Raw genomic sequence first — 576,716 nt, 5'->3', positions numbered from 1 at the left:
CTTATGTTGTCTTCTCATAATGCATGGAGCTCCTCTCTCTTCCATCTGCATGCGTTCTTTTTTCATGAATACATGTTCGTGTGAGTCTCTGTCACTTTCTGCAGGTATTTCTGCAGTATGTGACCTTCCAGTCCCCAAGAAAACTATTCAACCAATCTCATGCTGATCATTCTGACTATTTATTCTACATTTCTACACAGAACTTTTAGGCTACGTTCCCTGTCATCCAGCTTTCTGTCTCTCTCGACCAAACCACCCTGAGCCCAGTTCTGATTGCGGTTTCTTCCCATTGAAAGGAAGTTTTTTATTGCTACTGTCACCCAAAGCTTCCTCATGGTGGAATGTTGGGTCTCTGTAAATAATACTGCAAAGAGCTCAACGTGGCTCTATGAAAGGTTTGTAATGTCACTTTCAATTTGGTGCTATATAAATAAAATTGACGTGGCCTGACTTGTGTAGGAGGCGAGTTGTGTGGTAAAACACATGATCTAAATGCGAGTTTATATGGTTATGTTTGGACGGCTTGAATTTCATATTGTGTGTGTTTAAGTGTGTAGAAAAAGTGTTTGTGACAGGAAGTTTGTGTTCTTGCATCTGCGTGTGTTTGAGTCTGATTGTGATTCTTTCCACATGCTCTCATGTGTTATCTGTCCTTTTCGTAATAACTACCACCTCCATCAGATTAACCAGAAGGACATTCTCCCCTTTTTTTCTTCCATTGACCTGAGTTACTCCTTTTTTTCCCCCCAAACATCAAGGTTGAATACTTTGTGTGGTTTTTGCTTTGCCTAACGATTCTTTCTTTTCTTCACATCGAAAGTACTTTAAGCTCATATGACTACAAACACACTGAAGACACCCCCGGATCACTGGAGCGAGATGAAGATTATATACTGTCCCCTCTGTGCGCCTGCATGTGACTTAATCGTGTGACATGACACTACATGTAAGGCTCTATAAAAATCCAATGCAAAGTGAGAGCAGATGTTTTATAAGGGAGTTGAATTACGGCGCCTGTTGAGGTGTTTCACAACGATGTTCATCACGTGAGTTTCCATGTGTGTTGTGTACGCTTTCGTTTAAAATCATTTGCAGTTGTAACTGTGTGCATGTTGGAATACTTTTACTCCGAAGTCTACATGCATCTGTAGAGGAAGAAAAACATTTCTTGAGTCTGTCAAGCCGTGAATAATGCAGAGTCTTATCCAAAGTGCCCCCCAGAGAAATTAAGTATTTGTGTCTTTTCTGCGTAAAAACTGTTCAGAGGAATGATTTAGTTTTTGAGGAAAATGGCCAAAAGTAATAGCTCTTTAAGTGCTGAACCTAAAACTGTCCTGTTTCCAGACATGCATCATCATCATCAGGGCAAAGGCAATGAATCTGAAACGAAAGTACCACATCACTGCAGATATTTTCAGTTTTGCGTTTGACAACCCATGTTAGTGGTATGGCTCCTTATTGCTCTGTTTGTCTATTTGACAGAGTGCCATGAAATCCTGTACAGACTATCCTGTTCCCCAGAGGACGGATCCCAATGACCCGAGTGCTCCTAAAACACAACACCCCCAGTACAGACATTAAAGCGCCCCCTCTGGGATGAACTGTAATGGCTTTAACTTTAATCCAAATCGAGGCCCATCATCAGATCAATATTAATTTGCTAAATATTTTAGATTTGAAGTTAATCCATGTAAATCCAATGACGTCTTCATCATCAGTGGTGCTCTGTGGTTTGAGCCAATTAGTAAATATTACTGTGCAAATGCTTTAAACTGAAACGTGCCATTATATATCTCCAGTGTGCACCTGTTTGTCAGCGGTGTCACGAGGCATTAACTTATCAAAAATGAATGAAAACAAATGAGTGAATCATGTTTTTCTATAGGTGTGTCAATGTACTGTACATAGCTACAGGCTGAGTGCACACGGCTCAAAATGTGGCAGGCTTCTACTTGTTGTACACATAAAAGTTGTGTTCTATTCATATTGCTTAGCTCTACAATTTGAAAGAAGACAGCATGTGCCAGAGGGACGGCTCCTGGGTTTGTAATCATACTTTCTTCTGATAATAAGTCATTCTGTCCTCACCTCCCACCCCAGGTCTTTTATCACGTGATGTTTCTTTCTAGTGAGCTGACAGTGACAACTCCTGGCGTCTGAAGAATTACAGTGTAAGTAGTTTAACCGGTATACCTACACACGAACACGCAGCTCCACAGAAGGTCAGGAGAAATTATTAGGTTTCCATTTTCTTCTTCTTCCTGTGGTAAAAAAGCAAAAGCTTAATCCCACAGCCCCCCACGCTGCACCGGGATCCTGCACCCAGACCCCAACTGGTTCAACTGCTCTCATGGAGATCTCAGCTGTTGAGCTGTGTTGAGCCGCTGTGTTGAATAACTGCAGGAATGTGTTTTAAGTGGTCTCTGCGTTTTGGATGAGGCGAGTTTAAGCCCCCCCCCCCTCTTCATTCTCTGCTGGCTGGGTGCCAGGCTCTGCTGCAGGGTGGTGGGTCCCCTCTGAAGGTGACGGTGTGAGAGCGCGGGCACGTTACGAGCATGTTGGTGGGGGCTGACTGTTCGTTAGCGGCTCCCATCGTAGTGAGCAGCGCTGTGACGTGATGTCTCCAGTCCCAGAAGTCTGGGCCCTTGTGCTGTGTTTGCTGTCACTCAGCTCCAAAATAAACATGTACAGTATCTTCTACACATCCACGGGTAACCTGCACCATGTCTCAGAATAAGCACTTGGCCCTTTAACAGATTTTTTTTTTTACTGTGCTTTATCCACTGCCAGCCGCTCGTTACACTCTCCAGACAGCGTCCTGCAACAGAGGAGTCGAGATGGAGACCTTAATGTTTTATCACTCAGGGGAATAAACTGCTATGTGTATTAGATAGCAATTAAATGAGTCAGACAGCCCGTTTCATCACACAAACTTCAATCTCATCTTGTTTGAATTTACTAATGCGGCTGCAGACCAAAAGAAATCCTTGATGCCTTTGCTGGAGTGCCGGAGGTTTTAGGAAGCGTGAGTAGACAGGGATATTTCAGTCCTGTGAGAAACATTCCCTTCTGATAAAAATGTATTACCACAGACAAAGGGAGGTGCTTGGTTGAATTAGATTGGACTGGGACTGGTGCCGATGAGAGCTTGGCTGGCAGCCCTGGAAAGCCACACATGAGTTTATTTAATTGCCAGACAGACCAGAATAATTCTCCCATAATCTGAATTTATACAGTTACTTGACTGGGGCCATAACATGCTGACAGTGTTTGTAGGATATCAAGACAGAGTGCCTGGTGCACGTCAGCACAGGCAGAGGAAGAGAGTGACGGATAATGTGGGTATTGTCGAGTCGAAGGGCCCCATCACTGTACCAGCGACTGTCATATTCTGGAACAAGCACTCTTTCAGAGCCGACCTTGCACGTCCACACGAGGCAGCGGCAGGGAGACAAAAAGACAGCCCTCAGCCCTTGAGAGAGTGCACTTGTCTGGGGACGGCTTTTCAATCTGGTTATCTGGTGAAATGCAGACGTGCCTCTCTGTGCCCTGCAGTCAGTGGCAGGAGTGAGAGCAGCCTTGCTTCCTCTCAAGGGTCTTCTAAGAGTCACTTTCATTAGAGACCTCCTGTCATGAAAAGAGGAGTGTGTGTGTTTGTGTGTGTTTGGACATCTTTCCGTGTGTGTATGTGTCTGGTAATGTGCCAACATCTTCAGTGAATGATAGATACCTCCAGTAGAGTGACGCCCCCCCCACCCGCTCCATCAGAAACATCCCTGCGTTTTTCCTTGACCCCTTCAAGAGGTCGCGTTGCCTTGTTGCATCTGTCCCACTCTGGAGACACTCAAGGAGAGCGAGTGCTTTTTAAAAGGCAGGGAGCAAGGCTACGCTCCTCTTCCAGTTGTAGATCTTTTCTGCCTGCCCAGCTCTGGCCTTGGAGAGCCGTGGAGGTTTATTCTGTGTGGTCTAAACTTTTCCCGGATGGCACGTCTGTCAATGCAACTGTAATCTGCAAGTTCCTTCATGTGCATCTCAACGTGATTCTCGGGGCAACGTTGTTAAAAATATTTCAAACTAATGGTTGGCTAAAAGAACATGTTCCTCATTTAGATGAGATGATATTCAGTGATAGTCACACTCCCTCCTTCTGGCACTTCCGAAATCCTCAAAGATTTCTCAGAGCGCCTTGGAAACTGTTTTATTTCCTTTTTAGTTTCAGTTATTTACATAAAGGGCTGCAGGAGGACATCTACATTTAATTGTAAACAGTTATTTAGTCATTCCTGGTTTTAATGTATGTATTTGGTTTTCTTTTAGCGAGTTGAAAGGAAAGTTAAACATTGTACACAATGTAATTTGATTTCAGTCTCCGTTGTGCATATTTGTCATGCAGGTTGGGTTTTCATCTTAAATCTGTCCACACATTTTGGCAGAAATTACTTTTTTTCACATCATTTAGTTTGTCATCTTCCAAATGTAATATTGCTAAACATGGGTTGCTTCACCCTGGAATTGAAAGGTTTAAATCTGTGGGTAGGTCATGTCATCTGGAAAGCACATAACAGAGATCCATCTGCTATCTTCATCCAGCTCGTGCGCGGCTCTAGATAAAATCTTCCGGATGAGGTGGATATGTTTTTGGTTTGAAGGCGATCTGATGATTTTTTGACTTATTGAATGTATTCTCTCCTTGACCAGGGGGTATGTTTTCATCCGTCCCACTCCTCTGTGTGATGAGTGGTGCGGCCTCAAGTGAGCCGTAAGTTCTTATCATTGCTGAAGGCGATGCACGGACACAGTGCAGGCCAGTACAGCTGTTCTAAAGTCTGCATGTTTAACTGAAGGTTAAGGACACAAAAGCAACAAAAACATGAATATATGCCTCCTCCATAGTGCATTCTCAGGACTGATGTCTCCCCTGAGTATCAGTCCTAATTAGAGGTCGCTGCCTCAGGTGGCAAATCAGCAACATAATCCCATCCAGAATCAGGACTAATTGAAGTTGCGTGGCCAGAGGTGACTCGGAAGCTGAGCGTCTCCAATGCAAATCAATTTACCTCACCATCAAGTAATTGCATGAGAAACAACCAGCCAGCTCAACAACTGCAAGCTCTCCATCTCCCAACACTAATGAAACAACTCTGGAAGTATCAAGTATACTAGATATTATTCTATTATTCTATTATTATATTCTATTATTATGGTGAGCCATGAAATTGCAAACTGTTACATGGAGTTTTCCAGGGTTGTATAACTGCATGATAGATGTTCCTGCCACATACAATAGCTGGGATCTTGGAAACTTCCAACATGGAGAAGAAAGTTAATGCCTCTGTTCTGAAGTGATGGGCTGAATGCAGCAGAGGAACCCCCTGCTTGGAAGCAATTTAGGTTGAGGAGATGCACTCTGAATAATCTGTCTGTGCCCTGCAACAAAGGAGGAAAGGGCTTAGGAACGATAGCCTTTCAGTGCACTAGCCCTCTCATCTCTGCAGAAATGTTCTAGGCTTTCCTTTATAAGCTATTAATAACACAGAGTTTTTTTTTTTATCCTCGCTGAATTCAGACTGTGTCATGAGGCTGGGAGGCGGCAGAATTATTTACACCGCCAGACGGCAGAGGGATTTAGCAAATCTTATCTCCAATAAAAACGAAAACTCTCTGTTTGCTTTGTTAAATTATAAAGAGGCCAGGACAAGAAACAACAGCACATGAAGGCAAACATGACATATAAAGGACTGAAGAATGTTTTAATTACAGTAATTTGGATGAGGAATTACATGCGGCTACTGTGCTCTTGGTGAAATGTACTGTATGCACTCTATGGTTAGGCTATCATCAGTGAATGTGTGGGAGAACCTTCACAGCATGAAGCTGAACTCACACTGTAATCAGATGAATCCATAGGTTAATACGTATTCACTCCCTGGGAGCAAAACAAAGGCGGTTCACAAACCTCTGATGCTTCTTCCAAATCCCTGCTTTATTATTATGGAAACTGTTTGGCTTTGTCTGCACTAACAGCTTTGCCACAGTGATCTTACAGCGGTGATGTGTCTGACAGTGTTAAGAGTTTAAAATCGGTCACAGGATGTCAGGCTGTGAGAAATCTGCAGAGGAGGGTACTGTGGTTGACGAAAACTACATATTGTGATAGAGGCTGAGAGAATGAGGACACGATCGAGGAAATGGGAGAGAGGAGGGGAGAGTTCAGCGGTGAGGGAGTTAGTGGGGAGGGCAGAGGGAGGGATAAAAGCAGGAGGCCCAGACAGGCTAGAACAAGAAAGCAAAGAAAAATATCTAATTGGAATCAAGTGTCCTGACAGAGTGCGTGGGCGACCGAATTCCGCAAAGCGTGCTGCTTTTCCACTTGCAAAAAAGAAGTGCGAGCGTAAGACAGAGAGGAGGAACATAAGTAATTGAAAATCCCCTCGCATTTGGATAATCTTATTTCTGCGTGGGTTTGGTTAAGACAAATGGCAGAAGGGTGTGGAGGTCAGACACAACAGCATTTCCATTTCAAACTCCTCTCTGCTAACAGGCGTTAGAGGCCGGGCTGCCTGTGTGGCTGTCCTCCAGGCAGACGACAAAATGAAACCACTAATCACATTTCCAATTTCTAATGAGCCCTAATTGCTAAGGAGTGCAAGAAGTGTGCGTTTCTGTGCATGTCTGGCAGCAAGTTCCCGTGAGGAAGGATGGAAGGGGTCAAAGGGCACTGCTGCCTCGCAAAGGGGTCACTTTTCTGAGACTGTTGTGACTGATGCTCTCTGTTGTCCATCTGCAGAGATTCAGAGGAGATTTGATTTGTGGGGTTAGCCCTGATCATGTACAACTCATGACTGCAAGTGTAGGAGGATTTTTAAAATGATAAAAAGAAGAAAAAGAAAAAAGAACTTGACCAGAACATTTAAAGTGAATTGTAGCTCGCTGCACACTGAAATACTTAAAGAAGGAACTGAACTTATGTGCTTTGTGTTACAGCAACAACCTGAACAACCATTTGGTTGTTTGTACCCAAAAAGTAATAATGACTCGAAACTACTTGGTTATGTTTCGGAAAAGACTGCGGTTTAGAGCAGCACAGTGTCTTCCTCTTTGGCTTTCACACAGGAATCTGACGGCGGCCTAATTCTTGATGTGCAGACCTGCCCATTCATTGCCTCTGTAATCTACGTCACCAGGGTTCCTCCTTTGCTCCTGTCATATTACGGGTCATAAGAAATCGCAGCAGAGGCTTGTTACTTAGTGCCTGTGACTTCTTACCAATCCCAAAGACATCAGAGTCAAGAACACTCACGTCCTCATTTCCGTTCTAACTCTTTTGTGCATGCACACTGTAGATGAGTTGTTGCTGTGTGTCAGGTCCTCCGTGCCACATTCATATCTCTTCACACACTCCCTCATGTGGTTATAAGTAGATCAAGGCTTTGGCCTACAAAGTGGAAATGATATCTCAGCCAGCGGAATGAAGGATCTCCTCTCTGTCCGTTGACCTTTGCTTGTCCAAGGCAAAGCTTGCAGTTTGCTTCCAAGTCTCGGTGAGGGCGTTGTGGGAGTAAGAGGTGTGTGGGGGGGTGCCGACAAGCTGCCTGACCGCCAGCCAGAACTACAGGATATAACTTCGCACATGACATATCGCAAAGGAAGCCGGTCAGATTTAAGCATGACCTGCATTCCTTTTTTTTTCTGGATTTCTCTGATAACTGATGAATCAATCAGTGGATGTTTTTTAAACCTTCACATTGTACTGTGCTGTTTTTCCTGCTGTGTGGGCTCCCCCCTGCTGCAGCCCCATGCTTCTCTGTCTCTCACTCCTCTCTCACAAAGCTCCTTGAGGGGGAAGTTTGTGTTCTACTCTGGTGGCTTGTTACTCCCCCCCAACAAATAACACATGTAATACAGATGAGTGTGGAGACAGAGAAGGGTGGGTGGGGCTTTGCATTATTAATCTATCTCCCCTAAAGCCATATTGGGGCCACCCGGGCAAGTACCAAGCACAAGGTGTCAGAAACCCAAAGTGCTGAAGTTGTAGTTTAGGTGGAATCATCGAAGCTGGATCAAGATTCAAGACAAGAAGATTTTAAAGTTCATAAATGCCCTGAAAAACTAGCAGCAGTCTTTGCTTTCATTTCTATATTCACAATATACTGTAACGTGTGAAGTGCAGCATAATGACAGCCAACTGTACTACTTCGGTTATGTTATGTGTTAATTAGTGCCACTGCTGCTGTAATTAGTGGTTTGGGGAGCAGAGACATCGCCAGTTTGGAGTAACGTCGGTGCAGCAGGAGTCACATCTGTAACCATAAAACATTCCAAACAAATAGGGCTGCGTTTAAGTTTTTCCCACATATTTCTTAAATGGAACACCAGCTCTTGCCCCTCCACATACATCCCACCACCTGTGACGAGGGGAATGGGGGTGGTGGGGGGTGGGGTGGGTGATCGGGGACCACTTTCAGAGTGTAATTGAAAACCTAAGGCTCTCTCTGCGGTGGACACGCTATGTGAGACTCACAGGGCACAGAGGGAAACTTAACTCCAGTTATTGTTCGCTCTATGACCATAATCACGGGAACACCCTTTCTCACTATAAAGTCAAAAATAGTGGTATGAAGTGAGAGTTTTCTGCTGGTAAAAAATGCATTACATGGAATATAGCGTTATTTGTGGACTTTGTGGTTACTTGGTTTAAACAAAACAAAGGAAAAAAAAAAAAAAAAAAAAAACAGAATGGAAAGCTGGTGTACTGCAGCGGCTCTGTGGGGCCACTTGTGCTCCAGCTGCAGACAGGAGGACATTTTTCATTAGAGACGGTGTTGTGGCTGCATTGTTCTGCAACGTATCTACACTTGACATTCAGCTCTCGCCGTGAGGCAAGGCGTACCTCCCTTTCTCTCAAAGAAGCTCAGCCGAACGCTCTCATCCTGACACACCCCTTTAAGCATAAACATTACGAGATTCCAGGCTGATAGCTTGACAGTCCCTCTCTGGAAAGGCCATCCTTCACAGTTCATTCATCCTGTTCAGTCAGAGGGCCAAACAAAGCCTTTGGAGGCCCGTTGTAGGTTGTGTAATTTTAGAAATCTCTATTTGAGCTGGCTGGGAAACAAAAAGGTGCTTCACAGCAGATTTAAGCCCTTTTATGTTGAATTTTATCTCTACCTGTACAATAGAATTCAAAACGCTGGGGCAGTTACTTTTAATCACTTACAATCTTTTCTATTTGTGTCTGAACAACAGCGGTTTGACTTCACTAAATACTTTCGTGATACGTGGATTCACATTTTGAATTCTGACCTACCCAATGATCTCAATACATGACAGTTGTTGCTCTTGTGCCCCTAAAAAATATTTTTTATGCATGCTTTCATGCTCATGTGGCTGAAATGACTAAGGTCACCTGAAATGTGCCCTGAAGACGACACATCACTGACCAGTCCATGCTTTTGCCAACTTGTGGGAAAACCCTCACATGTGCTACAGTTTAACAGAGAAACCTGCTGGATGTGTCATGGACGGATCCTCGTTCCATACAGTGTAAACAGTGACTAACCCTCATCTCTACTCATTTACTACGATGTCCTTTCAGTATCTTGTTGAAATTCATAGCTAAAAGGAGGATATTACCCTGTAGTTTACACCTTTGATAAATATTTTAGTAACACACACACACACACCAAAAAACAGACTTTTGGGTCAGTTTCGTTGCGAACTAAATGACCGATGATACAGTTCCTCAGAGGTCGCTGCTGCAACTGTGCACCATAATGTACTGTTTTCTTTAACATAAATAATATGTAGTAAGCCCTCTAATGGAGAAATACAGGTTTTTATGAGTGGAAAGGGAAGCTTGTAGCTTTTTAAACCATTCACTACATCTAATCCAACTTTACCCAAGCTTATGTAACAGTCCTATATCACCTCTTGAAAATTGTTAACCACTCAGTACATCGTGCCATGGCACATAAACAAGTACGATGTTTGTTTTCTGACCTCTGAGAGGAGCTCACGGTGTCTGTTACTGTAACTAATGGCAAAGAACCGGCTCTGCTTCTGCCCCTAACCTTGTCCAGATGGGCTGTCTGAACATTCGTTTGGAAAAGTTAAAAATAGCCCTCAAAGTAACACTTCATCTATCATTCACAGCGCTGTGGCAACCGGCTGAAAGAGAACAAACTGTCACTTTTCCTCAACAATGAGGGAGACGCTGGAGAAGCTATGGCATTTACAGAGATGTTGTTTTCGTTTGTGTGGAGCAAAGAAAAAAGAAAAGAAATTCAACATTTAATTCAGACCATTCCTCTTTTAAAATGTCAAATTCGAGCATGTAGAACACCACAGTGTTTTCTCCAGCACAGAGCAGTGGACCAATCTAACATGGAGCCGGGGCAATTCGTCTTTGCTGTTAATGCTAACAGCTTTTATGGTAAAGCGCCGCTGCCAAGATGATTATATTTAAGTAACTGTAAAATTACATGATATTCTAAAGGGGGAGAGTGAATCAGGACCATTTTTGTCCTTAACTTGGCTTCCAAGCTGCTTCATGTTCTTGAGAGTTTGACAGAGCTCTGATTCTGCTCAGGTGTTATTGTCCTATCTGCCTTCAGACCCAGAAGTGTGTTATTTAGAGCAGCGTGCATGATGCGACATATTTGTTGTCCAAGGCGGGTGGGTTGTACACACAAAACTGGCTGATTCAGGTGTGTGTGTGTGTGTGTGTGTTTGAATTTGTTGTCTTGCAGTGAAGGAGAAGGGAGGATGAGAAAAAGGAAGTGAGAGAGGAAAAGCCAGAGTCAGATGAAGCTCAACACGGTTCACCACAGATGGTTATTGTTTAGAATTCCAGGGTCATGATCTCATGCTGCGCTCTCCCTCTATCTCACAGACCCTGTAGGCTATGAATTAATCAAATGAAACACTAGCCTTGATATTGTAAGTACTCTCCTATCAGATTACCTACTGCAGCCCCTGTCAACAGAAATCGGATTACTTCTGCAATAGGCAGAGACACTTGTGATTACAGTGTTAGCCAGCAGCGCCCTGGAGAAGAACACCAGCCCCGCCAAAGTTCAGCAACTGATCTTTTATGCATCGAAGGACATCTGCGAGCGCCTCACCTCAGTCTGTGTGACAGAGGTAGACTTCCTTTCTCTCTCTTCGCTGTGTTTACTTTGCTGTTAACCACAGGGGATATCCTGTCGGTGCACACTCTCTTTCTTCTTTCTCTGCCTCCTCAGCCAATCGTAGTCGCGGGTGTACTGAGGATGTCAGCAGGAGAAGCCTCTGATAGATAGCGCTCCGAAAAAGCCTCTTTGTTTGCAAGAGACGACCAGCAAAAGAAGCCTTTGATGGGATGAAGTGCCCCGCCCGTCGCCCACCGCCTCACACCTCCCATTATCTCCGTCTCCTCCTCCCGGCGTTTGATCCCCGTGCATGGCGGCGCGGGGCCGAACCATTTAGCTGCTGTCAGTCAGCGAGAGCTGGGCTTGTGGAAGAGGACATGGAGGAGCTGTCTTGGCTGACTGCTGGCAAACGAGCCACAGAGGCCCCATTACTTTCCCCGCTTGTCAGGAAGGAGTTAACCCCATGGGCGGGGGGAGGGGGGGGCAAACATTAGGCTCAATGGTAACTGAGTGTGTAATTAATGCCGCAATGTGTCCAGTCCCCAGGACCTTCTCAACCTCGGGAGCCTTTCTCAGAGTCTGGAAGAGAGGGAGAGGTCAGGAGGAGGAGAGGAGGGCATCCGGGCCCCCCTTATGCCACTGCATCTGTCCAGAGAGGGGATATGGTCTCTGTTGGGGCCTCAGGCGAATGACCCTTGTCAGCCATGAAGTTATGGGAGACAACAGATTGGTCTCTGATGACGGATGTGTGGAAGGAGAAGGCGTTTCACAGTCCTGTGATTTACATAAGCTTTTGCCTAAAATTATTGATGTTTGAAAAGCGATTGAATAGCTCGACCGCAGCATAGCTGACCTAATGAAATTACATCGGTAATTCTTCTCTTGTTGCTGCTTGTGAAACAATTTTCACATTCCAGCTTGTGCATTATTTACGCTGGCGTCTAACGAGTTCTGTTTCAAAAGGCTATTTAAGGAATCTGAAAACGTTTGCTTACAGTATGAATAATAGATCTGTCTAAACACTAGACAAATTACTTTGGCTCAATCGTTCTAGATTATCTGTATTAAAATAACAGCAGCCCAATCACAGCAACATCAGTCAGGATGAATGTTTTTCTTATTTGACACTGCTACGCAAAAGTTTCTGCTGCGGCTGAATTAACACATTGTAGATATTTAGATATTGTCTGACTTGGCCCGTTTGATGGATTGGATGCATTTGGACACTTCAGAAGGACAGGTCACGTCGCGCTGAGGAGTGTGTGCAGACAGCCAGTGTGATACGTCTATCTTGTTCTGGTTTCTAACGTCTTATTGATTTGAGTTCTTACAGCAAGACTGATATTATCATGACTCATGTTTCATTTGAATCCAGAGTTTGATCTCTAAACTTCCTCACTCGTTCATATTTTGGCCAAATCCTGCACCTCGGGCAAAGACAGTTACATCTGAGTTAACTTTGGCCTCACAGAGGTTGTGAGAGAATTTCTGAGTTGTATAAATAAATATGGAGAGACGTTTGTGGAATTACACTTGATCTGGGAAATGTTGCTGTCAGCCATGTCATTCCATGTTTGTCTCAGATGCTGGTAACTGGTGATTAAGTGCATTTTTGGCACCAACCAAGATCAGTCAGCCGGTAAACAATAGTGTAATTGGTTGCTTCGTCAGAGTTTGGAGTAAACAAATAACACGCTTTAGTAAGAGACTTGAGCCATAAAGGAAACTGGCATCAGCAACCACGGCCTCATTTCTTGAAGTCGAATGGCCTCCTATGTTGCTCTCCCCACCAGGAATCTTGATGACCAAAACCAATCTAACTCTCTTGTCAATGGTGGTGAGAGCCGCTCCACCACATGAGAGCATTCCTGGGGCACCACGGCCTCACCACAAGCTCATATTTATCGTGTGTGGTTGAAACACCACAGAGGAGCCCACAGCCAACACATAGCTGAAGGAACACACACACACACACACACACACACACTGTATACTGTCTGGCCTCGCTCTGCAATGTCTGTCCAGCTCCTCTCCTCCATACCGTACTGTAGACAGAATCAGTAATATTGTCAGAGTCAGCAGTCCGGCCCCTGTAAAACACGTCTGGCGGACATGAAGTCACGATATGAGCAGCCTCCCATCAAGATCAGTGTGCAGGCTCTCTCTTTAAGAGTGACCTACCAGGCTGGTGCCGGGTAATTACTGCTCTTCCAAGTTTTTTGTTTTTTAATTAACCCAAAGTTAATGGAGTTTAATCACTAACACAGAGAAGGTTCTCTGTCTTTACAGCCCGCGTTGTGTGTGTTATGGGAGATGTAACAACTGTCAGATCGGTTGTCTCTGACACACACAGACCATTAGCAGCCAGTAAGAAGTGCAGGGAGTCCTTCCTCTGGGCCCTTTGATTGTGAACTGTCTTAGTAGTTTTAGTGGCGCTCGGCTATTATCATCCTCCAAGGTAACATGCAATGGTGCTTTTATGTCTTCCATGAACTTTGGACCCAGCTGGATGTGTTTAGAACTGTTATAATGTAACAGAGGTTCAAAAGATTTCACTACCTTCCATTTAGCTCTCCTGCTGACACTGTTGGGCCACTTTAATATGCTTCCACACAGAGTCTGGATCTCATCAAGGCCATATGAGGGAAAGGGGAAAGGTGGGTGGGTTGACAGGAGGGCCGGCTTTACAAGGAGAATCAATGTGATAAAGTACGGATCCATTAGCTGCAGTGATGGTGAAGCCTGACAGATTTAACCGGCTTGCGGCTTGATTAGCACAAGTCGAGGGGGCTGAGTTACATGAGGGCGCATTATGTTGTGATAATTGCTATCAAATGTGGCACAGTTCTGTTGTTGTGACCGGACTTTGGCTGCTTACGTCTGCTTTTAAGGTGTTACATTTAACAATAGTAACTCTTGGAGATGTTTGAAAGACCAGCAACACCGAACAGCACACTTTCACAGCTTTAAGATACCTCACAGCCCCTGACTCTACCGCAGCAGAGTGTCAGCCCAGGCATGAGTACAGAGTATTTTCCTAGGCTATGGCGTCACTTTCCCCTGGCCTCTCTGGAGAGTGTGGTGGGACGCTGTAAAACTTTACTGAGGGGAGTAGTGCGACATGGGAGTGTCTCACCTCCATTAAAGTCCTTGCCAGGGCGCTGTGGCATTTAAACACTCATAAATAAATAACGGTGAGATCTACAAACCCTTAACATGGAGTTCCCCACTCTGAGGGGGAACTGCAAAGGAAATAAAAAAGAAAGAAAGAGAAGGGTCAGTGAAGCCATGCTGGTCTAATACCAAACTAAATGACTCTCAGAAAAACTTTACACTAACCACTAATACCCACTGGCCCTCTGTAGTCGCACAGAGCCTCAGCCAAGCCTCTGCTCCCTGGGAGAACGAGGCCACCAATATAGTCATCATAACCAGGGTGTTTTTCTTACTCTTGTTTTACAGGCGAGGGGTTAAGTCACCAGCATCTGGAGGCCCATGCTGCAATTGAGGGAAGGTCAGTGCCGGAGCAGGCTTTTTCAATACAAAATAAATTTGCTGAAACCAAAGAGTAACGCTGAGCGGGTGAGGGCAGCTTACACAATGTAAATTTCAGTCAGGTGTGATATTAATAGGCTATATCCTGCTCTTGGCGGTGTGACTTTGTGCCTGTTGTTGGGAGAGCAAAGAGCGTGTGGTTGGGAGTCACGGATTAATCTGCTGGCAGGACTCTGGAACAGAGCGAGAGGGAGAACTGGGAGAAAGTGGCAGAAAGCTGTTAGCACCAGAGCAGGCTGACATCACCAGAGCTGATACAATCAAAGTTCTGGTTGCAAACGGGCCAGACCGGAGGGGCTGGGCTATGTCAGCCTCCTGAGGTAATGCACAGTGCTCTGAGTCCTGCTTGCTCTGCACAGGGAGGATTTGGAGGGATTTTGGGTGGGCCTTTGGTTGTGGCGTCCCTCTGCTGTCTAGATGGACAGTGCTGGGGAAATCAGCTAGATCTGCGGTTGGAGCCAAGCCCAGAGAGCCTCACAGTGAGCAGAATGAAGGAAGAAGACAAATAAAGGCCCCCATGGCAAAGGCCAGTGATCTTCATCGGGAGACAGAGAGCGAGCAGGACAAGCGTTAGAGCGTAGTGTGTTTACCCAGGTGTGTGTTGTAGCAGGCCAGCTGCTGCAAGGAAAAAGATTAGCTGTGTGTACAAACCTAAGCAAGAAGAGTGTGTCCTTCACAAAACTGGCTTGGTTTATTATTTTGAAGGCAAACCAAGGCTGGGCTCTCCCTAAGAAACATACCTTCCTTAAAACCCCTGTGCTTTACTCCCATGCTCCCACCTTTCTTATCTGGGAGAGGGAAATGTCCACAGTATGTGTGTGTCTTTAAAACATTAAGTGCACTATGTTTGGTCTGACTGCATGAAACCTAACACAGCCTGCTCTCTAAGTATTCACAGAAGGGACATAAATGAGTTGAAATCTCAATTAATCCGAGGAATTTAGTCCCTTGTTTGAGAAATGCTCCAAACTGTGTTCTACTTTTCCACAGAACACGTATCGACACTTAAAGCTGTTCAGTGAGTTAAAATGGGAGCAGAAATGCAGAGGTGGTTTTGCAGAAAAGTTTCTGGCTCGGCTCCTTAGTGTATATCTGTAACACTGTGGATTCATATTCCCAAACCAAAATTTTCACTCTGCATGAGAGAAGTATTGCAACAGCTATTGGCAAAGGAGTCTGACTACGAGCTCTTTTTTCACTTCAGTGTATGAAAGTATTACTACGGTAGTCATGCCAGGAAAAGTAAATCCTCTGTGCTCTGTGCGTGCACATACAAATGTGTGCATGCACATTTGTACATGCCTAAGTGTGTGCTTGTAGATGTGTGTGCAGACTAATTCAATCTCATCAATTCAGTGGGGTATTTCCAGCAAGTCTACTGCTTCTAATTACAATGGACCTTGCAGTCATTGTCTGTGTTCTCTTTCTTTCATTTGTCTGCCATCAGTTTCATATGGTTGCAGTTTGCATTAATTCATATGTGGTCCACATTTGTGTTTGTAGCCTCAGTAGTTTAATCTTAGCCCAATCACAACAGAAAGGTATGCACCGGATGCTGCTCAGAGTGATCCCATCCCTGCCCTCTGGATACCGAGGACCAGCTATATTCTCACATGGCTATGCAATAAATAGCATTGCTCAGTGTGGCACAGCGTAATCATCAGCAGCACGCGCTCTCAGCTACAGTTTGTGTGTGTGTGTCCATATGGCACACGGATGATTTCTTAAGGTTAAAGAAAACAATGTACACAATTATGTTTTGCAACACAGGGGGTCTTGAAAGCTGCACATGTGGAATGAGGTCACGCCATTTGCATTCAGAGGAAGCTGCATGTGAAAAACTAACTGTGGTGGAGGCCGTTAATTATTTCTCACTGCGTATGTTCTGTGTGTGGACTGTGATGTTCCATGACCCAGCACACAGTACGTGAAGTCCTGTTGTCTTTGTCTGTTAGTATGTTCTGTTAAACTCAGAATATTGTCCATCTGCCTCTGCACTTACTGTGCCAAGACAAATTCCTGTACATTTATTTGTCTTGGCAATTAAAGCCCCCTTTTTCTCCTTTATTCAGAAAGTGGAAGTCAATGCAGGGTTTGCCAAAAATGTTATTAACGCTCTAACCAAGAAGTGAATTTGACATTTGAAATGAAAATGCACTATCAGAATGATTGGTGGGATTGTAGGGAATCAGTTCATGCTATTACTCTCCTAATGAGGGCCAATCAGAGCAATAATGATTGTTGCTTGAGCCGGTGCCGTGCCACACACTGCAAAAGTGACAAATTGGCTCATGTAGCCGGAGCAGTTTTCCACAGCGCTGATCTAACTTGACATTTGAGGGGTATTCCTCCTTTGGCAAGGACTGTGGAAGATAATGGCAGCCATATTACATCAACATAGTGCCATGCCAACTACTCAACTGATGACACATCCCATGATGCAAAGCTTTAATGCGCTTCCCGTCAATGGTTGTCATACGGCTCTCAGTGCTGGTTATTCTTCAGGCTGTGTTGCTACAGATAGTTACAGAATGATTTTATTTTAAAGAGCACTGCTCCAAAGGGAGCGTAGAGACAATGATAAACATTTCAATTTGAATTTGTATTATTTCTCTCTATTAAATCCTGTATCAATAATAATACGCAAGTCCTGCAAATTTCCTATGACTCTCTGAGCATATCCTATTATCTCATGTGTGGACGAAAATGAAAGGGAAACATCAACAGTAAGAAACCAAACCATTTATCTCACTCACCCGGAATCCAGAATGAGAGAATTTGAGTTTCACCTCTAAGTTTCGATTCATCACTGCAGACAGAAGGAGAAATAGCCATGCCAAGAAGAAAGATATCGCATTGGATACAGCGGTGGATGTTTGGATTTTGGAAGCGTGACTATGCCTGCTTCTCTCTGTCATAACTCCATTTAATGGTTTAGTATGGGGTAAGGTATTTTCATATTAAAATATCGCCTGTGGGGTTTATTGTCAACCTAATCCCCTCATCTGGCTTTCCTCTAAATTTCATTTGAGTCGATCTTGATTTTGAATGCAAGTGAAACACAAACAAGGAACTCTAGTTAAAGATAATGTAACGATATGTATTTTAAATTGGCTGTATCTACTACAAAGCCTCTGCCAGATAAACACTAAGCAGAGAAATCCCATACTTTAGCGTACAGTAACTTCACTGCTTTAACACGGGCAAACACAATCATTGTAGAAGAAAAGTTTATTCAAGGTCTTGTTCCACCAAAAGAACTATGCATGAAGAAGATTATTCTATTTACTTAACCACATGAATCATCTCTGAGCCCTTGTTGGATTTATTCTCCTGGAAACTATCTGTCGATCAGCATTTTTGCTTCCCTCGCATGCCAGACCGCCATATATTGTTTACTATTGTTAGAGCAAAAATATCCCTCAAACTCTGTGGTGAGTTGTTAAATAGGTATCCTGACTTTTAAAGATTGTGTAAAAATAAAATAAAGAAAAGCAAATCCCTGTTCACTTACTGCTGACCTTTTTTTTTTTATTGGATATTACTCTGGATTGTCAGGTGTGGGTGGGCTTGGCTGTTCTTCAGCCTATTAGCTTCAAGCCACAGACTCTCATCTTGCCAGTTTAGAAGTCACAGCAAGCCAAGACAAGGTGGTGGTCTAGATTTCCAGAAATCAAAGCAGATTGTTGTAAATCCTGATCATCACTTCCTTTTTGCATCCAAGGAAAGCATTTCGGAGGTGGTAGGAGATTATTCTACCAGACGCTGCTGTAATGTAGTATGTTTGGCTTTACCTATCCACCTGGAACACATTAAACATCACAAGGTACTCTGTGTCATGGCAACATGGGCAACACAGTCCCAGGACCACAGCCAGATCATCGGGGTCGACGTTCAAGCAAAACAACTGATGTCACTCAAAGCGCTGAGCGGAGACATCAGGTACATTTTGGACGAGTGAGAAAATCAGCACTTGTGCACCATCCTGTCTTCTGCATGGCCACACAATAAATGCACGAGAGTAGTGCACAGTTGCACAAACTAGTGGCCGCAGAGGCTTTTAGCTCGGTGGCTGTGGTAATCAGACTCCCTGCCGGGTGCTGTTGGGAAGGGGCCACTCTGTGGTTAATTAGTGGGCAGTGATTTGGTCCCAAGAGGGGCAGATCGGCCCACCAGTGAGCTCACTTCCCCTTGTCTTCACACTCACATGCACGGCCGCTCCCCAGCTATGAGTCAGCCTGTGGAGAGCGAGAGCGAGAGACAGGAAGTCATTTTACCCGCATCGGGCCCATCTCCAGTCTCATCGCTTGCCAGTTCTTAGTAGTGTGATTACAGACGAAACTGATTAAAACAAAACAACTTAGCCTTGAACCCCCCCCACCTCTGCACCACACATATACAGTGCACATGGACTGTGACACCCCCCACACAAACACACACACAGTCAGGAGAAACAGGATGTTAGTGGGATCCTGGTTGTGATCTTTTTAGACTCTAATGGCATCCTGATGGAACACAGGTGCCTCCTGAGAGTTGCGGCACTTACACTGAATACACACGATGACTCAGTGCCTGCTTCCCTGTTTTAATCATTTAATGATTATTGTGTCTTTAGGTATTTCCTCATGCTCAGGAGCTTCAGTCTGGTTTCTTACAGGCAGAGTTAAAAGACTTGATAATAAAGTGATGAGAAAGCAGGTCTCCGTGGCAGCCACATAAACTGTCTTTGATTTATAAAGGATTTTCCCTGAGACATCGGATGCAGGTGCTCCACCGAGATCAAAGCGGCCAAGTGAAACCTCCTGAGTTTGAGAAGTCAAAGAGAGCAGATTAATTCAGCCGGACCCGCTGTTATAATGTCCTGTAGTCTGATCAGTGACCTCCACCTAATAATGTTGTGAATCAATGAATTCTGATTCACTGTGAAGAAAAAAGAGGAATCTGTTAGTAACCTCTGTTGGGTTTCTCATCTTTAGTGGTCTGGTATGGAAGGCACCGTAATTTGAGGCCTCAGATCTGAGACCATTTTTATCCAAAAAAACAAACAAACAACAACACAGTGCATCGTGGCACACATGACCTCAATTATAGGCTCTCTATGTGTTATATCTGTCTGCATGAGACTGCCTATTGCATTTTGGAAAGTGAAAGGAATGCGCTTTATGAATGCAAAAATATCACATTATGTCTCCAGTGACTCTGCCACACTAGCTGCATTATGCTGCTTTTAATATGGCTGTTAGACTTACAGTGTAGACCGGAGAATTGGGTCAGAAATGGACCGTTTCCAAAACGCAGTGAACATTTTTTGTTCGCTCATCAAATCCATTGAACATGTGAGTCCAACCCAAGGCAGCGAAGCCACTCGGCAAACAAATAAGGCTTTCACTCTAGAGTCTCTGTATTGCCATGGGAACTGTGTTTTTTACTGAACAAATCAAACATAATAAAATATAATAAAGTGGGTTATTACAAGTGCACAGTACTGAAGTAGACCAGAGTGAATCAGAGCGGGGCAGCAAGGGGGCAAGAGGAGCCAAGAGGATTTGGGTTTTAGTGCAAACACATAGCAACTTCAACCGAGCTGAAAAGACCAAACAAAAATAAAACAATCCACTTCCATAAGTGCCACTTTTGCATAAAATTGCATAATATCCTGTTTGTTGTGCAGTTGCATCAGTTGTGAAACCTTCGAACTAATGTGGCATGTGAGGTTTTGCAGGTAAAAATGCGATGTTGCAACTTACTTATCAAAAGTACCCTGAAGTTGAAACGCCTGAGACGAATTGCGTAACTGAAGGAACATCTGTTGGGCCTGTGCCATGGCATGACATCAGTGACCAAGGTTTGGCAAAAGCTGGTATGCACAACCCTGTGACCTGTCAATACTTGTTTTTTCACTGGATTTCCATCATAGTCAGGGGGGTGGCAGAACGTTTAGTACCATCGGCAACGATGGTCGGCAGGTATGATACTGCTGAGCAGGGATCTGAAACTCTAAGCTCTACAAAGCTACAAAGGTTCTGACAGCCGCCTTTGAAATTTCTGTGCTACACATGCTACTTGTTTTCACGGTTTTTCCCACTACGTTTTCAACCAACTGCTCATTCACAAACTCTCTATTTATGTACAACAAACCATGTTTTTCATTCTCTACAAAAGAAAAAACGCCTCTCAGTGAGATGTTAAGCAGCCTTTTGAACTAGGATTTATCCACTTGGTATGTTTATGCCAAGTACTTGGCTTCTGGGTGCACAGTTCCTGTATGAGCATCTGTCAAAGTGGCTATAAAACATTTATTCAGTACTGACACAGCTTCCAGGAGAAGATACATGCACATGCTGTACGCAAACTTACAACTTTGAAACGGCAGCATGTACAGACAAACACATATGAAATGCACATACACACACTTCTACTTTCCCCTTGATCTCCACCGAACGCAGCCCTGGCACATTTCACTCAGTGTGCTCACAAATCTAGATCCACCCTTCTCCTTATATCTGTATAGCAGCGATAACGAAGCTGGACGGATTCCAGACACTCCTTGATACAATGCTTGATATTGTACTCAGCACTATTATAGAGCGCAGGCAGCCAAAGGCAAGAACATCACAGACCTAAACACTGCAAACATAAATGAGAGCCGTCCCTATGGATGACATGCACCCACTCATTATGGAGCTTAAGGATCTGAGCTCTGGCTTTGTTCCCTTGTCACGGTGTTCTCAGGCTCAAACCGTTAGGACTGTGACTTGCGACTTCTGATTAGGCCGCCTCACCTCACATACCGCCCAGTCCTATATCATGTCAACATACCACATCTAATGGCCACCTCAGGGATGAGTGGATTTTCTGCCTGGTTTGCCCCCAATGCAGCCTCCTGTAACTGTTTGTATCCCCGCTGAGTGAATGTTTCACAGACGTCCTCGTAGGGAGCTGCGACAGCACGGTGCGGAGCTCGTGCTGCAACGCAAACTGTTTAACAAGGAAGAGCGAACCAGAGGTGAAGTGCTGCTGAAAGCAAGAGAGGTAAACAGAGGACGCAAAGCAGCAGCTATCAGTGCAAATATTGTGAAGAGGAGCGGTGGTGGAGGGCAGGGAGGTGGGGGGGGGGAATCACAGGCCCATTACCTGTGAGGACTGAACTTCTTGTTTTGACATGCACAATACATACCCCAGAAAGGAATACTGGAGGCATGAGGGCTGTGGTGAAGGATGGAGTCAGCAAGGACCTCCACGTTCAGTCACCTGAGAGTACACCGGACCCCCCCCACCCCCCGCTGAGTTTTCACATTCACTCCCTGAATTTGGCTTTATTGTAACTTTGTACACATTAATGAAGGTTTTAGTGTTAAAAAACATAAACTGGGCCCAGATATGAGTTTTCCTTCTGACTGTTCTTTTCTTCTGACCATTTTGTGATCATGTGATACCTGTGAGCGCTCCAGAGCAGCCACTCAATTAGGTTTTTGAAGTGATTGTTTTGTCAGCTGCTGTTTCAGGGGGATAAGACCTTTTCAGGCACCAGCCTTTCACCATTTGTTGCCTTTAATAGCTAATGTGACCATTAATTGAAAAATAAATGTAGTTGGCAGCAATGTCTAATTGGCACTCACTGTGACATAGCCTGGCTAATGTGCAATTATACAATATGAGGGAATTTGTGTGTTATTGTGCACCTTGGCACCAATGTCAGAGTCACATTACATGTAATCATGTACTTGTGAAACATAAATAAAAGGTGACTCTGATTCTGTGTCCGACTAATTACAGTTATTATGTTTTGTAACCTGATTACTGTCATCCAGTTACATTGAATTCACAACTCTGAGAGGAAGAGTAAAAGGGGACATTAGAGGCCGAGCCAGATGTGGGAGGTAATGACAAACACTCAAGCTTGTTTCTTGTGAAACACAGATCCTGGGGATGCGGAGTCCAGGCCTAATGGCTTAAGAGAAAGGCCACTAATTTGTAGTATAGTGGTCATTATGGGGAGACGGCAGCCAACTGTGGCGTACTGCTGCTTCTCTGGAGGTAATGAGAGGTAACACGGGTGTTATGCGGTTCCATGCACACGCATTTGTCTCCACATCCACAATGTCTCTTGACTTTCCTCCTCTCTCCTTTCTCTCCCTGTCAAATAAATCCTCTGTGGCTGTTTTGAAAAATCCCTCCACCTTTTTTTTCTCTGCCAAACATTCTTCCCCCTACAACCCGCCCCTCTTTCTCCTATTCCTCATTAAACTCATGAAGAAGAAAGCATGTTTAGTGCGAGCCCAGGGGCCCCCCAGCTTAGTTGTGGGAAGGGGAACTGTAATGGTTAATGGCGGGAGGTCTCACCCAGGGAGAGAAGACACACACGCTCAACACACACACACACACACACACAGATCAGAGAGTGGCGAAGTTGGCGGCGGCAGATGAACAGAACGTGTCTTGAGGAGCAGCGGGACGCCTGACGGGGACTCTGGTGATGGAGGGGCGAAGGAGAGAGGAATAGCCCAAGGAGACGCGGCGCTTGTCTGGCCCGTTTCCCGGCCTCCCGTGTTGGAGCATGAAAAGGAGCAGGTCGTTTACACCCCAGTGAAAAAAGCCACCATAGCCACAGCAGCACCTGGATGTTATTTGGGCTAATGGACTCGGGGCTTACTCAATAGTAATCAACTTGGGGGGGCTTGTCGCTTTATTCGCAGGCCACCTTTCTCCTGCACTCCCTTTCTTTGTCTCTATATCTTGCCCCCTCCTACCTGCTCCCTCCCTGTCCTTATCTCTCCCCACCCTCTCCCTTTCTCCTTCTGCTGTGTTTATTTTATTTTACGGAGAGCTTTGTTATGACATAGACTTCACTCCCCGGATGTATGCAGTCAGTGCTTGTGTCATGCCCTTATGAGGTATGGGGGCCCTCACATGCTCTGCCAGCCCCACCCGGCCTGCCCTTCCCAGGCAGAGAGGGTGGAGAAGAGGGGCTGGGCAAGGGTGGAGGGGGGTGACTGCTGTCCACACCCTGTCCTGTCCTGCCTGGTGTTGATGGAAACTTCACACACACACACACACACACGCAGGGATAGAAAATGTCTCGATTCATGCAGCAAAATCTTTTTCTTTTTTCTTCCCTCTTTTGTTGTCATACAGTTGAAAATGCTGACATGAGACTTCCTGGCACAGTTCACTGTCCTCTGTCGCCGTTGTTACCTCATTCATACAAGCTTCAGTATGATTCAGGATTGTTTACCATCCATCATCGAGTCTCAGAGGAATAAACCCTCGAGCTGAATGTAAGGCCTGATAACCAGACTCTTTTCATTCAAGTCACCAGAGGGTTATTTTTGAGTGAGAATGAATATGCCTCCACCGCGAGTGTTTTCTATTATAGCGCTCCGCTCTCAATGTCTATTTCTTTCATCCCCTTTGACAAAAATGACAAACACATTTCTTTGTTCGCCATAAAATTTACTTCATTTGTCATATCATGTACGAATCTCTCACCCCGACACACAAAGAGGAGGGACAAGGGGGATTTCTGGTCTTTGCAAACAGCAGCTCATGAATTGATTCCAATGGAAAGTTTGGGTGAAATAAAGATAGAATAAATCGTGCTGTAAAAATATTTTGTTTTCCACATCTTCTTCAATTTGCTGGTGAGACAACTGGTTGATCTCAAAGCCAAAGCTGCCACTGAGGACACGCCGCTCAACACGACTGCAGAAAAAAATCTTTAGACATTAAAAATAAGCCCAGTGTGATAAAAGTTAACAAATATGTTTCCATCGGTCTCATCCTGTCTCCCTTTTCTAACATATTTCAAGCAAAAAAAAAAAAAAAACTTAAGCAAAATGTTGCATTTCATCATTTTTCCATTCTTTAATTTTCACCGCAGAGCCTGACATGTTTTAAGAGGTGCAACCTAATATTGCCTGAACTCCGGGACCTACCACAAAGATCTCTGGGTAAATGGGAGGGAAGGAAGTGCACAGACAGGAGGATGGGCGTGGATGGAAAAGTGCGCAGTAACTTGGCTGCAGCACACCCTTAAGTAACAACACATGGCAGTGGAGGAATTCCTCATTCGCGGACACTCTGCGAGAGCAAGGATGAGAAAGGCTGTCCAGTCCGCTCGCACCGAGCAGCCGGCTGGGTCTGAATGGGAAGCTGATAAGGCTCTGCCATACCTAATTCCTTTCCATGTTCTCATCCTGAGTAGGCATCACAATGGGTATGATTCATGGGGGTAATTCCACCAGCTACTGACTTGGCTCCTGCCTGCATTTGGGAAGAATGTGACCTCACAATACGGCTCTTTCAGGCCCATCCCTGTCTGACTTCGACCAGCCTCTCCTTGAAGCCCTCTTCTGTTAAAGACTGCAGAGTGAGGACAAGGGAATGTAGCAGAAGAGAGGCTGAGTTAAGGGGGGAGAAAAAAAAGAAAAAGCTCGCAAACTTACCCCTCCTTCTCCATCTTCCCTCTTGCTACATCACCCCCCACCCCCCATCCTTCCTTTTCTAATAACTAAATGATGTGCAGTGAGGAGGGGAATTTAAAACAATGAACTTGAAAGTCAACCACTGTGACAACCACAGAGCCGAGCCCTGATTGCACGCGGGGGGTGGGGGGTGTAGGTGTGTTGCCTGTTTTATGTTTCCATTTATCAGTCCCATGGACGACCATGAGTCCAGCCTCGGTGATGATCTGGGCGAAATCACGTGATGCAAAACGGTGTTTTGTAACATGAGACCGCTGAAGCACTCTCTATCTACTGCTTAAACAAACTGCAATCATCGTGGGTAATTATTTAGCAGTATTAGGCCATTTGAAGCTTGGTTAATTCCTGGTTACATTCCATCTGTCACAGACACAAAGGCCCTTGTCTTTATCTGCAGTCAGCGCTGAAATATAAATTACTCCACGGAGCGGCTCAGGCAAAAGTAAGCTTGCAACGGATGGAACACGAGAGTTTGTAATCACAATCACTGTGAATTGGGAGTTAAGAAGACATGCGGCCCATACAGGCCTTATGATGATAAGGAAATAATAGTATTCTTTCATGGCCTATACAGGACATTCCTCATTGCTAACAAAGCTGTTTAAGGTACCACAAGATATGATCGGTGGAAGAAGGTATATGTTTTGCTGTTGTATCACAGCTTTGGGGCTAAATGTGAGCTGATCAAAAAGCAGGCTAATTTCAACTGGAAAAAGAGAGAGAGAGAGAGAGAGAGAGAGAGAGAGAGGGCAACTCTGTGCCATAAATGTGGGAGATTTTATCCCCTAATCCAAAGTGTATGTAATCCCCAAGAACATGTGGCATAGCCCTGGTCATCAACGGCTCTTTCTTGGATGTTCTCCCGACAAACGAGTTATTCTAGTTCAGAGAAAATAGAATTGGGCCTCAGTGGCCTAATAAATCTACTTCTTATTCAAGCAATTCACCTCTGCCCCATTTGACTCCATTAAGGAGGAAAATGACTCTGGACCTGCACCATCATCAAACGCTGAACACACATGATCATAAACACACAAAATCTGGCACACCAACTCTCATTCTGCACACATAAAAAGGGCGTTGACACGCACGCACACATACGTTCAGAAGAGGTGGTTTTGTCCTGTCACCATCTTTAACATCCTGCTGCAAGTTTGCCTCATAGGAGGAGGAAAATATAGTGTGATGTCACCTCTGGCATGGCCGTGGTGTCTGAAAACTTTTCATGCGCCGCCCCAATGAATGAGAGGCAGACATTACTCAGAATAAGAGTGGAGACTATCTGTTCTCTACAGTTAAAGCTGGTATTTGTTAGGGTGGGCCGCTGCCAGAGCCGGGCCACTGTCTGTTGACTTCACAACACAATATGGGATCAGAGCATTCAGTCTCCACAAAACATCCTCACTATTTAGCTGTGCCACTCACACGTCTTCCCTGTCTCTCACTGCGCTCCACCAGCACCACTCGCACTGTTAAAGCATCCTGGCGGCACCGTCTGAAAAGCCGCCAAGTGGGGTTAGTCATAATAGAGCTTCATCTGGCCATCAATCTCCATGCTCTCCCCCTGTGAGCAGCACCGACTGCGTCTTGTGTTGCAGTTAAAAGCTTTGGCACTGCTCTGCCAGGCCTGTGATAAATTGATTGCTCTATGAAGCCTGTGGAGAATGTTTGGAGATCCCGATCCATCCTCGCCGTTTGTCACTGCGCATTAGCAGTGAATAAGGGGATTCCTGAACACTGACTCATAAGCTCCCCGGGCAAGCACCTTTCAAAAATAATTCAGCTAAAAAAAAAAATAGAAAGGAAAACTGGAAATGTGAATTGTAAAGCTTTTTAGGATCTTTGATATTTTTTCCAAATATTAAAAAACAAAAGCCAGAGGCATTTTTTGGCCAAACAGTGTGTCAGCACTGAAAAGAACTAGACTGCTGAAGGACCAATAAAATAATAAGATTCTGGGGCCCTCCATCGAATGTGCACACTCCCTGCTTTTCATCACCGCGAGAAACTAAAGAGAATACTCACACAAGTCTCCCCATTTCTCTTCTTTCTGACATAAGTTTTCTTCAACTATTGTTCCAAACTTTACATTTGACGAAAAATGCACCCACATCAACAGAAAAAAAATATTGCGGCAACATTATTATTGTTCCAGTTCTGATGATGTATGCATGAGCGTTCCAAAATGTCACTGTGTTACTTTTAATTGCTATGCACATTCATTCCAGGCCTTTATGAGAACTTTGCTTCAACATCTGAATATAAATCCTCCCACATTATCCTTAATACATGTCTCAGCTCAGTCTCCTATGCATGCCTTCAAATTTAGATCAGATATCGTTATCTCACTCGTCCTTGTGCCTGTATCAACATTTTTATTCCAGCTGACAGGTCAGTTGAACTGTGAAGTCACAAAAAAAAATGGGAGAGCGCTTTTTTCCCCGACTCATGAGAAAGTACACTCATCCTGAGTTGACATTCAGCTAAATCCATCCAGTGTTTCTATTTTCGTGCGACGTCTAGACAAAAAAAATCCATTTTACTAGACACTGAAAGCCACAGTTGGGTTCTCAAATGCTGGGCTAGACTTGAACCAGTCAGGAAGTGCTGCTGTGTTGGGAAAAAGCAAGTGTGAGCTGTTTGTTTTCAGCTAAACACCTTGTAGGGTGTATCTTTTAATTATAGAGATACTATGAGATAAATGATGAAGTCATGTCTTCACTTCCTATAATGTCTTTCTGCTGGTGAAAAGATTGTCTGCTGTCGTAAAAAGGTTTATACTGGAGTCTTTTATTGGATGCTCCTTGTACATATAATAGTTTGCAGTATCATAAAAAACAAAGCTGACAAAGTGCAAATTAAAGGGCCTGTGGAGGTATGCACCACCTATTTTCCACACTAAGTCACAAACTCTGCAGACAAAGTAAATGTGTTCAACAATCAACACACAATAACTGTGACCACAATGATGTCACTCCAGACTAATGAACATTTGGAGCTCATTCAAAGAGGCTGTATATCCAATTAAAAATAAGCCTTCTTATGGGTTTCATTTAACCTGTTTCTTTGTGTAAATGATAATTGTCACAAGATTAGCCAAGTCTCAGGAAGCAAAAATACAGTTTCTGACTGTACCAACTGACTAGGATGCACCTTCAGTGTGTAGAATCACAAGGAGGAGGAGAGACTAGTAAAGAAAACCCTCATTTACAAAGCTGACTGAAGATTAAATAGTCTGGGAGTATTTTTTTTTTTTTTTTTTTCAACATTTGTTACGAATCCTGTATGTATTTATGCCGACTGCATCCCTTCCCCTTTGGAGCTTCTTCTGCTTCCTGCAGCTGCTGAGTGAATCTCGACCGTTAGCATATTCGACGACTGCACACTTCCCCAAGTATTCATTCAGCGCACCGTTCATGCCTGACATAAGCCACGATATAGAAGGAGGAGCGTTGGACACGTCGGCGCTGCAACCAGCTTCAAATGAAACGCATGCACGTGCACCCGTCCAACACTGGACTGAACTTCCTTCCTCAGAGCTTTTTAAAAAATTCTTTGCACAACTACATCCTTCTCTTTTTGTGCATACATGCAGGAGAGATTAAAACTCACTGCGTGGCACTCATGGTGTCACAGAGTCAACCATATTAAATACAAAAACAGCCCCAAAATATTTATATTTTATCATATAGTTATATATATATATATAAAAAAAAACAACAACATGATGATAAATACTTTTGGATTTCTGGATCTATTAGAATTTATTCAAACAGGGACATGAATGAACTAAATGTTATGGCAGCCATGGCAGCCCACTGTGAATCACCCATTGGTTTGTAAGCTGCCGTTCTGAAGCCTTCAGTTAGTAATTTGGCTGTCAGCATCTTGGTTTTTTTGAAAAGATATTTCCATGGGAAGGTGGAGCTGAGTAGCAGTGAGAGATCCAGACTGTCATGAATGCCATGCCATGAACTCTCTTCAGCCCCAGAGTCTGTCACTTTGTACACGTCTGAATCAGGTGACGGTCATTGCACACTTCTGCTCAATGGCTCTAGTAGCAGTTTTGAAAAATCTACTTGTTGTTTTTAAACAGGGCCATTGTTACTTTCCATGCTTTACAACTCAAAACTAAACAAATTATTTGCAGGTCAACAGTCGTAATTCAACATCAAATGCAATACGCACTGCGATTTCTTTCTTTCAGGAGAACAAACTCGTAGGTCTAATCTTGAGGAAACATATTGGTGAGAGCAAACTGTTTCAGCACAAAACTAATGAATGAAAGTCCTGTTTTGATTAAAAACGCTAAATTAAGCCAAACTCTGATACAGTAAATGGGAACAAAAAAATACAAAGAGTCAGCAGGAAGAAAGGGCTGCCATTAGCCTTCACTGTAGCCGCTGATGATTGATATGATAGCAAGCCCATTCAAACGGCAAATTTTACACATGATTGAGGCTCTATTGGATGTAATGAAATGGCCTTCCTGAATACTGCACTTGAGTGACTGTGTGACCACTAGCACAATAGCTGCTATTATAGTTTTGGGCCCTCAACCCATTTTTTATTGTACCAGTCCACTATGTTATTATTACAGAACTCAGAGTGAACCCAGGGCTTCGGTTTCGTGCTGTTGCGGATGTGACCGTTCTCTCCACCAGGAGCAATTCGCAGAGTGTTAATTGACTACCGCAATCACTCAACAGATTTATGGAAAGTCTGAAGGGTCACAGGAGACTTCCAGCGGAGGCTGTCCAGGGAGCGGGGCTGGCCCCAGAGCTGAAACTGGGGAATTTCTGGCCTTTGTAACCACAGTGCAGGTTCATAAACTCCCTGCCTTCCTATAATGACCTCAGAGGAAATGTACAATCTATAGAAAAATGATATTTAAATGAGCCCTAGAGGAAAACTAAATCATCTTGTGGGTGTCACTGTGTAACTTGTGGTCACACTAATAGTTCCACAGCAACGATCACAATGGCAAAACCTGAAAAAAATGAAAACACTTTCTACTCAGAAAATGTCACCTATTATCTCAGAGTACAGACTTGACCCAATTGCGGCTCGTACAGATGTGTGTCATTGGCCGGGAGGAGGGGCTGCAGCTCAGACAGACTTTGGTCGCTGGGGTCCATCTGGCCGATTACAATCAGCTTTAAACAACAGCGTGGCAGGAGAGGAAACAATACAAAGGCGCATCTGTAGAAACAGAGATTTCACTGTTTCACACAGTAGCCAGTATAACATCTTCATTTACATGCTTCGGTTTGTAAGCACAGCGTGCCAGCAGTGACGATGTGTGCCGATGCCGTGTGATGAAATGGTGATGGTGACAGTTGTGATCACCGTTTATCCCCCAGCGCAGTGTGTCAGTATGTCATAGCATTAGTTTGAAGGCCTGTGCATGTGGTCCCCTGCATCTGGACACTCTTAATGCTGTTTAATCCCTTCCTGTCAGCCAGCCAGGCCCGTTCTCATGCCAACATACTACAATACAACCACAGTGCGTCACTTATCTTCAAACAGAGAAAGTGAGCATCCACTAATGTCTTCGGTTTAACTGTACACAGCTGGAAGAATGATGCACTAGCGATCATATTAAGGTAAGAATGAATCCTCTCTTTCACATTGGTGATACATTCACCTTTTGATCCGGTGCTGTGTTGTTAACAAAAGCTATATTTAGATGGCTATGTATAGAACCCGGCCGCTTTTCCGAAGAAGAGTGGAGGCTGTGTACCTCTCCTCATAATATTTACAGTTTACAAACACTGGCATCATTTTGAATTTAATGGATCTTTTTTGTGGACAGAATGGTTAGGAAATTGCTCGTGCAGTTTAACGTGAACCCCTTGAGAATAATTGCCTCAGGCATGCCAATAATTTTACAGTGATTATGTGATAAGCTGTATCATTCGTTTTGATGAAATCTGTAACTGCCTGTTGGTACGATTTGCCCAGACCTGATGATTTATGAGGGCTCTGAGACTTTGTTTTGCTGCATGGAGACTGAATGCCATGCTCGCTTACACAGAAACACAGCACTAATGGGTTTGTGTTACATTTCTAAATCAACTCGAGCTGTGAAGCGGCTCCCAGCAAACCTTTATGATCCATTAACCGCCAGGCATGGTTTTGCCAGGGTGCCTGTGCCAGCTGGCAGAAACCAACGAGCCCGTATCATGAGCAGCCTCCGCCAGCGATAGCTTTACTGAGGTTTACAGAATTCCCCCAGCTCTCTCGAGCTGATTACATACATGTTGTTTTCTCATTAGTCGAGGCTCCTCGTGGTCCTGTCTTGTGGAAACGGTTGATGGAACGAAGGTAAACGTAGTGTGTACAATCTGGGAGACTTGATGTCTGCAGACAGCTCGGGAAGAGAGACAAGTCTGTGGAGTGGTTTGAGTTTGGGTGGAGACAGCAGCATTTACTGTAGAACTGCAGACAAATATGCACGGACTCCACCCTAGACTCGTGATCAACTCCTCTGTCATCGGTGCCTGTATCACGCAGACAGAGATTGATATTTAAGAATCCAGGATTGCTCTTCTCGCAAAAGAAAGTCCCATTTCTTAAACATTTGGAAACTTGAAAGATTTCTGCAGCGCTGTTGGCTGTTTTATTGTGGTATTCATGAAGGCTGGCAGCCCTCTACAGCATCTACACACAAATAAGATCCTGATTTTCCAAGCTGCCTTTCAACAGTTGTCAGTGCATAGTTTATTTTGAAACATTTTATGACATTTTTCGCAGCCTTGTAGTTATGAGGATGTTATTGTTAGATATTTTAATCATATTTGCCAAGATTTTGGAACGGTTGCACTTGTATCGAAGCTCGTTGTGCATGACTAATTCTCTCATGTCTTGTGGCCCATGTTTAATGAGTGAGCAAAGGCAGAGAGAAAAAACTGTGCAAAACTACAAAAGGCATGAACGCAGAAAGCAACTGAAATCATCAGCTTTTCTTTACATAGTAATCACTAATCATTTGGATTATATACAATCCTACTGTTGAAATACTTAAATCCTAATTCCTACCTCTCCCCCAGTTCTACTTACACGCCCATGGCTTTCAAACGGCACTTGTCTATGACTCTGCAGGCAGATGGACGAATGCTATCAGATTAAAAACTGTACGCAGCCAGTATGAAGGCGGTTAAATCTTCATGGACGCTGTTATCTAGGCCACAGGTAGATAGGAGATAGGCACATCAGGAGTGCAGATTGAGACACTTTCACTTGGTTGGATAATCAATGAGATATCAGGAATGAAGGAGGAGCTGGAGGTCGCGGTGGGAATGAGCAATACAGAGAAAGAGACCAACAACAATAGTTCAAAGCCTCTCGGTTTGTATTTGATCCATTGTCTACCCCGGTCTTCAGAGACCACCACCAACAAGGCATCGACTTACTCAGGTTGACAGGGTTTTGTATGGCTAAGATGCCCTGGGAGATTAGGTTCAGGTGAAGCCCTGCTTTAGAGAGTGGGAGGAACAGCATTGGGACATTGTGTTGAGCCGTTTCTGTGAGAACAGGCAGCAGTTTGGTGAGATCGCACCCGTTCAAATTATAGATTCAAAGTTTTATCAGCAACAGAAGCTGTAATTACACACATCACTTTAGATGGTTAAAAATGTGTGTAATTAGAAAAAAGAAATCCAGATAAGCAAATGACTGTTTCTTTATCTGATGGGAACTGTTACTCCCTTATTTCTCACAAGAATCCCCCTCGTTCTCATTACCATTTCGCTCTGTCTCTGGCTCGGGTGGAAAATCTTGAGAAAAATGTGAGTAAAAGCCAAAGAGGGAAACATCTCAGAGGCACACCGCAGCGAATGAGAATTTGAAGGATGATAATTAAACAATGTCATGATTTATTGTCAGAAACAAAACGTTTACTGTTTCAAGCCCAAAGGCTTGTCTTCCTGGAAAATGTATCATTTGGTCACAGCTTTATCAACTTCTGTAACTCAGGGTTCAGAAAGTCAAGACCACCTGCACAATATGGCTTACATCAGGGGACCAGTGTATATTTACTCAAACAAAAACTATAAGATAGATTATAGCTACTGGGGACATTCTGGCATTTCTTTATTAATAACTTTTATTCTTGCTGTGTTTGGAAAAAAATCTGTCAACGGTCACAGAAAAACAAACCAGTTTAAACAGACAGCTCAGAAAGATTTCTCATCTTTCCGAACTGTAAACACGTTACTGGTGCTAAACTCCGTGCCGGGTGTCACATATTTTAACTGAAAGGACTTCCTAGAAAGCTTCTCTACACCAACATGTGCAGCACCCCAGCTGCACAACGCAGGCTTTTGGCCGGCTCATGAATGGATGGGACAGAGATGTTATCTGGCCTTAGGGAGGATGTTTGGAGAGTGGGAGTGGAAGGCAGTGGGGCTTCAGCGTGCTAATACCGCTAACAGCCAGGAAGGCAAAGTGTTGACTCTGCAGATTTTAGCGCACTACTGATGACTATGGGGCTAAATACTGACCCCACGGACTAATAAAGAAAATCACCTCAGGCACGAGCCGCAGGGGTCAGAGGCAACAGCATGGCTGGGAAAAACACAGGCCCCGGCTTTCGATCACTACCCTGCCTAATTGAAATGACAGTTGAAGACTGGTGGGGGTAACAGTGTTTATTTACGTCTTTGTTACGCAGTGAGCAAGCACAAAGATATGCCTGGCCAGGCCAGGGATGACATCGCTCCCGTATGCTGTCTGGCTCCTGGATCTCTGCACTAGTACAATAAGGACTTCCTGTCTGCCATCAGATTCCCCTGCATTCCAACCGGTCCCGGGATGAGGTGAGGGGGGCTGCTGGGGACGTGGTTTTGTGAAAGCGTATGAGCTCTGATCTAACTGATTGGCTGTGCTGAAGCTGTGGTGAGGATGTTTTTGGATGCAGTGATATGGCATCAGGGAGATCCTGGATCTGACTGTTCACACCCCATTCTGCTGGGCTGATACCAGCTCTTTCTGCTCCAAGTGTTGGTGCAAGGTGTAATACAAAATCAGAATAACACAGCACATTTAACATCTTATGTTTTTTTGACTGTACATAAACAAGTCAAAATGTCCTGATGGTGAAAAATTATATTATTATTTGGCTCCAATTAAAGTGTAATATAGAGATTTTATTTCTTCTTCATCAAAAAGATTTTTGTTGTCCGGACACGATGAAACTATATGGTGTGATTTTTTTCTCCAAGTATGAAACAAAGAATGAGTGGGTGGAAATGAGCACATAGTCCCAGTTGTTCTTAATGACCCAAATGTATATTCCTGATAGAATATAAGAAGCCTGCTAATACTCAGAGGCTTAGCCCTGCTCTCAATAACAACCAGGGAGAATAGAGAGAAGGGGCAGAGGATAAAGAATGAAAGAACACCAAATAATGAAAAATGACCCACATGGAGACAGAAGTTCCGTTGAATCCACAAAGACAGTTGCTTTCCGGTCGAAAAGACCTGTGGGGGGAAAAAAAGCCCCGATGTTGCTATTTGAAGAAATGGGGGAAGACAGTGTTCAAGCTCTCCTGTTTCAGTGGGGTCAAGGTGAGAGAGCAACCTCCAGCAACCTGAGTAACAAAGCAGCCTGCTGCTGTCTAGCGGGACGAGCCATTCGGCATTAATGGCCTCCGGAGAGGACCATCAGCATGGGCGGAAAAGAACACAAACACTCCCCTTTCACACCGCAGCAGCACAGAGGATGGAAGAGATTATCTGTGTGTGTGTGACAGCACACTACAAGAATGTGGTGTAAAGGATTACTACAGTTTTGAGATTCACTTTCGATTCATTCTTTAAGAAATTAGAGCACAAAGTGCAAAGTGACCCGCTTCTCCAAAGTAGATTGCTGCCCTCCATTCTCCGCAGTGACTCCGTTAACAGAACCTATTATGTGCACAGCGTGTCATGTTAATAGTTTTACACTAAAGATAACGGTGTTAATAAACCAACAGGCAATGTATTAACAGGAATGTCATTTCTGCAAATAGGACAAGAGAAATTCCCGACAGGCTCTTTGTGCCTTCTGATAGTGGGGAGAAGCTGAGTAAGCCGGTGGTGGAGTCTGTTCAGAGCAGGAAATTAGCAACCATTGTGCTGCCTCTTCCCCAGTTTGGCGGCTGAGAAAATATCCATCATGCCGTCATTCCATCCAGCGACTCATTCTGTGAAATTAAAGGATCACCGGCCCGGTTTCTCAAAGGTTGGCGACGTGCGAGAACGCTGACAGTCCAGCGTCGCAGGTGGTTAACAAGTACACAGAACATGTGATCCATTTGTGTTTTCAGGTTTTTGTTGAGGTGTGATTGCCTGCTGATACTACTCTCTCAAAGGTGGCCTCGTGCCATCAGCACAGCCAGACCTTCATTAAATAGTTTTCAGTGGGAGATGGAGCAGGGAAAGGGTAATGACGTGTGTGTGTGTGTGTGTGTTCCTCTCCTCATCAGTAACTTGTCAAATACAGATTTTGTTAAGTTTTTGTGTTTTCTTGAATGTACTCTCCCCTTGTCCTGAGATGTATGCATGTGTGTGTGTCTAGAAAAGCACAATAACACATGGGATGCCATGTTGTTTTTTAATGATGTGTGTGATCCCAAAGCACCAAACAGACAGGTTGGTGTAGTGAAGTGGATGAACAGGCCCCGACGGCTCCCACGACCTGTTGCATTTATTTTTAGATCCTGTTTGAGCTTCCTTACATGTCCTCAAAACGGCCCATTTGTCATTTCAACAGAAACCGCTCTTCTCTCAGACTAATGTGGATAACATGCATGTCTTTGAATGGCATTATTTACATTTACATTCATAACTGCACTGTCACTGAGATGCCAAACAAATACTTAAAACATTTAGCTTTGACCTCCCCGTCATCTGCAACCTGCTTCTAATCTATACACATGTAGCAAAGCAGATATATCACCAGCTGCTGACAATAATGAGTTATTATCCACGATAAGCATTAGGATGAAGGCTGCTGTTTACATTTCAGCCGCTGTTTATTACTCAAAGTTCAACACACGCCAACGGCAAAGGGGAGTTCTACTGTTACAGAGTTAAACACGGCTAATAGCTGCTTTACAAACGACCCTAACTTGCTTTGAGAGTTTTTTAGGTAACTTTTCTGTTAGAGCGTCTTTTACTTTTTGTAATTCTTCGTCCACATAACGACTTGAGGATTTCTCGCTGGCCCTCTTTTGTTTAATTCATGGCTATTTCCAAGAAGTAAACACATTCCCTTCTCACTCAGCCATGACATGAATCTAATTAGAAGTTTAGCCCATGCGCCCAAAAAAGGGTTACCAAGCATCCAAAAGATCAGATTTATGTGCCCTTACATGGAAGTGATTTATTTGTGTTAAAAAAACTTGGTTGTTACTCAAATATGGTTCTCACTCTGCTCCCATAGTGGTAGCCAGCAGACAAGAAACACAGACTCGCGTCCAACACTTTGTCTTCATAAATTTCTCAAACTAAGTGTGTAAAGTACAAATTGGCGAGCTCATCACTCGAACATGATCGAAAACAATCGCAAACCTTTGTAATGTGGAACTTGTAACTGGTTAGCCAGCTTTAACATTATGATTCTGAGTGAGACAGGAGAAAGTTTTTCCCGACGGACCTACATGTTGATATAGTGAAAAAAAGCTGGTTAATAATGTCAATACATGGAAATAGAAAACAGAAATGTAAGAAGGCATACTAAGTCTTTCATGGTGTCAGGAGGTGATGACATGTGTTGTCAATATTCTGATGCTTTGGACCTCTGTCATGTCTCTAATGGCATTGACCTGCTGGAAAAATTCCACCTCCTGGTGCTAATTCTTCAGTGAAAACCTCGTGAGGCCACGGTAAATTTATCTCAAAGAAAAGACGTCTCTGAGCAGTGCTGATTGTGTTGAGGCCCGTGACTATTGTTGCCATCTGCTCACTATTTCCTGCCTCAAAGAAGATAATTGAATCTGAAATCACTTTTCTTTCTCTGGTTTAAGAGTGAGGGTCATGTTTGTCACTGAAGTCTCCACCACAATAGTTTGGGCCCTTGTTTGTATTCCTTATAGAGTTATTTCCCCCCCTCGGTTGTCTCTTGCAACATCTGCCCCTTACTCTCCAGATCAATACGGGCCATCTAATAACCTGCCACACTTAATTAAAAGCCCATCACTGCCTTTATGAGAGGCATCAAAGGGCACTGTGCCTAAAGGGGTCATGCAGATAAGACTTCAATGGTGTGCTTTGCAGGGCCTCTGCACAATAGAGGAAGCTAAAAATCTTTAAGCTGGTTTGGTGAAAATAGGTCAGTGTTGGCAGCTGTGGATAATGTGTCCCAGGCCTGGCCTGTGGTCCAGCATGCTGCTCGCCATATTTAACACCCTTTGTGCCATCCTCTCGGCACTAATCTGTCTTTTCACTGAGTGTTAAAATTAATTTGTAGTGATTTCTATGAGGGCACAGGAATCGTTAGGGACCCTCAAAGGGGATACCAAGTGGACAGGTTGCCAGTAGTGTGCCTTTGTTACTGGTCTGCCCCTTTCTTTGAAATGCCTGTCTGATGAAGCTCAGATGCTCTGGCCGGGGACATCACAGTGACCATACTGTGAAAAACATCTCATTGACAAAGACAAATCCAGCAACTGCGAACAACACCACAGACCGGATTCCAAAACTGCCCGAGTCAGAGGCCAGCCTTCGTTGCTCAGTGATGTATCATGATCATCTTTGCTGGCTCTGAAATTAGTGATAAAACATAACTTAATTTGACGTTATTTCATCAAAGCTATCACAACAGTGCACGTCCCAAAGGAGAACATCAGTGAAAAAAGATAACCGTATCACTTCAGAGTGCTCAACATTTACACAAGCTTGTGTTCCCATGGGAAAATTGTAGACACAACAGTTTAGCTGAAGCAGCTTTATAGTGGAGCACACGATACTAATAACTGTGCAGAGAGAGTTGGGAAAAGGACTAACCATGGAGAGAGTCAGTGGAATCTATCTCTTGTAAAGCAGGTTTGTGTGAGCAGACTCTGTGGCTCACGTCTTCTGTCTTCTCTTCCCTCTTTCACTTTAATCTTTCTCTCAGTGTGTATCTCTCTCTTCCCCTGACACGTAAACTGCCTCTGGCTGCCAAGCCCCTGACTATTTAACATGAGGGGAGAATTAATGACACAAACATTTCTGGTGTCTGCCGGAGTGTGGACTCCTTTTCCCCGTCAGTCTCACTCTCACTGCATAAAAACAGGATAAACCGATAAACTTAAGAGAAAGTAGGGAAACTGAAAGGTGGAGAGAAAAGGACAGAAAATGAATAAAAGAGAGAGGAGGATGGCTGTGGGTGGATGTGGTGGGAGAGTTCCTCTCATCAAATTAAACTTCCATCACCGTCAAAGACACACTCAGATTCCAGCAAGCCAATCAGCCAATCTAAGACAAATGATTTTGTTGAGCTTTCCTGCCACACTGGGCGTGGGAACAGCACAGATTCTCATAAAAAAGAGAGCCTGTAAATTATTTCCCTCCTGCTTCAAAGACTTGAACAACAAAAAAGGTTTGTGTTTATGTGCAGCGTTTCTGTGTAGTTGTCTTAGAGTCCGTCGGTCTTGGCTGGCTTCTACTGTGCATGAGAGTCTAAACAGCATTTGGGATCTGCTTATGTGTGATGGTCAGAAGCAAAATAGAAAAAAGGTGCATTCTCATAAGTAAATAAAAATGTTCAAGGGTCATTCCAACTGTGAAGGGGGTCCTGATGCGTTTTCTTTTTCTTTCTGTTTTCAAGGCAGTGTTTTGATCAAAGCCATTTGTAGGGCCGCTTTCCTCTCCTCACCCCCACGCGCCACCCGCCCAACCACCTACAACCCCCAGAACCACGTCTGCCTTGCTGCTGCTAATCATTGGTGGTCTCCTGACTGCCAACAGTAATTGATTAGGGAGCGGAGGACTGGCGGGTGAGGGGAGGGGGTGGAGGGGAAAGTTCACCGCTGAAGTTCTCAAGGTCACTGCCCTCTCCCACCCTCCCCCCCTGCCAAACTACTTTTCTCATGCTCTAAGGTATCAGCCACTGGGGGAAACTGCAAATATTTGGCACACTTGGTCCAACTTCCAAGAGGTTTGGTGGCGGCGAGTGCAAACAGGAAGATCTGTGTAAGCAAGATGGACGCATCTGTTTAAGAGAAACTCGGGGGTGAAAAGGCTCGATTCGTGACGTGTTGATTTATCTGTTGAATCGGGGACTCAACATCCTCAGTTGAATATGCTTATTTTCGCAGACCCCCCTGGCTGCTCTGAGAAGGCCGCCGTGTTGTTTGGCCCTCTGTGGTTGCTCAACATCCTCGGCAATATAAAGAGGGTTGTGGATGTTATTCCGAAGTAATAACTGCCTCCAATTCTCCTGGTTCCACAGGAAGAGGTGACATTCCTTGCCTCTGGAAAGTGAGTCATGCTGCTGTCTTGTTTAGTAAGTGCAGTTGCAGCCTGGTCACAGTATTCTCCTCTTCTGTGAATCAGAGATGAGAAAAAAGCCTAATTTTCCTTCTGTTTTGTGAGTCTGTGTGGGAGTTCTCCAAACAGGGTCATGTTCACCAACTGGTCCAGCCCATAGTCTGATTATGGACGAGGCCCAGATTCTCGATGCCTATGGAAACATGACTGTCACAGGAAATGTTCAACATGTTTCACGGTGCTGCAACTGAGAAGAGTGGAGGGTGTTTCAGAAAGGAGCCCTCCCAGAGCCGAGGGCTGCTGTTGATGTTGGCTGCACGGCCGTCTGGGGGCCGTCCAGCATCTACCACTCTCTGGATGTGAGACCAGTAAAAACACATTCGGAGCATGCTCAGAGCCTCGTTGACCTGCGTCTGGACATGCAGACTAAAACACAGAGTGCAATGAAGGCCGGTGATGCAAGTATACGAATGCATGTAGAAAGTCACACATACCCCAGGAGGCGAAGTTAAAGATAAATAATTAGAAAAAGGTTTACCATGTGCATCGTCACTCAGAGAGTGAAGACCAGTGGGTTTCAACGTCTGCCTCACTCACCTCTCCCACAAATGGCCCCTGGCTATGGCAGCTGTGAAGCATTCATCTTTGTCTGCTCTGTCACTTACACTGCCCCTCAACATTTATCATGAGGAACTCATTTTTTCATAAATCTGCCAGTAAGGTCACAGATTTTCAGCTAATTTCAAACACAACCCGTAAAATGCAGATGGAGCATTAGTCCTACATATATCTTTTTGTTCCCCTACCACTTGTGTATATTCAAACAACATGTAAGGGGGATTATGACAAAACTTGATATTGTTGCAAATACCAGATCAAGATATCATGAAAGCTGGCCTCATTGGCTGCGAATGAAAAGCACTTGTGAGGTTTAACTTTATCCAGACTTGTGAATACCAGAGGAGGTTGTTCTAAGAAGTGGTGGGTTCTGTTTTATGTCGTGTTGGTGTTGTGGATCTGCTCTCTACTGCCCCCCTTTGTTGCACATGCAGAATTGACCAGGATTATGTCACAGGCGCCTAGTTAAAATGCCCCATTATGCTTTGTGGTTTAACAATGCGCAATCATTCAATTTACATACATTATACTTTTTTTTTTTTTACTTGAATGCTTAATGTCAAAAATGGTTTGCAGCTGTTTTTAAGTGAAGTCCAGGTTTCCTTTCTCTGATGCACGTCCTCACCTCTCTAAATGTACTGCATCTCTCTTTTTTTTTTTGCTTTCCTGTGTCAACTCTCGAATCCACAATAATTTTTTCAGCTGCTGTTAATTTTGAGCCCTTGTTCTATTTTCCCCAGTGGGAACCATCCTGCGAGTTTCTGAGTGACATGGGTATAAAAGCACTTTTCACTCTGCTACAAAATCCTCATCCTCGCACTAAGTCTGTCAATAGTCGGCCAGCCTCCAACTGAAATCACCTTGTCACGCTGTAGTTTGTGCCTAGCAACAGAGTCTCTCTGGAACTTTACCACCTGGAAAGTTCAGGGAAGCTAGGAAAACAGAAAGCTCTGCTTCGGCCTCTATCTGCTGCCAGTGTGCAGAAAGCGTGATACTGCCCACCAACAAATTGTTTAGCTTAATTTGAAATATTTATTATGTCTGAGGTCAGCTTTTATTTGGGAAAAAATAGTCAGTGTTGTTAAAAGCCCAATTAAGGCAACCTTTGTGGTAGATTTTAATTCAAACATAGAGCTGAGGTTTCCATATGAATGTGGGTAATATAATACATAGGCACTTACTTTTATAACTGAAGAAAGATATGTTGAATAACTTTAGCACTCTGGGAAGTTAATCTGGCTTTCTTACAGTATTGGCAGGTAAACATCTTGGCCTTTTTAAAACTAGGGGCTAACTTTAAAAAAGGATGGGGGGGGCATGGAGCAAAGCTAAAGAAACAAACAGCGGTAGCTTCCTTTTCACTCCAAAGAGAGAACGCCTGACAAGACAATGATACTGCTGGAGGGGCAATTATGTACCCCAGCCTACTGTCACATTTGGGCGTGAGAAAAAAAACATGGATATCATCTTTTCATACAAGCCGTCGATGTGGGTGGTGTGGCCAAAGGGTTTTAAGCTGATGCTGGATGACTTATCGTGCGGCAGAGAACAGGATGGGGCCTGTAGAACGAAGGCAATGTCATCTGATTCTTATGTGGGTTGTATGAATCAAACATCCGCCTGCCCATATTCTCACCTGTTTCCAAACATGCTGCGAGTCCTCACAGATGAACCGGAAAGGGATCGAGCATGACTAATAGTATAATCACGTGCCTGGACACATGCACCCATGTACACGCATGTTTAGCCATACTAATGCATGAAAGATTTTATTCCTGGTAATTTAATTATCTTCCTATTATCTAGATCACATATTGTTTGTGCAAAGATTTAATTCTGGCAGGGTTTTGCTGTTTTATAACAGCACCTTTGAAACCAAAGATGGATCTTTACTGATGCTGCTTAACATATCAAAGCATGCTGATTAAATACAGCATTCATTTCAAGTGCTCACCTGACCCTGCAAACACGAATCGGTCCATTCTTTCCACCGCTCTCCAAAGCAACACCTACAGCAGATGGCTGTTTGCATCGTGTGCAGTAGCTGTGGCTTCCAGTTGCAGTTATTTATGTCCCAGAGGAGGGGATGCTTGTTTACGTCCTCGAGATTTATCTGATCGAGCTGAAGAATGGTGCATTGAACAGTGTAGGCTGTTTGTGGTCACCACTGCAGCCGCCACTATGGAAAGTGATAATGCAGAGAAGCGGAGGCCTCGAAGTCGCCCGTGGAAAAAGACATCTCTGCGCCTTTCATGCAGGCTGCTCTGCTGCTGGTGTGTGCAAGCTGTGGAGGAGGATCCTCCTCTGCAGGAGCAGGAAATGAAGATTAATGGGGGCCCTCAACATCTACACTCGGATCAACGGGGATCAGGTAAGAGGGAGGCTATCCAGATTACAGAAGAGGATCTGGGAATAGTTAACGCCAACTTCAGCCTGCTTGACGAGGGCCCCCAGACCCAGAGGACCAGCTCGGCCCGCTCAGTCAGCTCTGTGTCTGCCTGCCCAAGGGCCCAGACGCGACTGAGGCCTCTGTCTTCACTCCCTATACAGACTCAGGCCAAAGCAGACATCATTCTTTCCAGCAGGGAGGAGGATGACCAAGATGAGGAAGACCTACTGCTGTGTGAAAGTGACACTCACAGCACACCGGTTTTCTTGACAACACCCGTCATTAATCTGATCCCACCCACCCCCTCTGACGTCGCAGACAACGATCAGTTCTTTGACATTAATTCAGAGGAAAGTGTGACGCACACGTCTGGCAGTGATGGAAGCTCTGCTGCTAGTGACCAGGACAGTTATGAAGAAAAGACAGAAAATGTGGAGGCAGAGGAGCTGAAGGAGGGATTCACACCAGCTGAGAAAAGGCTCGACAGTGATGGTGCAGCTGAGCCTGAAGAAGGCCTGAGCGAGGCTGTGCCGAGAAAAGAGCGACATAAACAGAAAGCAGTGCCTGTGTTCTTACCAAGCATCTTCCAGGTGGCGCCTCTCACTGAGTATCCTCGGACAAGTGAGTGATAACATCCTCAGAGCCATTTCTCTGAACGTATTGTAGGAAATGCAACCATCTGTTTCCCTCCAAGAAGATTAACATCTGCGGTAGTGCGACAATGTTTAGCCCAGTTATGAAGCTTTGACTGCCACATAAGAATGACACTAACACATGACAGCGCCATCACTGTTATTAACAACACACTAAGTGACAAAAACAATGGCTATCTTGGTTTCTTTCTCTCACAGGGAGCTTCAACACAGGAATAAATCTTTTGCCGTTTACTGAGCACGACTTGGGTGAGTTTCCTGAGGTAAATTAGCAAGGTGTTTGAATCGTAAACCTCTCTGTTTCCATTTAGGGAAACTCTAGGTGAGAGGTAAATGGCACCAGATGATGGTTTACTTGGTCCAGCTGTTGAGCTCATGTGTTGCCTCTTCGTTTTGATCTCAGTCCCCTTTCAGATGAAATTGCAGTCATTATGTGACATGGCTACAGTACCTCGAACGTCTCCTTTGGGAGCTGCAGAAGTTCCCCTTTGTTGGAATCCCTTTTCAGCCATTGTGTGTATTCCCAGTGCATGGCTGGGCAGGCGGTTCCCAGGTTTTGGGTTCCTGTGACTCAGCATGCTCTCCTCCCTCAGTCGTCTTTCAAAGAGCTTACTTTCTTTTCAAACCAGCGAAGGACAATAACACTGGATACGATAAGCATCACATTTGCCTATCCGTTACATAAATGTGCTGAAAAGTTCGGACTCGAAAGCTCGGCTTTGTCCGTGTGTATAGGTGTCCATGTTTGTCACCTACCAAACCAGGAGTGCTCAGTCTGTATGTGTGTGTGTGTGCGTGGGGATACAATGTGAATGTGCTGACCAGTCGAGGGTGAGAGAGCTCACTCATGCTGAGCCACGTCAGACTGGGAACAATGTCCATCTCTCCATTACTGCTGATTTCACCCTTTAAGGCAACATCAGCTTGTATCCAAAAGCCTGCCCTAAATTTCCTGTCCTCATATGTTTTGATTGGGCTTTTCCTGGACGAGGCTGCACTGCTGCCCTCCATTACCGTTCTCAGACATCTCTCCGTCTTGCGTACCTTCTCCCAGGCACAGTGAAAAAGTTACGGACTGACTGGAAGTTATTTTCTCAGAGTTTCAAAGAGGTGATGAAGAGAGTGCCAGCTCGTTGCCCCCCCCCCCTCCTTGTACTCCACTGTCTCTCCAGGACCCAGACAAGATTCCACTGCTGACACACATAAACCAATTACACTGTCTTATCTGATTCTGACTCCATCTGAACTCCCATCCATGTCAAACCAGCCTTTCAGAAGCAGGCCCCTGAAATGAAAAACATGTGTTTAAGAAATTAGGCAGATTTTTTTTCTTTTGCTTGTAAACTATTTGAAAAGACTACTGTTTGTTCTGAAGGGTAAAGGGGTGTGTTGGGGGGGTCCTGATACTTCAATTTGTGACAGTATAGAAGTTAAAGTAGTTAGAACTGAGACATTGCTCAGTGACACCGATGTCGTAGTGAAATGCAAACATTCCAATTGCATCTCGATCACATAACGGCCTGAGAAAAAAAAAATGGGGCCAAGCTCCGGTGCCATATTCTCAGCCCCATTCGTCTTGCTTGTTATGATAGCGGAAAAAAAAAAAAAAAAGCTAGATCTGCTTGCTGACCAAGTGACATTTGGAAAATGTAAGAATATGTGCTTTCTGTGGGAAAGAACTCAGATTGTCAGAGAAGTATGTCATCAACCAGACAAACGTTAGTCTGTCTGACAGGTTGCCAAGCAACTCCATCTAGCTGTGTCCAGTATCAGCACCGTCTAATGTGCTGCAAATAGGCATGGTGACCTGAGTGCCAGAAAAAGTAAGAGGCCTTGAGCCATTAGGGCAAAGTGACTTAGAAGTATGAAAACTATTTTATTGGACTTTATTGAGCTGTTTGTTTTAGCATACTCACTAAATATGTCTATATGAGATGCATTCTTATGCACTTGAGTTATTTTCTCTGTTTCACACGCAGATGATCTGAGCAACAGAGATGCGAGCTGCTCCGACGTGCTTCCTCACGACGCCAACATGGACACATTCACTCATCAACAGGTACAAAGGCCATGCTATTCAACCTCTTTGCCCAAAAGGTTTTCGCATGATATCTTTATACTGTCCATCACATGTTCCATCAATGTCCAACAAGGCCCACAGAGGCACCTTTAATGTATTTAAAGTTATCTACACAGAGACACTACACATTCCTGGAATGTATGTACTTTATCTGATTTAGACTGACAGTATTACGACTCATGACGTAAAAATACTGGCAGCCTATAAATCGATTAGATTAGACTTTAGCCTAATGTTAACTGAGACACGTTTTACGTGACAGAAGCTGATAACTCGCTCCTGCAGTCCTGGGGACACGCTGACCAGGAGCGCCACATTCCATGCTTTCACCCACAGCACAGACCGACACCAGGAAGAGAAAGGGTCAGCACTGCAACGACGCATAACCGTCGGTGAGTCCGGTCGCATCGTAGCTTATGGAGAAACAAGATGGTTCTAATAATAAATAGCTGCTATATTTGATATTTTTCTGTCTGTTTTCCTTGTGCCCCTTTCGTGCAGCATCATATATGCCTCAGTCTACGGATCAGAATGGAAACTTCCCAGAGAAGGTACTATAAACCATCAAAGCGGGGCCTTCAGGGTGGCATCAGCACACAGCCCAGCGCTGCTGCAATTACAGAATATGCTCTGTTTATATTTCCCAGCTCCCTTGATCTGTCAAAGCAATGACTCTGCAAATAGTCTCTGGATTTTTGTCTTTGTGTCCAGGATTTGCTAAGCAAGATTGCTCGTATCCTTAGCGATCTGTCTGTTAGCCGAAACACAAAACGGAAAGAAAAAGAAAACTTTTTTCCTCAAGTCTTGTACTTATCATCTCCACACATTATCAGCAGTCTAATTTAAATCTGGTACTCCTGAGTTATTTCTCTGAAGCAGCCACCCCTCAGTCTAAAGCTATACACTGGTACCCCAAATTGGACCAAATGACATAAACTATGGATTATTTATGTGGTGACTGTGGTGAATTATGATCTAATAGGGCCCCCCCCTCCCAAGAGTCTCTGTGTCTTTCTGTGTTTTAACGTAATAGCAAAACCTCTAAGACAAGGAAAACCTCACACTCCAATTTATCTAATCACTCCACAGTCACCTTATAAAGCCTCCACTGGCAGCAGGGAACTCTAGTTTTCTTCCCAGGAACACCATAAACAGACATTCTGTGACTCAGGCAACAATTACACAGAAACCTGTGTTTAGGCTTCCTGCTTAAGTAAACATTTCTTTGTCTTTTTCAAAAATTTGTTTACAGTTAAGCACACAAATGCATTTATTTGCTCAAATATGTCGAAGCACGGATATCCAACGCAGTCAGACTTTCTTTCACTGAATCAGCAGCAGAGACAATGAAGAAGCTGCCTCAGAGCTTAATGGTGTTTTGTCTTGATCCCTCGCCGCCCACTGAGGTTTTTGCATGCAGCAATTTGAATCATCTTTGAGCACTATGTCTCACTATGCTGGCAATTACCAGAAAACAAACTAAATAAATATATAAACTGCATATAACTGTTCCACATCTCAAAACCAGAGCACACTTGCTTCGTGCCCATGCAAAGTCTGGTATAAGCAGCAGATATGTAACCGCACCTTCTCTCCAGGTGGTGGACAGGCAAGTAGCCAAACCCCTCGGGCAGCTGAACACAGATGAAGTTTGCCAGTGGTTTACCAATATTGGACTGAAGAAATGCCTCCCTTTCATCAGAGGTAAAACACACTCTTCTGTCTCCTCTCCCTGCCTTGTGGCGCTAGGGAGAGGAAGAAATTGCCAATACTGTTTATCTGTAGCGCACATCAAATGACTTATTACTTTCTTTTTTATTAACAACACAAAGTTGACGTCATAATGAGGAGATGATGATGATGTTAAAATAAACCTGTCACCTAATAAGTATAAATCACTTACTATCATTAATATCACTGAAAGCAGTTTTCCAGTATCCTTTCATTAACAAATTGTTTAGCCTTTGAACTTGATTAAATTACTTTCCTGAAACGCATTCACTTCTACAATGGAAATAAATTGGTGATTTCAATGAGCAATTTAAATGAGACCATTTTGTGAAGTTGCTTAAAGCTAATATAATGCTGTAAAGCAACGGCAACACTTGAATGTTTAGATCAGTGACATAAATGTCACTTAAACATGTCCAGTTGAAATATAAAACTGCATTCAATTATGCAGACAGTTGCAAAAACAGGCTTGATTTTATGTTTGTCTGTTCCTGTTTCTTAGGGATTACAGTTTACGGATTGTTTTTTTTTTTTTTTTTTCCCCAAAACATGCACTGTAGGTGTGTGACTCAATGTTTCCCTTTCAGAAGCTAAACTGTGTGGTGCAGACATGGTCTCAGTAGATGTGAACACTTTGGAGGTCCTTCATATCACCACAATGGAAGACAGAGAGCAGCTGCTGTCAGCCATTTACAACGAGCTGCACCCCCCCAGCACCATCACCCAGAGACTGGACTCTCTGCTTGGTACATTTTCATTTTCACAACTCGCCTAATATTGTGCAAATGAAGACATTTACTGCCACTTCTTCTGTAATAGAATCCTTGCGGCCCAATAATGTTGAATCATTCACTGCAACATCGGTGTCTATGAGCAAATCCGAGTCCTCTCCTCATGTGAGCTGCCTGAGAATGAGCCGGCGCTCCCTCAAACTCAAGTAAGGCCTCCACTTGCACTCAATATCTCCAAAACCTACCAAAAATCTGCAACATTTTTTAATCACTTGACTTTTTCCATTATAGAAACAACAGCGACAACATGGCACTAAAGAGCCCTCGGTTGATAGAGATCACAATTAATGGTGAGTGAAGATGGAGTGAAAGTTTATGAATTGAGAAAATAGAGGAAATTCCACAAACATTCCCTCTATATATACGGTTACACCATGCATCACTAAGCCCGTGGGAGCGGTATAGCTTTTACTATCACAATGGGCACTTATTCAACGACAACTTTCACAAAATAACGCTGCATTTCCTCTAATTATCATCCTGGTGTTTCCAGCATCAGAGCGGATCGTTCATCTCAGAACCCCAAAGGAAACAACGGTGGGAAAAATCATGGATTCGTGTATTAAAATGCTGGGAGTGACAGAAGACAAGAGTCTGTTCAGACTGACAGAAAAGCAAGGCGTGTAATTCATGATTTCAACCACACAAAGTACTCCTAATTACACGCAGTGAATAATTTATCCTTTCATTTCAAGGTTGTTCAGACGAGCTCCCACTCGATCAGCAGATTGGCAGCCTGCTGTCATCACCATCAGAGAACAGACAGTTGGAGCTGTATATGTGTAAAATGGTAGCTTATTTAAACATAGAAATTATCCACAATCGGGCTGCATGCTACAGAAAAAGCCACATAATATTTCCACTGTACTTGTGCATAATAGGCAAAATCAACAGCCGCTGCCTCCCAAAATAGTCCAGATGTCAGCAGCTCCAGTGAAAATGGTAATATCAACAAAAACGTCCAGGGGAACAAGCCAGCAAAGGAAGAGAGGATCCGGGAGCTGAACCAACAGGTGGACTCACTGCAGAATGTCATCTTGCAGGTTGCTATCCCTGTTAGACTGCACCTACAGCTACATGCATGATTGACAGTGACATTTCTAATTCATTTTTTGTTATGTATAATGATATCCCCTTCAACCCCAAAGGTCCAGGAGATCCACCACGGCCTGGTAGCGTTTTGTTCAGAGTTAAAGAGCATGGATGTAGATGTGAACGTAAACAAGCTTGGCTCTGCTGAGCTGAAGCAGAGACTGGAGCTGGTCAAAAGCCAACTGAACGACAAGAGGCAGAGCCTGCAGACCCTCAGAGGCAGCATTAACAACTCAGCCACTCTCAAGAAGAGGTAGGTGGACTGTTAATGAGCAGTTTATTCAACAATACATAAAATTCTGAATGTAAATGTGGTTAGGTGTCGTATATGAAGGTGCTGCAAACGTAAATGTATGTAAACTAAAGTTGAACTTGCACATGTAACTTCAAACGATGTAAACCACATTGCGTGTCTTTGACCTTTTCTAAACGGGGGCCTCCTGCCACTCAGGCAGTTGGAAGTTCGCCTCTTGGAAAAGATGAAGCTGAACTGCCAAGTGTTCAAGGAGGAAATTTCCATGGTACATCTAAACCGACAGCTGGCGCACCTACAAAATGCTCTGCAGGAAAACAAGGTACCATCAAACAACCTGTGTTTACCTGAAAATTCTGGTTGTGAGCATGGCATCAAATCAAATCCCTTTACTTGCCAAGAGCTCTCAGTGGACAGTTACAAACTGTCGCTTGACTTCAAGCGTCTGCTCCCCCCATCCTTTTAGATTGGACATACACACTGACTCACACAGCATCTGGTGTTATTAAGTGTAATAACAAGACGGGGTGGGACAGAGCTGGCTGGTTAGCGTGGTAAAATTCAGCAGATGTCTCAGAGATACAGTGGAGGCAGCTCTTGGTCATGACATGATCCCTGCGGCTCCTTCACCCGCTGTTGATCGTGTTTGTTCATTTTTTAACATTCAAAATTGAATTTCTGATTTGATTTTGGACATCGCACCTTTTAAAGTAGCCAACATCTTCCATGGACTCTTTGCACCAACGCAGGATTAAACTCATTCATTCTGGATTTCATTTAAAAACAGCAGTTATACCAAAATGTGGGAAAGCTTCCTGGTCTGAGTCAGGGAATGTTTTGACTGCTAAAAATATACAATGAGAAACTAAGACTTGCACCAAAACAACGCTGGTTACTGAGAGAAGTATGTACAGTATGGGCCACTAAAATTAGTTAGTACTTCTGAAAAAGGAACGGTCAAATTTGGTGTTCTGCCGGCCGTCCTGTCTCTGTCTCTAACAATCAGAACATCAGAACAACTAAACTGAGGCTGAAATTTGACTAGATTCTTCCTCAGCAAGTAAATACTGTACCAACCAGAGCACCGGATGGAAAATGGGAAGTTCATATTTGATCTTTTAATTGTTCGACAGTGGCGTTAACACCCACTTAAGGAAGATGAAAACAGCTTCCTGATGTGGTCGGCCATTATTCAACAGCATTGTGTCAATCACCTTTGATCTTCTCTTTACTGTTCGTCTGACTGACAACACAATGCTCCTTTCAGTGCCGTCTGTTTCGTTAAGCTGTGCAGTTGGTGCCGTTGTGAGAATGGGCACACAGGGCTGAGTGAAGTCCTTTGGATGAACACGCACTTTTCCTGAGAAAATGATGTTTAGCTCTGACATCCGAGAGCCTGTGACCATACCGACAATGGAATGTGTGTGACAAAAGCCACTGGGAGAGTGCAATGGAGAAATGGGCCAGCATGTGTAAGACTATCTGCATCTATCCCCGGAGGAGCCCACTTCTTTTTTAATGTGGCTCTTTTATCCTGTTGGAGAAGCCCTAACGAGTTGCCATGAAAGGACACACGCGGCTCCAGCTTTGAAAGGTGCCCCGTGTCACATTGCCGCCCCGGGGCCACACTTTTTTAGGTGCTGAGTTTGTGGGAAAAGCAGCAGCGCTAATGTTTATCATATGACCTAATCAGAGTTAACACACAGGTCAGAACTGAGGAGCAGTCTGGGAACTGATGGAGCTGTTGCTCTAATAAGGAGCAGACCGCCCTGTGTTTGGTCTTGTAGGCTGCCCCGCATTACAGACAATAAGGAAATATTTCATCATCGGCAGTCTAATCTCTAGGATCTATTGCAACTGGATAGCATCAATAAAGGAGCTGAGAGAGAAGGACAAAGAGAAACAGAGGCAGAGAGTGGAGGGGGGGAGGGGAAGGACAACAAATAACGGAAATGATTTTAAATAAGCGGTTAAACTTGGACAACTGAAAACTTCAGAAAGACTATTAAAGAGGGGAAATTGGGAGAATTATTTTTTCACCCACTCCTTAGTCTCATAGGGTCTTTAAGGACGGATTGAGGTCTGAGAAAAATCTGCCACCTCTTTGCCACAACATGCCCCAGAGTTTAAGAAAAGCATAGAGAGTCTCCAGTTTCTATATGGAAAGAGCCCTGATACAAGTTGCAGTTGATCTGTGTGGTTAAAATTGACTCCCATTACTCTGTCCACCATTTTCTAGCCCGAAGTTGATTATGTTAGAGAGTTCTGCTGTTAGGGCAGCCAAGACGTCCACATTCAGAGTGACAGCACTGACTTCAGAGCAACTAATACCCATCAATGTAAATGAAACACAATCCCATCCACTTAGCATTTATGGCTGCGCTGTCACAGAATCTTTTCTCACACAGTCCTTTTACAGAGCACGTCGTAGCTGGGGGAAGGGGGGGGGGGCACAAACTCTTTAGTCAACTTCACATTCACATTAACCCTCCTGGGTGAGGACGCTTCCCATCTCACCTTTGTGATGTCCAGCAGTGGTGGTGGTTTTAACCGCCTGCAATCAGTCCACAAGGATCCGTGCCCTTTGTCTGGCCCAGGTAGGTTCGGCTTTGGTCGGATCCTGCGGATAAACAAGGAGAATATGAAGAGAAAATTCCTCTTGCCTCTTGGCGTGTGTCCAAAATTTTAAGGCAAACTTAAAATGGAAAACGATGAGTATTATAGTGAGAAGTCTCAAGGGTCTTCAGACCCGTTTCCGTAGATATATCCTGTCTGGCCCACTTGTCTGAGCAGAAAGCAGCCTTCGCTCTGACCCCTGACCCCTGCAGGGCGGCATCTATTGCTGCAAGGCATTCACACGCCATTCAGAGGGGGGAGGGAGGGGTGGTGGGGTGTGGGGCTAGAGTGTGTGTGCGTGTCTTTGGGGGGGGTCTTATGCCAAGAGGCTGGATAAGGGACCATTGGAATTCAGTGGTCAGACTCACAAGTTAGATCTGATCCCTGCGAGCTACTTCTGGTGTGATCTCTTCCAGCTAATCATTACATCTTGGTGGTCTCTTGGCTTTGACGCTGCCTCGGTCTTATCTCCTGCGGACTAGTGGCATCTGTCATCTTTGTGGCCTCAGTCCGAGATATACGATAACTAAGTTAGTGTAACACAACTTTGAACATTTCAAAGATCCTCTGAATCTCAACACTGTTTTGATTTATCTAACAACAACATGAGGTACTTTACTTTCAAGGCAACATTTCTGAAAGAATTGTTTTTAATAGTGAAAAATACACTTATTTTTCTTCTTTCCAAAAGTTAGGTGACAGATAAAGAGATCTAGCGTACGTATGTATGTAAGTTTTAATTGGTTAACTGACATTTTGACATAAGGTGGATATTAAAGTGTGATGAGCTGAAGTTTTTGCAGTTAAGCAGTCTGCACGCTTTGCATTAGTGAATCTGTTTCTGAATTCAGGAGAAAGCGCAGAAGAGTCTGGCCATCGGTAGCCTGAGCCAGCTGGTGTCACCGCAGTGTCCCGCCATGCTGCTTATTGTTCAGGTGAACCACGGACCCGGCGGCTACTATGGCTTTGCGTGCCGCTACACAGAGGGCAGTGGACTGGTGGTGGTGGAGGTGGACAACACTCCCCTCTGTGTGGATGACAGGTAACGCACGAAAACCATTTTAAAAGACGATTTCAAAAATGCTTCACTTCAAAAAAAGCTTTGTTTGTTTGCACAGAGGCCACTTAATGAGAGCAACACTCAGTGTGTCACTCATTACACCCATTTTTTTCATCACTATTTTTCATTGTTTGGTCGCCATGGAGACCCGTCAGATATCAGCCCCAAAACAAGCAAGCACTGTAATGTAATACTTGGATGCAGAATAGAGTGAAATTGAGCAGATAAAAGAGTCTCATATAATTAAGCAGTTACAACATTTCTACAAATACATACTTAGATACCCAACGCTGACACACACACACACACACACTCACTCTACTTACCATGTCTGTGGGGACCCACCATTACCAGAATGCATTCCTTTGCTTCTAACTCTAATCTTGCTAACCTTAACACTCATGACTGAATGCCTAACCTCTAACCCCAAAACCGAGTCTTAACCTTCTGACAACCATCTCAAGTTATTGGGTCCCCACAACAACGACAGGCACCTGGTTATCAGAGCCCACGAATATAGTTAAAACTTCAAGCCTCAGTCTGCGTTCACATATTGCACCTGTGCCAATGCTCTTTACGTAGCTACCAAAAAAAATATAAAAGGTTTGTTGTTTCCCTGTCGGGTTAATCTGGGTGGCTATAAATAAAAACTAATGATGGGAATTTTTTAATGAGCATTGCCTAAAGTTGATGGCTTTAATATTTCATGCCCTGCGATTTGTGAATTCTTTGATATTGTTTGGCGCTTGTTAAATAAGCATTACAGAGATCCCGACTTTACCTGCAGTAGGAGTGCTGGCATATAAACATTAGATACTTTAAAGGATCTGAGATAAATTTCCCCGTCAGCTACAAGCACAATACGCTCTTTCTTTTATCAAAGCAAAAGTCATGAATATATTTTTAGTTTAGAAAACCGAATGAGACGATGCTGGATTTCTGCTTCTACGGTCTGATATGTGAATGTGGGTGTGGGTGTGATTGACCTTGTAGACTGGTGGAGGTGAATGGCGTACTCGTGGTCAACTCTACACAGGAAGAGCTGAATAACCTCCTGCTACAGGGACCCAGCGCTCAAATTGTTGTTCTTCGCCAGCCCCCGCCTACACTCGCCTCCCAGCAGGACCCTCCGCTCCTGCAGCACATGGTCAACCCTGATCCCATGCAAACAATCTGCCCAGATAGGGATGTAGTCACCATGGAAACCCCTCCACAACGGAGAGTGATGGCCATCTGACGATATGACTCGGAGAAACAACCACTGGAGACTGACGGAGACTTTTCTTATTTCATTTCATACCTCCATATGTGAACATGTTTTTGGCACATATTTTGGCAAAAGTTCTGCATACATTGTTGGCACATGGCTCTTAGTTTGGAATTTCAAATAGCCATATGACTGTTTTTACTTATAAAGCTGCACCATATGGATATCGCTTTGTTCTCAGCAGATAGTAAAAATGTGTAATCCATACTGTTTCAATGTAGGCATTGTTCAAGGAGCAAAATGTTATGGGAAAACAAAGCTAAGAACACAAACAAAGGCTACATTCATTTCTTTTTTCTCTCTACTTGGATATCTCCCTGTTTTACATCATGTTTTTGGCATGAGGGAAAATGAAAAAGAAGAAACACTTCAACAGATAGAGGCTTTGCTCCACCGGATATGTGATAAGCATTTCTTTTTAAGCATTCAGAAACAATGTGAGCCTGATGAGGACTCTGCACAGTTCACCTTTTTTTAGGCTCAGACAGAACTGGATAGAGTCAGAAACTATGTGACGTAGAATAAAAGGCACATTGGCACGTTTACTGTGTGCAGATTAGACACTGAGATGGCCCGGATCAGTGTTCAGGGAAGAGAACTTCTTCAGAAAAAGAATAACATGTCCCTTTTGTACGTTGTAATGTAATCCACTGTGCTGTAGGAATAAACCCTTGGGCCCGGAAATGCCTCATTTCTCAGCCTCGTTCTCCCTCGTTAAGTGGCAGTGGATCATGTAAGTCTGACAGAAAAAACAGCACAAGCTCTACCAAAGCCTGACCCAGACCTCTGAGGTCCAAAGAGCCTGAGAGGAGAAGTGATGAGACCGATTTGACTTTGACTTTAATGAGAAAGGTCTCAGGTCAAACACCAATACATTTGTGAATTAATGGTTTTGAAATCAAAGGCAAATGAGCTCTATGTAATCCAGATGAGATGAGAGAGATGGTATTGCCAAATAGACCCAGAGGGAGGGAGGAGTACGATGCTGGCAAACCGGAGATTTGAGAGGCTTAGTCGCAGACATGGGAAATTGAAGTCAACCATGCCACAACATATTCATTTACTCACTGACACAGATGAACCATAATGGCATACCTCAGGGAGTGTAACTATATAGTGAAAAGTTATCCAAAACCGCAAAAACACTGCAATGGTAGAGTATACACTTCAGAGAGAGAAATGGAGAGAACAGACAGGGAGAGGAAGAGACAAAGAAAAATTTACAATCACGATCATGTCAAAATAACCCTGCAACAGGGACTGAGGTCAATCCAGTCTATTCTTCCATTCAGAGCTGAGAGACGGGGGGAGAAATTCATAGCTCAGCAAAGTCAAGCCACACAGAGACAGAAGGCAGAGGAGAGAATGTGTCATGGCTGCCTTTATGGAAATAAATTAACACTGGAGAAAATGAGACAAAATCCTATAAACACTGCCGCTGGCAAGACTAGAAAGACACCATGGGATTCCCAGTGACGAACACAACCCAGAACACACACCAGCAGGCTTTGATTCTTCAACTATAAACCACTGCAAGCTGTCAATCTAAGAAGCAGAAGAAATCCATCAGGGTGAGTAATTGACGTGACGCCATGAAAGCGTCAAAACTTTTCAAATATGCCGTCAAATCAAGAGATTAACCACATCATCCAACACTCTACTGTATGGTAGTGAGGAACATCTGCAGTGAGTCTGAACTTCACAGTGGCCTCTTCCTGGACTTCCAAGGCGCCTCAGGTTGACCTGAGCGGTACCTGACACATAGTGGCACCGAGCGAGCTACGCTCCATCTGGTTTGCCTTAGCAGCCTCTGTAAAGCTACATCCAGCACACACTGATAAGCTCTCCGGCTGGATTTCTCTCTTTTTGCCCGGTGAGCCCCAGCTTTTCCCTCCTCAAACCCCCCCTCCCCTCATCCCTCCCACCTCCTTCGACTCTCTAACCACCCCATGACATTTAAGGGTGCCTGGCATCCGTTTGAAGTGGGAGAGGGGGCATTAGCTCTGGTTTCCTGCCCAAATCCCACACAAGCCAATAAAAAGGCATGCAGGTCTGAAGCGAACCAAAGGAATTCCTGTCCACTAAACATTAAACAAACAACAATGTCATTTAGCTCGATATTACACTGTACGGTGTGGATGCAGAATTATTGTACTTCCCTGCTACAATAATCCCTTTGTGCATTGGCGGCTGTCTGTTCCATGAGAGTTAATGATGTAGATAGTACGATTTTAATTAGAACATAATAGTTATTGATGTATTTTCATGCTTTGTGCTGGTAAGCATTGTGTAGTTAATACAGCCCCACATCCTCCAGCTTCTTACATTTTCAGTAATCACTCAGCAGCAGTGGGAAAAGGAAGGTCAGAGTCAAATCCCTGTGGCTTCTAAGTTCATTTTTCTGAGGTGAAAATGGGACTTCTGCCTTTTACTCTGGTAAATCTCACACTAAGCAGCAGCACTATGCACTTGAGAAAGTCCACAGAGATATTTATGTGTTGACCCTCTCCTGGTCAACACTGCAGTGTTGTGTGACCTTTGTCACTGGGATCGCCTCCCCACCGGCTCAGGGAAGCTGAGGTAGCACTGCCATCTACTGGATGCCTCCCAAACTTCACACCGACACGCACATGAGAACGTCTGTCAGTTGATTATGATGTGAAGCTGATTAGATCCTGATTCATTCAGAGTAACTGATCTTCAGCAATTATCTTCCATGTCTGGATGACTGCTGACAAGATTGGGAAAAAAACAACATGATGCGATCTCTCAGTCACATCCTGAGGTAGATTTATTTGATCAATCTACAAAACACACACATCTTAATTCATCGAGTTGCTGAGTCGCAAAAAGTGTCACTTTAATTTTAATGTCGTGTCCTCTTTTATTATAGGACAGGATCATTTTATTTTCTTTGGAACAAGATTTATCTGATTACGCTTTTTTTGTTAGTGCAATGTCATAATTATAGCATGGCAATAAATCTGAAAAAGCCAACAGTCTACCAGATATTCAAACAAGCACTCAGCTGGTTTATTGGATGCAGTGTGTTTTACAGTAGTTGTACTGAATGACAGCTGGCCTTTTATAATGGGATATTTAATATCCTGTAGTTAATATCGTTATAGAAATTCTTCCCAAAACCATATAACACATAAATGGATGATATGTAAATGGTTAGCCAGATCCTTTTTCTATTTCTTTTTCTAGCAGATTATTTACTATTTTGCACTGTGAGAATAAGAATAAAATGGGAGAGCAAGCGATTGATGACCACACTCAGACCTTAACGTGGATTTAACTACCCCAAATGAATGTGCATAGGCTGGATCTGACACTGGGCTACTTTTCAAAAGCTGCTCAGAGGCATCTCTCTATGCCGCTCAATTAAAAAGCGAATGAAAAGGCTGTTAGGATTAAGTCTAAGGTGTGCTTTGGATGAGATAAATATGTTGGTTAAAATTGCTCTGCACAGCCTTGCCAGAAGGCAGCGATTCAGAAAGGTCAGCATAAGGTATTAGTCATTTTACAATCCATTCTCTCAGAAATATAGACCGCATAATGGCCCATGTCTCTGTCCAATAAAGGGTTTAATTAAAGCAAGATGAAAATGGTGATTAGAAGAATCACTGTGGAACACAATCTGCAAATAGTGTCTAGGGTATTTTGAACTCTGTGGTAGAAACATGGAGCAGAGTACAAATCTAGAAAAATGTATAAGAAAAGGAAGGAATCTGACGGAAAAATGAAGAGGATAATACATTAAAATGGTTTTAAGCTCTCTGATGATCTACGGCTGTTTCTGTATCTTAATGGATGTTATTATTTTTTTGTATTATTATTTACTTGTACAAAAAAAAAATAAAAAAAAGAAGAGGAGAAAAATTTTCCCACACTCTGAGAACAAGTCGTTCATTTATAAACTACTGGTCTGGCAGCAGGAACTACTCTGACGTTAACTCTGTGTCTGTGTGGAGTAGATTCAGCCAGGAAGGAGGCGGAGAAGCAAAAGAACAGCAAAAAGTCCACAGAAGACAAAACAGATTTTGGTGTGTGTTCCACATTAATAAGTAAGCCTGTGGAGAGACAATACGTCATGGTTGTGACCAGCCATGTGTATATACATTGCTGAGCCATGTCATTTGATGTGTTACATGCCAACCATTTTGTGCGATGAACACTATTAGAAATCTCCCATGAACCACCTGTGATTTGACTCTAGAGGGCAGTACAAGTCTCAGTACTCTCCATGTCAGCCACATTAGACACTCTCCAAAGTCTCTCAGTGAAACCCTGCACTTGTAAGAAAGACAGTTTTGCAAAGATCCACGTTTGAGAGACTGCCAGGCAAATCCTCAGCTCGGGCTGATCATTTGCTCCTCGACGGTTTGGAAAGTAGGCCAAGGCGCCGCTGAATCTGATGTGCAATCCGGGTTTGACACAAGCGACAGACGTGAGATGTATCCCATCATGGAGAAACACAAACGTTAACAGTCTGTTTTGTTTTGGTGTTCTCAATTTCTTGCAGCAGCCGGATCAACTGATTGACAAGCACCTGAGCTGAACCAATATAACCAGGTCTTCTGTTCATCACCTTTCTTTCTCTCTCTGCACCCCTCTGAAGCAGCACCTTTGTATCGCTTACTATCTGCTTTTCATTCATTTATTCATGTGTTTCAGAGAACATTCAGGCAGATGACTTGGTGCTGCGTCCAATATTATGTTTTGCATTCAAGCCATCCATAAAACGACAGCATGTGAAATCGGGATATTCCCTCAGATGCCATGTTTGCAGGGAAGAAGATAGAATTAATGTCACTTTCAGTATGAAGGCTCTTCATCCTCTTGCTCAACTAATGTATTCTACAGACACTTCCAGCCAATGAAATGGGAAAAAGTACAGTATGTGGTGTTTGTCCCTTTTATGGAGAACATATTGAGCAGCACTTAAATTAGCCACAGGGAGTTGCAGCAGATGTGAGGTTGGCATGGAATGAAATCTATGGTAAGATACTTGTTGCTTCCAACACATGATGCATGTCACAATAAAACAAGCCGTAATATACTGCTTTGTAATGAACGTGTATATTTTATTACTCAGCTCTTGTTCTTTAAATTGATATCACAAATCTTCTCTACCTTCACAGCGCATACTGACAAATCAATTTTGTGAGATAATCTTATTGACATTGTCTCACTGACACACAACGTAGAAGCATTTGGCGTGCAATATTACACATTTCCCATTTCTATGTGCAACACTGAGGCACAAACACACTCTCGCAGACAGAAAGATTTCATAGAGAGTGGTTGATGGTGAGTGAACGGGCCAGAGGAGATGGAAGAAGCACACCGCGGGGAATGATGAGAGGAAATGATGCGCATGATGAGTGCTGAATGGCTGACCAGTGGGACAGACCCTGTTAGACTGACTGCTGAAAGGGTGAAAGACAGAGAGAGGGATGACTGTGGAAAGGACAAGAAAAAGACAAGATGAGAGAGCGGAAGAAAAATGATGATCAGTGTCAAAACACTATTAGCCTGTAACAGCAAAGGTTATCCCTGTCTTGTGCTTCATGCACTTCTCTGTCGCCGCACTGCCACACAGCTATAGCCCGCCAACAGATGATTACTAACTTCAAGGGTTCAGCTATAGAAAAGCGGGGCAGGAGCATGTTTTATTCAGCTCTTCTTACATAAATTCTGTGGTGCTGTTCCGATTCCTTCTTTTGCATGAGTATTTCTGTAGCCCAGAAATGTCTGAGGCTCCTGGTGCTGTACTGAGCCTCGTTTGCTCCTCTTGTCTTAGAGCTTTTCATCTGCAGAGTGGGCCCTCACGCAGAAACAATGATGACCCAGTTCTGAGTTTGTGTCTGTCTTACAGCCAGTTCTTTTCTGTCCTAATCATAGTCCCTCAGCTCAGAGAGCTGCCGCGATATCAAGACAGGGGGAGGGAGGGAGAGAGAAAGATAGAGAGAGTGGGGAGGAGAAGACAAGGAGAGATAAAAAGGGAGCAAGAGAGAGACAGAAAGAAAGTCAGCATGAGAGGGAGGAATGAGAGCTAATCTCCAAGGAGGAAAAAGCAAAGGGATGACAAAATGTAAGGATGGATGGAAACGTTTACAGATAGAAATAGAAAGAGAAAGACTGAAGTTTAAACCACTGCACCTTGTCTGATTCATTCCCTGTAGGGAGCACATCTAAAGGCAAGATTGATTCCATGACAGGTTGTAGAAGAAGGGAAATGGAGGCCTGATGCACTGCGCTCCTTCATCGGCACAGATCTCTCTGGAGATCCAGGAAATCAGGTCATCCTGTTCATCATCAGGTGTGGATATATGTTTGCTAGCAGGGTTGAAGGAACCCTGTTGTGCTTATGTAATATATGATATTGGACTGCACTTCCATCAGCATGCCTGAATATTAAAAGACGACATGCAACCATGCGCACAGAAAGTGCCTGAAAATGAAACCAAAGAAGCTGGCGTTGTGTTTAAGGTTGAAACATTTTAAAGCACTAAACAAACTGATTGACATCGCTGGATTAGGGCTTTTCCTGGAAGCAGCACTGCCGTCTTCAGTGAGCTAATTTCACAGTTTTATATTTCGATAATCTGCTCAGAAGGGTTACATAGACTGTGTTCATTCTCAGCTTATTTCACTGACATTAATTTGAAAGACACCTGTGAGAAGCGAAAAAATATGGAGAGAAGCAGGAAGTTGGAAGACTGTAACTGTGTTATTATGCTGTGATGTGTTGAAACATTTTGGCAAGTGAGAAGATGCAAATCGACAACTGCACGTCCAACTCCCAGTTTGTGTCGAACAACTGCAGATTCAACATCCTCTTGTAAAGCGGCAGCATGTTAGTTGTTTTTACATTTTGGGGAAAAAGACAGTGTATTTGCTTTCTTGCCCTGTCTTAGATGAAAAGATCTTAAGACTGGTGGTTGTGAGAAACAAATGACCTGGATCTGTCCAAATGTTGAGAAAATTCACCTTCCAGCATCCTCAAAGCTCACTAAAGAAGGCATTATCTCATCATCTAGTTCTAAAAAACATCAAGCTTTTCATTAGAGGCAGAGCATTTTTTTGGCTGGGCTCCAAAAAGTTATTGCCCTTAAGAGTCCAGAGCGTAACCCTCATTAACACCACAATAGTTAGAGGATAATTCAGCTTTGGCATTGAAGCAAAGAAGACAATTGCGGCTGGGCACAACTTCACCTTCAAAGAGAGTCTAAAGAGTTTTACTTCAGACTGAAGCTCGCGCTAAACTTAAGTAGTCTTTCATGCCACACGACTCCTTTAACACGTAAAAAAAAGGTTAAAGTTGGAGTGAGAATCGTGAAATTTAAGATAAATGTCATCCACTAAAGATCTTCATAATGCTGCAGTAATTGAATTAGACTCCACTGTGTGTGTTGGCATGCTGGAACTGGATACATCTTGTGAAATCACGCGTGAACTCAGCGTGGCGGTTGGGAGAGAATCTTCAAGCTTAGTGAGAAAAACAAAAGGAAACAAGAGCATTTTGTGACGTTGGGTTCTCGTTTATGTCACTCAGGTTTACTGTCAGTGATGCAAATGGACAGGAGAACAAACAACGGACAAATTGTGTATCCAGCCTGAAAATGTCTCACTCTCCCAAACACCCTTGTCAGTGGGGTTAGTGCCAGCTGGGGACTGTGGGGATGGATTTGACCTTGTGTTGTCTCCCTATCTCTGGCACAGCCCTCAGCAAAAGGGTGATATTTGATGCTAATAGAAAACGTGGTTTAATTAGGGGGGAGGGTGCATTATTTTCTATCATCTTCACACGTAATGTTACCACACAGGATGGTTGGAGTTGATGTGATCCGTCCATTGCTGCGCTGACTCCTCTGTATCTGAGGGGGTGTGAAGGAGGGTGCCAAAGCTGGGGAAGCACAGAGTTGGCTTTGTGTTGGCAACAAGCTGGTACAGTATGAAGAGGGCGGGAGGAACAGGACTGGCGGGGCGGGGGGGTTGATTGCCTGGCACTGTCTGGCTATAGGAGGAGAGGGACCACATCTCGATGACTGCTAAGCTGTCTGTGTTATGCTAAGACATGTATCCTTGAGGAAGCACGCCGTTGAGTTCAAAGTCACAGAAGGACAGAGATTTAGCGGAGCCACTAAGGAAATCCCGGCTCCGTGTGCTGGATGTCATACGCCGCTGCATCTGCATACATTTGTTTAATTAGTCATGTTTACTTTGGTTGATATTCATCCATCTTATTAACAAATCAAGACTAGGTACTTGTTAAACTGTTGCGGTGAAAAGTCTAATTTACTGCAATACAACAAATATAGAATTGAGTCTTGGTTTAATAGCCTCATAAATATAGACATCTGTGCTCTGTTTGTGTTATCTGTGAGTTCAACTGAATGTGTTTCGATTTCCACTGTGTGCTATATATCTCTGACATACAGAGATGAATTACACCCTCAGCCCATTTCCTCCTCCCTCTCAACCTTAACACAAGGTGACCTTGCATGTAACATGATTTACAACTGAATGACATGTTTGCTCTTCATACTTCTGCCAAGCTGCATCAGCAATGTTAGTGTTGTGACACATTGCTTAACTGCTCTGTAGCACTAAATGGCACAATTCAGCGAGAGAGGGAATTGTCTTTCCTTCCATATGCCTTCCATCTGCTTTGCTTACACTGATCCTTTCTTTCTACAAAGGGAGTGCAAACAGTTGTGGCATCTTTGGGCGGATAAACAAATCACAGATGTCATTTCAGTGTGATCAACAACCTCAAAATCATCTTCCAGTAAACACCGAGCCAAGCAACGTGACTGCGCACGGATTCAGCACTGAAACAGAAATGCTTTGTGATGACACCTGTTTTTTCCCCACTACCTCTACTGCACACATTGTGCAAATGTAGGGTGCGGCCACTGAGCTTGAACTGGACTTCCTTGGCTTCTCATGCAAATCATGGAAGCTATTGGCCGCATCTGGCCATCCTGTCCCAATGCTCCACCAACCAGCAGCTGATGATGTGAAATATTGATTTGCATGTCCACCCATATCACTGCAAGTTGGCTTGCTGTCAAGTTCATTTAGAAGAACGGCCCTTTGATGTCGAGCCTTTCGGCAGTAGCCGGTGCAGAGGTGCAGGAGGAGGGGGGTCCCTAACATGAGGCACACAAGAACGCAAAAACAAAAAAAGAAGCATAATGCATAATGTAGAAATCACCGACTCGAAAATGAGCCATACACTGGCTACAGCGGCGTAAGAAGCTGCACATCAGTAAGGTATTTAGGGCATAAACCTGCAGCTATTCATGCAAAGGGAATAAGTTGCTTGGTGCATCAAATGAGGTTGTACACTATATTTCCCAATTAGTCATTTCAGCATGGATACACTCTTCTGCTTCATATAAACAGCCAACAGCCTTGCCTGAACTTAGAGACACACTGGCAGAGCTACATGCATAAATGAATACACACATGCACATACACAGAGGATAAGAAATGCTGGTTTGCGAGTTGCTTTAGAGACTGAGTGGCCTTTGCAGAAAACACAAGGTAAAAGGTTACCCTCCCATCACAGAGCGGGAGTCAGTGTTACATCCCCGGTTCAGCGGTCTACAGACAGATTTCAGGCTGAAAATGAACGTCCCCAGAGACCATGTGAGGGATAACAAGGTGACCTTTTCATGCACAAGATCTAAATGACAAATTGATGTTAATGCCCTGACTCAAAATCCCTTTGGTCTCCCTCTAAACAAGCAGAGTTTGGGCATTTATTTATCATAACAAGAATGAAGTTGAACAACTCTGCCCGCCAAAGTCTCACACAAATCAGTTGCTGTTGATAGCTGATGGGTTTGCTTACCACTTTTTTTCCCCTCTTCTCTCTCTCAGTGACTTTTAGAGGCAGCTTCAGACAACGACAGTTCATCGCGAAGTGAGAGAAACTGGTGGCCTTTATTCTCACTGTCATGGTCCCTGACATTGTCTGAATGGCGGAGTGATGAAGAAATCAACTGAGACAACAGAAGGAGGCAGACAGGGGTAGGTGAAGTGAAAAAAAAAAAGGGGGGGATAAGACAAAGACTCTAAAAGTCACCTAGTGTCAATGTCCTGCTGCTTGAAAAACACACCACTTACATGAAAGCTGAAATACTCTCTGTCCTCGCCTGAAGAAATGAGTCACGGTGTACACTTGAACTAGGACAGGCCAATTCAAACACAATCATGCTGAAGCAGATAGCGTTGTGGGATAGACCTGATTATGGGGGTAGAGGAAAGGAGTAGGTGAGGGAATGAGTAAGACAGGATTGCTTTCCATTACACTCCCAGTGTGAAATCCAAAGTCTTTATTGTTATAATGTCATTAGCACCCTCTGTGTCCCACTTCTGAAGATTTGCACCATCCTCCCTAAACCCCTGTTTATTTATTTATTTTCATGGAAAATATAGGTCATGTATTCATGAAGGCCATACATTTTTAATAGTTTTGTAGCTTTAATTCAAATGTCTGCAACGTGCTCCTGTGAGCCAATCTTCTGCACACGATGCACAGCTGTGCACAAAGTCTTTTCACAAGCCTCAGGTATTTAGAGAAACTCCTGATAATATGTCTGCGGCATGATTAAAAACAACCCCTTTTCAAAGGGCCTGCTGCGGCATTCAAGATGAAGATGGGAGTGAAACCTCTGTCCCTCACTCTGGCTGATAAACAAGGTTCATGTTCCACGCTGGACGCAGTTGCTCTTGCTGTAAGTCACTTTGGATCACAATATTGGGATATAAATAGTAAAATATCTAATCGGCTACAACCTACAAACTTGGCAATCACACGGATGTATATTTAACAAGTGCAGTTTCAGGACAGGTTGTTTTAGTTACGTTGATCAGTCTACCTCCTGGCATAAGGAAGCCCACAGGCTAAAACTGGCCTTTTACCCTCCCACAGCACGCGCTGCCATTTCCACTGCTCTATCTATTACTAAAGAGAAGTGAAGAAAGGGCACTCTGTCATCATCTTCAGTTCCAATTACCACTATCGTGATTACACAAGTCTAACATGGATGCCCAGTCAAATAAGCTTCTCTGAATCTGCCAAGTTAATACACAGCGAAGAGGACAAGCATCTTTCAATGTGATACAAAACGTATGTGATTATTAAAACCCTGAAAATGACGGCGTGCTCCCCAAGTCCAGGAGTCCATGTTCAATGTCTGTGGATAAGGACAAGTAGCAAAATGTACTAACCGAGCCTGTGTGGTAGATCAGACAAGATAACAGCTCCAGTGTGCCGCCGAACACAGGCGGTTTGGATGTTGCAGAAACACGTTGCTACCACAGCTACATTTCTGTGGTATTCTGTGGTAAAGAAAAGGATTGATATTGTAGTTCGCCTGGTTCATTTTACATCCATTTTAATCTGATTAGACCGTAATCAGTACCTCTGCGATTGAGAATGAGGGAATAGCATCTTCACTTTTAAACAAGGTTTTCTTCTGGGAAGCAACTTAACAGCGGCTGTTATTACAAGAGATGAAGCGACAGCAGAAGGATGTTAACAACTATTTGATTCTTCATTTATTACTTTTCTCACATCAGCAGTTTGCCAAATGACGCTGCGTTTCAATTACCATCATTTCTCCCCTATGGTTCAATCCCATTGCTTTAAATGTCTGCCAAATTACTGTTATCTGCCAAGTTTGTTGCTTTTGATCTCAGTGGACTGAAGTTACATCTGTTTAAAATCTTTTTACATCACTTTGTGCTCTAGTCCTTATCGATTATACTTTACTGCAAATGAAAGTATGATGAAAGGGTAATTCAAACTCATCAAAGGTGGTAGCCGGGAGATTATGATATTTTCTAACCACCTCTCCTCCCAAACTGATCTGATTTGCACAAATCACAGTAATGAAATATTTTGGAGAAGAAAAATCTATGATTTGCACCAGTAGGTGACAGTTTGGACGCCCGATGTAAGCTTTAAAGTTTATGTATATTATATAGTTCTAGTATAGACATTAACAATTAAAAGCTCAGCAGACTGTGTGGCATCCTGATGGTGAAAAGGCACACGGCCATAATCTAATTGTAGCAACAATGCTCTAAATGAAATGTAAACTGTTATTTTATGCTTGATAAGATAAAGATAGACAGGTTCCCCAGCAGAGTGAGTCATAGCATTATATCTTGAATGTATTAAATGGGCAAAATCAATAAATGTCTACACTGTCAGCTTACCAGACCGGAAAACACATTTTTTATTTCACGGTCTGTCTAAAAATGAAATTGCCAAGAAAACAGAATTTAACCATGGTTAAGACATTAGAAATGGGTACTTTCGCTGTGTGGCCACGCTCTCTGCCCACCAGTCCTCTGATTACTGCCGCCAGCTCGAGCCTTAGAAGCACAAAGGAGGAGGGGTGTGATCACAAAACATCAGGATTGCAATTGATTACTTTTGATTACTTCCAAATCTTCAGTGCAGAGCCAGCAGCAACCATCGGGATACAATTTGTAACCTGACAGAGAGCAGCGTGTATCAGAAGTTCTTTCTTCTCTCTTCTACACAGACACTGTCATTGCATCATGTTGTTATGGTTAATTACTTGCTAAAGAACAATGCTATGTTTGTTTTCACGCTTCGGCCCAGCAGCATGGTGGGGGCCCAGTACATGCAGCATCCCAAACATTTCAAAAAGCAAAACCAGGTTGAGCCAGCTGGGTTCACGATTTATCAGGTTACAGTGTAATGTCATTATATCATACGTTAGCAGGAGCAGCTGCAGAGGAGACATGAGGAAAAAGGGCAGAGGGAGATTGCACTGCTGAAACATAATGATGATGCTCTGGTGAATCAGAGCTCTGATGGTGTTTGCTCTCAGTCTGAAACATGAACACAGAACCATCTTGTAATGTTCAGTCACTGGAGAAGTCCCTCGCCTCAAACGGCGTGTAACTTTCATGTGCAACTTTCAAAGTATCAAAGGTGAATTGTGTCGTGTACATTACCAAACCCCCGAGGAATATCTGAAGTAGAAACACAATTTTGGATTTGTTTTTAAAATAGACAGCTTAAAGCTCATATATTTATATAGATCTTGATCCTATTGAAGCCATCACTGTTTATAATATATTTAATATAATATATAATGTAATATAATTAATTTACTCTTTTCAGCTATCCTGCGCAGGACACAGGAGCGTTTTGGATTCAAGCTATTTAACCAGCTGCGTGTCACCTGGCTGTGCCAGGACCATGTTCTGGGGCAATTTGAGATCTCATGTCCTGGACATGACTGAAAGAGACAATTACACATTTCATTCAGTGATGTTTGCTTTTGTGGGAGTATGTGTGATTGTGTGAGCAAGTGTAGACGTTTTCATCTTGGTGAGCGCTGCGGTAAAACAGCAGAGCTGACAAGCACACCATCGGCCTACGGTGGCACATCAGGGACAGCTGGATGTTGTCAGGCAGCCATAACACTGATGGAAATGGGCTGATTGCAGCTCACGGGCCCCTCCCTCTTATAAATCAGCTTCACAGCACTCAGGGGTGGAAAACAGCAGCAGCAGGCTGCACCACACCTACTGTACAGTGCAAAAAAAAAACCTGGAGCAAACACTATGTGCAAATGTTTGTTTTACTCTTCTGTCAAATGGGAGTTACTGAGTCTGGGTAGTTTTAGTGGACACATAGTTTGGCAGTTAAAACATCGTAAATAGGATTGTTAGATTTTTCTGGCACTTTATAAATTGTCCTTTGATCAAAAAAATAAAGTATGTAGAGCATGGTGTTCAAAACAGGAGATATTGCCATAAAAAGATGTGAAGCTTTATCTAAAGGATTAAATCCACAACATGGCAATAAATAAATATTAAAAAAAAACCTTAAACCGCCTCACACTGTGAAGGTGTTCTCTTATAATAAGTATTTGCAGCCTTTTCTCTTGGCATGGGGAATGTGTGCTGCCAGGCATTTATACCACCCACATGGGCTGCACCACTGTCAGACAATTCTGAAATTAGAAAGCAAAACTGTAGCATGCAGCTCCAAAAACAGCTTCATTCTAATTAGTCACCTTTCCATCTAAAGTAAATGAAGATTTCAAAGGTCTGAATAGATGTTTTGGTCCCATGGTGCCACAAGATTTGATTGGCATTTGCACTTTAGAGAATAAGAAGGTTTTATAAACCACAAATATGAAACTGCTGCAGGGTAATATCATTGTGCATCTCAAATGCTTTGAAGTCAAGAGCATAAAACTGTGTTTTAATGTGCATCAGTGCCGTCACTCATACCTAAGTGCCATGCATGCATGCAGCATTAGCAAACAGGTTCATCCAGCCGTCCATTAGTTGTACCTCTTATCCTTGAGGGTTGCAGGGAGGCTGGAGTCATTCCCAGCTGACACTGGGTAAAAAGCAGTCTGACATATAAAGACAAACAACCATTCACACACAGATTCACACCTCTGAGTCGCCTAACCTGCTCTTTAGAGTTCATGGGCGTTCCTGTGAGGAAACCGGCCAGCAGTTTGTAACCCAGAACCATCTGACAGAGATAATGCCTCTACAGAACCAAACGATCTCAAACCTCCTACTAGTCAAAAAATAGACACTGGGGCAAAAAAAAAAAAAAGCCCTGCATTCATGGTTACTCACTATCTCACTTCATCTATCACATGAACAGAAAAATCACAGAAAATCACAGAAAAAAAAAATCTTAAAGCAAGCCATAATTCATCACTCACTGCTGACCTTTTAAGAAAGTTTACTCGGATTAATTGTGCTGAGAAATTACCAGTCGCCAGGGGCTTAGCACACACAACACAGTGGAAAAGAACAGGACTGTTCTGTTGGCAGTCTAATTGGCCCCATGCATGTGTTTGATTTGCATGCATGTAAAGGTTAGACTCCATGAGCCCACATTGACACTGTTATCCCTGCTGTTGTAGGTGTTGGAGCTTCTCAGGTCAGATAATGATCTACAAGCTGAATCCAGATTTCACAGATTTCCACCTAATAAGATAAATGTTTCTGATGCTACTGTTACCTCAATATTAGTCTGACTTGCACAAATAGTTTGGTGCCTAAACTGAAAAGTTTGATTGTAGAGGTGTTAATTCAGGAAACATATAATCTAACATGTGGCCTAAAATCATATACATTCAATTAGAACTAAAAATGTGTATTTGAGAAGGCAGACAATATATTCTGTCCTGTTGACGAGGACACCAGAGTGGAAGGAAATGATAAATGACCTATTTTAGTATGTAGTCTAGAGGATTTGTTGTTGTTGTTGTTGTTGTTGTTGTTGTTGGATTTGGGCAGCTGGCCCTCAGGACTGATTAAGTGGCTTTAATAACCCTGTTTCCTCCCTCCAGTCCTCCACCAACTGCTTTGTTTACAGTAATTCAAGGTTCTACTCAGCCACACACTCTCATTATAAGTGATTGACCATCTTAGTTGACATTCTGGTAAATGTATTTATAACAATGAATAATAATAACATATTAAATGTCACTCGCCCAGTCGCTGTTAAGCTTCTCTTCTGTCACTCACCTTTAGTGGTTTTGAGAAAATGTCACTTGTAGTTCGGCTGTTTTTTGGGAGGGGGTCTCAAATAGCCTTTATTTTGTCTTTTTCAGGAACAACAAATCAAAAGACGTTGTTCAGCTGCCACTGTGTGGCTTTATGGACAGAAAAGTTCATAATCTTCCAGCAATCTCTGCAACAGGTTTGGAGCTTCAGCTGTTCAAAGCCACTGGATATAACTCACTGGCTGCCTGCCATATGTTTGAGAAGAAAAACCGCCCCACAGAGCAAGCAGGAGCATGTTTTCAAAATAAGGCAAAGAACTGTCAGTTTTCATTTTTGTCATCCATTGCGTCAACATGAAATGAAACAAAATCTTTAAAATAAAGGTGCCAGCACATTACCATGATTAACATCATTTTGTTTGTGATGCTGATAACAGCATTGGAAAAGGTCAGATTTTGCCCCTGTGGGGCTGCAGTGCAGCTCTGGAGAAATCATGAGAAATTAGCCATGAGAAGGTTAAACAATCCACTCCCATCCCAGCAGTAGGTAATTAGTATAAATGAATAAATCTAGGTGGTCGTGGCATACACTAGTTTCCAATTGCTATGAAAATTTTAAATGTTAATGCAGTGTCAGAGATTAAACTGGGGGTTGGGGAAGGGAGGGAACTCTGGGGTAGAAAAAGGATTAAGAATCAGCTTTGAAGGGTTTTTTCCTGTGTGCAGCACAGACCCGTATCTCACTTGCTTTTCCGTGCCTTTCTATAGGGACTGTTTTCACTCAGTTCAGAAAACCCAATCTCCTCTCTGACCTTCTATTGCCCTGGAGTTCCTGTTGATTAACACACACACACACACACACACATATATACGCCCACGTACAATTTCATGTTACAACGCGGAATATTGGGGTCACCCATCAGCATCCACAGAGCAAAAACCTATAGCAATCGACAACAATGCTGTAGCTCCTCAAAAGCAGCATCTCAGCTGGAAGCTAAATAACATGCAGATGTCCACATTTTTACATTTTTATTGTATATTTCCACAACTGCAGCGGCCCCTCCTTCTCTCCTCCTCTCTCTTTGTATAAATGCCACGGATATGATCAAGACAGCCGAGGACATCATTACTGTCGTCCTGCTGCCGCTTTCCTCTTGCTTTATTTAGACAGTACGGAGACGTTCCCTCCCCTCTCAACAAAAGGATCCTTATTACAACCTCTCTCTGCATTTCTTTTCCATGTGTCCATTCCTTCCCTCTCTATTTGTTTTCCCCAATGCTTGTATCTGCCTGGTCAGCACTCTGATCCTCTGGGGCTCCTTTGGCACAGCTTTAACCGATAAGGAGTCTGTTTAGATACTCGCACATATATTTAGCACAGTCCAAGAAGGCACCATTCCTATAGCAATACGGGATCCAAATATGTTTAAGTTATGCATTATGACACAGGCTTCCTGTGTAAATACACCGGTTCCTGCATCTGCATGAGCTACAGACACTTTAAATCACATCACAGGACAGCATATGGCTGGCCCTTCCAGCATGAGTGGGACTACTGCCAACAATGAAACAGCTTTGTCAACACCTTGCTTTCCATATTTTAGATACAGCGGAGTACGGTGCTGTACTGCAGGGATAGGCAACCATGTGCCGTGTGGATCTCAGAGCATGCAAGCATCAGCTCCCGAGGATCACCAAGCTGCAGATTTTAGATGACAAGCACCTTCTGTCTGTTTGACATTATGCTAATCAGTCAAATCTCCTGGTGTGATGTTTGGTGAGAATTAAAACCTGCATCGGTCACACATTGCCAGTCTCAAATATTTCACATTTAAGAACACAGCGATGAGAGTTAGTGCAGGTGAGATGCGAAGTCTAGAAGTCTGTGAAATCTGACGCTTTACCGTTCATGCTGTGACCCGGAGATTTCCCAGAGTCCCTGTGATATGATGATAAGCTTATGGGGATACAGCATATAAATATTTGACTGCAACTGAAGCGGATCAGATACTTGTTCGGAATAAACTTTACCGAAAGCTGTATATTTTAAAGCAGAGTATAAAAAAAAGCTCCCAGTTGCTACCCCAGCACCCACACATCAGTAACATCTCCTCATGGAGATGTCAGTGAAGAGTCAAAACCAAAATTCACACAACATTAAGTAACTCCACTGCAGATCTTCACAAACACAGTGTGTCTCTTTGCTGCCTCAGTGATCTAAGGAGATAAGCTGTGTCCACACTGGAGTGGAATTGCAGAACAATCAATGTTGGCTATGTAATTTAGTACACTTCACGTCAATGGTTTTAATGAGCAATATGAGCTCATGAAGTAGTGCTTTATTACACTTATAAATTTGTGAAGAAGCGTATCTTCTCCCAGAAGTGTTTGTAATTTATGAATCACATATTGATCTTGATGGTGTTAAAATTGGAACAGAGGAAAAGAGAGATCCCGCTATTTGCAACAAGAATCTAATATGAAATTATCAAGAATAATTTAGAGCTTCACAGGACTGAATGCACTGAAAATCACTAATAAAGGCCCACACAGTTAAATATTCCTGGTGGCTGCAGCACTGCTGTGAGCAGTCTGCAGCTTGGTTTCGGCCCAGGACCTGTGCTGGTTAAGTTGGTCTCTCTGCCACCTACTAGTTTAAATAAAGGCTGACAAAAAATATATTCCTGATGGCAATAAGGGCTTTTCAGTCACCTGTATTGCTGCTTATCGATGGGGTTTGCCATGATTGGTTAGTGTGTGTGTTTCTTCTTTTAAAAATGTCCCCACACAAAATTTCAACATTTCCCTCTCTCCACTGAGCAATATCCTCCCTACTACAAAGGTTTACAGCAACCTTTTAGGGGTCCAGAAATCAGAAACTAAAAATAATTTTCCATTACCTCACTGAGCTTCTCCTCCAGCTGAGCTGTCACTTCCCTAACAGCAGGTGCTTCGGTCGCTGCGACTTGTCTGGTCCTGTGTGCTGAAGCAATGCAAACCAGGCCCAGAAACCCTCCGTCTCACCTTGGCACCTCTTTGTTTTTTTCCCGTCTTTCAGTAAAAGAAGAGGAGACCGGTCAGGTATTTTGGACAGGGGTTATGTTGTCCTTATGTCCTCAAACTCTCTCCTGCCACATCCAAATAATACTGCTGCCATTTGGGAGCACTCATCATTGGGTCCTGATCAGCCGACTGCCCACTTAATTACTGCCACTGTGCCTCTCAAGCTTTCTGTTCACGCGCATGCTGGTTGTAGTGATAACGATGGCAGATTTACTTCTCGATGTCAAGTTAAAAGCCAGCATATCCACCAGCTAATGAGGATGTAGGAGACACGTAAATACGGGAGCAGCATTTTCTTTTACTGCATCAGTAACGTGGACACACTGATAATGGAAATACTGACTGTTGTTGATGCTGTAATGACAGCAGTTTACAGTAAAAAATAAATGATTTGTATGCCATGTTGTCTGACTGCATCATAGATCAGAAAGGTTTATTTTTTATTCAAATGGTCACAGTCAAAGGTAGAGTGAAAGCTGGCCTTCATAGGGAGGAGGGAGGCACACTGACGTTAAAAATGGGGACAACAACACTGTTTTCATGATGTTGCACAAGAAGCGGCAGACACGGCTGCAGGTTATAGAAATTATCAGACAGAGTCCCTTAAGTGTGAGGGGAGGGGGGTTTTCTGAGGCTGTTCAACCAACCCACGAGCTGTCACAGCAGTTTACCAGGAAAAAAAAAAAAAAAAGCTATTCGGAGCTTACGCTGGGACAGACAGACACTTTCCAATCAATTCCTTACACGTTAGTTCACCTTTTCTTGTTTTTAACAGAACAAACAAAAAGAACAACAGTATTGTTCTTACAACAGCCCTGTCTACTTTGTTTCAGCCAAAGCTTGACAGATCCGCCATGCTTACAGCAGTAATGTATTTAATATAATACGAGTTTAAAGAATAGTCAGTGATAATCAAACTCATGAAGTTTTTTTACACCTGAAAACTATATTTGTTATCCAAAAGAAATAAAGTATCAAACAGTAGCGTGAGTAGAGCTCCTCCCTGTCAGACTCTTCCAGTATTCCCATTTAACAGCAAAACTGATACACCACCGATCAATATCACTAAAATGCGCCTGACAATTCCAGTCTGTTGAATACAGCTTCATTGGTTTTCTTAGTCCAACAAAATGAAGCCAATTTATTTGAAAACAGAAATGTTTGACTAATTAAACTGTAATGGATGGTTCATATTTAACTGCAACAAGAAGCCTTAATTAGTGAGATTCAATGCCTCTTTTCAAAATTTTGGATGCCGGCCTTTATATTTCATGACATGATTTGAGCTCTCTGGGCAGGATGGTACCAGCCTCACACAATTCTTCACAAAGTCCTTTTTTCAGTTTGCTGTTTGCTGCCGGGTGGGTTTGTTGCTCTTTCACTTAAGAATACTCCTGAAATATCCTGGTGGATTGAAGTCAGGGGAAGCACTTTGCCTCACTATAAGTTTCACTTTGCTTTTTCTTCTTTACAAATTACTGTGGCTTGTGGACCACACCTTCTGCAAAGCTTTCTAAACACCCGGTACACAAACCTGCATTCACAGTGCCGCTCACATTGTCAGACATGGGCCTGCAGGAGCACACTGTCACCTCCATGTTACACAGTCATCGCTGTGTAGTCACTGTGGTAGTCCTGCTCAGGTCTGTGCCAAGTCTGCTGGACTGCATCCAGTCCAAACTAATTTATTTTGGTTTCAACTGACCAAAGAGCGTGCTGCCAACATTCATCAGGCTTCATTTCATGCTCTTTGGCAAAGTTTAAATATGCCACTTTGTAAGTAATGGTTCTTCTTGGATGTCATCTATAGAGTTTAACTTTAACATTCAATGTCCTTTACATGGAACAGACATGGAAACATCGGTTTCTACAGTTAATCCGAGGCTGACAAGGCAAACAAGAAGCACTTACTTGACTTTTCAATTTTCAATCCAGGGTTGTGTAAAGAGCGAATTGTGTGTTGCAACATTTTTCAAGGACAGGTATCTGATTGGATGATTGTTAAAATACCGCTGATTTTGGATCATTTCACATTTCAGTGATACTGCAAAGGGGTGTATCTAGTTTTGTTGTAAACTGTAAATATAGAGTTTAAAGGTGGGGTGCCATTAGGTGTGCAGGCACATACAAACCAAGACCAGGCTCAGACACTCCTACACTAGCACCACAAAAGCCACAAAAGGAGGCTCAAAACAAGTAAATTAAATTAACTGCCGTTCAGATTATGCAATGCATTCGCAAAGACCACCTCATACAGAGCACAAAAGATTTAATCACGTTTTACGGCTATCATTTAATCAGAAATTACAGCTATCAAGTTCTGTATGTCAGCAGTAAAGAGGGTGAAGAGTGAGTAATGACGCAAAGAGTGTGTGGGAGTAAGCACGTGAAAATGTGGTGGGCTAGGGTTGTAAGGTCTTCTCTACACTGTCATTATTGTGCCTGTGCTCTCCGCAGCGCACACAAGCAGCTGTAGAAAGACAGAAGGACATTTACACACATATACTTAAATATGAAGAGACCTCGCTGGGGTTAAAATGGCTGCTCTTCTGCATGAAAACTAGAGAAGCTTGTGACTGCAGACACCCTACATTCACTGGCTTCTCTCTGCTCTCCAGGCAAGTAAAATTACCCCCATACATCTTCTGACTGTGACATATTGATTGGAAGCTGAAGGAGAAGCTATCATTTCATCTGCAGCGTTACACCATTTTTTGGACATTGGCACTGTCAAAAATTCAAGTTTAAACAATGCATGATCTGTTATTCAGTTCAAGTTTTGACAAGCTGATTATGCAGTGGAGGATAAATGTGAGATGACAGGCAAAATTACTGCTGTGTTGGTCTTTTTTAACATGCAGAAAAGAGAAAATGGAGTTAGAAAAGAAGTCCAGTGTTCGTCTGCACCAGATTCCCTTTCTGGGTTTCAGTTCAAGAAACATAACTTGCATATGGACATTTACTTTCAACAGGCACACAAACGTCACACTGTTCTCGTGCATGACTGCAGGCTCTTTCTCAGAGCCCGCTGACTAACAGTTCCCTTTTTCAGGAGTTCTGAGCCTCGACTCTGGGCAGACGCCATCGCTTCCGCCCCTTCCACCTGTCAGGTGCCATTGGTGGCAAAAGCCAAGTGTGTTGTGTGGGAGGGGGGGTCCATTGGGGGAGGGGACAGGCGCTGGGCGAGCTGCTGGATCCCGTCCCTGCCTCTCTGTGCCAGGCCTGGATCACAGTTCATTTCCCATCCTCCACTCCCTTCCACCGAGCTCAGCCAAGCCTCCCAGCAGGTGTCTCTCTGCAGAGGAGCTCTGCTGAGATGTGTCCCTGTGCTCAAACCCAAAACAGCAAGCAGTGACCTGCACAATAAAACTACTGATTTCAATTATCGGTGTGTTTCAATGCAAATAGAGAGACTGCACCTAGTTTGATGACAAATGCTGCTTCTTTTTTAAATGCAGCGACCAGCACTTTATTTTTAGAATTCCACATTGAGGAAATTGTCTGAAACACTGTCTAAAAGCCATCATTTATCATTCATTCTGAACAGAAAATACTGTTTCTGTTGTTATTACATAGATTGAAATGTGATGTGTCATTTTTGCACACAATATGGTGCAAAGAATGACCGAAACACACTATACTTATTTCTTGGACTAGTTCTAATTTTTCCTGCTTTTCTTGCTCATATTACTTCACCACGACTTTAGTTACTTCTTAAAAGATGAAGGTAACCTGGTATAAGTACTTTGAAGATAAAGGTGCTGCACTGAGTACTGTCATGAAGAATCAACAAAGGCCCAGGTGGATTTCTGCCGCTTTTTAACTTCACCTTTTGAAGTTAATACACTGAAGCGGAAGTATTGCCAAGCAGGGAAATACAGGGAAACACGTTTTGTTCAGTTTTCGAGTCCGAAACATAGAGATTGTGTGTATTGAGAATTAACTACATCAAAAGGGAAAATAAATATTTCTTAAATTTTGTGCACTTACATCACCCTGCATTATAGCAAGTCTTTACATTGCCGCCATTTCTTTCAATGAGCGATTAAGTGCAGGCTGTCGGCCTTTGACAACCATAACGCTGATTTCTGTGCTACTACTGTCGCACTAATGTTTTCCTTTTCTGTGAAAATGTGTGACTGCATGATGGCAGTGTGAGACAAAGGTGATGTTGATGTCGTGACAGCACCATCATTACTTCCTTCTCTCGTTCCTACCTCTAAATGTGTGAATAACAAGATTACATTTTCTGCTGATGAATGGAGAGAAAATTCAATTAAACAAAGCAGGAGGCCATTTAGGGTAATATAGATTGGCATCCTATTTATCATAGCGGCTGTGGGATCACAAATCCAGAAAAACCACAAAGCTGTTGTTTCAACATGAGTACTCTGTCACAATAACCGTCTCAGTTATCAGTATTTCGTTTTTTAACGCTACAGTTTCAGTTTACTGTTTTGTAAAGATGCTGGATGGCTGTAAAACAATTCATGGCACAAACGCATATGTGAATTAAGACAATTTATGTTCCAGTATGAAATCATTGGTGTAATATGGGCTTTTGTTTATGACTTTCATTGTTTTTAGGTCTGTATGATACATTTTTATCCCACTCTTGCTTGTGGATGTGGTTACCAAGGTAACATCTCTAGTGGCCAGCAATTTGAGACTATGGTGCCCTGTAATGTTGCCTCCATGTTACCATAGCAAATTTCTCTGTTCTACAGCACACAGTGTATGAGGAGGCTTAGTGTGCTCGTGCCCCTTGGTGCAGCAAACACTAAGACAGTTAATTAGGGTTTATGGAAAAATCAATACTGTGACAGTGGTTTAAAGGAGGCTTTCTCCACTCACCTCTTTCTGTTCTTTTTGTCTGTTTGATTTTCAAAATTGATGATTTTAAAACACTGATACATTATGGAAAACATTTAACAGTAAAAATAGTGCTACCTTTTCACAATTATTGATGCACATAAAGTATAAAGTTCAGAAAAACAACCGTAGACTGTAGATCCTATGTCCATATCCCTTATATATATATATAAATCCAATAAACCCTGTTGTATCAAAAACAGCACTTCATAACACTCAATATATCACCAGCAAGAGAAAATCCCCCAAGCACCCAAAATGAGCAATTTCTTTAATGTTTTACTCTTGATAATCGTTCCAAGTTATATTTGTGGGTTTGATTACCAAAGTAGTTAAGCCTTACCAGATACCAAAACTCTCAATGTAGTTTCACACCTCACCACTCCAGCTTCTCGCTGAAGCTTTACCCTTTAGATGGATTGATCAGACTGAATGGAATTAATATCTTGTATTGCTGTAACGGCAGTTTAGCAGGCACATATGGCAGATTTCAGATTTGGTGATTGGTTTCTTGAGCGATGCAAAGCCAGGGCGACTACTGGTAATGGATTATAGACTACTACAACAGCTTGATAAAGCTCATCTGCAATGCAAAAGCATCAATGAGTGCAAAAATGGGCCAGACAGTCTAGCCGGCAATGTTCACCAGAAACTCTGGTGTCTTTCATCTGGTGGCACTGGGGTGAATGTCCATGTTGTTCGCATTATGAGGTTTAAAAAGGCGTGCAGCGCTGCAGTATCTGTCAGGGATACTAGGGAAGTGGGTGACTGGGCAGAAAGGACAGGAAGCGGACAACTCCGAGAGGAAGCAGGAGCAGTTTCCGATTCTGTCACAGCCAGAACATGCAGGACTTAGTAAAGGATCGTTTCGAAATGCAGATGAGAGAGCGGAGCCACATTAAGGCAAGTGTATTGAAGGAACATCTACTGGTGGCACTGTCACGCCAGCACTTGTGGGATTATTATTGCAGAAGTTTGCTTTGCCTGGAGTATGCTTTGCCACCAGCCATTGAGACAAAGCATCAAGCAGCTAATCTTTTCTTCAGAGTTGTGACTCCAGGCAGGGGATAACTATGAGTAAGCAAGTTTGCACACACACGCACACAATATTAGCTCGATTTCTGTCCAAGTGCACCTCAAAAAAAAAAAAAAAAAACAACAAAAAAACAAAGTAAGATATTCAAACAATTGGCAGAAGAACAGTATTCAAAAGATTAAAATCTGAAAAGATGTTTTCAGAGAAAAACCACAACAGATGAAAGAGTTCTTACAAATCAGATAAAAATACAGCAGATTACAGATAAAAATATGAAAAACCCAAATAAGCCCTTGGATGATGAACACGGCAATCACACCTACACATGGGACCTTTCAGTTGAATATTCAACACACAAAGACTCAAACTAGACTAGAGGAGGAAAGCAGCTGTATGCATTATACATTGTGCATCGAGCGTATTATATATACAGTGCCTACTTATTCTCCTGAAGAGACGACTAAACGAAACTCAAGTACAAGCACATTCTTAGTTGGAAGTAGAGGCAGAGGCTTTTCTCTAAAAGTGTATTATATGGCAGTTTCATCAATTGAAAAAAGAGGTCTTAATTCAAATTAGAAATATTAAAAGATTTAAGAAAATCACAAAATTCTAGTATAAAAAGCAGCTGGTATATTGTGTATATGATGTGTCTACAATGGGTTTTTTATTTCAGAGTTCAGTTCAGAAATCTTATCAGAGCAGCAAAAAACAATGAATTGCACATTCAACTGTTTGTATACATTTATGCAAAGCTCATTAAAAAAGAAGTATGACAAAAACTGCATTAATTAAGCAAATTCTGCATGTAAATTTGAATTGCCCTTTTAAACTACAGCCTGGAGTCCATGTTTGCAGTAGTGCAAACCTAATGCTGTGGTTTCAGGTAAAGCAAAGGGAAAGTAAGATGAGTATATCATTCTTATGGAGCGTGGCTGTCACTTTAATTGAGACGTTGACTATTGCATATTCGAGTATGTGCTGCACTACGCTGCATTAGCCAATCATGAATGCTGCGTGCTGCCATTGGCTGAGCTCCGGAGAGAGCTGTGGACTATGCTGTGAGGGGTGGGGGTGGGGGGTTCTCTATCTCCTCTGCACTCTTCCATTCAACCTCTATAGTCAGCAGAACGAGTAGCTGAGCAGAGCAACACAGCATCCACGGCTACAGCATCCTGCAGATGACTCCGCTCCATGGAGGAGAGGGAGGGAGGGGGAAAACAGAGCAAGTGCTGGAGAGAAAAAGGTAGATCCTCAGATGAAGAGAAGCAGAGAGGAAGTAAGAGTCGGAAATGAAAGGAATTGAGTAAACACGGCTGCCTGCCTGAGGACCACTGCAGCTGTACTAAATCTGGGGCTGTCAGGCCAACCCTCACTAGAGCAGTGAGTGAGAGAGGCAAGGGAGCAGAAGAGAAAAAGAAGTGATTTGAAGCGCTGATCGCATCACTCTGGACAAGCAGGAATGGGAACCCCAAGAGCCTCTCCATCAGTAGATCAAACTTCACACAGGAAAAGTGCCTTTAGATCACCAGTCTAAATCTGCCTCTTCAGAAGAGTGTAGGAAACCGGGCAAATTTAGAGAGTTATCCCTGTCAGCTCCGGAAAGGTGAAGCCTCGTGCGGGATCTGAGTTCTGCCAAAGTCTGTGCTGTCTTCTTCCCGAGCCCCCTCTTGACTCTCCCTCACACCTTCCTGCTCCCGGTGAATGTCTTCTCTGCATGCACTCCCACTGCTCGGCAGTTGAACACACTCATGGTCGATGCCAAGGGAAGGAACATGAAATGTCTGACTTTCTTCTTAATGCTTCCCGAGTCAGTGAAAAGCAAGTCAAGTAAGAGCTCGAAGAAGGGGAATGCCAGTGGCAGCTCCAAGCTGCCCCCAGTCTGTTATGAGATAATCACTCTGAGGAGCAAAAAGAAGAAGAAGATGGCAGCGGATATTTTTCCCACCAAAAAGCCGGCATCGACCACAACAGTGCAACTGTACCAGCAGCAGAACCTCAACAACAACAACACCATACAGAACTGTAACTGGCAGGGACTCTACTCCACTATAAGAGAGCGGTAAGTACAATCAACACACAAGTCCTCATTCAGGATGAGCTGATCTGAGGTTGTACTCATTAAGATCAACCTTATTTACTTTGCAGTTTTCAGCCTGTTTTACAAAACAATGAAAAGTGAATACTCTAGTGTTGTATAATGGGGTCTATTTGAGATTGTGTGTGTGTGTGTGTCTGTGTGTCATAAGTGACTTTTGGGGACAAATTTCAGGCTGAAGACCAGTTACTGGCGATAGCTTGTCCCCACTTGGGGAAAAACTGATTTTTGTGTCAAGCGGGGAAGCTTACCATTGAGGTAAAGGTTAGATAAGTAGTGGTTTATGTCGGAGTAAGTCTCCAGTAAATACAGTGACCTATGAGAAGAGTACAGGCTCTTCCCTCTGCCCTGCCCTCAATCTGCTGGGGGTATCTCTGTTTACACCCTCTCCTGCTCCTGCAGACTCTGTCGCTCTGACATAACAGAGGGCGGACCGGCACTGGGTGTGTTTCACATGCACAACAGGCAGAGGCTGCTCTGTACTAAAAGCTAAATATTTACCTTGGCCTATCAGTAAAAGACCAAAATGCATTCTTTCCGACCTGGCTTTGTTGTCTCTCCAGGACATCATGGGGCTGTTTACCCACCCTCCCCCCATTACATGTTCCACTACTCAATAATATATGAACGTAGCCCTAATGTTGGTCCCATTCTTTCACAGAGAGGATGTGCCATTTGGTTCATTGTCTCATTTGTGTTTATGACAATTTGAGGAGTTTAACCCTTCTGAACCGAGCGTCGTCGCCGGCGGCCACCGCACTTCGAACTACAATAAGTTTGTGAATGTTTGCTCTATGTTTGCCAGCAGTTTCTGAAAGCTGAGAAGTTGTGTTTCACAGCCAATATAAGGTCATTTTAGTAATTCCACTCACGCTGTTGCTGAAAGTCGGAAAATCTGTTCCTCTGCTGTTAACCGTTAAAACATTCTTTCGACACGCAGTAAACTGCCATATTTTGAAGGTGTTCTGAAAAAATGGGAAAAAGCACTTATTGACTGGACACTTTCTGGTCCATTCATGGTTAAAATAAACAAAACGTCCAAGTGGACAGTAGGAATCTTTGGTTTCAGTCCTGAAGTAATATGAACAGTTGTCCAATCATAAAACTTTTCTTTTTAGAGTTGCAGGAAAGATAAAAAAAAAAAAAAACAAAACAAAACATGTAATTTCCTATTTTTCCCTGAACTTCAATTTAAGACCTTTTAATCTCACATTTATATCTTTAAGAAACATTTGTTGTGAAATTCATTTTCCGCTGTCTTTTTGTGCTTCCTTCCTGCTTTAGAAATTCGGTCATGTTCAACAATGAATTGATGGCAGATGTTCACTTTCTGGTGGGTCAGCCTGGGAGAACCCAACGACTGCCAGGACACAGAGTAAGAATTTCATCATCCTGCAAAATCACTGTAGCATTGAGGAAATTAACAAACAAGCAATCAGTCAGCTCAGGCCATTGTTGCTCATATCATATCAGCATGAAAATTATCTTCCTCATCGCCAGCAGTAATGGGACTGAAATCCTTTGTGCTCCACTCTCACTTCCGCACCATGTGTCTTTCCGAGACAGTCCTCTATTATTTATGTAAATGAGGCTGAAAGATAGAGGCAGAGAGTGAGCGAAGGAGGAAAGGATATCCTCTTCAGCTGTCAAATCACACAGGATGGATCGTCTTTGTCTCTGCTTTAACTCAGCTTCAATAAATAAATTCATTAATTAATTAAATAAAAAAGCTGCAATTACTCAACCTCCAATCAAACACGTCCAACAGAAGATGGTTTTGATGATAAAGCATAGACTCCCTTTCACACCTTAGAAATACTTTTCAACTCATTTACTTGATGAGCTTTTGAATTTTGTGATGGCAGTGTATTGATTCTATTATAAATTACCCTGATTATTTGCAATCAGGGCCCATATTCAACCAGTTTCTCCCAACTATAACCTGCAGGTAGAAAATCCCTCACTTCTTTGTTTAGTCCACCCTCTGACCTCATCGCTCTTTCCATGTGCACACAAATGATTGATGAAGATTTATAGTTGCCTTGAATATGTCTCATTTAAAATCAAAAGACAATGTCAACTATCTGAATATGATTCTAACATTCACATTATTTCTGGTAGGTGATTTTGTATCCACTGCTTTGACTCAGCTATCCATTCAACACACTGCACACTGTCAGACAAGTGCCCGGGTCATCTTTTTTCTTCTTTTTATGGGACCCAAAGGTATTATCTATGATTGGTAACTGCAGTGCACTTTGTGCATTTATAGAATGCAGTTATGGAGGAGCATTGTGGATCACTTGACTGCACTTTATGCAGAGACATTATGCCAATGGGATATAATGGCGTTCAGCGCAGCGCAATCTTTCTTATGTCCATTTGGCAGAAAGTCAGATAACAAAGTAATATGCCTCCAAGATGGAGGATGCAACTAGCAGCTACAAACATAAATGTGTACATCTGTTAGAAACACAATGGGTCAAAGTCAAGGGACCAGTTTAACACGCAGTACCTATCCATCAACATACATACATACACAATCCCAATAAAAAGCTAAAAATAAACGAGTAGTTTAAGTATGTAACTATAATAACATTATGTTTTTCAGCCATGTGTGTAAGTTTTATTTTGCCGTAGCTTCATTGCAATTGCATCACTTTCGAAAAAAGTCTAGGTGCCTTTTTTGAGAAAATTTATACCACCCACATACCCACCTACACATACTTGTAGTGCACACGCACGCACACACACACATCACTTAGAACATGAAATGTTCTTGGATATAAATACATGATTCACAATCTTGTATAAAATCCTACTGATATATTACGGAAATTATTGGTGGTTTTCGTGTTGCATCTGATTTCATCATGAGTTCAGATAAGTCATTAATTTAACTAAATTGACTTTTGTTGTTTTCTGTGGAGCGGCTTTATTAGGATTTAGATTTTTGTTTCTTCTTTTTTTTTTTATATATCAGAGGCAATCTTGTTCATTAGAGATCTACCTCCCTGCCTTCAGGGGAAACAGTAACAGGCTAAGATTGCTCATTATCAGAGAAACTCAACAGGGTCAACCTCTCTGGTGATTAGAACTCCAGCACAGTTCAATATCCAGAAGGATCTGTGTTTTCATGTAAAGAGAAAGATTTACGTGTGAACAAATGTAATTTAGGGAAATTCTTGTTTTAAATAACATTGACATGTTTTCCCACTTTGTTACATCATGTCACGTGGTCTACAGTGAAAAAACAGATGAACTATGGGATATTTTCATTTCTTTTCTCCCCTCTCTCATCGTGTGCTCTCTTCTTCTTCCAACAGTATGTTTTGGCTGTTGGCAGCTCAGTGTTCCATGCCATGTTTTATGGTGAACTGGCTGAAAACAAGGATGAAATCCACATTCCAGATGTGGAACCAGCTGCCTTTCTGGCAATGTTGAAGTAAGGATTCTGTTCTCTTTAAACTCTTCAATGTCCCGCTGTTTTGCCTTTCAATTGGCTCTCTGGTGATCATATAACACCGTCTTTAAGCCCTTTGTACATAACTGTGATATGATAATACTGGTTAAGATCAATCTCTGACACATCTTAGAAAATCTAACACTTCACTGAACTGAGTTTTTCTCCATGTATCCCAGGGACGGAATCTATATCTGCCTATTTTTATTTCATGATACATTCCACCTTTCAAGTTGAATCAGTCCGTATTGTTCTCTTCCTCCTGTTCCTCTATCACTTTAATGTGCAAGTTTTGTTTTCTCCATTCTTGCAAGCAAGCTGCAGTAGGTTGGAGATGAGGGTGTGGGAGGAATACAATTTTTTGGGCTAGTTTGATTAGTTTGCACAGTGATTTCACCCTATTTATTTTCTTTTTCCCAACATGAGACTTTAAAAAGGTGCAAAGATTCGTGCAGTATTGCTTGAACAGTCTGTTTACCAATATCAAAAAAGAAAAAATATTGTACATAAATGTTTTTGCATGTCCTTTCCTCAGCATTCGATCTGTTGCTTATCAATCTGACAAAGCTGCTGTTTTATGCCGCCAGGTACATTTACTGTGATGAAATTGACTTGAGCGCTGACACAGTCTTGGCCACTCTTTATGCTGCCAAGAAATACATTGTCCCTCACCTGGCACGTGCCTGCGTCAACTTCCTGGAGACCAGCCTCAGCGCCAAAAATGCCTGTGTGTTACTCTCACAGAGCTGCCTGTTCGAGGAGCCCGAGCTGACACAGCGCTGCTGGGAGGTGATTGATGCCCAGGCTGAGCTGGCGTTACGCTCTGAAGGCTTCTGTGACATCGACGTCCAGACCCTGGAGAGTATCCTACAGCGAGAGACACTCAATGCTAAAGAGATCGTGGTATTTGAGGCAGCACTCAGCTGGGCCGAGGCTGAGTGTCAGAGACAGGAGCTCACCTCCTCGACTGACAACAAGCGAAAGGTTTTGGGCAAGGCCATGTACCTGATACGCATCCCTACGATGGCTCTGGACGATTTTGCCAACGGAGCAGCCCAGTCAGGCGTGCTGACGCTGAATGAGACCAATGACATCTTCCTTTGGTACACAGCAGCCAAGAAACCTGACCTGCAATTTGTCAGCCAACCAAGGAAGGGCCTAACACCGCAGCGCTGCCACAGATTCCAGTCCTGTGCCTACAGAAGCAATCAGTGGCGTTATCGGGGTCGCTGTGACAGCATACAGTTTGCAGTAGATAAAAGAGTTTTCATCGCTGGGTTTGGACTGTACGGATCCAGCTGTGGCTCAGCAGAGTACAGTGCCAAGATTGAGTTGAAACGTCAAGGAGTGCTGCTGGGACAAAACCTCAGCAAATACTTCTCTGATGGTTCCAGCAACACCTTCCCGGTGTGGTTTGAGTATCCAGTCCAGATCGAGCCCGACACATTCTACACTGCCAGTGTGGTTCTGGATGGAAACGAGTTGAGCTACTTTGGACAGGAAGGAATGACAGAGGTGCAGTGTGGGAAAGTGACATTTCAATTCCAGTGCTCCTCGGACAGCACTAATGGGACGGGGGTGCAGGGGGGACAGATTCCTGAGCTCATCTTCTACGCTTGATGAGCCCTGTGCATATATTTCACAGATTTTCAATTAACTTATGGAGAATAGAAAATGATCACTTTGTGCATAGTGTCACTTTGTTATTTATTTTTGTCACTGCTGTGTAAAAAAAAAAAAAAAGAAGCCAGACCTTTGAAAGGGTCTTAAGTGGTTTTGATTCTCATAAATGGTCCCCTTCAGTAGGATCAGCTAAATTTCAAGATTGTTGAAACTTCAAAACGCAGATGAACAAAAGTACTAAAAGATTAAAAAAATACTTTGCACTAGATGTGCCTGTAAATATGAACATATGTACATTCTGAAATGTATATGATGCCACAAAAGTAGCCAATACTGGCTGCAAAAGATATATGATGAATATGCTACAGTATGTTTATTATGTTAATGCCTGCATAGAATGCACATATAGAGCAGCAATACTTCACATTCTATATTCTATGATGAGCAGTTCCTGACTTCCTGACTCTGGACCACTATTAGTCAGAAAATCTGTATGATACTCAAAGTTACATTTTGAGCTATGATTACAGTCAAAAACAACGTCTGTCCTATTGTAATGTGTAAAACCCAGTAGGTGTTCATTTTTGAATGGAATCTGCAGCTTTTCGATACTTTGAATCTCGTGCCAGGGCACTCAGAGAGGGGTCTTAGATTAGGGAGCACTAAATACAACGACACACAAAATCCCAACAACATCTCTCTTCACCGACACAAATCTCAGTAACTCCAGTGAGGTATCATTCAGATCAGCATCATTACATTTACAGTGAAAATGAACCTTAAGCGATCACCATTCACAGTTAAAGGACGGGAACAAAGGTTTCTTTGGATTTTCTCTTGAAATCTGCCTGCACTGCAGTACTGATGTGTTCTACTAATTTTTATTGCATCTCGGTTTTGTTTACAGCAAAAAGATCAACTATTGATTCAGTGTTAGAGGCTGTTTATCTTAAAGACATTTACTTCTCTCTGTTATAAACACAGTGCACTCTGAACTGCCGAGCCTCCCACCCAATGTGATCACACTATCAGCATCTGCAGACACAAATGCTTCAGAATTACACTGATGTTGGTTCGTATTTGAATTCATTATTTTATTTTTCTGTTTATTTTAAATGGGTCCAACTTTTCATTTTATTTTATGTGCTACTGAACATTCTTTCTGGTGTGGGATAAACTTCCACAGACTGTTCCACCGTCTGCTGATGACAATAGATGGGAAAACTGGTTTTCATGTCCTGTGTTTACGTGCTACAGTGCTGGGGGACCAACGAATGTGTATGATTGTTGATGATGCAAATAAACAAAACAAATGGTACATATTGATTGCGTGCACCGTCTGTGGAAAACAATGCAATAAGATGCTACGTATTTTCCATGAAGTTTGGAGATGGGGATAGATGATGCCCTTCGGTGCTGCAGTGATTTACAACGCCAAGGAGAGCTGTCTGCTGTTTGATGATCCCTCTCTTGATGCCACCTCTGTACCTCTGTTTTATTTCTGTCAAACTCTAACTCAGTCTGCATTCTACTGACCTACGCAACGCTGTGCTGCCTCTTCCTAAGCAGAATTTTACTATACTATAACTCTACAGTTGGTCTTTTTGATGTAGAACCTCTGTAACCTTGAATTTTTAGGAATTGCAGACTGCCTTGACATGCCCATGGCATGTTTTCAGGTTTTAGGAGATAGAGCTATCACAATCTCAAATGTTTACAAACCCTGAAGTGCTGAATTCCCAGGATACCATGCTGGCTGTTTGACCCATGGTCGATCTTGATACGTCTGTCTGCTGATAGGAAAAAAGGCAGCGAGTCTCCAAAGAGGATTTCAACTCATCTATCTTTTTTTCCATTCAGATCTTTTGCACTTTGTGCTGTGGAAGATGTTTAAAAATTCCAGTCACTCCTTCAATTGCTCAGACACTGTCACAATAATAGCAATAAATAAACAAAGACACTTTATAGATTTTTGGGTTTAACTTTTTCAGTACTCAAAAACAAGAGCAGTCATTTATTAAATCTCAAGACAAATCACATTGCACCATGAACTGTATGCCCAAAAAAAAGATAATCACTCCTGGGAGCTTATGGCAGGTACTTGATTACCAAAGCACTCAATAATGCTAAGGCCATGTTTGACATCGCCAATGAGCATGAAGCCCTTGATGAATTGAGCTCAATATGTTGGGGGACTTTGTGTATTGACACAATTTTTCATGATTGTGGCACTAATGTTGTAAGTAGGATCATTAATTGCACCGAAGGCAGCAGGGGACTCAAACATGCCAGGAGAAAGACGCAGGTCTGCTCACTGTCAACGGCAAGTACAGCTCAGATACAGTGAGACGCAGAGAGAGGACATGGGTTTTTTTTCTTGCTAACGTCTGCTGACCTGGCAGTTTTGGTTTTCTTGTTTTTGTTTCCTTTGGTCACAGACCATTCAGAAAGCAGGAGTACTGCCAGAACCATGAGAGGAACAATGCCACTTTCCATGGAGCACACAATGCCCCCCACCATAAAAAACCCCACTGTTGAATCAATACCAAGACTTCAATCACCAGATGAGCTCTAATTAGTTGTTATTGCAAAGTGGTATACATCTTCCAAATCCTTTTAAGATATAAGATATAAATCTATCAATGACCCATTGTCTGATGAGGCTATACTTAGTGGAAACAGTTTTTATTTTTTACTTTATGAGCGGTGACAATTATTGTGAGATAAATTTAATTAAATAAATCAAATTCAATTAAGTTCTATGGGGCTAAGAATAAAATGCATCATGAGTCATGTAAATAATGACTAGAAACATAAAGACAAGCCATGTATCACTAATGAGGAAGTCATCCAAACACTAAATGTAAATGATAAATATCTTCTGGAATTTTTTGTATCGCTCACCAACATATACAGTTCTGGCATCCTGTTTGAGTTTATTTCTGAAATTCAAAGAGTTTACAGTCCTACATCTGTTTATCTGACTATAGAGGAAATTGCATTTAATATGCATAACCATAAATGTGGATGTGAATTCTTGGCAGACTAACATTGGAATAAACATATGGTTTAAAACAAACAGGGAGATGGAAGTAACTGTCTAAGACTGGGCACATATTTTGCCAAAAAGAATTGCACTGAGGTTTTAATAGGAATTAATGATCAAAAGATTCAGGCTGACTTGAGGGAAAACTGTGGATTACAACTGATCAGCATTCTTAATGCTCACAAAGATTGATTGTTGAAGTGCAGATAAGTCTGTGAACCAAAGAATCGTCTGTTTCCTTTCTCTATGTTTAACGTAGCGCACAAACAATCGCATGACTAACTACCCACATTAATGTGGCGCAGGGTTAAATGGGACAGAAATGTCTCCTGAATTTACTCAAGTGAAAAACACCAGAGTTCACATCTCTAAGAGCAAAGAAAACGGTGAGAAGAACCTCATTCTGTTTTTGCCATATTAAACACCAGTGTATTCACTGCAGGCAAAGCCGTTTTTCAACATCCTGATCATTTCTATCCAAGCAAAATGTCAATGAATTAATAATAGCAAAAGAGAGGAGGGAAAGACAGCTGTGGATTTAAAGACTTCATCAAAGAAAATAATTTTAAAAATATGTTATTTCATTCAACAAATCTCAAAGGTCCATTTTACCCAATCTCCTCTTAAACCACGTTTTCTCTAAAGCTTTCCGTATATCTGTACAACAATCCTGAGAGTGCAGGTTACGTTTCACAGCGTATTGGTACATTTCAACTGCAAAACTGTCCACTAAGTGTTATGTGAGCATCTGGCAAGGACTGCTGAAGGTTAAAATGAATTGCTGTAATTCCGACAGATGTACGGGTGTCTGATCACACACAGCCCCACGACTGCTCCTATGGCAGGAACCTCAGCCTACTGGCAGCCAGTCAAGCTGAAACAATGCAGGGGGTGAGAGGAGAATGAAAAAGAGGGGAGAGGTAAGTGGCAGGTCTGGCCTCACTAACATTCAGGTAACGGAGCCATTCGCTTGACAATTATCACACAGATTACAAGTGGGCGGCCAAAGTAGCAATTAATCACAAGTGAAAACTGCAAAAGGTCACAAGGTTCAGGTGCAAGGTGCAGGTCGGGGCAAGCACAAGACAGGAGTTTGACTGATAATAGCTACCCTCCCTTCTCCGTCAGCCCCCTTGCCAACCCCGTGGTGCTAAAGACCTGAGAAATGTAAAGGATATTATTTCAAATTATCTTCTATTACAGAGCCGTTGCCTCCAGTCACATGCGGTCGGGATGCTCCGCAGAATCAAGCCAGAGATTGTGTGTCTCATTTATCTATTTATTTATTCATTGCTACCAGGCAGAACTAAATCGTTTCAACAGGCTGGGGCATTGAGAGGCCGGCTTTTATGTTAGATTAGCCTGTTTATAGCGATGTCGCTTGGCTCCAGATGGATCAATAAGGCTGGGATTTCTGGAGGTAAGCGCTTCGAGTATCAGGTGAATTATGATTGCTGAAGAGAGACAAAATACGCTTTTGGTGGACAATGGGTGCTGCAGAGCTTATTCAAAGCAGCAAAAACACAGACAACACAGAATATCAGGCACACAGTGGAAGTAAATTATATTTCCTTCTAACGGTGCAGAGGTAAATACCCTGTTTACATAATTGCGTTTTTGTTCCATGAAACACAACCCCAGAAGGTATGACTGCTACACTCGGGCAAAAAGTAGTTCTTTCACACACTGAAAACTGAACGTGATGGTGATGCATTATGCTAATCAAGCTATTTATTCCCACAACTGTGGTCTCGTATACCTGTCACCCGCAGCCATTACGGCAAGGCTTGATCAAAACCTTGAATGCTGGCAGCTTCCCACAGAGCGAGGTGATGAGGGCTGAGCATGCTACTTTTTGTACATACTCTAGAGCCTCTATTCAAACTGAAGCATGTCCTCTAAGGCAGCTCCATGGCTTTGATAGTACAGAGTGAGAGGTCCCGTCTCTCCCCAGGGTCTGATATAACGAGAGACAGCTTACTAAACATGATCTGCGGCTCTCTCTCAAATGTGCCACTTGAAACAGCTCAAGCCTGAAACTGCACAACAAACAACACCGATTCATTTGTACACATGCTGGTTCTTTCTCTCTCTCTCTCTGTGTTGAGCTAATTCTTTATGTGTGACGGAGAGATACAGAGGTGGTGAAAGAGTATGGAAACACATGAGTGAAGGTTAGCATCCATTCATTCAGAACTCCAACGCAGCCTCCCAACTCAATTATGTCCCGTAAACCCAAAGAAAATGTGACGTGGCTGATTGGTAGGGATTGCATTCACCGTTTGTATTCATACGAGCCTGAATAGAAATGTTGCATATGGGTATTGCCAGGAAAAAATTTCATATTCAATCATTATCTGCTTTAGGATCTTATCACATTGCAGCAGTGTAATCAACAGAGACATTATACTGGCAACAAGGCATTTCTTTTGTGAAACAAATCAGAAATATCAACTAGACTGCCAGTCAGCACAATTTAACAATGCTACATGATTACATTTCCTGTCCCTGAATACAAATCTAGTATCTTATTTGCTGAATGCACATTTTCTTGCTGTTTAACCTTTATGTGACTGAACATTTTCCCAGACTAACAATTTCTATCTGAATTATGACTAAGAGCATATTAACATCGAAACCAATAATACTGCACCTGCCTCCTTTGATAACTAACTGAACTCCATGAGTCTGCTTTTCTGGCCTAATTTAAAAAGTGGAACACCATCTCCTATTTTTATGTCCTGTTTTTTATGTGAATTTTTTTTTGTTTGTTTGGTTTTTTTGTTTTTTTTTTCCGGGAAAACCAGTTAGTGTGTTTAGCAGTCCACTGAGCACCTTTCAGGAAGACATTACCTCGTCAATCAGTCCAAAAGTGTACCATAAAAAGCTAGCGTCACAGTTCAGTCTAACTTTGGAGCGGATACTGTCAGGAGATATGTTAAATCAAAGGGATGGGGAATAATACACCTGCATTCACTGTGCAATCTGTCTGCTTGCACATCCCCACAGCTGCAAGAACCAGCCGTAATTGTCAAACCGATGATAAAATCCGATGTTGGAGAAGCACAGGACCTTTTCTCGTCTTACCATTAACTCAGATAATTAGCCACAGCTGCCTCAACCATCAGAAAGAAAAGCAGTTTCAAAGTTGTTCTAAAATGTCAGAAGCCATTTCTTTATGTTAAATCTGATTTAAAAAAAATACCAGTCAGGATTGCGACGCCCATAGTGAACTTTTTATCATTGTAAAATTAAGTCAGATAGCTCATATAATTGGCAGGTGAGGAGGGAAGTCAGTGTTCTGTAGCTTTAGATCATTTCAAAGATTTATAGGAGCTGCCATCTGACCTAAGTAAAATTCTTCCTACCTATGCTTTTTTTTTTTTTTTTTTGAGGCGAGCCACACACTATTCCCTCACTGCCCTCAATAATGGCCTCAATTTAAGCTTTACTGTGCCTTACCTTCCCCTTATTTTCACTTCCCTTTGAGATACCAAAGCTTTTCTCGGTCTGAGCTGCTGGAAATAATCACAGAACATGGGATGAATAAAAGGGCTGTGCTTTGTGGAAGTTTTGGTTTGACTCGAGTCTTTGTGCAGGCGATCAAGCTCTAAGTCATCACATTAAAACACGCTCCATAGAGGAAAAAAAATCCAGGTGACAGTTCTGAGCCACCTGTACTGCAGGTCCGATAGAAATAATGAAATCAAGTGTAAATAATAGATAAAAATGGCGCCACACCTTTATTTTGAAGCACTCAAAAAGAAACTGCTGTCTGTTTGACTGTGGGTAATGTGAGTTTATACTGACAGGCAGTCATACACAGAAAGCAGCTGGAACCTGCGCTTCATATATTTTTCATAGGGTTTAAAAGGATGGAGGACAGGACACGATTACATGAAAGGCAATGTGTAGGCATTGCTGATGTCATTTTAGTGACATAGTAAAGAGTATTCATATATATATTCATTTTTCTGCAAGATATATATATATATATCTTGCAGAAAATTTAATTTTACACTTCCACTGGGAATGATCTACTGTATTAGTGAGACCTTTTAATATCAGTACAATTAATTTATGACAGCTTGAGAGCAATAGACAGAGAATAAAACAGGATAAATCCTGGGGATTGTCTGACAGATAGCTTGTGTTGTGGAAGATCTTGACCACCCCAAGGCGATGGGGAACCAACAGAGATGTAATATCAACTGAACAGTATTGCATCCTTTGCCAACGCATTTTCTTAAGCTATCAATCATTATGTTGTCACCCAAGGGGGCACTAAAGCAAACAGAGCAAGAATTTTACATTTGTGCTAAAATAAAGCTGTATGCAGTTCTTGCAGAATTAGTATTCATGAATAAAGGTGGAACAATACAGAATAGTTAAGTATGCTCAAAATGTGCAAGGTCAGGATATGTGCACTGGTACAAAAAGATACTATGTGAATAATTAATACCTTTCATTAAAGTACCAAGGGTGGGTTCATTGGAAAGCACATCTGCTAGTTTCTTCTCTCACTTACAGTAAACATCCACAGTTTACTCAGAAAATAAACTTGTTTGAATTCGGGGTTGCCAGCTCTGGATCCCTCCCAGTGCATCTTGGTGCCCATCGTCCTGTTGCACCCAAAAGTGGCAAATAAAATATCAAAAGGCCAAGTATGTCATAGCTCAACAAGATTAGAATGGAATTTTTTGCCAGTGTGTAGCAATGCACCTCCAGTACCACTCATGGCCATGGGGAAGAGGAGGAGCAGCTGGAATTCCATTTCTCAATGATGAAATTCTTTTCATCACGGCTCTTTTGCATAACAAAAGGCACATAAAAACCATTACACATATCTATGTGAAACTGTAAACCGTCTTTCCAACACACTGCTCAGTTTCGAGGAAGACACAAACTCTTTGCACCTTATCTGCCATTGCATTGGGAAGGTTAAAAATATCACCTCCCACCAGCATCTCAACACAAGTGTGCACAAGTCCCTAAGCATACACCTCATAAGATTAGTATGCTTGTGTAATGTCAGCTATTTATCAAATGACAACAATATGTAAGAAATGCAGATAATCTGATGTCTCCAGATGTTATTCATTACTATTTGAGTACGTCCTTTTAAATTGCTCTGTCATTTAAGCCTCATGAACAAATGAATGACTTGTGTCTTGTGACCCCTCACAGGGTTCAGTGAAGCACACAGAAGGTGATGTAGGTTTGTATTATTTAATCAGAGGTCCATTATGCTGATAAAAGAGATGGGATGAGAGGAAAGGCCATTACCGCTGAGTATCCACGCCAGGTGTCAGTCTAATTTAATCGAGCTGCTAAAGACAAAGAGGCGGCCTGAGGGAAGCCTCTCAATAACAGGCCTCACTGCAGATGACAAGTAGCACAGTAACGTGTGATTGAAGGCACAGACAGGAGGCTCCGGGGAAGCCTCATCCTGTACAAATGACTACACTCAGTGGATTCAAGAGCCTCAGCCACATAATGTGGGGTTTTCTCCTGAATGACTAAAAATTAGAAATAAAATTTTAAGAAGAACAAATTTGCGCTTGAAAGATTAATCAAGCAAGACACTGCAGACTTGTTATTCCTGAAAGCAACGCATGCAGTGTCACAGCTTCTAAACAAACAGAAGAGGCAGTTTGTTTTTATGATAAACTTCAGGGCTGTGGGAGGCAGAGCGCGTGCAACGGCTCCGCTCCACCGTTGATAAACGAGGTATTTCACTTTCAATGTGCCGTATTGGATTGGTCGGCGGCTGGAGCAATTCTGATCCATAGCTTTAGATGTTTTCTATCTGCAGGTGTATATCATTTCTATTTAAATCGAACTAATCCCTGATAAGGTCTGAACAGATCTGAGGATGGATACAATAGTCAGAAAATCATGAAATGCAGGCTCAAAGTTTTTGTGCCAAGGCTTCAGTGGGAGGTGCAGCTAAATTTATCTTGATGGGAGAAAGGTCGAGTGATTTTAAGAACTCACTGGCCACGAGTGTAAAGAATACAGACAACGGCAGATGCATTATATAAATTATACTTAAGCAGTGCTATCCAAGTCATTCACATATTCAATACAACACTTCAGGACCTCAAGAAGATTTGCAGGATTAGAGGTTGTAAGCTAGGGCAGCTCAATATATCGACCCTCCACCCCCCCCCCTCACTGAGGGCTGCATTCAATTTTCCAACAATTAGATGCACCTGAAGGTTAATATGGCACGTTGTTAATCTGTTGGGCTTTGTGTTGTCCAATACTAACCCTTCTCTCTATCTTTTCCTGTTTGCTTTTACTTACGCATGCTGCTGGCACTCCGTCAATCCATTTGGCTGGAAGGCTAAAATCTCGATAAAGGCACTTTCCATAACAGTTTCACTGAGGTCATTTACTAATTAGGACTGCCACGATACTTCTGCATTAAAGCGGACGCTTCCTCTCACAATACTGCCAGGTAAGTACTCGACACAATTTCTCTGGAACATTACTGTCCCGAGAAAATTAGGTTGGCCCTCACTGTGACCTTGTAACCGCACTGACACCTCCCATGACCGCAGTGTGTTTTTAATAGGGATGCATATTATACCCAGTGGCAATTGTTTCCATCCGTTCCTGCTGGCAGATTTCATATTCGGAGGATGGTGCGGGACTTACGACCATGTAAGAATGAAAAATTCTCTCATGGGATTTGGGGGTTATTTCCTTGCTTTGCCATACGCCGGGCTCAGAGAAAGTGGAAATGACAGCAATATTACATGGTTGAAATGAAACCCCCATAATGTTATAAATTTTTATTCATATGAAGCTATGGTATGACTCTCATTGGTCTCTGCGTATGAATATACAGCAGTGGAGGGGATTTTAATTTTTTTTTTTTTCATAGCAATTCTCAGTGATAAACTAGAGACAACAGACTTATGGGGTCACCAGAAACGTAAAGTAATAGCTTATCTGCAGTTGTGTAGCACACATGACCAGATCTAAGGCTCAAACGTGTTCATTTTGAACAACTCATAACCACCAATAATTTCATACGTCCTAATCTCTGCTGAACGTGAGCGGCGGAGCGAGAAAGGGGCTGATTCTGACCAACTAGGACGGAGATTAGCTACAAAAGATTTTGCTGCCATCAGCTATTTTAAAAGGAAATTAAAAGGAAAACAATGACTCTAGATCTTGGGCAAAAGCAGCTGAAGCGGAGGAGGGACAAAAAGTCTTTCATTCAATACCTTTCCAGGTGAAAAGGTAAGATAATTCTTGCAGCTACTGTCACAAATGCAGTCTTCTATAATTATTGTTCTGGGTACATTATTAACATTAAGCCAAGCTCACCTCACTTTTCTATCAAATAGGCCTTTTTCTTCAAAGCTGATATTTTAAGCAGTGGGGACTAATAGAGTGCAATAATTGACTTTCAAACTGTTCAAGCACAGTTAAGGGTTTCACACGGCAGTCATGCAAAGGCCAGTCATCCAGCATTCTGAGGTAGCTGTGCAAGCCAGGAAATAATAAAATAAAATCAAGGTTGATGGAACATTTTCATTTCTTTTGCTCCTAAAATCCCAATTTTAAAATGACTATCTGCACTTTTTCATTCTGCTCAAAAACACACTTTGAGCAGTCAATCATTGTGAACTGCTCACCTAATCCGCAACTGACAGTAGAGCTAACTGGTAGAGCTTGTATTCATGATTGCCTTGCCTCCCCTCCCCTCCCGTCCCCTCCCCTCCCCCCCAAGAAGCACATTAACCTCCACACCAATTTGTGTGAAAAGGTGACTGTGAATCCAAATCACTCGTCCACTCTCCCCACCATGTTTTCACCCACACCGTTGTCCCCCTCATCATATCGTCACCTCTGCGACAGCTGATTCTGCAAAACTGAGAATTGATAAATGGTTGTCTGGGCGCTTTGTCAGGCCTGCACGTGTGTCAGTGTGCATGTGCATGCAGCAGTACGCCACAATGTGAGTATATTGCTGTGGATGTTACAAACTCAAATGTCTCCAATCAGTCAATATTTCAAGAAGATGGATCTTTCTGTTTTGCCGTTTAAAGGCCACTGTCCGTGCTGACGACTGATAATCCATGACCTAGTCAATGACTCATACGGAGAAGCGTAAATCCTACATGATTGTATGACATCTATATTTTCCCTGAAGGATACTGATTTACACCGTATCCTGCTTTAAATGACGTCACACTGCCATTTTAAAGAGCGTGGTGCATGTGAGAGGTCCCCTCAGGGAAATATCTACTGCAGCATACTGTACATTCATCCATTAGCATCCTGTGCTGACAGCACAGGAACAAGGGTAAATTGAAGTAACATCTCTCGCTGCCACTGTAGGGTATATATAGCAGGATACACAATGTAGATATATCCCTCACCTTCAACTTCACACCACCCAGTAGAAGTGCTAATTTAAACCATTAATTCCAACTCACACTGTTCTCAGAATGCCTCCATTTTCTCATCCCCTCACACACCTTCCTACTCTGCCTGCTGGTGGCGGATATAGAAGCAGCTGGGGGTACTGCCTCAGTAATTGAGGAAACATTCTGAAATATGCAGATGAAGCAGGGTGAGAGGGAGAGGAGTGAAAAGTGGATAAGAAAAACGGTCAAGATTCCTAATTATCCACGCCTTTTCTCCTATTCCCTCTTTCTTGCTCTGACAGGAATGGAGTCGTACAGTGGAGGTTCCTCGAGCTTCTCATGCCGGCCTCAGCATAATTAGGCATACTGTACTGGGCTGAACGGGGTTTGATGCTCACATAAAGGCCTGAGGAAGGGGTTCAGAGGAAAGCAGCAGCTTTGATGAGAGGGTTAAGAGCAATGTCAGCACGCTCACTTATACACACGTTAAGTGAAACAAACGCCAGCTGACACACAAGACTAACTAACCCTACCTTACATGAGGCTTGTGCAAAGTCACAATTGAAATATGTGCACTAAACGAAAGGCATGCACAGAATATGATCTGGAATATCGAATGCATTCTTACATTAAGTGTGGAGGGTAATCAAAGGCTGCTGCTGTTCAGTGCATTTTCAAAATGGGAGGGGGGTGCAGCCCAAATGGCAAATAGACATGTGAAATAATATTACTCCCCTGCATTGAAAGAGCATCAATTTCAGCAAGGTGACATTCATTTCCCTTCAGGTGGGGAGGGGAGGATGAGATAGGGTGTCTATTTTTAATATATCTAACAGTGTCAAAGCTCCTGGTGGTGGAGCAGAGGGAGGCCCACAGTCAACTGTATTTTAAAGCACATAAATTGTTGCTATTTACATAAACATAATGTACAATGTGGATAAATATATTTTGGGTTAGATAATTGCATTTCTGTGAGCGCGGTTTGTGCTGCATGTATGTTTGCCTTCGTGTGTACAAAATCTGCTCATGAATATGCGAGTGAATGTTAAAATTCAGGATGTAAATTTTCTCTTGCCCTATGAGAAGAGTAGCATGTACCAGCTGTTGGTACAATTCAGTTGCGGTATCATAGACAGTACATATAAAGATGGATGTTGCCTCTGTGACGTCTTCCTTAGGAGCTTGAAGAATGGATTCGAAGCTCGGTGTGTGCTGCGCTGCCATCGACATCTTGACAGAGTCTGACCGCACGTAACTGTCAGCTAATCCAAAAGGTAAAAGGGTAAACCTGACATTTAAATTCATGACTATCTAATTTCTGTGGCAAGTAAAAGCTCCCAGTTGCATCTTTAGCACAGCTGGGGAGCTCTGAAAGCCTTATTTCAAGGCCAACATATTTTCTGGCTCATTGGCTAGTTAACAAGTTAAGATTGGTAAGGCATAGTTAGTGACTGATTGATACCAGCTAATCAGCACTAAAATAAATGACATAACCTCAGAATTTTACCCTCTTCAAAACAAATATTGACTGGGAAGCTCAGACCTAGTCAATTAACTGCACAGTATCACTTCAGTAACAGGCGCAGATACCACAAAGATGAGCAAGAGGTCAGATTCAGTGACTCACACCGCCGCCTAGTTAAACCTCCAGCTGTCACACACAACAACTACACATTTGATCAAAATGAACTGGATGACTTATATACAGATTAACACCCTGCACAGTACATTTAAATGAGGGAATTAGCTTTAAACACCAAATGGGCTTATTTCTGCAGTAGATATGGGCATTTTAACATGACAGCTTGCATCTCGCGTTAATTTTCCAGATCCAGAGATTTTAGATGCTTGTTCAAATAACATTCTTTAATATGATATCTGTACATATGTCAACTCTATTTCCTTTCCTACTTTAATATTCATACTCTAAAAACAACTTGACATGTTTTGGTAAATTTTTCTTCATGCAATTCAATCTTTAATAAACATGCACACCTCTTTGCAAAAGCTAATTCGTTCTAAAATGATGAGGGCAAAAGTCCTGTAGGGCATTCTTCCTATGATTAAACCACCTACCGCAGCTAAAGGAAGCTCAGCACTACACCTCTTGCAGGGCGCCGAGCTGCTCTTATCGCCCCACCACGAGGCTGTAGAGGGGTAATAGGATTGTGACTCGCAGAGAAAGTGCCATGCTCACCAAGTAGGGGAGGGCTGAGGCACAAGTGTGAAGGGCCTCTGTGGCCGTCCAGCATCATGAAAGCATAGAGGAGTGGGCAGGGATGTGTTCTCCTCGCTCCATAAATAACCCTGCTAAATTGCAGGCTTTGGAGGGTCAGTGGGACGCTGGTCTGCCAGTGTATATCTGAGGGCCTGGATATAACAAGTAATCCTGCAGCCTGGAAAACCAACAGCACAGCAGTTAAAGCAAAAAAAAAAAAAAAATCTCTTCTGCAAAATGGAAGGAGGCCTGTTTATGAGCTTGGAGAGAGTGAGAGACAGACAGAGGGAGGAAGAAAAAAAGAAGAGAATGAGAGAGGGACGAGGCACGGTGGGGGTGATTTTACAGTATGTAGTCAGCGTCTGAGCAGAGGACTCCTTCCTCTTGCTGGCTGGATCCCAGCAGCAGCACAGCATCCACTTTGCACTTGGAGGAGGAAGATGAAAGCACCACTGGGTCAAATAGGGATGGAAGGACTAGGGGAGGAAAGGCAGATAGAGAAGGAGGGGGGTAGGGGGCTGCTTTATTTTACAGAGAGCCAGATCGCATTTCAGATGCCAACTGGGTGTGACTTACTGTTACCATTCACTAAGAACTCCTGATGTTAAGCAAGCATTCGAAGGAAAAACACTGACTTCAAATAGTCGCAGTGATTTTATGGTGCGATTAGAAATCAGCATCCTTGGGCACCAAAGGGAAACATTTTTTTTCCTCCCCTTGTTTGCTCCTTAACTGTGAGCTCAGTGCTCCAGGGAACATCATCCCACCTGTTGGCAGTTAGGTGAGTGGGTGTACGTTTTAGTTACATTACCACCCCTACACTCATGGGAAGGGCGGTAAAAGGCACTGCAGGTGGTGGAAGACGGAGATGGCCATGCTGGTTGTTTTGATAGGATATAAGTGGCCTGAGGGAGCGAGCAGTGGATGGAGAGCTGCAGTGAAGATTTCAGGTTATTACTGAGAAGCAGGCATGGTGGAACACTCAAAGATGCATGCAGGCACAGAGTTGATATCGCTATCAGATGGTTGAGATAAGTGTCCTCCCCTGCAGCACTGATTATTTTATCTGGAAGTCCATACAACAAACAACAGGTAAAGTAGAGTGTAATAACCACAAATCTGGCCTACACTAAAGTCTATACGTTTTCACTGAATATTTTAATAAAACCACTACAAATACAATTTGTAGTTAACTGTAGTCGATACTTGGTCACCGAAACAGAAGAAATGATGAGAACAGGTTGATTGGAAGGGATTGGGAATTAGGTACACATACAAACAGGGGCATGCAGCAGCATATTCATGGACACACAAGCTAGAGAGTTTTTGATTATGCTGAAGTGCCCTTTCATCTGCATACCCAATTATGCCATAAGCTGTTGCATTGCCTGTCTTATTTAGTTTGATTGATGGTACTGTTTACTGCTCACACTCCCATCAGAATGGTTTCGTTCATATCACACATGCATGGTTGCAAGCCACTAGCTGATGCTCAGAGAGCTAAACTCAATGTCTGAGTATTATTTGCCCTCAAAGACTGAGGACTTTAGTTTGTTTGTTTGTTCTTCTGAAGGACAGCACAAAATAAATCTCCACCAAAGCAGCTGAATAAACTGGATTTGTAAAATGCAGAGAAGGAGAAACATACAGAGCTCCCCCAAGTTTGGTTGACTAGGTTTGCAGAGATGCGATATGGAAGCTGCACAAGTGAAAGATGATCATCTGAACCGGAATAATTCAGTTCAGAAGATACTGATGATCACATGTTCAGCAGCTCCAGAAGTGTTTGACAACCAAACCCTATAAGAGGACTCTTCAGTTGTAAAACATCTGACTAGAATTACACTTGTAGGTGTCTGTGTTTTCATTCTTACATCTTACACGAACAATCCATCATCTATTTTTTTTTTTTTTTGACAACTGCTCACATACCATAACCCTCTTACCTTGACTTAAAAAGGGCTGTTTCAACCATCTCTGCTTTCACTTCAATCTGCGGTCCAAGATTAAAGAAAAAACATTTCAAGCAGGTTGGTACGTTTGGTTTAATTTGACAAAATAACACAAGGAATCAAGATTCCTTGAAAAAAATGTAAACCACTATAATGACTACTATCATTACTATAAAATTTTAAAGATAAATGTATTCTTTCACACCCTCTGCTCTGCTACATGTCATTTCTGTGAGATTTACATTTCTAATGTGTACCACCTCAGTTCATAATATGAAAGTCAACAGCAAAATCCACATGCATGAAATCATTGTGGCATATGTGGCACGTTGAGAATGACAGTCTATGTGAAGAAGGACGCAGCCTCTGTTTTCCCTGTGCTAGCTATATTCCACTTTATTCCTTGGCAGGATTGATGAGATAGGAGTGACGAGTTGGAGGAGATGGTTGTCAAGAAGAGACAGTTTCTTTCTTCTGGCTGTCTTTTGGTGGCTTATCAGAGCTTCTGATCTGTCTGAGAGCACGCCTGCCACGTTGACGTGGTCAATAGCCCTCACCCTGCAACAGAGCAGGTTTTTGTTCTGCGACTGACGCTGACTGATGCAGATATAATTGGTCTCAAGTCTATAAATGTCTTAATGTGAAAGAAGGATTTCATGTTCTGTAGATGAATGAATAAATAAATACTTAAAGAGCCATCTGAGCTACAAATATATATACGTATAGTAAACCAGGAGATGGTAATCATGTGACAAGAATAGGTACAAATAAAAGGATAGCCCAACATGTCTGATTTAGACATGTCCTGAGCGCTCTCACTGTTATTTGCTAACACATGTGGCTGTATTTGACAGGACTTTATATGGAACCAACCAAAAAGATGAGCATCATATAGATCTGACATATCATAGCAAAAATCTGCACTCCCACTGGAATTCATACATGTAACTATAAGTTAGCTAACAAAAGCACAATCTGTGTGTCTATGTTGGCTTTTGGTTTAGTTTTTTTTTTTTTTTTTTTTTTGGGGGGGGGGAGGTTAGATGACAAACCATCATGTGAATTTCTATTCCAACTCTGTGTTTATATTTTTTACGTCCCGCAGTCATGTTGGCTTTTGGTTTAGTTTTTTTTTTTTGGGGGGGGGGGGGGGAGGGGGAGGTTAGATGACAAACCATCATGTGAATTTCTATTCCAATTCTGTGTTTATATTTTTTACGTCCCACAGTCATTGTTGGTCATTTGACAACAGAATGCATCTTTTTGTCATCAAAGGACTCATCTTTCTTTGCACAAAGATTTTTTTTTCTCCTTGGTTATTATGTATGGATACATTTTCATTTGTGTCTCCCAACTTGTCAGATGAAAGGACGTTCTCACCTCCTCTTCCTAAGTTTCAACTGTCTAATATCTGAATGATCCCCTGGTCTGATCCACAGGGTTACAGAATAACTTTGATATCCTTTGTAGAAAACGGATATTTGCTCTTAAGAGTTCAGTTTCTCACAATACACTACATCTTATATCGATTTTCCTCGTCCTCCTTCTGCTTTTCTTTTCTTGTCAGCACCCACCATTCCTCCCTCTTCTCTCTTATTTGCAAGAAGACATACTGTGTCACTGGGAGAGCTTATGCTTCAAGACACACAATCCTGTTAGGAATTGGCACAGCTATGTCCATTTGATGCCAGTCAAAATATAACAGTCTGTTCACCAATATAATAAGCTTTGGACATGCAGCCCATAATGAGGTTTGTTTATATGTCTACTTGGTGCTGAATTTATTGGAACGATGCCATATTGGTTAAGCACCAAAATCTGTTTACCTTGTTTTACATTTTTGAGCGTGCATGTGCATAGGCGTTTGACCCTCAGCAGCAGCACACGAATGTTATTGTGTCAAATTGAAGCGCTTCACTAATATGAGCCAACGGTCTGATCAGAATTCAGCAGGTGTTTTGTGTGGAGGAGACTGACGTCTGCTCAGGACCATCCATCAGAGCTAAATGGCAGATGGTCCTCTCTGTGGCTAGGCAGGAAGTGCACTAACACAATCGCTGCAGAAACACAGGGCGCACTCTACCTGCTGATAATCCACTTACGCACAGACAAAGCTGCTTTAATCTGCCCGCTCCAATCCCACGCACCCCCCTCGCCACATGACAAGGCCACGCTCCATGGTGGAGAATTACCACCAAACCACAGCACACATGTACAGTCTGAGCTCTGACAGACTGTGTTACAATAGATCCCCAATCACCCTTACATATGAAAGAGGGATCACAGGCAAAGAATGGAAATTCTTTAAAATCAACCAAAAGTCCTTGCTGCTTAAGTTATTCATTTCTATGAATCTATGAACACACCTGATAAGCAGACAGATGTTATCAATTTTTACCACCAGGAGTTCAGAAAGAGTACCAAAATTCAGGAATCCGTTACAACACGTGTGAAATAAAACTTGATTTTACTGCCCCTCTCTTGCTAGCATAGTAAAAATTGTTGGAAAGCTGCATGTATGGTGATAAAGGTTGGTGTATATTGTGCTTGTACACCTTAAAATCTTCTGTCTCAAGGAAACCTAACACTTTGAGAATACTGAGTTAGTACATATACAAGAAAATACCTCAAACGCTCTAATAATTCTAGTGACTGCTGCTCTTGTAATATATCACAATAAATGATCTCAATCTTGTGTTGATAATCAATAATAATTGACTATCATCCTGAAATGGCATATTCAATATCCATATACTATAATGTGCACAATATATTACATAGAGTGCACTGCAATGGAAAGGAAAAAATCCAAGTGTAAATAACAGAATGGCCTGCTCCATTTGATCAGAAACTCAAATTACCAAAACCCCACTGACAGGATTTAAATTAACCTTGAAGCACAAAGCATGCAACCAAATTGAGAACATTTTGCACTTGTGCATTATTGTGTGTTTTTCTTATTTAGTTTCCTTTAATTAGTCCAGATTGCCACTTCATATTTGGACCCAGAATGATTATTAGGACAGCCAGCGTTGCAGTTAGACTCTGAGGTGCATCAGGCCAGACCCAGAGAGTCCCACAGGGAGTCATTAGACAGGAAGATGAAGTTTGATTGAAATCTTTTGCCAGGTTGTTCATGCTGATTGGGCTTCATTAAACAACACAGGGTGATTGAGGCCAAGCTGGAGGATGTAACATTTACCATTCTAGCACCAGAAAGGTCTGTGGCACTGAAACTATCAATATCCAGATCAAAAAGGATTTAAAGTGAGCATCAGTGTTTCTGTATCCCGGGGTGCAGGGCTTTTCTTGCTTATGAATTCATCTGTTGAACAGTTTGAATAACGAGTCGTCCTCTCTTCTCGTGACATGAGCACAGGAGCTCTACAGGGAGGTGGTGTCAGAGTGGGAAAAAAGGAGAGAAGGAATGAACAATTAGTGTGGACTGGTGGAACAGTTCCACGAGCTGGCGGAGGCGTGGGGGAGGAGGGAGCCCTGAAAGAAGCCAGGTGCAATATCGCATCCTTCCTGTCAGAGAGCTTAAAAGGAGAGCAGAGGAAGAGCGTTTAGCTTCGAGGGACGCATGTAGAATGCTGACCACAGGCTGGGAGAATCGACTATTCAGAGAGCATCTCTTCCATGTGCCCTATCGAGTTGGGGAGGTATCTGCCAAGTACAAACCGCTGCCAGCGTCTTCTGAGGTGCTTGGAATACCGACAAGGAAAATCAGGTCTGGAGGATGAGAGCTGACCTTGATCACGGAAACTTTGATACTCTGCTGGGACTGCATGCAACTTAACACAGGCTTAAGATACTATGAATTTGCCTGTTCTCTTATCATACTTCACCGTAATATCCCGAGAATGTATTTCAGGAGGATTTTTCTCCCTTTAAATGTCTCTTTTCTATACTGATATTTTCCTCAGTTTTATTTGCACTGGATTTCATGAAATCAACACAAATTAAATTTTGAGTTTGGCAGCAATTGTTTCTTCCCATGTCATTAAAAGGATGAGGACAGCTGCTAAACCTGACCCTGGAACTATAAGGCTTTTTTTAAATGATCTGTAGTATTCACGGGTATTTCTGCAGTGATGTAAACATAACAGATCAAACCAGAGTGACCACAGGTGGATTTTAAGTTCTAGAAATGGGTAAAGTTCTCAGTGGCCAGTCAAAGTCCTGCAAAAATACTTGCTGAGGTTGAGGATTGAGGATTTTCAAGTTTTTATTTTATAAAATATAATGAAAAAAAAAAAAACAAAAAAAAAACAGCAATAACTGATGATGTCAGTGCAGGTTTTTGCAGGTGTCTGTTTAACTGTTGGGGTCTACGGGGGAAACTGCTTTTAGGGCAGCAATTCAGCAAGTGGCCACTGGGAAACATTGGCTGGATCTTTTAGTACATCCAGGAAACATCTGTCAGCTGCGCCATTAAAAAAAAAAAAAAACATGCTGAGAGTGAGCAGAGTTCGGGGCTTTGCTCAATAACTTTTCAAAACGCACACTCACCGAGCAGTGTCTGACAGAGGATTAAAGGTGCACCAAGTTGGTGATGAGACTTGAGACATCTGCTCTAACGGTCCCCTGCATCTGCGTCTGCTCTGTAACTGCATGAGATGACATTGCTCCCAGTCACTGCGCCGGTGTCCTCTCTGTCCAAACTGCACTGAGAGGACGAAAGGTAAAGCAGCTTATACATTCAATTTGGGGTGTAAAAGTTGTTGTCTCTGTACCTGCTTACTGCAACATTTGTATCCCCAAGGGAAACTTTGGGTTATTTTTTCTCCTCATATAAAATCTAAACTGAATATTGGTGACCATATATTAAAGGTAATTTAAAAGTGTAACAGATAGTAAATGCAGAGGGAAAAAAGCTACAGACAATAGACCTGGATGGAAGGATTTACAGCATCTAAATCAGGGCCATTGTTGTTTTGAGTATCTGTAACCCCTTCAGTTCAGGCTGGCCTGTTGTTACTTATTATTTGTTTTGTTCATGTATTTTAAAAGAAACGGAGAGACTTTGTGCACGGTGTGCGTGTGCGTCCTGACCAAAAATAAATAAATATATCGTTCATTAATCCTATCATTCATTCTTCCCATAAAACTGTGCCTCACTGACAAACATTAAATCCGTCCTCCTTCTACTCTGCAAATGGCCATGAGTCCAAGCAAAGGCTAAAACTTAACAGTCTTGTAATTTTTGATTGCCTGTCTGTTTGATTGGCCTTAAGTGCTACCCAATCTACTTTCAGTGGTGATTACTGTGGGAACTTGTCGGACTGGTTAATTGGTTCTATTAGGAGTCTTTTTCTTGAGAACACTTCCAATTTTCCCAAGGGCAGCAGGTGTTCAAAGAACAACACTTTAGCCCCTTGATGCTGGGGGGCTCCTCCAAATTGCATTCAATTCCCGCATGTAGAATTACAGCCATTAAAATATAAGGACACATAATTATGTGTTATTAATGAACTCAGGCAAGTTTGTGATTAATTAAACTGAAAAAAAAAAGTTAAACTCACTGCCACTCTTTAATCGTACTCTCAAGCTGGGAGAAGATTTTAAAAGATTTAGAAAATTTGTCCTTTCAATGACAGAGCAGCCTTTAGCTTTTTAATCATGAATGTCCTTTAAATTGTCAGTGGTGTCTTTTGGTCCTCTCTAAAGAGAGACCACAGGATGTCCTTGCCCGGTCCTTTTCTGAAGTCGAGTGAAGTCCCTGCTGGGAATCTGTGGTGTTTATCCACCATTGATTAGGAGGTCTGTTAACAGCATGAACTAACATCTCAATTCTCTGTTGATACCAGCTCCAGGTTCAATAACCAGCCTTCAGTCTCATAGTGTCTTTTCGCCTGGCACAAGTATGCAAAGCACTGTCTTTGAGTCTCCACTGACATTTTTCTTCCAAAGTCAATATCAGCCACTTACTCTCCCAGCCGCAAATACAGCGCATATCTTGGGTGGTGGTGGTAGTGGAGGGGGCAAGGACACAATGTTCTTCAAAAGTTTTGCCTTTCAAGGCAGCTGAAAAGTTTTTGTCATTTCTTAAAAAGCTTTTCTCTCACACTCACGGGTGAAAAATATAAAACACTAGTGCTTTCAACAAGGGAAATGTCAGTTTCATGGCACTCAACAACTGCAGGAATAACAACAAGAGAGTGACAGATTAGTGCTGCCATATGAGAAAGTACAAAGACTTGCATCATCCAGACAGCTTCTGTATTCCATTGATCAGTTTTGAGGCCCAAACAAATTTGCCAGTGGCGAGTTACAAGGCAAAGGACAAGTTCTGAGATCAGGTACTGATGGACATGTACCTCTAGCCTAGGGCTGGGCAATATAAAAAAATCTCAGATTTTTTTATATTTTCATTAAAACAAATCAACGTAAAGTACAAATTTTAATTAATCGATAAAATCGATTTATCACCCAGCCCTACTCTAGCCTTAATGTATCTCATTCAGGCATTATGTTGGACCACAAATGTTTTGTCCGTAGTGTCTCTGGATGGTCCTGTGTGTCCTTGGAGTACTTTCTCTTCAAATTGTTTTTAAATCCAACCATAGCGCGCATATAAAAATGGACATTGACTACAGGGCTTAAAAGTGAGGCCACTGCTGAAGTGCCTTAAACCTGTGTTCGATCTAACGCCCCAGACTGCAAAAAAACCCCGTTTGTATAGAATTTAAAACATAAAATGGTCCAATTTCTCACTTGATTTATAACCTTGTTTTCTTCATGATTTTATGGGCTCAGTCTATATTTTAGTTTTCTTCTACATATCATGATGATTGTGTTTTTTAATGATGGTCCCAAAAAGACCACAAATCATCAGTATGCATTAGGGCGTGGCTACCATGTGATTGACAGACCGTACCAGAAACAGTACCATGTCTGAGAACCAGATGCAGTGAAATTCATTCCTAATACCTACCTAATACCTAATACCTAAAGCAAAAGGATAACAGCAGAATTACAAACTCAAGGCTGTAAAACAGCAACTCACAAACCAAATGGGAAGGTCATGGCAAGTTGCCACTTGACTACAACACGTTGAAAGCTGTTTGTTAAAGACATTGAGCATGCCATCTAGGCATATGACACCATTGACTTGAGGTGGGACAAAAATCAAAGCGTCTTCTTTGACAGATGGCTTTTGGTTTTGAGGCAAACGTCATGTCAGTTAAAGATCCCCCTCCAACCCCAGAAGCAAGACAAACCACTGACATAATAGAGAAAGAAGTAGATGTCTAAAGTCCAGTTATGTGGTTGTAGTGAGGGACGAGAAGGAGAGAGCACATAATATCCACTGCAGATAGGAAGGTAAAAGCCTTTAAGACAACTGAAGCAAATCCACTGTTGCTGTTGAGCCTCAAGGGTGTGGGGTAAGTATTAGAGAGACGTATGACCCGCTGCCGAAAAGAAAAGTCTGACTGCACTGTCCATAAAAAACAGATTGTTTTTGTCTGTATGCAATGATTCAACTGTGAAAGCCGAATATGCGACACAGCTCAAGTGCCATTTCATGCTGAATTTAACAAGGGGGAAAATATAAGAGGCATTTTTTCGGCAGCAATTGAGGTGTCCACAGATGTTCTTTAGGGCTCTCTAATGAATAAACGGCCAGGCAAATGCAGCTTGACTTTGGAACATGCCGCTACCCAGCTCCACAGTTAAAAGCCCAAAGTGAGATTAATCGCTGCTGCTGAGGGGAATGATGTCCTTTGTTTCTGTTAATTTATGGTCTCTTTACAACTAAGATCCTGAACCAACATCATGCCACTCACATACTGTACATACCCCGCCACTTATTATCAACAGGCCCTTCGGCACCTCTTAAGCAAATTTACACAGCACCAACAAGATGGGTTGTACATAAACAAGATATCAGGACTAATACACTTGAGTTCATAACGATGAAAGTGCTCGAAGCTGTTATCGTGCGGTCCTGCTATCTCTTTATCGAGCTGTCTATTCTGTCATGCACCCACTCGGGACTTATCCAACACTTGGTAAGAACGAGTCAATGTTGATGTAAGATGGAAAGACCAAAGGCCAGTGTAGCATGACAGAAAAGAAAAAGTTGCCTACACGGAGCCTGCCTGGCATAGGGAGAGACAGCTTTTAGTCAGGAGACCCAGCAGAGGATCAAAGTGAACAGCGACTCCTCTTAGCCAGGTCTGATATGGGAATAGGATAGTCGAGCATAGCTCTTCTTTCAGTCTTAACATATCTCATGGTATGGTGAATATTTCATAGCAGGCGTTGGAGCTGACAGTAGTGCTGGCCACAGGGCAGCTCTGATAGACAGAAGAAAGTATGTACAATTCCCCTTCATGCCGTGAATGCAGAGCATACACTCCAAATGTTGTGTAATACAAATATATGCCATATTTTCTTCGATTAATGGTGCACCTGTTATGTTCTATTTAATTGTCACCCACACATTTCATTTCATTTTTGTGTAACACAAAGCTTACATAACTGCAGAGCATTAAAAAGAATTAAATGCACTGTTGGACTTCCAATACTTTTAGAGGACAGCATTCAGCATTGAGTGCGCTGTCACAGCCTCTCTGGAGAGGTGAAATCATGTAGTCTTATTATAGAGGAGACAAATCAAGTGTACCAAAACCCTTCAGTCCTACTTTCTCAAGGTTATTTTCAAAGATAGCTCACGTCTTGGTACAGTATGTGGGTTGGGCTTTAAGTAAGCCCTGCCACTAGAGACACAGTGTAACCCTATGCAGTAGCAGTGAGGGGGCTTCAGAGGCCACAGAGAGACAGGGGTGTGACTAATTTAAACTAATTTATCCCGGCAGAATAAAGTCAGGCCACTTTAGGTCTGAGTGAGTTGTGCTCCACACACAGCAAAGACACTGGCGACTTGCATGTCAGCATTATGGCACTTAAAGGTAATGAGATTTGGGCTTTCTGCATCATAAAGTACGACCGCCTTGAGAAACCCTTGAGACAATGGTGCCTGTGTTCTGCCCAGGAGCACAAAACAGACTTACATCATATCAGAATCGCCACATTCCACAGTGAAATATGATTATGGACTCTGGAGAGGCATGTTCCTTCTGTCAGTGATATTGTGGCTGTCCCCCAGTATATCTCTGAACAGCATGCTGACTACTCCACTCTGCTCCACTTCCGCTTGCAGGAAGGAACACCACTTTTACAGCTCAGTAAATAAAAAAAGAGATGAATCTCTGCAAACACCCTGCCCACTCTGATAAGGATGTTCTTATTTACTCAATTCAGGGAGCGTACATCAGTAATATCTCTTAATAAAAAGAGTCACATTCTCTATTTTTAAACATATTGTACTGTGAATGTGAAAGTGAGCAGACTGCTGTAGCATTGGATCTCTTTTGGTGGGAAGCCAGGCATCACTAACACTGATTTCTTTTATTTTACAGCGCAGTATAATGAGCTACCTTCAGTTAAGGCCTGTCAACACGTATTACTGTCTGACCGTGCAAACGAAAGCTATGCCCCTGGATGACTACATGCTGGAGAACAGGCCCAGTGTTCATGCTGCTTACGTTCGCTCATCGCTGCTTCCTCTTCTCATGTGATCAAGGTATAATATTTGTTCTGTTTTATTCATCCCATATAACATGCATGAGGGGTTATTTTGAGAGGAGCAGAGATAAAGAGTAGTGCTGAAGGGCAGGAGGTACATGACATCCTCTCACATAACTTTCCTTTTCTTTCAAGAAATTATTTCAAAGAGTGTAAAAAAAATTTCAATATATGTAAAAGCCGGAGAACCAAATAAATGTGGCCAGACAGAAAGGTGCATGCATTAGTATGTCAATAAAGCAGACAACACCTGCTTGCTAAATCCAACTTATCAAGAGTAAGACTTTTTACTTTTTCAAGGTACAGTGCAGACTGTAAATATTTGGATGCTTACTCATTCTATAATGTTTAGGCTCTCAACAATATGCATCCAAGAGCTCACACATACCTCAGAATTCATTCAGAGATGTGAGTTGCCCTTTATATTGAGATTGAAGTGGATCACAGAGAAGCCAAATAATCTATCAGACACAACTCAAAGGTAGTGGCTTTGCGTGTATAGCTGCCAGTAGTGCTGCACCACTGGCAAGGATTTTAGTGCTGACAGAAGCAGCAGGATCAATGCTGAGGTATACAGGAGAGTTCTTTGTGTTCCCATTGAGCCAAATACTTCAAAACATTTCATCAAGGCAACAATCCTAAACATACACCTACAGAAACCAAAGAGCTTTTCAGGGGGAATAGGCGGAATATCCTCAACAGGCCAAGTCAATCACCTGATCTCCATCCAACTGAGCAGCACGCCGCCAACTGCAGACCAGACTACCGGCAGAGAGACCTCACAAAAAGAGCTAAAGAAAGCTGCGCTGAAAGCCTGACAGAGGGAAGATAAAAAGTGTCTGCTGAGGTCTATTGGTCAAAGACTTCAGCCAGTCATTGACAGCAAACTATTTTCCACTGAACATGGACATGATGACTTTGTTTGAGTCTTGCTTCTAAACCCACTTCAGACTCAATGAGCTGAAACGGCTCCATCTCTTTTTCCTATTTGATTTAAAATAAACCTATTCAAATTAAAGCTTTGACTCAGTATGTATGCATTTTTGCATACTAATCGTTATTTTATTTCAAATTGAATGTGCTGAATCACAGAGCCCAAAGGTCTTAAATGTCCAAATAGTTGCAGTGCAGAGAAGATAATCAACTACTCATAAATGGTCCATTAAAAGTAAAGGTTAGACAATAGGGAGGTAATAAGACATTAAGTGCGTCTGTTGTGTAACTCTTGCATAAAGAACAAAACTATACTCTACAGTGTCTATATTACAGCAGGCCAGCCCTTCACATTAGTGAATCTTGCCTGAGGCCAAGATAAAGAAACATCCAGATGGCGAGTCTTTCTCTCTGTTTCTCCCTGTTACGACTCCTGACTGCTGTTCAAGCCCTGCTTCGTCTGTCTTACTTAATAATAATGCCATGTGGACATACAGTAGCGATTATAATGCAGCTGCACATCTGTTTCTCAGATCACAGTCATCTTAAGGGAGCATGCTGGTTTCAATGCCCGACATTACTTCCACTTACATTTATTCAAAATTTTAACAAAAACATACCGATACAAATATACAGCACAAATACCAAGTTTCAGCAATAGGACACGTTTGGCTAATGGTTACATTTGTTCCAGAGCTGGCCGAATTATACAACTATGAATGAAAGAATACAAGCTTCAGATGTAGCATGGCTAATTGCACTTCAGTAGTCGATACTGGTGTGTTTAGCACACTGGTGCACTGGGGCCTCGCAGCAGATGCGCTGGCCTCTTCACGTGTGTGCACAAGCTGGAGTAAAGAATCGTCATCCAGGCAGGTAATTGGCTGCTGTTTACATTGCCGTTGGCACATCCCTCCTTCCCTGCCTGGCACATCTGTAGTGTTCATTAGAGCCGTGGAGCTCTGTGCTACACTGTGTTATCAAGTCTGGCCTCTCAGGCTGTTCACTGTGCAAGGGTTGTTGGATTTCAGTGGTTGGATCAGTGCTCACATTTGTGTTGGGAAATTCAAACATTTAAGTGAGATAGACCTTAAGAGGAGTTTCAGAATAGCGAGGTAAATGCATTACGGTATAACATCTTGTGCTATTCAGACTTTTCTGAAAGTAAAATTTCTGTTGTTCCTGTTAACCAGAAACCTCATCTGTTTTTACGCTTTTTTCTTGTTGTTTTACTTTCTTTTTTTTTTTATGCAAAGCAGATAATTGAGACGCAGACGGAGAAGAAATGCAAAGTTTAGACGAATGGTAAAATGGTTTTAGACGGGGAGACGCTGGAATGATGGGGGGGGGAAGGCAGTTTACAGAAGAAGGCTTACCCCAGGTGCTCCAATGCCAGATGGAGAAACAGCTGAATTAAATCCAAGGAAATTGATTTGTCATCAGTTCCAGCCTCAAAATCTTCATTAAAAGCTGAACCAAGAGAGAGACAAAATAAGGGAGAAGATGTAAACGCTAACAACAGCTCTTCAAACATCAAATTAAAATTCTAAGTGGTTTCCATGGCAGAGTGATTTGACTCTGATATTCAAGACTTAATAGATTAAATCACAGAATTATGTGCCTATCTTCCTATTAATTATGGATTGCAGAACATATTAATTACAAAAACCCAGTTTATGTGTGTGCAGTAATTAGAAGAAAAGGGATGACTGCTCTTTATTATCTTCATTATGAAAGTTAGACTATTATTCAGCAAGTGCATCCATGTATATAATCAGGGGAATATGTCGCAGCACATTCTATCTTGCCTTAGAAGCTGCAAAAGATGACACTTCAGCTATATATGTGTCAGTAATTCATTTAGAAAAACAGGCATTTTGTTTTAAATACATTCCATTCGTAATCAAAGCTGCATCAGTGTTGGTGCTTATAAATGTGTATATATGACAGTGTGAACCATTAGCACGGTGCCATTTAGCCCCTTCGCAATAAGAGATCAAAGGATTTCTTCACGTATGTTTTCTGGCTTCCTGCAGTTAAGCTGAGCCTCTTATCAGGCAGCTCACCATAATTATTACTAGAACAAAGGTGATGCAAATGGTAAGTAATGCATATAAGTGAATATTGAATGTATTATGAATGGTATACAATCGCAAGACAACTGAAGACAAATTTAAATAGGATCAAAACAATACCTAACAATACCTCACTACATACCATTAATAAAGCATAAATAAAGACTTCTATAATGAAGAATGTATTTAATATTACATTTCTGCCACAAAAATAACATTACATCTCTTGATATTAACACACAATGTCTTACCTATAAAAATATACTTTGTCTCATTTGTTCCCCTACATATTAATTTAAAGAATTCCATTATCATCTGTTTTACCTGGTCCAGTTTAAAGGGTGACCTAATTATTAATGCATCTTCAACGCAGTTACACTTGTAGCTTGTGTTTTTGCTCTACTAAAAACCAGAGTAATTTTACTGGGACACCATTCAGTTTTAATTAGAGACAAACACAATTTCAGGATGTATAAAAATTATTTATTTCAAGTACTTCCACAGACCAAATATCTAATCTGCGTACTAAAATGCCTTTCAAGAACAGGCAACACCGTGCCTCATTATGTATGGTACAACAGTTAGTTGGTACACAACACTTCGTTATATCTTTCCCGTCTTTTCCCCGCTCTTCAATTTAGGCTAAATTATATGCAACAGGCTTGTGGGAAATTATTTCACTTGTAGCTCTGGGAACACAACAATGGACTGTAATAACACATGACCTGCAAGGTGTGAGGTGGAAGCACAAACCCTTTCCAAGGACGGCCAGCTACAGCCAAACACAGCAGGTGTTAGTGTATGTGTGTGTAGGAGTGCAGGGGGAGGGAGAAAAAAAGTTGTTATTTTGCATTTTGAAGGCATCAAGCAGAGTTTTAATTATAAGCAGCCAAGTTTTCCTCCAGGTAACATTTTTAATAACAATGCATAACCTGGAACTAACAGCCAACAAGTGTTGAGGGCATTTCTACCTTATAAAGATAAGACTTTGCTGCACTGGTTTCTCATCCTCTTCTCTTCTGTGAAAAGAAAAGTTGTACCACTCTTTGCACACATTACTGCCAACTGCTCACACATTGTAGTTCACTTTGCTGTATAATCATGTTGTGCGTATTCTTTAAAACATACTGATATATGATGCAAACAACAAATAAATAGAATACACTGCTCCCAGTAGCATTGGCCAGTTGCTGCTACATGAGATTAGAGATACGTGAGATTAGCTTCCAGGAGATTAACCATCTGATGTACACAAATAGAAATTTAAAGGATAGAAAAATAGAAAAACTGGAGTAACAAAATGAACACAAATTCTTCCATATACAGCAATGGTGGTCATTGATGAGAATGAATACCAGGTGAATGGTGTGCCTCAGCCATCATATTGAAGCAACTTCAACATTTGAATATTGGAGGCTCCTCCCAACAGTATCCAGGCAAGGAAACCAGCTTCTCCCATTGGAATACTTTCCAAAAATGTTTTCCGATTTAAATATATTTCATCCCAATGTGTTTCTTCTTCACACCGCTCTCCAAACACACAGTTTGCCTGCATATTTTAATTCCAATTCCAGTAAACATTTCTCTTATTAGTGCTACCTGACCCCCTAAGATAAAACTGGGATTCATTTGATGCCAGAATAATGTTACTTGTACAGAGCTAGAATTAATGTAGTTCATTAGGTGTAACCAGCATTTACAAAGTTAACCAAAGTACTGCATTTTTCTATTCTTTCCAAATTTGTGTATTTCTGGAGCCACATTTGATACAACCAGTGTGTGTGACAGTCGTTGTCAAATGGCGTAGCTGAAAGTCAGTCTGGCCCTATTACTACCATGTCAGGGTCCGGACCGCCCCACTCAGGGACCTCATGCTCATTCGATTGCCTTTCTGATTGCCATGGGAGATTAGCTGACCTGAGGACCTGAGAGGAGCTATTACTCACCTTGACCATGCCCCCTCTGCTCTGCAGTTTCCAATCAGAAATTGTGCCAAGCTCCAATCGCCCAGCAACCCCAGTTGGAGGTCATGGCGCTCTCAAACATCTGCTGTGACAAATAGCTAGTGGATGGTGGGTCCATGGAGACAAATGGAGAGGGTCTGAGTAATGGAAACAAAGAGAAAAGGTGCAGAATATGAACAGGACAGGCCTCTAGAGTGGAGACCTCCCAGGCAGAGAAATGATCCTCCTGGCTCTTCTTGTACACAGTGCTACAAAATAAGAGGCAGGGTCACAGTTGTAGTGTAATATCACCAAACTGTTAGAGAAAAATACATTTTAAGTCAAATGTAGAACGCTGAGTAAGATATATATTTTTATTCTGTTCGCATAATCCTCAAATATGTTGGATTTTTTTTTTTTTTTTTTTTTTTTTTTGAGGATTGTGGCATGGGAGAACTTAAAAACAGGCGTATAATTTCAACAACATCAACAAGCAGTGAATATCTTTTATATGTTTGTTCATGCTTGCTCACCCTTGAGACTTTCTAGTGGAAACCCATCTTATTATTATCTCCTATCTTCAGTTCAACTCAAAACTTTCAGAAAACACACTGTGGGAAGCCGCTAGACAAATTGGGGAAGGGGGGTGATGGCAAGTCCAAAGATGTTTTAAACATGAGGGGGTTTGGTTGCCTGTGTTTTGCTCTAAGCCATAATTAAATTCTTAATTAGTGAGCCCTCTGGAAGAAATACAAGAAGATGGAATTCAATTTAGAGTCCTAACTCATTAGGGCAACAGTAAAGGAGAAGAGAGAGGGGAGGTGATGGTGCAGAGGCAAGGAGGCAAACCCAGGAGCAACAAATGAGCAAACCGTTTTAACTTTAGCTCGCTGTTTTAATGCTGCTCCTGCAAATTAAGTTGTATCTATAATAGTATATCCTGATGAAGAGCTCAGTGACTCCATATTGTCTCCTTTTACAGCCAGGGGTGGGGGGGGACTGGAAGAGTATCTTTAGCAATTTCTCGGTATTATGTGTTCTTACAGCATTTCATGGATGAATCAGGTTTGTCCTGGTAGACTCAGGGTTAGGCTAGGTAACTTCAGATGGAGAAAAAGTAGGTTCCTGAAGAACTGTTGCACTTAAAATTCATTCATCACATCTACCCTGACATGCACATCTCACGATCCAGATAATCTCACCTATTAACCTTTTAAGTGACCGTGCTATGCTGGACCAGGGAGCCATCAAGTTCTGCCCACAGGCCGGCCTGACAACTTCAACTCATTGAAGTGGGAAATAGAGAAACCATTTTTTAATGTCTGCTAAGGTCTTTAGTCATGCCTGGCCTCTCCCCATGCCTGTCTGGCCTACCCCCAGAACGGCTGTGACATAGCTATGAAGCTGCGAGGGGGAGTGTGGATTTGCCACAGCCCTTTGATGTGTCAGCAGTGCGCTGGCGGCACACCTATGTGCAATATTGAAATGGGATGCAACGGCGATAGGTGAGGGTGAAGAACTGCCAGCGGCTAACTGAATATGCTCTGCCCTGCACGATATTCCCTGGCTCTAGGTCTGCAATTCACCCCTTGAAATTGCAGATATTTAGTGTGGGTTTGTGTGTGTGTATGCATATATGTATATTTGCATGTGCGCCAATCCAGGTATGTGGGAATTCAAGTGCAATGAACAGAAGGGCAGAACAGTGGAAGTCCACCAGTTCTTCTGACTTCTTTTTCTAAAAATAAACTGATGCACAAAAATAGATGCAGTCCTTTTGAAAAATCCTCACTGCGGTCAGAATGTCCAAATGCATGAACTGATGGTGAGCTGGAGGGCCAACTCCCAAGTGTTAAAAGGGAGGCAAGCTGACAAATTTGTTTGTGGTACGACCTTCGTGGGCCCTGCAGAGCTCTGCTGATCTAGAAGTAAGCAGCCGGGTTCCAGGGAGAACTTAGGCCTTGTTGCCGCTGGAGAAGAGCTCCAAATAATGGGGATGATTGTGCAGTCGGATCGGCTCTGCAGAGGAGAGGGTTTAGAGGCTTGAACATGCATGAAGGGACTGCAATCCCTAAGCCCCTGGGTAGGAATGTGTGCCAGTAGGATTCGCAGCAGTGATGATATTCTAACGAGCACTGAAGAAAGATATTTTATAATAAATACACTCAAAACCTTAATTATAGTATGGTGGACTAATCATCTCCCACCACATTGTCCAGCAGAGCTCTAATATTTATCACTCTGTTTTGTCTTTACATGCCACTGGGTCAGAGTTTGTCTATTTGCATCTCTCCAACAAACAGCTTTGCCTAGATTAAAAACAAAATCAGCAGGTCTAATGAGTGTATTTGGGTGATAACTCCATCATTAGATTAGCCCTTTTAGAAATACTATTTACAACATCATGAGCATTCGATTTTTAATGCTTTGTTTCTCCTGCCAGAGCCAGAAACCCTGATCTGCAGAACAAGAAGCTCAGGACACCATGCTTAGTGAAGTTTACTGCCTTCTGTGCTCTCCGCCTCCTCTTTCTCCTGTCTCTACACTTTCTTTATTTCACACCTCCCAATAGGGAGGGTGAGGAAACCACGCATCAGCATTGCCGCATTGTGCAAAAAAAAAAAAAAAAAAAAAAAGGCTCTTCGCAAAACATTGCTACCTTGTAAGGCATAAGCATGGTAAGAGTCATTATTTTGTGCAGAATATTGAAAAAAATCTGGTGCTAAGGAACATTAAGACAGAATAGGGTGGGGAGGTTACCAAATCACAATTGTAGTCACAAGTTTGACCTTGAGTCAAACACTCTTAAGACCTGATTCAGATTCTAAGCTTGTAAAAAAGAAAATCCTCCAACTGATACCTAATATAACAATATTCATATAATTGAGCTAGTCAGCCCTTTGGCCAGGTACATTCAAACGCTTATGTAAAACTAAGTGAGCATCTAAAATGCCTTCAAGCAACTGAGAGAGCTGCTTAAGATTTTGGAAGTTTACCTTTTTAAGTGTATTTAATCATTGCAAAGAGCTGATCATTTCCTTTTCAAAGCGGCATTACTTCCCCACTTATAATCATATCAATCATCATTTCACATCCTTGAATTAATTTTCCCTCTTTTCTGACTAAGCAGCCACTTCATGACATATTGTGGGCATATGAGCAACAGATGATCCAACTCTTAATTTATGCAATCAAATGCATGCATAAACTGCTCAGAGGATGTAGATCTTGAAAAGAGAGAATGTGAAAAACATGAGTGTGACCATATAGAATACACAAGGTTCAATGCCATATCATCATGATAACTAGCGCTTCCATAAATAACCCTGCCATTTTGAAGGAAATTGGTTGAAGACATACTGTATTCCCCCACTGATGTGCATGAGCAAATGGGCAGTCAAATTAAATCAGATTATTAGATTAAAGGCAAAGTGTAATCAGGATCTGCAGGCTGGTGAAGATTCATAAAAGCCATGTGTGATGTAGTTGCTCGTTCAGCTGTAAGGAGATGAGGGGAGCCGTTTAGCCAATGGAAAATGACACCTTATGATGTCTTACAAGTGGCTATCTGAGCGAGGATAACTAAAGGCTGAATTCCACTCAAGCGCCTCTGTGTGATGGTAAAGCAGAAGGAGCAGCTATGGACAGGAGCATTAATTGTTTGTGTTTTTTAATGAGTAATGCTGGCTTCAAGGAGAGAGGCTTATTTTCTAAAATTTATGTATTTCATGGGAAAGCACCTGTCAGCGTCACAACTGCCTTGAGACAAGCTTATTTATTCCATCACCTGTCTACATTTCTCTGAGCGCCTGCCGTGTGTGCTGCCAGATTTACATACTGCAGGAAGTCTATGATATTTCCTATTAGGACACAGAGAGCAGCTCCATGCTGACACACAGAGTGATGGGCAAAGTGCTACTTTTAAATAGTATTTTCTGCTGGTTTGAGGAGGTTAATTATATCTAAGTCACTGTTTTTGATGAGATCTTAGGATACGTACCAGCCAAGAAGCAAAAACCAAATAAAACCAAAAAACGCTGTGGATAAGCAGCAACAGAAAAAAAATATTTGCATGTGTTCAGATACTTGGACAACAGACATCACCACATTTGTGCACAAATACATACACAGTGCATCGTGAATTCACAAATCCTACATTAAAAAGCCTCCAGAGCAACTAAGCCACTGGATGGATGCCTGGAAACTGGGTCATCTAAATCCTTAAATGCAGTCTTTTTTTAAATTCCAAGTAATTCATTTAATCTTCAGCATCTTGCATTTGCATTCACATTGGCGTTCAATGCTGAAGAATATGTTGAGCAGCGAAACAAGCAAAGGCTGTCCCAGATTCCAGTCACAGCAGAACTGGTGGCTGTGATTCACAACAGAGTCCCACCGCGCGTCAGAACATTCTGACCAAGCAAAAGCTAAATTCTGATCAGAACCAGTAAAGTGCAGCTTAGGGTCACAATGTACAGCACATCCAGTATGGACAAAAAAATGACTACAGACTACATCATCTCCCCACTAACAAAACAGAGCAATCTAAAGTGACATGAGTGGTATGACCTCTCTGTGGCTCTCTCACATCCCCACCTCCCTTTGGTAAGTTAATTAGGTCACTCTCAGTGGGGGTTGGTATTGTGACCCCTGATATTGCCATGTAGTGTGAGATTAATAATTTGGTTCTGTGTTCACCACATCAATCTATGTTCATACACAGCATAACTTTAGACTTAACTCCCTTTAGATAAATTCATGCATCTCTGGCGGACAACTTGTTCTGTCGTTATGATTAATTTGTGTTCTTGCTGTTGCTACACAATAATAAAAAATAATTTAAAAAAATTAACAATGAGACTTATTGGTCTATTGCTATATTCTTACAGTGATATCACCAAGAGAAGTCAAAGTACACTGAGCCATTTTTGTGTTGCTGGTAGAGTTAAAAAAAAGACGAGATGTTGACTTGGACTGGATAATGACAGTGAGGAGCATTATTTGGAAGCATTAGCATTAAGATCTTTTCTCAATTCTTTTTCTTTTGAAATAATGGCACAAAAAGCACTTCAAGGAGCCACCAAATGATCTGTGGTTCAGTTTGTTGCACGTCCAAATAGAACTGGAACAATTAAGACCAGACACGACAGTCATCGGCCTCATCCAGGATGGTGATGAGGTGGACTGACTGGTCGTCTGTTGTGGTCAGAGCCACCTGGAGTGTAATCAGCTCAAAAATGTGGAAATGACGGTGGATTTCAGGAGGAACAGATTCTGAACAGAACAGTGTCTAGTGTGGACTCTTTTCCTCAGAACCACAATCTCCCAGGATCTGAAGTGGACCTCCCACATAGACGCTGTAAGGAAGAATGCCCAGCAGAGGACTATAAGGCCTGCAGAGAAGATCACTGGGGCTGACCTGCCCTCTATCCAGCACCTTTACAGGTCCAGAGTCAGGATCCAGGCAGGTACCATCACTGCAGAACCCTCACATCCTGGACACAAACTGTTAAGACTCTTCCCTCTGGTAGGCGCTACAGAGCTCTGTTCTCCAAAACCACCAGAAAAAAAAAAAAAAAGTAAAAACTGCTTCTTCCCCCAGGCTGTCTCCCAGATCTCCCCAAGAGCCAACTGACAACCTCATGAACATCTGCACATTAGTGCACTATTGAACTATTGTACCATATCCCACTACAAATATTTCTAATTTCAATGTACATATGTATTGACAATTCCTTTTTTATTTTTTTTTTCTTATTTCTTTTTGCCTTTCCCTTGTCCAAGATGGAAACACTCGAGTCAAATTCCTTGTATGTTCACACATACTGGGCAATAAAACTATTTCTGACTCTGATTCTGAAATTTGTTCATTAGGAGATCCCTTCAAGCACAAGATGTTATGGACATTCTGAGACAAACAGATAACCAGAAGCTACCAATATATGGAAAATACATATTACCAAAAGTTGCCAAGAGCCAACCTCCAGTGCCTTCTCAGTATATATTTCAGACCGAGTATGCCAAGGAGCACATTTGCAAAATCACTCAAAGTGTTTAACTGGCATCAACACTGCAGAAGGTTAATTGAGATTGCGGACAAATCATTTTATTGCTTTTGACCACATTTTGGTCCAGAGAAAGAAAACAAACTGCAAACATGATTCAGCCAAAAGAGAAGAAAAGCCATATACTTTTTCTTCTCTCACCAAATCGTCTGTCCATTTAACATCACAGCCACAGCGGCCATTTCCCAAATAATGATCACCAACTTCATCAGCCGAAACATTATCATGCAGATACTATTCTGAATCCCTATCTGCAATTTGCAGACGCACCCTGGAGTGTTGCATTATTGGGTTTCTACTCTGATTTATTCTCACTGATGCTGGAGATCAATCTAAATGATGCCTTTCATTTCATGCGTTGTTTGGAATGATGCATGTTACCGCTCTTTAATTGAGATGTTCAGCCCCTCCCCAGTGTCCCTTCCTGACATTTACTGAGGGATCCGATGAAAAAGAGAATTTGCATATCAAACACTAGTTAAACCATTCTCCTGGGAAATGCCCCCCCCCCCCCCCCCCCCCCCCCCCCCCAGATTGCACAGTTGTTTTCTTTGTTGTTTGTTTATCTATTATTTTTCGCATCATGATTTTTTTTGATTATTTTAAAGTGAATGCATCAGGAACATTTACAGCATAAGATGTAGATCTGAGATTATCTCAGAGTTTCTGTTTTGAAGTTCACACTGAACAGGGTGCAATACAAGCTGGGGCGAGGTCTCTCTTTGAGTCCAAAGTCAGATTTATAATTTCAATTCTTCACCAGAATATTTGAAAGGACAGATATCATGAAAGTGCAAATGACAGGAAAGACACTGTCCTCAAACAAAAACTCTGATTGGCAAATAGTGTTCTTCTGTGTGTGACTGTATGGAAACTGTCCTGAGCAGCAGCTAAAAAGTCCTCTCAGAGTAAAAATGCTCAACCACATGTGGCAACATTCCCTTTTCTCCCATCACCGCCACTAGCCTTCATAAATAATTAAAGATTTAATCTTTGATATTTTCAAAGGTCAGATGCACAACAAAGAGGAAGAAATGCCAGTCCTTCTTCTGCAGAAGCACATCCAGTAATCACTCCTCACTGGCTTTATGTTTTCAACTGAAACCTCCATCAAGTGGGTCAGCAGATATGATGGGTTAGGGTTAGTGTGTGGAGAGGGGAGGAGCTGAGCAGGCTCAGGGAGAAAACGTGGAGAGGACACTTTCACCAAACAATGTTGAATCTGCCATTGTTGTAAAGACTCTTCATGAATATTTCATCCTTTTGTCTGGAACTGGGCATGACTGCTGTCTGGTGGGGGGGGTAGGACAACGTGTCTCTGAGACCTGAGCCACTGTACTCAGCGACAACCTGGAGAGGACAGCCCCTACTTAGGCTGCCCAAAGGTTCGCAGGAGGCCACAGGCACTTTCATAAATGTCTTCACTGTGCATTAAACGGATGTGGACTTGATGGATTTCTCCTCCTGATGCATTATCAATGAGACTTGCTCTCTGCACCGCAGCCCCAGTCGTGGAAGAAAGAACTCTATCTTCTATTTCCCTCTTCAGTGTTTCTCTCACCTGAGAGGCAATGGAAGTTTCAACAGTCACCTCTGGGTGAGGCTTGAATATTTAAGTATTATATTATATTCAATCCTTTAGGCAGTTTAGGGTCTTATATGTTTTGCAAGTCAACTATTTTCCCAGTTCAAACAACAGAGACTGCATCTGTCACTTATCAAAATCATCAAACACAAAGAACTGAGCAGAGCAGACGAAGTTGTGTCTGACATCCCAAATCTTGTCCTCTTTTAACAGTTTCCCTTTCTTTCGTAAGACAGCACATTACGCTAAGGTTGCAAACCCGTCAAAATGAGTGATCATCCTTGGATATGTAGGAGCTCTAAAGTCAAGCATTTCTGTTAAAAATCACATTCATATGCCGTCCACTCTGTTAGTGCAGCTGAATCATCTGCTCGTTCTTTCCCTAAGAGTTCAGCTCAGACCTGGAGGTTTCATCTCGTCATGCCACACTGGCAGAAAAATGCAAGACTTCAACGAAGCAAAAGTTTCCTACACTTTAGTGATGGTGAAGGTAACCATAGTTTCTCCTTTTCACTTTTCGTCTCTCACAGATTTACACTTCATGACTCACTTGACTCATATTGCTTTTGTGCTGTCTCGCCCATGATGCTGGAGGAATGGGATGCTGTCAGACGGATATGAGAAGCCAATTGTGTTTATCCTGCAAACAGGAAGGCAAAAACTTTCATTTTATTTGTTTGTTTATTAATAGTTGACCTTTTTACACAAAGCATGCTGCCGCCGGCATATTCGCATAACTGCACTTCATATTACCTTAAATTAAATAAATGTTTGCTCGATTAGAGAAATTCCAGCAGTTTCTGAAAGCTGAGAAGTTGCGTTTCACAGCCAATATAGGGTCATTACAGTAGATTCACTCGCAGTGTTACTGGAAGTCAGCTAATCTGTTCCTTTGTTGTTAACTTTTAATACATTCTTTCAACATACTATAAAGTGCTGGATATTGAAGGTTCCAAGTGTTCTGGAAAAATGTGAAAAGCACTTACTCACAGGAAATTTTCTTCCCCTCTTATGGTGAAAATAAGCAAAAAGTCCAGGTTGACAATCTGCCAATTGATTTGCTTTCATGGATATGATGCAATTTATTTTGTAAACCAGGTAATCTTAAAACCACATTATCTACCACCTACTAAACCAGCACTTCTCCTACTCACGCTTCTTTCATTTATTTGTTGACACACTAGTTCCCTGCCAAATCCAATTATCTTCCCCATCTTCTCTGAATATCATCACTGATTCTTTTCTACTTCTTTGCAGGTGTTTTGTGTATAGAGAACAGATTATAGTCATACATAGGAACAAGAAGGAGACAGAGGAGGCATCAGTGGATGGAGGTTATACAGGTTTCCAGTAAATCCGCACTGTAAAGAAAACACTGTCGCAATGACACCTCACCAACAGAGTATCATGTTGTCCCTGTTCCTGTCCCTGTATGTATTTATTCAATTATCTATTCAACTATCACAGGTTCTTGTGTTATATCTGATGGCATTAATTAATACAGTGCATGTCACAGTACTTTTAACAATTGAACAAAGATCTAATTATAGGAGAGCAAATGTGAAATCAAATGTATGTGTTTGAAAGAGACAAATTGGTTTTGGAAATCTGTGTGTTTGTCTGTATGAATTATTGTGTGTCTTCTTCTTATACTCACCTGCTTACTATGAGTCTGAGGGTTGTTTTCTTGTCAGAGGGTATGTTTGGTGTCATCTGTTCAGAGCACCCACTGTTTTCAACCTCCACTATGCCTCAGTTAGTATGATTCTGTCAGGCTGCAAACATAGCTTGGCAGGCCCAAAACAGCCAGCCTTTCCATTAAACATTCATGAGCCTCAGTGCAGTGGCACCAATGCAGAAAGGTCACTCAAGAATAATCGTTTTAGTCAGGTATAGCTTCACATATCAATACACCTGCCTATAATAAATAAATAAATTCCCTCCAGACCTGCACCTGGTAGCCTGTTCCTTTCACAACAGAAAAACAAAATCTCATTGTTGCATGTTGGTTCTACTGAATATGGCATTGAACCAAATAATTTCAAGCAGTCAAATGCTGCAAAGCAAGCAACTACAAAAAGAGAGCATACATCTCCTGTGATGGCTATTCTGCATTTGCTCCTTGTAGAGTACTTTTTCTAAACACACAAAGCCTTTAATGACCTTGGAAAATGCCATGAGCTCAATAGAGCATTTTTATTTCCGATTTCAGGCTTGCTGTATGTAGAGTTTCCCAGAATTGAGCAGCTGGCTGAGCCTTCACTTGTCTGGCTCCTCTACTGTGGAACCAGCTTCCAGACTGGGTTCAGGAGGCAGATCCCCTCCCTACTTTCAAGTTTAGGTCTGAAGTTTTCCTTTTTGAGAAGGTTTTCAGAGCAGTATAGCCTTAGGTGAGCAAGCCACTAGCCAAAGCTAGTGCATGGCTAGTGCATGTCATTAAGATTATATTCTGTGCTTCTCCTCTCTCTCTCATTCTGCAGGTGCCTCTGAGTTTCACAATTCAAATCTGCACCAAAAACATTTCTAATTATCATCATCATCAGGATCATCATCGTCATCATCACACCTGTGGGTATCCCTATTATTGTCTGACAGTCTGACAGTACTTGAACACCTGCTTGTCTATATCCCTCGTCTCGCTTCCTCCTCTCTCCACATTTCTCACCTCTCAAGCCCACACCAGTCAATGCTGGTTCAGTCGGAGTTCTTCTACTGAAAATGTAGTTTTTGTATCATCCACACTCATCAGGTGCTTGCTGCTGGTGGAAAACTCTTGACATTACTCACTAAAGTGACCTAAGATGAGGTGTGTTTCAATCGGCACCATAGGAGTAAAGGTGAACTGTATTGAAATTAAGTCACCTCTAATCCAACACATCTGTCTGTAAAAGCTGAGAACAGCTGAAGTCAGGACTTGGTAAAAGGCAGTTGTTAGTCAAAAAAAAATTAAAAAAGAAATCATAATGAGAGATGCTTGCTGACATTTTCTCATTTGACTGTTTCTGCTTTGACCTTGAAAAGGTAAGATATGCTCTTTAATAAACTCTTTAAACTTAAATTTTGGTTACAGATACTTAATGAACTGAAATAGTGACTGTATGCCCTGCAAAGAAAGGGCTTTGTGTGTACCTCTCTCAACTATGGCTGCTGGTTGCTGTTGGTTGAGTAATTGTAGAGGGGAAAAAACATGGCTGTGCATCATAACCAAAGGTTATTGCACCATTATCAGGCCTCTGGCTTTGCATCTGCTTGAAAAACATCTCTGTATTCAACAACGGTGTCTTAGTAAACTGCAGCAGAGCTGTAAGAATAGGCTGCTAGAATGGTTATTCACTTTGCATGGTGTCAACGTATCGCTAACTTTATCATTTCATCTTCAGCAGTTGCAGTTTTTTTTTTTTTTTGTAACAGCACATGGAGCTAGCTGAGGCCATTAGAGAGTAATCACAGGAGACCTGATTCAATGGACTGGGTAGGGCTGCAGGAAGGACCAGCAAAACAAATCACATTACACCTCAATTAACACCAGACATGCCTCTGGAGTCCAGTTTCATTCTCAGCAATAAAACTGTCTCTCACAGCCACACTGTCCACATGCAAATGACCTACATACCATACAGCTGATGAAATATGAGTAAGACTAAACAGTCTACAGACTGGCAGCAGATATGCTGTACATGTGCAATCACAGTTTCAACAGAGCTGGTTACAGTGCAGAGCTGCAACGTCTCACTTGGTTAATTATGAAATGCTACATCTGGCACAGAGGGCAGCAAGCTGATAAGTCCGCCCTGTGGAGCAGCCGGTGTCCCCATCACAAGACAAGGACAGTCCAACAGAGTGCCCACTGTACAGCTCAGGGCCAATTACCCACCTGCTTCATGACTGCAGCTCAGGGGTGTCACTTCATGCTAATATCAGCCCCATAATTGCTGTTGTTTTCCCAGTTAGATGGTTATGGAAATCAGATCTTAGCAGGTTTTAAAAGCCACTCAAATTAGACCACATGACTGATTGGCTTTAGTCGGATCGTTGGATTCAAGGATTATTGAATTACTGATAAGAGACACTGACAATGCTTGTATTAAATTGTTGTTAAACAGACTGACATTTTTTGGTGACATATAAATCCAATTATCTGGTAAATTAAGTTTAATTATCCCTCCTGAAACTTTGCAACTGTTTGAAAGCAATGCCTAATTTGTATGAGAAGTAAAAGAAGAACTCATGATGTAACATTAAATCATCTTGACATAAAGCTACAATTATCAACTGCAGCCACAGTGTTATCCCACAGTTTTAGTCAGGGTAGAATACAAGTAAAGAAATTCTTGAAAACATGCAACAGTAGGAGAAGCACACACTGTTTCATTACCTGCTTTCTTATCGCCGTCACTATCTGTTTTTCACACTTGTTCCAGCAGCATAACGCATCGCCCATTAATTTCACAGTCAGTCCCAGAAGCTGCATCATGCTCACCCCCTTTCTTTGGTGTTATTTCCCTCAGGACATCACATTGAGGTTCTGCAAGAGAGGAACAACTCAAGGTCAGAGAGGAATTGTACTTGCCTGAAAGCCAACACCTGTATTTTATTTTGACTGTCCTGACAATGCATGACATTGCTTTTATTAAAGCAGTGATTAATTGCTGAGTGTGGGGAAAAAAATACCACTACTAAGCCTTGGTCTCACAGGGTTGCTCTCTGAAATTAAATATACAGATGCTCAATAATTAAAGCAGCTTTTGTATTTAGCAGCACAGTGTGGTTCTAATCTTATCAGTACCAAAGCTATGTCCGGAAAAAAAAGATGATTTTTTTTTTTTTTTTTTTTTTGGTAGAAAAGCAGCTTTCCCCCAACTCCTCTGACTAATAAGTCACTTCAATGCTTCAGCTGGCTTTTGCCTCCAAACATATTTGTGAAGATGATGATGAGTGACGTGAACTTTTACGTCTTGCCCCAATTAGCAAACCACCCTCGTCCCCTCCCTCAATATTTACTATGGAAGCAGAGCTGACACATGCCTGTCAGTCAGTCACCTCTCCCTATTCTCCTCCTTCTGCCATCGCTCATCCCTCCCCATTTTGCCTCCAGTGTCAGACAAACAAGACTGTTGCCACCAGTGTCACAGCCAACTGCCATCATTCTCAATGTCTCTTGCCTCCTTTTCTACCGATACTCAGCAGAGAGAAATGTCAAATGTGAAAACCAAAACATGCGCAAGTCTAATCAGCACTTCCTATTAATGGGGAATCTTTTTATTAGTTAGTTTGTTTACAAATGTTTTTGCTAAACTAATTAGGCCTATGCGTGCTATAGATTAGGTTGGAGAAGCTCTACGTTTGTTTGGCTTCTTGTTCTTGAAAGTAAAACAACAACAGAACAAAATGTCAATGACGATAGTTAATGTTATTACATCAGTACAAGACCTATGAGAATAGTGGCTTAATATCAGCCACAAAAAGTCTGTGTGTACCTATCCAGCAAATACTCAAAGTGATGGTACGTGAGCAGACACACTGCAGGAACGTAATTTCTCCAGACTGAGTGCAAAAAGGGCATTATTGAACAGCACTCCAGCTTTTAGCACCAGATCAGAGGCAAGGCTTTGAAATCTATCACCTAATTGTGAATTTTTACTTCTGTAGCTCTAAACCACCAAGGAAGGATGTGATCAGCGGGGAGAAAGTGTTGTGCGTTTCATGGAGTAAGTGGCATTTAAAGCGGCACAGAAAACATTTTGAACTTCTTCAAACCAGTAGACATACTCCAGACAATGACATCAAGTACTTTTTTAAAAACATGCCAGACATTTGAGAAATACTGTGTTAAATGCTTCCATTTGTTTTATTGATCTCTCTTTCAGACGGTGAAAGTGAACCATTAACTTATTTCTTTGCTCTCAGTTTCCTTTATTGACCCGTTCTTGTTTGGGATTCTTCCAAAGAGAGTAAGTGAAGCGAACTGTAACTCTCAGGGCCTCACGAACTTGTAGAACATGATTAATTTCTTGTCTGCTATTGACCAAAAAAAAAATCATAATAAACATCTATGAACACATCTGTTGTTCTCAAAGGAAAAGAGAAGAGCTGATATAACTATATAACTGGCCTTTTCTGAGGCCCATCCAACTCCATATGCTGATATTGTCTACCTCTAATAATAAAGCCGTTCTGCTGCTCTCCTCTCCACATATAACAGATTGCAATAATTACTTAGTTTCAAGCTTGCGTGTCCAGTTTGCACTAAATTGTCTATTTACAACCAGTTTTAGGACGTTAAGAAGCCAGGATGAAACCTGCAGTGCAGTGGTAGTGTCAACACTGTGCAAAGCTTAAAAGGCTTATTAACATTCCTCTCAGACTCACGCTGGAAGAATAACAAATATTGAATGGGACTTTAAATATAGTAACTCTGATATTCCCATTTGAGGACTGGTGTGTTGTAAATGACTGTAGCAGCAGTGTGCTGTAATGTGGATTGATACTCTCATAACAACTGTGCTTAACTAAGCAAGCTTTCAAAATAAAAACCCCCCTCGGCTATCTGTCTCTCTTGCTCTTTTTATTTCTCTTTCTGGTAAATTTGATTGTATAGCAGACCAGCACAACACACTACTGGTCCCTCTTTTCTTCTAAAGTGAAAATATTGTGCCTGCTGGTGAAAATTACTGTACACAATGGATTTTACTGTACATGCATTGTCATGGTTTCAATTTGTCTGTATTGTTGTCTGTGTCAGCTTTTGTCATGTTTGGTGAAACAGACAGTAGTGCATTGATATGGAATGCGTGTAATTTATTTTTGGAAAGCAGTGTAAAAAAAACAAATCAATACCACTTACAAAAATCAACATCTTTTATCATCAGATGCTCTCAGCCTCAAAACTCAATGAAATGTTTAAAGTTATGATCTAATTTATGTCCAGTAGAAAGAGGTTTTTTTCCAAAATATAATATCACTATCTCAGTTTTGAAAATGTGCTGAATATCTTCAAAAAGTATTAACACAGCTGGTATGATACAGAGTGAATGTTTACATCTACATATGAATATAATACAGCTGCTAACACATCTCTGTTACAGATCAGGAAGAGGAGAAGCCGTGGTGCTGGGTTGACCTGTTTCATGTCCGCTCTGTAAACAAGCCAACAGTAAAATGTCATTATCATTATCATGATTACTGGTGGCATTTTCACTATCATTTAGGATGAAATCTGTAACTGTTTCCACCCAAGTGCAATGTCCTTGTAACAAACTGAAATATTTGCTATGAAAATCCAACATGGTTTCAGCTGTCATCAAAACCTGACTAAACATTAGTTACTTTAAATGAGTGCTAACAATTCACATGCCCATTTGTTATCGATTCTGTTTATGCTCTGCCTTTTTTCTTTTGCTTCAATTTATATATTTCAAAGGAAAATGTGTGAATAATTTACCTGAATCTGCCTTTACTCTTGCTTTATTAACCTTCTTCGTGCCAAAAGATTCATGAATCAAACTAAGGTGTTACAAACAATCCCATCCACATATCTTCATTAATTCCTTTTCTGGACAGCCCAGGGCAGATAAACTCTTTCCTTTAAAAGCAGGAAAATGGCTGTCTGTGCTACAGTGTTTTTCACCAGCTGTGTCCCCAAACACAACATTTCCTCTGCCCTATCTTGAACACTGCAAACTCCCATCTATTCTCCCAGGCCCATTTTCCCAGTGTGACAGTGTCTTCGGAAGGACCAAATGAGAGAGGAAAGACCATCCATTGAAATCAGTCCATACATCAAACACCAAGGAGGAGACTTCCAAGGTGGCTTCCAGGAGGCCCTGGGTCTTCCTGGCTGTAGTGCTACCTATATGTATGGCTGACTGACAACATCAAGGAGATTTAGTGCAGCATCTCAGTAGACCTGGTAGGGACAATCTCAGTAGATAGGAGACAGTAATTACAGCTGTAAGGGGGGGGGGGGGCTGGCACACTGGGACTATGTAGCAGAGATTCAATGTCATGAGGCCAATAGATTCTGGGGTACCTGGAACAAATGGTTGCTTCAGTTGTCAGAGCAGAAAAAAGGGCTCCAGCTATGGGCAAATTTGACTTATGAGGCGATTTACTGCTGTAGCTGTCTGCTTAGTCACATAATTCTGCCCAAATGGGAATGTTAAGACTCTGACTTCAATTCGGACTCATTTATAGGAAATTCAACATTAATCATGCTTCAGTAAAGCCCATTTGACTTAAACTATGCTAATGCGTTAGACTATGATAATGAACTCAGCTTCCTATATTATTTCTACAGCAAATAAATATTTTAGATCCTCTCATGGTGTTAATAATCAGCTTTTAGGATCAGGACAGTAAAGTATACAGCAAGAAGGGGATGATGCAGTCGGTGAACAATGGACATATAAATGCAGCACATTTCCTGAGATTATATTTCTTCCAGCCCTTTGGTGACTCATTTAGAATATCTGCAGGACTTAATTAGGGCCAGCACAGACAATAAAGTCCTGACCTACAGAGACTCATGGATTTATAACAGCATCCATGTGGCCTTTATTGATGTCAGCAACATTAGCCATTTCTTAATCTTCTTGCTTCATCTTTATTCTCCTAAATCACCTGTTTCAGCCAAAGAGTCTGTCACTCTCCTCTGTCATTCTGCCGCATCCTCTTTCTTTAACCTTTCAAGCCACAATCAATCGTTCTCCCACTTCCACTATAAATATCTGTGTCTGATTCTGTCTTTGTCCCCCACCTCTTCTGCATCTGACGAGAGCCGGGGAATCTTCCTTCCTCTGCAGATGCAAACACCCACTCAAGGACAGAAGTGCTGCAGCTCCAGGAGCTAACAAACCAGAGTTTGACTGTGACACAGGACTAACTGAAGCCATTTGTAGAGTCCTCAGCATTAATAGCACACACTGTCAAACACGAACTCCCTTATCTGATAAAAGAATCTAAAGCTTAATTGAATTTTACGGTCTATAAGGCTCTATTATAAAGTGATGTTTCAGAGTGTTTCCTCTTTCCCCAAAATAATACAACAGAACAAAATTAAAGTTTTAGAAGCTATTTAGCTGAAAAACACTTTCTGTATTCTTATCTCCAGCAAAGGAGAAAAAAAATAAAAATTTCCCATCTTATGTATGAACCTTTTATGATTTCTCTTGGTGGTCTAAATGGATTGAAAGCTTTCCGGAACAGCTAGCCTTCCCTGGCAGCCAACAGAATCAAATACATGTCCATAAAACAACACATAATATCATACTCCTGTCAGTCCAACATGTAAATATAGAGCACTGAGCATATTCTGCAGTTAAGTCTATTATGCTGACAATATTTGAAAAAGGGGGCTTAAATGCAAAATGTAAATTTAAGATAGCACAGCAAATACTAAATTCAATATTCCTTTTTTAAATGTTTCTTCTTGATGCTGTCTGATGTGGGTATTAAAATTAGGTCAGCCAGGCCTGAGGAAGAAATTACATGATTTAATGGCACCCCAGGGGAAGTTTAAATATAGCTCTGCATTACAACTGGCCTCCAACAGCACAGCGTGACACGAGTTCATCCATAAACACTTAAATCCTAGACGGGTCCCGCTCGAAGTGCTAAGTATTACAGTGAGCAAATACCACAAGTCAGTGAAGCCCTGCCTGTCTGCTGAAGCAAACACACTTACTTATAATGAAATATCTGTATGGAGAAAACATGGGTGGGGTGCAAAGAGTGGGAGTGAGGCCCTACGTGCAGTTTCTGCCCGAGTTGCTATGCTCTGTACGACCACTAGGTGGAGGGACAACCCCTGCCAACTCATCAAAAACTGAGGTTATTCTATACTCAACAGAATTTCTAGACACACATTACCTGGCTTTTAATTCAGTACGCATCGAACATGCGCAAGCAGATCAAATATGGATTAGTATTCATGGTATACTTAAGTAAAGTCATTTTTTTCACAAAAATCACATGAAAGCGATGTAGATGGAGACGTCCTGCCAGGAACTCCAGGCAGCTTATTCCATATAAATCATTTCACCATTCATCGGTATTCAAAGTAGGAAATCGCTTTCATGGAGGCTTCGAAATAATTTCCCTCATCATAGCTTAAAAGGGAAAGGGAAATGCAGAGGAGCAATGCTAAGGTGAGAAACACAAATATAAATCCAATTAAGACAATAACAGACCAATCAATATCAAACAATATCAATTTTAAGCAAATATATCAAGTCAGACTTTCAGGTTACAGTGAAAAACATGAAAGATGCTTGCTCAAGTGTAAAATGGAGACTATCCCTGCAGATATGCTGAACCTCCTTAAAGACTGAACCTTAGTTAAAGTCACAATGACAGTTTGTTCTGCCACAAGATAAAGTATGACTTCAAGCTTAGAGCTGGAGACATCAAATTGGGAATCATAATATTCTAAATATGGAAAATGAATCGACAATTTAACCCAAAAAAACATTTGTGAAGCCAGACTGAACACTGCTATCCAGATTGACATAGCTAATGAAGCCTGGCAGATGTAGGTTACATCTGGTCCCACTGGTAGAAGGCAATCTTGCAGTGAAGGCAGGGAGGCACCAGCCGCAGTGACAGCTCCATTCAAGACTCCGAGCTGAGCTATGAGGAGGTGAGAGCTGTGAATACCTTTAATTAACTAAGACTACAGTATGCTACTCTCCATTCAATCATTCTCCCTGTAATAGTTCGATGCAGGCCAAGTAATCCTGTTTCACTGTATGACATTTTCTCTCTACTTCACTCAAAATGCAATACTTATGATCTCCCAGCACCAGTCACTACAGTCAGCCTTCTTGGTTTACCCTCCTTCAAGTGTCAGTCTGTGCCTGCCCCACCCCTTTACTGACAAGGGTCTTTAGTTATTAGACAACACCAAATTTCATCAGTTAGTGTGAAGTGAAGGCAGCTCTGAAGTAATGGCAAATGACACATGTCATCCCACGGGGGTCTGAGTGTTTTCAGCCAAAACATCACACAATGCATTCAAAGAAGGCCCGCTTCTACCAGCTTTGCAATTTAAATGAAGACTTAAGACCTCTCAACACATGTCAAAGAGACAGCACAATTTCCGATTGTGCTGGGTTGGGAGGGAAGGAAATGATGTCTGTCAAATGTGAATGGTTGTGAAGGATAGAGCCACGTACTTACAGCGATAAATGATTTGTGTTAAATCGGCATGGAAATGGAAGATATCAGGCAGGTTGTAAAATGTACCATACAGTTTTTCAATGAAATACGTGCCCTGTCCAAACGCAGAAACTAGCAGAACAGGCAAACAGAAAGTAAGTCGAGGGTGAGCAGACACTGTCATCTACAACATCCCCTAATCTCACAGCATAATGTTCAGACATGCGTGTGCATTCCAAACTCCAACTTGGCTTTAACATTTTCCATATCCTGTCTGTTTCTCATACTCCTTTAGTCCACACCAACCAAGCTCAACAAAACACTGACAGGTAAATGTCAATACATACAAAAAACCCTCATTATACTAACAGTCACAACATTGTGCATATTCCCATTTACTGTGGTGCCACAAACTAAGTCAACTGCGAGACCACTGAGTAGGTGTTGACCTTTTACTAACAAACAATCTCTTTGTTTTGGCCCAGAGCAAAAAACTTTAGCGAGGCAGAGGATACCATATTGTCAACAGCCTGCATAGAGAAGCACTTTTACAAGCCTATTTTGATCAGTGTGTCAGAATGACGACATTTCTATAAATCATCAACTGGAGACTAACTGCCACAACTGTAAGATGGGCACACTTAAAAGCTCTAAAATGGGTGTGTCCCTCTAAACAAACACTATCACAGTGGTAGGAGGGAGTGTTAAAGGCTGTATGATTCAAGATATTATTGTCTAAAACTGTAATGTGAAAAAATTATATATTGGGCAGCATGTGGGCAAAAGCACTTGGTTTTTTTACTTACTGTGCATTTAGGATACCAGTCAAGTGACACAACTTGATTTCAAGCCTCTTCAATAGTCCAGATGTAACCTGTGTGTGGACAAAGACAAGTTCGACATGAAGAAGAAGTACACCATTAAATTAAAGTTAGATTTTTTTTTTATCCAAATGTTCGACCATGTGCTTAAACACTTTATAATGTGACTGTGAGGACTTAATTACTCAATAATAATCATAATAGTTCAGGCACCAAAACATGCATACTGCTGATGAGGTGTTCTGGTGTGTCCTGCAACTGAATCGCTGCTGAACCAACCACACTCAAAAGATAAGATTGGGAGGGAAAAAAAATTAAATAAAATAAAAATCACACATACAAACAAAGTGCAAAAAGTTGGTTACACCCTCCAGATCTATATTGCAGATCTATATTGTACATTAACCTGACTTAAAAGCAAATGACTGTGAACTTTTATCTTTTGATGTATCAAAATAACAAAAATACATCAAAATAAAACACACAATTAAAAAAATGCATTTTACTCGATGAATGAAAAATAAAAGTACTTCCTATTCTTAAAACGTAGGTGCTATGTTTAGTATATTTCTAACATGTATCAGTTACGATTATACCTTGACATCTGTATGACTAATCATCATGTTTAATCTTAATCTGCATTCCACATATAACGTAAAGGCTTCTAGTGAAATAACAACAACAACAACAACAACTGATTCAAAATACTCAGGGCATTTGAGTATAAGTGTTACTTTTCTCTAAAGGAAGGATGGCAATAAGTGGGAAAAAGAACAGCACATTCAAATGCATTCCAACTAGATTACTTGGCGACCGTTTCACAGTTCCTATAGAGTCACGTTGGGTGAGAGAAGAGGAAGTTGCCACATTTACACGATATCGAAAGAGTGAAGACAAGTGAAGTGAGATTGCGGGCTTAACGCGATGTTCAAACTGCGATTGAACAGAGGCTGGACCGTCGCCAGTGAAGGAGGAAGTCACCTTTGTAAATTTGAGTAAAGCACACGGGCTTTACCTGACAGGCAGCTGCTGCTGAGCTTTGAGGAAAATGTCAAGAACTGCTGCTACCGGCAGCTCCAAAGCACACCTGCTCCAAAACGGACTGAAGAGCGATGATGAGATCAAGAAAAACGGCTATCCCAGCAAGAGAGAGGTGTGTTGGGATTTATTTATATATATCCATAACTGCTGGATGAGGTAAAGAATATATATATACACATATATATATATATATATATATATATATATATATATATATATATATATATATATATATATATACACATACACACACACACACACATACAGAGAGAGAGAGAGAGCTCAGTGCGCTTACTTTACAGTTGCTGGAGTTTGCGACTTTAAGAAAATGTATGTATTTCAATGAGGCTCTTAACCTGAAGTGCCCTCAGAGACGTAGGCAGACTTTGCACCCAGCCTACCTGCTCACCTGACTATAAACAGCAGCGATCCACATCTCTAGATCCACAACACACACAACAATGTGCCATTAGAAGGCCGTTTTTAATGCGTTTCTTTCTTCATTTTTTTTTTTATACTTCATCCAGCAATTATAGAGCATGAAACACAGTTCGTTTCAAAACTAAAACCAAACGTCCATGATGTTTTGGGTTTTGTTTGTTTTCTTGCAGAGGATTCTAGTGCCTCTAAAACGGACAATACAAGCAGTGATAAATCAACCCGCCCTGAAATTCTTCCTTTTCTTCAAAACAGGTTATTTCTGCCCTCAGGCTGATTAATGAAACAAGACATCGGCTGTTGTTGTTATCTGTGCATAGTTACACTCATGATTTAACATTTACTTGGATGTATCGGGTGGTTTGTCGAGTCCTTTCTTGTTTTCACCAAGTTAACTTATTTCTAATTGTTGGTTTAATTTACTTTAAATTTAATACAATTGCGTATTAGCACGTTGCTCTACCTGGAGGTGCTGCAGTTAGTTACACAAAGTGATTTTTCTTTGGCACTTGTTTAAAAATATGGCTTGAGTTGAGGCTCCTGGGATGAAATTACAAAAACAACCAGGCCTGATATTTAACCAAATATGAAAATTAAAGGCTTAAGTTTTTCTTCTGCGTTTGAATCCCGGTTGTGGACGAGTTCCGTTATCCGCCATCTTGACTCCGGTTCACCTGTCACGGCTAGCTGTTAGCATCAAAGCATTCTTTCTCGTAAACGCGCAAGTTTTAAATCCCAACGCTTTACAGAGAAAAACATTCAGAAACACTTACCACAGCTTAAAATCCACCATTTTGCTCGACTTAGAATCAAAAAGATCCGAGATTTAAAATAATCATCCGAGTCAGGACAGTTAAACAGAAAAAAAAACAACATGGCGACCGGAAATGACATTTAATGACGCATATTTATGTTGCCTCGAGGCTTTTTAAACAATTTGTATTTCGTATATTATTTCGTAATTTCATATAATATTTTAAGTCACTCCTCAAATAATTTAAATATCCACTGATTTTTAAAATGACATATTTTTCCATTAATATCTTTTAGAATTTCCATCGGAGACTTTTTTTTTTTTTTTAACAAACTTTATTCAACTCTCTCAATCGGAGTGTTTGAAAACTAAATGAAACTCCTGGCTGCCATCTTAAAGTGGCAGTCTTTATTCTGAACTTCCTCTTTGCTTCAATAATGGATTCAAATATTCTTCACTTTGCACCAATAGGATTGTTATTTGATAAAGATGGACAGAAATTAGCGCATATTATTGTGGACAAACCTTCATAAAACCAGAAATATCAAATTCAATCGACAATTTTTCTTTATCTGAGTGTAAAACCAATAACAGGGGCAATATGTGGTGACAATAAAATCTAACCAGTTGAATATTAAAAGGTAGTAAAATAAAATATAATTCAATCTGTTACAAATCTGACTGGGCTTTCTTCAATCCCTCTTTGTTTTTATTTATTATAATTATTTATTAACTTATTTTAACATGAAAATAAATACCACATATCAATCACAATTCAGTACTGAATAATACAGTGACATGTTTGCGCCATTGTTTGACTCCTGTTTTTATTTAGGTTAATTGTGTTCACCACAGTGCTTGGCTTCTATTCAAATTGCATTGTTTTCTCTTCTTTCATCTGCAATGTAAAACAGCTTATGTGTATTGTTTTATAGAAAAATGGCCCAAGGGCCAGTTTTGCCTCCAGGCAGTACCAACGGGAGTCATTTGAGCAAGCGCCAATGTATGTAGCTGTCATGACATACCTGGGCTTTGGCATTGTCACCTTGTTTGGCTACCTCAGAGACTTCCTCAGAGCTGTGGGCTTAGAGAAGTGCCACCTTGCCCAGGAAAGAGATGAACAGAAGGTAAGCAAAATATACAATCAGCATAAACACAGGCATATTATTGTTGAGCATACACATATACTGTGTATAAACACACAGACACGCAGACAGTTAAAAGAAGGTAGCATGCTTGCCTTGGGTGTGAACACATTTTGTTTTCCCCTAATTATTTCAATTTTTGCTCTTAAGCTCTCTCTGCCTTCCTCCTTCATGTTCTTCTGCACACGGGTGTTGCCATGGGTGAGACAGGACACCACAGAGAATATCTGCAGAAGACTTAATTAAATCTCAGAGGATTCAACTTCTTTCTTTGTTTCTGTGCTTTAGATTCTAGATACGGCCTGAACACTGCTACTTGAGAGCCATTGTGTTGCCATAGATTCCAATTCTTAAATCCAAAAACTGATAAGTTCAGTTCAGATAAGTTGGTAGTAGTTAATGGTTTGTTTTGTGCAGCTTGTGTAAAAGAAATCAGAAAAAAAGAAAAGAAAAAACAAACATTGTAAGAATGAAATGCTGTCTTCATGTTTTTTCATGATCTTGGGAGGACTGTAAGCAGAAAGAATAAATGTCTTCAAGAAGACTGATCAGACAATGTGCTCCCATGTTTAACAACAGTCATTTACTGTAAATGGTAAAGGTTAAAAGACCCTTACTGGATATGGACTCTGTTTTGACGGCATCTTCATTAGGTCAGGCATGTGTGGGAGATCACTACAGGCAAATAATCTTGAAGCACTGTTATCAGTGGATCAATATGCAAAAAATAAAGCAATTGTAAACAGGACGGTACTGCAACATACCTCCCCTACTGAGGAAACAGCTGGTTTGACCATAAGATAACAAAACCCACCTCCGTTGATGAAATGCAGAGGCATTGGTTTGTCCTCACGCTCAGATAGCTTTTCATGTAACCAATGTGATTAGACTTCCTTGTGAAACTTTTTCTCTGTCTTCAGGATTTTGTGCCACTTTATCAAGATTTTGAGAACTTCTACACTCGAAACCTCTATATGAGGGTTCGAGATAACTGGAACCGTCCAGTGTGCAGCCTGCCAGGGCCTGTGTTTGACCTGATGGAGAGGGTGTCTGATGACTACAACTGGACATTCAGGTATTGTAGATGGGCCAAAAAATATAGTTGTGCATGATAATCTTTCTAGTCTAGCAAAAAAACTAGACAATCAAGACGTAATTAGAGGTATCAATCTACTCTGTGATGAGCCAATAGAGGAAGATTGAATAGAAAGCACATGGGTGTTTGTCATCAGGAAGGATGTTGTCAGCCCTGAGTTTCAGGACCACAGTTGAGATCCCTCCACACTGCACAGCAGGGTCAGGAAATATATTATGAATAGGAGCCAAGGGGAGGGGAACTGACATTAAGAATCAGGAAAGAGGGGTAAGCATGGATTATATGTTTAAAGAAGTTTAATGTGACTGGAAAAAGTAAAAATGGGGCAGCTTGTCTTTTATAGCGATATGAGGTGAATGCCTAAAGAGACACGCAGATGGGTTGTGTACCGGGGTGAAAGTTACATGGGCAGTGAGAGGAAGTAGGTTGGTTGACAAAATGTAGCAGCTCACTTAAATACCTCTACAGCTCTAATGATGTACAACAGCGATGTAGACTGTAAACTGAACAAGTACATTTAGGAGATATTTACCAGAGCCTGAAATTATAACAGTCAGACTTTATATCCATTCCCAGTTTTCTCACTATGGAGTTCCAGGTGCAGTTGCATATTATAGTGAAGGATAATGCCTCAGTTCTAACAAATTGGCAATGTGAATATTTCATTATGGGCTTTAAGAAAAACACCCAAGGAAATGAGAATAACAAATGCTGCCTGTGCATGCATTCACTGCTGTGTATGCCAAATAAACATTGTATGATTGCACTTCTCAAAACTCCACTGATGGGGTAACAATTTTATGATTAACAGATATGTTTAATTGAATTTTGATTACTTTTTTATAGTTCCTAATTAATTCTCTGAGTAAGTGTATGTGTAGAAACAATAGTAAGGCTAATTGATTCCTAATGTTTACATGCTTGCAGGTTTACTGGGAGGACAATACATAATGCCATCAATATGGGCTCTTACAACTACCTCGGTTTTGCTGAGAACAACGCAGATTTCCTGAAGACTGTGGCAGACATAACACACCAGTATGGGGTTGGGGTTTGCAGCACAAGACAGGAAATAGGTGAGGTCATGGTTATCAGTGTTGACACATGGAGGAGCTTGAAATTTCTGATATATTCATATATGACAAATACCAGTGGCACTGAATAGGTTGATTTTCAAACTGGAAATAAAACTCCATCTAACTCGTTGCATTTGCCACCATTTATTATCTTTCTTGTGAATTATACTACCCACATATTTAATTATCTTTCAGTGGCTGCAATGTAATATGAATTATTAAATCTTTGTTAAATTATGTACCATTTGGGCATAAGATGAGATCATTACATCCTGATACATACTGCATACTGAGAGCTGGAAATCATATTACTGTGGAGTGTAACATTATGAATCACCCTAGACATTTAGAAAGATGCAGAAATAACATATGTGATGGAAGTGTTGGAGCAGCACAGATCAGAGTGTGAGATCTGTGGCTTCAGATCAATTCTGAATGCTGTTTCATGCTCTGGACTTCAACCCTGCCACTGATGGTGCTGTGTATGCCAGGATCTCATGATGCAGGATGGCGAAAGTCTAGCAGTCAAATATAATTATTGGCCACTAATTGGGGTTTGTTTGTTTTTTTTGTTTGTTTTTTTTTTTTTTGGGGGGGGGGTTAATATTAAAACATTGAAATTATGAAGCTCATTGAACATGCCAGAATCAAAGTTTACTCAGGAAAAGCAGTTACTTTGTTTTTTCTGTTTGCGTGGTTTACCTCAGTTTATTTTTGATAATAGGAACTACTGAACGCAACCTAGCACAAGGTGAGCTGACAGGCTCAGGGTTAGGTGAGTCGCTGCAAAGTTGTGAATGATATCAGCAGCTTGCCGAGAACAGAGAAAACCAGAGGAATTAAAGGGCATGTGATCGTTAGTTATACGTATGTTTGTCAGAGAGCAAGCACGCCTCCTCACACAGACACCGCACAACATCCATAATTCATTTGTCTGATTTATTTATATGTTTATTTCTCCTTCAAAATGGGACTGTTTTTCCCAGGGTTTGTAATCTGTGCTTCAGCTTGGTTCACTGAGAGGGTTAAGGAATAACAAGCGTTTCTCCCATGAGACCTCATGAAGCATGAATTATTAAAAACTCCACTGTCTCCATTGTAGAAGTGACACCATCGTCACCAGTGCCTTAGTTCATGTGCAGCCATTTGTATTGGTGAAAATCTTCAAAATCCAAATTTCATGCAAGTGTTTTTTTTTTTTTATTGCATTTGCCAGCACCACATTTATTCAAAACAGAAATCTGATTAAAAAACATAAAAAAGTAAAAAATATTTAAAAAGTAAAAAATTATTTAAACTTTTTCTTCCACACCTCACCGTTTTCTTACATCCTAAGTTTAAATATAGTTCAATCAAGTTGAGCTCAGAAGTCATCAAAAGCTTAAATCAGTTTCTCCCAGCCACTGCACAGGAAGTGCAACTTGAAATGTCCCTCTTTAAATAGAAGTGAGTAAGTAGCCACAGTGCACTGACAGCACGCCTTGTGAGCAAACACACACGTCAAACATTCATGGATTCGTATTAATGGATAGCTGAATGTTGTCATCTTTCATGCAATCATTAACATACAATAAGATAATGACACCATGTGCTGAAATGGATGACGAATTAGTGAGACAAGTGTATCTACCAAATGCACAGTAGTGAATATTTCACCACGACACATGCACCTCCAGTATGAACCCATTCTCTTTTTATATTCAAAACTAAGCTGCATATGCTATATTTGTCTAATGATTAACTATTCTCTTGCTCTCTTCTTTGTCTTGTTGTGAAGGCTTTGAAGATAACCCTCAGTCACAGGGTTGTAATGAAAGTGACTTTAGCCATAAGCACAGTCTTTATTGTCTCTCCACATTAACACTTTCTGACCGTGGCAAAGGCAGATCAAATTTCTCATCAACAGGCTTTGATGATTTTGGTGTCGAAAAGGTCGTCTTCACATAACTGACAACCAAATTTCCTGAGATTTATATGTCATCGTAGGAATAGTGTTCATTCCAGTTAGTTGAAAAAAATGAAATTTATGAAGCACTCCATTTTCATTCACCTGAATGGGATGCAAACCTGCAACAGCGTTATGACGTTAGCATGTCGATGAGAAAGCATTGTGTGCAAATGATGCCACGGCAATGTAAGATGCTGTGTAAAGAGAGCAAATGTTCAGTGCAGTGTGATTAAAAAAGCTGCACATGCAAGCCCCGTGAATCTGAGCGGTTGAGGAAATGTATAAATCGATTTGTCTTGGTGTAAAGCCTGATGGAAAGCACAGAGTGGGAATCACCATAAAGACGGAGCTGCTTCGCTGCATTATGGTTTTAGACACATCACTCAATATCAATTTTCCAGACCTTCCTGAAACTTTTCAATGCTCTCATTGGTTACTGACTGCTATCATGTGATTACAATGGTAAGTATCACATGGACATGCAATTAATGCCTAATTTTCTCATAGGAACTGCACTGATGTCACCATTATTCAGTGCCAGGTTTAATTTTCATTCAGATAACTGATGGTATCAATTTTTTATGGTCTAGTTTTTCAAATAAATATGCTTCACTTGATACTAAATTGTTTTGTGGTGTTGGCGCCTGTGCATCAATGCACTAATGAGTTGTACAGTGTACAGCTACAGTGTAGAGGAGTAAGTATAGAGTGTGTTAAAATTTATTGAGCTCATACTCTGTTATGGTATATTTCTACCAGAGCCAGCAGAAATAAAATACACTATATATAAACCTTTCACTGCCTTTCTCTGTGTAGCTCACTATTATGATAGTAATTCTTTTTCTTTCTTTTTTTATCAGTTGACCACGAGGACAGTATTAGAGCACCTTGGAGATACCCGAAAATCCAACTTTTATAGCACAAAATATAAAAACACCATGTCAGGTGAATCAATTTTCTAAACGAAGTCTGGTTCCCATCTGTCACATTGGGTTATAACCAACTGCCTCGGTCCCAAAATGTGCTGCACAACCATTTTAGCCTTTTCGGGACTTGCCTTGATATTACCTGGGATGAAAAGGGTGGTTGAACTAAATTACAAATTTACCACATCTAAAATCCTCAGCAAAGCTCTGAAAATCCCCAGCAAATGAAAGGGGCTGACAGGGTGTGTGCAGATTGACCAGGTTTCTACCTTTGGGCCTCTCGTTGTTTTATATTCTTTTTTTTTTTTTTTTTTTATCAGGAGGCATTCATCTCTGCCAGCTGTGATTGGATGACAAAGACCAACAAAGCCCAGGGTCTAAAGGCCGACCACATAAACCAACAGGGGGACTGATCCTTTGTGAACTCTGTCTCCTAGGTAACCTGAGCATCCATGAAGAGCTGGAGGAGCTTGTGGCCAGTTTCCTTGGGGTGGAGTCCACTATGACTTTTGGGATGGGATTCGCCACCAACTCAATGAACATTCCAGCACTTGTGGGCAAGGCATGTGACTTTTACACACTGAAAGGCACGCACTGTCAGCAGGAAGTCCTTTTATACATGGGTCTGATTTTCACAGTGCAGCAGAAATTAATCTAATTACTTTTGCTTTTGTTCCTTTTTTGCATATGCCCTAAATTAATGAATAGCAGTCAACTAAATTCAACTGTGAACAAATCCTACACCACCCTCGTTAATTAAAATCATAATTAAACATTACAGTAGCCAGAAGGACAAGACTCCGGGCATATAAAGATGCTTTCGTACACACAGACAAGGAAGGGCAGGTTTTGTTGAGAGCACCACTCAAGGGGATGATTACCCATACTCTGATCTGGTGGCATACCAGCCTGGCTCACACAGACAGCCACGGGTTACCAGGGGCAACACACAGCATGAATATATGTGATTGGACTGGACAGGAGGAAGGCTGATGGTTTAAGTGATGAGAATGGGGTCATTTATGCAGCTCAAGAGGTGTAGCAGCCCCTTAGGCTGCAGCCCCCACAGTAACCCTGCTGGGGCCGGGGGTCAACCCACACTGCCAACTCTATCCTACAGGGACAGGCTGCGCCGGGATAGGCCTTGCTGTTCAGGCAGAGTGACAGCTGCTGGTAGACCAGGGACCAGGCCAGCTGCCCCCCCAGGCCTGACCGAGGGTATCTGTCACTGAGACGGTGTCGACACACCCTCGACAAGGGTTCATTCAAACTAATGCAGTCACATGCTCGGAGCTTCAGTGTTAAATATGTTAATGTACAACAGAATAGTTGAATTCATTTGCATGCAGATTTTTCTGGAATTTGAAGTACCATATTCTCCAGCGTAAAAAAAGAACACGATGAGTCTGTTGGCTGAAACAGGCACATAAACATCACCTACAACCACTATCATACATAGATTTCAGCACGGATGGGGGCAGGGCATGAGGACTGAGATGAAATATTAACGACCAGGTGGATGCTTTTAGACCACTTAATGGCATACAAGGCATTATTCCAAGATAGAAAATCAAAATAGAAACATGAGTATTGATATGATATTGAAGAAACATAAAAACAAGCAATTTTTCAGTCAAGAAATGACTTATGGATGGATAGTAAACACTGCAATGATTTTAATTCCTATCCAGGCACACTGATGATAGTGTTTACTGTTTACAAGCTAATTATTCTTTTTCTATACCCAGGGGAGAATCTAATAGGCTTTCTCACCAAACATAGACCACTAAATTCAAAACAGCGTCATACACTATCTATTCTCAGTGTCACGCTGGAACTGAAAAGCTTTGGTAATTTTTAATAAGGTCTTTTCTCTCTGTTGCTTTTCAGGGTTGTTTGATATTGAGCGATGAGCTCAATCACACATCGCTCATTTTAGGGGCCAGACTTTCAGGAGCAACCATCCGGGTCTTTAAACACAACAGTAAGTCCGAGAGCTATTCCATTTAAACATCACAGTGCTTTAGGTGAACAACATGGTACAATACACAGAATTGTTTAAGTTCTGGTGAGTCATATTGTTTCAGTACGACAGCACTCATCACTCCTGGCTTGTGCCTGCCAGAGCACCAAATACTATGATTTCTCTGTCCAGAGATTATCTGTTCGTGAAGTATAAATCTTTCTCACAGCAGTCAGTGAGCGGTGCTGCTCAGTGTTCAGCACCCCCCCCAAACTTTTGCCTCTGTTAAAAAAAATGCATTAATCTGTGCGGTGCGGGATCTGCCTAAGGAAAGACCTACTTAACATTCTGTGTTTAGAGCAGCAAATGTAAAGGGTATAATGAAATGGGTTCAGTTTTCAGTCACAGCTGTGGATCAGAAACAGAGTTCTTCCTTAAGGTTCCTTTTCTGTATAATAATATTAAATAACACGTTGTGAATAGATAGGTGGAAGTATTCTGTGTGAATGGTACAGCATTTGTTGCCCTAGCACAGGAGCCATCCCCTGCTCTTTCAGGAGATAGGACAAATGAACCAGTCCTCTAGCAGCAAATGTGTGCTGACAGGTACAAGCAGAGTCGGTTATGGGTCCTCTGTGCAGATCCCAAAGGCCTGTCTAAAGGCAAAAAGCCCTGAGGCACCTGAGCAGCTGACCCCTCCCTGTCTTATTCCTCCGCTGCCTCTCACACTCTTGTATCAGCACAAAGCCAATATTTACTAAAAGGGCTACACCAAAGGAACCACAACAAAAGATAAATATATTGTGATTGCATTGAGCGGGACACAATGTCTGTTGGTGCAGTCTCACTAAAGCTTGTGGGAGTCCTTGTTTATGACTTCTCTTTAAGGTTAACAGAGAAGGAATGCTGTACCGAAAGGAAGATGAACTGGTTTGTCCAATCTAGATGACAAAAAGCTCGTTGGATCTGTTTGAAATACTTCAAACAGTGTCAGATAAAGAATGCTCCTTTTGAAGATAAGCATTGCTATTCGTTTAAATGGTACTGTTTGTGTAGCTGGCTAGTAGATTTAGGAATTAGTAGGAATTAGAAGAGCGATAACGATTCCTGGATTGTCGTTATGAGTCGGGAGCCAGGACTGCAATCCTTCTCATTACAGCCATCGCAGTAAACAATATCGGATCAATCTGTCACTTATTCATGTCAGGACAAGTCGCTGAGGAATTGCCTGCCAGAGTCAGTCTCACTGACATTAGTAACATTAACTGAAGATGCTTTGTTGAGAAGGAAAAAAGTGGCTTTATCAGAGGAGCATCTTCTTTCCCTTAAGCAATCATGTTTTTGTGTCGAAGCAGTAATATCAATCATCTGTGACATTTTCTATCCGTGACAGGTTTACTGGCTGCTCAGCTGGAAATGGTTGGATTTCAGTCACACTATTCAACACTGCCATCTGCTGGCGTACAGATGGCCTGTTATGAACTCTGCGAGCTGCCGGGAGAATTATTTTTATTGGAGCCAAAATTTTAGCTGTAATCTGAAGCAACCATACAACATACCTTTTGGCTCCAGCCATAGTTAGCTCAGTCAGTAACCCTCGGTGATACAGATTTTGCAGGTGCTCGTTAGCATCTGAATGAACGGGTATTTCCTGTGTGTGGTTATTTGAAGGTGCTCCTGTCAGATAAAATTGGGCCTCGTGTGCTCTGCCCTGCCCTGTACAAATTATCACTCCGCTTGTTTCTTGATTTTAATCAGTGTTCCTTGTTCACATTGCTTCGATTATTGGTAGACTCTACATCTACGAGCCTGAATTACCATTGGAAATGTTAATGTGCAAGCAAGCTCTCTGTTTTCTGTGTGTGTGTGTGTGTGTGTGTGTGTGTGAATATTGATTTGATGGCTTAGTTCTTCCCTGCTTGTTTCCCTTGTCTGTCAGACATGCACAGTCTGGAAAAGATGCTAAGAGAGGCAGTTTGCTCGGGGCAGCCTCGGACTCACAGGCCCTGGAAGAAGATCCTCATCATGGTGGAAGGCATCTATAGGTCAGCCGCACAACCCACACACACCTCCAAATAGTCTCCCTCACAGACACATATTCTGTGGTCAGTTGAAAAGTTGCTTCAGTTTTTGTTAGTGTGGGCTTGCCAGTGGCTTTTAGCAGCTTTTCAGACCCGGACTCAGGTAGAAATCTTGATGTGAAACCTGATGAGGGCTTTCAGCCTGTGTTTAGCAGTCCCTGTAATGGTCTCTTTTTCAATTGCTTCCCTCTGCACCCTTGAATAATAGAAAGTGTGTGTGTGGTTGGGTAGTGTTTGATTACTGGAGAGAGGAGAAAGGTATTGTGTGTCTCTCCCGGTAGTGAGCTATCCTGAGTCTTAGTGACCCTCTCCATCTGCTCATTAGCTCCAAATCAAGGCCAAGTGAAGCCACAGAGATTGACTTGGCTACACCCCCAGCTCTGACTGTTCATCACGGACATTTTCTTTTCTCCTTTCTTCCCTCTTTTTGCCCTCTATCATGCATCCCATTTCAAATCCTCTGAACTAAAACATGATATGCACGCGTGTTTTTTGTCATTTAGAGTCACAGTTTCCCCAAAAACATTTAATCAAATTCCGTCAGCTGAAGTTTACTTCATTATTTCATGCCAATCATCTCAGGAACAAAAACAGGACACATTCACTTGGTATTAATACAACAACAGCAACAACAGTCCTGCTAATTTGAGAGAGAGCTTAATTGCACCTCGTCAGACTGCTTTCATCAGACAATTATTTCTAATGTCGAGCTCAGACATTAGAGGGAAATGTTGCCTGTTTGGCCCCCGAAAGAGCTAATGCTTCATTTAACATCTCCCGGTAACATCAAACACCTCGGATAAGGAATAAGAATTAGCTAGATCCCCCGAGCTGCCTTTGATGTCCACAGCGGTGCTGACCAAATCCTGTCTTATGTCATTTGGGCCGCAGACATTATCAGCCATAGCTTGGATAGCAGGTCTGGGATTGCTCCGTTCCCCAGCCATATACACTCTCATTCTGTCTATTTGCAGCCTTAAAAGGCCAGCATCAGAGACAAAGGAGAGAGGGGAGTGAGCTGGGAGCAAAGCAGAAAGACCAGCAGAAAGATTCTTGGAAAACTGTGGAATGTCAAATTATGTAATCTGCATTTACAGATGTGCAGATGCACTGCAGTGGTCAGATTCTTTTCCTGTAAAAATTTCATCACGTCAAATCTTACTAATGGATGAAATGCACTTGCTTTGTCCCCCCTTTTTTTTTTTCAAGCCAATTCACAGCTTTTGATTTTTCTGTTATTAGCATGGAAGGCTCAGTGGTACAACTGCCTGAGATCGTCGCTCTGAAGAAGAAGTATAAAGCGTACCTGTACCTGGATGAAGCCCACAGCATCGGAGCAGTGGGAGCGTCGGGTCGGGGCGTGACCGAACTGTTTGATGTGAACCCGGCTGATGTGGATGTGATGATGGGCACCTTCACCAAAAGCTTTGGGGCTGCTGGAGGCTACATTGCTGGGAAAAAGGTTCCTGTGGATTATTTGATTTTCTGTATCAGCTTGATCTGCCTCTTGTTAATATTTTCAATTGGTGGCACATATATATATTTTTGTTCCCTCCAAAAACTCTCCAAATTCCTTTAAGATTTAGCTGATGTTTCTTATAATTGAGGAAATACATGCAGTTTATCTATATCTGAGAAATCAATCTCCATTTATAAAGGCAGGATCAAACAGCAACAGAAATCCTGAGGAAGAAGAACAAAACATGACATTTCTTCAAATGTTCAACTCAAACAGAAGATAAAAATAAGCTTATATCCACCAGCACAAACCACCAGGGATGTCACAGTGTAAAGGCCTTAATTTGATAAGGAACACCAAGCTATCCTCTCATAGAAAAGGTGCTTTATTTTTTTTTTGGACTCTTTTGTTTGAGCGTATTAACAACCCTATTCTATCTCCCCTATTTTCATTTTCTTCCGTATCTTTATGAATTTGTAAACATTGCATTTGACCAGTCAGGCAGAAAGTAGTCAGTTGCTATGCAAAATTTATCCTCCTGGACCAAAACAGGCCCAAGATAAATTCCAAGATAAATGTCGGTTGGATTAATCACTTCGAAATATTTCCAGTTGCCTCGGGTAAGATGCCATTCTTAGAAAGTCAAACGACTGAGCAAGCTTACTGATACTTTCCAGACATTGTTCAAACCACCTGGCAACCAACTGCCTGTGTAACAACGTTTAGTTATTTGGCTTCAAATACATCATGCATTATTTTGCCCAGGTCCATTTTAAAGATGTATCCCACCTCTCTCATAGCGCTCATGTGTCCAACAAATGTTCCAGAGCTGTGACTCTGGTCCTTTGTAATTCCTTTTTACTCCATTAAAAAGTACACTTTAGTACATAACCACAGTTGTGGCACTTGATTAGAAAGCAACGGAGGAAACGGCCATGTTGTTTGAATTAGGTTTTCAGAGAGGGACCCTTCCTGCTGTTGCCTCATGTTGGTTCAGCCCCGCTCCGCCATAATAAGAAGGTAAAGCTGGCAGAGGGCCAGCCCCTTCTTGTGGCAGGCGTCGGAACTGCGCTCCAGATTTCACAGGATGACTTTTAACAAGCATGATAATGTTTGAAGTATGAAGACTCTGCCTGGTTTGACAGCTGGCTGTAGTAAACTCCTGAAGGGGAACAGGAACAGGCGGGAAAAGAGCGAAAAAGCCTTCAGATTCGACGTACTTGTTGTTGTGGTGAAATCCACCAAATCTCACGTTAAGTAGATTCAGGTTCACCGACAAAAAAAACCAAAACTCAGCAGATGTGTTCTGGAAAACAGTCGTGCTATGATAAATTTTATGAGACGGCAAAATACACCTGAAGTTCCTTCTAATTCACCTCAACTTTGCATGAAGATGCTATTCATTCATGCTTTACTTAAAGCCTGGATCACTCTGAAATACACATTAAATACATCCAAGTATCCGTGTGTGTGTGTGCTGCTCTGGCTCAGCTCCATCTCTGTGGCATTGTGGACATGTATCACAACATGAATATTGCGGCCACAGCGCGGCTGAGGAAACACACTGGAGCTGTCACTGCAAGCCCCAGATGTGAGATGGATTTCGGACATGTTCTCTTAACTGGTTTATCTTGGTCGCACCGAAATCCTGGAGGGCCCTAAAGCGGTGAAAATCCCCTGCCTTAAACGAAAACAGATGTCAGGTTGTTTCAGGGTTCTTATCCTACGTTTGAGCATTTCCCCTAAAATCCCTTCCCCTCGTGTGTGTGAGGAAGCCACAGCCGCCGCCCAGTGGGGACAGATGGCAGCGAGTGGAAATGGTGGCCAGACGTGTCATCACCCTGCACCCACTGGCCACCGAGCAGCGGCCCTGCTCCAAAACCTCAGACCACTTACGCACACGTGCTCTCGGGACCCAAAGCCCGAATGGGTTTCCTGAAATCCAGCTCTTCTCTTGACAACTGCTAGCAGAATTAATCTCCTGTTGACATTTAGGAGTAATGAGCCTGACAGTCCTCATTCTGGCTCGTTTCAGCGTTGGTTCTTTTTCAAATTAGTGCACTGGCTCCCTCAGTGTGAAGAGCAGGAAAGGATCCAGAGCTGGTTTGTTGTCAATGCCAAGATCATCATAGTGACAAAAAAAAAAAAAGTACCAGAGGTATTTTAATTAATTCTCAGGTGTCAACTATCCATGAGCTCTCTCTAGTGGCGCCATTAGAAAAGTGCATGGCTTTGCTCCTGGTCCGGTGTTAACACACACATACACAGTCATGATGTTGATCATTAAATGTCTGTGCTGTCCCTCCGTGTTGCATTGCAGGAGCTGGTGGACTACCTACGCAGCCATTCTCACAGCGCAGTATACGCCTCAGCCATGTCCCCTCCTGTCACCGAGCAGATCATACGTGCCATGAAGTGCATTCTGGGAAAGGACGGGGGCAGAGAGGGTGAGTATCTGGGCAGCCCGGCCTCCATCCAGCGAGTGTCACCCAAGTCTAACGTTCTTTACACTGACTAATATTATCTCTGGCTTCTAAACATTTTTACACCTTCATATAATCTTTATGGAAAACAACAGCAAACGGAATCCAGAGGACAGCACCAATGTTAACATTAGGACTAAGTCCAGGCCTGCGAGGAAAGACAAACAGCTGCTTGGTCAGAAAATGTGGTAGCAATTATGGAGGTCTGCAGCGGTAGGGAGAGGGGGACGTGCAGTCCCCCAGCACACGTGACCCCAACGCAGAGGAAATCATTTTCATGTGTGCGTTGTGAGGAACGCTGTACCTCTGAAAAGTTTCTGCTTTAATGGCATCAGACACAAGGGCAGGGAAGTAGTCATTACCGGACGAGTCCCGATACCGCCAGCACATTTCTTCATGAGTTATCGAAGCTGCAGCTGTAACACAGGGAGCAGCAGCGGTCGTAACGTTAGCTCACTTTAGCCAAGCCCGTGGGGTTTAAAGTGTGTGCGTTTAGGTGAAAATGTGTGTGTGACATACAGGTTGAGATGCGGTGTCACGTTCTCATTTAGCACTGAAGCAGACCTGCATTGTGGAAAAATCCCTGCTGCCCTGCGTGACTTTGGGGAGGGCCACAGTAAACAGTGCAGCCTTTCAGGACATCAGCTGCAGGGTGCATCAAAACCCCTCACCTGCTGTTTGCATATTCCTGTTCTTCTTTTTCTCAGCCTTCCTTCTGCGCTCTTTGATGTCGAATTTCACACTGTAAAGCAAACCGGTGGCCAGAGCTCTGAAACAGGGTGAAGCCTGAAAGACGCAGTAACGGCTACGCATTCTCACCTACTCATATGATTTGTGCCTGACAGCAGGTTTTTGACCCCGGTGCCCTCCGTCCTAGCAGAAAGGAATAATTTACAAAATGGGGCCTTTGCTTTTTGGCAGATGCCCGAATGTTATGTTCCACCCCCCACCCCCCCACTCTCTCTCTCTCTGCTGAGATAAGGGGATTTAAAGTGCTCCCTTACATCCCTTTGAAAGAACTGCCAATCTGTTCCCAGGTAATCAAAGGGAAACAGATCTGTGTTCCAAGGCTGGACCATGCCAAACTCTGCTGCAGCCACAGAGCAACCCGGCTCCCCGGGGATTCATATTGTTAGCACACCCCCTCTGCTGACTTTGATTAGTTTTCTAATGTATGTATGTGTATGTCTCTTATACATGCAGCACTTAAGCATTGTTTATTTCAGTCATGGCTACGCTCCAGTGGCAGTCCACAGTCACTCATTCTGTGCAACATCCATTGTATCCAATTTGGAAACCCTCATTTTGGCAACGTGCGAGTGCGTATACAACGCCGTCAGGCAGGCAAAGCTGAACCATCTGCTGGCGCAGCTGAGACGTAATCACGAGCAAGTTCATGGTGGAGGCTGGAGCGGCCTGCGTGGAAGTGCAGGACTCAGGATGAGATGGCACGGCATTGGCTGCCACTGACAGGTGACGCAGTGGGCAGCGACTTGGTGCTCATGTACATCTGGTGCTTTCCTTTTTTTTTTTTTTAATTGGAGGCATTAGACGGATCCGCCAGCTGGCAGAGAACACCAGATACTTCAGGGCCAGACTGAAGGAGATGGGCTTCATCATCTATGGCAACGATGACTCACCCGTGGTCCCGATCCTGCTGTACATGCCGGGCAAAGTGGCGTAAGTACATTTAAAGTTTCACCGACAACACTCACCTGTAACACTTATTCATAAACTGATCAATAAACAATCCATAAATATATTACCTTGGCTTCCTGCTGCCGTCGAAAGTAATTTCATGACAGCTCAGTGTGTTTCATCTCTGAGTGATTTGGATGGCCGCCATCTTGCACGCTCCCAAGTTTCCACCAATCAGCAGTGCAGGCTGTCAGTATAGACTGGATATCTGTAACCACTTAAAGGGGAACATCAGGTATTGATCCGTTATAACTTTGAGCCACTCAGGTATAATGAGCATGAATATCCACAGAATCCACAGAGTTACTGTCTGACTTTGCTGCAGAATAAGTTTCTGCTTTTGAATAATTTCATTTACAGGTGCAACAGGAGAAAAAAGGGTGAATTTCAAAAAACCTCACCTTGAATATTATTTGGAAAAACAAACAATTAAAAAGCTCTTAATGAGATTTTAGTTTCAGGCCTGTGGATTTTATTTCTTTGGCAATTCATGACAGTTGTGTGAAGGAAAGCTCCTCTCGTCTGGATGAAATCTACGCCTGGCTTTTATTCTATTAACCTTTTTCAAATTATCTTTTCCTAATAACCTAAAGTGGATCTCAAGTTGTTTAAAACCAGCCAAACTATTCTCAAACACACTGTTTAGCTCTCCAAGTCTCCACACTGTCACGAAATGAGGACTCATGCATGGCTCACCCTCAGTGAACCAAAAGGCCTCAGTGCTGCTGCTTCAGCCTCTGAGGACTGATAGTTATGGGTGTGAGTCTTTTTTTTTTTTTTTTTAACTGCAAAAATGACCAAGAGCCATTCATACTGCACGCCCCGACCACATGATTGAGGATTTGGAAGGGCCAGAAAAAACAACATTCTTCACAACTCTTAATGTGATGAGGCGCAGCGGCTCGTTCTGAGGAGGTCGCTGAACATTTCAGGAATTACAAATATGAGAAGTTTGTGAGAACGGTCACGGGTTGTTGTTTAGTTTTTAATTCCGTACATAACTGTTGGTGTTGCTATCTGCCCTGAACCGGCCGTCTGGTTGGCTGAGAGTTTACAGTCCAGTCGAGTGAGCATGAGGGCTTCGTAGGCCAGTGATGTCTCTGTCGGTAAAGATTAATACGACGGCAGTTCCTTGAATTGTTTGTAATATATTTGTGAGCTACAACTTTTTTTTTTCCCGTGATCAGGGCTTTTGCTCGAGAAATGCTGGAGAGGAAAATCGGTGTGGTGGTAGTCGGCTTTCCTGCCACACCGATTTCAGAGGCCCGAGCTCGCTTCTGTTTGTCTGCAGCGCACACCAGAGCCATGCTGGACCAGGTACACACACACACACACACACACACACACAGGGTGTCTTCTCTTTTTTACCTGAGTCACACACGTCCTCTTCCTCTGCCTTCAGGTGCTGCATCATCTGAACGAGGTGGGAGACGCTCTCTGTCTGAAGTTCTCACAGCGAAAATATTCCCCTCGGCCTGACCTCTACGAAGAGACAGACTTCGAGTTGGACAGCTGATATGACCCCTGACATCTTCACTGCACGGTGTCAAAACTAAGTGTCCATGAGATCCATGAGATCAAAGAGGGCTCAAGTTTTTTTTGTGGTTATTGTAATTGCTCGTCTATATTTAGACGTTAAAAGGTTTTTATGGAAGCATTTTTTGCTTCTCATAAATTAATACTACCCACGATTTATTGAATAAGCTGGAGGTAGTTATTTTCAGAGTGATGTTCATTAAGATTTAAGGATCTCAATTGTTTCCCCAGCATAAAGTGTTAAGAGATAAAACAATGGAAAATCATTTGCAGTTTGAAATGTCCATCGCTGGTTCACAGCTGCAATCCTAAAATCATGATTCTGATTATTTTGTTTTTCAAAATAAAACATAAATACATGAAAGCAATGTACTAAAAAAAAAAAAAAATCTTGACTGCGTTTTGCAAGAAGCAGCACTCGGTTCTCGCAGTTACACTGTTCACTGAGAAAAGCGGTGACGGAGAGAACTTTTTTTTTTTTTTTTTTGTTCTGAGCTAAACAGTTTTTCTAAAATCTGTGTGATCCCACTTTACAACTGTCAGTAATACATCACTGAGCATTTTACGTCCCCAATGCGCCTGTAAATTTCAACGACTCCTGCACAGGTGTTATGGCTGCTCATATTCCTTCCATAACTCTCAACGGCTAGATTTCTTCATGTTTTTAAAGCACCCACTGTTCTCTCTCACACACAATCTGCGTAACTGCTGTGAAGGTAAGCATGAAACCTAACCTAACAATTAACACCGAACTCTGAATTCCTGTGGTATGGGGTAATCATTTGATTAACAGAGAAAGGATTATGGATGGATGATGAATGTGTTTTCACAACGTGTCAAGTCCACACTTGTTTGCCTTCAGCGCGTTACCATGTTTGTGTTTATTCCTCCTTATAAACTACATAGTGATTCTACATTTTACATAATGGAATAAAAATACAGCATACAATTGTGAGGAGGAGGGGGGGGGGGTAGATGTAGTGCAGATACAAATGTAGAGGGAAATTTAAAAAAAAAATAAAACTAAACTATTTTTTCCCCCTAAAGGAGAAAATCATTGAAATCTGTGTGCTATAGTAGAATGACTTTGTTCTGTAAGTGAATATTCACATCTGGCTTCTATATCCAGAAACAATACCAAACAGCTTCTTTAATCCAAGTATCTGTGATGTCATAGCAGTGCACTGTTCCATGCAGATCTGGACGAGATGAGGAAAGGTGGCCTCAAATGTTGCATGGAGGCGCAGTGCCGCCCTCGGGACGTCTGTTATTAATTTGTGTTTACTTTCACCTTTACTCTAACTGCGAACACCGTTAAATCCATTGCAGGTTTACAGCGCAGGACGATTCTTTCTCAAACATATCTGTGTGTGTGTGTGCTGCAGACGCAGGGTGTGGAAATACTGAGCTCCTCTGTGATTACACAGAAAGGCAACCTCTAACTTGCTGAGATTTACCAGCCATATTTTTCCGACGGTTGCGCAGCAGGAGAAATGTTTGTTCTGGGAGTGAGTGTTGAGAAGGAAATTAAGTTTGAAAAAGATATCGCTTTGGGCTTTTCACAACACAGACTGGCTGTTTGCTTCTCGGGACGGAGGCCTAAACATGAAGAAATCCATCCAAAAAGCTGATTTTATCTTGTGCATATTGATAAAATATATGTTTTTGGATTGTCAGCAGACACGAAATAGACAAAAACAGCCAAATATCTGCATCCTAACTGAGTCTCCCCGACAGCCAACCTGTCATGTTAAAGATCTTTTTTTAAATATTTTCCTCTGGAGTATCAAAGTCACAGTTAGTGACAGAGGAGGCTAACGCACACTGACTGCCAAGGTGGGAAGGACGTGTCTACCCAAACTTCCCCTCAGTGGCATTTAAAACATCTGCAGGCAGACTGCTGGTGGGAAGGCAGAGACCTGCCTGCACCAGCCTCTTTTGAACCGCAGATCCAAATACATGGAATGGCATGTAACTGCAGTCCTGAAGGGGGATCCTCTGCTACGCCTTTGATGTCCACCACTGTGTCCAAAGTGGGCGAGCCATTCTCACTGCTCTGTTTTTCTATTCTGGAAAGGAGATGTGTTTTTTTGTTGTTGTTGTTGTTTGTTTTGTGTTTAAGTGAGGCAGACAAAAGGCAGATTTACACGGTTTGCACAGACACGCTGTGAATGAAGCAGCACTGAAGCACATCAGCACAGAACATGACTCAGCATTTTTTTCTGATTCAGACAGGGGATCAGCTGTTGGAGAGATGAAGTTTGGAGTGCTCATCTGCTGCCACTCAGGTCAGGACGGATTTCATTTGACTTGGAACACAACTTGGTTGGTCGTGTGATACAAAAGAAGTGGAAGATAAGCTCATTTGGACCCCCTGCTGTCGCCAGCTGTGCGTTATGAGCCATTTGGCACCGATATGGATCCGTCGTGCGCGCAAAGCAACCAAATGATCCGTGCGTTTTTTTTTTTATTTTTATTTTTATTTTTTTTACAGGATCTTCATATATCCTCAACTCCACCGTCTCCGCGCACCGACACACAACCTGACTGACGCCGTCGGACTCCCCGCACGCAGCGTCCATCCTCTGCTCGGTGCCCGGTCTGACACAGAGACCTGCCCTTTGAAGCGGCAGTAAAAAGGCTCAGGGGGGCTAATCACATTACGCACCATTTGTCTTGGTTAGGCCAAGTGTCACGGTCTGAGTGCCAAACTGAGACACATGAGCTCCGGGGGCGTCCTCCTCTGCAGGTTGTGTTCTACAAAGTTCCATTAAAAAAAATGAAACAACAGCAAACACAACGTTTGTGTGAAACCTTCTGAGAGGCTGTCGGCACTTTTTGCGGTTTCCCTCTCAGGCTGGTTTCTGGTGTCAAACTCAGGAGAGGGACGAAAGAGTTAACCAGGGGGAGGGCGCCTACAGGGGCGGATGGTATAAAACCACCCCAGGAGCGCACAGCAGCGTGTGTGTGCGTGTGTGTTGATCTGTGGATTGATATGGTGTGACTTTTGTTGTGTTGCTCTTCCTCCAGCAGGACTCCTCCGGCCGACGTCCTCCTCTCGGTGGGAATGGATGAACTTTGTTCAGGAAACTGAAGTCTTAACTACCTGTACTTTTTTTTTTTGAAGTTTTATTTTATTTAGTTTTTTTTTTGTGTGTGTGTGTTTCCTCCAGAAGGTGGTCTCGTCTGAAAAGGTGCAGAATGCGGACCGGACCGCAGAGGTGGACTTGAGGAGAGGAGCGGGGTGAGGCTGAAATGTGGCGGAGACACCGGCAGCGAACCGGGCTGATCTCTGGAGGTTTGGAGGCGCAACAGGAGCAGCTCCGGATGAGCCCTCCCTGAGCTCAGCATCAAATCATCACTCAACTTCACCCCTCCGATCCTTCTCCTCCCTTTTTCTTTTTTTTTTTTTTGAAATTCTGATCCCCGAAGTGGCTCCGAAGTGGTGTTGCGGCTCCTCGTCCCCGGCGGATCCGGAGATCGGAGTCTCTGCACCGGGAGGAGCCGGAGCTCCGGCCGCCCCGCCGGCTCCGAAGAGCGGCCGCGTCAGGAGGATGGTGCGGCTGGCGGCGGAGCTGCTGCTGCTGCTCGGACTCCTTCTGCTCACCTTACACATCACGGTGCTCCGCAGCAGCCCGCTGCCGCAGGCCAATGTCAGCCTGAGCCTGGACTCTGCCCTGACGGAGGTGAGTCCGGAGGGAGGGGGGCTCATTCGGCCGCAGATGGGTGATATCAGGCTTCTTTGTTGACATACACACGGATGTGGTCTCCCCAGGGTGCCAGCAGAAGGGAGGAAGATGAGGCAGGGTCAGAGGTCAGCCCCCCCCCCCCCACACACTTCAGACACACCTCCCTATTGTTGACGGTTAAATGCTGTAGCTGCAGGCTCTTCTCTGTCATCATGGGCTCATCACTGTCAGTTGATGGAGCTGAGGGTCAGCTGAACCCCCCTCCCCCCCCCCACCTCGACCCCAGATCAAACTTCATCTGAAGGGATGATCAGGTTTTGGGAAAAGACTAATAAACGTGTTGACGGCGGCGCAGTCCGGACTGTTTGCCGCTTTTGGGTTGTGGTCCTGCAACTAAAATTTAACAAGAGGGACATTTGTCAACATGACACCACCCAAGACAGGTTTAACAGTTTAACTGCCCGTTTTAACATCAGCTGAGCCCCAAACCTCCACCTGAGGGTTCAGACCGGTCTGGGGGATCAACGGGCTTTTTTAGAGAGTGTTAAGTGTCCTTCAGCTGCTTTTTGATGTATATTTAGCATGCTACTGAAACGCTGTCTTCATGTCAGTGATAAATGCCTATTTATGTCAACTCCCTTCATGAGTGCTTTATTGGGGCTCCGAGGGGCGAAATGAATGGAAAGAATTTTTGCTTTAACAGAGGAGGGCGATGGTAATTTCTCTCTTTTCTCCACCGTGACTGCCATCGCTGTGGACCGACTCTCTCTGCAACAGAAAGCCTGTGTTGGTTTGGATATTAGGGCACGCAAAGCTGAGGAAGTATTCCAGGAATTTATCGAATATTTGTCACGAGGCCAAACGCCGGATCGGACAAGCAGGATGAGGACCAGCAGGCAGATGCTCCCGAGGAACCACATCCCAACCTTCACACGGCCTTTGTCATAACTTTGAATTTCCATAGAGCTTCTGGCTGGTGCTGAAAGAGGCCAACGTTACCACCCATGCCCCATGTTGAGGCAGGCGCTGCTGAATGGGGTTTTCTTCTTCTTCTTCTCTTTCTGCTCATGAATGCTCTGACTATGTGCAGATATGCTTCAGCGGTCCACCACTGAGGACAGTGATGTCATCTTTCAGCCGGGCTTGTCACGGCCCAGGGGGTGTATTGTCGCCCCAAGGTGTCATATTTAAAATGGCATTCACAGAAACACAAACGACAGGATGTGGCTCCGTGCACCTGCAGTGGAGGCAGAAAACTCTCCGGCCTGAGACGTATTATCAGCGCTGACCCAGGAAGTGAGCTTCATTTATCCAGAAAGAGTCGTGCTGGATAAATAATAACGCTTTTCAACTTTGTTTCGTTCCCTTTTTGAGCTGATGCCTGCTTTCTCAGCTCGTAAATAAACACACAGCAACGCCCAGCTACGAGAAGTGTGAAGGGAAGGATAGTTAACGTATGGAAGTTTAGTGCTGAAAAGCATCTGGCACAATGTGCACTGCCTTCATTTCCTGCCAGCGTCCCTGGGGGGGAAGGACCCCTGAGTTGCTCCCAATTGAAAATGGAGTCATGCCCCTTTAAGCAGCCCTCACAAAGTGAAAAAGGGGGGAAGCGGGAAAAGAAGAGGAGATAGTGTGAGGAGGGAGAGGGGGTGGCTTGTGTATGCAAGTTTTCATTCATGGCTTTTGAGAGTGAGGGGTGGTGTTGGTGGTGGTGGGGGCTTGGGGGGGGGGGTTACATCCTGGGAGGCCCCAGATGAACTGAGGAATGGTGTGTCACTTTTGATCTCCAAATTAAACCATTTTCCTGCTGGAGGAAGATCTCAGATGAGCGACTGTAAAGCAGCCGGCCATCAAAGAAGAGTGCTTTTTTTTTTTTAACACATTTAAATGAGCTGTGCTGTTACAGTGTGAGCAGCATTACAGGAAACTGCATGTTTTTCTCATTAAGGCGTGTTAAAAAGCTCCACTGAGGGTCATTTGGAAAAGACAGAGCGTTGTGTTTACGTTGACTTTAGGAACGCACACACTTTACACAACTGATAGAAAACTGCCATTCCTTCCTGATGAGTAATACCTGCGTTCCCTTTGCATTCTTTCCATTATTACTTTCAACTCAACTGACTCAAACTTCAATCATTCTGAGGAAAAACTGATTGAGAGCATATAAAATTTTGCGGTTTGTCCTTCACACTGTTAAGCTCCCAGATGGAAAATATAGATTTAGTGAAATCTCTGTGCTTATGGTGAAAAAAGCAGCTTACACTTCCCTCCCTCTGACCAGTTGGTGGTTTTTCCGCAGCGCAATCTGAAGGCTTTAATCAGCCGTGCGTTATTTAAGGCTGATATTTCTCTGCTGCTGGACAGATTTTGATATGTTTACTACAGCATCAGCAGGACGCACTACAGAGAGCCAGACTACAAAGTGAGCGTCAGCTCTCTGGACACATTCCTGTGGTATCTATTGTCTAAGCTTTGGCTGCTTGGTGGCTGAAAATTAAAATGTTTATTTGGCAAAACATGTTGAACTGGAGAAGATTTCAACATGTCGAATTATTGATGTTTTTGTGAGGTCCTTTGTCGATGATACTGATTTATAGATGACAAAAATAAATCCTAGTCACATTGATGTAGATTCCAATTCCAATATTAGCTGCGTATTTATTTGAGGGTGAGGAAGAGTGAGCTGCTGACTGAAGGTGGTGACGGTGGGCACTGCGGTGTTTTGATATACTATCCTGGGTCACATATGCAACATTCTGCGCGTGTTTTTGTTAAAGTACATTCCCGTCCAGCTATCTGCTGGATAATCTACGATATAAACATCAATTGAAATCACATTTGTGTCTCAGAGTTGCCCACGAACTGACACATTCCCTGCGTGTAAAAACAGGCTTCAGTTTCTGCTGAGTGAGACACCGTCACAAGTGGCGCTCTGGGATTAATCAGAGCACTTTGAAGTTTGACTTTGAATAAATAAATTTATGTCAGGATTTCATTATCTGCCTGCCATGTATAATACAGTATTATATGACACAACAGAAGATTCAGATAGGATTCGACTGGATAACGAGGATTAAGCTGCCTGCAAACACTGCGACTGGGTTTCATGACCCCGACAGTTCGCGTGATCTGAAGCATTTGTGTTGGTGTCTGCTTTCTCTTAATATTGGGGAGCAGGACAGTTTTTAATAAATACCCTGAGCGTGTCGGGATTCATTTCCTTGAATGGCAGGTGTTACAGATAAAACTACATCATAGATGACAGAAGAAGAGAAATTATTGCCAGTGTCTGGCGGCTGACGATCTCTGTGTGTTATCAGCATCGACGTCTGAGCTGCGACGTGACTTCTGTGTTCTGTGTGATCGACCACTCCCATTTACTTTATTTACAAATGTACGCATTTCCATTCTGACTGAGTCTGTGAGTGTTTTGTTGGGTGCGCTCCTTCACTGGAACTCACTTACAGCTGCCGAGTGGCTTCTAAAGAACTTGAAAGCGAGCGTTATCACATGGTCATCTCAAAGCCAAAGCACTTGCGATAGAACCGAAGAGGCTCCTGTGATGTTCACATGAGGGGCTGATAGCTGACGTGCAGTCGAGCCCGCTGAGATGACCCGTCTCTGTACTGAGCTCGCAGCCAAAATCGTTTGCTTTGTGGTTTTAAGGTGAACTTGTTTTCAAAAAAAAAAGAAGATTCATCTTCTTATCTGCAGTCATCTCTCCCTCTTTTGGATCCTTCACTTTTTCTTCCACAAAATTACGGGCAATCGATAATTATTGTAATTACAGCAGCTTATCACAGCAGAAAATGCATCCTATTATCACATTAACTCTGTTTGGTCTCTGCAGTAGTGAGAACAAACCCTAAATGCACGGGGAAGGTTTTCCCTGCGGCTGAATTCAAACTCCACGTACATTTATAATGCTTCCTCCCGTGCTGTGCAGCTCCATTTACAGCGCCTATATTGTCCCAGAGTGCACCTTGGCTGGATACAAACAGCCCCACTGGGGGCCTTTATTCCCACCACAATGTGGCTGAGTTGACACTTTGTCTGTGACCGGCCACCGCAACTGTATAGCACCCCTGTCATATTCTCAGGCCTCGGCCCGGCCACAAAAACCCTGGTGAGGAAGAAAAGGGACACGAAGAAAGAAAACAACCAGCATGATTGATGGCGTTCTTTGATCTTATTTTCTGCCTTCCCAGGATGATTGCTGAGTACTTCTACTAACTTCAGTCCGACCGTCTGTGCATACCTGACAGGGGACATATGCCTTAACCGTCCTGTTGGGACAAATTTACAGCACTGTTTTGTTTTTTTTTCTGTCTACAAGAAGGCAGACATAATTATTATGCAATGTTTGCTTTAGGTTTCTCTGTATAACCCCAGAGCAGCAAAACCATCAGTCTCTCATAGTTGTTTTCTCACAGCCATCACCAGAACACGCTATATATGCCCACATTGTGTTGCTCCGGTAAAGCAGCGCCATAGTGTGTGTCTGTTAAAAATGGAAACACATACAGTCCAGCTGTGAGACTGGCTCTGACTGCAGGCGGCAGACACATTATATATTTTGGTGGAAGCAGACGGACGCCCAGAACTCCGGGTGATGTTTGCCTCAGTGTTTCAGTGGCTCCTTCTTTCTGGGCTCCAAAGAGTCGAGAGTCCACCGTCTGCAGGATTTATGACGGAGGTCACGGCCACATGAACCTCTGTCAACGCCGGAGATCAGTCTAATGTTGCTGAGAGTGCTCTGTAGTGCTCTGTTTGGACTTAGTCCTAACTCTAAGTCCTTTTTTTATAATCTTATATCACAAATGCACACACTAACAGTAAATCTATGTTGTGGTTGTGTCTCTCTTCAGCAGAACAACATAAATGCAAAAAGCAGCTCCTCTGCCCAGCTGCTTCCTGAAGACCGGAGGTCAGGTCCAGAACACCGGCTGGCCCTGCCCTGGGCTAAAGGCAGCAATGTACGCCGGGATCACGCCGGCACTTTCCTGCTAGATCTGCACAACTTCCCCGACCTCTCCAAAGCCAACATCAACGGACAGAACCCCAACATACAGGTGAGGACGTGTGTCTGTGCACCTGCCGGCCTGCTTTGATGCTTTCAGTCACTCGTGAGACATGGCTACTCAAGCACACAGGACAGGAAGAGCAAACAGGAAGAAGGAGAATAGTGTGGTGCACATCGCTACCCCCTTTTTTCCCTCCTTCCTTCTCCCCTTGTCCCCTTTCACACTTCCTGGCTCAAAGCGAAGCTTAAGATAGATACTGCAGTCTCACCCCGATCATAATGATGGCTCAAAGGCAGACGGTAACCAGCAGCGGGCCGCTACCAACTCCACGTGCAGGAAGACAGACAACAGTTTATGTAAATGTGTGGCGAGCCCCCGCACATAAGTCCCTCAGTGGCGCAGATGGCTGAGTAACTGCTGCCATGTTTAAATCATTCCCCTGTCTAATCCGGCGAGGGGCTCTTTCCATTTCTGAGAGCATCACTGCTAAATCCGAGCACGAACAAAGTGTATTAACATCTCAAGATGTGGGAAGAGAGCAGAGCAACCAATTGAGCAAGGGCGTGAGTCTGTGGGAGAAGGGGGGAGGGGGTGGTGGTGTCTTTGATCCTGGGATTCATCTGGCTTTCATGGTCTGGAGGAGGCTGAGTAGCCCTTTGAACTTTGTGTTTAGGTGGAGAGGGCCTGAGGTGGGAGTGTGGCTGTGGGGCAGGGGTGGTGGTCCCCCTCCCTCATCTGGGAGGCACATGTGTTAGGACAGAAAGGGGGAGGGGGTGATTGTGTGTAAGGGTATTGGGCAGTGTCACCTCACAGCATCCCCCCTGAAATATGACATAAATACCTTTTTCTGACGAGCTGGTTCTTTCTCACAGGTGACCATCGAAGTGGTGGACGGACTGGAGGGCCACGAGGCGGAGAAAGGCCTCCGCAAGGAGAGCAAACCCAGCTGGGCTTCTCCCAACTGGAGAAACTGGTGGCCTCATACTTCATCCTCCTCCTCCTCCACCACTCATCAAGCAGAGGAGCACGATCGCACCTACGGGAGCAACAGCGAAGACAGCAACTTCCTCCGGCCGCCGGCAGACTGGGACAGGAGAGGAGCGGCTGGGGGAGGAAGCAAAGCTCAGACTGAATATGGTGAGAGCGAGGGCAGGGCGTGCTGTGTGTCTGCGGGGAAATGAGTGCACCATGCATCCTGCAGGATATTTAGCGGAATCCATAGGCTCTCATTTGCGCCCTGATCCAGCGTTTCCACAGATGGCCATAGTCTGATGTGGAATCTGTAATTTGCAGATTTGCTGATTTAAGCTGTCACCATAATAAGTGCAGTTGTCCCGGGCGAGCCCTCGGGAGCCCCTGATTGAAGCCTTTAACACTCTTTTATGAGACAGATTCCTCTGTGGTGCGGAGCTAAGCTACGTGACACAGTTTGAACGCCTGGTGACATCAAAGTTCAGCGGTGGGAACGGGGCCAGCAGCAGCGTTAGGCTGCCACACCATTCTCACAACACTCTCCAAAAGTAACCCCGCAGATAAATCTGCTGTTGAAGAATTTACACTCACTGTCATACAGCGTGTGTCGGGCCCGTGTTGTAGCATGCCCAAACCAACATGGTCGAACAGGAATGTGTGTGCTGTGGAAAATGTCATTTTATCCACTTGCACTTGCATTGCAGCGGTTAGCAGGGCGATTTTATAATCTTTTTTTTTTTTTTCCCCCCCAAACTGTAGTCCGTGTTTAATGTTCCTGGCTTATCGCTGCGGTCAGCTCACAGTCATACCACACTAATAGACAAGGAAATATTTTATCATCATTACTGTCCTGGTTTTAAACCTAATACTCATAATTGTAGCAACGCGGTGAGGGTCATCCATCACAAGCCATTCGTGATGTGTTCACTTGTGGTCTGAAGGCAGATTGTTATCACGTTTTCTAAATTCTGAGTTTTGTCTTAGTGGCCACCAGCTTTCAGGTTGTAATAAGCTAACGGGGGGGGCGGTGGACAGGAGCAGAGCTAGACAGCTATCTGGCCTTTATTCGTATAAAATGCTCATAATGAGGGGCAGATGGCAGCTGGGGGAATTACTTCCATCCCAGCATGCCCACATTAATTCTCCTCATTGATGCAGTGCTGCTTTCAAGATGTGTGTGTGTGTGTGTGTGTGTTTGTGTGCAGTATTGATGGCGGCGCGGTGGGCCGAGGTGGTCGCAGGGCCTCGTCTAACCGTTTCCATGTATACCCATTACAGTGATCTGCTCAAAGATAATTGGAGTTAAAGAGGATTTCTCGCCATTTCACTTCCCATTTTCAAACCAATGAATCACAGCTCGACCGGCCGAACGGCGCTCTCTAACACGGACTCTCAGGCGTAACAGGAAATTTCTGTTTGTAAATTGCCTCCTGGATCCCGTGGAGCGTTGTTGGAATTAGCAAACTGCTGCCCTGCTACTTCACTCTCCTGACAAACTCACACATACGATGCCATCTCTTTCGCTCCACAACTGAGTGTGCACATGAGCAGCACAGGGCATTGCATGTGTGTGTCTGCAGGCTTGCAAGGTATCTGTTTTGTGGGGCAAAGTCAAAGAGCACTTTGAGCTTCCCTATTTCCCCTTTCATGTCCTCCCCCACTTATTATTAGTGAGGCATGCTAACAGGCCTGAGTAGGTTCAGCATGTGGCCTGAATCAGAGCTGAGGATCGCTCGCTCTTTCTCTCTGGTCCAGATTACATTGATGGAGAGGGAGACTGGAGTCACTGGTCAGCCTGCAGTGTGACCTGTGGAAATGGCAACCAGAAGAGGACCAGGTCGTGTGGTTACGCCTGCACGGCCACGGAGTCCAGGACCTGCGACATGCCCAACTGTCCGGGTAAAGTCTTGACTTATTGGATTATAGAGCACAAAAAGAAACTCTTTTGATCCACCTGACATCGTTCTTCCATCTCTCCAAAGGTATCGAAGATGCCTTCAAGACAGCAGCTACTGAAGTCAGCCTGTTAGCTGGAACTGATGAGTTCAATGCCACGGAGCTCTTTGGTGTTGGTAAGATTCTGCCTGATCTTGTCTTCTTTTTCCATTTTTTTCTATTATCAAAGGCACTTCATCCATCTGGCTGCAGAGTTTCTGCACACACTTAGCATTCCTCGTGCTCGGGCTGCGGACCATTACTGCGCAAAGATGAAAATGTAAAGCAGGGCAGGAAGAAAGCAGTCTTCGTCTGTCTGTTCTTCATCAACCCAGCAAAAACACACCTTCCACCTTTTCCCACTTCTGGTTTCATATTCTGGTGCTGCTGAGCATCAGTGAAAGAGATGAATTTAATATCGTCTCCATTTCTTCCAGACACAGACAGCTGTGAGCGATGGATGAACTGCAAGAGCGACTTCTTGAAGAAGTACATGACCAAGGTGGCGAACGACCTTCCCAGCTGTCCCTGCTCTTACCCGACTGAGGTGGCGTACAGCACGGCGGATGTTCACGATGCCCCCACGCGTCGAGATTTCCGTTGGAAAGACGCCAGCGGGCCGAAGGAGAAGCTGGAGATCTACAAGCCCACGGCCCGTTACTGCATCCGCTCCATGCTGACGCTGGAGTCCACCACGCTGGCCGCCCAGCACTGCTGCTACGACGACAACATGAAGCTCATCACTCGTGGCAAAGGAGCAGGCACGCCCAACCTCATCAGCACGGAGTTCTCGGCTGACCTGCACTACAAGGTGGACATCCTGCCCTGGATCATCTGCAAAGGGGACTGGAGCCGCTACAACCAGGCCAGGCCGCCAAACAACGGGCAGAAATGCTCCGACAACCCTCAGGATGAGGACTACTACAAACAGTTTGAGGAGGCGAGGGAATTCTAGCCCACTGTAGAGTGAAAGGAAAGAAAAACCTCAAAATGGGGCTGACGCCATTTTTTAAATTCTGTTTTAGATCCAGTGACAGATGAACTTTTAGGCTCTGAGGAACAAGACTTACTGCTCTTTCAAACCGAGAGGAACTAAAAGAGTCAGAACCCTCATTCTATCAAGGAACATTTCTTGATTAAACCAAAAACGGGCAATAGATATTGCTTTGTTTTTAATTTTATTATTTTTTTTTAATAAAACATGCCTCTGAAATTGTGCCAGTAATTGTGTTGTCAGATTTGGTCACTAAAGGGAAGACTGGCTTTGTATTTTGAAAAGGGAAAATTGCTATTCTAGGAATGTCCGTTTAGATTTGTTTCTGTGTTCGTCTCCATAGATTGTTTATGTTTGGAGAATCCGAGAGGCCTGTGATAATACAATAATGAGATTCTTCAGGAATGTGTTGGGGGCGGGTGGGGGAAGCAGAAGGACAGGGAACCCAGCTTCTCCCATTTTGTCAATCGCAGTATCCAGGTTCTCATGTAAGCTTGTGAGTATGTTTATTTAGCATGCAGCAGTAATTCCGTTGTAAAAAAAGCCTGCATTATTTTTGTAAAGTATTTATTAAGCTGTAGCTGTGTCTGAGTTGGGAGTCTATGACCGTGGTTTCTGATTCACAGACTGGATGGACGCTGACTTGAGATCCCTCTCTGAGCTCAAACTTTGCCATCGATGTGTGCGCATCCCTGTCTCAAGTTAGGATTAAACTGTAATAGACCGTAAAGAATGTGTGAATTCAACTGTATGGAAAGATTTTTGAATATAAATCTATGAATAAATGTTAAAAAATGCCAATGAAAGTGTTGCTGGAAAAAAAAAATATTTTCACGTGTGATATTCCGAAAAAAAAAAGAATGAATCCAGCGAGGCTGCTTGGCTGGATCATTTTTTGCCTCGAGTCCCCTGCTGCTGTCTGAGGGGATTCAGCCGCAGGAAAGAAAAATATAACATCTCATCAATTAAAAGTCCTCCACTGGGTTTAAGCCAGCGCACAAAACCCCATTACTTCCATGCAGTGTGGCTCTCAGGGCCGGCCTTTTGATGGGATTGTGATATTCCTTCAGAGGGCGAGGAGGGTAAGATTCCCTTGAATGAGACTCAAATTATTTGTCTTTGGCATGTATCCTCACATTCCTGAGTAATTTCTCAGTGTACACACACAGACACTCTCACACACTGGCACACACACACACACACACTCTCAAAGCTGCCCGTCCATTGCAGCGCCCTCTGACCGCTCCCTCTCTGCTGAGTGCTGCAGTCATTGTCACACAGAGAAAGCCATTCATGGTGCCCTCATTCCTGCAGCCTTGTGTGCGGCACAGCTGCTGGGAGCAGGGCTCATCTTTTCTAATGAAGCAGGCCCCGGCATGTTCCACACCCCCGAGGCGCTACTTGCAACCGCCTAGTTGCTGCACTAGTCATACAAAATCCCTCTACACGTCGTTCGATCCCGTTTGTACCGAAAACAGCCTTTTATTAACAGCCCACCCTCGAATGCCGACTGTAAATCACGGAGATACGCCTTTAAACTGCAGATATCCGTCTCTCTGCGCTATGAGGCCGGCGCTGTGTGTAAAGCTCTTGTTTTTAAGACTTCTGTCCGCCCTTCCAATAAAAGCTTTGTTCAGGGCTAAGATTACAGTAACTGGCATCGTTATCTTCGCCGAGCGTCTGCTGAACAGGCCATGAAGATCAAAGCAAGGTGATGGTCTTTTGAAACATTAAGGCTGCGCTCAAATGGATGATACCCCCTCCCCGTGCCCAGTATCTCCTCTCCCTACAGACTCCAAGTGTCACGGGAAAAGGAATTACTCATACACCCTCCTCACTTTTCATCTCAACCACCCCCCTCCCTCCCTCCCTCCCTCCAGAAAGCACCAGCAGAACTTGCTATGCGATTCTTTTGCCAAAGCGCAGGTAGGAACGCAGACGTGGATTTGGAAGCTGCAGGTCAAAGGTGTTAAAACGACAGGAGAGTAGATGTACTGTAGACCAGCGAGTACAGAGAGTATGGAGGAAAGCTGTTGCGTCGGCTGTGGGACGCCGATGAGGCCTCGCTTTTGTGTTGCTATTTCCAGGACCCTACTTTGGTATGTTTCAAAGGACGCAAAGCACCATATTAGTGGTATATTGTCAAGGATCCGAAAGGGCTCATTAAGCATCACCAAGATATGATTGTTGGTATTTTGCCTCTATTTTTGTTATGAGAAGGAAATTATGTCCAATGTACTTACACTGTTTTAGACCAACTTTGACAGCGCTGGCTCTGGGATTTCTCAGTAGATCTCCACATAACAGCTAACTGTGTGGGAATATGAAAATAAGAGGAGTTAAAAAGGAGAGGAAAGCAACGGAAACTTGGACGAGCTAATGTTGTAATAAATGAAGTGAAAACTCAGCTGTTCTCTGCCTCTCTTTGAGAAATATTTCACATTAAAGTGGGTCCAGGTGGTTACTTGTCCACGCTGGATCTGGCTGTGAGGGTCTTTGTGATTGGATCACCAGAGTGCGTGGTGGCAATCAGGCATCGCTTTGTTTTGTGGCGTGGCGCAGATGTGGCAGAACCGTTTTTAGCCTCACTCACTCCTTCTCTGTGCTACTTTATGGGTGGTGTAGCACAATGCAGGAAGTGTCTGGGCCGCAATACCACAGGGCCCGAACTGCACTGCAAAGCTAATTAAAAGGTTTTTCTTTGGTCTTCTAATCTGGAATTGGTGACCTGGACCAGCAGGCTGCTTATCTAGCTGTACTGTCTCAACCTTCTCAGCCTTCATTTCCCCCCAACCCCCCGCAAGTGTCCAAACTGCAAAAAAAGAGGAGAAGGATGGCTGGCACTCTGCCTGCCTGCCGTAAGCTCGCATCTCTGGCACAGCAGGCCGAGGTAGGAGGAGGTGGTGGTGGGGGGAAGCATGTGAGTGTGCAGCTGAACAAACAGGTCAAGTAGCTGTGGACCATCTGAAAGGGCAGAGCGCCTTACTCAACCCCTGCTGCCAGGACAAGGACCTGAAGCCACACCTTCAATGGGCAAAGCGGTGACAAAGAAACAACCAAATGCTCTGATTCACTCGGATATATGGCATCATCTCGATGAGATGCCCTTTGTGGCGGGAGAGGCAGGAGTTTATGTTTCTATTTCAGTTCAAACAAAAACTAAAATAACAGGCACCCACTCATAAATTCACACACTCAACGCCATTGCTTAATGAGGCCGACAGAGGAAAAAGCATCTGCTCTGCCCTCTCATAAAAGAGTTATTATATTCAGCTATGCTCTGGATTGAGCTGAACGTATGGCTAATGTACCAACACACTTTATATGCTCTGCTAGCATGTTCTAATAGAAGAGAGTGGAAATCAGATTCACTCAAATGGAAATGAACTTTTAAAGAGGGAGACATTAATTAAAACCCAACGGATCATTACATTCAAAAATAAAATCCATTTTGAGACACCTCCACAAACACAAGATCATGCACTTCACGTGCAAATATGGGCAAAGTGAAATTGTGCGTCATGTATTGAGATTGTGCCGCCACTGAAACAGTCACCTGGTTCGCTGCTCTGGACGGACTGAGCGCAGCTCCTGATGTGGAGAGTTGTTGTTAGACACCGACACAGAAGGGAATGCGGCAGTGTCAAGGGTGTTGGTGGCAGTGTGTGTGTGTGTGTGTGTGTGTGTGTTTGTGTGTGTCAGCATGAGCAGGGAAGCTGCACGGCTGTGATTCACTGTGACAGCACCGCTTGGCATGTGAGGACAGCAGGCCAGGCAGGCAAGGCTGCTGCCTTTGATCTTTATTTGCTTCACCGTCTGTTTTGCATTTAAGAGCCGTGCTGAGCGCGAGGCATTGGATACACCTTGAATGGCTCAGGACCCTGTCCACTTTCCTTTTTTTTTTAAAGACCCAGGATCCTTTTTCAAAGCTAAGGGGATCCAGGAAGGAGAGGGATGGTGTTTGAAGGGGAAGGTCCTGTGCTGAGTCGGGCGCCGAAGGTCTCCCAGCAACACAGATTAGCTAAAAAAGAAAAGAAAAGAAACGAACAAGTGCTCGGTAATAACACATAATCAGGCAATGGAGAAGAGTGTGAGTGTGGGTGAGGGTGAGGGGCAAGGTAACCTACGCCTCCTTTTAGATGGGCCTTCAAGATCAAACCGGGGGGTCAGCGGGCTGTGGAACAAAAACAAACATGCACGGCACCTCCTCCACCAACCTTCTGCCGCTCCTCCTGACCTGTCAGATTCATTTTGTATGTTAGTGATGTCAAAAGACTGTGACACGTTACACCTGAGGGGCAAACCGGCTGGAGATCATCAATACTATCCCACAAACAGACACGTTGCGCTGACAGGGAGGCATCCCTCTCCTCTAAGCACGAATATATTTATCTTCTCCAACAACTCTATTGCACGTTCCTCTTGGACAGCACAGTGGCCATGATCCAGAGTCAGCAGCTGTGCAAACTCTTATGCTGAGACTGATACGATTGATATAAATAACTGCCCCCTATAATCAGCCCCTTTAAAGTCAATTTATGAGAAATCAAATGCACACAAACATTGGAGAACGGAGCACTTTGGTTATGTACAAAGGCTCTTAGGAATAATATACATTTTTAATAGTCACTGATGCTCATTTATTTGTTCTTTCATACTTAAATGTTTTAGTATCCTTCTGTAGGTTTTTTTTTCTCCTCTCATTTCACATTTGAGATTATGATATTCATGCTGCCTGTCAAGGTTTCATAAACTGCTCTCCAAATAACAATGCATGTGTTCTTTTTAGAAAAGAAATAAGAAAACATGCCGTCTCTGATTGAGTCGGAAAGACTAAAGATGAATGCAGAAATGTAGCAACATAGATTTTATTTACTTCTGAGCACTGTAGACAGATGTGCACATATTTACCATTTTCATAGCTTATACCATTTTATATTAGTTGCATTTTCAAGTAAAGAATATTTGTGGAGACTCTTAGTAGTAACTGAGTGAAACAGCGAAACCAGAGAAACTGATTATCCCAACAGAAGCTTCAATTTAGGCCATTTCTCCGTTCAAGTACGATTCTCAACAGCACCATTTCATGGGCTCAATGCATAAATTAGTTCTTTGCTGTCTCCTTTTTAGCAAGAAAATACATGTCTCTGTCAGTGTGACAATACAAATATAGATTGTTATCTTTAAATGATGACTAACAGTCATGTTTGGCGGTGGGGTCAGATGCTGCTACCTGAGCACTATATATATAGTATATATATATATAAATGCCTGTCAAAGAACAAAAAGTGGCTTACTGTAGATTTTGTACATGCAGTAGCTATGCATATGCATTTTCAAACAATCAAAGAAAAGCGTCCTATGGCTGAAATGATTATAAAATTCATCATGATGCAAGTTATGCTACATTATACATTATGCTATAAGATTAATAGCTATAGGCTGCAGGAATATATGGACTCATAAGTAGCAGGCATTTTCACAAGGTGCAATCTGACATCTTTTTAGACATGAAAAGTAAATAAGGTCTTGCATTTGAAATTCTTCAAAGTTTGAAAATAGTCACATCTGTTCCGCAAATACAAAATCAAATGAACATCCACCCTGTTTTCCTCATTCATAGCTTATATACAAAAGGAAGGATGCCACATTTAGTTGGAAGAGAGTAGGAAAGAAAGAAAGAAAGAAAAAATGGTGCATCAAGTCTAGTCCAGGTGATGCTGCAGAGCCTAGTGGGGATAAATTGGCATAGAGTACATGCTGGAGGCAGACAGTGGCAAAGGAAAGTCCTGTAAGTGCACTAAGTAGAAGCTAACACCCCTCCGTCCTTCCTGGACACCTGTTAAAACAGCTACAGCTCATTAATTCTGGTGGTGGTGCTGGGAGGGGGGGTTGGGAAGTCTGTGGGGGTGCATGTGTGTGTTTGTAGGTGGGTGGAAAGGTACGTGTTGGAATATTGCAGAAGAAACCCAGAAGAACGCAGCTCACTCCACCACGTTGATCAGCCGACACACACCTCCCTCGATGGCCAAAGACTGTCCAGGAACAGTTCCGGGTGGCAGTCTGGATATGTGTGTCTGAAGGCAACAAAACAACACACAATGAGAAAAAAAAAATCCAAGCTAAGCTATGCGGAGGCAGGGCTGCATGGGAGAAGAAGATTGTTGATCTCTTTCACATCATATGTGGACCAAATGCGGATGAATTTGGTCCACATATGACTGGTGAGGTTATTATCGTTGAAATATGATTTTAATCACACATTTTGTTATTGGTCAAAAAAAGCTGATGAAGAAAAGATGTATTTCTTCAGTTACCAAGGACAAGATAAAACATGAGCCAAGAAACGTAGTTGTGAAACGGATTCAATATAAGATCTGTTCTGTTCTGGTTGTCAGACAGGTCGCTGTTTGTAGTGCAGTCGTCAATCCCAATGATGCGTACCCTGCTCAGTGGTCTATTTTCCTGTAAATGGGATCATTATTTAAAAATGAACATCATGTTTTATTGAAGAAACTTGAAACTACAGACTGAAACCATAAACTCATCGAGAAAACTCTGACTGAAGGGATAAATCAAGATGGCTCTTTGGCATGGGCTTAACTTTTCAGATCCAGAGTCTGCATCCACTTCGGTTTACAGTCCAACGGGGCCACCGTGGTGGCAAAAGGGAGTGCTGCTGCTGTTGCTTTGGTAGTGTGAGTGAGACTGCTATCTTTTCTTTAAATGGTAATCACAGAGAAGATGACAATCAATCACTCATCATCTCAAACTGTTTTTAGCATCAAAAATGTAAATTCCTAAAACTAACACAAAGAGACTCATAAAAGTAACTCATTCATTCATTTTTAGTGCAATGTGTGCTGAAACCAAGTCCATCTGATATCAGTCTTCAACAAACATGGTGTAATGTACAGCACATGGGCAGTCCAGGAAAAACTGAGGGGTAATAAGGACTTATGGGGCTGCTTCATGGGGAATAGACGCTTTTTAGAAAAAGAAAAAAACAAAAAAAAAAGAATTGCAGTGTCAAAACTATTTAAATTCAATTTTAACAGCAGCATAGAAGATGATGATAAATGTAACGCAACCAAGGAACAAACAGGGTGACCGATGTGGCATCATGACTATATAAAACTGGCATGAAGTTACCATTCGGGTGTTTATGTATAGAGAGGGAGTAAGTGCATAAAGGGAACACACTGGTTGTGCGTTGTGTTTGTCCAGAGTGAGAGGAGGAGGTCGGACGGGGCAAACACAGCTGTGAAGACGGGAGTGATACTTCCACCGGGAGATCAAAGGTGACTGACTCTCTCTGAGCCAATAATGGCTGTCATCCACCTTCCTCTCTCTCTCTCCACAGACAGCAGTGCTGCCTCCAGCCTTGGGGGAAAAAATCCATCCACTTATCGACCGCACCAATGAACTGCCCTGACACCACTTGCAGGAGACTTCATCTCCACTGAATCTTGTTTCTCCAAGCCTGAACTGTGGCCCCTGGGAGCCCGAGGCCAACTGCTGTCACTGCAATGGGACAACAGCCAGACAAGGACGCGCACACATGGCAGCACTCTCAGGGGCTATTAGGCCTCCAGTGCTGGTTTGTGTGTTCGTCCTCTTGCCTTCATCTTCTACAGATGATGGTAAAGAAAGGCCCCGTTTGAACTGTTTTCTGTGAAGGTCTGTCGCTGAGTCATAATCAACGAACGGTGACATGCTAAATGTTTTCCTTCTGATGTCTGGGAGAAAAAAGCTTTGCAACGTTCTTTTAAAGTCCCACCACATTGAAAACACAGCTGAAAATACACTACTTGGCACAATTAGCGACTGGCTGCATGACTTCATATATTTTGCAAGAAAACCATCTCTGACAGTGACACCATTGTACCCTGAGTGTCACCTCAACACGAAACCTCGTGCCACATGCCGAGACCTCAATTTTCGTTTGAATCCAACAGACTGAGAGGAAACCTGAGCGAGTAGGAAGAGTTAAGAGCTTACTAAAGCAAACAAGTCAAGTCAACACACCACCGCGGCACTTAGAGCTTTGTGTGCCTTTCACAAGCTGTGGCTCTGATTCATTGGGGACACAGTAGTGAGGATGAGTAGCCTCCGCAGTAACGCAGCAGCTATCCTTACACTTCTGTGACACCACATCGTGTGGTCACCATCAGAAACCACACACTGCAGCCTTGTGTGTAAACACTAATTAACAAATTATCCCTGCAGCCTATTGTTTCAACCTTAACCATCGTTCTGCGGCTTTTATTTGTTTCATGTGAAGAAAAGCTTTAAAATCTTCTGGTGAGTATGCTCAACGTGATTAACAACGCAATTCAGTTCAGCGCCAAAGCACTCAGATGGAAACTGGAGGTGCTCGTCCCAATAAGCGGGTACAAATGTAAACTGCAGCTTCTTTGCTAATTCAGTGGTTGTGAGTTATCATTACCACCTCAACCACATCATGAGCTGACAATTCAAACACTAATTTATACTGATTCCGAAAATGTTCTGTTGGTAGCTGCATCTTCTTCACTGTGTGGCAGTTTTCTTATTTAATAAATCCTTGTTTTGGAATCCATGTTTACAAAGAAATGTAGAATTATATGATGGGCTAAGATGGACAGAAAAGAAAAGAAGGCACGCAAACCTACAGCGAGGTCGTCGTCAGTTTGTTACCCAGTGATTGAAGTGACCACATGACAGGACTGAAGCTGAGTCAAAACATAACATGAAAAACACAGTGCCATTGTATCTTTCAGAGAAAAACAACATTCTTTGGTGATATGAATGCGTTTAGGAGCTGGAGAAGCCACACATTAACACCACAGTGCAGACCAGTGGACAATTTTAGCTCTATGACTACGCTGCCGTTTTTTTGTTGTGGTTTTAAAATTCTTTTCTTTTCAAATGAGAAAAAAAATAAAAATAAAAAAATAAATAAAAAAATCATGTGCTATTTATTCCCGAAAAGAGATGGATAATAAAAACAAAATGTACCATAATAAAAACCATTTATCTTGTTTTATACACAGCAGACAATAACCAGGAGGACTGTTTTGCATGCCATCTGATTTTCTCTGGCCTCACACAATTCAAGCAGCAAACGCTTTATAGTGGTAATGATGACCAGGAAGAGAGAACTCAGCCATTGTGCCAGTGCTCTGGATCCTACACTTCTCTTTCATCTGTCCAATCATGACAAACAATACAACAATAGGCCGACTGTTTGCGAAGGGCCAGAAAACACAGCTTGATGTTCTGATGTCCTATCCACAGGTGAGTATTTGAATAAAACCAGATGCTCTCCCTCTGCAGAACAACTGGTGTTACTTGCATACATACATATACATATATTTTACAGGGATGTGGAAAAGCCTGGGAAACAGACTATACTGTCAAAGCAACGAATGAACATCAGATTGAAAACTAAGAAAAGCCTGCAAAGAGCTGCGAGAGGAATATCTGTGTTCTCCTGAATTCAAGAAAAAATACATACATAAAAATATGAGATATGTATTGCAATACAATTCCTGTCTGACCTTTGACCGTAATCTTACCGCTACATGCATCAATCCTTTTATGTTCTTATCGCAGCACAGCAGTAGAAGATGTACTCTGACTGCCTGACTTGGTTAGAAACTCCTAGTGGGATGTTAATAGGAATGGGAGGAATGTCTGCAGAGGAATGTGCAATCTCTGCAGCTCAGCGTGCATGTGAATGAATTATTCAGGCAACATATTAAAGTGCAACGGGAACACTTTTCCTACTTTTGATCAAGGAGCAAACTCATTGATTACTGCTGCAGCCTGGTCAACATGGATGATGACCTGAAGTTTCTCAGGAGGACTGAAGTTGACACTTTTGTTTCATCGTCCCAGAATCTACTCAGAAGCAGCAGACATCATTATGGAGCATAGCTGCATTTAGGTTCCCATCTCTGGCTTTTTGAATTTCACCAGAGAAGAGAAAACAGATGCTGTCCTATGGCATCTTATAAAATGGACAATATGTGTGGCACTGAGAGGGCCCCAACTCTGGGCCCACCTGGGGAGCCCGAGGACTCTGAAGGACAGAAGAACCAGATTCTCTGGTATGCAGATGGCAAGAGCCACAGAGGCACATGGGGGTTTTTTTAGCTTCAGAGCCACAACTACTTGCTCAGGCTCTGACAGAGCAGTGTGAGGTTTGGTGCAGCAGCTGTGTTCTTTGCTGCACTCTCCAATATCACAATGTCACCAATACCCCCCAAGAGGAAGTGAATACCCCCTCCCCACGCCGAGATCCATAAACCACTACTGACAGATGATTTTTCCCGATCTGGATCCAAACCCTCTGGGCACATTAATTTTATAAAGAACTTTGTGCATGCACATTTTAATGAAGCGATGATAGGGGACTCGTTCACCACAACAGATTTTAAAGGTGCTTTAATTTAATGCTTTGCACTATTTCTGTGAGGATGTGGCCAAAGCAGCTTGAGCCACTGTGACAAAAACAAATATTTCAAAAGAGGTGCATGAAAGATGTTTCAAAGATGTTTCTAATGATTTGCTCAAAGTCCAAACTATCCAGGAAACCAAGTTCTCAATTATTATCCTCATGATATTACCAAATTGTCTGCTATGCCAAGATTTTTTAACATTTTTATTGACCGTACACAGACACTGGTCTATTTTTCACTCTGTCAATCATCAATGTTTTTTTTTTTTCTTTAAATGACAGTGCTCATATCATGGAGAAACTGACATAATAGGCTTGCGTTGATTACATACACGCAGTAATACCTCCTAACTTTAAGCAGTATTTACATTAAAAAGGAATGCAAACAAAGCAAGCTTAGAAAAATATGCAATGTTAGGTGCTTTATTTCTCTGAGCTGTGTGCAGGTCACTGTGTTCAGCTCACTACTTTACATTGGCACTGATGTGAAAGAAGAGCTTGCATGCTCACATTCCATCACAAAGCCCAATATACACAGCACATCTGACAAATATGCAGATTGATACTGATATCCCCAGTGGACATGACTTTCACGAAACTTTATGGCGCGTTAGGACCAGGTAGGACCAGAGAGGAGGAGGGACGAGAGAGACAGACCAATGGGCAGAGAAAAGAACGGATAAGGGGGCTGGGAGGCGGGATGAAGGGCAAACACTTTGAAATCTGAACCAGGCTTGAACAACAGTGCCCTCTCTTAATCCAAACTGACAGCGATACATTAGCCAAACAAATCAGCCCAAGTCGAGACAATTTAGAGCCAACAGTCCCAGAGTATTAAGCCCAGTTGCTTAAAATGACACAGTCTGCTTCAAATCACATAATTTATGAATAAAAAATAAGTTAGAGGACTGGAGGATGATCACAAAGCCGACCTCATTTACTCATGATGTAGTCATTTATTTGCCACAAAAATGTAATGCAATCTCTACTAAAAATACTAAAGCAAAGACTTTCAGTCTCATAATCCTAAAGCCAAGGTCACTAGCTACATGCAGACATTATACCAAACATGACGGCAAACACAGGTGGTGTGGGGAGGAGATTCTTGCCTGGACTGGAGTTTGTCTTAGTTGTGCTTTTGAGTGACACAAAAACCTTCAACGTTTGCAGGAGGGAAGACTGGTGGTGAATGATTTAGCACTTTTAGCTACAACATCAACTCAGACTGCTTGGGAACGATGTGATGCAGATAACGTAAACCTACCCATTGCAGCTTGGTGGTGAAACCAACAAATTGCAGCCAGTGTATCATGGGAGGACCTACTCTGTATGATGCATATGCTCACCAGGTCTCAACGGGGGGCCTGCAGTTTATCAGGTATTGGAAGGAAACAGGACACAGACATCAGTCTAAATATCCGGTGTGACAGGTGAGTAAAGAATGACTATGCCAACAATACGTGGGCTGCAACTGTCAATCCAAAGTCAAATGGACCAATCACCTTAAAAACTGATTTACAACATACACTTTTCTCTTTTGGCACAACACAATACATATGAGACACATGTTAGAATTACAATTGAAGGAAACAGACCATGGAGAGAAAAGAAGCATAAATATCAACCCTATCTTTCCTCCAAGTTCTTATCACCAGAGCATTAGTCACTATTTTAAAACTACTCCAGATAACGATGACATCTACTGGCCACAAAGAGTGACCTGTCCAAAACAACGTGAACCTTAATGTGAAAATTGAATAATTTCCTCAGATGAAAAAGAGTCTCACTTTAACACACTGTTATTCATGAATTCAGAAGTATATTCCTGCAGTCTGGCAGAGTTTAAAAACTTGCAATGTTTATAAAATTATTATTTATTGATTATGTTTTCCAAACAATATTATTCACCCTGGAAAATATAATGCAACATAAAAGTCAAACCTGGCTGTAATTCAAGTCAAAGGAGACAAACTAGTGGCCATAATTTACCTAAAGAGCAGATTCACTTGTCTGTGATGCATAAATATCACACTGTGCACTGTAATATGAGGCTACACTCACAGAGTGTGCTAACGGTTGGTGAGTGAGGTCAGAATGGTTACGTTCCTGTATCACCTCTGTGTGTTTGAAACTCGATCGGTATCATCAATAGCAGACATTTTGCTTGTCACGTTAATGAGGAAGCTCACCTTTGCTTTGCTATCTTGGGCAGACATGTAGCCAACACACATGCTCTCCGTGGTGTGACTCCATAGGAACTCCACTGTGAATAAATATGGACGAAAGGGTTCATTAGAGAGTGAAGTTACAAAATACTACACAAGATACAAATAGGTCATTATAGATAAAAAGAGAATGAAGCCGGACGGACGAGTGCGGAGGGCGAGCGGATTATGTGGCTTGAATAAAGTTTAGTGTCACAAAACAAACAGAGCAAACTTCATCTGCCAGAGGAAAAATTTTGGCAGGTGACTCAGCGTGCTAAAAAATAGTAAATTCAGAGAATGCCCATGATTATGAAAATATATGACTTGCAGTCGTGACAGAACCTAAGGGGGAGGTAGAAGTTGTGGGTTGGATGAGAAACTCAATTACAGAACCAAAAGGATGTGGCTGACATATTGTTTATTCTCGTAAATCAACACAGAGCCCTTTGCAGTCCACAGTAATCAGAGGTCTGCACAAGAGCTGCGCTCCTTCAACACCATCAAAAAAGATCTGTACATCATTGAGGGAGCGGCACTTTGAAACGTTTTATTATTTAAGCTGACCTAACATATAATATAAATGGCGCTTTGCGTCACATTTGCCGTTGCGTTTTGTTTGAAACCAAGGAGTCATCCCTTCCTACACCGGGAAAACATCTGCTCTACCTCGTCAGTGAACTTGAACTCATCCACTGTGGAGTTGAAGCTTCGATGCACATCATGTTAAAATTAACGCAGAGGCCAAAGGCCACTAGCAACTGGAATTCCTTTAAATTCCATGATGGGAGCTTTGAGAAGCAGAGGAGCATTCTCAGGAGCTCCAGGTAGAGAAACCAGATCCACCCAGCACAATCAGTATGTGGGCAGTGTTCAGAAGGCTGAAGATTAGTGGTTGATTCCATAGTGGGAGGTCCCTGCTTGAATCTGAGATGAAGGGTGTGAAACCAGAGCCTGATTGTGTAAGTTAAAACACAGACCACCCGTGAGGAGAGCTGCAGTGCCTCCTCCCCCTCTGCCTGACTATCTGAGGAAGGATTTTTAAATATTAAAACAGTGAAATCGTTGCCATCAGCTGGAGAACGAAAGTTTCAGCGCCATCACGTCCGAGATGATTAATGTCTTACCCAGTATACCCTGAATATTTTGAGATGGCTGAGCTTCCACACATCTGCAGCACCGCAAGACAATTACTCCACCCAAAACACGATCTTCACTGGCCAGAAAGGGGGAGCCTGGACACGCAAAAGAAAACAACATAAGTCAGATGATTAAACTGGCCAAAATATGGTAATAACGACAAGTTTCTGCTTCATTTATATAATCAGTTGTAATATTTTACTATAATACTCTTATCGCATTGAACTGAGGATAACAAATGAAGAGACAAAACCTGGACCCATCAAATAAAGTGATCTATGAGAAAAAAAAAAACAAAAACGTTCCAATCAATTATCCCATTTGCAGTTTTGGGCCAAGTTAAACAACTGAAAGCAATTATTCTATCCTGATGTATTTATTTTATTTAGCAGACTGTTTAATTAAAATATTTTACTCTATTTGTATGGCTAGGTTTTAGTACATAATGGCTTAATGACAGTTCGTGCGATTTCTAACTTTCTGCAATGTACACACTCCTGTAACACAATGTTTCAGTTTAAAACATTTCACTTGAAGAAAGCCTACTTTAACAAAAATAACCAGAAATATGCTCAGAGTGGAACAAGAGCGGTCCTTGAACTGCCCCCTGACTAAACATGAATGAGGTGTTGGGTTAAAAAAAAAACCTCCAAAAAACCAAAAACAAACTTGGATTGGCTGATTAGTGTGGGCAGTAAAAGAAAAGAGGGTTTGGTTTGGAAAAACAGAAACAACATGTTTTGAAATGTCTTCTCAGCAAGTAAAAAGAAATACAAGATTAGGACCAACTGATGAAAATATTTTTGTGTCTCCAAGTCATTGTTTCTTAGTGGAATTGCACAGATTTCACTTCCAACTTGTAATGTTCTCTTTACTCTATAAAGTACTTTTTTTAGTGCAGCTTGGACAACATTCAGACAAAATCCATTTGTTCTACATTTTAAAAAGCACTTTTAACTTTCTTGTGTTAAATGTTCCACAACACAAATCTGACACCGACTCACCAAGGACTTTATTAGGAACACCATATTAATAATGATAAATCTTTCTTTTGTTCTAAAGCAGACAGTTCTTCTTGAAATCCTGCTCCACCATGATTGACTGGTATGATGTCACCTAAACTATTTCAAGAAAACATTCCCCACACCATTACGCCACCACCAACACCACAAACCAAGGCAGGTCGGGTCCATGGATTCTTGCTGTTGATAACAAATTCTGGCCCTAACAGGTGCTGCCCGAGAAAAAATTCAGACTCATCAGACCAAGGTGTGTTTTTACATTCTTCAACTGAGCCTGTGTCCACTGCAGCCTCGGATTCCTGTTCTTGTCTGACAGGAGTGGAACCCAACTTGGTCCTCTGTTGGCTGTAGTCATCCATCCACCTTAACATTCAACCTACTGAGCCTTCTGTGATGACCCCCCACTGGATGAGTGCAGGAATAAGGATGTGCACATATTTCTGATAAGGAATTTGCTTGATAATATGCCTGGTTTGATCACTGCCTTAATCATCACCATCGTCTTAGCCATAAAAGTAAATAAAGCATAAATGAATGGGGTCTGTGTTTGTCTTTGGCAGGTGCATCGATACAATAATCAGGAGCTTTCATAATACACAAATAGAGCTAACAGTAGAAGTGCAGAAAGAGGTTTCCACATCAGACACTGTCATCAATGCTCCTGCCAAGGCAGGATTTATGGAGCTTTGTTTAACTTAATGTGCACCTTGAGGAGAAACAACAGAAGAATTTACTTCAAATTGGCTTCATCCAGCTTGTCAAAAGGCTTGGTGTTACAAATGTCCATGACAAAGCCAAACTGGGACAGACTTCTAAAGGAGGCCAGAGGAAGGCAGAAACCACCACATGTTTCCACATCTCCTTTTTGCTCTGAAGTATCCAGTGGTCATTTGAAAACATAGTTAACAAGACTTTCTAAAACTGACCACTTCTGAGAATATGGCAAAAAAAAAAAAAAAAAAAAAAGCATCTTCACATGAACCTTCAACAAAACAACTGACAGCCACAAAATTATCTGTGGCTGTCAGCTATAATGTGAGGAACACTTGAAGGCCCTGTTTTAAAACAGTAAAACTACGTCTTTTCAGATTCTATTATTTCCAATGTTTCCAGTTCTTAGCTCATTCCTTGTGTTATGCAACATCTGTTTGTTCATTCCATTCCCTCAGGGCAAAACTGTTGTTTCTTGCAAACAGGCTCTTTGTGTATGGAAAGAGGTGGGAACCAGGCTGCATGTTAGCGACTCACTGATGAACTTGTTTTGCATAGCCTCCAGCAGTGCTTGGTGGGCATCTTCAGACTGCATGGCAGCAGAGCATTCCCGTGCCAGCATGGTGCGAATCAGATGCTCTCCACAGCCTGGAAAAAAGTCATATGGACGTCCATGAATTTTACTTTTAGCAATTCTTTCCTTTGTTGCAAGAACACATGCCTTAATCACAACTGCAAAACTTCTCAATGGATTTAACTCTGAGGGAGTTGTAATATATGTAGAAGAAACCATTTATACACAAGAATCCAAGACAAAAAAAAACGAAAACAAAACTTTAGTTATGTATAGTATTAATCATATTGAGTTATACATGAATTTATAACAGATTGACGGGAAAGAGCACTTCGTAATTATGATTTGTAATACCATGTTTTGATTTTAGAACCTATGAAAGCGATAAAAATTTTGGAATAATGGAAAATATTGCAAAAGAAAGCGATTACTTTTAAGTCAGGCACTACATTTCATGCCACTGCAGTCATTTTGGCACATTCAGATGAATGTAATTCATTTTTATTATTTCAGGTAAAGTTTACAGCCCCTGGGGGCTGCCAAGCACAGCTGCCTTGCTCAAGGGCACACTGACAGTAATTGCCAAAGGAGGGTTTGGGTTTCACATTCAGTTCTCCTGCCCAGATTCCCAGCTGGTGTGGGAATTTGAAATAGCAACCATCCAGTATTAAGTCCACCTCTCTAAACTCTTTCTTCTTTCTGGGCCACCGAATAACTGCACTGCGTGCATGCGTACTGGAAAAGTGTATCACCACTGAGCATTCCTACATTGATTTGATGGGAATAGGACCGATATTTGTATGTTATTACAATATCTACTTTGTTTTTTTATAAATATGTAGAGAATAGGTTATTTTTATACTGACTTACAGTGGGGAGTTAAGACATGAAATGCTGTTGGGACACAAGTGACTGCATGCCAAATGTAACAGTAACAATTCCACCTTTACTCCGCTCACAGTACATAGAAACAACAGTGCATTGTTGAAGTTGTGTATCAAAAATCGGTGTGTGTCAGCGTGTGTGAACATTTTACTCATGCCAAACCACAATTCTCTAAATTCATTTGAATGAAATCAGAGAAGTCCCAGTAGTGTGTGCTCTTGCAGACTTAGCACCTGAGTCTGCCTGATGCTCTCCAGTTATGCAGCATTAAAGCAGAGAAGGAACCATAAAAAACACAAACAGCGTGTAGAAATGTCTCACTTTGGCCTCTTCCACTTCCAAGTCAAAATACAGCAGGTGTGCTTTTTATATTTTAGATGACATGCTATAAAATGTTTAACATAAACCAAGGCCTTGTTGTTGCTAAGGAACTGTCATATTCTCAGGAAAAACACAAGAAAAGTAAAACTAAAAACAAAGCATCTGGCACAGGGTTCTTTGAAAGCCCATAAAGACTTGTTGTTTCTGTAAACACAAATGACTGCCTTGTAAAATATCAGGTAACTACAACAAAACTGAATGCAGACTGATAATTGCGCAGACCAGATGCCTGGAGCAATTACATTTTAATGAGAGCACAACGTCGGAGTGGTCAGATACTGTGCCCTGTGGTACTCTGTTTACCATGGCCAAAAAGAGTTGAGCTGGACCTGCAGCAAGACACCCGGACCGACTGAGCCAGCCAACAGAAGAGAAATTAAAAAATAGAGGACAACAAGTGGACGTACAGTTTGTGACAGCCAACAGCACCACGAGCAGACAGTGAAGTTAATTGTCTTTTAGCTCACTGGCCGCAGTAAACAGAAGGCCAGATGATGCAGTCAACACGTATAAAACACTAGCCCACATGAGCTGCACATTACAGAGCAGACTAGAATGAGGTAGGGAGGTGGAAGGAAGAAAGAGTGACACATAGGGTGAGGATCATACTCCTCGTGTCAGAATGAAAATGATTGTTTTTTGTTTCTTTTGATGGGAATGCCTTTCATGTTAGGAAATTAAAAACAGGTGCTGCACTGGAACACACATTATGCTCCCCATAGCCATAAGGAAATCATCTTTTTTGAGTAACATCAAAGGCAAAGCCACAATATAGGAAGAGAGGATGAGGTGAAAATACTTACAGAGAAAACATCTACACTTCATCTGCTCGAAAAATTTATGAACAGACCAGACTGTTACTGAGGTTGTTGTTTAATGTATTAAATGCAGGGTAGGATCAGAGACATGACCTTTAAAAATCACATAGTCAATTTGAGTAATCATATGTGAAATGTACAGAACGAAATCAAAATCACCATTGAAAACTATTTACTTCTGAGGCTCTGTCAGACCATATGGATCTAAACAGAATCCAAAATGATTCAGTGCCTTTTCTTGTTTAAATGTAAAGAATATAATATCCATACATTGAAGCGTACAATTTCCCTGGTCCTTCGGATTGCACCAACAATATTGAGCCTTTGGGGAGCCAATTTGTGATTACGATACAAAATACTAAGAAGTGCTTATATTACAAAATAGTTTTGGCCTGACTGTTTTTGTGGTTACACAAACCTAAATTTCAAACTGATTGTTCATCAAATGTACGGGGAAGCCTAATGGTCCAAAATACTGACTACATTAGTGGTCCAAGCACATATGACTCAAACTTCTGCCTGTCTGATCAAATCAGCTCATCTGCACTGAGACGCATTAGGCTTTAGATCCACATCAGAAGGTTTTAATGTTCCCATAAGCTACGTCTCAAATGTTTATTTATCTAAAAGAGTTAGGTTAATTTACTGTAGATTCACATACATACACTTTTATTTTAACTTTTTGTAGTTAATTTATAAATACAGGGCATATTACATACAGATGTTGGTTTTATAACATTACGGCTACATCTGGTCTGTTACAGACAATATACAATAAACAAGCAACATTCAAGCAACCTTTAACAAAGTGAATTCTGTAAATTACACAATCTGATACTTTCATGGTCTATTTTACTCTTCACATAATTCAGGGATGAATTTGTTGGCTACATTTAAATTTTCTCAAAATTCCCAAATGCAGATTGTAAAAGTTAAACAAAATCTTTGAATTTATTGCCTTTCAACCTTTCTATCATGTCATATAAGCATTGATTTATGTAATAAAAGGATTTATAACTAAATCTAAGGTAGCCATGTCTAGGCTCTGATATCCTGTGATGAATAATTGACCAGGCTTAACACATTGTAAAGTCTTAAACCTTGATGACCAATTCTCACAATGGAAACCAAGGAGGTTGCCACTTGGATGGGTTCAATTCAATGAAGAGAAACAAAAGCAACCAGCTAATTCCTCCCACTTCTCCCCCAAAGCTGACACAGCAGAAAGAAAGAAAGAAAGAAAGGAAAAGAGGAAGACAAGAAGTATGGGACAGGTGACAGCTATAAATCATGACAATGGCACAGTGTCTGTGAGGACGGGGGTGGTGATATATCAGCACAAATGAGACAGTGCAGAAGAGCTGTGTTTTATACTTACTATACATAACAGAAGGCTTTGATAGTAGGACTATAAACCTGCAAGTTTAAATTTGTACATTTCATCTAAAAATTGGTTCCAGTATAAAGCATATTTCAGTTCATGACTCAGCTGCACAATCAATTGAAATGTATTCAAAATTTCCAATTGAAATATCTAGATTGTCAGTTTCAAAGCACCAACATAAATGCAGTATGATTTATTTTTTTTTTTCACATATTGTGCAACCAACCAACATTATACAACTCAGTTATACCTGAAGAATCATGATCCAAATAAAGATCAAATTGCTTATGAAGTTTGTGTATTTACCATCTTTCTGTTGCACCCCCAGCAGCTCCCCTTCTGTCATCTACAGCAGGTGTCCCATGTCAAATGTCAATGCAAATCCAAAGAGCTTTGCAATGCACCTGGCATGCAGCTGACTAACAAAGAGTCGGAGATGATGACTGAATCATCAGAGGAAGTGACTGATGAGGATCACGCAGCAGGAATGGTTGGAGGTCATTGGAAAGTATTATCAGGCTTTTTGAAGCTTGACTCACTGACGCTAAGTGATAGGCTCACGTTGCATATCTGTTTTTAATTCTATAGTCTCCAAAACAAAAAGCAGGCCGGTGGAAAGTCACATGTAAAAAACTTGCATAAAAGTCGGTTGTGAGTTGTTGTGAGTGTGCTGTTGTATACCTGAGGTACTCACTGCTGTAGAGTAAGGGTTCATATTACAGGCATTTTCAGCCCAGCAGCCACATCCGTAATGAGCAGCCTAAGAGAGGAGAGAACATGGAGACATTGTTCAGATACTGTAGTTTTCTAAATATGTCTGCAGATATTATAAATTGAACCCATAATGAATTAGAGTAGGCCTTGCTCATGTACACATAAAAACCCTTTACATATAATAAACTTAAATTATTTCAGCCTACTCTACATGTCCACTTCATCAGCTACACCTGAACTCTATGCCTTACTACTGTTGGTGAGCCTCAGCTTTTTAAACAGTAAAAGTGTTAATGAGGTTAAGGCAGTAAATCCTGTTGGTTCATTCAATCTATTCAGCTCCCATTGTTAAGTTGTTGATTTTTTTTTTTCCACCCAGTTAAGCTGGTGTAAATGCAAACTCATAACTTCCTGCAGCTGCCTCACAGTAAAGACTTCCAAGGTTTAAATGTTTTACTGGGGTGGTTGAGTGTGCATCAGAGTGAATTCTACTGTGTTAGATAAAAGGAAGCTCTGCTAATTACATCAAAAAAGCAATACTGTTAAAAAAACAGTGAAGGGGTAAAAAAGCCAGCAGGCTGCTTTCATAACAGATGCTCACTGGTAAACCTTATCTGCTTGTTTCAATCCCTCTAAAGCTGCACTGAAATTCATTTTAACTTCAGAAAAAGAAAACAAACTCAAGAAGGAACAACTCTGCAGCACAACCACCTCTGCGTTGTTATTGTGTAATTTCATGGCAACGGATAGCCAGCAACCTTTTCCCTGAAATCGGGTTTCTGATCACTCGAGAACAATTTATAAATCACCCTTTTCTGATGTATTTATCCTACATCCTACATTTGCTTCAGTAATTAATATTCTTCTTTGATCAAATGTAGGCATTTACACTGACCTCACTAAATGCACATCAGAACCCATTATTCATTTATGCTCTGAGTATTCTGCTTTTTTCCCCTGTGGGAAAAACACACGAACGGTTGTTGACATGCATAAATCTCCTTCAGGTATAAAAGGTGTGACCTTCCCCCCATTTCCAAGTAAAATGGTCTGTTTTGGCTTCCAGCAATACCTAAGAAATAAATCTGAGTCTTCAGAGGCTGGAATGTTTCACTCCAGCCACCACTAATCATAAACACTATCAGCCTGTTGTGGTGCTGGAGATAGGCACCTGTTGCTACCTGAAAATTCAGTGCTTTAATGCCTTTGGTGTGGTGGTGATCATTTAGGGAGGAGAAGTTTCCTTTAGCAGCATCAATATATTTAGACATCATCATAATGTTGGTATACCTTAATAATTGTATTTTATTAATATAAATAAAAGTTATGTTTACAGAAAAAACAATGAAACTTATTGAATTGAATAGAATATTTATATAAAAAAGGACATCTCATGTTTCCAATAAGAGCAGTCTCGAACAAAGGCCTGGTTCAGGCTTTCCTTGAGTTGCACAAAACGTAATAATATAATAAGAGTTTTGAAGCCATGAGCAGAGGAGAAAAGGAGAAGTAGTTCCCAGTACCTGGCCAACCCTGCCAGAATGTTTCATGGCCAGGCCTCCACTGGACACCGCTGCAGCTACATTCCCTTCCAGGTCGACCACAACAGCTCCCACGGTGTCAAGACACGCTGAGCCATTTTCCTACACCACAGTAAATAGGAGTCGCATTAACAGAGAAACACCAAATGTATGCAAGCGGGCATTTTCCAAGGAGAAATGTTCTGTAGAGTTCCGAAAAAACTTAGAAGAAATCCAAACCCTGACCTTCTGAATCAGAGCCCTAATCTTTGGTTGGTTTGGACATTTCTAAAACCAAAATTAACACTGAGCGGTTAACTGGCTCCACAAACTAGTCAACTTACATGACATATGGTCACAATGCTCCCCTCAGCTCTTGACTTAGAGCGATGAATAATGGCCAGAGGTGTTTTTGCAGTGATGTCATAGCAAAACTGACCCTGACCCTAAACGTGTTAAAGATGACGCCACCTCTTCATTTTAACCTAGAAGACATTTGTGTTAAATTGGGCAAAATTTTGGAAGGGAATCATGGTTAAAAAATGTGTTTTTAAACGCACATTGACCCTGACCTTTGACAACCAAAGTTCAATTAGCTCATCCTGGAGCATAAGTAAATGTTTCTGCCTGATGCCATGAATTTCCCTCATGATGTTATGGATTTATTGGCTTTACAAAAATGAGATGAACATGGCAGTGTCGCTGTGACCTTGAACTTGTGCTTAGACCACAGAAATCTAATCAGAAGCCATGACTGATGCCAATTCAAAGGCATACTGTAATAAGGAAGCACAAATTTATGGCTCACCCTTACTTTGTTCCTCATATTTCATCAAGGAATGCTTTTGTGATTTCAATCAGCTGTGTTCCTTTCCTGATTGCAGTTTGCTTTGGAAGAGACTTGTCTCTGAAGCATCATGACTCAGAGTACATGATGTATTCAGTTCTACAAAGTAAATCATGATACATGATCATAGCTCCACTCCTACCAGTAACTGAGGAAATTCATTGTATTAAATAGGGAGGATTTAAGAAAGGCAAACAGCATTTCTCATGTGTGTAACCCTCTCCTAAATCAGTCTCCAAGATTTTGCCCCTCCCCCCCAAAAAAAACAAAAACAAAAACAGAGCCAGTCATTTTGAAATGCTACAAAGACTGTCTTTTCACTGTCTACCAGTGTCTTTACATGAATAAAAACCAAAGTAAATAATGAGCTTGAATCTTAAGGGCATTCCTAGGATTATAGTGATCTGCTTTAAATTTTCCTGAACAATACAGCAACAATACCCCATCAAGACAGGTGCTTATATTGCACTGAAAAAAAGAATGAAAAGATTTTATTGCCTGGCAAAAAGACAGATGCATAAAAAAGAACACTTCATATGATAATTAAAACCACATTTGCTGCAGTAAGGCTCTTACCACAAGTCTCTAACAGCCATTCTTGATACAAAAATAGGTCATTTCCTTAACTAGTAAAATGAAAAATAAGGTTAATGCCAACATCCTGTTAAATACCCTGCAACTCTGCACAAATGGTTGCATATTAATCTTAAATAGGTCAAACAGTTCTGTGTAAACGTCTAAGACACAGATGAGAACGGAGGTCAAGTCGAACCATAATCTCTCATTAGGCAAACTCGCCATCTGACACAAAAATCCATCAAATATTACTTGAATGTGCTTAAGTCAACAAACAGTCCATCTCATCAATATTGAGGATTGATGTGAGAGAACTGAATAAACACTTGTGCTTTTTTCCATTTAACACAACTCACATCTGAACCCAAATAAACTCTCTTGCCCTCCTCTGTGCTGCTGCCACTGCTGGGGTCCTAAGAGCAGAATAATTTTGCTCTCAGCTTCTTTCAGTTCAGCTCATAATTGGTACACTCTCAAATTCTGCTGCTGAGGGGCACTGAAGGTTTGCACAACCTCTTGTCAACTCAACTTGTTTTCTGGGAGTCAACTGTGCAACATGATAAAGCTATTTCCTTTGGGGACCCTGTGAGAACGTGAGATCGCTGTCACAACTGTCAGAATATATCTTGATATTTGGAAAGGAGTTTCTTTGTTTCTTGCTTTCAGTACCATAGTTTCCTATCATTCTTCTGGCTGGACCAGCTTTTTTCAGTACTGTATCCCTAAATGTCCACCACTGCGTGGGTGAGTTGACTTTGTAATGAAGTTATACCATTAGTCACCAAGTACCATGTTAATGAGCCTATTATGTCATCTAGCTACATTTAGCAACTTTTCCAGCCTCTTTTCAAAAGTATTTGTATACAATGTTTCCTAAACGTTGGCACATGTTTGGCACAAGTGATGCCCCCCCCCCAGTAAAATGGTCAGATCTAATCCCCTTAAAATGATAACCATGATTTTGACCCACACTATAATGAACACAACTTCAAAATCAGCAGGAGGAGGTGGGCCGATTATTGTCAGTGTTTCCACTGAAAACATAGTACTCACATTTTCACTTGATTGTCTCCTCTTCTTTGTCTGATCTCCTGTGTCCATTTTCTCTGCCAGCTCCATCTTCCTCTTGTTCCTCTTGTATGCAGACAAACTGAACTCTGTACGTGACAAAATAGTTTCTTTCTAATGCCTGTTTTTTTGTTTTGTTTTGTTTTTTTTTTACACACAGCATTTTGATTCAGTTTATTAGAAAATGTACTTCTTAGAAAAGCATTTCAGAATCAGAGCAGCAATACTCACTGGTGGCCATTTTCTCTGAAGGACATGGTGGTATTCCATGGCTAACAGCCCAATCATGGGCTCCTCGCCCTACTAAGAAGCTAACAAGAGAAAGAAAATTAACAAGTAGACATAGACACATTAATACAACATTACTTAATAACCAGTATAATCACCAGGGTGGTATTCTGCCAGCTGATAGTTTCCCTTTCTGTGCTTCACTTAGTAGGCGTTTTGCAACTAAGACTGGGTTCTTAATTCCTGAAGGAAAAGTCAGAATTATCACAGGGCTAGCAGTTTGTCCTCATTCAGTCTCCCATTTTAAGGATTTAAGACCTCTAAAAGACTGAACTCTTCTGTCACAGCAACATATCAGGGATACATAAGCAAAAATGCATTGTAACTCACCACTAATAGCACCCACAGCTCCATAATGCAGTGACTTTCCATCCATGATGCTTGCATCACATTCAATTTCTCCTAACAAGTTCAGGTTGGAACCCATGCCGGCATTTGTAAACGGAGAATCCTGAGAAAAATGAAGCGATGAAGAATCTAGAATAAAACTTGATTTTCGATGAGTCATACTGTCATTGGTTGAAAGGAAATTATTCCTGCTGGTCTAAGACAATACAGCCTCATTATTCTTTATTCTAAGTCTGCATTTAGGTAAACACGTACATATACAAAATAAGGCTTATATATTATGAATAGAGATTGATATGCGAATTTAATTAAAAAGCTGAATTCATATAACTAAGCCTGGATCAAGCAATCAAAGAAATAATCACTCCACCTCAAGTTCAACCAGTGCTGCTGCCACTGCTTCCACTGCAAGTGCTCCTGCTTTGAGCTGGTCCACAGCCTGTCAAAGACAGTCGAAGAAATTTTGTTGAAGAGAGAGCACTAAATACAGCCTTATTACTGCAATATCACATAAATTCATGGCAGTTACTCTTTTTCTAGCCTCTACATACTCACACTACAGAAAACATTTCCTGGAATAGCTATACATACACTCTGCCACTAAAAAGAACAATGAATGAAACCATGCTCGAGGAAAAACCTGTTTTCTGACAGCCAGAGAACAAAGAATTCTGCTCCAAAGCAAAACGATTTAAAACAAAAACATTTACGTTTCTCAGCTGCTTCTTTTCACAGATAGAAATTATGCTAGGAATATTCATAAAGTGAAACTTACTCGCTGACAAGCCCTTTTGCACACATGCTTGTACTCCTTGGCCTTAGATTCAGAATGATATCCTGCTCCTGAAAACAAATAATGAGGAAAAGGTGTTTAATAACTCATAAATTAATGATAACATCCTCAAAGAATTATATTTGTTGAATTATACTGTTAATTAAAGTGTGCAGACTGACCTGCATGAACCAAAACAAATCCACCAACACCTTTTGTTTTCTGATTCTTGCTTGATTCCTGTTTTATGGACCATGAGTTGGTGAGGGGAGATGATGGTTGCTGCTCTTCAGCAGCATTTGTTAGACTTTCCATAACCCCTGCATAACTTGACAAGCCTATCATGGCCTATCAGACAGTGGTAAGGAAACCATGTTCATGGCACTCCTGTGACAAAAAAAAAAAACAAATACAGACATTACCTCTCAGGTACATATGATCTGCAGGGAGGAGAGAAGAAATATTCCTTAGTCAGACACAGAAAGATCATTAGGTCGTTAAAAAAAAAAGATGCTAAAATTACAAGCTTCACTTTCTACAACACAAAGCGAACAAAGATTGTCTAAGAAACGGCCCCACTTCCAGCTAATGTCATTCAAAACACGCTGTTCCTGGCCAACAGGAGAACAATCCCCAGCAACCTGGCATTATTCACAGAAACAATGCTGATTTCATCCATCTCTGTAACGTCACTTGTCGTTATCAACTTTCTAAACATTTCCTGTCGTTAACGTATCCTCACGCGTGTCGCTGAAACGTTTGCACTTTTCAACGAACTCAACACGTTTTGCACGAAATCTTCATCCGACGATCAAAAGAATCGCAATACACTGAAGACATCTAAGTTATTTCTGGTCATGCTAACAGTCCTGTGTTGTCGTTAGCTTGTCGGCTAGCAGCTAGCTAACCAACAAAACAGTCCCCACTCACTCTTCTCACTGCTCTCTGCTCGGCATTGCTGCACGCGACTGTCCGCAAACTACGACATAGCCTGGCATGTGATATGTATGCACATAAATAGTAGCAGGAGAAATGAAACCACCTAAGACAAACTTTGCTGTCACACACTTTTCACTGCACTGTGCTATCCACAGCTAGTTAGCTACCGCACGGAGATCTACTTCCTGGTTCAGATACACGTTGCTAAGGAAGTGCGCTGCCTGCAAACACTGGAGCACGTGCTCAAAATAAAACCATGATATTGTTTCAGAAAAGTAAAACAACATAAAGTAAAATAAAATAAAATGCACCTGCATGGGGTTTTTTTCCCACTCTGGTGCAAACACAAAATTTCACAATTAAACATTTCCATTCGAATTCATTAACATTTCATCGTATTGTACATCCCCCATTTTAAGAGCATTTGATGAGGGTACCACTGAGTTCTTATTTAAATTAATAGGTAAAAATTATCATACTATCATATCATCATGCTCTGAGATATGTCCCCTCTGGTTGTGTGTATATATATATGGACAATTTCATTGCAACTTTGTTTAATCTTTTTGATATGAATTGATTAATCTTGCTTGTTTATATTAAAAGTATTGTTATGGCCGTGAGAGTCCACATGTGGAAATGTCTTATTACAGTAAAACTAGTGGACTTGCTGTAAAACTGCCCTTGTGTTTGTGGCTTGAGAAAGAGTCAGCAGACGACTGGAGGCAGGGAGGAAATGAGTATGTGTTTTTAAAAGGGTGGCACGGTGGAGTGATAGTCAGCACTGCTTCACTGCCTCTCCTGGTGCTCTGGCTTCCTCTCGCAATCCAAAGACATGCATGTTCAGGTTAATTGATGACTCTAAATTTCCTGTGTGTGATAGCACTGTGATAGACTGGTGACCTATCCAAAGAGTACCCTTCCCTCGCCCAGTGCCAGGAGGGACTGGCTCCAGCACCCCCTGCTACTCTGACAGATATAGATAAGTGGTATAGATAATAAGACGAGCTGACTCTTAAATTCAGCAACTGAGAAAATTCGATCAGAAACCATCTTTGCTCAGGTGATTTTTTATTTATTTTATTTTTATTTTTTTGGCAAGTGTAGTTCCCATAGTTGCAAAATCAAGTTCAAAATAATCATGATGCGTTCTCTGGAACAAAAGGGAGATACAGAAAGGAATGGGAAAAGCTTGTAAAAGTCAGCTACTGCCATGAAGCATGAACTCCAAAACTTGCTCCTATGTATAAATGAGAAGATGTTTCATCCTTATGGCCTGTTAACAAGAGTGAACCAAGAGTGAACCATAAACCCCAAAGTTTTATCATATCTTATGTGCAATGACAGTCTATCTAAAGGTAATTATTACCAGCAGTTCTCCATATCATATAAAACATGCAAATATTGTTGCTCCCTGAGGATCTTCCAATGATATTCTCTACACCTTTGTGTTATAAATAAATAAGCAGATCACATTGACACAAAATAACATAACTATATAAATATATATATTAGTTTCATAACACCAGTCATCAGCACCAAACCCATAATCATTATAGATCTGAAACAGGCGTTTTTAAGTTCACAGTCCAAGTAGAAGTTATATGGTTGGACCAAAACAACCACATTCTTTAATCATAATGTGCAGTGCAAAGTTATTTGTTTTGGATCAAGCGAAAGGAGATGAAAGAGTGCCGTTGAGCAATTAATGGAGAGAGAGCTGGGGCCGGGGTGCAGATTACTGAAGAGGGGCCAGCAAGCCTTTAGGGGGTGGCTTTAGTATTGCATGCCTTCAAATCTCTGTGGAAACTTCTTCTTGCTGTTGTTAATCGTGTGCAGAGGAAAACTGGCAGTGTAGCTTTAATAGTCGTGTTATCTGTTATGACCACACAGGAGGCAGACGTGATTCATTTGAGGCCCCCTACACTTCTTCACCTTGAAACAAATTTGCAGGCTATTTGTGGGATGAAGCAAGCTTTTTCTATAAAGTGACCTCATCATGACCTCCAAAATAAAGCACCTTCAGAAGTTACTTTCTGAAATTAAGATATCATAATAAAATACATCTATATTTTTCCACTAATGAACAACGCCTTTGAAAAGTATTTTAGCTCATGATGATCTGAATGCTGAAGGATAGGGTCATTGTGTTGTGTTGTATTAAGTTTTAAGGCATGCATAGAATGTCAGAGGCACAAAAAAGAGGTCAAAAATCACGTTTCATCTGCCGTCAGATATTCTGCTCTGGCATCTGGCAGACTAAGTGGCCGCTCATTTGAATCAGTTATTCTTTCTGTAAGTATTGGCATAATCAAGGGGAACACCTGATATTATGATTTGTTCCAGAAAACTGTAGCAATAGATTAAAAGAGGTTCACCTATCAGTTCATGTTTTACCATTTTGTTTAATTTAAAAAGAAGGGAAAAAGTCCCCCCTCCCCCCAAAGTTGTAGAGTAATGTAAAGGAATTTAAGGAATATGTAAGAATTGCTTTGTTGGAAAAAAGGAAATGTATTGGAACCAGTGAAAATAGTATAAGCAGAATTATCCTGCAAACAAAATTGTTGATACACAGTTTGAATCACTTATGTGCATACGCTTTGACCATCTGAACATCCATCTACACTAAATCTATTCAGCTTGAGTTCAGCCAGCGATCAGGGAGGAATTCCTGCTGTTTTGAGTGAGCAGAAAGCAGGCGTGCTCTGGTGTGAAGAGACATGCTGGATAGGGGCTTTATTAAATAGACTAAAATAAACAGAGGGAGCCGTTGCAACACATTTTGCCAAAGCTACAACCCACAGGAATCCTGCAGGAAAAGAATACTCACAGTGTGACGCTTTTTTTAATCCAACCCCAACCCCATTCTGAGGATGTAGACTAAACAAAGTACCATTCTGTTAACCACTATATTCACATCAATACATTACATTGTATATTGTGACAAATTGCCTTTATGGTTAATTTACAGACTTGAGAATGGTGCGAACTACAATAAAACATTGTAAATAAATCAGATGCATAAACTAGGAATAAGAAATACTCTAGTGTTCTGCCTGAACACATGAAAAGGTCCAAAAAGACAACCCCCCCCCCAAACACCATGTCATAATATTGTCACAAAATTTTACATTGTGAAATGAATAAAATTAAATTATTTTAATGGTCCGATGACTTAAAACACAAGAGTATGCTATATATATACATATATACTTAAAAATTACAATAATATGAGGAAAATAGAACAGAATTTTTTTCTGAGTCAGTAAGTTAATTCAATCTAACTTAGAATATGTTAATATGCACATACTATCACAGTGAAAAGATATTCAGTGGTTTTGTTTTGAGCTTCAAAGTAGATGATGAATTCTGAACAAGCATAATGTTTTCAGACAGATATGTGCCACAGTATGTCTATGCACATATGTCTCTATCCTTTATAGAGTTACTTGATGAAAGTTTTTGGCTCTTTTTGATCAGAACAGTGAGACGCTGCTCACATCTGTAGAGCAGATGAGTATAATATATGGTAGGACACAATGAATGACATGGGCAGACAAATGTTTGATTGAAAAGGTTGAAAAGAACCCACACAAACCACCACACTATATTGCATTTTCATGTTGAGGGTAGGTAGTGAATCAAAGTAAGTGCTAAGTGATCACAGAACAGATTCTCTTAAAGAGTGCCATCGTTGCAAAACTATTTCTCCCTCTGTTTACTGTAAATCAGAACTATTTCACAAAGTCTGTTTATGAATTTATGTGGGAAGAAGTGATGTGTCTATATATGTGTCTGCAGTTGGCCTGAGAACTTGTTTAGTTTACCACAAATCACCTTTAGAAACCCACAACAGACTCTTACATGCATTCTATGCATGCAGCCTGTCAAAATTTATCTCAGCTTCTCACTAAGAGATGATTCCTTTAACTTTTATTGTCGTTGGCAAGATATGAAAAATTCTGTCAGCATGAAATATCTCAAGACCGCTGCTAAAAGCCCCAAAGGTCAGTTGTACATAAAAGGCCTAAGCCCAGTTTTTCATTAGACATCCCTGTAGAGTATAAGTATTTATTTTACTCTTGAGGTTTGAGCTACCGCCGCAAAACAACCAATTATTTTACCAAATAAATCATGATTTATAATTCGGAACTGACTGAGAACAGACATGGGAATATAATTACCTCACAGAAATGTACCAAATCCAGTAGGCTAGTAACCGTCAAAGGGCTTATGGATAAAAACACATAAACAACATTTGCCATAATTATAGTTCCTATAGCTTCTGGGCACACTTTAAGTTACAGATAATTGTGTGTATTTCTCAGTAGATAATTACATTGCTTGCTGTAACTATGTTGCTATGATCGTAGGAGATATATGAAAAACATACATACCAAGCCAACAACAGATTAGAAAACACAATGATTTTACCTTGTGGGTTGTTCGTACAACCACTGAGATAATCTTCTTGTGCTGTAACCATGACAATAACAATTGCCTACGCAGTCTTACACAAATAGATCCTCCACAGTTTGAAATGTACAGATTGCCCTGCAGCAAATCTCTATCACTGGAAATAGCCAGTCAAGGTTTGTATGTTTTGCTGCTCAACAGACATCAGAACAATGATGGAGCCACGATGTCTGTATTTTGTTATTATAAATAGCCGTCATTTGAAAAAGACAAGAAAAGCTTGTACAGTCCAGGCAATGCATAGTGTCACTGTTAATGGATATGATATTAGTGAACAAATCGAAGGCTTCCTAACCCCAAAAAGGTATTTTCAGCTATTCAAACATACTAAACTGGCGTCTCTGGTGGTCGAGTGGTTCGAGCGCATTCCACATAAATATAGTGTCCCAGGTTTGAAGGTTTCCTGTTGGCCGCTCTGCCACTTACTAACTAAAATAAAAGTATACTTAAAAAAAAAAAAGAGAAGACCTTACTAGATTATATTTGTTATAATGTGATGCCACAGAAGTCTATAGACCAGTTAGAATATGTACAGGGTTTACTGGCCTACTGCAACAGGTGCAACAAACGGACAGCGAGGCTGATGTCAGCAATGGGCTGGATTGTATTTTGTCCTGAGAAGAGGTCTAGAGTGGCAACTTAAGTGAAAACATCTTTTTGAGTGGACGATGGATCCACTCAGATTATACAACTATAGCAGTAGTGGAATATAATTGACTTTATTTTATCAGCCATATTTGATGATAAGTAGTTTCTGTGCAAAAGAAAGGCTTCTAATTTTACATTTTGTCAAGCCTAATAAAAAGTCAAAATGAGAGGTCAGAGGTCAAGTCATGCAGTTTGGAATCAGGATCTTTTCATTTGATTAATATGTCTTCTATTATCATGAGAATGTAGGGGAAAATAGATTTACTGGGAAATCATGTCTAAAAATATCACAATCCCCGATTCCTCAGTAAAATGCATTGCAAAGATTAAATAGGATTCATAAGCCTCTTTCAAGAAATCATGTGACCATCAGTTATGCCTTAATTTGTCACCTCACAAAAAGCACTCCTGCTGCTTTTAATGTGGCAAGGTTGACACCTAGTGGTTTGGTTTGAAAAGTGAAAGGGAAAACCCTGAATGGTAGCTTCATGCAGATCACACACAGGCCAGGATAGTTTAGTGTAATAGGCTATACAAAAAAACAACAACAAAACAAAAAAAGACAACATTTTGGTTTTAATTAGGACAAAAACTGTCATTATTCTAATACACTGTATATCTGAATTTGGTGGTTAGAGTGAAACTAATTAAGATATTACAATGACAAATTATGATTTTCTCTGATACCAGAAGTGATGAGTCTATTTTAATTTCCTAAAAAGAGCTGCAGCTCATTGAGATAAAGATCTTTAATTTAGTGAAAATATGAAATGTCTGGTCAACACTAATAGAACCGTTCCACCATAATGCAAAATGTAAATCTTTTTACCCTTTGTAATATGAGTTTTATATATAACAAGAACAAAATGGAAAACAGCGCAGCTTCCATTTACACTGACAATTTGCTGTTAAAGTAATTCATTGGTTCATGTATTCATTTTTATTCAGTTCTACTGTAGCTGAACTGTTTCAGTTTAGTAAAAGCATTTATTTTCATATTTTGGATCTGGATCATAGTGCAGCTTGGATGAAAGACATTTTCCACTCACAGATAATGTCAGCGGTTTTAGGAACAGATGGGTCTGGACCGGAGCAGAGCTAACACAACAGATGACAGACGGTGGTCTCTGGAAGCAGGCTCTCACATATGACAGCCTGACTTTCTATGCTGATCCGGTCTATCCTGTGAGTTACTGTTATCTGCCATGGTTACGCTGCATCTTTGTCCATTTGTATATACAGTTATCAAAATCACAATATAACAGGCCTAATTATTTCACATAATACTGGCCATAGCAGTCATCAGAACTATTTTCACGTAGCAAAAAACACTTACACAGGTCTCAGAAAATGTGGACATTTGCCCAAATTTACATGTAATTACTCAAAGGTGGCAAATTAAGGCCACAAACTTTTAAAGCTTCATCTTTTGTTGTAGGTCATTTTAAATTAAAGAATAAGATATTTTCTCCTTTTTACCATACTATTTTGAATATGAGACGACAGGACCATTAAGAAATCAAATAATTAAGTAATAATCAATATATAGAAATCTTCATCTAAATTTCCCCCAAAAGCTTGCACCAAAAAAGAAAAACAAAAACAAAAGGAAAAACACAGGAGAAAAGATAAATAAATGACAGAAAAAAAATTGACCTCTTTAAGAAAACAAACAAACATTCATTTATACATTTCAGATGCGTGACACAAAGTTGTACCAACTATCAGCAGTTTGCATCCGGCCGCCTCACACGCCAGGCGGATGACCCGCCGGAAACAGCCTACCCTGCTTCCAGGATACCGGGCCAATCCGGGTGACGGACGCTCGGGCGGACCAATGGGAAGCCAGAAGCTCCCCCCGCCGCCGGCCAATCGCCGGGCCGGGATTTGTACACATAATTTACGGCGCAATCGCGGTAGGTTGAGGCGGACTGAGCTCCATAGAAATTTGACAGCTTCACAGGTGAGACAACCGTCCGACGGGGCTGTTGCACTTTTTGTCGTTTTTTCTCTCTCAGTTTCCATTTCCTGGAACAACCCTCACTGTGAGCCTGGGGTTGCTACAGTCCAAAAACAACCTCTCGAAGTCAAACCATTCCGGCAGCATGAGCAAAAAGAAAAAGGACTGGAGGACTGAGAAAGGTAAGGCTTGTTTTTGGTGGTCGGTCGGTTGGTTGTGTGTGTGTGTTTTTTTTTTTTTTTTTTTTGGGGGGGGGGGGTAGACAATCTGTCATCATCTCTGTGGCAGACACATGAATCCTGAGCATGTCAGTGAATTGACAGGCACTCTTGTGTGTTTTCCTGCCCAGACCTGGGACTCAGCCCCCCCCAGTCATCCAGACTGATGATAATCCCTGTGCAGATGTTAAAATCATGATACGACTCTTGTTTGGCAGCCGTGATGTGTTCACGACAGTCATACTGTTCTCGTCTCCTGCTTATTAGCTTGTGTTTATCATGCTAACTGTTCTGCCCCCCTCCTTTTATTTTTATTTTTATTTTTTTACCCCCGACTCTTTATTCACCTGTTAGACAAACCTGCTTCTAACTATCATGCCCCCCCCCTCCTCCTCCTCCTCCTCCTCCTTCCAATCACCAGCTCCACCTGTGTGATAGCTTCACTTCTCTTTAACTAAATATGTCCTCACTCCAACCCAAACAGCAGACTCATCTCAGCAAAGCCAAAGGGGGGGGGGTGTCTAATAGTTTTAATGTTTTAGCACACATGTTCAGTGCGTTTCACTGGAAGTTTCATATAATGCCAAAGATTAAAACTGGATCATTTGTGTCTGTGTTGTTTTTGTTCAGTGGACATGGTGTCCGGCAACAATAGCACATAAAACCTGTTTATGGTTATCTTGTTGACACAGCTGTAGCTTTTTGTTGGCCCTAACAGGTACAGCCCAGGTGTAATTAATCACTTTAATTAGTGATGGCTCCATTCCATTAGCGTGGTCATATATGCATTCGTGCACAAAAGCAGTACACAGTTGGAACCTGGCCATCATTAATGATGCCCATCAGACCCCTGTCTCCCCCTCCCTGCTTTGGACCACTTTTGGTAAATTAAAACCATATTTCTCATGATATCAAATTGGCTGAAGTGGACGAATGGTTCAGACAAATTTCCATCTGTGACCCCCCCCCCCATTAAGCTGGATGTAGTCTCCATTAATACCTCGAGCAAAGTTTGGTGGTAATTGCCGATGACATTGTTCGTAAGTAATTCATTTCAGCTTTAAAGTAGTTATTCTTTGTGAAAGAAGTAATAACAGTTAAGTGAGTCTCTTGTCCTCAGTCTGGCTGAATCACACCTTTTTATTTCCTTGGAATGTATGGGAAACTTTGTAATGTCTCTTGAAATTCCCTGAGCAGATGTAATAATTAATCTCAGCTAGTCATTTGCAGTTTTAGCAGGTACAGGCATGCAACCAACATCAGACAATCAGATTTGACATTCTGTGCATATACCCCTCTAGCTCAAATTGCTTTAAAAGGAGATCAAGGCAAGTCAAAATTTGAAAGAAATGCTGAAACTTAAGGAGTTTAATATCAGTTTTGAAATAGCAGCATGGCCCAGGGCAGGTCTGTAGGGTGAAACTGTTGTTCGTCAGGTTTGCACTGGATTAGTTGTTCAGGGTTACTCTAAAATGGCAGCAAAACATAAATATTTTGCCAGCCTGTATGTGGAGAAACCTGTATAAAATCTGCTATAGCTTTGTCAGTACAAATTGTTCCATTGATGCTTTCTCATCCAGACGTTATCAAGTATAATAAAATCTTTTTTGAGTTGCAGAAACAACTTTGTATGAGGAGACTCATATTTAATAAAGGACATTTTGAGTCAATCCTGTTCTCAATGACTAAAAGTTCAGGAGAGTAATGAAGCACATCAGTGCAGCCCAGAGAGCTTTGCTGTGTTCAACCTCAGAACTGCCTTTTTAGTCATCCATGTAGAATAAATGCAGCCTTGGGAATGACAGGAGTGGGCACAGGGAAGAGGAATACAGGAGGGACAGGACACATACCCTCTCTGAGAGAGACTTGCCACGAGATGGCTTAACAAAGTTGTATTTTTAGCCATCATATAGTTGTTCCCTTATCCCTGGTAAATCTGTTAACTTCAGCCCCTTTTAAGAAAAACAGTGCAGAGTATTATAGGGTATTACATATGCAAAGCAACAAAGCCTAGATTTAAACATGTTGTTGCAGAATGGCGCTTCAGTAAACTATTATTCTGCTGTTGTGTGATCTGATATCACATCCAGTTGGCTAAAGCAGTTCTAAAGAGGTGCTCATTTAATTGACCAAAGTCTACTCTGTGCACACTGGGGAATAAGATGGTCAAGATTTCACAATGGAGTGCATAATTAGGGTGAAGCTTGTTTTGCAGAACAGCTTGGTGCTGTCTGGAGAGGCAGTGGCAAGCTGAGGATCTTTTGCAGTCGGTGAGGATGAACATGAGGAAACAAGCTGTGAGGATTAAAGAGTGATACAGTAGTGGAGAGGTGAAGCATCATCTGTGTGATCTACAAATGTCAGTCAATTTTGTTGGACTAAAAAGTGCTCTGTGTGTGTATATATATATATATGACAGAGGAAATTTCTTATTGTTCAAGGTACAGTACAAGCAGTGAGTAATTATGATTAGAACAACAGTGCTAAGCTGGAAAAAGAAAAGACAAACAGCTCGGAGTACAACAAAACTTGGACAACATGAGGCAGTGGTTCTAACTTTAGACAAAACGCTTTGCACATTTTGATTCCAGCCCATCCTAACAACAGCCGGTTTATCTAAATAACATACACAGCCAAAGATTAGTCAAATAAGTGAAATCAGTAAGTGGTGTTTTTGGTCCTTCATGGCACACGGCTGAGAATACTGATGTAGTGAACAAGGCAGACCATCATTCAATCTCAGCATTTGGAGGCAAATGTTTTAAATTGCAAGCAGTTACCTCACTGAAGTGTATTTGAGTAAGTCTCCCCACCCCAGGGATGCTCTTTTATTTCTAATCCTGCACTTTGACCATAGACGCCAACAGGGGGCGTTTAATGCGCAAATCAGGATCATATAGTCAAAGACTACATTATAAAAGATTAGAATTTTTGCATAAATTGAATATAAAGAGCCAGGGAGGGGTGGAGCTGAAGCAGTTAGGAACAGGATGTCTACTTATAATGATGGCAGAGCCAGCCGCTCAACTGGTAATGCCTTCATTATAAGCAGTCATGTCATGCCCCTGATACCAGCTGGTACTGAGGGCAAGACCTGCAGCTACTATTGAAAGGGGTACGTGACCATTTAGAGGAAAGGAAGGACACTGAAACACAGTTTATTGTGACATTTAGAGATGAAAATAAACTAATTAATTGGTGAATATTTAAGGGAAAGGTTGTGACCCTCACTGGAGAGAAATCTTTCATTTCCAGTCTCTTAGAACCAAGATTATTTCTCCCCCATCTCCTTTATGCTTTATAGTGTTTTAGCATTACTCTTTATATTTGTATTATGAATTTACTGTTACTTTCCTCCGCAGAGAGACTGTTCCGTCTAGAACGTGAGGACAGACGCAAAGAGTATCGTCGTCAAGATTTTGTATCTCTGGACAAGATTCCAACCTGGAGAGAGGAAAACAGAGGTGAAAGAAGTTTTGTACTTTCTGCATCACAATGTCATTCATCATTCTTCCTTACCATGCGAATTGCTCAGTACAGGAGATGTAAGAGAAAAGTTAGAAGGCTTATATGAATCTCAGATCTGGTTTAAATAGATTAGAGCTGATTCCTCTAGTTTCTTGGGAAATGAAGAAATTAAGGTGGAGGTAAGAAATTAGTGAAGTGGTTAGGGTTAGGGGTTAGGGTTAGGGCTAACCCTAAAGAACAGCTTAATGCACAAATGAAATTTGAACAACCATCACTATAAGGGGCAGGGCCATGTGTCTGTCATACAAGTTTCTAAAAATATATTGAATGAAGGAAACATTGATTTGAGGAACCTTCCAAATAAACCACAATTTAAAAAAACAAAACCAACAAACAACAAAAAAAAAACCCTGCTTGTTCAAGCTGCAATTCAGGAAGGACAGTGTGTGACTATATTTCCTGCATTTGGCTGATTGGCAGTGATGGACAACTGCAGCTGAAATATCACATTTACATAAGTAGTCAGACTTTTTGTTATGACACTTGAATTTTTTTTCTTGGCTTGCTTCCTTCTCCCTTTATCATCTTCAAAGTATTTCTATCTTGATTAAAGTTCATCTGTAGTAGATTGAGTTGATCAAAGGAGATTTGGAAATGTCAAGGAAACTGCCTCCAGAGCGCAGAGACTGGATTGTGTTGAGGCACTGATCTGGGGATGGATAGAAGATTCTCTGCTGCAGTGACGGTTCCACAGAGCACTGGGGCCTCTATGGATCTTAAATGGAAGAAGTTTGCGACAACTTGGACTCCACACTGAGCTGCTCAGTGTAGCTGAGGGATCTGGAAGAAAGCCTGAAGGTTACTGTGGCTGAGCTCCTGTGGAGGTCATGGACCATCATGGACCCAACAGCATCCCAGCAGGTGGTGGCAGCGTTGTGCTGTAGGGGTGTTGACAGTGACAGGCAGTGGGGGGATTGTTCATGGTTGAGGGAGAGCTGAGTGCAGTTTAGAGATGTGCTCAATGAAGACCAGATTCAGGACCTCAGAGTGGACCAAAGGTTCACTTTTCAACAGGACGAGGACCGATAACTTTGAGCAGTGACCCTGTAACAAAGACAAAGCAGGAGGGGTTTTATGGACACAGTCCTGACTCGAAACCCAGTTGAAGATCTCTGGAAAGACCAGAAAAAGTCTGTCCACCAGCATTCTCCATCTGGCCTGGAAGAGCTTTAGAGCATTTACAAAGAGGAGTGGCAGAAAATCCCAAAATCCAGCTCTGCAAAGCTCCTCGTGTCAAACCCAAGAAAACCCGAGGCTGTAATCACTCCAAAGGTGCTTCAACTAAGCACTGAGCAAGTCTGAATACTTGGAACAATGTGATTTTGAACTTTTTAATAAATTTGGAAAAGAAATATTGACTGTGGAAATTAAGAAGGATCATTATGTGCTACTCTTATTTGTCAGCTCACTAACAGATTTAAAGTTTAATATTCATAAATCTATTAAAATACAAAACCTGGTTACAGTATTCTGGGACGGTTATTGTACTTGCAGTTTTCTTAAATACTTTATTTACAGTTTATGTTGTAACTAGTGAAGCTAAATAGTTACTCTAATAAAGTGGAAGTTGCTTAAGTGCTTTTGTAATACCAAGCTTGGGAAAATCCAACGTTATAACTTGTGCAATAATACAGCAAGGATTGTGCTTAAACGTACACTAAACATCAAAGATAAGTACCATCTTACTTTTTCCCCAAATAGCTGTGTAGTACTCTTGTATATTTCTCCACTTTTAAGTATGATACAAGTTTGAAAATCAAAACGGAACAAAAAAACTAAATCAAGCAGCAACTGAAAGACTGATATAAAAGTGTAGTTTTATCACATAATATGAGGGCTGTGGTACAAAATCAGCTCAGGCTACAATTAATGTGAGGTACAGTGGCTTGGCACTTGGCGATGACATCTCCCTGTATGTGTCTCTACATTAAATTAAACGAGGTGTCATAACTTTATGTGGCAGCTTGGCTTAGCTGACTGGCTCAACTTTTATAGGAAATGCACTCTACACCATCTTCTCATACACACGGTGCTTACAAGCAAAATAAATGTTAGCTCATATTTTAAGATGCAATTAGAATTTCTTCACAATCTGGAAGATGCAGTATAAAGAACTACTTATTCTCAATATAAAATGCCTGCTAAGCTGTGTGTGTGTGTGTAATATATATATATATATAAAAATGTATTTATTGTTTTTATTTTTATTTTTTTCTCAGCGAATGACAAAGAAGATGGGAAGGAGCTGACAGGTGGAGGAGGGCTGAGCGACAAAGTGTCTCTCTACAAAGGCGATATTACTGTCTTGGAGTTGGATGCCATTGTCAATGCTGGTAAATATTTTGCCCTTTTAACCTTTGGGAGCTGTTGGATGTGTCTGTTGCTTCAAGGCGGCTGAGGCGTTAAATTGTCCTTTGCTGCCCTCTACTGTTCAGATTCAAAAGTTTCCCATCTACTCAAACCAACTGCACGCTCTGAAGTTCTGAATTTCCCATTTGAAAATTTTGTTTTTCCAGCTCTTTCTCCTGCATTGAGGCAGTGAAACATAAAGCTGATGGCTGAATTAATTTGGCTTTGGTTTATGGTTCTATGGTACTGCAGCGATATTCATTAGTCACTAATGAGGAATGTGTGTGCTTCAATGATTAGTGCCGTTATTTGGATACCAGTGCTGCTGTTGGGGGGTATGGGGAAGCGGAAAAGGTTAGTAGTAATGCCTTTTTCGGAGATTTGTGCTACTGTTATGTAATTTTCTGCAGTTGGCTTGCAACCTACACACGCAGTGGTGCTAAAGATTACTTCACCTGTTGCCTCTGTAGCTGATGCTCAGGATCGTTTTGAAGCTATTGCCCTGTTGCCCTAAAGCGGCAGTATTTGATATGCCTTCTTTCTGCAGTTATGACTGACAACCTTGCATTCATGCAATGTTTGAATGCAGAAACCTCACATACACCCAGACATCTTGTGTGGAACTGGGGCTATGTAATTTATGCAAGATTTAAAAGCTGTGAAGAACAGTCCTCACTGTTGGACAAGGCTAATGAATATCCTCTATTATGTAAATACTCATCCTGCTGAGAACACAGTGACATGACATTCTGTATCATCAGTATCATGTAAAAGAGAAAGATGTGCTGGATTACACGTAACAGATACCTGATACGCACCTAAATGTCATGGCAATTGTCTTGCGTGATCAGCATGTTGACCTTTTTATAAATGAAACACTTGTAGCTGTTATTATGCAGTTTTAAGTATTTTGTCGTTTGTACCGTATTGTTTAAAGTGCTGCACGTCTGAATAATAATAATAATGTATTGAATTTATAAAGCACTTCACATTTTCAGGAAAAAGAAACTGAAAGTACTACAGGCATAATCATAATAAAACATCAAAATGGTATAGTTTTATGCAATGCTAAATATACAGTGCCTTTGGAAATCAGTTTTACATTTTTTCGCATTATATTGCAGCCTTATGCTAAATTAATTAAGGTAATTTCAGCTCAATAGCCCTTAAAACAAAAAAAAAAAAATCACATTGAGATCAGTATTCAGATGCTTTGCTATGACATCTGAAATTTAGCGTTAATGCCAGCATTTGCTCTTGACCACCTTTTGAAATGTTTTCACACTTCAATTAGAGTCCACTTGCGGTAAATAAGGCTGATTAGATCAGATCTTTCACACTTCTCATGCCTGCAGCTCCCAGAGACAGGGGGGAAAAAAAATCTGCATTGAATGCGTCATGATGGAGGTCGAAGTCATGCAGCATTTTCTACAACTGCACATTTTACTGATATAATGCTTCTACCATACGCAGCCACGAAGTCATCAGAGGCAATTTAGGGATCAATATCTTGCTGAAAGACACTTCAACATGCTGATTCGAGAAGATAGGAAATCGAACCATGACCTTCCGAAGCAGAGAACCCGTTCCAACTCCTGAGCCACAGCTGCCCCCAGAGCACAGTGGCTTCCTTAATCACTAAATGGAAGAAGTTTGTGCAACAGGGATGCTTCTGAGTCTGGACACCCCCCCCCCGCGTTATATTGTATGTATCCCTTGTATAGTATTATAACCCCCCAAAACCACGATTGAACTTTTCCACACTTTTATTGCCGACAAATTGAATTCAGGTGCTTTTTTAGTCAATATTTTTGAAAGATCAAGGTTAAGGCGAGAAGCGTTTCTTTTAAGTAACCACAGGAATTGGGCATATGATTTTTGGAGATGAGATTCAGCTGGGAACATTGCAGGTTTTTGTTTGAAACTATTGAATACTGTTGTATTTCAGGCAGGCGGTTTACTTAAAGACTAACTGCTGCCGGACATCCACCTTCTGATTCAGCTCAATATTAGCCACGAGGCAATTTGTTCTGTCTAGCAGTTTGTCGGAGGGTCTGAAATGTTCAAAGGACTGCTGGAGACTTGCATAATTTTCAGAATTTCTCAGCACAGCTACTCTATTCATACTGTGTGACTAGCTGTCTTTTATGGTTGGACTGATAAGAACATATTGTGGTGGATGTCCGTAGGAGGTTATTGTTAATATAAAGTTGAATGTGAATGGAATGATCCAGGTCATTTATTTATTTATTTTTAAAGTCATTAGTCACAGAAGACTTTGATTTTTACAATATGGCACTATGTGACGTGACTTATTGTTGCAAACTATTCTGGCTCTTGTTAATGTGGCTGGATGTCCTCTGGCTGTTGTGGCTCTGGTCCAAATGTCAGTGAGTAACACCGATGTGAGCTTCATGTGAACAAACACTGCGGATGTTGAGTGACCGACACTGATAAGATCTTTGGATAGTTTGTTCAACTTAAATCCTTTCATCCATTTACTGCTTCCAATCTCTAGCCTGCAGCACTTCCATTTTCTCATGCTGTTTTCATGTAGGCCTGGCATCAGGAGACTGCTGTGTATGAAGTGAAGAACTTTTTTTTTTTGAGCATTGTGAAAATATTAGTCCAACACTTAATAAACTGACAAAGCCATTTTCTTCAATGAGCTGCAGGGGTACAGATTTTTCATTTTTAGGGTACTTATTTAACCTTTTGTGTATTAAGTGCTCATGGACAAGAGCTGGTTGCCAATATGATGCTGTGCTGGCCTACCTGCTGGCAATTGCCGTTAGTTTTGAAATGTTTTCATTGTGGTTTAGCAAGTCAATTCTGTGTTGGTATTATATTTTAATTCTGAAATTTTGTCATGATGTACGGGGGAAAGCTTACCTGTGTTTGCAGCAGTATTACTGTGTAATTATAGATCTGGAAATGTGAATTGCTGGAATGTCTACTTGTTTGCAGCTCATGGGGTTTTATTCATGCTGTATTTTATTGCCTATTATTGTGTAAGCTAAAGGCAGATTGCAAATTTGCTCAAAAGGGTTTAGTCATGACAGCAGTGGCATGTGGGTTTGAAAGGAAGAATGCCTGCAATATTGGGGACAGACCCGTGCTGCTATTATGGTGGCTGCCTATAGCGTTTAGAAGATGTCAAGTTGCTTTATGTTGTCCGTTAAAGTTTAATTATTTGGCTCATTGGGCTTTTAATTCTTCCTTAATTCTGTTTGGCTGGAGGTTGGAGAGGAGGTGCTGAAACTGTCACCTGGGTGAAAGCCCGGGGAGAGGAGGACAGGAGGGGCTGTGGTGACAAGCGGTAAACTGCAGGGGTAGAGGGCAGAATGGCCATTTCATGCGAAGGTGGCTTTGGCGGCAGCATCTAGTGCTGGCAGATGGCCTGTTTAGAATGGGCCTGGAATCCTCTGCCACTGCTTTGCATAAAATGTTAGACCCGCCACGCTCATGCTCCCTGTCTTCCTACTGTTTTTACAGCATAAAAGCAACAGGAAAACAGCACCTCTTTGTCCAGGGTATTTATGTCCTGAGTAAAGAAGACTTTTGGCCATTTTTCTCTTTAATATTGTGATGTTCCATAACTTTGACAAATACCCAGCATTTTCTGTAATCGCTAACTCATTCACATGAAGAGCGCATGTCTTTGGCACGTGACTTTGGATTGGAATGGGACAATGATGCATAGAAAGTGCAAACTATCGTGCTTAATCAAGACATGCTTCATGGGGTTTAGGGTTCACTAAAAGTTGAAAAAGACACTCAAATGGGCTTTTTAAATTTAATGTATGTCATTAATGTTGCTTCTACATGCCAAACACAAGATAATATCTACCATTTTTCACTTTGTCTTTGTGTGTCACTGTCCCTCTCAGATCAGAATGAGGTCATAAAGATAGCAGCGAGAAGTGGAGAGGACTTCTCTTATCGTAATGACTGTGATAATTATGCAGAGGGGTTGACTCCTAATCCATTACCCGCTGTAAACCTTTCCCATTTTTCTGTATGAGATCATCTTTTACAAGAGCCAATTTAGTGTGCACAGGGAATCTGGTTATGAACACTATAAAGAATCTGAAGGGGAATTGAGTGTGAGAGAGGAAATTGGTATTCAGTTGTATGGATTCACTATGCAGTCACTGCAGTCATCACAGGTGAGATGAGAGCGCTGACCCTCAGAGGGCAGAATACCGCGATCCAGCAGAGACCGACTTTTATAAGTTCTGTGAAATGAAGTCAATTCAAGCAGGATTTGCCTGCCGATGTTGCTTGACACACAAACAGCATTGTTTATCGTCGTCGTTATTCATGCCCTGGGACTCAGCCTTAATCTAACTACACTGTTCTGTGCTAAAACAAGGCTAACATGTAGATGTGTAACTTGTGTTATAAAATTCTAAACTAAACCCCGACAAATGGCAGGTGATAATTTAAAAGTTGTAACTATCTTCTAAATCTTTTTGCCACCTTGTATTTTTACTTTTCTAAATGAAATTAGAAAATCCTAGGGGTTAAGGAGTACATGGAGTCCAGTGCATCTGCTTCATCTCTGCTCACTTATTGAACACCTCATTTGTAGCGAGACGGTATAGGATAATGGTGTGTAATGTCCAGAGAATATTATGTGGCTCAGTTTGTCACAAGCTTTAATGGAGAGCATTGCCTTATTTATTAGGGAATGACTCGCTGAGTGCTCTGGTAATATTTTAGCCTGAAATGCAGAAGGCTTTCCAGAATGAAAAGTCGATGTGGCATTTTTTATTCTCACGCTGAGCTATTCATCTGTAGACAATCTAAAAAAACAGCACTTCTCATTGTCACTCTTTCCAACTTTAGAGTGCTTTTTAAAGGTCTAGTTGTAATATATGACAACTTATTCTCTTTTTCTCCTTTGTGGAAGCAATACTGTTGCGAAATTGATTTCCTGTCCAAAACCTCATTTTACTGCATCAGTTTTTACGACACTAGATTTCTGTTTAGGAATGGGTGCATTTTTTTTTTTTTTTTTTTCCAATTATTATGATCACTGATTAGTTTGTGTCAAGTAAAGGCCATGTTGGCTAACAGCAAGCGGACACCTGGCATGACATGCCAAGGTCTAAAATTTAAAATTTTCCTCATGTCTTCATTTCTCTTAGTGAGGGATAAAGCCTCTGGCTGTTGGTTTTGTTCCCTGCTGTTTGGTGATCTTGTCAGCGTCTGCTTTTTATTAGATTTTCTGTCAGGTCATGAATGTGCCGCACAACACATTCAGCCCCTGGAGAGACTGGCTCGATGGGTCTATCTGTCTCTGCAGATTCACACCATAACCTACCCGAGTGATGCCACCTCGCTCGCAGCAATATGACTGCAGTTCAGGGACTCTCACTCTCTGTCTGTTCTTTCAGTCTGCTGCCAGCCGTGTATACATGCAAGTAGACATTTACTCCCACACGCATTAGTACATTAGAAACCATGACAGTGGACTGGTAACTACTTGAGCAAACTTGTGATTGTTGCCCCGACACACCAAGAATGAAAATCAATGCCCCTGGCTGAGAGAATTTTGCTGCTCTGTTGAACAGTGAAATGACTCTGGTGAGTGGGCTGCATTGGGTCCTGTGCTAAAAGGTCCAGTTAATCATATCAGCTCTGAGAAAGATACAGCAAGGACAGAGCCTTACCCCCCCCCCCATCACCCACTCACCCACATCAGGGTGTAAATGTGAACTCTGCTGACAAACCAGACTGAGAGCATCCCCTTCCTCTGATTTCAGTTCGATTTCTCTCTTCCAGCTTGCAGCTTCTGTCTACCTCTGGTTGAGTACAAAGTTGTTTACCTAATCTCTTTGGCCTAGATATTGGCAACATGATGGAATAGGGGTGGGGGGAAGAAAAAAAAAATTCACGAGGTGTAGCTAATGGAAAGTAATCATGGGAGTCTTTCCTGTCAGTGCTGGCGTTTAAAAAAATATCTCCCATTGCTTGCGCTGCTAATGGTCTATGACTATATTGAGTGTTTTAGAGAATGAGCTTCCTTTTTCTTCATGGTCACACATTTTGCGATCGAGCCAAACTCTTCACTCTCTTTCCAAAAGTAACACTTAAACAGAAACACCACATGCACCCACAAAGAGTGGTGTTTGTGATGAAAGCGACTCAGGTGGCGTTGCTAATGAAGAGGCCCGCCATGCAGCTCAGGTCCTCACTCTTCTCCCCAGTCAACTGAGAACTCAAGTCAATCGTTGTCAAGGTCAGAAAGTCGCTGTTTGCATCCCTGTTTTCCTTCCTGCCCCCTTCCTCTCACCTCTGTGTCCCCAAGCCCCCCCTACTTCTCCTCAAACAAACATTTGGAAAAAAAAAAAAAAAAACCCACCTTCTGCTGCACACGCCACATCCCATCCATCAGGCCTGTGAGTAATTGAGAGCCTATTCAGATGGGACCATGGGGAAACAGTCATTCACCACCTTCTGTTTCTCTTCTCCTCTGTCCCACACAGGTTGAGGACATTTGATAACAGTAATAACTGTTGAGGTCACTTCTAGTCAAAGAAGGAAAACTGTGTGATATGTTTTTAGGGTTTTCTGTCCTGCCCATTCTTTTGAACGTGATATCCCAGTCGTGTCTTGAAGTAATTTCTTCAAATTTGGCACAAATGCTCACTTGGACTCAAGGGTAAACTGATTTAGAAAATGGCAGCTGCAGGTCAATGTCATTGTGATATAAGCAGCTCACGTTTTGCCATAAAACAAAGCAACCCAATGGAGTAGGTGCTTTTTGACTGTGGATGACAAAATTAAAACATTTTAAATTATGAGGAGTGCCTGCCTGTGTTCATGTGTATGTTTTTATATGGTGAAGGTTTGATCATGTGCATGAATTCATTATTTTGTAGCTGTTTAAGGCAGGTAAAACTTTGCTATAAGGTAACAGTGGGCGTCAGAGGAATGGAGTTGGTGGTCATGAGGCTTTTTATCCCTTTTGCTGTAGGGGGCACTGTGGCTCCACCTAATTATCACGAAACAGCTCCAAGAGCAGAGAGCGTTTTAGAAGTGGGGTGACTGAGCTGGTACTGAATTTCAGATGGATGAAATCTTTTTTTTTTTTTTTTCCTGCCTCCCCCTTCACAGATGTTTCTTTAGAGCTGTTTTCAGTGACAACGGGAAATTCCAAGGCATCTTATAGATTATCAGCATCTGCTTCCCCAGGAGCTTAGAAAAATGGCAAGAAAACGTTGTGCTGTTTTTGTTTCTAAAACAGCACATTTGTTTTTGTAACACAGTACGCAATTTCAGATGTTACGGTATTATTAGCATAGAAGTGTGAGTGTAACTGTTTGGTTCATTCTTTAGCTGGAGCTGTATGGACAAAAGGGGGAATGCGAGAGAATGTGGGGAGATGGAGGTTTTGAGACCAACCATGTCCTAACAGAGGGAAGTGGGTGAGGAAACGGTTGGAGAAATCAACCCCTGACTGCTGACTTTGTCTCTGTATAATCCTCAAGCAGTGTGCTCTGCGTGGTTGCCAGCAGGCAATTCACTGGGCTTCACAATACTCCACTTTTAACAACGGTTTATTTGCCCAGCTTGTTTCCTTCAGTCCCCTCAGTTTGTCTCAGTTAATCTCCAGCCCACCAAATATTGTAAACCTTTGCAGAAACAAATGAAAGCCATGTATGCTGAGAGCCTGTAAAAGTGTGAACCTTAGCAGAAATACTGATGAGCAACTCTGTTACAAGCCTGCAGCGGCAAGGTTTTCTATAATAGCTTCCTATGTATAACGGCAAGGTAATGGTAATGATGGAGGTAATGAGTAACATTATGTTACAAGTAAGTAAAGGAATATAAAGCACACACTTTGGTGAAGGCCTTTTCTTTGAGGGATGCAATTTTCTTTCACCAAGCACTCTATTTGATAATTTTATGCTTTAGTTTCACGCTATTCACTTCTTCAGAGGGGGTGCGCAGTGGTTAAAATAAATTCATACCTCTGGAACATGAAGTCGTGGGGAAGCAAAAATAAAACAATCCAGTGTAGCATTGGTGGGACTAAGTCATTTCACCTACAACATCAGTGCATTATCGAGAGGGGAAATTAGGACCCCCTGAATATTTCCCTGTTTTCTGTCTTCAAAAGTCAATCCATGTAAGAAGACCTCTAAGACACTGAAATGAAACACTGTGATGTTTGCTGAGTAACTTTAAATGAGAATGTAATTCTTATAACCCAAGGCAGTTCATTCAACATTTGTGAGCATGTTTGTCTCAAAGCTGAGAAACCATGGGCTGTGTTCATAAAAGTAGCTCTCAACTGGCCATTTTGAATGCATTTTAAAATAAGTGATGTTTCTCCTAGTTTTAAAAGTTTTATTTAAGAGTAATTCTCAAAGGATGTATGAATGTGCTTCTGGAAAACGTAACGGCACCATATTCCTCTAAGGCGAAGGTTTGCTTCTAACTGGGTGACTGGGGAATACACGCTAAATGGAGATGCCATTTCATTTCGAAACTTATTTTTATATATTTCTTTAAAAGAAGTCAGAAGTGCTCAGGCATGTAGGTGACATTTTGTCAGTGTGCGCAACAGTAATCAGGATGTTCAGAGCCCTTAAATTCACGTGAGAACTATGCCAAGATTAATCTGTCTGTTTTTAAATGTAACTGCAGCTTTCACTTGGTAACACAGCATATTCTACTCCTGCATTTTTAGACTTAATTAAAAGGTTTAACGGCTTGTTGTCAATCCAACAAATTGTCTTCTGTGTGACAAGTAACTTTCTTGCTTAAACTGTCCCACAGTAATTATGGAAGCACATAGACAGAGCAGACGTTATCGGCTGTCAGCTGTATCTTGTATCAGTTCCTACTTCTATCATTTTTTTTGAGTATACTTACTAAGATACAGCTACATTATGCATAACAAAGCTAAATCCCATTTCCTTCTAATTTTGCAGGTAGTATTTTTATTGAGTAACAAATTAGATCAGCCTGTTTCAATTTCACTCCTTTTGTTCACACACTGTATTTCCTGTATATTAAATGTTGAAAATTGGGTAATGTATCATGCATTAAGGCCCTTTGGAATTGATTTTCTTGTAAGCTAGGCGTGTATGAAAGATGGATACCGAGAAAACTACTTTGAAATGGCCATATATCATCATTATTTTAAGAAAAATATTTGATATCTCTGTTTTAGGGTAGCTGTCTATTCAAGCTACAGGCATTCTTGATTCTTTTGGGAGCACCTAAAGGTTAGACTGAGTAGCTCTATTCACTCGAAACTCAGTATAAATATTTCATGTGGTGTACTGTATGTGTCTGCTGTCTATATAATGCCAGACACTTATCTGCCGTATGTTAAAATGTGAATGCCATCATGTTAGTGAAGTTTACAGACTCTGAGCATTTGAGACTGTTGATACTCATCAGAGGGACCTTTTCCATCTTCTATAATGAACCTGGATCGTACCAGCAGCAGCTGCTCTGAGGTAGGTATGAAAAGGTTTTTTTTTTTTTTTTTTTTTGGGTTGGGGTGTTCAGCCAGTTGACAGGAAACCAAAAGCTCTCTTCTGTAATGGCCCTGACCTTAAAGAACAAATTGAATGCTTGTTTATAGAAATTAGAAAATGCTGACAGTTACTGATCTTTATACTTACTCATAAGTTTACTGGAACTACATGAATCTTGATTCCGTCATCGTTTTTCGTTGAGAAGTGGCTCAACATAGAACATATCTGCATTAGATATCTATCTCTACCTCTGACTCATGCGGTGATGTCATGGTATTAGAGTGGTGCAATGCATTATGTCAGATTGCCGAACTGACCTGTGAAGGTGTCTTAATTGAGCGTCTTTATCTATTGTGCAGTCATAATGAAAATACTCTTGGCAAACATACTGAATGACAAATGTTCTCCTCTGAGGCTTAGCGGACGCACAGTTGTTGCCCTTGTGTATGGTAATGAAGCCCCGACTGGACATCCTGATGAAATGGATTTCCCTTCTGTTGACACAAATAATCGTGTGGTTACTGTAAGGCTTAGCGAATGTGAGCTCATTATTGGCGAAGACTTTCATTCAGCTGAATAATAATGAAAGCAAGACTTGGACCTGTTTTGCTATGATGAATGATGAGCTACATGTGAAATGTTTGCGAGATATGATTCTATTAGGCATGATGAAGTTATTATTTTTGACAGCTCTTACAGCTTACAAGTCACTGTTTGATATAACAACCACACAAACAATGTGTACTAATGAACTCTATTAATTTTCTGAAACCATTTGTGGCAAAATGATCAACACGGTTCATTGTGTAACAAGAAGGTATTGTATGATGTATTTTCTTTCTTCAGTTCATCATTTAACACACTTAATAAGGCTTTGCACACAGATGGCAGTCAGTGAGTAGTTTTTTCTTTTGTGGAATTTGTTACACGGCGTGACATCTCAGAGAGGCTTTGGGTTGACCGAGAAGTTAGATTAGATTTTTTTTTTTTTTTTTTTTTGTTCCGTTATGCTCTACTACAAGGAAAGGAATTTTGGATAAGAGGAGAAAGTAAAAGACAGAAAAAAGAGCACCCCTCTCTAGTGCCAGCGAGTGAAGTAGTAGTTAATGCGGCAGGGTTCAAAGGGTTGCTTATACAGAGTAGTTATAGACAAGATGATGATTTGTTGTGATGTACAGGGGGAGAGCAGTGAGACCTGACTTGGAGATTGTGTGACCTCAAACAAACTGCATTTGTTTAACCTCGCTCAGCTGTGGAGCTGTAATGGGATGATGGCTTCTGCCATTAGCATGATGAAATGGACAAATAAGTGACTTTAGAGAAACCCACTGAAGTAAGGGTTCCAATTTGGTTGGCCTTTGATGCCTCAGTTGGCTATAGAAACAATTTAATCTCTTTAATAGAATCTTAGTCCCCTGCCGCCACCACCGCATGCACAAACAAAGCAGATTAAGGTTTCCAATAAGGCGAAGGCAACGCTGTCTTTGTGATGGGGCAGTATTCCCGATAATGTGGGTGGTATTGGGGGGCTTTTGTCTGCCATGCGTGGACGCTGGCGAGAGACGCCCTCAACGCAAAATCCAATGCTCCAGTTCAGCCTAAGCACGGTTATGATCTTGGGCCTCTTTCTCAAGGGAGACTGCAGGACAACAGCAGCACATTAGGTATTACATTGTACCAGGGAGGGGTCGATAGATTGATATATGCGAGGAACGAAGCACAGTTGGGGTGAAAAATGGAAAGGCCATAAAATGCATAAACCCTTGAAATAGATTCATACAGATAAAATGAAATGCTATCTTGTCTGCAGAATGTTGGAATCTCCCTGTACCATAAGCTATATCTAGGTTACTTCATGATTGTGCTGTGCTTTAGCTAATTATATCTCAAGTGGCTGAAGCTTGGGCTGTTTTAAATAGGCAGCTTTGACGCAGGCCTACCTTTTTTTGATATGAGCACTCAGGAAGTGATTTGCCATCGTGTTTTTTTTTTTTTTTTTTTTTTTCTTGCCTATCTTACAATTAGCATGTGTTGATTGATTCAGAAGAATATATTTTCGTGGATGAACCTGGAAGAGGATAGAGCCGAGAGTCGAGGAGAAAACAGTTATTTGTCATCCAAGTTTTTTTTTTTTTTTTTTTTTTTCTTTCATAATGGGTTGTGCCACTTAGACACACATGCAGACAAGGTGCAAAGAAACTGTATATTTATAGATATACTTTGAAAAACTGACAGGTGAGGGGAAAGAACAGGCAGAAGACTCTCAGGAGATTGTTGTGTATCCTCTCAGTTGATTTAATTTCCCATGTTCCCTGGATAATCAAGCACTGCGTGGCCAACCTCCAGCCACCTCTGCCCCCCAGGGGGTGTGTCATTTTGATGATGAATGACAACACATTACTGTTGTAGGTGTGTTTGTCATGGGTGTTTTATGAGTGATGGTAAAACTAGAACGGAACAAATTTGCTTTATACTGAATGTCCAAAGGTTTGCAAAACTTTATTCCAGTAGACACGATTACTATGTTTTGGATTTAAGTATATCTTCAGAGATCCCGTCATATATTTCTACTTTTTATAGCTTATGCCTTATTGTCGAGCCTAAACAGAAAATGGTAAAGCTCTCTTATTACTTTAACATTTAACGCCATTGTATTGGCTGATGCTTCTTTACTAAACAGTGTCATTGGATCTCCACTCTGAGCTTCCTTGTTTTTCCCTCTGTTATTTAAAGTGTGACTTTATTGCATATGTCGTATAGATAACTGTAGCTTCGGGGAGTTGCCTTGTTGAAACGCTGACATATGGGGCCGCTGCAAGGTTCAGGGTGTGTATGACTACAGCTTTTTATATATATATATATATATATATATATATATATATATATATATATGAGAAATAGCTTTTGAGTACATCTAGCAACAACAGCTTTGAATATATGAATTTATGTGCATAAGTAATTAATCTCTGGATCTTTGGACAGGTACAATTAGATACAGTTATTCCTGGCACCAAGCTCCTTCCGCATTCATTGCTCTGGGTTAGGATTTGGGCATTTAATTAGCTGCTCAATATACACAATCCACACAACGTGAAATTGTAATTCCAACAATCACATGGAAAATATATTACAACCTTTCAACTACACTTTCATGTTGTAATAGCAAAAAATAAATGAGTTCACCTTGCTTTAAAAACGTGTTTTACTACTAACGGTAGACTGTTAATCTCGCTAATTGTCATATCACTGTTCTCTTAATTACTCATCAATTCCAAATTGAAAAGTAACAGTTTAAAAATACAAAACACAAGGTAAAACACTTTTCCTATCTTGTACTTGGCAAAATCACTTCTCAGAGCTTACCACCTGATGCAAGGCTTTACATGTAGTTACAGAATGGGTAAACATTTAGGAGGGTATATCAGATTTGACTGCATTTTGAGTCTTGAATATTGCAAATGACTTGCGCTGACATCTCCCCTCCCTCTCTGTCTTTGTCCTTGCTGAGATGGTTGCATACCTGTAAGTCTCTGCGAAATAAAAGATGATAGTGTGGTGTGTGCTAGAAAATCATAGTGCTGATGTAATGGTGGCATCAAAGCTTGCACACTAAATTTCAACTCGATAATGCTAATATGTCAAGCAGAACAGCACTGGAGTAGTACTCTTGTGACACTATAGTTTTATTTGATTGAATTATTTTGGCGTGCATTTGGAATATTGTGTTCACTAATGCATGTAAATGGCTTGAGGCAAAACACTACAAATGTAATGGACATAACATGGACATAGTAACCTGTGATGTTTGTTCTTCGACATGTTTTACATTATGAAGCAGCACTGGTATGTTCTCAAAACAGCATGCACACTGATTTTCATTCAGGAGACAACTCAATTAGCTGTTGGCCAATTAATGCTGCCTGTGAAGCCTGAAATTAATGAGGAAACATGTCAGAGCCGACCAGCAGGATGGAAGGAGAAGCAGAAGGTCAGGCATTTTCACTGATGATTTTGTCCAGCGTAATGCTTCTTCCAACCCAGGCAGGTAAAGTTTCATCACTTCTGAGCCAGATGTTTTCTTAAAAAGAACCTATTGTGAAATGGATTAAGTCAAAATGGCTGTGACGCAATAAAGTGAACTTGTCATAGAAACGGAGCACATTAATAAGTGATAAACCGAAATCTATTTCTACAGATAACATACGACTCTGAAAAATGTGTAATGCATCACAAGATAAGAGGCAGAATATAGTTGACTTTGAATAGAGCAGACTGACAACACAAGCGAAGAGACATGAGAATAACACAACTTCAAGACAAACCCTTTTTTTTTTTTACCAGTAATAAACTGCAACTTTTTGCTTTATTCGTATGCTCTGTGTGTGAAACAGGATTCCACTGTTTGCCTGAGGCAGCTGATTGCTTAAAAACAGACTCTTCTATGAGTTGCAGTTTGGGGATTTACTAGTATGGAAAAACCTGAGATCTGTTTGAGTTTGTGTCCTGGGACACTGCAGCTTTTAGGCATTTTTCAACTTGCTGTGAGAAGCTGGGTTTTAGTGCCTGACAGACTCTCCCCCAAATGAGAGACTTTGGCTTTGCGTGCCTGTGATGAAATAGACCTGAGAGGGGAAATGCAACAAACAGAGTTGAGAAGCCGGCAGTGTTTCCAAACAATGAGTAAAGTCCACTGTCCTTCTGTGACCGGTCAACAGAAGCTAGATTTAAAATGTGGAAGTAAGGTAGACGTGTTGGATTCAGTCATGGTAACAGAGGGGAGGAGGGCACCATGTTAATAGATACTGGAACGCTTGCTGTTATCTATAAAAACCACAATTTAATTCAAGTATCTCAAGCGATCCTCAGACAATTTGGCACTCCCATCCGCATTTTTATTTATTTATTTATTTATTTATTTTTTATTAGTTTTATGATTTGGTTTTTGCTTTTATTGTTTTTATTTTTTCGCTTATCTCAAGCTGTGTAAACACACGTTGTACCACTTTGCAGTAGCAACCTGGGAGATCTTGTGTTTGTCCCAAAAATCCATGTGCGTATGTTTGAGGTTTGGAAGCGTTAAGAAACCAAGTAAAGCAGCGAGGCATGGGGAGTGCATTGCCGCCCTCTGAGAGCTTCATTATGGTAAACTAGGTTTAGGCTTTCACTCTAAACACCAGCTGGTGTCTCAGTCACAACCGTCTGCTGTGGAATGTCAACATATTTAGAAGTTAACACTTTCTTTTTTTACGACGATTTCTTTCAAGACAGGAAACGTCGGGTAGATGAAATTTAATCTACTTTATAGGTATCCTTATTCAATTTTTGGGAGGAGGTAATTTTGTGTACTGCTGTCTTCTTAGATTATTCAAATTAACTAGTCATCAGTATCAACAGTAATAGTAAATTATGAGCCCAAGCTGTACAAAATAAACAGTTACAGTGTTGCTGATTTTAATTTCTGAATCTGTGCAATTACCCTGTGGAGGCAATTATTTCTTATGCTGCAGTACACCCCCAATTTCAATTGATATCGCTCGTTTACTCTTGGTCTTTCTGTCACGTGAAGTCAAATAGACATCTGTTAATGCTGCGCGTGCCACAACAGTGTCAATATTATAGTTTGCTTTTATTCGACCCAGCGCTACGGAGCTGCTGGAAGTCGTGGCATGAGTGCTGGTGATTATCTGATGTTGTTTCTGAAGAAGACGGTTTGTAGATCAAAGTCCTTGACTGTCTCCGTCTGCTTTTCTTGAAGGCTCCCACAATGATGGCTGAAACACTACAGAGTTTTTATAGTTCCCAACTTTATGGTAATCTTCAATTAAATGTCTCATTTAACCTTTCCTAATGTTTAAAACTTAGTGACTGGGATGTGTGCTTCCCTTTTTTTGCCTTCTTAAAAGAAGCAGGGATGTTTAAAGATGTAAAGCATACGAGTTGCCCTAGAGGAGGTTTTGTTTTCCCTTTTTACCCCATCTCTCATAGCTGTTTTTGCTCTTCTCCTCCATGAAGAATCTACTTAAGTGCCTTGTCCTTGTCTGAGACATGTTCTTCTTTCATAGGAGGCTGTTAGGCATGAGGAGGGACAAGATACATGTGCACACATTGTTTTTCATGCTCTCAAGTTCCTGCAACCAGAGAGTTGACAGAGAGGTCTTGAAAACCTGTGTGCTGGGATATTAATCATCATAAAAGACAACAGGCTGGTGCTTTATGCTGCCAAATGGTGCATGGGACAATGTATGACTCCTGTCTGCATGTCTTGGGTGTGCATTTCATTCACCTCTTTTCCTCTCCTGCGGGAAAAACGGCAAAGAATTTGTGGGTTAAAAGATACGTTAATAATCACACCTAGGAAGTATGTTGGCATCTCACACCGGCTGCTGTAAAGGCCTAACATTCATAAATGCCCATACAATATTTTGTGCATAGGCAAACATCAGGGTCAGGTCTGGGCTTCATTAGGGAAATGCACTCAATTGCAATTAGTGGTCAGCATATTCTTCCCTGCACTTACCCTTTGATTGCATTGTTATTGCACGAAGGTAAGATAGATGGCTGTATATTTGACGCTGTGTACTTTTTCAATTAGCAAAGTTTTCTGGGTCTATGGCTATGTGTCCCATGGGGACAGTACGTGAAGCAGAATGGAGCAAAGCTGGGTTTGAAGTCATTAACAATTAGTCGAACTAAAACACATTGGATGGTACAAATGGAGATTGGATGGCACAAATGGAAGATTTTTTATTTATTTATTTTTTTGCAGTCACTTTAATACCAAATTCACCATTTTGCTATACGACCAGCATTTAGGTCTGAATAATTTAATATTCAGGCTTGCCCTTCAAAAGACTGCGGTGAAATGGCAAATGTGACAGTTTTTGACAAATGTGACGTGATTGTTTCAGATTTCAGAGCATGGGAACCACAAAGAATTCAATATTAAGCCATTTCAGTGATGGCACGGCTAATAAACCAATTTGTTGGAGTGGTGGTGGATGGACAGCAAGTTTTACCCATTCGTTTGTACATTTATGAGTGAGAGACGGTGTCCTCCCTGTCAGGGCCACAGCGAGCGGCCAGGAGGCAGACGATGAATACCTGATAGCTACACTCCCCAGATATTCCTAAATGAGCAAACTGGCAGTTTACAGCTACCTCTCAACGTAACCTGCATGTTTTATAGATGAGAAGAATCTCACTAACTGTCAGAGAATGAAAGCACATCTTAGGATGGTACCATAATGGCCTCTCACTAAAATGAGTCAGGGCTTTATGGGTGTTTATCATTGCACATTTCACCAACTTTCTTTTATGGCCCAAAAGGAGATGACAACAAAGCTTGAGAGAACATTGGAGCTTTTATTTCATTAGCCAATATGTCAGATTGATCAGAGAGCACCAGAAATGTTCCGGTGCTTCATCATTCAGACAGCAATTAAAGTGAAAGCACTACTGTAAAAAGATCAAGTAAATACCTGCTGGTGTCTACTAACTGCTCCATTCCCCACAGGACTTTTAACGTTATGCTTGTTTCATGTGCTGTTTACGTGCACGTGATGAGGAGGATCGTCGTCTTTCTATTTATATTGGGTTTATCAATTCCATTCCTCAGTTGACTTTGCATTTACTGGTTATGAGCAACAATATTGGTGTGCAGGAAGCATCAGTTTTCAAAAGTTGAAGATAATAAAAGTGGCTTAAGACCAAATACACGGATTTTGTGTTGGTAAATCTTTTTATTTTTAATTCAGATTTAGTCTTGTGTTGTTGGTGTGAGGAAAAGCAAAAATGCATTAAACCTTGAGACAAATGATGAAACCCATCAATGCAATCAAATCAAGTTCTTTTATGGTTAGTGTTAGGGGTTAGCAGCTTCTTCAATCTGGTTGTTTTTGAAAAAGAAATGTTTTAAGGAAACTATAAACTTGTTGTACTGATGAATAAATTAAATTCAAAAAATATGATTTCCACATGAGGTTTTCATAAGTCTCTTTGGGAAAGAAACATGAAAGGTTTACAGCATCTTTTTCTTATTAACCATCAAAATTTCAACTCTCATATGTGACCCCGTCTGCTTTAGAGACAATACACAAAGCATGATTAAACGTTAAAGGCTGGATGGTCACAAGTTTCCAAATTTGAATGTTTCCCTATATTTTCTTGCTGACCACTGGGAGGTCATCAGGAGCTCATGTGCCTGAGAAATACTGAATTAGCGTTGACTGAACAAAGATTGAGACTGGCAAGGAATTAGCAAGCAGGTAGAACAAAAGGGCTTTCTTGGAAGCTAACAGGGCTCATCAGTTTTCTCAATTAGCTGGCTGCTAGGAAACAGAGGCTGAAATGACTTTGGCTAAAAGGGTTTTTTAAAGTTACTTGAACTGGATGGCCATGAAACTGGAGTCTTGATAATTCCCATATTATCAGATTGTGGTGTAATAAAATCTTAATCAGTAATCAGTTTGACGGTGTTGCTGTCTTCCTGCAGGTGTCGCATCTCAGCAGCAAATGGTTAAAAAGATTTTTTTGCGCTAAACACGTGGCTCAAACAATTAGCTGTTGAGTTCACTCATTAATAACCCCTCCATTTACAGAGCTGTAACGTTCAGGATCCTTCTCCTTGTGTTTATCGTGCGTGTGAAGGCTGAGATTTTGATCAACGTCAGTCCTCACCTGTCTTTGAGTCATGTGTGAGAGGGCAGATGTCACATGCCTGATACAAACCAGGCACCGGTGGAAGAAAGACTAGAACCCCTGGCCCTCTTATTGCCTTACTAATGCCTCAGGCCATCAGGCAAATGTGCACCCATCACAGTAACTCAATAGCTCTCTCCACACCACCCTTCAGTGTCTCAACACCTTTCCAAGGTTGAAAAATGCCTCACACTAGTTAGCTCCCCAGGATGTTGACCTAGCAGCGCAGGTCATTACTCTGAGACAAAAAGATTCTTATCAGCCCAGCCTCCCTCTCCTCACCCCCCCCCCATCCCCTGCCACTCACATCATGAGCAATGACTTCTCTGAAACTTAATATCAGTGATATCATCAAGGTGCTTCTTTACACCTCTCTTAGGTTCGAGAGGGGTGTTGTGGATAAAACACCGCCGGGCAATTGGCTGACGAAGGTTTGCCTCGCGGGAGTGTCGGTCAGTTTGGTGCCATTAAGTGGTGTGTAATACAAGACTGAGAGAAAGAGATGGAGCGAGAGAGAGAGAGAGGCGGTGGGATAATTGTGAATGAGGTTAATGCTCCATAACTCATTTTTCTCTTTTCTCCCCCCAGTAATTCAACAGAAAGGAGATATTACAAGTGGTGCAATCCATTATGTCTCTCTTTGAAACTGTTTTGCATTTTTAGCAAAATGCCTCACTCTCCTACTCTTTTTTAAAGCAAAAAGAAAAAGGATATGTACATGTTTCAGACGGAGTTTCTCCAAATTATATTATGTGCAATCCTGTATATTTTACAATGCTTCCTCCTTCTTTCCTACATAATTATGTAAATGATCGAACAAAATTGTAAGAATATTATCATGAAATATGAAATCTAAATGTTGGCTCATCGTAAAACACATTGTTGACTGGCCTGATGCGTTTACATGCCCCTGTATGCCAGAAATCGTCCCTGCTTCTATATTCAGGATTCCAGCAACTGGAATATGACTTTAACTGGGTTGTTATAAACAAAACACGATGGTTAGCATATGTGAGCATCCTTCATGTTATTGAAACTCTGCCATGCGTGTAAGTGTATTCACAAAGCTTTCAGTTAAATAGCATTTTTTTCCTCCCTGTGGTAACACTAAAATGAAATAATTTCACTAGGATTATTATTGTGCATGACTGAGAGGAGTATGAGTAGATAAAGGAAATCTTTTGAAGTCGATAGTGATGAATTCTACTCTTGTAAAGAAAACGTTTATTTATGTGGGAACAATGCTTTGTCATCTGGACTGAACTCATTTGTTGTTCACGGGTAGCGAAGCGAAATGTAAAAGATAAGCTGTGCAGGTTGTCACACACTTTGATCTACTTACATCAATTAAAACTCAACTTTACTCCTTTATTAATCCAGATGATGTAAACATCTTAAAAGCAGGATGAGATACAAAAATGGGGCAAATATTATCCAACAATATTTGCACTGAGAGGCATTTGTCTGCGTCCACTGTGTACTACCTCTGCAGAATATGCACATTTATAATCAGCCCCTCAGAGTATTCATAAAGTTTTCATGAGGGGTGAATTAATTTGATCCCTGAATGCTTTGCTATTACAACTCGTATTGTGGCTGTCAACATGCATTGAAAGCCTAGACGAAGGAGATGTCTAAGACCCAGGCAACCTCACTACAAACTGCTGAGAGCGCCATACAGAGATGTTGTTTTTTATTGCAGTCATCCACTCACAGTATGAGGCGCATGTTTTGTATGCAACGTACCAAGATGGGAAAACGATTTGATCATAAATCTTTTGGATTGTCAGCTAGTGGCTCATCATGAGATCAAAATGAGCCTCTTTTTTTTTTTTTATATTGTTCCTTTTCACAGCCACTCAACCTAATCTGATGAATCCACTGTCTTCTAGTCGATCAGCCAAGCTCAAACAGATTGTATGGCCAATAGCCACTCTGCATATCAACTAATCACGACAGAGTGCTATAATCAAATAATCAATGAGCCATCTGACCCAGAGACAGCATCCTACCTTCTGAGGCTACCAATTTAGGGTCCCATTTATCAGCCTGATCTGACACCTGGGTCAATACTACATCTTTTTATACTATCTAGCCTAATGATATGATCAGTTTGTTTTGATCCAGCTATGTCTGCTAAATGGGTAACTCATTGTGAGGCCAATTTCTTCTCACAAAAGCTTTGGAAATGGACAGTTTAAAATCGACACCTTTCCTTGGCTACTGTTCACCCTCAGAGGATCTGTTAATGTGTACGTGGCCATTCTGACAGGACATTTTGGCTGTTGCATTTATCCAGAGTGACAGCCAATGAGGAAAACAACAGTGTGAGCTCAACAGTCTTGTTTACTAATATTATGAGCAGAACAGCATGAGATACAAATGGTCACAGACACAGGTGTGCGTGTGTGTATATATATATATATATATATATATATATATATATATATATATATATATATATATATATATATTATATCTGTCTTGCAATATTTGTGTTTAATTTTACATGGGAAATAAATAAAGGCCTGGGAGAAAAATGGTGTTATTTCTTTTCTTTTATCCGTCGTGATGGAGGGAGAAATAATGTAGGACATCAAACACATGGCTGTTTTGTCCCTGAGGCTGCAGACAGCTCTGAAATTGAGGAAAAATAGCAGGCTCCCCATCTCTGAGCGCTACTCTCAGCTGTCTTTTCACATGGCAGGCCTTGACATTAGGTCGCTTCCACACCCTCGTAATGAACACGGCTTTCTGCTTTGGTTGCGGTCCAGAGTTTGCGTGGCGTGGATCGGGAGCTGGTTTCATTAGCAAGGTTGAATAACCAAATTTTAGGTCTCTGATGAACTGTGACATTGTAGGCTGAGTTTTTCTTTTGGGCATTGCAGGGTCTGAACTCTGTGGAACTAAGCTCCTGTCAGTCCAGATGGGGTCTGGGCACAGCAGATTACCACTTCTTTACTAGAATGCTCTGAAGAATTATTCAGAAAGTAATACACTGTAATCCCTCACTTCACTATGACATTTGCCATTCATGGCACACAATCCCTTTGACACCTGTCAACAGCCCCCAAAACATGCCACCATTGTGCAGAATGCATATTTTAAAATGGATGTGTGTTTTATTTCTATGGCCTAGGACCATAATAAAACAGAAAACACAGAAGGCAATTATGTCTAAAAGAATTTTGATATAGTTTTATAATATGACTTTTCAGTTTTGGGGCAGGTACGAATGGAAGATTTGAGGATATAAAGAAACGTTCAAATTAGTTTCCTTCTGTCATCTTCCTATTGTGAGTCACACTGGCAGACACACACACACACACAAAAAAAAGCTTTTTAAAATTTGACCCAGATGATAGAAATAAGCTTTTTTGTACATTTAAATGAAGTTGAGATTTTTGTTTCTAAATGATGACACATAAGTACGCCTTCTACGTGTGTACAGTTCTGTTTCTCGTGAGTGAGAGGAAGCTGACAATGTTTATGGAGCAATATGTTTCTCTGGTTTTGATTAATGTGAACAGTGTTATTGCGTTATGTTGCACTCAGTCTGATCAGTCAACAGGAAGATAGGCTGAATTCGTCAAAATAAAGTTGACTCATGCTTGTATTAATTGGCAAATCGTACACATTTCCAGCTAGTTTAGCTCAGTCTAATGCCAGTTTCTAGCTTTTCTGGACTCACTGCATGTCTCCTGGTTGAGTGACTCACTGGGGAAACTCCCACCACCCCAGATGGTCGGTTCGACTTATTCAGTGCAAAGTGAAACAGGGATTTTGAGACATATGGCTCCTGTGTAGTAAATGCACAACACAGAGATTGAGGTGAGATCTGAACGTGCCTCATTGTTACCAGCCCTTGTTTGGTTTCTCTGCTAGTCACTAAACACGTCCAGACAGTGGAAGACTGTCCGAGGTTAAGCTCTTCAAAACAGATGGCTGAAATCTGCTCAAGACTGGGGTTAAACACCCTCTTTATTTCCTCAGGTACTCCAAGTGGTTTTTGTTTTTGTTTTTTTGTTTTTTTTACAGAAAGCTACTGACATCGGGGTCAAACTATTGATGAGTCGGGTGTTTGTAAATACTTTTTACTGCTTCGACTTAATCTCGGCGTTTACCTCCACAGCTCTGTGTCCCCAGAGCCATATGGCCGGGGAGAATTATCTGAACTAAAGCCACATAAATAAGGGAGAGGAAGCCATGTGCCTTTAATAAAAACCACCCGTAGTCCTGTGATAGTACACATCTTTAGGGAGTTGTGGGAAAGCATCTCCTCTTTACACAGGAGGGGCGCATGGAAGGGTGAGCAGCTCAGAGCCAGAATGGGAATTGGTTAAAGGGGTTAGTGTGAAGGGGAGGAGAGAAGTAATGGAGGGCGTGGATGGACTTTTACACAGCCTGGGCTTAGAGAAAAGAAACCTGGAGGATTTCAAAGAAGCTCCTCCACATTGAGCGGTTCAGTGCCTCTCACTGCATCTCCTTGTCATTCACACAGCAGAGCAGCCCGATGGACAGCTGGGCCTCGGCGCACCCAGTAACCGGGAATGAGATGGGCTGTGAAAGTGATGGGGGGGGATGAGTCCGAGTCATGATGCGGTACTGTGGAGAAAAGGGAAGATGAGAAGAATCAGAGGATTTGTCGGAGTGGCCATTAAGCCCAGTGGAACCTTCAGTTTGTCAGTGTTGGTGATTACTGGCTTGAGCGACGGGGCCATGACCTGCTTACACTCCCTGACTGGCATGAATGGCATCACAAGGGAAGACAGTACACATTGTTGAATAAAATATGTTTCAAATGAAAACATTAGATTTTTGACTATAACACACACACACAGACTCTAACTGCTATATAACTTTAGTTTTCTTCCTTGTACATAACCTCGGGGGGATTGTAGAGCACTAATGCTTCTTTTACAAACACCTGTCTCCTCTCTCACAAATTGCACACCTAGAAGCAGCGAGGTAAAACTACAACGCTGGTTGACCACAGAGCCTTTTGGGGATTAAGTGAACAATAGTGCTAATCCTTGGCTAGGTTCATCCTTCCAGACTGGGATCAAACCAGTTACCTTTTGGCTCTAAGCCCATTTCTTAAACTGGTCTGCTGGTGAATATCACCTCAGTATATCTGCTTGCTGTTCTCTTTTTAACTTCCTTTTGGGTAACCGTAACTGTTCCAGTGATTTGTGCGTTTTCGTGCGTTTGTTGCTTTCCACATGTGTGGCTGTTTGACTCATTCACAGTCTTGCTCATCACAAACGGCACGTCAAGAGTGTTTAGTGGGAAGTTTGTGTGATGTGGGTGATATGAATCCTTATCCCCTTGATCAAAGCAGACCCAAGAGAGCGATGCGGATAATGGAGGAAAGTAGTCTGTCATGAAACATACATCATGTCCAATATGATCCTGACGAATGTCAGACGAGCAGAGCTCTAGTGGGAGAAGTAAAAGGTTGTCAGGAAAGGTCTCTGCCCGGTGAATTAAATAAATGTTTCATGAATTTTAAACAGCTTGCTGTTTGTCCGCCTGCAGTTTTAAAAGACCAAAGGTTTAGAAAAAAACACAGTACAGGCTGATAGAAGGAATCTGCATAAATTTGCATTAATTTTACAACACCTTAATTTCCCTCCTTTTCTTAGAAGTGCATTTACAGTGTACGCGTCTCCTCTGCATCTGCCTCCACCTTGTCTCTATATTGGAACAAAATAGTCTTTTCATTTTCTCTCCCTGAATCTCAGATCTTTCATCTTTCTCCACTCTGACTTGCCTGTTTTTTTTGTTTTTTTGTTTTTTTTGTTTTGTTAGTTTGTTGTAAAACTAGCTTTCTGTTTCAGCCAAGCTAAAATCCTGTTTTGGTCATGCTTGAGGTGAGGGCATGCTTTTTGTAATTGCTTTATTATTATGTTTGATACTATTAGATTCAGCTGTCATAAAAAATGGCTGTTATCAGTCTCCTTTGATAATTACAGATACTTGTTATCTGCTCAAGGATTTTAATTGACACAATTGGGATTTTCTTTTGTAAACCTAATGCATGGTTCTGTGCAGGTACTGTACACTGACTCATTAGACACAAAAACGGATGCTAGTGAACTTTACGCTTTGCGCCTCCACCTATAGCCTCCTCCATCTTGCTCGTTCTGGCCTTTTTTTTTTTTTTTTTTAATGCATGTTGCTTCCAAAGAGCTTCCATCTCACCTTTTGAGGAATTCGAGCTCAGTGACCCAGTTTAGTTTGAAACATAGTCTGTCAGTGGGGTGTTACATCCCCTTTAATTCTGAGCCTCTATTCCTGGATACCACGCTCAGCTTCATTTACTTTCTTAATGGTGGGAGGTAATTGGATATTTTTTTTTTTTTTTTTTTGTAAAAATATTGAATGAACTGAGAATGGTTGGGAAGCTTCTTTACAGGCTGCAGAGATTCTGTTTTGAAGCTCGTTCACTTGGACTCGACCGCCAGAGGCCGCATCAACACCAATCGCCAACTCCATCAATATATTTGAAAGTGATCATTTTTATATGAAAAGGAAATATATTGTTTATTGTCATGCTCTGTAGTTGTCAGACGGGCGGGTATGGGTGTGTTGACAGCTGGGAGGGGCAGGTCTACGCAGAGTTTATGCTGATTGCTCCTTGATTATAAGACCTGCAGCAGGTGCAGATGAGAGTGCTCATTTTCTGCTTACTTGAGTCTCTCCAGAAACTGATTTAATCCGCAATTGCTATATTTACATGCACAGAGGATTCTGACCTTTAATCCCTTACTTAAGCAGAATGCGTTTCTGGCCTACACATATTAATTTTGTAGACTGCTTTAGCACACAACAGAAGAATTAATACTCTTGGAGCGATTGGAGTCAGGAAAAAATTATAAACATCCCCTCATTGGCTCTGGTTCCTGGAAGCTAAGCCAGCTACATTTATACCGTATGAACACGGTCAGGTTCCAGAAACACTTACCAAGTCATTACTGAAGTTGCATTGTTGTCTTTGGCAGTTGTTTTCTTTGGTTGTTTCTTTTGTTTAATCTTTGAAAAACAATTCAAGTTCCTCCAGGTTCCCCTGTTCTAACTCCAGCGGGGGAATATAAATTGGGAGATTCTGCTAGATTGAAAACGTTTGTTATGGTTTGATGTCTGAATTTGATGGTGCAAAGCAATATGTTGCTACACCTGGACTCTGACAGCTGTGGATAAACCAGCCCAGCTACCAGTAAACGTAATATTTAAAACCAGACAATGACGCGTGACTTTGGCTGCTAATAAAAGGTGCAATCGGTCTAACATGATGAAGCGCCACCTCCTCTGTGGTGTCAGAGGCACAGCATGTCTGTAGCCTGTAGCCATAATGCCTCAGAAACATTCATGAGCATGGCGTCCTGAAATTGAACTTCTGCCCTTTTGCTAACTTTATTCATCAGATAAGATAGAACATTAATTCAGCTTTACAGTGAAATTAAATTGAAACTAAAATTGCTTCATCCGAGCTTATTAGCTGATTTTTTTTGTACCGAGTTTAAACTCATTCTTATCCAAGCCTTTTCCCTCTGCTCGGGGGACAAAGGATAAGTCTGAGCCAGACACATTGAACTCTGACACATCTTGCTCTTATTGGGTAATGACTTGAGACAGGCCTCATTGACCTGCCTGACTGATGCAGCTCCACAAGGTTTTCATTACAAAGCTTCCAGCTTTCTAAAAGGTCTTTTATATTAGCTGGGACTCTATCTCTATTTGAGGGACGTACTTATAATAAGTATTTGAGGGGGAATAACAGTGCTTTATTGAACCATAGGTTAATTCAATAGACAATTGTTGACAGGGTGGGTAACTCCTGTGTCCGCCAATGACCTCACAGTGAATATTCTCTATTTCTAGCCACCGCAATGGAGTAGCACAGGAAGTGGTTAACCGTTGTTGATCACCATTGGATCGCATCAATTCTGTTTTACATTACTCATTATTAGATTGGCACAGTATGTCTCAGTGGATTCCTGGAGGGGAAAACCTGGTGAGGACTTGATAAGTTTTAATTCAGAAATAACTCAGAGAAATGAGATGAAAGAGGATGTGATACATTACATCCTGATTAAATTAAAGTCGTCCCAGGAAGCCTATACTCAAAGGCCGTTTTACAGATCTTTACAGTCATACAGCTGCCTGGACCAGAGGACACCAGCGCCGAACAGTGAACCGATATTACAACCAAATGCATAGTTCAGTACTGTCTACTCAGTTGCTGTAGCTAAAACTAATGATTATTTTTCCACAAACAAGCAGTAATGCAGTACCTTCAAATGTTTTAATTCAAGATTTCTTTATAAATAACTGAATAGCTCATTATTTTCATTATACTACTGCACTGCCCACTTTAAATAGTGCCAAAATCAACCTTTTGCCAAAATGATGATCACACTGAAACTGTGCATTTTGGAAAAAAAGTAGTTGTAATTATACTGCCCGAAACTGCAAAACAATGAAAAATTCTCAAATGCGACGTACAGTATACTAACATATAGCAAGATATCTAGAAGTTGCTTTCTTTTTAGTCACCATGTACATATATATATATATATAAAATAAAAAAAACATTAATCATTGCCAATCTTGAACATATCTACTATTGAGTCTCTGAAACAATGAAACAATTAAATGTTTAAAATGACTTGGACTTTGTATGACATTGTTTCTTAAATGAACAGAATGAAAGTTTACAGACATCTGAAAGATCTCTTGTCAATGAGCTTAGGCAGTGCTGTGTTATGAATTTCAAACCACAGCCCAGCATGAAATGTCTGGAAACTGCAGTGACTCGGTCCTTTTGGGTTTTTTTTTTTTTTTTTTTGGGAAATTCTTTTCTTTGAGAGGAAGCTGCTGCAACAGGAGACAGTGTTTTAAGGCCCATTTGATAATAAAGGTGAGAGACAGCAGGTGTTAATGAGACAGAAATGTGTCTTGTCTCATTTGCCTCTCAGCACCGTAATTGTAGGAGGCCTTTTGTTGACAATCCCTGGAGGAAAACTGCAGGCACTCCGATACCCGGGCAGTCCGATCCTATTACCTGACTCCATGCTAACATCAGCTTCAATCAGCAGGTAGAGCACTACCACATACCTCCCTCATTTGGCGGCTCTTTTGTCTGAAAGGTCAGATATTTTGTGGCTTACTGTTAAATTTCAACCCACAAAACTTAAGCAGCTTTAGATTTTACATTTTACAATAGGCACAATTCATTTCCTCCTATTTCGGCATATTAACACCACAATTTCAGGCAAAAACACACAATTTTCATCAAATTACCGATATTAGCAAAATCTTTAAACTTTCAGCAAAACTCAATTTCTTTGCCGCTGTTATCTAATGATAAAGTAAACTTTCATGATAATTAAATCATGATCTTGCAGTTCTGAAAAATTTGGAGCAGACAACCTATGAAGTTTCTGACATAAAATATTAATGACCATAATTGGAGCTGACTGATGCACTTCCTCAAACAGCCTGCCGCAAATTCTGTTTGGATGTTGAAAATTTGAGACGGTATCTTTGATGGTCCTATTTTCTGAGTCTCACCCACTTTGTCTTCGAAGATTTGCTGGATATGAGTGTTAAAGAAGCTATGCTGTTGCAGAACTGAATAACTGAATTAGATGACAGTTTTTTCCTTATTTTCTCTCCAGGCTGTCACATTTGATTTATCAGAATCCTCAGGGGGAAAAAAAAAAAAACATCTCCAAACACTAAAGCTCGTGTTATGTAAAGCTTATATAATGGAGGGAGGGGAGAAGCTTGTTAGAGAAGGTGACTCTGCTTTGAGACAGAGAACAATTTAAATGTCCCTCCTCATGACTCTTCTAAATTCGTCCATTAATCATGAACTCTCTTCTATAAAATATTAAATCTGCATGTACTTGTGAGTGTTGGAACAGAACTGTCTGGCTTTCCCTTGGCTCTCCCTTCTGTTATCGCGTACTTACTAAGCACAGACATCCACGATGGTTCAGGACAAATGGGCCAAGATGAAGGCCAAGTAATCAGCCATGAATTTCACTTTTTAAATAATGAGCTCTAACTAAATTTTCCTGATAAGAAGTTTAAATCCAATCCAAGGTTGGCATCAAAAATGAATGGAGCAAAAATAAGAATAAAAAAAAAAAACCCAGAATACAGCTGTTAGACGTGTGAAAGTGCAATTTTCTCCTCGATGGTAATGATGGTATTATAATGAGCATATTGTTCATAAACCGCTTTCTTTTGAATATGTGTACACGCGTCGGCCCAGTCACATAACAAAGTGCTGCATTGCTGTTATTGGTTAGATGCCGCTGTACGTCATGTGGAAAGGCTTTTTTTTTTTTTTTTTTTTCAGATGGGTTGCTTTGGAAATGTATGGCTTCTTTCTCTTTGTGCAGCGATGACTCAGTTAGAACAGTAATGAAGTTATTTTTCCACAGAGTGAGAAATTGGAGAAAGAAAGGGAAATCAATAGTGATATCTTGAAGCTAGAGTCTGCCATCTAATCTCTCAGTGGTACTGGAAGTGCTTCATTTGGCCTTTTTGATGCTTCCCCACCCACACTCATGCTCACAAAACACCTACTCCCCAGTGTTTCTTATAAGTAAACATGCATAAATGGGCCTCATACACATCTGAAATATAATATTACCTGCCCAGTAGAAACCCAAGGAAGTGGAGAAGTTTTATAAATGGAAGTGCTGTAAGAATTCAGCACAGACTGGGTGCTAAAATGTGAATTCTCTCTTTTCCGTTAATCATATTTTATTCATTTACAATGTTTTCACTTTATCCATTTTAGCACCCAGCTGCAGAATGACTCATGTTTGTATTATCAAAGGACTTTTACACATTCAGGAAAAGTCTTGATGAGGAGTTTGACACCAGTGCTAAGTGAACTGGCACAAACACGTAGGTCCTCGCCGCTGTATGTTTATTAACCCCTTCCTGTGTTTATTTTTTGCTGCTTGGGAATAGGCTCCCAGGCTCTCCAGCTCTGGTTACTGCACTGCGTTAGCTTAGGAATGCAAATCAGGAGTAATGGATGAAGGCCCATAAAAGCACCTGAACATGTGATGTTAATGCTCGGCTTCACATGATCCAGCATCAGAAAGGGTGAATCTAAAGGCCATGAATAAATCACACGCTTTCCAGCAAGCACATCTTTTTGCTTTTCACATTCTGGCCTTTTTCATAGCGAGAAACAGGCCGAGTTGTTTTGGTCGTCTGCCTTCGTACAAACCATAAAGCGGAACCACAGTCTTGGTGTGAATGCCTGGGTTGAGTCGAGGCAGACAACCAGCACCAATGTAGCCTTTAAGTAACATGACACGAAAGACTAGTAAATCTTCTTTTAATCTTTGTGGCAGGCGTGGCTGTGGTGCGGCAAGACATCAACCGCCGTATCATCATAATAAGATAGCTTTTTGAGAGGCTGAGAAATAGGGATGTTTCTTTTCTCAAGAGCCTGCTTCCGCTGAGGTGTTTCCACCTCTAAATATTGCCCTCATGCTGAAAATATTGCAAGTGTGTGGCACATTGGTAAATCATTTGGCACCCATGGCACAAATTAAAACCGCCGTGGATTTATTTTAATCACACATTACAAGCGTAAAGAGACTCTGGACTGCTCTGCTGCATTCTGGGTTGTCTCAGTTCACTCCCTCACCTGAAACACTAACCTCGATCATCGAGTAATTCCTCAGTTAATATCGTCTTCACAAGGCTTGTAGTCTGGGTCATTTTTCTGGCTTAAAGTTTCTTCTTGAAACACATTGAGGACTGGAATGAAAATACATTTTTCAGCGGGTTTGAAAGGTTCTTTCGTCTGGTGACACAGAAAAATTGGACAGTCGATTGTTCATTTGTGGTAAAGCCTCACCATTTATGCCAAGCTGTGCCTTGCCCATGGGTGTGACGAAGAAAGGCATAGATAGATTTAATTTCTTTTTTCTTCGCACAATTTTAACACAGTAATGCAAAAAAAAAAAAAAAAAAGCCCTCCTGCAGTTTCCAATCTATGGGGTGTGTCCCATGCATTATTTTCTCTCCCTATTGTCATGTGGTCAGATGTGGGCATTCTGTGGTTTTTCAGTTTTTCTAGAGTTGATAAAAACTTGGAACCACTGCTGTAGTGTTAGCAATTTAAGAGACGCTGCGTCTCCCTGCTGTTAACACTAACCGCTCATTCTAAACTTCACTATTACCACAAGAGTTTTAGATCTACATTCCTCCGTCTGCTGACTCTGGAGAGAGAGAGAGAGAGAGAGAGAGAGAGCCCCATTTTTTTTGTTTTTCTTTAAAAATATTTGCACGAAGAAGATGATCTTCTCATCTGTTTCTCAATTCATGGTTAACGTAATCAGCGATGATGCGTTGAATTGGAGCAGAACTGTGAGTAATTGGCTGGTGGATAATTTTCACTGACACAGAGACAGTTGGTGTCCACTAATTCATCAGAGGGAGCGCAACACAAGTAAATTATATCAACCAAATCGAGATTACTCAGCTCAGAGGGGGTGTTCTCTGATCTCGACAAAGGCCTCCTCATCACTGGTCAGTCGCACAAGCTGTCAGCTGCACGTTTCTTCATTTTGGAGGAGGTGGTAATGTGAAGGCCAGGCTTACAATTAGTCCAGGAAAAATTCCCCGCACTTGGTGGAATCATAATTTTTATGTGATTATCTAACAATTGCTTGGTGTTTTCAGTTGGTGAAGCTGCTGCCCAGGCTAACTTATTAAGTTACGGAAAGGAGGAAAAGCTGTCAGATCTTTTTATACCTCTCCCATAAATCTGTCACATCTTGTTCATCATTACCGAGCCAACACTTTTTCTCAAATTGTCGGCTCTTGTTTTCAAATCCTGGAGACTTTTCATTGTGAGAAAAGCCATTTCCTATTCTTTCTTTCCAGTGAATCAAACAGAGGAAATGACTAGACTGTGGAGCCCCTTACTGCACTTAAATATGTGCTGGTCCTGAGTTAAAACTCCACACCCATGGGGAGGATTTCAGACACTCGCTTGAAGTGAAGTTCTAGGCCTTTCTTCTCAAGCCCCCTCCCTCCCCTCCTTGGCTCTTCTGAAATTTTCGCCTCCTATCTCTCTCTGTCTCTTCTCGTGCGTCTTGCCCTCACAAAATCCTCAGATTCAGGTCAGAGGGAGCTGGATGCCTTTTGCAGAGCAGTACGGTTTGACTCGGACACTCATTAGAAAAGTCTTGTTAGCAACGACAAGAATGAGAGTTGTTTAAATGCTTTGATCCCTTCGGAGTTGAAATATTTCAATGTTTAAACACAACAGTTCTCCCACCACCTCCGGCCCGTTATGGTCTGAGCCATTGAGCTCCACACCGCCATCTCCTGAGGGGCTTATACTTTAACTGGGGTTCTTGAGGACTTTGCCTCTCTACCCGTGGGACTGAAGTGACTCTGTCTTTGGGACCGAGGTGGCTACTTCTTCCTTTCCTTCAGGCCACATGTTAACTCAGCCCCTCTATCTGACTAAACTCAATTTCTTCCTCCACTGCCTTGAACTGCATCATCAGAATAGGGCACAGCAGAGCCAGAGTGTATTCCCAATGGCCAGATTTGCATACATGCCACTGTACAAAAATCCTCTCTCTCTGAGAGTCATTTCAGAGGCCTGTACCTCTGCTGCTTTCATTCTACTAAGCTGTCTTTTTCCTTTGCTCCCTCATTTCCCATGTCTACAGATTTATCTTATGGGTAGCAGATTGTCAGCTCACATTTATAAGTTTTTGGATTTGAAGCCGGTACATGCCAGCATTGCATTGACTGCCGTAACAGGAAGGAGACTGGCAGGCAAACAGCAAAACAGGATGTAAGCCAACATGAGTAAACAGTTTTTGCAGGTGCCACATATAGACTGAGAATGTCTGCTGGCCACATGCCTGGGAAAACCCCAATTAACAGCTTTGTTTTGTGTTTGCCTCAAAGTCGACGAGCCTTTCATGGAACAAAAGAACGCTGGGTCACTACCAAAAGCAGCCTCGCCGACGAGCACTGATTTCCTTAAATGCAGTTCTTGTACAACCAAGCTGCACGCTCTGAGGAGCTGATCTGACAGCCAAACTGAACCCACTCAACTTTCACTTGATGGATCATTACAGTAAAGTCTGTTTTAATAAGCTCTAAATGGGCAGGAGGCAACTATCGGATCTGACGGACAGCTGTTCCGTTGTTTGATCCTCTCACCTGTACTGTATGCTGCACGTGTCAGATATTTCAAAAAGGAGCAATGTGATTCTAAGAGGCAAAGAAGTGTCCTTTGAGGCAAAATAAAATTGGATGGAGCATAAAGGGTAATGTGATTTCTGCTCAGAAGCTATCAATTGTGTTCATCTCTTTGGAGTTCTTGTTGCTTTGAGTGCCCTTTCAGAGGCAGAAGCACAGATCTCCAAATAAAAAGGGACACGTCGAGTTTGTGACAGCGTTGAATGTGTCCAGATGAGCACGAGTGATGTCTAGAGTCCTTGATGTTAGACCTCACAGAGTGAATGTATATCTGTATGCAAGGAGTAGAGAGGAGGGGGGAGCACGGAGAAGGCAGCAATGGGATCAGGCTTTTGAGTAACTCACAGACAAACATAGACACCGACACACAATGCTCACTGCATGGGTGGCAGTCCCAGGCGCACTCATATTTTTACAGCTGGACTCACATCCCATGGCTTCCACGGATGCTTCAAAGCGCCTGTTCAAAGCCTCTGTTGGGGAAACAATTGCATGTTTGGCTGAAGGGACACCCAACAAACTGAACCTGTGTGTGTATCATTTTCACTCTCTGAATATGGACCGTGGAAATGCAAAAAACTAAACGAAACAAAAAGCGTCTACATTAATGTGTGGATCATTTCAAATTGCTTAGCAATGCGACCCTGAAAGACGCATTTGAGCTTCGACTTGCTCATTGATTGCCCTGAATGATTATACTGCATGTACCTGGATGTGGCCTGTTGCATTTAACAAACTCCCAGGCTTTGTCCCTCAACGGGACAGTTGAGTGCAGACAGGGGAGACTGAGATATGAGCTCATAAGAGATTAAAACCTGGTATATTTGATTGTTTCTCTTGTGCAGTGTTTTTTTTTTTTTTCTTTTTTCCTTTCCCTCCTTACAATGAACCCGGCCAGACGATTCAGTCTGAATTAGCCTTAGCGGGAGGGAGAGAAGGGCCGCTGAGAGGGGCCACAGCTAATCCCAGGATATTGAGCAGGATTCCCTAGGATGAGGCTTCGCTCCTTTGCTTTCCCAAGTGTGACGCTGCAGAGTGAGGAAGGGGGTGGAGGAGGGAAGTCGGTGGATTTGGGGTCTCTTTCTCTCCTCGGTCCCTATTGTGCAGAGAGTTTTCACAGTTTAGGGGCACAGTGTCTAGGATTCTCTGTCCACTGAAGTGAGTCTTTTTTTTTTTTTTTTTTTTTTTGAGGGGATTGGGGGGGGGGGGGGCAGCCAGGCACTGCTGGCCTCTGAGGATTAGGCCCACTGAGATAATCAGGATCACTTCACAGTGTCCTCGAAGGGGTGCTTAGTCTATGTCCAACAGAGTAGGAGAAGGGACGCCACTGTCTTGTCTCTCCCCCTCCACCCTGATGACATCTGCTCCCCTCTGTTCCCCTTCGCTGTGCCCAACTCCAGCAGCAACTGTTCACATTCTGCAGGAATCAAACCTGGTTTTGGGTTTATAGATGTTAATACTCGCCCAAGATCTTTGTCAGGAATTTTTTTTTTCCCCCCTCTCGTTTTGTTTTTGTTGAACAAGACTTTCATCTTTCGCTGATTCAGGTAAATTGCGTTTTTGGCCGTTCAGAAACAGACATCCTGTCCTGCCTCTGATTGAGATTGCGAGTTGTTTTCCTCTGGAACTTCTGATTAGTATGTAGTTATGACCAAAAAGAACAAAAAAAGTAGCTGCAAGAATGGGGGGGGGGGGGGGATCTGTATAAAATTTTTGTTGACAGGCGCATCTGTTTTTCATATTTCCTTCATATATGGATATTATTATATCCATACCTTTTTATTTCCCTTGTGGAAAAACTTGACTTGAAACAAAAGCCCGGGAAATGGGTGGACCGAAACAAGACAGTCTCCCATTCTGTACAATAAAGGGAACACTTACGAAACGGATACCCAGGTGGTGCAACCATTTTCTGTTCACGTAGCATGCACATCTAGAACTAAAGCAGGAAGGTGCACCTTTCAAACACATCCTGTGTACTAAATGTCGTGTTTTTGGTAGCTCCTGTAACATTTCAATTCTTTCCACGTTAGACAAACCGGTCGGATTGCTGACTCAGACATCCTCTACTATTTCTACAGTAAGGGCCCTCCGCAAATGTTGCTCGTCTTGTGCTGTTACTAAGATACGAGTTCCAACAACTGCAAGCATGCGGGCGACTGGTGAGCAACTCCAGCGCGCTCACAGACAGAGCAGTTCACTGCACAAAGGCCAACAAATAAGTGCTTTCATATCTACCCTCCCCCTCGTCTTTAGGACAGTTGAGGAGTTGAATGGAAGCAGGGTTCAGGGTGTGGGAGGTCATTGGGTAGTATAAGGAAATCAGTGTTGGGAACATTGTGTTGTTGGATTTCATGGCTCTGTGCTGGTCTTCTCTCTTTGGTCGCCTTTCTGTAAGGATGAAATCAAGTTGTCTGTGAAGTCTTGTTTATCTGCTCTACATCTTTGTCGGCATTCAGTTTCTGCCAGTGTTAATCATCAAATGAAATAAATTAACATCTCCGTGCTCCAACGTGTTGTGTCTTTGTGAGGGTGACAACACTCAAAGTGTGCCATTTTTGTGGTTGTCCTTGCGACTCTCATTCACACAGCAAAATTGATGCTTTAGTTGGTTGGTTTGGTTTGCATTGTATATTTTTACACAGCCATCCGTGGAAGCGTCGAGGTGGAGGAGAAGGGTTAGGGTTATTCAAACATCTCAGGTTTGTGTTTGATTGTAAAAAGAGGTTCAGGTTTAGGGAGACTCACATTTCCAGTTATTCATAATTCATCCACAGTGCGTCACGGGGCGACACGACTTGTTGTCGGTATCAGCTCGTGCTGCATACTGTGCTAAAATGTCGCAACAGCACATCTTGTGGTGTAATTTCAAAGCAGCGTGGCGATCCTTAGGGGCAGGTGTAACAATATAAGCAGAAATGGCAGCATGCTATTAGTCTTATGCTCTTCTGGCAGGCACTCTGTCTCAATAGACCCCACTGCAGTCAGACGGTGTAGCATATGCAGCACTGAGAAAAGGCTTGCTGCTCCCGTAACGCACCACATCAATTCAGTTCTCTCCGGTCACAAGACCAGACCCACTTACTGGATCCTGTCAAACTCAAAACTCACATTTGCAACTTTTCAAACCTGGTAATTTTTTTTTTTTTTAATATACTTTTGCCCAGTTTTGTGATAAACAACGCTGCCAAAATATTGAAAATAAAACATATGTGTAATACACGTGCGACGGTACTTTAACTGTAATAAATTAAGTTGCATCAACCAGCGCTCCTCAGGAAAAAGTGTTGGCTGCTTTACTTTTTGTCACACCCCAGAACTTATAGAATGTGTGCTTGTTCCCGCATGAAGCGGATTCAAAATAAAGTCGCACACCTACATCTTTCAATTTATCACTGCTGTCTCTGGCATTTCTTGTGCTTTTCATCTCATTGTCTCTCATATCTTGCGCGCATCCTTTGTCGTTGTACGCACATAAACAAAAATAAGATGAAAGGAAAGCACAGAATAGATAAAAGTATTTTTCCCCATATAATTTTGATTGGAATAACACGAGAAATCTACACAGCACATTAATGAAGTACCAAAGTTGGTTTATCTGTAGCTGTACTGTGATCGGACGACTGAAACTGAAACAGTCACCATGTTTCATGATTGCACTCCAGGAGAAAAAAAAAAAAAAAATCAATTACAGGTTCTTCTTGTGTCCTGTTACCTCCCGATAATAACTCCAATCAGCATGATAAACATAAATCTTATGCCTTCTTCTACTTCCCTCCCACAGCAAGAGATTTTATTTTGGTAACATTTATTCCCCACCTGATATAATTTCAATCAATGTGTGTGGTGTTGGCGTCCTCCCTTGCTGAGCACAAACCGTAGGCAGCACGTTTGCTCTGTTTCATCTCTGTGAAGGCAGTTGTGGTTTGTCATTCCTGTCCTTTCTCCCACGGTGGAAATAACAGCGAAGGCCAACTCCGGCGTCGGCCGCACTGCGCCGTGATGCACAGCTGCTGTACTGCTGCTTTATTAATGGGATTCAGGAGCTCATCTGAGTGTTCCAATAATGGAACAATGGAGGACCCTGCTTTGACAATCCTTCATCTCTGAAATGCAACAATTGATCACCAATTCAATTGCTAACTGTAGAAAATTGAATTTCTGGCCCTAACATTGTTCGTTAACCACGGTGCCGATGAGATGGCCATCCAGATTAATGATAATGGGAGGCTGAGATGGCTTCTGAGACGGCCTGTGAATTTGATTAGCTCCAGACGGCTGTGGAGACAAAGAGCAGCCAGTCAGACTCTTATGTGGAAGTACTTAATGAAAACCCTGCACAGAAGGTAATTGGGAAATGTTTTTCTGGCTGCATGCTTCTCAACTTACTGTACACAGTCTTTAAACCTATCTTCAATCTGACTGTTGCTTTCAAACACACACACACACACACACAATTCATCTTGCTTATTAAGATGAGGACGCCACTTTGTTTGTGCAGTATTATTTTCAAATTGCTCCAGTTTTTAAGCTATTGTGCTCTTAATGATTTCAGTTTTCATGCCCAGTGACCAGATTAATTATTGCTCTTAAAATAAATTCAGCCTTGTCAACAGCTCATCTTTTACAAACCTCAAATGTTTTTCACTTACAGATTTTTAAATGGAGCTTGACTTGACTTGACATAATTTTTTCATAATAAATAGGAATAGATGGATTTTTTTTTTTTTTTTTACATTTCAAAATAATTGTTTGTATTTCCAAGCTAGTTTTTACTATTCATTTCTTCACCTCCTGCACTCCCACTCTTTGCTTGGGAATGATCTCTCCTCCTACATGTGGATGACCTGACAAACGTATATAATTCCTCTGGTGTGTCCAGGGCTTGTAGAGGAGCTCTGGGTTAATGGGCCAATGCTGTGTCCCCAGAATTATACCAAAGAAGGGAACAAGATAAACAAATGTTATGAAAATGGACCAATGTTTGAACCTACCTTGTTTTGGCGTATTTATTATTTTATTGCTTTTTGCATATTTTATTACATTTTTCATGTTTTGCTCATGCAGAACATAATTATGTTTAATATATTATTCTCTCAACCTTTTGTATGCTTGTAAACAACCAAGTACTTTGCATTTAGCCTGTGCATTCCAAGAAGAGCTCCATCTTGTGTATTCTTTATATTTATAACAACTCTTGTGCTTTAATTGCTGTTTGTTGTTGCTTTTTTATAGGACTGCACTAGTAGGACAATAAGGCCAGATAATTACCTTTTTTTTGTATACATTTCTGTGTCTGTGGGAGTATAAAGTATTCCCAACAGTGTTTGTGTGTGTCAGGGGGAAACTGAGTTGGTATAAAAGTGAAAACGTGATCACAACAATGACTTGTTCAGACATGTAGGACACAAACATGCACGAAGGCATCCGGATACACATCAGTGCAGCCTCAGTACAGTTGTTGCTCATTTGGTTCCCTGTGAGCTTACTGTCAACATATAGTCTGAACAGAAAATTATCACCGTGTTTGACGGTGTAGATATTTCCAGTGTGTTGATGTGGCAGTTCATGGTTTGCTGTGCTTGGGTGGGTGTTCTTAATTTAAGTTCATTTTAGATCCTAACGCCTAAAGAATAATGACATTAAATGTAAATATATTTCAGCAGAATTAAACAAGTTCACAGTTGTGCCTGTTACATGCTTCCTTGACCTCGTGACTGGAGATTTTCCAGATTGGAGATTAATTGTCTTGGTTAATTACACCTTGGCGATTAGAGACGGCAGAAATTGAATCCCCTGTTGCTTGAATCTGTATTATATATGCACCCTCAAAGTCTGCCTTTTCAAGGATACCGTCCTCTTAAATCTGCACTTAATGGACAGAGACGAGACCGCAGTCGGCACCACAAGTGTGACGAGCAGCGTGCATGTGATTGTGTTTGGTCACATGATTGTTAACTTTGTGTGCTGAAGCAAATGGACATTGCAGATGCAGTCGGGGTAAGAGAATGAAGAGAGGGTGGTGCAGCTGCAGCAGAGACCCCTCACTGATGATGAATGCCTGGAGATAAATGGGCTTTGTCTCCTGATGGGGGTTCAGTCATTGCAGGCATCTCTTAAGATAGGACACACTGTACGTTGTTGCTGTTCTCATTGTTATCGCTTCCTCTGATACCGGCTGCTCGCAAGCTGTGTTTTGACCACCAGGTCATCTGACTCCGGGGATACAACCAACGGATCTGTGTCATAACACTGTCTGAGGAAAGTGTCTTGCGGTTTAGAGATAAGTGTCCAGCTACTGTGCAAGCAAGGCATAACTCACGTTGAGAGTCTTTCTTCTTGAAGCCTTCAAATAGTGTTGCAGAGCCAAAATTGATTACAAACCTGTTACATTTCCGGTGCAGAAAGCAGCCAAGGTTAATTTACTGGATGAGGAGGCCGCTATACCCCTCCCTTTAGCAAGTCTCTTCATTGGCCTATTTTAAATCCCCTCTGAAAACTGGAGTTAATTAGGAACACCAACAGAAGAGAAATCCAAGGCAGGACAGCATTTTTTATTTCTGACTGAAAAAGCACAAATGTGTTTGCATGCGCACTCAATCTCTCGCCAATACATCGTGAATTGTGGACGGTGTGTTTTTCATGCTAATTCATTTACATGAGGCAATATTATTAAAAGTAAACACAATAGACGCTCTTTGTGAGGTTAAACCTGCTTCTAATTAACAAAGACCAAATTTGAAACGGGAATTAGTCAGTGAAAGGGAGCTTGTTAATGAAGTGTGTGAATGGAATGAAAGAAGAAAGCACGTGGCCTTTCCTGCTGGAAAAAGGTTAATGACTCCTTGAAGCACACCAGGATTGTCTTTCCTCTCACTGGGCTCTGGGTCCTCATCCTCAGGGCCCCTCGTCTAGTGTGACCTTTGTTCTGCATGAAGCACCATTTCAAAACATCCCACTATGTATCTTAATATAAACAAAATGGCCCCATGATTCAATGCTGTGTTTTTTAAAAATCTTGGCTCACAAGGTGATGTCATGTAGGCGAACATGCAGCAACATACAGGGAAGGCACATCTGTCTTTGTAGTTGCAGAAAAAGCTGCCCTCAGGAAAAACACCACCACCACACTGTATGTTGTTAGTCATGCAAGCTGTGTGGCTCTGTGGCAGCGCAGGTTGGCTCACCACTTTGATCCAGGCTGAAATATCTACTAACTACTGCTGGATGGGCTGGTGGGAAAACGTTTTGCAAACAATCATGCTCCCTGGAAAGTGCGACCTCTTGTTCTCTGACATGCCTTCCTGCTTCGCATGAGGGTTAATATTTTTGTTTTTAATTAAATGTCTAGATAAGAATTGCTTGGGTTGCTGTGAAATTCAATTCAATCATGGGTGAATGGTAATGACTCGATTCTTGGTGAGATTTTTAATGAGTCTTTTACAAAATACCTGCAAACCAGCTCATGGTCTCATCCGGCTCAGCCGCACTTTGTTTAATTGTTAACCAGCAAAAATCAGGACGCTGATGGTCCGACTAAGATGCTGCACTGTATGTGGTAAACATTATACCGAAGCATCAGCACCATTGTGACCATGTTAACATGCTGGTGTCAGCATATAGCTCGAAGCTGGCGCAGAGCCTCACACAGGCTCGAGCGTGGCTGCAGACTTTGTCTCGCTTTTTATGAACTTCTGACAGAAACAGATGCGACAGAAGCCTGCGACTGTCTGAGCTGGTTTGAAGCCAAACAGCAGCTGCCAGCTTTTGATATCCTCCCATCCACTTCACTACATCAGTCCTGCTTCACATGCTCACATTCAATTCATGATGCAAGAATGATCCCGAACTCTCTCACACTCTCCTGAGTTTTATTATGCTCATTTCAGCCGGTAACAAATTATTAATAAGAAAAATCTTGATTTTTCAAAAATATGTTTGAGTTTTTATAATATTGCCAAAGTGTGTGAATAATACTGGCATCACAAATGAGTTACTAAAGGGTTCACAAAAACATAATTAAACATTTTATGAGGCAAATTGTTGGAACGAAGCTTCTCCCCAGTTGTTGTTGTTGCCTTCAAATACTGATAAATGGTAAATGATCTCAGATTTGCAGCTGCATATGAATGCTGGCCCTGAGAATGATGCCCTTTGCCGTCATCTAGAGTTGTACTAATTGTGTGACTGGAAAGGGAAACAATATATTGTTTAAATTATTCTTTTTTTTTTTTCTTTTTTCTTTTTCATTTCTTTATTTCATGGTTATTGTTGCTCTTAACTATAAAAACAGCAGAGATAGGTTTGAAAGGTAAGAAAGAGAGGGAGGAGGGAGCGACATTATTAGATTTTAGCACAGGCTGCTAAAGCAAGGACCCAGACTTGATATATGGTATTGCACTTAACTATGTGAAGTACCGATGTGCCCTGTGATAAGACTTTTCAATATCTTCGAGATGGCAAGATGGGTGCCATAATGACCATGAATATAAAAAAAAAAACATATCATGGTTCATACATCAACCTATTCCCCTTCCACTATATTAATTCAACATCTCTTATTAAATTGTTAGTCACTATTTTTAATGAATCCTCACTGTCAAAACTTTTGCTCATTTGAGTCTATGCTGTGTGAAGTCATGCCGATTGATTTTAATTGTCCCTGACTCAGAGATGAAGCTGAAACAGACAAAGTATTGAATTGTCATCCTTCATTTCAAACAATATAGAGCCACTGGGTGCAGTTTTCATTAGGGCGGTGATTGATTAAGGCCAGATAGCACAGCCGGGGGTTTTGACTTTCATTCTAAATGTCCACATTTTTTTTTTATTTTTGCATATTTCCCTAATTTAACTTGACTCTGTGGTTTATGTGAAAACCCCGCACTGACAACACATTAAGAATCCAAACTCATCCCTGAGTGACAGTAGCTGGATGATGGAATGAGAAAACTGTGTCATCATTCACTCGTATCTCTGCTAAAGGCCAACTTATTGATTATTTAAAATATTTCATGATGTTATTGAAAAAAATGTTCGTCACAAAGGCAAATATAGATTTATGTAATGCAATAGTCAGTCTGAGTTTGATGTGCGTAGCCAGTCACTGAGTCTTTATTTCTCAGGATATTTTGTCCTACAGTGATGCGATCATAATACCTTTTAGAACAGTAATGCACTCTTTAGTTTAAAAGGTGATTTAAGGCTTCTTGAACCCATCAAATGTCAGAGATTTCATCTTTGAATTGGTGCAGTCTCTTATTTTGGTATTTGCTATCACAGCTTTCAGGCTGCATCCGTGCTTCTCTCAGTCAAATGTTATAAATGTGAAAAGTCATACTTGTTAGAGGGAACCCCTGTAAAGCTCGACTCTGGCTCCGGCTGACCTTGAGGCTCATGCTGAGACCAGGCACACTCTCGCCCTGGTTTTCCATGTTTGCAGGAACTCCTCGCTGCTTGCACACTCTTTAACTACAACTTTTGGGGCTCAAAGCATCTGAAGATTCACTCGCATCTTGGCCCACCTTCTCATCAACCCCACTGCTAACCAAAATAGATTCCGTAATTCATCCCAGCCAATCCAGGAAGAATGTAAATAAAGAACAAAAGTTGCCTGTTCTACTCGTATCAGAGGGCCTCTTTCTTAAAACCGATCCTGTTGCGGCTCTGACCTTAGCCATTTCTCTAAAACAACAGTACGCGGCAGCGCGCCATAGTCTCTGCTGTCCTTATCTCACATTGGCAGACGCCGGGTCTCCTTGTAGCCTGAATTTCTGTCTGAGCCTGAGCTCTCGCGGTCTGGCTGTTTCTCATCTTCATGGCCATCTCGTCCTTCAGTCTGGCTCCAACTAATTGACTTTAATTTGTCTTTTTTGCCCTCCTGTAGCGAAGTGTACCTCGTGAATTCCTAAGTCATAGCAAGTGTCAATTAAAAAGGCATCAACCAATAAAATCCGAACAACCGATACCAATTAATATCTGAGCTTTATGATGTGTGGCACAGGTCCCGGCACGGCTCTTAGCACTTGATAACCGTTTGGCTGTGCAGTTTGAGTCTCATTTTGGAGGCTGAGACTAATGAAGCTTGTCAGTTAACATGCAGCCAGACTATGAAATGGCCTCATCAGGTACATTATCTTAACACAATTAGAGCTTTCTCACGTCCATTTCCACACAGCCTCACTTTCACTTTTTCACTGCCCACAAAATCACAAGGCACACATCAGTAATGGGATTATAAAGACCGCCCAAGGAATCTGCATTAAATATCATCTGAAGATGGAATGTGGGAGTACTGCCTGTTTGATGTCATAAATTATCCCGTTTTTTTATACTCCTACTTGTTACTCCTCCATTATTTCTCTGGCTGATTAGTGTCATAAATGTCATATTTCCTGATTTGTGATAATAATAACAATGATGATAATAATGATCTTCTAAAAAGCGTAAAGCACATGTTGAATAATACATAAATAGGAATACATGCATAAGGTGGAAGGATTTGATAAAGATGTCAGCAGAGAGAAAATTCAATCTTCTTAAGCTGAGTGACTATATAACTCGTTCCTCTGCTGGTCCCCGTTCTAATGATGATTTCATGAAAGGAATTTACATTTTAGATTAGCAACACAGCCTTGAAACACCATACAAATTTACTAACCCATACTAACAATCATAAGCTTCTCATCACCAGTTTATTCAGATTTGTTTGCAATGCGCTGTCGCACCTACAAACTGTAAAATGTCAGGTAATGATATTTTGCAACCTTTATTACTTACTAAATAAGATATTGCAGCATGATTTGTAAATATTTTTTGAAGAGTAGGATGAGAAATTATGAGCAAACTACACATTTTGAAATCCCCATGTTTGCAATAATTTATCATGTTAAACTTGAAAATGCTCTTATTGAGTGAATTATTGCTGCTGGTTCTACACTTATCACTCATGTTCAAATAACAACACACCTTAGTAGTGAATATAGTAATTACTAATGATGTCTCATTGCTCTTAGATCATTTTGATGAATTATGAATCAGTCACTGTGAGCATCATGAGTGAATACGTTCATGAAGCACAATGTCATCCATAGAAACAAGGTCAACTATTCCTCTTAACATGGGCCTATTTTCACTGCCGTAAAAGTTGATCTCAGCAGCTTCTTGAATAGGTCAGAACATGTAGGAATAATGGAGGCATAAAAGAGTGAAGTCTTAGCTAGGAGCTTGCCATTTAGGCGAACTCCTGGTGGTGAGATAAGCCCCCAGAGTTTAATGTATGACCGGCTTAACATTTTGAAGTGTGCATGGCTGCAGGGTGGAGCCAGAATGACCGTCACCAGGGACGTGTGGTCTCGTCTCCATCATGCCTCCATTTAACGTGTCACTCTTTGCTCACCGGGCATGTTCACTTTCAAAGGTGCAAATCAATATGCCATTTTCCTGCCAGTGGGGTGTATATTTGTAACAACATCCATATTATTCTTTTACCTTCCTGTATGTCATGGTTGCCGTGACTGCTCATATGTTAACATCTTTGGTCATCCTTTCTCTCTGAGCTGAGTGTGTGCTCATTGTTTTTCACACAAGCACACCCACGCAGAATGCATTTACACAAACGTCACTTTAGATAGTCTCTCTTCTTGACAGGTGGAGTCAGGAAGGGAGGCTGTACACAGTTGAAGAGATAAACTGTCTCTATTCTAATACTCAGATCTTCACTGAATTTTTTTTTTACTGTCCTTTTATTCTTTGCATGCTGTTAGCGAGGACAGTCAGCTATTTATGGTCAGACTCAGAATCATCATTTTGATCTGAAAATATTTAAATTGGGAAGTGTGTGATAATATGACCAATAACTGTCTTAATGACTTAACTGTTTGCATACTATAATTTGCCCATTTGTCTTTGAGTAAATGTGGAAAAATAAAACCTGCCTCCTTTTCACATAATCTTCCACATCAGCATAACCACACTTAAGACTTTAAGACTTGTTGAAATACGTTTGATTACTTATTGGCCGACTCAAAAAAAGAAGCCGTAACGACAAGATGCTCATGTCTGGTAGCTTTTTCTCATGTTGAGTCCAAGTAAGTTGTTTATATGCGCTGTGAGCTAGTCTGTTTTTATTTATTTTATTTTTTATGGATGTTTATAGGAAATAAATGCAATTTTCACTTGCACAATTGGATGAAATGCAATTAAATGATTTTACTCAAATCCCTGCGTCCCATACCACTTATGCACAAATTAGCCTCTTTGGATTTACTGTGTAGTGTAAGTCAGTGTGTCCATTTCCTTCCTGACAATTCATTTCTTTCCCTGTCAAATCTCCTCTCCATCTATCATTTGCTTTTTCTCTCACTGTGCTTACAATACCGCCATGATCATGTGCTGGTAGTGTGGAAGAGACTCTCTCACCGTATTGTAAACGTAAGCACTTGAGCCTCATAATAAAAGATTTGTTCGTCCTTGTTGTGCTCATTTCGCGACAGCCAGGTGAGGAATTGTGCTCCTTTTCAGCAGCTCCTGGGATCTGCTATAAAATCTGCTAATTGCTGTCTCCTAAATGACAACCATCCAACAAAGCCTGTTGTCTTTGTCAAGTGTTCAGTCAATACTTCAGCCCTTTGGACTGCTGATAGACAGCCTCTGGGAAAGTTGCCCACTGGCCTATAACTTTGATGTATTTTTCTTCTATAATATCTGGCATCATTGCACATGGCCTACGTATATTTCTATTGGAGACTGAAAGCCGGACAGACCACAGCCTTGAGGGCTGCAGGTTGATGTTATACATTTCGCTGCCCAATGTATTTAAATGGCAGCAGCGTTGGAGCGCTCAGTTGTAAATATACCAGCGCTGGGCAGATCGGGCATTAGGAAAGTGCAGATACGCTTGAGTGTAAGGTTAATATTAGTGTGCCTAAGTCCACAGTGGATGAGGTCCTGTGGACTTTACACAGTGTGTTTGTCGTGCTGTAAATTTGCTGTAATTTCTCATTTCTCCACAAGGACAAATTTGTCCCGAAGCCAAATTCCTGCACATCTATTCACTGATTTACTTAGTGATCAAAGTGATTCTCATTTTGACTGAGAAATTCACTTTTCTCATTGGGATGTGGTCAGACTGTTCACCTTCACAGTGTGTAGTATTGTGGCCAGGCATGATTAAGCGTGGACCAGTCAACCCACAGTTTCACCGCCGATGTGTGCATCCACCCACCCCGGCCCACCGCAGGGCACGAAAAAATGTCCGCCACATTAAAGGTTTCAATTAATCATTCTCAAGGAAAATTTGCATTTCTCAAGGATTCCTTTAGATGGTGTAAATGTATGAGCAAATTTATATTCAAATCACAGTTTGTGTGAAAGAATGGTCATTGAAATGACAAATTTCACAAAGCAAAGAAACCAATGGTGATAATACATCTTCTACGCTCTGTCAAATACACATTAAAGCTGCTCAAATGAACTGCACCACAGTACAAGACCAGGAGCCAGAGGAACAAACAGCCAATCTAAGCAAACCACCCACTGGTACATTTCTTACGTTTAATAAAAGAGCTTGAAATATATGTGAATGTGTGGGTTTTATTGTACTCATTAAAAATTCATAACATTTACCAGAGTCAACTCCAGCCTTGTTTTTTGCGGCCATGTGGGTCGAGCTCGCGGTGACAGACGGTGTCTTTGTGTGGTTTGGGAGTTGGCGGGTGACCCCAGAAGGAGCACCTGTCCAAGAGAGGACCTGCTGCTCGCCGTGTTGTTCCTTTGGGTGGGTTTGGCATTAACCCCACTGTCATGTTCCTCTCTCCTCACTACCCTCTCACCTCAGCCCTTAAGACACACACAGCCAGCCACAGCCACTCTGTCATCTCAGGATTAATTAAAATGCTACACAGCAAATGCACCGCACTTTGGGACTGTTGCATTGGCATGAATGACACACACATATGTGAGTGTCGACGTGCACACAGTCCTTTCTGACACATAGTGCGAGGGCTGTTGTGTTTATTCACCTGGGGGACATGTAACCAAATGATCGGTTCCAGTGATGGATGGGCAGATCTCACCTCAGCATCCCCTTTTTTCATGTGCTTTCCAATAACGCAGTGGCCACATATATAATGGAAGACATTATTTATGCCTGACTAAGTGAATTTCCCCAAAACTATGACCATCTGGCTCATACTGCCAATTTGCATTTGCATAGTTTTTTTTTTTTTTCTTTCTTGCAGTGACAACTTTGTCATCAGAGGTTCCAAATTACTGCCTCTCGTTGTGTTTAATTCATGCCTCCCTCACAAGGCACGCTATTCATTTGGAGGGATTCAAATAAATTGAGAAGAAAAGGGGTGTTACTTATTTATCCCAGACCCCGGTGATGCCCCCCGTACGGAGATAATAGAGGTGAGGGATGAATTCATTTGTCCTGTGTGCCGTCCTCGGTCATCAACATAATTTGATTAGTGACCTGGTAACTATGAATGGGTGGGACCTCTTCATTCAAGTCCATCGGGGCTCCCGGGGCAAGAGTCCATGTACAGGGCTCAACCCCCTTCCATTGCCACTCTGCCCTCGTGTCATGTATACTCACATCCAGGCGGCTGGTTGATTAATGACCGAGCTCGTGGTGCCATTGACAACTTCTGGTGACTTTACACAAAAGCCATCACCCTTGTCACATTAGCACCAGTCTGGCCGTATGCTGCTGGCCTGAAACAGAGGAAATATGTGGTAGACAGATGTATGTATAAAGAATGTGTCTCCCTCAAGCTCAGCATTGTCACATTAAAGAATAACATGATAAATTCTTCCATTACTTCAGTAATTTTGTGTGTGTGTTTTTTCCAGCAAAAAAAAAAACAAAAACAAAAAAAAAAAACTCTTTTATGTAGAGCCCAACATGGAGCTTGGAGTCCTTTCATAATAACATCTGCTCAACAATAATTTCCTGGCATCTCTTTCTTTCATTAGTGCATTCATTCCATCAATGTATGTGGTCTTCGTCAGGTTGTGTCTCTAGCTAATAATAATCCAGTATAATTAGAAAATGAAAAATGGGCCTGCCAGCATTCCCAGCAGTGTTTTCTGAAACTGGAAACTTTCCTCTTCTGCCTAAGTTTTTGTTTAAATGAAATGTCTGCATATTAAAGGAGATGAATAATTAGTAGCCTTAATGCTCCTGGTTGTATTAAATTTTCATCTGACTCCTGAAGAGCTTTAATTTGTGAGGTGCTCACAGTCTTTGGTTTGTTAGGTGGTGAGTGTGGGGGGGCGGCTTTAGAAGTGAGGGGAAGGCGAAGATACCATTAAGTGAGTGTGATTATTTTTTTTTTTCCTGATTAAACAGCTACCAAATTGAGATCAAAGAAGCACACACAGTCTCGCTTCCAAACTCCTGACTGTTTTCAGATCTATCTGCCTTTTACAGGAAGGCTGAAGTGTGAAAGAATAAGCACAATTGCTTTCTCCCCCCCCCCATCTACAGTATCCTGTTTTCACCACAGATATCACCTTTAATAAGATTTGTTGTTAAAGGCATCTGAGGCTTTGGTGTAACCTTTAGCACTCCAACCTGGTTGCTGTACATCTCACTCTGACAACACTATGAACAAGTGTGAACTCTTTCAAAAGTAACCAAGACATTTTTATTTTAGGTTCCATTTGAATGTAAATTGCATTCACAGAATTAAACTCTCAAAGAGATGCGGTGGTAAATGCTAGAAGATAAATCTGGCTGCTCCACCTCTGTGTATGAGAACAAAGTATTTATTTATTTTTTTTTTTGTAAAACCTGTATGTTCAACCCTCTGACGCTAAACTAACATGAAACAGTTTGACAGATCGGTGAATCGCAGCTGAAAAATCAGTCCTAAAAATGAAACAACCATTTGATCTTCTAATGAAATGTCATTCTCGTGGTTGAATGACTTCAGAAGGAATGCATAAGATAAAACATGTAGCTGCTTTATACTGTGCATAAATGTAGGAATGTAATTATTATGCTGACCTTTGGTCCTACTTTAGCAGAAAATGGCAAAAATAAGAAAGTCCCGAGATTTGAGATTTTGGAGCAAAAGAGTATTTGGCATTTTTTCCAAGTAATTAAAATTTTTTTATCAAGTGTTTATCAATTGGGGAAAAAACCCCTTCTTCACCTTGTTCTTTCATTTTTTTTTTTAAATCTTTAAATGAAGTCTTGTTGCGTCCTTGCATTTTCTTTTAATCTGCTAATTGCTGCAGCTTATTGTTTACAAGAAATGGATTATTGAACATCCCAAGAAATAGTAAATGGTAACATATCCAGATGTTGGTTTAAGCTGGACGACTGCGACAGTGTCTATAGACACACACGTCACCCTGTTAACTTGAGCAGGTTTTAAGCAGTTGCAAGCTTAGGATTACAGTGGCTTAGATCCTTTGACCTCCCTCTCTCAACAGCCCAGTCCATCACTCAATAGGAAGAGATTCAGCAGAATCCTTTACTCCCTAACAAAAGAAATTCTCCTCTTCCTTCCCTGCCATCCTCTGTTATTTCCTCCCTTTTTGGATTCTCAAATTCCCCTGACTGAAAAATGGTTTCTCTCTTTCTTGGTATTTCATACAACAGACGGTCCCATTTTGCTCCCCCCTCAGTGGGGAGGAAATGAGTTGGGTCGGGGGGGGGGGTCAGATTCTTCTCACACAGAGATCTTCGTAATCGCGTGGCTGCGTGTCACCAGCGCACCACAGTGACAGCAGCTTTTAATTAATTCCACATCCCACCACCCTGCCCACTGGTGGCTTCTCCCCCAAACTTTTCCCCCTCAACTTTTTTTTTTTTTTTTTTTTTTCTTCTCCTGTGTTTGATTGTGTTTGGATGCTGCTCTCACTGCAGTCTTTCAACCCACTGCAGCGTTGTGCGTAGAACTTGCATAGTTACAGGATGACACTGCTGTCACTTTTACACACTCCTGAAAATGTGAGATAGCCCGCTTGGTGCGTTCACTTGTTTAAACTCTCTGATGTCAACTCCAACAACTCCGTCTCCAAGAGTGCGGGAACTGACTGAAACTATGTGAGTGCACAGGAGTCCAGAGGAGATGGTCGTAACCTTTAGTCAGCCCACTCTGGTTCAGGGATGTTGCTCCTTTGCTGCACTGCAGTGATCTTGTGTCAAGGTGGTTGAGTACAGCAAAATAATGAGGCCTTGAGGTGTCTACGCTCTCCTTCTGGTGCCCTGATGAATGATGACAGGCCGTATTTACAATCCTAAAAAGTGCTGACATTGCTGAATTGTGCCTCTCTTGGAGAAGCACCAAAACATTGCTTCCGTTGGGCGCAGATCTATGTGTTAGCCCCAGCTGTGGTGTGTCGGTGGCTGTCTGAGTGAATGAGGGGTGTGATCGACTTCTGCTGAGAGATGGACTGAGCTCTTACCTGAAGGTCACACAATCAAAAGGGTAATATCAGACCTGCTGAGGTGGGCTTGCTCAGACTTCATCCTCAAAACACCTTGTGAGACCAAAACAAGGTTTGTGAGCAGCAGAATCGATGCTTCAGCATGTAATATATACTCATCCTGGTATAGCACTGATTCCAACATCCAATGTTTCCTATAATTTCTGAGGAGCTGATTATTCAAGCTTTCCTGCAATTTTCTGTGTTTTCCCCTCTGATGGCTAAAGTGGATCAAACAGCTGCAGACAAAAAAAAAGCTTAAACTTTGCCTTGCTGTTCAGTATGGCTCGGCTGTAGCAACCATTAGGTTAGCAAAGTGGGCTAAACTTGCATGCAATTAGGCTGTCAACATCTGAAAATAATGAGCTACAGACAGAGCCACACTGGCATGCAAATACTGTACTGACATTTAAAGCTGGCTTAACATAAATGAGAGAAGAGAATGGATCGAAGAAGAGCTCCGGCTTCCCACCGCTGAGCAGCAGGTCTGCTGGGGGTAATGGACAAGTTGGACCCCTCAGAACCTTCAGGGATGTAATAATTATTCCCGTGCATCAGACTTGGTGGACAAATGGGACTGAGGGTCGATTAAGTTCTGAGGGGGACGTGGTGTTGATCTCATAAAGGGCAGCGGGAGATGTATGGCCTCTTACAAGATCATTTAAACCTCTTAATGGAGGACAGGAATTAATGGCTGCCATAGAGCAGAGTCAATTATATAGATATTTTCATAACATATTGTGTATAATTCATAGTGTAATGGCACAGACACCAATCAAGCCCTCCGCTTTTGTTTTGGCTGTAGCCCGTTTTAAATGAGAGCATTGAATCTGTGTTTTGGGCTGTAGAAATAGTTGCTGCCTTCATACACTGATATAGATGCATTGTCACTATCTGCCATGTGGGTTGGCACAGTCTTGATGGTGTTGGCTCCTGTTAATTTGTATTAATGTCAGATAATTTAGAGTTGCCATGGATGTATGTGCACCCCTTGTGCTCTCAGGCAAAAAATTGGATTCATTAAGAAGATGGAGGAGCTGGTTAGATTCCCCCCCAACACCCTTTTTTTTTTTGGTCCCCCTGGTTTCAGGTCACTGAGTAATGCGAGGAGATGGAGAGGGTCCTGGCCCTGTGGTTGGGGGTGTCAGAGACAGAGGGGAGAGCACAACCCCCCCCTCAAACAGAGGAAAGCATCACTCAAAATGACACATCTCTCACTAGACACACTTTTTTCGCCTCTGCTGTCTTTTACAGTTAGAACAGACTGTGCTTGTGACTGAGAGTGACTAACGTCACATGACAGTCCTGGGATAGCTGCACGAAGGGAGGGGAGACGGAGACTTTTGGCTTGCCTGCATATCAATCAGTATAATTATCTGTTTGTGTTAATTATATATGCGGACAATGTGCAGTGGTTCACATCAATGCACAAGAAAACCTAACTATGAAATCCATAATTGCACATGGATACACTAAACACCCTCACACGTGCAGACCTCTGTGAAGTTCACTCAGAAGTGTACAGGAATAGTAAAATGGCTGTCAAAATTCATATGTCTGAGGAGCTGCCCCACATTTAAAGTTGCCAGCACACCAAGCATGTGTCTTGGCACGAAACATTCACAAGCATGTTTTTTTTTTTTATGTAGCAAACAACACAATAAGCCCAAAAGATTTAAATCTATGATAATTAATGGCCGAAAGATAAACATAAAGAGCAATTTTGCCAGTTATATATTTATCTTTTTTTTTTTTCTCCTTCCTCCCTTTTGTTACTGTACACATTGACACACACCCACCAACACACAGTGTATGCAAACTATACACACTAGCAAATATGCAGACTTTGTGGGAGGCCCTGAGCCTTGGCTTGGCGTTTGACCTCAGCACTGCTTGGTTCAGCATTTAGAGGCCATTAAATTGTGGGCCTGTTTGATGTGCAAGCTGTGTTCAACAGGATGTGAGAAAAAGGGAACAGCAAGCTCCCCTTTTATTAATGTTTTGAGTGTGTGGTTGTTTCTGGCATGCACACCTGTGTGTTGATGAAGCAAACTTTTTTTTTTTTTTTTAACAAGAGCTCGGAAATAATGGCTCTTTTTTGCACAGCATTGAGCTTTGAGAACAAGACATCCAATAGAATTAGATTTTGTAAAACATCCCCTTTGCCTCCACATCATGACTAATTGCGCTGCAGTCTAGCATGCCTAATCAAGTTGATAAACCATCTCACCTAAGAATTTCAAAGAAGAAACTCAAATTGCTACTCTGTGTATCAACTCATTGGCTTAACCTTATGCTATGAGCCTCTGATACGTTTCTGAAGGCAATTAAGCCATTAGCTAAACGTCTGACCTTTTCTTCAAAGTGTTTTTCTCCATAATATCTGCTGTTCCCACCCTGAATGCTCATTAATGAATTCCATAGGGCTTCTACTGAGTGTCTTTATGCTGGACAGGTTGCCCATCAGGGTCTCTGATGACTGGTTAGATTTTGTGAGGCACTGATATGCATCCGTTTTTCATCTCTTGAGATCCTTGACCCGAGTGTGACTTGACTTCTCTGACCTATAATCATTTTTTTTTTTTTTTATCCTGCTAATGGTGCTGACGGAGAAGAGCCATGCCTGGCCAGTGGCCACAGTGAGGTCATCCAGGAGTGCTTTGATACGAGCATCTATAGGAATGCAAATGTGACCGGCTGCCTGACCAGTACATTACAATAGGAATGACAGCAGCCGGGGGCAGACAGTGCAGCTGCCCCCATTAGTTTTCATCTGACGCTTTCATAAAAGACAAACATAATTTGGTTCTGTGTGTGTCACACAGGAGACTAATGCTTGTAGCCTGTTGGGTTGTTTAAAGACTTGTCTGACCCCCAGTGACAACATGAGAGTGATTAAAGAATTGTGTAAAAGGACTGAAGGGTCAAGGGTCACGAGTGATGAGTGAGGTCACATGGGGTCGTCAGCAGTCTGGTTCATCAATTTATATGCTGCATACTTGGGTCAGCCGAGATGCACAAAGCTGTTGTTTAATGTATTACTTTCAGTGAAAGTCACAACAAAAGCACTCTCCTTTCAGCATTTGGCTAAACTATAATTTATCACACAGGTGAGAGATTATGTGAGAGCAGCTTGCTCGCTCTCAGGGCTTCAGAAGTGGTCAGCATACTTGAATCAACACAATCCCAAGTGAGCAATTAACTGAAGCCAAAAGCCCACGAACAACGTAGAAAAATAGTTGCTTCATTCTAAGAAATGAGTGAGAACGAAATGATGCAGTGTGTTTCAAAAATAATACTGGAAACATTATTTCTTACAGGACACACAGACATTGTGTCCAAGAAATGGAACGCGTTTCCCCTTTTGTCAACATTCACAGAGTCACCTTAATTCATCAAAGAAGCTGATGGTGTGAAGCCTGCAGAGGTCTCAGCTCACACATTTTGAGCCCGATCAACAATATCAGAAAGGAAACTCTGCAGCCTTTTGTTTGGTTTAATTTGCCTAAAAGCAAGCTGCAGCACATTCTATCATTTCTTTTATGTTTCTGTAGAACGCTACCATAAAAGGTGGAATTAATTTTATCTCAGATGAGGATGCTTTGCTTTCTTCAGTGCAATAAAGTTCCCTCCTCCTCCCCAAGATACTTTAATCAAATAAAATTAAATCTGATCAGTCAAAGACCAGGAAAAAAAAAAACAAAACAAAAAACCGGACTGGGTTCATATGTAAAGTATTACTATTCCATATTCTAAAACTAAGCCTTCTGTTTACTTGATTCCCAGTTAATGTGATGATATATTTAGTGCTCGGAGCAGGGTTAGTGTATACTTAAGGTTTGGATCACTTGTGCAGCTTTTAGTGGCTGCCCTTACTGTAATTAAAGCTTTGGCTGTGTTAAGAACTTGCGGGCATGTGAAACTGGGTATGCGATGATCCATACTGGAATACTTTTATGTGCTTCTGTGTAGGAGTACAGTCAAGAGTGTTCGAGAGTGTTGTGTGAACTACATTACCTTTATCTCAGCTTTCACAAGATATTCTCTTGGTATGTGTTTGTAAAATGGGTTGAGAGGCTATTTTACTGGTTTTTGCATGTGTACCTTTTTTCCTGAGTGAGCTGCAACCACGTCATTAAGTGTGCCGGCTGGAGCCCAGAGCAGCGTATATATACTCTGTCCTCTGCAGGGACGGGCATCCCCAGCAGGGTCTGCCTCCACCACCCTCCATATGGTGGCTCATCATTAGTTTTCTGTTGCCCTGGTGCCTGGGAGGTTCATCAAACCCTCGAGTCCAACCTCTCCACAGCCATTCTCCTTCACTACTGCGATATTTCTTTCTCTGGCCAATTGGATAAGTCACACATGGCTTCACTGCTCGAAAAAGAACAACAGCAGCCCCAAGCAGATGTTGTTCTGCAGACTGCTCGTGGAGTGGAAAACTGGGTTTCAAGAACAGTATCTGACTTATCGTTTAAGAGTTTACTGTGTCTTGAAAGGGGGGTCGTGGATTTAAGGCTATGAGCTACAGCCTCCGAGTTCAGATTTGTGAAGGATACGTTTGTAGTAGGTTACGTTTTCATCCCCCAGCATTTTCAGATTGTGTGCCCAGTCATTTGAGATATGAGTGAATAAAAGAAGCCGCCCGTAGCCTTTTCTTTACTCCAGGAGGGTTAACATTTGTACAAAGACACAATTCTCTTGAGTGGCAAAATCTAAACTGAGCAATCACACCGAAGCATGATGGGAAAGTAATAGCAATTGGTGAGGTAAGAAAGAGCAATTCTATTTTTGACCACTTTTATTCTGTAATATGACCAATATCTTTCATATTCAAGTGTGTATGAAAAAAAGTCACTGGTTTCTTAAAAAGCTAAATACAATAAGCATTGGATCAAGGCACATACAAGACTGGCCAAAGGGCATACAATGCACTTTGGTTTTCAATTGTAAAGAACAGTTAACTTCAAATTGTGGCAACATAAAAGTGTGTTCATTGAAAAATAATACAAAATAATACTCATTAACAAGGAGTTGCTGATCCTGTGGTTACTCTAATGGAATCCAACATGTTTTAGTCTTTTTGGCCTGGTGACTAGAATGACGCATGGTACATGGTACTAAAGAATGCCGCCATTGTCGTTTGGCCATTGTTGGCTTGTACAAATAGAGATAGTGGGGGATCCTCTGTGTCAGCCTGTCCAGTCTACTTGTTTTGAGGAACAGGAAGCTCCTTAAGATCGGTGTGCTTTATCTGGCCGCCGCTGTGGCCAACAGTCCTATCGGAAACACTTGGAAACCCTGCTCGGGGTTGTTCTGATGTGTTTCTCCTTGCGAACAGAAAAAAAAATCCACACACTGAACAAAGCAGAGAAATAAAGCATGGCACCTCATCTGAAGTTATTTGTACTCAGTACCAGATGAATACTGGAGCAAGGCTCTTGGTCTGTAGTATGTGGAAACAGCTACTGACTGCTCATTCTTTTAGAGGGCAACATGCCTGCTTTGCAAATTAGTTAATCAACTGTGCCTTAGTTTATGTCATGTCATTTTTTTGCCTTTTTGTTTTTCAGACAGCCACAAAGTTAAAAGAATGACCTGTGCTTATACTACAAGGTTTTCTAAAGTCTGATTGTTCAACACAGCAATGAAAACCCACTTTCACAGTTGACAAGTCATCATATCTCAGTAGAACACAGAGTTTCTTTTAGTTGGTCGATAACCTTAAGCAAAGGAAATACAGTACAAATTACTACAAATCCCTAAAATATAGAATTGCAGTTAGTTACAATACCCACTGATGATTCAGTGACGGCCTGCAACTGGAACGTTCTCCGTCTTCATAAAATGTCCTTAAATATAAATTATATGGCAAATGTACAGAACATTGCTTCCTTAGTCTTATAGATCCAGTGTTTTCTGAAAGTCTTGCCACTCAGTATAAGTAACCCACTCATCACGAATGTCCATGCGAAATATCATGAATGGGAGTGGTCTGAATCTGGTATTCCACTGTCTCTGTAGCTCCTGTTGTTAATACTGTTCTCGCTGTGTGGGCTTTTGTATAAATTCAGGCCATTCGGTGGGAAAATGGTGTGTATCACAAACTCCTCCTTGGACACAGGCAGGTGATTTATAGGTATCATTTGAAAAGAAGTTTCTCGTATTTCTAGGATGGAGTTGTCCTTCTTAGTGCCGGCCTCTGCGTAGTCGTCCTTTCTCCGACGGCCTTTGTTGTAGGTGCAGTTCCTGGAAAAAAGTGACCCATTCCTGTGGACGTACCAGCACACCAGCGCCAACATGATTATTGCCAAAAGAGCCACGGCCCCTCCAATTATAGCAGCCAAGGGCAGACTGGAATTTTTGTAAGGCTCTTTCTCCTGCTCTCTGTTCAAAGTTGTAGTTGGGTTGTACGATTTGTGAGAGCCAGTCTCTGTCTCTATGCAAACCGGGGTCTCGTCCGACAGGTAAATGTTGCTGGTCTCCATGGGAACCATGCATATCCTATAGGAAGATTCGGGTTCGAGAGCAGTGAGCAGGTACTCCGTCCTCTCCCCCTGCACGATGGTTTCAGTGATGGAGCCAAACGCAGGGCTGTGTCCCAGCTTTAGCCAGCTCAGCCGTAGGGCAGTCATGGGCTGCGACACCCTCCATGATATGTGTATTGTATCTGCGCTACTTGACTTCACACTGATTGTGATAATCTTTCTGCCTGAAGAGGTGGTAGTGCTGTGGTAATTTCTACCGAAGTCGGGCCCTTTAACTGCAGGCCTTTTAGTCACAAACAACGGCCACTGGGGCTGCGAGGGGTGTAAAGTGTTGGAGACTGTGCTCGTCTCATACGTAGGGCTGAGCTCTGAATCCGTGCAGTCAAACATATCTGTAGTCAGGTCTTTAATTGCCATGCCTTTGACCTTATCCGGACCCTGACACATGAAGCCGCGTACATTCACCTTGGATGGCAATGACCGCAACCAGTCACGCACCCATTTCATCCTGCAGGTGCATTGCCAGGGGTTGCTGCGCAGCAGGAGCTGTGTCAGATTGTCCAGGTCTTCAAAAACACCCTGTGGGAGGCTGCTCAGGTTGTTACCAGACAGGTCCAAGCGATACAGCTGCCTTAGGAAGGCAAAAGCCCCTGCTGGCACCCGATTAATGTGATTATCTTGTAGCTGCAACTTCTCCAAACTGGTGCCTGGCAAGTTGGCTGGCGGCGAAGTCAGGGAGTTCCTCACCAGTGAGAGCTCGGTCAAGTTGATCAGGTTGATGAAAGCCATCTCTCCAATGCCGCGGTTGTTGAGCAGGTTACCATCCAGGATTAGTCGCTTTAGGTTGATGAGGTCTTGCAGTGACTGCTCTGAGATGGAGGAAATGCGGTTGTCATCAAAGCGCAGCTCCTCAATGCTCATGGGAAGGCCTGACGGGATAGTGCTTAGGTGGTTTCTGGAGAGAAACAGCAGTCTGAGGTGATTACTATCCCTGAAGGCCCCCTCCTCTATGCTGACTGCCGATACGGAGTTGTCATCGAGATGCAGCTCCTCAATGTAGGGAATCTGTGCCAAAGAGGCATGGGTAATCATCCGAATGTTGTTCTCCTGAAGGTGGAGCTCCTTCAGCCCAAGAGGGAGGTTGGTGGGGAACTCATCCAGATTGTTGCAGTAAAGGTAGATCTTTTCCACATACGACAGCCTCCGGAGCTCTGCAGGAATGCCTGAACTCTTAATGCGATTGTTCTGCAGGAAGAGCACTGTTGCGTCTTGGGGTATACCGGTGGGGATGGAAGTCAAGCCACGGTCATTACAGTAGATGAAGGTGCCGTCGCAGCGGCAGGCTGAGGGACATGAGGCGGAGGTCACCAGGGGGTTAGCAAGACCAAGCAGCAGCCCAACCCTGATGAGGAAGAGGATGAAGGCCTCGCTTTGATGAACCATCTTGAATCCGCGTTGTCTGACAGTGAAATCCCTCGAGCCCCCTGCGGTGAAGACAGAAGGTTACATTTAATGCACAAGACCTTTTAAAGGGAGCCAAAGTCCTGTTCTCAAAATTGCTGGGTGTTTGAAATGCCGCCTGCAGTAACTCCTATCACACTGCTATGAACTGATCGTTTGAACTATCAGACAATGTTTACTTATTTTTTCTTAAGATAGCCTGCTTGTCTCAAGAAATAACTTTAAATTATCGACTGGTTTAATAGCTTTCCTCAATGAGGAGTTTAAAAACTAACCTTCACTGGAAAAGGACACCTTCTTTGTTTTTCTTCTTTTTGATAAGACATTATGCAACTTCTGAAATGTGTGAATTGAATTTTTGTGCCTCTTGGCCATGACTTGTGAAATGTAATAGCATCGCCTGGTTGTTTTACACGTTTCTGTATTTCAAGGCTGCCTTTCATCGCTATAGACCACAAGGGTGAACAAAGTCAGGCTCTGTCGATAAAACTGTTGTGGAACTGACATACTCTTTCCTGTCCTGGTGGGAAGAAATATCTCTGCTCACAGATGAGGTTTGATAAACCGCCTTTAGTACATAAAGATCAGAAAAATGACATTGAATGGCTTATGAGGAGAAATTTTTGATCCTCATTCATCCCTGCATGTTATTGTATTGTTACACTTTACTGTAATTGTGGTATGATGAAAAAAAAAATAATTTTTTTTTCAATTATTCATTTCTGCTGTGAAAATTCACAGTCCATATATTTACCGCAGCTCACCTTCAAATTTAACAAACTGGTGAAGAGCAAAGCTGCCGACTGGTTGTCTGTCTCTGTCTTTCACTATCAGTGAGTAGATTCCCTTTTAATTAGGCTAATACTGATTTATAGTTTTAATTATACATTCCGGCCATGACCTCTTCCTGCATGTCTCATCAGAAATTGCGGTCTGGTCAGCAGAGTGGAAAGAGGCAAAGCCATCCGTATTTGTCATACCTGATTTATACGCTGTGGTAAATCCTTTCCAGCCGCTAAAAATCCAATCAAGATTTCCTCTCGAATTTGCTCTTATCCTTTCTGAAAGGAAAAGTTTGTCCAAGGGGTTTCTAGCGATATCCTGACCTGGTCAGTGTTTGCTGAGCTGATCCTTGTTTGGACGATGACCTCCTCTGTGTTGTCAGGGGCTCATGCTTTCAATGCCTTTACCATGGCAGATAAGCCTGTCGAAAAAAGCATCCCCTCTCACTGACAAAGCATGCCCTCTCAGGTAATATTAAAAATCCTAATGGGTGTTGAAATTGTCAAGCTCAACAGCCATAACCGCAAATTAGATTTTTTGGATGTTGTATAGTGATCCGTGTGAGGATGGGGCGAGCTTTGGGAAAGGCTCCTTTCTGCAATCAGACCGAACAGGCATGATGAGTTGACACAAAGCTGGTCTGAGCCATGCCAATCCCCTGTGCCACAGGCTCAATCCAGGCCTGTTCACTTGTGTACTCCAGGTCTACAGGTAACCCAGAATCCTCTGCTCCCTTGTCGAGCCTGTATACACATTAATCCAGGGCTTTGGTCCCTATTCCTGAAGCAGATAACCAGTGTTGTCTTCTCCTCTAAGGGGCAAAACGGGCCAATGCGCTTATCCTCCTGGGCCGAGCCTCCTTCACGCATCTGCAGCTCCACTCGTACTGCGTCTTCCACACCTGGGATAGTGTTCTGAAAAATAAGCAGAGACAAACACATTTACTGCCAACATTCAGTTATTACGAAATGATCATTTCATGACCAAACAAGAGAGTAATGTCTCCAAAGAAATGGACATTGTTTTTTTTTTTTTTTAGTGAAGTAACTAAAGTGGGTAGTACATTTTAAATTTTCATGATCCTGCATTGTACCGGTACACAATTTTAAAATATATTCTTCTCTCCTCTTATGTACTTTCTAACTTCTGTCATGGATTTTCTTATAAAACTTTATGCTGGAGAAGCTGAGGATTTTTTTTTTATTTTTATGCCGAACCTAGATCTCTGTTGCATTGTAAGTACTTATTTTGAGATGCCCATTCTCTGATTTAGCCTGATGACCTTTTGTAGACCGTTACTTTAATAGACCACTTTTCTTGTCTATGGACATACAAGAAAGAATGGCTATGCATACGAAAGACAACAGTGATCCAGGCCCCAACACAATGGCTGAGGGTGGAGCCCCTGTTCCCTTCTCTGTCCACTTCACTGCTTAGCCCAGCTTTTGGTTGTTTTACAGAACCAGTCCTTTTACCCCCCCCCCCCCCCAAAAAAAAAAAAAAAAAAGCAGCCTGTGCCAGTTTAGAATTGAGGCTAGACCAGATTTCACACGTGAGAGGAAAAATGGATCCAGTCAGTGCTGGCTGGATCTCACATTAAAAAAAAAAAAAACTAAACAAAACAAAAAAACCACTCATGATAAATGAGGCCAATTTGAATTTCGTATTGGAGAAGAGCTTTTGCATACATCTGCCACTCCCGACTCCTCTCTGTGACCCCTAACCTTGACCCCATCTCTTTACGATCTATGAAAGCTATTTCTGTTTGTAAAAACAGAAGGTCCTTTCCCAAAGAAAATGTTACGTTTCCTCCTGCAACACAATAGCTTTCCCCCCTTATGCGTAACCATCCATGTGACCTGCTGGCAGCCACAGACTGCTGTAAAACATGGAAAGGTAAATTAGGAGCAATGTGCCCGGCCATTTAACAGTTGTAGTCCATGACAAGGAGAAGATTAGGGAATTGAGAGGCTTGTAACTCGATTACAACTCCTGAGATGCTGTCTAATAATAATGCCCCCCCTTCCCTTCTGTTCCATCTAAACATGGGCCCTCAGTCCAGTATTACATTAGTAGTAGATTAGAGTCTGGGGAAAAAGCACCAGATGTGACCTCTACCAACTTCTGGAATAAAGGCGTCTGACAAGGGGGGGGTGAAATTCAGTAATGGAGTTTTATAAAATGGCAGTATGATGGAGGGATATGTGCTATCTGTCTGCTGGAATGAACTTTTAATGCAGCACTTAGTCAAGCTATTTCAATTTTAAATAGCCCTTTTCACCTCATTTTGTCGTATTCTCCATCTTCAGAATATTGTTAAGTATGTGGTCTTGATTTGAATCTTTGAATTCTTAACATTACATAAAAGAAGGTAATTGTCTCTGTGTTTCCGTCTTATCAAGAAACCTCAGAAAGAACCGTCTGCACTCAGAATAACGAGCTTTTACGGTCAGTCATTCTGTATAAACACTCCCAAATATGATATGGTGCAACATTTCCAGGTAGTCTGTCTTTCTTTGGCCAGTGCAGCTCCGTCACATGCAGTCTCACTGTCCGTTTGAAGGAACGAGGAACACAGTTATTCATTTATGTTCACTGGTGTGAATACAGCCAGCGGGGACAAAAGCTGTGGAGCGCTGTATTATAGGTCCTGGTCTGTTATGCTATATTGTAGAAGATTTATCAGAGGTCTGCCTTGAACTGAGCACATCATGCATACTTCACAAGGCGCGTAGTCGGCTTAGATGCTCTGCTATTTTTCCCCCCCCTTTTCTTTTTCCACTATCATCGGATTTCAGCAGAGTGGCCCCTCTCTTTTGTTTGCTACAAGGCAAGCATGTGGACCTTGTGGCCTCAGCAGAGGAGGGTTTAGGTATTAAAATGTTTTAGTTGGGCAATTTAAAGTACCTCTCATTTACACAGTTCATTTTGCAAGACTTTTATAGTGCATTTACTAATAATACAAAGCCACTAATACACACAAACTATGCTCATGTGCACACAATCATTTTTGAGGGCAAGCGGGGGCTGAGTTTAACATTTTTAGTGATGGATGTCTTTCTCCATCGTTCTAATAAGCTCTGCCGGCCAGACAGGAGATTTCTTTAGCAGTCAAAGTGGCTTCTGCTTCATTTAATCTGAACTGGCAAAGTTAAATTGAGCATCCTGGTAAAATTGTGTGTGTGTGTGTTTGTGTGTGTGTACAGCTAGTTACCTTTCAGTGGAGAGCGTGGGAGGCTCACACAAAGCTGGACACTGATAGCCATTGTGAGCTCAACATGCATAAATGCACATTTAGTCAGCAATAACAGGGCCAAAGACTTTGTGCCCCCCAGTCATACTCTGCACAAGAGAGGCTTTGGAAAATCTCAAATAGAAACAATTTCATGCCTGTCAAAATTATTGCGGATTATAATGACTTTTAGTTCCGTAAATACAGAATAATATTACATGGGCTGCATTTAGGAGGAAAGAGCTGTAGAAGTAGTAATGGCTGACTGTTAAATTATTCATGAGCCTTGAATTAATTTTGAACCACAGTAGAGTTCTCCATTGGGAAATCAATGCTGTTTGTATCTGCTGTTGATTATTCCTTCAAATTCACAATATAAATTTGAATTGTGATTGATTGCACGAACCACGATGGTTGTGCACTGTGTTCTTGGTCTGAAAAGAAGTGTTTTGTCCGCCACATCACGATTTGGGGAACACTTTAGTAAGATCTGAATCGAAGAGCATGAATCATTTAGGATTGTACAATCAAGAAAAATTGTGTACTTGGCTGATCTAATATGAAAGCAATCTATTTGTAGATGGATTTTTTTTTTTTGTAATTATCTGCTCTTAGTGGTTTCTTTCTTTCTTTCTTTCTTTTTTTTTTTCGTTGTTGTGTGCATTGAAATCTTGAATCTGCCATTCATTCACGTATTAGTAAGTTGCGAGTCAGGGCAGCGGCCTGCTGTGGTGCTGAGACACAATGGAACATTCATTGTCACATCTGACTTCATACAGACACACAGCACGTTTCAGGCAAATAGAAAATGGGCAGAAATCCCTCATAGTTTCACAGATTTGGTATGTGGCCTCCTGGTGCTGTCCTTAGACGGGCTGAACGGAGGTTACATTTGCTGGCCCATTAAGAGCAGAGAGAGGCCTGGGACAGACGGGGGTCTCTTTTGTACCGGCCTGAAAAGAGAGATCTGTAGCAGCTGCAGTGGTTTTTCCCCCACATGGGGGTGGTAGGCACTACAGTTTTTTCCTGAGTCATATCACTTGCCAAGGCTTTTTCCTGCAGTGTTTGTGCTTTGCAGCCATGTTTACACCTTTTTACTTTCACTAACCAGCCTGAAATAATTCGTCAGATTAAAAACTGGTTTAGATGGCAACATGACAATGTTCCTTTGCTAAATAAATAACAAGCTGAAGCAAATTAGGCCGCGTCCAAGTCCACTGTCGAATCTGAAAAGTGTCTTGGTAGTCACGGATGGCTTATTATCCCCCTCCTTCTCACGTCACTCATGTTTTATGCTCCACTGTTTCTGTCAGAAGATTCTGTCTGTGCTGACCTGGTTAGTTGTTAATCTGCAATATGAATTCCCTCTGAAAGCAATTGACTGGGGACTTCTGCCTCAGGCAGTCATCAGCGAAGACAATTGGGTCTGTCCTCATGTCTGCCATGTTTAACAGGCTATTTATTTTTGCCTCTCACACTGAAACGCACTGAACAACAAAGAGCTCCACTGAAAAGCTTGACCACTGAGGCCACGGCCGCTTTCCTGACTTCAGAATATATCAGTCAGTGTTTAATGCCTGGACAACCTTATCATCTCAGGGAGATAACAGATCAGCTAAAAAGAAAAACTGTTCCTGGGCTTCAGTAACGTGGCTGAGAACTGTCTGTCCACTTTGTTTCACTGATCCAGACGGATAAATAGCAGGCTTGTATGTATTTAATAGATTTACGTTGGAGGGACGTTCTGCTGTCAGTCATTAATTTACGGTAACATTTCTGGATTATTACTATTAATCCAACAGGGAGAACAGATTTGAACCCGCACAGAAATGTCAGATATTTGTTTTTAGATGCCTTGCAGATGTAATCTGCAGCGTTGTGTGCGTAAAATGTGCGTAAAACGAATCGCTGCTTGAGCGCAAATTTGCGTGAATTTTATTTTTGTAGATTTTATTTATTATTATTATTATTATTTTTGGAGGGGGGTTGTTGACGACTGCGGCCCTGCAGCACACAGCTCTTAAAAAACGTAGTTTTCCTTTTTAATCCTGCTCTGGACATCCGCGTTAAGGGAGCCGAGCTGACAGCCGCACACAGTAAATGTGATTGTGGTCGGGCATGAATGGGAGCCGGTCCGAGCCTCCAGCTGCCCCTCCGCGGGATCTGAGCTGGTGTCCCCTCAGGCTGCGACACCGAGACCGAACCAGACAGAACCCCCCCCTTCCCCACCAACACCACCACCGCCAAACACTAAATCCCATCAGGTTTGCGTATCTTCCCCTGATTATTGTCCCCGCTGCTCCAAGAATATCGAAATGGGAATTAAGGCAGCGGCAGCTTTAAGCCGTCCCTGTTGCTCTGTGAGTGGTTGGGCTGATGCTTTGACACGGACACACACAGACAGTATGAATGTGACCGAGGAGGAAACTCATCTCTGCAGATCACACGGATCAGACAGATCTGGTTAGTTGGACGCACGCAGAATGAGGACGGAGGCAGCAAGTTGGGAGGTTTGAGGTGTCGAGACGGACGAGCAGCCTCCCAAAGTGTGATTCCTGTCAGCCAGGCTGAGCAGGAAAGGCTGGTGTGAACTCAAGAGGCGCTCAGTTCGGTCATTTGAGAGGAGAAAAGTGCACTCACGGTTTCTGCGTTTCTGTCTGTCGCCTAAAGCGCGTTCATAATAACCCCTGAGAGACAAGTAGCTCATAGACAGCCAATATTCTTCAACTGGGCTGAGCATAAAAAATTCAGAGGGGGGGGGGGGCATATAGGAACTAATTACAGGCAACTCCTGAGGAGGATTCCGCATGACTTTAAATTCCTTCTGCAGGAAAAGATCCAAAAAGATTGAGAGGATGCATTCCCAAAAGGAGTATACCAGCAAGAAGAAGAAGAATGAGGAAAAACAAAACAAAAAAACGACACACTTACCTCTTTAATCAACCAAAAAAGAAAAAAAAAAAAAGAAAAAGGGAAAGTAACAGGTATCCTTTTAAAGTGGGCTTCACAACGAGGGAAGAATAATAATCCAATCCGGGCTATGAGGATTTAAATTCAGATCCCAGAAGAAGGAAAAAAAAAAAGCTCCTCTCACTCTCTAGGCTAGAGCTATTTGGAGTTTATCTGTCTGTAGCAGCACTGCTGTGTTTGCTGGTGACCCCCCCTCCTCACACACACACATACACAATCTGTAGGCTGTGGAAGGACATAGGTGCACGGGTAGATCTCAATACAAATGTGGAGTTGTGTTTGCCTCTAGCTTTGCTTCAATAGAGCACTGATGTCATCTGGAGGAGGGGTCTCTCTCTCTCTCTCTCTCTCTCTCTCTCTCTCTCTCTGATGCACAGAAAAGCTGCAGTGTTGGATGGAAACACTAGGGGGAGTGGAGGAAAGGGGAAGGGCCCTCTCATCCTTGTCAGATGTGTGCACTTAAGATGAGTGAGTAGTCAGTTTTTGGGAAGCAATGCTCCCTGGCAGATAAAGGAGGGGGAAAAAAGTGGAAATGTGCTATATGTTTTTGTTGTTGAGAAACTGACACACACAGGCTTTTATTTGGGATGTTTTCTCTTCGACACCATGAAGTTTTGGCAGCTCGAGTTAAATTGTCTTTTGCGTATTTGCTCGAAATGTGACAGAATTTTCTATAATCTCAGTTTTGGCGACAGTGGTTTCATTACATGTTTTGTGATTGATCAGTTATCTCAGTCGCAGGTGCACCATTTTTTTTTTTTTTCCCATCTAGACAGAGAATTTTTTGAAGACTAAAATGCAGTGATTCACTTTTGTAAGCCTAAATGGTTTTTCATCGATCTTAAATTTCAACGGAGAGTTAGTTGTTTCTTTTTGTGAAGGACATTCCACACTGTAAATAAAAAAAACAACAAAACTTTAACAGGTAATTAATATTTGATGACACTGTCACACTGAACCAGAATGATATTCTGGTTGTGCTAATTTTCTTTTCTTGCTGTGTGTGTAGCCTACATACAGCTTGCATAACTGTTTCTCTGTGTGTCGATACACAAAAGACAAACAAGTTTGCACTGACATACCTGACCGCTACTGACTTTTGCCCCCCCCCCCCTTTTTTTTTTTTTCTTGTTTGACCCTCTTTGGTTTCATGTTTAAATGAAGCCACACATTGGGTTTGTTTCCTGGAAGACCCAAAGCAGCAGCAGCACATCACTGTCTGTCAAAGGGTTGTGTAGCAGATTTGACCCGGCTGCCACTCTCCCCTGCTCTGCGTCATCTCCAGTGTCTCTCCCTCCGGCTACCTGACAGCGCAGACACCACAGCCCGGCCCACCGAGCTGCTCTGTTTATCTGCTGTTGACTCTCAGCTTCCTGTTGATGCCAGCGGGTCAATGATCAGATCGGTGTGATGTATGCAGTCTCGGTAATGTGGAGACCTCTTTCTTACATGTCATTCACCGCTGCTGCTACTACGATTTGTTAATTACAGCAGTCCTGTTGTGCTCGTCAGTCGTGGTTGCCTGGAGGGATGGAAACTCATTTTCAGTAAACAAGCAGGTTCATTACAGAAGTATTATTCACTTCTTTTGGGTCTAGTGAAAGATCAACCTTAAATTTAACTGACTTTCTGGTTGAGAGAATGAGAGCAACTCCTGTAATAATAAACAAAGAGCAAAAAACACATTTTGTTAGAAAACTCCAATGGCAAGAAAAGGATATTCTGAAAACACGGTCAGATTCTTGCTCAGGCCGAAATTATGATTGAAAATGATCCATCATCATTGAGAAAAGACAACAGTGGTTGTACTTTACCTGTCTATACTGAAATCATAATTCACATATTCACTGCATAGCTTGGAAAAAGTACACAGACTCCTCAGCTAACGGCATTAACAAAAGCTAATTGGAGTCAGGAGTTATCAAACTTGGAGTGCAACCAAAGAAAGCAGATTGGAGGTGCGGGTGAGAGTTGGGAAAAGAAACATCTGCTGAAATGAAATCTTCCTTGCCAATGAAACATCTCTGAAGCCTTATTGGGGGAAGAGCAGAGGAGGAGATGATTAGGAAACCGTTGATTTGCATAAAGCTGAAAGGATAACAAAGCCATCTCCAAAAATGTGGATGTGCATCAGTCCACAGTTGGATACACGCTGTCTATAAATGGAGATCCTTTAACTCTGTGGATGGAAGTGGGCGTCCAGTTCGGATGATCAATAACGCAACAAATGTAACAACAACAACAACAACAACAACAAAAAAAAAAACGTCAGAGAAGAAGAATCAGTGGAGCTGGTGAAAATCTGAGTCAGCTAGAAGAAAGCCCTGGTGCGTGGTTACATAGAGCACGCTGTCCTACTTTGAGCACCACAGAGAAGGCTGTTGCTCTCCAAAAACACACAGCTACACAACGCTACTGAGCAAACTGACGTGTAAATGAAATGCACAACAACTGTATTTTCAAACGAAGTCAGGTGGATTTTAGGCTGTGCTGTGTTTGTCAGCACAGCTCATTTCATATTCCTGTTTCCACTGCATATCTGTTTCCGAGCTCTTGTTGTGTTATTGTCCGGTCGCTGCTGATGTAGACCTTTACTGTTGCCAATTGTTCTGGCCTCATTAGAACTGCGTGCTACACAAGAGTGACAGTTTAAGTATCTGACAACTGCTGACATCTCATTCCCACTTATTTTGCCAGAACAGAATGTGGTCCAACTCCAGCCTCCACTTGTTGGTGCACGGTTAAACCCTGATTGTCATCTCAACTGGAGTGTATAATTGAACAGACACTTAAGCTTGGAGCATCTGCCAAAAATACTTAGACCTCCAGTGGAGTTTTCAGATTTGTTTGCTTTCCAGCAGGAGTGGCTCTCACTTTTGTTCGAAAATCCGGTGGTTTTCTGAAAGAAATATAAATTGCCTTCATGCTGTTAATTTGGGGGCAAATCAGTGTGAAATAATATTTCTATTGTGTCTTGAAGTTTTCAACGAGGCCTGATGTTTTGTTAGTATCTTTAATGAGCTTAACTAGCTTGTTGTATTACTCGAGGTGTTGTGCGCCAAAGACTGCGAGGTGAGAAAAGGTCAGCATCGGACATCCTGACTTGATCCTTGTCTTCCCTCCAGAGAAACCTGGGCCTGACCTTACTGTGGCTTCCTTTGCTTAAATCAACTGCGCACACATCTGTCAGCAGCTGCTGATTGACCCCCTCTCAGACATACAAAGAGTCCCACTGGAGGACAGCGGTGTTGGGTTTCTGTTATCTCGAGACCAGGGGAAATCTGCCGCCCTGTTCATCTTTTGTTCAAAGGGGGAGACTCTCTTCTTCGCCAAGGATGCACTCCAGCCTGTCTGGCTAATTTCACTGTGACAGCAGACAGGTTGTTTCCTACTCTGTTGTGTGCGTTTGGAAAAGAGGGACAGCAGAGCTAAATATATTAAGCCACTTGATTTTGCTAAGTGCTGGCTAAAGTGCCTTTTGGCTCTGGTGGCAACAAAACAACTGTTAAGTGTGTACTTGGTGTTGTTCTATAGCTGACTGTTGCTCCCAGTTTTTGTCTCTTGTGACTGACGTTGGACCATATAATTGATTTACTCTTTTGCTCTTGCTGTGGTCAATAGATGGGCCTTACAGTTGGCAGACTCCGGTGCCCTACTTTCCAGACCGGTTGCCAAAACACGCTGACCCACTCTGATTGGTGCTATGTAAGCTAGGTGTTATGGATACTATTTTATCTTGCTCAATTTTCCATTTATCTGTCACTTAAGATTAGTGTGCCTTTGCTGAAAAGCTGTGAAATACAATAGGGCCCAAAACTGCTCAGGGGCTCACAGGGGGAAAATGGAGTCTGATTTCCTCTCTCATGCCTCCTTCCTAGCTTTGACTGGAATTCATTATTGATAGATTCTCCATGTCCTTAACCAATGCCAAATTAACGGGAACATGTAAAAGGCTCCTGCCAACATCCCCGCTTTGTTTTTCATTTACCTTCGGCTTTATTTGCATATTCATCCTCTACAGGCAATCAGCAGCGATCTTTGCTGTGGGCCTTTCATCTTCACGCTGCCATCCTGACAGGCAGCTTTTCAATATCACAACAGTTTAACTAACTAGGATTTGTGCCTGAGAGGTGCTGTTGGTAATGCAAGAGCATTCACATTTATGATTTGCAGAGGATGTAATATGTGTGACAGAGATAGAAGGAGGGTTTGGGGAACGAACAAACATAAATCGCTGATTGGGGAAAATAAGTCGGTGGATGATGGATTTCATGACTGTGGGTTTGTGTAAATGTCAGTGCGGGCATTGTGGCATTGCCTTAAATGGAAAGCTTTGACTGATCTCTGATCTTTAGGCATATGAATACAGATGTCAGGTACATGAAACATGGTCTGGCTGAAGGCTTGATTGCTGTAAGGCCATGCAATAAGGCCCTTGTCTTTTCTGATGCAGATCCCAGATGTTTAGGAATAGGTTGACCCCATTCGTCTCCTGAGACTAGGGTGCAGCCCAGAGAAAGAAAAGAGCCAACAACAACAGAGACTAAAGGGGCCGACATCCTGCTGCTTAGGCAAGCCGAGGGGCCTCGGCCAGTAGTCATTTAGGCCGTGTGTTTGTGGAAGAATGACAAGCCATGCAAATAGCTCCGTCGGCTGTTTTTCCCCTCGTCTTTTGTTTTCTTTGGTTGTTTTTGTGGTTGCTGTTGTAGAGAGAGAGGAACTCAGGGATGAGCGAGTTCCATAAAAAAAGGCGGGTGGTGGCGGGGGGTGCTGACTTGTCAACCTTAGGACCTCCCATAGGTTAATGACCCCCAACACAATGCTCTAGGATCAGATTAGATAGTGCACTCTCCCCCCGCTGCACTAATCAGCACAATAAAGGAGATAAAAGATACAATTACCATACAGTGTTTTCACAGTCCGGCATACATCTCTAATGCCGCAAATTGAAGCCCTTGTTTCTCCCTTTTAACTAGTTTACTGTTGCTGCACTAAATCTGTAATTAGCCAACTTAGCATCTTTTCTTCAGTCTTGGTTAAATGGTGGCATTTATCTTTACAACAGACTCACCGTGCTTGTGTAAGCGTCAACTGAGGCTTAAAGACAAATATGCTGCTTTCTGATTCCCTAACTCAGCAGCACATTCCTTCACTGTAGAGGTGAGCTGCCCAGTTTTAGGATTTTGAATGTCTTGCGAAAGGGTCAGGGTTTAGAGCTGTAAGAACAGGAAGTCAGGGCTAATGGTACCTAATGAAACAAACCAAGTATTTGCTTCTCCAAGCAAGATAAGATAGATTATACAGTCGCCCTGTTGATTGGAACATACAGGAAGTATGCTATTTAGGTAAAAGGATTCTGTGTTAAGAAAAGGGGGGGCTGACTACAGAAGAGCTCTCCTGTCACACAGACCTGCCATCAGTGTGATCAAAGTGTTCACTTATCTGTGTCAAACACTAACTCTGACTCTGTTTTCTCTATGATCTGGAGGACTTTGTTTGTTCTCATGACTCACATCTAAAAACTACCTCTTCTAATTATTTCTCAACTCTTCTCCACTGCTGCTCCACTCAACTGCTCAGAAAGCACAAAAGCAATGGGAGATTTTTTTAAAATATGTTTTTGTTTGGTACGATCAGTGCTTCCAACTTGGAGTTGATGCTTCAATCTCTTGCTTAAAAAAACAGTTACAGTGCATCTTTCAATGCGAGTGTGTTTTAGAGATTCTTGTTTCTATGCTGCATTAAAAGCCCTTCTAGGGACGGGCATTGGAAATGATCAGTTGCTATAAATGCTCTGATGCATTGCATTTGAAAATTATTATACGGCTCTCTCTGCCTGTTACATCTGTCCCAATCAAACAAACATTGAATACATTCTCATTATTCACTTCCACACTCTTATGTGGTTGTCTGGAATAATTATTCCACTTTGCGTCATGTTGTTATCTGCCAGAGCTGAGGAGAGTTACGTTGGCGTTTCCTCCCTGTTGTGGTGAGAAATGTCTCCAGTTTAAACCGTCCTGAAAACTGGAAGAATTGGAGCCACTTAACCTGCATTAGACGCCACTCGAAGGTGTTTTTAGGTAACACTGCCAACCATCCCAATGACAATAGAGGTGTCTGCACCGCAGCGTGTGGAGGTGTTTCGGCTCTGATCCTGAGTGGCTTGGATATCGGATATCTTTATTCCTCTGCAGCGGAGAGAACCTATGGAGGGTGATGATGGGGGAATAAAGGACTGGTTGAGATGAGGGGATGTTTGACTTGCCTCAAAGAAGTGCTTGTAGACTGCCCGCCCACCTATTAGCGCAAGAGTGTAAGGTGCTTGTGGTGGGGTTGTGAATTAAATCGTCAGTAAAACTAGATGTAACTGGAGTAGGCCATCTTTTATCCCGCTGTGTTGCTGGGGTGTTTCAGAGGTTAACCCTCAGCAAGAAGAGGTGCACAATGTGTGTAAGTGGGTATTACATCAGCTGTGATTAGTGTGGTGGAATAGGAGAGTTTTCGTTAATCTGGAAAACTGACACGCTCTTTTACATGTGGATAAAATTCCAGCTGAAATTACTTAATTTATTCCATAATGGGGAAATTTTACTGTTTTACCAGCACAGAAATGGAAAAAACACAAAAGAGAGCGGGATAAGTAAATGATTTATAAATTTGAGGAAATGGTTATTTATAGTTGGAAAATAAGTTATTTTTTCCTTCCTAACATGTGCATGTTGTGAATGATAACAAAAAAAAGACTTGTAATGTTTCCGTTGTGTTAACCCAGTTTTATATAAACACCATAAAGAAAAACATCACAAACCTCTAAGTGCCTTTTAAAACAAACCAACAAAATGTAAAAAAAAATTCAATAATAATTTCACAGGAGAAATGAAGGAAACGTTTGCAGAGGGATTAGAGGAGGACTTCCTTCCCTTCATCCCTGAGAGCACAGATCGCAAAAAGCTGATGACTGACATAAAATAAACATGAACCTGTATCATTTAGTGATAATCAACATTAAGCATATTTATTGCTTATGAATATATTCCACTGATTGCAGCCTTGTAATGTTGGGGCTTTGTATGCCCCAATATCACAAACCAACAATAAAGACAAAGCTGTGACATTTCACAGGCCAGGAAGAACTGCCGACCCATCAAAGACGACCAGTGAGCAGCAGAGAGGAAGTCAACCAGCAAATCAGAGATAGAGGAGATTGGTAGAGGCATGGGGTAAATAGAAGTGGTGTCATTGGAACCAACATCAATCACACAGGCAATAACAGAGATGTGAATTCATATACCGCCATAAGAGAAAACAATGGAGGCAGGAGCTGCTGTGTCAGTGTTGGTGTGAAAACGGCTGTGATTTGAAATGGAAATGGTCCCCTTCCTCTGGCAAGTGCTACTGGTGAGCAGTCTTTCTGCTGATTGAATTGTATCAGGCTTCTGCATAACATTGCTATAAGCTTTCCCAAACACGCTCCTCTCTTTGTAAAGGTCACCGTTTCCTGTTTGGAAACATTCATCAGTGTGTCTGTATTATCTGAAAAAAGCTATTCTGTCTAAGGGCATTTAAGTGGTTTACAATCCACGTCTTTTTCATAATAACGGGAATTTATTTTTGTGCAGGTGCACACAATCTCCTTTGTTGTTTCATATGCAGTAGCTAATAGTATGAACAGCAGAGTGTGACTTCATTACAACTTCCACTCAGGACTGTATTTTTATTTATTCATTATTTATTTTTTGCTGTAGTGCTCCAACTATAGTTTTTTGCACTCTTGTGAATAGTTTTGCATTTAATTCTCTGTACTTTTCTGTTATTATCTTAAACAATCTCCTCCTTCTCCAGTGACCCAATTTCCCCACTGCGATCATCAAAATTTCATTATCATTATAGTTATCATCAGCAGCAGCATTTATCTCTTTCGTGCTTATCACCTGACTATCTTCCATGGGAAGCTTGGAAAGTTGGCACACGCAAACCCCGCATGAATTGTTTTGTACAATGTTAAATGTTTGAGTGTTGCAGTGCTGTATTTTGAATTCCATTGCATGGATTGTAGAAGTTGAGCCAAAATTCTGCTAAATACATTAAAGTTCAGTTTACGCTGCAGCAGAAACCGCCCCCAGCTCTCTCAGGATAGGGAGACCCAGAGGAGGCTCCATTTAACCCCCAAGGATTAGTGCTCATGCCTACTTTAGCATTGGTAAAAGGGAAAATGTCTCAGCACATTGAGTCAATAGGAATTCAGGCCCGCTCTACTGGCTTCCCACACAAGAAAAAACAAAAGTGAAGCTTCAACTCTCAATTCAATAGGACTACATGTTTGCCCAGCCTGCCTTACAGTTTGCCCTTCTGCTGCCTTCACAGTACATTACCAGCCCAAAAATACAAGGCCTTAATCTCAACAATATATTCACCGAGAGTACCTGCAGCTTCCCTTGAATATTTTGTCTGCATCAGTTATTCCTCTACAAATGCACGGAGGATTTCTAATTGTGTGTGTTTTGTTTTATGGAAATGGACGTGTTCTTACAGTGCTTGTTCAGTGGTGTGTTTAAAAAGTGTCTACCCCCGGTCTTCTATAATCCTGTATGCTGAGCTGACTTGCCTCTGCTTTTAAAAAAAAAAAAAAAAAAAAAGGTGGTGCTTCTTTATGAGCTTATGTTTTGTCTCCCTCCCTCCGTCTGCCTCATCATTCACATTCCCCCTCTCATGACTTCGTACTGTACCTGAGAATGCTGTCCATGTGCTCCGTGGTGGCGGAGAGGCAGTCCTTTGTGGCGTGGGTTCAGAGGGCGTGGCCTCTCTCACAGGGTTCCCTGGTGGAGCGAAGTCTCTGTCTGTTGACTTTAGTCCTCGGTTGACATTCCCTTGTGTTTGGCCAAGCTTTCATCACGGCTCCGTTCAAACAAGAGCCAGCAACTGATAAAACACATGCTCTCCCTAACTCATGTTAAACTCACACACACACACACACACACACACACACACACTTCAGCTTGACTTCATAGCAACAGGTGAAGCCTGAAAATGGAGTGTGGTAGCTACAGCAGCTGTATTGTGTGTTTCCAGGACAGTTCTTGTTAAAATGACATCGTACTGTTAAGTTAGAGAGCATTAACAGCTGTTACGCCGTAATGTGCAGTGATGTCTGTCTCCTAGCAGTGATGCGTGCTGTCAGGATACAGTAGCTCCATTTTTCCGGTTGTAAATTTAATTCTGGAAAGTGCAGGAGGAAAGTATCGGAAGACTAGTTAGGTATTTCATTCTCAAAGAAGAAAAAACAAAACAAAAAACGAACAGTTTCTACATTTGGCACAGGTATTTTCCCTGCATATTTTTTCCATCTGAGATGAATATGAGTACGAGCCAGCTGACTGAAATTTATCGGCCAGTCAAGCAGGAAGAGTCTTCTCCTGGTGTGGATTGCCGTCTGTTCTCTCATGTGGACGGCTGCCCGGCCTGCCAAATTTCACGCCTGCCACCGGTGCCTCAGAGGTGCAGTGGGAGGAGCGGACGACGCGGGGTGCTGGATTGGAAGCGGCAGGGGTGGGAGACGGGAGTGACGTCACAGCCGCAGAAAGGAAAACATTATCATCCTGGTGTGGCTCAGACGGGGAGAAAACAGTGTTTCAGAAACCAGGTGCAACCCACACCTGCATGTACTCCTTCCACCTCGCTTAATTAGAGTTCAACATCCTCCTGATAAATATTCTTGCTCTTGTTGTCTTCTCTGTTTCTGTGTGGGTGGGGGCCGATGGGCTCAATTGGGAATTATCTAGGATTCCCTGGAGAACGCCTCTTTTTCCTCCTCTCTGTTTATCCACAAGAGCGTACTCGCTTCGGAGCTGCGCAGACTCAACAGCCCATTACTGATCTCTTGATCTATCGCTTAAATTGATTCTGTGTGAATATGTCTTCCTGTTTCCTCTTAATCTCGCAATTCTCATTAGAACCCTTATGTGATCTCAGACTGTATTGAGTTAGTAATTACTGTCTGGAGAAAGTGAGTTACAGTTACATCGTCAGAATGATTTCACTGTTGTTTGCTGTGCCAGCAGGAGATTCTTATTCCTGCAGAAGATGAGCTCAGAGACAAACGCTTCTCTTCCTTCTGTCACTCTGTTGTCAGGGATCAATCACGTCATTCGTCATGTCTGAAGCTGCATGTGGCAGAAGTAATGGAGGAGTGTTCATTTTTTTCCCCCCTCACTGCTGTGCAATCATCTGCTGAGTTATAATTGGGGCTAAAGCTGTTGAACCCCGGCATGGATCCTCTGAATGACTGAGAATACTCCACAGAGACACAGTGTGAGATTTTTTTTTTTTTTTTAAGCAGTCTGACAGGCATCTGAAGCTTCTCACGTATCCAGCAGTCAGTTTACCTGAGCTGGTCTTCGCATCTGCGTGTCTGTTTTTGTCATCCTGAGACTTGTGTACTCTCTGGGAATTTAGAGTGTCAAGCATCAGTTTACACCACCTGAGGTCTGCAATGTGCTCCGCTCATGGCGCCAGTTAGCTTCAACAAAAGAAACGTTTTCTCACAGTGGCCATCACTTCGCCCTCTACCTTGGTGCCACTGCTCCCCACATCTCACAGCCGGCTGACCTCGGCCCTGCCATGTTTAAAAAAAAAAAAAACAACTTTCTGTCTCTGTCACGTTTTCATTGAGACCAGGCTGATTCAACTCGAGCAGCATGGAGAGCCTCAGAAGGGCTGGACGGCCTAGAAAAAGTCCATGGGTTCACAATATTCTCAGGATATATTAACATGCTCTGAATGAAATGGATCAAAGCCTTGTAGTGGCGTCTCACTGCACAGAGGAATCTTAAAGATGTCCTTGTGCTTTTGATTGCCGTCAGGGAACATTGTGATGGTCAGTGCTGTTGGAGAAAACACAGTGAAAGACAGTTCACTTTATTGTGCATTGCCAAGCTGCTTGCTCAGAAATGCAGCCACTTCTTTGGTCATTTGAACGTTGCCTTGTGTAGTATGAAACCGATCGCTGTATGAATTTACACTCCCCTCGGCTCAGTCGTGGCTTTCAGTAGCACGGAAACACACAGCACTCATAGTTTCTCCTGACCTGGAGCTGCTGGTGCTAAATGAGGTGGTAGCTGAGACCGAGGGACCAGCTAACGCCGAAACAGATATGAGCAGCGACTGTGGACGCACACTTTGTCTTGTTTATATTACTTTTGGGAGTCTACCAGTCATGCACACACATGTTCACTTGATGCGTATAGACTGTATGGTCGTAAATTGGGGGTCGTGGACCCCCAAATGAAATTTATGTCATGCACACTGCCGTGACGATGTGGACACGGAAAGTAATTTGAGCGTAGTGTCCTTTTGAGACGTGCTCCCTATATCCATCTGCATCATGTTTGAAAACAACGTTGGTGTTTTGTTTTTCTTTTTCAGACAACTATTCGGACTTGTAAGGACCTTTACACTTCAACACAGCTCAGTCGTCTTTGAAACACGAACACGACAGGATGCACAGATGAAATATGCATATTAAAGATCAATATTTAAGAGGCGAGTTTTGCCATCTTGCCATAGCACAGCAATAAATTTCTCACTTGTCATCATTTGGAATTAAAATCTGTTTAATAAACCAAGAAGTACCGGAAGACAGCCTTTTAAAATTGTCATTCCTTTTTTGGAAAAAACTAAAAAACTGAAAAAAAAAAAACCCAACAACAAAGAAATCATTACCCCCATTTTAAATTTGAAGTTAATTTTAAGATAAAACTCCAGAAAAGCCTTTAATATGTTGAATGTAAGCAAATAGACATTTACACAAACAATGTTTGAGCTCTGCTGGACCTTTTTAGATGGGAGGCAGAGTTATAAATGTCATATCTAATGGATAATTAGAAAATGTACGGGGGTTCCACATGCTTGCTCAGAGTTCGAGGAGGTATAAACCCCCTGCAGTGCTGATATTGATTGCTGTTGATGGAGACACAGTAAGTTATAAATTCTGTCACTTTGGACTTTATCAGGCAAGTGAGGGAACTGATATTCCAATTTTCCAACTCACTGCTGTTCTGCATCGGTGCTGCCGATACAAGGAGGTCAAAAGGGGTTTTAGATCTGTCTCACTTGCTGGATGGTGAATATCGTGTGGGCTCTGCGGTGCTCTTAACAGTCTGAAAGGGATCCACTTTCTGCTTTCTTCTGTCTACAACTCACCAAGTAAAGCTCTTCCGACTGCCTCAGTGGGGATTGAGGAAAAATTAATATCATTCAATCATGCTATCTGCTTATCGTTTGAAACTTCATTTGTGCAGCTGTTGTTAATGTGTATCAGATACTGTTCAGGCTCTGTCGTTGGTTAGACTACCCCTCACATCATCATCCCAAGACTTTTCTTTATTTTATATTCAAGTTAAAAGACAAATCTGAGGAGAAATTATTTAGATTGAATAAATAGATTCAATATTGGCTCTGATTAGCACTGATCCTCAGGCCTAATATGTACTCTGGTGAGAACGTGGTGTTCTGAGATACGCAGCCGAAGTAGGCTGACAGACCGTTCAGCAATCGTACCAGTTTTACGCTTTTGATTGTGTTTGCTGCCCATTTTAATTCCACCAGGTTTCACATGGAAATGGCAGATAATTTTTTTCCCCCTCTCATTTGCTCGTCAAAGTTTGTGCGCCGCCATACTAGCTGTTTTGTTTGTGGCACTTCTGCAGGTGTGTCTCTGGCTTCACGGTGGCCATGGTGAGACTGGCTGTGTGTGAATGTAATTACTAATTTAGCTAAAGTGCGGGGAAAACAAACAGAGTAGGGGGAAAGCTAGAATGATCAGACGATAGCTCTCTCCAGCTGCCTCCAGCTCTAATCTGCTCAGGTAATTCTCCTCAAACCCATTGATTCCATGCGAGCGATTGAATTTCAATGCATCCCTGATGATATGGGGGCGGGAGACCTACCTGAGCACTCAGATGGATTGGCAAGCAGATGCTTGGTCAAAGTGACAGGTGATAAGTGCTTTGGCAAGCTATGAGTGAAATCTTTATTCATGTCTTGCTGTATGTAGCCAAGCTGTCACTGCCCATCTCTCTTATGGTCCCTCTCATTTCCAGCAGCTCTCAGAGCATTTTCTCTGCTACAGAGCAAAACAGCCCTCGCTGTCTGATAAGCACCTGTGACCTTTCAGATGAAGCTTTCTATTTATTTAAGTGACTACTTCACAACTGTTTACTTCACAAGGCTGTGTTTGGAGAGATGAAATAAACAACTCACCTGCTTCTGGTACTTCAGTTGTCCTGACAGCACCCCCCCCCCCGCCAACCCGCTGGCTTTGTATGGTTATTTATTGATTAGATGGATTTTTAATGTAGACTTTTCAAAGGTCTTAAGTCCAATCAAAGCCTGCATCACACAGTTTTTGTGAGATTGAAAAAGTGAAGTATAATTTGGCTTTGTTGTTGGTGATACTTGTTAAAGGCCCAATTCAGTGGCTGCGGTGCGAGCTGGCCAACAGACGAGTTAACCATTACCTTGTTTTGTGCACTGCAATATCCAACATGCACTGTATATTTCCCACACTCGAGATCTCAGCCAATTCTCTGGTCCATATGTGTTGAGTGCCTGCGTAAGCACCTCCCTGATTGCAGAATGATGGCAAGCAGAAACCACAAACTTGCCGTTAGAGGCATGCTGCTTTTTATATTTCATCAAGCTAACAATTCAAGAATCACAAAGGTTCATGGGACTTCTCCCCATGTAGCAACTGCAAACAGCTTCTGGCCACATTATTCCTGCATAACCAACAGCCCTAATTTGTTTGTGCCCTGACTCTTATTTACTACGACGGATAAATGCGGTCCTTTATCTTGTAGCGGTGCAGTCTTTACTGCTGGTGCATACGCTGCACGGTATGTTTGACACTCTGCCTCAGGATTATGTGTGGACCAGACTGTGTTTTATCCCAACTGCTGCATTCCTTTCATTACAATGCAGAGCACCTGCCAATTTTTTTTTTTTTACAGCATTTGTAGAACAGTGGTCAGTTAAGATAAGACTTTCTCTGCAAAGTAAACAAGCGTCCACGTTTACTTGTTGGCACACCAGCTTTTATCTTTGAAGTGTAATGTGCTGTGTACGTACTCAAATAACAGGGCGGCTTATAAACGGTGTTCTTCCTGCCGTCTTTCACCATTACTTTTGCTGTTATCTGTGCTGTTTCCCCAGTTGGGGTAACAGTGAATTGTTTGAAATATCATCACTGCCAGAGGGCTCATACTTAATCACCTATCTTACTGCATTTGCCATGGAACCAGCAGGCTATGCAGCGCATGCAGAGAAGCTTAAAATGCTTTAGCCTGTATTTAGCCTGTTGTGTATAGCAATTTAAAGCCCCCCCTAATTGGAGTCCAGGGGAGAATCTCTGGGAGCGCTCTCTAAGCACTGCCCTACAATTGTCTGCAGGTCAGAGGGCACCTTGGAGATTTGCATGAAGTTCCATGCCAGAAAGCGTGTTTAAGCCAAGCGTTTCATTTAAGAGCAGCAACCGAGGCAGCTGGAATGCGGCGCCATAGCTCTTCATTCCCCACACGAAATGGCCCCGGCCACCTTCATTTATTTCCCTTCTCACTTCATCTCACTGTATGCGTTTTTCATCTGTGTGGATCAGGAGCAGGCTGCGCTTTCGAGCAGAGGCCCCCGCACCAATCACAACATAACAAATCTCTGCAAAACGGACGACTCGCGTCGCTGTCTCAACCTCTGAAATTGATGGTAATCAGCAAATTGCTATCTTAAGAGCAAGAGTAATGCATTAGTAATGGGTTGTGATCATAACCAGGGAGCTGTGGATCAGAGTGGCTAAGCCTATTGTCTCTAAGGACAAAGCAGGAACTGGAGCAGGCATGGGTAACTATTCTAACTCCTTTCACCTAAGCCCACGAAGTTGAAATGCCCCGATCCAGGGGTCTAATCCCCCTTTTCCCAGTCTCGCTCTCTTTCAGTCAACCATCATGCCTTCTCTTTTTCCAGGGGGATGTTCGTGCTTGCATGGCATCATTAGCTGAGTACCCCGTCTTAAGCCCCCTCTGTAGTCCCTATTGCTCTTTTTAGGAACGGTCACTGTTTCTAGTAACATTCAGTCTTTGGCTGTTGGACTGTAAAACTCTAATACCACCATCTTAAGGCGATTTAAATCCTCTTGAGCAAGCTGCCCACATCCTGCAGCAGCAGCACTGTTGTTAAGTAGGATTCAAAACCTTTATATTTACGTTTTTCATGCTTAAAATAGGAATTTCACTGTAAAAACCAGTATCTTTTGAGCGTATGGGGCAGGGCGCTTTTCATTTTGACTTATTTTCAATAAAAGGTACTAAAGGAAATTGTAATTTTATTATTGTTGCAGAAAGATAGACACTTTGTACATTTTGGGGATGATAGGAGTAATTGCCGTCAGAAAATCTGAAAGTTTGTATATAATATTTGATTTAAAAAAAACAAAAACAAAAAACAATCTATCTCCCCTGTTTTTGATCTGTTCCATATTTATCTGTCTGTAAATCTTTTTTTACGCCAGAATGCCTGCAGCCCTCAGAGGGCACTGATGCTAAATAGAAATTGGATTTAACAGCAACACATAGACGTTCTTTCAGCACGATTAGGGCTGCAGCCAGGCATGGTGTCCTTCCTCACTTGTCTATTTAGTGTAAGATTAAGCCACTCAAAACCTGTGCATTCACGTTTTCTTTCTTCAGAGGAGTGTTTTTGGAAAGCCCCCCCCCTGCGCTAAACGCTGGGGTCATTAAGGAGCATGATGCTATCCAAATGAGAGTGGAAATGAAAAGTGCAGTAGAACGCATAAGGGCTTCTCTAAGTTTAGAGCTACCTCTCGAATTCAGTTATCAGATTTAGACACTTTGCAAAGTGGATACTCTTGAAGGCTGAGAGGGGTCACGAGACATTTTTGAAAGAACAAAGTAGCCATTCATTTGTTAATGGTTACTAGTATCTCTGTAGTGTGTTCAGATGTGTTCATCCTTCTTTTCTGACTGCTTTTTTTTTTTTTTTTTTGTTCTTTCTGTAAAATCTGCGAGAGTCTAGTTTTACACATCTACTCGCAGTAAAAGAGTTTTTATTGGTGCCAAAAGCTCTTATTTCACTGCTGCGGTCGGGAACACGAGGGGTTCTCATGAGGTGGAACTGGTCACATTTTTGCATCTGTTAAGAACCTAAACTGTGAAGGTGATGCACATACAGTGAGCCGAGCTTTAAATAGCCTGCTCATATTGGAGGTGCAACAAACGTCCTGTTGTACTTGTCATACTAATTCACAATCTGGCCTAAAGCGTTATTTATGTAATGTAATCATTTGGGAAACAAGGGCATGGAGCACGTGGGTGCCTGTGAAGCTGTTCGCCACACAAACAGCAGAAGTTACACAAAATCATGGCACGCTTTAAAAATTTGCCTGCGAGACTTAATATGATTGATGAACAATGAAATAGACAACGATGCTGCATATTAAAGACAATGTGTGTTCATTTTCTATGCATCTATTGCACAAGATTTATAGTTCATGTTAAAAACAAGTTATGCCTCATCACGTCATATCCATCTAAGCTCCTTTAATTTTTAAAGGAAAAGGAAATGCACTACAAACAACTATTTACTCGAGAGATGTGTTTTTTACTGGATGGGAAATGTTAGCTCCACGGTATAATTTCCATCTAAATGGAAACGTGTCCTCATGGACATGCCAAAAACAGCGCTACAACAAAGTTGATACATTGCGCGTAGCCACAATTTGCGCTTCCAGATATGCCTTTTTGCATACAGAAAGCTTCTGTAGACAGTTCTTTAGGTGTCGAGGTTTCTTATTACCGGAGTAACCATCCCTCTGCCGTTCTGTAATAAAGACATTACATAAAATAAACAACCATGCTAGACTCAATTTTCTTCCCACTTTCCCACAGAGGGGCAGTAATATGGTTCTGTAGTTAAGTTTCCTTCACTGAGTGGAAAGGCAAACACCTCTTTTGCCCATCTTACTTCTGTGCTTGTGATGGAAAACAATTTAACTGCCGGCTGTACCCTGATGCTTTAAAGCACGAGCACGATCCTCGCTCCATCTCCAAGTAGACCCCAAGCAGGTATATATTTCAAAAGTCGAACCCGCTACAAGGAGAGCGAGGCGGAGACTGAAAATACCTCCCATGTTGCCCCATTTTGTCAAAATTCCATCATGATTTTAGGAGGCAATTAATCTCGCAGGAAATAATTGAGCTCGTTCTGCCAAAAATACTCAAGCAGGACTTGAAAGGTGACACAACTTGCTGGAGAGAACGTTCTGCAGAGTAGGATAAACACGAGCGCTGATGGCTTTTCTACTCTAATTAGACAATGCATTCTTATTTTTCAAAAGCAGAAAGGATTGCACTGATTTATTTAAACTCTTAAGCTGAAATTTAAAACATGTCAAACAAAATGACATGACTTCTTTTATTTTAGATTCTGACACCTGACAGTGACTGTAAACAAACAGTAAACAATAACAAAGCCAGTTAGAGAAACATGGCACCTTCTTAAAGCTTCAACACACTTCAGCCATTTTACATTGTCTGCACTGCAAACTGTTTCTTTCCTTCCTTATCATTGCAACATTGCGTGTTGGCAAGAAGACGAGCAGAGCAATTTCTCATACTGCGAGTGAAATGAATTAAACGAAGCTTCGATTCAAGAAAAATGGCCTCATTTTCTGTCATCAGCCCCAGAATGGCGTTTCCTCCAGAGCCCCTCCTCCATGATCGGCTCCAGCGTTGAGTCCAGGTGACGGTTGGGGGTCAGCAAAGGTCAGGTTAGCTGTCTCACAAGATTTAATAAATATAAATGAAATAAATTTAAGGTAAGGGGAAACGCAATCACCAACATCAGACTTCGATACAACACTGGTATAAAAGCCTTATGGAGCCCCTTAACAAATATGAACTGACCTAGTAGATCTCTCACAAAGTCACAGAAGCGCTTCGAGTAGTGTTCTGCGATATTTTTGATGGTTTAGCAGAAAAGGGGAAGTGGCTGATGCTGTACCCAAGATGAGGATCAAATGATAGCGATATGACGGGAACACTGTCGAACTCCGAAAAGTGAATTTAGTGAATTAGTCTCGACGGCACTTTGTCATTTGTTTATACATTTACGTAGGGCCGTTTAGCAGTGCATGGCATTGATGCTTCAGGGCTTTTTCCTATGCATTGGGTGGGAAACTAATGCATACTGTTAACCTGTGCCCCGCTGAGGGCAAGTTGGAGATAGTTGGAAATGCTGAGATGCTGAGCAGCTGAAAGATTGGATGGCTCTCTGCCAAATGTAACTCTGGAAACAATGGAAATCTGGAGCCGGCTCTTCAGTGTGATCGCACCAACCCAGCAGGGTCTTGTTTACAGGTAAATAGTTTTTCGTTTACTTCTCCTGCTAATGAGCACAATTTTACCAAGCTGAGAAATTGTCTAGCAGGAAGATAATGATCCCCTGATATTCAGGATTCTTGTGTTTCTACAAACTGTGACTTGATGTCAGCAGCAACCATCCCAAGAAGCAAAACTTATTCCTTTCTTCCATAACAAAGGACGTTGAATATCGTAGTGCCAATCAAAAATGATTGCACATATTAACTTAAAAATACAGCCACGTTATGACGCCAATTGTTTTCTTCTCACACTTCTCACTTTGGAGACAGCGCAGTGACCAGGAAGAGTTTCACGCAAGTCTTCCACTCCTTTCAAACCTAAATCATGAACTTGGCATCATTATTTTGCTGGGTCCAAAATGTCTCTGGGGTACTTTGGGTTTTGTAAATAGACCTTGGATCAGGCCAAAACATATGGAAATTGCAAGTATGCGTACTTAATAAATTTGATTTCCAATACTTCTTTTCCTATTACGGGCTACTTGAAAGCAGCTGAGAATGCAAACCGACCAGCTGCTTTCTGCTGTTGTTTCTGATGAGTCAGTGCACGTGTACAGCTGCGCTAAATCAGGCCTATGTGTTTGAGACTCGACCGCACACATTAACCTGAGCTGAGAAAATGCTTTGTGTTTGACTTCAGCGTGTGTAGGCGACACGTTCCTATTAGATCGTCTCTGGAACTGAAATGGATAATAGAACCTTCACTGAGGATGAATTTCTTAGCAAGTTACCTCAAAATGATTTAATCTTTCTGTCACAGCGACTGCAGCTTCAAGATTGAAATGATCTGAAAACAGTAAAATGGAGAACAAAAAGCAGCCCTGGGCCTCCAGGAAAAGAAATTAAAAATAATTTCATGAAATTGTCAAACAGTGGCGTCTCCAGATGGACTGAGACTGTCTGGAGATGCTGAATGGCGTTTCAGTAACTAACCAGCACCCGTTTAGAATTTGGCTTTGAAATAACCTTGAATCAGGACAAAAAATTACACTTCTCCTTAACTAATAACAGGACGGATCCTTGGACAGCTCAGAGAATAGAATGTACCACTCCCCAATATCCTGCAAAAAGAAATATTCTTTATTATTCATATTGTGCCCTCAGCTGGGTGGAGATTGTGTGTTTGCGTTAGGATGCCAAACAGCCGCTTGTGGTTTCAACCAAGACTTGGAAGTCTTTGTTGGAGCAAGTTTTCGGGAGTTAGATGTGAAATTACACGCGTCGTGAAAATACTTTATGTGGGGAATGTTTGTGCCAAGTGAGTAGGGCTGGAAAGTGACCTTTAAAAAGCTCTGCTGCTCCACGAGGCTCTTCACGTGGCAAAGTACTCGTTCGTCACTGGTATTGATCAGCAACTCCAACACGGCCCGCAATACACTATCAGATATAAAACTGATGAGAGAAATTGCCCTTTGAAGGAAATTAAGAATCGTGATGGAGCAGATGTGCCTCGTCCTGTGCGGAGTTCACCGTTCACCCTCGTACTTAGAACCCATCAAGGACCCATCTGAGGTCCAAACCCTCAGACCACAGAGGCTGTCTGGGCCACATGTGGACCAGCAGGATGAACATAAATATGTCCTGAGCCGCTGACATCCTTCAGAGGAAAAATACATTTTACCATCTCCAACGGCTAATGATTTATTTCATTGTAAGAGCTGTTTGCATTGCTTTTATTTGCACAACCTCTCTGTCCCCAAGTCCTCACCCACACACACACACACACACTGATAATAGACCCATCTGTCAGTCCAGCTAAAAACAACATTTCATATGTGTTTATTCACATATAAAGAGGGGAAATGAAATCCCATCACAAGTGGTCACTGGAGACGCGTGTGGAGAAAGCCGGTCCTAATCAGGGGCAGAGGAGGAGGGTCATTAAAGTGACATTTGAAGTCTAAATGATTCTGGCAAGGACACGTCGGCTCAGGGAGCAAAGCTATAAATTCTATGGAAACAGGAAAAGATTTGGCATCTTGCAGTCATCCAGTAAACTGTCTGTTTTGGTGCTTTTGCATCTTTGCCAAAGGGCGTCGACGGAGCTCTACAAGACACGCTGTACTCTTCAGGACGCCTTGAATATTTGACTTTAGAACTTCTGTGTGCAAGCTGCGTCTCTGAAAATGATAGAAAATGATAGTTAAAAAACACTTTCACCTCACTTCACCTGCCGGCACAGACTTCCCCTCTTTGATAGAGTAGATGAGATAGAAACACCGGAGTCAAATTCCTGGTATGTATACACATACCTGGAAATAAAACCATTTCTTACTTCTGACTTCTGATAAGTGAAGAGGGAATTTTTTCCCGTGGAACAATGGAATTATCAGATCAGTTTTGCTTAAGTGAACATCCTTCCGCTGTCTTCCTAAACAAATGTCATTTCACTTTTCACCGGACCTCCTGTTCTCTGACTTGGCAGCCCATTTCCTGGCTGTATGCTCTCTTTCCTGCTCCTTCAGCCAGAATGAGCAGTGGTGTGTTTCTGTTGGCGCGACCGACCGCCAAGAGATCTGAGAGGAGATCTGTTAGCTACTGTCCCTGAGAAGTTAAACAAATAGAATCAAATTACAGCTGAGTTAATGTTAATATTGGTCATTCCTGCATCAGTATACAACCCAGATACCCTCAGAATGTATTATATCTGTAGGTGTGAGTGGTTGTTGGTCTCTGTCTGTCTCTGTGTGTTGGCCCTGTGATGGACTGGCGACCTGTCCAGGCTGACCCCGCCCTCGCCCAGAGTGAGCTGGGATTGGCTCCAGCACCCCCCACGGGCCCGGAAACGGATAATCGGTAGAAGATGATTGAGTGAGTGAATGATAGTTATCAACGACCAAAGAACTGTAATCTTCCAAGTCAGTCAGCTTTCACTGAGAATCAGCAGACGTAATTATTGCTACTGAATAAGCGCACTGTGAAGGACCGCTTTGTGAACAGTCCTCATGTATTGGTGTTTACTGGGGCCTTTGTGCCTCCTTTGGTTATAGTGTCAGCAGCTCAATATAGCGCAGACAATTCAGTCAGCAACTTTTGATGTTGAAATAGAAATCAATTAACTGAAGCCAACAAACTGTATATTTGACCTTTAAAAACAAAATTCAAACCAACATTTCCATGTCAGAAGCGGCTGCTTGCTTGGACGAGACAATGTGAGATTTGGTTGACTGTGCGTGCTGCTGCTCCGCTCCAGATGGGCAGGGTTGTGTCTGGTGTCAGCGGGCTCAGAAGCATGAGGCCTGCGTGGAGCGTAAACAGATGCTGCTCTTTAAACGAGACTTCTAACATTAACAGCGGTTAGTGCACTCCTGCGAGGCCTCCCTTTACAGCTGTGCTGAGGCCATTTCGTCTTCTAATTGGGATGGGAGAGATCATGGATTACATTAGTGGAGCCGGAGACACTGTGGGCCAGTGGATTTCCACAATGGGGAAACCCCCCCCCCCCCTCTTTTTTTATTTATTTATTTTATTTTATTTTATTTTTTTAAACTTCTTGTCCTTTGGGCTGCTTGCTAGCTTGAACACAGCCTCCTGCTTAATCAGCCGTCACAGGCCAACACAATTATTACTGTGCAAAAGACAACTGTATGAGCAGGCTGTGCTGAAAGCGCTCACCCATTGGCTCTGTATGTATGTATGTATGTATGTGTGTGTGTGTGTGTGTGTTGGCGAGAGCAGAATATGTTTGTTTTAAAGACATATTATTAGAATCGGCTCTCCGTTTCCCTCCATATTTATGTGAGAAAATGTCACTCTAAAAGAGATAATACATAAATGTATATCATTTTTCTCAAAGCTACTATGCCGCCTGTCTAGACTGGGTGACTGTAACCAATACCTGCTGTCTGGCCAGAAGTGACACGTTATATATTTGCAGGAGACAATCCCCGTATTTATGTACGAGTTAAATATGCCCATGAGACACCACTGGAGATTCCATATCTGCAACCAGAGTGCTAGAAAAGATTGACACACGGCTGTTAACTCGATTCAAACTCGATTAGGCCAAATTGAAGAATGAATGCTCCCTCTCTTTGAGCAATGAGGGGGAGGAAAGGCAAAGAGAGGTATTGACAGGGTATCAGTGCTCCCTGAGCAGCCTGCAGAGCTTGAAGAGTATATTTTTATACCTCAAAGGCTCAGCGGAGGGGGTTCGTCTTTGTGACTAGAAGATAGTTGTGGAGGTTGTTGAGCCAAAAAAATAAAAAGTAAAATAAGAGAGCTGAAAACAAAAGAACCAAAAAACAAAAACATGTCAGGATATCAAATCCCATCAGTCCAAAGAGCCTCTCTTCCAGTCCTCTTTTATAAGGTGACAGACAGAAGAAACACTCGTTTGCCCCGATAAACAGACATACTAATGCAACACTTACCAGTGAGGAGAGCACAATGATTTTGGGCTAATCCATTTCATCAGCGCTCGGGGTGCTTGGAGAGGCTCATCCTCCCTTTTCCAACCTGCCTGCCTGTCTGTTAGTGCCCTCTCTCTGACACACATAGCTAATAAAGCAAAGAATAATTTGATGCAGTCCTAATAGTTTGTGTGTTTCGTGCTATCACGCCGCATCTATTGCATTACTGTGTGCATTTTGGTCGGCCTGCATTGTGTTCTAGCTAGCAGCTACTACAGGATCCTGCATCTGATCTCATTAAAGATGGAAATGAAGACTAAACTACATCCTCTTTCTGTGCTCCAGCACTGGGCAGGAGGCATCCACTTCCCTTCTATTACTCATAAATAAGACTGAACAGGCAGCTCCTGCAGTGGCAAAAATTAGACTTATTTGCCACACCAGTGAAGGGTTTATTTCATCAAACACACTGATGGGCTGGACACATTATCAGCACACAAGAATACAGTAGACTTTTCAGACGGACACGGTATGAATCATTGTAAGTTATAAGCTTTTCGGGGGGATTATGTGAAGAATGCATTTGAAGCTGAGCTGAGCTGTGATGCATATTGCACCACCTCTCTAAATCACGCCGACATGTTCCTTAATAAGATTTTTCTCTGTCTGTCGCTTCATGCTCTTATGAACAAGGCTTTTCTCCGTCAAAAAGGAATAAAAGGGCGACCATCCTGTCTTGCTGATTTTTATTTATTTATTTTTTTTATTTTTGTTTTTTAGGTGAGTGATCTCCTTGTGTGACACAGACTTGTGCGTGTTTGTTCTTGTGTGTGTTTCTTTTTTTTTTATTCTTTCTGTGAAGTGGAAGGAGAGATAGGCCAATTAACTACTTTGTGTAGAAACTGTAGTCCAGCTTCATAAATGATGAATGCTACGAGAGCTAGCACTGGTCCATTACTGGTGTCTCCTCAGTAATTAGAACTTCCATTAATGATCACAAAGTCTCTTTTCTTTGAAGTGGAGCCTTAATCTCGACAGTGTCACAGTCTTTCAGCGCATTCAGGGAGGAAGCTCACAGTCGGTAATCTGATGCCAAATCTGAATTCAGCAGTGTGGTGAAGGGATGCCTCCGTCCTGGCATTTAATTAAAAAGACTGAAAAATAAAAACAATATCTTCAGATTTAGTTCATATTTTCTGGTTTCAGTGTGCAACCCAATCTCTGTATGTACAAAGTGAAATCTGTGATGGCTAATTGGACTTTTCGTTCAATCATCTGCTTGGCTGTTTTTTCAGGATTGCAACTGCTGACAGTTTTAACGCAGAGAATGAAAACCCTCTGGTCGACACCAGTCCAGTCAAACTCAGTCTACCTGTGCAGCTGCCGATTCCATTTAGGTCATTCATCCATCTCACCCTCCTAACTGAATTGCATTTTAATCATGTATGCTTTCAGCCATCTGTGCCTTTAGTTTTCTCTCCTCTCAACAATGCACTTGCATTTACTATTTGGCGGCGCACGGACGCGAGCCCTGTAGCTCCCCAACTGGACTGCCTCGTGGTTGAGGTAACCTTGGAATACAGATAAATCTCTCCCTGTGATAGAGGTCACGGCAACATTTCCATCCTTTATGTTTCTGAAAAAAGACTTTTTCAAACAAATGTTTCTCAATTAGATTGTATTTGTCAAACGCGTTGCAGGCTGACCTGGGAGATCTTTCAAGCAATTCTTCACGTTTGCCTCCTGGCCCACGAGCTGCTAGACGTACCAAATGCAGATGGAGAAGCCCTCGGTGTTTGTGTGTCGGGACTTGGCGCCTGTCCCGACTCATACTCCCTGATTTGTTGGTGACGGGAAAGACTAGCTGAGGTTAATTCCAGAGAAAAGGATATATCACAGCATTGTGGCACCCAATGCATTTCAAATTATGTGTCCTTGGGTTGCAAGGTTAGCACTGAGTCCCTCCCTCACTAGTAACAGCCTTGTAACTGTAGGTATTATTGAACGGGCCTGACAGCGAAAAGGTCTTGTTGATTGTGCGACGTGCGTGGCTACTCCAAAGGGCTTTCTGCCCTCTGACATGATTGTTGGGATGAATTTTTCACAGTTCATTTCTGTGTAGTGATTCGCCTCCTTAAGACTTCTACCGCAGTAGTTTTCGTGTCCTCTGCGTCGACATTCACAGCGGCAGCTGTGGAGTCGGTTGATTTTGGGTCATTTGGCTATAATACTAAAGAAAATATCAAAATCACACATCCATAATCGAATCAGTTCGTGTCTTATTTTTCTTTTCACTCAGAATATGGCTAACTGAAGCTTTTACCTGCCCAATTTCACGCTACCATTTTGATTGTGCCTTTTGGTTGTGCTGTCACACTGGGTAGCAAAATTACATGTTAAAGTACTTTTTTCCCCCCATAAGTTTAAAAAAAAAAAAAAAAAAAAAAAACTGCACAGTGAATCTCATTTTCTGGAAGTTCTTTGCAGAAACACTGGAGAAGTAATCCTCTGCCTCTGTCAGTTTCTTTCCTTCCATTTTTGGCCTCCCAATCTGAATTACAAACAAAGCCTGCACACCTTTCCCAGCTTTTATTTTATCACTCCTTCTTTGATTTTATGCAGAATCCTTTTGCAGGCTGTCTGGTGCTGTCATTCCATTTTTTTCAGTCCAGATACAAGTTTTTCTCCCTTTTTCAGGCTCCTTCCTGCCAGAAAATTTTGTTATCCTGGTGTGAGGGCAATGGTGGATTCATTTTATTTTACACTGAGATCTACGTCTTATTGAAACGTCCAGTCAAGGCCGTTAACATTGAGCATTCATTTTGGATCATTCTTGCTGATGTCGATTGCTCCTATTACACTAAGTGCGCGAAAAAAGGGATTGGAAAGAGTAGCGAGTTAAATTAATGTTCTCAGGGTGCTTCCCCACGTATTTTGTCTGCAGTCAGCTGTAACTGAGCCGCTCTCAGTTTTTGTGCCTTTTTTTTTTCGTCAGTATGTGTAAAAATCACATAGTCTGGCTCTGCCAAAGTGACGGGCCACTCACAGTGTCACCAGTGTGATTTAGTGTTTGATTGGTGTTTTTGAGCTGCTCAAGTGAAGCAGCTCCCTGTCCGCTGCCCCACCTCCCATTGTAGAGGCTCTAACACAGGAACATTAAAGCTGACAGTCTCATGTAAAACCGGTCTGGTCTGGCTGCGAGCACCACAGTCTATGCATCCAGCTATTATCCATTTTCTTTGGCTGCTCACATCTAATAGTAGTTGTTAACTGTTGAGTCGGTGCTATTTGAGGACGCTGAAGTCCTTTACAGGACCTTGCTGACAAAACTACTGTCAACTGTGCTGACACCCTCACTTAAACTTTGCTGGTGGGAAAGCTAGCGGCTTCCGGTGGGGCAGTGTTTATGGGCCGGCAGGAAATCTTAGAGACACACTTTCACTGCTTCATTTATTTTCCACGCAAAACCTTACGTATGTAGTTTTTGTTTTACCAACGCGCCAATAGGAGTAGGTCTTGCAAATCTCGGCTTTAGCACATAACCCCACATTACGATGGCTACGGCGAGTGTGTGCTGGGTTTCAGAGATTAAATAAAGAGCTTGGATGGCAGCCAAATAGCAGCTGCAATTAAGCAACACTGCAAAGTTCAGCAGGAGGACGGAAATATCATTTAGCAAGATATTACCATTGTCAATTTATTCCCCCAGTTAAGCACCCCTAAGATAATAATTTCCATTTCTGCCAGCAACACATCGGTCAATTATTCAGTTTGATGTGGTTAATTATCTCCTGTGTGTATGGTAGACAAAAACCTTTGAATACAAGAAGAGTTAGTTCCTTTACATGCTTTAGTTTATTGATGTGTATAAAGAGGCTGTGGAACATGCCTTATCCAGTAAAAATGATTAGCAATCACCCACGTCCTGCTCAGAGCTACACGGGTGATTGACTTTGGCATGTTTACAGTAGATGTGGATAAAAAGGAGGCTTGGTATTATTCTTAGAAAGTTTCTGCTGCTAAATCGAGTTTAAAATCATAAAAATATAGTCAAAGGGTGGCTTCAGACTGGATGATGAAGCAAAGAGGCTCTAGCACAGAAAGATTTGACAAGACGGATGAATTGAATCACTTCAGTTGACATAAACTGAATGAGTCTTATAGTAGAGCATCAAGGCTCACAGTGGAAAAGTCCTGGAAGATGGAATATTTAGCTGTATTTTGCTTTTTCATCCTACCAATTTGATGTTTTATTCAGGCACATATTTATTTGGTGACACTGCCAAAAGGAAAACACTCAGTCTGTCTGATTGTATAATTCTCATGTCTGCGCTGTGCTTTACTATTTCATCTGTTTTTTTTTTTTTTTTCTTTTGTTAAATCTCCTTGAATAAGCAATTGAAACAGGTTGTCTTTTTGTTTTCTTGTAACAAAAGGCCACAGATAGCGGTGAGCAGGAGATTATCCAGTAGGATTTTGTGGTGATGTGTATGTGCAGGCAAAAAAACAACAACACAGATGCCGTTTGATGATACACTGAAGTGAACACCGAGTGAGCCACATGATACAAAAGAAAGAAGCTCAAAAACAACATGAAACCATTATTGTTGCAAACCGGGTGTTTTTGTAATGTTAAAAAGGAAGGAAGTGTGAGGTAGACGTGCTTTAAGTGCCACTGTATCAGCTTTAATATCTTCCACGTATCATGTATCAGAATATGATATGGAGACAGGCTCTTCAGTCCAATCTGTTCCTTTTTGAGCTGTGATGATTGTGAGGCAGTGAAGCATTAACCCTCCCTCGTCTGCTTCTTTCTGTTGCACTTTGATTGTAATTTGGGACAACTGTGACTTAGAAATGGCACAATGGAAAAAATGTCTTTGAGCTGCAAAACGGTTTTATTTCCATTACAAAGTGAGGGAAATAAATAACCACCTCAAAGAAAATACCTCCTATTATGATCAAACCGTTACAACTGTCGCTATTAATATTGATACAGGTATGATTATTCATGAGATCATCTCCCATCTGAGGAGGATTGGCCCATCTTTGTAAAAGCTTTCATCATGCACTTCAGTGGACCGGACTGACGTGTCTGACTCTCATTTAGTTCCGTTTCTACAAGTGCTGCATATTTAGGCTAAAGGAATGACTGATATTTTTTTGCTTCGACATGTGAAACCTTACGATGTTCAGCCCTCCGTCATTTGTATGGCAATCTGTCACGCAGTGGAATTGCCGTTGAAATTCAACATAACACAGTGAGAGCATTAACAATGGTGTTTTGTTTGAAAAAAAAAAAAAAAAAAAAACAAGCCGTAGAGGTATAATTGTCTTCACCATTTTGATAAATTCTCTCCTCTAATTAACACACAGCACATTTTTCTGCGTTACGCTCGGTAAGCAGAAAAAGACGACGCCTGCATGGACGCCTTTTCACAGCATGGTAACATGTATTATCATCTGAAAGTATGATTGAGTTGCTTCAGCCTGATTGCTGCCGCCGCCGCAACGGGAAGATGAGTCTGTGACATAGATGAAATACTACTGGAGCCGAGGCTGACTTCACACATCACCTCAACACTTAGACCTCTGTGATCAAATAGACACTGGTGGGAATAGATTCTCTTAAGTGCTGGTTAAGTGCATTTTGCCAAGGAAGTAAGAGAAGTTAAAATACATTTAGTGTTAAAAAAAAGACAATGCACTCTTACTTAATGCAATGTTCTGCACTTAAACCATATGGACTCTAACCTCTAAAAGAGTATGTGTATATATATATATATATATATATAAATATATATATATATATATAAAAACCTTGACGTAACTATCAAGGGCAAGAACCTCATTCCCAGTCATCTATTTTCTGTGAAGAAAAAGCAGCGATATGTAAAAAGAAAGTCGATTCAGAAACCACACTTCAGTTACTGAGGATCTCCAATTTAATGCTGGCCTGGCTCTTCCGTCTGGAGAAATCCCAGCCATGTTATTTTGGATATAGTGAAGGGAACTGTCTGACCGCCTGGCGGGTACCTAGCTGGGGAAAGTGGACTGTGAAGGCCCTGAGGAGTCATGCAGGTCTTTACCATACCAACAGGCCTGATCACCAGGAAGGAAGAGCCCACATTCACACAGGCTGATAAATCCAGAAATGAGACCGGATAAATCCATAATATTCAGCTGCTGGCCCAAATCCTGCCCGTGTGTGCTGCAGTGACACCGGGCCCTGTGAAGTTCGCAGATAACCCGTTTCATCTCAACCAGAAAATGACGTTGCCTCTTCAGTGTTGGCACACACTCACACGAGCCGGTGAATATCAGTTGAAATATCCCGGTGCGTTACGTAACGTGGTGCACATTAACATTTAGCAGATAACCTATTTCATACCAACCAGAAAATGACTCATCGAAGTGGGCACATGCATGTAGGGGAATATCATGCAGATGTTTATACATCGCCGCACATAAAAAAAAAAAAAAAAAAAAAGTGTGCTCGCAGTGCCCTGTAGCATCGCCTACAACTCGTGGGCAATGAGGTGCACTGAGACGTCAGGACGCACAACACTGTAAACATTAACATGTGCCATTAACTGGTTTAATTTGTGTACTATTTTGTAGATTTTTGTGGCTCTTGTGGTTTCCCATAAAACAGATTTTTTTCCACCACAGTGCATTTTTTTTTATTTTTTATTAGAATTCATTAAAGATCCCTGCTCCCTCTGCTGGCTCCCTGCATCGCACCTACGAGCTTTTCTTCTTTCCGTTTGCATGCTCTGTCTTTAGTGTCGAAAACAATTATTTAATAACTCCTCAGTTGTTATAAAAGTTGTATTCTGCGTCTTAACTTTGGTGGCATTGACTTTCCTTCGGTGTCAACATCAGAAGGAATACAAACTCGCGCTTTGCAGAGCCCACCTACAGGTTTATTTTCTTCTAATTTCTCCAAGCTACCTTTTTAGGATTGGGGGTTGAGCAGATGCAGGTAGGTGTATATTTATGAGGGGGATGTGTATTTCAGGGAGAAACAGTGTTGTGAAAGGTGACCTTGTTAGATAAAAGGAGGGCTCGGAAGCCAAATGATGAAAGAGAATGGGATCATCCTAGGCTCATTAATGTGGATTTGAAGGTCAGGTAATTATAACAATAGACGTGTGGGCTGGCTTTGGCATCTGGTATTGTTGCTTTGTTATGAAGGTGACAAGCATGTGGAGGAAAAGGATTAATCACTGTGACACCAGCCTGTTGTCACATTGATACATTCAGACATCATAACACTACCGCTGTAGTTCCCTGAAAGAAGCCGCAAAAACAACATAATTTCAACCATCAGCCGTCTAACTGGAGCACAGCTGAAAGCATGAATAGGTTTAAGAAGCCACCCACATGCTCCTGATCATGTAATGACTATTGCAAAGTAAAATCAACCCAAAGTAGAAGTGGCGTTATTCCTATCGCGATGATTTTAACCACTTTAAGTCTTCGTTTTTGACACGCAAGTTAAGACTCCACAATAGTAACACACAAAGCAGTGAAAGTAACTAAGGAATCGCACAACGCTGAACTGTGTTTTTGAGCTAGATGAGCATCTGAATGCTCAACCCGTCGCGTAACTTCGAGCTTTTGTTTGTGCTGGCTGCTGACAATGTCAAGACACACGAGAGAAAAGTTATCCCGTTTGTTATCTGCACCAAATCAATGTGACATAAAATCCAAATAAATGGAGGAGAACAAGTTTTGCAACAAGTTTACAAAGCAGGAAAGAAACCCTGTGAATTACTGTAACGTAGTGTGAAAGAATGGGGGATGTGTAGATGTTCTGCCGTCCAGCATAACACAACGATTTATGGTTACCTGTGACACTGGAGTTGTTTCATAGAAGCAACTCAGATGTGGTGTTTTTCTTTTTAGACATGTGGGTTAAAATCACCAGACAAAGTGACTAAACTAAAAGCGGTGGCATTGTTGGCAAATTTAGATTTATACTTTTGACTTTCTCTTAATTAAAAAAAAAAAAAAAAAAAAGCTCTGTATCAACAGAAACAGGACCTTCAGTGTGTGGTTAATATTTCAGTAAACAGTCCACATGTCTGCTTCTACTAGTTTTAGCCACAGTTACATCATTTTGACACCCCTGCATTTCCTTCCACATGAAGCATGAGCCAGGCTGGAGGCCTTTTTATTTAATTTTTTTTTTCTTCTTCTTCCCATTTCTTCTTTTGTTTTTTTTTTTTTTTCTGTGAATGTGCGACTGGGATTGTGCCACATCTACCACAAGTTTGTCTGGCTCAGTTAGGGTCCTCGGGGACCACTAGAAGCTATAAAGAACAAAAATGCCAACCAGTATTATCAGGCAAGGCAGCATGTGTGGTGTAGCATGCATTTTTAATGTGCCACAAATAAAAAAAATACCACTGTTGCCTCTCTGCTCTCATCCCACAACTGGCTGCTCGTTTAAGTTTTATTTCTATTGGTGCGAATTTTGGCTGCTACTAAAAGAAAAAGAACCCCCGTCGTTGAAGGTTAGAACAGCCACAGTGTAACGCACAGCTCTGCCGACATCAGATCACTTGCTCTAGATATCAAATCCCACCCTGAATGTTTTCAGTTGTGAGTTTTGCGTGTGTGTGTGTGTGTGTGCGTGTATACACAGGCGGTAGCAGTGTGCTTGTTAGGAAGGCTGTTGAAGTGGAAAAGTGTCTGTGTGTAGAGCAGCACATTATTCACTCAAAGAATTTGGCATAGTCTCTTACTCCACCGGCTCTTTGAACATTGACATTCAGAGCTGACATGTTAGGCATCCAAATGGCGTGAACAGAAAGATCTAATCATCGTCTAAGCGTCAACCATGCCGAGAAATGGTCGCCGTTTTGTTGCTCTCAAGTGCAGTTTTTATCATTTCCGGTCTTCCAATTGCATTTCCATTGTGCGGTGGATGCTAATTTGTGCCAGTCAAATTAGCTGTGTTTTAATTAAAGCAGAATAATAATAAAAAAAGTCACTTTCGAAAGGCAACTCTGCCGGTCTAATTTGGGACATTTTTTATTCCATAAAGTTGCATTTGCCAGAATCTGAAATCTTTAGATGGGTAAGGCACGCTTGAAAAGCAGCAGCAAGTGATATAGAAATCTGCAGCTGCTACACAACATGGCACAGTTGGTATCTAAAATGACTCAGAAATATTTGATTTGTAGGCACAGATAGGCTGCAGCTTTGTAAAGCAGCGGTTGATTTTTAAAATAATTATTTTTCGACTCAGCATCTGTTTGCAACAGAGCAGTTAAGCTGAACCATGAAAGTTTTTTATTAGTTTCTTTGGCACTCCTTTTTGTTTGAGTCACAGTGGACCACACTATTAACATCTAAGCTTACTGAGAAGCATGTGAGAGTCTGCGAGGGATAAGGTGAGTGTGAAGCTGAAGGTGAATATTAAAGGGTTCATTTAAGGTGGCAGGGATCAGATGGTAGACAGCAGATCTGTTTACAGCCTCGAGGTTTTGTGGTTATGCACTAGCACTTTCCATTCAACAGCATAATCAGAGGCTCTGCTGACGACACCAACCCAGATCCACGCTTCGCTGCCCTCTGCATACAGAGAGCTCACACACAAGTTACTTTTATTGAACGCCCTGCAAATATATGGTGAGACAAAGACAAAAGGAGGTGGGGGGCGGGGGTTGTTCATGTTTCCTCTTCCGCTGTGCTTGTGTCTGTGCTGTGCTTCTTGACGCAGTGCCACGATTCATAAACTGTGTCTGTCACCCTTTCTGCCTGGTGCTCCGTTATCAATGTTTTCTCGCTGTGAAAATTCACAGCGGTGGCCACACTCCATTGTCACTGGCTGGCGGGTGAGGGAGGGGTGGGAGGGGTGTATATGAGGGTGCCGCGGGGGGTTAAGAGTTCAAAGGACAGGCAGGAAGTGGGTGTTCTGGCAGTGACAGTGCAGACATGTGTTTGATGGGCCAGCCTAATGCCGTGAACCAGCAGTTCCTAATGACCTGCCATCTCTGGGCCGTGTGGGGAGCCCTTCCACTGAGATTTATGGTCCATGTTGTGGGTACTACTGGGACGACTCTCAGCGGTGCTCCTGACAAACTCCAAGTCACAGCCTCTTCCTTTGATTTTCCTCGGTCTTCTCATTAACTGGGTCATTGGCAAACCTTCAAGGCTCATCTTTACTACGACAAGAAATCTTCTGGCCCTGCAAAATATTAAAACTTCAAGCTTACTGCGGTATTTGTTTAAAGGGAACAGATCCATGTGGTTGTTTTAAACAGGGAGATGTGATCTTGTCTGTCCTCGAAAAAAGAGAGAGAGAGACAGAGAGAGAGAGAGAGAGAGGAAAAAAAAAAAAGAATCTGGAAAATTCTCTCCGGGTCACACACTGGCAAACATTAGAAAGCAGATGGCAAAGTCAAAAACCCATTAAACAGACATTCAAAGAGGCAACTCCACATGTAAGCGCTCAGCCACTGTAGAAGAAACAGATAATGGTCTTCTGATAATAATAATTTGTTGGCTCTCCTACTGTTTCCCTAAAGGCAGAAATGTGTTGATCCACCACAAGATAGCCAGCCTGAGCCCAGGGCGGGCACAAACAGCAAGGAGAGCTACTCTATAATTAATACACACTCTGTAAATTATGCATCACTCAAGATAATTGAAGCACTTTTCAGGCAAACTTGTTCTGACTAACCTCAGAAAATTTTGATAACAAGGATATGGTGCTGCTTCTTATTTGTCTCACCCTCAAAGACAAATTGTTAAAGTAAGTTCCCTGACATTTGGGGTTTTGATGTCTCAGATAATATGAATATCTGTGTGCTGTCTTCTATAGGTTTCAGATATTCTGTGTTTATAAGCAGCACAGAATGCCGAACGATAAACTGCCAAAACATGTGTGACGTCCGTTTCAACGTTAAGAGGATGTGGGCAGAGAAAGGAAATGAAAAGAGCCGCCGCGCTTTTACCTATCTCCCAGTCCAATATTTATCAAACACGCTGCAGAGATGAGATGGCTGTTGAACGCTCTTCATCTCCCAGTGGGCGATCGCACCGAGGTACACGTGGTTCAGAGGCATCGAACATCTCACACCTTCACACCACCCCGTTCACCAGTGCTCCACCTTGTACACACACACACTCTCTCAGCAGAGATGTGTCAGACTGATTAGCATCCACATCTCCAGTCTCTGATTAGGTGTGGAGTAAATGAAGCGCCCCCCTCAGGTATACATTTCCATAATGTCAGGTAATTAAACCCCAGCATTTTAATAGCTCAAGAATAGGAAGACTCCCCAGGAGACTAGACAATGATGATAGACTTTGCTGAAAGGTAGCATACTATTAGCTTGCTTTGAACTGGCACAAAAACTATTACTTTTATTGCACTGCTAAAAGATAAATGAGAACAAGTTTAGCACATGATAAAAATCCTGTCGAGTGTTTTTTATGCTTGGGCTTTCTGTGCATTTAACTCCAAATCAAATATGTCAATGTTTATCTGTGGTTTTAAAACCTGAACTGAAAAAAGAGCTGCTGTAGATGTGATGCACAGATGAGTTGTGTGCTTGCAGTTGATAGCTGACAGATTCCAGAGCTAAACAAAAGCTGAGGGGAGAGGGGGGGCAGAAAAACCATCACATCACAGAAAAACCTGGAGAGGTGCTATTGTAAACATGACAGTGGATTGTCAGTACACTCATGTTTGAGCTTCTGTTTTGTTCTGCGCATGCTATGCACATACTGTATGAGCGCACACGTACACACATGCATAACAAAAGGCCTTTCATGAAACAAATGGTGCGGTGGAAAAGCTTTCTTTGTCCCCGTGCCCACTCAGATGTGTGGTGCTCAAAGGAGAACAATGCAAAGTCACAATGGTGCCACAGAAAGGTGTGGAAACTGAGAGAACTCCAGAAGGTCCCATTTCCACACACAGTCAGGAAAAAATAACAAGAGCCATAGGACCGTGCTGTGTTCGGAGGGCTCTCTCTGGCAGTTCACACTCACTATTCATTGCTTGTGCACCAAAATGTTTGAGAAATAATAACCTTTTAAAAGGTCCAGTGTTCGCTGTTAATGATACCCAGTGCTGCTGCTGGAAATGAAGATCATTAAAGGAGGGTTTGCAGTGTATGATTCTTTTCAGTGCCCTCTATATGAACTACGCTTCAAACACATACGATACCTGCCCTCAGTAACACTGAAATTAAGTTGTTTTTTAAATTCCCTCTAATCTCTCTCCTCTCATGTTCAATAGATGTCTCTTAGTGTCAGAGCAAAAATGAAAATGTTTCAGTTATTAATGATGCAGCCTTCACGTAGAGGAGCAGGAGACGATTCCTTCTGTTGAACCGTTAAATTATGGCTGAATATAAAATCATGCTCTGACTTTTTGTGAATTGCATTGAAAAATGACAAAGCAAAAACAGCATGTTTTAAATATTTGAAAATTTAAAAGCCCCTCCGTCGCAGTGACACCTACAGGAAGCAAAATCAGAGGAACCGCAAGATCGAAGCCTGTTGACTGTCTGTAGGATTTTTGCTCCATGACGGGTTCCCAGGAGCACGATGGCCTCCATAATTCTGCGTGTGTGCAACAGCTAACTAAAGCTGTGTATTTGGGGAGCGGGCCTTTGATGAGCGAGGTGACCTAAAACCTGAATGCAGCTGTAACCGAGCTCCAAAGGTCCTGTTTGGAGACGGAGACATGCTTCCAGAAGGACGGCGATCACTGCAGCACTCCACCAATCTGGGAAATCATTTTGTAGCCTTCCTCAGATCTGTGCCTCAACGCAATCCCGTCTCTGCGTTCCTTTGAGACTGATGACTTGAGTTTTTGTTTTGTTTAGTTTTTTTTTTTTTTGTTCTGATGTGTGAGACTGTGCACTGAGTGCCTTTCCAAATCTTTTCCAATCAGTCGAATTCCTCGCAAGTGGACTCCAGCCACGGTGCAGAAGTATCACAGTAAACTGTCTTCAAGCTGACAACAGAATAACAGAGAGCTCGGCTTCACTCTGGGGGCTTTCTACATTTCTATGTCGCATGCTTGAACGAAGCCTCGCTCTTTCAGATCACAGAGCTTTCTACCGAGGAGCCCTTCTCAGATCATGTCTGCTGCTTTGCTGAATCTCTATTTCCCTGTCGCACAGCAGCAGATACAACTGTGTCAAACTGCAGGCTGCCCGTTAATTGTTTTAACAAACCACATGTGTTATTGACCATAACCTTTGTCGTGTTGCCAAGGAAGAAAACTGCCAAGGGGTGTGATATTTAAATTAGCTGCTGACTCCATGTTTGTTGCCAGTTTTGCTAATTTGATATTCAGAGAAGTCAGCCACACGCAACGATCACCTCTGTGTGGTGGAGCTGTTAGATGACGCGGCGGAGTCTTGTTATTGTGGGATGCCTGTGTCGAAACCCAAACCTTGTATTGTTGGACGCAGACACTCAAACGTGCCATTACACATTTAATGTCTGTCAATCTCAGCAGGAGCTCTATTCATTTGGGGATAGAAACGACATTTGATAAATTGTAGGCAGGTTTAAGTACAAGCAGGCGTATTCATGAACAATCAGACGTGTGCAGTAAAAGAATCCAGACTAAAATGGCCGGATTATGCTGACTCTGTTGAATTATCCCTCTTTGAAGTTAACTGACTTTTTTTTTCCTCCTTCTCTTTTCAGCAAACTCCAGTCTTCTGGGAGGAGGGGGAGGTGAGTGAGCATTGTTTTCCTTTATATCATCTCATTGTTTGTTCTTCGACATTAAAGCAAATGCAGTCGCTTTTGTCACATCAGGTTTATGGCACGAATATATATATATGTATATTCTTCGGCTCATGGCAGACTTTAGGGTTAGTCTATTTAGTTTGAAGTGTATTTTGTTAAATGTGGCTAAATGTAAGGCCAAAACATTAGAGCGCAGAGCAGAGCAACCTTGCACTGTGCCACAATGAGAGATGGTCATTACTTTAGCGGCCTGCCGAAGAACATTATCATCAAAGCAGCGGAGGGAATCTGAGGCAGCCGACCGTGGTGTGGGAATAATTGGCAGGGAACTCCAGTAGAACGCTCCGGCTCCTGTTCTTCTTTTCTTAAATTTGACTTTTACAGTGACATGATTGAAATAATCATTGGCCACCACAGTGAGACGAATTGGGGTGAATGCACCCAGTAAGGTGTTCAATGTTATCGAGGAATAATTGGTGATTTGTGATAATGGTGTGACAGTGAAATAAGGTCACTGCCTCGGCCCTGTCTGTTTATCCATCTGTGTTGGCTGTCACTTCGGATGTGCCGCTGTCACCTGACAGCCCTCAGCTGTACAGGGTGATCCCGAGCAGCGCATCAGAAATCGGTACAGTACATCTTATGTAAAACAGAAACCTTTTCATCCGTATGAGTACATGGATGATATAAGATGTGTGTTCTAAATATTTGTTGCAACTGCTATTTAAGAAGTTATGTGACATTTTGTAACTTTCAGTCACCTAACACCTTCACTGATATTTACAGTGTGTGCGTTTTAAACCCTAACCCATTTTTATACAGTGCATCACTTTATCCGTCACACAAATAATTTTTCCTTATTTTTGTTTTAAATAACACGTTAGGGCAGAATTATCCTCAGGCTGTCTAAACACAGCTATCTTGCTATTAGGATGTGAACACCTGGCATGAAAAACGAGGCATCAGAGGCGAGAGGCGAGCACAAAACGGCATCAAAGCTGCAGCAGAGTTAACTGCCCAGTGCTCTTGGCGTCCATTAGAGTGTACACAGAGTTGTTGAAATCGTATTCACTCCTAATCATGGAGCCTGGAGTGGTCCTCATCTTGTCTGGAGACATGGTTCAGACTGCAAACTTTCCAGCCGTTATTGCATAGCGCCGCGGCATCCCAGTCTGAATAAGCGACATAGAGAGGCCCTCAGCACTCAACCATCTAAAGAAGTTGTGTGATTGAGAGCAGAGGTCATGAGCATGCGTCTCTATAACCAAGCCAGGCCCTGTAAAGCAGGCTACACTGTCCTTCTGATTGGTGTCTGTCTCTGCCTGCAGTCAAGTCTCACTATTGATTTTCCACGGACAAAGAAACACAAGAAGCAATTTTCTTTGCTATTATGTTTTCATTATTGTTATTTTGTGGCAAATCAACTTTTTACAGTTCTCTGAATCTTATAATATGCGCCGTGATGATTGATCCTGGTTCATCTTCAGCTGATAATAGGTGTTAGACTATTTCAGGTTGCGCTGTTTCAACACAGCAGCAACACAAATATTGTTGAATTTGTAGCTGTCAAGTCTGGAACATAAGACATTATGCATCAATTAATGTCACACTTGGCAAGAAAACATTTCAGTTGATTGTGACCTGCAGCTGTGCTTATTAACTCCAGAGGAATTCTAATTGTAGCTGGTGCCATTTTTTGAGAGCAAAACCTCCTTTCCTTCTTAATTGACTTCCAGCGATGCTATTCCTGCCAAGTTACTGGCACAAGATACAAGGTCAATTAACTCTAAAATGTTAGGACTCATTTTCTTGTATTAATAATGACCACAACAAATCTGTGCTGTTTCATTATTATGTGTGCATTCTTGTGCAGCTTGTTTTTGTTATTTGGTCCATGCTAAAGAATGAGGAGATGATTAGAACCAGGGAGAGATAACTACTATCTACCAGAGAGCTAAAAATGTTATTTTTTCACCCCAAAAACAAAAGCTCTACACCGTTTGTCTTTTATCTGCCGAGGCCAAGAGGAGTTTTATCTTGCAGTGTCTTTATCACTCGAAGGTGGCTGCTAAACCTGCAAAATTGTTCTTTCTGTTCTCACCCTGGCCCTCCTGCTACCTGTATCTGTGGTTTGGCATGTGAGGACCTCCTGCCTTGGTGGCAGCAAGGATCGATGTGAAGAGGAGATGTGCTCCGGTATAGGGCCCTCCTTATCTCCCAGCTGTCTTCTCCGAGCTCTGCAGAGGGGCAGCTTCACAGCAGGACGATCCATCATGCTAGCTAACGCACCTGAGCCGTGTTTAGTTCTCACAGCTCTGGAGGTAGGCCTCTCACCGGCGTGTGAAAAATGGGCAGTCTTCGGCTTATGTATGGAAAGTTAGTTTGCCACCTAGTTACTTTTTGGAAGTCCTCCTGACTTTGTGTGGCTTTGAGGAAATTTTTGTTTTTCTGTCGTGTAGGTATTTCTTTTTGACACCTTTCTGTACGCGCCATCATAAATGAGAACAATGCGTCGTGACAGTAAAGCAGAAAAAATGTTTTGTTGGTTTTCAGCCACAGGAGCTGGATTGGGGTGGAAATAAGTGAAAGTAAAAGCCCAGGGTGAGATTTGTCCTGAATCCCCCAAATAAACCTCCATTTTATTCCTGGAATTAGTTATGGATGCAAAAAAAAAAAAAAAAGATTTTATGCCCTGAAGCTCTATTAAATTCTTAAAAATCACTGATAGGAATTCTCTCAGGGTTGTATGTCTTCAGTATTATGTATGCAATGGGGTTAACTAAAATAGTACTGTTATCAATGTTAGACATGTTGGCCTCACTGGGATTCCACGCACACATGGGGGGAAATAACAATGATGTCTGATAATAGCATGCTAAATGAGGCCTCTGTGAGTGGAGGGTAATAATGAATGGTACCAGGTTGCTCGTATGATGTGTGTCACTGCACGGCTGCACGCTGGCACGCTCCCAAAAGAATAGACCTAATGTAAACATCATGTTGTCTCTGCGCCTTTTTCGCACACACACACACACTGGCACACACGTTGTATAGACACAAACGCATGCATGCAAGCGCACATTGAGCCATGTAATGATAGCATGAAGCCCCGCGCAGCGAGCGAGAGGGAGCTCCACTCGCCTTTGATGTCTCCATCCAGGAGGGGAATTGGCTCATTAGCATTCTAACCAGAACCGTTGCCCATTTAGCACCAGGCTTTAACTAGACCACCCAAACAAATCCTTCTTCCCAGGTTGGGCTTCCTGTCTCTGCCCGAGTCAAACAGCAGGCCACATGCATGCTTGTTTTGTCCAGCCTGACTCGGGCTAATTTTGCCACGGGCTGCTAAGGCTCACTGAACTCGCCAGCCTTTGTCATTGCTTACATAACTTCGGCTGTAGCGCCGTGCGCCTCCAGCTCTCCTCCTTCATAAGTTTCCTAAACAGTGGTGTGAGTCACATCAAGTACCAACACATTCTAATATATGGGATTAATTATACTCGCTGTGATTCGGCCTGGCTGCGGTTGTGCTCTTGCGGTTCTTCGCCCCAAGTGAAGATGTCATTTGATGTGGAGTCACAGTGACATGACAAGGCAATGCTCAGTGGATCTGCTGGAGGAAAACAAAAAAAACTAAGTGCCCACAAATGCTTGTGAATTACAGATCTAATTATCAGAAACCTGACGTGCCAGCTGTGACCTTTGGGTGAAATGCGAGGTCGTGTTGATGTTAAATTTATCTCACTGTAAAATCACAACGTCAGCAATTCACTTTGACCAGAACTGTGCAGTAGCTGCCGAGTCCTCCACCGGGGCTTAACAAAACAAAATGTACCCAGTTTTTGGACGTTTAGGTAATCTGTTATCAAGATTCCTGAGAGCTTCACTGTGCTTATCTCTACAGCCATTCGTTATGCAAAGAGCTCTGTTTTCTTTTCTTCTCACCTCCAGGTGAACCATTATCCTCTGTCTGGCTCCTGCCTGAGGCTTGTTTATTGAGTAGATCTGAGTTGGGGGGGGGGGGCATAGTGCTCTGTACATGGGGGTGGGGAGGCTGAGATGCGGGACAGTGTTTACACTGTGCTGGGTTGAGGTTAGGCGGCCTTTTGTCCCCGCAGCAGCAGTCTGTACTCTGTGGAAGCACCAGAAATCCCCGATATGATAAATCAATCAAAGATGACACATTATTCTCATAACTCATAGATTGCCCAGTACGCCAGACTGATGGTCCTCAGTTCACAGATGGTAGTAACAGCCATTAGCATAACTTATGATAGCGATAGCGAATTTCCCCATGGAGAAGCCTAAATAATGTAAAATGATAAATTGAATGCAAAGATTCCCCATTCAGCACAGTTCCTTGGGGATTTACTCGTATCCTCTAATTTAGCAGGCAGTTAGTGGCACTCTGATCTTGGTCCACCTTGTATTTGTATTGTAATGCTTTCTGTGTTTGAGATGGCATGAATATAAATGTGTGACTGTCCTCCACTCTGGGCGTAACCCTGTTGTTAGGATGTATTTATGAGGCGCACTCGCAGCATAAATACATTTGTATTTTTCTTTCTCTGTTTTTGACAGTGCGGTTTGAAGTAGATATATTTTACCTTTTCATTACAGTGGGTTTTACATTTGTTTTCTTCACCGCGCCATCTAAATATAGCAGCTTGTCCTTGCGTTGGCTTGAGCCACTGATATTTATCTAAATAATTTTACGTTTTAAAATCCTTATTTTCAATGACCTTGTTCTTGCATGAGCAAATAACTCATTTTGTCAATTGTTTGTGTGTGTCTCTCAGTGTGACTGTGGTATATCACACAGCTTGCATTGTTAATGGACGCAGCTGAAATGGGACTGTTGCTATATATGAAATTATGTCAAGCGGTGACATCTTGGTGGATAGCTAAAGGGAAACATCAGTCATCACGCTGAAAAATGATTATGTTGGAAGAACCTCAATGCTGTCAGATCATTTCACCCAATTATTGGGGCGATGACGCAACATAGAGGGCATTCGTCTGAAATTAGCAGGACAAGGTCATCCGGTGGACTGCAGCGTGCGCTACTTAAATAGTGATGTAATTTGCATTTTAGCCACCATAGAGAACAGTCCCACACACACTTAATTGATCCAGAAAGAGCAGGCCTTTCATTTTTCCATATTTAGGATGAGCATTGTACTACAATGGAAGAGGAAGAGGAGGAGGACGTCAGGGAGGAGACGAATGGCAGAGGGAAAGGGGAAGACTTCTGAAGAAAAATATGGAGACAAAAGGACGGACGGAGAAACATTATGAGCAGCCGTAACAGGACTGGTCAGTTGTGTAATTCTAAGCTTATGAGACATAAGTGAGCGCTCGAAGGGATTTATGGAGAGGTGTGTATCTGTGAACAAGAGCGTGCGCGAAGGGCATATAGCTGCCACATGCCCCAGTGTCGCTCTCTTCGCCCATGAATCATTCATCTCCGTCCCCATGTATAAATCAAGCTGCCGGCCGCTGCCTGCGGCAGTCATGTCATTACGTAGTTGACGGCATCACTTGATCTCTGGCACCGCAGTGTGGGCGAGGGCCTAACTTTAAGCAGCGCACACATCTGCATATCAAACTGTGTGCAGCTTTCTTTGTCTGGCTGTGCTGTAGAAGTGTTGTGGGGCCAACCAGGATCACACAGACATGCCTACTCAGAAAGACATTTCTCCTCTGACAGTTAGACTTCGCTGTCAAATGGAAAGTTTGGAAACTCGGGCAGATTGTGTACATGTGCAACGCTGAGCTTACAACGTTTCGCTGCTGTAATGCACATTGTATTTTGATTGGATGATTGTAATTGCCCGGAGTGTACTTTTCTTTATGTGTGAAGCGTTTCCTAACGCTATAATTTGAATGAATTAGTGATAATGTGTATTTCAAGTGCCTTTGATTTTGACTACAAGGCTGCTATTGACAGGGAGAATGTGCACCCCCCCGCCTTAGGCTCAAAGCACACTGAAACATGAGTTTTCAGCCTGTCTTGACTTGTAGTGGGTGGAAAAAAAGAGTTGTATCTCTGTGATGGAGAAGTTTGCCAGACATTCTGAATGCCAGGATAATTTTCAGACTGCCACCGAGGGGTCATATGAGGTGGAGGTCCTCTTGTCATAGTGTAACAAGAGGACTGAGAAAGTCTGCGGTCTTATCAGTTTTGAAACCTTAGCTCTGTCGACTGCAGCTCAAAACTTCGGGGCACCAGCCAATCCCCGAGGTGGCTGTAGCAAGAGAATCTCTCAGCGCTGTAACATTTTGGCTTATTTTCTAGGTACAAAGACTTTGAAATGATCGTGAAAGTAATGTCCGAGCAATTCTCGGCGCTTTGAAAATTTTAGTATGTACATACATTCTGCTTGCATTTTCCTGCGTGTGCCTCCAAGGCAACAACAGTAGCATACAGTGGATCATCTTGACCTCTCAGATTCATTTAGTTGAGAACAAATATATGTGATATTGCACTGAGGTCCTCCCCTTCCCTCAAGGCTGCTGTTATAAACATATTACATCTGCTTGTATTCCTTTGTGTTCAACCTCTGCAGCCTGTTTTGCGCTCTCGCTGAAAGGAAATGAAGGTGGCCTTTGACTGCAGTTAGGGGACAGGAGGAGTGATATACTGCACTCCCATATTACTCCGTAGGATACATCCGCTCCCAAGCAATTCACTTGGTCTAGGACAACGGACTGGCACTCCAGCTCAAGGATTGTCCACCTTATTCTGTCTCTCCTCATTGTGCACGAAGTGAGGATACCCCCACAGGGCCGGAGAAATGGGCAAGAAAGCGTCAATTTAGTTCTCTTCCACATTACATCACACATGACCCCCTCCCACCCCACCAATCCCTCTGTGCACCAGCATTTCTGGGTCAGTTGTTGAGATTTTAGACAACTCAAAGCATTACCAACCCCAGTGTCAGAGCGCATTTGTGTCCAACACAGCCTTTTGTTGTGGCTCTTAGGGGGTAGATTGTGCGATCGGCATGCCCATTTTCTCTTGCATGCATTTCTCTGTGTGTGTTAGACGAATGTTCGCATGCGACTGTGCGTTTGCATGCCAGCGTGACTGCGCATGCATTTGCACGCGTGACGGCCTGTCCGTGTGTCCGTCTGAAGTCGGAATTCAGAAGTGAGTGAGTGTGTGAGTGATTCTTATTCTGGGATAACTGGATGCTGAGCCGTCTTGTCAGTTGATTCAGTGGTCAGTTTTGGTCCTCCCCCCCCCCCCCAGCGATGCCGAATGGAGTGATGAGATCTGACAGACAGGGACGGTTCTGAGCAGGGCCCCACCCTGTCCATCCTATAGTCTCACCAGTCATGGCACTGCTGCTACAAGGACATCACAAAAAGCCTCACCGCAGACTCACAAACATTTCAGAGGCTACTGACATGCCAGTATACCTATCAGCTGAAACCCTATTATTTTCAAAATGTTTACTCAGATTGGACTCTGGAGAAATTCTTCCAAACTCCATATTAGGAAAATGGAAGGCTTCCAGTGACAGACAGGTAGAGAGGACACATGAGGTAAACAGAAATTTTAAAATACACACACTATCATTGAACAAAACCTGGATTTCCGGCACTGAACCGAGGACTGAAACTCAAAAAAAAAAAAAGTGGAAAAAGTTTTGTGTGCTTTGCTTTGAAGTGGAGCAGAATTGAACTCTTTAATGCAGTGGTTTCCTCCGTGCCACCCACTCTCTATATCTAACAGCGGTGAAGGTAATAGAAGCACCAGAAGAGATCAATGGAAGAAATTAGCAAGACATTGCCATTAAGCATAGCCATTAAATCAATATACAGCCACCAGGCCGGGGGGAATAACCTTGTTGTTGCAACCATTTAGTTTGGACAAACAAATAATTTTTTATTTATTTTTTTCCTTTTTAAAGAAAACTGTATGTTCTCGCACATTAACATTTCTACAAAGATTATTTTTAGATTCATTCGAAATGTGTGAGCGTCAATTGCTCTGTATAAATCCACAGTTTTACTTCAGACCACACACACAGTCAGTGGAAGAAAGGAAGCTACAAATTTGTGTGGTGGCACATGCTTTATTTAATTACAACAGTTACTAAATTGCTGAGCTTGATTTTGATGTAAATGTACCATGTTCCGTTCTGGTATGTTAAATGTAGCGGGCTCATGGATTTTTATTGTACTGCTTGCTTTACAGCAGAGGTGGATGTGCACAGTCTGCTGTCTAACCACTGCATGCTTTAATTCCACTCAGCACAGCATCCGAAGCATCCAAAATCCGAAGGGAACGTACACGGAGGAATGTTTGCTCTGAAGCAGAGGATGTGCCGTATGTGGAGATGCACTGTTTGAACTAGCGTTGAAAGAATATTCATGTGATCATCTCCGAAGAGCTGGTTAGTGGCACTTCTGATGTTTTCTGTGTGGAGACTGACCTGTGATGGTGGCCCTTTGCCAACTAATAACAAACTGTCAAGCTTTCTGCATCTCTCGCGGGGCAGCTTAGTTAGCTGTGTCTGACAGGCCACTTGGCTACAAGTGAGGTTTGAGCCCAGAGAGGGCAGAGCGAGCTCCAGAGGAGAGCTGTCATCTTTTTTGTCAGACCACTGGGAGAGGGAGGAGTTTCTCTCTCCCTGTTTTCTTCCATGTCTCTCTCACCCTCTGTGTATCCTTCTGTCTGTGTCAGCCTGTTCCCCTGGTGAAGATCTTCACTTTCCCAGAGCCTGTTATACTCCCCTCAGCCTGGCTGTGCAAAATAAACAGGCGAGTGTCAGAGGATGAAAAGCCACGCGTCCCCAAGGAGCCGGGCCCATCGCTGTGTTAACCCCCTCGCTGTTACCTCCTGAGGGCCACAGCAGCCATCCCAGTGTGCTAGTCAGGAGTGACACAGGGACAGCCAGTTGGACTGAGGTGAAAGACGCTCCATGTGTCCTTTCTGAGGGAAAGATGAACGCTTATACCGCAGGGATGATGCCCTCCACTCCACCTAATCCTCTTTTCCCAGCCACTTCATTATCGCCCACACTCTGCTGCGGCAGTTTGTGTGTGTGAGGAAAGATCTCCGAGGAGAGCCGCATTATCTGGCATAAAGGTGGAGAGAGAGGAAGGCGCATTGAAGAAGAGGGGAAAAAGGTGAGGAAAAGCAAGGGAGGAGTAAGGTGCTATGAAGGTACCGAGGGTTACGCAGAGTAAAAAGCATGATGGATGTGGTGAGCAGATGTCAGACGTCGTGGGCGGTAGCGAGAAAGAACAGTTTGCGTAATGTCTTCTAATTTTCCTTTTAATATTCATATATTTTCCCAACAGAAGCCAAGTAGCAGGCAACTGAAAAAGAAAAAGAGGAGCACTGGTTGTCTCATCATCAAACCCAACATTTAGAATTCAAAAAACAGATGCACAGGCTGATTAATCGACCGACGAACTTCACAGTTAACGATGAGCGTGTTTTGTTTCGGGGAAAGCTAATACCCTGCAAATGTTGCATCTATTCGTAGAATCCTGTGCGTTCATGGAGAAAATCTTTAGGAAGAGAGGTTTCAGAAAGCGATTTTTTAGTTGACACAAACCAATTAATGCTGGCTTACGTCTTCCTTCCTGCGTTGGCCATGTGCAGAGGTGTCTGCTGGGAAGAAGATTAATTTCTGAGTGGGAGAGTGCAGCAAAGCTATTTGAGCCCACTGAAACACGTTGGCGCTCTACTGTGCGACTCACATTAGCACATGCCATAATTGATGGAGGAGCGTACTTAGCAGCAATAATGGGCATTGTAGGGTGTAGTATCAAGACATTATTTTCAGAAAGCTCTAATTAAGCCTTTTGCTGTGGCTTTGGTGTAGCAATGACTGCCCAGTATCATTGGGAATGCTTTCTGAGCCTCTGATAAACATGCTGCTTGCCAATCAGTTTGTTCTGGACCTCCCATGTGCAGGGAAAAATAAACAAGTTCATCAAACAGTGAGAAACAGAACTCCTCTCCACTGACTCCAGTCCTGGCCCTGATGAAAAGGCAATCAGCTCAGTACCATAGGGAGCCATTGTGTTTACAGTCGGTGGGTGGATAGACTGCTGCTAGCTGGGGGGAGATTAGGCCTCAGAGACCAGCTGGGACTTTCTCACCACCAGCCGGCCCCACCTGTGAGATAGCAAGCAAGACCCCCGTCCCTTCCCGTCAACCGGCACGGCCGTTATTAGTGATCGTCCCCACACTGTTACTTTCTCAGGGCTCTGCAATCAGACAATGAGATACCAATTAGATAGAGGGTTGAGAAGGTGCGATAAAGCGCTCACAGCTGCAGTGCTGATCTCTGATTGCATCTAAAGGTCAACACAGGAGTTGGTGTCGGGGTGAAGCAGAAGCAACAGTTGACCTAAATAGCCGTCCCTGCAGTGACTCAACCTTCACCCACAGAGTTCACTTGCTCCTCACCGCTTTAAAATGCTACCCTCAGTGACGACACACACATTCATACACACTACCACCATACAGACCCACACTCACAGTCAATATCTTCCCCGAGGACACGTAGATATGGGACATGGAGATACGGCCGTTGGAGGAGGAGGAGGAGCCGGGGATTGAACCACCAACCTTCTGATTGGTGACAGCCAACACACCTTAGCTTCCTCAAATGCCACTGGCAGCGGCGCCAAAGATTAGGCTCACCTTTTTCTCCACAGTAGCTGTTTTGTGACATGGTGCTCTGTGTAACACATAGAAAGTAAGCCTGAAGGCAGTACTGTTGGATAGAGAGCGAACACGAGCCTCAGCTGACAGCCCCTGGAACGTGTTTCTCCCTCGGTGGGCAGTGGAGAAAACCTCACCAAGCATGACAATAACAAAACGCCAAAACAACGATCGGGCTAAATGAGCTGTGAACGCAAACAAAGTAGTGAATTTGTTCTGTGGCATTTTGGGTGGACATGTGTCCCCTCAGCATGTTAAATACCGCACATGGCCTTATTGCGAGAAAGGCAGGCAGCAAAAAAAAAAAAAAAAGAAAAAAAGAAGAAGAATTAAGGAGAACTAAAAGATGAGACAGGAAGACAGAAGGTAGAGAGAGCACAACAAAGCGCTAATGATGACGGCTGCCCAAGGATATGTATGTTAATCACTCTTGTGCTGCAGTGTTTCAGCACTTTAGTGAGGCAATGCTCTCTCTCTAGATCCCACCTGAGATTCGTCAAGCCTTATGGTAGATTTCTGAAGCGTGACCTACACCAGTGGAATAGCTGCTCTGTTTTGCTGTTCCCCAGAGAATTTCTTTATTTTTTGCTCTGTTTATTACTTCACTTTAACACATGACAATTAATACAACTTTATGCCCAACTTATCTGTGAGCGTCTGCGTTTCTGTGTGCTCCATGTGTTATTCCTGGACCCGGCAGTATGCCCACTCTGTCTCTGCAATCCTGACTCTAGCGCAGCTGCTAAATGTTTTATTTACTGAGTCTTGATGAGATAAGAGCCAAGTGTTTGGGAATGTCTGTCTGAGGACGTCAGCATGCCTCTCCCTCTGTGTGTGTATGCTTCTTTTATGCGCTGATTGGTCATTTGGCATCCGTCCCCCAACACCTAAATGGACTCTTAGAGCAACTCAGGAAGACCATAAACATAAGCAGCGGATGGCAGGGCTAGTCTGAAAGGAAAAAAAAAAAAAAACAAATCCTAATAATACACCACTCTTTTGAATCGTTCCATTGGGTTATTCTACAAATGGATTTTCAAACTTTTAAGTGTTGCTGTTTAGCTTGGAGGTTCACATTTTGTCAGGCTGGTTGTTGTGTATATTACATTGTTTTACCTCCCCCCCCCCCCCCCCCCCTTCCTGCCCTTCCTCCACATGAGGCTAAGGCAGACCAGTTCAAGAATCAAGTGGGCCAAACTGCATGGAAAATGGATCTGCGCTGGGTGGCTTGTTAATTCCCCAGCGTGCCTCCTGAGGTGAATCGCTCTCAATGCGGACGCTGCCTTTGATCATTCACAAAGCATGTCGCAGCAAGGTCTGCTCCGGCACCCAACAGATGGTCATTAAATCATGCGTTTTATTTTCCTGGAGCTTTTTACATTCCTGCAAGATCTGTTTGCTTTTATTGCTGCCATTTAGGATGTCTACCATGCTGATTAGAAACATGCAGAGGCTTTTTGTGAGTTTGCCAATAGACCTGATGGAAAAACAATGTGCATACTAACATTTCATTATTTGTAACTCAGTGCTCCCAATTGCAAGGTTTATTTTGCTCACAGCGGAATAGGTGTTAGACAGGATTAGCCTGTGATTTTTTTTTTTTTTATTATTATTATTAATTACTGGAGGTGCTCTAAATACTTTATTATGAATTTTTATTTTGCATGTGTGGAAATGTTTGTGGTCTCCCCTCAGGGATTTATGGTCAGCCCTGAGGAGCCCCACAGCGTCAAATGCAGAACCTACAATTCACTGTTGGAGCAAAGACGCCAAATTTCTCACCTCCACTCAACTGTGCTCCAGAGGCTTGTTAATCTTAGTGTCAGTCAGTGTCGTGGAGACTGAAATGCTTAGCTACCTTTGCATGATTGGCTGCTGAGCACACGAGGAAATCTGCCCTAATGATGTATGTCAGGCATTTAAAGCCCCGGCCAGCACCGGCTACCTCAGTGAGGAAAGACACAAATGATCAAATGTCCTCAATTATGGTTTGGATCTGTAGGTGGAGAAGTGGAAAGCTTAAGAATTTAACTAGGACAGTTGTTGGAAATAATTAAAAAAGATGGCAATACAGAAGTTATATCTGCAAACTCAGGCAGTGGGTTTGTGGTTTAGTGGGATTTTAGTGCTTATAGGATCACAGCAGTGTTCCTTCAACATAGCTGTTTATCTCGGCTTATATCCAAAGATTTGTTTTCATCTGCTCCTGACTGTCATTGAAAAGCGGGATCTTTTGATTTTTATTTTCAGTCGTCTATTCACCAGACGTTTTAAATATTTAGCATTGGCAGTTTGTAACCATCTCTTTATCTTTTCGCTCATCCAGAGGCAGATACAAGTGCGTGCCTCCCTCTTTCAGTCGGCTTCATTTTGAATATGGATTCCTCTGCTTGAAATGTAAATCTTTATTGCAGTTCAAACTCTTGCAAATTAAATGCTCCACAGCAAGCGCCCACACCAACTCCTACATCAAATCAAATTGTTATTTTGTAGCAGGAACTGAGCTGCACCACAAACCACTTGTGACTCTCACATTTAGAGCCGCGATAAGGGACAAAGGCTGTGTATTATATTGGCATGAGGGCCAAAGTTCCCGACATGGCAATTTGCTATCTTTTCTTTTGGGTGAGTGGTGACAATGGGCCGCTGTAGGCTCATTCTGGTCCCCGTGTTCTGCAGTGTGAACGCGCCTTGGCTTTTTGCCTCGAGGGGTCAGTGCGGGGATCTCAAACACCACGACTGATGAGCTCTAATCTGGCCTCCTCGGCAAACACTGGCCTTTCTCTGTAACCTTCAAGCCGTGAAACACAATTTACAGAGCTGGCGGGGGGTCCAGAAGACTGTGATGTCAACAAGCAAACAGGGGGAGGGGTTCCAGAGCAGACACAGCACTCGGTGCATTTGCATTCATTTGGAGGTGATTTCCTACTTCTGCATTTTCAAACTTGGTCTAAATGATAAACATTTTTCTCCCTAACACGAAGAACAACAACAACAAAGAACTGGTTGTTCTTACATTTTGTTCTGGAAGTTTGTTTGAAGTGAACCTTCTTTGTTGTGAATGTTCTTCTTGTTTCCACTGATCATTTAGCACTTAAGCAGTTTTAAAAGATGCTGAGTTTTGAGGCTACAACTAAAATTATCATAGACTGAACACAAAAACAGTCTTCAGTGTAATACAAATTTGTGTGGTATAGTTTTGGTAGTCCAGTTGTTTCTGAACAAGGCCAAAGACTTATCCTGGGTCCTTTATTATATCACATTATAGAACATTTCTCTCCATCCAGAAATGCAAATATGGGCCAACTAAATAGAAACAGTCTTGGAAAGACCTCAGTGCTAAAGGTCTTTTCCATTAGCTTTTATTCCTGTGTGCACTTTGAGTGGCATACACAGTGGGCTGCGTGAGCTCTTTTTACCAGTCAAAAGAAAAAAAATAGTGGAAATATTTGAGTTATGAGAAGTTTCTTCTGCTCAGAATACTGATGTAATAAATCAAACCTTTATAGAATAAAATGTACCATTAAAATGGAAATTGTTGCATGTTTTCAGAAGCATTAATCCAAAATAAAAAAAAATGCTCTATAGTCGGTCCAAACGATAATCTTCAACATGCAGTCAGAAGTTTAATGCGAATCATATCTGTTTCGTGTTTTTCCCACCAACTGTTTTGGCGAGAGCTTTGTGTTAACCCCTTATTTGATATTCATGGCAAAGTCAGTACCTGCATATATCTGAGAAAAGCAGAACTCCCCTCATGAAGCTAATACAGAAGTTGATTAAAGAATTTAAATGGTCCATTTAACCCCTATCGCAGACCAGGCCTACCTGTGTGATAGCACTATTACTTTGCAGTAATTCCTGCAAGCGGCGGCTCGAATTGATCCCCACTCAGCCATCAGGAAGTTTTAGTGCTGCTGTGTGTGTGTTCAAAGCCCAGTTTAATAAAGCTAGCTGGTCACGAGCCGTTAAAGCAGAAGAGAATAATAAATAAACAGGCCTGCTCTGTCCTGCTCTGCTCCCCCCTCCACTTCCTTCTCCACCATACCTCCATACATCCGCATTGTGCATTTGCTCCATGTGGAGTTCCAAATCTCGTCAGGACTGGCTTACAGCCGGAGGCAGGCATTGGACCCCTAAGTGCCCATTTCAAATATAACAGCAGGGCGCTCACCCACTAACAGGGCTGGATCTTCTCACAGAATTTTTTAATAGTGCTTTTTCTTTAATGATGTAAAATGACATTCTGCATGGAACATCAGTGTTTTTAGGAATGTGTTATGAGACTGACTCCACAACGAAGGCCATCAGCACGTCAGATTGACGCGGAGGGGTCTGGCCGATGGAGATAGAGTTTATCTGCTGCAGCCTGGGATATGAAATCTAATCACATGAGTGCCAGGTGAGGAAGTGCAGCCACAGATGAGCCACTAACGCACACCATCACACTTGTATTCAACAAATGGTAAGGAATTTCTCTCTGCGGGGTTCAGACAGGTGATAAGACAGACTCAGACAAGAACTCTCTCGCTCCACAGATCTGTCTTTCAGAGACACCAAAGAGAAATGGAATGAAAGAAGATTGAGAGAGAGAGAAGGCTTGAGAGAAATGTGAGGGTATTTTCTAAAATAGTTTCTGCTTTTCTGGTTTTCCACATTGTGATTGAAGAGCTGATCAGATGATTGGTTGCCGTTTTTGTGCTTGCTTGTGGTCATCTCACTACGCTGTAAGAAAAGTGAGTTACACAACGCTCTTCATCGTTGAGGGATGGATTTTTGTTTTGCATAGCACATCCTTCTGACAGAAATAAAGCAAAGCTGTCTTTACACATGCGATAACCCAAGTTTCACCCACAGCTCAGCAGCACTGGAGCTGGAAGGACTTCAGGCCTGTGCACTTCAGCTGTATTGACAGACGCCATAAAAGAGAGTTTAGAGCCCTTCAGTCTCTCGAGTACTTGTCTAGCCCGCTTGTATATTATTTGGCTCAAACAATGGGAATGGTCTCAGTTTTTCCAATCAGTTCCACTGCTTTATTTGAAAGGGAGTCTAACGTCTTAGATTTTTTATTTTATTTATTTATTTATTTTTTTACAATATCAGGACACATAGAGACTTTAGCTTTAACCCATAGTCATTAAAAAATGTGATGAGTGTGCGGGTAAGTAACTGCTAGTTGTATCAGAAAGTCCTGTCGTTGGCATTCTGCACTTTTTGGACACAACACACAGTGCCAAGTCATAAAAACATCCACCAAAGCTCCAGCACAGTGAGTTTATCTTCATCAGGAGCTCCTAATGCATCCAGACGTTCAGACTATCCTCAAAATCCCACAGCTCTCTGCACAGGTGCCCCGATCAACCAGTGAGAGGTGCACTGAAATGCCAAGCACACAAGCCCTCAGAAACAGCCAACTGTGTTCAGCGGAAAGCCAAGCCAAAGGATTTTTTTTAAATTTTTTTTATTTCTTGGTTATTACCACATACTGCGTCCTCCTCACTAAACTTCATAGTGAGGCCTGATGGGCAAGTAAAGCATTGAAAACACAACAAAGACATTTTGAAGCTAGCAGTATTGTTGTCCGTGGTCCTTGTGCGCTGCTGCTCATTGTGAGACAAGTTAATTTGGAGATTACTTAATACTATGACACGGGGACCGCCCATCTGTCTTCTATCAATAAATGGATATGATTAATGGCCAGTAATTCATGCTTTTCGAGGAAAAAATGAACCGCAATAAATTATTACAATTACAGGGGTGTCATCAACTTTTTTCCCCCCCCAAAGGTATTTTTGATAATGCAATACTATTGTTTGAAATTTGCAGCTTCTCTCTGAGCACCATTATAAATACCAAAAACACCTCCTCATATATCAGGGCAGTAAATCACTGTCAAAATAGCCCTCTGTAATTAGATTTTTAACAAGGAGATAGTACATTATTCTGAATTGTAAATATGCTTCCAGATTGTAAGATTAGAAAATAATGGAATATGCAGAAAACAAACATCGCCGTATGTGTTGGACATATATTATCTGCTTTATTTTGAACCTTGTCCTTATTGTAAATAACACCACTTTATGTGCAGAGACACGAGAAAACCCAAGGAGCAGCCATTCAGTAGATTCAATTCTCAGCAAGGTTACCACTTAGCAGGTTTTAAATGTGATGCCATGAATATTATAGTGGGACTATTTATAGGTGGACGTGAGGCTATGAAAACGCTGCTTATTTAAATGAAATTGGATGAAGGAAAAAAAAAAAAACTAAATGGTGGATGTGGGTGAAGCTTTTGAAAAACCAGGTATTTACTGGCTGGTGAAGTTAGCTACTGGGCTGAAGATATGTGATAAATTCAGACTAACCAGTTAAAGAAACAAGAAAAAAAAAGGAGACAGGAAGAAAGAAATCAGACTTTTAATGTCTCCCCAGAATCTCTGACCTGTAATTTCATCCTTAGGCTTTGTGGTTTTTAGCCTTGCTGACATTTCTAAATGAAGAATGAATGTAGATGGAATTATTTAAAGTAGATTGCTGCTGAAAAGCTATTCTTGAACTTGAAGAGGAATTTCAGTGCCGTTCTCTGAGCTGTGATGTTTCATGCATCATGTGGAGGCCTCCTCCTTCACAGCACTGCTGTGAGCGAAGCCCCGTTGTCTAATATATTTGTCATGACATGTAGTCATTTGCTGCTGCTGTGTTAAGCCCCACTTGTCCTGACTTACTGTATACGGAGTGTCCAACGTGAGGGCATGAGAGCAACGGCGACCTCTTCACCTGGTCAGAGATGGAGCCATCCGATCTGTTTAGGGAAAAGGCCTCTGTCTATCCAGCATTCCTGCCCTTCACCACCCGTCCACACAACCTTTGGGCTTCAGCTGAACCGCCGACCTCAGAGTCAGGCTGCTACGCCACGCAATTGCCAACAGGGAGATTGTTTTTCAGCCCTTGAAATTTTAGCCCCGAAGATCAACGTTTGCAGCTGTCTTTGGAGTTCAGGGACCGAGGTCAGGATCTTCTTTCAGGCTCCCCGTGGTGTGTTTAGGGAATGGTAGGAAACTCTGGAATCAATCTTTTCCCCGACAACTGTGGTTTGTCTTCAGTCAGGTTGATGCTCGTAGCTAGCTCCTGTTACCTGTAAAAGGTGCGGGTAATCATCCCACTCGGCAACACTGAGCCCCCTCCCACCTCTTGTTAACTAAACGGAGTGCTTAGTGAGAAAATTAGAGAATGGAAAATTTGGTGGGCCCTCATTCACACTCACCCAGATCCCATCCCCCACACAGACGTGTACGTATACACTTCATCTGCGATTGTAAAACTGGACTGGAGCAGAGCAATTTCACACTTTTAGCTTAGTAATGGCATTATACAAAATACCATTACACTAGAAAGGACACTCCAAAGTGTGGAAGCAGGTCAGGTGCTTATTTTAAAATAGGGAAATCTGGGAGAGTTGTATGAAACAACGCAAACGGCCATGTCTTCTTACTCTCAGCTTTAAGAGCCGTTCAGACGGGAGGCCTTCAGGCTGATGGTGAGTAAAGGTGTCTCGTGACTAATGGTCATTGTGAATTTTTGTTTAAAAAGCACACTAGACTGAAACTTCTCGAGCTCCTATACAATATTTTCCTTTCTTCTCTCGCTCTCCCCCCTTTCCTCGATCTCACACTCTCAGCATGTAAAGGTGCTGTTGAGATTTTGGTGAATATGGCATAATGGAAGCTCTTTGTTTGCTCAGGTGCCGATCCTTCACAATGGCTGGATAATTGAGGAACACTTCAGAGACAGATGTTCCCTTTTCATCGCACTCCTCAGTGTGACCCTCTTAGGAAGCGGGGGGAGGGGGAAAAGAGCCGAAGATCACTTTAACCCGCCAGGCCGTCCTCAATCACGTCGCACTGAAATTAGCTGTTTACATGTAGGAACTTTAATCTGATGTGGTTGTTTACATTTTCTGAAGGACCAGCGGACCTTGAAAGATGGCATGAGACTGCCTGTTGCCCACTTCAAATGCATTAATTTGCTTAAATCAATTAAGCAATGTTTGTTGCAGAAAATGAAAGGTATCCCCACAGCTTGATGAATTTTCAATATCTAAGCTCATGCAAAAGCAGCTGCAGACCGGGACAGCCGACAGAGGAATGCTTTTAGTTTGCTTCGTGGAACACATTTCCAGGAGTGTTTATTAGTTATGGGTCACCTTGAAGGCAGAAGAGTGGATGGAGGGCAATCAATACCTAAGCCAATAAGGAAGCAAGAGGCTAAGGTTAAGAGGGTAATCCTTGATGGCAAAGCAGGAAATCTATGAAATAAATGATTTCTCCTTTCCTGCAGGGTGGAGGAGGCTATTTATTGGGACAAGTTTTGGGTGCACACACTCTGTTACACCAAAGAGAAAACAAAATAGACCAAATCCATGCAATTCAACCTGAACACCGGGCAATTTGCAGGAAGCAATACAAAAACCATTATGGACATGTTTTTCCAAATCTCTCACAAAAGTTTCAACAACAGCTGTAAGATAGTCAGATAGCTGAAACTGGTGGGAGCTTGCCGAGGGTGGTTTGATGTAGGAAACACTGTCTGTGATTCGCAAGGTAACAATTTCAAGCTGTAAGTCAGCTTAGTTGCTTTCCACCAGACAAAACCATCACCATGAAGAATTTTTTTTTTTTGTTTTCTATTTCTAAAGCAGAACGTTGAACCTGATCTGCCTCCTAACTCGAATCTAAGCAACACTTTCTGTGGACAGATAAATTAATGATTTTACAGTTGTGTAAATGAAAACCCTACTTTTTATATCAGTATAATAGCATCTGTGCTTTCTCTGTTGGGTACTTACATCTGGAAATGGTCTTTTTACCTTAAAGTGGATGTGATTGATATGTTGACAAAAATGCTGTATTGACTGCAGCTCTCCTCGGCTATGTGGAGCCAGTGAGCTTCAGCTCATTCTTTAGCTGCCTACCTGCGGCTTTGTTTTTTCGTTTTTCACTTCCATCCCCTTTTTCTTGCTTTGTTTTTGGCCTCTGACCTTGAAACTGCTCTTTCAAAGGTGCTATTAAGCCAGCTGCTAAAAATTAGCAGCAACTGCCTCGTGGTTGTGTGTCTGAAATAACTCTGGTCCCAAAAGTGAGGCGCTTTCTTCCTTTCCCCTTTCAGTAAGGATGTTGTTAGACTGAGTTTTTAATTGAGCAGCTGGGATCGGGCACTGATGGGTTTGCTTTTTGTTTTTTTTGGTTTTTTTTCAGCGGCAGCATACGTTAAGTGTCTCAGCATTTGAAGTCTGACCTGTCAGTGAAAGCAACAGGGCAACATTTTCCGCAGTAAATAATTAACATCACCATTCTCCCTTTCGCTGTGCTCGAAGCATATTGATACAAGCAATTTGTTCCCTCATCTAAGCACTTGGGTTTCTTCTGTTACAGGAACACATGGCATACTCGATGCATAATGGCCACAGCAATTGCTTGTTAGAGGAGCTACCGAATCCCTTTCCCCTCTGTTTTCTTCGACTAGACTTTTGCAAACGCTCTGTGATAAGCGACTATTGGAGCCATCGTTACGACAGGGTGTAAACATTTTTAGCGGTTTCGGGACAAAGCCTGTGCTATCTGTATTGACGTGGGCTGACCACAGGATGACTCAAAGTGTGTCTTCAAGTACACAGAGACATCATGAGTCACAGTGTCTCATAGCTGGTTGAATAATCAAAACAGCATAAAGAATGACATATCTGGACGCATGAATGCAGGCGTACCAGACGCAGAGTCCCGAACGTCAGAAATGATTCATCTCAGTTTGATAGGGATACACAAAGTGCATTCTATGGCACTTTTTTTTCATATCTTATACAGTCAAAGACTTCCAATTACACTCTGCGAATGACTTGTGCCTGTGACATATCCTGTAGCTGAAAGAAATCATTAGATAGTAGCAGCATGCTGGCATTGATTTCAGTTCTCCAGATAGCAATTAACAATTCAGAAATTACAACTGTGCTACTAAAGAAGAAGCAGCTTTCTTTCTTTATGACAGATGCTAGACAGGCCTTGTTTTTTTTTTTTTTTTTTTTTTTTTTAAGGAAAAAAATAAATAAATCTGTCTTCTTCCCAAGTCACATGTGTTTTTCCATTGTGCTTCTGGAGGAGTGTTTTGTCCAGCAGGCTGAGTGGCTGTTCTGGAGCTGACTGTCAGCTCATGTCAGTCGCAGCATCAGTGAGTGGCCGGGTGTCTTTTCGTGCTCCAGTCATCTCACTGTCTGAGATGGCTGCTTCCACTCCACAAAGCCTGAGCTGTCAAACATCCCATTAGCACCTGCTAAGTCAACCTGAAACTTTCAGAGGCCAGTCTGACTTTGTGCATGTAATTACTCTCTCTATTGCTGTTAAAACCCAAAGACCTCTTATTCCCTGAAAAAAGGCAATTGGCTAGGTCACTGAAGATTACTGATTTAACTTTCCCTCGCATTCATTAGCAAAGTCATTCAAATGATACAATACTTTACGCTTCAGGCATACTTCCACCTTAGTTTTCATTCAGGATCTCTAAAAGCTCAGTGTTGGACTTATTGAAACAGATTATTAACTGCTTCTTCATCTTGAAACAGTTTAAATATAAACACTGTGAGGTGTTCATCAGAATGCTGAAGGTGTTTTGTCGGCTTGTTTGTTGATATCTGAGGGTTGTGATTCTTTTTTGTAGAACAGCAATGTAACATCGTCTTTTCTCCGGACCTGAGGGATCTGTAGCTGTCAAATCAGCCGCTCTGTCAATTGAAAAATGATAAGCTATGCCTTTTGGCACCATGCAATGCTGTAATCGAGTGCATAGGATATTCAGGATCTGACATCAGTGTTAATGTTTATAGCGGCGCATTGGCTGTTGAGCTGCAACAACCAACGACCCAGCCTGTGAAGTGACTTGCCCTCATTAAATAATTACGGACACGGACGAGTTAAATGGTGTCCAAACGGCATTTCTTACTTGCTGAAATAATGACACAAGAAAAATTTAAATTTTGGCTCAAATATCAGGCCACTGTAGTGCTCCATATACATTCAGTGTGTTCTCAGTTCATGTGACTATAGAAGTTTTATTCCTCCCCCTGTCGAGCTCTCGTCCTTGTGTGGTGGGGAACCGACCAATCTACTTGTCACGGATAATTTTTCCCCCAATTCTAATCTAATTGGAGAAAAAAGGAGGAAAAAAAAAGTGCTTGCCAGATGCTTGCTGTCTTTTGACACATGATTTCAAATGATGCTGAATGGCCTCATGGGCTGATGTGTCCAGAGGTTAAGAAGGGTTGTCCTGATCAACCTCTGACACCAGGGTCATTCATAAGGTTGCGCTCCATTGATAAGGGTCACCGAAAGGGTCATCCTCTGTCCCTCTTTAGCTCTATCTAGTTAGAGCATCAGCGGCTAAATCAGCGCCTGGTGTTCATTGGAACATAAATTGCCACCATTGATTGGCACAAAGTTCAAACTAAGTGTCCTCTGAGTGCCACACAAAGACACAATTGTTTTCTCACCATCGGCCAACAGTTCCGTCTGTCCGCTTTGATGTAAAGGCATGTAAGATGGCTGCTGGAAAAGAGAAAAACGCACTTCAATTCTTGTGGGTGTCTGCTACTGCAAAATATGAGTACATGTTGAGTTTTTTTTTTTTTTTGTGACTTTCGCCTCCTATTAGATTCCATCCTGGCTGTGGTTGTTTCTTTAGTGCTGGTGAGGGGTTTGTTGCATCACTTTGGAGTGATTTCCAATCATTCACTCAATTTTCAGGCCATGTGGGAGGCACAACCTGTCATTGTGCTCTTCACTGGAGCACAGATGGAAAAAACAGAAACCAAACAAAACAAGAAGCGTACTCTGCATTTTTTTTTTTTTTTTCGCAGCGATTGCTGTTGGTTATAGTATGTCCCATTAAATTTCAAACCTCAGAACATCTCACGCCATCTCACGCCTCCTCAAAAATTAAATTATTGCCTTTTGTCAAATAAGTGTCACGAAGAACAGCGGGCAGAATAGATGACCTAAGATGACTATTATTGCAACAAAGAGCGGCAATGCTTGAGGGTGTTAAATGACAAGGCGCTACTTTGTTCTGATTTTAACTGTAGAAAATGTTAACTACTGAAAAAATGTATTTAATAACTATCATTTTTATTCCACTCTTACGTGCTTGTGCAGGATGACTGCAGGAGGACTAGTGTGGCTCATTGTTCATGCAGATGGGTTTCAGCTTGTTTTGCCTCACACCTCTCAGGCTTATTAAAATGCATAGTTATTATGTATTTTAGAGTAGCCTATGCACCCAAGCTTTTAAATGCAACTTCACAAAGACTGTTCAGTTCAGAACTGGGACAACACCCCCACCCGTTTGAAAATCTAATTAAACTAAACTAGTTTTTATCTGTTCTAAATGACTTCAGAGAAGCCATTCATTATGCCTGCCCTCCAGTCCTGTCACAAATATACTCCAACATTACATTTATTTAATAAATAGGTTACTAAATGTTTTCCCCCCTCTTTTTCTTTTTTTGTTGTCTGTTGTGCGTGCTTTGTTTCACCAAAAAAGATACTTCAGCCATAATAAGCCCATGGGAAGAGGAGACTCGCCCTTGATGCCATCATTTTTATTGAACCTTTTAATCTTGCTTGTTGGGAGGCCACTGATCCAATAACACATTTCACCTCAACCAGATATAATGAAAGTGTAACCAAGTGATCATTGATGGGATTTACAATTTACCTTCCTTTTTTTTTTTTTTCCCCCGGTGCGCCACAGTCATTGCAACGTGACCAGGATAAATCTACTATTTAGTGGAACAACACGAGACTCACTGTTGGATTTGATCCGTTGCTTTGCTCTATTCCTCTTTTTCCCATCTGCCAAGCTGCAGCAGAAACGATCTGAGAGACAGATAGGAGGACAAGAGAAACGAACTGCATGCTTCATCCTGGCTTTAGTAAAGGCAATGCGAATGGAAATAGGAATGATTACATTTAGCCTATAACCAGGAAGCCTAGCTCGTCTTTAGCTCTGCTGAGATGGAAAAGGCTACGCACATCATTTCTTAGGATAAAAATACTATGGTGGGATTCACGGAGGGTGCTTCAACTTTGTTGTGAGAGGCAGACGTAATTTCCCATGAAGCGATAGTTGATCACCATGAGAGGCTAGATTGTGTGTAGTGTTAAATTACTTTATACACTTATTTGATTCTCCTTCATATTTCAGTCAATATCAAGATTGGTTCGATTTTTCAACCAAAAGCAAGCTGAACATTTGTTGAGACTCCTGACTCCTCTGCTGCAGCTCACTGTAGCTTTTCCCGTCACTGAGGCGATGTAGGGATGTTTGTTTTTGGTTGAACTTCCTGCCATTTCATGAATAATCCCATATAAAAAATAAAATCCAGTTTATGTGGCTGAAGCTAGAGATGTGCAAAACATGAATTCAGATTAGAGGTTGTGAGTGCGATTTCCAAACAAAGGTATTGTGATAGATTTAGCTCATCGGTCTGATAGATGGTGCTGTGTTGATTTCTGCTCAGCTGCTCCTAATCGACAGAACAAAGCCTAGTTAATGTTTCCTGTTTGAGCTGCTCAGTGAAGTTAGTCATAAATGACCAAATAAAAAAAACAAAAAAAAAACCCCACTGTCATCCATCTTTTACTCCTCTGTTGTTATTTGATTTGTGCTGCAGTTACACAGAAATATGACGAAGCCAGCCTGTTACAGTCGGACAGCTGTGCTGCTTCACTGAGCTGCCGGAGGTGACTGGCTGGCTTTGCTAAGTTTTTATAGCTTGGCCTTGTGTGTGTGCACTACAACTCAAATAACATTTCATGATCATATACTTTATGACGTACACCATATTTTAAATTGAGAATCATTCTCGAATTTGCAACAAATCTTTGGTGAAATTTACCATGAAGTGTATACAATTTTCACTCTAAGCTGGAACTATTATTTGTTTGTCCAAAATCTACACCATTTATTCAGTTACAGTCATACCCAAATGTAATGAATGAATAAATGTTTGTGAGCTGCTCTCATTAAAATTATACTTATAGCTCGCCATCTCTGTTATTGGCTGTGCAGACTTTGTCACAGTCAGCAATATGTCATCTGTTGTCCATAAAAAAAAACAACAACAACAAACGAACATATTTATGGGCGGCACGGCAGCTTCGTAGTTAGCACCGCCCAATTGGTGACTCTAAATTGTCTGTAGGTGTGAGCATTGTTGGTCTCTGTGTGTTGGTGACCCCGCCCTCACCCAATGTGAGCTGGGTTTGGCTCCAGCGCCCCCCGTTACCCGGAAACAGATAAGTGGGAGAAGATGAGTGAGTGAATGAATGAACACGTATTTATACGGAGTCACAGTTTGCAGCTGATTGTGATGAAGGTATATTGGTGTTCCTGTCTTCCATCACACCAGCTGCTCCGGGAATCCCCGTCTAATTAGGCCGATAGCGATGAGATGGCCGTGGCACCTGACAGAGAGGGATGGCTACTCAGGAAAAAAGAGATAATTTCAACACTGACTGCCCGCAGTCGGGCCGTTCTGCAGTGCTGCTGCACTGTTGATTGATTTGCATTGCAGATTGCAAAGACTTTGAGAGGACCTGGCTGGGTTTCCTGGCTGTCGCTGTCTTAAACCCGCCATAATCCCTGGCTGGAGGCCCAGAATGTTGCTCACGCTTTCATTGACATGGGCGGGCCATACGCCTGGCTGCTAGACAAACATTTAAAGCAGCTATAAATTAAATAAATCAGTCACAGCATCTCCGACTGGTGACGTTCACTACTTTCTGTTTGTTTTTCAGTATCCACGTAAACATTTACTGTTACTACCCCCCAAAAAAAAACTAAAAACAAAAGGATATGAAGGAAGGGGTTACTGTTGGCTCCACCACCTCCGTCACCTCCGTCACGACCAGCTGCAAACATAAACTGTCACAAACTGTTGCTCTTCACAATAAGTAAACAATGACAGGCAGGAATGGAGGTATTCCTGGACAACATTACCGGTCTGTGTACAATAAAGGGATCCCAACAGGAAAGATGGGGTTGTTTTGTTTGGCGTAGTTTTCAGTATGCTTAAATTCTGGCAATTCATATATATATATATATATATATATATATATATATATATATATATATATATATATATATATATGCATACTTAATACAATGAAATTAAATGCTGATAATTAGTGTTTGTTATTGAGCTTTAGAGCTTTGGATACTTAACAAAAAAAAGCTGCTTTAAAATATCAAAAAGTAAGGTGTAAGTTTTGAATGATGGAAAGTTGTCAGCAGTGTAATTCAGTTGGCCACAAACATCAGTTGGCTGATATCATTTGGACTAATTAATTCTGAATTTGTTTTTTTTCCCTCTTTTTTGGTGATTCGACTCCAACGGACATTTTATTAGTGTGTAATTGCAACAATATCTAAGGACGTTCACGGCCCAATTTCTGTGGAAAGGGAAAACAAAACAGTTAAAATAAAAGACTCATGAAACTGTTACACGTCAAATGCTTTATTTCCGTTTCTTTGAGCGTTCAATCTCAAATTGAAAGTTAAATGAATCATTTCAGGAACATTTACAAATTTCATAATTAATCAATCTCCTAGAAATGACTCATTGGTACGTTTGATTGCATTTTCTGCTCATGCAATGAGGATATGATGTTCATTTACTTGTTTGCCAAGAGACAAATATTTTCTTAGTTTTGGCCTCCAGTGTGTCTATTCTTACACTACAGGATCCACCTGTATATACTACAGGATTATTACGCTTTCACAGCATGTGGCCTCCGCTTGGGTTCCACATTGTGCTGGAATCTGATCAGTTGAAACTGTGACACAATCCAGCCACAATAATTGTGAGCACAGTAGTGATATATGAATGTAATTTTCAGCAGAGAGGACAGTTGCTCGTAGTGATCCCATGGGCTGTCATTTCGTGCGCCGAACTTTTATTGTGTTCAGGAAAATAAATGTGTCAAACAGATAAGTGTAATGCATAGACGCGCTTAAAGGTTGAATGACTTTTGAAACAATACAACTCATTCATTCCACAATATTCTTCTTTATTTCGAAGAGTAACTATTTGAAATGTTTTTGTGCCTGTGATTCAAACTGCACAGATTTTGATCCCTAATTGTCTAAAATTGCGGTTTATTTTCTGTCTGAGTTGAGTCTCTTGCTTTGCTGTGCACATTAACTAACGTAATAGCACAAAAGGTTGATATCAGCATTCTGGTGCCGCTGCAAAGTGCTATTGTTGGACTTTTCGTTCACGCTGACCAATTGACTTTACAGCTAACATCTCTGGAGCCTGTCCTGTGTTGAATTTAGTGAGACAGAGACAGCCTGTGATGTGTGGAAGCAGTTCCACCTTCAGTGTCCTTGCAGGGAATAAAAGTTTGTCTGAGTCTGTGCCCAATTGTTTGGGAAGGAACCAACAGCTGTCTGTCCTCTCTTCTATCCCGCTACCTCTTATGGTCTGTTGTGAAATATCTCATGTTAGCGTAAAGTTGGCCAAAACCACACTGTGTCTGACTTGAAGGCCATTTTTTGCCCCATAAAGCTCATGTGCAGTTGGTCACGCAATCTCTTAACGCAGTTTGTTTGGGATTGATCAGCAGTTGTAGGTTATTTATGGATCAGATGTTTTATCCAGCTCCGGTGCTCATGTTTCTGCCATCTATTACGACCAATCCAATTACATCTCCTTCAAGAGTGAGGCTCAACCTCAAGGCTGCCTGATTTGTATTAAGGCTCCCTTCAGCTGCACACTCAGACTCACACTGTGCTCTCATGGTGAACAAAACATATTAACAATATATGAAGAAAAAGAAGCGGTGAAAAGAATCTATTTGCTCCAGCAGAAATCATCATTGTAAGAATTTGACCCAGGAGGTCACTAGTAAATGACCTGCTGCTTATTTAGTTTGAACAGTTTAATAGAGATACCACTCTCTTAGATTACGCTTCCATGTTATGAGAATTAAACTATCTGTAGTCGGAGATATCACTTTTAAGGTTTGATAAATTCGCGAGGAAATGTAGCTACAGCCTCGGCTTGTGATTTCCACGGGGAAATGGGGAGAGCCAAATCTCTCTCTGTGAGCTGCGCTGACACTTCCAGTCTGATTGCTGTTTACCGATGCTGTGCCAGGTCTGTGTTCTAGCCAGCGTTCTGTTTGCCCCTTCCTCAAGTGACTTAATCTTCAGTTGTAACGCTAAACACCAAGAGCATACGCTGTAAAGGCTCCGTACCTTTGCTATAAGAAGCACGGGGGGCGATGCTCCACAGTAATACGCAGACACTAAATTAAGGCTCAAACCACAGCCGGGGACGTGGAGTTTGGTAGAAGTTTCACATCATTGTTGTGTTCTGCATGCGGCTTGTGTGGTGCATTCAGAAAGCTGTATCATAAAAAGGCTGCCAGGATGGAAGGTTAAAGCCTTTTTATGTGATCTGAACTGCTGCATCACTTCTTGGGCCTGTCTACTCACACACAAGGTGTGCTGAAGCCGTATTCCCATCAGGCCTGTGCAGCGCGTTTGTCTCTGTGTAGAAAAAATAGGCAAGAAGTGAAAACATCATGACAAGTTTGTCATCCAGTCAGCTGTTGTTTACACATAAAATCCAGCACTACTGTCTCCCACGAGCTCAAAGAAATCAGCAAACACAGGCTGGACATCACCTTGGCTCGTGTTTCAGCGCTCACCTCGTTTGTCAATGCTGCCCGTTCCTCCTCATCACCCGCTCGCCCAAGTTTTAGTAAAGCGTGAACCGAGCCAATTGGAGCTGCAGGTCACACTGTGACAGCGGCAGAGGTGATCACAGCCCGATTGTTGTCCAAACTGTTCGTTTTGGATGCAGATAGTATTTCCATGCCAGATTTAAGTAGTGCCAGCAGTATTGACATTGAAAAACTACACCAGCAGTCTCGAGCAGTGATGGCTTTTCTTTTCAAATCTTTTCGGATTTTCTTTGGATTCTATATTCTATATTTCTATTCTATATTTTATGTGGATTCTTAACTCATTATTTTTATCTTCAGTTTTTTTATTTTTATCTTCTCCAGTGTCTTCCTCGTGTCTGGTCCATCTGCGGGGGTGTCGTCCTGGGGGCCTTCTGGCCTAGTCGGCTGGGGGCCCTGCACCATGTCTTTATTACACGGTGTGGGCGGCACCATCTGCGGTTGTGGCGGGGACTCCTCTCCGTGTGGAGGGCTCCATGGTTCCTCAGTGCCCTGTCCTTTTTACAAGTGTGTAGCTGTCGCACACTGCGTGCTTTTTATTTTTTCTATGGTTCCTTGGCTTTCACTCTGTGTGTGTGTGTGTCTGTGCGTGCGTGCGTGCGTGCGTGTTTTGCGTGCCTTCCTTTTGTGTTTTCTCTTTTTTCTTTCCTTTTTAAACTGTGAAGCACTTTGTGTTGCTTATCTTTATGAAAATATATAAAATATTTATATGCTATATAAAATAAATAATGTTTAAGTTCTGCAGTGCAAAAACACAACACATCTACACTGACAAAGACGTAATCAGCACATCAATATATTCCTTTTTTTAATCCCCTGTTGCGGTCTGATTTTTGAGCTACAGTCAACCTTGATATGTGAAATAATCTTATTTTAATAATATCTTAAGCTCTTCTTTAATGGCCAATCACCAATTATACCATAAATGGATTTAATATATCTTGTCTTAGTATAAAACATGAAAAATGGATCATAACCTGCTTAAGAGACTGCAAGGAAATCATCAGATTAGCTCCCAAACAAAGAATGTAGCCCGCCATTCGTTTCACATCTATCACAGCTGCTCTGCCGCTCCGATGACATTATGCTGACCTGCGAGATTTAAAGTCATAATTGATAACTAATATTCTCAGAGGTGACAGCAGACTGCATTGTAAGTCCACATATCATCTTGGGAAGGTCAATGGCTTCCATCATAGCTTCTTTTACTGATATCCAGCTCTGCCAGTTTGAGATACAGGAAGTGCTGCATGATGGTGTAATTTGTGTGTGTGTGTGTGTGTGTGTGTGTTTGGGTTTTTTCCCCAAGTGTGTTACATGTAAACAAAAATAAGTCTTCTGTAATCCATAAAGTCTGGATATAAAACGGTGTATATATCATTTCTGTAGCTTTTCTCTACATTAAGAGTCAGTGTTTGTACTCAACTGGAAAATAAGAGATTATGTTTGTCTCCAAATGACCATAGGCACGGTTATTTCCTCTTCCTGCTGTATATCATAAAAATGTTGTGGGTTGCGTTAGAGGGGGTTTAAAATGAATGGGCAGTAATCCAAACTGTGGACAAGTAGCTATCTTGCTGTCACTGTGGAGGCCATTATACCGTTCCATTTGAATTATAAATACTCTCCAGAGCAAGGTGGGTGCTGCATGGGTGCGTACCTGCCCACAGGAGAGCAGAGATTGGTCCCTTCAAAGAATTGGCTGAACGGTAGGATGACCAGGCCTCTCCCTTGTTATTAGGCATGTCCCTGTCACTCACAAAGGTGTGAATGACAGAGGACCCCATTATCCTCCAAGATTCCCCCCTCAGCCCTCAGAGAGACAAAGAAAACAAGTTGGCGAGCAATAACACAACCGCCCCGCTCCAAATTAATATCAGTTGCTGTCACAAGCAGCGCTGACGTGCTCACTAATGCGCTGCTTTGCTTATGAATTCATAACAATGAATAGTCTTTCTGAAGAAGATCTTTGCCACAGTTCTGAGAAAAGTCCGCTTTTGAAATAGCCGGTAAGTATGTTAAATCTGCTCTTCCCCAGAGAAAAATTATCTACTTAATTAAAAGGACCAGGAGGAAAGGCCTGGAATCATGATGGTATAATTATAAAAGCCCCATTTCTGTTAATCCTTGGCTCTGCAGCAAGGAGCCTCACATGGCGGAGCCCGTCCACGGCCACTAGTTCATCCCGAGACCACACAGGGCTTTTACAAGTAGAGGCAGTACCAACGATGTGGGGTGCTGAGAGTGAGCCCAGGGGTCTACAAGCAGCTTTTTACTGCGACAGAGCCTGGGGAGAAAAGTACAGCGAGATCGTTTATGAAGGACAGAGAGTCAAGAGGTAAATCATAGGCATGCTTAGAAGTCAAGTTTGAGTGCGTGCATTGTTTGACCCACAGCAGAACAGCTGAGCTGCTGCAGCTTCGGTTTTTTCCAGACCTCTCAAATATTCTCTTGCGGTGGCCGGTGCATTCAAGTTGATCAGTTAATTGGCATTTCATTAACGGTGGTCATTTGGTTAATAGTCACGATGAGGCATATTACCAGATATTTGTTGGTTGGTTACGGCAGGACTTCAGAGCTGAGATCAGTGTCTGTATGGAGGCGGGCTCCGTGTTGTGCCCGGACCTTTGATTTGTGTCTCACAGCTGGGCCTGAAGAAGACGTTTCTGTGGGCAGCTGTGGACGCTTAATCTCCCCTGTGCTGACACAGGCTCAATTAATAGATAGCACACTTTGGGAGTCTGCAAGAAAGTTGTCAGGGACCCGTCAGATAAATCACTGGGGTGGATTTCACGCTGGCAATCCCAAGCTTTGACCCCGGTGGCCTGCTTCCCTTTGTTTGCTTACTCTGAGGTACAGAAGGGTAATGATTTTATAGCAGCAAGGCACAACGGGGATTTTTTGTTCTTTTAAGTGCTTTGATTTCTCTGAATTATAGGCCACAGTTGAGGGGATCTCTATAATTATACTTTTGTTTTTGATGCAAAAGGTGAGAAACACTTGAACATTTTGAATTTAATATTTGATATTGTCATTTCAAAGTTTCTTACTTCAGAATATGAACATATCGATCTGTGGAGAATCCCGAAAGTCTGCTCACTCCTTTGTTGCCTTCACTTGAGGAACACAGGATAAATAATTGTTTTCACTAGTTTTATTCAATTTTCATTCCTTTTAATCATCTTGGTTACAGTCCCACCATAATGGAAAATGGATAATCATCGTGAAAACTCTGGTAATCTCCTTTTGAAAGAAAAGAAAACCACTTACCTATGATTGTATTGATTCAGAGGCTTAACCCTGATTTTTTTCAGGCTTCTTCCTTTTTCAGCCAGACATTTCAGTGAAGTTTTTAATCAAAGGCCCAAATAATTTAGTTTTCAGTTTCTCTCCCTATTGGCTATGCAGATAAAATGGATTTAAAGAGCCGCAAAAGAACTAAAAACAAAAGCTATTACGGAAATACACAAGACAAATGCTTCAGGTGTAATTTGTGTTTGACAATGAAAGATTGATTTAGCTGACATTAAATAAACAGTTGTGTCGATTCATATTATGTATTATACTGAACTTACCCTCCCTGTATGTTTAAAATGTCTCATGTAGATGTTGGCGAATTATTTAGCTTTACAGAAAACGAGATAAGTGTTCACACTCATCTTTAGTTTAGACAGCTCTGGGATTAGCTCTTTTCGCAGACAGGTATATTGGCCAGACTGTCTCCAAGAAACTCCCTGGAGACAGATATTTCATCAGCTGAAGAATTTAGTAAAGGCAGCCAACTAACATATTGACCGGATAGACAAATTTTGGACTACTCTGCAGCAAGAAGTGAAAGAAAAATGATGTAGAAATAAAACGGGTGGAACATTCCCCTCTGCTTTGAAAAGCATCTTCCTGCAGAAAAATGTAGCAGAGGTTATCAATTATTTACAACTGCAATATCAGCAAACACATTTGTTTGTTCTGGTCATAATAAAAATAAATAATAATCTATTTTCATAGCATATGGAATGTTATACATTAGCTTCAGCTTGTCCTATGCTGCTGTGTCTGTGATGCAGAAAACATTGAATGCCATACTTTATGATTAGGGAGGAAGCAGGCCGAGATGACAGGAATATAAGCTTATATATTAATCCTGTAGGCTTCATACTTGCGGTGCCAACAGTCAAGAGCAAATAGCAGTGCTATAAAAATCCTATTTGGTTTTTACTGTTGCCCAAATGTTTATTGCCCCTGGTTTAACAGCTGTAGAAATAACCATAGCCACAGTCCAGTCATATTAGCATAGCCCTTTATTTGTTGCACTTGAAGAGGAATCAAAAAACCCACAGCCTCCTTTTTCACTGATAAATAAGGTCAATGATCAAAAAATACCACAGTGCAGAGCTATGATGACCTTTTAATTCCAGAGCTCACTGTGGTTTTGACTTGCGTTGTGTGCGGCTTTGCAGATGTTAATGTATTGTGTAAGGCTATAAGCTTTGCTGAAGAAGTGCTTTGCAAATGCAAACCCAAAGAACCATGCATAATAGCAACAGCTGTTCATGCATTTTAATCCAAAGCAGTGGTCTTTCATTGAACGGTTCCATCTTTCTTCATTTCCGCAATTATGGACTTGCCAGAGAGTTTGGCCGGAAGATCCAAGAGCCCGAAGCGGCAGCCATGCTCTCCTTGCTTTCTCTCCTCACCAGCCTGAAAGCCCGCTATTCAGATACCTCAATAATTACATGCATTTGTCTAGTCCTGTCCTCGGTTGTTGCTTCTTAGAGCAGTGCATGCATCGAACAAAGTGCTTCTGTTCCAACTCTCACCTCTAGCCAGGTTGTTCTAAGAAAAGCCATTCTTTAACATCACGTTGCAGGCTCTCTTGGGTGAATCAGAGATGAACTTTGTGCAGGGACGTAATTTATGACAAAATTGGCCCAGAATCCGCTCTGGGAGTTGTTTTCTCAACATCAGCGTGTCCCCTATTAGCAGAATTTCCCAATTACTATTATTTCAGGAGGCAACATTTAATTATGTCTAGATAAATCCGCCTGTGTTTTCTAATGATTCCAGAGCTTTCCGTATGTTAGGGAACAAAAAGATGCATCTGACTGATTTAGCTTCCTGTCGTTAACATAATTCAAAAACTGCATTTAAATGATGGCAGACTCAGAATCAGTAGTGAGAGAAGTGGTAGGGATTCATTAATGTTGATGTCTGAACGATAATTCACATGCTCCGACTCTTGATGCAGTCCAATGGGAGCCTTTAGTGGTCAGCAGCTGGATCAAAAAGACCTCAAACATGTTTCATGTTATCTTTCCTGACAGTTTATTTGCTCCACATTCACTGAGATAGGTGGCAACCTGATTAAAAGGAGACACTTCCTGGTGGTGATGGGGGGGTTACATGTTGAGTACCTGTGTACCAGAGATGTACTTCTGTAGACCCCACCATGAAAGCTCTTTTGATGTCGAGTTTCTCACAGGGAGGAATTAACTTCATGTCATGTTGTTCTTGCTTTGATTTTTTTTTTTCCCCCCGAACCAGAAGTACCAATGGAAATTCATTTAATGTAACAAACAATTTACCTTCTCGACAATTATGCATGACATGAAACACACAAATTACAGCCTTGTGTGGGTTAAATTGTCATTGTGGTCTGATGCTGCCTTTACAGAAACTTTAAAGTGTTGACATACACCAACACATTGTGGTTTTCATGAGGGGAAAAGATCTGAGAGTCTTTCATACCGTGCTGTCTAGTGAGACTCCCCTTCACTCGATCTTTTTCCTTTGGCAGTAATAGTAAAGCTGGGGTGCCAAAGGTAATCTAACCAAAGAGACGAGCTGATAATAGCCACATTGACAGAGTGGCTGTTTGTAATGAGAGACTGGATGAGGAGTCAAAGGTGAAAAATGAGTGTGATATTGAAGAAGGAAGAGGAAGCTGTAACAGGAGGTTTGTGTTTATCGGTGATTATTAGGGCACCTCACAGCCAGAAATGAAAGACTCGTCGTAATGGAGCACACAAGTGATGGATCTCCATCAGCCGGGCTCGCTGTAAGCAGCTGGGATCACAATCTGTGATACAGAGACGATGCCAACAGTGTTTCCAAATAACACCACTTGGATCTTTGAAGACACTGGTAGTCTGACGATGCCCCGGTGACCTGCTGTTGGTCGCCTTTATGTTCATTTGGCCTGTACAGTTTCCCTCCGCTGTGAGGGATTGAACCGTCGTTAGAGCAAAGGCATGCAAACTACAAAAGATACCTGCAACCCAATCCAAGAAGCTTCCCCCACTTCATTTAGATAATCCTCGTCCCATTAGCTCTATAAGATTTTCATTAAAACATCTCCAGAATTTAAAGTGAAACTCATATTTTTGTCTGTGGTCAGTCGATGTGTGGGCTCATTTTAGGGTTTCATTTCAGATTAAAGTGGTGTCAGGCTCATTAGTTACAGTAGAAGGACTTGCGTGATATTTCAGTGCAGGAAAAGCAGCACTAACCTGTCCAGATAAAGTGTTGTGAACGTTCCTGAAGTCACCCAGAAGATTAAACAGTGCTGCTGTCATGTAAAGAATGCAGACAGCGTGCCTAATGTTGTTTATTGAACAGAATGACTCCACTACCTCAGACAGAGAAGCCTCCAACAACAAGACAGAGCCGTAAAAACAACATCTTTAAATCCGAGGTCCGGGGCCGTCACAATTGTCCCAGGGACTGCAGCACGGTTGGGGTTTGGCACCGAGTCGTCCGCAGCTGTCGGCCTCCGGGTCTCCAACGACGGGGTCATATGAGCTGTGGTAACCTAACCTGGGATGCCTTTATGGCCCTGGGAACAACAGCACCACGACTGTGTGCTTCAGCCCCGGCCCTTCAAATCCAGATAGGTTACGTGGATCTACAGCTTCACTTTTTTTGCCCCCAATCTGTCGCCGGTGAACTGAACGCTCGGAGGTTTAGGGATTATTAAATCGGCACCATTCACAGAAACATGAATGCAGCTTCATTTTATTTCTAACTAATTGTGTTATAGTACACTGAAAGAAATTCTGACTAACTAATCTGAGACCTCCTGTGTCTCTCAGGAGCTGAAAAGCTTTTAAATCTGTCAGAAACAGCTCCGATAATTCAATCAGTTGTCATAAAGTGTAATTCTGTGATATTCAAGTTTATTCTTTCATCTTTTACGGAAATGCAATCTCATTAAAATCATATTTGAGAGATTTTTTTTTTTGGGGGGTGGAGTCATTATGGGCTTTTCTCTCATTTTAAACACATTCTCTGTGCAGCGGTGACCCGCTCTTGGTCGTAAAATCAGACACATGCACAGCTGAGAGGTCTGCGGTACAGTCGACTGTGATGCTGCTTCATTAAGCAGCTCTAGATTTACTGCCTTGTTTAAGGGCAACTCAGCAGAGGTTTCCCTTTCACTGCTTACAGTTTCTTCGAGCTAAATTTGGCTCAAAGTGCTCTGTTGTTGATGTGTCCTAGAGTAAGGTATAATAGTTGAATCAGACACTGTATCCTAATGGATTTATTTAAGCCATTTCACAGAAAACACTTACAGTCTTAGCTGACATATTTGTCAACTCGGGCTGAAGCGTAACAGTAATAACAGGCTTTCTACAGTGTTGTAGTTTAACCTGTGATTGCTCTGTCATTTATTCTGGCTCTTGCTTAGACACCAGTGTCAGAGGGACTAGTGAGTCATGTAAGCCTGAGGTATTTTATGTCACTTTGGAGAGTAACATCTGTGACTATCTGCCTGGCATTCTATTAGTCCAAATCCCCTGTTTACCCAGGTATTACAGGTAAAATGGAGATTATTATCCCTTTCCTGGGAACTTGGTTACAGTAGAGAGTGAGCTCTGGCTCCTGTTGCATCCAAAATTGCTGTGATTAGGACACATAATCCGGCATCACAAGGGAGCAACCACAATAGTTTGAACATATTCCACCTGACATTTAGTTCAGCCAGATCTCTGATTGGCACTTGATTAGCAACTAATCCATGTCATTATCTCCTTCACTGAAATTAGTTGAGTAGAAAATGCTGTCGTAAATCACAGAGGTGGACTTGTGGAGGGGGCTTTGATCAGTGTACAGCCCTGAAAGCGCTGCGAGGAGAGAGGAAATATGTTGTTGCCATGGATACTACCAAAAAAAAAAAATAAAAAGGTGAAAGGGAGTGTATGGTTTAATAGTTTAAGGGATGTGTTTGCGTTGTGTGTGGAAACCGCAGGAACTTTTTTTTTTTTTTTTTTTTTTTTACAGCTTGACCTGCCCACCAGAAGAAGTCGTGAGATCTCAGCAGGTGGAGCCCACGCAGGTTAAAGTTAGAGGCGCCTTCGCTGTAGATGGCTACCTATTCCCCACCTATTGTTAGATTATGGACTCGTATTCAGACTCCTCCATATCCAGACAGGTAGAATCCAGCTCAGCCCGTCCCCCTCCCTCCTGCCCACCCCATGCTGCCTCCTCTGGCTCCAGTCCTGAACCTAACCCTCAGAGGAGCGGAAAATAATTAGGAGAGAAAATTGCAGCTGACACTATTTCTGAAAAGCAGGGTATTGTAATGAGAGCAGAGCAGGTATTCATTGTGTCTGAGGGAGCGATTGAAAGCCCTTGGTTTTCGGGCTGCCTGGGAGAAGCCCGGGGAGAGTAAGCAGAGCTTTGCTGAGTCCCTTAATGCATGTGGGAACGGAGCCTTGAGAGGACGAGGCAGAGGTGTCTTCAACAATGGCAGGAGCCAAGGTTACAGCTGAGTAACTAATTCAAACTGCTCTGGACTGACACACACACACGCACACTCGTCTTCTTTGTCTCTCTCAATATGCGTCCCTCTCCGTCTCTCTCTCTTCTTGTTCCCATTATGAGTACAGAGGGGTACCGTCCAGCCACTGTTCAAAGTTATCTTCATTAGCCGTGCAGATTTGCCGGCGTGGCTGCTCAGGGAAGCTTTCTCTGAGCAAGGCACTCGGTGAAGATGAATAAATGTTTTGTCCCACATAGGCTCAGCCTAAAGCAGTGGCAGAGTGCAAGGAGAGATAGATGAGGTATTAACTGTTTTTTTTCTTCTCTCCTTTCTCCTCCAACTGGGGCGGAGGAAGCCCAGTAGTCGGGTGGACAGAAGCAGATGTTGCTGACTCAATATTAAGCCTGTTAGATGAAATGTCCTGAACAGGAGTTGAATTATAACAGACTGCCATGCACATGTTCATCTTAGGGCTTCTGTTTGGCATGTGTCTCAGGCTGAGAGAGATGTCGCTTTGATTTCCTTTGAGTGCTGTGATGATGGGTTTTTTTTTTATTATAATTTGTAATTTGCATCTGAATATAGTTGTTGCCTCTTAATATAATAGAATAAGAACTGGCATAACGGTATTTGCGAATTCTTACGAAATAGAAAAAGAAATGGAGCAATGGATAAAAACAAAACTTCATAAGACATGAAATGTTCTTCCCGTGTTGCTGCAGAATTTAGGTGAAAATGGGCTGATATTTACAGATGGTCAGAATTTGGTGGGGAACTTAATTATCTTGGCTTTGTTTGGTTCAATTTAAACGAGCAAAACTGGCAGAAAGACCCTTTTTAAGGCAATATATCAGGAACTCCATTCAAACGAGGTTACGCTGCGTGAACTAGAGACGTGACGTGCAAACACAACATTGTTGGTATCGGTCGTGTTCATTCCTTTTCATTCTCAATCTCATTTCTTTGCAATAAGACGCAATAACAGTGCAGCATTCCTTCTATTCCCTCTTTGCACCATCTTTGTAAATGGAGCTTTCGTTAATAAGAATCTGAGGATGCCTTTTGTAATGCTGCAGAAATCTGTAGGGAGTATGGCTAAAATCTTACTCAAACCAAAAAAAAAAAACAACAAAAAACTATCCCAAACAAATAAATAAATTGATGGCCAAATTGTATATTTCCCATTTTGGTAACTCAGATCTCTCTTTAGTTGCCCAAATAATGGACAGGGGAAAAAAAAAAATCACAATCGGGTTTTGATTTCCTAATGGTTCACTCTGCAATTGAATTTGAAATGGCAAACCGCATTTGAGACGACACTCCATCTCTCCCCGTCTCTATAGCCTTCTCAAACAAATATACTCATTGAAGACCCACAATGCATTTGTTGTACACCAGCTAGTGAAGCAGTCTAAGAAAGGCAGGTAAATTAAATCTGTGGCAGCAGCTTCCGAGGCTCTGGCAATCAGCCAGATCAGTTCAGCATCTTCCTCTCTGTTTACGGGAACTGTGAACAAATTTCCAGGCTTGTAGGGACTCGCTGACACTACATGCACAGTGACACACTGAGCGGCATCAGAAAAAAGGGCTTCACAGTCACAGTGGGTTACGCAACCATGAGCAGGAGTCGTCGCGAAATGGAAGCTGAAACTATTATCTACAATCTCAGACTTCAGTCCCCGAGATGAAACACAGAACCCAATATGCTTTTCCTCGCAGGGTTCCTAAGGTGCTTATTCGTAAGAGATCAGCTGTGCTTGGTAACGATGAGAGAGAATATCTGGGGAGGATGGACTCCTGTGGGAACACTGCAAACTGGAAGAGTATTATTAAATTTTCCTAACTTGGCTGGCTTTATATGGGCAGGAAGAGATGATAGTTTACTTTGCAGCCGTTAAAGGGAACGATTGAGAATATTTGCCTGCACTCGAGCTGTCTCTGCTTATATGCCTGTTATACATTCTCAAAGGAACAGCCCTCCTGTTTACTGTGATAAATGCAGTGAATCCACTATTCTATATTCTTATTTTCACATCGTCAAAAGAACAAATCCATTTCTAGATCAGTCAATTCAATTACTGAGGAAATATTTGACCACGGCCAAATTTCAGTTTGCAGTGGTGCACTTACAGGATGTGCAACCTCTGCTGCCTAATTCTTTTGTTTTACTCCAGCTTAGTGGTCAAAAAATACAAAGCGTCCTGGTTAGCGCTGTCGGCCCACAATAAGAAGGTTGCGAGTTCGGTTCCCGGGCCTGGAGCTGTTCTGTGTGGAGTCTGCATGTTCTCCTCATGCCTACGTGGGTTTCTTCCCACCGTCCAAAGACATCCTGTTTGGGTTCATTGGTGACTCTAAATTGTCTGTAGGTCTGAGTGGTTGTTGGTCTCTGTCTGTCTGTGTGTGCTGCTGACCCCGCCCCCGCTCCAGCACCACCCGTGATCCGGAAACGGATAATCAGTGGAAGATGAATCATAAAGCCTGAAAATACAGTGTGTGCCATATACTCACAGAAGCACAAACTCTTCTCAAAATGTTACAACCTGCTAAACGCACAGCAGCAGCACATGATATGGCTTCATTCTGGCCCTTTCCTCATGTTCTGTATCACGCTATCAAGCACAAAAAGCCAAACTACTAACGTCTTTACATGGATCATATTGAAACACAAATATATCGTTATGCAAAGCTTATGCATAGAACAGATTGTAGGAGGGGAAAGCACATCTGAAATAAATTTAAATTCAAGTTTACTTCACACAAAAGGTCAGATTTTAGAGGAAATGTAACAAATACAGAAACACCGACTATGAAGCGTATTTGAAGGAATGAAGATGTTAGAAAAAACGCTGGCTGCCTTATCATCAACGAGGCACGCATACATTATCAGGTGGACACATTTGGTGCTTAGGTGTTATTAATTCAGCGCTGTAAGAAAACATGCAGAAAAAGGGGTTTGTTCTATTGGCAGCTTTGTGTGTACATAAAGCAGACACGAGCTTCCAGTCCCCGAGCTTTCTCTCTTCAGCCTGTGCATTCAGCAATTTGTGTTTGTGAGATGTTATGAAGCAATTATGATGCAAATAAGTGTGGCTGATGATCATGGACAATCTTGTTTGCACAGTGGATATTATAAAAATACCAAGCCCACAGCCAACAGCCAACACTACATCCGCACTGGGTTGTTAAGCAGCTTTCATTGTCACCAGAGCGATCCCTCCTCATATCCACATCACTGTCAGAGTCATGTTACTTTTTCGAAAAGCCATCAGGATTCGTCTCTGTCAACCGCCTGTCCTTCAGTCCATTAAAGATGATTGATAGAGCTAGAAAATCTTCCGCCCAGCCGTTGTCACCGAGCATCCTTAGGAAATTGAAAGGAGCTCAGAAAAGGAGCATCCCTCCTGAAAAGACCTTTTGTCTGTGCCGATGATGTGAAGCAAACGTTTTTTGAAGATAGTGAATAAGCAATCTCCAGTCCTTTTAACTCCACAGTTTTGTTTTTCCCGGCTCTGTATGTGAATAATTATTACATTACAGATGAAGACGGTGATAAGAGGCCCATTTTGTGTTTTATCAGGAAAATAAATTCTGATTATTTTATTTTTATCTGCGTCTCAGCTATTTCTTTCATCAGTTCAGAATATGCAAACACGGCCTATCCTGCCGGCTATCTTAACTCTCAGCCGCTTTATTTTTTAACAGATAAATCTAGTCTGCGGCTTGTTTCTCTCCATTGGCCAAGCCTTTGCAAAGAGGAATGAAGGCAAAGACACGTCTGTTTGTCCAAGTACTGCTGTTCCTCCTCCCGGCTCTGTTATCCTCTAATGGCTCGTGAGGATTTTTACAGGACAACTTGAGGAGGATTTTATGATGTTTCAGTGTGATTGATAACATGCTCTTGGAGGGATGTCAGGCTTTCAGAGACGGATAATGTGGATTTCTATCGCTCTGCCTTCTTGTGTAAGACGTGCCATCAATCAAGTGTATCGCAGCCTTAACCCAGCAGAATTAAAACCTTAGGGGACGGGGGGCTCGGGGTCTCCGCAGAGCCAGGACACACACATCAATAGGGAGCGTGACAGAATCAGAACACGGATCCACATCATAACAGGCTTGCCACAGAGAACAGGACAGATGTAAGATTCCCACCAGCAGGCAGCAAATACAGTTAATGATCTGTCTCTATATTGCTGTTGACAGTGGAGAGGGATTACAGGAAGAACAGTCTCATTTTCATTGTGTGTGGAGGCGGCATTAGATCCCAGCCCAGCTAATTTCATTCCTAAGCTTGTCAATATTTACCAGCAACAGGCGCAGCACACTATGGCAGCCCCATTCCCCCCTACAGAGAGAACATACAGAGCCAGGGCGGTAATTTGAGAATGTCGAGACTCAGTAACCGGAACCGAGTCATGAAAATCATCCTTAGCTTGTTCTCGGTCCCGCTCTTGTCAATGGCTGTCTGTTTCAACACGATAAAGCACACAGACTGCTAATTAGCCCAGCCGGTTTGAGATATGTCATGCGCCTGCTTTTGTATTGTTCTCCTTGCCTAGTCCGCACCTCTCATTCTACATCTGTTTGTGTTTCAGTTGATGGCTGCATACACAAAGCAGCAGGGTCCTGTCTGTACGATGAGTGCCACTCACTAAACGGCTGTGACACCGGCAAAGCCAAGATCACCTGCGGCTATGATCTCCCTGCAAGATGTGAGTATTTCTAATTGATGGTGTGTTTTTTTTTTTTGTTTTTTGTTTTGTTTTGTTCTGTTTCTTCTGCAATGTGTGCAGCAGCGCCTTGCAAGAGTATTTTCTCATCAAAACTGTTTCCATTGAGGGCTGCAGCACCTGACCAGTTAGTGAACATTGAGGTTTAGTCGTAAACGCTGGAACAGTGAAACAGCTAATAATCCAACATTAATCTAGATTGTAATTAATGAAACGGCCTCATTCATTTTAACTAAAGCTCCTCAACAAAGAGAATCGCATTGATGCAGAAACTGATAAAAATCTCATAGGGTTGTGATTCTCGTGTGCAAAGAGTCTGAATGAAGTTTGGATAAATATTATGGAAGTCCACACACAAGCACATCTGCACATAATAACAGATCACTGCATCCACTGCAGCGCGCTGAGTTGGGTGCTTGTAGTGTATAAAATATATACATTTAATTATAATTTATTCATTCTGAAGAATTCATTTGAAATGAAGGGGGAGGTGTTATCTGGAGGATAATTAATATGATGGGTGCTTGCTGTATGGCTGGATGCGAGTTTCCTCTGCACACAAACAAAGACATTAAGAGAGCTATTAGTTGCCTAATTTGATAGATTCTTCATCCCTGATTTAATCAGTTAACAGATCACATAACTCCTACTGTCACGCCATAAATGATCAGAGGAGGGACTGCACTGCTGCCTTTGTTTCTATCTCTGTTCATGGAAGTTATGTTTTGTAATCAAGTCTCAGAAAGTTTGCGAAGCGTGTGCGTGTCTTTTGGTAATTGTCAGTAATCGACATGTCACTTTTAAAGTTTGACACCAGCTCCTTTCCGTGCAAACTTGAAATGGAAAACAGGATGGGATGGAAGAAATGTCACTTGGTGTAATTCGGTCGAGACACACGTCCCAGCAGTCCTAACCTAACCCTGAAGGATTTCCATGAGACAGCCAAGAGAAGACATTGAGGCCCAGATGAAATTAGGTTGTGTTAATACGCTGTGTCGTAAAGATGTCAAACAAATGGAGCAGATAAACGGTGAGTCACTCCTGTGGGCAGCTAGTTCAAGTGTCTGCACCGCCAAAACAGGGTGCACCATGACAATTTAATAACCTGCAATGTCACCTGGGAGCAATCACACTGCCGCTGGGTACTGTTATTGTAATTATCTCTGGGCAAAACATCTTCTCTCTGCTGATAAGTTGTTATAGATTGTGTAGTCCTTCACTGGGAACAGTCAGTTCTTCTCTTTTTTTTTTTTTTGAACGTGATGTTATTTCATATTAGAGCTATCTTTACTCCCAGCCGGTATCATCTTCTTATCTTCTAACGCTGATCACTGTCATCATCAGTATTGTCTCTCTAGTCTGCTCTCAGAAGCTGACAGCTGCTTGACTTTTCTCTGTTAGTGCTCAGCTCCGACAGAGATCTCACTTGTTCCCAAAGTCTATCCAGTGTTTGGATTTTGTTCTTTTTTTTTTCATTAATTTCTGTCTCTGACTTATTTGGTCCACCTACACAGACATTATAAAGCCGCCGTGACTACGAACAACAATGTATTCGGTTTATGAAATCTCAAATAATAGTCCATCCACCCCCTTTCCAGTGCACGAAGTAAACAAACAAGACACATTTGAATTTCCCTAAACTCAGGAATGTTACAAGTAGGCGTAATAATAAAGGTTAAAAGCTTGTAGTGAAATGGCAGCGTGTGTTAGATTAATTGAAAGTTAATGTTATGCTAATGGCCTTTTGCTGTGGCCAAATTTAAATGCATAGAATTATTAAAAGTGACATGAAATTAATTTTGATATTTCTATAATCGAATAGGCTAACGGCCTCATTTCATTATTCACTGTAGACAGATCATCATGATAAGAGACAGAGGTGCGTATCGACACACCAAAGTATTGTCATATTCATAACAAGAAACAAAGACGCTAGAGAGCAGCTGTTCTCCTCATAAACAGCTTTGAAACAATCAGACTAAGATCGGAGTTCTATCCAGAGCTGCTAGCGCAGTCGGTTTTCTCTTTTTTGTTTTGTCTGTCAAAAGACTTAGACAGCTAAAATATTATTATGGTTGCAGTGGAAAATGAAACATTTGTCGACGTGATTACAGCTTTCACAGATTGATTTCTGTGGGCTGTCAGTTACAAAGGCTGTTAAATTGTTAAACAGCTCTACTGAATCCTGGAGTGTCTGGTTTTACCTGATTGGACGAATAAAACCTGGACGACCTCGATCTTGTTCACAAAAAGTTTACTGCCTAAATGCATTTTTTTCTCATCTACAAACACTTAAACATGCTTTGGAAAAATGTCTCGTGTGCGTCCGCAGGGGACGGCGTGCACATCCTCATTGCATGCAAAATTGCTTCTGTTGACGCATATTTGCAGATGGTGGCTCATCTACTCCTCCAAGAGTGAGACGAACACAGCCAGATGGACCATTCACAGTTTACATCTTGGCAAAGGCGGATATTTCCAATATGGGCATTCTCTTTCCAGTTTTGCTCGAACATTAGGCCACTTTTCACAATTTTCTATAAACACATAAATCTCTCAGAGGAGAGCGCTCTTCTTCGGGGACCCCCTCTCTGGAATCCTTTCCATTGCATGTAATTAGAAATAAGTAAGTGTAAAACTAAAATAATGCAGAGTAGGCTTGAAATCAGTTTGCCTTTAATTAAATTCCAGGGATGTGGGTTGGCTTCATACTGAACCTCCAGTATTCATCTTCTGATTTTGGCAACAATGCTTGACAATAACCCATCAGAGTGTTTCTTTTTATCATCCGGGGTTTAAGTGTTATTTGGAAATATCTCCTAACGTTGTTCTGCATATCATCATCAACACTTTTGTAAGACATGAGAAATTGTACTTTAAACTGAATACACAAAATAACTATTAAGTTAAAAAAAAAAAAAAAAAAGCTTCCTTGCATCCGGGAAAAGTACTGATCTGAAATCACAGTTGTCCTTGTTCGGAGATTTGATGCGCTGAGGCAATGGAAAATGACCCGCCCCATCTCAGACGATTTTTTTCTTGAGACAAGAAAATTGCTCTCCATTACATCCCACTAAGCAGTTTAGGCTGTGAATCCCAGTGGCAAATGAGCTTTTCCTTTAAGAGGGCCAAGCACATGTGGGACTGATTATTATGGGGCTGGCCCAGGATTATTAATCAATGACAGTAATTACCCACCTACCATCGTGGAAAAACTGAGAAAAAAAAAAAAAAAAAAGCCTGTTCTATCAATCTGACAAGGAAATTGTCTATTTGCCCTCATAGTGGACAAGTTACTCATCTGTTCGTAGATTAATGTTCAAATGAGAATACAATGTGAGGTGTAACAAGCCAAGTCACATACTTATAACTTTACATACGTCAATGGTTCATTCATACAGGATATACTGAAAAAAAAAAATTGTGACTTGTGCTAAACACATTACAGTGGCACTAATGAATGGCTCGTGCTCCGTGTCCCAGGAGTTTTTCTTCCATCCACCTTCCATTCATGGGTAATTAATTTGTTGATACCTCTTAATATCTAACACTTTAATTTGTTTGTACATGATTTTTGTTTTTGTTCTTGCATTATTTATGAATTTTATTTGCCTTTGAGTTTGAATACATCATAAAAGTGGTGATTCAGTATACCCACTGACTGACTTAGCCATTTGTAGTTATTAAAATTGATTTTCCATCAAATAATATGAAGTATTTTTTCCAATATTGTGGCCGTCTAGAGCCCATACACTTGTCTCTTTAGCACCTGCAGGTGTTTTGAGCCACTTAAACTGTTGAAATCTTGATAATGAGTGTCCATTACACCTACATCTTGTGTGTTGTAGATGCATCCTTTGGCCTGTGAACATTTGCTATAGACCAGGATTCTTTAAAGTCTCATAACGCACTTTAGTTGAGCTGCATCTGGTAAAATTATCCAATATGAGGTCCAATATGTTGCCTTTACTGAGTTGGGTACTTTAAAATCAGGAAAACATTTTACTTGGCATTCATATTTGTGCCGTTATTTCCACTGTGGGTTTCCGAGCCAGGCATTACAGGCCATTTAACAAACGGGGAAAGTGAGCATGTCGATCGCATGTTATCACAGCATCCAGCATTTTCCTGCAGGGAGAGGACAGAATAATCTGTGGAACCCCTAGATGCTATTGTACACAGAATCACCCTGAATACCATCTCAGATATGGTTGATACTTGAATCACTGATGTTTCTCACTTGATCCTAAATATCGTCTTTTAGACAAGACATGTTCATTTTAATCTCCTGGAATAACCACTATATTTTTACAATAACACAAAATTAATCCTAATTTGTATTCTTGGTTTTGTTTACTGTAACAAAATGAAACACCTTATGTGCTGTGTGTGACAAGGTGTTTTTGTAATTCAAATGTGAGACACATCTGAGGAGGCTCTGCGGTGAATGAACTTATCGTTATTATGCCGGTCCACAGGTTCACGCTAATAATGTTTAGCAAGGACCTTGCAGGTTAATCTGCATTTGCACATTCCAGCCCCGGCTGTCACAGTAGACTCAGAAGGTATTTAGAGTTCAAACTAAAGGTCTGCTTGAGAAAGTTAATATCCCTGAGGAACTTTTTAGATAGACGTCAGTTATTTTCACTCTCCAGTTTCATCTGAAATCTTCTACCCAGTTTTGTTTTCTTCCCCAGGGCTATTTTAGATTGACAGTTCAAAACGTTTGTACTGTTTATTATTTGTGTTTCTTCGCTCCCTCCTACACTATTGCTTGAGCTCCACAATCATCCTTTAAATAATGAATCGTATTTGAATACAAGAAAGAGGGCTAACATTTTGTTTTCTCCTGCTTTCTCTCGTAACATTGTCCTCTTTCCATTTATAGCTTTGTTCATCCATATAGTCAGAAAAAAAGAATTCACATGTATGAATGCAATTTCTTCAGCGTGCACAGTATGAAATCTATTCATTTTTATCCAGTGAATGTTTTCTAACCTCATTGAGCAAAAATATATATTTATATATATTATTGTCCGCTGTTTTAATAAATGTTCCCTCCACAGGAAAAGAGCTCATTGGGATTCTTATGGAGCTGCTTTTCATGCTGACTTATCAGTTGCAAGGTTATAGATTTCAGCCTTTGGAGTATTGCCTCCACCGAGGAGACACAACCTCAGCGGTGCAGCATCGAGCCACAGACTCTTTGATTACTCTCTAATCTAAAACTGGATGTTAACTGTTTTGAGCACAGTCGGTCGGCTCTCCCTCTTCACAATGAACGCCCACTTCCCTCCGCTTGCAGTAGGACAACACACAGCTGTGTCACTTGTGTGTGTTTTCTAGCTGGACAGATAAAGCAGGGCCAGCCGCATGTCCACTAGTGACTGAGTAATACCGTTCAGCAATCATTGACAACCTAAAGGTCACCGAACCGTTTCCTCATTGGATGCTGCTCTTTGGAAATGAGTCTGTACAAACAGTTCCTTTTGACATCCTGCAGCGTTGCCAGCTGTGGAACATTTGTCGTCACTTTTTTCAAAAACACATTGAATCACAAATGCATTGAGTGGCGTTAGTTTGTTGGAGGCAGTGTGCGGCGCGAGAGAGAAAATAAGATATTCTTTCCGTCTGGGAGATCATTTTATTAAGTACTGAAGTACATGTAGCTGAAATCACAGCGCAGTCTTTCTCTTTGTGTTCGCTCATTTTGTCGGAGCACAGCAGCAGCTTGGAAATGGCTCGGAAGCTTTAAGTTTTAATGGGCAGTATTTCAGTGACTGCATAAAGCTGACAGCAGAAACAGGAAAAAAAAAACCTGCTTTTTGATAATTTGGCTGTATTAAAATAATGTATATTTCAGCACAGAGAGCAGATAGTGAAACGTTCCATACACTGACCGGCCTCCTGTATCCAGAGGAACACTGTTGTTATATAAATGGGACTTTCCCCTTCGATAACATCACAAATCTAGAGATGCTTTCCATCTCTATAAGCTTCGCTTTTTTTTTTTTTTTGGGTCTAGTTTAGAGCAAAAGTTGGTATGTGTTGTGTTGATCTCCTCAGAGCAGCACTTATATTATATTTTCTGCAGATTTGGTGCTGAATTAGTTGCCTGCTTTCTAGCAAGCTGAAGTGAGTAATCATCAGATATTAGTGTAATCAATGAGGTTCATGCTAATTCATTCAGAATAACTGCTTTATTAAGGGATGAGTATCACAAGACCTTATCACATTAGATTTACCAGGTTCATTTTCATAATGCCATCAAGCAGCAGGCCGTTTGACATTTCCTAAGATATGATTCTTGAATCATCATATCACCAATCATTAACGTAATACCTCTTGACCTAAAAGAGCAAGTTTGAGATAGATACTTTTTTATTTTTAGCATCCCCGGTCATGATTTTGCAATGAATTACTGCTCCAATAGAACAAAGTGATAAGTGGACAGATAGTGAAGTGAACTTGAGTGGTTAGTGCAGAAAATCAGATTTTTTTAATTTTTTGTGTTCTGGGTTGCAAGCTGAAGTAGATCTTATGAGACCGCAGTGAGACAAAACACCTCTGGGAGATGCTCCATAGTTCAGCTCACCTCCTTCTCTATCTGCTGTCCCCTCTTGGTACAAAATGGGACTCTCTGGTGTTTACTGTAACTGCACCTGTGCTAATAATACTAATCATCAGCCTGTGATAAATTATTCCTCCCTGATAGCATGACGAATCTTTCCCATGCCCTATTTAATCTGGAAGACCAGGCCGTCTGTTCCGTCTCCCTCCACTCAGCAAACACAGATAAATCACAGCAAAGTACCCACTATTAGTAAGTGACATATAGCTCATTCTGATTAAATTACCCTCAGAACATTATCATTCTGCCAAGCTTGTTTATCAGCTGAGTCTCCATCCCGTCACATAGTGAGAGGCCATCGGACAACCCATAATTTGTTAATTTGGGTTAACATCGTTTTGTTCGAGGAAGGATGTAGTCTTTTGCTGAGATGTCTTGCTCTTTTGTGTCGAGTTTGGATTTCTCCTGCAGCATTAAGAAGAGAAAAAAACAAACATTCTCAAACATTTCAGCACTTCTGCTTTCAGATTGACTGTTGCATATTTTCTACTTTATAGAAGGTTTCAAATTGTCTCTTGCACCCAGGAGTTCATTTAAGTTTCTCTAAGCCTTCAAACCTGAATTAAAAAAAAAAAAAAAAAAAAGAACAAGCCCAACACATTTATGCAATTTCTGTGCAACAGCAGTGCATTGTTAAGATTGTTATCCTTGCTTTTCACAAATGAAATGGCTAACATGGCAGACAGCTGAACAGACTGTACTTTATCTCAACATAATGGATCAAACAGACACAGTGTGACTGTTACAAGGTGTTTCCCCCCCCCACACATTTTGGATTCAAGGCTAGAGTGAAAGAAATCCTTTGTTGTAGTAGATAAATTAGTGGGGCTTAGCTCAACCCTGGTGGCCATCACAGCTCCAACCACACACACAGTGTTAAATCAACATCTTCTCTGCTGCTCACTGTTAGCACTCACATCATAAATGTCACTTCATCGCTCCAAGCTCACTCCATTTACCAGACGGGCTCTACCTTGGAAGCTCTCAGTTTTGATTGTTTTAGTGTTTTTGTCTGCTACCTCAGTCACTCACTCAGTCTGCTGAGCGGTTGTTATGATATCCAGTAGTAACAGTTTTCAATATAAAAGCTCTACTTTCTGCTGTAATTCAATAATAGTAATCATTCATCTTTAATTTTACAAAAGCAGTTTGAATCCAACAAAGAATTAATTAGTGGAAAGGTGCATAACATTTCTCAAAAAAAAAAAAAAAAAAAAGGGTGAAAGTTGGATGCATAATAGATCGCAGTCAGACCTTGCTTTTAGGGTGAAATTTTAAGATGTTTGTGATTATACACTCAAAGATGAATTAATGATTGAATAAATTGAGTATGAAAAGCAAGATCGGATATCAAGAAGAGGCCAGATGTTTTTTAACATTATTTATGAGAGGAAAACAGCCTCTGCTTCTTCTGACTAATCAACTCCCTCTCTGGCTGCTTCTTCACTGGATGTAATGGGTGCGCTCTTAAGGAACAGAACAAACCTCATTTCACTGCTCGTCTGTAAAGGCCCAAGCAGCTCTCTATGCTCCTCTCCTTTCAGATTTTTGTGTTTCTTTTGTTGGCTGGCCTGTCAGTCTTCCAGGCCTCTTGAGGACTGGAGTAATTTGGTAATTTTGCCTAAACGGTGATACTGTAATTATGTGGCATCAGCTGCCTGGCTGTCAGTGAGACGGCCAACGGTCATTCATCAACAGGAAATGAGAAGGGGGAGGCAGGCGGGCGGGCTAGTGGGTGGGTGGGTGGTATTGTGAGTGATTTGGGTAAACACCAGCAGAAAGAAAGTGTGGTGGTCTTACCCCCCTCCAAAATAAAGGAGAAAAAAAAAATGGCTGAAAATAGGAGGTGAGAGGTCTTTTGAAATAATGGGGTGCAGGAGCGGCTTCAGCCTGTGTGGCGGGCCGGTTGTTTGGTGGAGACAGGAAAGGCAGCAAGGTGTGCCGGAGCCTCAGAAAGACAGTGATGCATCAGGAGGGGGCTTGTGGGCGGCAGATGAAGTGGCACCACTGGAAGGTCGGGTTTGAAGTAGAATGTGGCAGCAGCTCTAATGCTCCCATCTGTCCACCGTTATAAAAGGCTCATCACACACACACACACAGAAAACCATCACTGCTAAAGTCTTATTCCAGTTTTTGGAGAAATTATAATAAATCTGTGAATTTCATTCTTTCATAACACAGTAACACAACACATTCTTGCCAGGCCATTTTGTTGTTGTATGAAGTAAAAACCGTAAAGTGCTTCACCTGATTTTGACCTTTACTGACGACACAATGTCACTGACGGATTCAGTCTATTACAGACTGTCTTATGCCAACTAAGCCAAAAGAAATTGGGTTGTGCTTTGACCTTCAAGAGATATATCAGATCTATTTGACATTTTGTTTATATCTCATTGGAACTCCTGAACAATTTGATGGCTAATCGATCAATGGTCATGTCTTTCGCAAGCGGCTGCTGAGTCAGGAAGCGTGATGTGACGCTTCTCCTGAAGGAGACTCCCAAACCAAAGGTGGTTTTATCGTTTATTCACAGCTTGTGTAGGTGAATGCAGACTGAAGCAAAAAAAAAGGGATGTTGTTTCTCTTATTAGGCAAGAGATCACTTATATTTATATCTTTAAACATATAGCCATCTTTATTCTTTGTCTTGCCTCAGCAGCAGCAGCATCGGGGTGTTGAGCAGGGCCGAGGCTGCCACTCATTTCCCCTCAGGGATAATTGTGCACAGTTTATGGCTAACACTAGCATATCGCCGCTGTTGACGGTGTTGTTGTCTCCGGAAGAAAAGCGAAGTTTCAATCTGATTGCTTTGTTTACCTTTCATCTAAGACCAAGGATAAAAACTAATTAAGAACAGGGAGTAACAAACTCCTGTAGTGCCATTTTCACAGCTAATTACGCATGAATACAGCCTGCCTAAATAGTTGCTCCCTAGTCTTTGATGTTCTTTTCACTAAATTGCTATGGTTACTTCTGCTCATTAGGCTTTTAAGATTGTAAAAGTTGACAGGTTTTGTCTCCTTTCTTTTCCTCTTCCCGTCTGAAATCGCCTGCAGATAGACATTAGTAGGCCTTTAGTAAACCAAATGCTACTTAATTCTTAAATATAATCATGTGACCTGTGTATATCCCAGGTTGCTGTTTTTAGGATTTAATGCTGTAGATTTAGATCTGTGCTGCGGTCTTTAGAATCCATTAACCCACCCATAAAAGTGCATATGGCTCTCTATAAACCCTAATGGGGAATGGGTCCAATACACAGGAGCATATGTTTGCTTTCAGGGTCACCACTTTTGAGAAACACGGAAATGAGACTCTATAAAAAGGCAAATAAAGCTTCTTTTTGATTTTAGTGTCGGGGTGTTTCCCAGATTTGTGTCCACTCCGGTTTAAGTGCTGTCTCAATCAGTGAGTGACAATCTGTATACCTGTGTGTGGATTTTATCACTCTGAATTTCTTCTAATTCATTCCTCAGTCACCCAGACCCAACTACTGTACTGCCAAATGGAGAACAATGTTTTTTGGGAAGTACACTATTTCAGAGTAATTAAGTAATTCTCCATTATAGTAATTTAGCACGAAAACATCCAGTTTCAGTGATGATGTTTGATATAAATCTGTAGCATCAGCTGTTCAAAATAAATTAGATTTCATATTCAGCAAAATAAAGTGCTGTTTAATCACACTGAACAATAATCAAGAGATAATAGGCCATATTTGACGTTGCTTCTTTGCCTGGAGCAATAAAACATGTAATTGTTTCTTTATATAATCACATATACTTTACAATGAGTCCGAACTGACTGTAAACTAGCCCAGTGCTCAGGCTGGCATAAAATATATCATAAAAACATGTTTTGCTGGCCTCCTTGCCGTCATGCTGCCTCTGTTTCCCAGGTTGTTTTAAAGGCGCTGCCTCAGTGAGAAACGGCCCTGTGGCGAGTACTTTTATGGTGATCACCTTGTTCGTTCTCTGGCCAGGAGGCCAGTGAGTGTAATGGATCTGCTGGGAGTCCTCACTATGAATTTCTGAAAGTGCAGGGCTGGAAGGAAGGAGCAGCCACTGGCCTCCGTTTTCCACAGAATGAGAGACAGAAATGAATAACATCAGGGAACTAATCTGAAATGACAAGGCTTTGACAAACAACACGTCGGATCGTGTCTGGTAGTTTTTATTTACCTGCAAACTTAACTTACCCAACACTTCTCGGAGCTTTTAAAAAGTCCACACTGTAAGATGTTTAATATTTAATTAGGAACAAGCCACTGCTGCTGCAGCACTGTCTGAGAGAGGCAATCTAACATTGAAAGATTGCAATCTCCACTCTAAATACCCAGACGCACACATTCACACACATCGTGGCGTTGTGCAGCACACGGCTGTGCACTGTAGGAGACCAGGACGTGTCGGTAAAGGTCCCCCCCCCCGTGTGTGTGGTGGTTAGGTGGAGCGTCCGGATCAAGTTTCTGCCTCCTGCTGTCTAATTATTGACCCAACTGGTATTGTCTTTTCAATTGTTTCAATTATGATGGCACTGGTGTTGCTCAGCACTCTGGCGTCAACGCATGCATAATTCATGTGCTACACCTTGGATTGCACTCAGAGCTGTGGGTTTGAGCTGAATGTCAATACCACCTTATGCCCCCAGTGAAGCAGAGGGTTGTCCGTATTGACAGCAGGGCAGATCGGGAGTGCAACGGCAAGTGCAGCCGAAGACAGTAGATAGGGATGGTATCATGTGAAAAGGTGTGTGTGTGTTTCTGCAGGACCAATTTCATACCAGTATATTAAATAAGCACCATGTCCAGCACATTTTTAGGATCAGGGGTCTGTTTGGGGTTATGGTTAGTCTTCAGGAAATTATTCTAAGTCCAAGTAAGGCCCCCAAAAGTGACACCAGTGTTTGTTTGTGTGTGTTTGGATCATCTCATAGTAAGCTGTCTTCACAGCTTGTGTTTGTTGTCGCCTGATATGTGACCTCATTATCGTCACCCCCCAGACCTTAAAATCAATAGTGCTCGATTACTCATGAGCCGCAGAGCTCTGCGCCGTTTCCCCGGAAATCGGAGCCAACCACGGGTTAACTTTCTCATCATGGATTTGACTTCAGCACTCCAAACTGCCCCTCCCTTCGCAGTATTGCGCCGTGGCTGAGAAAAGGTAAAAGCCAATCAAAAGGAAAAGGTGCAGGGAGTGTGAGTGTTCATTAAGAGGTGTGAAGATGAAAGACAGAAGGGGTCACGTTTTTGACAACCTGCCATAATTGAGGTGCTTCTAGGGAAGGCAGAACATGACATCTGTAAAATGTGTCATTACTGGATACCACTGGCAGTTGTTTACCCACAGATGGGAGCTCAGGAGATGATCAAAAGAACCATAGATTGTTAGCAATAGCAGGATTTACCCGCCGCTGTCTTCTGATTTTATTATGACTTGTCTTTATGTAGCCTGTTTGATTGCTCACCATCAGCTCCATCAGTATTGTTTTTAAAACATTATTTCACCACTTAGACTTGTAAAAAATGCCGTTCTCCCTTTTTTTTTTTTTCCTTTCCCCAGCTGAAGTTAGGGGTTCCTTTTGCATAACCGTTTTTCTTTTCCATCATCACCGCCGTGAAAGACTCAGTGATTCAGTACTTGTGGGCCCATGTGGCTCATTCAGTATTCATACAGTGACCTCTCGCAACAACTCACCTTCAATTGCAGAGGTGCTCTCATTCACACTGGCCTACTGGCCTTGAGCTCTGTCTCCGGTCCCCCTGTAGTAATGGAGGATGTGTGCAGAATAAGCTGTCAGAGCCATAACAAGACAGAGATTTCACTCTGCTAAATGCATCTCTCAAGAGCTCAGCCTGCAAGAGCTAAACGATGGCCCTGCCTTTAGGGGACAAGTCCACACGGGGAATATTAACCCCCCCCCACACACACACCTTGTTTCAAGGACATTTGCTTAAGTAAAAAATTCCTGTTAAAATGTGCTGGCAATCAACAGACATCAGTACCAGCTAAAATAGATATATGGGATCCAAGGTAATGTATTTCAGCCTATAAATATGAGGCTGCAGCTGATCATAAAACATTCAACTATCATTTTTTAAAAAAAGTTTTTTTTTCCAGTGGACACCAGTTATATCATTAATAAGGCTAATGAATTGCCATCCTGGAAGCTTAATTGAAAATGGATCATATGATAATTATTTTTCCTCCCCACAGTTTGCCCATTGTGCCTATCGGGCCTTTGTGGCTCCCGCTCTTCAGACATGTCAGGGACCTTGTTGCCCTCAACCTGTCCGGCGGCTGTTACTCCCAAGCTGCTCATGTGTGAGGCGACGCACAGCCTTGGAGGAGGTGCAGCCTGGGGTGCTCAACTCTGAGCAAACGTGTCCTGCATAGTGCAATGTCCGAGAAACACAGAGAAATGGTTTGATAAGCGAGAGGAGGAGGGCGGAAACAGTGCGATTATAAGGAGATGGACAAAACCTTTAGGAAATGAGGCGGAAAAAAGGCTTGAAAGAAGATGTCCATCTTTGATTTGTCTTAATTTTATACCTAATAATAACGTGGAACCTCTGTCCAACGTTATTGACATCGGTTTGTGTTGTGAGATGTCATCATCAGAGCTTTGTCTTTTGATTTGTGCTCACTGAAGTGAGAAGTTTTGATGTGTTCAGAGCTAATAAATGTAAATTGTTCCAAAATTAAGCTGCCGATCAGTCTCCGCCACAGAGGGCTGTGCTGGTCGGCTCTGAGGCAGCATGTTGTATAAATTGTAACGAGAGAAGCATATTTTAGCCTGCGACATTATGAACGTGTCCATCCAAGCTTTTTCATAGATGTGCGAAAGATACAACGTTAGCTGGTATATCATTCGCTATATGGACGGTGCGTGCATGGAAGAAATGGAGGAAAAATATCCTTAATGTGACGGAAGCCTCAGAATAGATCACTGTAGACTCTAATAAGCTTTACCTCAGTAGTTTCTCATGACAGGAGGCTCAGACGCTCAGCAGGAAGGCAGAAATAGATAAAATATGGAGACAAGACAACCATTCCTCTAACTGTTGTGCTCACTGTGCTTTCTTATGGAAAGATTATTCGTCTGTTGATGTAGGACACAAAACCGGGCTGTTGTCACCCTCTTCTGGCATGGCCACACACACACACACACACACACACACACACGCACACACACACGCACACGCTGAGCAGCACACCCCACCCCTCTGCTCATCTGCCTCCTGCTCCGGGGCCATCGATCCGGAGCTGTTATGCTCTTGTGGAGGTGAAGGTGTGTGTGTGTGGGGGGGGGGGGGGGTAGTACAGTATGGGCTTCTTCCCCGGCACAGCACTGCCCTTCTGAGGTAGACAGACTGAGCGATGGGTGGCAAGAGGGAGTGGAGGTGTGGTGAGCAGCTGCTTTCCTATGGATCACCTCATTAATATCCCAGGGCAGAAATTTGAGGGGCTGCTGCAGACTAATTAGCCCTGTCTGACCCTCCCGTCTCAGAGAGGTCGCTCCTCTTCACTTCCTGCAGAAGCAATGCAAAGCCTTGCAGCCCCCAACGACCCACCTAATACCTATTCACCAACTCTGTCTGTTTTTTTTTTTTTTTTTTCCAACAGCAGGCCACAGGAATGCAATAGTATACCTCCTCCCCAACACTGTCTTCTGCATTACACCCGCTGAAGGCTAAATGTTTCGAATGCCTAATTTCATGGTGAAACATCAGATACTCAAATATTTGTCATGCCGTTCATCTGTCCCATGTCAGGACGTACCTGTCTTTGTCCATCACTGTGTGTGTGTGTGTGTGTGTGTGTGTGTGTGTGTGTGACTCCCAGGGGGCAGCGGGGACAGTGTAGCACAATGGGAGCAGTGTGTGTGTTTGGTGCCAGGAGACAAGGAGCCATCCCTCATTAGTATCATCTGTTTTCCCAGATGGCAGGGTCAGGGTGAGAGGGAAGCTTGATGAAAGGACTCGTCCTGCAGGGTGACACTCATTCTGCCGCAGCAGAGCCAAGTTCCCAGCTCTCACAGGTGATTCGGGGGCTTTAGTGGGATTCACAGTCGGAGAGAAAAAGAGCTCCATGTTCTCACTCCGGCTCTACAGCCTCGTACCCCTGCTGCAACCCGATGACTTTAAGTGAGACATTCAAAAGACAAAAGTTAACTCAAGAAGGTGGCATCTCAACTTGTTACTTGAAAAGTGGGGGAAAGAAAAGAATGTGGAAGAAAAGGATCAAATTCTTTCACTTTGCTTTAAGGGTTCAATACATCTCTACTTCTCACCTAAAATATTTTCCTCTAACATGCTGTAATGATTTTTCAATGGCTCATTAGAGTGGAGCCCTGGTCCAACAGAGCCTTGTGTCGTGGCTCAACTCTGTGAATGAAGGCGGAATCTATCTCTGCCATGACCTGCGAGGCAGCAGCAGCTTCTGCAAAGAGGACGAGATAATGAGTGCTTTCACTTTTTAGCTTGAAAACTCACCAAATGGCCCTTATACCAATTAAGAGATTGTTTTCCGCTGGAGTAGCCATTATCAAATCTGACCTTCCAATTATTTCTCTCATTTTCATCCTGATTCTGTCACCCCAGTGTGCCTGGTCAGCCCTTAGAGCCTCAGAGGATGGACAAGAAACGGGTAATGGTTCTCCAAGCTGAGATCCAAAGACCCCAGGCACACAGACACTGCCACCATAATGTTACTGTCCTGCCTTATTAGCTTTGTTTTCTCGCTGTTGTCAATTGAAGAAAATGCCCTTTTAAAATTTTTAGATTTTTGTTCTTGTTCCATAAATTTTGAAAAGCTCATCTCAAGTCACGGTTTCACTTAAATCTGGAAAAGCTGACCTCAAAATGACGCCTAGAGAGCTGCTGCTGCGGGGAAAGGCGTCATCTCGGCGTTCAGACCCTCTTGTTTGTTTCAGGTCTCTTATTTTTTTTGTGGAGCCGTTGGTGTGCTCACCTGACAGTTGTCGAACAGCTGCAGTGGGGTCTCAAATCCTCTTATCTGTCATTGGATACTCCCTCTCAGCTCCCGTCACTCACAAACAGAATAACAAATCTGACTCTGTGCCCGCCATGATGGAGAGGAGCCAGTGGCGATGGAGTAAACAGGGTTAAATATAAGCCGTACAGGGACTCTAGTTATTTTTCAAAACTATCTCTACTTTAATGCTCATTTTGATCAAATGACACAGCAATCAATGTGCGGCGTCATGCTGAGGCGTTTGATGCCACCTTTTCGTCTCTAGTTGCCACTTCTGCCAATCTTCCAATAAAATCCACAGTTTTTAATTTATTTTACAATTTCAGGATAGATTGAAATGAGGGAAGCCGTCCACACCATGCACAAGATTCTGTGTCGGTCGTCACCTGGTGCAGTTAGTTTTCTTTCTACCCAAACTCCTCATTTACACGCTGATGATGTATACTCAGGGCTTTGAATGTGACAGTATGGGGGTTGATGTATCATATGAAAATTATTTCAATGCCACTGTGGAATGACATGGTGTAGAAGAAAATGTATTCAAAGATGATGAATTAAAAAAAAAAAAAATCTGTCCCAGAAATAAGGTTGTGAGAACTGTAGGTAGAATGACTGTAAGCCAGTAATGACTAGGCTGTTTTTCAAAAGCTGTGATTAAAACCCAAAGACTTTCATAAAGCAGCACTAACCACCTCCTGTTTAATTCAGATTAAGACAGGGAACTTTTCCACTGTTCTGTCACCCCATTTTGTGAAATAAAATGGTAAATTTTGAACCGAGATGAGCGTTTGACCCGTGGCTGTGTTTCTAATGCTTCAGAGGTCGCCTCAAGTCCCGCTACAAGAGAACACATTGTTTAATTCATCATCCATGTGACATTGTTACTGTCTGCCTCCACATAATGGCTCCATTTGCATTTTCAGCAGAGCGGTAGGTGCAATCTATACCGAAAGTATAAAACCGAGATTCCCCAAAGCAACACACAGTAATTATTAAGTCTACAAAACAGCCTGCAAGAAAGTGGAAACAGTCATTATAAACAAAAACACCATGTGAACGAGGGATTTGGAAAAGATTGAATAATACCAGACATAATATTCAATATTTTGGACAAAACCTGCCGTATCACAACAAATACAAATAATGGATGGACACGTGGATTTATGCCAATCGAAGATCATTTTCAACCAGCCTAACATTCACCGCTCGATCAAGTGGAGCTCAATTCAAACCAACAATTCAGTGACTCTCACTCCCACATCATGATGGGTGCCGCTCATAATTATTCTTTACAGATCACATCATGCTGTCTGCAATTTAAGACCAATGTGGTCTCGTTCTCACTGTGTTCTACAGATGGGAATATTTGTCTTCATCAAGTTGCTCATCTTCAGATCTGAAAGCACAGAATCTAGGCAGCTAATGGAAATAAAGATGCAGCCAAGAGAAGTCAATACTATGAAAGGACTCTGAAAAACTACAGCCCGGTGGCTAAACACACATTGGAAAAGAATCAAGCAGCAGCTGGTGAGATGACTCCCCACAGTTGTGACTGCGGTGCGTGGGATGAAGAGGAGGTTAAATGAAAGGATCTGAGCGTATTGTCAGACATGTATGCTGGAAGAAGTTCTTAGAGGTTTTTTTTTTGTTGTTTTTTGTAGAGAAGTGTAGTCTCATTGTGCATGATTACTTTCACTGAGACATTACAGGAAGTTAAGTTAAATTTTCTTTGTTAATCAAGAGAACTTTAACAATAAGAGCCGAGCTTTGTGTGTGTATTTGTTTGTGTCTCTCTCGGCCGTGCACACTGCTCATGGAAATTACAGTATACAGTGCAGAGATGCTTCATGTCACCACTTGAACACCCGGGACAGCTGTTTGCAGTATTTCTACCAAAGAATTCTTAAAGAAATGAAGAAGTTGGTGTAAGTGATGTAATGAAAATTTTATACAATAGCACTTATGTGCAATGTGCAGTTAAACACAATAGTGGATCAGATGGACGAACAGCAGCAGCAGCTGAGCTTGCTCTGATGAATCTTAAAGGAAGTGATGCATCAGCTCCCAAACCACTCAATATGAACCATCTGCTGCAGGAAAGTCAGATCAGCGAATAAAACACATTGATGGTACATGTTTTATGAGGACACCACAGTCATCCTAGTTGGGCGGCGTTTGATTGTGTACTCTACTTATTTAGATTTTATCATTTTACAGAATTCTCACAGCGTTATTTTTGATTAACACTTGAAATATTTAAAGCTCAGTGCCCAGATTTTGGGCAGCCTTATAATTCTGTTGTGTATGCAGCAGAATTCGAATTTAGCAGAGTGCGTTATGAAGCAGATGGTCCCTCAGCAACAAGGCACTTTGATGTTAGATGATGTCTGGTCTCCGTCTAGCTATGACATTTCAATGAATCTACTGATGTAAGATGCACAGGAGCCCCCTTAACCGCCTTATTCAGAGGGATTGTACCTTCTTTTCAACAAAGAGAAGAAGAAACTCACTGCCGGAGAATAGATGTTGCAAATAATTAGTCTTACAGTATTCAGGAATTTTCATAGTCAGGATTCCTCATTTGCACCTGAAGATGAAATGAGAGTAACAAATCAGGTCATGAAATGTTAAAGTTGTGGTTCTACTTCTTAGCAAGATCCCGGTTTACCAAGGAACGGAAACTAGAAACCGCAGAAAACACAGCAGTGTTTCCAGATCGGTGTGAAAACCCAGAAAATGTGCAAATAAAAACAGCAAGACGTACTTTATCAAGCATATTAGTTATTATGGTGTTTACATTTCACATTAGTGTGGCAAAATAGCATATGTTGAGGAAAAACAAAACAACTTTTATGTCCAACAAAACAAGGAAAAGTGCTTTTGAATATAGATAAATAGCTTTGAAGACAGTTTCACTCGTGATTTAATCTTTCCGGATATTCTGGCCACTGAACTGGCCGCCGGCCAACGTGGAGAAATAATTCCAAGGTGATATTCTCCAGGCGGCCTTTAGATTGTCAGGTATTTAGCAGTGACAACATTACCCCCTTTTAGTAAATGTGCTGGATTGAGATCAACAGCCAACTCACTTCTCTGGAATTATTTCATTTCCACTCAGCGTTATTTCGTTATTGATGGAATTATATGAAAGCAGTATCTCTCCACCGACTCCTTGTGCGGTCTGTGTGAAAGATGAGATCCTGGCATTAAATCCACCTGTTTCTTCTCAAGTCAGTGTGTGTGTGTGTGTGTTTGGCATGGCTGTACGACTTTCCACACACACACACACACATGCACGTGTGTATATTAGTATGTTTGTAGACATTAAAGCAGGCATGAGTGTGAAATTGACCGCAAGCGCAGCGAGCTCAGTGTGGATTATTTGCCCCTGGAGAGACGCGGTGGCCACCCACACACCAGCCAACTTCAGCCTGTGTATTTAGCTGACAACAAAATTAGCTGTTTAGCATCTTTCTCTGAATCAACACATCCACGTTGGCCCTACCTTATTATTGGTTTGGGTTTTGCTATTGTTAGACAGGTTTATTTGTTTAGACTTTATTTTTTTTTTTTTCCCTTTCAGATGTATATTTTTGGATTGTACTCCCTCTCCTCTTTCACAGGCTCGTCTTTGTTGCGTTGTTTTTTTCGATTCGTCCCATTGATGAGACATTTGTAAGGTTCTAAAATTGCATCAGAAGGAGCAGGAGTTTGAAGTATGAATAATAATTAAAAGCATTTGCCCAGTTACTCCTCCTGTGCTCCAGTTAATGCCTCTCCATAAAAGAACCAATCCTGTGCTGAAACATGCAGAAAACGATGTCCCCGTACAAAATGGCTGCTCATGCCTCTCAGGAGAAGCTTATTGGCCGCGCTCTTTTGGCCTCAATGTCTTATTACACTGGCTCTGTGCAGACAAAACTGACATCAAATGGATTCCTGTCACACATTAGCAGAGCACTTCAGTCTGGACTGAGTGATGACAGATGACTTAATTATACATTTGAAGCATTTTCGAAGTGGAACTAAAGGAATAATATCTCACCCACACAGTCTCCTTCCTACACACGAGCATCTCCGGTATAAAGACCTTTGAAGCTGCTAAGAATGATCAATCAACTGCAGTCTGAGGTTCCTAATAACTGTTGTTGGTGTGTATTGTGGGTCGTCTCTTTGCCTTAGATGATGCTCGTGTCTATTAATAAGAGCTCCCGGTGTATCGAAGTCGGGGACGATTGATGTGAGGTCGCAGTGGGTTACTGAAGGTGTGTACATGTTTTCTCTTTGTCGATTGTGTGTGATATTCACCAACTGTTAATGAGATGGGGCTGACCTTTCATTAATTCCTTAAATTAAACATTTTACCTCAAGTGGTAGGTGTGGCCTTAAGCAGATCACTTCAGTTTTAATGTTAATTTGTTCATTTAAAATTAAGCTGCTGTCATAGCGACTTCGATATATTGAATTTCTCTCTCGCACACATACAAACGCACACGACTCCACGTGTGTGTTTCATGAGGAAGACTTACACAAACAGCTCCAGTGAGGGCTTCAATAATTCATCATGTTGAATTTGCCTGAAGCAGGGTTAGATTCTCATTTAGACAGTGTTCATGTTCACTTTTTATTTACTTGTATCTGCATTTATATGTCTCTGCTGCTGTATTTACGACGGCACACAAATGTAGCGCCCATGACATAAAAAAATAAAAAAATAAAAATCACGTGTTGTGCTCAGTTCCATGTTGCACATTTCTCACCGGGCTCAATTTGGTGGCTACAGAGTGTGCATTATTATGATGAGTTATTTTAATGCCTTTAACTTCCCATTCGTAGCTTTCTTGAGTTTTAAGAAATCAGAAATTCCTCGAAATTCTTAGCTCAGTTTTCATCTTCACCGCTTCTTGAAATTACAACACCGGTCATCATTGGCGGGCACAGGATATTATCACCAATAGGACGGGGTATTCAGATGGCTATATTTCTGGCAGATTGCCATGACGATTATATATTTTTCATCAGCAGCTCTCATGGACCATATTAAGTCAATATCCCAGAGGGATGGAATTGCTTATTTCTCTGATGCTATTTTGAACACAGCAGGATTGGATATGTGGCGTGTTGCTGGTTAAAGAGGAGGATTACCCGTGAAGGTATTTCTGTGTTGATTTCGCCTCCATGAGAAGCCATTAGCCTCCAGGGGCAGCGACAAGGTTTGCCCATTATTCAGGGACAAGGTGGTGGAAATGGAGAAGGATAAGACACAATGTGCTCAGGGCCAAGCTGCTCACTTCCCTGACCTGCTTCTCAAATGGCTTTTCCACACTCTCATAAAAGGCATTGCGCTGCATTTTAAAGAATAATAGAATCACTGCCTCCTCCCTGAGAAACTATTTTAGCTTTGTAATTCCTTGGCACTGGGGCATTTCTTTGAAGGTGACTTCACAGCAAGTTTTCTTTTTACACCTCGCAAATTCCTATACAAAAAAATCAAATGGTCCCTTAAACAAGGCCAGTGTGAGCGCTGTGGCTTTTGTCAGTACATCAAACTGCGAGAACGAGGTTGCAGAATGAACGCATTTCATCGATGCCTTTGAAACACAAAGGTCTGAGAGGGCCGTGTATGGGAGTCTGTCTTCGGGATGCTTTCATCATTATTGCACTTTGTCTCTGAGTATCGTCTGCACTTCAACACATTTAATTCATGCTATTTTAGCCAATCCTCATTCTTCTTCAGGTTCCAGAGAGGCCTAATTTAAAAATACACGTGCTGCGGGGTTTTGGGTTCATGCCTGTGAATTGTTGTATAAGACATTTCTTAAAAGTTAAAAAGTTTCATTTCACAAGGTTGCATTCAGGGATGCCATTTAACAGGAACACGTTACTATTTTCTCATCTTAACTGTGGCAAAGAGCAGTGGCAAGTACGACAGGAGACCATCCTGTGATGGGATCACACCAAGGTGAAAACAATATCAGGCACGCTGTTGCAGCTGGTAAGAATATCACAACATTAACAGTCACTGCCATAAATTAGATTCACTCACTGTCTCAACTTTATTTTTATCGCAGTTCCTTCTGCTGAGTAGAGCGATGCTGTGTCACCATCCATACGCATTCCTCAGTGATTATTGATTATTTTGTTAACCTGTTGCTTTGTGTCTACAAAGAACCCAATGAAGTTTCAATCCACCGGTGGCATCACTTTCATGGTGACGTATTGGTTTATGTTGCCATTTTGTTGTTGTTGATGTTTTATTTTTTTGTTTTTAACCAAGAGTACTTATATAAATGCGTCTATTAAATTAACTTCATCGTAATTTCAAGCTGTGCGCTCATTGTCATTGTGTAGATAAGAAGTATGTTGCACCTGAGTGACAGACGTCGTATCTGGTTGAAGTTATTGTCAATCACAGCCATGCAGTTCTTGACCATGGAGTTATGTTTTCTTATTGAGAAATTTTTGTAAATTCCTCACCCCCTTAAGCTGGAGGCAGCAGGATAAGGAGCTTAAGCAAATATCACCTGCTGCTTTCCCTCCTTCTTTCTATTCTAAGTAGCACACGCTCTGTGTTTATAAAAGAAAACACACCACTCCTTTTTCCCCTCTAATACCAGGGGACCCTGAAATTGCTCTTATTAATCAGAGCAGTGATAATGAGCAGTGAATAATAACCATGGGTGGAGGCCTACTGAATGCAATGAGATGGAAAAGAGGGGGGAAAAAATCCTACTCCCCTAGAGAGGTGTTTGTTTGAGATTTGAGGATTTGAACGTTTCTGCAGTTGTCCTCGGGGACTCGGTGTGGTTATTTCTGCCACTGACCTTATCGCTCACAAGTGTAGTACCAGCTGCCATTTCCCTTCTCCCTCTGTCCTCCCACCTTTGCATCTCCTGTAATGCAATTTCTTTACTCCAGTGCTGGAGAAAGTAAGTTAAAAGGTTTTACAGTAAGAGTTGGATGCCTTTAACCTTTTAGCCCTGATACGCCTACACCAGTCTGCCTTATGGAGCTATCAGAACAGAAGGTGTGTTAAAAAATAAAAAACAACAATAACGTCCTGTATGGCTCACACATTCTGTCAGAGAGAAAGTGAAAGCAGTTTCTAGCTCATTGCCTAGTAATCTATATACACTTTCCATACATATATAAACAATCTTCATACGTTCCAATTTTTATGATCTCTTGCAACGAAACACACAAAAATGTTACCACTTTTCCTTTGTTCTCTGCACAAATGTATTCCATTCAGCTCCTTTTCTATCTCTTTTTTATTGTTGCATGTAATCAGTCATTGCCTAGTCATCAAGTCTAAAAGTACTAATGCCCTTTTGCACTGAAAGGGATAATGTATGCCGGCTGTTTATGTTAATAGTGAGATTAATAACACGGTCTGATGTGTCCAGTGTTGCCCGTGATGTATGAGGCAAGCCTCAGCCCCCACTGCTGCAGGTTGCTGTTACGCCAGAGGGATTCATCAGTGTGGCGTTTACTTGGCCTTTAGAGTTCAGGGGCATTGTGTGAGTCTGCGGAACAATTGTGTTACTTATGGATGATGTTTGTTGCTGGCTCCTGCGATTTCAAAGCAAAAAAAACAAAAAAAAAACATTACCTACTCTCCATCCAGCTGGCTGTGAGTGGGTGAATAGACTTTTCAATACTTTTTTTTTTTTTTATTAACTTTCATTGTAAAAGAACAGAAGACAAAATGGAGACAGAACAGCCCCCAATGTGTTTTCATAAGTTTGGAGTGAGAGGAAATAGAAAGAGAGTCATAAAGGACTCTTCTCTAATCCATTATTGCAGACCTTTGCTTTAGTTTGCCTCTTCTCCTCTCTTCTCCTTCATATTGGAGTTGGAAAGATGGTAATTGTTGTAATAGCCACTTTGAGCTGGAGTAGAGAAATATTCTTCTTCTATGTGGAAACCAGGAATCTTCTGATATATGAGAGATTTGGCTCCTTTATCCGTCACACTTTAAGGTTGTATATGTAATTTATGTCGTGCTTTTTTTTATGCTGTTTTGAAGCTCAGCAGGTGAGTCTTATCCTTTTTGTTTATTTTGGCGTGACAGCCTGGTTCCTTTTTCCTGAACCACCCTGTAGTTTTTCTGACCTGCAGAGCTCCATCGCAGTAGCTGCATGGATTTGGTTCAGTAAACTGTACTCGTTCTGCGGAGCACTGTCCTCATCCCGGCAGCTGATTTGTTTTTGATAGCACATGATTAAACTTGGTTCAGATTTGCTTCAAGCCGCCCCCCTTTCACCTTTCTCACCAAGAACCATGGCGTGCATGAGGCTTTTTTAGATGCGCATTGTGATTGATGAGCTTTTGATTGGAATCGCGAATGAGACACTTTCATTACTGTCTGTCAAAAAGCGTCCTGTTAGAGGCAGTGAAGTCTACGGATGCCTGAGAATGTGCGAGCGTGTGTCTGAAAGAGGGTGGGGGGGAAAGAGAATGGCATCACTTGATGATGAGACCCACTTAACGACATTTCTCATTTGGTTTCTACCAAAGCCACGACTGCTCGGAGCGTGGGGAAGCGGAGGCCCGGATCACTTTCGTAAATGAGACGTCTGATGACTGAGCTGTGATGAGTTTTTCTTTTTGCTTATGTCGACAGGAACCTGACAAATAATCTCCCCCTTCACTTACTCTGAATGAAATCATTAGTCAAAACTGCAGACACAACAGGTGGATGGGTTGGGACTTGGTATGCAGATATACTGAGGAGCAGACTGAAGAAAGGTTTTTGTGAATTAGCACCATCTTTACATGTTGTTAACCTCCATATATTTATCATGTCAGTTTATCTGACATAAAGGGACCAGATTGCATGATCTTGTTTAAAAGTGAGAGTTGAGAGTGGATAAGACGGGTTACAGTCTAATTTCACTGTGCTTTGTAATTAAATTAATCTTTAATGCAAAGGTCCCTCGGTATAGTTCTCAGTCTGCGTAAGGCATTTATTATACCCCCTGCAGTGATCAATTAGGTTGTCAAGACAAGTTTTATGAGATGTGCTCCCCTCATAATCACCTCTACGGGAAACTGTTTACATCTGCTCACTCATCTAGTCAGAGACCGCACTTGCTAGTTAGCAATGACAAAAATGCATTGTGGGAAAGCTATTGATTGTTTTCCATGTTGTTGTTTTTTTTATAGTTGAGGTGCCAGATTTATTTGCGAAATAGTACTCATCATTTCCTCATACTGAGGAAGCGTGACAGGCCATTTTGCTCCTGGCAGTGTCCCTATTTCATGTCACATTATTCTGTGTTTCGTTCGGGTCACCTTGGCACTAAACAGAGTGCAGCAGCTGTGATTAGAAAAATGTTTATCAGCAAATGATGTTTCTTCGGCAGAAACAAGCGGCACATCGTGATTACTGCTCAATTAGCGGGATCCAAGTCATTTATTTTCAGGCTTAGCCTCAGGTTGTCTTTTTCTTTAACAAGAAAAAAAGAGCAGAGGCCTCTAACCCTCACACCATCTGATACATTAACACTATAAAGTCTCATCACTTTGTGTTAAGCTTCATTTTGGCTGGTAGAATTCAAGAATAAATCTAAAACCATTTGATCTGTGACAGGAAGCGATCCAGTAATGTGTTGTCGAGCTCTCTATCAAATAAAACATTGATTTTAATTGAAACATTACCACAATACATCTATTATCTGTGTCGCAACAGTCTGTGGGTTTAAAAAGATAATTCAGTCTGTTTGCTGTTTCACTTGCTGAATTAGCTGCCAAGCTGAATTTGGCCCTTTTTTTTTTTTTCTCCTCCAATATCCTAGTGTTCTAGTGTGCTGCAGTGTGGGTCAGTGTTAGTGGGACATAGTCCATTAACACTTCAATCAAAAATCTGGCAATTGAAGTGGAAGCGTTGGCATTTTATCATTTACTTCTTTTTCCCTGTCTGGTGATAAAATACTACAACGTGAACACACGTTGATGTTGATAAAAATATAAGTGATGCGATGATACGTTGATACAGACCGGCGTGTCGTGTACAAATCTGAGTCACATTGTCGCCACATCTGATCAAGACTACATCTCCCTAACCATCACTCACGTCACGATTGCCACAGTCTCATGTGATGTATCTCTGTCGGGCAAAGCAACAAATCTTTTGTTCAGGAGTGTGATTAAAAACAGCAACAGAAGAAGTGTGTCTGGTGTGTGTCTTTTCAGCCGAGGCGATATTGCGAGTCAGTTTGAAGCTCGTGGAAGGAAGCTAGCAGCAGTCAGCCGAAGATTCCCCATCAGAAAGACACAACGCCCTCATCGCTAAACGATACCTGCAGCATGATTGGAAGTGTTGATTTAGATTAAACTAATCCTCCAGTTCAGATTACACACACTCACTCCTCCACTCTCTGATTGATGTGAAAATTAAACGATAAAATATGACTGACGTTTTCATCTGGACATTCCCTCTCTCCGTGTGATGAAGTGACTGGATTTGTGAACTTGGCAGCCAGCCATGTTTTTCTGTATTGGACGTAAAAATGTTTGGGGTGGTGGGATTATGCGATTCATTTTGTCGAAGGGTGCCGTGCACGACCTGAATCTTGTGCCTGCCAAACCCGAGCAGCATCCCAGCGCTTGTCTCATCGCTGCCTGTGCCCTGCCCTGAAAAACGAACATCTATGCTGCCATCACTCCAAGATGACGGAGCAAAAGGTAATCCCTGCTCAAGAAATCTACAGCCCCTTGCGTCATGTGCAGAAGCATGATTTCACTCTACATTCCCTCTCCCTTTCTCCTCTGATGAGTTGCATGACTGCAGGCCTCTATCTGCCTCTTTTCATGGAGTGATGCAATTAGGTTTGTATTCTCTCTGGTCCGCGCTGGTTTGCAGAAAAAGATTGCCTATAAAGTACCTGTCTGTGGAAGCTGTTTGTTTTGTGTTATGAAGTGACAGGTGTTTGTCTCATCAAAGGTTGATTTTTAGCGAATAAGATATCTCAGAAACTGATTGTTTTCTTCTGTTACAGTGAAAATAATATATATTTGCTGTTTGACTTGAATTGGATGGATAACAGAAAATAAGATTTTAAATGATTTTTGCTTTATGCAGCAGCCGCTTCCTTTCCCTGCTCTGTGCCTGAACAATGTGCGGAGCGCTGCCTTATCAGACACATCCTGCTGCTGGAGGTCAGGGCTGAGGGGGCAGAGTGCCAGAGTTTAAGTAGCACATGTCCTAATGGGTCCTCTCTGTGACTTGACCTCAGAGTTTCACTGTGTTTAGCATTCCCTGAATGTTGGAAACAAATCCACCTCCAGAGCTAATCAGGCGGTGCAGTTAAAGAGACAGTGTGCCGTCAAGGTGCTGCAGGGTCACCAGAGGCACGAGAGGCATCAGTGGAAGCTTTGTAGATTACTCCGTTAATAGCTGATGACAAGACAGTGGTCTGCACGAGTCCTGCTGACTGAGAGACTGAGGGAGGGTTCACCTGCTCAGCGGCTTAGGTAAATGCCAGCTTTGAGTATTATTTCTTTTACTGATCTGCAGCACAGCAGCTGTCACACTCTACCTGAACTGGGAAGAACAAACTTTTTTTTTTTTTTGCTTTTACCAAGTGGTGATGTATTGTACAACAAGAAAAGCATCTGTGCCCCTGCTGAGTTTTCCCTGCGACTGTAATTCTTCAGATCTCCAGGAGGTTTGTGCCCACTGTGAACTCTTTCATGCATGTGTCCTCTGCCCCCCTCACCTCTCTCTCCTCCTCCTATCATCTCTCTATACTGATCTTTCTCTTTTCACCTGTATTATTATTTTTTTTTTTTGCTTCTTCACATCTTCACATTTTGTCTGCAGGCGTGTTGCATGATGTTTTCAGATGAATCGAGATCCTATTGAGTACCCTTTGTACATTCAGCCATCAGTAGTAATCAGAAATAATATCAGGATCCTTTTGATCGTCCATTTGAAGTTCAGTTGTGTAGTTCCTGAGTTTTGTTTGAACTTGTTTCTGAGCTACAATCGTCTGCTTTATAGCTTGTTGTTGTAATAAATGCCTCTTTTACTGTCCTCAAAAAGAGGAACCATATCTCCTGAGCTGGCTCCTTCAATCTATGTAATCTATTTGACATAACGGACTGTAACCCCAAAGCCCTCCTCGATGCTGCTGATTCCCCCAAATCCTCCAAACGATATCGTCTTGACTGGCCCTTTAACAACCTAATTCTCCTGGTCAGTACATTGCTCTATACCCAGAGTGGAAGAAGCCATTCTGTGGGCTGTCACCTCGCAGACAGATTCTCTGCTGCTGTTGTCGGGATGATGGATCTGGAGAAGTCAAAGAGTGCTGACTCCTCGCCGACCACCTCTCCCTCACCACCATATGTCAGCTCCTTAGCCTACCAGTGAGGGCCGCCATGATGGATAGGGCATCCGTCGCTCAGCCAAGCTGCTCCCCACCCCTTCCTCTCCACCCTGCAGGGCCTCTGGTGGCAGCTCACAGCTTGACACGGCAGAAATAGACAGACAGATAAACACAGCAACAATATTGTTCTCCGCTGACCTGCTGTCATCCTTCTGAGGTCATTTACAGTTTACACAATCGGTTCAGAAAGACAATCACAGCAGCCTCGTGATGGACGCACATTTCCTTCTCTTCTCTGGACAGATCTATTTAATGCCAGAATTCTTAAAAGGATTTGTTTGTTTTCATAATGCGGCTCTGATTACTGCCATGTTTAGATAGAAGGCTTCATGAATTTGTGTCTGAGGTTTTCTGCCCTCGCTGTGCAAAAAACTTTTCTTCTTTAATGTCGCCTCCATTCGAACCTGAACCCGCCCAGCAGTACATCAAACTATTGAACCAAGCTGGATGGTAAATTAATTCAGGCTGTTCTGTTTCCATCAGGAAAGTTGGAAGAGGTAAAACACTAAGAGAGGCCCAGATGAAACAAACCTGCAGCAATTAAGTGCTGCCAGTAGCCTGATAAGCTCGTTGAAGTGGCTGATTTCCATTGGAATTGGAAAAGACCGGCAGCTAGATCGCTGTGTTTGTAACAACAGAGTAGATAATTTGTGTATTTCTCCTCACAGGCTGTTGCTAAGAGGAACTTCGATACAATAGCTGTTCTATTGGGCTCTCTATCAATTTAAGCTACACTAAGACTCATGGGAGGCAGCATCTCCTGCTGTGTGAGGAACAATTCTGCTTCTGTCTGCGTGGACGCTGCACATCCCCCCCGTTCCTTTAAATGTCAGGTATAAAACACAGCAGATCATGTTACCTGATTTTAATCACATCGTACCTGGACAGTACATCCCATATTTAGCATGATTCTCCTCATATTGTATTCCTCCTTGGCTTCAGAGAGTGTTAGTGCCAGTGAGCCGATTTTACGGGAGTCTGTCGGCTGTCAGACTGCAGCTGTACCAGCATTTGATGTAATCCACGTCCGATTGAAATCTTACAATGCATATAATGAAAAATGTAACAACCCCTCTGGTTATGTGGTCCAGTGGCCCTGCTGAGATCTGCCTTTAACATAGGTTTGAGGTGAGCCAATCACAGGTAGGCAGCTCTACGCATCGAGATCCAACCGCTCAGTTCACATTGAGAGGACGACATTTTGGTCATAAGAGAGCATTGTTTCCTCCCACTGGTTCAAAACTACGATGGGTTTTCTTTGCAAATGGAAATTATGTGTGTTTATTTTCACAGAGCAGAAAAGCGGTCAATGTGGAGTCGTCCCTTAAAGTCGCACTCGCAGCTGTTCCACCAAGATGAATGTTAACACTAATGCTGAACACACAACCATTAAGCTAGAATGTGCTCCTAATAAATATGTATACAGTGTGTTTGTATCACATGACAATAATGGAAGGTAATAAACAACAATAAAGGGATCCTGATTAGTCTTCCCTCAGATTAGACATTTCAGTTTCTTGATCCATTTTATAACCCTTCAGATGTGTCCCATTTATACCGACAATACGTAAGCATCAAGCAGAATGTCCTTTTCACTTTGGCTGGAGCCACTCCAGCGTTCCTCTCCGGGAAATGTTTTCCTGCCAAGACGAGGCAATTCTCACTTGTAGCACATCCAGTCATTTTATTTAATACCGGCAGTCAGTCATAGTGCTTATTGAACACTCGGGGGTTCTTATCACACTGAAATTAATTTTTAAATTAATTAAAATGATTACATTAATGTGGAAGTTAAAGTGACACTTAACGGAGCCGCAACGTAGCTGCTAATTTATGCCAGTATGCGTCAATTATCAGGCAACAATCAGGATTGATTAGTGCTCACTTTGGGTTGTGTAAACCTGACAGTTTGCTGGGAAACACAATCCCAGATCACTGGACACACAAGCAAAATATGAAGTACGAGCGCAGCATGCTCAACACTTTCTGTTGAAAAGAGATATCGAGGTAAACGTTATGATACTAAAATAAAAGTAGCTGTTGTACAGCAATGGTTAGTCCTGCAGTTAAAGACTAAAGGAATAAATCTAGGTGTTTCCAGCGTGGCCTTTGTTGTCCTAGTTTTTGGAGTCCCACTAATGGGGTTGAGTGCAGTCAGTCTGTTAATCTGCTGCAGCTGCTCTCCAGCACTCGACCACAGTGGTAATGTAGCGTTGACCCGTTTTAAAGAGAAATTAGTGACCAAATAATGTATGCAAATAACTGAGATGTAGAAAAATAAGGCAGGATTTGGCAATAATACCAAGTTTGATTGTTAAACCAGGAGGACAGTAACAGTGACAAGCTGCAAATGAGCCAATAACCTTTCATGGGTTACCAGATCATAGAAGACCTAACCTGAAGCTGCACACTTCAATATTCATGCTCATAATATTTTTAAAAGTAACATATTTATATTTGATGAGAAGACAATCAGACTTCAAATCTCCTTTAAAATATTTGGTGTCGAGTCAGGAAATCACTTCCCCTTGAAATTCACCAATATTTCACCAGCAGCTTTTTTTTTTTTTTTTTAGGAACAAGGAAACCAATTTAATAACACATCCTTCAAATGCTGCTCTATATTTACCTCAGTCCTGTGATAACAGAGTGGAGCCCTGATGATGAGAGCCGAACACACTTACTTCGGCCTGATTTTTCTGTGTTTTCATTGTTAACTTTAGAAAACAAGCCAAAATGAGATGCTTTCTGGTGGCATTGGTGGTCTGGACTTGGACTCGCCTCGGTTATCCCAATCAGAGAAGGTAACATTGGAAGCTGAAATAGTGTATGAAGTGGGTAATGAGGTGACACCTGATAGTCTCCTGGGTCTGTGTTGGGTTGGGCTGTAAGGCCTCCATCTGTCAGAGGCCACCAGTGGCTAATCTCCCTCCGCATAGTAGGAACTGATCCCACTCACCTCCAGCCTGAATTATTCATTATTCACAAACAGACTTTAGACCACACTGCACTCTATTTAGTCGGAGGAAAACGTATGGCTCTGCAAGACAAACAGGAATACTTGAGTGTGAGGTAGCTGCTCAGGCTGTCCCTGTCTCCCTGCAGCTCTTTGCTTCTCTTTGATAATTCACACCTTCTGCTGCTCCTTTGTGCTGTTCAGATGAGTAAGTGGGGAAATGGGCTGTAGAAAATGATCATCAATGCAGCTGGCCTGCTGACAAGAAAGGAACATTCTTTTCCTGCTCTTAAGAAAAGGAACATCCATTCAAGTTCTGCATGAATCACTGCGCTCTTTATTCATTACACACTTCTCTATGACTGTTTAGATTTCGGAGGATTTGCTGTTTTGTGTGTCTGTGTTTTTGGTCACTTTTTGCATTTTTTTTTTTCTTTGGGATAATGCTTCACTACTCATTCACAGGCATGAGCAATACAATAGCTTCTTGAATCATGGCAAAAACAAAAAATACTAATACTTTGACGTATAAATGATGCATTTTGGTTTCTCCAAAATATTTGTCCCTCCAGCGCTTCATTCTCCGTCACATTTGGAGATCCCGTACCAGGGGAGTGGACAGAGGTGTTGGGGGTTGTTGTGCCGCTGCTCATAGTCTTTAGCAGAAAGAGAGAGAGCAATTTAAAATGATAATGAAGCGTTGATTGTCTTATGGGGATGGGAAATGTGGCGTGTGGAACGTGCTGGCTCGTAAATCTCCGGACGTCACCCGTGGCGTGTAGATGGATCTCTTTTTCCCGCGCTTGTCTGCAGCCCCATAGAGCGCAGCTTCGGCAGACTAATGAACACAGAGAGCCTTGAGAATGGTAAACAAGTACCTGATTAATTGATCCTCAGCTTCCATTATTTCAGCAGTGGAATGCAAAATGTCCTGCAATGGACCATTTCTGATCAGTTTTCATTTCTTCCTTTAAGCATCAGCCTCATGCCGGTGGAAAAGCGGGTGGCTTCTCTGTGAAATACTGAGTCCCGGCACACTCTGCACCACTCAAGGGAATGGAAAATACGCTCAAATTATTCCCATTCAATTACATTACTAGGAAGCGAAGCTTTGGCATTTTAAACTGTGTGAAACTTACTCCACTTAGAAAAACAAGCAATCCCAGAAAACAGCCGACTGATTATAGCTCATTTTTCAGGACTACTTTAATCAGTTCAAGCCTTTTTTCTTTTATAATGGCAGCACTTGCCACTAAATTCGGCAATAAAGGAATATATGAACCCTGAAGTTTCCACTGCAATGAATTAATATATCAGTCAAGCACAGCAACTTGGAAACTGTTGACAGAGTGATGAAAGAGCAGCCACTCTGTATGTCTTTGGCTGTCAGAAAACTGCATCAAGATATATTGAATTAGATTTAGATTTTCACATTATGAAAAATATAATGAGATCATTTTTGATAAAAAAGAAAGCACATTGCAGACTTTCACCTGTAGTTCTGCAGTAAGTGTAAAGCTGTAGGTTAACATGAATGATTTGGGAAACAGCGGTTTCCTTCACAGACCAGGTTGGAGAGGTGAAGACAGCGGCTGCCAAGACTTCAATGCTCCAACTCCTGCTTTGGTTTGCTGAAATTTTAAAAAGGCCCAAAGAGTTCGAGCTCTTGGCTGCCTCTTTCCACACTGCTCGCTGAATCATTTAAGGGCCATTGGATTATAAATGCATGAGAAGGTCCTTAGTACCAGCACTTTAGAGAAAGCCTTAAAAAAAACAAAACAAAAAAAAAAAAAAAACCCATCCAGTATCCAAACAAGTGTGATTCCACTGAATGTGTCTCCAAGGATATAAGTGTACTTCTTCGATGAGTTTTAGGGGCGCTTCTGTGTCGCAGCGATCTGACAGCTCCTGTCAGTTTAAAGCCGATTATTCCAGAGTCACTGCCTGAAAGTGCCTCTTCAGATGATTCGTCCTTGGTTATTCTTGAAACGTTATTGTGTTTTTTGTTTTCTTGTTGTTGTTTTTTTTTCTCTACACAGACTTCAGCTACAGTAAATTATTGACGAGTTAAACGTATAGTTTGTTTTCGTTCTTCGGGTGTTGACGTTGCTGCTTTCTGCAGACGGCGGCCTGGACTTTCATTAGCTGGCTGCTCGGCTGCGACAGGTGGTGAGGGCTGACCTCTCTGCACCACCTCCAAAATGTTATGTCTTCATCTCTGATTGAAAGAGAATGTGAGCCTCTCCAGACAGATCGTTTTTCGGCTTTATGTCTTGACATCCTAGAAAGTGAGTAATTCTCCTTCATATGGACATGCGAACTCCAAATCTTATTCTTCTTTTCTTCTTTCCATTCAGTAAAAGCAGCTGCACCATTGGAACTACTTAACGGGTTGTCCGTGGTACAAAGGATCGATGTTGAAAGAAATGATGATCAAAATGCAGGCTTGTGTTCAAGCCTCTCAAATTAATTTTGGCAAGAATATTTTGGCACAGAGAGGCTATTGTGCTCTGAATGCACTGCTCCCCCCTTAACATTATTACATGTTGTTACAAAAATCCACACAATGCTTCTTCGCACTCCACCCTCGCCCCCTGTTGTTTACAAAGTGTGCCTCTCCCTCTTTTAATTTTCAGACAGACTTGTCCAATCGAAGTGGCAAAAAATGAACTTGTCTGCTTTTAAATGAGTATTTATTTATTTTATTTTTTTTTTATCACCACAGTAATCCTCTGTGGCATGAAGCCGGCATTTTTATCTCCTATAGCTCTCACTGCAAAGATACTGCGGACAGGCAATGTGTATCGAATGAATGCAGCATACTCTAATGATATAATCATAAATCTCCTCAGGCGTGTAGATAGCCTAGTTAGGCAGCAGTCTGAATTTGATGTCTCGGGACGGATCCCTCTTCGAACCTACCTTTCGAGGTCTGTATTGTACTGAAGACTTCCTTGTTCCCAGTGAGTTAAACATATTGTAAAACACTGATTGTTTTGTGAACTCCTGGTGATTCTGAGGGGTTGAGAGATCTGCTGGGTATACCACAGCTCAACAAAGCCAACAGCAGAACGCGTCTTTGAATATGTATGGTTGCTCTGTTGGGATTGCTCTTATCTTTTCCTCAGGGGATCTGTCTTTTAATGATCACAACCAGCATCTGAATGTCACACTGTATGAAAAAGGTGAAGTCTGACTGTAAAGCAAAGTTCTTTGTGGCAGATATGTTGCGTGGCGCTTTCTTCGGCAAACACAATTCGCTGCTGCTGAACATCTCTGATGGATGAAGAACAGAAGGTTGAATGTCTCTCTTGCTTCCTCACAATACTTCTGCGAGTTTGCAAGCAATGTTTGTAATGCAAATAGGGGCACTTCAAAGAATGGCTTATTAGCATTTTCAATGGGAGAAATGTTCCATTGTGTGGAAAATTCAATGATTCTTCTCCTTTTTTTTTTTTTTTTTTGAATGAAGCTTGACTTTTCATTTTGTCTGTGAATCAGGAAAGGCATATCTAGTATGCCACTTTGTTGGATGTTAAATATGTGACCTTGTTAACTCTTATCTCATTATTTTGCTCGTGCACGAGCATCAGTGCAGCGGTGATAATCAGCCGTGCCTGATGTGGAGGCAGAGATTGATTGGTGCTGTGTTTCCTCAGTGTTCTGACACCTCAGGCCGTGTCTCTCCCTGTGTGCTGAGGGATACGGCAGCCCGGGCTTAGTATCATTGTTCAGTTCTATATTAAGACTATTGATTACACTGTAGCTGAGGCAGTGAGGCCGGAGCAAATGACAGGCTGGTGGTATTAATGCTTTCATTTATTTATTTGTTTTTGGTCAGGCGTCCTTGTTCCATAAATCTCGTGGGGAAATGAACCCTCCCTAAGACTTCAGTTTTCTCTAATTGTGTTGTTTGTGTGACATTACTGTAAAAAAAAAAAAAAAAAAAAAAATCTGTGGGCAGCACGGCAGCAGAGGCGTTGGTGCTGTTGCCCCACAATAAGGAGGTCACAGGCTCAGTTCCCCATGTTTCATGTTCTCCCCGCGCCTGGTGGGTTTCCTCGTTGTTTGTCTCTGTCTGTTTCTGTGTGCTGGCCCTGAGATTGGCAACCTGTCCAGGGCGACCCCGCCCTCGCCTAACCCGAGCTGGGATTGGCTTCAGCAACCCCCCAAGACCCAGAAACGGATAATTGGTAGAAGATGAATGAACAGAGTAATCTATATTCATTCCCTGCTGAAGCGCCATGAATGAGCCAAATATCTCAAATATTTGGTGTAATTGCAGTGATCTGTGTGGAATATCACGCATTGACAGTGATGCCTCGTCCGCCTGTGCTGAGCAGATGCCGATATTCCCTGCAGCCCCGTTGATTATGACTGGTATCGTAGTAATTGAGTTGCTGCCTGTCACGTTGTTGCCTATGCTGAACTGCAGGGCCCGACTGGAGAGTGCTTCGTCAGGGAGCCTTGGGCAGATGGGTGACAGCTGACAGAAAGACCAGAGCAACCTCCATCAAAGAGCTCCAATCAGCCTCTTGTGAAACATTCATGATCCCTGTTGTTTTCAGAAGAAGTGAGAAAAGTCCACACAAACACTTCACATCCTCTCCACTATGCCCCCCCCCCCCCCACCCCCTCAACCTCTCTTCCAAGTTTAACCTGGCCGCTGTTTCCAGGAGAGGCATCCAAGAAAAACGTCATCCGCAACATTTATGCCGAGCTGCTCTCTCTCTTGTCGCTCAAACAGGTGCCTGCGAGTGAGTCACCCCTCTTGTGTGCTAGAACAAATTTTGAGGAGGCAATAATAGCTGTTAAGAGCTTCACAAACATATGCAATGCAATTATGCTCAATTATGGGTGATCAGCATTTGCATAATCTTTATCCCAGCTACTCCTTAAAAACCAATCAGCTGTTGTTTTTCAGCATGAAAGTGACATGAATAATTTGTATCTGTAAAATATATCTATTCTGTGGCCCTGAGTGGCTAGTCTCCTCCTCAGTCATCTATCATTTACGTTGGAGGGAGTTAGGAAGGCTCCCTGATTGAACTAATGAATGCAAATGCACTGTGAGACTAGCATGGGTCAGTAGCTGCACTCCGCTCTCCCCGTACCTGTTTTCTTCCCTATCAATTCACTCGGAGCCCGTAAACAAATCTGGCATGTCATTTACTGTGGCTGTGAAACGATTAATTTTCATAAAGAAGGGAAGAAATGGCCATCTCTTAGGTACTTGGGGCACCTGATTTTACTTTGACAGTGATGATAAGCTTACATGGCAGCTCAATTACGTTCTCAACACTGGTTTTCTGTTTTATCTCGGCGATGGGAATCCTCTCTGTGAGCGACACTTTGCTCTTAAATACACTGAAAGCTGAATTTGTGGTAGCACCTGTGCTATTGCCTTATTTATTTATTTACCCCGGTGACACACCCTGGTGCTCGCCCACATGGAAGGCACATGGAAACGCAGCACTGCCGGAGGAAATGACATAATCATGAATCCTGGAAAAACAGGACAAACAAACAAACAAATAAATACCTCAGCATAAACCAGATCAGGGGTAGTCAAGAAAACTGTGTATAATGCAATGTTTTTTTTTTTTTTTGTTTTTTTTTTGATAAATTATTCATGAATCCTTTTTAGAAACATCACAGAAGTTTTTGCGATTAACCGTCTGTCACAAACTTATTAGTGTTTGAGTTATGCATTATATTTTTTAAAACATTTTGACTGGTGTGAAGTGGATTTCTTCTTCTTACTTAATGAGACATTTACATAAATTAGTTCTAATTTCAAAAGAAAAGTTTTCACAGCTATTTATCATAAACTTTGTAAAAAAAAAAAAATGGGGGGGAGGTGTCTATTTAAAAATAAAGGCGGGGCCCATTGAGCTTTTTTATGTGAGATATTTCTGTTGTGGCTTCGTGACTTGGTGTTAAATCGTACTCTTACAAAGCTTAAGTTCTTGATTATTGTTACTAATTTTGTTTGTACTAAAAAGCAGCTCTGTTCTTGTTTGCTGATTGTGAACTGACAGATCTGTTATCGATCTGAACACCACGTGAAAGTAAAATATCTTTGTCAACATCTTTATTCACTCTTTGGTGGTTGATTTATTTAAAAAAAAAAGATATTTTAAATGAAAAGAGAAAAGCCTCAAAACCCCAGACATCTGCTTTGTGCTTTTGTGCAACTCTCCCTCCCACAAATCCCTTTTTGTATGTTTTATTCTGCGTCTTTAAACCTTGCCACTTTGTTTGGTGTTGCCTCTGTGTCAAACAACACAGATGCTGAATCAAAGATGACCCAGGTCTCGCTGTGGAGCAGCATCTCAGATGGCTAAAACTCAGCCAGATAAGTTTCAGTCACCGCAGTAATATGGCTCGTGCCGGCCTAAAACAGGAATGAACATTATGAGATCTGAGGTAACGTCCCTCATGCAGATCAGAGCAGTGATCGGAGAATCAGAAGTGTCTTCCCGTGTAAGAGACGTGCACTGATGGACCGAGCTCCTGGTTACATGTAACAAACGACTGAGGGGCATTAATCCCATTCATGTATTTGAACCAGAGCTGAAACTGACAGTGACATTATCTCCCGGCAGTAGTTATGTTTCTCGTTTCTTTTTTTAATGACAAGCTTCCACAGCTTTGACAGCACAAAGCACCCCCCCAACTGGGAAAAAAAAAACACACACACACATACTGTCCACACTATCACCTCCCTTTTCACACGCTCAATTTAAAGCTCTTCAGAGGTTGTCAACTATCGCCAACATGGCCCTGCTTTTTTTTTTTTTTCTTTTCTATCACAGCAGACAGCCGTCAGAGCCCGTTCTGACAGCTCTGCGTTTGATATTTATATATCCTCATAATTTTAATTAGTTTGTCCATAGCCACGTGCGGTTGTGCATGTTGTTTTACAGTGTGTCTCCCAGATATAGACTTTTCCATTCTCCAACACATGCGTCCTGTTCTAAGTGTTTTCCCCGGAGCATCAGCACGTTGCATTCACCTGGCTAACAGCATGACGCTCGGTTTACCTCAGACACAACACGCTCGGCTTGCTCTTTGACATTTTCAGTTTTCCACTCATTTCCTGTCTGTCTTGACGGCTGACGTGCTTTGAGAGGCTGCTCCCGTCGTAGGCCAAGGGTAGACACTGTGTGGAGCGGTCTGTTTTTATCTATTCATCCAGCATGGTTTATTGGGCAGACTTGAAGCTTTGGATGTGCATTACGGCTTTAAGAAAGCGATGCTCTACAACAAGGTTTACACCGAATAGACAATATATACTGTAGAGGCAAAAGCATCCTATAAGAAGCTGAGTGTAGCTTTTCAAGCAACTCATACAGTATTGCAGCTTTGAGTGCATTATTGACTCTTTGGAACATGCTTGAATTATCTGGTTAAGTCCATGTTGTCAGTGCTCTAACTCATGGTAATTTTTTCTGAGGATTTTTGAGTCTGGTCATGAAACTCAAATGTATTTTTTCCAACGCTTCAAAGTGTTTATTTCTTCATTGTCATTTATGTATCGCAACAATATGGAGAACATGTTGACAGCCCTGCAGTCAACGCTGTCATACTGTTTCCTTAGCTCCAGAGGAATGAAAGAATAACATAGAAAATATGAATAGAAAAGAAGAAAAAGGAATGGAAACTAGTCTTCGTTTGCACTGGAATGATTTTATAAAGTACATATTTAACACACAACCACTCGGAAAGACATCGGGATACCCGACACCTGCTTTGTTATAGTTACACATGATGATAATCGGCTGTTATTTCCAATAAATGAGTATAAAAGAAAAAACCTACTTGAGTCAATCACAACAAATCAAATTCGAACATGCTTCAAGTGATTTGATTTGAGTTGAACTGGATTGAGCCAGATTTTCTTCTGCAGAGCTTTTTCATCCGAAGGGCATCTCTGTGACACGGCAACATTAGGCAACACGCAATATACGCCACAGAGACTGCTCCAATCTTCTGCAGTACCACCTCACTTATCCAAACATCTGAAGTGCGTTTTCAGCTCCCTCTGCTTGCCAGTGAATGCACGTAGCACCCCCGCTTATGAAGATCCAAATAACTGTCATGATACTGTGACCTTGAAATAACAGTGAAATATCTCACCACTGGCTTCAGAATCAATCACGCAACAGTTTCCTGCCACCTGATCGCAGCTCGTTTTAAGACCAACCAACTCCATCCCCGAACTTGTTCTGCTTGCTGACGACACAAACACAAAATCTTGTAAATGGAAACAGTCTTGTTGTGCGTTCAGCTGCATATGTAAGCACGGAGAGAAGGCTGACGCTGGCTGACAACAGGCAGCATGTAAATACTGCCCAGCTACTGTCAGTCTGCATTTACTGCAAAACACTTTTCACACTTTGACCAGAAATATACGAGTTTGTGACCCAATCTTGTTCTCTTTTTCTTCAATTTTCTTTGTTTCTGGTTAGCATGCTGTTTTGGTTTTTTGTTTTATGTTCATTCTTGCGTCAGCTACAACATGAGACGAGCATTCAGGAAAGACTTATTTTTTGGTAAAATATAAACAGATCAAATAAAATCAACATCAACAAGTTTCACACAAACCACATACGCATACATCATGTAGCAATACTACTAATAAGAAAACAATACCATTGAGAAAATACTAATAAGACGAGGACTTTAATCTGAGGTGTATTTTGATTTCTTCACCTAACTGTTGATATGAAGTTTACATTATGTTGTTTTCAATAATTGCAGTAAACTGTAATCACAGCAAGCCAATTTCTGATTTTTCCCAGCTGCCTGTTTGCTAATGTGATCAATCTTTGGCTCTTAACTAATCAGAGAAAAACAAACATGATTGAACTGACACTTGAGGTGCACATCAATCAATGTACATCAATGAAGGAATCCTTTGAGAAAATAAGACAGAATTTTTTTGGCACCTGTCATTTTATTGTCTTTTGATTAAGCATCGTTATTGGCAGATTTCTGTTGCATCTCAAAACGATAATCTGGTTAAAAATTCAAAAAGTGGACATCTGCATATAGTTGAAAAATAGTTTGACATGGTCACTGTCCCCTGAGAGAGGTTAATGCACTCGTTCTTTTTTTTAATGCTGTAAATTAGCATTAAAAAATTGTGAGTGGAAATTATGAGTGACATTTTTCAAGGTTGCTCCCACTTGGCTGCTAACTGGTTCAAAATATAAGAAAAATGTCCACTTGATGCACGACTAGTGATTAAGCTGTGCTAGCAGCTTCTAAACAGTATTTATCTAATCATATGCGCAGTTTAGAAATGTGATAAGTTTGTCAGCCAGCCGTGATGTGATGGCTTGTTTTTTCAAACGTAGCTTTCTGACAGCTCTGTGGGTGGACGTAATGGGCATGCATAGCATCAGGTCTGTCATGTCACAGTACATTGTTTGTGGCAGCTCAGAGACAGACTCTCGCTCCACTTCCCCTCGTGGACGAACTCGATCCCTCGGTCTCTGGTCTCAGGCTGTCTTTCCCTCGGGAAAACCACCAGGAGAATGTTTGGCTTTTCCATGGAGGTGGTATTTCTCCTCGAATGGAGGCAATCCATAGTCCTGATTGTGTTACCACGCATGCTTCTACCCTCTTGATTATTTTGCATGTGACCTGTGAAATTATGTAAATTCTAATCGCGGTATCCCCACGGATGTAATATACCCGCTCTTGTTTAAGTTAGCTCAACGTTTTTCTGCAATTCTGCCAGCCAACAAACTGAACGTTTCTGCGTAACCTTCGGATCGTGATTCCTGAGGACTTTGGCTGCAGAGGAGATAACTTCATCTGGAATGCCTTGCAGGAAGTCTCTGCTTGGTAACGGGACTTGAGGTGACGAGAACAAGATGGCTATCTGGAGCATCCCCTTCGTGCAGGAGGAGGCACTCTGTATTAGTGCTTCAGTATCAGAGCCATTCTCTCTCTTCCTGACAATTTAAGCAGAAACATTAAAGATTCATTAACTACCGTCAACTTTCAGCTTATTTTAGAGTGGCACTCTGATGTCTCTCCATTCTGCTTCATCCCGAAACCAATTTAGATTTTTCTCTGTTCCTCAGTATCATGCATTAAAATATATATTACAGTACATTCAGAGCACACTTAGACTGCGATGTGATAACACGTTAACCAATCAAAATATATCCTGTACAGCAATCCCATTTACACTGTACATACAGATGTTGTGCAATTAAATATCCCACGTAAATTATTTATTCAGGTCTTCTTTTGTTCATTCATTCGATCATTTAAATCTGCAGTCTAACTGCAGCAGAGCAATCAAACCTGCCTGCGTTTTGATAAAGAGGAGCTTTGATAGGAGTTGTGTTTGCAGACAAAACACTTCTGTTATTGCATTTCTATAACCTTGTGTGCTTCAAAAGTTATTTTGAAATTCAAAGCATGCATAAGGCCTGCTTTTAATCACAGATGAAAACTCTCCTTTTGATTCATGCAACCAGTTATGGTCACGATCTTCTCTTTATTCAGACAAATGAGGATTTGGATTCGGGGAGCTGCTTTAATTTAATTTTTTTTTTATTTTTATTTTACCGGCAGTGTTACCAGACTCCATCCTGTTTACCTTCTGTATAGATAAAGCTTTAGAAAGCCCTTTGAAGCTCTTTTTCAAAGCCTTCACCTGGATTTTCTGCTGCTTTTGTTGCTCACTCAGATAATGAATGAAAGTTTTTTTTTTTTTTTTTTTAGTAGTTGTGTTTCAAATCAAAAACTTGGACTTTTGTATCAGGCGATACATTCTCATGAAACAGAAGAAATTTCCTTCTCCATGTTCCCAACAAAATCCTTATTTTGTTTCCTTCGCAATTTTTTTTAAATGAAAGAGAGCGGACCAATACTGCATGCCCCTCAATTTTGATTTCAAATTCTATTTCTTTTTTTTTTCTCTCTTTTTCTTTTTTTTGTCCAACAGGCATGCTTTAAAGAAGCCAATCTTTTCTGTTCTGTTTCCATGGAAAGCACAGACCTCATCAACACCTCACAATGTGTAGAAGGAAACATGGACAGACCTTTGTGGCAAAACATCTCATCACCTGTTTTCTGTCATCCAAGTCATTTTGCATGTGGGGCCTCTCGGGTATGCAGGAGAACACACTTTGCATTATTTAGATGGGCAATCATTCAGAAATCCCTCTGTGTTTGGCCTAGCACAGGAGCACAGGACTAAAAATATCACCTCACCAATATGTGTGTGTGTGGAGAGGGGGGGTCATGGCATATCAATGGGACCTCCAGATATGTACATTGACTCCGAAGCCATATTTCAATGTGATAGTGGCAAAGGGATAAATTTCGGTGAGAAGACTCCCATTGTAGGTTTCCTCGGGAGCTGTCCTAGATTCCCCACTCTACTGCAGCCATTTGTTTGATGGACAGAAAGACAATTATCTGTGAAAGAATTGTGGAAATCGCTGACACTGGTCGACGCAATCGTTTGCGCGAGGTCAGCATTATCACACGATCATCGCTGTAATTCACGATCAGTCCTTTGAAGAAAAGAATGGAGCATGAAAAATGGCCGCCCCAGATATGTAAGCACAAGATAATTTTGGAAAAAGTATGTGCCGCAGCTAAATGTCAGGGTCTGCATATTCATACAAGAATTTATTATCCTCATCAGCATCATCATCACAAAGCCATTTTCCTGGCATATTTGAATGCACTTACATTGCAAAGTACTAATAACTTGGCAGGGTAAGCCGCACAAGTCGACCAAAATTCATGTTGTTTCCCGGTGTCATCTGCAATTCATTTTCATGGAAACACTCTAATCCAAACCCCTCAGGAAATAAGCTGTTTGAGTTGGATGAGTGCAGATAAATTTCTGGTAATATCATATATCAAACAAAAAAAAAAATAAACTCCAGTTTCTGCAGAGAATGAAAATTTTTTTTTTTTGTTTGTTTGTTTGGAGTTGTTTTTTTTTTTTTTTGCCTTTAAGCCACATTCTGAATCATTTATTTAGGAAAAAAAATATTTATTGCTTTCAGAAATGTTGGTGTTTGGATGATTATTGTGATTTTAAGATGGTATGTTCTAAAATATATTGTAAACCACACACAAGCAGGCAGCCCCTGCATGAAAAAAATCTGTATTTTTAAGTTCATTAGATATTCTAAAAGAAGATAAAACACAACGTTTACGTCATGTAACTGCCTCCCAAACAGGATTTCAGTGTAAATGACATGGGAGGATGAGTGGAGTCCGCTGAAACAGAAGAATGCGTGGGCTTAGAAAGAAGAAGCATGTTGTGCCCCTTCTGACTCGTGCATTTTTCCCTGCATAGCAAGCTCCACAGCCAGGAGGCTGGCATCTCCAGGCACTGTGGAGGCTTTCAAAGAACCCCCCCCCCACCCCCCCCAACCCCTCACCACCCCTGAGCCCAATCTGGCCTTAGTCGTCAAAATGTGTTTCAGCAACATGCCCTCTGGCAGGTCCCCTGCTGCTTCAGCCCCGTGCTATCTCACTGCAGCCGGAGCTGTCTTCCAATTCAACTTCTGAAAACACGGTGGAAAATGCAGTGGGAATGACTGCGTATGCAAAGAAAAGTGGAAAAGAAAGGACGGCGAGGCACAATCATGGAGTTGAAACGAGCAACATCACGAGGACTCCCTCTTCTCTCTCCGGCCCTGCGAACTGTGTCTGTGCAGACGGTTGTCTTGGGCGTTGCTGTAACGTTCAGAAGAGGCAATTAGGGCTCATGGCTGCAAACTTAGTTGAGAGGTCCGCCACGATGGCGGAGGATGTTGCGGATGGTCTAATTTACAAACACGTTTTAATGCCTGAGTAGCATGATGGCGCAAATTAGCATGTTTCAGTGGCTGTGCACTGAAACATAAATTTTTCCTTCTGCTGCCACTGCTCCAGTTTTGAGCGTCTTTCTGTCATTAATCATCAACGTTATTCTGAAAAGGCACCATCTCATAAGCAAATAACAAGGGGAGTGTCTACATAGCCTTTGGCCAAACAGAAATGCAAATGTTTCAACTTCTCAGACAGAAACTGGGCGAGAGGAACTGCTAACCTTCCACAAAAATGACAGCAGCCCACAGAGAGGTTAGAGTGCAGAGGCAGAGAGGAGCAATGCCCCCGGAGCACCAGGGGCTTTGAGGCCTTTGTCAGATGTTATTTAGCTACCAAACATCAACTATGAAAAAATAACTTGATAAGAGACATCACATCATTTATCACCATTAAACCATTTAGCTTTCAGCTATACTTATTAGAGCACGACGGTTAACTGTGTTGCTTTCAGTCAAAGCCCGTCTGAAGCAGCTCGAGGCTCTGCTAATGTATCTGCTTTTTTCCACCAGGGAAAGATGAGGCAGATGCATCTGATCCCCCACCACGCCATTTGTGGGCCCCACTAAGATATTCTTCCATCTCGCCCCTTGGCGTGGGTTGGCCAGTTTAATATGACTTTTTAATTAACACGGTTTCTGCTTAACATTTCGGTTGCACTGTTCAGGATGCGTCTTGCTTCTTCTTTCTTACCCCTTGGCCACCAGGCAGCTGGTCAGTTATTAGCAGTAATTAAAACTCCATCATTGATCATGGTTTGTAATTGTATTTAATTTGAAATGTATTAATGATTAAAAGCTGCAGCTGCATGGTGTGAATGTTAATGGGGCCGGGGACCAACAGAGGGATGCAAAGTGTCAGTGGAAACATCTCGTAGGGCTCACCCTCTCTGTACCAGCGGATTATTCCAATTACATGTGCAGGTAGCTTGCGCACATGTTTCGGAGGCAGCAAAACTTGTTAGCCGAAGCTGATTTCATCACTCCTCATTTGTTTATTTGTGAAGCTGATTTGGAATTAAGGCGGTAAACACATTGTAAACAAAGCTAATATCATTTGGAGGCAAACTGCATGCAATGACATTTTCTGGATCTAATGAAGACAAAATGGTGTCTTTGTTGTGGAGGGGTTCTTGAGGGAGCTGCGAGACCTTACAGAGAATAAAGTAGGTCAGCCGGCTGACATAGGGTGCCTGTGGACATGTTCTTTATGCTGCTGCTGCTTTGCACACAGCAGCCTTGCACAGAGAAGAAGGAACCATTGTTAACTTTGGTAACGGCTTGTCATTAGAGGAAAATAGCCTGAAGGAATTTATTTGATCATCTGAGCGGATCGTTTCCATCAAATTGTGGACTAAAACAGATATTAGGATATTGTGCTCAATCTGTGATGTTGTAACTGTGTGCCGACATGCTTGGCATCGACACTGATGCAATAAATACACATCTGACTTTATATTCGTTGAAAATTTGCAGTAGAACAGAAAACACCAACATTAGGCTCACGCTCAGGTTTCTTTCTTTTGTTTCAGATGAAATTATACCTGAACAATATCAGTTTAGTGGTGATTCGTGTCCCAGACGTTCTTTTTTTCATTTTCAATTAATTTTTTGTTTTTATCCCTGGTGGGGAAGAGAATCAAACCTAGACCACCAAGAATTAGTCTGGAGTCTTTGTTCTGTCTCCTTGGAAACAACAACAAAAACACAAATCTATTTACCTTCTTCTGGCCTTGTGATGGATATTTTAAATGAAAAAAGGAAATTGTTTGGATAAAATGTGATGTGAAAAACTGCTAACAAACAAACTTTTTACCATGTTAAGTAATCCTGGCAGGTTGAGGAGTTTAAGCAGCAGCTTAATATTGTACAAGAAAATGCGTTTTGTTGCCGCTGGCTTCGGGAGGAATCATGAACAGGGCTTATTCAAAGAAAAGACAGATTGACAGCCGCGGAGAATGGCAGGAAATCTCGTCTCCTGCTCAGACTCTTGTTTATTGATTTGTTGTCAAGAATATTATAAAGGAATCTGCAAAAATCCCAGTGTTACAGTTGACCGCGTGCCATGAATGACAGTCAATTAAAACAGGAATGGGATCCTTGGAGCGACACCGTCCAGATGAAGGCTCCGTGCGCCAAGAACGGCAGTCTCCGGAGTCGACAGCTAAACGGATACTTGGACTCTGTTTGAAACTGTTAAAATGAAAGAGCTTCGTTCTTCCCCAGCAGAAATACAGGAAATGTGTTCATCATTATTGTATGGCAAACATCGATTACTCTCCGTATTATATTTTCTTCACGCCAAACTTCAGATTTAGACCTGAGCTAAAATTGATCGTGAAATGTATTATTTTGGTGAAACTAAGGGAAAGCTGTGAATTATTACCTTCCTTGCTTTCAGGAGTATTTTCTGCATCGGCTCAGGAGAAGGAGGAGCTGCGTCTGCAGCAGGTTGTCTGTATGCTAACGCCAACTGTCGACATTCACGCGCTTTAAGTGCCTCGGCAATAGAGTTTGGTGGAGAAAGAGAAAGTATCCTTTCACCCTTGTGGATTTCTGAGGAAAGGGAAAGAAAATGTAATGCAAGCCTTTTCTGGTCCTCTGATATCTCTAACAGCCACATGTTTGTATTGAAAATTATTCGTTTTTTTTTTTTTTTTTCCTCCCCTTTCTCAAAACGCTTGCCTCTGAAAAGCAGCAATCCCCTTTACAGCCTAGTTCTCCGCAGCGCAGCAGCAGTGCTTTTGTGTGTCGATAAGAGTTTGAGAGTGCATGCGTCTTTGATCTGCCCTACCGGAGAAGATGTTGACGTTTTAGTGGAGAGATGCCGGTGTTTACTGTTGAGCTTAGATATCACCCCCCTGCGTACTCTGCATGGAGCGGCTCTGTGCGCTGCAGCACGAAGGTTAGCCCTTTTCAAGCATGCCTCCATATTCTGTTGACGAGCTTGTTCACTTTTAAAGAGAGGGGGCTTTAAACACAGGCATACATTATGGGAGTAAAATGATTCACTACAAAGTAATTCCCGTTGGTAATTGAAAAGTGATGAACCCTTTCCAGCAGACTTTGCAAGGATAACGGTCAGTGCACACAGAAGTCCTGATTTCACACAGTATTAATATCTATTGATACAATCTTTTCTATAATTGTTTACAAAGAAATAAAGTGTGAAACCAGAAAAAAATAATGGTTTTCAATAATGATCTCCACGTGACTGTGCAACAACTCTCATTGTTCCCACAAAGAGTTCTTCACCTCCTACAAACAAACATGAAGGCTTGAGGGGATAAATATATGGTTTTTTCATTTCATTGCTTTTATTTCAATATGACAACGTTTCCACCTAGTTACTCGTGAGGAGGGGGGGCATACTGTATTGATTTCCATTGATAATTTCTTCGTGCTCCCTTCTGGTCTGCACCACGTGACCTTTGGACGACTCTGACACACGCAAAGACAAAGGCCACGTCATAGCAAATGAGATATAGATTCTCTGCAAACGTTCACAGCGGAGCATAGATTATTGAAGCATTCTGGAGTTATAATTCCTGTGCCCATTTTTGTGGGAAGATTACCGACCACTAGAGAATGTGACCTTCACAGAGATTGCACAACGTGGGGATCAATTTCAGCAGTTTGACAACTCAGTTGGGTTATGGCGATTAATACGGCCCTGAGCGGACAGCAAGATATCTGAGATCTGAGAGGCTCTCATTTCAGTCATGTCAAGGTCTCTTTAAACCTACCAACAGGTAAATAAGGTCAAATAAGTCCCAGCGTCACTCTGTAACTTGTGCTGTTAATTAGCAGCGGTAGTCTTTCTTTCCGTTGGTCTATTTCTCTCCTTTTCGAGATTTAGTGAATGACATGATGCAGCAAACTTCTTTTGCACTCATTTCTGCTGTGCCCATGATAATCACTGCAAAGAAGCCTCAGTAGTTAAAAAGTGTGCCCATCTGGTGAGGAAACTGGGACAAAGTGTACTTTAGAGGGAACAGAGGATAACTCTCCTGCCCTTTAGGGCTGGAGCTACGGAAAGCCAAGTGCTCAGGAATAGTGAGGTAAAGATGCTTATTTTTTCATTCTTTTTTTATTTTTAGATATTCCTTGGGGAGGTTGCCTTTGTGTGGATGCAAAAGTCATCAGTTTAAGTTTCCCTGTTACTTATTAATGAATATTTGCCCTACACGCAGAAATGTGTATCTGGTGAAGATTTTGACACATTTCTGGCTGGATTGAATTCAGAGTCTAGCGCGATGTCAGCGGTGTTCAATATGAATGACATGTTGATGTCAAGAGAGGAGTCCAGAAATTGGCTTTTCAACTTCTAGCCTGGTCCTGAACTCCCTCTGTTCCAATGACCGGCCTCCCGGGACTCTGGCCATCCCAGCTGAAGTGTTCAGAGCATCATTATTCTCGCATCTCTTATCTGGAGATGGGATCAATAAATCTATGGATCCTGCCCAGACTGGACTCCGGTGTCCACCAACCTCTTATTTTTCCTCTTGTCAATCCACAAGAACACTTATCTGCTGGAACACAGTGATGCATTGTGTGACGCCTTAGCGAATGTTCATTAAGTTGTTTTTCAATGAGAAGGAGGGATCAATAACAGACCGTGGTGATTCATGCATACCTCCCCCTATGCATCTGCGCTGATCTCTCCCAAGGATTAGCATGCCGGAAGACAGAGATAATATGGAGTCAATTAGCAGCTCATGAAATATGAATGATTACGAAGGTAAAAGCTAGAACTGCTCCTCGAAAGTTTTTATCTAAAGGCGTGAAGAGCAATAATTTTCCACTTAAATTTTGAAATGTTTGCATGGTTGTTGATGAAAGCTGTATCCTACTGTGTTATAAAGGGAAGAGGCCCTTTAAGCCCATATCTCTTCTTTGTTGTGACTGGTTTGTTATAAGCTCCTAAACAATATCCAGCCTCAGCTGCTATTAAATGTCTTCACAGAAATATGGTGGACAGTTAATTCGCAGTCTAGGCAGGCTTAACAGGGCTGTCATCTTATGTTATAAACACAGCACAGACCCATGGGACTTTAACACATAATGCTCAGATAACTTCTTTTTTCTTTTTCTCTTTTTTTAAATAACATTTGAAATGTTACACGAAAGACTCGATCAATACTTTACCAACTCCGCCTCAGAGAACATAGTTCTGGTTTGTTGATTTGGGAATTGCAGATTTCTGAGAGTGAGCAATTGACAAAAGTGTGTGTTCTTCTTTTGTCAGATAATATAACACAATTTGTGTATATGCATTCCCTTCACTGACTCACCTGGAGCTTGAATAAATTGCCAGGAGGAATATTGTTCTGTCATCAAAGCAAACAGCATTACAGCCTCATTACATCATCGTGGGGATGCACTTCCTTTGACCTCCCCCAGCCAGCCTTCTCTCCCTGTAGCAACCTGATCAACATCCACATAGATAAAGTATCTTTCAGGCTTCTAGCTGGAGAATAATTCAGCTGTTGTGCTGCACATGGACCTTTTTGACTCTCACCTGTAGCGTCTAGATTTTAGATCTTATTTTAATCCCAGGTGAGCGTATTTAGCAGAAATGTAGTGAGATTCTTCTGCCGTGACTATAACTCGAAATAAGCAGTAAACAATAGTGTTTGATTGTATTCAGGACAACTCACGATACATTATAGCTCTAATAAGCTCTGATTTTATGTTGCTGTTATGGGAGTGTAATTGAATAGGCGCTGTATGTTTGTTTTTATTGTTTCTGGTTCACGGTGGGTAAGAGAACAGCAAACATTATTTTTCATGCTGGGATTTGATTGGTAATTTGTTTGGAAACAAAAAAAAAAAACAGCTGTTTTCCACTCTTTTAGGTTTTTTGTTTTTTGTTTGACTTTGGCTGATGTAATGCAACATTTCGCACACGGCAGACCTACAAGGTTGGAAATACTGCCATTATAAAACGAAGCCAGCTGCAATGTGTATATTTTTCAGTGGATGCTTTGTCTCCATCAGTCAAATCGTGCAAATCTGAGGCGTTCTGCTTGCTTCGTGGTCCGGGTGCGTACTATGAGGCGGACCTGCAGTTTGTGATTTTCCGTGTTTTCCTATGCTTGACCACCATCTGCCAGGAAAAGCTTTTAGAGAATCATTATAAAGGTGAATTCTTTTTGTAAAAGCAGGAGATTAATCTGGTTCCTGGTCATCCATTTGCAGTGCAGGTATGGTGAGGTATGTCGACAGTTTAGCACCCTGTAGTTAGAAATAATCGTTGCTGAGGAGGTGAATATAAACATTACTCTCCCCGTGATGGACTTCGGAGGAGGTTATGCACCGTAGTGATGAGGCCGCTTGAACAGATGGGCCTTCTGTATGGTTTATAGATTCCCCTTTGTTTCTACATGAGCGTGGAACTTCCTAATCTTGTGTAACCGATTGCAAAAAGAGATCTTTCTCAGGAGCTTTATCGTTTGTTCCTTCTCGGTATAAATCAGCTGCATGTCAGTCCACTTGGTCATGCCTTTATGCCCCCCACAGTCTCTGCAAATGTACTGCATCATACCGTTTGTGGGCTTCCACATAAATCCTATATCCATCCACCACATGGTGAGTTCAAATCTTTGTGGTTTCATGCTGAACACAACACATGAGAGTGGCGAAAAGGGAAGAAAGGAACAGCAGGTGGAGGTCAGAGCGCTCGCAGTTAATATTAGTTTCACTTGTATCCTGGTAAACAATGAGGATGAAGGATGGTCCATTGTCTGCTCGGCCGTGTCTCCTATTCATGCGCTAATCTGTACATCCCGCTAACCTCTGGCTCAGTTTAGCAGGAACAGGAAATGATCGACCTCCCATTGATAGTCCTGTGGGACACTGCTGACCACAGCACTCAGCACTAACCAGCATTACAAAGACATATGTGTGACTGACGGAGCCCAACTGCCTCAAAAAAAAAAAAAAAAAAAACACGGACAACAGAGAGCATCTTTGAAGTAACATTGTAGTTATGTGACTTTTGCAAAGGCCCTCTGGGACGTTCCTGAAGGGCTCCAGAGTGAAAGGATGAATGGAAGGGAAAGGGGGGAAGAGCATCGACTGACAGTATGATCGAATGTTCAGTCAATTTATGGATCTGGCTTTAATGGAAAAGCTTGACTGCTTTTTTTTTTTAATCTCACAATCTAGGTAACCATACAAATGGATGTTTTTTTTTTAAACAGTGATTACGTTTATGTACCGGTGGCATTTTTATGTGTTGCAGCTCAGAGGGAGGGACCCTGAGAAAAACCACAATATTGAGTCTAACCTCTGAATGAGAAGTTACTGATTCCCAGAGTGAAAGCCGGCCGAGCGAGCGCGGCTTTTGGACCGCACCTCCAGAGGGCTGTCATTTTTTAAATAATTTGTAGTAGCTGACATCAGATGGAATGTATTATTCGGCCTGTCTCCGGTAACAAAGTATAATATGCTCATTTTCAAAGTCAGTTTACTGAGACACTTTCAAATAAAGATAGTGTTTGCTGTACCTGGGGTTGATGAATTCAAACTGGAATCTTTAGCTTGTTTGCATCTGTGAGCTTTTTATTCAAAGCTGCTTCCTCCCACTCTTGCAAAAACACGCTATTTGAAAAAAGTCATATTTTGTCTCAGTGTGGTGTCCTGGCCTCAATCAATGGGGCTTTTTTCTGGAATCACTCAGCGTATTGGAAATGTCAAATCCATCTTGGTGGCCTCTGTAATGAGTAGAGGGGTGCTGGCTTTAAGTCATTCATTTTGTTTTATTGACCACTGAATTCCATAAGGAAAATCACACAGTGAGGGCTCAGTCACATGTTAATGAAAACACGTTGGACCTTGAATATATTGCTAGAGGTCCTTCCAGAGTCGTAGCTGTAGAGCATATTTGGACATGGCTGAGCTGAATCAAATCATCAGCAATGTCATGTACCGGTCATATACAGTTGGTTTTCTCCAAAAATCATTTTAATGCGCTCCCTCCTCCCACTCGGCTGTAATTTTCCTCTGGGATTGGTACTGTAGTGTAACGACTTGTCTGTGGTTGAAAGTCGGCTGGGACATGAATCTTTGTTCAATATGAGGAAACTCAGTATCACTGCAGTAATTCTGCTTTCTCTCTGAAAGCAGCTCTGTTAAAAAGTAGAAAGGTTATAAAAGTTGCTATTCCCCGATGATTACAGCGTTGCAGCCTTTTCGTTTCATTACAACTAAACCAGTTACTTTGACACTTCTTAATATACTTCTGGAGTCAACCATTTACTTAACATATAATTTTAACTGTGTCTCCTGGAAATACTGTTTCTGCAACAAGAGAGCTTGCTTTTGGTTAAATGTAAATCCTATTGTGTCCAAAGCCAACAGGGCTATTTTCTCTGTATTAAATCAGACCATAATGACACTGTGAGCAATTTAACATGCATGAAATCTTTTTTTATGCTGAATGACTACATGTGGTGTAAGATTTTGATGGAAAAGAAATGCTTTGTCTGTGAACTGTTTGACGTATTTGCAACTTGTTAAATCCACGAATTGAAAACACATCGTCGTGTTATTAGAAACCAGAAGCAAATAGACAGACATATTCACCACTGAAGTTTACTTCTGCAGAAACATAATTTCCCGAAGACGGGCCTTTCATTGTTCGTATGTGAGCATTCTCTCCACAGAAGCTTGATTAATTAAGCTTGATTACTTTAAGATATATGTGCAGAGAGGTGGCTGAGTGTGTATTCAGCAGTAATGCTGGAGGGGAGGGACAAGAGGACTCAAGCTGTGCAATTACCAGAAGAAAGAAACAACACGGGACTCTTCACGTCTGTACAGTTATTTCAGAATTTCCTAATCCAGCACAACAAGCGGGCTCGTTGTGCCCTGAAAGAAGACTTTCCTTCTGGATGGATAATGAATCTATATGTGCTTGTCACTGCAACGCCTCCAGCTGTATGTGAGATAGGTGGTGTGAAATGCTGCACGTACAGCTTGTTGATTGAGTTCTGCTTCATTTAGTGTGAATCCCGCTTATGTTTGATGGAAGTTTGCGTTGCTTTCACTTCTCCGACAGCCGTGTGGCAGGTAAACAACTGTGTTGCCGTTTGCCTTTTTCCACTGACCCTGTTTCCGTAGCCCGAAGCGAAACCTATGCTGTGCTTTAGATTTGATTTTGCCACAGAGGAGTCTAGTCAGGAACTTGGGACCCGGAGGGGAAGCAGGCAGCGAGGCCTAATGATGAGAGGAGGGGATTTGTGGCCAGCAGTATCAACCGTTACCCCTTTTACACACAACACACACATGCACACATCTTTGTGTTGCTGTGTGGTGACAGAAGGAAGACTCTGGAGTGTCAACCCAGTTGTCTCAGAAGTCTGTCTACAGAGCCACGGATACTGTATACAGGTCAACATGGCGGCCGCAGTCTCACTGATGGCATTTCCTGTTCACCCAGAGCATATCTTCAAATTTAGAGAGCACCTTTCAGTGCTCACTTGTCATCTGCAGTATATGGACACAGCAGTACACTTTAAAAAACAGGAGACACATGGGTATAGTGCAGAGCAAGGCAATGTATTTATTTCATGTCTTTTTATTGAAACAAACGCAAAAGTGGTAGTAGGTGAGAGGAATGTGCTGCTAAATCGAGGCGTAAAAAGCAAACAGAATCCCAAACAGGAAGATTGACTGCTCTGGTTTATTTTCTGGGGGAAGCCCAGGAAAGCCGCGCAGCAGGGTCAAAGGCTAAACACGGCCTGGCGATGTTGCTCTGTGTGCTGCAGCACTTTTATAACATGCATATCTAAGCCTGTAAAAGGCCAGCGCTTACTGATTGTTTTTATTTACATTCCCCCCGTCTTCTATGTACAAATGCTAAAAACAACTTTCCACTACAGAAATATGAACTACATAAAAACACTTTGTTCGTCTTATCTCGAGGAAAGAGAGTGTGATTATGTTGTGGTTGTTTTGGTTTTTTTTTCCATTCTGGAGGTTTGCACAGCAGTAAACAGTAAAAAAAAATCTTTATGTCTGCAAAATTATGATTTATTCAGTCAGGTGATTGAGAGTCTTTGGCTGGAGATGGCTTTTATGGAAAATACTATGGTAATAAAACAGGCACAGCAATATGAGCAGTCCATATGGTAATCCTGTATTGCCAACGGGAAGTCTCTTCATACAGTATACAATAAAATTTTATAGGGCATTTCACCAACTTTCTCACGGTTAAGATCTAACCTGTATGTGTGCTGGATGGGATGTTTTCTTCTAATCATCATTATCTACGTTGTTTAAATCCGCAAATGAAAACGCAGCAGTTATCAGCAATTATCTTAATATTCCCATGATTACATTGAGCAATACTTTCCCTCTACTTTGGGATTATACTCGTTAACAAGCAAGAACAGGCAGGAATTCATTGTTTCACATCGCTGCCACTCTCATTCCTCCAGGCAGTTTGACAGCATCTTAGTGTCAGGATTTGGAGAGTCCCTGGCTTTTAACCATCTTAGCTGACAATACCTCCATTTCTTGACAGCTTAAATTCATCCATCCCATTGCTGTGTGACAACAGGAATTTTCTCCTGGCTCTTTCTCCTCCCCCTCCTCTCTTGTGTGGGTTATGCCTTTCTCCATTCTACAGTCAGTTGTCTTTTAATGGCATTTGATGAGTAAAATGATGCACGTCAGAAAATGTTGTCTTCTTTTTATTTTTATTTTTTTAATTCCAAGTGCAAACTGGAAAGGAATCAAGTTTCAGCTGTCGCTGAGGATGGACCAGGCAGATTTGGAGGATGACAGGTGTGAAAGCATTACTATGATTATCCCTATAGAAGCTCCCCCGCCTATCTCTGGACTACACTCTTAATACGGGCTCTGGCAGTCGACATTGTGTTCGCACAAAATGACTCGTTTGGCACCAGAAACAAATGGCCACTGCCGGTTATGTGTAATGGTGAGAAAATATTCCTCTACTTCTTCTGCTGACACTTTTCAGTCCATCTTGAAAACTCAGGGCCTTGCTGCTGTTCCCTGGCTCTGCAGGAGCAGTATTTTGAATGTTGCTTTCAAAATGAATGCCATGTGGTGTCAATATTGCTTTTCAGGCGCACAAGAGAGACGGATAGAGAGAGAGCTTCCCTGCAGATCCACGTCTAATTGGCTCTCTCCGTAGTTTGTCAAGTCCTGTCCTGTGGCTGTTCTTCAGTGTCCATTCACACCTTTCCCCAGCATGCCCACAGGTGGAGTGTGAAATCCATTTGTTTCAAGGCAGGAACCTGAGCACTCTCTGCCCTGTGACAGACCGTTTTGTCTGCAGCTCCAGACAGTTCCTATTGAGCTAAACAGGTATAATTCAACGGTATAAGTCAGGCGGCTAATAGCGAGTCATTAGAGAAACTTCAACCTGAACCCGAAGTGAGATTTCCTGCCTTGGTGCCACGGCCACCCATTGTTCCCATGTTGTTCCAGTGATAAGCAGACAATTAGTGGGCCGACTAAGCATCAGCAGGGGTCATGAATCATGAAGTCGCATCACGTCAACCTGATTCAGCCCGGGCAGGACAAAATGAACCCCTAAAGAAGGCAGTTTAAGAGCGGTGCCTCCACTGTGCCTCCGCTTTTTAGGAATTTCTCCATTAGAACTGACATAAATGGGTCTTTACCCAACAGTGAAGAAGGGCCACTTAGGCAGTGTTCTGTTCTTATGGCATGGTTAATGACTGACCTTTTGAAAGTGTGTACAGGGATAGCCCTGAGAAATGAGTCTGCCATGCGGAACCACCGATAACCTGCAAGCTGACCTTGACTGCAGGTAAACACCAGGCTTGTTTGTGACTTTTTTGTAATCGCCACAACCATTAGTATGTTTTGAAGGCATTTGGGATCTGCCGTTCCTCAGAGACGCCGTGTGAAGATTTACTGCCTAGTGCCACAAAGTTTACTTCCTGACTGAGGAATAGTGGCGGCTTAATGAGAATGAGGAATTCAAAATGCTAAATCACCATAGTTAGGGCACCACCTGTCTCTGGTGTGCCCTGGTAATTATCTTGCATCACTACTTTCTCATTTCTGCCCACCGAGATGACATTAGCATAAAACAGGAATGGCTCTGCATACGCTAGATGAGGCACTTGGCTGATTGCGTGCCTGTTCTGACCCCCATGTCCAACACACAACTAGCGGAAGCTCTCCAGATCATAATGAACCCATAGGATGTTTTTCCAGCCTCTCACAAATAAACAAAGGGCTGAAATGTTAGACTTTGTATAAATTAGCATTAATGACTTCATTATGTTTCTGGACACTGCTCTGTTGTCACAATCAGCACTTCATTAAGTGTCGTTGGACACTTAATTGAAGTTCCTGTTCCATTTAAATGCTAGTTTGACCCTCTCATTTAATGTCTGTTTGCCTAACGTTGGTGGGAGGAATTTGAGAGCGCCGGCGGTGAAGGGTTAATAGGACATGATTCATGTTCATGTTATTGTTTATGTGTCTTGTCTGTCAAATCGGAGATCAGTTGATTCTTACAGCTTGCACGTGTCATTGTTGATAAATCCACAACACTGGTGTAAAAGCCATAAAAAAAAGTTTTGAGGAAGAAGATAAGTATAAGTTGACCCCCCGCAGAAAGCAGGCAGAACAGATAAATGTTCATGAGTACAACATTAATTTTCTTGAATTGAAGTTAATCTTCTGTCAGAAACGACTGTTGTGATTTCATAATTTCTGATATTGACTACAGTCAGTGTGTGTCTGTGTGTGTACTCTTTCTGCAGCCAAAGACACAGTGACTCGTCTCAGACCTGAAAGAGATTAATGATTAGATTTTGATCTGCCTTTGAAACAGATGATATTTAAAAGTGCCTCCTGAATGGGGAAGATTAGGGAAAATGAGCCCGGCTGCTGTATTCAATGCCGACCAATACTTCTTGTGTGTGTCTATTTCTGTCTTGACCATCTCTGCTTTTGAAAAGAAAAAGTCTGTGAAGGTTAGATTGCGCTTCATTAGATCGTTACTGAAGATCTTTCAGTGCGGACTGCTTTGTTTCGCAGCCAGCTGCTGGCTTTAGCTGTCAACGTTCAGAAGTTGTCAATCTCAAACCGCCGTGACACAAATCAGCGTACGATGGTGAGACAGCAGACAAGCGAGCTGCAGATGAGGCGGCTGATTATAGGAACACCTGTGATCATAATACAATATTTGACAGGATTTAAAAATAGCATAATAAATGCGTAGCTTTACAGCACATCACTGCGTCTACAATGTGTCTACATTGAAATGATGGAAAAGGTGGGAAAAAAAAAAGACAAGCTTTTAAGGCTACAACTACTGCATATACGCTAACATAATTTCCTTGCTCTTTGTTCTAAAATAATATTAAAATTTCATGACAGCGTGCATGTCATTGTGTTTGGCTGCTGTCAAAAGATAAGAGAGTCTGCAGTGAGAGGAAGTAAAGAAAAACAGGCTGTGCTGGAATAGGTACCTGTACAGCGCTCAGACAATTAATATTTGTCTGTTATTTATCCTGTGTTGTATCTGAATGAATTACCTGGATGTCTTTTTGACCTCTTTAGTCTTCCCTGGGCCTGGCTTCTGTCAGATGTGCCTCGGGGACTTGGACCTAATAGCCTTTATCGATTTTTAGGCAATAGCTGTATGAAAACCTGCTTCTCCCAGGTCTCATTTTAATGTGGCTTTTGCACCTATGCTCGCCAAACTGTCAATTGCTTTCTGCCTCTTTACGGAGCTGTAGGGGTGAGTTAGTTAATGATATTGCCACAGTGTGGAGATTAGAACTTAATTATCTGCCTGTGCCATGGACTTAAGTTCTGGTCCAATATATTAATCATACTTCTTGATAGAGTTGCGGTAAGGTGGAAACGAAGCTCGCATCCACACGAGAGCAGAGCTGCTGTGCAGGGAGGGATATATGGTGGAATAGAATAACTTCAGTACCTTAAGTACCTTTTTCCACTATAATACCAATCATGCTTCCAGTGTTGGCTCTTATTAGCTCTTTACTTCTGCCATTGGCAGCCGAGACTTTAGCAACAAAAGCTTTTAACAATTCGAAATCTTCTCTTGAACCTGTGCAGACTGAAGACCAATATAAAGTTTCACTGTAATATTCGTATCACTAAGTTGTCCTAAGGCAGCTCACGCAGCTCATTCATCCATCAGAGTGGTGTTTGTGAAATGAGCCAGGCTAACCCTTTCTCAGTGTGAGTGCAGAAAACATGCCTTATCCCGTCTTTGCTTCAAGAAATAGGCTTCCGTTTGGTAAAAGAAACCTTGAATTTTGTAAACACGGGAAGAAGTAGAATTAACTAATTCAGCTGGCAGTTTTCTGTCTATTATATATTTTGAAATTCTTTTTTTCTTGGAGAATATTGTAATAAGCGGTTTGCTTCGATATATTTTTGCATTCGACACCGACTTATGTAATAGCTAGATGCAATTAAAATGAAATGACTTTTTTGACTAAATATTGCAGAAATACACTTTTCCACATACTGGTCCTGAATGCAGTAGGCTAATAAAGGTCACATTTTCATAAAGTTCATTTATTTTTTCGAGAGTTTTTGGTATATTTTCAAAATTTTCTTGGAGCAGACACAAAAACCAAAACTTTGTTCAACATAACTTTGGATTTCTAATCTCGGCCTATTGATACATTTCTCATTCTACCCTTTGAGACGCCGTCACCTTGTTTTTCTTCTAATCATTCAGGATCATGTCGAAAATCTTCATACCTGCTTTAGGGTCACTATCTGTAGCCGTCTGCTGTAATAGAGGTAGGTTTCATCAGAGAATTCCTGTATTTCCTCCAAGGCACATACAAGATGCACTTTTGATGTGGTTTTCTTTTGAGAAAAATACAAGACTGGTGATAGTAATGACATCGCCTGCAGTCCGCTGCAAACACTGATTGAAGAGTCTATTTTGGCTTCAGGAGGTCTGTCAGTGGGATGCATGCTCCTGGAGCAGGTCACTGTGATCTCTCTGGCACCCAGTGGAGCTCACAAATAGCCCCCCCCCCCCCCCCCCCCCCCCCCCCACCTCCTCCAAGTCCTCCACCACATGTCCTGGTAGAGCGACGCGAGTCCCCAAGTGAGGCAGCTCCTCAGCCAGATGCCAGCCAACGCTGCCTCCTACTGCTGCAGCTCCTTCATTAACACACTGACAGAGCTGATGGGGATAAGAGAGCTTTATAAACCCATCATCCCACACCAGACGACGACAGAATTTCTTTTTTTGGGCCTCAACTATTACATTGCTTTTTTCTGATAGTTTCCCTCTAATGTGTCCAGGGCGCCTCACTTTTTTTTTTTTTTTTTTTTTTTTGAGGCTGTGATGAGATCAGACGGGAAAATCAATAAAGAAAACATCGCGGTGTGACAGTGACATGAAACAGCCGAGCACATGCATGTGTGTGAAGTGCCAGTTGTCAGAAGAGCTTTGGTTGATAAAGTAGCTGTTCTTATTTGCTTTTTTTGGAGGAACAAGTCTTGTTCAGTCAGTCGCGGTGGATGAATGGGTCACAGATCGTCGGTGATACTGTTGTCACATAGATTGATTATATTTCAGATAACATTAAAAGAAAACACTACAAACAGATTGCGTGACAAGAACAGCTACACCTTGACAACTACATTATGCTTTACATACATACGGCCGCCAACGTCCAGGGCGTGTCACTTCACCCATTTGCTTCATGCCTGCTGAGTTTATCCATATTCACAGACGTGTCCCTGCCACGTTGTTAAATTACACACCAACATTCAAAATTCTCTGACTGATTAGCATTTTTGTCTTGTTCAAACAGGTACGAGGCAAACTGCGGCATTGCCAACAAAGAAAGTAAAAGCTTCCCACCCACACAATAGGGTGACTTTCAGACCCACAATTCTTTGAAGTCAGATTCAAAGCATTAAACGCAGAGGTTGGGAAAAGATAAGGAAGTGATTTCCCCTGTTTTTCAACCATCCTTTCTCTGTGTGAATGTGCACAAGCTGGCTCTCTCTGTGGTCATCCCGAAGCCGCTGTTCTCTCTCATCTGCCAGTGCTGAAAAATATGGCTAATGTGAAAAAGTACGGCACTTTAAAGATGACTAACTGTCTGCAGCATTTATTTTTTTTCCTGGAACATACTTTTGCTGTGTGTGCTGCAGTGATCTACAGTAAATGTGAGTGCCACATACCTGCTTTAACATATTATCCAGCTAGCATTCAGTCTGACCATCGAATACTTACTTGGTGGTGGTTTATATTCAGCTGAGTGGCTGAGTGCCTCTGTGTCAGGAGGTGAGGACAGTAAGAGGTTTGTCAGGGGGAGAGCACCTGTAAATAATTTAACTAGTGAGGGAGGAAAGGGTCATGACTCCGGCATACATTGGAAGACTGTGAAGACACTGTTGGGGCCACAGGGCAGTGTCATACTCTTATACTTGGCTGAGATGCCGAGACTGAGAATTAGTTCTCCCAGACAAAAAAAAAAAAACTCCAGCACAGATATGTGTTTTTGTGTTCCAGAATCCCAAACAGAATCAGGTTTTGAACTGATTGCAGATGTTGGCATGTCTGTCAGGGTGAAGTCGAGGTGAGCTTTAAATTTTACATCTTCACATTCTAGTTTGGTATCTATGAGTGTTATCTATGAGCCGCCGAAGTGTGATGATTGGAGAAATGCTCTTTTGAACTGATGTTCAGAACGTTAAATGCTGTATCCAGTTTCCGCATTATGCAAACGTGCCAACGTCTCCATTATCTGGATAATTACTTTAGATGTACATATTTAATCAACATATTGCTTGTTTGGTAAAGTGTTGCATGAAGGCTTTTGAAGGCTATTATTAGACAACTATAGTCTACATTAGTGGCATCTGTTATCCTCACACACATCTATCCATGCAGGCTAATAAATCACATAAGTCTAATAAGTCTGCAGCATCGTGCCTCAGGCGGGGGTATAACAACACCAGTGTTGAAACAGACACACCTATGTAGCGAGCTCCAGCTTCCTGTGATCTCTTTCATTTCACTCCAAACCTCTACCCTGCACAACTCGGGCTCACACCGAGGAGAGGAGTGTGGGCACATATATTTAGGAAATACTGCAGTGTTCAGAGCTGTGGCAAATTGGTATTGTTACAGTTCCTCATTTTAGTCTGCTCTGCTTCGCTGTGCCGTTGCCCTGGTGGACTTTGATGGTGGAAAAGAAAGGATGAGGCCGGGATTAGTTTAATGCTACTAATTAACAAAAGACAGAGGAGAGGAACATCCTATCTGGTGCTGGATGTCATGCAGCCCTTCAGCACCTCCGCTGCTGTTAATTACCTCTGGCGTTTCCCTATCTCTCCCAGGAACGGACACGGCTTGTATCTCTTGAGCTGCTTGCTGCCTGTATGGCCACTACAAAGAATAGATTTTATCTCAGTGTGTACCACGTGTGCTGTCCTGTTGGCTGTCAGGATTTGCGCAAGTGTCACTTTGTATGGAGCCTGATTGAAAGTGAAAAAACAAATATCTCATTATTGTTGTTTGTTTCCGTTTTTAATTAGATTTTCCTTCGACATCGCAACTGAATCTGTCTGTACATGCCTGTTGTTCTCTACTTCAGTATTTTAATGCCAGGCATGACAATGACTCAATTTCTTATCGATGTCCCTCACATTTGTTAAATGGCTGATCTATCAGATGCTGGATGTCAAATTAAGGTAGCATTTTATATTGGACCAGATGGATTTAAGTTGAGTTCTTCTATTAGGTTTTTCAGCTATAGCCAGAACTCTAATGCTGCTTTTTCCTCCTGCTGGTTAACCAAATGGAACTATTCTCTAATAGCATTTTCTCCATCTATCCTTTAACAATGCTGCAAAGGCAGCAGACAGCTGCTCATATAGAAGAGCTGGCAAAGAAAATATTCCCAGAGTAAGTCTCTGCGTAACTGTGACAAAAAATTGGGCACAAATATGAATCAGTTTGTATTTCTTTCTCTCTCTCTTTTTTTTTTTTTTTGGTAAGTAAGTGTTGCCATAAACTGGATGCAAATTACCAGTAGCTGTTAATAGCTGCCATATTGTTTTACAAAGTCATGACTTTAAAATAGTGTCTGTGCTAATTGGTGGTTGAGGCATTTGCATCTGTTTCTGAGCCTCAGATGTTATGCCAAGAACAGGAGCATCTGACTTTAAATAATAAGTGTAAAACTTCCTAATCACCACCTTCAGAAGTTTCTATGAAGGTGTCAAACATCCTCGGCAATATGATGCCAGCGTTTCACAGCTCTGACTCATATTTCTGTGACAATGGTTTGTGGGCTCGCTGACCTCCAGAGAATACCGTGTGGCCAGAAGGCCTAATCCAGTTACAATGTGTGCATCAACTGTACTTTATCACAGTCAACAGTATCTACCTCTCCTCAGGCTGTGAGACCACACTCTTGAGAAAAGATGCCTCCAAGCTCCACTCTAGTCTTGGATCACATTGTCCTAATCCATTCCAAAGCGTAACCACTACATCCAAGGAAAACAAAGCTTGCCCTTGGCCAGAGCTGAGGGGGAAGCTCACACCTGTCTTCTTGGTATGGTCTCTGTTCTTGTGTATTTCCAGGAGGGAGGATGAAATAAACAGAAGGAATATTAAATATTTAATATTGGTTTAATTCAGTTTGGGATAAATAAATACTATGTATTGTTTGTACTATAACAAAAAACTCTCGCTGAACTTTTTATTTATTTATTTTTGATATATTATTAATCCCACTTCAATGTGTTGATTTTTCTTATTGAATGTTCCTGCTGGTCTCACACAGAAATCAGTGTGCGTGGAAAGTTAGGTCTTATTTAAAACCCAGACGGGTTTCAGGTGACAGGAAACTATTGGAAATTAAGGTCAAAGAGTCTGATTATTCCTCCATCTGTGTTGAATTTATTGCTTATCACAGTGGACGTTGATGTCAGGCTCTGCAAGCCAGACACTGTGGGGTGAAGGTACTTAATCAGATAGGCTCATTTGGGGATTTGTTTTTCCTCCCTCGGGCATCTGGTGCCAATTTTCAGAAGGCTTTGGACCAGATTGTGGCTGGAATGTGGATTATTATTCATTGTGCACTTATCTGTCCATTTATGACCCCCTGAAAAACACAACCTGTACAGTAAATGCTGATAGACTTTCTTCTGGGAAGCGTTGCTTTAATGTTAAGTGTGGGTCACACAATTCAAATCCATTTTCCTCCATTTATAGGTGACACAGAGACAACACATGGCCGTATCAGGAGGAAAACATCTGCTTTCTTCTTCAGTATCACTAATGTCTGTGCTTTTCTTTTCTTTCATGTCGTCATCTATTCGGCCCAATCCACTCTGCTGCCTTCAGGTAAGTCATATATTGTCATTTCTTTCTTGATCTTGGTGTTGGTGTCATATGGAAATTATCTGGAGAGTAGCTCATATCCTCCGGCTGTCCTCAATAGGTTGAAATGAACACTTCTGTCACTTCCTTGCGGCTCCTCTTCATCGATTGAGATTCCCTGCTTTGCACTCAAAAGCTACCTGAGCTGACGGAAAAAAAATTAAAAGTCTGACATTTTAAAGTAATGCGGTTGCAGGAAAACCAGAAAGCCTCGACTCCTTCTCTTCTCCTCTCCACTCCTCTTTTCTGCTCTAGTGAAATTTTGTAATTTGATTGTCATAGCCCAGACTGCTCTTGGGCTTCCACTGTTTTAAATGCAGATGAGTCAAATGATTTGTCTCGTGATTCCATTGTCCCTGTTTACTTGACTTTGACAATGCTGATGTGACAGTGATGTGGCTCAGGAGGTAAGAAAGGCTTAGGGGGAGAGCAACTCTGAGAAAAATAAACAGTGTTTACACAAGAGTGCTCCTGATGAATAATTAGTCCTTTTTGTGTTCTTGGAAGATAATCCAATTAGAGTATCCAATAATGATTAACCCACTGTATATTAATCAGTTGCTGCCACAGTGGCACTCCAATTCCTAAATTGATTGCCATTGAGGCTTGTAACATATCACTATGAGATGTGTGGAGATATAGCAGAGGAGAGGAAACTGCCATACTAAATGTCCTTACTTGTACATTCATGGGCCAGTTGTGTTATTACAGAGGAGCATCAGACACTCAGTCCTCCAGGAGAAGGTCAAAAATAGAGTTTTTGGCTTGCAAATATCGTGGGAATGACCTTTTCGCAACAATTTAATCATCCTGCCGTCTGAAACCCAGAATTCCAGCTCCATTCCCACATTTAATTGCTGCCGACAGTACTTACAGAAAAGTCCTGTGTAAAGTGGTCTGGCTCCTGTACAAGCGTGTTTGCGAAGGCCTGGCCAGATCTGTGCTGAGGTCCAGAGGAGCGGGCCAAAACCAACAGATGGGTAGAGCAGAGGAAACGCTGCTGCAGTGTTTGTCCCGAACACCATGCAGAGCGGGTGTCCCTCCTCAGAGACTGACCACTTGGCCCCGCATCCACTGGGCTGATGCCAAGAGAGGCAGAGAAAGAGGGAGAGGGAGGGAGAGAGCAAGGGGCAAATAATGGGGGAAGTAAGATGAGAGGCGACCCCAGACCTCAGCCAGTATAGCTAATCTTGTGGCTGACCGCCCATACCTGCAAAAATGTGCAGCCAGCGTGCCGACACACAGAGTCAGACAGTCACACCAGTCAGACATCTGCAGATTCCTCCCGGTGGTGTTTACTCACTGATGTTGTGATGCAGCTCCAAAAATGCTGCGTGTCATACTTGCTCCACCTTTCACAGCTTTCTGTCTGCAGGTCAGCGGTGAGCCGGCGGCATGCTACGCTCTCAGCGAGGGGGTGGAAATATAGTGTGAGGGAGCACTAATGCTTAAAATGAGCTGCTTCTCTTCTCCCGGTAAACAGGCCGTAATATCTGCTCTTCATTAATGATGCAGGGCCCAGCCCCGTGCAGCACAACGCAGTGGAGCTTTAATCAGCAGATATGATTGCTTTGTACTCTGTCTGACTGCACTGGGGGGGCCTCATGGGGGTTTGGTGGCGGTTTATGACAACGAACTGTCAACAGGAAAATGAAAAGAAATAAAGGGGTTTAATGATATTCAATCTGACAGCGCATTAGAGCGGGTTTTAAAAGGAGAATATCTTTTTTTTGTTTTTTTTGTTTCTTCTTATTCTCCTTCTTCTTCCTGCAACTTTTGAATTTTAATGCAAAGGTATGAATTGCTTAGTCAGTATGAGCATCTATTTATTTCCTACTTTATTTCCTAGTTCTACTGTTTTGGCATGACAAACCAGAATTCATTCCAAAAGCAATAAAAAGGTGACAGAAAGAGTGAGTGAAGCCTCAGTACCGTCTTCAAAACCCTCCTCCCGGCACCATCCTGTTTGATTTTCAAGCCACATTTAATCCTCCTCCTTTTTTTTTTTTTTTTTTTTTTACCTACTCTTCTTTCCTACCGTTAATTTTCATGCCAAAATAATCAAACACAAATATTTCTCCCCAGCTCCGAGAAAACAGCCTTGTCACTAATTAGAGTTAGTTTCTGGGATGTTACAAATTCAGCAAGGGACAGTTTTTTGTTTTTTTTTTTTTTTCTTTCCCCAGCCCCAGTTGGGACTTATCTGGTTCCCTCTGTTATTCTTGTATGAGCTGCACACTGAAGGATGACTTTGATATGTCTCCTGCAAAAAAAAAAATGTGCTCCAGCTGTCTTTGCTGTATGTAACAGACAGCGCCTATATCATGTGTTCTCTCCTCCATCTGAAGCATTACTGTCCCTTGTTATGGGGTCTGACATCTGTTTCCAGCTGCCGTTATATGTGAGGGGGTTATAAAATGCGATGGACAAAAAAAAAATCTGGCTCCCAGGCTGGAGTATGTCTTTAATAGTTATCGCTTCCCAGCACCTCCTGTGGTTGTTTTTATTCAATGAATGTTGACTGCAGAAGAAACTGTTGATTGACATGTGCTTTGTGGTAACAACCCCAGTGTCTGAAACAAGGAAATTAACATTTTACTTGGTTTAACTGGGTCTTTCTGTAACTGCAATTTAGTGAGAAGCGTTTGGTTCCGAGTGCATCGTGCTTCTTCCGATAATTGGCTTGTGCAGACAAACCTCCAAAGATTGCACAAATAAACTGATGTATGCTTTAATTTTCACTACCATTCCTCAATTTTTGATGAGGGAGGATAGATGATTTAGAGAAAAAAAATATTCAGCAAATGATTTTCAAAGATTGAATGCAAGATACCCTGAAGAAGGCAGGAAATTCGTTCAGTGACAGCTGAAAACGTATTTATGTCGGGTTATTGTCAGGAGGAAAGCAGGCACACATGCGTGCCCACGAGTCTTGCGCTGTTCATGTGGTCCAGATTTTTATGGACCAGACAAACAGTATTATGATCTGCCATCTGCTGAATGTGTGGGGATACGCTCGTCGTCATCATTCTTGAATTCTGGTCAAAAATACTGTTAATGCAGACGTTCTGGCACGCGTTCGTGTCCTGGTGTGAAAAAACTGCTGAAACAGTGATCTGGGTCAGAACGTTTCTCAACAGACTGGGGTATAAAGCTTCAGTCCAAGGTGGAGGAGCAAAGTTGGCAAATGTGGAGCTCATGCGAGTCATATCTATCTTAACGCAGATCAGCCTCGCCGTAAACCTGTCAGTACGCTTCCCCTTCCTCTTTTTATCTGCCTCTACTTTGAAACCAATTTAGTGGAAACCCCCTTCGATGAAATCAAAGGATCTCTTTTCTTATTAATTCCCTAGCCAATATGTATTTTATCACTTCGTGTCAATTGATGCTCAGTCATGAACAGAGTAACATCTAATACAATCTAGTTTTCTGTGTCCTGAATACACTGATATTTGTGAAATTTGAATCATGACTCTGGCCAATGGTGAAGTATTATACTGTACAAATACAAGGATATTGTCACATATATCTTGCAGAGTTTATTGAGAAGATGTGATATATCGAAGTGATATTAAGTCGTGAAGCAGCTTGAAAAAAAAAAAAAAACCCTCCAATATTGAAAAGTGAAACTCTGTCCAGAGGTGACCACCCTTTCATTAGCACACAATCTGCCGTAATGAATTTTAATCCTGGGAGGATATGTACAGACACTGCCAGTGCAGACACCTTTTCACCACGAAATGAAAAACAAGTTAAGGTACCAGAACAAAAGCCTAAATTCTGAAGTCACTGGTTGGACCTCATTTAACAACGTTGGAGAAGATTTTTGACGACTACATTCTGATGAGAAGACTCCCCCCCCCCCCACGGAAGGGTTAGCCAAATATTCATCATCTGTAAACTGATTTTGTGTCAGCAGGAGATGCAGAGAGTGTGAGTGTGTATTTGTTTAATCTGTAGGTATTGGATGGCTCACAGTGGGTTATTTCAATCATCTTGGTAAACTGAGACAATTTGTTTTCTACCTCCTGATCCATCAGGAGTTCTTCCCCACCGTAGATAACAATATTAACCATTGCCGTACTTCGAGGTTTACAGTACTCGCTGCAGCAGACGGTGTGAGAGGTCTGACACTTCTGCTTCAACCTGCAGTTATCAAACTTTTACACAACCTGCAATTTTTCCATTTAAAGCTGAACTTGCTGTGTCACTGAAGCATTGTAATTGCAGACATTCACTAAAGAGATGCCTCTGACACTCAGAGCATGACTCATTCAACACTGGAAGATTAATGGTGCTTTGTATTTATGTCTCTCCCTCCTGAAACTCTAAGAGTGAAGTCCTGAATAGTCTCTTCCTTATCTAGAAGAGAAGATTATCTACAGTGGCTGTTTTGATTCACTGCAGAGGTTTTACTCCGTTTCAATCAACTGTATAGGTCAAGACACCAGCCTGCCCCTCTCCATTGTGCAGGAGGTGCCTCATATTGAGATATCACCCACAGGTGAGGTAATAGCCCCTCAGGGCACCCCTCTTAAACCTCCCTTCCTTCCTGCTGTCAAGCCTGTGGCTTTAATAGCACTTCTTGACAAGATTCATAAAACAGCCCTGAAGGTCTTTCATTGGAATCATTATGTTGCAGAGTCCTGACCTCGCCGCCGTTGTCGTTTCCGAGTGAACACAGAACCAGGTACACGGCGTAAAGTAGAAATTAAACGCATAAATGCCTCCAGGCTGAATATGGCGGGGAAGAATTAATTTCAGACGGACATGTGCATTGTTTTAGCCCGGTGATGTCAGACCTTTACAGAGGTGGCAGTTTGCCTGGCAACATAAAACTGTGTTTGTTTAAGAGCTCGTCGGGGATTATTGGCTGTTATTATGTCAGTGGAAATCAGCCTGGTGTGGAAATTGCCTAAATGGATTTTGTGCTTCAGGCATCATGGGGGATTTATGTAGTGGATATTTGATAGGTATGGTCAACACAATTTTAACCTGTCTTATTGGAGAGCTGCCTGCAAGAGTTCAGGCAGCAGTTAACATGGAAATCCCCTTTTTGTCTTTTATGCTTTCTTTACATCTGAGCAGTGTTGTAGCTGTTTTTGCAGAGAGGGTTTGGCTTTTTACTGTTTGTCATGAAAGCATCTTATTAATTGTGACAGCTTGGGTCTGTTTCTGTATGTGATGGTGATTTGGCCTGAGGACGTTACAGTGTCTGCTCGCTCTCCATCCTTTGCTTCATTGTAGCACCACCAGCCTCTGTCAGATGCTCATCCATGCTGAATGTGATGTGACACTCGCCTTCTAGTGAGGAGCTAATGAAGGCATGGGAGTCCTCTGCTCTCAGGGTAGAAAAAAGAAAAAACAAGTAAGGATGAGCTCTATAAACCTAAATAACGTCTGACGCCTGTCTCCCACACATTGTCCTGCAGGATGGTGCATGCATGTCTCAAACTGCTTTCCGCCGCAGGTAGAGGGCTGTAACACTTAAGTCCGCCTCACTGTGCTGCCTTTTTGCACCCTGCCAATCAAACCGAAGAAAACATGATCCTAAATGCTGGTTTGGGTTTCACCTGCATGGGTCACTAACAACAGTCTATTCTGAGGAGCTGCTGTGCCCTCTCCTGTAGTTCACTCAGAGACCCAGCAGAGAGCCGACTCCTTTCATTTGTGACGTCAGACCTTTGACTGACGGGTTGATGTACTGATGCGATGTGTAGCCAGAATGAACACGGAGCAGCTCGCTGAACAATTGACGCCAAGCAGGGCTTCTCCACATACAGTCAATCATTTTGTCAACATAGAAATTCTCAGTATTAAAAAAAGAACCAAACAAAACCTGCCAAACCTTTCTGTTTTCTGTAATACGAGCAACTAAGAGCATGCAATATCTGACACACAAACACACTGTACAGTGTTGTATTTATTTGTGTTTACGAGACTCCTCTGTCTTGCTGAATGCTAAACGTAGATAAGCTAATTTTCCTGAGCTGATTATCAGCTTCGGAAACAAGTGGGCAGACCACAGCGTACATTCAAACAGAGAATAAATTGAAAGAGCGGCAGAGAGGGGAAGAGGCCTGTTTAGTTCCCCTCCTACATAGCTGGAAATGGATCTCAGCAGTGGCATTTCTTTCTGCCTCAGTCCTGAGATCTGCCTTTAAAAGAAGCCGTTGTTTGCCATACTAAATGCCCAGAAATTCATTTGTCCTGTAACTCAATAGGAACACAGCAGATATGACGGCTTTTAGAGAATTCCACTGTAAACAAAAGGAAAGTCGTCTCTTTGTGGGGATTTGGGCAGTAACCTCAGCTGCTTGGATCAACAGTCAGTTCCTCGTCTGCTTGCTTCATGCTCTCAGATAGGTACTCTGTTTATGTATGTAAACCATTACACTGTTGTTGTTGAGTAAACTTTCATAGCTTGTGTATACAACACAATTTCCAGTCTGTAGAGTCTCAAACTTGTAAGGCAACAGAAGAACATTTCCCTAAACTCGGTTTATTAGATTAGGCATGAACGAAATGTTAGACTTTGCTTTGATTGTTGTCGTGCAGCTCTCCGTAAAGAGACTTTCAGGCTCTGGACTTGTGTCAACTTATCTGCCATTACGTCCACCTTTGATTTGAGTTTTCCTCACAAGGTAAGCTCCGCGTTTCAACGCGCATCACCGGGAGGTCGTCCTGACCTTCAACTAGTTTTGCAGAGCAGGTATTCCAATCTATGCAGCATGGACACAAGCGTGAACTGAAAATGGCTTCGTTTGCCTGTTTTCCTGTCACAGCAAGGGTACGCCTGACAATGGCTTCATCCAGGGGACATTTACATTAGTAAATAGCACAAAACTGACAGGCTCCTCTATAAATGAGCTAGTAGGCTGTCCTATCAAACGGCCGGATGGCTGCTGGTGGGGAAATGGGACGTGTTAGGGGCATATGAACTGTATATGCCTGCTGACAATGATGAATGTTGGCTCCAAAATACAGTATAAGTGATTTTCTCTGCTTTATTTATTTATATACCTGCTGAAATTGGGGCTGTTTTCGACCAATCTGAATTGGAGGCTACCGTACGGGGGAAGGGAGAGGGGAGAGAGCTGCAGCAAAGGACACTTGCCTCTTGTGACAGGTATTTTACAAATGGATATTGGCTTCCATTGGACTGCCTCTAACGGCAGTAGTGGAGTGTAAACAGTGACTCTCTACACTGCCAGAACGACTCCTCCAGAATTTTTACATGGAAAATGTTGAGTGCAGAGACGACGTTAAAGTGCACCGGCCACCAGTAAACAGAATAATAAAGAGATGCCATGTGTCCAAATGTGATTTAGAAATGAATATATATCAGCATTCTTACATTCATGCAAATATATGTATCTGTAACATGAGCATTAATCAGTGTTAAGACAGCCAGATGAACTCAGTTTCAGTTTGTTATGTATATATTGTTTTGTTTAGGACAGTGTGGGGAGACGGGGACGGACGTGCAGGAAAGAGTCCGGACTGTGCGTATACATCCATGTCATGTGGATTTCTGAAAGATGAGACTGATCCATTTCTGAAGCAGTTTACAGCAATGGACACACCATTTATTTTAGGAGCATTAGGAGAAACCCTCTAAAGTTGCCTCTTTACTTCATAAATGTGGTTTATAGGCCCTGATGGTTTAATGTTGTTTACAAGGTTTGGATTCTGTCAGAGACACACGACTGGTGTTGCTGAGCTGTCGCAGTCTTGCGCTCAACCTCCTTCAAACCTGGTTTATGTCTTGATAAATTACAGCAATTATTCACATATTGTGCAGTTTGAGAGAGTCTGCAGTCGAGACAGAGCGGTGAGGAAAGAGCAGCATGGCAAAGTTGGGGGAGTTAACTACATCTTCAACTATCCTGCGAGCTGTTTCCTTATTAAACTGGTGGTAACTGGTGGTAACTTTTGGAATGTCTGTTGTATTTGTAAAGGAGTAATCATCGCTGTAATCACTTTTTTTGTTTGTTTGTTTTGTTGCTCAGCTCCGATTTAATGGAAGACAAATTCTAGCTTTTGCAAATGCGACTGCTTTTGACAATGAAATCGTAAAAATGGAAGTGATTCTCGATCCACTCTAATTTGTGATGACTTAAAATGCACATTTAATTTTTAATACATTTCACATCACTGTAAATATTTCTTGGAATTTCTTTTAACTTTACTGGCCATAAGTTTAAAAACAACAGCGTGTTGATGGAAACAGTGTAGTGCTTCTTTTCCATGTTATAGGTACAAACACATAGCAGGTGTTGTGCGTTTTGTTGGCCAAAGATGGATTGATAGTCATGATAAATTATCTTTGAACTGGGCAAAATAGTTTTTACTCTGATAGCATCCATATCCATGAAACCTAATGCCAAAGTGATTTTTAAACTAATCGTTCAAAATCTCTGACATTAAAGCACAGGCACATATGTGACAGAAAAATCAGCGTCGTTAATCCGTTATCTAGAAAAGAAGATCAAAACTGCAAAATGATGACATAAAAAAATCTCTAGAAATCTGTCCCCTGATGAATTGGTTATCTCATGAAGTTGTTATTTGGTCAGGCAGAACAATCTGCTTTAAAGTCAGACCAGGTGTCCGTTTTGCCTTCGGGCTTTGTTTAATATAACATTACTTGCTTTGTGTCAGATCGGCTCATATTGTGCCAGTCAGTGTCTGTTTTACGTTAATGATGCCTACAGGCATTCACATAAACCTCCACTCACTGTCCAATATGTCAGGCTGATGAATTCTGAGGGCCTTTGCTTTTTTCACGAAATTCTTTACAACTCCGATTTTTTTGGCTGTGAGGCGGTTCAAGGAGGCAACGGAGTCGAGGTTTCGTATGAAAAAAAAGAGTCAGTGCGCCCTCTTTAAACTTGGATCTAAATGAAAGATTTCTTTATCGAACCTCGGCCACCTGCGTGTCATTTTGTTCATCTTTGTTTCAGGATCCCTCTGCCTGTCTTTGGAACAAAGCTGTGAAATTACACACCTCTCCCAACCTGTTTTAATCCCTGCTTTCCTGCCACGCTGTATAAATGTGCCTGTTTGTGAAGGGCATCACAAGTGGCCTATTCATCCTTTAACGGAGGCTGACACCGGGCCCTGTGTTTATACACACCCAAAACGCTGTCAGTCTCAGTGATGATGTGTTGTGCCGCTGTGAGGGACTGTCATGGAGCATATCCATCCTTGGTGTGGGGCCCCATACCTGGGATGGGTTTGCTCCATAGGCCCAGTCCATTAACACATCCACCACTGATCCATAAATCACTGTCCAAGGCCTCTTCAGACATCATCAGCCTGTTGGAACATTCTGGCCTCCTCCACTATTCACACAGAAACCACTGCAGATAAATCAGCTCCTGCTTCTCTCCTTCCTGTTCTTCTCCTCTCATCATTTCCTCTGACTGACAGAATTTTACTTTCCCATAAAGCATGATTAAGGTTGACTCCGGTTTCATTCTTTTTTCCTTTTTTTTTTTTTTTTTGGTAGTCTTTGTTTTAGCCTTCATTTGCTGACATGAGAGAGCAGGACAAATACCGTGGATGGTCTCTTGAGAGTGGGGAAAAAAAACATGCAGTTTCATTTCCCCCGTAATGAAGTAATTTCTAAATTTGAACATTTACACAAGGTTTGCCAAAACAAACGAAGAGATAATCTGTGTGATCGGCTTATTGTGGTGCACGCGCGGCCTCAATGAGGCCGGAAATGAGAATATGCAGCGTCTGTAGCATTTCTGCGTTAGCCTCTGCACAGAAAGGATGATGCAGTTAATTACAGCACAAAGTTCGCACGTCTCTTGAAGCGCTTCACACTCGGGCTTTCAGACACTGGATGCTGCTGGACTGTCTCGCACTCAGCAGGAGGCAGCCAGCCAGCCGTTGCTCGAAATCTGCCTCTCCCTGTCAAAGAGATGGAGTCGTCGTGGTCCACGTGATGGAGTTTTATACTTTCCCCATGACAAATTAACTCATTAATGATTGATTTAGATCCAACACGTATGAAGAAACCATTCGTCTATTCAGGGAATCTCATTTGTCCTGTTTTATGGAGTTATGCTTTTGACAGGAAGTAGCAAAATGGAAAAACCCAATCTTGCAAGAAAGATGGGCTTCTTTCTTCTTTCTTTAAAAAATGACATTCTCTTCATTTGCCTTACAATCCTCCAACACAAAGAATTAATTTCAGTTTTTCACAGCACAAAAAAGATAATGGGTTCTGATTAGACCTATTCTTGTACTTAAATTGAAATGCAAGATATGCCATTAAATTATTATCTCTCTTTTTTTTTCTTTTTTTTTTTTTTTAATGTATTCACAAGACTGAACCCCAACTTCGGCTTTCAAGCTTTTATTTGCTCCATTGTTACTCCTACTAAAACGCCAACAATCTTTTCCTGTATACCGCGTACAGTGTGGGAGAGTGACTGTTAGCACCAAGCGCTGTGGTAGGAAATGCATCCTGATAACAAAGGATGGACGTGTTCCTCAGTCCCTTCTGGAGCACTGTGAATGCCAGCAGGAAGAACATTGGATGAGGAAGAAAAAGCAGAGAGGACGTGCATGTGGAGTTGTGTGTTTGCAGCTCATTAAACATGTACAGGTGAGAGGCAGAGAACGAAGAACGGCGTTAAGGAAAAGAAAGATTTTCTCTCCTGGGCTTTGAAGCAGCCAGCCTGCGTATGGCCAACAACCCTCTGTTCTGTCAACACGAGTACTCAGCATGTCATCGCTGATAAACCCTCAGTGAAAACGAATACCGCCTAGTTCACAGGGAAAACCGATAATGTGGCGGTGGCAAGATCAGAGAAGAAAGGGCTCATATTTAGAGTGTTTTCATGCAGTGGCACTGATTACTTTTCTCCTCTCGTGTTTCTAAAACATACATTAACAAGAAATGCTGTAGCATTTGGATGTGGTCTTTAATGGAGAGGACCTCCATTATTTCTTTCTACACAGGCAATGTGAGATAATATCAGCTATTACATTTTCTCAGAAGTCATCGAGGCCTCGGCACAAAGGAAGTGCCTCCTTTCTGCACCCCGCGAGTGTGTCTGCGAGGGTGTTAATGTGCAGTCGTGGTCTTCACGGCAGCAGTCGCAGCAGATGGGACTACCACATTAAAAGATTTGGTTTCTATGGAAGTTATAGGATTTAAAATAGTTTTGCAGTTCTCTCCGTTTCGTGAATAGTAATTCACAATGTCTTTCATTCATCCTCTTTCTCTCCAAATTTATCAGAGTATTAGTGTTATGCGTTCTCTCTGATAGTTTGCAAGGACAAGTTAATGATTATAATGTTGAGGATTTAAGCTTGATGGCTCTGACAGTCTGAGGCAAATTTAATGGCTTATTCAGAGAATGGAACACGATCTTTGTGAAGCAAAATGTGTTCTCATAAGTCTGTGAAATAACTGCCCTGATAGGACTGTAATTACATTACAGAGCCATTATCAGTTGGCAGTTTTCCTAACCAAGCAACTGTCCGATGATATGATCCACTGTGCTGCCCTGCAGTCCACCTTGCAGTGTTGTGCTTGGTAGACTGCGGTGTGGCAAACATTACATCATCAAACTGCCCAGATAAGTGTTGTTCTCGTCAGAGTCGTGGAACAAGAATCAAGTGTTGTCTGCAGTTATTAATGTTATACGGCTCTGATGTCATTAGTTGCCCTCAAAGCACTTTTTCCTTTCGCAGTAACAAGATCAGTGAATGCTTCTGCATACTGGAAGTAGAAAGAAAACATATCCGTCATGGTTAGGTTAAATTTAAGGTGGTTCCAGTGTGTGTTTTTCTCCCCCTGCTTCAGCTGAAGTGGAGTTAGTCTTCTCACCGGATGATGGACAGGGTGTCTTCCTGCCTTTTACATAATTCATGTCGAGGCAGACTCCGGTCCTCCTATGACCCGAGATGAGCAGGTTGCTGCCATGCTGACTGACTGCTATCATCTATATCTGCATTTCTGGCTCTGGCGTCTGCCTCCCTCGGTGCTGTTTCTCTAGTTATCATAATGAAGGAATGAGCAGAAGACAGGATTCCTTGTATCCTTGTTTAGGTGTGATATGCGGCTCCATGAGCTGAAGAATGTGTGTTCGAATGAGTTTTGACATTCGCTTTGCTGCATGTCCAAACTGGTACCACAGTGCATTATTCACTCATAATGCACTCTTTGTGTAATGCTAATGCCTTCTCCCTGTTCCAAATGCCAACAACATTTTAGCACACTTGTCATCGCATAACCCAATTTAATGCCAGTCGACTTGCCAAATACGAATGACAGTCAAAATGTTGTTTCGCTCGTTGCAAAAGAAATTGTTTCTCATGACATTAATGCTGGTGTTTGTGTTTGTGTGTGTGTGTGTGTGTGTGTGTGAGAGTGAGAGAGAGATTATTTACTAAACAAACACAAAAAATAATGCTAAAAAGTTTTCTGTAAAGATCTGTGAATGTTCAGCTGTAACTTTCTCTGAGAAGTAAACATTCCTGACCATCAGCTATCTTCCAGTAAATTTTCTGGTGCCTCATATTTTGCTTTTTTTTTTTTTTTTTTAACACATCTGGGGCGGTTTCCAGGTAAGAAATGCGGACCACGGGACATCCAGTTTTCGCTCCTTACTGATTGCTCGGTCAGTGACAGCAATGCAGAGTGCAGCAAACAGATGCCTGGCTAAGAAAAGGAGCCAAGGATTTAGTGGCCAGAAAATGCTAGGATCTCACATCGTGTGGAAAAGACCTGCTCTCACATTATCAGCATTCACATTACAGGCTCATTAACAAGAATAATGGAGCTCAATAAAAGCAATCAGGCTCTGAAATAAACTACAATTAAACAACCTTATTTTTCCCCATTAGAAGAGGAGCACCCCTCTGGGCTGAAGGAGGACATTGCTTCAGTCTTTCCCCATCTGCTGCAGACAGACACTATTGCTGCTCGTTCAAGGCAGCCGCATACTGTAAACATCAGGCGAAAGCAAACAGGACGAAGAGGATTTTTGAGTGTTCCTGTTGTTTGAAGGCTCCATAACGTTCCAGCCACGCTAAACAAGCACATCCCAAAGCTTTTAATGTCTAGTTACGCTGCACAAACACATTGTGTACTGTTGTCTTTCAGCAGAGTATCATTCCTTCCATAAATCCATCCAAAGCCCCAGCATGAAGTGCAGACTGTACTGCGCAAACATGTCGCGGGGCTTTGCTTTCGGAGATGCAGCGCCAGGAAAGGCCTGTCTGCTTAGGAGCTATAATTTAATTGAGGGATTAGCATTACTGTGCAGGATATAATATACTTCTTTCAGCACCTGCCATTTAACCTTGCTGGTGGTGGGGGGACTTGCATGAACAGAGAGAGGGGTTAGCTTTAATCGTCAACATGCTGGAGCCCTGAACGGTGGCTGGGGCTTTTTCAAGCCCCCCTTATTGATTCCAACAGATGGCAGAACCAGAGAGAGAGTTTTTCCGCTGACTCGATGCCCAGATGAACAGCAGTGGAGAGCTTGCCATGGCTTCATTAAATATTCACTCACAGCGACATAAAGCACACAGACATGACACAAAAGAGCAAGCACACACAGGCGTGACACAAAAGCACCACAATAAAAGCGCCTCTGGGCAGATATCTCAACAGAACATTGTCGAATCCGAGCAAAGAGACATTTACCTTATTTCATATCTTTTAAATACTGAACAGTCAGCTGCTCCTATTCAGATTGGCCTCCGTTAAGCTCAGTGAGTTTGATAACCTAAGCCGGAATTAAATTAATTATTCATTCATGAATTCCTGTTATCTTTTTTTTTTTTCCTCTTTTACAGTACCTTATAGGGTTTCTGCATCAGCACGATCATTTTCCTTCACATTTCTAACAATTATGATTATCAATCAGTCTTTCAATCACGCTGTTTCGGAGAAACTGTAATTTAGCACCTCAGGAAACAGCAATAGAAGGAGTTGTGACAAATGCAGGGAGAATTTGACGGTTGTTTAGTCTTGTGCATGCAAAGCGTTCCCAAAGAATTCGCACCACCTGAAGATTTGCTTATGTTAGCAATTACCTGGAAGAAAGATGATTGTTGGGCAGGTCAGGGAAAGAATTACGAGGCTTAGATGATGTCAGGCGTCACATTAGGCCACATCAAGTCCTGTCCCTGCTGTCCAGAATTAAATATAAAATCATGGAAATGAGGCTTCATCGCTTCGCAGGGATGCACTTCCTGTAACACCGCCAAGCTCATTAAAATTCAGTGCCACTCCAATATGATAGCTGCTATTTCTTCTTGCAAAATGCCTGCTTTAATATGGACTGCGATTTCCAGACCTGCTTATTCCGAAGTGGCAAAATGGTGTTAAAACATAAAAAAAAAAAGGTCCATGTTGCAGTAATTATTCGCTGAAAGAGACAGAGTTCTGCTTCTCAAGTTTGCTGTTGAGAGAGTGCCAGCGTGTGTTTGATACCGTAACTGAATAGCACGGCAGTAACACTATGGGTTAGCAGTTTGAGTCCCGCTGGATCCATGCACATTGAGTATTTATTCACTTAATACATATTAAACTGCACCAGATGAGGCCACCCACCAAACTGCAAATGAGATGATGTGCGTGTTCACAGCGTAGGCTTTCCCACAGATGAATACCTTACGCCGTATTACTCAAAGAATGCTATTCTTAACGTGAAGGAACCGCACGTCCGTCAGCCTAATTTTCTGTTCAGCCATCTTGTGGAGACAGGGAGACGTGAAGTTGAAATTTTATGGGTGATGTTTTTTTTAATGTCTTTTATTTGGCAGATGTGGTTAAACAGAGCTTGGAGCTAATTTAATTGTGCATTTCTGTTCATGCTTGATTTTCCAGTGTGTGAGGCAGAGGGAGCTTTCGGAGATGCGAGCTTTGTAAACACGTACAGCTGGATCCTCTTAAAGCGCTCCCAGTGGCTGTCCCCTCATCTTCTGTGTGTAAGCCATCATGTATTGCTGTCATGAAGGGCAATGGAACTCAGGCCTTGAACAGCAATTAGGAGTTATGTTCCACTGCTTCCTGTCTGTCTCGGCCCGTCTCTCTGTCTCTCTATTTGTTTGGTCGAAGAGGAAACCTCCTTCATACACCATCCCTGTGGTTGGGACTGAATGTGATTAGTTTCTGTTTTGGGTTCTGTTTCGCTGAAGTAGATTTTGTTTCTCCTTCAATTCATCGAGCTGCAAGAGCAAGGACTAGACCCAGACCCACAAATCAATATCTTATATTGAAAAGTCCTGTTGATGGTTATTGTTTTATGCTCATTATTTTGAGTCACGTCTCTCTGTTTTTATTCAAAGCCAGGACTTTGTCATGCTGTACTGGATTTTGTACAAGCTGTGTCAGTCTCAGGGCACAGTTGCTCTCTATCTCTCTTTATCTTTGTTTGGATGTCTCCCTCTCCAGGATCACCAGACTGTGCAGCATAAATCTGACTGGCAATGCATCACTGCGGCAAAATGTTTTTCTTCCATGCAGAGATACTTAGTGTAAACCGCTAACAGAGTCGTATTGAAATGGCAAATTTGGGGAAAGGGAGGGAAAGAGATGTTAGAATTAGTGGGTACTCTTTGAAAGCAGTTGATACACTCACTGTTGCCCAATATTGGATGGTAACCTTTTTGGTTTCGCTGTTTCCACAGTGTGGGACAAGACAAACAACATTTACTGAGGGAGCCAGCTCAAACAGCTCCAAAATCAAAACTTAAAAGTGCCTCTGCTGTGCTTCGGCTTAGCGAATTATAAAAGCTGATAGTTAGTCATTTTCAAAATGTATTAATCAACTGTGTCGCCTACAAACAAAAAAATAAGAATTTTGTCAACAGAAATGTTTTATACAATGGCTTCATCAAGTTGTTATGACTCTTCCATATGGCAGAGAGTAATTTTAGTCCACGGTTACTTCTAATGATGAATTCAAATATAGTATTAACTCTCTGGGCTGGGAATTTATTTGACATATCTCGAGAAGCAATCCTTTCACATTAGAGTCTTTTTATTCAGAGTAAAAATGTCAAAGAGCGTTTTATGGAGCTTCTTGGAGGAATAAATAATTTCACAGAGCTTCATTAGCTCCAAGAACGTCATTGCTCACAATCGGAGAGAAGCTTCTCAAGTATCTGTTTTGAAATTGACATTTTAACAAACACAACTGAAGTTTAATGTTAAGATAACATAATTCATTTACTGTCTTAATTTCTAGCTTCACCAGAGTCACGCCAGGTCCAGTCAATGTATTAATTCATAGATTTTGCCATGATGGCCTTTACACTGTGTGCAACATATGACAGCTATTTATGGCCGTGGGTCACTTGAGCGGAAGTGACTAAAGCAGATTTAGTCTTGCAGAGATGTCCTCTGTGAAGGCAGCTCTGGGCCCGTCCACTGGAGATATTCTCCTGGGCAATTAAACCCCATACTGAACCCAACAGAGCTGCTTTTTTCTGCTTGGGATCAAATTGTCTAAGACTTCCTCTTCTTCCTCTTCTTCTTCTTCTTCTACTACTTCTTCTTTTTTTTTTTTTTTTTTTTTTTTTTGTTCTGTCCTCACTTAAATAGAGAAATGGTGTCCTCTTTTTCAACGCTTCATTTGTCCTAATGCTCTTTTAAATAGGCTCCAGCTATAGAGATTGACAAGTATTCTTGTGGAACTGCTGTGTGCGATAAGTAGCCTCTCATTTGACCGCCCTTGCAGGCCAATTATAAAGCTGTAACAGGGCAACACCTCTTCAGTTTTTCAGTTATTGAACCTCTCTGGTCTCACCCCCTCTTTCTCTTTTTGTCTCTGTCATTTTGTCTCCTTTCCTTTGCCTCTCTCTCTCTCCCTGAGGCAAAGAGTAGAGAGGGCAGGCGTGGAGATGGCCAGCCCCAGTGTCCTTTAGTGTCCGATAACAGAGCCTTCCCATCAGCCGCCTGCCTCGGCCAAGCAAGGCCTGGCTAATGGATTTGGCTGGCAGGCATACATCCCTTCATCCCCATTCAGCCACCCTGCTCTCTCCCACACCTCTCAATTATTCAGTTTCCACTTCTATGCAAATGGCCTCCTATTGAGGAAAAACCTGCCATCATTTTCATCTGGTTGTTATGTGTGCTGATGCGCGGGACTCCAGAGACTTGTCGACTGTGACATATGGTATGGCTGGTGAGATGGAGCGTGCTGCCTGCCTGCCGATCCCTCATCTCCTTCTAGGCGAAGCTCCGTCAGACCTTAACCATTAGAGGCTGATATATCGAAACGCCATTCACAAGTGGTAACACTCTCCAGCAGTTCCCTAGCAACCGCCGCAAGCGCTGGTCCCTTTCACTGTAATGCTCAGTTGCTTAGCTACAGACAAAACTACACATGGCTGATCACCCCACGGAGTCAAGGGCCAAAAATCGGCAGTATCATTCAGAAACTGGATCAATGAATGGCGACGCACAGGATGTCACAACACACCATTCTCCCGCCTTCTGAGAAATTCCTGTCCGGACATTACAAACATGCCGGATAATCTCTGTGGGGGGAATACCACCAACTTTCTCATATTGTTGCATTCCAATATATTAGCCCGGCACCTGACAATGGAATTGAAACTATTGCATGGCGGAAAGATTGCATTTATGGGTGTGCGATTCCTTCGGAGTCAGAGGGTGAATGAAGGGCAGTGGGTGCAGGGAAAGACAGGAAGGAGGTGAAGGTTTTGGTGGACTGTGTAATTAAGGCATATAAAACAGCCAGCCTCTGCGGCAGCAGGAAGGTGTGCTGCTGATTTAGCCCTTCCCCTCCACGCTGGCCACCTGTTAAAGGATTTATTTCCCAGGTCAGTGGTGGGCGCCTGCCATCATCAGGCAGCCTGCTTCTTCCCGTCACACAGTGGGAGACTAGCTGAAGAAAGAGGCTGTGGACTTACTTATGGCAAGAAAACCTAAACCTATCTTTGTTTTCCTCTTATGTCAGCTGTGGCTGTAACTAGCAATTCAGGGCAGACTTTGGGCAGAAAGCAGCTTTTGCCCTGAGATGCATTTTGAGGAGTGTCCTATGGAATCTATTGATTCCCACGGCTCTGCTCAGATTCTGGAGAGGAATGTGCGAGCGAAACTTCCCCATTCAGTCACTTGGGAGACATCGTGCCCTTCCAGTCGCCTACCTCAGCAATGTCACACCCCACCTTAGCAGATGCTTAAAGAAAACACAAGCAAGTGCGTTTACCCCCATTTCACACTCTCATATTTCATTTTCTCGCCCACTGAGGTTACCTTTCCATTTTCTTCTCCACTGTAGATCCTGGAACGTGAAAAACATCGTGTTTTTCTCTCTCTCTCTTTTTTTGATTCTTTATTTAGGTGAAATGCAGTGGCAGTATATTTACTGTAGCCAAAGATCTGTATGTATTTTGAAGATGTCTCAGAGGTAATTTTTTGAATCTGTAGTCAGGCCCATGCTAACAAGGCTGGGGTAGACACACCCCCAGATGGCGGCATGTTTCTGCCCCTCCTGAGAGGCAGGCACCGCTGGGCACCGCCAGTCAGTGGCAGGGCCTGCTACAGCCAGAAATAATTAAGCACGCTGTCACGGGCTTTTTGCTGTATGCGCACAAAATTTTCATCCAAGTCTCAACATGGGAGAAGGCCCTGCCTCCGGGCTGCTCCTTCCCATTGACTTACACAGACACACACGCACAAACACCCACACACACCCACTGCAGCACTCGCTGTTTGCACATGATGTCACTGCCAGTGCAGAAGAAGTGGTTTTTGATCAAGTCTCTCAGAGGAGCAGTGCTTTGTAAACAACCAATGAGATTAGATCCTCACAGGGCTGCAAAGCCACATTTATTCATGTGCACTTAATCAAACGCTGTGAAATAGCAGAAATTATAATGATACTGGCTCAGCATGTAGGACAACTCATATTAATGTAGCCTCATGTATGTATGTGATTACTTGCATGCAGCTTCCTTCATGCCGATCCACGTCGATGATTACAGCCCACGTGACTTAGTTATAGTTTGGCAGGCTATAATTTCTGTGGCCACTGTTTCTATGGCAACATGGTAATCAGTGTGAAATAGATCACGCAGTTTAATTCTAAGCAGGCATACATTGACGTATAATATTTATCTTGATTTAAATATTTGTCTTATAAATTCTGATGCATGTGATGGTTATGAGAAGTGATTGCAGTAATGGGAACAGCCCCTGCCTGCACACTGAGCAGGTGAAGGCTGACTCCAGCCTGTGGATTTATCTTCATTGTCCATGCTGCATTTCATTATTATTATTATTGCTTAAAGACAATGCGGTGTCACTCATATTCCGTGTTACCTTCAAAGTGAATCTCCGCAGTTGTCATTACTCATGACAAGAATATCTCGTTTGTTCAGCTCCAAACTCAGACAAAATAAAACACGATACAGCCGAGACGGCGATTAAAACATGTGGCTGAGTGCAGCAACCCAGACTGTTCCTCATAACGCGGACAGATGTTTTGCCCGGCCGAGCTTTGGAATACGTTTCAGACATCCCACAGACAATTTGTGCTGCCAGTAACTCGTACAGTTTAATGAAGTTAAAAATGTGTCCGAATCTTTCTACTTGAATCATCTTTACCTCACTTTACCAAGTTATATAATTGTCAGCTGCGAGGCTTTGGAGTGTGAAACTCGTGTGTATCCATCATTTATCCTGAAGCGTGCGGGCGGACCGACATTTGCTGTCCATCCTTTGGATTCTCTCTGTCTCTCCAGTCAGGTGAGGAGAACTATTTTCAGCTCTGTCTGAGCGGCAGCACTGATGTGTGCAATGTTTTTCACCTGCTCTTCATCATTTCATTTCATATCCTGTGCAGGTTTACTTTGAAGAAGTGCTATCTGGCTGATGTGTCTGTGTGTTTTTGGCTGCCTTTCGGTGGATTTAAGCTGTTTTTATGTTGGGTTTTTTTTTTTTTTTTTTTTTTTTTGCCTCTCTGGTCCAAGAGAATCCAGTCTGCTCTTTCCTTTTCTCTTCCATATGCTCTGACTGCCCAAACATACGTGAATGGAAAACACCGTTTGTTCTGATACCCAAATAAAATAAAATAAAGGTTTTTATTTTATTTTTTTGTAAGGAACAAATGGCATGAATCTCAATTGATTATCCCTGGATGAGATCAGCAGCGACAGTGTGAAACTCTATAACCGGGATTTCTTTTTTCTTTTAGCGTCTTCATTTATTTTTTTCTCTCTGTCTCTGTACTTATCTTCATTGGTGGCTCTTGTTGGGCTTAAAACTGAAATCAGATGGTGAAGCATATTTTAAAGGTCACTATGGCAGTTGCATTCATCTGCTAGATCTGGCAGGAAGGGAGACCTGCTCGTGTGTTCTTTCAGGCTAAATGATTTCTCTTAGCTGGGGTGAGGCTGGTGGCTGATTGCTCAGCTCACCTCCTGTAACCTGGCTGTAAAACAACATTTCCTGTTAGTCCTACTGTGCCTTCCATCCGCCACCAGGTCCCACGACAATTCCCCTCGCTCTCCTGTTTATGTGTCACCTAAAAGATCCAGCTTGCACGGTTTATTGCGCACAACGAGCCCTCGTGCCCCGGACCTGCACTCGTATTCTGCTGTGTGGAGACCACACATTGGAGCTCTTCTGCCCTGTCAATCTAGCATCATAGTCCAAATTACCTCATTAAGCCCACATTTTTGTGAAAGTAAGATAAATGTCCGTGCAGCATGTGGCTCTGATTGCCAAAATACTCAAGAACAAGAGACTGTTGTGCGAAAGCCTGGACTGCTCTGAATTATAGGGGCTGGGGGAGGGAGCAGGGATAGTCTCCCGTCCATCATTTTGCTGCGCCGGGGCCAAGGCTGCTCAGAGTTCCTGTGTGACCCAGCTAGACAGGGCCTCCCGTGTTTGTTGAACATATGGAAACATCACCCAGATGCCTGTGTCATCAAAAGCTCACCCTAAAGTGCCCTGTGCCATTAGTGCCATTAATGCAGGCTTGCTGAGAGATCTAGCAGCACTCTGTTATCTCGTGTTTTCTTTGCTTATCTGATGGCTCTGACCGATGCAGCCGAGGGGCCAACATGTTTCTGCCCCCCTTTCTTTTTTTTTTTTTTTTTTTTTAAACCAAGATGAGACCACTCTCACAAATGTTTCTCTCTCATATCTACGCTCCCCCACAAAAACATTTTTTTTTAAGTCTAATTGTACACATTTGTTGTGTAACATCACTTGTCTGATGACGCGACCAGATATATAAGCCACTCAGAGGAATGGGGAAAAGAGCATTCATTATCCATTGTTTAAAACAGTCACTTCAGCATTTTTGAAAAGCCTCTGCAAAGCAGTGGCAAGGTCACACTCTTAAGTTTAGTGTGACGCTCGGAAACAGGCTGCAAAGTGTACGCATTTCAGCATCTCCCATGCCACTAAAAGGCACGAGTTTGTCCGTGCTGTGCTAAAGGCTTCTCCCCGGTGAGGCATTTCTGTCGGAGGAAACAAAGTGAGTGTATGCACAGCGTGACACAGAACTAAAATGGTTGCATATGAGATACACTCACACACACACACACACACGGCAAACAAATTGCAGTAAAGCAGGTGGAGAGCCAACCAGCTCTACGGATGACCTTGCGTTTTCTACACATAGACCTTTTGCAGAATTCAGCAATTCAACAGATTTCTTTTACAAAAGACTGACTGAGAGTTGCAGGGAGAGTTGGAGGGAAGGAGAGGAGGAGAGGCTGACAAAGGCAGAAAAACAAAAAGGAAGGAGACAGTGCTGGGCTGGCACGAGGGACCTAATGAGATTTTACTCCACCATCAATCCAAAGCGTCAGCACCCAGCACACATGTTCTTCCCATGGAGCTAACTTCGACTGTCTTCCAGGTTGTTTGATCTGCGTCCATGTGTTATATTATCAGTAATATATTCCCATAAGAGCGTGTTTCTTGTACCTTTTGGTGGTGTTGCACAAACCGGCGCTCGGCACACTCTGTGTGTTCTCTGTCCTTTGAAGCAGGTGCGCCACTACTAGATAGGTGCTTTTTTTTTTTTTTTTTTTGCTGTCGAGTCTCCCTCCCTGGAGGAGTTGGTTTGCAGTTCTTCATCCAACACGGCTCCCTGAAAGTGTCTCCGTGGTGTTTGGAGGGAGGGCTGAGGAGGGCCGAAAGAAGAGATGAGTGAGAATGCCCTCTATTTATTTCAACGAGCCTCTCTCTCAGAAGTTGTCAGTGCTGCCTCACACTGATGGCCGAGTTTTGATGCTTTTGTAGATAATCCATCTTTGAATGTGAGAATGTTAGTGAGGGGGGGTGATACCTTTACGGGCCCAGGTCCTGTGAGATGGCTGCTTGTCACAACTCCTTCAATGGCAGTACCTGAAACAGGCACCGATAAGAGGATGGTCTGCTGGAGCAGTAATAAAGCCATACTCCAGTTCTCGGGGAAGAATAAGACTGCCACGGTCGTTCTTCTGTCATTATTTGGAGATCATACTCTGAACAAGCCAGTGTCCACAAAAGATATATGAATTTTCTGAATGCTGTTATTGTGCTCAGATGGCACGGTCGGTGCTTACTTTGCCTCTAAGAGGAACTGAAGCTTGACTTCTGATCCTTCTAGTGTTAAAAAAAAAAAGACTCCTGTCACCTTAATATTTGCATATTTGCCTTGGTTTCCTTTACCTGTAATCTGACCGACGTTGTGAATAGGAATTATTATTTCTATTAAATCAGTGAAGAATTCACAGCTTCCCTTCTGCTGTTTCTTCAGAGAAACTGTGAGATTTGTCCTGCTTTTCTTAATATGTTTTGACATTGTTAGTCAATATTAGATAATACGTGGAACTGAATTCTGTGTAGCTGCAGCAGTAATCCTGAAGAAAACAACAAACATCAAATTGATTAGCCGCATTCAATCCCTCAGGCCCACAGCTGGTTGAGTCGAGAAGGAGATAGTTTGTTGTGATTAGTCTTGTAATTAAACTGCAGAGGCTATGAATACATGAGTAATGAGTGGCACCCTGGAAGAGAAAGGAAATGATAAGTGGGCTGTCTGTTTGGAGGAGGTTTGGACCAAAGCTCCTGACGGAGTGAGGGAGACGAGGAAATTGTTGATCGTCTTTTTGACTCATATGATACTCCTGAAGGTCGCTGCTCATTGCCTACACGCGACACACATAACTGTGTTGTTTGTTTTATTGTGAAATTGGACACAATACAAAGTAACAGCTAGACTGACCAGCTGATGCAGTTTTACAGTTGAGCAATCTACAAACAAATCAGTTTGCCAAACTCCACAAACTTCTCTGATTCATCTTCGAAAAGGGAATAAACATTTGCACCACGCCCCTTTCCTCTCACTGCTGGTTCCCACAGAAATAACTAATTTGAAAAAGCGGTTATTTATACAGAGGATGCTTGAGTATTTTCCGGAACATGGCCAGATTAAATAATCATTTCACATTCGCATGGAGACAGGCCTCGGTCCAGCCCCAGGGAAAGAGCAGCGCTGTCAGCGTGAGATGATGCAGCCCCCTGCAGATTTTTTCTTACTTGCAGCCTCCTGAATGTCAGCATGTTAGCAACTGAGAAGTTTTTATATATATCATATATATTTATATATGTAGTAACAAGATTTTCAAAGGCATTCTGGTATTATCATATTACTTTGAACTCCAAAAATAAAAGAAAGCAAATGAAAAAAAAAAAAAGTGTTCTCCTTCTCAACGCTTCAAGGCCGCACTTCACTTGCCAAGATTTCAGAGTTCATCATTCATTTGAAAGAGCAGAACGTCAAGTTATTATCTGATTAACAAAAATATTTATCTGCTTCGGGCGTTACTATAAAGTACCCCACTTATTCGAGTTGTTTAGAAGCAAAAGGGAGAAGCTAACGAGGAAGGCACAGTGAGGACGGATCAAGCGTTTGGATCACTTTCAGCTTATATTTGTAAACAAACTTGTTGTCTGGAAAAGTCCACGGGGTTAATTTGAGTTCTTATGCTGTGATACATAAATGCCCATGTTTTAACTTCAGGTTCTCCTGAATATACAAAAACATATTTTTTTCAGACAGACATAAAAAAATGTTTATGGTTCTATCTGTGCTTCATCCTGCAGATGTTAGATGACTTTAGCTCGCTTTAGACCGCTTCAGCTCAGAAATGAATTTATTTTCACAGAGGCTTTTATTTTCTGGCTGTTAACACATCATCAGTTATTTATTTTTTTTTTTTATTATGTACATTTCTTTTTTAAAGTATCTTTTTTATTTCCTTTAGTAAGAAGAGTAGAAGTAACACTTCTCGGGGTATCAATTGGCACAAGATTAAAATATCAACATTCATTGTTCTGAATCATAAATGTGATTTCTTACATTCATTCACAGAACAGTTTCCTTTCTTTAAATCAGGATTACAGTAAATCTCTGTAACAAATGAACAAAGCGCAGAGATTGTTAATTCACTGGTGGTAAGGGTAATATATACCAGAGCCAGACAATACCTATTGTTTCTTCCCACTGCCTAACCCTTACTTACCCGAACGCAGACTTTAATGTGGCTTTATAATTACTGTCATTAGGGTAATTTGGAGAGCGTGTGGCACATGTTGCTGGAATGAGAGTGTGGTTAATCTCACCACCCGCATTTCCTTTCTCCATCAAATCCACGTCGGCTGCATGTGGCTTAATTGAAATGATGGGTAAAGCATCTGTAAAGACCATATCACTTAGTATTTGCATGCAGCTGCAGAATGAATGTATGAATGTGTACAACTGTGTGTGTGTGTGTGTGTGTGTGTGAGAGAGAGAGTGCAAACCTTCCTTACATTTGAAAGATTCATGAGGCTCGACTCACCGGCTCCCCTGAAGAATTTAGATGTACTGCCCCGGCTATTTGATGCTCTCATCAGAGAAAGGATGAGATGAAGGTAACAAGATCACAGTCTAATGTTCAGTGGCACGGATGGAAGTCCGGTTGAAGCTGTATGTGGTTAGTTTTTGACATTAATTCAAAACAAACACGGCTTTAAAAAGCAGGTTGTGTTTAAAGCGCTGCCATGACAGGGCAAACAACAAAATATCGTAGCTCCGTACTGTGTGTGCCTCTCAAAGGTGTTTTATAAAAGGGTTCGTGTCAGTGCAGGAAGAGGCAAAATTGTATTTTCCCCACAACATGGATACAGTTTGTCACCCAGCAGGCCTGCATTACACAACAGTGCCCCTGCATGCTGGTATTGGGCGACATCACCACATGTGAGTCCATGAGGTCGAAGAGTGTGCGACTCCAAGACTATTTTTGTTCACACATAGCAGCTCTGAGTAGATAAAACAAGTCTCTGTTCGTTCTTGAATAATGCTGCATAAATAGATCCTGTGTTTGTGTATTTATTTGAGAAATGGTGGATGTTTATTCTCTTCAATCGAAGGTCGATATTTTTCCTTCCTGTTCGTGTTTTTGACCAGATCCATGCGCACTCATGCAATATATACTTGTTGTCGTACTGTGTTGCACTCTTCCAGTCTCCAAATTGTAGGTGTGGGACTTGTTTTGTGCAGCCACAGTCTCAACTCAGACGTTGCAAAGCTCCTCTCATCCTCAGACTGTATTCAAAACATTCAGAAACTGCTTAGAAAGAGTGGAAAACGAGGGAGCGGCAGAGCTCCTGAGCTCTGCTGAGAGCAGTGTAACCTGGCAGCTCGCTCAAGCTGAGAGGAATGTTATAGAAAGCCCAGAGCAGTGGAAACAGCTGGCGGTGTCTCTACCCCGGGCCTGTTGTCCCTGTAGACACTGGCAGGGCCATTCTTACAGCATGTGTACAGCAAAACAATCATCACACCCCCAATGTTCTTGTCCTTCAGCATGGGACCCCTGGATACACACACACACACACACACACACACACCTTGCCTTCTGTTCAGGACAGTGAAAACTGCACCAGCAGGCTGAGAGATGGCTTTCCAATTAAGTGGTATTTTCCTTTACTCGAAGAGCTTCTTGGCATTTGAAGGCAGCATGAAATGTATTGCACTGTACTTTGCGCCGATGTGTGTTTGTGTTTGTGGTTGCTTGCATGTCTTTTGTGTGCCCCACGCGATGCCTCAGTCACTTAGTTACCCGCTCTCTGTTGGGGGAAAAAAAAAAAAACGCACTGAAAGAGGCCTCGGCATCTTTCACATCCAAAAGTGGTTCATTTATATGAGCTGCAAGTCAGATCTGTGTTATAAACATACTGAAGTTTTTACCATTCTGGGTCTATATGAACATTATTGGCAGAAAGATTCCTGTGATATTGCACGTGTGCTTGATGGTCTGTCGTCATCCTGTGCTGCTCCTCTCTGGCTCTTTACCCCCTTTAGCCTGTGTGACAGAATCTCAGCGACACTCACAATGGAAAAGCTCTTTGAAAGCCAAGTGTATGAATAATCACTGAGATACCTTAATCCATTTTTAAAGAAGAGAATATTAATGCACCAATGCCTGGATCTGCTCAGCGTGAGGCAGATGATTCCAGGTCTGCAAAAAAATAAAAAAAAATAAAATAAAAAAAGCCCCCCCCCTTCAGACTGAAGCTCCACCAAGCATTAGGGGATCACTCTGCACTCTCTGTCACCATGACAACACCAGTTTCCATGTCCGAGTGGGTGTACACACTTCATTTAGTAATCCTCAGCGACCGACATGGGAACAGCTGTGTGCATGCTGAGAAGGTCCAGACTGGCAATCACGTCAAAATACACTTAATTACTAGAAATGCGATCGGTCATGTGGGCATCTACTGTCAAAAGCAACATGCAGGTTTTATTGGTTTTATTTTTAGCGGGTCACACAAGTTCGCGCAAAGAAGGGCGCTGATGAATGCGCTCACCTGAATACTGTTGAAATGTTTTAAAAGTGAACTCTCCAAAAAAAAAAGAAAGAAAGAAGAAAAAAAAAAAACAACAACCCTCAGGGTCATGTTATGACTTCGACTCTGTCACCTGAACGACCCCCCTGAAACTGACACACATACACTGTCAGTCTTACATAAACCTGCACCTTTCAGCGAAGCTTCAAAGGTGAATCATTTAGGAGAATGAAATATTAACTCTCCCTGCGACGGACCGGCGACCAGTCCAGGGTGTAACCCGCCCTCACCCGATGTGAGCTGGGAGTGGCACCGAACCGGTGGAATGAATGAATGTTAACTTTTTACCCCTCCGCTGGCTCACTGTCAACACTTCAGTATGTTTAAGCTGCTCTGTAAGTGAGGAGAAACCTAAAACTTCAGCAGTCTGTGATGTAAATCTACATCCCAGTTGTTTCCCTCTGTGCTCATGGAGATGAATCCTCACCTGCCAAACTCGTTAGCATGCTGGTGTCGGTACCAGATGTGCTCAGCGTGCCAGATCTGCTCCAGGCTCTGCACTTACAGACGCTGTTATTAGCTCTACATTGGAATGTGTGTTGGATCAGAAACATATATGTTTATGGACGTCTTAAATCCTGTTTTCAGTTCTGAGCTAGAAGTGGCCTACTCCGTTTTTTTTTTTATATGAGAAGGAAAAAATGGAGTGCCATTAATCATATAATCATCGGGTTAAAATGTATCACGATCTTATCGTTTTACTTTGGTGTAGAAATTCTCCATTAACTTATAAAGCCTAAGAAATGAGGAACACACAGAAGTGCATGGCAACCAAACAATTTCAGACACGCAGCCAATCAGGATCTGTGATGTCATCTGTAACTGTAAGAGGCTGAGCAGATGTGGTGGCCAGATTGGGAACATCTCTGACACAGTGACGACGAAGCACTGAGACCCGCCGCAGCGCTCTGAGGCAAGATGCCATCTCTCCATTTTTTTTTTTTTTCTTTTTCTTCATGCACAATTGAACTCTTTGAAGAGACTGTTTCGTGATTGACTAAAGATAGACGAGCCCCCTCACTTCACAATGACTGCCAGTTATTTGCCGTCATGTCGGGATGTGTGGAAGGTGTCATCAATCCAAAGCAGCATGTATGGAAAAGTTAAAAGATTTGTTTTGGCTGGCTGTCAACGCAAATCAGTGTCGAACAAGAAAATTAACTTCCGAACACGTGCGCCATAATAGTGACAACAGATTTTCAACTTTGTACAGCTAAGATTATTAAGATTTCGATGAGTTACTTCATCGCTCTTCAAAAGTGAAAAAGAATAAATAAATCTGATGCCATGATGCTCCAGCCAGCTTCAATTCACAATTCAATTTTCATTAGCGGTCTAATACTCATTGCAATGATGCTTTTAGTGATATTATGCAAACAGCACTTCCTGTTAATGAGGGAGCTATGCATAATCATATTTTTAAAATAATCCCTGTGTTTTTATTGCACTGGCTCACCACGACAAATGAGAATTAGATGGAGAAGGAGCTACCTCTTGACTTAAAAATAATTTCCAAACAGTTCAGCCACCGCAGGGAAATCAAGAGTGCAGTTCGCGCAGCGTCGTAGCTGATTTTCAGCGTCAGAATTAAATTCTCTTACTAAAGCTTTCACAAACTAATAAGCTAACAGTCCACTCTCCATATGAAATCTGGCTTCACCCATAATGGTTGTGACTATGTTTAAATTCGCTTCTGCCTGAATTACTTAATGGGCTGTAAGTTGTTGTTATATGCTTTGTTGATTGAGGCAATTTCTGTGAGCAGAGCAAAATTGTTTTGATTATAATCTGTTGGCACCTCTGAATTATACCAGACTGAGATAAGGCTCTCATATCTACATATCTGTTTGGCGCTCATGATGTTCATACTGCAAAGTTTTGGCAGCAGTGTGAACGTTGAGGAGCAGCAACGCTGTAAACGTGTTCAAGTATTTCCAGCCGTTGGGAATTGTTATTTCATGGAGCAGCTAAAACAGCCTCAAAGTCAGGATGGGCAAGTAAAAATGAAAGATTGATTAGACTGTGGAGTGCTGGTCCCTCTCTGAAATACCACAGCACTTCTCTTCTAAATGAAGTCTAGATATTTCAAAAGCGTTTTTAGTTGCTATGAAAGTGGCGTCTTTGAAGTGAGCATGTCCCCTTGGTAGTTAATCCTCAACTTTCCCAGAGCTGAGGAATATTTTATTAAGGCTCATCTGTGATGTTCACACACTTGCTCTGTAGTTGGTGTGTTACCGGGTCATTTTGTGTCCAGTCCATCCTGAACAGCTCAGACACACTGAAAATCACTTCCTGCTAGTAACATCTCAATCACAGTTTTTAATCTTATATTTTGCTGTAGATTTTGCTCCTGATCTGAGCTTTCACTATCAAATATGTGCCAATATTGAGTCGACATCCGATATTTATATTTTGTTACATAATGCAGCTCTACAGTGCGAACCTGCCCCCTTGCAATTTGAAGAAATATGTCAAGATGTTTAAGACATCTGAATGGATTTGTATTAAGAAAATATGACCTTCATTTAAGCCTTTTAATGATTTCCTATTATTATTATTATTATTATTATGTGTGTATATATATATGTGTGTGTGTGTGTGTGTGTGTGTGTGTGTGTGTGTGTCTTTTTCTGGAAATGATTCAGTTGTGGTTTAGACGTTTTTCTTTTCATCTCCAGCATGAATGAAATACTCCATTACAGTTTTAAAACATCATTATTAGACATAATAATACACATTATCTTAGAAAAGTCTAATTAAATAAGCCTTTATCAGTCTTAATATGATATATTTTTGCACACTAGTTGATGGGAATCTAGTTCTGTTCCCTCCATTACTATCCTGTGAGCTGAATCAAGAATCGGCTCTATGAGTGACAGCTGCGTGACATTGTCCCAAATTACTGACCCAAATTTTTGTCGCAATGTAATGTGTTAAAATTGTGCAGCAATGTCAGTTATTAATATGAATTCTTCTATTCCTGGTGGCTTCGTGTCATGGTTTCTAACATCACGACGGCGCTTAATAATTATCAGGGTTTGGAGAACGCCACCAAGAGGCCTTTTTTCTGGTTTACACAAAGTTTTGTTATCAGTCTGATTTAGGAGGTGTATGTGAGAATTATGTCTTACACTTGCACTTCTGTTGTTATTATAGCACCCTGTACCTGATGGATAAATATTTAATAGCATCTTTGCCTTCATTCAGTTATTTGCCTCATTATTCTCCAGAGTCGGTTGCTGTAACAGAAATATGACGCTCTCTTCTACAGACTAAAGAAAACGCTTATTCACACAAGCTGCTGTTGAGGGTATTCAAACAAACGCTGCACAGACTCTGAATTTGTGTTGTTATAATTATATCCACTAATGCAGTTTCTATGACATCCATAAGCATAAAGCTTCTTATTTTGCTGTGTGTGAATAGGATTTGTGAAAATATGACCAAATAATTTGTTCCTGTGATAGTCCTGAACAAAAAAGAAAAGATTAGAAACACCAATTTTCAGTTGGCTGTGCAGCTTGCTACATGTTTCCCCATTTCAGAGCCCTTTTATTGACTCTTTAGAATTGATGGGAGAAATGTGTGCTAATCAGGACACGTTTGAAGTCCAGAGCAGGCGGTGTAATGCATGCACTGTGGAGCATTTCCTCCATTCGAACCTTAAGATTAAATGAACTGTAAACAATTAAAAGACTCCGCTGCCTCCGTTTTAAATGGTAAATGTAGTTTCCAGCAAAACTGTCCCTGTTAATTGCTCACTGTAACAGAGCAGATAAACACGGAAACACGCTGAGGGACGTAATTTAGTCCCGTTGAAGGTTGAACAGAACGAGCATGTCGACCTCATACAGCAATAGATTTTGTCAGTCAGTGTGAGTCGAGCTGGGTCCTCACACCTTAAACTTTTATACAAAGGAAACATAAAATTAAAAAAGGAATAAACCCGAGGGATTATGCGGTTTTGTTTGTTTTTCCTTGGCAGAGCCTATAGGCTCCCAGGGAAAGGAGACACGGTTTGAATGGCAATCATCAGTCTTTTCTTTTATTAACCTTGTAGCCCTCAGCAAGAGACCACAATAAACAAATCCAGTGGACGTATCTGTGGAGAAGCTGCTCTGGGAGGAAAAAAAAAAAGAATACAACACACACAGACACACACACAAAAAACATTGCTAAGAATTAAGCTCATCAACTACTGATGAAATTGGCAAGGCGAGGGGTGTTGAAGGAAGTGTGAGCAGTGGGGATTGATAAAGAGGAGTTCCTTAATGACAGATTCTGTATGCTCTGTATATGTTCTGCCATGTTGAGTAATTTAGCCTCTGTAGCTCCATCCTGCTTCTTCGTGGATACATTTAAATTCACAGGCTTTTTATTTCCTAATTGTCTGCATGTTTTATTTCATATATTTTTTTTTCCACCAGTGGAGCCCTATTTTACCTTTCTGGTGTGAAATATTGGAGAAATTTCTGATATCGACTGATGAATTTCCTCTCGATGTGCTAAACAAGAGTTTTTCTTTTCACATTTTTCATCGGGACATCTCTCCTGATGTTTCCTACATCCGCTATCATCCCTGCAATCAAGCCCAGCCTCCTGCACTGCAGGAGAACTGCCAGTAATCTTTTCAGCCCCTGCACAATAGAGATTTATGTGCCTCTTGTTCGAAGGTTGGACAGAGATAATGATATACATATGTTGGTATGTGCTTCTCAATAACGCAAAACACTGATACGCAACGTCTGTCAGCTAATGGATTCCAATTATATTAAAAGCTGGGGGTTCTTCCAGGAGAATAACAATGATGATAAAAACCTGTGTTGGATGGAGCTTTTCAAACTCTTATCACAAACAGCATCTTTGGATAATTTATGGATTTAACTGTGTGGTCATAAATAATAATTTTCTGAGTCTCCAAACACTTTGAAAAATCAAGAATTTTTATATATTTAGTGGAAGCTTGATTCTTAAGGCAAGAGTATGCTCAAGGTTAACCTGTCCATAGCTATAGCTAAACACTGACAAGATTAAAGTTGTTGTTATCACCAAACTTATTATTTAAATTTATATTTATGTATCTCTGCGGAGGTCTTGAAAATTATGATTAAAAAATTCCTATGATTTTACAGCAGCTTAATGACCTCCAACAACTCACTGCAAATAATCAGTGACTGTCTGCCTTTCCTTTGAACAAAATAAATACCCCCTTAATTCCTCTTTAAGTCCAAGGGCAGAGAGGTCATTGGTGTCTGCCGAGATACTGGAGCTGCTGGAGGTATTCGAGCTCGACAGCAGCTGACAGTCCTTCCTCTAACATCCCTCCTTAGTTACAAAGTGAGATATGTCTTTCACCTCACAGAAACACAGCTGTATAAATATTTATTTGATGTGGAAGTGGCGAGGATGCGAGCGGAGACATCAGTACTGGTGAGATAAGAACTGTTTAAAATTTCATGAATTCACCAGTAATCTGGTTTTTGGCGCTTATCCACACTCTAATTGGCGGGTTGCCGTTCTTGTAGTGAAAAACTTCATGAATTATGCACGAAAAACAACTTGCCACGTGTCCCATTATAACCACATTGTGCGATGCAATTTTCAGCTTGCTATCCTGGAAAAAGACAATACTTCAGACAGCTCCATTCTCATTACAGCCCAACCTCAGCCTGGCTGGGGATCACTCAGACCCCGCATCTCTTCAATTTCCCAAACACAAAATCTCCCACCTTAAGCAACAGCAGTGAACGCCACTTGATTATATCGGTTCCACATTCATCTTATCACACTGACCCTGACCTGACCAGACAAACAACTGAGAACTAAAGTAGATCTGTAAATGATTTATGGTCAAAGGGAGAAGTAATATAACTTAGACTGATTCTGGGGAAAAGTGAGGCTAAATGTTTCACATTAGAAGTAAAAAAAACAACAACAACAAAAAAACAACAACAAACAAACAAAAAAAGCCCATTATGCTCAAACATGGGTTGTTTTGTCGCCTCCACTGGGACCAGGTGAATCATCTATAGTTGCACTACACGATATTTTACTCCACTGAAATAGTTATGACTTTAATGTGTTGAAGTGCAAATGTTTACATTTCCATAAATACATATTTAATAGCTGCTCAATTGAGATCCACCAGCTGCGACTGCCGACTGAAAATAAAAGCCGTTTGTTTTGGACTCTGTCGTTTTGTAAACAGAAGTCGTGAACTTCATGAGTTAATGGATTCGCAGGATGCTGCTTCAGACTGTAATGAACATTTGGAGGGTTCATCAGCTATATACGTCAAAACATCTTGTACGTATGCAGAGAGAAGGGATGTTCTTGTTTTTGCTTTCCTCCCTTTTACTGTGTTCAGGGATTTTTTTTTCCCCCCCCTGTTGTTAAAAATGATTAATTTCCTTTTCATTGATGCAACAACTTCGAGGGATGCAGTAATTCTTGTGTACTGATTTGTGGCCCGTCCTGTCCAACACTGAGAAGGCCAAGGGTGGTCGGGAAGAATGTGAAAGATTTCTTCCTCTATATTTTCCTGTCATCACTCTTATGATTCAATTAAAAGGCCACATTCCTCAGTCTGGCCCTACCAGACGAGGAGGCCAGTGATTGACAGGTAAAGACATTACTATGTGAAAGGAAAGCGAGTACAATGAGAGATATGAATATTTGAGTAGATGGAATAAAAGAATCTTGTAATTGATTTTCTATCTAAGCTGCCGTTTCATTTACTGAATAAATGATTTCATTTCAGGCCATTGGTTGATCCTGCTGTCCCCTTTGTCTCATTGTGGGGACAAACTTTAGCATGTTTTGTGGTTGATAATGATTTTGCAGAGCCTCAAAACTTCGGCCCGGCTGCTCAGCTGGGTTTGGGCTATCCTCAGGCTGCATAACACAACTGGAAATGCTGCCAACTGTGTAACCTTGCCAGAAGTAGGCCTTGCTGAAATGAGCTTTGTGTGTTGTCTCCCCCCCCGACAGATGTGATCCACACCGTGGGTCCAGTGGCCAGAGGTCATGTGGGCCCTACCGAGACCAACGACCTCACCTCCTGCTACCAGAACTCCCTCAGCCTGATGAAGGAGAACGGCTTGAGAACTGTGGTGAGTACGCACTCATCTGAGGAGAAATTTGTCTTGGTTATGTGCAGCTTGAAAGAAATAATTATATACCGCTGTATTTTTTGTTTGACAGTGAATAACCCTTCAGTGACAAAAGCCGTTTTTGAATTTTTTTTCCAAGAATTGGTAAAAAGTACAAGAACAAAAGGGTTTAGCGTCTTTCATTGTAGATACAGTTCTGAAAAACCTTAATCTTCTTTATTTAAACAAAAGCAAGAGAGAACACAACAAAATGGTAATGTTTCATGTTTGTCAAATGGAGGCTTTTCATGTGGACTACTTTGGCTTGTGATTAAATGAAAAGCAGGTCTACGTATCCACCTCCCCATATTGCCACAGTGATTAACTCTGCTGTCGTCGTTTGGAGGACCATTTTGAGGTTAGGATTCTATGACCTTTCTTAAATTCTGCAGTGGTTTTGATGCGAAAGGGACATTTGTTATTTATTTACTTTTTTCTTTTTTTTTTTACTCAAGAAATTTGCATCCAAGAAGTATTTTCAGATTCTTTTGTACATCTCTGCCACCTCTTCAAGGAGCGTTTTCATCTTTTGTGAAACGGGAAAAGCACACGGTTTGAGCTAATGTGGCTGAATCATAAGGGCTTTGGATGAAACAATAACAACAAAATACCCACAGCTGGCAGCTGGCGATCACTCACACACTCCCAGCTTCTAGTCTGCTCTGGACCATATGTTTTCGGCGTGGTCCACGTGATGTATGGATTTGCTTTGCCCACAGAAGGTAAACAAATCAGTCTCACACCAAATAGCCACAAATCACATTTTCTGCACCAACCTACTGCCAATCAATGGAAGTAGTTATCAATAGAGAGCGGAGACATATTAGGTGAGTGCCAGTTTCAGCAGCAATGAATTTAAGAAAGTTCTGCTCTGGCGGTGACTTATTCTGACAGCAGCAGAAACCTCTAGGTGGGAGGTGAATGGATTTTGAAGCCAAATGACTAAAGCAGTTACGGTAAGTGTTTTGAAGTTATATGAAAATCAGCGGCATACCTGCTGATCTTTAAACTTCCTTCATAACTGTTGCGTCCATTAAGAAATGATGAGCCACAACGATGTTATATAAAGCAGCAGGATGATTTACTCCGGGGGGGCCACAGCTTCACGGGCAGAAGGAAAAACTGAAAACACTGGGCCCCTTCGGGCTTTAGTGCAGAAATAAACCTCCATCTTGTCTTCTGTCCTCCACAAACGCCCCAATCCGTGCCGTGTTTCTGGCACATTACAAAGATTTATTTAGTTTCGGCCCATCTCCTGATTTATTTTTCCAATACTCTATATATTTACAAGAGACTGAGTTTCTGTTTTTACAGGGAGCAGGCTGGATCTTGTCTGATGTATTTATACAGCTGAGAAGGCCTTCAGTGAAAACCATAGTGTTCCACGATTGACTGGTCTGAGCCTAGACATTACATTATCTTAGCCACAGTCCATTTTGTTTCTCCTTGCTGCAAGGACAACAGAAAACCTTTTTACCGCAAGTAAAAGGGAAATAGCTGTTTCTTTCTTCAAGCGAGGATGTGGCCTTGATTTTAGTTTTACTCAAGCCTGCCTCGATATGCAAGACTTACTCGAAGAGAGGCTCTGAGGGCTCTCTAGTTCTATTTCTTTGACAGACAGTCTTGCAGTCTTTCGGTTTGGAGCACAAAGAGTGCAAGTTTTTGGTTAGCTGATCAGCACTAAGCTCATTTTGACTCATCTGAAAAGGCTCTCACTATGAGCTTCGCTGTGTGAGAGAAACAAGAGACCTCACCGAAGAGGGGCACCCCGCCAAGTCGGTCTACAAAGTGGGCAAAAGAGGGGCGCTGCATTTAGGAATCCTAGACAGCTGGCTCACTAATGGGGATTCCAGGGCATTATAGAGGAATAGGAGTCAAAACAAAGCCTAGCACAAAATAAACTTGAGCATGAAAGATTAAAAAGAAGCAGAGCTGGGTAGTTAATCCCCGTTCCTTAGAGCTCAAAGCCAACCTTTAGGCTACCAAGAAGTACAGCCACCACAGTCATCACATCAGAAATCTTCCTGTGACTGTAGCATGTCAAGGCGTAATGTTTACAGGGAATACTACTGAGTTTCAGCCCTGAATTGTGTTTCCTTTACTTAAGAGTAGCTCAGTGTGTATGACTGAACATCTGCCATTATCCCCAGAAGTCAGGAATTTGATAGAAGAGCTTTTCCTGTCCCTAAGTAATGTTGTTGCTGATTTATAGCTCTACTGGGACGGAACCGGGGAAGACAGAAATGTGACTTTCAGACAACCGAAGGCAATTCCTGTCTGAGTTTGGGGGTTGTTTCTGAGTTTCTGTGTTGTGTTCTTACCATAATATAGCAGTCATTTGGAAGTAACAGTTTATTTGAATGTCTATAGGTCCATAAAGTCATGAAACCACCCATGTGTGGCGGCCCAGAAGAGCTTTAGTATGGACTCTGTCTGTATTTGTTTAGGTTTTAGAAGTAATTGGGTTCTTTGTTAAGTTCTCTAAACCGTCCTAGGCCTCTTGTCTGTTTGGATAATGCTCAACGTGGCATTAAATGTCATGAAACTCACATTACCAAGCCCATATTGGCTGAAATGTAAAGGCAGATGTGCACGTTTTGTTTATAGGACTAGCCCAGGCCCACAGGGCGAAACTCTAAGTACGGGAAGCAGTCCGATGCCGGAGTGAGAGATGGCCTTCAGATGAAAAATGACGATCAACCTGAGCCAGGAAACCTGCCGTTTAACCCCTCCACCGAAGTTGAGAGCTATCTGGATCAGTCCAGGCTTTAACACCCTCACTCTGTCTTAGTCGCTGGATAAATATCAGATGGCTGGATGGCCTGCTCAGTTGTGTTTTCCAAATCGTTTGGCTGCAGTGCATGCTGGAAAGCGATAGCGTGCATGTGTGCCCATGTGCATACATACAGTGTCTTTTACGCGAGTCGTCCTTGGGCATATGTGGATATGCTTCTGTTTTGTTTTTTGTTTTGCAATGTTCTCTGCTCATTTCTTCTCTGCCTAGAGGACTCTCATGCCTCAATGCTTTTTTTTTTTTTTTTTTGCGGCTGAAAGAGCAGCAGGCTGTCACGGCTCCCTGGGCTCTGACTGACCACAGCCCACAGTCAGAATGCCAGCATCGCCGGCTGGGCTTTGCAACATCACACAGGGGAGCCGTGGGAGCTGTGCAGCCTGTGAGTAGAGTTGCAGCTCTGGGCTGATGAGCAGCCCGTTGTCAAATAGCCCCCTCCTCTGCTCACTGCTTGTTATACTACAGTATGTTGTGTGCCTTCTAAAGAAGGCTCGGCTGAAGAGCAAAAAAGGGAAATGCAGCTAGAAATATGGATCTTTGGTGGATAATTCTGGGTGTGAATGGCGATAATAACTCAGTCAATAGCAGGAAAATGTTCAAGCAGGTAATCAGTATTTGAGTTAGGACATATTAAAAAAATCAAATCACAGCTGCTGTGATATGTAGACCGCATCATGCTTTTTGCTCTGTGTGGAAACTGCTAATATTTTTGGGGGAAGTTTGCTACTCAGCAGAGGCAACAGAGAGAAAAAAATAATTTGTGTACTTTCATGTGAGGTGGCATGCAGTGTTTAAAACATGCACGTTTTTCACCACCAAGTGAAACCCGATAATCACATTATCTTGTGACTGGAAGAATCACTCCTTGCTTTTGCGATTAGGTTTTTATTTTCTGGTGAAAGACAAATTATTCACCTGCGTGCATGTTCATTTTAACAATGCACTCGCTTTTGCTTTTTTGTGTGTACTGTATCTGTGTACAGTCAGGCCCTGAGGGACCTCTCGTCTCCAAAGAGCTGAAAAGCCACACAGCACATGGATCTGAGGAGTCGGGTAATGCAGGTCCCATGTCTCGGTTAGTCATGGAAGGCTGCTCAGATTCTTCCCTGGAAGCAAGTGCAGCATCTGTCAGGCAGAAAGAGACAGACTGTGCGGACGGAGACGCCACCATCTGGAAGCCATTCAGCCTTAGACTGTATTTCATTTTAGAGACCGTATTAAACAACCCATAGACTGTGACCTTTGGAATGAAAGAGTAGCCATGTTTACCCAAAACATCATTATTGTTTCATTTAATTACCCTTTCTTTTTGAGACTTTGGTTGGTGTCTTGTCGAGACAAAATATCAAAAGTTTCTGTCTCCAGGAGATGTACCATCGAGATACGGCAAGCGGTTTATTTGTTGACTAATGATCTTACGGCCAACTGAGACTCCTTTTTGTTCCTAATTTGACTCTGACAGGCCACAATTTGATGCTCTCCGAAAGTGTCCGACATGAAGCTATTTCTGGCGACGTGCAGTGGGCTGGCAGCTGTCACTGTGGACAGTGACGGGGTCGCAGGCTGTGTTTAGTGGCCTCCTCTCTGACTCCCAGGCATCCCTGGAAGTGTTTTGTAGTCAAAACACACTGGCTTTGAGGAGATCCAGCAGGGAAGCCACAAATTGCCCGTTGAGAAAAATGCTGAAAGCCAAGTGGATTGGAGATGAATGGTGTAGAATGATAGGATTAGCCACCCTTCTCTGTGGGCTCATTCCAAGGCTGCTTGGAGCATTAGTTTCCATTCCTTTTGCCCGGCAGTATTCCCAAAAAGCGTAGCACAGTCCCTATGAGATGATCTGTTTGACATGACAAGGACGGCGAAGAAGAACAAAGGCATGAGCAGCCATGCCCCAAGGTGTCTTTGAGATAGACAACACACTGATCGACTTCAAGCTCGTCTTACATTCCGTTTTGACCCACCAGTTTCAAAAGCATCTCCTCTGTCCTCAGGAATAATATAAGATGTACTATAAATAGCTTTTACTGATCCGCCTTTATCAATGTAGGTCACCGGTGATATCAGAAAATGTGTTGTTTTTTGTTTTTTTGTTTTTTTACTGCTGCTTTTAACTACACTGCGGGTTCTTTGTCATTATTTATACTTCCAAATACTACCAAATAAAACGTAACGACTTTGTACCCCACCCTACTCTGTTTTGGTATGTCAGCTCCCCAAGTGATTAATTAATTCTCATTTATGTACTGAACAGATCATGTGCAAACTTTCCCTCCATCCACTTGTCTCCCCCTTTCTCATAAATTATTGTCCACGAGTGCAAGCGACTCCAGATTTAATTATATAATGGCTGAGAGAAGTATAGAGGCTTGATTGTGCATGTACTTGGCTTCTGATCAGAGCAAAGTAAACTGTGCCATTAACTGGGATAGAAGAATGAGAGGCTCCCCGTGGATCTGCTTACAGAACGCAGTTGGGTCTTTTGTCTCCATATTACATAGTATTTCATTAAATTCCTACTTTGAATTGCTCTGGAGTAGAACTTAATATCTCCTTTTTTATGACAGTGTTTGGTGAACTTAATTTGCAGGTGAACACGAGGTCAACAGCAATTATGTAGTGACATTAATGGCCAAAAAAAAAAAAACAAAAAAAAAACAAAGGCTTTATTGGACCGTATTTCCAAGATTCTACTGAATAGCATCTTCTAGCTGCCTGCCTTCTGCCATATACTTTTGGCTGCTGTGCTATGCTGCATCCGCCTGTGCTTTGTAAAGATAAAACCCCCATATTTCACAGAAGAGTAGGGTGGCTAAATGCTGTGACAAAGAGATAAAACTAAAACTATTTGCCTTTAGTGTCAGGTGAATGTGTTTTTCTTCCACCTGTCTTTTGTCTCACATATAAAAGTGAGCCTATTGGCATATTCTATCCTAGCAAATGTAGTTTATTTCTAAATTAAAAAATCAACCATCACCATCAGGTTGTTCAGTCGGTTCAACGTGGACGTTGTGCTTTGCTCCTTTTTTGTTCCTCTCGTTAAGATGTTAGCATTGTAACAACGTTGAACAGGGGTCTAGTCATTGTGAAATTCAAGAGCAGAATCAGATGCTGAACTCAAACGAGGCGGAAAAAAAATAAAACCACTACAGAGGATTTCACCTGCTGTCATTCCCCAATCGGTAATTAGCTACAATATGTGATTATAACCCGACCCCGTCCGTGGCCGGCAGTTGGCTTTAGCCCATTTCCACATACAGTACCTGCATGCATCGCCAAAGGTTAATTAGACTGAAGCTTTCAAAAGGTCACGTCGCCATTTAAATTAGTCAATGCTATTTGTCTGATCTGAATCATTGGCAACACTGGGACAATTAGATCCAATTATACTGATGGTGCTTGTGGTGGTCTGCCACATAGTCCAAGTTAATGACCATCGGAACCCCAATTACCCCAGCGCCCCGATTCAGAAGGAGCCGACCAGGACGGGAGGAGGATCTTCAGGTTCAGGCCCTGACACATCATCTTCCCTTGACATTCCCCCCCTCACTCCGGGGAAGAACACTGCAGAACTTCACGCGAGGTGAAATATTAGGATATGTAAAATGTGACATTTCCTGCACACCTCAAGAGGGGTAATCACAGTTGATGGGGATTCAAGCAGTAATCTCCAGAGTGTCCATGTGGAGTGGGCCGATGTGAGCATGCCAGTGTCTTGATTACAAGCACAGGAAGCGCATAGCAATCATTGGAAATACAAACCCGCTCTCCCACAAAGGCTGCTCCACCTCCATCCTCTGTGAGGGAAATGGCAGCAGTTTCATTCTAGATTAATGTACTCTGACAATAATAAAGGCTCTTCAAATTATTTAAGTACTAAAGCACAGTCAAGCAGAATGAGAGTCAGGCTCAACACTCACGCTGCTTTCACTTCATCTTTTCTCTCTCCTGCTGTACCTGGCTGTGAGCAGCTCCTGGAGACGGCCCCCTGAATTTCTATGAGGCTCATATTCCTCTGCGGTAACATCTGAGAATAGAGGCGACAGCTCACGCCCAACAGAGGGACTGTCAGAGGAAGTTGTTGATTAAACAGACGTCTTTCCTGCCATTCGCCATGAGACAAGAACACCATAATAAACATGCATTATTTAAGGATACCTGAAGAATGTGGGCAATACAGCAGAACAAAAGGCAGCGCTGTCTATCTTTGTCTCTGCTTCACAACAGGAATGGGAAAGTGATTCATACCAACCTCTTCCTCTGGTTTGACTTCGAGAGAGACAAAAACTTAGGGATCCACACAAGGAAACAGTTGCTTGTGACAATTAGTTCTGATTAGCACCATCTCTTTGGGATAAAGGTGGTGCCGGAATGGGTCCTTTGCAATAAGGCTGATTTTCAAAGGAAGTCTCCGGTCCTCTGCCTGAGGGACGCTACGTTGGCATTGTTTCCAACAAGAGGAGAAACTTCGATATGCGGACGGCAGTGTCTTGTTTGCTTTGAAGCTTTTTCAGCTACACCAATATGTTCGAAGCATCAACAAAAAATAACCTAGTCTTGTGTGTAGTTGTACACCTGAAAGCCTGTTTTCTCCTCTAGAAGACTTGCATCCTTTCAGAGTCGTGCTCGTCGTGCTCATCAAACATTTCCCCACCACCTGATAAATGCTTCTGCTTTGATCTGAGGAGCCGAGCGGGAAAAAAGAGGACGTGAAATACATTACATGCAAAAAAGGCGGCCTCCCTCATAGCTTGACAGTTGTTCCTCAGCTGCGTAAATCTCACAGATACTGTAACAGATTGATGTTTATCCGCGGCGGACGTCTGTGGAATGAGTTCTTGTTTACATCATTACGGTTAATTACCATTCAGATCCAGCCAGCAGCCATACAGCGTACTGTATGTGTGTGTCAGCGCAGCCAGACAGAGTTGTCACACACTCGGCCGTCTCATTACTTATGCAGCACCGTCTCCAGCCTAACGACTCGTGCTGCTGCTCTGGTGTGTTTGGTCATTCTTGGAGTGCCTTCCAGCGGATGGGACTGTCCACACAGCGTATACAAATGAACAGCCCGGGAAAGCCTTCGCGTCTCGTCACGTATCATCCGGTCATCTTCCGGCGTCGCCAATCTTGGTGCCACGTTTCTGTTCTGACACGCTTGGCAGCATTTAACAGTCAGAGATGGACGTTTTAGTTATTATTGATTGGATAGAAATGGCACTGCAGCATCTCCGTGCCACCCTTTGAAGTTGTCGTTACAGGGCGAGGCATGAGAATGATGATGCACCAAGAAAAATAAACAATGTGAAATGATGTGTTTGCACTAATCAGCTCCACTACAAGTGTTGATCAGATTTCTCTCCGTGTGGAGTCCGGGCCCTGGACCTCAAAGAGCCGCTCAGACTTTCATTTTGGGCTTTTTGAAGCGGTGGTGACCTCGCTGGACTCGTGTCTACGAAACTGAAATTTTCTAGTCCATCACAGAGTTCCACCTCACCAAGCTTGCACCCGGGCAGCCTTCAATCATAGTCGCTGGTTGTCCAGGAGTGTTTGGTCGGAGTACAAAGTCTCTCTGTCGTAGTTTGGTACACGGGACCGTCTCTCCTGGCTCTTGTGCTCCACATAAAATGTTTTCATCAGAAGAAATTTGATGCCATCACAGATTACGATCAACGTCATCGAAATAAGAGTTTTTTGGACATTTGCTGCTGTTTGACTGGAAAAGTAGCAATTATGTGCAAGGCACCAAACATGAATATACAGCAGGATATATTGTGTTATCACATTCAGACATACAAATGAATACTCTGTCAGGCTACTAAAGGGATTACTAAATGCACTGCTCCTTTCTCCAAATCTTTTGCTCATACAACAGATATTCAAGGAGATAAAAACAGCAAGAACTATCCTTTGTGCTGTCTCCTTTTCGCTGATAATAATTGCTATCCCCCTTTTAAATGATTCAGGCTTTTTTAATGAAATTTTAACTTCATTAATGGTGTTTTTCAACAGATCCTTCAAACAAAAACAAAGGTTTATTATCATTCTCCATTCATTGGAGACCAGAGCTTCATTGTGATGATAACACAATCAAACACCAGGTTAAGTTTATGGCGAGTTTTGGCATATAAATAAATTGGTTATATTTGGGTTGAAATAAATGCTTGTCAAAGTTAAAGGAATCTTCTTCGTCATGGTTACAGAAGAGACATTTTGAGGTTGTGGAGGAGTCTCGGATACAAAAAACATTAACTATTGAGCTCACATCGGGAACAAGTGAAAGTCATGTTGAACTATCCACCCATCCCGGCCAGCTCCTTTAAGCTCCATTATATTTTATATTACCTATATACGCATCACTTAACTTCCTCCTTTGGTCCCATTATAATTACTAAATGGTTGCTTAACAATAAAACATAATTATGGATTGTAATAAACTGCCTACACAAACGATCTATGGTGTCAGCTTAAAGGACAATGTCATATTTTGTAAGCGGTGATGATTTATTTTGAAGAAAAGAAATAGGGAACAGTCTTTTCTTTTTTTCTCTCCATATCGCCATAAATAAACTTTAGCCCTCTTTCATTTTATTTTGTTGCTGATATTGGGTTCTTTCTAACTTGAATCATTTCGACTTCTTTTTGACTGTCGTTCTCCTTTGTAACTTCTTTCAACAGTGCGATGTAACTATTTCTTGTCGACGCTGAGGTTATCAAGCTTTTCGCTGCAGATTTTCTTCTGATTTTTTCAGAGTGCTTTCCTTACTTTAAAACACACCGAGCACAAGTCTTTCCTTTGTTTTGTTAACGCATTGGTTCCCGTGTGTTTTATCAAAGAGAATGCATAAAGAAGAGAGCTGACAGGCACTGGGAGCCTTGGGAGTGTTTGTAGTTCTTTGTATGGTTCAGAAGTGCACAACTGTGTGTCTACATCCAGGATATATATATAAATTCAAAAAAATGAATATTTATAGTCGTCCCCATCTGCTTGGAACATATTTATGATCGGGGTTGTTTGGTTTGATGACAGCTGACTGGGAACAGTTCATGCTTTGTTGACCAATTCAGCAGTCTGAGAACATCAGGGCAGCCAAGAGACTTCTTAATTCTTTCACTGTATGCACAACTGTACACGAGTTCCAGGCAGTGCCTCCCTCATCATTTTGTTATCAAAACCCCAGCAGTGTCTCCCATCCCACAGGCTTAGGTGAATGATTGTGTGCATTGGCAGACACGCCAGTGTTTATGCTCTCCTACATAATTCTTTAATCATGGCCCTATTACCCCGCACATACACCCAGTTTAGTGCCATTATTATCTCCCAAGGTCACAGCCAATGAGGGCTGATGCACAGTGCCCGGCCTGAGCTGATTGACTCACAGTTTCAAAGTGGCTCGATCTAGGCCTACTCAGCAATTCCGGAGGCAATGCAGCACCTTGCACAGGTTTATGAGAGAAATATATTAGCTCTAACACTGGAGGATTGTCTTTTTTTTTTTCTCCTCACTCTGGAAATTGCCACAAAGGTTTAAGTTGTTTCTTTTTTGGCCCATTGAATGTTGCACTGCATGTACTGGCAGCGCCGTTTGAGTCCAGACTCAGATTATTTTTACAGTATCAGTCATTAGTGTTGTGGATAACTAGTTCTAGCGTGGCTGTTGTGGCTTTGTTGTCAACCTTGTGTATAAAAATTTCCCTGAATGATCGGCACGATGCAAAAAATAAACTATTTCTCTGCAGGCTTGTGTTTGCTATTCGTTTGGTGATTTCATTTGGGAGAGAGGAAGCATTTCGCAGCTGAATAGCCCACAACTGATTTTTAATGTGCAGCTAGTCCTGAAGTTAGACCCCCACCTTGCACAGTTTCTCCCGTTCCAAGTTAATTAAAAATTATACACCATGTTAGTAATAAATCATTATGAAGTAGCCCTACTGAAGTAATCATTTCATGGGGTAATTTAGCAGATTAAACATTTCTTTCATTGTCAACCAGTGACCTTAATATCGTAAATGTCACACTCGCCTTTTATGAATGATACCACAACCGTCAAGACCACGGAGCAGATTTAAATTTAAATCAGCTATTACTGTACCTGTATCTACCTTATTCGTTTCACGTACAGATGAATCTAGAAAGATTTAGTCACCATGCCGCATGCTGAATGAAGTGGCTGCCAGAGCGAACACAGAGTGAATCCTGTTTCATGGGTCGACTTTTCACTCACAGCTTGGAATGCCAGATAACCTCCGAATCTCACTCAGCTTAATATCTAATGTCATATCCATAAACCCCTAGTAATGACAATATGCATGGTATAAAATCTGGGGCTCTCAGTCGTTAAGGTCTAAGCCCCCTCGCAGGAGAGCAAAGATGGAGAACATGCAAAACCAATGTGCATACAGTCTCTTTTAGTCTAGTGTATCTAGTGGGACGCAAAAAGCAAATGTTTAATGTGTGAGTACAGCTCTCAGCACAAAGGTTGACATGGTGGGTAGAGTGCACTTTTTGATCTGGAGAGCATCAAAATCTCTGGAGTATCGCCAGAGGACAATCAATTTGGATATTGAGAAAGCACTTCATCTGATAAATTCCCTTACAGGAAGTTTTCTCTTTTTTTAATCTGGACTCGGCACTGCAAAGTCACTGAGCAATTAAAAAAGCAAGCGCACTACAGGAGTTTCCATTCACCAATGCAGTGAAGAGGCTGTATTATGCAATTGGAGAGGGGTGATGTGAGAGAAGTGCGCACATCAGATCACTGCGGCTTAATCAAGGCCATTGTGGTTCCAAATTCCAAATGTGAAGGCTTAATGGCTCCCAACCTGAGCCCACTTCTGCAACAGTCCTTGGCTTTCGCAGAAAGACGCTAAATCGTAAAGAAATGTGAATGCGTCCGGAATAGAGATGACAGCCCACATGATGTCGTCTTCCCCATGCATCACCTCGAGCCTCTGACTTTCGTTTTAATACATTATTGAGGAAGAAATGTGATCGGAAAACAGCTCCGCTGTTTCCTCTTCTTCTTACTTCTTTTCCTGAATGACAGAATTGTTCTGTTCCATTATTTCAGTCGAATATGAATCCTCTCCTCTCCGATGAAGTGATGCAGTACATTTTTGCTCCAAAAAACATGTGATGTATTTGGTACAGAGAAAATGGTTTTCCAGTTTTAGTAACTAATTAATGCTTTATCAATATTCATGATGAACTCCACATTTAGAAATCTGTAATTAGCTAAATTATCCGCTGGCCATTTGTGAAAATGTTATCCATAGAGCTCAAATCAAACCACAGCAACAACTCAAGTTCCTGACCAGCTGATGCGCTCTACGGTTAGCTGGTTAGTGCCTAGCATGAAAAAACATCTCGTGACACGTAGCCTGCATGGAAGATGGACAGAGCAGGACGCGGTGCCATAATTCAACTTTGCCACCTGGTGATTCCCTCAGTCACCTTCCTGTTTCCTCTCCCTCAGCTCTCAATCAACCTGCAGAGCCTCTGCTGCAGCAAGTCACCATGACCTTGAGTGGCATGCAAACCCCCCCCCCCCCCCCCCCCCCCCTTTTTTTTTTTTTCTGGGATGTTGGTGGGTTTTGGGTCCCTCCTCATTCCTTCTCATTTGGAGCTGCACCTGTGGTCAGACCAAGATAGAACCGCATTTAATGAAAATCACACACAGTCAGAACGTGCGCCGCATTGCATATATGTGTTGTAGTAAAAGTAAAACCAGAACATACATTTGTTTGCTTTAATTGAGATGCAGAGCTGTGTTCAATATTAATATGAGCCATCAAATTTCTTACAGATCAGTCTCCCTTTCCACTTCCATTTTTGCGCCTTAAATCTCTCCCAGTCTTACGTTTTTGTTGTTTTTCTTGAAGTCTAGAGGAGGTGAGGGATTTGTTGTTCTGCTTGGTTGATCATAGATATGCATGGACTGGGACAGACTAGTGCGGCATTGTGGCTCCCTTCAAGGCCCCAGCGTGACAGGGCTGTCGCTACATGAAGGTGACCCTCTCTCCGGATCCTCCACTCTGCCCAGCTCGCCTGTCAGGTCCTACAGCCGACATGGTCTATTAAGCACCTTAATGATGACCACAGCTTCATGCTCCCACACACTAGGCCCTTACTCCTTCATATTTCTGAGTATATTCTGCTAAATGTATCCGAGTGTGTCAACATGTTTTCTATCCAGCTAGTGTCTGAGAGGAGATTTTGATTAGACCTGGACGCTCAGTGAAATAAATCTCCTTTGGGATTTAAAGGTGGATACTTTGAACAGGCAATCCTTCGCAGAGCTTTTACACTCAATAAATCCACTAACGCCCCAATGTTTCAAAACACTGCTTTTACAGCCTTATGCTTTATATCCATATCCTGCACTGAGATGTAAAAGTGACAGGACTACTTGAAGATGGCAACAAGCCTTAGGGAGCTCTCCTACCAGCACTTTCACATCAGTTGATCCCCCATATTCCTGTACCTGCTACGAATAAAGCAACTTTCCGACGTGACAAGGCAGACATATTATGGTCTCTCTCCCCTTTAGCTTGGCACGAAGAGGCTGCCACTGGGTTAGTTGAGACTAGATTTCCAGAGGAGGGAAAATGCAGGGACATGGGATGAGATTAGGGCTCCTGGGGCGTCCTCATCACAGTTCATCCTGTCGTAAATAGCTTCATGCAGTGTTTACATCCGGTGAACCCCGGCGGCCTGAGTCCACCTGATCTTCAAACGGAGTGGATTAAGAGCACGTGGGGGAACAGGGCAGAAATGCCACCTTAGCGATGTTGTAGTCACACCACACCCACCATCAGTGAAACACCCCCCCCGTAGCCGGCGCTACTGTGTCCTCTGTGGCAGCTCGTGTGAATTTCTATGTCAATTCGAAGAAAATGTAAAATATTCCTCCATGTCTATAGGACATCATTAACTTCATATTTTTGCTGACACTCAGAGGACACAGGGACACTGTTCACATCAAATCCATGGCTAACAGCTAAAGCTAATACTGATTAATTAAAGCCCGGGGCCTAATCCCTGGGTAGACATTGTCTTATATATATATATATTGCAATTCCACAACCGTGGCTGAGAATACATTGATGATTAGCTTAATAATCAAAGCTGCTGAGGTTCAGGATGTGTCAGTGGTGCAGAGACTTTAATAAATGCATCCAAACAAGCATGCTGTTTTATTTCATCTTAATACAGTCCTTGTCACCTCACATAAACTAAGTCTCTGTTACTGAATTCATGCATAGCCTGTCGTGATAATGATTTCTCACATAGCCGTGCTTTTATGTAGTTTTGCATATCACTCCAGACAGGCAAGGGGTAAAAGCTCATCAGAGAAAGATGCACGAAACTAAAATGTGTGCTCACGTTGTCACCTTTCAAGAGCCTTTTCACATGGAGACAAAGAGATACAAGGCGTGTTTTTGCCGTAGGTGTGAATATCATTATATCTACCTTGAGTGCAATAAATGTGAGTAGGTGCAGTAGCCTTTGCCCATGAGACAATAAGACACATATGGAAATGAGCCGACAGCATGACTAATAGCTTGCAGTTTGAACCACGCCACCATCTCAGCAAAACGCCTGTTCTCTCAAAGTGAACCATTATACTGTTATCAATGAGCCCGCTTCCCCTTTGATCTCTCTTTTTAAGTGTGAGGATTTCATAGCCAAAAAAAGAACACCTTAGAGAAGCCTTTGGTTTGCATGGTGTCTGCAGTCACACCTGAAATGAGGATATAATGAATACAAAAGAAGCTGTCAGTCTCCATGTCCCTTCTGTCCCTAATCCTTCCACTCCTGAGTCTGCCTGCCACACCACCATCAGAGCTCAGATCAAAGTGTGAGAGAATAGCCCAAAGGTTTGCACAGAGGGAGAACTGACCTCTCAAAGCTTACCATGTCCTTGGACCAAAGTCCTTTTAAGGCCCAGACGCATTCATTGAAAAGCGATTCTGCGCAGTGTGCCTAAATTGAGCTTTATTTTGGATCACTGGTCTTCCCGTATGACGCAGTTATCAAATTTATAGTGTCAGTTGAATAAAGACCTGAAAGGCTGGATGTTTACATAACTGGAATAAACTGAGGGTGGAAACGTGCTCGTTTGGGTTTATAGTATCCGAGCCCAGAGTGTAACGCCAGTTTAAGATTTTATTACTAAAAGTGCACCAGACCAGTATGGACTATAAATTGAAAAACTGTGTTTTCTCACACTAATACGACACAAGCTTTGACCTCTCAGCGCGCTACAGATAATTAGTGTTGGTTGCTCTTACCTCTGGGCAAGCTCAGATTCATGGCTTCATGTTGGGCAGCGCTTTAAATTGAAAGTGCGCTGCCTCGTCTGCCCACGTCCTACTCAGACAAACTTTCACAGTCTGAACCCGTGCTGTGATTCACATGTGGGTTCTTTAGACCCATCTGTGTGTGCTGTGTGATATGAAATATACCAACTAAGATAGATTATTTCATTACACGATCACGTTTTAGTGTTTGTGTTGTTTAGATTATAAATACTGTATTATTGCTGCTATTTTGGTGCTTCACTTTGAAATTCAACTAGCTGTGTCTTTTAATGCACTAATTTGAATGCGTGGACATTTTGGGGATTATTTTCTGATTTATCAAGCATTACACGAGAAGTTCGATATCAGTTTCATTTCCTCAAGTTCACTATAGGGATTGATCAGTCATGTTTTTGGCCTACCCTGCACAAACACCGGCAGCAGAGGGAAATAGCTAGCCTTTCAGTTATCTGGGATTCAAGTAATCTGTCTGCCATTAGCATCGACATCTTCTTTTTTTTTTTTCCGGGGCCCATTCATCTCACCCCGGTCTACCTTGGCTCACAAACATGTAGCTACCTGCCTTTTATTCCCCCGCAGCACTGCATCACAGGAGTTCACCCGGGCTGTGTATCACCGGAGTTGTGCAAATGGGATGCGTTATCGTCAGCGTTGTGGAACTGAGTGCGATGGAGGCAATCACGCAGCACCCTAAGCTTCCGTTAACAAAGAAAGTTCATCAAGTCCATTAAATTCCCAGCTGACAAAAACATCCCAGGCTTTGGAGCCTTGGAGTAATTATTCCTAAAGCACAAGGTCGATGAAGAACTTACAGGAGGCAGACTTGGTCAATGCCGCGGAGTATATTCTGACTTACAGTATGAAGGAAAAACACCAACATTTGTTCTTTTAATTGGAAAGTGTCTCCCTATGATTCAATAATAATTATGTACAAAAGAAGCTTCCAAGCAGTCACTGCTGCTTGTGTACATAATGTTCAGTTCGATTTGTGGTTACGGCCTGTTTTATCATCCCTTTTGATTCCGCGCAGATCTAATTTTATATTTACCACCATCATTTTATATGATTAGACAGTGAGTGTAAGTCCAACAAAAAAATAAGTTATGTCTTTTAATCAGAGTGGCAACGTGTAATTGCAGAGGGTCAATTTGTATGAACAGTGAATGAAGTTATCTTTTTACTTTAATTCTAATTATATTACTGTATGTGTTACGCTAATAAAATATGACTCAGTCAGGCCACAAAGGCTGTATACAGCTGTGAGAACGGGGATGGCCTGGAGTTTAACTATTGGGAAGTCCAAAGTCCTGATGCCAGCGAGAGATTCCCTTCAGGGACTCCTCTCCTCTAATCTGGATGACCATGAGACCTTAGCGAAGCGAAATTTCCCCATCCCCCATTTTAATGCTCTCCACCCGGCTGACCACATGCTGATCCCATTTCTCTGTTCTACGTTGATGCGCTCCGCACTAACATCTGCACAATATCGCTCTGCCCACTGTAGAATTACAGAAATATTAGCATATCCTTAATCACACTCATCAATAAACTTTTAATGCCATAAATAATGCCGGGCAACAAAAGAAAAGTCGATTAAGCTCATTAGTCATCCATGTTCTCTTTCTGTGGCAGCAGTGGGTGCTTAGTAGCTCAGCTCAAACCTTTTACTCAGGATATTTAGCCTTAGTGTACTGCAGCCAGACCTTGTTGTTTTATTTTCTCACTCTCTTAGTGGTATTATTTTTTATGCATATTATGCGGCAGATGAGTTTTGTCTCGCGCTGCTTCTGCAGAAAAAGACAGAGGCTATGTGCCGCAGTCACTTGTCCTCATATATATGCTCTTTCTGTCACGTCAAAATTCAGAGTGGGGTTTTGACTTTGAAGCTCCTTTGATATGGAGCTTTGAAATTGTTGAAGGACGCTGTGAAAGAAAAGAAGTTTAATTAGTATACAGTTGATGGGTACCATAGGCCAGCTTTCACATTGCAAGACCAGACCCCCCTTTTTTGCCCCTTTTCTCTGATTAAATGTGTCATTGAAGTTCATTTGTGAATGGAAATTAAAGTAATTTCTCATGAAAAATGCTCCCTAATTATTATTTTACTTTCATTTGGATCAACCACATGGGAATCATCTGCTCTTGCTGTACAAATCATGAGCTAAACTTCAGCATTACTGATAATTCTAAGCGTCCTGCTCCATATGCTGCTAATCTCTTCAGAGACGGTGTGACATGGCGAAGGGATGTTTAAGAATCCATACATGGCCTGGTTTTAACTTCCACAGAGGGATATGCAGCCCGTCTCGTCTCTTTTGCTCCATTTTATCGTCGGCATTTCAGATACGTTCTCACTTTGAGCTGCCTTATGAAGCCACAGTTTGATAGATTCAAACAGAATCCTCCTGTTCCTGACTTTGATCATTTTCTGTATGCCCACCTGTAAATCAGGGCTCCGAATTGCAAATGACTTGTGATGCTACACGCTACGCACATATGCTCTACACTTCTTAAGCTCTCATTGGAATAATCGCAAGCTCTGCAAGGCCTGAGGCCCGTTGAATGATCTCTTCTACGCTACTGAGTGTTGAGGTTCAAATATTCAAATCAGACAGAATTGCCGCAGATACATTTTTCCTTTTATTTGCTGCTTTCTTTGGATCCAATCAAAATGCCTCCTACAGTTTATAATGTCACGGCTCTTCTGATAAATGCATTAAGAATTTCACAAGACCATTATAATTATGCCGGGGTGAGGATTACAATCAAAGTAAAGTTCAAGGGCTTAAAGGAAGCGGATGTCACGCAGTAAATTGTCAAATAAAAGTTGGTATTCAAATTACTGTTCAGGCTTTCATCTGTTGAAACAAATAGTTTGGCCTCCAATAACGACCTGTTCTATGATGGCTCAGGTGGCATTTTCTGGATAATGCAAAGCAGTCAAGTTGTATTTTCATTTTTTTTTTTTTTTTTTAAGTTTTCAAGAGAAGCAGCATTCATTTTACAGCAGCAAACAGGAGCAGTGAGACTGTGATTGAACATGAAGCTTAGACATCAAGGTCTATAGTTGCATCTACTATTTGGGAATGTACTGTATTTCATGATGACTCCTAATCAAACAAAACCACAAGCCCACTATCCCATCTGTCAGTCTGAGGTTCTCTCCGCTCGTCAGCCTTTCACAGCAGCCAGCCCAGATTTCACCGACCGCGAGCCTGCTAATCTAATCAATACGATCTCTTTTAAAAAGCAGAAAATATCTGACTGGAGGTCTGCCTGCGGATTGTACGGAGCAGAGTCTGAATAGCAGAAATACATTTTGTTATTGAGTTTACCTGACATGTTCCTCACCCACTCATTTGAATTCTGTCAGTCATGCAGGTTCACATAGGGGTCAGTCAGTTTGTCTCCCCAATGCGAATTTCCTCCTTTTTGTCTTTGCCTCACTGTTGCTTGGTGGTCAGTGATATAATTTCGACTGATACGGAGCGGGAGTTCTCATACATAAACATGAGCAGGAATCTGCTTCTTCGTGCCCTCAGTTCAGAGCACTGTCATTTCCATGCCTGTCTAAATGATCCTCCTTTAACACTGAGGGAATCAGAGCCACCAGTGCACCTCGCTGATATGAATAAAACAAGAACAAGCCACAAGTCAACAGTATTTATGCATCCCATATATATATATATATATATATATATATATATATATATATATGTGTGTGTGTGTCTTGCAAGCTGTACATATTTTGTAGCTGTTGTTTTTAAAAGTTGCATTCTAGTTTCCCATGAAATTATCATGTTGTATTCACAAAAGCTTCTTAGCGTATCTGTGCTGTGTAGCTCTGGGCTTCAGGCTGAGCTGTGCTTCATCAACCATACTGCTGGTCATGGACCAATGAATCAACCAGCCACGAGTTCAGTGTCTGCTCGTATTTGCTCCACTGCTCTGCCCTATCCACAGGCTGCAGCATTTACACCTTTTTTTTCCTGCCCATTCATCTCACTCCTGTCGTACGTTTAGCCGACAGACGAACGGACGAATAGACGTGCTGCAGCCTCCCCACACACACACACACACACACACGCACACACACACACACACACACACACACTGCATGCATTTCATGAACAGATGGAATCAGTGCTGAAGGAATGAGCGTAGTGGAGGCAATCATAAAATAGCCTGAGCTTCATTATATCCAAAGAGAGTTAATTATGTCCGTCCACAGTTTACAGTTCTATCTCTGGGCCAATCACAGGACATGCCCTTGTGGGTTGACGAATTTACATTAATGATAAGTCAGCAAGGGCTTCGGGGTTGTGTAACTGTAGAGACCCCGAAAGACACTTCTGAACAGTTAGAGCCATTCATAGTCACCTATCTTATATCTACAGGATAATCCCTTTGAAGGCTGAACCAAACAGCCTGCAGTTTGTAACGTCATTCTATAACCAAACCAACACGATACGCAGCACTTCACCTTAACTTTTAATTCAAACGTTTCGAATAATTTATCGAATTTTACATGTTGCTGATGTATCCCTGAGCTTTTTTTGCATGCTGAACAGAAAACACTGATTAGCATTTACCTTTTTGAAATGGCGTATTAGACTAAACCTCACGCTGTCACCAAAGGTTAAGATTGAGATTGTCAATGTTAAAATTCACTGTATTAAATATTTAAACATTTGAAGGGAACATGTCAGCCATTCCATTTTACTGCTGCTACAGATTCACACTCGCACAATAGCGACTTGTTGATGTCAACAAAAACACCGTACGAAGCACCATGCAGTTTCTCTAGACTGGATTGTCATTTCTCTCTCTTCTATTAGACGTTACCTGCTGTTACTTAGAGGGAGGATTTACTTGATGGTGGAACATTTTCATCCTTTATTACAGACTAGGCCCCAAAGGAGGATAGGAATGATCTGTTCGGTTTTATTCATAACAGCTAGGATTTTCCATCAGAGTCACAAAGGTGTACACAAACATCTTAAACTAAATAAGCTGTTTTGCAGAGCGTCATGGCCAGTAAATTACTCCCTGCATGTTAACACAGCCAGTGCAGTTGAGTCCTTAATGGACACTCAGGTATTATTGTGATAATAGTTACACTTCATCACAGCAGATGTAAAAATGGGTGGTGGGACTCAGGCCATTAGGTTCCAGGTTTCTCACCCTCTGCGTTTCTCCATCCTCCATTTAGCATAATGACTCTGAAATAATCAGTGCTCACATTAGAATAAGGAGTGTGGCATTATGCAGAATAAAAGGGTGTTAACGTGTCATATTTGAATATCCCGATCTATAACCATGACATGCTCTCTTCCCAGCAGCAGGTAGCTGATTCAGACAGAGAGACCAAGCATGACCTACATGCTTAAAGAATTACAGCAGTCAACAAAGAGGATTGTCTTGGATTTATGTTCTGATTTCCTGATGTTAAACCCGCGCTGTGGTTCTGAACAGTTGTGAATAATAACATACTTCTGGTCGCATTTGCACAAGGTCTCCCTTCGCCGCAGTGATTTATAAGCATAGCTTCCATCTGCAAACAGGCTAGGAGGCTTCAAGCTACGGGGCAGCACCCCGGGTCCAGTGCTATTTACTCAGCCAGCTGAGACGAGATTCTCCCCTGGCAGGATCCTGCAGTCACTGTATCTGTGCATGGACTTCTTACCTTAACCTGGCTGCTCGTGGTGCCACGTGGGGATGTGTCAGCTGCAGCAGGACCGCCGCTGCATCTTGCCACAGGTTGAGCTATCCCTATGGTGTCATTTACAGCTGCTTAACAAATGAACGAAAGCTGCAGGCTATTATGATCTCAGCGGAATAACAGTGAATTAGTTTTCGTCAATAAATCATTGTTTTAATCTGCTTTTTTAAAAAAATGTAGAAAATCGCACTCCTTGTGTAAATATTACAGTAAAGGAACCTGAATTGTAATTAAGATCATGTTCATTAAAAAGGAGAATTAATGTTACAAAAGATCCCCCCGCCCAAGTCACCATAGCCAGTTTGTGCTGTATTTAATATACTGTGAGCTGAATAAGTGTGCAGAGATGCTGAGAGGGAAGGTGCTCCACTTTAAAGCTATGTGATAGATTAGGGAGGAGTTCCAGCAACAGAATAATTTCCCTGGTGACCAATTTCTGAACACTCCCTAAGCAAAGAAAATCAGCAACAAGCCGACATGTCGAACACAGCCACGGGCCAGGGTGCAGGCGGACATGCTGACTCACTACTAATGAGCAGCCAGAAATAATAACCTAAATTAGGAATCATAGGTCATGACTGCATCTATACCGCTGACTGTCCTAATTAACACCCGACCTTCTACGGTGAAAGCCGACGTACAGGCGTGTACACTAACAACCATCAAAATAGCTCCTACGGTGGGCCAGTGTTGACGGTGGAAAGAGCAGAAGAAGAAAAATGGTCTGTGCTTTGCTCGGGCTCACAGAGTTTTGTGCTGCGGCTGCTTTTGAGATCCACTCTGGCTGTTTTACTGCACTCGCACTCGAAGTATTCCCGGCTCACGAGCTGTCATAACACATTATAGAACTCCGGCAATCATTTGTTTTCCGTCTCTGGAAGAAGCTTCAACTCGATCTGTTAACGAACAGCTCCTCTGAGACTGACCATCACTTCTCATCTCCTCCGAAAGAGAGTAATTGCAATAATAAAGCAGGTAAACAAACACATGCTGTAGTCCACCTTGTGCGTGCCGTTACATGAGGAAAGCGCTCAGTGAATTTAACAAAACCGAAAGCTTATGAATCACATTATGCACATTAATATTTACAGAAATGAATTCACGTTCATGTTTATCATTTCTGCACATTTTAGTCTACTTTATTGCCCTCTGTGCGGCTGATTCATGGATGAAAAGTGGAAGATGCCAAGATGCTCTGCAGGCTGCACAGTTTTATTGGATATACAGTATACTTCTCCTCTCTTTTGGCAATAACCGTCCTTTAAACAAGAAAGTGACATCTGCGCGCGCCACAAAGGTGTCAGATCTTTACAACATCCCGTTAAGTGATTACCTGCCGCCTTCTCGCTCTGGATCGATACTGCTTAATGGATCAGACGGGGAACTTATAAAAGAGATTTTAATTGATTATGCTGATGGTATGTCATTGCCACGGCCTATGACGCGTTAAGGTTTGGTTTCAAGTCGGAACAGAGGTTCAAATTGAAGAGGCTGACACCGTGGCCTTTCAGCTGGGAGAGGATAACAAGGCTTTTGGCTCAGGATCAGTTTGGCAGCAGAGGATGGCTGGAGGCTCTGACAGGAAATAACTCTCATCTTATCTGAAGATTAAATTCATTTACTTTCTCCTCATTATTGCTCGGGTTTAAATAGATTCCTCCTGTTAAAGAAAATTGTGATACCTCTTTGTATTAACGGTTGCCAAATGTGAAACTGGCATAATTTCCAGAGCACCTAAAAGTTTCGAGAATTTCACTGGACTAAATTCCAGGATGTGTTAATGAGAGCGTCAAGTTTGGGAACTCTTATATCAGAACTGTCTCATCTTTATACTTGTCGGGGTATCAAATAAAAAACGTGCTTATATCTACCATTAAATTATTCATTTCTTCCTTTAATTCTTTGTGTTTGATATTTGAGCTTTTTGTGTGTCTGGCGCTGAGTGCCATGGGCAGAGCTTGGCACAGGGCTGAAAATGGTCATGCTTTTCCACGCTTCATCATCTATGGTTTCTGTCAGACCCAGACAGTCATCTGGAAAGGTCAGACCTTCGGTAAAAGATTTAAATCACCCTACAGAAGAAAGATTTGCCTTGACAGGCGGAACCCAAAAACTGGTAAATAAGAAAACAGAGAGTCATTCCTCTTTGTTTAAAGCAAGAACAAAATGACCGTTATATTTCTAAATTAGTGTGGCAGGTTGGGAAGTTTGAGAGGAAAAAAAAAAAAAAGGACGTCTTTAATTTATTACGATAATATATGAATTATGTTACTTCCCTCTGTCAGTTGTAAAGATCAGAGCAGCACAGGATTAAAACTCAGAAGTATATGAGGTGAATTTCTTTCTCAAGTCTATTAATTGTGTTCGCACTTCCAAAATGAAGTGATCTTGGCACAGCTGGCAGCAACAGCGCGTTTCTAAATACAACTTGACAGGGTCAGCGTGGAGAAACAAACTGTTGGGCTCCGTTTTGGCTCTGGGAGGATCTGACATACGGCTGTTGTCCTTTGATGAATCTCTTTGTTGTCCTATATTCATCCTGCTACTGGAAATGTTTCCTTTTTTTTTTTTTTTTTTTCAAAATTTGTCATCTTCCGATATTAATGCTGCGGCCACACCTTTTGATGAATGCAGGGACTAAAGCACGTATTCAGCTGCTTTTGAGGACAAATGGGACCTTTGAAAAAAATCCTTTCTCTTTACTGTTTATTAATATACTTAAAAAGATGAATGTGAAATGAGGAAACTTACAACATGGCCTATGTATCATAATATATTTGCTCACACAAGTAAAGAATAATGAAACTATTTTCAGCTTTAAAGCCATGCTTGAATAATATGTCTGCTGCAAAGTGCTTCAAAGTAAGAACTATTACAAGGTGGTTACTTTTTCTAATCTTTTTGGAAAAGACAGCCATAAATACATGTAGGTTTTTGCTCTTAAGCTCATGAAAATATTTACAATATTGACTCATATTCCCTGCATGTCTGTCTGGTCTTGTGTTTGTGTGTCTCTGAGCTTCGATCGGCGGTCGGTGGGGACATTATTGACTCCTCCTATTGATCCACAGCAATAACTGACTTTTTTTTTTTTTTGTTGTCATTTGAAATCAAGCGCGCCCTGAAAAGGTTTTCTGTCCTCGCTGCTGTTGAGGTACAGCAGAGCCACCGCTGGCAGTTTGCGTCAACTACACAGAATGAAACCTAACCGGTTAATGAAATCCGTTAAATTAAAGACATGTATCAACCGGCTGAAACTAAATTTGATGAGTGGCGTAGCCTGTGCCCTCAGGTGAGTTCCATAAACATTGATGTGCTGCGTATAAGTTGGGGCTGTAGGCAAAAAGACGGGATCAATCGACCTCATTTGGATATTCATGTTCTGCAGATTATTAGGCAGTGAGCGCTGGATGTACCTGAATTCACCACAGTTCCCTCAGGCAACATATGCAAATGGCAACGGTTATGGACATCAAGTGCAGGCTTTAAGTTCTTGGAGGAAGTGTCGTTCATTTGGTCAACAGAACAGGATCCTTAACGCCACAGTGTTATCATGCTAATCCATCCAATGTGTGTATCAGTAAGGGCGTTCAAGCCCTGGATGGGTTTAATGTGTCTGCCTTTTTTGGAAGTCAGCAGAAAAGTTGCGAGCACATAAAAGCGTGTTTGTGTTTCTGCATTGCATATGAGAGCTGGAGTACGGGTTACAGTGCAGTTGTGCATTAGCATTGCAGAGATTTGGGCAAATAGTGCAAATTGCTCCTCTTGGGAGCGAATAAGTGAGGCAGTGGAGATAAACGGCAAACACAGAAAGGTGAAGAGTAGGTGGCCTACAATGGCTTGTATTTAATGCGGGTGTATGTAATATTTACTGTTATTTGTTCGGGTATGTTGGAGTTTCTCTGGCTGTGAATTTGTTCTGTCTTGTTAAATAAAAAAAGCTTTATTTAGCACTTCTCAGACCACATTAATGCCTTAATGAGACCCATAAACGTTCCTGTTGTAATCTCTGAACTTCTTTACATCCGCCCGTATTTTTACATCATCCTCTTCTCTTATTTCCCTGCACCTCCTGCTCATCCCCACTACTGTGGCTTTTAGCGACATCTTTAATATTCACTCTCCTCTTTTTGACTCCAGTGCTGCAGTTGTATTTATTTTCATGCAATTATATCTATTTTGTCTTAGTGTGCATTTTATATATTACTGTATTTCTGCCGTAGATTTATTTCCTCTTACTGTCTTTTGACCTTGAGTGCCTTGAAAGGGCCAATAAATAAAATGTGAGTTTTATTGTTGTTTTATTTGTGATCGTGGTTTGACTGTTATCTCTCTCTCTCTTGTTTTCCACAGGCCTTTCCATGTATATCCACGGGCATCTATGGTAAGATTAATAATCCCTCTTATTTTATTTGTTTAACTTTATTCTTCTTATCCCTGTAAACGTGTTTTATAGTGTGCACACATGATCACTCTATAGAAGCCTCAAGTTGCAAATCTGATTCCAGTAGTGCAAAATTCTGGATTAAGCAAAGTGCCCACACAAAATAAGAATACTTTATTTATGAGGCTTTGATATTGAAAGAAGCAAACCAACAAGTTTTTCTCGCAATGCAAACAAAGACACAATCTAGTATCAGGTGAGCGAAAAGTAGACCCTGAACAATGCCTGTGCTCCCTGAAGAGACCAAGTCTGATATGCAGCAAAGCATCACGAGCTCATTAGACTTAAACAAAGTCACATTAAAACTTGCTAAAGTTGTTGACAGGCCTTAAAGTTTTTTGGTGGCAAAAAATGTGGCTAAGAGTTCCCATCGTTGAGGTGAATTTTTTTTTTTTTTTTTTTTCTTCTTGCACCATCATGACATACATCTAATAAGTACAATCAGTGTCAAATCCATAAGGATTAATTAATGCTGGCTTCCATCGATTCCCCAGCAGGGCGGTTCCATAACATCAAAACCGTTTTGTGTACCACAGTGCTTTTTGTTAAACAACAATCTTAACCGAAATCAGAGCTCTATAATCATCTCATGGGAATCATTTGATCCTCTTCAAAAATTTAGACTGTTTCACAGGACCAGCTGCCCTCTGTGATACAAACCGTTTTCTCAAAATGTTCTTACACACAGGGATTGTCTTGTCCATGTGGACAATGTTAAAAGAAATCAGAGGAGCTTTAAAATGTGCAGTGATTTCATTCTTCTATGTCCTCACTGACGTAATTACTGTCTTAAAGGACGCTGAGAGAGAAAACCAAACATACAAATCATTCTGGTGTGTTTATTCCACCCTGTTTATGTATCTGAGCTTTTTTTTTTTTTTTTGCACTAGTGCCATATGATCCAGTGGAAATTTGTTATTTCCTTCCTGATTTGTTCTGCGCAGCCTTTTAAAACGCAGAGGAACTGGTCTACAGATCCTACTGCAAATTAGTGTCACTGCAGCAAAATTTTCACATTCTCATCACTACACATTTTCAATAACTGGGTACTTTCCAAATGAGCACGGCCACAGCTGACTTATTTAAATGCACTGCCACTAATTAAGACCTGATGCTGTGCTGTTTAACTCCCCTTGCAGACTTTTGCAGCTTAATAGCAAAACTGCATTTTACTCACACCATGCATGGACACCAGCTTTCCCTCTGAGGGAGGCATTGCTCCTGCTGCCTGAAAAAATAGAACCACGCTTGATTTACCCGATATTTTCTAGCCAGCCTGCAAAAAACAACCATCTTCTTTTTATGAAAAATAAGCAGAAATCAGTAGCTGTCCGGTTTGTCATCAGCTACTGACTGACGAGCCTCTGTGGTTATTTCAGCCACACATGTCAGCACAGCACTAAAAGATGCATCTAGCTTCCATCTTTAAATGTTCTCCTGCCAAACGGAATCTATTGTTAGAGGGAACTAATAGACATGTTTCGGAAATGCAAACATGCACTCCTCCTCTGATATGAAGCGTTTGGCAGGTTATTGACTCATAACCACGAGCACGACAGAGAAAACACAAGAACCTACACTTCTTGTAAAATGTACTGCGTTATATTTATGTACTACATACTGAGTAACTTGAACTTGTATTTCTCATTTGTTATCTGTGGATACAGAATAAAAAAAAAATAAATAAAAGTAATTTATCCTCAGCAGGGAAACATCTGAAAATTCTATTAATATTAAGTGGCAGCTGTCATCGAGCTGCACACAGAAATATTAAACATCCCAACGTAAAGTCACTGATTACACTGCACTGATAATAGAGCCTGACAGACCGCAGCTCATTAAACCAGCTGAATGCACACCAATAGTGAGTTCCCTCAAATTATTCTTTTTTTCCTCTTCCCTCACCAGATTCTGCGCTCAGAGTATCCACAGCAGTATTAAATTCAGGGTGCTGATGTGATTTCTAAACTAAAGCAGTGCAGAAGTTGCTGAGACACTAAAAAAAAAATGAATGGCTAATTAAGGAGCAGTAGTTAGGAGTTCACCAAGATGTCCATTTATTCGATGAAAAGCACACAGCTGCAGGTCTGTACACAAACTGCCAGTCAGCAGAGTGAAACTTCCATTCACGAAACAGTCCAAGTGGTGATGCATCCTGATATACGGTTAGTGAACCCGATGTGTGTAGTAAAAAGAGCCCCTGTTGTTATAAATCACGAGATGTTTATAATTTGCACCCTGTGCTGCGAAGAACGCGTCTCCTCTGGGATGCTGAACATTTTGCAGCCATCTTTTTTTTTTTTGTGTGTGTGTGTTTGTGTGATCCGCACTGTTTACTGCACAACAACTCTGCAGTGTTGTCTGTTTACCTGTCGGCACACACATCTCAAAGTGGCTATTACAGGAGTGTTAATGACATGAAGGGCTGAAATTGTAATATCTTTCACTCTTGGTCTCTCTTAGCCTCGCGGGTAATTTCACAGCAAAAATATTTGTGACAGGTTCAGCAGTGTTTCCTCATTTCGTATTTTCCTGTCGTGTACTACTTTGCTGTGATTTTATTTTTCATGTCACCTAATGTTACTCATTAGTACCTTACTTTACAAACTTTCACAAATCCACAGTAGATTAGCTTAACTTGATTTACCTAAATGATGACGGACACAGGAGGGGAAAAAGGTATTTTAAAATGTAAAAGTAAAATTTAGTTTGACGGTGTGGTAGCACAGGTGTAATAAGGGAAATAACAAGAATAATCTTGCTAATGGATTCACACAGATCTGGTTTGAAAATGGATTTGGGTAATGTTGGAGTGAAAGAGCTCTGTCCATGGGGGGGGTCCACAGTTTACTGTTCGCCATGACGCCGTCGCCAGTGGGAGCCCATCACTGCGCTCCCCCTCCAAAGGGACAGGCTGCACAGAGACAAGCACGCAGCAATGAGGGAGGGGTTGGGGGGGGTTAAACAGCCTTTTCAATAAATAAACAGCTTAGCGCTCCCCATAACTGCGTCTCCACAGAACAATATAGCTGATTAAGACTGAAGATCTCCTCACACAGCAGAGGGCAAATAGAGGTGGGACAAAGAAACTACACAACAGTAGAGTGCTATGATGTTGTTTTCCCTGTGCCCCCCCCCCGCCCCCCCCAAAGTACCACCATGTTCTGAAAGGGGCCCTGCTCTCTTGTCAGGTGCTTTGACATTTTCTGTACATTTTTGATAACCTTTAAGGTCAGCCTCCATTTCAGTGAAGTAAACAAAAGCTTTTTAGGGTGAAAGGCACACCTTCCCAATCTCTCTCTCTCTCTCTCTGTCTATCTATCGCTCTTCCTCTGGGACTTTAGTTCTATCTCTTCATCTCTGTAGAATACACATAGACATAGGTGTTGTTTTATATATTTCTACATGCTTGTGCAGCCAAAGTACGCCTCTCACATGCATTTGACCCATTTCCCCACTTGCAGTGCAGGAGGAGCAAATCCTGCGCCTCTAACATTGTGACAGAGAGGAATCAGGAACAAGTTATCCAAGGCCTTTGTGGAGAGAAAAACAGATTTGTCAGGAAAGCTAATGCTAATTGACACTCTCTCGCACGCCTCCATATTCCAGGAGACTCAGTCACCATTGACAGATGATGGCGGAGCAGGGAGGTTGGGTGCAGAGGGGGTGTACAAGGGGGTACCTGAGATGCTTGAAAAGAAAAATGAGGGCTCACACTGCGCTGACAGTCCAATCCCTCAGTCCGGCCCATTAGCCACAACAGAATTTCTGCACGAATAGTGTGTCGGAGGTACCACCCATAAACAAACTGGTGCCCACCTTGGGCCACGAGGTCACCCAGCATGATAGAGGTTATTAAGTGCTGCTCCTGTTTGCACATCAATCACAGCCATGCAACCCAGGTTTAAATGGATTATTCCTTCCAAGAAGGAGACACTTCTCAATGTCTCACAAGATCAGTGCCAAGAGTCCAACTACCTCGACTTAGAGAGGTCATTTTCTTTTTTTTCTTTCTTTTTTTTTTTTTTTAATCCTCTATATCACTCTCTTCTTCCCTCCCCGCACTTTCTCTTGTCTCCTGCTGGCCTTTTTCTCCACCACACGAACGTTCGCACACAAGCAGAGATCCTTCCTCATAACAAAGCTACATAAAAATCCCATTTCATGATTCATTGTGGACAATTTAGCCTTGTGGAGATCACGTCTTTGCTTGCGCTGAAAGAGCACTTTCCAACGGCATTGTAATGAGCTGTACGGTTTCACAGGGTCTGCTACGATCAATCTTAGCAGAGAGCCAAGGGTTTACTGGCACGATACAAAAGCAAGGACATGAGCATTGAGTCTACTATTTACCTGACAGATGCCACTGAATGCGTGCATTTATAACCCTATCAAAACAATCAAAGACACAGCGACGCGACAGCTCCTTTGAGGGCAAACATCTCCCTGCCAATTGCTTACCTGCTCCCTTCAGCTCATGTGTCTCTGTAATGGATTTTAGGATTGTTGATGGAGGAGTTTGAGCGCTGACTGGTGGCTATGGGAGATATGTGGATGTAATCCACCCAAGCTCTACTGGTATGCCCCCATTCTGCCCCCATTCGGCAGTACTGTCCAGATCAAAGGTGTCATGCAGCCCGAAGGTTTTCTGCAGGCCCACGTCATGCTCTGGCTGTCTTCAGCACTGTCTGGGATTAGGAAGGTTGGAGACATTCACGGAAACCTTATCTCTCGACAGTGATGGCTTCCTGCGAGTAAGCCAGAGATGGCCCAGGCAGGCCCCCCTCTCTTAAAACCTCGGGTTCACTACAGGGAGCTTAGCCCAGCTGGGTAAGGAATTTCAAGGTACACAGGAGCGACGTGCTGTATCAGTGGCAAGCAGAGTGTGTGCTCAGGGGGGACGGGGGCTTCGGAGCCCATTTAACCAAGTCACACAGTGTGCGTTGTATTCAACACTAGCCTCGCTCTAGCATTTTCATGGATGATAAGCCAAATGTGAAAATACTTACCAGCCACAGGACAATAGATTTAGGCCTTTGAAAAACTCGGGTGAGCGTTGAACTTTTTGCATACCATGAACTCCTCCGAATGTTTTTACCAAGCGAAATGCCGGGTGTTAATTTTAGCATGTAGGACAAAGCGTGGCATCACCTGCACGGAGCGCTTCCAACGAAGGTCATCATCTGTTGTTTCACGGACGCTGCTCTCTTTCTTCCTGCCTCTTTTTCTGCCTGTCTTCCTCACACAGCACGCTGCCATCCCTCTTTGTCTCTGTCTCCTTCTGTGGGCTGCAAAGTCGGTCATGGTCACAGCCCCGCTGTGTCCCAGTGTTGGTGTAGAGAGGAGCTCCGGGCCATTTGACACCCACGCTTCGCCATCTAGAGTCCAGGGGCGCTACTCTGTCCTCCACCCTGGGTCACCTCACCTCTCCTCTGGGCCCTGATGGGGTGACTACCCTCCCTTATCAGACAACCACATCACACTGCTGCCCTCATCTGTGCTGCACTTAATGACTCCCCTGTGCCGGACAAAACACAGTCACCTAATCTACTTTGTATTATAATGTACTTAATGATTCCAGTCTGCCTGTCCTTTCTAACGACACTCTTCAGGACGGTGTTCATTTTCTCTGCAGCCCATCAGCAAGACAAAAACGCTCTATGCAAAAGATTTATTTACCATCATTACATTTTTTTTCCGAATTTAAACACTTAATATATAAAAGAACAGACACACATTTCTCTGTTTACCGAGCCATTTCTGCATCTCTGGTGAATTTACAAGATGCCAGATACCTCTGCCTCAGGCTGTACACCACTTCAAGGTAGACAGCTCATCAAAATGAACGACTGGTGTTGAGATGTGAACTCTACCAACTACAACTGAGGGGAAGGAGAGCAGAAACAACCAACAATACCATTCTTGCCTCAAGGGGAGAAAAGCTCTTTGTATTTCTTTTTTATTTCTTTCTTTTTTTTTTTTTTCCCAAGAATTCAGTCAACGTATGTTTATCAAACCTCGGCTGCATAGCCGTGCAAACTATCATTATAGGGCCCCCTTAAAAACTATACAAATGATAAAGCCCTTAAATAACACCAAGTTGTGGTATAGTGCTAACAATATAAGCCCACGCATGAAAAAACAAAACTTGTGTGGTCTGCAGTATGTGCCTGGCCATATATTTGCAAACAAACAAATGATGGGAATGCATCGTGGCAGAGACATGTATTGGACTTGTTGACTTGCTTCTACTTGCTCCATCAGGTGATGCAGCTTCTTCTCACTCTGTCTCGCTGGAGAAAAACACCTTCACTGCACAAGTTTGTTGTGAAAGTTAACTTGGTAGATTTAGGATGTGAAGGAGTTGCCATGTTGGCAAAAAATGTTGAAATGCTTCATGTCATTTGTTTCATGGGATGTAAACTGGGAGCTGTTTGATGATGAACTGAATAACTGTATTCCTGTCATCTCATCCACACAGTGGCGTTCCTCTGGTTCGTAGTTCCTTATAAAATACATAAAACCACATTTCATAAAAGTCACCCAGTCTCCCAAGTGTTCATCAAGGTGTTTTGCATATGACTAAAAGAGGGACCAGAGACTGTGTCTCTGTGTTGCATCAGAGATTGGAGAAGGCTCTCTTTTTCTTCATATTAACAAAGGTCCTACTTGCCTGAGATCACAGGAATGAAATATGTGAATTCTGTTTTAAGATGAATCTTCCCTTTGGCTTAGCGCGCTGTGCTGACGTGGAGACGTGGATGAAAATGTACCTTTCATTTAAAAAGGAAATTAAACCGAGTCATCCTCTTCATATAATTTGATGATGCTTTTTAATTGTGGCTTAAAATTAGTCATAGGGATGAAGTCATTAGAACACTAATGGAAAAGGCCTGGCTTGCAGTCTTCAGGTCAGACGCAGTGATTATTTCGTTTAACTCTCCCCATCCCGAGTTCCAATTCGCTGTAGTGACTGAACCAGTTGCTGCTATTGCCGTCAACCTCATCGGATAAATTATGCAAATGTTATGTAAGCGTATTGTCCTGCCGTAACCCTTTGTTCCCATGGCACGTGCCAACCCCCAACCCCACCTCCACACCGCCACTCTCTCAGGATCCTGCTTTGCCTAGTGATGAAGTGCGGGAGCCTTCAGCAGAAATAACACTGCACCACCTGAGTCCTCATCAGCAGCGCTGCGCTGCACATATCCCATCAGAGCGCCTCACTAAGACAAATCTCCCTGAGCCAGCCATGTTCCCAGCATAAGAGAGAACCAAGCCAAGCAGCACAGAGACCCTGGAGGGCCCACCATCGCTGCGCCTGACGCCAGCTCTCCACCCGCTGACAGATTAGCTTTCATTGAACCCTCCGCACAGCAAATGGAGCAAACGAGAATGAGGAGGAAATGTTGAGGGGAGTCCATGCAGAAGTAACACACTGAACTTTTTCATGTTGTGTGTAGTCGAGCATATAAGAGAGTCACCTCGCTCGCTCAGTCCTTTTCGAAAGATTTCTTCTTTTTTTTTTTTTTTAAACAACTGCAAGCAGATTGTGTTAACTGTGCTGAGAGAGCTGGTCTAAGAGATGATTTAGGGTATTTTATACAGCAATTAAACATGCATTGGCTAATCTGACGGGACCAGAGGCAGTGAGGAGACGTTGGGAGAGGTACGATAGGTAGAGGATACCGTGAAGGAGACTAATGATGACAGAGAATGGCCAATGCACTTGAGCTGTTGCTGTTGACCTTGGGTCATTGATGCTACTGTCAAGCAGAGTTCCTGTGGTGGACTGCCCCGAGCTGACTGACCCCCTTTTTCCAGCTTTCTGTCCGACCCCCCCGCTGCCACCCACCCCTTTATATATCTTTCCTTCTACTTTCCTGTTGTGTTTCTCGCCGGTTATAAGGCTCAAGTCTTTCTCCCTCTCTCACTTTTTCAGACCAACCATGATTAATAGGTTTTGCTCTCAAATCAATAGAACATTTGTAGAACGAATTAAATGTACTCAATGTCATCTGACCACTTCTGGAGAACAGAATGTCCTGTTATTATGATTAAGACCTTTTTGTTGTTGTTGTTTTTTTTTTTAAACTGCCTCTCTTCAGCTTTCTTAAGATCGCAGTGTGTGAGTGCAAACCCTCCTCCTTACCTTCATAGTTAACTAACTTATTTCATTTGTTGATGTGCTTACTGCGGCGACACCTCTCCCAGGCTGCACACTCTTCCTTAACAGCTGGTCCCATCTCCATGGATCTATTTTTCTGCTTCGTCTTCCTTACATCTGTTTGCCTACTTTACTTGACGTGTGAGTTGGAGTGTCAGTACACCTGCATGTGTGTGCAAACGGATTTCCAAAACGGAAACATCGCCAGACGAAGTGATATCACCGAAAAGGTTAAGTGTGTTTGGGAGACAAGAGGAGTCAGGTGACCTGCAAACTGATTTGGCAAGCTGGATTAGGTTCTGAGCACACAGCTCTCGAGGCAGCTTTTGAAGGGCAGAAGCCGTGAACGGGCTGTGCACTGTCTGCAGATGCTGCCTAAAAGAGCTGTAGGAGCAGACTGGCTGTCACTGCCGGCTGGTATGCAGCTCACATCTCGCTTCACCCAGGGCTCGAACAGGAGGTGAGCTCAGACCCTCTCCTCTCCTCTCCTCTGCTCAGTGTAGCCACTCCTGTCAGCCTGAAAAAAAAAAAAAAAAAACAAACAAACAAGAGAGAGACATCAGCAGCGGCCGGATAGGTGAGGGCGGTGGGAATGAAGCTATATAAGGTATATCTTGACTGCCAAGGCAGTTGATTTAAAACGTTTACAGAATCTTTACTGAGCCGCTCTGACAGCAGGTGGTCTGAAATAAAGAAATTCAGGCTGGAACTTTGTGGCTTTTCATTTTTCTTTACATCTGGCTTTCAGGGTAGAGGTCGTTGCAATACTTGTAAGCCTGTTACGTAGGTCATCGAACATTAAGGCTGTGGCAGTGACCCAGGAAAAGAGAAATACTTGAGAATGTGACCCATGCAATAACCAACAGGTTACAACTGTGGCGTGGCCCTTGTATCAGTTGATGCAGGTTGAAATTGAGGTCTCGACCTCTGTCGTTAGAAGAAGACAGTGGTTGCTGTAACGTGGTGCCTTATGGAAGTCAAAGGTTATAATGTGGAACAGTCTCAAGTTCAAAATTTTGAATCAGGTCAGTCAGGACTGAAAATAATAGATCTTGTTTGTTTGCCGGCCTCTGGTCTTAACTTCGTATCGGGCCTGCGATGTTAAGGTCGCGCTTGTGAGACCACTTCAAACCTGCTCCAGGATTTGTAGATCTGTCGGGTGAAATGCACAGGAGACCAGACTCAACTATAATTACTTTGAAATGAAGACAAGTGAAACAGTACTCTGTGACAGAGCAGTTGGTAGCGGCATATTTACTCTCCAGCTGTAGCCAGGCCGGCCCGAGGGCTTTGATGGTCAATAGCTCATTTTAACTGTTGGGTCTTTGGAAGTTCTTTACAATAGCTGAAAATGATCATCACATTAGCATCCAGGAGTCTTTCTCTAGCTGAGCTTTATAAAAAATTAATCGCATGGCAATCTGTGTGTGTGTAATCAATATGTTGTGTTAACGCATTATTAGGACTCCTGAATTAGTGCAACTGCTGTGATTAATTCAGTCATTAGCCAAGGAGCCTCTTAGCCACTACGTTTTCGTTCTTGCACACTGACAAAACATTAAGAGTATTTTTTTTCCCATAAAGGCAAAAAGAAATATTTAATTCTACCTGAGGTGATAATGAGCAAGGTTGCTATTACAGCTGTCTATTTTACATATGTTGTTTGTATGAACACTGTATACGCCTGCATGCCTGTGTGTTTGCATATTACAGTGCATCTGGCAACGCACGTCCACAGCAGTTTATCAGACATCTGGTCTCATCTACCAGACAGAAGCAGATTGTGCTGCTTTCTATTGATTTAGGAGAAATGCTGTTAGCTGTGGAGATATCGGTCTGTCTTTCTGATCGCCTGTCTCTCTCTCTCTTTTTTTTTTTTGCCTCTTGCATCTGCATGGTTGAAGAAACCAGTATTGACACATGTTTTTCTCTCTACTAGGCTTTCCCAACGAGCCTGCAGCTGAGATCGCTCTGAATACAGTAAAGAGCTGGATCGAAGAGAATCCTGATAAGGTAGGACATGCCAGGGTCATGCATGTTTAAAAAAAAAAAACAAAAAAAAACACACACACACAAGAAAACAAATGTCAGTCTGAAGCTGCTTATGCATTTGTGCAGCCACTGTCTATTTCGTGCTTTTGTTGAATGTTTTGAGTGGAGCTTATTGGACCGTGGCAGAAACACAGGACACTAATTCCCATGCTTCTCTGTGTCAGACAGACGTTTTATATGGGCACCTGCCTCGCTTGATCAGCCATTCAGTTAGTGATCTGCATGCATATCAAATTAAAAGCCAGTCTGAGACTAATCGGGCTTTAAATTGACTGTTTAATTGGTCTATGCTGGTGAGAGCTATTTAACCCCGAAGACCATAAACACGTCACATGAAATAATCACTTTTTTTGTTTGAGATAAATAATCATGCTGACTAAAGACTCATGTAGTCATGGAATTGCCAGTCATTTGTGCTTGTTTATCTCTGGTGTGCCACTACAATTTAATCCATGAGAAATATACATAAACACAGTCATCTTGAAAGTGAGGCTGAGAAGAAATGTTATAATCTGACAAAGAGACAATCATCTTCAATCCTAGTTATTAGGTGAGCAACAAAAATGGCGATCGTTTAAAATAACTGTCACAAAGAGATAATGTACCTCTGTGGTGGGAAAGTGGAATGGATGGAGACATGTTGATTTCAAAGCCATGTTTGCTGAAGATTGAGTAAATAATGGAAGTGGAGGGAAGAGAGAATTACGATCATATTAACCAGAGAGATAAACAAATCTGATGCACTCATTTATAAAGCTACTTCTTCATACATCAGACTGATCTCCGGTTAACAAAGTCAGGATGTCTTCACTGCGCAGACTGTCCCTGTTTGACTGTTTAGCGTGAAGTCAAGACGGCTGACTGAGGTATGCCGGCATTTGATTTGTTGAGAAGGCAGGGACAGTGTGGCGGCTCATGTCATGTCTAAATGTCGCACTCGTTGGCAGCGGAGGCGGCGAGAGTCAGTGATGGTGCTCGTCACGGTCCCTTCGGTGTCAGTCCAGACCAAAAGCATTGGTGAAAATCTTCTTTGCAGTCCATGTCGACGTGTTTTCTACTTTGACGCCAAAAACCCTGGAGGCCAACTGCTTAAGTAACAGGTTGGGATCCAACCAGCCGGCAGCCACATCGATTTTAAATGAAAAGCTGAAGTATAAAGTCCAGTGAGAAAGTAAGAACCGCAACAGGTAATTTATCAAAGTTTACTTTTAGTCTTTGAACTGTTGGGTTTATAGGTTTTATTTAAATGCCAGCACCAGAAATGCATCTCTCATATTAATGAACCAAGTTGTTCACAGCATTAAAAAGTCCTTTTTGTTTCGGAGCAGCTGCTGTGTCCTCGACTATTTTGAGACCAAACCTTTATGTCCTCGTTATGAAGTTTTCCCTTGAAGGCGTTTGTGCTGCACTTCAGTGTCTCCACCTTTTTTGTGACTTGTCGTTTTACTCACTAATTAACATGTTTAAGCTCCATGTGAAACTGTTAAAATTACCGAATTAAAGCCGGAGATAATTTTAATACAGCCAATAATGAGTTTGTTGCTTAAAGCTTTTAACGGTGGCACTTTGTCTGTAACACCGAATCAAAGAGAGGAATTTATCGCCGTGATATATTTTCACAAACAGTTCACGATGACAGAATTTTGACCCGCTGTCAGGAGGCAGTCGAAAACTGTACACAGCATTTATCAGCTCGTGAGTCAGTGAGCGATGGTAACCTTCAGGGGTCATCTCTGTTTACTGTGGCACTGTTTATATCTGTCACTGTGGATTGAGGTGTTTTATAAAGCTCACAGCTTGATGTGCTACAACATCCCTCAGCTGGTGTTATGGATGCTGCAAACAGACAGCCAAATGATATTGAGCTGCTGGATTACCACAGTTGATGTGCTATGTTTGCCGCACTTGTTCTCCGCCTGGTGATTGCTGTAACATGTACTTGGAGAATCCATCAAGGCTGACGTGTAAGGAAGGCTTTATATAGCTTATTGCTCACGGTAAATAACAAGCTAATGTGCAAAGCTGACTTTTGTGGTTGTGTTGTTGCACATCTAGGATTGCCACCCGCCGTACCAGGGCTGCAGTGTCTCAAATAGGAGACTATTTTTCGACACGCTGACTGATGGGGCGAGTAGATCGAGTGGAAAGTATTACAATTTATGGAGTGGTGTGGAGTCTATGGAGGCTTCCCTGAGCACTGTTTGGCACAGCTCCTCCGGCACAAGCAGTGAGTCCTCAGCGATAACTATACCAAGAGTGAGTAAGCTTTTAATAAGATCAGAGAGAATAAAGTGGTGCATCTTACCCTTACATCACAGTCCTCCAATCAAATCACAGCACAACGTATACCGAGGTAGAAGATCTTCTCTGCACTTTTTGCTTCATTCATTGCTGCTCGGTGCTTAGAGACTCCTTGTGCATCGCAGAAAGGATTTACGATGGGGTTGGAAAAAAATGCCTTTGTAGGTAATTTTGTCAGTTAAGTGTTTATTCGAGAGACATAAAGAAATAAAGCACAACTCAAATGAATGTTTAATGTAATTTCGTAATGCCTGAAGGAACTCTATGATCCCTTTCCTGTCAGCTGTGTTCACATTCCATTGCACATTAAATGTTAAGATGAATGCCCCCTGCTTTGTCTCATATATTTTGAATTCCTGTTTATGACTGCAGCAATCACGTCACTGACACACCTACAGACAACATGAATAATAACTAGCATATCAACAATGTATCTACACTTGTAGGGATTTTTTTTTTTTCCTAGTTTTGCTGAGAGACTTTCAGAATACAAGTCCTGGACGTACGGTGTTATGCAAGCCGATGTTGCATGAGTGCCATGAACAAAGCTTACAAAAAGCTGAGTGTTGCTGCAGTGGCTCATATCATAGATTGCACACAGCTCTCCATAGATAGACGGGGAATGAGAGGTTTGAAGCCCGGTTTATCGTGCATAGAACATTAGGACTAAATTGTTCTGCTTGCTCACCTCCAGCGTTTTGCTCTCAGCCCCGAGGAGCTTGTGTTGTGGGCGTCCACAGAGGCGATTCATTTCAGGGCCCTTATCATGGCCCTGCTTTGGGGAAGATACTGTGTTATTGTGGCTGAATTTCACCACAATGGCCTGGCTGAGGATCTGACGCACTGGGCTGGCAGTGTGCAGACCACAGCGCCCCTCCGCAGCCTCCCCTTAGGGACATACACACACACTCTGACATGATAGCATTGTCAGCGTCTTTCCATCTGTTAATGTGTATGTGCATGTGTGCTGTCCAGTTGAGATATATGAGAATCTGGATGGCTGTAGTAGCACACATAGCAATTGGAAGGGGAATTGTGCGCTGATTGAAACATACTCGCGAGAGGGGGGTGAGCTCTGAGGAGCCGGTCCTCTGCTATTTCATGCAACAGTGTGCATAGTGTGTGTGTGGGAGAGTGGATGGAGAGGAAAGAAGAGGACACTACATGATTGATTAGCAGTGAGTTTATCTCCCAGGCCAGTTCACTGTAGCCCTGATACACTCACCAGTGCTCAAAGGGCCCCAATGCCAGCCTGATGAAACCACTTTTGAAAGCACCTAGACTTTCATTGTGAGAGAATAAACAGTCTTGCTGTGGTCAAGGAGAAGCGATCCTTTAATCTAGAGAGCAGGAATTATCCTTCAGATCACAATAGATGAAAGAATAAGGGAGGTCGGCTTCTGATTCCCTGTATCCCCCACATGCATGAATGAAATATAATATGTGGGTGGATATAAACAACAGACCGAAGGGCTCTAATCTCTTCAAAAATGCATAAGGACCCGCAGACACTGATGAAGCAACACAACCAGCCCATACGGTATAGTAGCCGTTTCCTCCTGGTCACAGCTCCGGCCCCTCCAGTCATCTGGCTTTGGTTTATTTCTCATTTTCACATCTAATTTGGTTTAATTCAGACTTACACAGGTTTAATCTGCAGATGAAAAATGCGGTCTGACACTTTATTTGGCTGCCACGGATGTGCTCTGGATGGCCAAGCTTTTTAATGAAGCGTTTCGAGGGTTAGGCAGCCCAGCATTACTGACACAGACTGAACACTTGAGACAGATTGGGAGTCTGTAATAAGCTCTGTGTGCTGTGGTGCTCAGGACAAAATTGATGTGTAGAGATTTCACCTTTCAACATCACTCTGGTTTGGGCTTTCCTATTAAGCACTCCGCCATGCTGATGGCGCTCCCAAACAGGTGTTTACATCCCTGTTCCCCTGCTGCAAATGATCTGTTTACCTTTGTCATTTCAGACACCTGATAATAAATTCCGTATCAAGCCAAGGCTCGAGACTTAACATTGATTTGTGAAAAATGTCAAGTGACTATTAGGAATAAATACAGTGTGGTGTAAATTTTTCCTGTGTGAATGGATAACTGTTGAGGTTTTGGCAGATGTAACTGTAGCATGAACACATCGATGCATTCATTGTCATGCAGCTGAATAAGATGGATGGTTGCAGGTATCATGGCGATATTGTTCGGTTCATCTTTGGAAAAATCTCAATTGCATTACATCATGTGGATTGTGACCAGCTCTATCTCACAGGCATTGGTAAGCTGACAGTAAACTACCTATCTGCTCCAAATGCTTGGTTATCACCTCCTATGAATGGTGGTTAAGATGACGAATTGCCTCGGAGGACACAAAAAAAACCAAAAAACGATTTAAAGTCCATCCAGTTTTCAAGCCCAACTTTGCTGCTGCTGGCTTCATTCAGATGTGTATTTGAAATTAAGCATTTATATTATTGGTCATTCAAAGAGAGAAAAAGTGGATAATTTCTCTCTTATGGTCTTTAATTGGTATTTTAGATGCATATTTACAGTAATTTATTTAGATATTTACATATATTTTAAATACTCTAGAAAATGTCTAGTGTCTACATTAGGTTTGTTTGTTTTGTTTTGTTTTTTTTGTTTTTTTTTTTTTACATCCATCTACGGTACAGGATGGCTGTAAACATCAGGAATGGTCTCTTACAGGCTCTTACACACATACGATAAGATAATGATCCTTTATTCGTCCCTGAATGGGGAACTTTGCACATTACATCAGTGTCAGATGGCAGAGAACAGACGCACACAAGAATAACGAGATAAGTCGAAAGAAGTTAGGAAAGTACTGTATTAAGAAAAAGATAGAATAGACACTTAAAAGCGAGAAAGAGCAAAAGCTGCTGTCGCAAGCTGCCACTGATGCGGCTTCCTAATTTTGCAAAATATGATGGATTTCTTTGGCAAAACAGTTGAACCTACTGCACAAATGAACCTATTAACTATTTCATGATTAATAAATTAAAAAGTGTTTGTGAGACCAAAAAAAAACCAAACATACACATACAAGAAGATGTCTTTAAATGCAAACAGCGTTTAGGCTTCTGTGCTTCATTCCTGTCTTATGTTTTATTGGCAGCAGCAGCAGTAGTATTGTTTTTATTTTTAATATTTTATGTTCCTTCTCACGAGTCTATCACTGCTTTGGCTTTAGCGTGGGTCGGAAACCCAAGTTCAGTCCAAAGTGATGAAAGAAGCTCTCTGTTGGACGACCAACACAGAAGCTAACACGAAGTAAAGCAGCTCTTCAGCTCTTTGTTGCGGCGTGACCTCTTCAGTGTTTTTGTTGTCTTGTATCCAGTGAAAAGACTTTGCCAGGTGTTGCATTTGCAGACACGAGAGGCACAAATTTACTCCACGCAAGCCTCGAGGATGGTGATGTGCCGCTGATGGTTTGTGCGACTGGCGTGGTGTTCAAAGCCAGCCCTGGTCGTTTGAAGTCAGCGTCGAGCCTCTTTGAATCTTCAGCTGTGACTGAGCGCATCAGGGAGATACGGCCTGATCAGGAGCCGAGAGCATGACTAAACGCTCGCCTCTCCATCTACACACTGTATTGTCTCATGCAGATGGAGACCTGCAGTTTGACCTCAGAGAACTGGATTCTCTTTTCAGGTTCAGTCACACGCCAACAGATTTGGTTACAGAAATTGTTGAGTGAGATATTGTGAGTGCTTTTTCAGTTTTTCGCTGTCAGCGAGTGACTTCTCTGACCCAGGTGGTGAAGCAGGCTATGTAGTCTAATGCATTAGTGGCAGCCATTTGGCCCAAGGCAGCAGAATGGAGACTTTATGACTTTTATGATCTGAGGATTTTATTATCTGGCTCACTCTGGGTAATAGGATGTGTGCTCTTTGATTCCCTTGACCCCAGGTTAGTGTAGTTAAACACTACTAGTTTCAGTGTTTAAAGAGATTTAAGATGATAAGGATCCATTTTCTGAATTGACACTACTGAAAGTTATTTCTTAAATGTTTAACTTTAAGCACTTTATTTTATCTGCTGATGGAAAAGCAGTTTTGATTAACCGCTCGTGTGCTTAGTCAATGATAAAGAGTTTATCACAAGAGACAAGTGCGACAGTATTTTCAATGTTTATCTGAATGATTTGATTGAGCTCTCGTCCTGAGAGAGTAAGCTTCGCTGCTCGAGCGGGGATTAAGCCTATCATCTCCCTATCTTGTCCAACAACCAAGGTGTTGCTTTACTCCTGGTAATTGCAGAATGATCGCCTTATTCTTTGATGTAAGGTGACTTTGTGTCCTCCATTCTGAGCAGAGTGAATACTGAATGATCTGTCAGTGCTTTGTCCCCGCTTGGAATGGAAAGGATAAATAAAAGTCCATTCACGGGATTGATTACAGGAATAAATAATGTTAACGATTACATGCTAGAGTACTAAAATAAAGTTTTTGATGTGATCATTGGGAGTTACTGAACAAATACCAAATCACCTGTGAGATTACGGATGGCCCATCTGAGATTTTTGGAGCTTGCCGCAGATGATGCTAAACGCTTTTTGGATGTTAAGTTTTTACAAACTGCTCCCTCCCATTTGCAGGTGCTCGGGTCGGAACACAGGCACTGAACCACAGCCTACCGCAGTCTAACACGTGCACGCTGAGATACGATGCCCTTTGCATTCGGCTCTTTCCGTTGGTACAGATACTGTAGTCCCACCTCCATGCTTGCTACGCTGGAACAGGCTATCTTAATGGCATGCTAATTGATTTAGTGTAGCGCAGATAGTGCTGGGCTGGCACACTGTGATAAAGCGGGAGTGGGTCGAGCTATTGGTTCAGAAGAAGACAGGAGACTCATCAAAGTCCAACTTGCTCATTCAGTCTGTTTGAGCACAATTTTACACCGCAGCACTCCACGCTGAAGCACGGAGACCTTTACTGTGGAGGTGTTTTTCTTTGTGTGCGTCTACAGTACATGTGTGTGTGTGGTATGTGTGTTCAGACTGCTGAGTGTTTGCTCTTGTAAGTACGACACATGATGCAATGAACTCATTTGAAGACTGCGGCAAGTCCAACGCACACATACACACAGAGGCAGACGCGCAAAATCATCTGCTGTGTTGTCACAAGAATATTCATCGCCGCCATTAATTATGTAGCCTATCTGTGGCCTGCAGAAACAGATAGCGATGGAAAACATTATGACCACTCCACCACTGTCCTCTCACTCACTTGTGCTGACATTAATCCTTACAGTCTTAGACACACAAACAACCTTGTTTAGTTTAGAACTTCGTATTGGTGGATTAAAAAAAAAAACAAAAAAACAACAGTCACCTATGAACTGATGCGTGAAGCATGTATGGATAAAGTATATCTTCTAAAAAAAGGATTTCAAATAATAATAATAAAAAATTATAATTCCCCATAAACCAAGATGAAGTGAACCCTTTTGAGTTTATTTAATATATATAAGATTAGATGTTGGCAGTGTAGGTGTGATAATGTACTTATTGTCTGTCACATTTTACCTAAATAACTCTCTTAAACTTGAGAAAATGTTGCACAAGTGTTTTCCACATAACCTGAAGTCAATTTAACGTACAGCTTAGTGACCAGAGAAAAATGGTGGCGTTGTTGCCAATTATTTTGTTAAAGAATTAGCTGTGACTTTTCTTGTTTTCCCCACCAGTGTTTTATTTTCCAAAAACAAAAGCTCCGTCCGGCTCCTGCAAAATAAACCAGCTTTGAAAACAGTGCCAGTTTTCTAATTCCCTACAAGTCCTACTGGGAAAAAGGTCACAGGAAGAAATATGTTAAAGATAAAGCCGAAGATTGGCTACATCCACCATGTGGGAAACATATGGGGCAATGAACTCGTAATTTAATGAAACGCACAACCTAAGCTGCAAAAAATGCTCGACCTTCCTGTTCAAATATTTGTAGCCGCGTGAGGTCAATATTCATGCGGAGGCAAGCGTTTAAACATTTGGTCATTACCACCCACCCCATCAAGAGTGGGCCGACTTACAGTGTAAATATTGGGCTGCAGTGCTGCAGGCTACAGTACGTCTTCTGCGTTATGGGGAGCGCATATGCACTTCCCACTCTCAGCTATGCAGGATTTAAGCCTGGTCCAAGAGGAAGGGGTTGGGGCCACTGGAGTGATTACTAGCTGTTTCTGTGTGATTGCATGGTCTCTGGCATGTGATTAAGGAGAATGAGGCCATATCTCCCATCATCTCAAAGGGGGATCGAATCAGCCTCAATCTCCTGGCGTTAGGCAGCGATGCATTTGAAAGTCAGCGTTTTATTTCTAAGCATAAATCCATTCAGAAAATATCTTTCGCCCAAGATTGTATTCAGAAGTACAGTAACAGTTATTAGGGTGCACACGTCACGATACCCGAGATAACAAATTTTATTTCTACACAAACACAAACTTTCCCTAAAAGACTCCATCTATAATCAACATTAAACCACAAAACAGGCTCTTCAAACTCTTTGTACAAGCCAGCAGTATAGGGAGAGATAAGATGAGACGAAAATTCATATTTCCCATGCCAGCTGATTCACTCAGCCATAAAAGGGTGTAAATGCTCTTCAAAGTTGTGTGAAAGGTTAAAGCCGTGGTTCAGTTCAAGTCATGCTGCGTTCTGAAGAGCTAATCCCCCATGCAGTTTGTTTAACCTAAGAGAGCTCTCAACTCAGCTGAAGGACAAGAGATGTTTAAAGCTGCAAGTCAATCTGCGACATTACCAGACGTGATTGTGAAGACCCACAAGATTATTAGTCACAGCCCATGTCTTCCCTTTCCTGTATTTAACAAGCCTTTCAGTTATGATGCTGTTCAAGTGTTCATCTACTTTACTGATAATCATCCCAGTGGTGAGAAGAGGGTCTGTCTATGTGGGGCACATCTAGCAAGACCAGCATGAAAGGACTCGCCTGGTACATATGTAACTGAAGAGGACTTCAGAGAGAAGGCTGGGCACCGGGGTCAGCTCCGCGGTGGAGGAGGCTCAAAGTCACAACAGGAGTCGCTCGCTGTGTGAAGTTTGCTGGGCTGCAACTTGGATATTAACTATTCTGACTCCGAGCTCCTTATAGTCCAACACGAGCTCCCACCTTCTGTAATGAAAGTTATAACCTCTTTGAATTGTAATATTTCCTGTACAGGTGTCACACTAAGTGTTGTTGTAGAGGAAATCTGGACTGAATGGCCTGACTTCATTACTTCCTGCTGTATGAGTAGGGCGCTTTCACAAACATGTTGTCTTGATTTGTGGTCCGACGTCCCTCAGCATACTGTCGAGACAATCATGAAGTCTTGTGATCTCAAGAGTGACAAGGTCCACTTATAGGAAACGATACACAAGATAACTCCAACTTACACAATCTACATGAATAACACTGAGCTCAAACCAGAGAGAAACTGTCAGACTTATTTACCCCACTCAGGAGAAAGAACTCCCTCCAAATCCCTATTCAGCTAAATGGTCTGGATGGGACTCCGGCTTTGTTGCCTTCTTGTTATTGGCTTTTGTAATTTTGCAATAAAGCGTTGAGGCTTGGCCAAGCTGAACACGTTTATTTTATCACCAGGAAATGAGTTGGTAAAGTTGGTGAAGCTGCAGGCAGAGGTGACACGGCCCAGAGACAGCTCAGCGTGTTTATGCCCGATTACTATGCAAATGCAAAGATATTTACGCAAAGAGGGTTCAGTTTCTCTGATGTTTGTAATGGTTATGTGTGTTAACAATGCGACCCAAGCTTGAACCTTCATCAGAGCTGTCTCCTCTTCGCCTTGTGCAGCGGTCCAAGACTGGATGCTATCTGCTGACCTGCTGTACCCCCGGGCTGTCTGAAGTAATCAAAGGAGGGCAGCATTAATTGCCTGACCCTGGCAGAAAGCCAGGTGGTTCGGTATGGGTCTTCACCTGCCCAGGGAAAGGTCGCCCCTCTCCCTCTCATCACCCAGCCTACTTTATTTTTTCTTTGTTTTCACCTTCTACCTCCACCACCAGGAAGTTACAGTCCATTCTCCGAAGGGATGCCGCAAAGTCACCCCAGCGAAATTCCCCATTTTATTCTCCAGGCGGCCGTGCCTCTAACCTAAAAGAGTAATAATGTTCCATTTGAAATAATAGCTGCAATTGGAATCGGGCCCGCTCGCTTTCCATAAACCTATTTCAGACAATGGTCCCATTCCTATTGCACAATGTCTGTCTCTATACCCTGGCATAAACATCTCAGAAGGTGCTGTTCCAGGAAGGGCAGGGGTTTGTCTGACTTATAGCTGATACATTCATCAAGCTCGTGCCAAGCCAATATCACACTGTCAGAAAGGACCATGTGGCATTCTATCACCATGAGAGGCTGTGACAGAACAAGTCCTTTTCCATTACAGTCTCTCAGGGCAATCTCTGATATTGCCTCTCTGCTCCTTCGTAATGCTGTTTATTTCAGATGTTTGCACTGGTGGATTTCATATTGCTGGGTTTCCCCTCTTTGGGCCATAACCAGTGTGAACCTAACTGAATTTTTAGCATTACTGTGTCAGTAATGCATTGAAGAGTGCAGAGCCGTCTGTCTAAACTCTCTGCACCACACCTATATTTTGTATTTATTTGTTTATGATTCCTTCGGTTGCTTTAGTAAGGTGCATTTCTATTTCAAATTGATAAATAAGCCTTGATAAATTCGTCTACACTCACCTCCTTTCTCATTATAGGCAGACTGCAGAACGGGGCTTATGATTCTTCAATCTGTAGCCGCAAATTTCCTCCTCTCAGTTGGTAGGATGACAATGGGATCTTCCTCTTCATTCCAGACACATTAAAGAAAACAGTTGATGTGCCCAGCCTTTTTCTATCACTGTGTATTTTGGATTTTTTTATTCAGTGGAGCCCGTTAAGAAGCTGTCGTCCCGTAGAGCGGTCCCCAGTACGCTCCTGTGTTCTCCTCGCCTCGAGCACTGAATTACTATTTATGTGCTGAACTTTGACAGCACACCAGAGTCTGTCCCTGCTCAACCAGCATAGCTAAAGCTGTGTTGCTATGAAGTTTTTTTTACTTGTCTTCTCCTTTTATGACTTCCTTTTGCCGGAGCAAACTGTGAAGTGGAGCAGAGTGGGGTAAACTCCACTACAGCATCATTATCAACACATTATCAGAGGATTGGGCCTGCTGAAACTGCAAATGATGGCAACAAACAAGATTAAGTCAAAAGCTAGAAAACAGTCTGGACCAAAATGTGGTCTATGTAACGTCTCTGCCAGTGCATCACCCCAACAACCTCCATCTGGGATCCACAGTTTTCCTTCATTCACATTAACAACAGATCATTAGATCATTCTCACTGTTTTAAATATATAACTCGCTCTGTAAGAAGTCTGAAGTCTTTTCCCTTCACTGCCGTGTATAGTTATTACATTATGTGATAATATGAACTCAATACTTCCTGTCAGCATTTCAAATTAAGAGGCCCTCTCGTGTTTCATTGGACGGAAACCCTTTCTTTCCCTAACAGGGCTTTTATTGCTGCGCTGACGTGCTGCAGTAAGCGTGTTGTTTTATTTCCAGCTGACGGTGTTTACTTTCTTATTCAGCTCTGCTAGTTTGTGCAGCAGTTACAAATTCTTCTCTCTGTCCCTCCCACCGCTATCCCGCTCTGTCTGCTAAATGTGTCTGATGTTTAGTTATTCCTTCGCCTCCTTTGGTAATAATGCTACATCTAATGAAAGTAGTTTATTTCCTGTAATGGAGGAGACGCTGTGTGAATTTGAAGCCCGATTCTGCTGACACTGACGGCAGCAGGGAAACCAGAGCAGCTGGGTGAGCACCTGTAACTGCGAGCGTTGCCCCGCTCCCGGCTTCCAGACACGGTCCGGTCCAGTCCCGGTTTTGTTTGAAGTCTTAAATGGTCAAAAGGGAAACTGCAACTCCAAGTGGCATTCAGCTGACGAGCAGCGGTTCAATAACGACCCCTCAACTGTGATAACTCTGCCAGTTAGTCACATTTAAATATATTTTTAATTGCTCAACTTTCTCCCAACTCCTTTCATTTGGTTAGATTAACTTTAAATAGGAGTCCAGGTGAAGTCTTGTTTCTTCAGCTGATAAAAACAAAAGGATTTTGTGTCCATGTTTTAATCAAGGTTAACCGTCTCTCCTGAGTACTGAAATGAAAAAGTACCCCTTCATGAAGTCATCGGATTAGATTTGTTCAGTTACACGATAAAAAGCACTCTCGCTCTGTAATGTGAACACCTCAGATAGAGTTTTCGTAAAAGCTTTGATGGACATCAAATCTAATCTGAAGGATACAGAGCCAAAGTATTCTGGCAAATCTGGTGCAATTTTCTGCCTTTGATGCACAGTAATTCTGTCTTCTCATCTGAGAGGGCAAACCTCAAACTCAACAGACAAAGAATGAGGTTAGACTGCAGACGGTGATTCTCCTGTAAAAACTGTGTTGATTATCTCATACGTCTAACCGGCAATGGAGGTTTTTTTAGCACTTTTATGCCGGAGTTTTCTGTCAGATATTTGTCCTTGCTCTTCAAACCCCAAAGTACCTATTTTAAATCGAATGTTGATTGCAGTTTCCTGCGAAACCGAGAGAGAGCAGAGAGCCGTATTTTTATCCAGCTGTCTGATAGATTTCGGAAATGTCACAAAAAAGAAAATGTAAATGAGATTAATTTAGCTGTGCTGCATTAAGAAGAATAAAAAACAAATGCCCTTTAAATATGAATGCCCTTTGTGAAAATGGCGGTCTTTGAAGAAAATATATTCTATTAATTGCATTGGGGAGGCTTTTAATGATGTTTGAATGCGTTCATTTGCATGAGTCCCATCAGAATTCCCATAGACACGTTGTATTTATTCAGCATTTTGATTTCATTTTTAATTGTGATCATAACCATAATAGCTCTTAAAAGACTGTTTTGAAAAATCTGAAGGATTTTTTATTTGTTTTTTTTTGCCAACAGTAGACAGTACTTAAGGCAGGAGATGGAGAGTTTTGTGATCATTAGTTTGCTGGAGATTGTTGAATAACAGGATACCAGAGTAAAATGTTACAGTCAAAACAGGTTCATCACTGAATCGACTCCATTGAGCCATTTTTGATGATGAGTTATCTTCAATGCACTGATAATCACGCTGATAAGAAGAAGCCAAATATTAATTCTTTAGCGGGCCCCACGGTGATCCAAAGTCTGGAGGTAAAAAGCCTCAGTCAAGATGATGTTCTTATTTAGTGAGGGCAGTCGCTACCAGAGCTGCATTATGATGTGACTGATGTCAGTGAGGAGTGCGGTGAGCCGTATGTCTGTGTCTAATATTGTTTTTGAAGTGCAGTGTTGATCCCTGTCAACGCCTATGCTGTTGTTTGTGAGCATCCTGGCCTAATGGCCTCTTAATGCAAACTGACGAAATGCTCCATCAGCTTTAGCTTAGCCTGCTTTCTGGCAGGGAGGCTGCAGCCTGTGCTGTGGTTGAAAGCATAACAATTATTCGATGTGCTGTCAGCCAGGCTCTCACGCTCACATCTAGGCGGCTGGTCAGATGTGCTTTCCTGTACATCATAAAACAAGATGGGTTGTAATGAAGATCGACAGACTGTCTAAGCCATGACCTTCAGAGCACACAGACTACACTTGAGCTCGCTTCACTCACCAAAAGCTATTTAGAGGAGTTCTTCTCTCGGTCTTTGACATATCCTCTTGGCATATAGTATCCTCAGATGTTTTCAAACCACCATTTTTTAAATAACACTGGCTTCAGACTTCACAGAAACTATTTACACAAGCTTTTTTTTTTTTTTTTTTAAGACTGCAGTGCAAAATAATTATCCACTCTGTCTCTGCTGCTGGCAAGTTAAACTGAATGACATTAAAGTCTGAGCACAGAGTAACCTCAGCGTAGACACTTTTCATCGTCATCTGACTGACAGATTGAGAGAGATCTCTGGAGGGCTTTGAGCTTCTTTGCCATTTCGGTTCTCTCAACACAACCTGATAAGAATCCACCTCTCCCTTCATCAGCCAGCCAGGGGTCGGGCCAAAAAACCAGATTCAGCCTGTCACATCATCACCGAGTCTTCAGATGCGCCCCCTTTCTGAATGGGCCTCTGACAGGCCTCTGTGGCACACCGCAGCCTGGCTGATTTCTTCATGGAGGTGATAAAGACACTGTTGAAGGACTAGCTAAGGCTTGTGCCCCCATGCAGAGTCGGGTTAGGGTCGGTGTTCCTTTGCTTGTTTATGTAAAGTACAGCAAGCTGGTGTATTGCATTACATGGCAATTATTGAGTCGTGCTTGGAATCAACTGGAAGCAAGTACGGTGTCTGAGCATTTGAGTCCTACAAACAAACAGTTTCTTTCTGAGTGCATGCTGGGCCGTGTGTTGTGGGCCCAACAGAGCTGCATCATCTGACAGCTCCGTGTTTTTTTTTCTGACAGACTTCTCAGTAGACTTATTTATGTCTCTCATCCTCTGAGCAGGCTCTCTGAAGGCCAATGCAACAAACCACAGAGACCGCACAGCTTTTGACAGGGTATCACACTACAAAGCCCCCATGTACATTTTTGACTGGCAGCAGCCAACCTCAGATTTCCGTGTTTCTGCCACCACGAAATCTCCCTCCTAGCAGGTTCTTGACATGTTTGATGTGGGGATTTTATGGTTGTGTTATGAGTCTGCAACAAGTGGGAACTAATGTTCCAGTCCGTGCCCTTGAATTTAACTGTGGTTCTACGGATTAGCGGGGGGTGTTTCTATCTAATTTAACTTTGCAGATGTGCTTTTTAATTTCAATTTTCCCCTAATGTTGACTTTACTAGAAGGATTAAAATGGTGACGGTTGTGCTTTTCTGCATCAGAGTCTGACTACGCAGTCAGACTCTATTACCAAATTCAGACAAATAGTTCGACTTGTTGGATATTCCACAAATGATTCTGTCATGAATGTTTTAAGAATAATAACATCAACCTCACAGTCACACCTCAGTCCACTATTCATCTACGGGGGGCAGTTATGGCAGGGCTTTCTGAGGAGAAAATTAAAATGAAAATTGAAAGAATTTCAATTAGGTGATTTGCTGAATTGAAGGGAAAATGGCAGTGATGTGGAAAAGGCTTTTAATCTTGGTGAGCCACCTCTTGTTCCATTAAGCTCATACCCTCTGCTTATCTCACTAATCATTCCTCCGAATGCCAGCAGACTTGATTTTTAATGAACCCATTATGTCCTGATTCAGTCCACCAGGACTGGCAGGCACACCATACACTCATCAAATGGGCTGGAAACAATCAAAGTACAATCAGACCCTCGCAACGATGCCATGGCCCAGTTAGAGATGGAGAAAAATTGCACAAGAAATGCCCAGTGTGGCTCTTGGGAGGTCAGAAACCCTGCAGCCAGTACAAGGGAAAATAAACACTGCTCAGAAAACTCCGTCGGGTTTCTTTGCCCATGAGAAGAGGCCTGGCCTCCCAGTCGTCTGTGTCAATCTGTTTGCATCATTACACTGCTGTTATTGGAAGATTGTTGATGCTAGAGAGGTTGTGGTGAATCATTGCTGCAAGTGACATGACTGCAAGACAGTAGCTGAGAAGCACGAAGTGAAACACTTTAAATAAATGTAGCCTTCGGTGCAATACTTCCCCAAACTGTATAAAAACGATTGAGGGTGTCAACGTATGAGCAAAATAGAGATAAGAGTAACGCTGCTAAAAAAAAAACGGGAAGAAAAAAGGAGCTGTTGCTGTGACAGAAGGTACTTGATACTGTATATTCCATCCAAATTTACATTTCTGTAAATGTAGATGTTAAAAGAATTTAGTTTTAGAATAACAGTGCTGTAAGACATGGATGTGTTTTCATGGTGATTTAAGAATTGACTTACAGCATCAGTCCTCTTCAGCATTCCCCACATCTAAAAAATAAAATGAATATTGAAGAATATCACAGCAGACCTGTTCAGACAGTGAACTTATAAGTTTAGCAGAAAACACTAACACATTTACTGAAAACAATACATTTTTCTGTGATAAGAAAATCACAAAGACAAACGTAAAACTCTTTGAGATTAAAATGGCAAATATACAAAGAAAAATAACAGCGGATATATGAAAATCTAATTATGCTTTTCAAATCCAATTCAGTAATGAAAAATGTATCATTACAGACGTGAATCATTATATTATTATGGGCTGCCAGCACCAACATTGAGCGTCAGCCTTCAATACTACACTCGCTTGAAAGTCAACTGAACTACACGGCCAGCGTCCCGTCTGGCCGCGTTCTCCTTTAGCCAATTTATTTATGATGAGGTTGAAGCCAGCAATTTGTGAAACACACGGCAGCCTGACGCTGTATGACTTTGGCTCTTCATAGCCAGCCTAATATGCTGTTGCATGGATTTCAATAGCTGGCAAAAAACCAAAGGCTGCAGAAGATGCCCACAAAGACGCACATCAGCTCGATAATAGAAGAAGTGTATCATACAGGAAAAGCTGTCATGATCACTCAGTGCAAGATTTCCAACCTCGTGAATCAATAACTGAGTGTGTCTAGTGTAGTTAAGATGAGGCAGTGTATTTAATATTAAGGTGGACAAACCTGGACAGCAGTAATTGTCTTTGAAAACTTCTCCCTGTCAAGTTGTAGGATGCAAAAAAAAAAAAGGAAAACAAAAGCATCAAGAACGTTTGAGTCGTCAGGACTCGTGTCACTCACACGGTGATGCTGTTAACTCCTGTCTGTATATTCAGAGGTGCTCTCATATCGTGTGCGTTTGATAGGCCCATAAAGTTTCTACAAATGCTCAAAAATAATTCTGCGTACACTGTTCCTGCATGCAGATATGCTTTTTGAGCTGTGATGAGAAGCCGTGCTGTGCCTTTTGTCGATGTTCACACTTCCCAATCGATTCTCCGCTATCCCATCCAATCGGGCGACTTGACTTTTCTTCGTAATTAAAGCTATCTAGATGCAAATCAGGGAAAGTCAGAGGGCATGTTGTGCTACATGCATATCAACCCTCCGAGGGTGCATCATTTTTTAATTTTTGTTGCAAACTCATAAAACATGCATATTTTCATACGTCATATTGTCAAGAGATCCAACAGTCACAGCACAGATTACAGCTTAATGTACATGAGTGTTAATGTGTTTACTTTTTGATGTCAATGCTCCATTTTTCTTTCCCATCGGCACATTTAGTGTTCTTTCAAACATCCTATCAGTAATTCTCTCGGTTCCAGCAGGGACTTCCCTGTCTAACACACAGCTCCATTATGGTAGAAATGATCAGTGTGAACTGTGTTTTTCTCCTTTTCTGTGGCAGGAATGACAATGATCTGAGCTCATGAAGCAAATTTCATTTCCATTTGTGTTGGCCTACAGGAGAAAAATGTGGACTGAATTAGTTAATTCCAGAATACGTCATTATGAAGACACACTCAGTTGGGATTTAGATGGAGCTAATGGAGTCTAATTCAACAGCCCTCAAACAAACCCTCCCTCGTGAAGGTCATGACTCTGTTTTTTGTTTTTCTGTTTTTTTGAGAATTGTTGATTCAACTGATCACTCTGGAGGCTGTGACATACGTCGACATGCTGTTTGTGAACTCGGGTGTTTCCGTTATTTACTCTGACCTCCATTAGTGTGAATAGGGCGGGAAAATAATACAACTCTCATCCTCCAAACAGACCATTGTTGTTGAATGAATGAGCGTCAGACAGAACTGCACGATAACAGTCATGAGCGGATTTGTTGTACTACACTGTATTTGTTTTAGCCAGGGGTTCCCGATAAAAAGCTGACAAGAAGATAATCCAAATACAGCTCGGGTTTTTATTTCTTATAGTATCTCTATTGTGCATTTACAAACTCACTCAGCCGTCCCCGTGCAGCATCTGTCCGTCCATCAGCAGAGAGAACTGCTGCAGCGCCATGTAGAGTCTGAGAGCTGCATGAGCCGTATGTATGAGCAGAATTAATTTAAACATGATGTCATGAAGATGTTTTCAGTTTTTCTAAGACACAAAATGACTCTTTCTGCCAACAGAGCTTGTATAATTGATTTCAAGACTGTGCAGTTTTACTACAGAACCGGCTAAATTTGCCAGGCAGCCAAGTGTGACTGGCAAGTAATAACCACATTCACCAAATCCCTGCAGTTGTGTCGAACCCAAAACAAAATGGATTTTTGATTTTATATATATATAGCTCTGTTTGACACAGAGAATATCCACCTGAAGGATAATAAGATGTCATGGCTCCATTTTAATCTTTTTTTCCTCATATGGGAACATAAGTTCAGTTCCAGTACAATGCAACTTGGGAAGCGACGGCAGCATTTTTGCCTTTGACACCGCTAAAAGAAAAATGCACATGTGGATTTGAGCCTGCATTAGTGAACAATGCAGAGCCCCGGTGCTCACATCATACACTTGTTTGGATGTGTGCTTCTGATATCCAAAACTTTAATTTGATACTTTCATACTTTTTATGTAAAAACTCATCTTGTAATGAAGAGAGATGGAATTGGTTTTCCTGCTTATTATCCAATAATGGAGTCGAGGGAATAGAAACCTGAAACCTTTGAAAGATCCCCATTGTTCCAATTCCAGTACAGTCGCTGTGTTACCTGAATAGTTTATTGTGCGATCTCTATCTTCCAGGATGTGCGTGTGTGTGTGTGTGTGTGCGCACGTCTTATATTTTTATTTGTTTGTCTCCCTTATCAAATGTTTACTGTCTGCTCTCTCCATATTAATTTTTGGTGTGTCTTATTGCAGCTCATTTGAGATTGAGTGTGTAGCAGGAGGCAGTTGTGTGTGCGTGTGCTGTTTGTGGCTCTCGTATCGAGCTTTGCCTGCTCATAAAACACATCATTAGAAACATCCAAATAGCACAACACAAGCGGCAAAAAGATTATCATTAAGTGTGAGACTGGATTAATGAGTCATTTTTCCTTGCCATTGAGGTATTCTAATTATTGTGTCAATTTGAAACCTGTCCTGACTCAAAACTGCACTCGTCTGCGTTGAAATTCTCTCCAGCTGGCATCAAATAAACAGCTCCTAATTCGCTCATTTTAGGGAAGGTATTTGCTTGTTACTGCAGGATTTCTGTCCACACCACCACCCAATGTTTTCACCAACTGCAATACTACTGTGAAGAAATGTTCGGGGAGGCCTCTAACCTGAGATGAACGGCTACCAGGGCCTGAATTCAAAAGGCAGAGGTTAATGTTACTGTAATTTTACAGGAGATGATTTCCTCATCACTGCAGAGCCTGTGATGATCAGATTCCGTGCAATAGACTAATAATTAGATTCTAACGCTGCCGTCTTTCATATTTTATTGATGCCATTGCTGTGCCTGTTTCAGGGGTCAAAGATGGAATCAGCCATCTAAATGGGAATTGAGTAATTGCAGACACATCCTCACAGCTACATCAACATGCATGCAGAAGTGCTGTGCTTACTTAACAGTGTCCCTGCAGCTTGTTGAGTCACACATAATTATCATGCGCGGCTTGCCTCGTCAGACCAAGGTGTTGTGCTGTAAAAACGGTCGTGGCTAAGAGATGCTGTAGCACAGAGGGGAAACAGAGAGGGAAGTCTTTTCCAACATTTCATTTCATTTAACCGCTCATCTGTCTGGGCCGACGTAATATATCATTTTGTTATGTTTACCTATCGGTAAAGACAAACCTGAATCAGATTCTGGAGTTTAATGGGATTCTTGGACAGATCAGTCTCTGTAATGCATTCACGGCGTGGAGTTTTTGTAAAGTTAACTGTACACTTCGATAAAGCAGACTCCTCCTGAAAAAGAACAACACCAGAGGCACATACATATATATTCATTTATCCGTCTCAGGATGGTAGTGTGACTGGCCCCTCTGGCACTGACTGCAGCCAGATGGGCAGTTTGTGTTCGTCAGAAGTGCCCCTCTGCCCCACCTGCCCACCCTGCGGGCAATTTAAAAAAGCAGACTCTGCAGAAAATGACGTCCTGCTCTGATCGAGAGCTCCAGACAGAAGCAGATGTGATGAATGAGGCTTTGGGGGGGTCCAGACGGTTGCTCTTGACCTGCTGCTGGGACTATGGGAACGTCCTAAAAATGTATGTGTGTTTTAAATTAATATCTGACGTGGTGTCGGGTCGTGTGTTTGCGATTAGACAACAATCCCATTAAAAGGCGCCTCACCCAGCATGTATCAATCCTGCAGCCCTGAGCAATTTCTGCTCAGATAAATTTTGTGGTCCATAATCCAGCAGAGGTTGTACATAGTGAAAATAATCTCATACACTGTTTTAATTTGCATCACGCTGGGATTTGTCACCGTTACAGATAATGCTGTGAAACCACCAGAGCCTTGTTAAGTGGAGCGTTGACATGATTTTCATTTTTCAGAGCATGCTGCATAAGTGTGTGTTAGCTCCTGTCACTCCATGACTGCCCTTGGTGCTCTCCCACAGTGCACAGGGGGTTCCCTGTGTAGACCCTCCACCAAGGCCGACTCTGCTCCAGTAGACAATTAGAGATGGCTACTATTGCCCGTGGTGGGGAAGATCAATTCCCCCGCTTCGTACTGCCTCTTCTCAGTGTCACTGAAAGGTTGGATGGAGGAGAATACCCGTGGGTGAATCTTACTCTCAGTGCCACTTTCATTTCTTTTTTGCCAGATCACAGTGAGAGAGAGAGAGAGAGAGAGAGAGAGTTCCACCTGTTCATTTGTGCCTGTTGAAAATCTGAAATAAAACTGGAAGAGGCCCATTTCATCACTTCGCAATTAAACTTTTCTTCCTACAGAAAAAAAGTCAAGTTGAAGGGCACTGTGCTGGCTTCGCCCAGTCCGTCTCGTCTAATTTAATCTCTGCATTAGCAGGACATTAGCACCTGGCTTTTTTTTTTTTTTTTTTTTTCACCTCAAAGACGAAGCAGTGGCAGAAGAAGGAGCTGGTGGAACTCAAGCTGTCGGTGAAAATGTGTGTGTTTAACCGAGCCCAGCCTCACAACAACATGACCCACATGTCAGCGGTGGCCCCAAGGCTGATCAGATGTGGGATAGTCCCAAGATTGTAACAGAAGGTGCTGTCTCTACCTCGCTGTGTATCTAGCCGTTGACACCATCTTCTGCTCCACCTGTTCACAACTCTTTCCCATAGCAGGAGCATATGCCAACTCGCATCCCTGCAAATTTGGTGAGAAACGAAACCAATCAGGAGGTGAGTGCAGGTGTGTGTGTGTGTGTGTGTGTGTGTGTGTGTGTGTGAGAGATCTTAGGTTGGTCCTTTTTCCTCCATGAAGCTTCACACTCACTCAGCATGACTAAATTAATCCAGGAACCAGAGCGGAGTGCCCTCCTTGATGTGACTCACAATTACAACGACTAGAAATCAATTAGTGCAAATGAAAGTGATTTGTTGCTACCTTTGCCTCCCTAATTGCATTGTTAAAAGGCATGGATCCAGCCAACATAAGCATTAACCCCTCTTTGAAGAAAATCCATACAACTATCAGAGGAAATTGGTTAAAGCAAACATGTCTGTCATCAATAGTTTGGCATCAGCGTTTTAGCTGAGGCATCTGTATATGGATTCTCTATGAAGTTAACAAAGCTGCTAACGATTCCTCACATTCCTCAGATGAGTGTGAGAAACATTCCCATGATGTGCCATATCGGTAGATGAACATCACCACAAGGTGACTCCCATGTGAGGTCGTTTGTTTGCATTTAATTTGGTGAACTTCCTCGGCCTAGATTTTGGTGTCCAGCCGGAAAGGCGCTGCTGTTTTAATCGGGCCACCAATCAAATGTCACTGTGGAGAGCCACAAAGAGCCAAGTGGATTAAACTGTCCAAGACGTAGGTGAGCCCGAGATAAAGAGAAGATGGCTATCATGACAGCAGCACCTGCAGGGCCGCGCTTGTCTTGTCTGTTACTGTTACTCTTACTGTCTCCGCCACACAGCGCGGGATAGTGATACCTGAAAAAAAGAGAGGTTTACACAGTGTTGAATACATGTGGGCTGCAAGCTGACCTACTCTGACTCCACAAATCTCCTGCTAAGAACTTTCTCTGACTTCGCACTGCATTGAGTGTGACCCCCCCCCCGCCAAAAAAAAAAAAAAAAAATCCTCAACTGGATCTTTATTGATTTGCCCAGTAGCGTTTCTACTTCTTCAGATTTAGGTGAAGTTAATGAGAAAGAGGAAAAAAATGGATTTGCTGCTTTAAAAATAAAAACAGAAACTAACAAATGCAAATATTTAAATCGTGTTTTCTTTCGAGAAAACGTTTCATACATATTCATCAAAGTTCACACACGATCAGAAGTGTTTGTCTCTGCAGTTTTTAACAAATTTTGGAGTATTGGTGCAACAGTGTTTAAACATAAGCCCTTTTTTTTTGTGCTTGATACGACATAAGTGATGAATTGGATTTGCAGTTACTACATGTACTACGTGACTGAATGTCTAGTGCACGTGTTAACAGGATTGTGACCTGCTTTAGCAGAACATGCCTGTAGACATGATGTCATTTCCCAACACTTTGACGCAAACCCAGTCTGATTTTCATCCTACTTTCATATCCTTTACTGGGCAAATTGGAAAAAGGGGAAAGCATATAAAAGTCATTCCCTGAGTTGAATGTCAAGAGTGACAAATGTGATTTAAAATATCATCTCACGCCTTCACTGCGGCAAATGCGTTTCCCATGAATGTCATTTTATTCACAAACTTTGCCTTTCGTGCTGTGTGACTTGACCAAAGCGATTAATTTTGCCCTCTTGTTGTTTTCCTTTCCCGCCACGTGGCTGCCCTGGCGCAGAGAGCGCTTCAACAGTCGAGGGAGCTAAGCCTCTCCATTAGCCAGAGCGTTCATCCCTGAGCTGGAGAGTCTGTTCAGTCAGCATTCCTGCAGATAACTGTATCAGAGCCACAGGAAGTGCTGCTTAATCACACTGATATCAGAGATAGAGTGACAGACGACATCTTTCACTGTCCCGCTCTGCAGATACAGAACGTCTGATATACCTGAGACAACTTACATCTGCTGTAGTTGACAGGAAACAGTTGTCTGCCCCCCCCCCCCACCCCCTCCATCATGATTCAGACAGGAAATAATAACTTCCAAATAACATCCCCTAACCCTTAGCTTCTTGATGACACCAATTGTATCCGAGGTAATCCCAGTGCATGACGATACTTCTTCCAGCCCAGATGATCACGGAAAATGTTGACGAGGGCCTTTTCCCTTCGGAAAATCTAATTAAAAGAAGCATCTGAAGAATTTAGAACTTTTCTGACAAAACTGAGTCCTACCAACTAAGAAAACACAAAGGAACCTTAACCGGCAGCATTTTTCAGAACTGTCTTATTTGATTTATGAGTTTACCGTTCACCCCAATTTTTACGAAAGATACTTGAATTCTTAGAAATACTGTCTATTGGCAGATAATCCAAATACAGTTTAGCCCACAAAATCGAAAACACAACTACCCTGAAGGGCTTTATTCCATTACACAAAGCAAAGAGATGTTAAAAACAGCTGCTGAATATGAACTGTTATGTAACTCCAGCAGGGTGTTCACAACATCAGAGCTGACCCAGAGCAATAATTCTCCGAAACCCTCCGCAGCTACAAGACATTAACAACAAACAGGGTCTGCAGTTCCAACCTTAGACTGCATGGTTCAAACTTAATATTCTAGCAACCACATGAAAACAGAAATGAGAGCGTGTTAAGTGATGTCGGTTCAGTCAAGTGTTCATTGAGGTGTTTTTAAGAGTTTGCCTGGATTATGTGCAAATGTTCATAATGCCTTTGCTGTTCAAACTGATTACAGCCCTGCTGCTGAAAAAAGTAATGCTGCAGGCACCTGTGTGGAGTAAGACAGAAGATGCTAAGTGATGCATGGCATCGCATGCTTTTTCTCTCTTCTGGTTTAAATCAACCCTCCCTCCGTGTTAGTGGGTTAGCACGAGGCGCCTCTTTGGCCCCAACACAGTTACAGATGAGCTTTCTCCACTGTGATCAAGGGACCAGCGACTTTGTCCTGCTTTGGTGCCCCGGGCGACATGGCAGCCATGACGGCTCTTGCAGCAGCTCAGCTGGGGGGACCAGTCTGCCCGCCATCCCCTGGACGGTCCACACTGCCGTCTGGCACCGCCCTCACCCTCAGATGGGGAATGAGAGAAGAAAAAGAAGCTCCTCCGGCAGGACGGGCCCCGTGGAGCGTGCGGTAGAAAGTGGGGCAGTGTGGTCACATCTGTGAGAGTCACTCTGCCTACAAATGCTTGATATTTATCCTCTCCTGCAGCAGCGATCCCAGCTCAGAATCAGGATAATGGCGAAAAAAAAAAAAAAAACAACGCCTGTAACAGCAGGTATTCAATACAGTTCAGTGAAAACAGATCGCCTCCAGCTCCAGGTCTGTGCCAATCCCAGCGCTCTCATCGCCGCTTCACCGATTCAATGGTGCAGAGGAAACGTGCCGCATTGTTGTCATCCTCTGGCGAGCAGTCCTGTCAGAGGGTTGTAAATCTACGACACCAGGAGTTTTTATTTTTATTTATTTACTTTTGGGGGATTTTGTTCAGACTGACCAGCCAGGATTTGTGTTAAGGTGTTCATACGTTCCTGAATGCTGGAAGGGCGAAAAAAAGAGTAAATCAGAAGGTCACAATCAGCAGACATGCCATGAAACTGAAGAGCCTTTTTGGAGCTTTGTTCAATACAAAATCATTTTCTTGATATCATTTATTTGTGGTGGGTGTTGAGTATCACAAAAATTAGTTTATTCCTTTATTATTATATTCCTGTGTGTCTTTCACACACACACACACACACACACAACCACCGCCATGCGTGTGTGTGCATGTATATAAAAACACACATCCATCCTACAGAGAGGGAATTGCTTGCTGTCACAGTCGTATCCCCTGAAGGTCAGGGGAAATGGCACAGATGGCCTTTTGCACTAAATCAGCAACTTTTCCAAAGTGTGGTTAGACACTCGCACATGGAGTTGGTTCACACACCATAACACACTCACACTTTGTTCCCCAAACGTTAAACATGTATCAAAGGACTGTGAATAAAACACATCGGCCTCACACATGACACGGTTTAATCAGAGACACGATGGCAGGTTTCATGGGAGCGCCTTTGAAGAATTTCATTCATTTCGTTCAATGAAGAATATTAAAATTTGAAAATTAGCTAATTATAAATGAATGCTGACATTTGCTTTGAGTAAAAATGCACATTTATGGTCAGAATTATTCATGTTTTAACTATTACGTGGCAAATTAGAATAAGATCCTTAATTCTTTAAAACCATGGCCACAGATGACTTTTGGAAATATATATGCATGCAGTCTGATGTGATGTCAGTTGAATTTCTTATGATTAAATCAGGACACATCATAGCATCCACGTGTCTTTTGATTTTATGTCCATTTAAATCTGTAGGATTATTTAAATATGAAGATTCAAGACTAAATATTGCCTTTGTCCCCTATTTTCAGTCTGTGCATCTTAAAGGATTATGTGCAAAGAAAAAAATCTAGATGGATTGTTGTTCACCAGATAATTACAAACAAAAATCTATTCAGATATGAATTTGTACTTTTGTATTTCACAAAAGGTTTCTTCCCCTTCTCATCAGAAAATGTTTGACTCGCACAAAAGCACACTAAATGATTTTTGTGAATGCGCACCGTAGTTATGAGTCAACAATTCCTCTGAGCTTCTGCATCATCACGCCATGTGTCAGGCTCCACCAATCTGCCACATAATTATGAGTAAACAAAGTGCAGTTGCGCCCAAGCTTGATTGTGCGCCCGTTGGCAGTGAGATGAAGTCTGGAAATAATGGAGGATTTTAAATTTGATCGCGCTCAGGTCCTGCAAGGCTTACAGGTGAGGAGCCGAGGCGCTGTGGTTGAGCGGCGGCGTCGGGGGAGGAGGCGTCGTGGTATCGTGAGGTGAAAAAAATGGAGTGTGACTGGGTGAATCTGACGGGGGAAAAAAAAAAAAAACAACAAAAAAACAAAACTGTCACCTGGTTCCCCGAGGCCCAGCTGTTCCTGAGCCAGAGTTTAGGAGACAGAAACAGTCATTAACCCTGTCACAATGATTCAGCTCTGTTAGCTTGTTTCTTCTGACCCATGCTGCGGAATAAAGCGACTGAAGTGCTGTAATGATATCCTCTTTACTGTTGCTGCAGCGTCTAAAGACTGTTTTGCTCAGCGCGCTTGTTTATTGTGTCATCAAAAGCCCAATATATGGTGTTTTGTTGTTACTGTGACATATTTGATTTTCTCCTCCCTGCATGGCTGCTCAACTGCGTTTTGATTTTCTGACACCTGGGATTGTTAGGGAATACTGATAGGAACCAATGTTGTGTGATAATGAACGAATCTGCTGCCAGTCAGCGTTAGATCTTTCCACTTTTGTTGTATGATGTGTCAGTCAGAATGTGTGCAGACACACACACACAGAAACACATTTGTACTTCCTTCCTCTGACTCTATCCACTTTCCTGATATTTTGAGGACGCTCTCCATTCTTTCCTACCTCTTCGTCTCTGTCCGCATGCTGTTTGTTCATCAGACGAGCCATCTGCCGAAAATGTGTGTTTTTCTCTGCACGCCGTCCCCTCGGCGCGTCGCTTCACGTGGTGGTGCTCTACCAATTATCTGATGCGCGCGGGACGCCCAGCGTGAGCCGATGCCCAACGCACAGGCATGAAGTCTGCGTGTTCACACCAGGCAGATACCCTGCGTGTCTTCAGATAATGGGGGGAGTCTTCAATTCAGCACTCCTCACCATTCATTCGGTGAGCTGATTAGCTTCTCTCTGTGACCAACAATAATCTACAGTCCTGTGTATTTCATGGCCCATTTCAAAATTAGTCTATCTTCATACGTTCAAGCCAATCTGCGCTTGCAGCAGTGTTTGCGCTGTGTAATAAGCATCGCCACTTTGTGCAGCGTTGCATGTAAAACAATAAGGCTGAAGCTGTGAGCATTTGTAGTTAAACTCTATCCTTGTTGTTTTATTGGGTACCTGAATGGCTTCAGTGACATTATGTGAGAGGAAATGGGGCTGAGTTTAACAAAAACATGATGATCAGAAGACCTGAGTTCTTCATTTATGGGAAACGATCATAGAAAGTGTCGGAATAGATGTGTGGCAGTCTCACTCAACCAGATCCCCCCTCCATGAAAACTATTAATTTTCTTCATACAGAATTTATCCAGCAGGGTACTTCTGTGTCCGTCCGCCCAGCCACTTGGTGGCCTTTCATAGATTTCTTTTAGCAAGGAAATTAAAAAAGATCTCAGCTTTATCATCTTCTGTGATACTTTCTTATGTCCTGTGTCCATCAGTCAACCCCACCCCAACACCCCTCCTTATCAATACTTCATCTAAATTGATTTAGATTTTGCTTTAAAGCTGTAGCAAAGTGTTGTGTGAAGCCCGCCGTACAGAATGTCAGTAACACTTTTTGGATTGATCTTTTATTTTGGAATAATTGAGGCGGCGGGGGCGGGATGGGGAGGGGGGGGGGGACTTGAATGGGTGAATGGGTGGGAGATAAGCGTGGCTGTGTTTTTCCGAGGCTTTATCTGCTGCGCACTGCAGCCCCAGTCAGCACACATGTGGTAAGAGTTAGAGGAGTGAACCCATGCAGTCTACCGAACACTGACTGAAACATACAAGTGTTCCTTCAGGGGATGGGGGATATTACAAAAAGCTTGAAATTGAGAAATGTGATATGGGGGGGGCTCTGTGGAAGAAAAACAAAGTTATTTAAGCTGCAAGCCTTTCCTCTTATTAAAATAGTATCAAGCTTTTATTGAATTTAACATGTTTATGTAGAGGCTGTATAAATGGCCTGTGTAAGTCTGGATTTAGCTGCACCTATGAGATAGCCATCTTTATCACATTATCATGCAAAATGTGACTTACCTAGTGCGGGTGTGCATTTATGACTTCGCCAACATCTGAAAGCGTGTGCCCGTATGTGTGGGGAGCTTCCCTGCCTCATACAGACGGCGTTGCAATGCAGCCTTCCTGTTATTTGTTGGCATTTTCGAAGGTGCTAACAGGGAACCCTTTCTTTGGCACTCCATTACATTCTCACTCTGTATCTAATAATCTTGTCATTTTCCACCACATTTCCTCCTTCTAAACAGTCAATTAGTGATGCAACAGTTAGCCGTCTTCAAAATCCTCCAAAAACCGCTTTTAAAAAGGTTAAATGTAATTTCAAAAGCATAGAGTGGATGGAATAGCCTGGATGTAAGTGTGTCCTGCTCATTAGAGATCCTGTGCAGAACCCTCCACATCAGGCTGGAATTTGATTGAAAACAGCCATCGAAGGAGTCGAGCGCGTGTGAACTAGATAGCATTTGACCCATTCAGAATTTATGCTCTGAAGAAGTAATTAAAAAATATGGATCTGGACTGCAGACTGTAAAAATGCACGTGACAGCAGCAGTCAGCTTTTGCTCCGACAGCCTCGTTGTGTTTTTCCAGTCGAGCCTGAGCGAATGCAGACATTATATGCCACGCAGTTTATGTGACATTTATCAGCATCATATCTGACAGTAAAAGTAGAAATGCTATGATGATATATAATTGAAAGGTTATGAGGGAGCACACAAGAGATCCCGTGTCTCATATCTTACGTGGAAGTATCTATCAGCAGTGATATCCCCGCTGGCTGCTACAGTTTACAGTAAAAGCTTTATGTCCCTGAAGTCTCTGTGTCCATGTTTGTTATTTTTTAAATTGGCACAGTTGCTTTAACCTTGAGGGACCCTACATTTGGTTTCCATGAAGAAAGATGTTTTTTTTTTTTTTTTTGTATTGCTTCAGCCTTGTTTTGCACTCAGCAGTATTTGTAAATCGTGGCGGATTCAGTGGGATGTCGTGAGCCCTAATCAGTCGTCGACTTGTCCAGATTCTCAGTTATAGTCGGACCCATTGCACGCGGGGGGATTAACTGCAGCATTCAGAAACACACGTCGTAATTATCTGAGTCTTGTGCAGTGACACCATTTCAGTCACTTCATTTTGCTGAAGAGCACTTACATGAGTTCACGTAGAGAGCGCTTGTTTAAATGTTTTTCAGATGGCGAATGCACTTTTACAAGAGGTTAACTTTCAAACCGAGTTTAAAAAGATTATTTTCATAGAAATCCATACTGTACCGTGCGAGCTGCACAGAATGAGCAAAACCACATGAGCTGCCAGCTGCACATATTTACATCAGGTTTCCCCGCAATCCACTTCTGAGGACTGCTCACGGCCATAGTATACAGGAGGGATCTAAAGGACGACTTAAACATTTCAGCTAGAGGCCGACAACAGAGACAGAGCCTTCCCTTAATCCTCGGAGTCACTGCTTTGTGTCTGAATGTGACAGGTCGCTGAGTCTGGACCCAGCTTGACTCACAGCATCCAGCTCATATTATCATCAGTATTGATTCATCTCCCCGCGTGTGTCTTTGTGCTCCTCCTGCAAGCCCATTGGCTCGAGGGTGCAACCTATTATCCACTGCCAGCAAGAGAATAAATATTTTCTTCCTCTGGGCTCACGTGTATATCCAAACAGAAGAGATAAACGCATAACATTTGTGACAGGTTTATATAGTTCCAGATAAAAGCTGATAAAAAATGAACTTGCATTTGGCAGCCGAAACCTCTGACTCACTGTAGCCCTTTCCCAGAACCCTTTGCTGGGGAATGGTGATAAAAAATGTCTCATTTCCGTTTACCTTTCAGCTCCATTCATGGTTATGGAGGTGTTTTGTTTTTTTTTTCTGTATTTTTCTTATTCTCTCCACAATTAGACAGACAGAAATTTGAACTGCAGCTGCTTAGTCAAATTACACAAAGAGCAGGATATTACAAACGCACTGCATGCTGTATATCAGTTCCTCTCATGTGATGTTTCCAACACGTGATTAGACTGTCATCGATGCCAATTAACCTTTTAATCTGTGTTGCTGGGCGGGGCAGGGCAATGCTGGAGGGATGAGGACCACGCAGATGTTTTGGGTTTGAATGCCTTTAATTCGTCTTTAACGGGCGACGTACTTGTGCTCAAGCAGATGAAAGCGGCGATGCCCTTGGTTGTCCTGCTGGAGCACAAATCAGTCTGAGTCGTACCTCTCAACTCTCCTCACATCAGATCTGGATGTTGAGCTTATTAGTGTTTCTTCTCAGATCGAAGAGAAACATCAAAAAGGGGTTCCATTTTGATCTCACGCCTTCTGCAGTGAGTCACAGAAGCGGGCACATGGGAGACGCTCTCTCCTCACCAGAGCAATAAAGACCTGTGTAACATCCATGAGGCAAATAAAGTGATGTGAGGCAGAAGCCTTTGCCATAAATGAGTTTCTAAATTAACCCATGTCGTGTTCAGACTGGATGTGTGATTGATGTGACGGCAGGTCTGACTTCTGACCCCCTAAGGCTGAGCTTGTGATGGAGACCGGGGCTGCAGATAGGATGTCTACAGCCGGCAGCCAATCGTCGCTCCCCACCAGTCACACCTCGTGCTAAAACAGAACGAGGATGCTTTTATTAGCTTTTAGCAGATTATAATTGTCTGCTAAATACTTGTCTTTCTGTCACGCAGATGGAAGTTGAACCTTAATCCTCATTCTAGAAGCTTTCCTGCAAGTTTTTAGGTGGAGAGGTTTCCATACACCTTTTCTTGTCCCGTCACGAAACTTGCAAATCCTCTTTTCCTTCACAAACGCCCGTTGGAGTCCAGCAAACGTCTCCCAACGCCTGGATTGCCGGGCATTTTTATAACGGGCCGTAACCCGGGATGTTTTAATGACACTGTCCAAAGCATATCAACCATCAACTTTGGAAATGCCTTACAGATGTCAGATTTTTTCTTTATTTTTTTCTAAGGAATGTTGGCAAGTGAATCCACTAAGCGCCAAGGCTGAACGACTCTGAAGTGTAAAACATGTGAGACGATTTATTATTCCTACAAAACACACACAGCCTCACATATGGGCTCGTAGCCTTGTGCCGATGGGACATCCACAGCACTCTGCACTTAATCTGAGCCTCTCTTATAAACCAGCTAATTAGAATTAGTTTGACTACACTTAGGCTCATGAAAAGCATATCATGGACGTTTATCCAATGCTTAATTGACACCGTAAAAAAAAAAAAAAAAGAAAATACATATTCATAAACACACACCACCGACTGCCTCATACAGAATGTCAAATTTAATTGGGTTGTGCTGAAAGATAGATGCGCCTGCTGATTTGAAACATAGTATATTCTATGGTAGCATTGTTCATTCATATTCATACAGAACATACATTTCTAAACTCTGGCAATTATAGCATACCATTGCGGAAAAAATGAATTTCAATCAGGAAAAAAAAAATGGGAATTTGTGCTATCATTCAAGGCAGTGACAATTTATACAGCTTCAGCTGGAATGTATTTTTAGATTCACGACGTAGTCGAGTTCCATTCTCCATCAATTTTAGGATTACACCCCCTCCACGCTGCTCTTCCAGACAGATGTTACTTCCATCCATTTCCTTTTGGATTTACAAATTTCACCTCACCCATATCGTTGTCAATTTTACGTGTCTTATAGGTGTTTTGCCTCTTCAAAGTGAATATTCTAAGGCAAGCGGGGATTTTTCAACCTTTGCTGAGCAGCAGAGAGGAAGAGTTGAGAAATTGCATTTGGAGTTGTAAAGATGAATGAGAAACTAAATTCCTTCCAGCTGGTTGCCCTTGTGTTCACAAAAGCTTAGTTTCATTTTGCAGCAGGCTGGTGCAACAAAAACAGAAAGGACTTGGTCGTGTCATACTGAATCTCAATTAGGAAAAATACAGTGAAAAACAAAAGGATGTTATCCACCAAAACCCATTAAAGTTCAATCAAATGAAATAAGCAACCGGCAGAAATGAAAGTGCTGTCAGGCTGAGCGCCTTATCTGTGTAAGTGAAAGCAGGACAGAGATACCTCTTGGTCTGCACCTCCCCCCACCCCCCCGTGCTGGTATGATCCTTTCTCAGCTGCTTTTTCAATATGTCTTGGTGATAAAAGAGCGACCCTCTCGCTTCCTGTGTGCACAGCATGGGCTACAATCGCAAAGCCGTCTGTTGACCCTGCTGACCTGCAGTCACCGCAAAGCAGGAAGTGAGGTCTATTTGAAATTCTCACATGCTGCCATCTGCCTCTCCCACCGCCACCCCACCCCCCAACCACACCATCCTGGACCTCCGTACCACCCCCCCTCCGCCCTTCCCTCCCTTGTCAGACAGGCAGCCATCGGCCAAAACAAGGCGAGGAACGAGGCGCAGTCACATCACATGAATTAAAGATTTGGTCACAGGATCGGACATAGCCGCTGTGCGTTCACTCCTGTCGACACGCACGCCTCTGTATGTTTAGGTCGCACAAATGGTAGGACAATGATACAATGCAAGTCGGAACAGGGCCACAGCCGCATCCCTGCGGAGAGAGACGTACCACAATGCACCACTGTTACTCAGAGCTATAAATATCTAATGCCGAGATGTGCTGCAATCATTTTCTACCCGTCAGAGTTCCACTGTTTATTGAAGCTACTTAAGTTTTCTAGAAACCTCTATTTTTAATCATTAAAATGGAATTGCACTGCGTTCCCGTCTTGGAAGAATTAACAGTAAGATTGCAGTGGAGATGAGCAGATGAGATACGGCAGGCACAACAAACCCATTCCAGGAGAGAAAGGATATCAGAGCACAGATGCATTTCTGGAAATAATTCCATTTTCCCAGCGTACACAGATAAAGAGAGACAGTCTTGAGACTACAAATGTGTCATAGCCCTCTCATTAGCTTGCAATGGTTCCAGTAAGCATCTTAATTAGATTATTGGAGGAATTACGGGGGAACTTGTGGCTCTGTTTGCCTTCGGCCTCTTTGCTCTCGGTTACAGTGTCTCCAGCTAATTGTTTTGTTTTGTTGCTAAATCAGCTGCTGTCTGATATGTTGTGTCCTTTCCTGTTGGCAAATCAAGCTTGGAAACAAGAACACGATATTTAAATGTCCTGTGAGCCTCAGTGAAAGTGGAGTTGGTCGGCCATGTTTGTTCACAGCGGTGGAGGTGCTCCTTTTGGATAACGGCTACGTATTCTTTGTCTGCGTGCTCAACCGCTCGTTGTTGCCTCTGCTTCACACTTTCCCGGAGCCGCAGTTACTCCACAGGCTCTTGTTACGTGTCATCTTGACAGCTTCATTCATACTCGGAAAAACATGAAAGGACTGCACGCTGAAAGGTCACGCCCTCAGTTTAAAGCCTCAGGTTAACCCTTCATCCTCGGGCCTTACTGCTGGCTTGAGAAACAATCTCACTGTCAGCAAACTGTCAGTGTTCCTTGAATTGCAGGCTTTGGGATTTGGCGGTGAAGGTTTATGATGGAGAATTTCAGTCTCTGGTTGAATTGGAAGAAATCAGTCAATATTCAGTATCCATCCATCATCTGTACTGCTCGTCCTTCTAGGACTGCTGGGGTTGGGGCCGACGTCGTGCGATGGCGGGGTACACCCCGGACAGGTGTCCCCAGGTCCCCACTCTATCACCGGGGAGCTGGGGCCAACATATTGAGATAAACAACCGCTCACTTTCACAGACACACCAATAAGCAATTTGGAGGTGGAGGAGCCGGAGCAGGCAGTTCCCCCACAGAAAGGTCAAAGGCCTCGGGTTCAAACCCAGAACCTTTGTCCTGTGAGGCGACAGAATTAATCAACTGCATGAACGTTCACGAGAACAATTACAATAATAGAAAATAAAAAAACCCAGGAATGGGTTAAAAGAAAAGACAGCCGGGCTGTAATCAGCGAGCAGCCTTGGTCTGTATTAGCTCAGCCTGTGTTTCAGTGGCCCAGCATGTCAGACACTGATTAAACTTTAGGTGGCCGGTGAATACCATTTTCACCTCGCAAAGCATCCAACTGATAGGCTTCCCTTTCAGAGATTTCCCCGAACCAATCATGCCTAAAAAGCTTTTCAAGGTACTGAGTGGAGGAGCACTCCAGCGTGAGGAAGGGTTCTGTTCTCCCTGCAGATAGACGAGAGCGCTGCGGGGAAAATATGGTTCTTTTAATACCATAGCTCTGGAGGTCACTGCGTGGAGAGGCGAGGTGGGCTCAGTCCGCCGGCTGTTCCTCGCAGCCCTCGGACAGGAACCCTCAACCTTTAAAGAGGGATTTGAAAAGGTCAAAGCATAGATGTGAAAAATGGTAATATAGCAGTGTGCTTGCAGGAGTCACGGGGGCAACATGAGCTTTAATTCATCCAGGTTCCTCTCAATTTGGAGAGATGGATTCATGAAGTGTGTTAAGATGGATTTTTTAGCACCGCTGCGTTCAAACACATCAACATCGTCCTTGTCTGCATCTTAATAGGCGACTCCTTGATAGCGTTTTTGTTTTTTCCATCTCTCTCCTGCGTTAGTTGACCCACTTCTGAGGAATCTGGCACTGAAGCGGGAGTCCACCTGGACCTGGTTAGAGGTGTGGTTACGACAGGCTTACTGGGGGCTGGCGTGTCCCAGCACAGTCCCCGCTCCCTGCTCCTCTTCATCGCTCAGACGCCGTTTTAAGTGGCCGTTTGCCATGTAAAGACGAATCGCGCTTCATTTTTCTGTGTCTGGCTTCTCCACCGGTTGTAACTTATGGATCTCAAGGTATTATATTAGCCCACAGTTTCCACTTGATGAAGCAGGGAGGATTTCCTTAAAAACCGAGCCAGCTGGGTCTCCACCACATGACAGAGTGGGTGCTCTCCCTCTTTACTCGACAGTCCCATGTGACATCACTGCATGCTTGGTGACTCTGCTTGCACTGATTTAATTAGTCCCTTGACACATCTTTAACGGTGCGTATTTATCAGGAACATTAATTAGTTCCTAGACTGGATATATTACTTTTAAAATAGTGGATGTCCTTGTTTATTAAAGTATTAACAACAGGGGGGAAATACTCTCTTATCCGCTGGCATTAGTCACTTAGTGAACCTGCTCATTCATCATAGCCTTTCTATGCTGTGTTTTCTTCTACTTATCCTTGTTTGTCTTTTTCTAAGAGCAGATATAAAGTGATGTTGGATTAGTATTATTAATTACGGCGGCACTCCGTGCCAGGATGTTACACAGTTTGTCGCATTAACAGAGCGTCACCCATCTCTTGCTGATAGTCACTCACTTAGGAGGCTGTGAGTTGTTTACCTCCTGCTCTGGTTCCAGTCAGATCTGAGGAAGTTTACGAGAGAAAAAGTGGAGAACACATAGTGCGAAAAAAATGTGTGAGGGTTGGTGGGGGGGCGGGGGGGGGGGCATTGATTTTCCGGGCGACAGCTAGACCGAAACAGATACTTTATTGACTGAATGCTTCCTTGGGACAGCAGGAGAAAGCTGGAGGAGAGTTTTAGAGCGTGGGGAAACTCGTCTGTGGAGCTGTGCTGCATGACCGTCCATCATGCATGACACAGACTACCTCAGCACCTTGCACTAATGTGGTTGCCTTATAGAGCTTCTTTTCCCTCAAGTAAAAGCACTTTGCTATTCTATAGTTCATTGGGGTGTTTTGTTTTTTGTTTTTTTTGTTTTTTCAAAAAAGTGTCCATGTCTAACAGTAAATAAATCTTGTTGAATGCTTTTTGTGCCCATCTACAGCTGCTCACGTCTCCTTGTTTGGTCTTTCTTTTTAATACACGTAAGTCAACAAGTCATTGGATTTTTCTTTTTTACATTTTTGGATGTTTTTATTTGATCTGCCAGCAAGTGAAATAATTTGATTCATATTCAGTCGTGGCGCACAGAGCTTTCTTCTACTAACTGCACTAATTAGACCCACTTTACCAATTTTATTGTTACTCAGGGGGATTTTTTTTTTTATGCTTTTTTGTTGTTGTTGCGAAGTGCTGTTTGCACAGTGGTGCTTATTTTCGTTATGAGTTCTCTGATCAGTCTGACTGAGTTGTGTCTCTGGCGTGAATGACCTCAAAGGCCTGGTGTGGGTCCCGTCTTCTCTTTAAGTGGCCCTAACTGTGTGTTATTAGCATTTCGCTTTACCCTCAGGTACAGAACAGCAAACATGCATAAAGACACTGACACTAATATAGATATATTGCACTCTTTCTCAGTGAAATCATGCAAATCAGGCAGACCATGGGGAGGCTTGTCTCCCCCACCCACCACCATCTCCTTCCCTGCTGCATTGTTACAACTCTGCCCGACTGTAGATGATGACAGGTCATGTAGTGCAGCGGGACGTGTTTTGTTCCCATTAGCTCCATCAAGCCTAAAGATTTTTGACATCTGTGGTCTTTTTTGTATGTACTGTTATAAGTAGAAACTGAGCTTGACAGCACTCTGGTCTAGCTGGGATCGGCTAATTACACGTCTTCTTCCTCCCACAGCAAAACCTTAATCCTTATTTAGGTGATCTTCCACCTGCATGTGTTTTGATCTTTCTTGCACTTCGCATCAGCACAAAAATGGCTGATCAGATTATCTTTGGATGGAGCAAAGATGCAGCAAATCCATGAATGTGATGAAGGCTGATCTAGAGGCTGCCAGTCACACATTTGGTGATTCTGAAAAGAACCTCCAAACGATATCTAATAGCCCCTATATCTTAACCTAAAATTAAGCTTTCACATGTAAATCAAACAGGAGGCAGGTAGCGTGGGCAGTAATGCTGTCTAAGAAAGCTCATAGGAACGCATGCAGGAGGGGAAGAGACAAAAAGGACATAAGGAATAAATATTATCGAAGGAAACGACGCCTCAGAGAGACAGAGCGCTGTGTTGGATTTCACAGAACGTGTTGGACTAGAAGTTTCCTTTCAGGTATTACTATATAATACAAATGAACCCCAGATATTGAGATGTGAGATGTTCGTGTTTAGTCCAGCGGCTGCGTCCATAAATGGGCCGTTTGGCCGGCTCCACTCTTCCACAGCTGTTTGTCATCAGAAAAGAAAGATTCCATAGGTGACATTCATTTACACAAACCTCAACAGTTTAACTTTCCTTAATTTCCCCGCTAAAAGCCCAGAGCCTCTCACATGTACAGTATCTAATCAGCCCCCCATCTCCTGAGCAAACACCTCCAGGCACCTCCTTTTGGTCTGCCGCTGCCAGTCAGTGCAACACACAGGAAACCAAAACCAGACAATTGTGTCTCCGTCGCTGCCCTCAAACACATTTTATTCACAATCCAGTAACAAGACCAACATCAGTGAATGATGCTTGGTAACAGTATTTTGCACCGTTTACGTCTCAACATCTCAAAGATTTCCAGCAAATATTCTCCAATGCTGTCTCTCTTCCTCTGTGATTTGTGCATCCTGTTTTCCTGTTTTTTCCTCTTTCGTGGTAATTTTAATCTGCCGGTTCCACCAAAAATCGCTTCTGTCTTCTGCTAATGCTTCACAAGCAAATTATTGTTGACATTTGGTTTTGGACAAAACTCTGCAGTTTTGGTTTGATGCATCTGAAAAAGTCCAGATCAGATCTTCATTCCACTTTGTAAGTTATGTCAAACAGCACCTCTGCTTTGAGGCCTGCCCCCCCCCCCCCCGTTTGATGTCACCCACGCAGCCATATGGTTTCGCTCTGAGGATCAGCTTTTTCTGTTTTTTTTATTTCCTGCTGTTTCACTCCTCCTGTACTTTATACAACAGCGGGTAAACCTGCCACAACGCCACAGTGGCTGCTGTGGCATATTAATGTGAAAAGCCTCACCTTTTTTGTCTTAACATGTATGTTTTAGTTTTAGGGGGTGTTTTTACTTTGTCCTTTTTATTTTTTAACACACATGTAGACACCTAAGACATCCAGTAACTACTGATGGCACCACAGGATGGTTTTATTAGTAGAATAAGAAGATTTAAATTTCAAAATTGTCTTTATATGTAAGTTTTAAGCTCGAGAGGAAATAATGACTGTTTGGATTTGAAGGCAAAAAAGGGCTTTAATGAACCTTTTTTGGGAGATTCAGTGCCAACACTAAGGCAAACGGTGGATAAGCAGGAAGACACAGAAAAACATTAATATTTTTGCCTCAACATTGTGTTGGCATCTTATGTGGACTCTGTTATAAAAGTAACAAAGGGGATAATAGCCTTAGCTAGAAGAAAACGTACGAAGCAGAGTACTTTCTAATGAGTGTTCCTCCTGACCTCGTGGCATTAAGCTCCACAGGAGAGAAAAATAAAAAAAAAAAACCACCACGTGCAGGGAAAAAACCTAGAGAACTGAAGTTATTGGTTATTAGCATTTACATGTAGCGTGGGATAGCACAGCCCACACACTTTCTCACTCATTTACATTACCATGTTACACACTGACTGAGTTACAAGGGTTGGAGATCATGATTAGTAGGAACGCACAGGATAAAGACGCAGCCGTCCACTCTCCTGCTGAAACGTGGACATGTTTGTTAGTGAGTCCATCAGTGTCTCTCTGACAGCCAGATCCAGGCTGGTCTGCAGGGAAGCTCTCCTGGCAGCTTTTGTGTGTTACTCAAATTGACCAGGACCCGGCTAGATCACAGCACGAATTTCCTCAAACGAGCACATTAGCACACATTGTATAACGAATTCATCAACGTGAGCTGATCGTAACAAGTTCAGCTGCACGGATGTCAGCTCGGGCTGAGTTGGCTCTCTTTGTCTGTTTCACTAAATAGAACCAGGAAAAATATAAACGAGCGGCCTTGACAACAGGGCAGGAAAAACCCCTGGCATGATCCAGGAGAGCAGATGAGCATCCACAGAGCCTGACTCGAGCCACACGGAGGAGCAATCCTTCAACTTGACATGTAATACTGCCTATTGGCGGTCAATGTGGGAATTGGGAGCACAGGAAAGGTGTCAGAGTGCAGTTGTTGCTTTAAAGATCCTCAAGAGGAGGGAGGAACTCTCAGAGGAAGAGTGCTCCATCTGAAAATGCAGAGAGCAATCGCATGTTCTACAACTGGGGGGGCATTACCTGTCACTAATTACCATTAAGAGCGACTGCAAGAGCAGATACATGTACACCCAGAGGATCGTGTGATTTTCTAACATTCCTGCTCGATAGACCAATTTGCAGTGAAATTCACAGTTACATCAATTCGATAGCAAGCTCACTGTGGTAACAGGAAAGCAGCAGGAAGTACAGAAGATCTGTAGAATGACGAGGGGGTGGGATGTCTTGTGTGGGCAGACGTCAGAGCAGGAATACAAAAAAAGATGACCTTCATCTTTTTGGAGTACCGTCATCAAAAGATGCTCTTTGAAGCTAGACGCAGACGTTTATGGCTGCAAGCTGTTAAACAGACAGGCCAGGCTGATCAAATCTCCACTGTTTATCACACTCAACAGCAAAATCAATGTTGCAGTTGATAATGATAAATTAATGGCCACAAAGTCGGGGCGCTCGATCTGATGTCTCATAATCGAAGAATTAGCAACATGAGAATGTAAGCAAACGTAAACTAACCAAATAGCTCCTAGCCAGTTTAGCTGCGACACTCACTCAGCATTTATTGAATGAACAGGGCATACGGCATGCAAATAGGTCTTTGCAAATGGATGCCACATTTATTGATTGTTGATGATAAAAGAGTACAAAAGGACTGTGAGCTTTCCGGACATCCAAAAATAAAAAGAAAAGGTTTATGAGATAGGAAAGGCATCCAACATCTCGATCCCCTTAGGGAGACAAACAATACATTTTAGTGAGAAATGTTGGATATGCACAAAGTCGGATTGTTGAAGACTCCACGGGATACCTTTACCTGGAAGCACACAGACTCAGCGATGGCATTTTCACATCTCTGCATGCAGCTTAATGCTCGGAACAAACCTCAATAGCAAGGCTCACCTCCCGGATCTCTGTTTGATTGAGTAGCCAAATCTCTTCGAGGTAAAAAATAGAGCAAATTGAGGTTCCCTGGATTTTGACATTTTAGATTTCCTTGTCGATCTAAAGACGTTAACAAAGATGAGTTAATTGAGTTCAGCATTCAAGATCATCGAAGATTCTCACAGAAGAGAGGCGTCCAAGAGTGTGTCTGGCTGAGTCTATTTTTATTTTAAGCCCACCACTAAGATTGAGACTTACATTTTCTTGTATCTGAACACATTTCCCAAGCACACACACACACACACACACACAGAGGCTACTCTGCTTCATCAGCAGAGGTTGTTACAGAGCAGTGGCTGTCCAGAGGTCAGATCATTACCAATGCAGCCATGGATCATAGAAACAGCCCTTATATTAATCCTTCCTTCATTATTGCCCTTTGACCCCATCCGCAGCTGCACTACCTCTCAACTTTATGATCAGAAAATGGCCCAATCCTTCTCCTTCACTCTCACACTGCTCCCCACGGGCCCGACACAAGTATTCAATCATTAGAATTATTTGACCGTCCATATTAATTGACAAATTTGTCAGCGGAGTCTACTGCATCATTTGTCATGTGCCGTGAAGAAGAAGCTGTAATATCCTGAGCCTCTAGTCTCCGGAGGCGCTGGTGGGAGTGACATTTCCCTGAGAACTCCTCTAAGGGACTCACAATCCCACTTGTTGAGTCTGGAAAGATTTTCATTACTGTCACTGGTTATGTAGTGCTAAACATTTAGCCGCAGTCAAGTGATGTCACTTACTGCTCCTTTGGGAGGTTATTGACATTTCACTTTATTCTGGTTGTGCAGGACTCACTTGGCAAAACAGCCACCTTTGAATATTTTAGCTACTGTGTTTGGTGCTCACGTTGGAAGAATTTCAAGTCCATAAAGCCTGTCTGTCTCTTTCAGACAGATTAAATATGAAAATCTAACAAAATACAACGGACGAGTTATGAGTTTTTCTGTTGAAATTGTGCATGTCTGTGGTTTTTTTTTTTTTTTTTTGTTTTGTTTTGTTTTTTTTTTTATCAGATAGCACAGAGCCTCTGCTGCTGGCAAAGTAAGCTGGCAGGAACGGCTCAAAGCCTGTGCAAGTCAAATGCTGTGTTTTTCAGTTTAGGAGAACAATTTTTGAAAATGTGAGCTAAAATACAAGATGCCTCAAGCACTCTGTACTCCAATTTTTGTCTTTAGCACCATGCAGGAATGAATCCTGAATAATACAGTATGAACTATTTGTTCTACTCTAATGTGTAAAAATGTGAGGCATACGCAACGTTTGTTGAATTAACATACAAATTGCTGATATTTTATCTTATGGATTTTTTTTTCCAAATCCAGCGAGACAGCGCTTTCCTGTCAAAATGTTTTAGATTCTGTGCTGCTTACAGTCAGCCGCAGCGTGGTGATGCTCTGCTCTGATGAAATAACCAGGCAGCTTACCAGAATGTTATCACATCTATTTAGTCACACTGTGCTGAGCACTTATACAGAATCGTGTACATAACCATTTACTAAAATCTGTTGTCAGTTTTGTAATATTATTTGGCTCCATTGACTATTTTACTGCTCTTATCGTGATCGTCTATAGTGGGCATCTAATTTCAACCAGCTTTTCGACATAAGAATTCAAACTCAGCACTTTCTTCCAGGCTTTGGTTGTCACCTTCCCTCTCAAAGTCCAGTGTCAGGCTCCTCTTTAGATGTGTGGATGGAGGTGTTTTGTTCAAAGGGATAACCTTTTCAGGGCAATTCTTTGAAATGATAATTCGCCGGCTTGCTGCAGGTGGAGCTGCAGCTCTCAGCTCCGCAGACGGGGTCAATCAAAGTCAAACGGAGGAGCTGCTCGCAGCTTCACCCGAGCTGCAGGCCCCGTCGCCTGACGTAATCTCTACCTGTGTAAAAGGCAGCGGGCGTGAGGGATGTCACAGTGACGAGCACATTTTAAGCAGCAGAACGTGGGACTAAGGGCTGTGATGTTCCGGTCACAGGGGATCGAGGAAAATGTTTGTGTGTGTTTTACACACTGACTAAGATGAGGCTTTTGCTGCAGGGTCTGTGTACCGGCGGTGAGAGGGGGACACAGGTGTGTGTAATTACATCGGTAATAAGGCCTGGATATGGTCCACCTGCCTCAGAGTGAACCCTCTATCCAATCCAGCGCCGCTGACAACAAAGCAGACAGGCGCTCGCTGATTATGGCTTTGATGCTGCAGCTAGAAGCCTGTCTTTTATGGGGAGATATTTCTGGCTCAGGAATGATTTTCTGGAATTATTCAATCTGTCTGAAACAATGACATGCATTATCAAGGGTACGATCACAGGCGGCACTACTATGTCATATATGTCATGTAAGGGATGAATAAAATCCTAAACAAAACAGACACAAGATGTTTTTCCTCTCTGAATATTTGAGCTCATGATATATAATTCATTATGGCCAGTCAGTGTGATGGATTGGTGATCTGCCTAAACTCCCTTGAATCTGGTGCTTGCTGGTGTTTACTCACTGTGGAATTGGACAGAGTAAATAAAGTGAATGAATGGATCCTTTCAGCCGGCGTTGTTACTGGAGATCCTTCTCCTGTCACTACTGTCCATCTGGATGCTGCATCAGCCGGTGGCTCGGTAACGAGGCAGCGCAGGACACACAGACACAGATCTCCCATGGGTTCGGGCTGCAGCTGGAGCAGACCTGTCCTTATTATTGTTTGTGACAGAATCAAGAAGGAAATGCAAGTATAAAAAGTGCGTGTGATGTTGTGCCTGCACTTCAGGTTCTGCTGGCAGTGCCCCCGATGTAATTATGGGCATGGGTGGCCAGCTATGACAGCTCATCTGTTAGCCAGCCAGTAGGAGTCCGGGGCACCTGGTGAGCCCCGCTCTAGAATGATGAGCCACAGATACGCACAAATTAAAAATCACATGAAGTACTTCATGAGAGATGTGAGTAAAGGACACTTTCATGTCATTGCGTGCTGCTCATTAACAAAGTGGCACATGCATCTGCCACACACCGACTGAGCCGGCCACTCCCTGATCTTGTTTGTCTCCGTATCGTGTCTCTCTCAAATGAGTCACAGGCTGAACGCCTGGCATTATCATTTTAATTAGTCTCATCATATATTCAGAACTAAATTACAACTAAGAGGCATTGGTTTTGAATTGATTAGACTCAATGAGCAAAATATTCAGCAAAGGTTTTAAATGAAATAATTGAAATGAGATATTTAACCTGCATCAGTAAATGTCTCACTCTGCACTGTTCACATTCACAAACAATGTCTGCACCATAAACCATTTAAAGTGCAATGTATAACACGACAGAAGGTGGGAGCGGCTCAGCTTTTCACAGATGAAGCAATTCATTGGAAATGTTTCAAACTACCAGCCAGAATAGTGTGGTTTGTTGTACCATTTATACATTTTAATGTTCCTTTATTTATTTATAATTTTTTTTTTTTTTTTTTTTCGGTTTTCTTTGGAGGAGACTCCTCACCGTCAAAAAACTTTCGAGCCCACTGAACTCCCCAAACTTGGGAGGGTCTCCACCAAAGACAGGTCGGAGAGTGGCAGGTCAAGCAGCTACAGAGTCTCTCATCCTATCGTGCAGAGCATGTTTCTGTCAAGATGGCCATTCTTCGCAGATGCATCCCGAGGACCCAATCATATTGTCCTCACCCTTTGGCAAAGGCCCTCCAATCAAGGATGAGTAATGACTGGGCAGGCTAGCATGCAGTGATCCCAGCTTTCTAATTAGTCTTCCATTAACTTTTTCAACCTTGGCGACTGCAGGGTGCACCCTCAGCACACACACGGACAGACACACACACACACACATACGTATATGTATATCTTGCAGTGTTAGGCACCTCCTCCGCATCAAAAACAATAAAGTATCTTCTCTGCGATGGTCATTTAAAAATCTTTTGCTTTAACTGCCCAGAAGACCACAGTATGTTTTTTTTTTTTTCATGCTTCCAATCTATATCTTCAACCATTAACTATAATTATATATCACACAGGATAATACCATTTGATCATTTCCTTTTTTTCTCTGTTTTGTACGAGCAATCAAGCAAAGACGTATCAATGTAAAGCCGGTGTGAAAGATAGTAATTTTGTCAATGTATATGAATCAAAACGGCTGTATTGACTAGTATTCCGGAAATTGCTCTCCAGCTCCCTTTCTCTCAGATTCTGCAGCCCTAAATGTGTGCATACAGGAGATAAGCTGTCCGCGGCTGACGTCGGAAGAACGAGGTATTTTAAGCACAGAGGAGTAGAATTTACTTTTGCTAAGAAAAGTCACAGATCACCTTTTCCGTTGCATTTGATTTATTTTACAATAGCGCGAAGCCTTGGCCAACACTGTTTGTTTGGATTCAGACAGAATGTCAATGTTCTACCCTGGCACTGGTTTCATTTGGCATCCTGGTCTGGCTGATATCTGTCAAAGACCATACGACGCCTTTCTGATCTGGAGAATAAAAGAAGTTGCCCAAGCCTTCTGCGGAATGTGGAAGTGCTGTAACAAAAACTAGACAAAGAGATTGACAGAGGAAGAGGGAGCCAGAGAGAAAAGTCTACATGACTTGGATACTAAGATTTCTGTTTGGTTTTGTTTTAGCACAACTTGTCAGTTAAATCAGAGCGCTGTTTCTCCTTTGCTTTAACACGTCAACACAGTTCAGAGATGCAATCATCATCGGTTGTATCTGTACTGTATGTACGTTTGTGTGTGTGCACGCACACTTTGTGTTTCAAAGGAAGGCATGAATTCATGATTCATCCTGTTTCACAGTGGGCAGTCAGTTTCAGAATGGAGCTCCATGAAAGAGTAATGGAAATTCCCGGGTAGCTGCCGTCCTGTGGCCTTCTAGCACCCAGTGGTATGCACTATCTTGGTGCATTATCACTTTTCGCACAATCTGTTTGTCAGCGAGCCCACGACTTCAAAGGAGGCTTCAAGCTTTCTTTCATTTTCTGTCGGGGTTGAGGGATTGAGAGAGCGAGTCTACATTTTATGAACAAAGCCCCCCAAGACATCTGGCAAAATAAAATGTTACCATCCTGGATGCAGCTCCTAACATTTACTCCAAAGCATGGATCATAAACTATTAATAGATATATGGCTGTATGAGCAGCAGAAGGGTGCCTCTTTGAATCGGATCCTTGTGTTGGGCAGGGTCAGTAATGGGGCTAAAGCTGGCGAGCTCCTTTTATTCTCCCATAACATCACTATCCTGCACGGTGCAGGACGGTGGGATGATAGCTACCATTACGGCTGCTGTGTAAAATTGCCATTATTCAGTCAAGCGATTATCTGTTGCCGTGGTGTGTAATGCATCTTTGCGACTGTGACTGATGTCTGCACATCTAAGACTCCACTAGAGAAGAGTGAAAGTGAAAGAGGTGACCTCTTTTTCTGCAGCCCTTTAACAATTCAGTGTGCGACTCTTTTAGACACGTGATTACAGTATCGGGAAAGTAGACAGCTTTTTATCTGTTTAAATGAACCAAGAGCAGTATACAGTGCGAAGATCAGTGAGATGCTCACAAACGTTTTCATGTTTGATTATGTTAACGGCAGGCAGTTGAGACCACAATGTTGTCCAGATTTATCATCCTGTTGCTCAATGGACCAAGGTCATTATCTGATTTTCTGTTGTGTGTATAGATTAAAAACAAAACAGTTGTTATATATGAACTGAACCAAAGAACAGAGATAAAATAATCTAACTAGTCTTTCGGTTAGTTCGTGTTTAATCATTTGTCATTGTGAACTCTTCGTCGAGTTAAAGAGTCAGTGAGTTTTGTCTTCTGTTTGTTGTGGGATTTTAGTTTGATTTAGAAGCTGCCCAGTTTATCTTTTTTCACAATAAACAGAGACTCCGTAGTATGAAGTTATTCAGTTATATTCAAAGGAAATCAAATAATAATTTGATAATTGTTGAGTGATGGTTTCTGTTTTGTTTGCATTCTGAGAGTTTGAGTCAAATCATCTTTTACAGCTCTGACTCTAAAAGCACAAATGTATATTAATTCCTTCACTGTTTATTTTTTGGTGCCACTGAAATAGAAAATAAGTCAATATCTTGTTTTCTGTCAAAGTTTTCCATTTCATAAAAATTATTAAAAATGAAATTAAATAAAATGTAAAAATGATCACTATCAAATCTGCTTATTCACTGATGTTTTTTCTTTGAATAACTAACCTTGGCATTATTATCCTTACTGTGTACGAACAGCACTTCCCATCGCTCATTTTTAATGTCGCAATTTTACGTGGTAGCACTTTGTGCGATGCTGAGGCTTATTGCCCTCCACTAACCAATGTTACCATTCAATTTCTACCTCTTCTGATGTAACACTCTGTAATATTCTCTAAAAGCTGTCCCTGAGGGGACCATTTGGGTGTTCCTGATTCGGGGGGTAACAAATGAGATTTTTAGATTTCCGATGGCCGTGAATGCAGCTGTTGGATCCAAACAAGTCCTGTAACATTTTCTGCCATGAAGTTCACCAGCAAGACCAGCTTTTTTTTTTTTTTTTTGCAATGAGCTTGTAAAATAATTGCTCTTCCTTTTCTTTTCTTTTCTTTTTTCCCTTGCGCAGATTACACGGGTCATTTTCTGCGTCTTCCTCGACACAGACTTCGCCATCTACAAGAAGAAAATGCCCATCATTTTTCAAGGTATGTGTGTTTTACCTCCAGTGGACTCTGCAGCATATCATTAATACTGCATCATCACATTTTCTGTGCTGTTTTGAGTGGAATCAGCTAATGGATTGATGAATGATTAATACGCTGTGTTTTCCTGAGGCCCCTTTGATTTTGTCTATAATGTGATGTCACCACCTACTTAATTGACCGTCTATATAAAGCGAGGCAGGTTTTGTTTTCCTCGTGTATCTCAGGAAATAGCTGCAGCAGGAGATATCTTGTTCCTGGAAGCAGTGATATAAGACCCTGTCAGGTCTGGGTGATACTTTCAAACGCAAACAAAATCAGTGCATCTTCAAAATGATTTGGGAGCTTAACTGTGAGAATTTATGCCCACAGTTGGTATAACACGTGTCAGGCTCTCAGCGGATTGACTTAATAGGATTGAAAGTTAGAGTTCTTGTCAGCGAACCAGCAAGCTGATATTTTACATATTTTTTGATATTCTGATGAGACTTAAATGTCAGATTTGATTGACTGTAATAACAGTCCCCAGCGCCGAATGTCTTCTGCGAGAACTAAAAAAAAAAACTAAAAAATAAAAAAAAAAGAAAACCCACGGATGCATAGCAACCGCTGATCATCCATGGTAACTGCTCCTCATGTCTGTGTGCGAAATAAACAAACATCCATTATCTTCAACTCCCACTCCCCTTTCAGTCTCTCGCTCTCGCTCGCCCCCCCCCCCCCCCCCCCCCGCCTTTTCATGTCATCATCTTTTTTCGGGGGGCCAGGAGTAGTCACCAGCTCTGATGGGGGCTCCGCGGAGGATTGAGTTGAATAGCCGGGGAGCTGAAAAAGCCTGGCTGGCTTTACGGTCCTAGCATTACCTCCCATTTGCCTCACTTTTCGCTCCCCGCTCCCCAACGGAATAGCAGCTCTCAGGCCTTCATCTCGCTGCTCCCAGATGGAGAATGTTTTGTTCCCCCTGCGCTGCCATCATCTGTCCAGCTCCCCGCCCAGGCTCTTCCCTGAAAGATTACATTCTGGGGAGGGACCTTAATTATATCGCCTGCCCCCGTGCACCCAGCTCCCGTCTCATCATATTAGTGCTCTGAGATGAGAATCTGGAGCTGTTGTTCTCCAGTTATCACTCTCGCCATTTACAAGTGCTGTCAGCGGATGAATGCCCTACATCTCTCCACGTCTGGGAGCGGGGACGAACCAAAACAACAGGCTCAGCGCGTGTCACAGAGGGGAAAGCACAAAACTTTCGAGTTGCATTGTTAGAAGACAACTCCGTAGAAACGGTTGTTTACCGACATGCAATAAGTTGCTAATGAGGATGCCAGAGGTCAGGCTTTGATTAAACGTGGGGTCATGGCAGAAAACTACCACAGCACACTTTGTGAAGCTTGCCCAAGTGCTTCTCCTCATCACAGTGTCTCGCCTGTCACGTGCCCTTTTTTTTTTTTTTTTACTGCTCTGCATTGCTGTGTGGACCAGATACAATATTAATCCCAAGTGACCAAAAACTGTCACACTATTTTTCTTTACACAGCGCTCACCTCCAGTCTTTCGCTTCATGTGCATGTTCAAAGCTGCGGTTGTAAACTCGACACTCAAGAGAAGTGAATTTATGTTTTATCCGGCCTGGCTACACCATGTAGATTAATTGAACAGCGGTTTAAAGCTGCATTTTTAACAAAGAGAATCTGATTAGTGTGATGGCACCGCGATGTGCCCGTGTTATGAAACGACTAGCATTTAGCCTGCACAGAATGGTAGCAGTACATCAGGAGCTGTGAATTAGCTCTGCAGGTGCACTTGAGCACTTTGAGATACATCTCATCATCCTCACCGCTAGAGACAGACAGTCCGATGGATCCCGTGGCAGCACTGAAAGCATCACACAGAGACCTCAGTCCATTCTGTCTCCTGCAGCATCATCTCGCTTTCAATAACCCTGTCACATCGACCCTTTCCATTCTCCACCCCCTCTTGTTTCCTCCCACTTTCTCGCTCATTTTCACATAATCCCATGCCATCCATTACCTCATCCCTCCACCTTCTATCAGTTTCCATCATTGCATCAAGTAAGAGCTTCTCCACCACTGCTTCTGTCAGTAAGCTGCTATTAAGCGTTTGTAAATTGTGGCCTTGCGCTTTCCCTAATGCCTGAGCATGAGTTTGAGTGAGCGCGGTTGAATTAAACCTGATATCCTCCTCGTGGCATCTGTTTCAAACACATCTAAAGCGGAGCGTGGACACGATAGATTCGTTACTGAAGTCATGCTATTCTCATTTTTCATCATATAGCTGCTTTTCTCATATTCCAGCGATCTTTCAAGTGACAGTGACAGGAGCAGGAACATGTAAACAGCATTTACATACAGGAAATTGCTCCGTCACACTGTGCGTTCCTACAAGCTGCTGCTATGAGAGCCAAAGCATGGTTAAATTTCTGCAAAGAGGCGTAACTAAAACATTGCTCTTGCTGACAGGAATACGTGCACACACACACAAAGCCACGTCACACAAAGCCATACAAATAAAAAGTAGAGTATTGGATATTAGAAGATTAACATCATAATGAGATGTCAGAACAAATGGCTGCAGGTTTTTCTGCTGCAGTGTTGTGTGTCCATTTTTCCCATTCCTCCACTGCAGCATCACATCTAACGGTTTTCATTACAGGCAATGCAGTCAAACTGCCAACATTAGTAATTGGTTCATGAGTCTAACTGGCCACGCGCAAAATTAATTACTCCTCAAGCTGGGAATGGGACTTAATGTAAACAATAACACATTCACATGTATGCAGTTACTGTAAGTAAGTGGACATAAAAACGCACAACACATCCTAATAGCAATGACAGCTTTGACCTTATCAGAGGACAGAAAGAATGGCTGAATTAGAAAGGAACGCGCGATTAGAAGCTACAGATCTCGAAGACAGGCTGAAGATGACGGACCCATTGTTAGAAATTTCACACGACATGGTGAAGAGTCACACCTCACCTGTCCGCTTATAAGTACCTCCTACACAGGACACTACATGTCAGCTTTACAGTCCAGGATCATTTGTGTCTCATGAAGATCTGGTTCAGTAGGCCCGCAGTAAAGCACAGTTTACTGCACACACGCTGATGTGAGGGCACCATGAGGGGACGTAGTCACCGTGTTAATTCACCCCAACAGCATGCAAATAATATGTGATACACAAAAGTGTGACTGAGATTGAGACAACATGGCCGGGATCAACCCAGGATCAACAGTCAGCGATGTCCAGTGCTCCCCTCACATGCTGTCTTTAAAACCTGAATTCTCGCTTATCGCTTTGAAGCGAGTCCCCTCTGCTAAGATGGAGGAGGATGGGCAAACCTATTTGCCTGAATGTGTAACACAAATTAGTAAATACTTCCTTAAATACTTAAATACTTAAGATACATTAAATGCAAGTGCAAACTATTTCATTGATTTCCCTGAACAGAAGCTGCATAATTTACTTTAAGAAAAGGCACATAGTTGGCCGACTTGACATGTGTGCTCAGTTGCACATAGTTGAGGTGTAAAAAGAAGTTTCTTTTTTTTGGGGGGGGGTACGCTGCTGCGCCATCTTTGTCTGCTCCATGCAAAGCTTTGTAGATGAAAACTCAGAGGAGCAGCTGTTGGATGAGTACTGATGGAGTTCTCATCAAGGTATTTTTATGTATCCCCAGCTCAGCCAGCACTTCAGTTGTTTTGAGACATATTTTGTGAAGGAGGCAACGCAAACATACGTGCAATTTGACAAACAAGCTAAAACTCACCGCAGCCGTACGTAAAGAGTTTTGCCTCTGTAGTACCATTCACCGTCTATAACCCACCTTCACCAACTGAGCTCATAACCGGTGATATAATGACCTATTCATTACTTTGAAAAGCCATAAACTGTGCATATCTCAAAGGTGCTATGACAGGCTTGCTATCTGGTTAAACGGGCCATCGGTGTCTGCATCATTTGAAGCGATATAGACCCCTAGAAACAGTCCACAGAAAATTTCAGTCAGTTATCGTGCTCTTATTTTTAGAAATATAAAGTAAGTGAATCCATTGATTGATTAATATGTAAGGCTCAATCGATGCAATTAATCTTATGACAGGATTGAATTAAGTATGCAGATTGGTTCATAGATCATGATTGACCACATGCTTGCCTTGGCATGCATGCAGCCAGCCAGCTTTGGTTGTAGAGAGTAAAAGCATGCTGAAATTGATTCTGGGTATAGTCCTCCACTAATATGATCCGGGTGGCTGCCCACAAGCTGGGCTTCATCCCTTCTTCCCCTCAATCAGCCACAGTGCTGACAATATTAACACAGCCCGCAGATCTACAGGGGCTGCTGCATTCCCTCCAACCGTTTCACTGTGTCTTTCCAATTGACATTTATTTACATGGCTGTTAATAGACTCCATACTCCCAAACCCACAACCCACACACCTGCCACCAAAGGTCCACCAAGGCGTCCCCCTCGATCCCCAAACCCGCCGCTGCACAAGCTTCTACCACACACATGTAGTTTGTTGATAGAGGATATGACCCTGTGAGGGGTGAGAATGAAGTCTGTGTTGGTAATTCCTCAGGGCAGGGAAATGGGAAGACCACGGTGTGTTAGCATGGCTCTCTGGGTCTCAGTCAGCTGCGGCAGGCACGGGGATCAAACCGAAAGACGGGTTTTTAAAGATGTTCACGTTTGTGCATAAATCGCACATATGTATGGGAACATGCAAATGCACATCCCGACTGCCTTCTTGTCAGCATGCACACTTTTGGATTATTTTTTACAATTTGTAGTTTTAGGGGCGCGCTCACTTGTCATGCAAATCATTTCAAAGCTTGAAATCCAAAAGTGCCCAGACCACCCGTCGTAAAATGGCAAACTGTTTCAAAGTGGAGGGAAAATGTAGCACAAAGGAATAGTTCTTTGATAATTGCTTCTAAAAGTTAAATGAGTTTAAATAAATACATTTTTTATTAAATTACATTATAGCACATTTATTTTATCCAAAAGCCCAAAATTAAATTTAACATGAGTTGAGGTGAATGATTTATGAGTCAGGTGGGTCACATAATATGTTAATTATTGGGGCTTGAATGAGATTTGGATACTGTTAACACTCTAACTATGCTCTAGGTTGAAATATAGAGCGCAGGTATGAAAAATCAATCCTATCATCTAACTTTAACACGAGCAGATTCCCCAACATATCACACTATGGAAGCTATATGAAGACAATCATCGTCTTTACCCCGAGGAGGAGAGAAGGAATGAAAGAAAGGTGTCATATATTGTTAGTCTTGACCACATCACATAAATTTCCTGCAGTGAAAGCGGTCTGGAGCAGCGGTAATAATGTTATAGGACATGGCAGCAGCTGAGGCTCCTCATGTGTTCAGCCTTGTGCTATTGTTATACAGTATCACCGGGCCTTTCCTTTGTTTCCCCCGAGCAGGGTTAGATTAATGCACTGTACCCTTTCATTCAGTGTTATACAAAAGGAAAGCCTGTCGCTGGATCCACAGGGAGCTCTGATGGTTACGATTCCACAGAGCAGATGACAACAGCCTTTCATCAAGCTAACGGCCGCATTTGCTTGTTAACCACGGCGCAATCGTCGCTCAGGCTCACGCACCGCCCGTACGCATACATATATCATGCATACGCCCACACGCATGCAGCGCTCTCCGTTCATACAGTGCGTTGGCACGCTTTGTGTACAGTGGCATGACTCAAAACTTTCTGAGACATGCTGAGCTGTGCAAAGTCTGTATGATGGGAGCCAGGCATGGCACAGTCCTCCCCATCTCTCACTCTGCAGATCCTCCTGAAGCAGCATCCAAAAGCCTCCCTCTCATCTCACACTGTGCAACTTCAGCTCATCCACCCGGAAGCACGTCCCGCTCGCTCGGTCTGCCTCGTACAATAAACCAATACAGAAAAGTATTCCTTTTACTTTTATAGGCCCTTGTAATTTGACAAAATGGGAGGTTTCTGTCCTTTATAGATGAGCATACCAGTATGGGTTTATTTGAAACAGAGTGTCTCATGAAACACACACACGCAGTCATTCAGCATAATAACTCACTCGATCCAAGGCCGTGTGCTGGGGGAATTGGAGAGGCTGTGAAGGTTGTTGGTCTGATTTTAGAGCATGGCTGCCAGGTCTGACGAGGAGGTGAAATAGTTTCAACAGCCGGCTCTTGGACCGGTGAACCGGGTCTGGGTTTTTGTTTTTGTGCCACCATCACAATCATGTTTCAAACTGTGGAGTACACAGCAGCATGGGATACTGTGCTCTAACATTATTATCAAGGAGGAAAGTTGTGATGATTCATTGTATCATACATTATAAAATAGCACGGTTTGACACCTGTCTCTTTTCCCCCTCTGCCAGACAATGACACGGAGGTTACAGAGGAGCAGCCGAAGGGAGGTGAGTGACAGAATATTTCATGGCTGCCTTTTCACCTTAACACCTCCATTAAAGTACACAGAGGCTGAGCGAGTGGTATAGCTGCAGCTCGCGACAGTGATTTGCCTGGTTTTCATTCACCCGATGAAATTGAACGCTTAGCCGTTTGGTGACAAGTTGAGTCCCGGGTCTGACGCGTCACACCTAAAAATACTTTGTGTGAGGTACATTACGTTTCAAACGCTAACATCCACAGCTAATTCCCAACACCATTCTCTCATCCGGCTTACGGGCACAACGCCTTCAGACCACCTAAAGAGAGTGACAAAGAAACAGCAGAGCAACGTCCCTGCACAGCATGAACCAGACAATGGCGCAAACTGAACTGTCAGCGAATAATGCTTTTATCGCCGCACCATCTTGGCACAAGGCCTGAAACTCCCAGATACTGCTTATCGAGATAAACTAGTGACATTTGTCTGTGCACTGATGTCCTGAATAAGCAACAACAGGGCCTGAAAACCTCATGCAAGTGTGCGCGGGTATTGTCTGAATTGCAACAATAGATTGAATTGAGTAGCAGCAGTGGCTCTCTCTCTCTCCCCCCCCTCTCTCTCTTTGGTACTCAGAAAAATTTTATTTTTTATGAAATGTACTGCCTGTAGCAGTTTTCTCCAAGGTGCAGTATTTGATGGGGAGTTTTTCCTCTTTGAGTACAAAGGAATTCAGGCCAAAGGGGCTTTCCAGGTCTAACTGCTGCACCCCTGCAAGAAGTCGCAGTACACGTGCAACCAACTAAGCAGAGAATAATGTTAGTTTTAGTGTCTGTTGAAGGAAGCATTCAGAACACCATAGATGTAGAACCTAGGGTGCTATCAAAATGTTTTTCTTCCCAAAATCACCCCCATGATTTGCCAATTACACGCATCTGTGTTTCCAATGAGATTCTATTTTAGGTGAACATAAAAGGGCTGTTTTTATAAGTGCATTGTAAAATGTGATATTCCAGAGTGAAACAATGTGCACGTAATGGCTAAATCATAAAGACTTGGCCGAGGGGAACTGCATTTGTGTGTTTGCCCTATTGTTAGCGCCTGAGTGGCTACGTTGTTTCCTGTCATGTTCCTCACCAGCTATTTTACGCTGTATACAGTATAATGACATAGCACCGGAGAATGCCAAGCCAACTGAAATAACCCTGATAATTCCCAACTCTGTTGTATCATCATGCCAGCCGTGCTCTGGTCCAGTTTGGCCTTGTTTGGTGGGCCTCTGCTTCAGTGCCAAGAGCTGGCCTTTTATTCTGCTCCATCAGCCAGAGTTTGAATCAGTGCAGCCTGGAGCCGATTCAAAGGTTCAAACGACTGCCACTCTCACATGGAATTGTGCTTTTGTCCCAAGTTAAGCTCCAGAGTTGGTCTCAAAGCTTCACATTCTTCCCTTTTCTCTCACCGGAGTCATTTTTTTTTTCCGCGACAGGTATAAAACCAAATAACGGAAGAGCCAGAGAGTTTCCTACATGAGCTTGAAATGTGGTCAACCGAGACAGAGCGGCCGAGTTAAAATAATAACTGCTGCTTTTGGCATCACACGATCTCCCATCTAACTCTCCAAACTGATGACATGCACTGCCATTTTGCAACTTCACAGTGTGAATCATCGTTTATTTTTGTTTATTTGCAGATAACACACCCATGAAATCTGCAACTAAGGAAGAAGTTGACGATAACAGCAGAGGTTTGTCTTTATTTGTCTGTGCATGTGCATTTCCATTTGTATTTGAATGTTATCAATGAGCATTTTGAAAATGCCAAATACTGTTACAGGCAGAATAAACCTCTTTTGATTTGTGTGTACAGAAACATTTGTTTTGCGTGCATGAAGTAAAGGTGAGTGTTCTTGGTCAGTAATCTCTTGCTCTCTGATGCCAAGATCCTCTTTGGGGAAATGAATATAAGATGAAGTCTGGTCTTTTTTAAAAGAATGTTTTCTTTGAGGCAAACTTGTTTAAGAAGCCATTATCTGGCTATTCTGCAGTTTCAGCCCCTTTGGATGTGTAATATTGAAACAATTATAGGCTTCTCCGATACGATGGACCAAAGATAATTAGATTCTTACACTGGAGGGTGTTAGTAGGCAATTAAAATGGTACACCATCCATTTGTCTTCAAGCCTTAAGGTTGTAGGGAATTTTTGAAGATAGCAGTCACGGTTGTTTTCTTTGGGGAAGCGGCTCCTCTTGCTGATTGAGAGAGGCTGGACTAGATAGTGCAGTCACTTCAAGGGCGTCAATACACACAGTGTTGTTAAACAAAGCACAATAAGTCATTTCTTCCCGCCTATTCAACATACCTTCCCATAATCCAAAGCAGTAATTCAATATGATTCACAAATTCAATCACCAGCATTAGGAGGGCATAAGTATTTTGTAATAATCTTTATAAATCCTAATTTATCAGGCCCGGCAGCTTAATAGTAACTAATCCATTCACAAAAGGCCTTGGCACAGCTTTCTAGCATGGGAACACTCAGTCCTTGAGACAACCTCTCTCACAGGAGGAGAATGAAATGATGTTGTACTGCTTGCGCTGTAAAGGTTAGGACTGGTTCGATATAGCACATAGGACGGATTAATCACAGACAACACTCAGATGTCAAGATAACACAGACCAGAAGAAATGCTAGCTGCAAAAAAAAACAAAAAACAAAAACAAACCACAAGAAAAACTCCCCACCGTCAGCGTGAGACAGACATTATAAGATGCTTGAGTCTTGCACCACATCTGTGCAAGATCTTCTTTTTAAAAAAAAAAAAAAGAACCCACCATATTTCACCATCTTTACAGCCCGCAAAAGCAGGTCATCTATTTGTGATAGTCAATATGTGGAGCACTTTTTAGAATGAATTACGCCGCAGCAGAGTTGGAGGAGGGTGTCCGTCAATGTGCCGCAGTTTGATCCATCGCATTCATCACGCTCCCCGGGGCACACGCTCTCAGTCTGTGGGTCCAACATGAGGGGCTTCAAGCTGCAGCACTGATGGAGAGAGAACATTAAGCCTTTTCTCCACCGTTGTTCCATGATAAATACACTAGTTACCGCGGACTGGAGGTAATTATAGGGCAACTCCGTCCCACAAACAACTACTGCTAGTTAAAAAGCACAGAATTAATACAAACTGCCAGTTGGAAAAGAGCATGTAACCTGCAGTACAGCGAACAATTCAAACTACACAGCAGCCTCTCAGTCTTCTTTTGAACATCAGACTTCAAAACAAGCTTCATTTAATCTTTTTTTTTTCGTCACTGAGTAGACATTTATTTTATCTTGTTTTTTGTCTTGTTAAAAAATGTTGCTTCGTTACTCCATTTTTTTTAAATGTCTCATTCATGTCTGATGAATGTTTCACATTCCCAACACTGTCAGTGTTAAAATGCTGAACAAATGAAGTCATTTTTTTTCTTTACATTAAAACAAATCTAACTGCTGAACGCAGAAAAAAACAACAACAACAACAACTATATATCAAACTTCTTCAAAAGAGGAAGTAGAAAGACCAGAATCCCTCCTCGTCAACTACAAATAATCCTGGAGTGTATTTGCATAAAAGGGTCATAGATTAACTGTGTGTGTGAGTGTGAGTGTGTGATGAGCTATGCTGTGATGTAATCCACATGAAACAGCAGCACAGCATGCAGATGCTGCGAGCCATAGAAAGAGAAAGAGACAGGGAGGGGAGGGCAAGGCTGGCGTGGAGGTCCAGGTCCGAGTGTAGCCTCTTTAGAGCACACCTGAGCTGGCGGGCAGCCCCACGCTGTCCATTATTTGATATCAGATTGGTATTAGGGAGATTAGTGGATGTCACAGGGCATAGTAAAATGGACATTGAGCCAGAAATCAATGTCTGGCTGCGTCTGTTTGCCTGGCATGCTTGAGCTTTTTCTGGGAAAGACCTCAGGTGAGAGATGGCTGAAGAGCCTGGATGGACTTTCAGGTTAATAACAGCGCGTGTGGACGGACAGAGAGCTGCCCTGTGGTATACCATCCATCATGACTTGGCGCCTCATCAAGCATTGCTTGCGACGCCTGTGCTACACTTGCCAACACGCATTGCGCATGCAAAAGTGTCTTTGAATGATAGCTGTTGGTCATCGCTGCACCTTTTTTCTTTTTTTGTCTTTACACATATCTCATGAATATTTCAAGTGCTCGCTTTTTTGGTTTTTGTCCTTCCTTTGCTCCAATTGGCTTTAATGGAAGGAATGAGAGAGACGGACAGCGCTGGGGAAGAGATACTTTTAACTCGATTGTGTTGCTGTGTGTTTGCAACTTATTCACATCTCTATTCTGTTCACCCCTGAATAAGAATTACTTCCTTTACTTCCTTTACTTCCTTCGAAATGAAAAACAAAAAATGAAATACATTTTTTTTGTCTTAGCTAGTGTTTACTCTGCTGTCATGCAACTACAGCACACAGGGGAGGTTGTATATCAGCATCTAAATTGTTTATGACTTTGTGATACTGTACCTCTGAATCTGCTGTTGACATAAATAAATCATTTTCGTGTGTGGGTGATTTTTTTTAGGACAGTACACTACAGAGGTATCAGTCATTCAGTTCAAGTGCAGGTTAATACCAGTAGTGTCCTTTTTATCTCTGTAGTTCTGAAAGTGGAATTCATGGGAGATTGGACACTAACGGTGCTGAGAGGTGGACTTTGGCTGGAGCCCTTCTGTGTTCAACTATGTCAAAACCTGATTCATGGTTAAGACAGTAAAGTACAGTGAATATTGGCCAAATAAAGCTGTGACAATGCTGCCACCTGCTGCTGGGAGCACATGAGAGAGCTGCTTTTTACCTCGTGGAGAGACAATGTTTTAATTGAACTTAACTTCAGGCTATATAAATCACATCTGGCAAGCATAAAATCTTTTTCTGGTGTGCTTTGTGTGTTTACCCACAATTTGTCCCTTATAGCATCCTTTATCACAAATTGAATGCTGTTCCATTCAATAAGCCGAATACGAATGATCACGTAACAGGGAGGAAATTACATTCAGCCCTTTGTCGTATCTGACATATTGTTGTTTGGGATCACTTTAGACAGGTTCAACAGCCACGCATAATTTTTTAAATGCAGAGGAACGGTTTAGGGTTACCTCATGGCCAAAGAAGCATTCATCTTAACTTGTTTTTTTCCAATGAAGTATTCTTTTCTGCCCCGTCTGTGGCTCCATCTCAAATGCCAGTCATGATTAATAGAAAGGATTGCCATCTACTGCGTGTCACCAGCATTCTCTGTGATGGACAGAGGCACTTGAGACAAACATGCAGCACTGGTAGAACTGGCGTTTTTCCCATTTAATAGAGGCTGGCATTTTTATTGTTCTGAGTGCAGGGCAAAAATTGCATAGATATGAAAAAATGGTTTCTTTCTGCAGCTTGTTAAAAAAGCAATTATGGAAGCTGCACAATAGCCATTGTAGAGCATGTTCTCTTATTGGTGTCATGGCTTTCATTTACTCAATTTGTCCCAAATGTCATTGGCTTGTGTGTGTGTGTGTGTGTGTGTGTGTGTGTGTGTGTGTGTGTGTGTGTGTGTGTGTGTGAAGAATCCAAAAGAGCAACAATAGCATTTTTTGAAGGAGTAACAGATCAGATAAGATAAGATTGTTGTGCAAAATCTGACTTTTGTGCGCATTTTGGCTGAATGTTGGCGTTACACAGTCGTAGTTGGTCAGATGCAGTCATGACTCATGAGTTTTCAATGGATCTCCCTGAAAATGATGAATCATGGTGCTTTGCTGTGGCATTTCATAGGATCATAGTCAAACTACTCTGATACAGTGTTCCACCAAAATATATGCAATACTGAACTATGATACAGTTTGACCAAAACTTTGGTTTTTATGTCTGATAGAAAGATAGCTACTCCATAAATATATAATTTGATTGATCCAATGTGTTACTACACAAGCATTGTGTTGTGTATTAAGTGATACAATTTAGTTGGCTAAATCAGCATGCTAACATTTTGTAGTATAATGGTCAATATGTTAGCTGTTCTCCATTAAAATAACAATGTTCACCCTGTTGGAGAGGCAGACAAAGATACTGCAACCACAATCATTTTCTGAGCCTATCAACGCCAAACTTTAAAGCTCATTATGTGAAAAGCTAACAAAGTAAAAATAAATTAGTTGTGGCATTTTAACCAAAATAAGGATTTCATCCAAATGGAAGCAGTTTCCTGTTAGCAGCGATATTGAAGATGTTTGGGAAAATAGAATTTGAGCTTTTCTGGGTGATAAATGAAACCCTGCATAAGAACACCTTCTGGAAGGACGCTGCTGATTTAAGATGTGATGTCAGCTCTCACAGGATGGATGTTTTGCCTCAAGTTGAACAGTTTGTGATCATTAGTATGACTGGTAGCTTTGTTTTTCAGAATTAATGACTGAGGTTATCCCCCATGCATGTTTGTGTTGGGTTGATGATTCCTTTCTCTCCCGTTCCAGGTAAAGACGAAACAGGTGGTGAAGAAGAGGGCGATGATGGTAATGTAGCTCTACGGACCATTAACACATGTTGCGAGCCTCTTGGCGGTACCAGTGTTTCTTCATGCAATTTGTCATCAAAAATTGATTTTTCTATTCGCTCCAGTTCAGTCTTTCCATCCTGTGTGCCGCTACTCTAACTTAAAAAAAAAAAAGTACTCTTATCACAGAGGCTTGGAACAAAGAAATCCCTCAATCATTTTTGGCTTTAGAAGTGACATTCTTTTCCCCTTCTTTATTGTCATTTAATTTATGCATGTCTTTGTGGTTCCGTTGCTCTCATACTGCAGTACAAAGACAAAGCCACACAAAGAGATAGAATGAAAAGGCTGTTTGTGGCGATATCAAAAGCCAAGTCAATTCAACTCCAGGCTCTGGCAATGAACTCAAATGTTTTCCACTGTTTTGAATTCTTCCTCTTCTTCTTCTTCTTGTTTTTCTAGATGCTCGCGGAAAAGAAGACGTGGAGATGGAAAGTCAAAATCCAGGTAGAGTTACAAGTTTAGGCTCCAGCTATATCGTGGTAGTGTGTGATCCCCCCTCTGTGTGTTTGTGTTACTGTTGCCACAGAGAAGGAAGGAGCCCGGGCTGAGTTAGCTCTTATCTATAGCTGAGATGGGAATAGTAGAAGCTGAGTGACGTACGGCTCATTGCTCTGGTTTTCACAACACGAGCACAGAGTTTGATTAAAGATCTACCCTGATCAATATTGTTACCAGTTAAAGAATGACCAGCGTAAAAAAAAAAAAAAGAAATAAAATAAACCAACTCCATCAGTATAACAGATCCCAATACTCTGATGTGTTTTATTGCACTGACAGAAAGAGCCTTAGGTGAACTGTGTTTGTTGCAAAGGGGCAACCATTAACTTGGAGCTCTAACCATTTTTCTCTGTGCAAACACTCTCCATGCTGCTGGTATATAATTAAGATTCTGAATTTGCATACCGGCAGCACGCGGGCGCCTCACCTCTCTTCTGTTTTCATTTTATTCAAATCCCATCCCATGACAAAGATTTGACGGATAAAGCCTCTCCGAACATGAATTTTGTAGATGTTATATGTGAGAGTTGTAGCGCTCGCAGCCCTGGGATGCTATCCAACACCTGAGATCTGTAATTACTTTCTCATGAGACACAAACAGAGAGGTAGCACCGAGGAGGAGCAAAAATATCCAGTTTAAAAACAACACCTGCCAGCTAATTCAGCCACACATGCACACAAAAAAGCAAGAGTTGCATCACTCTTATTTCTGTATTTGTAGTGTGTGAGAGCAGATCAATATGCTGTTCAATTGGGTCCTCTTGGTTACAGTGTAGAATATAACCTTTTACCCCAACCTGCAGACTGTTGCTGGTATGTTTATTTACCGATGCTGCTCTGTTCTTTCACATTCTGCTTTATATTATTCCTTTTTGTGTTCCAATCTGTTTAATTTCTAATACAATAATTATTTTGGCAAAAGAAATCGAGTTTCCCCTTCAGACAGACTGTCACAAATACCAGTTATTTACCAAGAAAACACTATTATGACAAGTTTTATATCCCGCGCTGCTTCAAATGCAAGTAATCTACATTTAAATGTGACTTTTCTGCCTAAATCTAGCACTCGTTCTCCAGAAAACGTTCAGTGTCTGAGACGTCCATGTTTTTCACAGTGGAAACGAAGCACCTGTTGGTGTGAAAATGTTTCTGAGAGATTAGTGATGAAGTATGAGCTTGTTTTTCTGCTACGTGTTACAGGATTTAATGTGAAGGTTTTATTTCGCTGTGTCTGAATTAATGCTTCAAAACTTTTATTCCAATGTTTGTGTGTGTGCAGAGGGAGATTTAGGACCAGAGGAGCCAAATCAAGAGAAGGCCACGGAGAAAAATGAAAACGAAGAGAAACAGGAAGATATGGACATCAGCGACGACACAGCTGAAGATAAAGACGTCAACAGTGATAAGAATAAAGAGGACGAAAAAGGTATTTACATAAAGGCACAGGTGTTTGCTGTTATCCAAAACCTGAGACGGACAAAAGTTGTCAGTGACAGATATTAATGCCAAGTTGAAAAAGATTCAGGTGATTGTCTTATCTGCTTGTATTTACATATTTTCTTTTGGTGTGTGGCAAAATATTCACTAGGCACAGAGAGAGGCAGGAACAAGTCACTTAAATTCATGAAATTCTGATGGTAGATTTAATGACAGCGTAACAAAATGGAAACACTTTTTTTTTTTTAAGTCTTAAAAACATGGTTGGGAGACTCAACACTATAAATGCACAATAAGGGTTTTCTTTGCTAGTGTTTTTTTTTTTTTTATGCCTTTCAGTTTTGAATCTATGCAAATTTATCTCACAGCATGGAATAAGCAAAACCAAGCAAAGAGATTCTGCGGGTGAGACTGTGTGCGATGTTACAGATTGAACATGTAATATTTTCACTGGAGCCTCACAGTCCACAGCACGCATTAACAACGCTCATATAACTGAAGGCCGCAGGTCAGGCTTCTTTTTGCAGGCGTGCATCTGTAATGTTTGTACTGTAACAGGCATCACAGCTTCACTTCCTGTTTCCAGCAGAGGAAGAGCAACCTGCCGCAAAGACAGAAGACGATGACACAGCCAAGGCCACGGTGGAGATGAAAGGCAAGATGAGATTTGCTTGGATGTGATTTGATTTGATATGATTTGATTTGACCTGATTGAGAGTCTGACCGACTGGTTTTCAATCACTGGGATGTTCTCGTCCAGTTTGGTGCATTTGTGTACTTGTGTATTGAATTAGTGGGGTTGTGTTGTTTTCGTTGTCTGCCGCCTGCCAGCCTAGATTTCCCCTGAAATCAGTTTTGGTCTATGCACATAAGATCTACTGTCACCCATGTATCGCTGTGTACAGACAGTCTTCAGGCATCGCTGCGAGCCTCAATTGGCATAATATCACATCTTGGACGCTGTGATGAAAAACCGCCAGGAAGGGATTCTAAAACACACCTTGAATGTGTGTCCGGCTTCACAGGGTTGAAAAGGGAACCAAATTTTAAACGTGGCATCCACAAACATTCTTCATGCTTTTAACCCAAAAAGGCCGCCGAACCTGTGCAGCTCTCATTTCATTTAGATTTTCTCTTTAATGCATCTGAATTGCACACAGACTACAGTTAGCTTTAGCTGTTTGTGCTTCCAAACACTTTTGTAAATAATACGTCTGGGAATGAGTGATTTTTTATTTTTTTTTTTAAATAGTCAACAAAAGCATATATATATATCTGAAGCCTGACATGCCGTGTTCCTCGTCCTGCAAACATTCACTGGCAGATGTATTCATTACAATAAATGTGAGCACTGTTGCTAATTTTTCCTCAATCCCTTATATGGGTTTCTGCCGCAGGGAATGCTCATTCTTATCCACGGCTGAAAATAGTCCCCCCAAAAAATACTCTTTTTCTTGTGTGAGTCATTTTTTGAAAACTCAAGTGCCCAGCTGTTTTTGGAAATTACTTCACCTTTTTTTTTTTAATAGACTATATTTGTGACCTGTTTCCAGTAGAAAGCCCACTGGCCAGAGAGGGTGAGGAAATTTGATGGGCTTGCCACATCGCTGGTCTCAGCGTTGTTGAAAATGAAAAAAGAAAGAAACACTGAATTATTCAAACTAAAGAAAAATAAAGTATTTAGAGAGGGAAAACGGGCAATTTAAAATGGACAGCGTTAAATTGCTCTATGTAGATCTTTGTGTTTTGTCTCTCTTAACTGGGCCGTCGTATTTTGTTTTTATTCATTTTCACTCCGTCCAACTGAGCTCCACGTTGAAACCTGCCACATCAGTATAATCAAACCTTCTACTCCTGCTGCATAGCCCTCATTTATGTTTTTTTGGTTGACCACGGTGAATAATCTGTCTTTATTATCCACATTTTCTCTGGCTCATATAGTCACTGATTAAGGGTTTTCTCTGGAGAGGCTGAGGGCTAGATTTGTGAACCCCAGCGCTCTTCCAGCGCTGCACTAAAACAAAGGATTGAGTCACACTCTTACCTCTATTTTATTTTCTCTTTGACTGACATTCAATTAATTTAGGGTGAGAGCGAGTATTCCAGATAGATCTATCTGAGTTAGTCCTCTCCATCCTCTGTGAAGAGCCACTGGAATGCGTCCTACAAATGCTACAGGCTTTCCATCACTGGAAAGCTTCACTCCAGCCTGTTGATTGTGTCTCGCCTGTGCCTGCCAGCGCCCGTCACTGTCACCGGGTTTTTACCGTGGGCTGCGAGCTGCGCGGTGGCACTGTCAGGCGGTAAACAGCAGTGTCATTCTTGATTGCAGGCAGATTGCGTTTTGTACAGAGGAGCAGGGCCTTGGACAGAGTGCACACCCAAACCGCCTCGGATATTGAATCTCATGCAGGCCAACGCTGTCTGGCTCAGCCATGCATAACCAGTTATTCACAGGACAAGACCAAATGATTCCAGAGCCAATACCCATTATTAAAAATAATAACTGTAATCAGGCTGCCTGCTCATGGCCATAGAGGTTAAATCTGCTTCATTGAAAGGAGTAATAAAATGGCTCATAATAATGGGAGGAATAAGTAATGAATCAAACAATCCTCCGACGGTTGAATATGAGGTTTCTACACACATACTCATAAGTCCAAGTGTGTGCGTGTGTGCGTGTTCTCTCCTTCCAAATCTATTCACTACCTTGTTATTCATGATTTTAACCATGAACTGTATTTACCGGCATTGCTGCAATTTGCAAGCACAAATAAGTGAGAGGTGGTGATATATGTTTTGGATTCAGCCTTTAATTGTGTTTTCGTCTCTTGGACTTTTGATGTCGACACAGTAACAGAAGGGCTCGTGCAGGGTGCGAACAAAAGTTCATATATTTGAGAAAATGCTGCCAATCATTTAAGCTAATTATAAATTTTTAGGTGAAAGATTTTCCCTTCTGTTTCAAGGGCAGACTCCTGATATGCGATATCACCATTTTAGAGCCGAGCTAACATTGCCAACAGTGACAAAAAAAAGAAAGAATGTAATCCTATAATCTGAAAAAGGAGTTGGTTAGCTCTTAGATATTATCTTTAATCTGTCAGTTAATGCTGCTACATTAATGCTTTCAAATGTACCACTTGATTAATATTCTGTCCTCTTGCCAGTCGTGAATTTTTGGCCTTTGAGCAAACCACCTACACTGCAACCAATGCATTCAATATTAAAATTACCATGTTCCTCCGAGCATTGTGATATCAGGAGGCTTCAGTGATTAAAGTTCCTAATGAACAGACCGCGCTGTACGAACCAGTGATCCCACGTTGGAGGATGTGATATTGACAGACACGTCGCTACAATGTTCTCAAATATCAGCCTTTGCACATTTGTATCCACGTGCTCCCAGTTGTTTGCAATGTCTGTTGACACCCTGCCATTCTCACATAGCGCAGTGTTGCACATATGCAACTGTGTTCACAGCCAAGCGTCCCGGTCCCAGCTCATTCACAAGATAACATTGCACAAAACTAAGGAATACAGCTTAATGTTTTATTCATTTTCACCCTCGTCACCATTATAACTTGTTAACGTAATAATTTATTCAGTCTGTGCACATTCCCCTCTAATAGATATATTTCTGAGTACAAAACTGTGCCATCTGTTGTTTCTATTGCAGCGCTTCTCATATAAATATGCTTTTTAAACTTTTAAATATATAGTGATTAATGCAAAGGAGCCATAAGATCCGGTCAGTAGAAAAACATTACATTCTAGGAATCTTTTTTTGTTGGACGATGTGAGTATGATATTTGGGATATTAGGATTTCCAAATTGAAATAGAAATCCAAGCAGTATTTATCTATGAATATTCATAACATACCTTCAAATAGAAATGGAGGCTTCCATATATTGCCATTGTTTTTGAAAAGTATGTCCAGCAAGCCTCCTTCTGGAGAGAGCAAGAACCCGCTTCAGTAAGCTCCCCGAACATCCATAAATTAAAATAAGACTATCTTTGCCTTCAGCTAGGGATAAATAAATCTGAGTTGTGAAGAGAAATAGGTTTTCCTTTATGCAGGGTGATTCAGGAGTCGATAGCTATTGTCTTAGCTCCAAAGGAAGGATTTAATGCACAGAGTCAATGGCACTGAGAAAACGGCAGCTCTTCCCGATCAAACTTTTGTCATATGATGCACCAACACAACCCCAAATAAAGTCAGTGATGTGTCTGACCGTTCTTTGACAGGATATCTTGTCCACTCAGTAAGTACCCATTATGCCCACAGGTTTGGGGGGGGGTTCCATATATTTTTTTGCCTTTGATAAACTCTTACCTTAGACCTTATACCTATGAAAGTAGCATCTTGACTATGGAGGAACAACAAAGAGAAGACTTTGGATGGGGTAGTCTGAGTGTGGGGCAGACTGTAATAGCCAGCTAAAGCTGGACAGGAGAAACCCTGCAGGGGTGATGGAGAGACGGGCAGACCCAGCGGGCCATCACAACAATCTCAGCCTCAACACAGCAGAGACAAGCCACTATTACATCAGCCCAGAGGCTGCTGGAGCCGACACTCCCACTGTTCATTTCTCCCTTGATTTTTCTTTTGTTTCCTTTTCTCTCCTTAGACCTGTTTCACTTAAAAAAAAAAAAAAGAGGGAGCGAAAGAAGCATCACAGCAGCTCAAGTAGAGTGCAGTTTATCCTCATTATCCACGTCTTCACTTCTTATTGCGTGATTGTCTTATGACTTCCATCTCCAAATGTTTAAAGTTTGGATGACTGCGACTGCTTTATTTAGCACTGTTGCTCTGTCACTGTACTTGCAGCTTGCTGCATCCACAAGCGCCTTATGGTGCCCAGAAGCCACATGCATGTTGCGTAGCTTCCTTCCTTTTAAGATTCGTATCTCAAGGTGTAGTTGCAACAAATCCCTTTCTTAGAACTTTCATGAAAGTTTCTTTTTATACTTGTTTGCAAGTGTTGTTATGGGAATATATTGATTTGTGTATTTTACTGGCCTGGCGGTGCAGTTTGTGCGAATCAGAACATGCAGACACAAGTCGTTTGTCGCAAATACAGCCAACTCGGCAATGGTAGGACGGGGAATTCTTATTAATTGTTGTCCACTCAAATCAGAATCGAATGTTGCGGAAGTGACACTTGCATTTTTAGTCTTTGAACTACATTTGAAGAAAAGATTTCAAGCTTTTGTTTAATTGCTTGTTTTGTGCCCTTTTGTCTTGGAGTTTTTTGAACAATAGCATCCCGGCGGCGTAAATCTATTTCTCACAACCCATGCAATCTTTCCTGTGGCTATGAGTCGTCAGCACATAATTAACTCTTGCAATAACATTGTATAGTATAACACTGAGAGGATCCTCAGGGAGTCAGCTGCCACTAGCTGAAGACTTTGGCCTGCGTTTTTGTTTTATAGTTTTTTAAACTGTGAAAATCCAGCAACAGCAGCTGCACCAATCGCGGCCCTGCTGAGCCAATGTGTGTGAATACAGAGAGGAGACTATTTATCTTTGTCTATATTAATGCAGCTTTCATCATCGAATTCTGTTTGGCTTCACACAAGTCGACTCCTCCTTTCAAAATAGTTCATTTTGTTCAGCCTGTTGATCCTCTGAACTCTTGTGAATTTGATCCCATGGCTTGGTTCCACAGGCCATTTTTTTTTATCATCATCTTACTTTTGCAAAAATACAGAACTCTGGTCATTAAACTGGAGGCAGAGTCCAGACCAACAATGTTCACAATGTCCATTATGTTGGTCACCTCCAGCCCAGAAAGCTGCTTGAAAGAGGGGCCTCATATAACAGATTAGAAGGGACACATTTTTTCTGTGCTCCTTTGAAGTTACTCATTTGATCAGCTCTCCTATCTTGTCTCCTCCCCTTTGTTTGGTGCACAAAAACAGCAAATGAACCACCTCAAAGCCAACTGAGATTTTGTCAGCTAGCAGAGATGCAACAAATGTGTGATTTGAAAGTCTGCAATCTTCATTACATACACACACACACAGAGTGATGAGCGATCTGTTTCCTGGTCTCCTGATATCCAGCAGAATTCTGGCTGATATGGTCTTTGAGACTAAGACATGACATCGGGGACTGGAAGTCTCCAAACCTTTGAACTGCAAATGTCTTTTGCACATTTTTCACACACTAGCATTAGTCGAATATTGACCTCTTCCTCTCAGCTGCCCAAATGGACTCAGAATCCACAGAGTGCATCATGATGTAATAATAGCATTACAACATGATATCAGAGATGATAATTAGTCCATGAATTGATTGGTAAATTGTCAAAAAATTAATATTTTATGCTTCTAGCTTAATGATTTGAGGGCAGCTGTGGCTCAGGAGGACTCAAATTCGCCCCCCATGTATCGTGTGTGTGTGTGTTATCCAGATAGAGGAGTGCTGAATATATAGGAAAAGTGCTGTTTGAACATGTGAGTGAATGGCTGTAGTATAAAGCAATTTGAGTGGTCGATAAGACTAGAAAAGTGCAATATAAGTGCAGTCCATTAGACTGATTCATCTACTCATTAGTTGTAGCTCTTACTGTATTACAGAATTCAGCGTATTATTGCCATTATAAAATGATCAGTCAGGATAAGTCATGAGAGAAAACACTGCGTTGGATAACAATCCATGGATACCCATCAGCCAACATTGGTGAAGTGAAATGATGTAAAGGTGTCACGATAGTAATATCAGATGCAACTTCTTGATCCGCTGTAATTTCACAGCACGCACCTGACACATTAATACACACACTACTTACACTGGGGTTTATCAATCAAGCTGCACTTTTGCTGACCTTTGAATAGCAGACAGCCACTCTGCCTGGTTTTCGCTGCAGTCTAGACGAGCTCCATGATTATATTGAGCGGTCGGAGCCATGGTCTCCTGTTGGAAACCTTGAGACGCCCAGAAGAGAAATCACTTCATATCTGCAAATCTGTCAGCTGAGGCGTGTCCTTGGTGACACATAAAAAAAAAAAAAAAACACCCATCCAAGCCTTTTTTATATAAACATGCTGCTTTACAGCTCCCTCAGCTGTGGTGTGTCCCATTTTAATGTACCACAGCAGTGATTGGGGGAGCAGCCAGATCACCTTGTGTCAGATTCGCCCATCTTCTGCAAGACTGTCTGTCTGTGTCTTGATATAGTAAACCACAGTAGGTATTGAAGACAGCAGTGGGGCAGCTTCCTGCAGCAGGCACCACAAGCACCACAGAGAGAGTCTAAAGATTATGTAAAGTAATTCAGCGAGTGATGAGAGAGGAGCAGGCCACCACTGACAGCAGCTTTAGCAGGTATGTAGGTCACACAGAGGGGAGGCCTCTTTTGCATTTTTTCCCTTCCATGTCTATTTTTGTGTTGTCTCCATTTCTCACTTCTTAACTTAATCAGTAATTCACTGACTCCTTTCATCTTCACACATCTCAGTGTTCTTGCTCCCTTCTTATCTTCTGACAGACCGTGGTGACCATCTCACTCTACCTTCGACAAAGTGGGGAATATAAAAAGACTAAAAGAAGAGATCAAGAGTGAGAGACATTGCCAGTGGAGACATTTCTTTTTCTTTCCTTTCTTTCAACAACATGTCTTATCAAAGGTTGGCCGGTGGTCATTTTCCCCTCACTTTTTTGCGAGATCCCCTGTCAACTGTGCCTTCTCTCTTCTCTTGCCATCTTTGCCAGCCTTCTAATCATCTTCACTTTCTCTTGAGTTGCAGCTTAACCCCAAAGCAGATGGTGTCCTGTTTTCTGTTCAGTCATTCAGAGTACTTTGTGTTTTCTCATCTTGTCAAGCATGGCCCAGGCTCGTGTAATGAGCTTGGGCCTTTTCAGTCTGTTTAGAGAACCCTGACCCGACTCAGAGTTGCCCCACTGCATCCACCACTGCAAGGTTACCCAAACCCGCAGGGGAGCACAATGCTACTTAGTGTCCACAACCCCCGGCCTTTTCTTAGGGAGAAGAAAGGCGGAATATTAATGAAGACTCTTGGCTTTTCAGGAGGATGGCAGGAGTAGGGGCGGTCACAGTGTTTACTGAGTGGGCTTGTTTTCGTCTCCCTCGTCTGCAGGTCACAGCTCAATGCTCTTTAATTGGCTCAGATTGTCAGACACCGTTCCATCTCGTAGCAAAGAAAACTCAGGCTATCAAATGCTGACCCACCCCTCCTCAAAAAATCCCTTTTTCTCTTTCAGAAAGAAAGCTTATACAACTAAGGTATTTTCACAAGCCTCTACTATAAATTTAACATTAACATATGAAAATGGGCTGCTTTCCACATTTACCAGCTCATTAGTTCTTTTGGTCGGGCACTTGTTGAGGTCCACCCACTCTTGTTTTGCTTGAGCAGGGAGATGTTTTTAATTATCTTTGCACCGGGCATATCAGGCCCAAAGCTATTAGTCCATGCAAAGTTCAATGAGGGGCTCTTTGATACTTGTTTAATATACATGGCCCAATGCAGACCAGGCCCAAGTCCCTCATAGACCACCCAGTTCGAAATTAATTCTGTTCTCATCCTCTGAAAGGAGATGGAGCTTCTTAATAGATACTGTTACTGACCTTGACATTTTCCTATCTTATTCTCTCAAGATGAAGTGCTGGTGAGCGAGCAGTGGCCCTCCATCTGCTTCATGAAAGCCAAAGAAACCAAAGACCTTTACGGGATGTTTGATCAAGTCCAGCAAAAAATAGAAATGCTCAGAGAGATTCAATCAGAAAATGTTTTTCAATTGTGATGTGTTTGATTTGGGCATTTCACAGATGACATGATGGTGGGCAGGAAGAAAAGCTGCGGTGGTTTTCAGAGATCATACTGGGTCATGGTCATTGTTTGAGTGGGAGCAGCTGGACACCTTTGTGAGTTTGCTGGGATCAAAGCTCCAGGACCTGTTCAGATACAGACAACTCTGTGTGACAGTCCATGCCATGGTTTGGGGATCAAATGAATAGGAATCCTCCTGGGGAACTGACAGTGTACGACAGACACTCCTGAACCTCCATCGATTTTTATTCTTCCACTGCTCAAGAAAAGAGGTAGTTGAATGAAAGACAGAGAGGTGTCCTGTGTGCCGTGGGACAAAAAGAACCTCCTGTTTTGCTCAAGGCTCCTGTCTGGAACATTAAGCAGAGCCTGTTCCCATGCTGCTGTGTGGTTGACTCACTGGGAAGGCTGTCCCTGTGGGCCGACTGAGCTGGAATGGCAAGAACATTAAAACTGGTGCAGAGGCAGAACTGCGGTAAATCGTGACATGTGCTGTTTGGGAATGATGCAAAGTAACGAGAATATATCAGCAAATACCTATTTCTCTTGTCTCCATCATGGTCCGAATCTTAACTCAGCGTTGCTACTTAGTTCATACACATTTCCCCTCATGGCTGAGTCCTGTGCTGCAGTACACTCATGCTGACCAACAAAACGCTAACTACCTCTTGTCTAATAAATGAATTGAAGGTGGGGGGGATGTAATTTTCTGCTTGTCTGCATACAAGGGTGACTTATGCCCAACTCTCTTCCTTCCGCTCCCTTCTTTTATGTGTGTAAATGTGAGCGCACTCACACACATTCTCATCCTCCCCCTTGATGGCTTTTCTCTGAGCCTCTGAAGGGCCAAAGAGACGAGAAAAGTTAAAGAATGTGAAAGTTTGACAAACGTGCTCAAATGTTTTCGATCACCGGTGTGACCTCCATTCAGTTATAGAATAATCTGTCGCCACTGAAATTTTCTAACTCGATGGATAGCAAAAAGATACACTGATTGCTGCACTTAGATGAAGAGAAAAATGCAGATTAGATTACACGTTTAAAACTCTGATTATACCACAGCCATGCTGATGTTGCCTTCATGGAGAAATTAGTTCTCTCCAGACTAACCCCCCCCCCCCCCATGTTAAGTTTCTCGTACCATTCATACTGATAAAGAGACATGCCACCATGAAGGGTGGGAGATGCAGTCAAGGACCCCTCAGGGGCCTTGGTCCCGGTTTTAAGAAACACTGGTGTAAGCTGTCTAGTTTCCTGCTGAGGGAGTCGATTCAGTCTGCTGTTTTTCTCCTCTTTTCTTCATCAGCTCTCTGTGGACTCTTTCTCTCCTTCACCAGAACCTTGAGAGAGCCCCGTTTTTCTCTCTCCCCCCATCTTGTTTGTGTGTTTACCGCAGCACACTCGCATCCTGCCCTAAATGATTGCCCCTCCGCTGTCAGCACACAGGAGTCGAATTAGAGAGGGAGGCAGACCAATGGTGCTATAACCTCTGAGCTTATGGAAGGCAGGTGTGGGGGGAGACTGCAATCACTTGAAATTCTGAGCTTTTGTCTTTGTTTTGATCAGTGCTGGACATTAGAGGAAGAGGATGCTACCATAGCACCTGCAGTGTTTTTATAACCTGTGAGGGAGAAGTAGAAAGGAGCATCTGGAATGAGGCCAGTGCTTCAGTGAGCTCCTGCTGCTGCACGCAGCCACGCTATGCTAGCTGGTGATAAAAGGCAGAAATGATGAAGGCTCAGTTCCAACACCAGTTACAACAACAGGCACATTTCACATGACCCGTCATCAGCTTCAGCGTCTGCAGCCTAATTACGTGGAAACGTGCTAATGTATGGGAATGCATAATTTATTGCATACGCCGGCTTCTTGTACATACGTGGTACAAGATGTTTGGATACTTCCTGAGAAGTCAGACCAGAAGACATTCAAGAGTTCCTGGTTCTTCCAATTAGTTTTTATGATGGTGGTTTTGTCCACTTTTGTCTCTCGGTCAATGAACGCACAATGACCGCAGGACAAAACGCACAAGTAAGTTACAAAAAAAAGTTGCATTCAACAACTCTCAACTCTCTCAACAAAACCAAAAGTTACTTAATAAACCGTCTCTGCAAAGGGAAATGCAAAACCTAACTGGCTATGGCAAGTCTCTACACTTTCTATTTACAGTTTTGATATTTCTTGCTTCCCGTTAGTGACGCCAGTGTAATGGTTTTCTAATTGATTGAAATCATTCATTGGAAATAAAATCAAATGTTGTAAATAGCCTGAAAAATCGTCTAGTTTCACATCAAAGACATGATGTCATTTGAGCCCCTGGACAGTTTTAGGCTTCAACTCAATAGGTAGAGAAAAAAGGAATAAAGAAATACAAACTAAACAATAATGAGGGAGAGATCGTTGCCTCATCCTTCTGACATGTTGCATCAGATTATTATCAGTTTTACATTTTAGAAACACAGCTTGATGCGTGTTCTCTGTATGAAGCACAATTACAGGTCCAAATGGACGCAAAGGTAACCGGTTAAGCCAAAGATGTAGCTAAGACCAGAGATCATATATTTCTTTAAGGGGTTCAATGGCCTTGTCAGCTTGCTGCTGCAGTTCTATGAATCAGTGAAACCATTTTGGATTCCACATGTTCCTCTATCACGCCTAAGCATTTGTATTTGTTTACATCATCGCTGGATCGCCCGGGGAGAGCGGTTATTTTTATGGTGTGCTTTGTTTGGATGAATGTTTGTGGGGTTGGGGGTTGGGGGTGGGGGGTGGGGGGTTATGGGGAATAGGGGGGCTGTCTCAGACTGCCTTACAGGGCTAGCAGTCTGAAATTAATTTTGCATGGGTCTCTCTCCCTTTGCATGTTTGTTTTGTTCTTTTTTTGAAGTATAACTCTTCAGGAAGGCTCAGTATTTCCAGGCATGAGAGAGACTGGACTACTTTTTGGAGATAATCTTTGATGAGCAAAATGTATTTTGATTAAAATTAAAGGGCGAGAAGACGATAATAACAATAATCCTGAATAATCTTTCACAAATTATTACTTTTACTAATACCTGAGCATTTTATCCACGTCGATAAGGACTGACCTTCATGATGAATAACACATATCTGTCTTTCTGTGATCCTCATTGCAGATGTCACTGAGATCAACGACACTGGCACCAGCAATGGAGGTGAGTAAAGGTCATGTTTCCCCCCCATTCTGGGTGACACATCGTGGAAACCTGCCACTTAACAGAAACCTCCCTGCCATCTGTAGCCATCAGCCTTTGCCTCTCTTTTTCATTTCCTGCCTCTGCCACCCCCGGGTGGATATTTCTGACATGGCTGCCTGCATTCATTGAATATTACATGTTTGCACTTGGATTTTGGGTTGAACGCACTTAAACTTCATTGGTGAGAGCTGCACCAGGGATGTTCTGTGGATTCTCACTGAGGTATAAATAACAAACCTGTATTAGATTCCTTGATGTTCACAACCAGTTCAATCAATAGGGGATATTGTAACTATAAACGCTCAATTCGAGTCACAAGCTTGGCAGATTGTTCAGCTGAATTGATGCTTTTCTACACAGGATGAGTGGCAACAGATTGCTCGAATAACATTGCCTCCTCTCATATTTTGCCCTCGCTCCTTCTTGATTCTTTTCTTTTTTCTCGCCCCACACTTGTCTAGACGAGACGAAAGATCCTGTTGAGAGCTCAGGAGAACCCGATTCAATTCCAACTGACAGCATTCAGTCCAAAGGTAAGCGCATAGAGGAAACACTCACCCCGTGCACTTATCTCACACTCATCTCTATTTATAAGCAGGTTCTTATTAGTAGCCACAGCTGCTGAATTAAAATTCACTTCTTCCTGAGAATCCTCAGCGCTGTGCAGCAGTGTTACCCAGCTTCACCCCTCCTCTTCTCAGGTTTTCCCCTGCTTGTCTCCATCTTCTTGTCTCTGTAGGGGCAGGTGGCAGGCAGGCAGTTTGTACGTGCTCCACCAGGGCCAAATGCATTTGTAAATCCTCTCTAACCATCTCAAGTCTGCAGCTATGACCCTGATATTTTAGTGTAAACGTGTCAGCGTGTCTTTAGAGATTGAGTATGATGAATTACCTGCAAACTCAACAATCAGACATTTAATAAATCAAATGTGTACTGCATATTGTTTTAATATGCAGCCAACACAGGCGGTATGGGGCAATAATCATGCCAATAAATCATATTTGATAAGGATACCACATTGTTGTTATTCTCAGGTCTCCGTCGAGATTTAGGATAATAAGACGGCATGTAATTTGAAGGTAGACATCTGTGGAGAGTGCTATGAATTTCCATGTCTGCATTTGTTCTCTGTGCGGCTCTATAGATTGTTGAGCCAAAGGCTGGGATTTAGATTTGGGCTGCATACAGTTTCCAGGTAAAAAAAAAAAAAATTCATTAAGCAACTGTTGTGAACAGATTGTTAGGGTTGAATAAATAGGACAGGCTAGCAGCACATTAAATAACTTGGCAGAGAGTAACAGCTTGGTGCAGAAAGGAAAGGGCTTAAACAACAGCAGACAAATCACCAGAGAAAAGGCTTGTTGTTTTGCAATTGTGACTCTCAAGGCAGGCATGGTGGTTTGGGTGGGCTAAAAGGACCTGGGCTCACCCACGTGTATGAGTAGCTCATACTTAAAGACTGGAAGGACTTTTATTTTTCATTAATAAAGTCAAAATTGAAATACACAAAAAAAGACTTTTCACAAAAAGGTTAAAAGCAACATTTCAGCTCCTCCGACGCCAACGAGCCATTTTACTCCTGCCTAGTCTTGTCACAAACAAACGGCTGTGCAGAGGCTTTTAGCAAATGATGGCTGGATGAAAATCTATCCAAATGCGTTTTCTATTGAGACTGGAAGAACCTAGAAAACAATGCAGGCAGGACAGGGGTAGAGCTGCAAATTGACTTGATTGTCTGTATATTGCCTTTGAAAAATAGACTTCTGTGGAGACAAGCTTATGAAATGAAAGCCCAGTGGCTCATTCTGTCTCTTACTCTCTCTCACTCTCTCTCTTCACTTTAACATCAATCTAACTCACCCAGCTTTTGATCTCCTTCCCTACAGTCAATTTAAACAAATAATAATCCACCCACATCAATCGTACAAGATGCTGTTCACTTACATAGATTTAAATTGTCAATGCTCTAAACACACAGACATTTTGTACTCAGCAAAAAGTAAACATGATAGATGGGATATTATGTTTCATCTCTATATCAGCTGAGTGGTATACCCACGTGGGCACATAGTAAACACAAACTGTGGTGGTAAATAATCTTAGCTTTGAATGTAATTTAAAAAGTATAACTAACCAGATGTACTGGTTTCTTGTTTTTGTTTTAAACTGTCAGGAAGGCCAACAGTTTTAACTAAGCCCAGTCAAGATCATGCTGCTGTGGCTGACTCTGGGCTGCATGGTGGGATGACACAATACCAGAAAAACTCAACAATTCTCTATGTCAAATTTGGAAAGAATGACAAAAAGGAGAAAGCACAAAGTTTGCATACAGAGGCATGTTATGCGATCCCTCTGGAGACATTTGTTGACATAATATATTCCCTCATCACTTACCCTCAGCATCTCAAATAAATCCCTGAACCTGATATCGACCTGAACCCTGAAACCAAGTCTTCATCCTCAAATAAAAAGAAAAAAACAAAACAAAACGCAATCTTCTCTACAGGGACCTGCAATCCCCACAGTGCCACAAGTCACAAAGGGCTAGTGTGTATTAGGATTAAAGCCCCCTCTGGGATATAACAACAAGAGCACATGCACGCACATCCATCCATTGTCAGGGTGCATACAGCAGGTTAAATTGACTGCCATCATGATTTAGAGCGAAAATGTTCATTTGTCACATCTCAGTGTGTCAAAATGTAAAACTGACTTCTCAAAGAAAGGCTGCTAACATTATGAGCTACTACTAAACAAGCTGGCAGCTGTCACTGTCGCAGACTGTAACGGCAACATTTGAGGACAGAGAACACATTATCCATATTAAATTAACAATTGAAACTACGTCACAGATTCAGATACCTGCCTCTGAGGTGACCTACTCTGCATACCGGCCTCTGGCTGTCTATTACTTGTCACTGAACATCCATTTCACTTTCCAGATGCTGTTTTTATATTCTGTCATAATTTGAATTTTGATCAAAACACAGTTGCTGCTTTTATGGACACTTTTTACAAGTTCTGTGCATTGTTAGATATTTACGAGGCTTTCTTGGTGGTCGATTTGGTCCCAAAAGTTGAAGTATGTATTCAGAATATTCAGTCTTCACATGGAAGCGAATCTCAACACTTTTAATGGCTTCCATGAACTTCCATCTGTTGCAACATTACATGAATATTTCCACTACTGTACTGAAAGCGAAACCCTTAAGCAATGACAACATCACTCTGTGAATCAATTCATTTGAGATATAATAACCATATTCATCAATCCAATGGCATAAATTCGAAAGGTAAAGCTTTGAGAATTCAGGGTCATATTCTGTTAGTAAAACTTTCTTTCAATAAAACATCAGAAAAAAGTCAAAGATTTCCATGTAATATTTACTGAAAGCCCAATGTCAGGTCATAACACCTAAAGAATATCACTTTTCTGTCATAAAACAAAAAAAGAAGGCAGCAAATCATCAGGTTTTACCTTCAGTGTGTGTAATGATCATTTCAGTTTAGCAGAGCTTGTTCTAATCTTAATTTCACGGTAGCCTCTTCTGCAGAGCTCTGGATGTGATATCATCCCTGAACCAGTAATTCAAACATGCAATATCTAATTTCACACTGTGGATTTGTTTTCCACCCAGACACCTGTGAGAAGAATGAATGACCAGCTGAGGGAATGGACAATCAACCTCATCTGACAGCCAGCAAACTGTGCGTCAGCCAACCACGTTGGTGTCAGACTGACCCATGACACTATGGGGCTCTGACCCTGGCCCAGGGCAACCAGTTACTCACAAGATGCTCACATTCCCAACTTTATTTTGCCTTTTCCTTCTTTTGTTAAGAAACTACTCATCCCTGAAGTATGTATGTACTGTATGTATATGTATGTATGTACAAAAAAAACCTTACTCTAGGACATATCAACCAGAAAAGATGAGCCATACCTCACTGTGTGTTAGAGTCATACATCATTTTGCCAGCTGGGTGCGATGAGATAAACCAGGTTCAAGTCTCTTTGTTTGATCTAAACCCACTGTGAGAGCATGGTGAAGCTGTCAGAGGACAACAGCCACAGCTCCTTCATGTTGACACTGCAGGCTGGGTGATGCTTAACATCAACCATCCGCTTGTTCCTACAACCCAAATACCACGACGGCATCCAACAGTGGAATACCTGACAACACCTTGCATTTGTAAGCCTCTTCGGAGTGCAACACACAGACACCTGTAACAGCTCCTCATGCGCTACTGCAGCTCGACCACTGTTTGGTTAAATAAGCTAATAACTTGATTGAGAAAGGCAATGTGCCCCTACCAAGCCTTGTCGTCCTTATCTAATATCGCTGATAATGTCCCATCCCCCCTCCGCTGCTGTAACTGCAGCTTAACTCATTTTACCCGAAAACTGTTCATCAGCACCCACGCACACTAAAGAGGATGTGTGTCTTTTAACAAATCAATTAATTTTTTTTTTCTTTGCCATTTCCAGTGCATGCCAGAAAATTGCTTTGAACTTCACCAACTTAAACAGGAATTACAATCCTCCTGGCTTCCGCTTGTCTCCTACCCAGATTGTCTCTAACTATATTAAAAGGAATCTGCCTTATTTCGTATCAGACAAAATCTCAATCACAGACCTAAGGAGATGGTCCAAGTATGAATTCTTGGTTGTGTATTGCTTGCTGATGATTAGTAATTTTAAAAACATCATGTTAATGGCTAATACCTGTTGTTACTGGTTTTTTGGTTTTTCCTCAGTTAATTTCAAACATGGTTTTGGTTTCTTTTAAATGTTGGTATGATTAATGAATTATTTTTCAGTGGTGCCATACAAAAGATGAGATGAATTAAAGTTCTATGAAATGATGCCTTCATACTTTGATGTTTGCTTTGCTAAACTATAACAGAAACAACTAATAAAGTTTAAGGTGGAAGCCATGTCTCAGCTTTTAATGTTGCATTGTCCAGTGTCTCGTCTTTAATTGTCAGGAGCTCATTTTTGATGTCATTTTAGTAGCAGCTACTACAGTTAATCTCCCCTCAGCTCATTCATGTGAAATTGAACAACTGTAACAGAACAATCAGCCCTGTGTCTTTGGGTAGACTGAAACAATTAGTGTGTCCTGTGATCTCCAGCATGCTGCCTCTCTACCCCTCAGGCTCCCTCCTGTATCAAATGAGAGAAGATATCTGGCAGACGCTCTCCCCCCAGAGCCTCACGCCCTCCCCCTGAGTAACTCTCTAATGGCCAGAGACCTCACAAAGAGTTTGTTATCAAAGACTCAGCGGCTCTGCAGACCAGAACCTCTCTCTCTCGCTCACTTCTCTTATCAGAGGGGAAAATGGTATCGTAGCAACTTTTAAAATCTTTGCGAATGTTTACTTCCATTCATAACTCCCGAAGTCCAACTTCATGAAGCAGAAGGTGCCCCATAAGACTCTGTCACATACTTTAAGAATAAGTCACAAAGGCTGCAGTGCAAAAGCTAAACAAACAAACAAACAAGCAAACAGGCAGCACCAGGTTTGTCTCTCCTTTCAACAAAAAAGATTGAAGACAAGCCAAACACAGATGACACTACCTTTCACACTAAGGTTTTTTTCAGGCACATATTCAACACGTGATGTAAATATTAAGCCATTGCCTTGGTGGTGCGTAGGTTGTCATTACGGTCGTGTTGCCAGGCAACCACCAAAGTCCTGACACAAATTCATGCGCGCTCCCTCGCCAAACACTGAAAGGCTTTCATCAGAAAGTTTGCGTCCCTAATTTACACCAAAGACACAAAACAAAGTCAACTGAGGACGTGATGTCAACACTCCTGATTCTATCTGTGAATATCAAGCATGTTTAAAACGGCGATGAGCAACAACTGGACCAGTGCAGAAACTACTGGAGGCCCACCGGACGTTTTTTCATCATACTTGCATCTCAGATGGGAACAGATTTGTTCAAAATTGGGCCAATCACTCGTCAAAAGCACATCATATTTAAACATCAGCACAAAAATCCTTGTGTGCATGTCCTCACCTTCACTTTTAATAAGCTAGAGATCAAATCAAGGAGTGAACAGCTTTTGATTAGAGCTGCTCTTTGATAGCGTAGACATGGGCAGGTATAGTGCCCTTACCCTTCCCTATTAAGACTGTGATAATGACACTAACATTCACGAAAGGTTCAGAGATGGATAGCTCAAATTATTCACCGACTCACAAGGAGGTAGTGAACCAGAAGCTGACCAGCGACAACAACAGCAACTGTGCAGCTGAAGGCATAAAAATAAGAGAGAAATCTACAAAACAGAGCTCTTAAAAGTTAAAATAAAACAAGAGCATTATCTACACACACAGTGCAGAATGCATAAGTTACTACCTTCACTTTCTGTTCATCATGAGACCTCATTATTTATTTACAACATTCAAAATATCTCCTCACATGCAACCAATTACTTCAATCCCTAAGAAACCGATTGCTATGCCTCCCAAGAAGGGGTTTACCATAAACAAAACAATTATCCTTCATGAATTTTCATATCACAATCTGTATTTTCTAATTAAAAAAATCCATCTTTTTATGACTTTAAATCTTTTTAACCAGCCACCAAATCGCCATTTACATTTTAAACAAGTTTTAAATCTAATTTGCTTTCCTTCCAAAGTACATCTTTTTGTGTGTTTCCCTTTTTAATCTGTCTAGATAACTGTGGTATTACTATGTATTTGAATAAATGCATTTTTAAGTCAAAATGAAATAAATCAAATGTAAGGCTGCACCGCGTTAGCACTGCGTGGTTGGTTAGCTTAGCTGAGTTAGCTGCAGCGTTAGCATCTACTAAATAGCATTGTCAACGGTAGCTGTTAGCATAGCGGCTAGCGCTATTAGCAGTCTTTCCTTTTTTGTATTGATTTAAATCCACTTGTAAATATTAAAACTACACGATCTGTAAAACAGTTATAAGACATTCAATACCATTAACTCCGATCGGTTAAAGGAGGATTGTCAAACAAAGCTGAGGTTTGAGGTTTAGCCTGTTAGCAGCCAGTGGCTACGCTATCATTAGCTTACCGGAGCCCACAACGAGAAGGCAAAGGACACTTTAACAAACAGGATCCAGCCCCTGGAAGTGAACAGCAGATCAGCAGCTGATACGAGGTGATTAATCACATATTTATGATTGTTTTTATGTCATGTCATGCTTGTCCGAAGTCTCAGCCAAAAAAAAAAAAAACAAAAAAAGGATAAAAGAGAAATAGCGCGCTAGCATGGAGATACAAAATGGAGATACCACCTGCTGGTTGGGAATGAAAACACACCTTTAAATAACTAACTCTAAATAATTAGCAATTATATGTTTCATTTGGTTTACAGCAGACAGACAGCAGAGGAGAAACCCAATTAGTCACAGGATTGCAGTGCTTTCACCATTTCCATGTCACCGTGTGCTGTTTGGTATTTGAACCAGATTGTGGCCTTGTTATCATTTCTGGATAACCTGATGGCAAAAAAAAAAAAAAAAAAATCAACACAACAACAGGTTTCTCATCTGTTGTGTGTGTGTGAGAGAGAGAGAGAGAGAGAGAGAGAGAGAGAGAAAAGTCGGTGAAAAACACAAGACTCACTTTTCCCCGGCAGATAGCGTGTTTACCTTTAAGTTGTCGCTTGCCAGGCGGATGTCTGGAGTGATTGTCCCTGGAATGGAGACGGGTTTAAATTTTAATGACTTTATTTAAATGTTGCATGTCAGAGCGGTGCGTTTCCCTGAAACCTGAGCATTAGGTGGCATCAGGGGAAGCAGCTTCATCACACAGCCTTGCTGCTATGCAGAGGCTCTTTGGCATACAAAACCACTTTGGTGCTAAAATAACAAACTGTCTGTTGCACAAAAACAGCCTCGTTCACACTTAGCTATTCTGGCTTACATTAGAAATATGACGCTGGAATAGTTCTCTTGTATCCTTCCCAGCTTGGCTAAAATATACCTCGCAGGCACTGCGTGTGGATGTTGGTATTAGAATAAAACAGCGGTAGGTTTCTGTATGTGACAGTGGTATTGATTGGCCTGTGCAGTAGTGATGTTTTGTCACTGTCTATCTGACGGGTCTTATCGTGCCGCCGTGGGCTGATATGATGCGATGGGCTCAGTTTATTCAATTTTCCAGATGAAGGCCCCGTGGACCTGCTCTTATATAAACATGCATTACCATGTTCTCCCTCCTGCTCTCAGCCTCCCCCGCCGCACTCCGGATGCTAACTTCTCCCGCGTTCTTTCCACCCTCCTGCCATGCCACAGCAACCTGGCGCCACACGAGCTGTTAACATGTCTCTGACAAATTGGAGAAAAATTATTCCAACTCCAAAGCTTTAAATCCCAGAGCCAGATAAGCTTTTTTTTTATTTTTTAATTTGAAGTACAGTGTTTGTCCTTCATGAAAATTCATCTCTCCCAAAAGAGGCAAAGGCAACACTATAGGTGAACTGAGCCGAGATAAACACTCTAATTGGGATGAAAATTGACGCCATTCATTATGGATGCTTGTCTTCAAAGGCAGCAAGAGCCACTGAAATGTTGAAAGGAAACTGACTCCCAGCATTGCTGGTTTGCTTTGAACAAGCGAGGATGCATCGATTAAACTTGCACAAGACGGTTATGCAGATTACATTTGTTGTCTGGCTGAAAAAGCACATTTGTCTCATGCTGATGGCCCCTCATGACAAGAAAGTTGAAGAAAAAGAGGATTAACAAACTACTTTCATCTCTCTTGCTCTCTGTTCTTGCTCTAATTATCAACTTGATAATATGCTTATTCAGGTGACATGGCAAATTCCATTTATTATTGTAGCTATAGCACTGATAAGGCCATATGGAAACTGTCTCTAACACGCAGAAGCACAGAGTTATCAAAGCCTGCCTGACTTTTCCTTTTTAATCACCAAGCTGTAAAGCAGCAAAGAGTTGAAAAGAGCAGTTCTCTAATGTTTTTTTCCCCATCAGCTTGCTCAGAATAACAACTTAGAGATAATTCATACGAGTGACATTCGCACCTGAATTCATTTCACTGCTGTTTTCAAAACAAAACTCAGCCTGGTTCAGTGTATAATAAGAAATTTTGATGTTTTTATGAAACAAATGTGTGTGCGGCAGCTGTGTAGCAGTAAACTCGTTTTGCTGCTTTATGGCATGAACTTGTTATCACCAAGCCTGATAAAGAGCAGCTGGGGCAAATATAAGGCCCTGCATGCATTTTAGCAGGAAAGCCATCAACAACATCTGTTGATAGACCTCAGTTAAAGCGGCACCATTAGTGCTGAACTGTCCTCGTTTATTAGTGCAGGTCGACCCTTTTATGTGTGAACAAGCCTCCATTTGGATTTCCCCAAAGTAAATGTAAACAGTGAAAGAATAAAGATTCAACATTTCACTCCCCTTGTTAATAAATTTACTTCAGAAATCATCACAGCTTTTCCCGTGTTGTTTTTGCGGTGGAACAAAACATCCTAAAAGCTTAATGAAACAAAATGAAAAGCGGCAGCTCTAAAATGCTCGGTAATTAAATTCAACATTAATAAATGCATTTGCCTTATTTAGCTGTACCTTTGTGAGCGTTTCACTTGGGCTTTAACTTGTTAGAGCAAAGTGAAATGTCACCTGGATCTTTCATTTTCAGGGTTTCTGGGAATGAATTGGCAATGCATTTAAAGAGCAGGAACTTACAAGTAAAGCCGAAGAGGAGTCCTGGTTTCTCCTGGAGCCCTGCTGCTTTTCACTGCAGCTGTCTAATTTCAATGCACTTAACTACAAATACTGAACAGGAAAGAACAGTGGCAGAGCAGTGGGGGAAGCTGAGGTCAATTGTAAAAAGGTTTTCCGTTTATTTAAACAAAAGCCTGTAGGAGACTTTTTTTCTTTTTTTTTTTTAAACAAATACAAGTTGTCTGCAAAATCATTGGTTTAAACATCGTAACTCGCTAGAGGAAAACAGTGCAAATACTCAACCTCTCAGCACTTACCATTAAGTACCTGCAATTTCAACCAGGTGATTATTAGCTGCTAAATGATGCTTCATTCACCATAACAGAAAAGTATAGTTTCCCACTGGCTGATAATATATTGTTCAAGCACATGCCAACAGTTTGTTACCACTTATTATTAATGAACATGTTAATACGCTACTTGAATACGTTCTTTGGAGCTCAGATTAACTTGTTCTACCTTTTTCTAAGAAAGCTGAAAACATGATTAATCATGTGCTTGCTCATCAAACAACACTTCCTAAATCACCCACTCCTGCCTGTTTTCGATGGCTAATATGTGCACAGCCTGCTCTGTAACCAGGTTTCAGCACATTTATTTACTCTAGCAGGCATCATTTCCACGTTCTCTGGCCAGTCGGTCGAACTGTCTGCTCCCTTTAATCATTAAAATTGTACTTACATAATTCACAGAGGCGGCTCAAAGCTGTGCTTCGTCATGAATGCCAAATCTAGGTGGCTGGCAATGATCCCTCAGAACTGGATCAAATCACAATAACAAGTGCATTCAAAAGAAAAAGCAGCATGAACAGATGTGAGTTTAGCCATGCGAGTCTGTTACTGTCATTCATTGTCATCTGTGTTATAACAGGTAGAGTACATTTCTTATTGCCTTTGAATTCACTTTCATTTCGCTGGTAATATAGATATAATCAATAAATCCCCCAAGCATCATGAGAAATTTAAAGCCAACTACTTGGCAACACTAGTCACGAGTTAAGAAATAGGGTTTTAATGTGCCATATATTTGCCAATGCTCCAGAATTTGCCGGGGACCCTTTGGGAGTTGCTCATATTTTCCTGAGCATCATGAGAGCTTTAATCAAATTAGCGCCTCCTGAACAATGAGTTTGTTTTATTCTGCATGATTCAGGGGAAAAGACTCCAAATCAGCAGCCGCGTTATAATAATGAGTAAAAACAGCCCCGCTAGATTGACTACATATGTGTTGGTTGGGTTAACATTGTGTGTTTACGGCGGACAGGCAGAACTCACAAAACTAATCAACTAAATGAGTCACTGTCTTTAAAAGTTATTCAAATGAATCTTGGCAGCAACTTCTGCCTATGTGATTAACCCAGACTCTCTAGCCAACTTCTTGGCCAATGTTACTAATCACTACTGCCAGAAAAGTTGCCTCTAACTTGAAATAACAAATGTGTGCGAAGTCAATGCGGATTCCTGCGTGCCGTGCCATACACAATCCCGGCTGAGGCTGATCTCCTCCAGGTAGGTTTGCGGCCTCCTCCCGATCGTCACCCGAGCCATGAATCTGCTCGAATATTTTCCCCAAACAAACTGGAGATCCCATCCTCACGAGGAAGGAGATAGATAAGCTTGATTTCTTTTGCATTTCAGCATCTTTGCCTGTCAGCGCTGACGGAGCCCTTGGCATCCTCTGGCGCTTTGGAGAACCGTTGCCGTGGCAACAAGCTGGAGTAAAGTGAGGCCCTTCTGCATTCAGAGTCGAGAGAATAGAGTTTAACCACTGAAGAGAGTGGAGCGAATGGACCATCCCAACAACTGTTCAATAAATGCAGCCCTTGGGGGAAAATGCCTGAGGTCAAGCTGATGAGTTGATATAACAAAAAATGTTTCATAACAGATTTTTTTCCCCTTCAAATTAGGTGCAGCAAGGACGATAAAGTGCAGAAATTCACATTTCACATGCGAGCTGTGGTGCAGTAATGTCTCCTTCAGCTGATCCCAGTAAAAGCAGCTGCTAGCTAGTGGTCGTTTTTACTTAAACTGTTCCGATTGGCCCATTCTGCCAGGCAGAGTGGCGATATCGGACCATTAGATGGTTCAGGTGTCACGCTGCTTTCACAGTCCTCCACCTGCAGAACACCTTCCCCGCTTTCGTCTGTGCCATTACATTCATTTCTCACTGAGGGAAGGCTTCGGTTAACAATGTGGAACGACCATCAAGCGTTGTAAGCGTGTGCACGGTGTGACCCTTAGGTGCACGCTGTATGTGTGTATTTACTAATTCACAGATAAGGGTGGAGAGCACTGTTCCTTCTCACCAGGATTCATTATTTTCTGCTCTGAACTCCTGCTGGTTATGTTAATGTGTCATGAATTTCCATAACAAAATAGGCATCAAGGTAGGCAGGAAAATCACTTCAACACAGCATGTAATTTGAGTCTGCCATTTCGCAACCAATCATTCAGCAGTGAGCTGGAGATGGTTACAGAGAGAGACCTGCACACGAGTCATCTCTGCAAGCGACTGTGGGACAGGTGGAGGGTAAAGGACATGTAAGGATTTGACAGTCATCTGCCCCTCTGCTTTCTCCTCTTTATGCTCTCTCATTCACTCTCACAAACCTGAATAACTCAACAAACGTGTTCTTCACATTTCATTCAAACTGAGAATCGTGATTTTTGCGTACAATGCCAGTAATGGGGAGAACAGTTCTGAATGCATTAAATTTTTCTGTTGTTTTATGTTGATGATGCATTCCTGTGTAAACTCCATTAGTAAACATGAGTCATTTAGCATCATTGTCAAATTGCCCAATCTTGCCGGAGAGGTGTTAACAAGTCAAATGAGCCGATGGAGACAATTAAAATGACACAAACACTTTCTAGATTTTCCCCCTCACAGAATGTTACAGTCTCTCTCTTCAAAATGCAACTCACAAAACACCTCAGACTTCAACATACAGGGAGATTTTCTCATTCACTGTTAATTGGCTTATTTGTTCCTGCACGCAAGGGAGAAATTTTTCTATTTTATTTTATTTTTTTTCAAAGGCAAAGCTTTGACTCTTTGAGCTTGAACTAACAAAGTTTCAGATTGTGTCTGAGTTGAGTTGTGTGGATTGGAAGAGACACGCACATGGCGAGCGGCTGCACGCAGTCCACGCCACCCGTCTGCCTTCTCTCCAGGCTAAACGCCTCTTGTCACAGCTGACAACTTCTGCAATTGATTAAGTCAGTCTCGCTGACAAGAAGACACAAGGTCACAATTATGATGAATGCTCTGTTGATTTTTTTGAGAATGGATTGGGGGGGGGGGTATAAAAAAAAAAAAAGACTTTAGTTTACTTTTGTTGAGCTTAAAACTATCAGATTGGCCAGTCAGAGAGAAATACTGATGCCCGGAGTGCAGTTAGAAATGGATTCCTGAGAGATTCGCTCAGATGAATCTCAGACATCACTGAACATTTGCCACAACTTTTGCCCACCAGCTGTAGCTGAAGGAATTGAAATTCAATTTCTGAACCCGAATCAGTTTATTCATCACACTGTTCCATTGTGCATCTATCATTTCACCGATCTATTAATGTAGCCTGCGAGAGGTGCCTCTCACCTTCAGTGTCTGAGCACCTCAATATCTCCCATCTCTCCAGCTCTTCACGGCTCAATACTTTCTGCTCTAATATATATGACCGATCCTTTCAGAGGCCAAATCAGAAGCTAACCACCACATTCCGGACTTCTATCAGGCCCCGCTAACGTGAAGTTTAACTGTCTGTCCACGCTCTGACTGCTGGCAATAAACTTCACACTCTCTTTTTATTCATCTTTTTTTTTTTTTAAGAAGAGATGCAGCCAGCGAGCAGCATCAGAGGCGACAGAGAAATCAATTACTGCCTTTGCCTCTGCCCAAAAACAAGCCATGTGGAGGACCATCTATGGAAAAGGCGGACAAAAGAGGGCTGGTGGCCCCTCAACCTCCCAAACCTCTGGAGACAGAACGGAGAGCATCCTGTCACGAGCTCTGACACACAGCCGTCACTGCCACTGCTGTAAAATAGGCCCCTGTCACACCTCAAAGTGGGATCCAGCCACTTCTTGCAATCAGGCCTTCATCAGTGATTGATGAGCACAAAGTGGAATATGAGGGAAGACAGCAGAGAAGAGGCAAGGGCAGAAAATTGAACCCTTTTTTGAGTAGTAATCTTTCAAAGGGCCGCACACTCCAAGAACCCCAATGGTACAATGTTCAGTTTAAACTTTCTCAATTGAAACAAGTGACTAAGATGGAAAAGTAATATAATGTTGTGAGGGAAATCCAAATGGATGTGTGTGTGCAGCGTTTTCTGCCCTGTTCACTAGACAAACTATTCAACTCCACCGCCTGAGCCGTAAAACAGACACTCTCAAACAAACTGCTAAAGCACCGACCTACTGTCGAATTCACAGAGTAGAAAACAGATAGAAAATGGGGACAGAAAGGCATTTAGAGGCTTTGGGGCTAGTTTTTCACGATTATTGCCGAAAAGAATGAGGAGAACTTCTGCTCAGATGAAGATACAAACATCAGATTAGCTCTACAACAACACAAACACACGTAAGGAACTTTCTGTGCGGAGGATGTTGGATGTGCAAGGTTTTTAATCTATTTTAATCATTTCATTAGCTACTATTACAGTAAGAGACACATATAATTAGCTCAGGTTGCACTGATCCCTAATGAGTTGAGCAGTTATTTTTGAAACATCTCACAGGTATGAAAAAACAACTGAAAATGGTTGAACAAATGTTACATAACGTCACATGCTTTCTCTGCTTGTAAAGGGAATATTTGTAGCTTGCGCTGAGAAATCTTTAGGATCATCAGGCCACTGTAAAGTTCAAACTGCATGGTTCAAAAAACGACTGACGGCGTAGGAGTCGGCTTTGACTGGCTTTTCTTCCTGCACGGAACAAAGTGTGTGGTCTGTCACATTTTACAGTTAAGAAATAAAAGAAATGTACAGGCTAACAGCTCTATTTAACTTGATTGAAATGTATTTGAGTCACAAGTAGAACGTCTCAAATATAGAAATTATATTTAAAGTCAAATACACAAACATATACTGTATACTAAAATAAACCTACTTATTTACTGGCCAACCTTAGATCTGTATTTTTCCAGTATCTTGAACCATTTCAAGACAGTTTTCATTTCAACAGCTTGGTATTTTATCTGTCAGGTAGAAGAAGTTTGTATTTCTTCTATATGCCATGAGTGACTTTCTTGCAAGTTGTGCATTATCTGAGCCTGAACTTCTGAGTCCCTGAACTGCAGGTGAGCAAGTTGACACCTTTTGAACAGTTGAAGCCATTAGAGAGGGGAGGAAAAAAAAAAAAAAAACAAAAAAAAACTTCACATCCCTAATCTTCCTCACTGAAAATAATCTCCAGCGCTCATGAAATGATTCTGGCCTCGCACTATTTACTGGAAGACTTTCTCAGATCATATTCCAATGAGTGATAATGAATGCTAAGTGAGCAAGTGTGACGCCAGAATGCGAAACTACTTCAACAACACAAGAAATCCAAGAAATCAAGAAAGTGAATATCCTTATTTCACAGTCAATAGCGAGCCCTGATTGCTTCACTCATCCTGAATGATTCCAAATTCCTGCTGCCACCTCGCCTGAAGCTTGTCAGGGTTAGACCGAGGCAGAGTCTACCTGCCTGCCGTCCAGCCACCGAGACATAAACTCAATAAGAGACTGCTTTATTTTCTCTAGCTGGAGAGGCCAGAGACAAAACACAGCATCTGGTGGGGGAGACTGCGGCTCCTCACCCCCTTTCATCTCTCTCTCTGTCACCACCACCACCACCACCACGGTGTGTGCTTTTCTTGGTATGGCACGGATCTGTGCATAACGTCCGCCGAGAGAAGACGTGCCACAAATCGCTGCTTACCGTCCCACGCACCGGGGACAGCGTGCCCATCAGCTTGGCACGATGGTGGGCACCAGAGAGGCTCCGATTGTGGGATGGTGGAGCGTGAAGTCACCGGAGAGGAACAGAGAGGGATGTGGCAGGGCCGGAGAGGAGGGAGGGCGTGGGGGGGGGGATGGAAGGTAAGCCCAGCTGGTGGCTGTTTCTAATTGGGCTGAGCAGGTTTCCATGGCTGACCAGTCCCATATGCAGTGTGGGGGCTAAAGAGTGTGTGAGGGATGACTGAGGCAGGGAGGGTGCACAGGCAAAGTAGCAGGGCAGGCCAGGCTGTGGGGGTGGGAGGCTGGTCACACTCCAGCAGTCACAGCCTCTCTGTGACAGGGAGCAGAGAGAGCCAGCTGTCAACCCCCCCCCCCCTCCCATCCTCATCCCCAAAAATGACAGGAGTACACAGTCCTCCATGATAACACAGCCTCGGTGAACACACAAAAACAGGCGCGTCACAAAAAGACCCCAACTACTTTAATCAAGGCGTCCGGCTCTCTCCGAGGGAGGGGCTGAATAGGCCTCTAAAAACAAAACATGAAAGGCAGAAAGAGACCTGATGAGCAGAACCGGTGGACTGGGGGGTAAAGAGTGTATCGCATTCTTCCTGCTGGATATTTGCTGCGTACCATTGGAAACAATTAGAGGTGATTAAAAGGTGAACTGACAAGGAGGGAGTGTGGATTCACCCATCTACCTCCCCCCCCACCCCCCCACCCCCACCCCCAACCGTGCCTGTTAGATGGGGGTGTTAGTGCGTGTCGTGCTCAGAGGCCGAATCGATTCAGTTCACACTCTCAGCAGCATTAATTAATGATCTGTTCTCTCTATTGTGCAGCGGCTGGCTGTGACACTATACTTTCTTTCCAAACTTCACTCCATCCTTTCATGCTCCTGATTCTCCAGAGCCCCCCCCCCACACACACACACACACTCCTTTCATTCCTTCGTCGCACTTTACACACCGTGGATGCACTTAAAGCATAAGCGCTGACACAAACAGTAAATGTACCAATAAGGATTATAATATTGAAACTGAATATATGTTTTGCATGGGACATAAATTCTTCGAACGTCATTCATTGGCCTCTGTTTTTTATTTATTCATTGCATTTACAACCGAGCAGATGTCTGGAGGGCAGACCACAATCCTGTTTATGACAGAAGAGGGAAGGAGAAAAGAAAGGTAGGGAGTCAAACCTGATGTTTGATGTTCGACCCACAGCTCCCTGCTGCCCCCTACTGCGTTAACAGGAGAACTCCCAACACAATGCACCACACAGGTTCATGCTCGAAGCTGCTTTAATGTTGTCAGCAGGACAGAAAGCAGCAGAATTTGTCATATTTTCCCACAGCCTCAGGCCTCATGTTTTGGTTTCTCCGTACACAAATGTGTTTACCTTCCTTTAGTGTGTGCACAGGCCGTGCATCCAGCAGACGGCAGTGCCTGGACCTCTCCGGTGTTTGTTCCGTCTGCATTGTGCTGCAGAAGCTTAATTTTATGTGAAACATCTGTACTACATTATGCTCATGCCCACTCACAGTGACATGTCTGTGTAGGCGGTGGGAGGGGGGGGGGGGGGGGGGGGGGGGGCGGACTGGAGTGACTGCAGGAGTCTCCAGGGGGCCGGGAGAGACAGTAAACTAAGCCATGAGAAAAATCAGATCACCTTGAATTTGCATAAACAGCCTTCAAATGGCTGTGCAGAGAGTGTAAGTGTTAGCAATCCAAGCCTGAATAACTCCCAGCCACGGATTAGTATTGGGTTCACCCAGGTCATTTAACACTTAAGACAGTCTCCGGGGAGCCCATTCATGTCGGACAAATTATTTTGCCTTTACGGCTCTGCGCAACGCAGGGGTGTTAGGGAGTTCTGAGGAGTAATTTGCCGCCTGTAGTGAGGGACACTGTGCACCCTGTCCCTTCTGCTCAGAAAGTGGGGCCCATATCAGAAATACTGAATGGCAACAGGAGCAACATCAGCACCAATTACATGGAAATAGTCCCCCGTCTGGGTTAAAGTCTCAAGGATGGGCTAAAGATGTGGGGACTAATGAGCGAATACTTAAGTAAGCAGAACAAGGGCTCATGAAATGTGGAACACAGAACTCCGTAAACCAGAAATATAAAAACTTTGCAAAGGTGCACATATCTTTTCAAGTTATGAAGGGAGTCAGAAGGTTATCAGGGAACTCAGTGTGTGTGTGTGTGTGTGTGAGGGAGAGAGAGAAAATTGCTTTTGTTGGCAAGGAGTCAGCTGAGTCTGCCTTTGTGACACTGAAGAATAGAGCAGAGGCAGATATCCCTTCAGCCTCATGCCAAGTGGATTCTCAGAGTGTAAACATCCTTCCTGTACATGATGCAGTCATTTCCACATGAAGGACGTCTGAGGGGAAGAACGAGATGCCGGTCAACAATGTGTTATTCTCCTCCTCTGCCTTCCAGTGACTCCTGCGAGCAGTCTAAAGTATTTTCTGGCCTCGCTTGCATTAGGTGTGCCAGTGGCTCCTCCGGTCCAAAGCAGCGATTATTATCCCTGCAGATAAGCAATCGGTGCAAAATGCATCCCCAACTGAATACAGTGTGACTGTAAAATAGATTTGTTGCTAACTAATTATGCATTTTCCATGCAATTTATAACACAGCAATGCCTCCACTAACACTTAACTTCTGGAGTCTGATTAATGACGCCACGCTAGAAGCTGGAAGCCTACAAATAGGAGGTGTGGAAGAGAAGCTCACATTGCCAGCATCAGCAGTGTGGACCCGCTCCGTCTGCTACCGCTCTCGCCCCGCTTCCCATAAAAATAAAATGCAGCAGGTTTGGAAAAACAGCCATGTCCCGTTTGTCAGAGAGCTTGTAGTAAATATCGTGATTCTCGAGCCCCCACAGGTGAAAGCTTCTGTGATAGCACTCATCACCGCCATGGCACTTCATCTGCCAGTGCCAGCTACACTTAGTGCAAAGCATTGTTTCAGATAACACTAATCTGTTGTGCCACAAAGGGATAATCATTTACTTACAGCTTCAATGAGTTAGGTTTTTTTTTTTTTTTTTTTGGTACTACTGCACAAACTACTGCGCTGCATCAGCAGAGATTTGATGGGGTTGTC

General features: G+C 42.2%; 7 protein-coding genes across 12 annotated transcripts; 5 read left to right on the top strand and 2 right to left on the bottom strand.

Moving 5' to 3' along the window:
• The first annotated feature begins 48,125 nt into the window (after nt 1-48,125).
• On the top strand, nt 48,126-54,145 carry LOC115055761 (uncharacterized). The gene is made up of 8 exons (XM_029521776.1): nt 48,126-48,177; nt 48,381-48,424; nt 48,583-48,677; nt 48,769-48,930; nt 49,036-49,232; nt 49,431-49,554; nt 52,700-52,890; nt 53,902-54,145. Exons 3-8 carry the CDS (start codon nt 48,666-48,668, stop codon nt 54,143-54,145), a joined length of 930 nt encoding a protein of 309 aa, XP_029377636.1. The 5' UTR covers nt 48,126-48,177; nt 48,381-48,424; nt 48,583-48,665.
• A 26,462-nt stretch (nt 54,146-80,607) lies between these two features.
• Nucleotides 80,608-85,878, top strand: btbd3b (BTB (POZ) domain containing 3b). The gene is made up of 4 exons (XM_029521314.1): nt 80,608-80,759; nt 82,080-82,170; nt 84,122-84,240; nt 84,846-85,878. The coding sequence occupies exons 1-4, from the start codon at nt 80,623-80,625 to the stop codon at nt 85,876-85,878; spliced, it is 1,380 nt and encodes a 459-aa protein (XP_029377174.1). The 5' UTR covers nt 80,608-80,622.
• A 50,623-nt stretch (nt 85,879-136,501) lies between these two features.
• Nucleotides 136,502-156,247, top strand: sptlc3 (serine palmitoyltransferase, long chain base subunit 3). The gene is made up of 12 exons (XM_029521813.1): nt 136,502-136,807; nt 138,823-139,014; nt 139,953-140,107; nt 141,056-141,204; nt 144,516-144,640; nt 145,969-146,062; nt 147,981-148,086; nt 149,365-149,584; nt 151,902-152,028; nt 153,609-153,744; nt 154,950-155,079; nt 155,165-156,247. The coding sequence occupies exons 1-12, from the start codon at nt 136,703-136,705 to the stop codon at nt 155,276-155,278; spliced, it is 1,653 nt and encodes a 550-aa protein (XP_029377673.1). The 5' UTR covers nt 136,502-136,702; the 3' UTR covers nt 155,279-156,247.
• A 297-nt stretch (nt 156,248-156,544) lies between these two features.
• On the top strand, nt 156,545-168,713 carry ism1 (isthmin 1). Of its 4 annotated transcripts, XM_029521716.1 has the most exons (9): nt 156,545-157,331; nt 157,530-157,586; nt 157,793-158,047; nt 158,472-158,984; nt 163,856-164,059; nt 164,884-165,148; nt 166,739-166,882; nt 166,966-167,055; nt 167,356-168,713. In XM_029521716.1, the coding sequence occupies exons 4-9, from the start codon at nt 158,853-158,855 to the stop codon at nt 167,871-167,873; spliced, it is 1,353 nt and encodes a 450-aa protein (XP_029377576.1). In that variant the 5' UTR covers nt 156,545-157,331; nt 157,530-157,586; nt 157,793-158,047; nt 158,472-158,852; the 3' UTR covers nt 167,874-168,713. The 4 variants fall into 4 exon arrangements, with proteins under 4 accessions (XP_029377576.1, XP_029377577.1, XP_029377578.1 ...); XM_029521717.1 differs by lacking the exons at nt 156,545-157,331; nt 157,530-157,586; nt 157,793-158,047 and adding an exon at nt 158,056-158,359 and having other exon boundaries at nt 158,475-158,984; XM_029521718.1 differs by lacking the exons at nt 156,545-157,331; nt 157,530-157,586; nt 157,793-158,047 and adding an exon at nt 158,056-158,359 and having other exon boundaries at nt 163,859-164,059.
• A 4,061-nt stretch (nt 168,714-172,774) lies between these two features.
• Nucleotides 172,775-194,718, bottom strand: tasp1 (taspase, threonine aspartase, 1). Its single transcript, XM_029521825.1, has 14 exons — nt 194,539-194,718; nt 193,791-193,995; nt 193,612-193,679; nt 193,207-193,275; nt 192,819-192,939; nt 192,587-192,671; nt 192,432-192,511; nt 192,186-192,289; nt 189,713-189,832; nt 188,157-188,235; nt 183,971-184,081; nt 181,688-181,795; nt 180,546-180,619; nt 172,775-173,989 (listed from the first exon to the last, which is right to left on the bottom strand). Exons 2-14 carry the CDS (start codon nt 193,951-193,953, stop codon nt 173,897-173,899), a joined length of 1,275 nt encoding a protein of 424 aa, XP_029377685.1. The 5' UTR covers nt 193,954-193,995; nt 194,539-194,718; the 3' UTR covers nt 172,775-173,896.
• A 6,885-nt stretch (nt 194,719-201,603) lies between these two features.
• On the top strand, nt 201,604-562,830 carry macrod2 (mono-ADP ribosylhydrolase 2). 2 transcript variants are annotated; one of them, XM_029520733.1, is made up of 18 exons: nt 201,604-201,813; nt 205,212-205,313; nt 207,597-207,710; nt 309,066-309,095; nt 350,952-351,068; nt 448,237-448,358; nt 473,585-473,615; nt 483,782-483,855; nt 530,835-530,913; nt 537,322-537,360; nt 539,023-539,076; nt 543,860-543,898; nt 544,342-544,386; nt 545,720-545,866; nt 546,467-546,532; nt 557,818-557,856; nt 558,360-558,431; nt 561,537-562,830. In XM_029520733.1, the coding sequence occupies exons 1-18, from the start codon at nt 201,777-201,779 to the stop codon at nt 561,557-561,559; spliced, it is 1,230 nt and encodes a 409-aa protein (XP_029376593.1). In that variant the 5' UTR covers nt 201,604-201,776; the 3' UTR covers nt 561,560-562,830. The 2 variants fall into 2 exon arrangements, with proteins under 2 accessions (XP_029376593.1, XP_029376592.1); XM_029520732.1 differs by having other exon boundaries at nt 546,464-546,532.
• On the bottom strand, nt 262,353-272,840 carry flrt3 (fibronectin leucine rich transmembrane 3). Of its 2 annotated transcripts, none has more exons than XM_029520729.1 (3): nt 272,538-272,840; nt 266,572-267,288; nt 262,353-265,614 (listed from the first exon to the last, which is right to left on the bottom strand). In XM_029520729.1, exon 3 carries the CDS (start codon nt 265,571-265,573, stop codon nt 263,621-263,623), a length of 1,953 nt encoding a protein of 650 aa, XP_029376589.1. In that variant the 5' UTR covers nt 265,574-265,614; nt 266,572-267,288; nt 272,538-272,840; the 3' UTR covers nt 262,353-263,620. The 2 variants fall into 2 exon arrangements, with proteins under 2 accessions (XP_029376589.1, XP_029376590.1); XM_029520730.1 differs by having other exon boundaries at nt 266,698-267,288.
• Nucleotides 562,831-576,716: the final 13,886 nt, after the last annotated feature.

The sequence above is a fragment of the Echeneis naucrates genome, chromosome 15 (genome assembly GCF_900963305.1).
Source record: "Echeneis naucrates chromosome 15, fEcheNa1.1, whole genome shotgun sequence".
In the NCBI taxonomy this organism is placed as follows: domain Eukaryota; kingdom Metazoa; phylum Chordata; class Actinopteri; order Carangiformes; family Echeneidae; genus Echeneis; species Echeneis naucrates.
This window is presented reverse-complemented; position numbering and strand designations above follow the sequence as displayed.

Coding starts and splice junctions, on each gene's coding strand:
- ism1 (XM_029521716.1), top strand. CDS start 158,853: ATGGTGCGGCTGGCGGCGGAGCTGCTGCTGCTGCTCGGACTCCTTCTG. Junction 166,883..166,965: donor CGACATGCCCAACTGTCCGG/GTAAAGTCTTGA, acceptor ATCTCTCCAAAG/GTATCGAAGATGCCTTCAAG. Junction 167,056..167,355: donor CACGGAGCTCTTTGGTGTTG/GTAAGATTCTGC, acceptor CATTTCTTCCAG/ACACAGACAGCTGTGAGCGA.
- macrod2 (XM_029520732.1), top strand. CDS start 201,777: ATGAGCAAAAAGAAAAAGGACTGGAGGACTGAGAAAG. Junction 351,069..448,236: donor CTATGATCTCCCTGCAAGAT/GTGAGTATTTCT, acceptor CCCCCCCGACAG/ATGTGATCCACACCGTGGGT. Junction 544,387..545,719: donor GATGGAAAGTCAAAATCCAG/GTAGAGTTACAA, acceptor GTGTGTGTGCAG/AGGGAGATTTAGGACCAGAG.
- LOC115055761 (XM_029521776.1), top strand. Junction 49,233..49,430: donor TCAGCCACTCTCAAGAAGAG/GTAGGTGGACTG, acceptor CCTGCCACTCAG/GCAGTTGGAAGTTCGCCTCT. Junction 52,891..53,901: donor CCCCTCTGTGTGGATGACAG/GTAACGCACGAA, acceptor TTGACCTTGTAG/ACTGGTGGAGGTGAATGGCG.
- tasp1 (XM_029521825.1), bottom strand. CDS start 193,953: ATGATAGGCTTGTCAAGTTATGCAGGGGTTATGGAAAGTCTAACAAAT. Junction 193,276..193,611: donor GCAAAAGGGCTTGTCAGCGA/GTAAGTTTCACT, acceptor TGTCTTTGACAG/GCTGTGGACCAGCTCAAAGC. Junction 192,512..192,586: donor GCTGGCAGAATACCACCCTG/GTGATTATACTG, acceptor TTCTCTTGTTAG/CTTCTTAGTAGGGCGAGGAG.
- btbd3b (XM_029521314.1), top strand. CDS start 80,623: ATGGCAGCGGATATTTTTCCCACCAAAAAGCCGGCATCGACCACAACA. Junction 82,171..84,121: donor AACGACTGCCAGGACACAGA/GTAAGAATTTCA, acceptor TTCTTCCAACAG/TATGTTTTGGCTGTTGGCAG. Junction 84,241..84,845: donor GCCTTTCTGGCAATGTTGAA/GTAAGGATTCTG, acceptor TTATGCCGCCAG/GTACATTTACTGTGATGAAA.
- sptlc3 (XM_029521813.1), top strand. CDS start 136,703: ATGTCAAGAACTGCTGCTACCGGCAGCTCCAAAGCACACCTGCTCCAA. Junction 148,087..149,364: donor ATGGTGGAAGGCATCTATAG/GTCAGCCGCACA, acceptor TTCTGTTATTAG/CATGGAAGGCTCAGTGGTAC. Junction 152,029..153,608: donor AAAGGACGGGGGCAGAGAGG/GTGAGTATCTGG, acceptor TTTTAATTGGAG/GCATTAGACGGATCCGCCAG.
- flrt3 (XM_029520729.1), bottom strand. CDS start 265,573: ATGGTTCATCAAAGCGAGGCCTTCATCCTCTTCCTCATCAGGGTTGGG.